General features: G+C 39.8%; 1 protein-coding gene, 2 non-coding genes and 2 pseudogenes across 5 annotated transcripts; 1 reads left to right on the forward strand and 4 right to left on the reverse strand.

Annotated features, from left to right (window-relative positions):
- Positions 1-212,213: 212,213 nt before the first annotated feature.
- Positions 212,214-485,720, reverse strand: COP1 (COP1 E3 ubiquitin ligase). Of its 3 annotated transcripts, none has more exons than XM_068541298.1 (20): positions 485,077-485,720; positions 455,906-455,965; positions 446,206-446,303; positions 439,945-440,009; positions 439,139-439,258; positions 421,158-421,226; positions 408,787-408,846; positions 407,995-408,071; positions 390,514-390,571; positions 365,265-365,379; positions 361,260-361,395; positions 335,462-335,605; positions 333,002-333,110; positions 332,535-332,616; positions 315,994-316,110; positions 287,326-287,443; positions 284,478-284,602; positions 283,261-283,421; positions 214,733-214,777; positions 212,214-212,557 (listed from the first exon to the last, which is right to left on the reverse strand). In XM_068541298.1, the coding sequence occupies exons 1-20, from the start codon at positions 485,493-485,495 to the stop codon at positions 212,540-212,542; spliced, it is 2,196 nt and encodes a 731-aa protein (XP_068397399.1). In that variant the 5' UTR covers positions 485,496-485,720; the 3' UTR covers positions 212,214-212,539. The 3 variants fall into 3 exon arrangements, with proteins under 3 accessions (XP_068397399.1, XP_068397398.1, XP_068397400.1); XM_068541297.1 differs by having other exon boundaries at positions 439,933-440,009; positions 485,077-485,719; XM_068541299.1 differs by lacking the exon at positions 421,158-421,226 and having other exon boundaries at positions 439,933-440,009.
- LOC137763218 (small Cajal body-specific RNA 3) lies at positions 251,798-251,938 on the reverse strand. The gene has a single exon (XR_011073773.1). It is a non-coding gene; the product is annotated as a small Cajal body-specific RNA 3 (non-coding RNA).
- LOC137763220 (small nucleolar SNORD12/SNORD106) lies at positions 321,153-321,235 on the reverse strand. The gene has a single exon (XR_011073774.1). It is a non-coding gene; the product is annotated as a small nucleolar SNORD12/SNORD106 (small nucleolar RNA).
- Positions 485,721-506,154: 20,434 nt separating the features above from the next.
- On the forward strand, positions 506,155-508,590 carry LOC137760712 (ferritin heavy chain pseudogene; annotated as a pseudogene).
- Positions 508,591-558,250: 49,660 nt separating this feature from the next.
- LOC137760713 (small ribosomal subunit protein eS4-like) lies at positions 558,251-559,035 on the reverse strand (annotated as a pseudogene).
- Between the last annotated feature and the right edge of the window lie 17,681 nt (positions 559,036-576,716).

Below are 576,716 nucleotides of genomic sequence, written 5' to 3' on the forward strand. Positions count from 1 at the left end.
CCTCCTATGAACCTCTTCTCCGCGCTGAGAGCTGAGGGTATACAGATGAATGAGTCATGCTTCCTGCCCCACAGGACCTCACGACTGAGTGAGTAAACACTTTCCCTTGGCCAGATAAATCCAGACAGTCTTCTTAGAAGGTTGAATTTTAAGATCTGCTGGTATGGGTGGGGGGGGGGTTGGAATTAGAAAGAATTGAGGGTGAAAAGACATTTTTGGCATGCCAATCATAATAAGAAGCACCAATTGTGTAGTTATCACTGGTTAACAGAGCTACAGAAGATGCACGCAAGGAACAAGAAACTCAGAAAATAGGTCAGGAGACTTGACGTGGCAAAGCACACAGAACGATTAAGGCTGGGAGGTGCTGGGGGTACCTCACCCCTTTCACTATCTCACCCTGGGGCCCAGCTCTGTGGATTAACAATGCTGTATGCCTCCTCTCTTCCCCATCGTGGCTCCAAGAGGAAGTGGGGGAGTTGGCGTGATGTGCAGGGAACTGGGGACACTAAAACTGGCCGTCGATTCAACTGTCAGGGAGCCGGGAGATCTGTGTGGGTCCAGTCTGGCCAGGGAGGAGCAGAGGGAGGGCTCCCACCTGGGAAAAGGTTTAAGGAAAAGGAGAAAGGGCCAAGGAAGCGCAGGAAGAAAGACTGGAGACCCAGGGATGAATGCTCATTTTCTTTTCTTTTTCCCACGACATAGCTCTCCTCCTGAGCAAGTCTCTTTAAAATGGAATAGATGCCACAGTTCTGAACGGCAGCTCTGGCCTAGAGCTGGACCCCTGGAAGCCACAGCCTAACTCCATCAAATTCCATTCTTTATGCTTGAGCCAAAAGCCCTCCCATCAGGCTTAAGCCATCAATCTTTCCCTTCTCCATCATAGCACACCCAACCCCCATACATGTGCCCATGCATGCAAACACACACACACACATACCACTGGCCTCACCCCATTGCCCTCTGGGGCTAGGGGAAGCTGTGATGCTGTAGGCTAGGTGACCAACCTCCCTCTTTGAGACGGTTCCGGGCAACCTGGGATGGCTGATCAACCTACGATCGTCTGAATACTCCACGCATTAGGGATGTTCGGACTGTCCTTGCTCCAGACCAGGCGGCATCCCTGAGCAGCCCCTCCCCCAGGCACCCCTGGCTTTTGAGGCCGCCTGCCCCTCTGGCCTTCTGGGTTCTGCTTCTCTTACCCATCCCCTAGCAGAGAGGAAAGCACCAGGACCCGCGGCATCAATCGGCTGGACCTCGGAGAACCTGTCCTACCATGATGGATTTTTTAATTGGATTGTGACAAACATTTAATACCTAATAGAGCTCTTACCAGCACAGTTAATTAAGAATGTGACTAATCTCATTCAGTGGGAGCTCCGAAAGAGAGAAAAGAAGGGAAAGGGAGAATGGGGAGAGGGATTTGGGGAGATGGGGGTGGGACATGACTACTGAGCCTGTGTTTTCTGTGGGGCAAGGGATTCCAGACACGCAGCGCAGGGAGACTGCATCAAGTTTACAGGGGAGAAGCAGAACATTGTCTGAGCATTCAGGGGACAAGGACCCTCTTCTCAGCCTCTCACTCTGTCCCATTATGCACGTCGGCTTGTCGCCTCCGGCTTGTTAACAATGCCTGAGCGAAAGGGGCTTTGTGGATGCCCTAAAGCTGTACGGGTAACTGCAGGGTGTTATAAGCCTTTTTACTGAAACTGCCTCACCGAGGGTGGCACGGCTTGGCACTGCCAACCCAGAGCCATGGGCCCTTCACCCTTCCTGAACCCCAGTGTCATGCAGATAGCAGTTGGAACACAAGTATTGTGTTCGTATCCCCTCTGAACTGCACAGGGACACTCACGAATGTGCAGCATATACACGCTCCCACGCACATGCTGTCTACACGGGCACTCAGGCGTCACTGTGGGTCTACACAGCAGAAATGCACACACACACACAAGACGCAGGTACAGATGAAATCTCTAGCACTGATGTGCAAACGCAGCACCTCCGCAAACACCCGGGGAGCTGGACTGGCACGTGGGCACCCTCCTGTCTAAATAGGGGCTTGTCTCCTGCAGGGCCTTCCTTGCTGCTATCTGAGCAGGGAAATCCCACCATCCTCCCGAGGTCCTGAGAGGAGCCGGCTGTAGCTGTTAGACAGCTGTCACTTCCATTCTGGCAGGTGGTCCCATGCACGGGAGTGTGCAGAGAGGCTGTGGGAGGACACTGGGCCAGGTTCCTGGGTTAAGTGGTGTCACTCTGGGGGATGACAGGTGTCCCGGAAACACTGGATGCCGTCGACATCGCACCCAATTGTGGGCGGATGCAAAAGGGAAGGCTCAGTGTCAGCGTTAATGCTCAGGGCGGTGGTGCGGAGGTATTAATCCCTATGTGCAGGGTGCCATAGTAACTGCTAGGAAGGAGAACTATTCTGAGTCTCTCTGCAGCAGCACAGTTGCAGGTACTGCGCTGAGCTTTACAAATGTGAGCCTTTCATATTCTGGTCTTTATTGGCAGGTGATAAGATTAGGGCAAGAAAGCTGTGATTTAGCAGTTCCGAGGCACTTGATATCTCACCGAGGGCTCAGCCATCGTTCGTCTGCATTAATCTCTGCAGGAAACCTGTGAGGCGGGTAGGCTAGGTTAAACTACCTTTTGTCTCCGGAGAGAGAAAGTCGGGCCTCTTGAAGCAGGACACGGACCTCACCCCTCCTCGCTGAGCTCCAGCCCACTCGAGGCCGTGTGGTGATGACCACTGATGGAGAAGCCCGGGCAGCTCCTAACTAACCCGGTGAGTGACAGGACCATGCACACCTGGCTGTGTGCAGAGGGTGGGACAGCTGGCAGGGCCACTCTCTTTGGGACTGAAACAATGATGGGTCCCCTGATTGGACTCGAAAGAGAGACTGACGATGAGAATCACAGCTGGAAAGGCCAGAGTACGCATCAGCCACAAACAAAAAAGCTGAGCAAGAGGAAAATCCACCAAGAAGTGAATGGAGGCTCTCTCTCCCTCTGCTTCACTTGTCTACTTCACTTGTCTATCATTAATTAATATATTAATGATATATTAATCATTCCTTACATTTGTACGACACTTTCCATTCTCAGGAACTCTCACGTATGTAGAATTGTTCAATACTCATGTCAGAAGGAACCTGGGACCTTCCTGCACAAGGAGTTATACAATAGTTAGAGATGGAGCCCCGAAGAGGACCCAGATCTCTTAGATCTTAAGCAAGCACGAGCTCCTCTGCACATGATCTCACACCCACCATGGCACTGGGAGGCAGCTACCACTGTCCCCATTTTACAGGTGAGGAGACTGAGGTTCTGTGGGTAAGTGTCCAGTTATGCCTAAGACCACTCAGGTAACAAGTAGCAGAGACAGGCCTTGGGGTCAAGCATGTGGATTCCCAATGGTGTGATTTCCCACTTCCCCACATTGTGCTTTTTCATTAAAAAGAGTGGTATGAGGGGAGACCCAGAAAGAAGAGTTGAAATGCAGGCAGGAATCTAATGGCACCAATTCCTCAACTGCCAGAGGGCATATGGAGCTGGAATGCAAAGTCAGGGGGACAGTGTCCAAAATGTGGCCAGAGGACATTCAGTGAGGCTTTCTCATGGGTATTTTCTACTCCCTCTTGGGTTTCTCGGAGCCCTTCTTCCTTGATTTCCCTCCATTGCCTCTTCACACTTCTGCCCTGGGCAACACTGTCCCTCTTTAGTTGGGCAGGTGAGTGGCCCTCTGCCATTGTGGTCTTACTTTCTTGCAGCAGCAACAGCAGGAGAAACATCCCCACGTCAGAGCACGTCACTCCTTCACTGCTCTGGGCCACACTGGGGTCAGGCCCTTCCACTGCATCACATGCAGGCCTTTCACTGCAGCAGAAAACCTCTGAACAATTGTTTGCCTGACAACTTTATCCTGGGAGGAAAAGCCAAGGCAGCAGGGAGGGGGAGGAGTTCCAGGAAAAGGCCTAAGAGAGGCAGAGCCCTGGCTGGCAGTGGGCAGAGCAGAGCCTCGGGTGAGGAGAACAGAGCCCATATTTACTACTTACTGCTAAAGTGACCTTACCAGAGTCATTGAATGTTTTTGAACTTCATCTATTAACTGGGAATTAAAAATCTCTGCACGCCTCACTGGATTGTTGTTGGGAAGAAATAATACATAGGAGAGAGGTTTGAAAGCTGTAAGGGGCTACAGAAATGAAAGGTAAATGAAAGGTATTTTTTATTAGGTAGAATAAGGAAGATCAAGAGTGACAAAGGAAGAGGAGGGAAGAAGCCAGAGGGCTAGGAGTAAATGCCAGTGGAAATGAATGCTTTCCCACAGAGAAATGCATTAGGCACCTTCAAATGTTCATTCTTTTCTAGAAGAACATAAAGAAAAAGCTATTCTTAATGGGCATCAATTATAAGACTTAAGAGGTAGCTCATGGTGCCTGTGATTGATTGGTGGCTATCATGGTGACTCTTTCAATTATTTCCCCAATCCAGTCTGATACACAAAATCTCTTCTTTCTTATCCTCAGCCATCCTAAAAAGGGCAGTACGAAGGATGGGTGAAGTATATAAATGAGGGAGGAACTAAATGATGCCCGTCTCCCGCCCCCCCACCCCTGCACCCCAGGGAGGTGAGCTGGGGGAGAAATGAGTAATTCCTGTGCCTCCCAGACACAGGTCAACCTGGATGTGGCGGGAGGTTAGTAGGGGGTTGGGTGCATTTTATTTTATTTTATTTTATTTTATTCCAGTTGAAATCTTTTTTTTTTTTTTTGCCTTTTGAAATTTCATTTTACTGAATCCATTTTACTTAATAGTTAGAACTATTTATGATATATCGTTGTCATCTTTTTTTTCACACACACACACACACACACACACACACACTGTATTTTATTTTTACAAGAGATAAATAAACTGACACCAAGCATTGTAAATGGATGACCACAACAAAAGCAACAATGATTGCAATTACCAAACACGCAACACACTCATACTATGTCATAATATTGATATTCAGTCCAGTAATCCTCCACTGTAACAGCTCCTTTACTTTGCAGTGAAAATTGATTTGTATATTTTTTGCCTCTGAGTCCTTGTGGGATTTTTTTTTATTATTATTCAAACAGAAAATCACAAAAATTATAATCATCCTCATCAGTTCACTCAGTCCCATGTAATTCATTTTTTTTTCCATCTTGATCTTTTGTTAACACTTTTATGAATTCATCAGTTTTCCATTAGAGTTCTGAAAATGCTTATTCATTCAGTTCAGCAGTATAGTCAGTTACCAGAAACCTGTACTTGTCAGAGTCTTTTCCATGAATTCCTTGAAGATTTTAAACATTAGATTCCCTTTCCTTACCTTGGATCTACTGAATTAAAATCCCCAAGGTGGGGCCCTGGCATCTGTATTTTTTTAAACATGCCCCAGGTCATTCTTATGCATGGCCAAAACCCCCTGCTCTATCTCCTGCCCTCCCAGCCATAGGGACCAGTCTGCAGGCTTGGCCACCTTCCTGCCCCTCCTCAGTTCACAGAGAGGGGTCCCTTCTGGAGGACATGGTGTTGGGATGATCTTGCATCCCTGCTTGCCTACCTCTCCTGTCTGATTTCTCATGCCCTCCGTTCCTCTCCCAACCCAGAGACAGTCCTGGGAGAAGAGCCTAGGAATGGGCTAGCTTGCAGCTGCAGGGCACTGGGCAAAGGGAGATCTCGAAGACAGCATCCAGGGGCAAAGATGGCACCGATGATTAAATAAACACAACAGGCCTACGACTGAGGGCTTGGCAGAGACAGGAAGACCATGTAGGAAACCACAGTGGTTTGGGTTGGAGAGCTAGAGAGAAAAGCCCTGTGGGGCCGTGGCCTTGAACTTCTGGGAAGGCAGGGAGACTAGGAAACACATTCAGGCAAGATCACCCACACCAACAGAGTACAGGTGGTCGGCTGGGGTGGCTGGCTGTGCTGCCCTCTCATTTCCAGAATGACTAGTTTCCTCCCTTCTCCCACGACTGTGTCTGTCCATATTCCCAGTGAATCTCCGAGTCAGGTGGGCCTGTTCTGGTGCTCAAGAAAAGAGAGCTCTTCCAGCTAATTCTGTATATTTTGCTATTGATAAATTTTGTTCTTAAGGGTCAGGGTAAAATAAGGGGGACCTTTTTGCAGTCTTGCTTAAACAGCCCCAGCCTACATTGCTGGTGCCTGGGAACAAAGCTGCAGCACTACGGAGGCTGGGCTGAAGCTTGCTAGACATCACGCATCCTCCCTGCTGTGGGACAGGACGCTGGACCAGACACCTAGGGCGCTGGTGAGAGGTCTCCAAGTTTCTGGCCAGGTGCAGGCCCTCTGGAGCATTTACTGAACACCTACTGTGTGCTGGATGCTAGACTAACTGTAAGAGAAGGGGGAGGGACGACATTAATAGAAAACGTGATGCCACCATCAAAATACCCAAGTTCAATTATGGTGGGCCATATGCCCGGTTACAGGTGCATTCTATCGTGAGGCACTATCCCCAGCCATGAAGACAATGTCACAGACCTTTATCAATAAGACACAGACTAAAAACAAAGGACTGCATGGGGGTGGGGGTGGGGGGTCAGTACTGAGGAAAGAAGGGATTGGAGTGAGGCTGGAAGATTCGAAGATTTTTTGGAAGAGGCCAGGGTCAAGCAAGTAAATGCGAGTGGGTCCCACTCAAGGCCACCCATGTGAGGACCAGGAGGCCACGTGGAGGAGCAGAGAATTCTCCAGAGGGAGGAGAAAGGCCTGGATTCTGCTTCCAACTCGAGTTGTTGTCTTGCTCTGGCTTCAGTGTTTTACCTGCACGGGTGATACGGATACGAGTCACTGCCCTCCATGAAATCGGTAGCTCCTCCATCATCCTGCCTCTGTCTGCCTGAGGGCACTGGGGGAAGACAGACCTACCCTGTGATGACTGTGTAGCCTCCGCCTAAACACAGCCTGGCCTTGGCTTTGAGAGGAGGTCCTGGCTGAGGACCACGTAGGCCCCCAGCTGAACCCATCACCAGCCAGCTGCTCCGTCTGTATGCGGGTCACTCCCCAGCCCCAGAGTTTATAAATAAACCAAGAGAAATCATTTTCTCCCAAGAGACCGGGATGTCTCTTGAAATACAGAGATGTTCTGTCTTGTGCCTCCATGGTTCTTGAGTTATTCTTTGGCGAGGAACAGGGCTTGGATTGAACCTGGTTCCCATCTACAGCTGAGAGTCTCAGCGGGGGGAGGAGGGGGTGGAGCGGGGTAGGCAGGGGCACAGACAGAGACGCTCTTGGTTGCATCCTGATATAATAAATGGGGCCATTAAATGAACAAGAGAGGGAGACAGAAGAGAAGTGTGGCAGAGAGGGAACGAGGAGAAGGCAGGAGGGTGTTGAGATGGGAAAGGGACAGTGAGAGAAAGAGATATTGACAGAGGCATAGAGGAGAAATGCTGGCAGACTAACAGCTGAAACATCCATGCCAAGGCAGGGGAGAGAGAGACAGGGAGACTAGGAGATTATACCAAGGCAGACAGCTTGCAGCAAAGCGCTGGGACTGTGAAAATGCAAGAGGGACAGAGGCAGAGCGCAGAGCGGCAAGGAGTGGGAGAGAGACACAGTGAAGGAGAGCGGAGGAGGGGGCAGGAATAGAGAGGACAGGCGGGGGCAGGAATAGAGAGGACAGGCGGGTATAAAGGGCACTGTGTGCACATGGGGTCTGAGGGTGAGGACTAAATGCCCATGTGTGTCTAAAAACAAAAGAGCAGCATTGTCTGTCTTGTATGCAACCTTGCATAAAGAAACGGATTCACGTGGACCCTGGGACAAGACCGTGTGGGTCTAAATCCTGGCGCTACCAATTGCTAGGGGTGCAGCTTTTGGCAAATTAGGGGACTGATCTGAACCTCGGTTTCCCTTCTGTGCAAATGGGGATAATGTTAGTACTCCCTCATGGGGCTGTCATGAAGACTGAAGTTTTATAGCTAATATGTAAACACTTAGTACAGTGCTCAGTACGTAGGAAGACCTTCAGGGGGCTACAGGTGCAGACAGGATGTAGGTGCACACAGACAAAGGGGAACAAGAAGGATGGGGGCAAGAAGAAGCAACGGCCAAGGGTGAGCCTCCCTTTTTATTTACAAATCTATTATTTGGAGTCAACACCATTTTGTTGTGAGCAATGGGGCTAAGGAGTGAAGAACGACTCCCTGCAATGGATCAGCCCAAAAGACAAGAGTCTAAGCCAATAAAGGAGAGGGGGCAGGAGACACAGGCCAGTGTCAAAATAGACTCTGAAGCTGCAAAGGGTGGTAGACTTGCTGGGGATGCCAGCAGGACCCAGAGGAGGCTGAAGCCAAAGACAGCCAAGGAAGAGCTGGCTCTCCTGGTGAGCTGTACCAGCACAGAGGGAGCAGGCGTGGGGAGGTGCGGAGGAAGGCAGCCAAAGCTCCAGCTGTGAGGGAAGTCTGCAGATCACGTTGTTGTTGATCTGCCATAAAGCCCAGGAAGGGGAGTTGAATTCAATGTGCCACCTCTCACACCGCATGCTCTTCTCTCCTGCCATCCAGAGGGTGGGCTTTTTTTATTCTTCCCAAAGTGATGTGAAACTTAAGAAATGACTTGCTCTGGAAAAGATGTCACACACCGCTAACTGGATACAGGAATGTCACTGGGGCAGAGTCACTGGCTACTACTTTTTCTGGGAGGAAAGGCAAGAATGTAAGGAGAAAGGTGGAAGGGACTGGAGATGTTCTGCTGCAGGGCCCTGCCCTCAACCTGAGGCTGGCTCACCTGAGCTCAGGGTGGGCCAAAGGTAGGGAGCCAAGGACGGACACCTCTCTCCATCCACCCTCGCCGACCAGAGCTACCGCTAACGCAAGGGTCCCCGCACACCTGAGCACTCTCCTGGCGCTCAGTAGGGGCTGCCCACTGAATGGCATTTTGTCGCCAGAGATAGTTCCTGAATCACATGAGACCCCCCCCCCCACCAAGGATGGTTTTAATCCTGAGGAAAAAAAAAAAAAATGTAGGACTGCAGGATCTTAAATCTCCAGTTTGCTAAATTAGGCTCTCGGTGCTGGAATTAAGCCTGGAGCAACAAACAGAAGAACACGTTGAAAGAGTTAAAACGTATTAATTACTGCCAATGCTCATTTGTGGTCATGAATATCATAATCATAGCTATCACTTACTGCGAGCCTCCCCAGGGCCCAAGTCCTTATACACATAAGCTCGTAAATCCTCTCAATGACCCTACGGAGCAGGGATTAGGATTCCGTGTTCTAGACCAAGGCGCAGGCTCGAAGAGGTGAGGAAAGCTTACACTCAGAGTGGCTCAGAGCCTCCCCTCTTCCCACATCTAAATCTACGTCGGGTTTCCTTAAGGAGCATGGATTTCCTTTAATTCCAGATTCTACTTTAAATGTACTTTCACTGGAAGGCAGTTCAGCCCTCCCCTGACTCCCTCCATCTTCTGAGTAGGATGGAGCGATGGGCTCATTTGAGACTGTCCTTGTGAATAAGACATGATCCCAGAACTCTGGCAGAGAGGATAACCCTCCTGAAAGGTGCTTGCCCAGAGATGGATGTCAGTCCTACTCCCGCACAGACTGCTGGGACTTCTGCAGGGCAGGGGTGGGCAGAAAAGTGGTGTACCAAGGAATCATCCTCTCAGACTCTTGCGGCAATAGGAGGGGTGCAGGAGCCTGCTGCCCTTTGCCTCTGGAGACCCACACACACTACATGAGGGTGATGCAATGATACGGATTCCCTCTTCTGATTGTCCAAAAGTTTAAAATTTACTGCTCCGAGAAGCATTCCATGTGTAGCTAGAGCTATAGTGAAAGCCCACAAAATAATAAGACCACCATTTCTCTGTTTGCAACAAGATTCAAACTGCTCCAAAGTACCGCTCCCAGAAACAAGGGATGAGTTTGGGGGCAAGGGGTTGGCACCAACAGGGCAGGGGTCTATGGGCCCAGGACAGCTGGTCCTGCTTCCCCCTTTCTCCATTTACTTGAGTGGCTTCATGTAGCCCTCACAGCATCCCAAAGAAGTTGTCTTAGTCTGTTCAGGCTGCTGTAACAGAATACCATAAATGAGGTGCCTTATAAACAGATTTATTTAACACAGTTCTGGAGGCTAAGAATTCCAAGATCAAGGTGCTGGCAGATTCAGTGTCTAGTGAGAGCTGGCTTCCTGTTACATAGATGGCCATCCTCTCACTGTGTCCTCACATGGTAGAAGAGGCGAGGGAGCTCTCTGTGGTCTCTTTCATAAGGGCACTAATCTCACTCATTAGAGTTCTGTCCTTATGACCTAATAACTTCCCTAAGGCCCCACCTCCTAATATAATCACCTTGGGAGGTAGGATTCAACATGAATTTTAGGAGGACATAAACATTCAGTCTGTAGATGGTCTGCTATAGAACAAGCTTCTGTGCTCTTCTCTCCTTACTAACCTCACACACGCACGAACACACACACACACACAGCTTATTCCCATAAGAGAGCAAGGAGCCCACAGAGGTCTAATAGAGAAAGATAATAAAGTCTTGTCCTAGAAAAATCAGGTTAACACTCAGCTCCTTACAGGCAGTAAGTGGCAATGTGTTACCAATACTGATCAAATTCAGTCTGGATGTGACCAACCCCACAGTCTCCAAGTCAGAGCTGCTTTTACTGGAACAATTTTCCTGAAGGAGTGATTCTACTGCCACCACTCTTCTCCAGAAAAGACCCTGAAAACACCTAAATTGGTCAAGGGTGAGCTGGCAGATGGAACTGAGCTGCCTCCTCTGTCCGACCCCGTCCAGCACGAGGCAGGCGGTCACGTCCCATCTTCTGGACATTCATAAAGAGACCTGTACAGGTGCCATTCCAGCACCCCTCTGGCTGTCTTGCCCCTCAGCCCAAATGCTTGCAGTGGGAGGGAAGATATGAGAGTCGGGAGGCAAAAAGGGAAGGGAGGATGGAAAGGACAGACTGAGGAAAGTGGCATGAGACTGTGTGTTGGTGTGGGTCTGGGGAAACCCCAGGAGATAGGCTTCCAACAGTGATTAATTTAGTGACAGAAAATAGATTCTCACTGCCAGCCACCAAGTCTGCAGAAGCTGACAATGAAGCAGTCAGCTCTGCGTCCAGGCAGCTCTGGTCTTGTGAGAAGGAAATTTGTGAGCTTCGTGCTCTTGCACAAACAGGAGAGTGACTGTGGGAGCCACAGTCCCAGGGTGGGGAAGGAGCCACCCTGCTCCTGAAAATGAAGATGTTAACTCTTTCTAGAGCCTGCCTCTGGCCTCTGGGAGACTCAGGAAGCTAGAGATGCAGGGGTCCCTATGCACACCGATGCCTGGCCAGCCCTGTCCGGGAGAGTGTCCATGTAGCACCTCTGTGCTGGACGTGTGTGTCAGCCTGACTCCACTGCTGGAGGAAGGCTGAAAGTCCATCTCCTTTTCTGGCAGGCATGACATGATGGCTTATGAAATATGAAGCCACTCATTCATTCATTCAACTTACTGTACCACACTTCTACTGTGTTTCCACCCTGTGTAAAGAGCTACGGTTCTGACAGCGCAGATAAAATAGAAGCAGACCCTGCCTTCCCAGAACTTACAGTTTAGTGAGGGAGACAGAAAATCAATTAAGTGATGAATGGATTTCACCTATCCATCCCATTATGTACACATGGTTCCAAATAATCAAAGGGAACTGATTAGAATGATAAAGCCTGAGATAAGAGTTCAATATCATCTAGCTCATCATAATTTGGCATGTGAGGGAATGGAAGCCCAGAGAGGTTGCATAATGTCCAAAATCACACAGGTAGCAGGTGGCAAGGGCAAGGACCAGAACTTTCATTCCCTCTTTAATGTTTTTCCTGTCACACCACACTGCCACAATCCAAAGAGACCCAACATGAATGAAGCATACGCAAAGTTTCCTGAAGTATTTCTTTGAATAACCACTCTGTCAAATGCTCCATGAAAAAGTGTTCTATCATCAACTAAGTTTGCGAAATGCCAGCACTATATCTTCCTTATGGAGGCTGACAGTGTACATGATTTTATTAAAGGCTCTGAGGTCTGTGGGAAACGACTCTGTTCATCATTGTCTAAACCAGCGTTTCACAGACTGCTTTGAACACGGAAGCCCTTTTATTCACGTGATGCATCTTAACACCTCACACTGGCATTCCTCAGGACTTTGGGAAATCCCAAATCAGTTAAAGTTCTGTGGATTTTAGACATGTGACCCTCCTTTGCTGGTTTTTTTCCTGTTTTCTTATTATGTCAAGCAGCCTTGGTTCTTCCCCTCTAAGTTACATTGCAGGGACTTCCCTGGTGGCACAGTAGTTAAGAATCTGCCTGCCAATGCAGGGGACACAGGTTCGATCCCTGGTCAGGGACGATCCCATATGCCACGGAGCAACTAAGCCCGTGTGCCACAACTACTGAGCCTGCGCTCTATAGCCTGTGAGCCACAACTACTGAGCCTGTGAACCACAAGTACTGAGCCCGTGTGCCTAGACCCCGTGCTCTGCAACAAGAGAAGCCACCACAATGAGAAGCCCGCACACCACAACGAAGAATAGCCCCCACTCACTGCAACTAGAGAAAGCCTGCGCACAGCAATGAAGACCCAACGCAGCCAAAAATAATAAATAAATAAATAAATTTATAAGTTACATTGCATCTGAGTCTTCATTCTCTTTCAGCTCTCTGAGACTCCACATTTCTGGGTATCCCTTTTCCCTGGAATTCTGGAGTTCCCTCTTCTCTTGAATTTCTTCATTTTGCTCTCTGAGAGCGTACTTCTTTCTGCCCCTCAGTAATTGATCTTCAATCTACTTCGAGCTTGCTTTTTCCTAGGTAGTCAAGGAAAGCACTTGAAACGTCACCAATCAACTTCTTACACACAATCCAATAACTGACCTATGACTTTTCTCCACCACGATTTGCTTCTTCACTTAACAGTTCATTCATCTGTTTGAACACTACTTATTGAATGCTGATGCACAGGTCACACTGAAGGCCACTTTCCCAGTAATCTCTGCCTGGTTAATTCCACTGGTTAGAGAACTGTGGGAATACGGTTAAGTTCATAAATTTGACAGCTTTGGAGCCCATGAGTTTTATTCTGCCCATGACCTTGAATCCTGGCCAATATTCTCTCAAGTGGGTGCCTTTGGGCATGAAGGGGACAGGAAAATAGAGTGTGGCTGGCTTGGTTCGATTTGTGACTTCTACTGGAAAAAACATTCAAAGTCCATGCCCCAGGACTGTAGGCATCATCACATTAAGTATGTCCAAGTGACGGCTGATTCCTCCCTAAATCAGCCATCCACCCAGTTCTCCCAGATTCCTAATCATCTCTGAAACCATCTCCCTCTGTTAAATGGTGTCATTAATTCATCAGGAAATAGCTAACACGTGTCTTTTATTCCTTTTTACTCAAACGAACCTAATGTTTGCTTCTATTGACTGACATTTCTTTATTCTCCCTGACACTGTGGTTCATGTGTGTTGCTCAGAGATTTCACTTGGACCTGAAGGAATGAGACAAGTGGCCTTGAAAAATACTCACTGTCTGGCAGGAGGATTATCAGCAATATGGTCCCTTTTGCAAGAAACTTGCTACCACCAGGGGTGCAGCTGGGTCTAAATTTTGACTGCGTATAGGCATGCACACACACCACACATACACATACACACAGAGTATTTTTCCATAAGAAGAAAAACTCAGAAGTTGATTTTTCTATGCATCTAAGTTTTGTGGAATCCTTTGAGGAATTATTTTCATGGAATACTGCTTATTACTCCTGCTTTCCCAACACTCAGGAATATTTAAAATATAAGACTAATAATACTCTTACCATAGAGTCATTAAAAAGTGTCATAGAAAACACTACCAACACTTATACCAATCATTAATTTAAAAGACCAAATACAGACACAGAGACTTCCTAACCAACCTTAGATTGCAAAGCTCACAGCCTTCGTCTACTATCAGGACTCTTGATTCTTTTCCCTGAGTGAGTAGGAGAGACCTCGTGGTGCTCGGCTCTGCCTGCCCCGGTCCCTCTCTCCTCTCCACTGCACCATTCTCCTGCCTCTGATGGCCCCACTCATACCCTGAGTCCTACAACAACCCCTCTGCCCACTCTGTCCTCCACCACTCTGCCTCTATCCCTGCATTACGGTCTTGTTACAAACACTTATTTTTCCAAAAGCTCGGTCTACGTTAGCCTTGTCAACTCCTTACACCCACAGAAAGGAAGCATGCTGTAACAGAAAGAACACAGCACTCAAAATAAACCAACATGTTATTTTCCTTACTTTCTTTTATTTTCCTTCTTTTCTCCCAGGCAACCTCCAGCTCGCCTCTTCCCCCATCTCTGAACCTTTCTCAACATAGGCAGGTGGTGGTTAAGCCCCACATGAACAAGACATGAGACGTGCCGAGATTCTTCCTTCCCAGACATATCTTTCATGCCCTTCCTTTCTTTCCTGGTCAAGTCCCTGCTCCCCGCACCAAGAAAACATGAGCCAAAGACAATGAGAGACAGATACCCCTGTTAGGATCCCATGCTTCAAGCGAGACACAGCCCAGATGGCTCAGGCTGAGGACTCCCTGGCCCTCCCCATCTTCTGCTGTCAGTCCCCCACACACACCCTCCCCTCCCCCAGAACACACAAACCTTCCAACAAGTTGGGCGTGAATACACCAGCCATCTCAAACACCCAGGGATTTGGGCAAAGTGTTAAGAAGGAATGTAAACAATCATACTATTTGCTGCTGTGACATAAATTATAAATTAAATTAGATGGGCCAGAGTGCTGAGCTCTCCTCCCCCAGCTTCCACCATGAGCACGACGGTAGAGCAGGTATCTCAGAGAGTGGAAGCTAATTTCTCATGAGCACCTTTCGATATTTCAGTAACTAGGCCCCTGGATGCTTTGTGCCAAGGTCTCCCCTAGCTCTGCTGTGTGCCGGGGTTCCAGGGCATCCTAGGTTGGTGCAGGGAGGAGCCCTCATGCAGAGATGGACTGCAGCAGACAAGCACCCCTGCAGCTCCCTGCTTTCCACTGGAGTTGCAGCCTCAGAGAGTGAGAACTTCAGAATCAGCCCTGCCTTGGAGAAGTGGCCTGGAGGAAAAGAGGTGGTGAGCTCTCTAAATAACTATGATGAAGCTTGCTGTTCCTTTTTGTGTGACTGCTTGGGAAATCTCTGGGCCTGGAGCAAGGCAGATGCTAAAGGAACATTAGTTGAGTAGATGAATGAATGAACGAATGAGTAAGAGAACGAGTGAGTCTGTTGTAGACCCCCAATGCCTTTACTTTTCGCAGACCCATGTTTTGTTCCATTTCGTTCACTGAGTAGAGGGAGGTGGGACCAGTCGGAGGGGGAGGAAATGGCAGCCCATTGGGTGGGCCTGGGAGGCCTTGCCTTTGCCACAGGCAATGCTTAAAGCTGGCTCAATTCAACGTGGTCCAGAGGCAGCGGTGAGGGTTTACTGTTCAGTTAAATCAGAATGGGGTGGGGACCAGGCCCTAGGTTCCTGTTAGTTTTTTTCAGTAACTCTCCACCCACGGGACAGTTCTCTCTGAGTCACTGGCATCCTCACCTTTCTGCCCCTCTCAGAGAGTTATTTCCATGCTACAAGGCCAAGGCTTATCTTCTGTATAGAAGCCAGAGAGGATGTTGTCAAAGTCTATGCATTTACCCAACAAACATCAACAAGTGACCTGTGGGTGCCTGACACGATGCTGGACTCTGGGGATCCAGAGATGAACTGAGTCAGAGTTGCTGACTTCAAGGGGCTCACAGTCTAGTAGGGACAAGGCAAGCAAACAGATAATGACAGTCCTGGGCTCCCTGTGGGCCTCACAGCCCAGGACATCTCCATGAAACGTCAGGGACCCTGTCACCAATGATGAGTATAAAGCCCAGAGAGGACCAGAGCTGGGTTCACAGCTCTTCTGGGACCCTCTCCTTGTTCCCACCTGGAGCTCTTTGCTCTCCACTAAACTGTGCAGCAGCTTGGCCACCCAGAGCTCCCTGAGGCGGCATTCCAGTGCCTCTCTGTTATGTCCCTTCTATTGAAAACATGCCACAAAGAGCACCCGTTTCCCCAGGGACACCAGGAGCATGGCCAAATACCTTTGCCTACCTTGGTCTTTCTTCCATTGTTTTCATCAATATAAATCCAAAGTGCCAACTACCTTTTAGATTGGAGGCCTGCAGGCTGCCACAAAAGGAGACCACAGTGGGAGAGGGCTATTTGTGTGCTTTCATTAAAGCAGGCAGTTGCTTGTCAGGCTGCCAGCACCCCTGAATGCATGTCTTCCTGGGGTGACAGAGAATCAATTGTCTTGATGCAACTTCTGGATCCTTGTTCCAGCCCTGGCTTGGGTCCCACGGAGGCCCTCAGACAGACATCAATAATCTTGTCTCTCATTGCCTTTATCAGCCTCCATCCAGTGCCATTAGAATGCGCCAATATTTATGTACATTTGAACGGCACTGCCAGCAGCAGCATTACAACAGGGTGTCCAGCCAGGGGGAGTAAAGGAAGGCTGCAGGCTGAGTTTTCTCTCCCTCACTCTGCTTTTGTTCGGTCTCAGGCCAGAGGGCTTCTCTATCCCCAGGTCCTTCTCTCCATCACCTGAGGTCGCAATTTTCATTGCCACTCAGAGGCTCAACATTAATAAAGATAGGTAATATTTTGGGAGGACCCATAATGGTCAGGATACGCTGTTTTACATGCCTTCATTATCTCATGTAATCATCTCAAAATTCAGCACGGTAAGTGGTATTGCTACGTAACAGATGAATGAATCAAGGCTCAGAATGGTTGAGGAAGCTCGAGGTCATACAGCTGTTATCAGGGTTACAGGCAGGGTAACAAGGTCACACAGAAAGAACCTGGTTTTAGCTTATATCTGGACCAAAACGCTATGTACTTTTACTCAATTATACTGCCTCGTGTTTTTTAAAATTCAATAAGTGTAAAATATAGTTATTGAGTACCTACTATGTGCCAGATACCGTGATAGGTGGAAGATATTCAAGTGACTAAGACAGATGAGGTCTCTGTTCTAGTGTGGGGACGTTGTAAGACAACAAACAAACACACCCACAAGAAAATATTACCTGGTGATAAGTGTGTGCAGAGAGTTAATACAGGTTGATGTGAAAGTGAATGATTGGGAGGCTACTTTTAGATGGAGTGACCAGAAGTCCTCTTGAGGAGGTGACATTCAGAATGAGTCATGACTGGCAAGGAGAAGCTGGCCACGTGACCCTCACTGGCACTTACTAGTAACCCTAGGGTGGGAATGAGCGGGGTGGGTTTGAGGAAAGGAAGGAAGACCAGTGTGGCTGAAACTTAGCAGCTGATGGGGTGAAATGTGGGAGATGAGGTGGGAGAGGTAGACAGAGCTGGGTCCCCCTGGCTTATATGCCAGAGGAAGCCATTTGTATGTAATTGTGATAAGAAGTCACCGGACTCCATCAGATACAATTGAAGTTCCCTCTGATTTTGTGTGGAGAAGGGTTGGAGTAGAACAAAGGGAGAAACAGGTGTTAGGAGACCGCTGTGACAGTAGCTTAGGGAGGGGTGGAGTCGCTGAGGGAATGACAGACATGAACACAGGCTTAGGAAGCAGGTAAATTGGACTGGCTGATGGATTGCATATGGGGTGTAAGGGAGAGAGAAGAATCAAGAAAGTCTCCCAGGTTTTGGAACTGAGCAACCTGGTGAATCACAGTGCCATTTATGAAAAGGGGGAGGGTTGAATGAGGAATTGATTGGAAGGCTTGGGGTAGAGAGTCAAGGGTTATGTTTGGGCCATTTAAAAGCTCTAGATGATAATTAAACCTCTATATAAATAATTGGATATCTTCTTGGAGAATGTACAGATGTAGATGAGAAGGAGGTCCAGGTCTATCCCTGCCACACCTTAACATTCAGAGATATAGCAGAGGAAGGGAAGCCTGAGAAAGAGAGGTCAGTAGGGCAAGAAGAAAACCTGGGGGTTGTGATGTCCAGGAAGCAGAGAGATGAAACGTTTTCAGAATAATCATGATGATGGTTGAAGAAGGAGGAATAGGAAAAGAAGGGGAAGAAGAAAAAGAAGAAGGAGAAGAGGGAGAAGGAGAAGGAGAGGGAGAGGAAAAGGAAGAAGTAGAAGAAGAAGAAGGAGAAGGGGAAGGAGAAGAAGAAAAAGAAAAGAGGGAGACACTGTTATTCTCCTTGCTTTATAGACGAGACAACCAAGGCACAGAGAAGCTACTTAAAAGTGAAATCAATGGTATTTCTTCCTCTGTGTTCATTGAATAAGCAATGCCCAGTTCCTTCTTTCTGTGCCCTACAAATCAGCTTCTGAGCCTCAAACAGGTCCTGACTGAGTTCTCCGGAGGTCCTGTCCTTTTTCAGCACAGAACTTGGTTTATTAATCTCTTTGTCAGTTTCAATGCACAGATCAGGGGAAAGCTGCTAGCTTAGCTGACAGACAAGCAGGTTACAGCTCTGGAGAGTAATCAGGTTTCCTATTTGGCTCTATTCTCCTATAGAAACGTTTTCTTCAGGCTCATCCCCTCCCCAGTTGCTAAACACATCACATGATACTTGGGCCATCCCTTGCCACCCAAAACTGCTCCAAATCCCTTCTCGAGACCTCATCCAACTCTTACCTCTTCTGAGGGGGCTTCCCTGAGACACCTACCCTATTCATCTCTGCAGTCCCTCAGAAATTATTTCATATATAATTAATTGTCATTCCTAATTAGGCTCAATTTTGCACTTTCTGTTGGCAAAGTATTTGGGTTCCCATGACATACTTCACAGTCAAAAACGTTATTACTGAGCAGAAACAAGAAGAACAACAATCCTGCAGCCTGTGGAAAAAAAACCCACATTCACAGAAACATAGACAAGATGAAAAGGCAGAAGGCTATGTACCAGATGAAGGCCAAAGATAAAACCCCACAAAAACAACTAACTGAAATGGAGATAGGCAATCTTCCAGAAAAAGAATTCAGAATAATGATAGTGAAGATGATCCAGGACCTCGGGAAAAGAATGGAGGCAAAGATCGAGAAGATGCAAGCAATGTTTAACAAAGATCTAGAAGAATTAAAGAACAAACAAACAGAGATGAACAATACAATAACTGAAATGAAAACTACACTAGAAGGAATCAATAGCAGAATAACTAAGGCAGAAGGACAGATAAGTGACTTGGAAGACAGAAAGGTAGAATTCACTGCTGCAGAACAGAATAAAGAAAAAAGAATGAAAAGAAATGAAGACAGCCTAAGAGACCTCTGAGACAACATTAAATGCAACAACATTCACATTATAGGGGTCCCAGAAGGAGAAGAGACAGAGAAAGGACCCGAGAAAATATTTGAAGAGATTAGAGTCGAAAACTTCCCTAACATGGGAAAGGAAACAGCCACCCAAGTCCAGGAAGCGCAGTGAGTGCCATACAGGATAAACCCAGGGAGAAACATGCCGAGACACATAGTAATTAAATTGGCAAAAATTAAAGACAAATTATTGAAAGCAACAAGGGAAACATGACAAATAATATACAAGGGACCTCCCATAAGGTTAAGAGCTGATTTCTCAGCAAAAACTCTACAAGCCAGAAGGGAGTGGCATGATATACTTAAAGTGATGAAAGGGAAGAACCTACAACCAAGATTACTCTACCCAGCAAGGATCTCATTCAGATTCGATGGAGAAATCAAGAGCTTTACAGACAAGGAAAAGCTAAGAGAATTCAGCACCACCAAACCAGCTCTACAACAAATGCTAAAGGAACTTCTCTAAGTGGGAAACACAAGAGAAGAAAAGGACCTACAAAAACAAACCCAAAACAATTAAGAAAATGGTCATAGGAACATACATATCGATAATTACCTTAAACGTGAATGGATTAAATGCTCCAACCAAAAGACACAGGCTTGCTGAATGGATACAAAAACAAGACCCATATATAAGCTGTCTACAAGAGACCCACTTCAGACCTAGGGACACATACAGACTGAAAGTGAGGGGATGGAAAAAGATATTCCATGCAAATGGAAATCAAAAGAAAGCTGGAGTAGCAATACTCATATCAGATAAAATAGACTTTAAAATAAACAATGTTACAAGAGACAAGGAAGGACACCACATAATGATCAAGGGATCAATCCAAGAAGAAGATATAACAATTATAAATATATATGCACCCAACATAGGAGCACCTCAATACATAAGGCAACTGCTAACAGCTATAAAAGAGGAAATCGACAGTAACACAGTAATAGTGGGGTACTTTAACACCTCACTTACACCAATGGACAGATCATCCAAAATGAAAATAAATAAGGAAACAGAAGCTTTAAATGACACAATAGACCAGATAGGTTTAATTGATATTTATAGGACATTCCATCCAAAAACAGCAGATCACACTTTCTTCTCAAGTGCTCACGGAACATTCTCCAGGATAGATCATATCTTGGGTCACAAATCAAGCCTGAGTAATTTTAAGAAAATTGAAATCATACCAAGCATCTTTTCTGACCACAACGCTATGAGATTAGAAATCAATTACAGGGAAAAAACCGTAAAAAACACAAACACATGGAGGCTAAACAATATGTTCCTAAATAACTAAGAGATCACTAAAGAAATCAAAGAGGAAATCAAAAACTACCTAGAGACAAATGACAATGAAAACACGACGATCCAAAACCTATGGGATGCAGCAAAAACAGTTCTAAGAGGTATACAAGTCTACCTCAAAAAACAAGAAAAATCTCAAATAAACAATGTAACCTTACACCTAAAGGAACTAGAGAAAGAAGAACAAACAGAACCCAAAGTTAGCAGAAGGAAAGAAATCATAAAGATCAGAGCAGAAATAAATGAAATAGAAACAAAGAAAACAATAGCAAAGATCAATAAAACTAAAAGCTGGTTCTTTGAGAAGATAAACAAAATTGATAAAGCATTAGCCAGACTCATCAAGAAAAAGAGGGAGAGGACTCAAATCAATAAAATTAGAAATGAAAAAGGAGAAGTTACAACAGACACCGCAGAAATACAAAGCATCCTAAGAGACTACTACAAGCAACTCTATGCCAATAAAGTGGACAACCTGGAAGAAATGGACAAATTCTTAGAAAGGTATAACCTTCCAAGACTGTACCAGGAAGAAATAGAAAATATGAACAGACCAAACACAAGTAATGAAATTGAAACTGTGATTAAAAATCTTCCAACAAACAAAAGTCCAGGACCAGATGGCTTCACAGGTGAATTCTATCAAACATTTAGAGAAGAGCTAACACCCATCCTTCTCAAACTCTTCCAAAAAATTGCAGAGGAAGGAACACTCCCAAACTCATTCTATGAGGCCACCATCACCCTGATACCAAAACCAGACAGAGATACTACAAAAAAAGAAAATTACAGACCAATATCACTGATGAATATAGATACAAAAATCCTCAACAAAATACTAGCAAACAGAATCCAACAGCACATTAAAAGGATCATACACCACGATCAAGTGGGATTTATCCCAGAGATGCAAGGATTCTTCAATATACACAAATCAATCAATGTGATACACCATATTAACAAACCGAAGAATAAAAACCATATGATCATCTCAATAGATGCAGAAAAAGCTTTTGACAAAATTCAACACCCACTTATGATAAAAACTCTCCAGAAAGTGGGCATAGAGGGAACCTACCTCAACATAATAAAGGCCATATACTACAAACCCACAGCAAACATCATTCTCATTGGTGAAAAACTGAAAGCATTTCCTCTAAGATCAGGAACAAGACAAGGATGTCCACTCTCACCACTATTATTCAACATAGTTTTGGAAGTCCTAGCCACACCAATCAGAGAAGAAAAAGAAATAAAATGAATACAAATTGGAAAAGAAGTAAAAGTGTCACTGTTTGCAGATGACATGATACTATACATAGGGAATCCTAAAGATGCCACCAGAAAACTACTAGAGCTAATCAATGAATTTGGTAAAGTTGCAGGATACAAAATTAATGCACAGAAATCTCTTGCATTCCTATACACTAATGATGAAAACTCTGAAAGAGAAATTAAGGAAACACTCCCATTTACCATTGCAACAAAAAGAATAAAATACCTAGGAATAAACCTACCTAGGGAAACAAAAGACCTGTATGCAGAAAACTATAAGACACTGGTGAAAGAAATTAAAGATGATATCAACAGATGGAGAGATATACCATGTTCTTGGATTGGAAGAATCAATATTGTGAAAATGACTATACTACCCAAAGCAATCTACAGATTCAATGCAATCCTTATCAAATTACCAATGGCATTTTTTACAGAACTAGAACAAAAAATCTTAAAATTTGTGTGGAGACACAAAAGACCCTGAATATCCAAAGCAGTCTTGAGGGAAAAAAAACAGAGCTGGAGGAATCAGACTCCCTGACTTCAGACTATACTACAAAGCTACAGTAATCAAGACAATATGGTACTGGCACAAAAATAGAAATATAGATCGATGGAACAGGATAGAAAGTCCAGAGATAAACCCACGCACGTATGGTCACCTTATTTTTGATAAAGGAGGCAAGAATATACAATGGAGAAAAGACAGACTCTTCAATAAGTGGTGCTGGGAAAACTGGACAGCTACATGTAAAAGAATGAAATTAGAACACTCCCTAACACCATACACAAAAATAAACTCAAAATGGATTTGAGACCTAAATGTAATACCGGGCACTAAAAAACTCTTAGAGGAAAACATAGGAAGAACACTCTTTGACATAAATCACAGCAAGATATTTTTTGATCCACCTCCTAGAGTAATGGAAATAAAAACAAAAATAAACAAAGGGGACCTAATGAAACTTCAAAGCTTTTGCACAGCAAAGGAAACCATAAACAAGATGAAAAGACAACCCTCAGAATGGGAGAAAATATTTACAAATGAATCTTCGGACAAAGGATTAATCTCCAAAATATATAAACAGCTCATGCAGCTCAATATTAAAAAAACAAACAACCCAATCCCAAAATGGGCAGGAGACCTAAATAGACATTTCTCCATAGAAGACATACAGATGGCCAGAAAGCACATGAAAAGCTGCTCAACATCACTAATTATTAGAGAAATGCAAATCAAAACTACAATGAGGTATCACCTCACAGTGGTTAGAATGGGCATCATCAGAAAATCTACAAACAACAAATGCTGGAGAGGGTGTGGAGAAAAGGGAACCCTCTTGCACTGTTGGTGGGAATGTAAATTGATACAGCCACTATGGAGAACAGTGTGGAGGTTCCTTAAAGAACTAAAAATAGAATTACCATATGACCCAGCAATCCCACTACTGGGCATATACCCTGAGAAAACCATAATTCAAAAAGACACGGCACCCCAGTGTTCATTGCAGCACTATTTACAATAGCCAGGTCATGGAAGCAACCTAAATGCCCATTGACAGATGAATGGATAAAGAAGAAGTGGTACATATATACAATGGAATATTACTCAGCCATAAAAAGGAACGAAATTGGGTCATTTGTAGAGACGTGGATGCATCTAGAGACTGTCATACAGAGCAAAGTAAGTCAGAAAGAGAAAAACAAATATCGTATATTAACACATATATGTGGAACCTAGAAAATGGTACAGATGACCCGGTTTGCAGAGCAGAAATTGAGATACAGATGTAGAGAACAAACATATGGACACCAAGGGGGGAAAGTGGCAGGTGGGGAGGGGTTGGTGGTGGGATGAATTGGGAGATTGGGATTGACATGTATACACTGATGTGCATAAAATGGATGACTACTAAGAAAATAAATAAATTTTAAAAAATAAGTTTTAAAAAAAAACGCGTTATTACCAGAGGTGAAAATAACAATGAAGGGGGGAAATGTAACCCTGGGTGTCTGAAAAGGGGCTAGGAGAGAAAAAAATAATCTGAGATGCCAATTAACCTTGGAGCAGAGGCATGCAAGAGCAGGGGACATCAAGGAGAGCCTGCAGGTAGGGGCGAGGGTGAATGTGGTCTGGGGCAGAACACTGCAGGTCCTAGAAAAGACCCAGGCTCTCTGCCACTGGATATGCTCAGAACATGATCTTGTGCAGCTAGACATGGCCCTGGCTGGTCCTCCAGGGAGCAGGCGCAGGAGCAGGGCCATGTGGGAAGTGAGCCTGGCTGCAGCATCCCTTCTATTCTGGCTCTTGTCACATCCATCTGAAATGGACCAAGTACGTCTGTCTGCACATGGAATGTGCCCTAGCAATAGTCAACATAATTGAAGAGTGCTCCAAGTTCCCTCTACCAATCTTCCCATCTGCTTAGAGTACAAAATTTGTATACCTGAAGAACAAAGCTTTTAATTTTGCAGCTATAAACAAGGGGGCTCATTTCCAAGAGCACACAAGGGGTAGGCAGGTGTGGAAGTAGCCAGATGAGATTCTGCCCTAAATGGGATCATCAGTGGGGGAGCAAAGAGGAAGGTCTCATAAAAAAGGCATGGGAGACATGGGAAGAAATGTCATGAATTTCACAAGCCCCTGGGATAGGCCCTATTTTCCTCCAATGTATGCAGACAAAGACAAATAGGGTAAAGAGAGACCCCTTATTATGCACCGGTGAGGCCCTGTAGAGCTGCCCCCACATATAGGGAGACCCACCTCCATCCTGCTTCATGGAAGTCTGAAGAATGTTCATTCAGTCATTCAGCAAATATTTATTGAACATCTATTATGTGCAGGCCCCATTCTAGGTGCTTGAACTACATCATTGAACAAAGACACAGACCCCTGCATTTGTGGAGCATATATTCAAAGTGATAGGACTCAGACACCAAACTACAACATGATAAATGGTAACATATATGGGATGTTAGAGGTAATTCAAGCCAAGTCTTTGAAAGAGCCCATCTTTCCCAAAGCGTGCACTCCCCTAAATTCTACATTCTCATGTACAGCCTAGGTATGTTCTCTGTTATCTCATCAGAGATCTCTGAAGCCAGAGTTGCCACAATTCCTACTTCTTTCTTATTCCATCAAGCGCCCTCCTCCACCCATGACATGTCCTACACACATATTGGACACAGGCAGGGTGCTCAACCCCACGTGTGACATTGAATCAGTCATCATTGTTTGGGAGCACAGATTCTGTCCCCTGACAGAAGTCCTCTTCTGAAATGATCTGTTCACCCTAGAGTCCCTTTTCCACAGATCCTTCCCTGTGGCACATTTGGCAAATGTGGTTATCCAAGGAGGGTTGGTCTAACTCGGGGAGAAAAGAGAAAAACCTCATTCCTATTATGATTGATTTCCCTTCCTGTCAGGCTTAGGTCTCCCAGGAGCCCCATCTCCACTCATCACCCACAAAGCTCCCTTTCCTGGATTACTCCTGACCCAGAAGAAGAGTTGGGGATAAGGCAAACGCTGTATCCTTACCTGTGTCCCACAGGTGACTGTTCTAAAATTTTCCAGATTGAACGTCTGAGAACACTTTGATTTCATCTCATTTTTAGCACATATGCATACATGCATGAAAGGGAGAAAACAGCATCCTTCCATGTGCCTAGCACTAGGGGAGATGGGCAGAAATACTCTTGGGTAGTAGATCATGGACCAAGCTGAAATACCTCTAGACTGCTCTCTTGCCCTTCACCTCTTCTCCTATGTATTGTATCAAGTTCCATAAAGACATAGCTAAGCTGTACTTTCAAATTCAGTGTATGTGAAAAATAGAAGGATAAGGCTTAAAAATCCAGTGCTCAGATACACCAGAGTTCTTTGAGGTCAGTCCTAGGCCCCTTTCTCTTCTCACTCATACATTAGTTCTGTCCAACCTCACCCATGTCCTCTCTTCAGATACTACCTCTCTGCCCATGACTCACAGGCTTCTCTTTGCAGTCAGATGTCTCTGAGTCTTAGAACTGAGCAGCCCACAACATCCCAAGGGATATTTCTCCTTGGTTCACTACCAGGTTCCTCAACACCACACAAAAATAACAAACTCATAATCCTCCTACCACCACCTCCAAGCCTGGACCTCTTCCATCATCTTTTATCTCAGCAATAGCTTCACCACCATCCAGGGGTACAAGCCAAAAATCCAAGCATCATTGTTGGCTCTCCCTTGCTCTCACACTCATAGTCAATCTAGCCACAGTCCTAACAATTTTGCCTCCCAAATTCTCTTGAATCTATCTACCTCCCTTCGTCTCTGTTGCCACCACCTTAATCCCCAAACTCATGCCCTCTCACTTGGACCACTTTAAGATTTCCAGGCAAACTTCACCTGGCTCCCTCTCTAATCAGATTCTCACATTGCAACCTGAGGAATTTCTAAATGTAAATCTGGGGGTGCCCCCACACCCTCACCACACCTACATTTACTTCAATAGTTTCCTATTGCTCCAAGAATAAATACCAAAATCCTTGTGTTGTGAGCTGAATGGTGTCCCTGCCAAAATTCGTATGTTGAAGTCACACCACACCCCATACCTCAGAATATGATTGTCTTTAGACATAGTGTCTTTAAAGAAGTAATTCAGTTAAAATGAGATCATTAGGGTAGTTCCCTTAGTCAATGTGACTGGTGTTCTCATAAAAAGAGGAAATTTGGACCCAGACAGGCAGAGGGCCGACCAGGGAGAAGACTCAGGGAGAAGAGGACCATTTACAAGCCAAGGAGAGGTCTCAGGAGATGTGAACCCTGCCGACACCTTGATCTCGGACTTCTAGCCTCTGAAATTGTGAGATAATAAATTTCTAATGTTTAAGCCATTGTGTCTGCGGTGCTTTTGTTATGGCAGCCCTAGTAAATGAATGCATCTTAATAGGGCTGCAAAGTCCTCCATGGCTTGTGGGTAATTTTAAAATATATCCACAGAATTTTTGATCCTCTCCCTTCAAAAGGCGGAGCCTAATTCTCCTCCCTTTGAGTGTGGACTATACTTAATGTGTCGCCTCTAACAAATAGAACTTAATGGAAGTGACAGTGAGTGACTTCCCAGATTAGGACTTAAAAGGCATTATGGCTTCCTTCTTCTCCTCTTGCTCTCGGATCACTGCTCTGTGGGAAACCAGCTGCCGTATCATGAGGACCCTCAAGGAGCCCTATGGAGAGGTCACATGGGGAGGTCTGAGGCCTCCTGCCAACAGCCACGTAAGCGAGTTATCTTGTAAGCAGATCCTGTAGTACCAAACAGACCTTCAGATGACTGCAGCCCTTGCCAAGGTCTTGACTGTGACTTTATGAGAGACCCTCAATCAGAACCACTCAGCTAAGCTGCTCCTGAATCCCTGACCCACCGAAACTGATGAAAATAAGGCCAAAGAGAAACACTGGTTATGAATTGGGTAATCTTTCCTTATATAGACAATAACATGGGTAGTTCAGTACCTGACAGATATAGTGACCCTAGAAGAGAAAGCCCCAAGCCATTTTTAAAAGTAAATATCGTAATTTTAAATAAAAATACATGCTTTTAAATCCAAGCATTTTGTTTAATCAGACTATTTAGCTGCACTCAGGCTGCTTTGCCCTAGTTCGAATCTGTGTTGTTTGTAAGTGTATTTTATGAATGACATTTCTTTAAAAGAAAAAAAAAACCCACCAGAAACATATTTATCTTAAGCCTCTTCATCTCAGGCTATTTTGCATGTATATGTATGTACATATATCTATATCTGTAATTTCTCCCTAGCACCAGGAAAGCCAGACTTGGGAAGAGCTTTTATTCATTATTTAATCAAGGAAAGAGCTTTAAGTCAAACAAGAGCAGGGAAGGGAAGGGTTGGGGCGGGGGGTGGAGGGGGGAGACGTCCAGGCAGGAGCAAAAGAGTCTGGGCAAGAGAGAACATTTTTATAAACAGACTCTCGAGATAAAAACCTGAACAAAGAGCAACAAACAGCTCCTTTCTACATCTTTTTTTCTTTCCTTTCTTGAAGCTCCTGACAGACTCAATTCCCTTCCTGCATAATCTCCTCTCACTTCTTTCTGGAGCAATGTCAGTGTTCTGAATACAGAAATACATCACTACTTGTTTCCCTTAAGGTGGATCCTTCCTCTGGCTACAAACAGAGGAGGGAAAAGCCCAGCCCAGCCACCAGTGGGCTGAGTGAGCCTGCCTCCTCATTCTCTGCTACAGGGATTTCAAATCTTGCAAACTTCTCCACCCTGGGGACTCTTTCCCTTACCTAGAGGGTTCTCCCTGGTTTCATTAATTTTGCAAGAAGCAGATGGTGGCTGATATTCAGCCTCAGTTCCACCTTGGGTAAATCAGAGGGACTCGGCCCACAGTAACCTGGAGAGGTAGGTTGCTCCCACCCACATTTTGCAGTTAAGGGGACTGAGGCTCTGAGAGACAGCTTCATGTTCGTAGAAGGAATCCTGACTTTGGGATCAGCTCTGCCTTTCCACCATGATGAACTCTGACTCTCTACCCCCATGTTTCTTGCCTTTCCCTATCAAAATATTTTCCTAGGAAATATTCCTTTGTGGTCTAAATCTTCCCCCTTTTGTATTTCTCCCATCAGCTCAATCCCATCACCTCTTTCAACTTTCTTTAATTCATTACTTCAACAACTATTTATGGAGCATGTCCTGTGTGAAGCAATGAAACTACTCTGGTGGAATTTACATTCTAGCTAAGGAAGATAGATAACAAACAAGCAAACGTGTCAGTGGTGATCACTGCTAAGTAAGGAGAAAAGACCAGGCAGGGCATAGAGAGTAGGGAATGCTCGTGTGGGAAGGAGGGCCTTGCCCTTCTATAATGGGTGGTCAGGGAGGTCTCATGGAAAGGTGACCCTTAAGAGCAGACATGAAGGAAGGGAGGAATTTGATTGGGGGGGGGGAGGTTTCTAGGAGGAGGGAACAGGAAGTGCAAAGATGCTGAAGTCTTTGGTGTGTTTGAGGAAGAGTGAGAAGGCCAGTGTGGCTGGAGTTAAGGGTCAAGGAGGCGTGGCAGGTGAGGCTAGAGAAGAAAGAACAAAGCGGGCCAGGAGCAAGAGATCAGATTAGCGCCGTGAGGAGGAGAGCATGAGGGCCTTCTGATGTAACAGCTTTGGTTTTTACTCTAAGTGAGCCAGAAAGCTATTGGAGGGTTATCAGCAGGAGATCGAACTTGATCACTCCAGTAGTGTGCTTAGAATAGACTGGGGGTAGGGAGGCAAGTTTGGAGGAAGGAAGACCCATTAGGAGGCACTGCAGGAAGCCAGGTGCAAGTTGATGGAGACAGACGAAGGGATGAGACTGGTTAGATTTTGGAGACATTTAGAGGGTGGAATCAATGGGGTTTGCTAACAGCTTGATGGAGGACATAAGACAAAGAGAAATCAAGGATGACTTCAAGGTTTGGCCGTAGTAACTGGAAGAATGGAGTTGCCAAAACTGAGAGGGAGCAGACTGTGAGAGAAGGAAAATCAGTGATAGCAAAGAGGGAGGGGGGAAATTTGCAAAGAGAGGAGGTGAGAGATTGTCATGTAGGAGAGAAGGAGAGTGAATGGACTAGGAAAATGCAGTAGTATTGCCCAGCAGAGCTAAGGGCTAACTTGTGGTCTGTGGCAATGAATGTAAAGTGACATCATTGCTGGGTTTGGGGGGGGGGGTGGTCTTTTGTCCAGCCATTTTAAGCTGCATTTATATAAGTGTGGAGTAGGCAGAGAGTTGGATTTAACCAAGGCTGGGGATTTGCTGGCCAGGACACTGGAAGACAAGATGTGGGAAGGAATTGAGTCTATGCATGGGAGGGATGGCAATGAAGATCAAGGCACCCAAGCAGGATAGGAGGGGAGCACGGCAGGAGGGGCGAGAAGAGTGCAAAGTTAGCGGGATCAATAGGTTGTACGTTTTGGAAAAGGTGGAAGAATTGTTAGGATGGGGAGGCAAAAGAGAGTGAGTTGGGAAGTCAGGGGGTGGTGGTCAGAGATGGAAAGGCTTAAAATGGAGATTATGGATGGGTGTAGAAATTGGAGGTTCAAGGGAATGAGAATGGGAGTGGGTGACTCCCAGAATCATCTTCCCTGACACCTCCTGTATCTGGGGGTCCCCTCCTTCTCTTGTACCCTTGTGCTTTTCCAAGAACACTTTCCCTTTCTGATATTTACAGCATTAACTGATACAAATCTGGCTCATTCCCTCTGCCCTTATTGGTCCCCTCTTGCATTCGTGTGGGTCCTTGGAGAAGCATAAGTCACAGGACTAAACACAGAAGAATTTCATTAAGGGAGATGTCTGAGAGAGGGAATGGGGAGGGAGCTGGGTAAGGCTGGGAGAATTGTCCGACCACCATGCTAGAGAGTAGGTTGAGTGGAAGCATTTAGATAGCTGGGCAATCTAACAAAGGTTTAAAGTTGGCAAGCCTGTCAGGGAGTCCTCTACCTGGAAGCATCTATCAGAGACCTGTAAGAAACAGGAACTGGTCTGCCTTGGCATCCCCAACACAGTCATTGGCTGGGAGCAGCCCGTGGGCAGCATGGGCTCCAGCTAATGTACCAATAGATTTCAAGGAGTGCATCATCTGGGGTCCTTGGTCAATTATGCTGTCCATAATTGGGATTCTATGAAGCCCATTTCCATAGATGCCACCGTAATCCAGCTACAGGACCAAGCTCAGGAGTGAAGTCACTGCTTTTTAGTTTACTATCCTGTAACTTTGAGCTCTTTGCTAAGATCTGGGTGCTGCTACCTTAGAGAGAAGTGTGTGGGCAAAGTGCAGCTGCCTGATTTCCTTCCACATGGACTGAACCCCAGAGAAGTTTCTGTGCTTTCAGGAAGCCTGCACCGTGCACGCTGCCTGTCCAGCGGCCACTGTTAACATGGGCACAGGCACGGGGTTTGCAAGAGCTGGGCTTGGAGAGCATTGGGGCGAGCAGACCACGGAGGGGGTACCGGGGCCTCCTTTGATCCCATTTATCGCACCTCTGTTGACACCAGGCAGGCTCCTCATCTCCCACTAAAGGGCTCTTTTCTTCTATCCATCTGGCATTCTTCACATACCACCTGATTCTCTCTGTCCCATGTTTCCCACTCATCGATACCTGAAAATTCAGCCGTCACAGAACGTCACCTCAAAGGTTTCGTTCTCCTCCCCCAGCCTGATTTCTCAGGCCTCCCAACCAAATAAACACCATTTCAGCCCCTGGCAGCTTGCGCCTTTGATTTCTCCTTCCCTCTGCAATTCCTTTCACCCCACGTCCCTCGATAAAACCTGACATGTCATCCGTGCACTATCTCTCCAGTCTATCCCTATACTTTTCTGCTTCTGCCAAACATTGGCTCATGCTCCAGTTATCGCCTTCTGCAACTAGCACCAGCTCCTACTGTCTGCTTTTGCAGTGCCCTTTTTCCATCTTTTTCCTCGTCCTTCCCTCTCACTGTGCTCTTGTCTCATCCCTTGTCTCACAGCTCCTCTTCCCACTCTCCTCTCTCCACCATCAAAAGGGACTTCACAGATCCACTCACCCCACCCACACGTCCTCTCACCCTGGTCTTGAATAAGGCCCCAGTGCATACTTCTCAAAACGGTTTCTCCTAAAACAGAAATCAAAAACAGAACCAAAAAAATATTCCTTCCAACAGTGGGGACCATTTAGAGCAAAGCCTTCCTTCAAGCAGTCCTGCATCCCCAGCCCCCAGCAGGCCTGCAGAGATCCCACTGGATGCACCCACAAGAGGTGGGGATTTTTGGGTTTTTTTTTGGCTCCATCGTGAGGCATGTTGTTCCCCAACCAGGGATCCAACCGGAGCCCCCTGCAGTGGAAGCGCAGAGTCTTAACCACTGGACCACTAAGGAAGTCCAGAGGTGGGGATTTTAGAGCTAAGGGCTAAGGCTGAAGTGGGAGTAATAATGAAGTTTGGAGCAGGGAGTCTACAGGTGGTTTCCTCAAGGTTACCCACTAGTGAGTGGCAAAGCTAGAACCCAGGTATAGTGACACTCAGTCCAATATTCTTTCAACTTTTTATTAACGGTGCTTCCAATTAAGAAGAAATTCCAACATTGGGCGAGAGCCTGGGCTCTGAACAGCCCTAGTGCGCTGGTAGGGGAGCAGCCTCGCGGAGCTCAGCAGGGAGCTTGTTGGAAATGCAGAATCTGGGCTCCACTCAGACCCACGGAGTCACCACCTGCACTTTCACAGGATCCCCAGGTGGCTCTGATACATATTAAAATATGAGAAGCACTGATCTAGAGACCCTCAGGCCTGCCTCCCAATTCCAAGACTGTGACTTCACTTGCCAGACTGGAGGCCCCAGAACACAGGTATTTGGCAGTCAGTTTATAGTGCAGTAGAGAGACCTCCCTGTAACACAAAATATGCTAAGTCAATTTTGTTTCCTGACAGACTGATCAAACAGTCCTATCCCTGAATTATTTTTGTCTTCTATAAATGGCAAGTCAAGCTACTCATTTTCCAGGGATATTTTCAAAGGAAGACACTCTAAGGGCGACTCCAAAGCACACTTTATGGCTATTACATCTTCCATGTACACTAAATGGCGCCACACTGCGACCCCACAGTGCAGGCCACGAGATGCACGTGGTGAGAAGAAGCAAGTAAATACAGGCGCGTCACAGACCCTGTTCTCAGCGCCACTCCACCCACTGAGATGCCCGCACAGTGCCTCAAGCTATACTTAGGCTGACGTGCCACCTCTGGGTTGTCACCCAGGCAGCTTTCTTTGTACTCTAAAGAAAGAGAGTCCCTGGAAACATTGATTTTGGGGATCCATGAGCACCGTCCTTCCTCCAGATCCACGGACCGGGAGAAAGGCAGCCTTGGCAAAAGACCAGGCAGCCTGGACTGAGCCTCTTGTCAGATGAGGGGCAGGGCAACTAAAATGGAGAATGGGGCAGTGTCGGTTATCTCCTGCTGAGACGAGGTAAAGGGTCAGAAATACACTCCCAATAACCCTACCTCTAGGCACAGCGGGTGCGTGTGCACGCAGAGTGGGTACTGAAAAAGAGCTTCCAGGAAAAAAAGACATTCCCATCTGAATGGCAGTGTCTGCACCGCAGTTCCGGGAGATTTCAGGTTTGATTTGGATGCACCTGCCCAATACACATAGATAAACATCTGGAGCCATTAAATGTTCTGCATTTCAGGGCTGTTCTGGATCCATACCAAATGAGGATGTAGCTTTCTTCTTTCTGCTTGGGATAAAAACGTGCTTGAAAGACATAGAATCCTTTGGATCTGCTCTCACTTAAAAAGCACAGTTATTCCTAAAGTTTTCAGTTTGCTACCACAGACAGTTTCCTGCTCAAATATAGTCATCCAAAATATACATCCATAATTCTTAGCATCTGCTCTGTACAGAGAAGCATATTTTGATATTCCAGGAAATTTTTTTAAATAAGGAAGGAAAGAAAAGAAAAAGGAAAAAGGAAGGAAAGAAGGGAGAGAGGATTAAAATAAATATTCTCTGAGAGTAATTTCCCCTCTGAAAGGCTAAAAATATATAAACTTTAATATTTACATTGACAGATTCTTATGTTAGTTGACAGTCTCCATATTTTTAGTAGAGGGCCATTGACAAAAGCAGGTGAAAACACTTAGTAATGCATTCATTATAGATCAATTTAGTAAAGGTTAATAGCTCTTTGTTTTGAATAAGATCTCTACTAACCCTTCTGTGATATGTGTTGTTCCTTTGTACAGCACAACTTGAAAAGTTATTCAATGAATGAATGAGTGAATGTTCATGTTTATATGAAAATGTCTTGAATGTCGGCAAGAATGTTTGAATTTCATTTATCCTGCCTTTCACTCAGGTAGAGTCTAGGCTCAGTTAATACTTGGCTTACTGATCATTTTAATTAAGTTACAAATAATGATCCTTCACCAAAGAAATCAGGCAGAGCCATTTCTTAAACTACAAATCAATAAACCATCCAATAGGAAAAGGAGCAACAGATAGGAACAGGCAATACACAAAAAGAGAAAATTCAGATGGCTAATAAACATATGAAAAGATGCTCCCTCTAAATGGCAATCAGGAAAATGCAAATACAAGCACCCAGGAGACACCATGTTTAACCCATTAGATGGGCAGCAATCAGATAAAATGACATTGTGGGTAAGGGCATGGGCTCAGAAGGCAGGCTATCAGGGCTTGCATCCCGACTCTACCGCTTGCCAATGTGTGCCCCAGGACAAGACTCTTAACTTCTTTGGGTCTATCTCTAGGTAGCTGTTAAAAATAATGAGGTAGATTTCTAGGTACTGACATGGAATGATCTTCAAGACATATGGCTGAGTGGAAATAGCAAGTATCAGAACAGTGACATGATATCATTGTGAATATCACTGATGATGTGATATTTGATATGATACATTTGTGTATGTATCATTTGTGTAAAAGCTACATACAAAACCTTATATTATATTTATGTATAGAGGTAAGTGCAGTCATTAACTCTAAGGGAGGTATTGGTGTTGGGTGTGATAGTCAAAAGCGGACTTTACCGTATTTGTACTATTTTTAATACAAACATTATTTAGTACAAACATTATTCATTTTTACAATGCATTCCTCTATTATTTGTATAATTAAAATTTAGGGAAGGGGAAATAGGGAGTTATTGTTTAATGGGTATAGGGTTTCAGTTTGGGATGATGAAAATGTTCTACAGGTGGATAGACGTGATGGTTGCACAACAATGTGAGTGTACTTAATGTCACAGAGCTGTATGTTAAAAATTGTTAAAAATAGTAAGTTGTGTGTTATGCCTATTTTACCACAATAACAATTTTAATTTCATTTAAAAATTCTTTATACCATAACATGACACAACGGGACTACTCAAGTCAAGGATTAGTGTGTGCTACAGTGCACAGAAGCTGAGCCTTTCAAGAACCCCGGAATTTGGGTGGGGGAGAGTTGGAGAGTGGCACAGAGGCTTGGAAAGGAGAGGCAATGGAATGGCCAGTCTTCCCAGAGAAGGAAAGTCTTGAAAAAAGATGAGAAACAAAATTAGACATTCAGTGGAAAGTCAAGCAGTGCCCAGTTGATGGAACTTGGCCTTGATCTGCTGGGAAGGAGAGAACAAATTCCCCTAACTCCCTGTTTCCCTGTCTCTCGCCAGTCAAAAGCCCTCCAGAGATAAATTCACAGATGGGGAGGGGCGGGGAAAGTGGCACAGAAGGAAGAAAAGGGTCATGAAAAGTAGAATCTCATAATGGCTTGTATTTTTGCTGCAACAGCTCTGCTTTCAAAGAGCTTCCACACACCTGGAGGGAACTTGATTTCCTTCTGAGAATATGCCTTTCAAGTAGATTAAAAACTATTTTCATGAGTTGTGGCTGTTTACATGCAAACCTGTCATTCAGATGATGTGTGCCTTGACAGACGCCCACGGAGGCTTATCAACAGCTCCCTTCTGTTTTGGGATAATTTCCTTTAGGTTCTTATGTAGTCTGTCTGGACAAAGGAGGAAGGTGAAGGAACCAGAGGGCATTTTATTTCATTTCATTTTATTTCAACAAGGTGAAAACAAAAATACCAAGAGCTTAATGGGGGTGGGGCTGGAGCAAGAGTCCAGAGGGCAGGACGGTCTCAGAAGCCGGTCATCCAGTGCTGAGCTCGTCCAGTGCTTAAGACGGACAAGGTCCACCCTAGTCTACAGATTTAGCAATTTCTCACCATCACTAACTCCCAAGTTTCTTGGTTTCTGCCACCCATTCCCCAGTCGAACCTAACACCAAAACCACACGCTAGGAGAGAGAAAGTCTATCTGGTGAAAAGCACACTGGCTTTGGGAAATTTGGGGAGGCACAGTATAGCCTTGAACTCAGCTATTGTAGATTCCCAAATTCTAGAACAAAGTTTAAAACATATTCTGAATTGAATTTATGTTTATTTGCCAAAATCTTTTTAAAAAGCAATTATTAAACAACTTTGTTGTAGCAGCTACATTGTTTTCTAGAATTCTTTACACTGAGGATTGATCTCAATTCTAGAAGGATAAAGAGATGGCTTGTGAGCCTTTGGAAATGAAAAGTTGATCCACTCAAGCCAATATAAGACAAAAATAGATAACAAACCAATGTGTGTGTGTGTGTATGTGTATGTGTTTGAAGGATTGGCAAGATTTTTAATAATGTTTCAAGGACAAAGTGGAAAAATGTGGTCAGGATATTAACATAGATAGGTTGGTTTGTAACTGGCCAAACAACATTGCCCCAAGATTATTCATTTAGTAAATATAGAAATTCTTTATCTGTAAAATTAAAAAGTTGAATTATACATCCACTAAGGTTTTCTCCACCTCTTCAACCTCTGATTGTTTTACCTGGAGGAAGGTCTCAAGATTTGTCAAATTCTGTCCTAACTTGGGGTGAAAATGTAGGCGCATGCCTACAAAACCAGAGAAGACACAAAGGGAGGAGCGCTTATTGCCTTAGAGGATAGAATCAGCATTTAAAATCACCCATTCCCTCTCCCAAGCCAATAACATCATAGTTTGAAGCTAATGAGATAAAATATAATCGTATAAAGTTCTGATTTTTAAAAATCCATTCTACAAGGTCAACATATTAGAGATCTATCTTGGTAGCAGTTCAGGTAAGGAAACCGCAGGGATCTGGTTGACTTTAAATTCAGTATCAAACATCAGAATGGCATATTTCAGGCCTGGGTGCAAAGAAGGACTTGGTATGGGCTAAGTTATACAGTAAGTCCCCTATATATGAACGAGTTCTGCATTCGTAAGTCCAATTTTGTTTGTAAGTCCAACAAAGTTAACATAGGTATCCAAATAACACAATTGGCTGTATAGTACTCTACTATAATAAGTTAAAAGTACTTTTCACACAAATAATACTAAAAAATAAACAAACAAACAAAAAAGAAAACATTTTTAATCTTACAGTATAGTACCTTGAAAAGTACAGTAGTACAGTACAACAGCTGGCATACAGGGGCTGGCATCCAGTGAACAGGCAAGAAGAGTTACTGACTGGAGGAGGGAGAGGAGGTGGGAGGTGGTAGAGCTGAAGGATTATCAGCAATAGGAGATGGAGGGCAAGCTGCAATTTCACTCACGCCTGACGTTGATGGAATGCACATTCGCATCTTTGAAAGTTCACAACTTGAAGGTTCATATGTAGGGGACTTACTGTATTTAAACTCTGGGGTCCAAATCAAAAGGCAGCATTGCCTACTCAATACTCTGCCCTGGATCTGGAGAACCATGTTCAGACATGTTAAAGGGTGTGGTAAGGACCAGAGGGCTCCTCTAGCTACCCCACCCCCGACCATCTTGCCATCATCCCACCTCTCCTGGCTTAGCTCTTTTAAGTCATCACTGCACTGTGGATGTCAGTCCTTGCTTGAACATGTTAGCATGAGAACGCTCCGTTTCCTGGTGTACTAAGAAATTTCATCCTTACCCTGAATGGAGATCTCATTATCTATGACTCTCCCACCCATTGTTCCCTGACACCCTGGGATCACACAGGTCAATTTTAATCCCTCTTCTACATACACAGCACTTCAAATGAGTCAAGAGGATGGCTGGTCACCTCCAAGAAACCTTTCCAAGTAAAACTGGGCTGTTTTTAAAGATTAATCCTCAAGGTCCTTTTCTTGGCTCTTTGCGCCTCAGGATTAGATGGCTGTCTCTTCCAGAGATGAAGGCTCTACTGCTATTCTTTCCTCCTTGCAGGGATCAGAAACAAACGCATGTAGTGAGGAGCTCCTGCTGGCTTGGCCTCACTACTATTGCCCCCAGCCTGTCATCTAAGACCTAGAGATGCTCAAGAATTGGAGCAATGATCCCTAATTGTGACTTTTCAATACTTCAGTGTATTTCCAATTTACACAAAATTCATAGAACACTCTTATAGCTCACATTAATTTTTAAAATAAACGGATGCCCTAGAGCATTGTAGGAACACTCAAAATTCCGGGTTGCGATTCCAGACAAGTTGAAAATCACTGGCTCATTTAGCCATTTTTCTTCTACTTCCCAAATACTTTAGTTCTCTTACCTTTAAAAAACAATCCTCTGAATGCTATTGATTCCTATTCTGTATTTGACAGACATGCATATTTTTTAAGTGCTGCTGCTGGTATTGCTATATATTTTCTTTTATCTGGTATTTACTTGAGTGCCTGCTATGTATGTGACACCTCGAAGTATATGGCAAACAAGAACCAAACCAAAAAACAGGGGATCAGCTTGTCCATACCACGGTATGGAACAAAATGCCTCATTTATGAAGAAACAATGATACAGGACAGTTTGCGTGACTTGCCTTCAGAGGGTGTCAGAATTAAAACCACTCCCCACAGGTTCACAGACCTGAAAAACACCACAAAGTCCTGCTGGGGTCTCTTCATTGATATTTTATGACCTCATTTTGAAACCCATTTTGTTCAAAGTAAATAAAATGTTGTTTGTGTAAGTAATTAATCAAGAACTACATGGAAGGTTTTTTAGGAAGCCAATAGCAAGCAGTCTCCTGAGGCACTCAGCAAACTCTCTCTTTCAGTAAATAATTACTTTAGTTAAAATTATTTACTAAATTAAGTCATTCCTTTTGTGATATCTCTAAGACTTCAAGTAATTGGTTGGGTTCACTTTAGTTTGGCGTTTTATAGAGGAGAAAAACACTGCTACATAATGAATTAACTGTGCGATTAACTATAAATTTAGCACTCCAGAAACACATTTTTAATGACTAAGAACAGGTACAAAGAGCCCTGAATCGTTTTTTGTTGACCTTTTTTTTTAACCTAGGTATAATTTTCCATCCTGTTTAATGCAGCAATGCTGGGAAAGTGTCAGCACAGCATAAGATTATTTTCCATTTACCAAGAGTCAGCAACATGGAAAACCCATTTCAAGCAGAGCTGTAGCCACAGGCCCCTGCCCTGGGCTCACAGTGGGAACTTGTTTGACCTCAAGGCAGGTCCACCTCCATCCTTTCGGCTCCCACCATAAGGACAGGGTCTTGTGACAGCAGCACTTTCCCTGTACCTTCCTGGGGTTAGGCAAGAAGAGTAATGATCTGCCGCCTAGGGCTTCCTCCCTCCAAATCACACTTCCCTGTTCTAATTATGAGGAGAGAAATAACCGAGAGTAAAACCTGGGCTAACTAACACATTTAATGAACTATTTCGTTGCGTCCTTAATTTTTAGGAATAAAATGCAAATCATTGGGTTTTAGGAGCAAGAAAGAAAACTGAATTCCCCTCGTTAAACATCAGTACCTTGCAAGGATAGCTGCTATCACGTTATGTTTTTGCCCACATTTCTGTGTTCCCAGCCTCAGAATAGGACTAGGAAGTGAGCATCGATCACGTGCCAGGCCCCATGCTGCAGGGTCTTTCAAGCATGTTATCTCACGCCGTCCTCACGACCACTCCATGATGTCTGTGTGGCAAGTGTCACCTCACCAATACTTTTCCAATACTATGTACCTTCTTTGTAACATGAGACCCCCTCCCTCACCTTCGCCCACACACATACTCTCTCCAAGGAGAAATCAAGAGTTTCTTTTGGGCTTCCCTGGTGGCGCAGTGGTTGAGAATCTGCCTGCCAACGCAGGGGACACGGGTTCAAGTCCTGGTTTGGGAAGATCCCACATGCTGCGGAGCAACTAGGCCCGTGAGCCACAACTACTGAGCCTGCGCGTCTGGAGACTGTGCTCCTCAACAAGAGAGGCCGCGACAGTGAGAGGCCCGCGCACCGCGATGAAGAGTGGCCCCCGCTCGCCGCAACTAGAGAAAGCCCTCGCACAGAAACGAAGACCCAACACAGCCAAAAATAAATAAACAGATAAATAAAAAATTAAAAACAAACAAACTAAAACTATTCCCTTTAAAAAAAAAAAAAATCCACCTTTGCTTCAAAGAGAATGACCAGAGTCCACATGACCCTAAAACTCCAGAAAAATCTATCATTTATTAACTAGTTGGATTTCTGTAGTTAGTACAGTTTCTAAAGGCAGGAAAGTAAACACATTTGTTGGAGAAAGAAATAATTTTACCAGTAAGCATTGACAAATAAATGTACTTGGAGCTTCACGCTAAGTAAACACGATACCTATCAATCTTTCTCCTATTGGTTCTGTTGCTCTGGAGAACAATGACTGATACACCCTCCCCTCTGCTGAAAGATGTGACCTCCACTTTCAGAGAGCTCAATAGTTATCAGGTGACAGCAACATCTCTGCAACTCACTCTAATGCAAAGTGAGGAAGAGGCAGAGGTGGGTTGAGATGCTTTGAAGCCATAGTAAGGATTTAGCAGATTATTCTAAGGACAATGGGAAGCTATTGGTGTGTTTTAGTAGGAAAAAGTGGTATGACTAGGTTTGCATGGCTCAGAGATCTCAGTCTATATTAAAAATAAATAAATAACACGTCACTAGAGTGAATGGATTGTAGGATGTCAAGAGAAGGAAGATCAGGTAGGAGGTTACTGCAGTTGTCTAGGGAAGAGAAAGTGGTTGCCAGGACTCCAGTAGTGGCAAGAGAGACAAAGTGGTGGGTAGATTTCATAGATGTATAAGGCATGATTGGCAGGACTTGGTGAGTGAATGGAGACGGGAAGGGAAGGACATAGGATGACTTCACAGTTCCTGGCTGGACAGCCTTCCTTGAGCCATGGGGGTAGAAGGGGTGGAGATAGTGAGTTCAGTCCCGTACCTGCTGAGCATGAGGTCCCTGTGGGGTCTCCCAGGGAGCTGCTTAGGAAATGTCCATGGGTGAGGGGCAGATCACAGCTAGAGTTACCTATGCGGGAGTTGTGGCAATATGGCTGACGGCTGAAGTCATGGGAATGGCTGAGATCCCACTGGGAGAGTGTGCAGGGTGACAAACGAAGAGGTCTTAGTGCAGAGCCCTCCAGACAGCCCTCCTGAGACCCACCAGTTACCCAGCCCTCTAAATGATCATTTAGCTATAGCAGATCCCTCACCCTGCCCTTATTTGCATTCCTCACTCCAAGTTCAGGCCCTAACCACTTCTTAGAGACCACGGCAATAGTCTGGTCTCAGACTCTCTCCCTTTTATTTACCTTTTTTTTTTTTTTTTTTGGCCAAGCCACAAGGCATGCGGGATCTTGATTTTCTGACCAGGTATCGAATCTGTGCCCCCTGCAGTGGAAGCACAGAGTCTTAACCGCTGGACTGCCAGGGAAGTCCCCAGTTTACCTTTCTTATCATTGCCAAACTAGTTTTCTTAAAGCTTTGACTTCTGTCATGTTACTTTTCTCCTCAAAAACTTCAATGCTTTCCCATTCCCTACCAAATAAGGTATAATCACTTCCTCCTGGGGCCCAGGCCTTCTGTAAGATGGCCTCAGACAACACAGACATAGCTTCACGGCTGTCCTTTATTTCTTCTGCTCTCCATCAAAGGTGATACACAGCATATGACCTTGCATAAGTCATTTAACCTTCTTCTCCTCCTCTTTTCCATCTCTTACTTCCTATGGGGGATGTCAAAGGGATTCACTGCCCTAAATAAAAGGACATGCCTCAGGGCTCAGAGACAGATGTCCACCTCTGACATTGGTATCCCCCATGCTTCAAGATCTGTTGCTGTGACATCAACAGACAAATGAACTGTGGACTTGGTGGGGAGGTAATGGGGGCATGCTTCGGCCCTTGAGAGGGAAGTGTTTCGGTGGCCAGCCAACCATTTCAGACAAATGGAGCCTTAGTCCATTTGGAAGGAACTTTAGGAAAGAAAATTCTATTTGCATCTTTAATTGTACAAGTTACTTACAACCAGTGTATCAATATATTTATCTATAGTACTGTGAGCCAGCCCTGGAGTAGAAATGGAACCTGCAGTCTTAGAGAAATAGATGTAAACAAAGGTCCCAATGTGCACGAAAGAGAGCTCCTTGGAATAGAATACTGGTGCTGGAGGGCAGTCTGAATGGCAAAAGACTCATTCAACAAGATCTGTTGAGCATCTACTATGTGCTAGACACTATTCTATACACTGAATAAAACAGTGAACAAATTAGACAAAAATCAGTGCTCTCATGGAACTTACACTCTACAGGGAGGAGATAGGTTTTTTAAAATAATAAATAAGTAGATTGTATACTATGTTAGAAGGTGTTAAGTGCTGTGTAGAAAAGAGAACCAAGTAAGGCAGATTGAGAGTGATGGAGTAGGGGTTGCTATTTTATATAAGCCCACCAGAACAGGTGTCATAGAGAAGGTGTCATTTGAACCAAGGTCTTGAAGGAGATGACAGTGAGGCATGTGGACATCTGGGGAAAGAGTGTTTCATGCAGAGGGAGGAATGACCAGTGAAAAGCCCTAGACAGGAGCTTGCCTAACACATCGGAGAAACAGGAAGGAGGCCAGTTTGGCTAGAACAGAGTGACCAGGGGCCAGGCAGTAAGAGATGAAGTTAGGGGTGAAGGGTCAGATTGAGAAGTGTCTTGGAATGGCCCCACTGGAAGGTTTGGGGGCAGAGGAGTGATTCCAATTCTGCTGTGAAAACAGCCCTATGGCTGCTGTGAAGAGAGTAAAGTATGAAGGGGTCGGGACTGGAGCGGGAGGGCTGGGGCGGAGGCCATTGCCTCAGTCCAGGCAGGAAGATGGTGGCTGAGACCAGAGTCTGAGCAGTAAAAGTGGTGAGAGGGGATGGATTCTGGATAGATTCTGAATGTACAGACAAGAGGATTTACAGATGGGTTGGATATGGAGGATGAAAGAGAGCCATCAAGGCTTTTGCTCTGAGCTACTGGCGGGAAAGAATTATTTTCTGAGTTGGGAAAAACTGAGGATAGAGCATGTATGGGGAGGTAGAGTATGAGGAGTTCAACTGTGAACTTAAATTTGTGATGTCCATTAGACACACACACACAAACACACACACACACACACACACACACACGTCTAAATCTGGAGTTTGGGGGAAAAGTCAAAGCTGGAAATATATATTTAGCTCCAGATCGTAAAGACTTTCCTCCACAATAATAACAATGAAATACAGCTCCTCCTCCTCTCTCCATCACCACCATCTACTCCTCCCTCTACTGGTAATTTCCACGTGCCCAGACATGTGCTCACATCACTCACATCATCTCATTTACTTCTCACAATGGCCCCAGGAGGCAACCATGACAATCCCCGTTTTGCAGATGTGGAATCTTGGGCTTAGCAAACTTGCATATCTTGCCCAAGCTCACACAGCTGGAAAGAATTTTACTCTGCAGGCAGTGAGGAGCCAATAAAAATTGAGAATAACATTGTAGGGTCCAAAAAAAGAGGTGATGTGGGAGTGAGGGTCTAAGAGTGACCAGGTAGCATAACAAGGCTGGGTAACCCATTGAATTGGGGTCATCAGGGAAAAATCTACGATGGCAGGGGGACTGGGGGAAGGGTGGTGCCACTTGCTTAGGTGGAGAACAAAGTGGGATGGTTGGGACCTGGCAGGCTGACGCAAAAGGAGCATATCAGGAAGCAAGTGGATGATGCTGGGACAGGCTGGGATCAACCAAGGAAGGTCTTTCTTGTGAGGCTTTGGAACTTAACTTTGCAGACTAGAGAGCCACTGAGATTTGAGTCAGATAACTATGGTCACACATAAGACGGAAGCCCTATAGTCCTCTGTGCTTTGTGAGGGCAGGACCAGGGCCTCTGTGTGTAGTACACTGTACGACCATCTGTACACAGCGGCTACTTAACACAAGACACCACCCCCTCAGCTCCACTCCCACCCCTGTTGGCCATTTATCGGGCACACTCGCAGAAGACTTTTTTCCAATGCAAGCACATTGTGCAATGAGGTTGAATACGCTGAATAAATCCAGTCAGTATTTCTATGGGATTTTTTTTTAAATCCAGCTTATAACAAGTAACAGCCCACTTACTTCTCCACAACTCATGACTCCCCACCACCCCATTGTCTGCCCTGACTGGGATAATGGGTGACTGTGTTCCAATACGCATGAGGCTAAAATGCTTCTCTTTGCCCAGCTTCAATCATTCTCAAAACCCAGATCCTAATCTCACTTCATTATCATTAAGCAGCCAAAGCAGCTACAGCAGTGAAGAGGGGGGAAAGGAACAGGCTGGGGAGAAGAGCAACATTTCTCCAAGAAACAAAAGAATCTCATCCCTGATCAAGTGACCCAGCATGACAGGAGGAAGAGAGAGCTCCCGGAGCTGACTAAAATAAAATTGCCAGTTAGGCTTTCTTCTCATTAGTTTCTCTTTCATACTTCACATTACCTCAGTGAAAGGAAGATGAATTAAGAGTTAAATGCCCCAAAATAACTTAAGCAATCTTTAAATAAGACTTAAATGTGCTTTACGTTTCCACCAAAAACCCTCTTCCTGTTTCATGTGCCTCTCTTTTTTTTTTTTTTAATTTTAATTTTTATTGGGGTATATGCTTTACAGTGTTGTATTAGTTTCTGCTGTACAGTGAAGTGAGTCAGCTATACGTATGCATATATCCCCTCTTTTTGGATTTCCTTCCCATTTAGGTCACCATGGAGCACTGAGTAGAATTCCCTGTGCTATACAGTAGGTTCTCATTAGGTACCTATTTTATACATAGTAGTGTGTGTATGTATATATATATATATATATATATATATATATATATATATATATATATATATATATATATATATATATATAAATTCCAATCTCCCAATCCATGCCACCCCCCTTTCCCCCATAACTTGGTGTTTGCTCTCTATGTCTGTGTCTCTATTTCTGCTTTGCAAATAAGTTCATCTTCCCACAGCACTATTTACAATAGCCAGGACATGGAAGCAATCTAAATGTCCATCAACAGAGGAATGGATAAAGAAGATGTGGAACATATATACAGTGGAATATTACTCATCCATAAAACGGAATGAAATCGTGCCATTTGCAGAGATGTGGATGGACCTAGAGACTGTCATACAGAGTGGGCCTCTCTTTCTCCCTCTCTCATGGCCCTTTTCTCCCATCTTCTCTCCAGGTTCTGCTGTGTCCTCTGCTTGTATAGTTTCTTTTCTCCAATGGTTGGCTTGGTTCTCTCCTTGAGACTCCTCCCACCCTCTGGCCCCGGTCAGCCTCCAGGACCCTCTTTGTATCCAGTCCCTTTCCAGCCCCCAGGACTTGCCCTCAGCCCTTCGTCTGTGACCTTCCCTTCCCCCGCCCCAGTCCCCCTCTCCCCAGACCATGCTCGCTGGTGTCTGGCCTCAGGTGCCACCAGAAGCCAAATTTCTAGTGATAGAAAGCCCATGTTTGCCCCATGGAGGCAAATGATATAAATGAGGCAATTGCTTCAATTCATAATTAAAATAAGCCAAATGAAGCAGCAAAACAAGACAGATTCATGGTTTGGAGAGCTAAAGATGAACTCTTTGCAGAAGACAGCCCTTCTTCCCCTATTCTGCTGGCACTACGCCCCAGAAGCATATTGACTGGCTGATCAATTCTCAAATTCTAGGTAGATGGGCCAATGATAAATGATTACCTCACAGCCCCTCCTCAGCGACTGCAGGCCCAGCTAAGGCACCCTGAACAATCCCCTGTTTTGAAATACCTTGCCTGGATTGTTTATCTCACTCCCCTCCCGACTTTTGTTTCCAGCTACAGGGAGCTCCTAAGTAGAAAATCAATAGGCACTTTAATTACTGGCCCCCAATTCATCAGGGCCTCAACTGTAATTACTCGGCCTGAGCCAGAAGCCTCAGCAGCCAATAAACTGAGACAGCCAAGCGCTGGGTAATGCGCACAATGATGAGAGGCTGGAGTGTGACTCAGCCTGGGTGGAGCCTTCTGAAATCACCTGCCCACATTCCTGCCACCTCCTTCCCAGGTCCCTTTCCTTGGTCGGCAATGGGGGGAGGCAGTCCCAAAAGGGCAGGTTGGGGGCAGAGCCAGTGGGGGGCATGGTTGGACACAACACCAACCGTTTTTCTCTCTCCCTGACTTTTATTCAGTCAACTGTCTCTAAGACCTTGGTACTCAAAGTGTAGTCTGTGGACCAGTGTCTTCAACATCCTCTGAGAAAATGTTAGTGGTGTAGATGCTCAAGCCCCAACCCAGAGGTACTGAATCGGATGCTGTGCTTAGCAAGATGCCCACATTAAAAGATGGGAAGTACTGCTTTAAAATCACACTGGTGTGTGTTTGCCTGGCTAGGCTGATGGAGAGGTGGGACAGTGTTCTTGGTACCCATTCCATGGCCCCTCAGGCTTCACGCTGCCCCCAAAGGCTTCCCCAAACTCTTTTTAGGTTATGAGGGGCCCATAGATGTTATAATGTTCTTTCTCCCTCCATGGCATATTCATTCTTTTCCTTCCACCTCCTCAGCTCTTTCCAAAGTCAGGTAATCTCAGGGTCTGGGAGTTGATGGTCCCTCTGTTGACCTCCAGATGAAGCCTGATAGGCCATCTGCCTAGACTTGGGGTCCTGTTCCCTGGCCCCAAGCCCCTTAAGGCTGGCAAGCTCCAGATTACTGCCCTTCTCATCTCTGTTGCCGGAGTTCATTCATCCTCAAAGGACGGATCTCAGGGAAATCCTCAGGGTTCCTTCCAGGGACTATGTAGGATGATGCTGGGATAAGAAATGCTCTCACGGGATCCCTTTCCAACAGCCAGGGCTGATGGAATTTTCTCCCTCAGGAAAACAGGAATTCATCCTTGGGATGTCTCAGAATAAAGGACTTCTTTGTGATGGGTGAATTCATAACCTGTGTGGGTCTGGAGTTGATTCCTCCTTCAAGCTACTGGGGTTTAGAGGCCAAGGATGATGGCAAAGTGAGCTCAGCTGCTGAGCACAGAGCTATTGACTCAGCTGATCAATTTTCGAGTCGCAGGCAGCCAGGCCTATGAAAAATGACTCTGTTGCCCATCACCCCACCCCACACACACATTGGCTAATGCAAATGGAACAGTTCTCTATTTAGGAATGGCTTCTAAGCTTCTCTCTGTCCTTCTGCCTCCGACACATAGGCATTCCCAGCTGATCTCTCTGCTCTTCTCTCTCTCTGTTTTCTCTCCAAGTTCGCTCACTCCTTCCATCTCAACCACCACTTCTACCGAGGAGAATTCTCAAGATTCCCCGTTTCCAGGTCTGGGCCCAAGCTTTACACTCACATGGCTCTAGCTGGGTGTTCCTGTCTGATAGCCCAGAATTATTACCCTTAAACTTGAGATATCTAAAAGTAAAACCATCCTCCTCGCACATTCTGCCCACCGCAACCTCATTGTTTTCCATCCTATAACTCTCATTCTTGCAAATGGCACCCAGGCTCCAACCTCAGTCATTCTGACTTATACAATCCCTCGGGCAATCAAGCCTAGAGGCACTGCCTTTCAAGGAACTCTCTCCCATCTCTCCCATTCTTTTCCCACTGTTACCACCTTTATTCAGAGCCTGTTTATATCGAACCTGGGTGCTTGTGATGGCCTCTATTTGGAACACCCCAGTCCTTCCTCAGTGCTCCTGGCTCTCAATCCAAACTGCACAATAGAATCACCCAGGGAGCTTTTAGAAAACAACAATGATGAGACCAAAGACTAAGACCGATTAAACCAGAATAGCTGGATGTGGGCCCCAGGAGCTCACCATTTGAGAGGCTACCATGGTGACTCTAATACAGAACGCTACCCCAGCCAACCTGGACTACTTGCTATGTGCAATCACCCTCTGTCCATTCTTTCCTCTGTAATTAAACCCCACCCTTCCTTCTACCTAAGGTGACTTCAACTTTTCCCTCCGAGGGTGGAAACACTCCCAATCCTTCCAGGCTCAGTCCAAATATCACATCATGGAACCTTTCCGGATCCCTCCCCAGAACTCCTACAGTATTTATTCACATACTACTCATGACATACGCCCTGGTCTTCCTTGGGCTGTGGTCTACAGTCTTATTATATCCCCTTTATCTACTTGTCATCTCCTAGAAAGACCAAAACCATTCCTTGGAGCATCTGACTTGGAGCCAGAAGAGCTAAGTTTGCATTCTGACACCTCAGGAAGAAAACTTTGGTTATGAAAGTCTGGATAGATTATTTAAAATCTCAGTTTCCTATTCTGCAGAATGGCAATCATGGTTCCTATCCATTTCATGGAAGTGCTAATAATTATTATTGTTAATTTAAAATAACAATTTTTGCCTTTTATGTTACTCATGTGGCTTGGAAAAATTAACTGCTTAGTAAGTGAATGTTGAATAAAGGAATGAATATATTTGGATTTTTATCATAGACTTTTTTTACTCCTCCTAAAAATAATACCAAATTAGAAAATCAATTCGCTAAGAAGTGTGGCACTTAGGGTAATGGGCCCAGCCCCTCCTACAGTGTAGTCAAACACAGAGACATCTGCTTTTCTAACTACCCTTGTCACAGGCCCTTGCTGTGACATTTAAACCATGTCATTTCATCAGGTGCCAAAGCCAAGAGCATGGATGTCACAGTTTCACTGTCTTCATGTGACTGGCCTTATGGGTGAATGCGAGTGAGTGCACACCACACATACACACACACACACACCTACACACACACAGCTAATGAAGTGTGCTGCCCTCTCATGGTTACCTGCATAATCAAGAAAGCCAGCTTCCCCAGCAGACATTCTCAGAGCCAGCACTCCAGGAACGACGCCTGGGCCTCGAGATCCTGTCTACACCTCTCTATAATGCATGGCAGAGGGTTCTGTATGGTAAGTACCAAAGGTGCCTATTGTCTGCGTGTAGCAGCTGGTCCCTTCTAGGACAGCCGCCTAATGAATTAACAAAATATATTTTTCAAGAGAGGAGCATGAGCCTGGGGAATTCTGGAGCAAAAAATTTGGAACTTCAAGGAGCCATTCATCCCCAACACAGTCTTTCTAATGAGGGATGCTGGGGTTTGGACATCTTTGCTGCAAGACTGTAGTCATTTCCAGAGCAGCCAGGGGCCAGGCAAGAAAAACAGCAAAATTAATGAACAGTTTTTCGAATACTTACTTTGTTGCAGGACTATTCTAAGTGCTTTCCGTGTATTAACTTCTTGCATCCTCATATCGGTTGCCTCATGTTGATGGGAAAACTAAGGGAGGTGAAGTAACCTACCTACATTCTCACAGCTGGTAATGACAGATGTGAACCTCAGATTTGAATTTTGCGGACAAGACCTTAACCACTGCGCCATGCTGCCTCAGCTTCATGGCATCTGCTGTTGAGCGCATCTTCCAATGGGAGTGTTGCGAAGGGCAGTTTGAGGACCTCTGCTAAGCAATAGTAGCCTGCTCTTCTTAGATCATGCCCTGGCTCCCCTGATATACCCCTGTCTGAAGCCCAACAGGTGGGTTGCAGCCTGGACGGAGCTGCCACCTCTTCTGATGCTTGGGGTTCTAGGCATGTGGGCTGGTCTCTGTCCCACATCCTCCCCTTTTGGGCTTTTCCTCACCCAGGCTTTTGTAGGGTGAGGGCCAGAGACAAGGAGGGATGTGGGACCAGAGGAGAATGGAGAGAGAGACACAAGGAAGAGAGAGGACAGGGAAATGAGACCACAGAAAGGCCTGGGTGGCCACAGCAACAAACAACTACAGACTCCCATGACCTCCTTATCTGCAACTGCGCAGGCTGCAGGCCTTGAGAGAAGGGGGCAAATACATGTCCCTGATAGTAAAATTCAGGGAAGCCCTTGGTCAGGAATATTCCTCTTGCCCAGTGTCCTGAGATGGTGATGGAAATGGAGACATGAACTCTGTTATAGGGGTGATGTTTGCATCCTGAAGATGCACTGGACAGACTCAGGGGGCCTGATTCTAGACCCACCTTGGCCTTTAACAATCCCCCCTGCCCCAGCCCCTCCCCAGTCACCCCTCTGCCACAGTCTTCAGTGGCCTGCATCCCCCAGCGTCCATGCTCATCTAAATGCTCATTTATGTTTCTGGATGAATAATCTCTGAAAGCAACTAGATTAGACAATTCCTTTATCCTGATTCACAGCACTTGCGTTCCAAGGAGCACTAGTAATTAAAAAACATTATCTTGTTCATCGAATAAAACCCAGGAGAGGAAGGCAGGTGGCAAGGACCACCTCTGCCCCTTTGAAGTGGAGGAACTAAAGGCCTGGGTGGGGAATGAGGCAGCCAATGTCACAGGCAAAAGCAAGGGGCAGAGCAGACAGAACCCACAGTGCTGGTCACTGGGGGCAGTTTTTCAAGGCTGGGCAGTTTACTAAGCTGAATTGGCCTGGGAGCTTGACAAAGTCATGGAGACTTTTCTTCTCTCCTTGTTGGGTGGATTAACACTCTTACCCCATCCTAAATAAGATGATAAACTGAGACTCCAGTACCACAGGGGTCAGACGAACCCAGAACCTTGTAAGAGTTAGAAGGGGCTTGGAAATCAGTCACATGGCTGCTTCATTTAAAATAAAGTCCAGGGAGATTATGATTTATCCAAGGTTACATGGGTTGTAGGATATAGACCAAATTTTCCTTCCTACTTCACTCTCCCAACACCCTCTCCATTATTAAAAGTAGTGCTCAGACAAGGATCTGATTCTCCTTATTTGCCCCATGGTGGACCCCAGTGCAGTCAAATGTGTTTTTCTCCTAAATCTTTTCATTTCTACAAGGTCATAGGGAAAAAAAAACAAAAACACTGCTGAAGATGTCCCAGCCTTAACAAAGGGGAATAGTTCATGGAGAGGCAGGGCCTGCACGGTGGGTGAGGTCCTTTCCAGGACTACCATGCCGAGTAACACATTTCTGCCCAAAAAGGTAGATTTGGGCTTTTTCTAGAGCTTTTATCACTCACATCCTCACCTACAATTTTGGACTAAATTGTATCACCTCCAAATTCATAGGTTGAAACCCCAGCCCCCAATGTGACTGTATTTGGAGACTGGACCTTTATGGAATTAATTAGGGTTAAGTGAAGTTATAAGGGTGGGGCCTGATCCACAAGATTAGTGTCCTTATAAGAGGAAGAGAGACCAGAGCTGTCTCTCTCTCCTCACCACGTGAGGACACAGCAAGAAGACAGCCATCAATAAACCAGGAAGAGTCTTTGCCAGGAATTGAATCAGCAGCGCCTTGATCTTGAACATCCAGCCTCCAAAACTGTGATGTAAATTCCTGTTGGTTAGGCCATCCAGCCTGTGGCATTTTGTTACTGCAGCCTGGGCAGACTAATCCACCTCCCATCCACAGGTCATTGTCTTTCAGCCTCCATGGGATACCTGCCCAAGCCAGACACTGTGCTCAGGCTCAGACGTTAACAAGGCATTTACAAACAAATAGAGGAAGTAGATGTATAAATAGACTGGTAGCTCTATTAACTATTTCAGAAAGCATAATGAGATAAATGGCCAAACAGAGGTATTTTGCAATGGAAGCAAGAAGTGGTCGATTTTAGTTTCAATAAAGCTTCCAGAGGCAGTGGACTTCGAGCTTGGCCTGGAGGAGGGAGGACCATGTGTCAATCAGAGAGAAAGCAGATATTCCTGTCTGCTCTCATTAGAGGTTTTAGAAAACTATAAACCTTTGGGACTGGTTTAAATGACCTCACTAGCACTTTGAGACTCTTCAAGATCCAGGTCAAGTTCCACCTTTCCGTAAAGACTTCCTGAGACCCTGTGCCACACTAGCAGTCAGACAGTCCAACCCTCTCATTTTACAGATTGAGGAAACTGAGGCTCGGGGAGGCACGTGAGCTGGATTTTGAGTTTTCTTCTTGGTTGCATGTGTCTTCCTTGCTTGGCTACCTTCGGAACTCCTTGCTTTATGCTCCTCACGGACATGCACACGCCTGACTCCTGCTCATCCTTCATGGCTCAACTCAAATGTCACCTTGTGGGGGCAGTCGCCCCCCTCTGCCTCCCCACATGCCCAGCTGTCTCTAACACACTACCTTATTTCACTGTTTTCAGAGATAGCACTTTTCAGTATCTAGAATAATCTTATTTGATTATTTGTTTACATGTTTATTATCTGTCTCCTTGAGTGAGAATGCTCTCCTTGAGAGCAGACCTATTTCCGTGCACTCAGCCTGACAAACAGTAAGCGCTCAATAAATACTTGAGACACACTGAGTTGTGCTTAGTGGACAACCAAGCGTGCACTGGCTGTGTTCGCCCCACCCAGGTCTTTAAACCAGATGGGTCTGCCCACACGCCACCTGGCTGCCTCCCGGTTGACTCTCCCTTGAAGCAACTTAGCTGTAGTCCTTATTCCTGAATGAAGATCACTTGGCTTCTTGTTCATTCCACTCCTGCATTTACTGGGCTCCAGACGCTCAGCTTTACCCTCCCCTCCAGGTCTCTTACTCACAGTGGACTCTGTCCCAATTCAGCACAGCCCTACATCTACCTTTATGTTGAGGAACAAGCCTCATCTTTTCTCCCCAGCTCTCTACCCTCCTCACACACAACTGAAGGGAAAAGCAGTGCTTCCCTGAGGTGACACCCCCCTCTCCCTCCCTTACCCCTCTCGACCCCCACTCTCACTCCCCTATCCCCCAACTCCCCCACTCTGCCTACCGGGTTTTCCCTTCCTTTGTAATCACAGGACAACAGTGGACCTGGCACCAGGATTTATTTTTCAACTCAATCATGAGTGCCAGGCTGCGGCTCCCTGGCTTTCGTAGATAGAGGACACGGCTTCAGTTCACCCACCCCAGGACTGTAAAGTCACCTTCACCCCCGCCCGGTGTTCTCAGCTCACCTGTCTGAGGGACAAGTTTATTTTCCTCCTTCTGTCACTCCTGGTTCAGCCCTCGTGTTAGGCTGCTCTCACTGCCGCCCTCCTGGCCTCTCCCTGGCCGTGGAGAGCTTCATTTTCTTGATGTGTGTTTCCTGGTCATTCCCTCCTCCTCTTTCCCCTTACCTGGTTTAAATTGTGAATAATTCATGTGTTTCCATGATCCTGCCATGGTTTTTCTCCCTCATGAATCAAATCCCTGAGACACAGTTTATTTTCTCACCATCTTCTGGTCTAAGTTGCTGACAGGGACAGGTTTATTCCTGTAGGTCATGAATGGAGGCTAATATTTATGCCTGCTTATGAGACAGTTATCATTTTTTCCCACCCTGTTCTTCTATGATGTCCTATATTTCTAGTATGTTTTAATGGGTGTGTATTTGTATAATAGTACATGCTGGGATAGATAGATTAATAAATAGATAGGTAAATAAACAGATGCACAAATAGACAAACTGACGTAATTCCCTCCCCAGATACCTTACTCAGTCACCTTTCTTATTTATTTAAAGCTTTGGTAGGAGAGTGGCGGTTGCTCTTGCACATGACCGTCATATGCAGTGGATCCCCTAACCCCCAGTTTGTAGCCCCCTTCTGAAAAGCAGTCCTCATCAGGACCCTCATAATAGCTCAGTCCTTATCCAGAGTTCACCTGGGGGTCATCTCCATTCACTCAGTCTCCAAGTGTCTATTGAGGACTTCCTGGACCTGGGCAAGACTCTGGGAATACAAAGTGAACAAAATAGACACTATCCCTGATCTTTTGGAGCCTACCAACTAGTGGGAAACTGGATATTAATTAAATAATCCTATGTATATGTTATCAGTATATACACATGTATATACTTCTAAACTGATAGATATGATGTGTTCATATGAAACTTGATATTTTTATTTTTAATATTTTGATCAAATTTGATAAAATTGATATATATATAAACTATAAAAAGATAGATTTCTAAGCTGATAAATTCTTTCTTTTAATTTTTTAAAAATTTTATTTGAGGGGTTTCCCTGGTGGCGCAGTGGTTGGGAGTCTGCCTGCTAATGCAGGGGACACGGGTTCGAGCCCTGGTCTGGGAGGATCCCACATGCCGCGGAGCGACTGGGCCCGTGAGCCACAGCTGCTGAGCCTGCGCGTCTGGAGCCTGTGCTCCGCAACAGGAGAGGCCACGATAGTGACAGGCCCCCGTACCGCGATGAAGAGTGGCCCCGCTTGCCGCAACTAGAGAAAGCCCTCGCACAGAAACGAAGACCCAACATAGCAATCAATCAACCAATCAATCAATTAATCAATAAAATAAATCTTTAAAAAAAAAATTTTTATTTGAGTATAGTTGATTTACAATGTTGTGTTAGTTTCAGGTGTACTAAGCTGATAAATTTTAAACCTGCTAAAAGTAAGTAAATTATGACCATGAAGTCAGGAAAACAGTGAAAGCAGTTATCTCTGGAGGAGGGAAGAGTTTGTGATCAGGAAGAGACATATAGGGGTGTCCCTGAAGTTCTAGGATAGTGATATTCTATTACTTGACCTGGAAGGTGATTACAGGAAAATTGAATAATTATTATTGATTAAATGTTATGTTTGGGTTTTATGTACACCTCTGTGTATATGTTACATTTTACAACTTAACAATTTTAAATGATAAAGACAAATGTACAGTTTTCCACTACAGCATGTAACAAGGGCATCTGGCCTGGTCTGGGGATCCAGGGATGGCCCCCTGAAGGAAGGGGCATCTGAGGTGAGACTTGCAGATGAAGATGAATTAGGCAGAGGAAGGAAAGTGTGGAGAGATAGGATGGAGGGAAAGGGAGAGAGGCAAAGAGGGAAGAGCATAGCACAGAACAAAGCCTAGGGAGCCTGGGGGACTCTGAAAGCAATCTAGTGTGGCTGGAGCCCAGAGAGGGAGGAGGAGCAAAGCTAGAGAGAGAGCCATGAAGGGGGACCATGCAGAGCCTTGCTAAGGATTTTTGTTTATGTCCTAAGATCACCAGAAAGTGCTTGAAGGTGTTAAGTGGGGGAGTGACATGATCAGATATACATATTGATGAGATGTCTAAAGTGTAGAGATTAGATTAGAAGAAGGCAAGAGAGGAGGAGGGAAGGATAGTGAGGGGCTTATTTTAACCATAGAAGAGAAAGATGATGTTAGTTTGGATAAAGTATTAACAGGTTAGAGATGGAGAGAAATGGACAGATGTAAGAGAGATTGAGGAAGTAAAGTCAACAGAACTTGACAATGGATTTGTTGCATGTCTCCCCTAGAATGCATGCTTCATGAGCTCAGAGGTCGCCATCACTGGTGGATGTTCAGAACCTAGGATAGTTCCTGGAACTGTTGGGGGTCTCCTACCTGAGGACTCTTCACTGTGTCTGTTTCTGTGTCCAGAATATGTCATAGAAATGGAACTGGAGTGATGGGAGAAAGCTTCTGAGGTGCCAAGTACATAAAAAATGCAATGAGGACCAACAGCATAGAGCATTTAGGAGCCATCCTGGGGATTCCAGCACTTCTTTCTCAGAATGGGCAAGTAAATGAAGCAGAAAATGCATTATTTCAATGATAGTAAATATGATGAAAGAAGAGCATATAAAGTTACCAGTGCTATTGGGTATGCTAAAACACCAATCTTCACAAACATCTCAAAGAATACCCAGATAAGGAATAAATGGCCAAACCAATGCCAGCCAAGTAATCTTCACTCAAGCAGATGACGTGGTCATCCACTCCATGTTATATCCTGCAGGACTGTAGAAGGCCAAGAAATAGAGAGTGGTAATATAACTGGTGGAATCTTTAGAGCTGTAGAATGAAGTTCAGGTTGTTGCTATTTAATATTTTTTAAGTTTAAAAATTTTAGTGGAGGGGTTCTCTGCAGTTTGGGCCTGAACCTCAATGTGAAAGTAAGATGACACCCAAGATACCCCACCTCCGCCCATCTCCTAAAGTACATGTAGTCAACAATGAGTTAGAGGGTGCTGTTCAGACAGTTTGCACAAGGAAGGACATTTCTCCTTGCTGTCTGTGGTCAGAGAAAGTACATATACAACACTGTTTATGTTCTGGGACTAAGCAAACACCCTTTCTGTTGATAGTAGGCCAGCAAACGCCTAAGCACGATCTGCATTAGAGGTGTAGACTTTAAAAGCCCAAAGTAAGGCCAATGACACAGAATATAAAAGAAAAAGAAGAAAAATATGATCACAAATTATAACAAAGCCTGGGTTTTTTTTTTAATTTATTTTTATTGGAGTATAGTTGCTTTACAATGTTGTGTTAGTTTCTACTGTACAGCAAAGTGAATCAGCTATACGTATACATATATCCCCTCTTTTTTTGGATTTCCTTCCCATTTAGGTCACCGCAGAGCACTGAGTAGAGTTCCCTGAGCTATACATAGGTCCTCATTAGTTATCTATTTTATACATAGTATCAATAATGTATATATGTCAATCCCAATATCCCAATTCATCCCACCCCTTCCCTCCTTGGTGTCCATACATTTGTTCTCTACCTCTGTGTCTCTATTTCTGCTTTTCAAATAAGATCAACTATACCATTTTCCTAGATTCCACATATATGCGTTAATATACGATATTTGTTTTTCTCTTTCTGACTTACTTCACTCTGTATGACAGTCTCTAGGTCCATCCATGTCTCAGTTTCATTCCTTTTTATGGCTGAGTAATATTCCATTGTATATATGTACCACATCTTCTTTATCCATTCCTCTGTTGATGGACATTTAGGTTGCTTCCATGTCCTGGCTATTGTAAATAGTGCTGCAAAGAACATTGGGGTGCATGTGTCTTTTTGAATTATGGTTTTCTCTGGGTATATGCTCAGTAGTGCAATTGCTGGGTCATATGGTAGTTGTATTTTTAGTTTTTTAAGGAACCTCCATACTTTTCTCCATAGTGGCCATATCAATTTACATTCCCACCAACAGTGCAAGAGGGTACCCTTTTGTCTACACCCTCTCCAACATTTATTGTTTGTAGATTTTTTAATCATGGCCATTCTGACTGGTGTGAGGTGATACCTCATTGTAATTTTGATTTGCATTTCTCTAATAATTAGTGATGTTGTATTTCTATTCACTATTCTCCCTATGAAAGGAGACAATAATAGTGATTTGCATTTCTCTAACAATTAGTGATGTTGTTTAACCTTTTCATGTGTTTGTTGGCCATCTGTATGTCTTCTTTGGAGAAAGGTCTATTTAGGTCTTCTGCCCATTTTTTGTGTGTGTGAGGTTTTCTTTTTAAACATCTTTATTGGAGTATAATTGCTTTACAATGGTGTGTTAATTTCTGCTTTATAACAAAGTGAATCAGCTATACATATACATATATCCCCATATCTCCTCCCTCTTTTGTCTCCCTCCCACCTTCCCTATCCCGCCCCTCTAGGTGGCCACAAAGCACCGAGCTGATCTCCCTGTGCTATGTGGCTGCTTCCCACTAGCTATCTATTTTACATTTGGTAGTATATATAAGTCCATGCCACTCTCTCACAAGCCTGGGTATTTTTAAAACATTCTTATTTTTTTCAAAATAATTTATATGATTACATGATATGAAATTCTTCAAAGCAATGGCTGTTTTTCAGTGAAGGAAATCTGATATACAAATAACCTTTGATTATAGACAAATCAACAGAGAGGTGGAAGAGGGCGGGACTGCGGAAATCAGCTTGAATGAGCCCCAATGTGGCATGTAAGGAGTGACAGCCAAGTGAAAACAAGAGCATGAAGAGGCCACAGATCTATGCTAGACTGAAATGAAAATCCTCTCTACCAAAGTACTTGTGGGGGGCTTCCCTGGTGGCGCAGTGGTTGAGAATCTGCCTGCCAATGCAGGGGACACGGGTTCGAGCCCTGGTCGGGGAAGATCCCACATGCCGCGGAGCAGCTGGGCCCGTGAGCCACAATTACTGAGCCTGCGCGTCTAGAGCCTGTGCTCCGCAACAAGAGAGGCCGCGATAGTGAGAGGCCTGCGCACCGCAATGAAGAGTGGCCCCCGCTTGCCACAACTAGAGAAAGCCCTCGCACAGAAACGAAGACCCAACACAGCCATAAATAAAGAAATAATATAACTAAAGCATGACACAAATTAAGCAATGTGAATACCATCAAGCTTTAAAAAAAAAAAAAATGAAATAACGAATTAAAAAAAAGCTTAAAAAAAAAAAAAAATTTGTGGATGACTGCAGAGAAAGGAACCAGGCTGTAAAAAGGGACCTTCTTAAGGAATGACAAGGGAATTCTAATGATAGCTTGACCTTGTTGTCTATTAAACAGTCCATGTGGGGTCAAAAAATGGTGACTCTTTTCCCAAGGAGTCATATATTGCCCAGGAATTTTGGATTTATGAGACCTTTGTTAAAAAATCCCAAATCTCTCCATAGTAACTTTCAAGGACTATAATTCCCACGATAGTGCTTAGGGTCAACCTGCTTAAAATCACAACCAAGACTGAACCAAATCCAAGACCCATGTTTCTACCACGGTGAAGGTTTCTGCAACTCACAAGATGAGACACTGATGAAGTATTCAGAGGGTAGTGATCACCCAGCATGCTCTAGTGGAAAGAGCATCATACTGGCTATCAAGACAACTGGTCCTGGTTTTACCACTGATTTTCTATGAGATTTCCTTTCTCTGTGTTTGGTCTCCTTGTCTATAAAATAGGAGCGGTGAATTAGATTCTTCCTAAGATTTCTCTAAATTCTAGGGAACAGGTATGGCAAAAGTCCTGAGGGGTTGAAGTTGACATTTTTGACAAACCAATAAGAGTGTAACGGAGTGAGTAGTAGAGAGAGCTATGAAATGGAGGTCAAAAATAGATGGAAGATTTTGTTGATCATGTAAGACATTTGAGTTTTATTTTAAGTGTAAGGAAAGTCATTGGAGAATTTTAAGAAAGGAAGGAATATTATTTTATTTAAATTTCCGATAGATCACTTTAGTGTTGGGTATAGATTGCCTCCAGGGGAAGAGTGGAATCAGAAATAATAGTTGGGGGCTTTTGCAGTGGTCCAAGGGAGAGCCACGGGCATTCATAGTAGAGGAAGGATTTGAAAAGTGCTTAGAGGTAGAGTCGACTGCTCTTGCTGATGGATTGATATGGAGTGGCGTGTGAGGAAAAAGAGGAAGTTAATGATGACTTCTAGGCTTTTTTACTTGAGCAACTAGGTAGATATAGCACCTTCTACCAAGAAGCGAAAGACTAAAAGAGGAACAAGTTTAGGACATCAATGAATCAAGAATTCTCTTCAGACACATTAAGTTGGAGGACTTTATTAAATATCAAAGTAGAGATACCAGGTAGACTGTTGGTTTCTCTAAGCTGGGTTCCAGAAAGACGTTAGAGCTAGAGGCATGGATTTGGTAGCCATTGGTGTACAAGTGGTATGTGGTCCCTAGGTGAAAGTTAGACTCTTCTCTAGGCTCATGACTGAATTCTAGAGTTTTCCAAATTTTAAAGGTTGAATGTAGAAAGAGAAACCAGCAAAGTAGTGGCCCCTGAGACAGAAGGAAAACCTAAGAAGTGCATGTCAACAAAGCCAAGGGAAGACAGTAGTTTAAGGAAAGAGATGACTGTCCAGTGATGCTGAGAGGTCAACTATGAAAGCAGCAAAGAAATGACCATGAGATCTGGCAACATGAGACCACTGGTGCCCTTGAGCGTTCTCTGTGGAGTGGTCAGGATAGAAGCCTGATTGGGTGAAGAGAGAATGGAAGTGAGAATCGATAACAGTGACACGTTCAGTGAGTTTTGCTATAGATGAGAGCTGAGAAATAGTGTGGAAACTGGAAGGAGAGTAGAATCAGGAGAGGCTTCCATGTATTTTAAGGTAGGGAATATCAGAGAACATTTATATACTTATAGGAAAATGAAATAGTGAGGGAGAGATTGAAGATTCAAGAGAGGAGGGGTGATAATTGCTGGAATGAAGTCCTTAGGAAGCGTGAGGGGCTGAGGTCACAACACAAGAGGGGGTTTGGCCTTTGCGAGGAGCAGGGGCCCGGCACCCATGAATAAGGAGGGAAGACAGAGAGGACAGACACTGTGACAGCGAGAGGTGTGGTGTCAGTGGCAGGAAGGTGAAGCAGCACCTGTCTGTAAAAATACCAAGTAAGGTCATCAACTGGAAGAAATTAAAAAGGGAGGGTAGGCAGTCTTTGGAGAAAGGAGATGTAAAATTGAGATTTTGGAGAGTGGAAAGTAAATGTGCTAAAGATGTGTTGTGGAATTGCCGGACTGTTTCCAGTATCCACTTGGGATTTATGGTCATAATTGTAAAGCAACAACAGTCCACACAGCTATCTATTTTTCTCTAGTAATGTGTACTTGTTCAGAGGTAAGCATGGCCTGGAGTTTAACGAGGTAGGGTTCTGCCAGGTGAGTACAGGACAAGAAGTCCACAGAGGCTTTGCAAGGGATTAATGCTAAAGATAGAGGCTAGAATCTCAGCCTGGTAAAGCCAAACAACGGATAATGAAAAAAGAGGCCAGGTAAGGGGCTTGGAGACATCAATGCAGTGGTGTAATTGGTGGAGTTGAAGCACGAGAGCAGAAGAAAAAGAAGAACAGCCAGACTTGGGAAGCTTGACATCAGGACTTTGAAGAAGGTGCGGTTAATGGCACTGTCGAGGGCAAGGATATGGTCCTGGGAGTAGGTGAGCCCTCTGGTGCTGTCATAAAAGTTTGAGAGACCCACTCCCTGCTTTCCTGGCCTATGTATCACCTGTCCTTACAGTTGACCAGAGAAGTGGTTTCCTAATAGGCATGATATAAGGGATGCTGCAGAAACCCTATCCCCAAAAATATCCCTACAGAAGTTTATAACCGCTTTCTGACATTCTGCCATTAAAGCTTCCTTCATTTCTTTCCTTCTGCTTTTCATTAGTACCACCGCCTAACCTATTAATTCATTATCAATCATTTATACACAGGTGTGATTTAGTGGCTCAGAGCCTTTCAAGTAAGACAGCAGTGGCTGCAGTCAGATTTTAATAGGCTATAGCACATGGCTTTTAAGGAAGAATCTGAATAGGGGATCTGCAAAGGGGAACGGGGGTTAAGATATAAACATTTTTTGAGCACCTACTATGTGCTAGTTTCTGCTCCAAGAGCTCCGCGTATGTGTTGTCATTTGAGACACCATTATTTCTTCCTATTTATGCAACAGGGGGGCTCAGAGAGAAACATCTGTCCTTTGCCCAAGCCCCACAACGAGTGAGTGATGAAGCCAGGGTCTGAAGTCAGAGCCACAGAGCCTAGGAAAGGTGTTCAGGTGGGAGGAACAGGCATTTAAAAGGAAAAATAAAACAGCCTGCGGCACCATCTTGGCAAACTTCACAATCTTAGTCTCCAGCTCCCTTCCTGAGGACCTCGGTTTGTGCGTGTGGCTATTTTTTTTACTTTTCTTATGAGGTTGTTCCTTGATGAGTTTTTTTCCTCCTTTCCGGTTTTTTTTTAAACGATAATTTAAATTTTTATTAGGTGCTCAGCCGCAGTATAAATACCCCCATTTGAATTGCTGACACACAAATCAATAGGAAAGCAGTTTCCTGGACCAGAGCCTTGGCATGGGAGCCTCCCAGCCGCATCCTCTTTCCAGAAGAGAAGGAGTTGAAGAAACAGAACAAGCCATTTTCTTAAACAAGCCACAGTTAAAGGAAACAGAATGAGCATTCAACGTTTCTGGTCTCAGGGCTTTTCTTTCTTTCGTTCTCTATCCCTCATTCTCACTAAACAGTCTCGCCTTTACCCTCTGTATCACCAATCAGAGTGGTGTCATTTTTACAGGAAGAAGTAGAGAAAGCAGCGCGGGTGCCTGAGAACTGGCCTTGTTTTTCAGATGAGAGCAGCACAGCGTCCCCCAGTGTTCTGTCAGAGATGAGAGATCTGGAGGTTCTGCAGGTCTTGCCCACCCACCTACAAGTCCCCGCCCTCACTCTCTGGCTTGGAGATCTTGCAGTAGAAGATACGGTTAATATAAAAGAATATCTCAATAGCAAAAAGAATTCAGTTAGGTTGTGCCTTTAATTCTCTGATGAAAAAGGCAACAAGCTTGCATCCTACAACATAGCTTAGGATTCCACACCTAAACCACCCAAGCAGTTGATAATTTTCCCCATGGGTATCCTGAGAGGAAGGCCCAAATTCTAATCTCCTTCTTTAGTATCATCTCCCACCATCCTTACCACCCCACCACCATGACTCAATGATTCTGTGTTCCAGCTACCTCACGTTTCTCAGCTACATTCTGACATGCCCTTTCTATGATTCTGAGCCTTTGCATATTCTGCTCCCTCTCTGATTAATGGGGCGAACAAGCATTGTAGGTCACCTCACCCCCTCCCACCACCTCCACACAGGTGGTTCCTAGACATTAACACTTCCTTTTGCTGTGAGATGGTTACCTACCTTTGAAGACACACAGATGGCCAACAGGTACATGAAAAGATGCTCACCATCGCTAATCATCAGGGAAAAGCTAATCATCAGGGAAAAGCAAATCAAAACCACAAGGAGATATCACCTCACACCTGTCAGAATGGCTATTATCAAAAAGACAAGATAACAAGTGTTAGAGAGGATGTGGAGGAAAGGGAAACCTTGTGCACTGTTGGTGGGAATGCAAAAACTGGTGCAGCCACTATGGTGGCTTTGTGTCTTCTCCTCTACCCCAACCAGATTGGGAGATCCTCAGAGACAGGGAGCCATGTCTCATTCAGTCCCATATCCAACCATTAACAGAAACTCTCAAAGTAGGTCTTTAGTAACAGCTTGTTGAAACAGAGGATACTGGATGAAGATCCACTCATTCATTCACTCAGCCAGTATTTACTAAACACACTGTGCCAGGTTAGGAATCCAACTATGAATAAGACAAAGTCCTTACTCTCAGAGAGTTTATGTTCTATTGGGAGAAGACAGACAATAAGGAAGAAATCAAATAAATATATATTATGTTGGCTGGTGATAAATGAGATAAATAAAAATAAAATAGGAGAGTGACAAGGAAAGCTATTTTATTTACTTTTTAACCTCTCTCTATTTCCCCTACCCCCAGCCCCTGACAACCACTCTCTACTCTGTTTCTATGAGTTCAACTTGATACTGTGCAGGCTTTATCTTTCTCTGTCTGGCTTATTTCACTTAGGATAATACCCTCCATGCTTCATGCTGTCACAAATGACAGGATTTCCTTTTATATAGCTGAATAATATTCCATTGTATATACATGAATGCCACATCCTTTTTATCCTTTCATCCACTGATGGACACTTAGGTTGTTTCCATACCTTGGTTATTGTGGATAATGCTGCTATGAACATGAGAATGCAGCTATCTCTTCGAGACAGTGCTTTCATTTCCTTTGGATATATACCCAGAAGTGGAATTGCTGGATCGTATGGTAGTTCTATTTTTAATTTTTGGAGGATCCACAGTGGCTGCACCAGTTTTTGCATTCCCACCAGCAGTGCACAGGGGGTCCCTTTTCTCCACATGCTCCCGAACACTTGTAGTCTTTTTGATAATAGCCATTCAGACAGGTGTGAGGTGGTATCTCCCTGTGGTTTGGATTTGCATTCCCTGATTACTGGTGATGTTGAACATCTTTTCATTTGCCTGTTGGCCATTTGTATGTCTTCTTTGGAAAAATGTCTATTCAGGTCCTTTGCCCATTTTTAATTGGATTATCTGGGTTGTGTTGGGTGTTTTTGTTTTGTTTTGTTGCTATTGAGTTGTATGAGTTCCTTGTATAGTTTGCATTTTAACCCCTTATCATATATGTGGTTTGCAGATATTTTCTCCCATTCCATAGGTTGCCTTTTCATTTTGCTGATGGTTTCCTTTTCTGTGCAAAAGCTTTTTAGTTGGTGTTAGTCCCACTTGTTTATTTTTGCTTTTGTTGCCTTTGCTTTTGATGTCAAGGAGAGCTATTTCAGATAAGATTAATAGGGTAAGCTTCTCTGTGGAGTCTACATTTGAGGCTACTGGCCTGCTGGACACAAGCTCTGTGTTCTTTTGCTTCTGGTGAGATGAGGTGGGAGCTGATCCCTGTGTAGTGGCTGTGATGAGTGACTCAGGTTCCCAAGACAGCTGGCTAGGGGGAGGTAGGAAAGCCAAGACTATCTGGCCATAGGAAACTTGGCTGCTGTAGCATTCAGCACAAATCTACTGAGGGAGCTATTTTGGAACACACTGTAGAAATGTAAGAGCTTGCGAGCCTTATGCCAAAGGCTCTAAAGGAAACCCTGAGCCCTGCCCAGCCCCCCAGATATGCTACAGAGGCCGCAGGAGCTGATTCTGTCTTCTGGGCATCTAGGCAGAGGGTATTCTTAACCTTTGTGATTTCAACTACCAGCCCAATCCCAGCGCAACAAAAATGGCTGTAAAATGATTAAGCCCCAAACTGCAAGAGTTGTGATCTCTGTTCTGTCACTTATTACCTGTGCTCTCTTGGACAAGCCACTGAAACTCTACAGTAATTCCACCATCTATAAAATGGGAGTAATTAATGAGTCATTTGCATACCTTCACACATAGTTTTGCAGATCAAATGTGATATATGTAATAGACTATGAACATTATGAAGCACAACAAAAATGCAAAAAATTATTATTGCTAATAATCAGGGAATCAACATTTATTGAATACCTGTTAAGTGCCAGAAGCCCCATAGACGTTACCTTATTCAATTTTCACAAAATTTTAAAGAGCTATCATCCTCTTCATCTTAGAGTTGAGGAAACAGGGGCTCAGAGAGGATAAGTGGGCTCATCAAGGGGGTAGAGCTAGGCAGAGCCAGGATCAAAGCTCAAGTCCACAGTCTTCAGAACTGATGCTATTTCTCCCTAACTCTGTGTCTTCCTGCCTGCGGGTGGTTGGCCCAAGCTTGGGATGGATTCTCAGCCCTGAATAACCTCACTCAGAGCTGGGATGTGCATTTTCCCCAAGTTGCCCCTCTCAGCCCCAATGCAAGAGCTAAACACTAGCCTCTAACCAAGCGTGCGTTGGGGTTCCCAGGCCTCCTGGTCTCCAGTACTTTTATTCTGGGATGAACCTGCCTTTTGGCTCGGTGAGTTGCTGCATCGGGAACATTGGGGGTCGGCTCTAAAGCACTGCACAGCCCCCCTGCTCCTTTGCCTGATATTCTGCCACCATCTCCATCTCTGGCCATACAGCAGGATAGGCATAGGCTACAGTGAGTTGCCCTTTGCTCCCTCCCAGCCAACACTACCTGCCTCCCCTGCAATCTTCTGGTGGTCCTGGCTGCCACTGATGTTCAATTTATGTCCTCACAGTTGAACAAGAAACCTCCACAGGAACAAATTGAGCTTTACTGCATCTTCCTGCCATACTCCTCCCAGCTGGACCGATCATTTGAGAATCCATTACAGGAATTTTATTTTGCACGGTGGCAGATCTGAGTTAAAAGAAGTAAGAGAGTGGCATGGACATATATACACTATCAAATGTAAAATAGATAGCTAGTGGGAAGCAGCCTCATAGCACAGGGAGATCAGCTCGGTGCTTTGTGTCCACCTAGAGGGGTGGGATAGGGTGGGTGGGAGGGAGACGCAAGAGGGAGGAGAAATGGGGATAAATGTATATGTATAGTGATTCACTTTGTTATACAGCAGAAACTAACACACCATTGTAAAGCAATTATACTCCAATAAGGATGTGAAAAAGAAAAAAAAAGAAAAGAAAAGAAAAAAAAGAAGTGGCCCACAGGGGAATGGGTAGTTACACCTGTGGCCCCGATAATCCCCAAAGTGGATAGACCACAAAGTGAATGAGGCTTTTGTGGGTAGATGAGAATTGACACCACTTTGTGAGATTGGATGAAGGAAAATCCATTTAAGAAAACTCACTTGCTTAGAGTTGGATTCTTTTCTCATCCTGAAAGTGTTAGATGAAGCTTTGCTGAGAAAACAGATGGACTCCCCAAAGGAGGGAGCGTGGAAGAAGGGACAGCACTGAGCCCCCGAGAGAAATAGTGACTGATCCGACCTTATTTTTAAACCAACCTTTGTGATTCAAACCAAGCTTGTGAGAACTACGATTCTCCAGGTTTTGTATCTCTCTCTGGCCAGTGGGAACCTAGGTAGTTTCTGAGTGATGATCAGGGCAACATGGTAATTAAGTACACAGAGCTCCTGGGTACAAATCCTGGCTCTGCCATTTATTATGTGTCTTCCAGCAAATTAAGCAATCTCTCTGTGCCTTGATTTTTCCATCTGTAAAATGGGGACAATAATAGAACCTCCCTCAAAAGGTGGTTGTATAGATTTAGTAAGTTTCTATGTGTACTTAGATCATTGCCTGGCAATCATGTTTATCATGTAGGTGTTAGTGATTATTATTGTACTAAAAATAGACACGGAGCTATTTTGGATCCAGTTGGCGACTTAAGAACCCAGCAGAGCCTAACGTCCTCGTAGACGATCTTGGGTAACCACTCCCCTCGGCTCCTACCTGGTCACTGGCAGGGTTTGGTCAGGCCAGTTACTGAGCCTAACTCCAGGGGGAGACACAAAACTTCAAAAATGAAAAAGCTGTTTTCCCTTTCTAGCAGCATTTTGCCATTGGCAAATAATCCCCTTAGCAACATTTGACCTTAAGAACTTAGAAGGAAAAGGGCAAAACATTTCAGGGAACAGGAGCTGGGTCTCCTCCCAGGTTTCACACCACAGCAGAGTAGGGGGATGTCAGGTAGGATCCCCTGGCCAGTCTGTCAAATGCGGTCGCCTGAGGCCCCCAGGACCCCGTCTGGAAAGCATGGAAGCAATGGAAAGCTGTGTGTGCAGAGAGCTCTGTACTGGTCCCTGTCTCTTCCACTCCGGCCAGAGAGAAGAGGTGCCGCAGGGGCTGGAAGGGGACCTCTGTGGGGTTGGAAGGAGGACACTGTCAGGGAAGCCACCAGTGGCCCTCTCTGGTGGTGTTGTTCCCTTTCCCTCCCCATCTCCAAGGATGGCTGCCTGAGCTTTCACTCTTACTAAATTAAGCTGATAAAATACAAATGAAAAAAGGGGCAGGGGTAGGGAGGAGGGTAAGGCACACTCTTCCTCTGCATTTTAATAACTCTTACGCTGTGCCTCAGACCATTTTTAATAAGAGATTGACAGATAGTGGTCGCCTCCCCACCCCCACCCGTTACATATCAGGATCCAGATCAACAGCACCCTTTCCTCTCCTCTGGAATATTCCACTTGCCCCCTCGTGGATGGAGGATGGACAGAGGATGCCACGCCCTTGACATGGTTTGTTGACCTCTTGAGTGTCAGGTCTGGAAGGGCATCCCTAGTTACCCGAAGACATATTCCCCAGGGACCTGTGCCCCAGGTGGGCAGCACTGAGCTCCTGGTCTTTCCAGGGAGCCAGTTATGGGGATACAAACAGGCCCACCACAAGGGCAATCCCAGGGGGATAAGGGCTATCAGTCAACCTTCCCCTGAGTAGCTGCCCCAGGTGCTCTAGCCCAGAGGTCTTTGCAGGACTGAGGAGAACTGGTGGCAAGATGAAAAGAAGGCAGGGTTCAAGTCCCCTGCCTGTCTCTGGACTGTACTTGCTCCTGCAGCCAATCTCAGGCCACATGAAGTCTCCCCCACCCCATGGGGGGAATATATGTCAAGGTATCCGTGTGACCTCTAACCTCCACCCTCTGAATGCACCCCTTCCACCATAAACACTTCCATCAAGAGAGAACTCCACTGATTGAAGATCCTCTATGTGCTACCGGCTGTTATGAGACTTCACACAGAAAATGACATCTCATTTAACCCGCCCAGCAATTCTGAGATGTAGGAACTATTTACCCCCTTTCATGGGTAAGGAAACTGAGGTTCAGAGAAGTCAAGTGACTTCCCCAAGGCCACACAGCCAGTAAGTGGCAGAGCCAGAATTCAAACCCTGGTTGGCCAAGGTTTCACCGGGCGTTTTTCTGCTGGCCCAGCAGGGACAGTAGGGGAGGCAAGGCAGGCAGGGGCTGGTCAGCACCGGCCCTGCAGTCTCATCTCTGTATCCCATCTGGAGCTATGAGACGCAGAAACCTGGCAGCTTCCGAGGCAGATGAAAAGCCAACCTTCCTCAAATTGTTTTATTTAAAGCCAGACTCCTGACTGTTTGAAGCCACTTGATTTTGGCAGTACTTGTTCCTCTTTCTTTTTCCTCTCTGCTTTTAAACAGCCCTCGGAGATAGGGGGAAAGCATCGTTGCCGGTGCCTCACTTGCAGATGTTCAGAAGACCTTCTTCCTCTCCACGCCCCCCCCCACCCCATCCCCCCGCCGCCGGCTGCTCTGGGCTGCAGCTGGGCCGCGCGTGTGAGCGTGTGAGCGCGTGGGCGCGTGGGCGCGTGCACACGGCTGGGCTGGAGAAAGGCAGGGAGCCCGGAACTGATCTGCACCCGAAGTATAGATACAGATGAAGTCTTTTGCTTTTATAGTGAGTCTCACCGGCGTTAAACTTCATTTATATCTCTATAAATGTATACGGCTTTGAACAGGAGGCTTTATGGCTGGGTTTATAAATTCCGTCTCCCTGCTGCGCAGCCTGGATCACAGGAGATGGCCCCTTTACCGACTGCGTGGCCTCTGCCCTTTGCGACACAACCACTTGCAGGGCTCTCATCTGGTCCTCAGGGCCTTGGCCCTTCTGCTGCCTGGGCTCTCTGGCCCTGGTGCTGCCCTCTCCCTGTCTGCACGCGCCCTCTCAGCCCTGGCTCGCAGCTGGCCGGGCTGTGGGGAGGAGGGGGAGGACACGCGGCTTGTCAGCTGACTTCCGCTCCACACCTGTCCCGGGGCCAGAGCCCCACTGCCGACCTCGGTATTGACAAGCTCAGGGGAGACTGCAGCACAGGCTGGCAAAACCTGGTTTATGAAGGTATCTGTTTTACAGAACCCGTTGAGATAAACAGAGCATCCACACAGATGCAGGTGCTCAGTGGCCACGGGGTTTACAATACTTCAGGAGGCAGGCAGCTGCTTCTCTCCTGATGGGCTTGCGGAGATAAATTCAAGGTAATCTACATAAACCCAAGCCTTTGAAATTGCACACCGTCAAAAAATTCCAACAATTACTCCAGCCAGGAGGTGGCTGTTAGATGTTCTTCTTATGAAAAGATAATTACAAAGGAAGAGAAAACATTTCATAAATAAAACCCAGAATGGCAGAATAATCTGGAGGGAGGGGAAAGCAAGAGAAAAGACACCCAAAGGTTCACAGTCTCCAGCTGAGTGTAGAGTGGGGTTCAAACACCCAGTGTCTCCTTAAGGTTCAAATTAATTTCAGTCTAGTACAATTTCCATGTAATTAATTGGCAAGAGGCATCTTTCAGATATTTTTAAATATCAGCCTGCCCGGCTCTTGGTGCTAAAGGAGAAGAAAAAATAGCCAACACATGCTCTTAAAATCAAAGTGATGTAAAACAAGGGCCTGCCCAGCCCATGAGCACTTGAGGAGAATATAAGATCCAGGTCAGCACAGATAATTGTCAGATTGTTACAATGCCAAGTACCCTAGGCTGCCCCCAGTCCCCAGGCCACAGGAAATAGCTAGTGGCACATTCGTTCATGCTCCACGCCAGGTGCTGTCCTAGGCACTGTGTACTTGTGCCCCACTTGATTCTCAAAAGAACCTTTTAAAGATGTGATGATCTTTATAGGCTTTTTGAGGTGGGGGGGGGGTCAGTGAAGAAGCCCTGATGAGGAACCTCAGATTCTCAGATTCTCAGGAGCAGGAATTTGAAGCCATGTTTCCTGGTAATAAAACCCCAGTTCTTGCTTCTTGTTTTAAGTGTGGCCCCAGGGTGGCAAAGGTATGGCTAAAACTAAGACGGGAGCAACAGAGAGGAGTGAAAGAGCTTGGGCTCTGTTTCAATCAGATAGAGATCAAAAACAGCCCCGCCACCTACTAGCTTTGCAGCCTCAGGCAAGTTATTTAGCCTCTCTGAATTCAGGAGCTTTGTTTTCTTCATCTATGTGTTCTGTCCGCTGTGGTCTTCATGGAGAAAAGCAACTGTTTTAACTCAAGTTGTGCCATGACCAGGGTTTTCCCTTATCATTCGGCTGGAGAAGGTTTTCCTTGCCAACCTTGCTCCTGGGTTGTCATGAGGATTAAACACCTAGCTCAGCCCCTTCCACATAGCAACCTCCAGTAAATGAGAGCTCTTTCTCCCATTATGGTGAGAATCAAGTGCAATACTCTATTGCCCAGCCTGGTATAGTGCCTGGCACATCATGAACACAGCAGACATAATATCCATCATCATCACCATCATCATCATCATCGTTATAACAAGGGAAACAAGTGTAGGAACTCCTGTACTTAGGTTGAGCAGAACCAACAGCAAAAGGAGAAAGTTTTTCTTGGGCCCTACTATGTGCCAGACCCTGTGCTGGGCTCTCCCAGCCTTCATAGCATTGGTTATCTCGGTGGAGAGGCACCTAGATTTTCACATATAAGATTAGCAATAATGCAAGATGTAAGATTCCTCTAAAGATACTTAAAAGGAATCACAATAGAGCCCTCGTTAACAGCCAAACGGGTGATAAAAGCAAGAAAAGAAAGAGGTAAAGGCACACGCTTCAAACCTGGGCTTGAGTTCCTGTTGTATCACTACTTAGCTGTAAAAAGTTGTACAAGTCACATAAATTATGATGCCTCTGTTTCCTCATCTGTAAAATGGGCATAATAGTATACGTCATATGTTTTAGTTACTAAATGACATAAAGTATATAAAGTGTTTATTAAAAGTAACAAGAGCAAACGTTTATTAAGGGCATTCTCTGTGCCATGCACTTGGCTAAAGCCCATAGCAAGGACTCAGTCAATGTTAGCTAGTATTATCATTAAACAGTAGAAAGATCCAAGCTACCAGGGTCCAGGAATGTGAATTCTTATGTGGACTCGGATGAAAAACTAGATTCCAGCCCACAGATGTTGCTAAGCTGTTGTCAAACATTAGCCATTCTGGGTTGATACTGTCCTGGGATCAATGTTCCAGGCTTTTTCCTCTTTATCTGCATACCATATAGTATGATGAGCACTCATCCAGATTAAATGAATTCCTCCTGGGTCCTGGTAATAACCTTTTATTGAATCATCTACAGCCAGAGGATAAGATGTTATTATGGGAGCCAAGTGGGGGTGAGCTTGGCAGTGCCTGTTCTAAGGACAGAGGTCCCAGGGTTGTAAAACTGTAATGAGTCTGTTGGCTTATTTGTCCCTGGCCCCAGAACTCCATCTCTCATTTTGGAATCTCACCGTGTAATGCGTAAGCCAGGAACGACCCAGAGACGTGCCCACCAAGGGTGAGGGCTGACCTCTCCCTGTCTCCTGGTACCTCTCTGGGCTAAGATTGGGGCACTTCAGTGGGGGAATAGAAGAGTTTAGAATCTCAGTTTACTTGAACTGTGTCTGTTTTACACTTACCAGCAAGGGTCAGAGTATAGGAACCAGACCTAGTTCATTGGGTTGGTGGGGAGTACATCACCCCCACTTCTTCTCCTTGATTTGACTCCAGAAAGCAACCTGCCTGGTCTTCCTTCATAGGGAAAGGGAAGAATTTCAACCCCACTGAGACCTATGACCAGAGAGTCTCCCTTTCCCACTTGGTTGCAGAGAAAAGTAGAGGTAACTGGCCAGAATTAAAGAAGCAGAGACAAAGCAACCCAAATCTCCATCAATGGATGAATAGATAAACAAAATGTGGTACATACATACAATGGAATATTATTCAGCCTTAAAAAGGAATGAAATCCTGACACATGCTGCAACATGGATGAACCTTAAAGACATTATGCTAAGTGAAATAAACCAGACACAAAAGGACAAATATGGTATGATTCCACTTATATGAGGTATAAGAGTAGTCAAATTCATGAAGATGGAAAGTAAAATGGTGGTTGCCAGGGGCTGGGGGGAGGGGGATGGAGAGTTATTGTTTAAAACTACAGAGATTCAGTTTGGGAAGATGAAAACATTCTGGACATGGATGGCGGTGATGGTTGCATAACCGTGTGAATGTACGTAGTGCCACTGAACTGTACACTTGAAAATGGTTAAACTGGTAAATTTTATGTTATGTGTACCTAATCACAAGAAAACAAAAGAGAAAGGAAAGAGGGCAAAACTGCTTAAATTCCCTTTTCCAACTGACATATTGATTACCTGCTATGTTCAAAATGTATCAATACTGTTCCAGTCCAAAATCATGTTCCAAGGTAAAGATGCAGTGAGTCTCATAAACAATTGGAAATAGCATTTAAACACCTCTATTCCAATTTCCCCCTCTCACTGGACTTGCTCTTAAGAAGATGAAACTCCAGTTAGGTGGAGAATCTCATCTGATCTTTATTAACGTAGCCTATAATTGAGATGAGACAAAGGTGTGTCTCTGCACTTTTCCCAAATCATCTACTAGAATTGGCTTTGTGGAGATCAAATTTTATGTTTCTGCACAAACCTAGACCTTAAGGAATCCTCACCATGACTTTTCTAACTTGCCATGTCCCAGTGGCTTAGCAACCTATGCTCCCCTCTGTGGGATCCCAGCTGAGAGAGCTGACTCAGGAAGGAGCCTTCCCATAAATGAGCTGGCTGGGTGCATTCTCTGAGACAGATGAACCCAGAAAGGGGCAGAGCCTGGGAAGGAGGTGCTTAGTAAAGTCTCTGAGTGGAAGGAGGCAGAGGACGTGCTTACCCACCAAGCATGTAAACAGCTCTATTATCTACTTGGACAAATTTTGAGGTCTACTAAAGACTCTAATTTATTGGTTGATCTTCCAGAAACTCTGATATTTTAGTTCAAGCTGTGCACAAAATGCCCTATGTCTATCCAAATTTCCCTGAACATAGAGCATCCACAGATATAGGGTGGGAGAGAACTGGACAGGCAAGGTATCAGGACTGGTTATGTACAGGTGTGTGTGTGTGTGTGTGTGTATTTTTTTTTTTTTTCACCAAAGTCATCAAAACCTTCTGATAATGCCGCTGCTTCTTCATGGTAAAATAGAATAGAGATTCCCTACTCTGTCCTACAACCAGGGAGGGGAGCAGGATGAATGGTGACATCTCTTGATGGAGCTATGATGATGTGATAGTATCAATACACGAGTCTCTGCAAGGTACGTTCTAAAGCCACTCTTAAATAAGGAGAAATAGCAACCTCCTAAGCCACAATCTTTGTGGATGGAGCTGAATTTCCTGGCATAAGCACTGTCACAGTGAACTCTACTCTCTCCTTCCCTAGTAAGTTCACACGGGTACTCTTACCTCACCTCACTCTCCTAGAACCCAGATGGAATGACTCATGCCCAACCACCTGAATGCTGAATTCCAAGTTTTTAATAGACATTTTCAACATCTTCTCCATGCACTGTACATCAAATAACTCAGGTCACCTCGGAGGCAGAGACCTACAGGGGCTTCCATGGTTCCTATTTGGGCTTGATTGTTGGCTTCTACACACACCACTCGAAATGACCACTTGACTTTCCAACACCATGATCATAAACTTGGCCAAGGAATAAACCCCTCCCCCACCTCTATGCTACTCACCCGGTAACAGTAGCATCAGACCTCTGAAATGTTCTCTGAGAAGTCTAGTGTCTACATGACACATTAAGCAATACATTTCCACTGCAAAATATAGCAGTTGAAGCTATGGTGATAGACGTCAGAAAGTGATGGGGTTGGAGGAGGGAAAGATTTATCAGAAAGAAGCATAAGGGAAGTTTTGTATATCTTGTTTGGGGGAGTGGTTAAATGGGTGTACACAGTTGTCAAGACTTACTAATCTTGACACTTAAGACCAGTATAATTTTATTATATGCAAATTATACCTAAAACATTTTTTAAAAAAGTAACAGTGGCCTTCTCCAGGTAAAAGATGGCAACCCATGGCTGTGGAAAATAGGGTGGGATGCCGACCTTTTCCTTCTCTCCACCTTTTCCCACATCTCTCGTCCCCCCAGATCTCAGAGACAGCCCAGCAGAGTCTCTCCTGCTCAGTGAAAGATGGCTGGATATGAAAATACACTGGCTTTCTTTCCAGAATGCTGGCCTGATGTGAGGGCTAGAGCTGCCAGGGGACTGGAGGTTTTATATGTAGGGTGGGTTTATGTCCAGTCCCCCACTCCTCTCCATGGGTTTCTGTAGGTGCTTAGAGCCCAGCCTTCTCCTGCTTCTTAGTCATCGTCACGCATTTTGAGCCACAAAGAACTCAATGGAGGTGTTCCCAGAGGAGGCTCATAGGAGAGAAAAGTCATCAAACACCTTAGTAATGTCATTACCAAGACACCCATGGTAATCCAAGGCATGGAAGGGTGCCTTCAGCTGGGATTTCTGGGGCAAAGTGAGTGTGGCAAGCAGGTGCGTGACATCATTTCAGCCTGGAGGCCACCAACCTGGGGTTCTCTCTTCACAGTAAGTCCAGAGAGTTCCTCACTTTTCTGGTCATGGCTCATGGCCATCTTCTTGGCTGAGAACTAAAGGCCAGCAACACCTTGAGACTCCTGGTCCATTCTCATTCTTCGCCAGGGAGGAGCCATTACTGCACACTGAATTCACTTTAAAAGGCTCTGGTTGCAAATCTGTCCGCTGGGGAGAAATTCATCCCTGCTCTCTCCTACGCATGAGCATTTCTGCATTTCACAGGTGATGAGATATTAGGGGACTAGAAGTTCTGTTTCCGCTTTTGCTACCCTCTGGCCTAGCACTTTAAACTCCTACGTCTCCCCATTTATTAAATGGGACCAGTAATGGCACTGAGCACTTCTTTAAGAGAGAATATAAGAGCATTAATAAAATAATGACCACTAAGTGTGGTGACTTCAGGAATAAATGGCGGCTTTGGATAGGGTCCACTGCAAGGGCATGGATTTTTTTAAACCTTCGGAGACAATTCATGCAGAAATCCATCTACTCTCTTGTGCAAGCTGGGAAATTTTGAGAAAGGAAGGGGTTGGGAGAGTTGAAACATGAATGAGTCAGTTCTGGTTTCTGATACTCTGCTTTGTCTATTTCAATCTTTTTCCCCTACCATTACAACCTCTGACTTCACTCTTTTCCTCACTGCATTATTCTATTTTCTGACATTCTAAGGAGATGCTGAGGTTTCTGGATCCAATGGTAAGCATAGTTTAAGAAAAAACAAACAAACAATGATGCCATGTCACTGAGGGCTATGTCTTTCACCGAGAAGCCTCCCCAGGAGGCAGAGAGTATTTTGTTCAGCTTGGAGGAGGGACCCAGGGTATTGAATTAGAAGCAAGACAGAGAGTCACCACCCTAGAGTTTATTGGCAGTTGGAAGGAGTGAAACCTCCCGCCTCTGCCTCTCTCCTGCCTCAACATGCTTGATGGAAATGAATGGAACCTTATACAGTTAAGGGCCAACTTGAGGCAAGCTTTGCTCTTACAAGAAACCACGTCTTTAAAAATCCCCCTTTGGGATGCTCTCCATGGAGATTCAGATGATTGAAGGAAATCCTCAAAACACTTGTTGAATGGCCCCACCCAAGCAGGTGTGGGCAGGACTGAAGGGCAGGGACAGGCAGATAGTGTCTCCAAGGCAAAACCAAGGCAGCTGCGGGGAATTAATTGAACATATTTCAGAGGGGCCAGAAGCAGAGGAGACAAAGCCGCACCTTGCAAAAAAGTCATAGCAATGAAGTCTAAAGTAATGACGAGCCCATTTGTGGAGCCTTTCAGTGTTGGAGGACATAACACTATTTCAAGCCTTCCTGAGTCAGGACCAGTCTAGATTCACTTCTGCTTCCCCAGACATGTAGGGACAAATCTTTCTCCTGGGCTATCTTTCACTGGCAGAAAACAAGGCAGAACAGACTTTGTCCTCTTTCCAACCACACATAGTCAAGTATGACAGAAAAGTGGAGGGCACTTCCTGCCTCCTTGCAAACGTAGTATAATCCTCACGGCCAACCTCTGCAAAGCTCAAGCTATTGACACTTTCCTATCACCATGAAGGCAGGGGGACCTCAGCCCCCAAACCACCCCAGCCTGATGCCTACCTGTTGCCCCTTCCCACTTGCCATGGTTTCACACCAGGAGAGAAAGTAAAAGGTCAGATTGGGCTCTCTTCACAGCAAGAACCCAGAGAATCCTGGGGAAACTGACATTTTAAAAACCACCTCCTTCAACCTCTCTCAGAGGAGCATAACTTTTAACTCTACCTCCGCTCTCAACCCCCTAGGCTTCCTTTGCAACACTTCCCCGCCATGGATGGCTTGTCGGGAAAGAGTTAAAGAAGGTGCACGACTAATTCCCCAAACCCTCCTTCTTATCTACATAGAAAAAGAAAAACAGCCCTACACAGAGACACGCAGAAACCCACTGGCGATTTAGCTCAGACCTCACCTGTCTTACGCAACAGCGTGCGCGTGCACACACACACACAGCCCTAAGGCCAGGGTCCACATCCCCCTTTAATTTGGTAGACATAGTTTGGCACCTTTCTTTTCCCTACGCAGAACCCGGCTCGACTGGCAGCAGAGAGATAGATGTAACCTTAGTGACAAACGCCTTGCAGGAACACAACAGACACACAGGAACCAAAATGCATCTCATAGCTCTCCGTGGTGCTGAAATCACACTAGCGAGGAAATCGAAGGAGCAAGTGCGCTGGACTTACCCGGGCTGGGGGTGGGTGGCACGGGAGCTAGAGGAGCTTCCTGTGTAGAGAATTCTTGTCTTTGCGGGCTGCAGCCAGCTGATGCGCTCACCTAGAGAGCCCACCTCTCTCTCTCTTCTCTTCCCTTCCTCCTTTCCTGGGAGGATGAGAGGAGGCTCCACGAAAGAAATGAAACCAGAGCTGGCAGGGCTGGAGTGGAAGGAGAAAGAGGAGGCAACCAAAATAAGCTCGGAAAGTCAGGTGGCTTTACTCCACTAGTGGTAATTCCTTGGGTCAGGGAGGACCCCTCTTCTCTCACTCTGTGTCTGCGCCTTTCTCCGTCCCTGCGTGCTGAGCCAACAGCCTTAGTACAGTCGGTTCCTGCCTCTGACGTGAAAGAGACGAGGAAGCCTGGGACGGCTTTGCTCTCTCTCTCTCTCTCTCTCTCTCACGCGCTCTCTCTTTTCCCCTCTTGCTGAAATTTCAGCAGCATGATATATTTTTTTAAGCCTCTGTTTTTTCCATCCCCCTACAAGCAGCCCCCTAGTGGACAGAAGAGGAAATCATCCTGAGTCCTCTTTCAGACACAGGAACAAGCTCCCTACCCACAAACTCTTAGGGGCTGCTTCCACACAGACAAGGTCCTGTAGAGCCAGGGTCCTCCCTCTAGCCAACCCAGATAGGAAGGGAGAGTGGGGTGGAGGAAGAGGGAGAGGACAGGAGCTTTTGAAAATCCTTTGCTCATGATTGCAGAAGTAAAAATGTGAAATCGGGTGGGGGTGAGTGGTTGGGGAATGATGTTTTGGAAGAAGATCAGTTGTAGGGTTCCCAAGTAGTTTAAGGTCCTGACTCAGCAAAAGACAGTCTCCAAAAAGTCAGGGTCTGCAGCCAGGTGAGCTATGTCTACACACAGGACAACCCAGGAATGGAGTGTTTAAAGAGTCAGGGAATGTAGGAAACCAAGGAGAGAGTATCTAGCCAGCACTTCATCTAATGCCCTAACATGACTTTTTTGAAAGCAGGTAAGAAAACCACCTGGGGAGACTTGGCCTGAGATCAACCCAGAGATGGAGAGAGAAGTGACCTTGTTGAGCATCCATGGAGAACCATAGCACAGAAGGGCCAATGAGGGGTCACTTCTCACAGGCTCCCAAGGGATGTCTTACACTCCTTTTTAAATGTACTGTCTCACAGTCTCCTGGAAAGAGTCCTAGTACTTACATCTACAAAGTTGAGTTCTAGTTTCAGACTGCCACTTGCTTCCTGGACATTTTGCTTCTTTATGGCTCAATTTCACTGTCTGTAAAATGTGGGTAATGCTGCCCCCTCCCTACTGAATAGGAATGCGGAGGGACTGGAATGATATAGAGATGTAGAACTTCAGCGTTGACAGGGAATTTAAAGGTATCCTAGCCAAACACTTTTCTTATGTTTGATTCACCCCTAGCAAATAATAATAGGTAGCATTTATAGAGTATTTAGCAGGTATCAGGCATTGTAATAAGACCTTACAGCTATTAGCTCATTCAATCCATACAATAACCCTATAATGCAGATGTTACTCTTGTTGCTTCATAGACCAGGAAACTGAGGTGCAGAGGGATGAAATGACTTTCCCAAGATCACACAGCTAGTGAATGGTGGTGTTGGAACGAAAGACATCTGACCCCAGAGCTTGTGTTATTAACCAATATATCAGTAAATATACACTTCAGAAGCAAATAAATAAATAAATCTGAAAATAAATAGCATCTGAAATAAATAGAAGATAGCACCATAGCTATCATTATTTTTGTTTATGATGAAGTGTCTAGATAGTTAAAATAATTTTATACGTGGCTTGAGTTTTTAAAATTATTTACAACTGTGGGTGCCAAACAAACTGTGGAAATTGCTATTAGTGATGAGAATCCTCTAAGAAAACTAATTTTCTTGGTGATGTGGCTAGTTTCACATATACAAAACTGAATGTAAATCTCATAAAGTTGGACACCATTGGGCTTTAACATCAGTTCAGAGGACATTTTATTTGATTTCTGTACCAAAAGCAGCCTATTGCCTAATGCTAACACGGTGCAAGGATGGAGCCAGCAATCTGATGACCTGATCTACAGCAATGTACTCAGGTAACAAACACTTAGTGAGCTGTTAACATTTTCTTCAGAATTTCAAAATTACGAATTCCTTACCTAATGTGGCTTACTTTTTCTGACTTTCTTTGGATCAAAAGTGAATGGAGCAGGACCAAGATGGGATGTGATGGTTAACAAAGCATGGTCCCTGTCCTAATGGAGTTTCTGGTTCCTCAAAGGGAGAGGGAGGGGTAGGAAAGACCATTCAGTTCCAGAGGGCAGGGGCTGAGACATAGGCAAATGCAGTGTAATAAATGAGCATGTAGAAAAGACAACCAATCTGATCTCTGAGGACTGGGGTGCTTCTTGAGGAGTGTGGCATCTAAGCTGAGGCCTGAAGAATGAGAAGTTATCTCAGCAAAGAGGAGGGGAGAGAGTTAAGAAGAAGGTACAGCATGTGCAAACCAGGAGGTGAGAGAGAGCACAGTGTGGAACTTTCAAGGTAAGCATTATCCTTCTACTTATAAATGGGGAAACTGAGGCTCAGAGAAGTTAAGTGGCTTGAGCAAGGTCACATATCTAGTACGTGTAGAACCCAAATGAATTGTGCATCTATGTGACTCTAAAGTCATCCTCTTTGGGAAGCTCCACGCTGTCTTCTCTCATCCCTGGGAAGTGCACACACGATTTCAATAAAATGCTTCCAGTAACTGAGTGCTCTGGTGGCATCTACAAGGAAGCTGGAAGTGTGATCCATTACTATTCAATGAGAAGGGCCCAAGAAGGCACTAGTCAGTACAAAAAAAGGAAAAATTCAGAACGACAGAACTGTTTCTGGTAGATGTGAGATTACTAAATGTACAGGGAAGTAGGAATATTTCAGAGATACAGAGATATTAGAGACTCGTATTTGAAAGGGAGAAGGAATGCAGCAAGGGCTAGAAAGGAAGTTTAGAATAAGTGCTATGGGAGCCCAGAGGAGGGAGAGGTCCTTCTGCCTGGCAGGGATTAGGGGAGACTTCACATGGGAAGTGGATTTTCATCAAGACCTTAAAGATTAGGGGTTCAGGAGACAGAGCCTAGCCAGACCAGGCTGTGCTCTATGGCACTCAGGCATCTCATACATAGAAAACAGAAGATCCGAGTTGTCTTGAAGAAGAGGGAGACATAGGGACGAGAGAGTAAAAGATCACTGTAGACAGAAGAATGTCAAACTTTGGGAAAGGGACAGGTTTGGGAGGGGTGGAGGAAAAGTGAGGTTCATGGATACATTTGGTTCTGGACATGTCAAGTTTGGGGAGGATGTTAGTATATATCATAATAGAGATGTTGATAGTGGTTGGAGTATGTCTCTGGAGCTCAGATTAGAGACCTGGGGTTGGTGATATAGATCTGGAGCCATTTGTGTGAACATGATAGTGGCTGGATGGAAACTATCAACAGGAGACAGAGGACAGAATCCCAACTCTATTTCCGTGGTCCCTGGATCAAGTTTTATAGTCAGTCCTTGTGGCTAAACTGCTTTGTATCCAGTAGATATACAAAACACTCAATAACTCATAACAACTCAAATCAGGTGTTAGTTGAAGCTGATGTGGGGGCTGAGATCAATTGTTGGTTCCTTGGCTTCTGATGCACTCTTAGAGACAAAGACACACCATCACAGTCTCCTCCTTGGAAGGCGGTAACCACTGGCCCCTGGTGTTTGTTTTCTACCCAAAACTCCAGCCCACAAGCCCTCCTTCACATTGGTGTTAGCTCTTCATCCATGCTGTTAGACCAAACTGAGTATCTCCTCAGGCACTCAGCTGTCCCCAGAGATCAGGAGCCACAGTGTGGTCCACCTCCATGATGTGATTTCCCAAGGAAAATCTATACCAAGGTCAGCATTCCAGAAGGCCTCCGGGATCCACCCTTCCAGAACTCGAGGTCTGGACCCAGGGACTCAGAAGGTACAGCTGTGGCTTTTCTACAGAAAAGGGAAGGGAACCTAGAATTCTGCTTTGGAATCTGGCAAGTCCAGAATAGACATGGGAAGCCCTCACTTCCCAGGCTGACCTAAACCAACATCGTACCCCACCTCAATGAGCATAAGAAGGAAGGAATTTTGATGTAAACACCGAATAATACGTGATGGCCTTGGGGCTCTGGCCATGGAGGAGAGAGGAAAGAGGAGCAGCGGGCAAAATCTAGATTATTAATCACCACCTCAAAGCCCATCTTATTCAGGGAACTGTTCCCGAGCAAGCTTTCCTATTTCCCAATCCATCCCTCCTACACAACTTCTGACCTTGCCTTCTCTCCTTTCCCAAAGTCTGTGTTTACCTGGTCACAGCTACATAGGATTATAAATTATTGCCCTTTCCTTCTATAAAGCAGTAAACTCCTTGAGGGCCAGGACACGATTCGCCTTCAAGAAGCATCTAGTGATACATTATAGAGTTCTGTCCACTTCCACGCCAGGACTGGGTCTAAGAGAAGGAGAAAGTCAGGAAGGGGAGTGAGAGAGGGGAGAGGAAGAGAGAGAGAGATACTGAGGACCCAAATAAGTCTGCTAGGTTGAGGGGGAGAGTATCACAGATAGAATAATATCTCTTCCAGGTTGGAGACACTGTTTTTCTCTTTTCTCTTTCTCACCCCAAATTTTTCCCCTTGGCAAAGGTGAAGACACTGGCCACCCCATGCAATCTTAACATGACTCTACCCTCCAGAAGAGCCCTGCTGTGAGCTATGCACCTTCACATCTAATTAAAACAGACCATTCACGGCCACATTCTGTAAATAGGGGGCCCAGGAGTGTTAGACACAGCAGCCCTGGAAATAACTGGCTCCCCTAAAGCGATGAAGCAGCTCAGCCTGGTCAGATTATCCCGGCACTGGAGGGAAGAGGACAAGAGTATTGGTTCAGGGTCCCACTGACTCCCATGGAGCCCTGTCCCACTCCTACACCACAGACTCTGATCATGTGTGGACTAGGGGGCACCCTGCCATGGCTGGGAGCTCACAAAATCTGGAATCAAATATTCAGACTATCATGAAAAAGCTGCCTTGGGGACCCCCAGGCCTCTAAAGTGAGGGTCTGCAGCTAGATGTTGCTCCGAGAGCCCATGGAGAAAAGGAAGAGAAGAGAGTAGAAGTTGCCAGCACTCAGAATTTCCTGATAACGGGGGCTTCCTAAGAGTGACCCAGCTCGGGAAGGACAGCTACTTCTTAGGACACTGTAGGGAGATTGAAGGATTAGCTGGGTGGTTGCAAGAAATGACTCGTCCATTCCCTTCCAACTGGATGATGCGGGATCGTATTGACCTAGTGGCTAAGGGATTTGCTGACAAAGGATTTGAGACTAGTAGAGGGAGGAATCTTAATGATGACCTTGAGGGTAATGCAGCTCAAAGCTGACCTTCACAAGGAGATAGAGAAGACCCTGTTCTCCTGAAGCCAGGGCAGGCTTGGGCTCAGTCCCAGCCTGACTCATCAGGTCTTGGTGACCTCATTGCACAATGGTGATGATGTCTGAGAAGGGTCTTGGAGAGCAAGCTGGCTGCCTCACAGACAGGAAGGCTGGAGTTCCAGGCAGACACTGGTTGGGAAGGGAGCAGGGGCAAGTGGCCCCAAGAAGTTTTTAGAGCACTGATGGGTACAAGGAGCCTAGAAGAAGAGCTTTTCCCTGCACATGGTGGCTTGTCTGAACTAGAGAAGAAAGCAGGCAGCTTGGATAATCCCAAGCTGTCAACCCACTGAAGAGTCAGGACCTGCCCAATGTGTTAGTGGAATGGGTGGGGAGGGACCCCTTCCCCAAATCTCTCTCCTACTGTGGTGCCACAGCAGATATCATTGTGGAGGACAGTGGTAGTTAATACTTTGCCTGCTGAATACCTCTCCCCCAACTATTCTTTTTTTTTCTAGAATGAGAACCTGCCCATCCCCAACCCCAGGCACTAACCTGGACACTTGACCTACTCTAGACACAGGGATGGATTCAGGGCTGGGCACATGTCCCAAGCAGGGCCAATCAGAATCTTTCTTAGAAATGGATTAAGAGCTCTCTTTCTAATGGGGTTGCCAAACAGGGAGTGTATAATTCTGGAGTTGGCTATAGCCCATCTTCCCTTGCCTTATGGAGGAATCCCATCCACACTTAAAGACAATGATCCCAATACCCAGCAGGAAACAGCCAAAGATGAGAAGAAAGGGGGCCAAGATAATGTTGTATGAGCCCCTAGATCCAGCCAGTCCTGAACCTTCCAATTAGATGAGCTGGTAAATTCTTCTTTTGCCTGAGCTAATTTGTGTTGAGTCTTTGTCAAGCTGGCTTAACATTTGAATCTTCTAAGGTTTCTGGGAAAATTCAAATTCCTCTTAGCAGTATGCTTTCTTCTGGGGTAAGGAGCACTTGACTGAAAACTAAGAACAGATAAGCGCTTGGAGCGTGGGAGCAGGAGCGGGAATGGGGGATGAGTGAAGATGCCTCTGGGGCATTGGGGCGGGAGGAGGATAAACACGTCTTTTGTCAATCTGCTAGGACAGGTATGAGGCCCGAGTTCTTTTCTTGGGGAGTGCGAAGAGAAATGATAAGGCAGCCATTGCTATGTCAGTGTAGAAGATGGTGGAACATGGGAGGCATGGGGTGGGCTTGTTGGTGTTCTAAGTACACGCTTATTCTGAAGCCCACGTGGTTACTTATGTTTTTCCGGGTGGAAAGATGCTGTGCCCAGCACCTCTGGCATCACAGGGCTCTGCTGCCCTGCTAGTGGAGTGCCTACCTGGGTAAGAATGGCAATCCCAGGGCCCATGTCCTTCCTTGACAAATCTGCTCTTCCCCTCCCCTCCCCCCGCGTCCCCACCAGCCTCCAGACCCCCAGCCTGGAACATTTCCTTCAAACACCTCCCTGTCCCTTGGCTCCTGTCTGGGCACAACTGGTTCAGAGGGCTCTGAGCAGAGTCCTGTGATTCTGGGAGGCTGCAGCCCTGAGCGTGTGTGATGCAGGAACCCTGCCCCTCCTCCTGCCCAATGCCTCGACTGTTGCGTCTAGGGTGCCTGGCCAGCTGCCACCTGCCTGGGGTGATGGGCCGCTGGGTGATGGAATGCCAGCCAAGGAGTGATGCGGCTAGGCCCCTGGCCCTGCAGCCTGCCTGCCAACCGGCGGGAATCGTTATCTACACCGAGAGCGAGCCAGGCTTCCACACTGAATTAGCAAGAGCAAAGCAGACATCTCCCTTCCATGCAGCAAAGGATTAGATGGGGTACAGCTGGCCTCTTTCCCTCCCTTATAGACAAGGGCAAGTTCAGGGACTCAGGGTAGGTGACTGTCCTGCTCCAGGACCGCACCACGTGGGGCAGCCTGGGGTCAAAACCACCTCCCACCCTCCAACCCCCTGCAACTCTTCCCCACCGCTGGCTGTCCCAGGTATGGATTTCCTTCCTCCCAAACTTCTTACTCTCATTTTGTTCTTGTAACCCTAAGAGTCATTTCCTTTGGTCTCCGAACAGGAAAATGAAGGCCTTATCTTAGGTTTCATCTTCCTTTGTGTTGGCAATATTAGACACTTCAAATACTTGTCCCCCATTTTCCCCCCCGGCCACCTTCCTCCCTGGGTCCTCTCCCCTGTGGGAAAGCTCTAGTCCAAAAGACTAGGCCTCCTCCCTTCTCCAACCACTGTCCCCCTGTTGCTTTGCACCCCAGGTTCCTCAGCAGCAGCATAAGGGGCTGGAGGGGCCAGGGGCCATTTTTGCTCATTGCCACTGTTCTGAGACCTTCCACCCTCCTCTGTTTCTCAGTCTGACGTTGTGGCAGCCAAAACTTTCCCACCTCTGATGGCCCAGCTCACACCTCCCTCTCTTCAGCCCTTACCTTCCCTGTGGGCCGTGGAGAGTAAGAGTGAAAGCTCGTTCCCGCCCTGGCCTGCCTGGACTTGAATCCTTGCTCTGGCCCTTGTGCTCTGTCAGATTGGAAAAGGTACCTTCCTCTTCGGCCTCCTCAAGTGTGAGTAGCGGATAATCATTGTACTTTCATCACAGGGTGGCTGTGCAGGGTGTGAGCTCATTCACGGAAAGCACTAGAACAGCACCTACTGTCCAGCGAGCGCTCCACCATGCTAGCTATTATTTAGCAAACATTTTTGAATACACACATTAAAAAAAATCCCCCTTGGGACTTCCCTGGTAGTGCAGTGGTTAAGAATCCGCCTGCCAATGCAGGCGACACAGGTTCGAGCCCTGGTCCAGGAAGATCCCGCATGCCACGGAGCAACTAAGCCTGTGTGCCACAACTACTGAGCCTGTACTCTAGAGCCCGCGAGCCACAGCTACTGAGCCCGCGTGCCACAACTACTGAAGCCCGTGCTCTACAACAAGAGAAGCCACCGCGATGAGAAGCCTGCGCACCGCAACGAAGAGTAGCCCCCGCTCGCCGCAACTAGAGAAAGCCCGCGCGCAGCGACAAAGACCCAACGCAGGCAAAAAAAAAAAAAAAAAAAAAAAAAAAAAAAATCCCCCTTGCTCTTTGCTTTGGTTGGTCCTGGCTTTATGAATAAATATGCTTTCCAGTTTTAGCACCTGCCCCTTGGCTCCTGCTTGGCTGAATGCTGATGAGACCCTATGGAGTTGGTTCTGGGGGTTTCATCAGGTTCTGCCCTGAGAGGGGCAGCCCTCTGTGGTCTGAAGAGGAGAGCCTGGACCTGGGGTCAGACAGACCTACTTCTGCTAAACTGCTTATAAGGTGTGTGGCCTCTGCTAGTCACTTAACTCTCCACATCTCGATTCCCTCATTTTAAAAAGAGGCGGACATAATGACAGCTGCCTCCCCATGGTACTGTACATATTGATCAAATGAAATAATGTATGAAAGTTTCAAGAGCAGTGTTGAAAACACTGGAGAAACTCAACAGCTGTTTGTTGAGCATCTGTCTCGTCTGCATAGCCTGGTCCTGCACGCCCCCTGCTCACAGGCCACCCCTCAGAGAGGCTTCCCAGAAGCCACCTCTCAAATGGCCAGCGGTATTGCCACCTTCCCTTGCCCCCTCCCAGCATTACTTTGCTTCATACCCCTTAACCCCAGCTGGCATTTTTTTTTTTTTTTAATTTTATGGCTGTGTTGGGTCTTCGTTTCTATGCAAGGGCTTTCTCTAGTTGCGGCAAGTGGGGGCCACTCTTCATCGCGGTGCGCTGGCCTCTCACTATCGCGGCCTCGCTTGTTGCGGAGCACAGGCTCCAGACGCGCAGGCTCAGTAATTGTGGCTCACGGACCTAGTTGCCCCGCGGCATGTGGGATCTTCCCAGACCAGGGCTCGAACCCGTGTCCCCTGCATTGGCAGGCAGACTCTCAACCACTGCACCACCAGGGAAGCCCCCAGCTGGCATTTTATAATCCATCTCTCTGTTTGCTTATTGTCCGATACCCCACTCTACCTGCTACTCTCCAGGAGGGCAGGGCCTCTGCCTGTGTTGTCCCCCCAAAGCCTGGAACAGTACCTGATTCTTGCAAATGTGTTCAATAAATATTGCTACTTCAGAGCATATTTTATATCCTAGTCATTTTAGCTCCCTCATAGCATGCTTTATTGTGAGCAATAAGGTTTTGAATCAGGCAGAACAGAATTTAAACCGTCCCTTTTCTGCCTTCAGAAATGTACACTGAGCTCCTGTTTTTTCATCTGTAAAACAGAGAAAATAATATTTATACTGTAGGGTTATAGTGAAGATGAAGCGAGATAATGGCACCAAGAACAGTGATTGACATACAGAGGAAGCTCATCAAATCCTTGGTGAAGGAGTAAATGAAGGAAGGAAGACTGCACGAACCCGGCCTTTTATCTGATCTCCCACCTTCCAACCCTTCTATCCCTCTTTGCTTCCTCCCCTCCTTCCCTTCCCCGAGGCTGGCACGCTGGGACCCCTGCTAATCCCTCAGCCACAGGGCCTCTGTCTCTGAGTCCCCTCTGGCAGGAGCAATCTGGATCAGCCTTAGAAGTTATTACCCTTTAAAGTAAGGGTCGGCCACTACTTTAGCTCGAGTGCCACAAATATGGAACAAATTTTGCTGGAGGCACCAGACTGGCCAAAAGAACATTTTTCCAATTTTCAGAAAGGCATCACCAGCACCCAATGGCACTTTGACTTCCTGTTTTGTTTTTCTGTAAGGCCTTTCATATTCACTGCCTGTATCTCTTTTCATCTTTCTTATCTATCAATCACTCTTAAGAGCCATCCTCTTCTCCGATGTTCTGTTTTTCCCTCTCCCTTTGGTGGCTTTTGTCCTCTTCTTCCTTCCTTAAGAAGCAAGCCCCTCTCGGGCTATTTCCAGTTCTGTTTCTTCAATCTTCTCCCACATTCTACCCCACCCTGCTGTCTTTGACTTCCTCTCTCTATATGGCCAGAGTGTGTTAAGATTCCAAGATTCAGTTGGGGAGGAGATAGAAGGTCCTTGTCATGGGAGACAGTGAACTCTATTACCCCCCATCCCTCCCTATTTCAGCTGTCAAGGTGTAAGCTCTGGGTCTGCCCTGCCATGACATTTTCTAGATGCTTCTGTTAATACGTAGAAAAGCTGGCACAGTGAGAAGAAATACAAAGGCAATGTGCTTTCTCTGTGGGGCTTCTAAAGAAGGGGATCAGGCTGGTTGTATCCAGGCTGGTTTATTTCTTAGTCTTCCTACCCCTTCCAGGAGTCAGTCCGTAAGGCCTTTGGAAGTCACACACAGGTGGCTCACAGGGCACGACTTCTAATCTCCGTCCACCCGGGCACCTGCCACTCTCCCCAAGGCCCGTCTCCTTTCCCTTCCTTCCCCTTCACCATCCACTTATAGCCTCTTGAGTCTACGTTTCCTCTCCTGAAAAATGAGAACAATAATCTTTCCTCTGAGCTCTGCACCGCTTAGAATGTGTTCTGAGGATTGGATGTGAGGCTGCGGGGGTGGGGGGGGGGGTCTAAGCATCTAGGGAGGAAAGGGCCTCAGAAATAGTCTATAAAGGTATCTTGCTTTCCTCACTGTTAACACCGGTGAACTGGAGCCCAGATCACTTTTTTGTGTGTGCAAATTTGAGGGTAGGCCAGATTCACAGAAGCAAGCTTAAGCCCCATCTGAGATGGAGTTGTATTTTCTCGCTTGGAATAACGCTGTTGGAAAGCGTTAACTCAACAGCTTAAAGTCAGATTTTGAGTTTCTTTGACCTCATAGGCAAGCCGTTCCTTCCTGTATCAACATCCCAACTTCACACATCGCACCTGAACTGAGCCAAGCCTGCGTCTCTAGAAAGCATGTGCTCCTGGAAACTTTGTCAAATCTGAAGACAGGGCCTTGCTTTTGTCAGAATCGGACACAGTACTGGGTACCCTGAAGTGACCGGGGCCCACCATGCTGGGAACGTAAATGTAGGAGCTGCTTTCAAAAGAGATCTTTTTATTGCAAAGAACAAGCTAAGTGGCTTGGGTTTTAAAAAATAAAAAGTATTTTAAATGACACAGCTATTTAGGTTAGAGGAAAAAGAGGAAGGTATACATATATTAGGAGAATATACACACACACACACACACACACACACACACACACACACACATGAATACATTATTATGAGCCAGGCATTGTGCTAAGCACTTTACATACTAGATTTCATTTATTTAAATGCTTAAGAAGAAAAATGGAGGAAAAGAGTTTTCTAAGTAGCTAAAAGTATACATTTATCCTGTACCAGAGAATAAAGATGAATGAAAAGACTGGGTAAGAAAGTAGGTAAAAAAGAAAAAAATCCTACGGAGAAACCAACTTTAGTCTGGGCTGCTAGCCAGAGGTATCTAGAAGAAAGGAGGTAATGAACTTGTAGAATGTCAGCGCTGGAAAGAGCCTCAGGATCTTTCCAACCACTGTTGGTTCCATTTTACAGATGAAGGTGCCGAGGTCCCAAGAAGGGAAGCAACACAGCCACCCTGGCACAACTGGTCATGTCATGTCCCCTCCTTGGCCAGGGATCTCTCAGGGAAATCTAACGGTGTATCCCTGTGCCCCCACTGGCCAGGTTAAGTCACCATGTTCCATGGACAGAAGGGTCATCGTTAACCCATGAATGGGTCATTACCCTTTATTGTCCTTGTGGCCCATTGCCTGGCAAGGGCTCTTGCTGACCACCAGGCTACCATCCAGCCCTTGAATGATGTGCTCCCCCCAGTTTGCATGTGCATCTGTTCGTGCAGCCAGGGGGCTTCGTCCAGGCTTAGGGCCTCAGTGTCATTACTGAGGACAAGTCCCCAAACTTGAGAAAGCTGGACTCAGCATCTGTCCTCTGAATCTGTCCTCAGATTCACAGAACATTCGAGCTGGCAGAGCCCACATGTCACCTGGCTCAACCCCACCAGCTAGAGAGCAGTGAGAAGAGTTACCCAAAGTGACACAACCAGCTGAAAACTAGTTGATGCTGGTGTCTATCCTCGCTTCCCATAGGAAAGCACTGGTGCTGACTGCAGTAGTTATGAGTTCTAGTAGGTTCCTGGCACTGATGGGTCTTGGGGGCGGGGGAGGGTTGCCACTGCCAGGATGACACACGAGGACAGAGGGGCGCGGGCTGGCGTGGGAAAGGGCTGCATCCACCCAGCCGATGTTTATCCACTGCACACCTGCCAGGAGCAGCGCTCCCTGCATCTGCCCAGACCCTCGCCTCACTGCACACGCATGGATATCTCACGTGACCCTGCGGAGGACGCGGGGCAGCCCTCTTTGACCCCACTTCCTGGGGAGAATGTGTGGGCTCGGAGATAACACTTCACTGATTATAAAGAATAATGTGTTAAAAATATAAGCTTAATATAAATAATAAATGATAGCAATATACTATTAAATAATGGGCTATATTCACACAGCAAGCAAGTTATGGAACCTGAGGGCCTATGTCTCTAGGGCTGTGTTTCCTATGCAATCATAGTCAGATGATAAATACATTTATTTAGCATTTACCAGATACTGTTGTTCATATATATATATAGAGAGAGAGAGAGAAAGTCCAAAGAAAGGATATATATACATATATATTCTCATTCTTTCTTCATAACAGGCCCATTAGGCACTATTATCCCCATTTCATAGATAAAAATACTGAGGGACGGAGAGGTTGAAACAAAGCTGAAAACAAAGCCGTATTCAGTTAGCAATGCTTTGTTCTGGGCTTTCCGTTCGTGGAGTTTGGCCCCAGCTCACTGCTTATCAGATGACTTCATCCAATGATAAGCAGAATTCTCCTTCCCTCAGCGCCTCCGCACCACCCACACACATACTTTCTTTACTCCAAAAGGGAGCTGGACCAAAGCCCAGAAGAGGTTCCATGCACCTCTTTTTTATTCTCCTGGGTCATCCAGAATCTCCCTTCTTAAGCTTAATAACAACAAGAGGAAAGAAAATTCCGCTTAAGAGAGGGGCAAACCCTCAGTGAGAGGCAGTGCTTGTTCCGGGTGCGCTGTAGGTGAGCACGCAGCAGCCTAGCGCTCTGGGTGAAATGTCCGGGGGTCTGGGGTGACGGGGCAGCCAGGCAGCGCCAAGGGCGCCCCCCAGAGGGCCAGCGGGGAAGTGTCAGAGCCCAAGGCTCCCATAGGCTGGGCAGAAAGGGGCAGTGCGCTTAAATAACAGTGATATTAAGAGGGTTTGACTGCAATCTAGAAAGCAGTAAACTGATATCTTTAAATCCATCTAATGCCCTACAATCAAAAACCAAAGTACCTGGTATCAAGAGCAACTAAGTAGATAGTAAGTACAAGCAAGAAAAGGGGTGGGGGGTAGAGTGAGAGATCCAGGGTGGGAAGGTTGCCAGTCAACAGGTAGGAGAGAGAGAAAGAGCAGGATAAACAGAGGATTTGCAAGAAAGTCCAGGAGAGAAAATGATGTATTTGAACAGAGCTTGGCTACGGGATGGGGGTGGGAATGGCATTGGCTTCCTTAGCCCAGCGTGGTTTGGGATGTCAGCTCTCCAGGCAGGCCAGAAGGTGGGGACCCGCCAGCCTTCAGGACAGTGGATGGTGGGCCCTATCCTCTGCTTCTCCAGCTCTGGGACTCTGTACTTTGGGGAAGGGCTGCCTCAGGGCCACAGTATCTTGTGATTGGTGACACGAGTGTGGCACTATCCCTGAGGAGGGGATGGAAATAGAAATGATGGATTAAGAAATGAAAAAAAAAATTCTTTTCATTTCTCTCCCATCCCAGATCACTATGTCCAATAATAATAGGATCACCCACTTCCCCATCATGGTGCACCCCTGGCATCTGCTCAGTTCTTAGGCTTGTAGAGTGGAAGAAATATGCACCCTGAATCTAGACTAAAACCCTGGCAGGTTTTTAAAATGTCACTAACTATTTTTTGTTTTATCAATTGCTCATGTGGTAAGAGGCTCAGGGCTCCAGACAAGTGAAGAGAGCACTGCATATGTAATTCAGTCAGAAGCCCAAGCCAAGAATTTGGCTCTGAGCATTACTGATTGCATGTGTGAGTGTGTGTGTGTGTGTGTGTGTGACCCATAGGCAACAGCAAATATGAAGTAGTCTGCAGTGGGCACTGGGGCGCCCAAAGGTGTCACACACAGGGGGTGTATGTCCATCCAAGCCACCATCCCTGCAGGGAGGCAGGTCTTGTGACTGTCTTGCTAAAGGCTCTCACCCAGGATGTCACTGAATGGTGAATAAAGCAAGTGTGAAGTAATGAAGCGCTGGGGGAGGTGACAAATCCTGGGGAAAGACTGGTCCTTGTGGGCCACATCTGGATGTGTGGAGAGTCACCAAAAGAATAATAACCAAGGTGGGACATTCACAAAGACACAGTCCTGTGTCTCACAAGGGAGTGAGAGTGGGGTTCAGGTGTGCCAACAACAGGATCCCGAGGAAGGATTACACTCCTTGAGTAATTTTCTTTCCTCAGCTAGCTGAAAAGTGGTACTTGGCTACAGCTTTAACTTTGCCCATGCTATGTGGTGATTCCACCAGTGTTGGTTTCCTAGGGCTGCTGTAACAAACCAGTTGGCTTAAAATGACAGAAATGTATTGTCTGTTGGTTCTGGAAGTGATAAACCCAACATCAAGTCATCAGAGGGCCGCGCTGAGGAGAACCAGCAACCCCCAGAAGCTCGGAAGAGGAGAGGAAGGATTCCCCCTGCAAGTGCCAGAGGGAATCCTTCCTCACCTCTTAGTGGGCTTGCAGCTGCAACCTTTCAACCCCTGCCTGTGTCATCACATGGCGTTCTTCCCTCCGTGTCTGTCTGTCAGGGTCCAAATTTCCCTCTTCTTATAAGGACATTAATTATTGGATTAGGGGCCACCACACCTTAACTTGATTCCTCGATTACATCTGGACCCTATTCCAAATAAGATCACACTCACAAGAAGCTGGGGTTAGATTTTGAACATATCTTTCTGGCTCAATTCACAACATCATCTGATTACCTTAGTCTTTTAGTAAACCTCACACAGACTTGAGCTATCCTGTGAGGAGAAAGGGACAGAACAAGCAGAGTGTTTCCCGCCTCCCATCCCTCCCTCTACAGTGGGGAGAGAAAGGTGTCCTATCTAAGCCTCCTTGAGGGATGCTGAGAAGAGCAGCAGCAATTTCCTCATTGACCCCTTCTCTTTCCCAATGTATTTTAGAGGGACATGACCCTTGAAAGGGGTGTGTGTGTGTGGTTGACATGTGTGCACTCATCTTATTCCACCTCCATCCCCACAGAAATTATAAACCTCTTGGGAGCAAAAATAGCGTCTGGCTCATATGTGTATTCTCTGCATCCCTGGCTCAGGACTGCCTCACTCAGTAAATATTTGTTGAATTGAACTGAATGGAATGAAATTGAGTTGTGGGGAAAAAAATCATGCCAATACTTTTTTGGCCTTGGAAAGTGAACAGAAAGGAATCTGTTAAAAGAAGAGCAAGGGCTTGGGATGAAGAGAAAACTATTCCCCCGCTTTCTGATGAGGCCACCAGGTGGGCATCAAGGGGACACGGCCAGCTCTTCTTCTAGAACGTTATTATCTTTGCAAGGGCCCCATGGCTCCTTGTCCTCTCAGTAAGGATGTACGTTCCACACCTCCTTTACATTTTCAGCAATGTCAACCTTTTTCAAAAAGGCATCTCCATTTGAGATCCCTGGCATCTGGTCTGATTGAAGCGTGTCTCTGTCCACTCAAGCTGAGTGCTGGAAGGCTCCAGCTTTTCAGTGTGACCCACCAGCCTCCACGGGTAGCACAGTGGCCACAGGCATAAAACAGGGCTCTCTTCACGCCACACCCTTGCATTCATGGGAATTCTGGTTCCTTCTACCCTCCATCCAGGCCTCGTCAGGTGGCATCTCACGGATTCCAAGAAAACATCTTAGCTGTAGGTACCTGTGCCATTTCCCTCAGCTTCACATTTCGTTCACTAGGGTGGTGTCTCTAGTCGCCCTCCAAGTGGCAGCAATGCCACTGATTCCCACTTCTGTCCCCATGGGATGGCTGGTGTCCCCCAGGTGATGCTTCTGTCAGTGTTGGTACCAGGAAGCTGAAGAGCGGCCTCTGACACTGGGCTCACGCCTCTCTGCACCACTCACCTCCACGGGCAGCGCTGCCCTGGCCAAGCCACAGCACCAAGGCCACCAGCACTGCGTCCTACAGGGCCAACACCATGGCCCAAACCTCCAACGCCGTCAGCAAAGCTTCTGCCAAAGCATCCGTCACCAGCCCCGAGACCATGGTCGGGCTGGGCTCTCCGTGCCTCTCGGAGGATCTAGAAATAACACTGGGTATTTACAATGCCTACTTGGCAGCCTCACCCCCCTGAGGTTCAGGTGTGAGACTCTGGGGGCCGAATGAGGTGATCTGAGTGGAGGACCTCGGCTGTCTTCCAAATGGCCCCTCCCTTCCGGGGATCGTCATCCTTGAACCTAGTGCAGGTGCTGCGTTCTCTCTCCGCTCAGAGTCAGTCCCCAGCCTTCCTACTGCAGGCCTTTCAGAGCTTTGCTTCAGTGGACATCCCAACAGGCCTGAGTGCTAGACCAAACTCAGGTAAAACCGAGGTTACAAATTCAAATAGGTCAATCAAAACTTAATTTTTGCCTCCCATGTATTTTTGCGGGTATGAAAGTAAAGCATAATGGCAGGGCCTAAAACAAAGAGGACAGAGTCACACAGCCGGTCTAACAAAGACTAAGCAGAGGGCAAAAACAGAAACCCTGTGGTTTCATTTTCTTCTCCCCACTCAGCTTTTCCAGGAGCTCTGAATGTGTTTACTATAGCCACAGTCCTTGCTTTGGGAGATTGGTTAAGAACAATAGCCTGGGGCTAGGGACAAACAGAAATGCCCCAAATGGTGTGGGATAAGATAAAGGTTATAATGCAGGTAGCCTGCTAGCTTTGTCAAAACCATTCCCAAGGCAGAACACAATTGGCTTTATCAAATTCTATCTATTTACTTTTTCTTGATGAGGAAGCACTAATGTCCTACAAGTCCCCACCTCACCTCCATTTATGATCTCAAGGCCACAGCAGGTCCTTGGATGAAATGCAGACATCTCCTGGGCTGTCCTTGCCTGGAACTCACTGAGGACTGGTGAGTCCTGATCTGAAAGACTAAGTGCTACGTGAATGAAGGGCTCTAAGCAGCTAGGAAGAGCTCTAGGAATGCAGCATCCTGTTAATAATGGGACCAAACTCAAACCATCCCCTCCCCCAACCTCACTTGCACAGGAAGCCCATGGGTCTGGCTTGAAGACTCCGAGACCCTCATCCTTCACTCAGAAGAGGCCCTCAAAGGGGAGAGAATGACTACATAGGCACAATGGGAACAGGAGTGGAAAGAATTCGTAATAAATCTATCCTTTCACAGGCATGGAGAATCCACCTTGTCCATCCAGCACTAGGTTATGTGCTTCAGAGATGCAGGAAATTTGAGACATGGCTCTTGTCTTCAAGGACAGGAATCTTCTTGAGCAAATTTAATGACCGACAGTAAGCCATGGAACACCAGAGAGAATGAATGAAAAATGGACACACGGAAGGGCCAGCCACTCACCTTTTGGTTTTTACTCATGAGAACTTGTTTCAGCAAACAACAACAACCACAACCAGAAAAGCAGCTTCCTCTCTCACTTTTCTAGTTCTTGATTCATTTTGAATGACTCCCTGAGGAATGAGATATGGAGAGTTGGCACCAGGAAATTGTTTGCTATTAATACCTATGCCGGACTTCCCTGATGGTCAGTGGTTAAGAATCTGCCTGCCAATGCAGGGGACACGGGTTCGAGCCCTGGTCCGGGAAGATCCCACATGCCGCGGAGCAACTAAGCCCGTGCGCCACAACTACTGAGCCTGCGTGCCGCAACTACTGGAGCCCACGTGCCTAGAGCCCATGCTCCGAAACAAGAGGAGCCACCGCAATGAGAATCCTGCGCTCTGCAACAAAGAGTAGCCCCCGCTCGCCACAACTAGAGAAAGCCCGCGTGCAGCAACAAAGACCCAACGCAGCCAAAAATACATAAATGAATAAATAAATTTATTTTAAAAAAATACCTATGCGAAATAAAAGATCAAAGAGTTTTCACCTCATTCAAAGGATTTAACTGGTGAGAACCCTACTTAAGTAGGTAACTTCCTGATGTGGATTGAATAGTATCCCCCTAAAAGATATGTTCAAATCCTAACCCTTGCTACCTGTGAATGTGACCTTATTTGGAAGTAGGGTTTTTGTAGATGCAATCAAGTTAAGACGGGGTCATATAGGATTAGTGTGGTCTCTAATCTGATGACTAGAGTCGTTATAAAAAGAAGGAAATTTGGACACAGAGACATCTGGGGAGAACACCCTGTGAAGGTGGAGGCAGAGGCTGGTGTGATATGTCTACAAGCCAAGGAACACCCAGGATTGCCAGCAACCACCATGGGGCTACAAGGATCCTCCCCTACAGACTTCAGAGAAAGCACGCCCTGCCGATCGCTTGACTTTGGGTGTCCAGCCTCCAGAACTGTGAGAGAATACATTTCTGTTGTTTTAAGCCACCCGGTTTGTGATACTTTGTCACGGCAGCCCTAGAGAAAGAATACGCTTCCTTGATCTCTACTTTTCCCCCATAGCCACTGCCCTTCTCACACCCCTGCCTTCCCAATACACACACACACACACACACACACACACACACACATACACACACACTTCTAAAAATAGGAAGTTATTTTAAAGCCTAGACTTGGATCTGCTTCCTGCCTGACCAAGATCCACACATTCCTAACACTGGACCTTTGATCCTGGAGCAAAGTCTCCTGTGGCAGAGTAACCCTAAGACTGACACAGAAGCTGGAAGAGACACCCCAAAAGTGCCTGTGGAGCAAACACACTAAGACAACGCTGAGCAGAGAAGCCCCCAGAGAACAAACTGCTACTGGCTTGAAAGGAAGACACAAAGGGCAAAGACTCTAGAGAGAACAGCACTTTCTTTGCTCCAGGCTGCCACAGCCCCAGGCTGGGCCTCCCAGGACCATTTCAGCCCCTTGTAAGCTGGGAGAGCCCACTGTTAGGGGTGGTACCACCCCACACCATAGCAAGCCAAACAACCTGGGAAGGAGGATGCCATTGAAGGGGGAGACATTCAGATTCCTTCTCAGCAGGAACTTGGCACCAGAGGCCTCTCAGCTCTCTCTTTCCAATCCATCCATGCCTTTTCATGAAAGCACAGGCTCAGTTGAAGTAAGGATGACTTAGAGCACAAAAAACTCAAGCAATCAAAACCCCAGCCGCCTGTACACTTGATTAGACCCAGAAGGTTTGGTTTTAGGGCCCTTGTGGAATTTATTTACATCACTATTCCCCTCCTCCCAAATTGGAAGTTCATAAATACCAACCCGTTTCCTAACCCATTAAAGCACTATTAGAAGTCAAGAGACTCACATTCAATTCAAGCTCTTCTAAGAAATAGTTGCCTTCCTCTTCTGTAATTCCTCACTGGTGCCATGCCTCGGGGGAAAGCTCAGTAATGCTGCCAAACGGACTTTGGGACCTGAGTTTTGGGGCAGCAAGGATCATTGCATCCAAGGAGGTATTGCACAGAGCCAGGTGCTTGTTTATTTACCTCCCTGGGACAAGAAACCTGCATCATGTTTAGAAATCCATCTTGGCAGAATGATAGAATGGGAAGAAAAAATCACTGAGCAACCAACTGGTCCAACACCTTCATTTTATAGCCCAGAGAAGTGAAAACACTTCCCAAGGCCATACAACCACTTGTGACAGAATAAGGACTTGTACCCAGTTTCCCTGACTCCCAGCCTTGTACTCTTTCTGGACCTGTAACCAGAGAAGGGAAAATAGTATGTATTATGGTAAAGCAAGGACAGGGGTATAGGGAACCCGAGGCCATTGAGGAACTGGCACATTCTAAAGCATCACTTTGCTGGCTCTGATCAGTAGCCCCTTTTCATCCTTGCTAGGTCATCCCCAAGTTGCCAAGCCAAATGGATGAATTGCTGATATTCTTGCTTGCCTAAGAAAAGCATCTCTTGGAGGGTTAATAAAGCTGTCTGAACCATCCTACAGGAGGCCACCTTACATTCAGAGAGCACTGCTGCTCTGCTGATTGGTGTTATGATGACCAATGAGGATCCAACTTCTTGTGCTTATTGTTGGATATCTAGGCCTTCAAGGCCCTCTACAGTCTGATTGATCCCAACTACCCTTATCGACCTTGCCTCGCTTCCAGGTGGAGATGTGTAAATTTTTTTTACTGTCTGGCTTCCATCCCGCTTCCTAATAGCACCCTATATTCATTTAAGGTAATGTTAGCTGTAACAGTGAAACCTCAAAACTTCAATGACTTAACATAATGTGTCTTTTCCACCTAACAGCTGAAACAGGCACCTCTCCTCCAGGAGGTAATTCAGAGACCTAAGCTCCTTTCATCTTATGGATCTGCTGTCTCTAACATATGGCTCTCAAGATCACACTGGGTGATCATGTCCACTGCAGCCGCCAGCCGGGAAAGGAACTTGGAAGAGCACGTGTGGGAGCCTGCCTGGAAGTGATGTGTGCAGAATGGCATCAATTCCCCTCATATTCATTGGTTACAACTCAGTCACGTGGCCACACCCTACTGCAAGGGAGGCTGGGAAACACAGTCCAACTCTGTGCCCAGGAATAAGAGGAAAGAACGTTGTAAGTTAGCTAGTAGTTTCTGCTGCACGTCCCAAATTCTTTAGGTGGACTTTCCTCTTCCTTATCTTGTGAAATCATGACAGAGGATAATGTTTGGTTCTCCTTTTCTTTGGCCACCTCCCACTAGGGAAGCCGAGGGGCCAAGAAACTTCTTCACTAATTGGATAGCCAGGGACCAAACATTCACTTATACTCAGCCGATCACATATTTTCCATCAGGACTTTGAGTCTTGAACAAGACACAAAAGTTGCCAGAAGAGATGGAGAGAGCACTTTGAGGTCATTTTTATTGTACTGTGGTGGGACTCGGTGGTGGTGATGGCCTCTGGGGGGCATTCACATGCCCAGTGTCATAAGCAGAGCCCAGGCTGATGTCTTCATTTCTGTCTGCCACACCCACTCCACTGATCCTTCTTTTCCCAGTGCCATAGTGTTACCCCCCACCTTACTCTAGAGTGGAAAGCAAGACTGAGAACAGCTGCACAGGAAGTAAAGAGAGTACCCTGAGAAGTCACCTAACTCTCTCACCACCTATTACCAATGACTGAAGAAATCCAGGAGATCTCACCTTTATCAAAACTCCCTTTCTTTTCTTTATTTTTTTTTAATTATTATTTATTTATTTATTTATTTATTTATTTATTTATTGGCTCTGTTGGGTCTTCGTTGCTGTACGAGGGCTTTCTCTAGTTGCGGCAAGCGGGGGCCACTCTTCATCGCGGTGCGCGGGCCTCTCACTATCGTGGTCTCTCTTGTTGCAGAGCACAGGCTCCAGACGCGCAGGCTCAGCAATTGTGGCTCACGGGCCTAGTTGCTCCGCGGCATGTGGGATCTTCCCAGACCAGGGCTCGAACCCGTATCCCCTGCATTGGCAGGCAGATTTTCAACCACTGCGCCGCCAGGGAAGCCCTAAAACTCCCTTTATTTTCGAACGAGAAGAAAGCAAGTGATGAAAGATGTAAAGACGGCAAAACCCAGGGAACCATGGGGCTAAACAGATATTTTGACCACCCACTACCTTATTTGTACCTCCCTTTACTAGCAGAAAACTTTCACAAATGGTACCTCCACTCACTGGCTACCAACTTAGTACCAATTTAGTCTTAACTTATTGGTCTTGGACCTTAAAGACAGCGCCCTAGTGGCTTTTCCCCTTCTCAGCCCCACAGACTGCTCTACTGCCTTCTCTGCTCCAGATCAGGGGTCAAATCAAGGGAATGTTTTGAAGAGCGGGTCCTTCTAAAAGCCTTTCCCCTTGGAGCAGAGCTGCCCACCCTCATAAGTGACCACCTGCAGTGTAATAGGCATGGGAGACATTGAGATGGAAAAATCAGTCCACACTCCATCTCCACAGGGAAGGTGCTTCTGAGCAAAGTGAAGGCGTCCAGTCCGAGGCAGACCTCCCACCCGGGGAGGAGATGCTGTCCTGCTTCTTGGTCACCCACCTGTCTGAGAGAAGGGATATAAAGGGCATTGGATCATGGCTGAGGACACCTGAGTCAAGAGAGTCACAGAATTAAAAGTAAAGGGACCGGGACTTCCCTAGCGGTCCAGTGGTTAAGACTCCTTTCTTCCATTGCAGGGGACATGGGTTTGATCCCTGGTCTGGGAACTAAGATCCCACAGGCCACACGGTGTGGCCAAAGATAAATAAATAAAAAACAAAAATAAAAAGTGAAGGGACTTTAGACACTGCTTAGTCCAGCAGTTTTCAAACTTTTAAAACTCAGAAACTCTGTCTTCAAATGGCATTCCATATGGAATCCTGACATATAACAGATAAAATTGGAATGTTCTGATTGAAGCGGGCATAGAAATTCTTAGTTCTGGCTTCCTGGCTCCCACTCCACCCCCTGAGTGAGCTCAGGGGCATTCATGGTTCCTGGAATTCCAGTCTGAAAGCTCCAGATCTCACCCAACTGGCTGTTCATTTCATAAATGAGGGTTCTGAGACTTGGCAAGTCTAGCCATGGCAAAGACTGGAACCCATGTCTCATTCCCTCTCCAATTCTCTTTCCACAACATTTGCCATTTTTCAACTCAGTTTCTTCATCTTTAAAATGGGGATAGAACCAAAATATCTGCCCCATCTACCAAGGGGCTCTCTCAGGATCAAATGCGTGTGAAAGCATACGGAAAATCCTAAAGCTCTTTTACTGCTTTTCTAGAGTAAGGAGATTGTATTCCCTGATGCTCCCTCAACATCCCTTGTTCTTGCTCAAAGACTCCTCTTTCACCTCCATGTGGGCAAAGGGAAACTGAGGATTTGGGCTTAAAGACCAATATGAGGCTCCCCATAAAGAGGGTCACCAACTCTAGGTGCAGAGGGCGGGTAGGTGCCTTGGAAGTGAGGCTCAATGCCCCTGAAGGAAACACAGCATCCGAGAAGTTTCCTGCCCGCTGTCAGAACGTCTCCTTGCTATTTAAAAAAGAGCTTTAGGTTTTTCAGGAAATTCTCAGAAGTCCCATTTCCTTACTGTTTTGCTGTGAGGAGCTGCATTAAGTACCTCAGGGCTGCCTACTTAGCTCTCAGCCCCCTCCATTAAGCATTACCTTTATATCTCACTCTTTGCCTCCCAGAAGATGAAGCGCTCCTTGCCCAGGGCTTCAATTAGCACATGATAGGACCAGCGCTATAAGCAAGCAGCCTTCCATCTCTTCCCGAGGGTAAGGTGGAAGTGAGCTTGGAATGCTGTGGTCTCATCCTCAGGGCTGGGGATGGGCAGAGAAGAAAAAGCCGATTCCTCCCCTTTCGTTTGTCTGGAGATGAGGGACATCTGGGAGGGTCCAGGTGCCTTACTTGGACACCCTCACGTTCAGCTCCAGAGCCCCCCAAGCGTGAGAGGGAGAGGGTGGGAGGTTTCAGAGGACAGAATTGAAAGCAGTCACATCATATCCATTGCCCCAGCAGCCCACGCCCCGTGAATCACCCTACCTGGGGACTAGCTTTCCCTAGGCACATTCTGCATCCACCAGATTCCAGTGAGAACCACACAGTGAGAGTATTGTTAGCTCCCCTGAGCAAAAGATGTCCACCAAGGGTAAGGATTTGACCTGCATCACGCGTGGGGATTTTGGCAGACGTGTGCTAACTGGGGCTTCGGCACACCAGTTTAGGCAGTTAATCTATCTGATGGAATACTGCTCCCTCCCGACTCTGAAAGGACCCTGCAGGCATGCTCATCTGACACTGCGAAGGGCTCCGCTGAGAAGCCAAGCGTGGGTTGAGAGGCCTGGGAGAAGAGTCAGGGACACTTACAGGCACTGAGCCAGGGTTTCCCACACCAGCTATACTTGGCACATTTTAGTGAATCGGAGACGAGCCTCAGCTCCAACAGAATGGAATGGAGGTTGCACTGAGGGCCTCAGCTCTCGGCTTCCCTGAAACTGTGAAGAGGTAGCACTCAGTGGGAAGACTAAAAGACTGTGCTAGGGAATCTGCTTACATCACATGGTTACATCATATGTAGGCTAGATAGAAGAAAGCATGTCACAATATCAGTTGTGCTGTTCCAAAATGTTTAAGGAAATGGTATCCAAATCCTCAAGGCCTGATAATTTCTCTCAAATATTTCTTTAATTGGCCCTCTCTTCTCTAAAGTTAAGGACACATCTACTTTCACCTACACAGCAGAGTTAGTCCTAAGTGCCTATGGTCTTGCTTTCTTCCAAACCAACCTCCACTCCTCCACACAGCAGACAGAAGTATCTGTAAAACCAAGTCTGACCATGCCACTCCCTTCCCCAGATAAAGGCCAGGACGCTGGCCATGTGGTCTCACACTTTGCCTTCCAGCCACACGGATCTAGTCTCGTTTTCTGCCCCATCCCATGCTGTTTTCAGCTCTGTGACTCTGCATATTCTAGTCCCTTTGCCTTGAATGCTCTTCTCTCCTCTACTTTAGTCCATCCTCTCGTAGCACCCCTGGCTCTCCCGTGCAGCCAGGGATTTTCCCATGGGGTTGTCCTGAGGCTCTGAGGTGGTGAAGGTTGTGTAGGGGCTTGGAGGTACAGCCATAAGTTAGCTATCTTATTCTTTGCTTTCTGCTCAAGATGTGAAGAGCCCTTGCTTCGTGTCTACTGTAGCGTGGCTGATTTCACCCGGAGAGGAGACTTGAGGGCGGGGACTCCAGTGGGGCCGGCATCTGCTCTCACTTCCTTTCTGCACGTGGGGCCTGCGTGCCCACGGGCTGCCTTATCCAAGTCACGATCCAGCCCTCAGTGGGAATGATCTAACTACCCACCCCCCCCTTCCCAGAGAAGTAGCCATGAGAAAGGAGCCGCCACGGTCACGTTTGAGAGGGAACCCTCTGCCTCAGTCACACGGGGGACTCACTCTCCTCAAAACCTCGGGCGTAATCGTAGGGTAAAATATCATGGTTTGGTTTTGCTTTTGGAAAAAGACAGAGGGCTAAATATAGCGGCCTGTCTGGAACACTTTCTCCAGGGAGTCTCTACGCTTTAGAAAGAACTGGAGAGAAATATCTCCCGAGCAGGAACAATACACCCATGAGGGATGCGGGCATCAGACTTCATGCCTCCCTTTCTTGGAGGGGAGCTCTCTGCTGGCACAGGGCTTCAACAGAGGAAGCAGCAGTGACATCCCTTCGACTCCTGCTCAAGGTCCTGCAATGGCTCCCCATTGCCTTTAGGATAAAACTCAACCTACTTTGAAGGACCCTCAGGGACTCTATAATATCACCTCCGCTGATACTTTCTTTGAACAAACAGTGACTGAGTGCCTGCCCGGTGGCAGCTTGACGCCAGGCCTGTGAATGCAGAAATGGAATCATGGCCCCTGCGCTGCAGGGGCTCGCAGCTTCGTGGGTACGACAGTTGGTTTTATGTGTCACACTTGGCTAGGCGACAATCTCCAGTTATTCACTCAAACGCTAGCCTGCACGTAGCTGCAAAGGTATTTTGTAAGTGAGATTGAAGTCCATAATCAGCTAACTTTAAGTAAGGGAGGTTATCCTCAGTGATCTGGTTGGGACGGATTCCATCGGTTGAAAGGCCTTAAGAGCAGAGCTGGGGCTTCCTGGGTGAAGAAATTCCATCTGTGGACAGAACTCCAACGATGCCAGAGAGTTCCAGTCTGCCCTCCCAGACAGCCTGCCCTTTCGATCTCACACTTGCACGGCTAGTCCCCACAATTGCATAAGCCAATTCCATGCAATGAATTGCTGATACAGTAGGGATGCCACAGTGAGGCGGTGCCCTGGCCATCAGGAAACATGGCCTGCACTACCAGTCTGTAACCCTGGGCCAAATACACCACAGACAGAGTACGTTTTCTATGCCAGGCATCGTACTAGATATTGTATTATCTTAGTTACTCTTCCCAATAAGAGGGCTAGGTAGGAGTTGCAGAGGAGGAAACTGAAGCTCATAAATATTAAGTAATTGACCCAAGATTATACAACTAGTAAGGTACAGAGTTGGGATTCAAACTAATTCTGCCTGGCCCCCAAACTTGTGATCCTTCCAATACCTGGTACATCCCTGTCACCTCTTATCTCACCAAACAATCTGAGTCTCAGTTTCCTCATTTCTGAAAAGAGGGTGATCCCCAAAGTCCATTCAACTAAAAGGTGGCAGAATGGAGGAATTTGTATTCCTGTAATAGCTGGTAGCTGAGTCTCGCTTCAGAAGAGAGCAGATTTTGTTGGGAATAGACTTAGGTAAGTGTTTCTGATAGGAAAAAGGTCCTTCTCCCCATGTCCTAGAAATCAAATGGCATCAGGCTCTGAGGAAGAAGAGGCTGCTCTGAGGATAGAAGTGGGGATAGGAGGCCTCAGAGACAGGGAGTGAGAAGGAGAGAGAGAAAGTGAAGGGAGAAAAAGGGAGCCCAGAGATGGCAGGTCCGTCTTGCCCGGTGGTGCTGTCCAAGGTCCGTAGTACAACCTACCAAAAGCACAGTAATTAGAGAGAGTGACTTTTTTTCGTTGGAGAGGAGGGACTTTAAAAAGATTCAAGTTTCACATTGGGATTAATGAAGAGTGATGGAGATGTCCTTCAAGAAAAATAGAATCCGAGAGGTAAAGGGAGTAAGGACAATACAAATTTCATTTTGCCAAAAGTCTACCCATCCACTGCTTCAGAGATTAGTCAAGATCTTGGAAAAGGCTTTCACTTTAATAATCCATGGAAATAGGAGACTATTCAAAGCAATTTCAACTACATTTCAAGGGGCTTGGAGGCCCTAAACCGTCAGCTGGTTGACACAACTGAAGTGCTATGACCCCAATGGTTGTCTACGTCCTTCATGCCAGAGCTGGCTCCAACCCAGTCACTCATGTTCTGATAACATCTCGCCCTCGTGTGGGGCTCATGGTCTTTGGCAGGTTGGATTTTGCCTATTAGTGAGCACGGTTGGTCTTATTAGGTAGACTGAATATTTCTGAGGTGCTCACATAAGAATGAGGTCTCTTGCTCCTCTGTGGGCCCCATAATTCCTAACTCAGAGTCTGGCACATGGGCAGAGGGAATCCTGCACCCGTAGATTGAGTGCTACCCTGGGGTCCTAAGAAGAAGGACAGGAGTCAATAGCAGGGACTAAAGAGGGTTGTCCTCAGTGGCTGTCTGGCTCCCGAACCCAGAAAGCCCACCCCTAGGACGGGGTGCCCCCCCTCAGCAGCTGGAGCAGAAAGTGTAGCAGGACTGTGCCCAGGACCAGGTGTCCTACCCCTGTGGCCCCTCCAGGGCATGCTTCCCTGCACCAAGGAGGACAAAGCCTGACAGGGGGGCAGGGACTCCAGGAGTCCTGCAGCTGGCGAAGGATCCCTGGCCATCTCCAAAGGATGCAGGTAGGAGAAACCCAGCATCAGAGGAGGAAGTAACCTCATGTGGTCTCTATGTGGGATCACACTCCCAGTATCCCCAAGAGAAATGAAAATCCCCCCTATCTTTCTAGATCCTAGAATGATCCTATGGTCTGCTACAGTCCCAACAGCTCGTGCCCTTGCAGAATCTCTCCCTCTCATCTTACCTGTCTCCATCATGCTCCAGCACTCTCCTCAAGGGAACAGAGGACAGCCGGCCCATCTGCATTCTACTTTAGGGGAGGCCTCTTTCAGGAACCACTGGAGTGGCTGTGTACCTCACTGCCAGTACAGTAAACCCTGGCCTTTTCCTTTCCTGCCTGCTGTTCTTTCTCTAGTGACAACTGTGTCATTTGCTGATGAGAGCAAGAGACCCAGAGAAAATCCACCTGGGAGGCAAGGGAGAGAAAGAGCAAAGAGCTCTAGGAAGATAGGACTGGTCAGGCACAGATGTAAACAGAGGCGATCTTTCCCTCCCCAAGTCAATGATGCGCTTTCTCAACGGCAATGAGCTCAGGTGACAGAGGCACTGATCTCACACTTGGCTGCATAGACTTTTCTGATTATTGAGAGCCAGACACAGGACCCCGAATCTCATCACTGTGTTATTGTTGCCAGATGGGCTCACTGGACACTGAGGCAGGAGAGAAGTGAGAAGGGGGAGGGAGAACTGCGGAGGGAAGATTCATATAGAACCATCTTTGGTCCACTTTCTGGAACTGCTATTGGCTCCACTACCCGCTCTGCCAGAGATGTAGTGATGGAGATGGAGCTGGGGAGACAAGAGAGCCTGATTCCTTCAGATGCCACTAATTCATGGTTTTAAACCACGGGAAGAATATTTCAATTGTGTCAGGAAGGGCTGTTTTCAGGTAGCCTTAGCCATCTTGAAAGGTCCACGGTACCTGTGTATTATCAGGCTGACTACAAACCATTTTCATCTCTTCATTTAAGGAGGTCCCTTAAGAACTAGTTAGACTTTGTTCACCGATGTTGAGTTACAGAGTTCTATACCCAGTCTCCCTGGCTATAGAAGGATGCATCGTTTCTCTCTGTAACTGGTGCTTCCCACTAATCCGTGCTGGCTCTCCCCTACCCTTGGCATACATTTGCAGGGTATTATTGACATGATCATCTTCTGTTTTTCCCTTTCTTCTTCCAACATGCCAGGCCGAAATTCAGAGGCCTTTCCATCCCTGACATCCTGGGTCATCTGACTTCAGCCGATGGCATTGTCAGTCCTGGCCCGGCTTTTATTATGAGCCTGTATCAGGAGGAAGAGCAGCATTAGGTCTTGAACCTTCATCTCCAGAATTCACACACTCCACCTCCCGGCCTGCTCCTACCACCACTCTCTTTCTCTGTTTTCCTTTCTGTATCAAGCTCTGTCTCCCTCCATGTCTACTTACTGCTTCCTTGATTCCTCAAATGCTTACCCTTCCTTTGGATCTAAACTGTTCTCCCGTCTAGTTTGGCTGCTGACTCGGTTTGGGCTTTCCCCCTCTCGCCAGGATTTTCAGCCCTTTTAAGACTCCCTTTCTCCTCTTGCTCCTTGGTATTCAACGTGTCGTCCGCAAACCAACTGCCTAGGCACCACCTCGAAGCTTGTTAGAGATACAGGGTCTCAGGCCCCACTCAGACCTACGGAGTCAGAATCCTGATGACAGCAGGATGCCCAGATTATCTGTGTGCACAGTAAAGATTGGGTGACTCCACTCTGAATTAGAAGATGCATTCCTGACAGCCTACACGGGGATCGTTTTTGCCCCATTGTATTCCCAGCACTGACCACTATGTCTGGCAAATAGTAGATCCTCGATAAATATTACTTGAATAGGTGGATCTCTGGGTTTTTCTCTCTGACCTCATGTACTATGTCCTCTTCTAAGAGGCCCTCTGACACATATGTACACCTTGCACACCCCTTCACCTTGTCCCTCCCACTCCCATTTTTTTCTCCTCCTCTGCCACTGGGGACAGGATCAGACTGGTGTGTAGGAGAGGAGCTTGCTGGAGGTGGCTCAAAGGCCCCAGCAGAAGATGGCATCGGGCTGTAGGCTTTGCTCGTGTGAGCCACAGAGAGGACCTTCACATGGAACAGGAAAGTTCTCACTCTCCCATCACTGTCTTCTCCACTCATCAACCAGCAAAACCTCAGATGTGATGAGGGCCCCAAGAATGACTTGGAGACAATCCATTTAGGGACAACAAATGCTGGTTCCAAGTGACACAGAACCTGAGCTCTGGTTTGCTTCTGCATTCACCCTTTTAATAAATGCACATGTTTGAAACACTAGTAACAGGGAAGGGGATGAAAAAGATATACAGAATACTAAGAAATAAAGTATGCCCTCTAGGAGCTTGCAGAAGCCCAGGAAATGTGTCCTAAAATACCTCAGTTGTTTCTGACGCTTTCCTTTTATCATAGCGCGCCCTCTCGTAGGAACGGCACGAAATCAAATTGAGCTCCTGGCCAGATTACACAAGGATCCAAGGACTGTCAAAGTATAATTCAAAGGTGGGGGAGGAAGGGAGAGAAAGCTCAGAGATGGAAACTGACTGCACTGGCAAAGAGGAAGATAAAATGTAGAGATAGGGGAGAGGAGAGAGAAGAAAGAGGACCAAGAAGAAAGAATGGCTTTTGCAGTCATTAAATGGTTACATTGTAAACCTTTAGTATGTATATTTTTAAAAAGCCCTCCACCTTGCAGTTACTTAGTAAGCAGGCGAGAAACGGCTGATAAGTCTATCCCCAGGGGCTCTCTTGGTGCCATATGTTCTCCAGTGCTCCGTCCTGAACAGAGCAAGTTCCGCAAGGACACGCCAGTGGGAGCCCTACCTGCCGAACTCCTCCTGAGTGAGAACAGGAGGCAGCCGTCCTGACCCCTATCCAGTGGGCACAAGCAGATCTCAACAAAATCTACAAAGCCTGGCGTCCCATGGAGAAACTTCAGGTGGCAGTCCCCCTGGCCGGGCCAGGCAGGGCAGCTGCACCTGAGGGCACGATGCTTGAGCTGGCTGCAAAGTGAGGGGTTTCTGGGCGATCAGCAGGTGCGCTGGGCGACATTCTGACTGGAAGGCATAGAGCCAAAGATCCAGTGACTTTCGCCAGCTGAGACCGTGAATAATCACTGGGAAAAGGCTGATTGCTAATTACGAGGTGGAATGTAAACACAGAGATGGAGAAGACAACAAACAGGGTTGCGAGGGCAGGGGAGGGCAGGAAGCTGAGGGTCACTGGATCCCCTCTCCATGGTCGCCTTGGCCACTGGCTTTCCAGCCCGTTGCTGCCACACACCAAGCCCTCCGCCATGTCTCCATCACACTGGCAACTGCTAGGCTAATTGACTCATCCTCCCAGGAGGCCTCGGGGCAGGAAAGGGATGTGGGTGGTTGACCTGGAGTTACACACAGAGACGAGGAGCTCCAGGAAGACAGGTAGGTGCCTTGGTTGGTATATTACAGAGGGGCTTGCGTCAGGGACATTTACCAGCATTTCCTTAACCTCATTAACCGTCATCTGTGAAGTGGGATAATGATGTAGATGTCACAAAATTGTTGGAACAATTAACTGGGATTAAAGTAAAGCATGTTGTCCAACGCCTGGAGCAGAGTAAACATTAAGAAATGACTAGCACTGTTTTTACATTTGGGGATTATTTTGGAACTTAAACATCCAGCATCTCAAATGAAGAACATATGTATAATTCTTACCTGAAAAGTAATTAGGAGTGAGTGACAATTCCTTCCTAGACATTTGAACAGTGGTTCTCAAACTTCAGTGAGCAGAAAAATCACCCGGTGTGCCTGGTAAAAATGCAGAGTCCACGACCACCTCCAAGACCCACCTCTACTCATGACCATCGGATTCAGTGTGTCTGAGAAGAGGCCTCCACCACATTTCATGGAAATGCTGTTTGTGGGTCTGTCTGTCAACTCACTGAGGGAAGCAAATATACCTTGCTCATCTCTGTATCCCAGACTCTTAGCCTAGCTCCTGGAACATGGGAGGCACTGAGGAATGTTGTTTGAACATTCAAAGTGCCCATTCGCCCTTGAGAATAGTATCTGGGGGAAGTGGAGGAATTCTTAATGCAGAACTACGGTTAGCACCTTTATTTTATAATATATCTTACCCAGAGGGTGGGTGCTGGGCCAGAGCACAGGAACATGACTAAGTCCACCAAAAGTATTTAGTGCCTTTGATGGCAGCGCCTAAGATGAGAAAGGAGAAAGGGCTGGTTTGTACATTGCTAAGAGCAGAGTTTATAGAGAAAAAGTAATAAGTCCTCAGAAGAGAATAAAAGGGTAATTTTTCTAAGCCAAGGAAGTCAAGTAAGGAGGGAAGAAAGGCCATCCTGAATAATATGGAAATGTAGAAGCAGTGAGAATTCCTTTTTCCTCCTACTTCTAGCTTCTGGTTTATGCTCAAGTTCCTGGGCCTCCATCCAGTTCTGCTACTACCTAACTTCGTGACCAGGGGTAACCTCTTCGTGGTCCCATCTGGAAATAAGAATGATGTCATCTCTACCATGAGCAACAAAAAGCCGATCTTGGCCATCTCTTGAGCCTCGTCTTCTGCAGCCATGTTAAACCTTTGTGCTTCCAAGCTTTTGTATTTGCAATGACTCCTGCCATTACTTCTTTCCTTGGTGATCAAACTACTCTCGTCCTTCAAAACTCAGCTCAAGCATCAGCTCTTCCAGGAAGCCTTCCTTGAATGCTTGGTTTCATTTGGTTGCTCCCTCCCCACACACGGTTTCCCACAACACTCATTATAGGACCTGTCATTCTCTTCTGCATCTGTTACCTTTTCTGTCTCCCCATGAGATTCTGAGTAAGGACTGCCTTGATTCACCTCTGTGTTCCCATATTTTAGCACAATGTCTAGCTCATTACAGATGCTCAACAAATACTCAAATAATTAGTTAATTAACTAGAAATAAAATGCATGGGGAATAAGCTTCCTGGGTGTGTAGGGGTGGTGGCTGGGTGGCAAAAGCCAAGGCATACAATTGCCCAGGGTTGTAATACACTTAACTCCCAGGAAAAAAGAAAGTGAAGTAAATGACCAGGTGCACTAGAAAGCATGCACAGACCTGCTCTGTGGCCCTAATAAGAAAGCAAGTTGGGCCATGAATAAATAAATAAATTAATTAAAAAAAAAAAAAAAGAAAGCAAGTTGGGAAAGATGTAAGGTATCTTCCCTGGAAAGATTTAGAATAGAAATGAAATATCTTTATGCAGCTACAGGCAAAAGTCAATAACAAAACCATAGGGGAGAAAGAGAAAATCTCCACTCAGAAAACTCCTTAAAGGGAGGATTTGGGTCATAAGATCCTGGTGGGGGGTTAAATCAAGATTTCTTCAACTGTAAGTGGGCCCTGTTGAACTTCCTTCCCAGCGAAATGTAAGCAGGACTGGCCTTGCAGAGTTAGAAAGCCCTTGGATATGACATCAGGGAAATTGCCACAGATGCTGAACAATATCCTTGTTCCTCTTTAATAGTTTCCTGGATACAAAGTGCCCAGAGAAAACATGGTCAATGTTCACTTGCAGGTTATTGAGGGAAGAGCCTGTGTCTTTAAACTGATCTATACCTCCCCCTCTTTACACACACACACACACACACACATACACACACACACACATACACACACACATATACACACACACACACACACATACACACACACACACACACACATACTCTGAAATAGGGCCAGGCAGCTACACGGGCTGGGAGAATACTCAGTCAAAACAGATTTGCGTGAATAACAACCCATTCCCTTGGGTTCAGGTTTGTTGACAAACATTCACAGAGTGCTCAATACTTGCCCAGCTCTGCACCAATAGCTTGAAATGCTTTATTTCATGCAATACACACAATTAGTTTATGAGGCTGGAATATCACTGTTCCCATTTCACTGATGAGGAAACTGAGGCACAAAGAGGTTAAGAAACGAGCCCATGTTTATGCAGAGAGTAAGTGGTAGAGCTGGGATAAAAACCCAGGCAGTCTGGCCTCAGACTTCCTGCTCTTAACCAGTACTTTCTACTGAAGAGGCAAAGCATGTGTAGATGCGGACTGCTGGTCTGTTCCTGGTACCACCAGGTATGATGGGCTGAATGTTTGTGTCCCCCTCCAAATGTGTATGCTGCAACCCTAATGCCCCATGTGACTGTATTTGGAGATAGGGCCTTTAAGGAGGTAATTAAGGTTAAAGGAGGGCATAGGAGTAGGACCCTAATCCAATAAGACTGGGATCCTTATAAGAAGAGATGCAGAGAGGAAAGGCTGTGTGAGGACACAGGGAGAAGACAACCCTCTGCAAGCCAGGAAGAGTGGTCCTACCAGAAACCAACACTGCCCTCGCCTTGATCTTGAACTTCTGGCCTCCAGACTGTGAAAAAAATAAATGTCTGTTGTTTAATCCACTCAGACATGGTATTTTGCTATGACAGCCTGAGTAGACTGATACACCAGGCCAGCATCCGGCAAGGCACAAAGATAGACAAACTTATGACGTGGGCAGAGGATGCCTTGAGTGCCTGCCCAGAGCCTGTTTTGACCACAGCCTTCTCCTCCAATTCCCACACTCATCCCCAGGGTCTCAGAGCTGACCCCAGCACGCCAGGCCCCAGTGGCAGCTTGTCCTGTGTACACCATCAGAGTTTACCTGTCCTATGTCCCACCCTACTGGTGCAAAGACTAGCTGTGTTTACCGTGGGTTTGCAGGCACTGTGTTGGTGCCCTCGGCATTGCCAACTTTAACCCGCATCACTGCCTAGTGAAGCCAGTGCTCTGGTATCTACCTGGTTGGTTGTTTTGTGGATGAAATGCGATGGTTTGTGTATAGGGCTTACAACAGCGGTCATCACCTGGTCAATGTTCGCTTGGCAAAATTATTAACTCTTCCCATGTCCCAGCTGGTAATAGGTAAAGCTGGAATTTGACACTTGATCTTCTTTCCTCCAAAGACCAAGATATCTGCTTTCCGAGGTGACAACCAGCTCATGTGATAAACCAATTTGACATCAGACCAGTGGTGATTCCCTCCATAATTCATTGAGCGATCAGATTTTCTTTCCAGTTCCAGTCACTTCGGTTGAGAAAAAAAGAACATAATATATAAATATGTGTGTTGTATGCATGTGTGTATGTGCATACACTTTTTTTCAGCTAAAGGTCATGTCCAGGCCCACAAAACCATACTCTTTGAGTGTTTCAGGCTGTGAAATGAAGGGCAGAGTCTGGTGGGCCTGACATTCAGTGCTTCTGACAGCTGTATTTCTCCATTCCCAGGCTTGACTCTAAATTCTTAAAACACAAAGAATAAGGTGCACATTTTTAGCGCCAGCCCACGACGCAGAGTGTGTCCTTAGTAAACATTCGTTCTTTATTGAATTCTATTGAATTGCTCTGCAGGTAAAGGAAGGCAGGCGCCAGGATGAGCTGGCATGGGGCACACAGAAGTTCACATCCAATGTAAAAAGCCAACAAGCAGGATTGCTCCTTTGCGCATGGCCTCTAGCCCACATCTTGGACCTACCGATTAAGCACTCAGCAGAAATAGCTGTGTAAGTGCTAGGATGGGACCAGAAATTTAAGAAGCCGTTAAAAACAAGCACAGCACATGACATCATTGTCTGTTGCCCAGTGAAGCTGTGGGAGCTGCAGTGGCCCTCTGGCCAACTGGGAGTCAGGTCACAAAGACAGCAGGAGCAAAATATGGATCCACATAGGAGGGACTGGGAGAAAAAGGGCCTCCATCCTGTTCCTAGTGTGGGGAGCATGGGAAGACAGCAGACTAGCTGTGTGCGTGACCTATTATTATCCATTAGACCTCCCCACCAGCGGTTGTGAGCCAAGGAAGAGGAAGGAGGGGCCCGGAGCCCCCATCACTGGCTCCCCGTTAAGTGTGGAGGCCGTGATCTCCTGGCACCTCATAGGCTAGACTTACAGCTCGTGCTCCACTGTGCAATTTGTGAGCCCCTACTTTGCAAAGCCAACACCAGTTTCTAAATTTAAGCAGCTAGAAATGTTCATTTTAAGGCCAAGGATCTGGAGTCCCTTTAAGCAGGGACAATACCACAGTCCCAACTGGCTCACACTCTGTCCCTGTTACAGTGTCCACGATGAATGGTAAAGCTGCAGCTTGCCTTCCAAAAGATGACAGCCATTTTTAAAATGAGCTCATCCAAGTAAATGGCTATTTTAAATCCAAGAAAAACACGTACATTTATGTCATAGGAACACTCTGAAAGAAGCCAGTCCGCTAATTTCCCAGACCCCCAAAGAGCCTAATTCACTGTGTCTTGCGGGAGACATCACTGTCTGGGACTCAGAGGTGAGAGCTCATGTTCTAAGCCCATTGCCAGGCATACAAGCATGTCAGGGGCCAGAGGCAGGGAGCCAAGTTGCTCTCAACCTGCAGTAAATTAATGTGGGTGAACTCTGTCTGCAGATGGGAAGGCATGTTTCTCCCTATGAGCAAGCTTGCCTCAGAAAGATGCAGGGCCCGAAAACAGGACCAGGTTCAGGAGGCCAAATTTCCAGGTCTACATAGAAGCTTTGAACTTGCAGATCATTCTCACAGTTGGTGGCAGCACATGATTTTCAGAGCTGTAGTGGCAGCCAGCCTGGAAGGATGAAGAATGGGATTATCAGGCAAGGGCTGGAAAGAGCAGGGTAAACCCCAGACCTGGGAAGGAACTGCTGCATGGTGGCAGGACAGAGGGGGGATTTAGACCACAGCAGCTTTCCAAGGCGGGTGTGTGTGGTTAAATGAAAGCTCTCAGTTTTGCTGAGCCTCTGATGGATATGGATAAAGCAAGGGTGAGCCTTGCTTCTCTAGCACCTTCGGTCAGGCTCTATATAAACAGAGCAAGAAGAGTTCAAGGTCCAGGGGCCCAGCCTGGAGTGAGGGGTGAAGATGGATGGGTGCTCTGGAGAGGCAAAGAAGCTTTCGAAAAAGCCTGAGGGGCAGATGGCCAACAAGCTTTTCAGAACAGGAAATATCTACTGTTTAATTTGAAGATGTGGATGCTGCAGTACAAATAAGCACCTTCCAAATTGGCATCGAAGTCTGCTTTACAGGCAAAGATCATGAATCAAAGAAAATAGATGCATTTCCCAGCGGGGTCAACGTGGGACAGAGAGAAGCAGCTGATGCCATGGACCGACGTGATGATCCTAAAATTAGCTCATTCCACAGAGGCGGGCACTCAGGGCGAGGCAGCAATGAAAATGTACACATCCTGGAAAGGAGGACCATCTTGATGCAGGCATTGCAATTCCACAGGGCCTGCAGCGGCGGCTGGAAGAAATAGGAGCTAAACCTTAAGGGCTGGGGAGATCCGCCTGTCGTCCAGGCAGATTATGGGGAAAGGGAGAAGTTAGACCAGAGTGCAGACAAAGTGGGACACATGGGGAGCCCTGGGTAAAGGAGCCTCATTATCAGAGAAGGACATCATGGAGGGCAGGGGTCTGTAGCTCAGAAGTCACCACTGAGAACTTCATTGTGGGATTCAGCTTCCAGGGCTTGTTTAACGGGATGAAAGCTTCAGAACCTGACCCTGTGTAAAGGAGGAGCTGGGGCAGCTTACATCTTCCTGCATCCCCCTCTCCCACGTGGGGGGCTCCCATAGCCTAGTTCTAAATAGCTCTCCAAGGAAGTGTACTGGGAAATCAGGTGGAGAAAGAAAAATAGGAGCCATGGAAGGTTTTGGAACAGAAGGATGACAAGATGAAACAGATGTTCTAGGAGGATGATCTGGCCGGAATGTCAGCGTGAGTTGCTGGTGAAGAGACTAGATGTAGGGAGAGGCATTGGATGACTTCTGTTGATAGTTGGACCAGAAATCATAACCGCCTGAATGAGAGAGGTGGCCGTGCTGATGGTGGAAAAGATAAAACTGGGTGTATCTCCACAAAGTCTCCACAGACTGCATGGGGCCTAGAGCAGGAGAGAAAGCAAAGATTTCAAGCTTGTCTGATAGGGAAAACGCTAGTGAAAGTGGTAGAAATAAAGAAGGGGGGGGGTGTAGTTTTAAAAGGATAAGGCAAGATCATCTCAGAAATGCTGAGTCTGAAGTGACAGCCGGACAGCCAAGTGAAAGTGTCTAATTAGACCTTTAACATTATAAGATGGAAATTAAGGCCAGGACTTGAGATTGAGTTTGTGAGTCATTTGCCTAAAGTAAATTAAACTGCAAGAGGGAAGCATGGGATAGAAAATTGGAAGTGTCTGCCGTTGCAGGAGGGGAAGGAACAGGGTGGTCAGAGAAGGCCCAGCTTGGGAAGAAGGAGGAGAGGAGAGGAGAGGGCTGTGCAGCGGAGGCCTTGGGAGTGTGGCAGTGGCCACAGAGAGACCTTCAAACCTTGACTCCAAAATGACCTTGATTGATGCTCTGGGAGAGAAAGTGGCCTGGTCAGTGGCCCTTGGGAAGGACACTGAGGATGGAGGCCACCCTGCTAGAGATCAGAGGTCATCAGATTCAGCAATAAGAAGGAGACACAAAGGAGTGCAGGAGTTATGAAGAGGTGGTGTGCTGTCCCCACACACCACCAGGTTGTGTGTCTGTCTTTGCATTCAGAGGCATGCAAAGAGGAGGCAGCCTTAGGGGAGAGGCTCTTAGAAAAAGGAGAAATGATAGAGCAAGCCAGGCTTCTCCGGAGATGAAAAAGGAGGTGTCTGGGAACAGATTAGGCCCAGAAAGGAAATTCTTCTCTGTACCAGTTAGCTATTGCTGCAAAACTCAGTCACTTAAAACATTCCATTCCATTTGTATCACCTGTCTACATGGAGGCTGGGGAGTTCTGTTTTCTGGACCAGGCCAGGCTGATATCAGTTAGGTTTGCTCAGACATCGGTGGTCGGCTGCTGAGTTGGCTAGGAGCTTGGCTGGTCTAAGATCACTCTGCTGGGACACCTTCACCCTCCCTCTTCCTCGTCCCCCATCTTCCAGCAGGCTCACCTGGGCTCACGGCAGTAGAGGGGTTCTGAGAGAGAGAGAGAGCAGAAGCCCATACAAGTTCTTAAGGCCTGTTCTCGAGCTAGCATGCCATCTAAGGAAGTCACAAAGCCATTCGCGATTCGAGGGGAGCAGGGTGGGTCCTCTTATGGAGGAAGCATGAGTGCACATTGCAAGGGGCACAGATATAGGAAAGAAAAGACTTGAGGGCATTTTTGCAATCAATATCCCAGGGTCTCCTCGCCTTCATCTCCTCTGAAACATGGAGATAAAATGCATCGGTAAGGAGACCAAAAGGTGAAAAAAGTCACAACAAGGTCTTTTTTTTTTTAACAAGGTCTTGATTTGCCCAAGTCCCCCAGAAATAGAATAGACCTGGAGGTTAAGAGGAATGAGAAAAATTTGAAAGAGCCACTGTAAGCCTTGTGGAGGGAGCCTACATGCAAAAGAGGAAGGGTTCCCCAGGAATACAGTGAGGACCAGGTGAGAGCAGGAAGCAGTGCCCCAGGGCCACCCAGGGCCACCCAGGGCCTGGGGAGGGGGGCAGAAACATGCTGGGCGGGGGCTGGGCGGGAGATAATGAGGTAAAGTGGCAGCAGCAGCAAAGTCAGGGCTGGTGCAGGAGCCAGTGGTCCCGCACGCATGCCTCCTTCCCCTCACAAATGCAGGGTGGCAAGCCTGTGGTCAACACACCCACGTGCCTGGTGAGCAGTTGGCGCCTTCTCTGGGGAGAAGTCCTGGCCCCACGTGTCTCCGAGGTGCCCTGGTGTTGACAGGACTCCCCACGAGGAGCCCACAAAAGGGTGAAAAGTAACTGAGTAAGTGGATGTGACTCTGAAGGGCAACAAAATCAATAAACGGAAAATAGTTCATTTCTGTCCCATTGATTTTCTTTTTCCTGCTCATTGAGGATGCGGCCACACATTGTCATTAAACTAACCACTTTTCAGTGAAATGCTTTAACTCTCTTTAAGACTGACTCTCGCATAACCAATTCCTAAAATAAATTATTTATAACGCATCTCATCCTCAAAAGAGTGAAGTTTTAGGTGGTTGCATAACCACAGTGGGGCAGTCAGTCCAAAGGTTTTTTTCCCATCCTGACATAGCCTCACTCCCCTCGTCCTCTCCAGGCATCAAGACTTTTAACCCCACCCTCCTGTATGAGACTCCCCCGCACTCTGCCTCCAGACCAGTCGGGCTTTCCCTCGGAATCCCTGAGCCTTTCTCCGATTCCTCCTGCTCTGAATCCTTTGACTGTCCTCATCTTGCCTCCCCACCACTCGTTGCTCAGCCTCCAGTTGCAATCTTGAACCCACCCAACACATCAGACAGACCCACCCTCTCAGTTCAGTGGCCCTAGCTTACCTTAAGAGTGGTCCTCACTAGAGGGAGGGGCGATTGAAACCTCGGGGGCATAAGCGTTTTTAAAAATTCCCCCACCACCGTGGATTGAGACAAGCTTCTCCCTCCCCTGAGCCCTTGTTAAGATTCTGGCTTCCCTCCCACCTCTCTGGTCTCTGGGAGGATGCTTGTTCACACAGAGCCTGTGGTGTGGAAGAAGACTCCTGTTTGCCCGGAAACCCGATCACCCTCCTGGCAGGCTGGCTTCTCTCGGCTGGACCCTGCAGAGAGGCACAGATCCCAGGCTAGAAGGCGTGGTGATGTGAGCGTAGTAATTTTCAAAAGGGCCTGGAGTTTTGTTTAGCCTTTATTTTGACCTTGTCTGGAAATTACCTGGTATACAAAATAACTTGTAAAACCTTCCCCTTGGAAACTTTTTTTTTAAGGTGGTGGCGGTTTTCAGGCTTTCACGGATGGAAAGCGTGTCTGTTCCTGTAAATCCATCGCCTTCCAGAAGGATCCTGCCCCACTCTCCACTTTCAGGGCTGATCTTTCTCCTGAGCATTTTACTCCCCACTGCCTATGAGATCCGCCCCCTTGGGTCCAATATTTAAATTAAAACTCAAAATGCCTCGTTTTGGATTTTATGACTTGCCCCCCAAAATCAGGACCACCTAGTGACTTCCTAATTTCTATTAATGAACCACTAGTAGAGGTTCAAAAAATATTTTGAATAAATAAAGAATGGACTGATGCTTTTCCCAGGCCCCTGGGTCCACCAGCATCTAAGGACTGGGTTGGGGAAGGAGCTGTGCACTGCTGGACCCCTCCACACTGCTGGGATCTTGACACAGAGTAGAAAAAACACTGGCTGGTGGGAGGTGAGGGTGCAATCTTGGTGCTGCTTTTTGTTAGTCCTATGGCTTGGTAAATTCTCTCAAATGGTTGGAAAGCTGCAGCTGAGATTTAAGGAGTAGACAATGAAAAAAAGATGTAGATTCACTAACACTAAAAAAAAAAAATTTTTTTTCAAATTTTTCAAATAAAGAAGCATAGATTATTATTACTATTAAATAATTAACCTGGTTTCACCTGCATAAACATATACAGAGTGTTGATGGGGTTCAGGACACACTATCCCCAAATATGGCACCTTGGCATATTAAATATCTTAAGCTGAAAAAGTTTGAGAAAGCAGCAGAATCAGGAAAGTCATTCTGACACCCCCTCAACCCTTTTTCGCTGAAACAGATCATTAAACTCCCATGTGAAAAGTACTTTCCCTGTACCAGGAGGAAGGGAGACATTCTTACCACCAGAAATGGGGAATTGGGGGCTGAGAAATCTGTACAAACAAAGCTTGTCAAACTAACCCTTGTCTTCGTGGTTACTTCTTCACCATTTACTACCCCTAGCACAAACCCCTCTGTCTTGTCAATACTTCACAAATTTATTGTTTCTTTGTCTGAAAGGTATAAAAGCGTCCTGCTCTGGTCACTTGTTCAGGTCTTCATTTTCTTGTGACAGCTCCCACATACCTGTAAACATTCATGAAAATTTGTATGCTTTTCTCCTGTTAATCCGTCTTCGTTTAACTTTCAGACCCAGCCAGGAACCCTACAAGAATTAAAGAAAGCTTTTTCCTCCCCTGCAGTGGAGTAGGGGGAAATGGAGTTCCACAGTGGAGTTTTTCAGGGATTCTGATTCCCTTAGATTACCTGTCTGTAAGGTTAGCTGAAATAATAACTTGAATAAATGTTCCAGTGTTGTTAGTTCATTCACTTAGGAAGCGTTTCTGACTACTATGTCCCAGGCATATCGTAGGGATAAAGCAGTAAATATAACAAAGATCCTGCCCTCATGGAACTTACTTTCCAGTGAGGGAACTACCGGATCCAGATCCCCCCCACAAAATTAACAACAACCAAAAAAACTTCCACACACATAAAATGTCAGGTGAATAAAGCCAGGTAAGGAGAAAAGGGAGTCCCTGGAAGTGGAGAGGAAATTGATCTTTTATACGCTACGGTCAGTGTGGGCTCAGAGAGGTGACACTGAGCAGAGACCCGGAAGAAGTTAAGATTGACTTCAGATGAACATTCTACAACTAGCCTGCCCTGGTTCGGGATGGTTCAGATTTGGCCACTGTGCCAGGGGAGGGGTTCTCAAAGGTGGTGTGGTTGGTCTCCACCAGAGTCAACTGAAGGACCCCTGGGCCCCCACTGACTATACCATCTTGTTTTCCTGCTCCCCTCTGGTGGGGAAGTAGCAAAGTGGGATCCTCATACCTGGGTAAGCCCAAATCCTCTCATCCCTTTCTGCACCCTCTTCAGATACACTAAGAGCACATCCGTGATGCAGGAAGGTGCCAGACAAAAAGTGGGGTCAGCAGTGGAGTATAGCACTGCTGTGATTAGCAGGATCATTTCTGTGGTTCTGGCCTGGCTTGATACCTCCAAACACTATTACCGACCAACACTGCTCCAACCAAGCTAGATAAGGGAAGAAAAACGCGGTCAACCACCTGAGGGGAATCCTATCAACAGTTCAGAGGCAAGAAATTTGGATCTGATGAGTTTAAGATTTCCTCCAGCAAAATGTTCTGTTAACACTTCGGAATTGTTACCCCTCAGCCTAAATATCCATTCTCCCTGATCCCATTCAACTTGCCAAGGCCCACAGTTACAGTCAAAAGGAAGTTTTATGTTATATTTTAACTTTAATTGTATGTGGTATTTAGCCTTTCCCTTTCTTCCTCTTATTGTTCATTTCTTACTTTTATCTTCTTTCTTTCCTTCTTTTTTTTTTTCTGACTCAGGGAGGGGATAGGGGGATATACGTATGCATATAGCTGATTCACTTGGTTATACAGCAGAAACTAACACAACATTTTAAAGCAATTATATTCCAATGAAGATGTTAAAAAAAAAAAAAAAAGAATAAATCAGGGACTTCCCTGGTAGTCCAGTGGTAAAGAATCCGCCTTACAATGCAGGGGACACAGGTTCGATCCCAAGTCATGAACTCAGATCCCAGATGCCGCAGGGCAACTAAGCCAGCATGCGCCACAACTACTGAGCTCGTATGCCTCAATGAGAGAGCCTGTGTGCCTCAAACTAGAGCCCATGCGCCCTGGAGCCCTCACACTACAACTAGAGAGAGAAAACCCATATGCCGCAACTAGAGAGAAGCCCGCACACTGCAACTAGAGAGAAGCCCACGCACCACAACAAATACCCAACACAACCAAAAAAAACCCAGAATAAATCAGTTCTCTGAATCTCTGAGTCAACACTTGTTGTATACTCCAATCTCAAAGTAGAAACATTGGTAATAAAAAGGAGAGGGTGACAAAAAAGAAATAGCAGGAGACAGGAAGGAAGAAAAGTCACAATAACAGAAGAAAAGGCTACAAATAGAGCCCTAATTGATAGTTTGATGATACCCCTCAGTTCTACCAACTCCTCCAGGTACCCACAGCCTCAAGCTCTTTTATTAGTGTGCTTGGGCTGCCGTAACAAGGACCACAGACTGGGTGGCTTAAACAACAGAAATTTATTGCCTCACAGTTCTAGAAGCTAAAAGTCTGAGATGAAGGTGTCAGCAGGGTTGATTTCTCTAAGAGCTTTCTCCTCAGCTGGTGGATGGCCATCTTCTCCATGAGTTTCCACGTGGTCTTCTCTGTGTATGTGCCTGCATCCAAATTCCCTCTCCTTATCAGTACACCAGTCACTGGATTAGGCCCCAATTTAACGACCTCATTTTACCTTAATTTCCTCCTTAAAGACCCAATCTCCAAACAGAGTCACATTCTGAGGTTCTGGATATTAGAACCTCAACTGATGAATTTTTGGAGGACACAGTTCAGCCTGTCTCAGCCCTGAAGCTTCAGGATCTCTGAACTTTTGTTTTCTTTGTCTTCTTCCTTCCTCCTTTCTGGGCTATTTATTCTGGAATGGAGGAATAAGGAAGAGGGCGTGCAGAGCCAATGGTGCCCAAGAGGCTGGCTCCATCACCACAGTGGTGTGGATGCCCTGTCTGCTCCTCCCGTTCAGAACAGGCCCCGCCGAGCAGGGACCACATGGCCTCACCTCAGGCCCAGCGAGCTGTGCAGCTGCCCGCAACTCCCAGAAACAATGGACCAGAATCTCGCTCTAACAACAGATGAGGGAGATGGGTTTCCTCAGTGATAGACCACTAGGGAAATGAATTTCCTCTTTTCTAGGGAGTAGTCAGGAGTCCATGAACAGAAGTCAAGCTTCTAACCATCCTTCTTCCCCTCACCAAGACACCCAACTTCCCCTGCCCCCAAGATCTGAACATTCTGAAAGGAACCTGCATCCCTGAGTCCTCAGAGGTGAAAACAAGTTCTAGTTCCATCAGCCATCACTATCCACGTCCTCCAGACTTCAAGGAAGTTCTCAGGCCTTGTCCTAAGACCCTCTGCCTCACTTCTTGAACTCTTGCCTGAGTCCCCCTTCAGGAGTGAAGTGGGGACACTAAGGATCTTTCAAGCTCATAGCCCATTGAACAACCCTCTCCCAGCCCCCCACAATTGGGTGTTGTCCCAAAGACAGGACTGTTTTCTCATTTTTCTCCCTCAGACTCACCCAGCTTTGGGGGGGAAGCCAGACTTGAGCAGCACTCCCACGCCCGGATGACACAGTTACGCAACGGCATTCTCCTCAGACAATGGAAGGCTCGCCCTAGGCTACAGTGCAATGGTGCTGTGCAGATAAGATGGGTTCTGAGAGTTTGCGCAGAGCTGTCAAAGCATGGCAGAGCTTTAATGATTATCCAGAAATGGCCCCTCAGGCTTTCCATCTTGCCAAGGACACAAGCTAAAGCTACGGATATTGGCTAGGCCTTGGATGGGTCTCTGCTGTATCCTCCTCCCAAGCCCACTCCTGCTTCTCAAGAATCAAGGAGAAATGGGCTGTTCACAGGAGTGTCAACTGCCCCTCAGGGCCCATCAGATAAAACTGTTGAACAAACAAACCAGAGTTTATTAAATTTACTGCAGAAAGAAGAGCACCATCTTGTCAGGGCCTTAGCAGTGTTCCAAAAGGGAGAAGTGAAGGAAGAGCATTTATAGCACTTTGGGGTCGGGGTTCAAAGAGTTTAAGGTGGGTCTTTTAAGGGAAGGACTTAGACAAAATTAGGCAAAGCTCCTGACATAATAGTTTAAGTTTAGTGCACACAGTAAAGAGAGGGCTTTGATGTGAATCTTGATAGGCACTCTCTTGTTTGATAAGTAAGTTGTTTATTTAGGTAAGCAAATTATTATTCTGGTAAGAGAGCTGTTTGTGCATGTAAGAAAACTGTTTGCCTGACTAAGTTGGTTTGTAGTGAGGCTGCACTCACAGGTGTCTCAATTCTTAGTCCCCGCTCGTGGCCATTCTCCAGCCTAAGCTGGAAAATAAACCATTACTTTCTAGGGTTGTGATCTACCCAGATCTGCCCTGCTGTTTGAGGTGTCATGATCATGTGTCAGATTCTGATTCTAGCTATTTCTACCTCTATAAACATCAGGTTTTCCTGTTTCTTGTAAGCAGAAAAATGGCCTTTCAAAGATGGCCATGCCTTAATTCCTGGAACCTGTGAGTAGGTTATATTCCATACATGTCAAGGGAAACTTTGCAAATGTAATTAAGGTTACTGACATTAAAATAGGAAGATTATTATGGATTATCAGATGGGCCCAGTCTAATCACAAGAGCCCCCCCCCAAAAAAACTCTCTCCATCTGGAAGCAGAAGAGATGCAGCTGCAGGGGAAGTAAGAAAGTTTACAAGTGTGAGAAGGATTTGACATGCCTTTGCTGGCTCTGAGATGTAGGGGTCCATGTGCAAGGACCAAAGAGAGGCCTATAGGAGCTAAGGGTAGTCTCCAGCTGACAGCCAGCAAGGAACAGGACCTTCTGGTTTATAGCTGTAAGGAATTAGATTTTGGCAACAACTTGAATGTTCTTGAAATCAAACTCTTCCCAAAGTCCCCCAATAAGAGCCCAGTCTGCCAGCACGTCGATTTCAGCCTTTTGAAAATTGAGCAGCTGAAACAATCAAAGCAGCCCAGACTTCTGACCTACACACCTGTGACATGATAAAGTTGTATTGTTTTGACCCACTGAATGAGTGGCGATTTGTTATGGCAGTGCTAGAAAACTGATACACTGCTTTTTGCTGGCTGATCATTTGTTGGGTCTTTTGATGGAACAGCAAGTGCACATCAGTATTTGAGCACTGCAGCATAACTAATGCAAAGAAAGGAATTATGATCAGTCCATTCCTAAGCGAGGAGCCAAGTATGTCCAAGAGAAAAGACCCATTACAGATGGAACAGCTTACAAAACCATATATGGAGTTATTAGTTACCTACTTTCCTATTTTTTATGCTAGTCTCCCAGATCTCTAGAAATTTAAATACAACATTCTCCCCCTGAGATAGCCCATGTTCCACCTTGAAAGGCCAATATTATATCTGGGGTTTCTCTGTTGCGAATCACCATCTGTCCAATCTTATAACCTTCTTGAGCCAGGACTTCTATGGCCTTCATAGCATTATCCAGCTCCCCGGTCAATGAATGGGCCATAGTATATAGAAATTTCCAGAATTTGAGGACCTTTATTTAAAACATGAAATAAAGAGGCTGGAAGAAAAACAAAATAGTTCAGAATTCTCCTTAATGACTAAAATTTGGGGTATCAAATCAAGGCTTAGTTTTTTGAGTTATCTAAAAATCTCTTCTTCCAAGAGGGAAAAATGGATGGGCCAAAACAAATTCTGGGTGATATCAGAGACTACTGGCAGGCAGGATAACAGAGACTATTGTTTTTCAGGATAACAAATCCCCATCTGGCTTGTGAGTTGTAGGCTTTTTGGCCACAAATTCAGTCCTAGCTATTGGGAGCCTCCCAATGATCAGTAATCAGCCAAAATATCCCTGTGAAGTTGTTGAATCTTGTTTTGGCAGTACTTGACGAGAGTGGTCTGGCATGAGCCAGTGCGATTTATAGAAAAGAGATCATTAGGTTGATCTGAAACAAAAGAGAAGGAAATTGGGCTTAAGTTGTGAGCCTTTCTGGAAGGGTCTGCAAAAGTAATGCAGCTCCCAAACGTTTATGGTACCCTGGCCCATATGTTTCATAATCCCTTTCCAAGGTCTGCTTCTGGGAGCATTCAGTTACATAGGCCAGTTCCCATAAAAGGTTCCCAGGTGTTGTTTCAGTAGAAATGGGAAATTTCCTTCCTAGGTGTGATGTGACAGCAAGTCCTAGATTTTTAGCTCTTTGGCTATCTTTGATGTTTGCCATCTAAAAAGTCACCAAATGGCTGAGGAAACCAAATGCCTCATTACAAAGGGCTGGTACTGAAAAAAGATGGATGGCAACTAAAGAAGAATGAGTATAAAGCCAGCAATTGGTTTTATTGTATATTTTAGCCAAATCCTAAGCAAATCATAGCCAGATATTAGACTCTAAAATGCAAAGAGCAGTATGAAGACAGGAGCCTATGGGCGTCACAGTTAAGGGTTAACAAGTAGCTGTGAGCAGGTTTTTTAAACTAGCTGAGAGGAAAGAATAACTAGCTAGGAGAACAAAGAACAAGAAATGCAAATTAAACCATGATCACCCATGGCTTAGGAAATCTGGATTTTGCTTTGTGGGTCTTGGGTGGAAATTTGCAGGAACAATTTACTCCATTGTCTGCTTGATCCAGGTATTGGGTATATGCTGTTTCCTCCTTTCTGAAGATGGTCAGAATCCTCAGCGTAAAGCCCCCGGATGGGGCAGTCTTCCAGGGATCTTTATTCTAGAGACATAAATCCAAGGGTCAACCCCTTGGAGTTTTACTGCTGTTCTAGTTACTTCTTGACAGTTTTTTTTTTTCCGCCAAAAACTGTTAGCATGATATATCTTTCTTCATCCATTTACTTTTAATCTATATGTGTCATTATATACAAAGTGGATTTCTTATTGACAGCATGCAGTGGGGTCTTGTTCTTTGATCCACTCTGGCAATTTCTGTCTTTTAATTGGTGCATTTAGACCAATGATGTTCAAAGTGATTAGTAATATAACTACCATATTTGTTACTGTTTTCCATTTGTTGCCCTTGCTGGATTTTTTTTCTTTCTATTTTTGTCTTCCACTTTTTATCTGCCTTTCATGGTTTTAATTGAGCATTTTATATAATTCTTTCTTAGCATATCTAGTAGAGAAATGACCTGGTTTTCTCAACAAATAAATGGCATTATAAAAAAACAAGTGGGAGAACTGTTACAAATTTACAGAGATATCAACCAAATGCAATGTATGAACCTTGATTGGATACTGAAACAAACAGAAAAGTAAATTTTTGAGGTAACTGGGGATATTTGAACACAGCCTGGGCACTAGATCATATTATGAGATTATCGTTAATTTCATTAGTTGGGATAATGGTTTTGGTGTTTAGTTATGCTAAAAAAGGACAGGAGGGCACGTAGATAGATGAAACCATCTTGGCAAATGTTAACATGTTGGGTAATGAGTACATAGGGATTCCTTATTTTTTCTCTCTGTTTTGTGCCATATTTTCCATTATAAAGATTTTTTTAGGCTGACAAAAGTGATCTTTATAAGATGTGGTACATACATACAGTGGAATATTACTCAGCCATTAAAAAGAATGAAATAATGCCATTTGCAGCAACATGGATGTACCTGGAGATTATTGTGCTAAGTCAGGTAAGTCAGACAGAGAAAGACAAATATCATATGATATCACTTATATGCAGAATCTAAAAAAATGGGACAAATGAACTTATTTACAAAACAGAAACAGACTCGCAGACTTAGAAAATGAACTTATGGTTCCTGGGGGGGATTGGGGCAAGGGATAGACTGGGAGTTTGGGATTGACATGTACACACTGCTATATTTAAAATAGGTAACCAACAAGGACCTACTTATAGCACAGGGAATGTTGCTCAATATTCTGTAATAACTTAAATGGGAAAAGAATTTGAAAAAGAATAGATACATGTATATATAATTTTTTTAAAGTGATCTTTATATTTGAAAAAGTTGGCAATAACTCTCATAGAAATGATCCAAAAAACTAATTCACATTAGGTGACAGAAAGCTAAAAACCTAAAATCACGTGTGGTGTGATTCCATTGAAATAAAACCAAAATAAGGAATCGTAAAACATGGTTTCCAGTATGAATTGGAACACTCACTTTAACCTCCCAGGACCTCGGATGATTCCTGCTCCACGAAGACAGAATAATAACCCCACTTATTTAAATTAAATAGGCATTTAAAAAGCCTATAACATTAAATAATTCACGTTAAACCTATCTAAAATATGTAATGCTACATAAATGGATGGGATTGTTATTGTAGTAGTTATTTTCATCAACATCACCATTATTCAAATGTATTTAGTTATAGGAGAGTGAAGGTGAATATCAGGATATTTCCTATGGAGGGTAAGCCTGTGTAATGGGCCTAGATGCTTGATAGAGAGAAGATGATGAAATAGACCAGAATAGGGTTGGATTCTCCTTGCCTGGTTTGAGAGACCTAGATATGGCCAGGAAGGCGGGGCCTTCTAGGCCAAGACAGCCTTTTATTAATTCATTCATTCGTTAATTTGCCCATCCAACAAACATATATTAGGTACTTGCTACTACATGCCAGGCGCTGTGCTGGATGCTGAGGAAGGAAAGGAGCTCAAAGTTGAGTGAGAGGGACAGACATCTAAAAAGATGATTATAACAGGATGTGGCATTATGGGAACGTGGAATAGAGACATCCAACTCAGCCTTGGAGTGTGAAGGAGAAATAGTAGGTAGGCTTCTTCAAGCCGCGTTGGTCAAATAGAAAGAGTGGGAAAGAATATTGCAGCAGAAGGATACCATTACCAAAGACATGGAAGACGTGCTTTAGGAAACCACAAAGTGGCAGCAGTGGCGTATTTTTTGCCAGAGGCAGGAAGATCTGAAGTTGAAGGCACCTGTCAGAGTTGAGACTGAACAAGATGACAGAGGCCAGAAGCTGGGCATGGGGAGTGCGATCCTGAAGCCAGGGGATCCGTGGACCTGGTGACCAGACCACAGTGGCAACTAAGAGTCTCCTGGGGATTAGAAGTGGTAAGGAGGGAGCTGCTGCGCTTTTCCCTGCTTTCTGGTTCAGTTCTGCTTAAAGGGCCTCCAGGATGGCACACCCGACTTTAGGCTGAGGAAGCTGAGGGCACTGCTCAGGTGTAAGCAAGCCACTGGGCTGAGGGCGGTATAAACAACAGCTAACTTTAATCAAGGATGCCACAGAGGCATGTGCGGTGCTGAGTGCACATTAATTAGGGCCTCCCAGGTGATAAAACAGAAGTACCACTTCCAGCTCAGTTAAGAAAAATGGTAATTAAAATAAATAAATAAATAAAATAAAGTTCAGATGCCTCTCTGCTGCCTTTTCAAGTCAAAACTCCATCTGTTCTTTGATTTGGGGCTGGTGAGTGAAGACTCCCCTCTCACCTATACAGCTGCAGAGCAAACAGCATCCTTTGACATTTGGGTCCGTCAGATGGGCCCAGGGAGGCACTGCCAGCCTTCATCTCCCAACTCCTGTCTGATTCACATATAACTCCTCCCTGCTTCCTTATCCAAGGGTGAACCTCAGTGTTGCTATTCTCCCACTAAAGGAGATGGTTGTGCGGTATGTAGATATAGAAGCTTTTTCTCATCTCTCTCCATGGAGCTGGGGTCAGTCCCTCATTTGGAGAACTGAAACTTAAGGAAACAGTACAAAGAGTATGCTTCTTAAACCAGAATCTTAGGATACCTAGATGTGGGGCTGTCCTGGATGTATTCCCAGTATCCCCCAAAATCTCTACATCATTTTTAAAAGTTTGTACTTTTGTGTTAATCATAACCTCAAAAATAACGAAATCACAATCTGGAATCATCTTACGAGTGGCATTATGGGATTCTGTGCTCAGGTTTGTGCCACCAGAAGGCCAAATTGCTTCAAGCCACGCTGTATGAACAAAGGTTTCCAAATAGTTTACATCAAAACAATCATGGTCTCCAATCCCTTAGCCTCAACTCCTCCCTAAGGGGTATACGTGTCAGGATTTGCAGCATTAACGATTGCAGGTATCTTGTACGTAAATGATATGAGGTAACTTAAATTTCAGTTCAGAAAGCAGGGAATACAATTGTCACGTTAGAGCTGCTATGCCACACTCACAGTATTTTGCTATCACTGGAACCCACTGATGTCAAAAGAATGGTTTTGTAATAAAAATTATAGATGTATCCTAAAAACAAGCAAAAACAAAAAGACAATTGTTGTTAAGAGCAGAGTTGTCACACCTACTCTCCCACAATAGTGCATTTAACTTGTATTTAATTTTCTGCATTAAATAAAATCTTTAATATGAAACTTTTCTTCAAGTAAATAGAATACCTTTAAAGAATTTTTAAATAACATCTCAGAACCGGTGTTTGAGATTGACCTGCTGGCCGTTTGATCAATTTGTAGATCCGATTGTCCTGAAAGAGCAAACACGGCCCTGAATGTACCCAATATGGTTTGGACCAATATATTTAAATGCATTCTTGTCATTATTATTACTGAAGTCAAAATAAAGAAATAATGTAGAAGTGAATGTGAGGCTGCAAATTTCTCCTCTTTAGCCCAACAAGTTGCTTTCAGGAAGCCCCATCATTTGTCAGTGTGAGGTCATGGTCCTGGGGACAGGCTTCGGAGGTAGTCCTCACAGGGCAAATCCCTGCTCTGCCAGTGGCCAGCTATATGTTTTCTCTACCTTTGCCCCTTCAACTATAAAGTGGGAATAATAATAATACCTGTTAAATAGGGTTATTTCAAAAACTAAATAAGTGAGTAAATAAATGTAAAGTTATTATAACAATGCCTGGCACATAGAGAGAGGTTTAAAAAAAAAAATCAGTCATGAAATGGTAATGGTTTTAGTAAGCTATGGGCAAGTTCTTCAATCCAAGGTGGGGACAATTGAATGGTTACTCTTTTCTACGCTTTGTGTGCCCTCGCTGGCTTCAGAGTTTCTCATGGTGGAGAGAGGGGCCTTCATGGGCAAAGTGGCCTACATACACCTCAGGAGTGGTTTCCAACTATGCTCCTTGGAACCCAAGGGCACCCTGAGTTCCATGACATGTTTTGGGTTCCACAAATGTTCTGACTCAAATTTATAACATGATTTTTTTTTAACTCTAATAAGACTCAACACAATCTCAAATGTGCTCTGTGCTAACTTTGATATTGAAGACAACCAACCAATGGGTTAACTCCATTCTGCCAAGTTAACTTGTTTTCATGCAGACCTTGGAGAAAAACTTGTACTGACAGATTGGGGGATATATTTGAAGGGCTTGTAAATGAGTCATTGATTATGATGTCTGTAGCTCTGCACTGATCTTTTTAAAATTCAAACATGCACAAATAAAAATCAAAAAGTAAAAATAAAAATGTATATATAATCCAATACTCCATGAGACAGCAGGCAAGTTTGGTTTGTTCATTCATTCATTCAACAAACATTGATTCAGTGTCTGGTAGATGGTTGGTTCTTCTCTGGGTACTTTTATATAGCTATGAACGAGGCTCAGGCACATTTATTCAGCCTGTACTGGGTCATAATTAATATGCAATAACAAAATCAGAACACTTTTCATTGTGTTACTATCATAAAATTGATAGGCTTAGTGTTTAGTGTAAGGATGGAGTGTTTATTGAATGACTTTTATATTTATGATAAGGAAGTGAGCTTGCTGTTGTTGGTGATTCAACTTTGAAACAAAAAAGCCCTACAAATCCTCTTTAATGCTGTGGATCAGTTTGATCGAAGAGAATCTTGAATTGCAAGGTAAGCTACTTGTCTGTTTGAATCAGGATTTTCTTGATATTGTATATCTAAAACAGATTACAGAAATAAATTGGATATTGAGACTTGTATAAGACTGCAAATGTCAGCCACTATCATGATTTCCAGTTTTTGTGTTCATCAAAATAGATTCAGTACTCTCTTTGATTGACTTTGTAATAATTAGGAAAAGGTGTAAGTATGAATTTATTAAATACGTTTATACTTATAAAATGGTACCTTTATGTGTTTTATATATTAGGATACTGAGTGAAATTTTGTCTAGGAAAAATCATGCTTCTGACATTTTTAAATTGCTGGTCTAAAGAATCCAGTGAACTGAAGGAGAGAGAAGGTCTGATGAGTTCCACCCTCATAAATTGAAAACGAGAGCAGGGAACTATCAGGCCTTCCAGTTACTAACATAGGAAAGGAGTCAGAAACAGGATAAGTTCCTATAAGAATGCTGTAAGGTTCCAGAACCTTTTTCTTTCCTACAGTTTTGTTTTAAAAAAAAAAAAATACCCCAAACCCCTTTATCCTTGCCCTTTCTTAAGTACTGGCAATAGAACCCTTAGAGCATAAAAGCTCTGTAGTTCTATTTTAAGGGACCACAAAGAAGAGAGAAGCTAGGGAGACTGGTCCCACCCCATTCTAGAAATATGGCCAGCCCTTAGAGCTCTGATTTGGAAAGCTACTTTGCGCTACTGACCCCAGCCCTCCAGCCTCGCCTGTGTTCTCAGTGTGGGTGGTAATATTTTCCTTTATCCCTAATGAACTTTCTCTTTCTCCTTACTTAGAGCAGTTATTCCAAGCATTCAACATGCTCCCAAGTTCCCTGCCCTACCCTGGCCTACCTCACAGTGCACATAAAACTAAGCATTATAGTTAGAGAGGTAATCTGTGTAGTGGTTTAGAACATGTACTGTTGAGCCAGACTAACTGGGTTTGAATCCCAGCTCCACCACTCAGTAGCTGCATGAGCTTGGGTTGAGTTAACTCCTCACAGGTCTTGGTTTCCTCATCTATAAAATAAGATAAAAATGTGACGATTAATTCTATGTGTCAACTTGGCAAGGTGCCTGGCTATTTGGTCAAATATTATTCTGGGTGCTTCTGTGAGTATATTTTTGGATGGAATTAACACTTCTGTTGGTAGACTGAGCAAAGCAGATTGCCCTCCTTAATGTGGGCAGTTCTCATGCAATCAGTTGAAGGCCTGAGTAGAGCAAAAGGGCTGACTGTCCCCTGAGTAAGAGAGAATGCCTCCTGTCTCACGACCTTTGAACAGGGACATTGCTTTTTCCTGCCTTAGGACTCAGACTGAAACAGTGGCTCTTCCTGTGTCTTGAGCCTGCTGGCTTTTGGACTGGAACTTACACTCTTGGCTTTCCTGGTTCTCGGGCCCTTGGACTTGAACTAGAACTACACCATCAGCTCTGCTGTTTTACTGCTGGGTCTCCAGCTCACCAACAGCACATCTTGGGACTTGTTGGCCTCCGTGATCATGTGAGCCGATGCTTTATAATAAATCTTTTCTCTATTTGTTCCGTTTCTCTGGAGAACCCTGAGAATACAAATAATGACACCTTCCTCACAAGTTAAGCTAATTAGCTGATAGATGTAGGGCTCTTAGAAAAGAAGATGGCACATAGTAAGTGCTCAGTAAGTATAACTGACTGAACATATACTATGGCCTCTCTTCTCTTCCAAAATCATGTAATGACAAAAGAAATATAAAAACAAATTCAAAGCAGCCCTGGAAAGTCAAGAAAGGCGCCAACTAGTAGCCCACACCAGAAGAATTTTCTGAAAAGTGAAAGGGAAAAGATTGACAACAAAGCCCACAAAACTAAAGACGTCACAAATCCAACAGATGAAAAAGGAAAGTTTCAAAAAAAGTGAATTTTCCATTAGTCCTCCAGAGAACCCTTAAAATCATAGGCACCAGAGGCTCACATAAGGGAAATTAATTTATCATTGAGTGATGGAACAGCTGCTCTAAGTTCTTACTTTTAGAACAATGTATTCCAGTGCTTACCTCAGTCAAATTTTAAATGCTGCTCTCTAAAATGGGAGTTCTAACCTTAAAGTTTTAACTTGCAAGTCCGTGTTAGGGCTGGAGAATCAGGGTACTGTCCCAAATAACTTAAGGCTACAGGAACATTTGGATAGTCTTCTCCCAGAAAATAAGCTACTTGCATACCCTAAATCCATGGTTCTCAAAGTTGGCTACATATTAGAATCATTGGTGGAGCTTTTGAAACCAATGAGGCCTGAGCTGAACCTGCAGAGGGTCTGATCTAATTGCTCTGAGGAGCAACCTGAGTGTCGTGATTCTTTAAATCTCCTCAAGGTGATTCCAGAGTGCAGGCAAGGTTGAGAACATGTTAAATAGAAACCAACTGTCAGTAACCCCTCCCACTTACAAAACTAACAGAAATGAGGTATCTACTAGGTCGAACTATATGAAATTTCCAATATTCAATCATTTTTTTAACCTATAAACAAGGCAATTTCACATAGTTCATTGAGCATTCGAAATTGGAGGAAAGGGGATCTTTGTTATGTAGTGTCAGAAAGTTTAGCAATACTGTCACTTGCAGTAATGTGGACAATAAAAAATATACCCAACGGATTGGGTGATCTAGCTGGAGATATTTACAGGCCAAGTGCCTATAGTATTGATAGGAAATGTAAAAAGTGAAGGATATATTTAAGAAAGGACTGTGAAACAAGAAGGAACTGGGAATTTATGGTTCCGAAAATTCTCAGCCTCTCTAAACAGCAAAGGATGCCAAAAGTAAGAAATGGCTCCTAAGATCAAGTCCAGGACACTGCCAGGAAAATATTGACTTACTAAGCACCTTTCTGAAGCACCTCCTCCTCTCCAACCCCACTACTATTGCAGTATTTCAAGCCTTCGCTGTCTCTCCTATGTTTTTATGACAGCATTTTGCCTGATCTCCCTGTATTTGGTCCAACATCATCAGTTTCCAGACAAAAATCTTTTAGCTGGTAATTAACATTTCCTTCTTCTTCCTACACACGTGTGATTGGTTCTCCCAAGGAAGTAACACCAGATCCACATTCAAAACAGCCACCTGACAACTATATACCCCAGACAGTGCAATGTAATGAGACTTTGGATACAGAAGCAACGGGGCTTGAAGCACCGCTGGATGCCAAAGAAGGTTGAAGCTTTACTACTAGAGCATAAGATATACTTGGGAAAATTCCCAGGACTGGTTATCTCTTTATTCTAGTTATCTTTTGCATTGACAAATAATAATAGCAGCCATTCCCAATTAAATCCTTATTTCCTGTTTACACTTTGTAGCCCAAAGACACTCTAATTCAGTAGACCCTTGGCATGCAAGAAGCTAACATTATCACCTACCATTTACCAGCAGCCCCAAAGATCTTTGACATGTGGAGATGTGTAATTTTGCAGAGACACAAATCTCATCCACATGTGCTACAAGGCTGCTGTTTGTGAGTGAATCATTTACCAGTGAGAGGGCCAAACATCCTGGAGTTTGCTGAGTCATACACTCAGGAATGGAAACTGAAGGCCAAAGCTCAGGATTTGTAGCAAATGGTTTAAGGCAAAGGGGGGCCCAGGTATTTGTCATTCTGGAGGTAAAAAGGAAGGAGAAAGCTGAGATGGTGGCACTGCCCTTCACAATGAACCTCAATGGGAGAAGAACCCCAGGGGAAGAGTGGCTAGTGGGCAGAGCCCACCTTGGGAAAACTGAGTTCTTGGGAACTTTGACAAAGAGAAGAGAGTAGGACAAGCTAGTCTGAGGCTGAGATGGAGACCCAGAGCAGCTTACAACAAGAACCAACCGAAAGAGAGAAGCTAACAGCCTTTCTTCCCCATCAGCATGAAGAATCATCACTTTTATTATCCTAAGTAGAAATGACTTAGAGCACAGCATGTTGACCAGGATGCGATAGCTGGAAGAGGCTGGTATGTATGCAAGAGACAAGCAGGAGTGACACAGAATCCTCAGGCTCCTTGCCCAGAAGGGCAATCCTTCAAAAAAATGAGTCTTATTTGGGCAAAGATATCAGACTCCTAGTACCCATTTATATGACTTGTTTCTGCTCCCTCTTGTACTCAGGGATGCCTGGATAACTCTATCCAGTGAATAATAAGCCCATCTTATTTCCTTAGGGGAATCTGCACCTTTGGGGGATACATTATCCTGGAAATCAAATTAAATGCCCTTTCGTATTGAGCTCATCTTGCTTGTCGCCGAGGGCTGGGTACAGCAGCCGAGGGAGACGACGTTGCCAGGGCTGGGCCTTGGAAGGAAATGGGTTTAAGCGTCTAGTTCAGTTTCAACACTTGGAAATCATCCATCTTGATGAAGAAAGGAAATCAGATGATCTTTTACTTTGCTCATTTGGAGGCAACGAGACATTTCTCTGCATCAGACAACAGGCCTGTGACCCCAAAGGACACTTGCTCTCTCCACTTCACCTTGGCAGCTGTAAGCTCTGAGCAGCAGACGTGAGCATGAAGGAAAAGGGGCTTCCTTAATGTGCACAGTCAAGGATGGATGGTCTGAGCCAACAGAGAGGTCAGGGATACAGGGAACCCCAAACGGCAGTTAATTTTAATTTTAATTTTAATTGGCCTTGGCATACCCTAGATGACTTCCTGCATAATAAATCCATCCTTCTGATTATTAGCTTAATTAACCTAATTATTGGTTGGGCTAATATTTAAGTTAGTAGGTATTCTCGAAGTCACTCACAGTGCACAAGGACCCATAACCATGCAGAAGCAGGAGGGCTGGGCTGAGATAACACTGTTGGGTAATTGGGAGTTGACAGGCACTCCCACTGGGGGCATCAGGCACACTGTTGACCAGTGTAAACTGGTTAAACAAGGTTCTGGGTCAGCCAGGCACCCCAAACTCTCCAGCCATCCTTCAGGGCTGGTTTCTCTTAATGGTGTTGACTTTACCCGGGGTGCTGAGATGGGAGAAGTGGCCCCAATTTACCATGCTGGTGCTCACCTCCATACCTTGATGCACCCCACTTGTATTACCCTACTCTTAAACTTCACTGGGCTCACTCCTCCTTAAACTTTATGATCGTGCTCAGTGATACCGCCTCCTGGCAGGCTTCTCAGTGGGCTTCCTAATCATTGTTCATGTATCAATAGCATCCAACACATTACCTTGTGGGGAAAGACACTCAATAAATGTTTGATGAAGAAAGGAATCAATTACCCTGTGCTTAGCACTTTTTACACTCTACAGTGATTGCCTGTTTTCTTATTTATAACTCCAAGTACTGTGAACCCCTTGAGGACAAGAAACTTATTTTTTTCATTTGTATGTCCCCACTCCTAATAATTCATGGCGCAGAAAAGGCACTTAACAAATGGGGGAAGAACCCATCTTGGGAAGCTGACTTTTCTGTTTAGAGATTATACTTAAATAAACTAACTTTTGTGTAAAGCTTTCTGACTTATAAAATGTTTTTGATGTCTTATTATTGCTTGTCCTTGTTGCGGGAAGAGTGAGGGCAAACTGTGAATTAGATACTTGTATCATTCCCATTGTACAGATGGGGAAACTAAGGCTCATGAGGTTACATGGCTTGCCTGTGACCACATAGCTTGTAGATGAAGCAAGAACTCAAGCTTGTTGTCTGACTTTGAGTCTATACTCAGTTATTTTCTAATCAACAGCAAAAGTTTGTTCCCATCTCTTACCCACAAGTCCCATCTCCCAGGAGCACTCTCCTCTCAGCTGGCTATGAACTAATGTTCATTCAGAGGTTAACTCATTGCAGTTTAAGGGTTAAGATAAAAGCATGTACAGAGGTCTTTGCCTTTTAAGATGACACTCCTGAAAATTGATGTCTAGAAGAGAATGACCTTCAAGTGCAAGAATTTTAGACACCAGGCCAGACAAGGAGAAGGTGGTTTATAACTATAGGCAGTAACTTAGGTGACCCAGGTTAGTCGCTTATGTATGGTATGTAAAATGACGATATTAGTCATTTATTGCTGCGTAATGGATTACTCCCAAATGTAGCAACTTACAACAACAGTAAACATTTATTTTCACACACAGTTTCTTAATGTCAGGAAACTGGGAGTTGCTTCAATGGGTGGTCTGGCTCAGGGTGTCCGGGGAGTTTGCAGTCAAGCTGTCCATTGGAGCTGCTGTCATCTGAAGGCTTGACTGGGGCTGGCTGGAGGATCCACTTCCAAGATGGTGCACTCACATGGTGCTAGTTGTTGGTAGGAGGCCTCAGTTCATCACCTTTTAAGCCTCCCTCTCCATGGGCTACTTGTGTGTCCTCAGGATACAGCAGCTGGCTTCACTCAGAGTGAGGGCTCCAAGAGCAAGCAAGGCAGAAGTCACAACGTCTTTGCCAATCCAGCCTTGGGACTCACACTTCCTCCCTTCCACAGTATCCTGTTGGTAACAAGGCCAGTCCTACACAATGCAGGAGGGTATATGGGAAGTTAGGATCATTGGGTACCATCTTGGAGGTGACTACCACAAACTGGTGGGATGCTATGACCAGGATCTTTCCTCTGCCCCAGGTTTGCTTCATTGATGACTCCAGCATGAAATAAAAGTTTTGATTTTTATGTGTTTTAAACAAGCAGACCTTTAGTAAGATATTAAATCAAAGAAAGCCAAAAACGCAAAGTTAGGTCCTCTACCCTGATGAAAATGAGGTGGTCAAGATCACACAGCTGGTTTCTGGAAGAACTCAGAGGAGACAAAAAGGGCAAGAGAGCTAGTTGGCCTCTACATTCACTATGCCCTAAAAGTAGACTTTTGACCTTCTCTTAAAAAAGTTATACACAGTCCTAAAGATACACTGATGGGACTGAAGGAAGAAGACGTTCATGGTTCAAACTTAGACTTGATTTTGTGACCATACAACACTGCCTGTAGTGCAGGATGACTGTGAATTAATATTTTTCTAGGTTTTGTGACTATTAAAATGTATTGCATTGTCTGTTTTCTGTAAAGAGCTCTAATGTATAAAATATAAACATTTGAGATATTGTACAATTTTTTTAAAATTTTTTTTTAATGCTATTCTTGTCTGCTTACATTCTTTTTATGTATGTATGTATGTATGTATGTATGTATGGCTGTGTTGGGTCTTCGTTTCTGTGCGAGGGCTTTCTCTAGTTGTGGCAAGCGGGGGCCACTCTTCATCGCGGTGCGCGGGCCTCTCACTATCGCGGCCTCCCGTTGCCGAGCACAGGCTCCAGACGCGCAGGCTCAGCAATTGTGGCTCACAGGCCGAGTTGCTCCGCGGCATGTGGGATCTTCCCAGACCAGGGCTCGAACCCGCGTTCCCTGCATTGACAGGCGGATTCTCAACCACTGCGCCACCAGAGAAGCCCTGTACAATTTTTATAACTCATTTTTAATTGTTTCTTTTATTTTAATATACAAGGAGCCTTGAAAAATTGAAGTACCCCAGGTCTCTCTTAACATCTGAGAGGCTTTGCTCTCAGCAGCCCCCCATCCTTGTTCCATTTGAAAAAACACAGGGGTTGAGTACATGACCACAAAGGTCTTTCCAGGTCTAGAAGTCCTTTCCAGATCTAGAGCCACAGTTGTCAAAGCATATCTGTCAGTGCTCTGTGTGCCCCTGGATGCTCATTTAGTAAAAAGGAGGAAACAGGAAAGGGAAGTGTAAAGGACAAATTCTGGCCATCACACTGGTACTCTCTTCATAAGACAGTGAGCAAGGTAGGACCACGAAGTAGGAGAAAAACACAGGGATCATTTTACAGGGTTTTTTCCCTGATTCATAAAGTCACATTGAGATTGGCTGTTGGTTTGAAATAAAATGGAGTCCAGAATATTCCACTGGGAGTTCACCTCTCCTCTGTGGTCTGGCTCGGCCTCCAGCTACCCCTGCAGCAAACCTACTCTGGAAGGGCTATATATAGATGTCCTGCCTTAGAAACTGGGCCACAGAAGGGCTGGCCATTTGTTTTTGTTTGCTTCTTGTCCCCCCTAGAATCTCTGCAAAGAATGATGATTGCAGCCGTGGGCCAAGGTACAGGGCTGGGACACCGGGGCGGAGGCAGGTAACACAGTAACGATTCCTGGTGCCCTGGGCAGTCAGGCTGCCATTGGTGCTGCTGGCGCTCTGCTAAAAAATACATTCTGGTTGTGTGGAACTGTTAAATAGACTTCCTTGGACTGGGGAGGGGGATGTGGCCGGGTGAATGAATGAGGGAGGAAAGCTCTGCTCACCACCCACTTCTGAGCTACCTCCTGGCTTTGGCAAAGGCTAAAAACCTTGACTTGGTTCGATTAGGACCTTCCCCCTCCTCATCCTTTCCAATGATCCCTCACTGATCAAATGTCCCTGTCCCATAGCAAGGACACTCGACTCCCCTTATCTCCTGGCATTCAGCAAAGTCCCCTGCCTGGGTATCTGATACCCAGGAGGATACGAGCATTTCCCCCAAACTTCCCATCATGCCTGACACCAGCTACAGCTATAGAGTCCAGCTCCCCCAAGAACTTGCCATATCTCCCAGTAAGGTGCAGAGTGTAAATTCAGCTCTTTATGAAATGCCATTGCAGCTGAAGTCTTTTGCCCTCGGGTGACTTGCCTCAAACCCTAGGATGATACAGGTCTAGCCGCTGCTTTTCCTTCAGTCTTTCCTTTTGGAGGAGCATCTGCTTAAGAAAAGAGAACCACCTGGCTTTCAGGGATGGAGATGTTCTCTTGTGGAACATCTACTGACATTGTGACGCCATCAGAAACATCTATTGACATTGTGACGCCATCAGAAAGCAGCTAGAGGGATGGGGCTCAGTGGAACTTTTTAATGTTACTGTATGATTGGGGAAAAAAAACCCAAAACAAAATAAAAATTAAAAAAAACTTTGCTATTGTAGGGCCCTACGAAGATAGACAACCATTGTCTACAACCATATGAAGAGCAGCCACAAAGAAGAAGTCATTCATTAATCCCAAAGGAAGGGCTAAAACCACTGGGGGAGGTTAGTGGGAGGCAGATTCCTGCCCAAAGTAACATTTCCTGCCGTAAGAGGTGGTGAGCTCCCTGCCACTGGGGGTGTTCAAGAAACAATCTATGCAAAATATCAGGCAAATTTCAAAAATGAAAAATAAATTTCAGGAGACTCCAAATCCAACTGAGATATTCTTTTTTAATGGAGTTGAAGGAACAGATGGATGAGTGTATAAATGGAGGAAGGCTTGAGCAAAGGGATTTCTTGTTATCTTTTCAGAGTTCCAAGTCTCTGTCCTCTGGTTCTTCCAAGACTTCAGGAAGCATGGGTTCCAGAAGGAATAAGACAGTGTGCCCATCCCAGGGCCCTCAAGGAAAATGAGCTGAGGGATGACTGGGACCTTTTCAACTCTAAGCATCTGTGATTCTGTCAAGAAAAAAAAAAAAAAAAAAAGACCCCCAGGAGATAAGGGAAATACTCCAAATCATTCCCAGACTGAATATTTAACAAAACTGGGTTTTGATTTTTTTCAATAAGACATCAGTGGCTCTTTAAGCAACAAAGAGACTATTTTATGCAAATTTCCCCTCAGGGCCTTCACGAAGATGTTAACATCTTTCTTGTCACAATATCTACCTTATTACAGTGAGTCATAGTGCTTCTCTATTCTCTTGCTGAGACATCTTTGTAAGATAAATTCTCTGGACTGAGAGCAGGGCCTCACTTTTTTTTTTTAATTAAAGTGAAAACCTCTTCTTGAGAGTTCCAAGGAAAGGGTTGGGAGACAGGAGTTTTTTTTTTAAAAAAAAAAAGACCTCTAGTGTGCTGAGACTGAAACCAAGGGAGGCCCTGTGGGACTCGTGGGCACGGAGGCCCTTTTGTTGCCCAGAGGTCTTCTTGTTGCCTGTTTCTGGTAGGCAAGACTCCAGCCTCCATGACCTTCCCTGAGTTACAAAGGGCAGCTTCGAACAGTTGCTAATCGAGGGAGAAGCAGCCAAGAAACCACCTGAGGCAAGATTAAAGGGACCAGAGAAGCTCATTAAGATTAGGAGACAACCACCTGAGAGGAGATGAAGGGAGTGGAGGCCCTGCACACACCCTAATCTTACCAGCCACCCCACCCTTGAACCACTGCTATAAAACCCCTCATCAAATCCTCCTGGGTGGGGACACACAGTTTTTGAGGGCAGGAGCCCACTGTGTCCCCTTTTGCCTGGCAAAGCAATAAAGCTATTCATTTCTACTTCACCCAAAACTCTGTCTCTGAGATTTGATTCTGCACCAGTGCACAGAGGCCAAGCTTTTGACATCAAGACCAGTGGGTGGACCTCGTCACATTCTTGATGAAGAAAGTGGGCTGGCTTGCTCTGATGGTTATGATTCAACTCCCACTGGACACCAAGCGCGTATCTCTTGGGCTGGGAACATTCGAATCATTCCACTTCTACCAACAAGGCAACATCTAAGCCCTTTAAGGCCAGCCTCTACCTCTCCATCCAGGTCCCTTCTCTGGGCCATGGGTAAATAAGTGGCTGTATGGTCACAAATACTATTCTTCCTCTGCAGGGACTCATTCCGTGGCCCTAGAATGAAAAAAACGAAGTCACAGGAAAATAAACACCATGTCTAGTAATATATATAACTCCATGGTTATGGGGATGGGAGGTTTTTGAATAGCAAGGTCCAAAAGAAAGAGAGCAGGAGTGCTTTCCACTGAGACCTAGACAGGAGAGCTGAGACCAGGGGCACAATGAATCCACAGCAGTCTCGGGTTCCCTCTGCCCTACAAAGGCGGCACTGAGCTGGCAGGTCAGGGCGCGGGGGCAGCCTTCAAGGAGAACAGACATTCCTTTAGACCAGGAGTCGGCAAAGATTCTGTGAATGGACAGGTAATAAACATTCTAGGCTTTGAGGGCCATATGGGCCAAATGGGCACAGAATGGGTGTGGCCGTGTACACAATTAAGCTTTATTTATGGATACTGAAATTTGAATTTCACATTAATTTCATGTCACACACACGAAATATTCTTTTTGCTTTTTTTTCCCAACCATTTAAAAATGTAAAAAGCATTCTTAGCTAGCAGATTGTATGAAAACAGGCAGACGGCCTTAGTTTCTCAACCCCTGATGGGGACTGAAGAGCTTTGTGATGGAGTCTTTCCCGCACTTGCGTGCGAGGCCCAGACACGCTTCACAGCAGAAAGGGAGCTCCCCAAACGCTGGGGGTGGCTGACTGACCCTGGGAGGGCTGCATCCCAGCTCACGCTTCTTTTGTCGCCTGACCTCAAATGCAATATTCTGCGAGGAAACCTTGTCTAAGTGTTCAAAAGTGCTTCTATTCTGCCTGTTGGAATGTGATGAAAGCGTGCAGGAGGCGAGTGGGGAGACCAAGGGCCTTCCAGGAGATGTTTGGCTCAGACAGAGAGCCTGATTATAAAGAATGCTTTTAGGATCATTTTAAAGAAGGTTGGTGTTAAATATTCATTGGGAAAGAGGAGGTTGCATGAAAGGGAAGTGAGTTAGAAGAGAATGCCATGGAGCCCAGTCTTCTGGAAATGGCTTCGCTGGAAAAGGGGGTCACAGGACAGTAAACACCACAGACAATTCCACGGTCCCGGGGCTGGGGGCTTGTATATATGAAAGGAGGGAGAAGGACAGGGCTGTTATTCCATGTGGCCTCGGCCACAGAGCTGAGGGGGAGTTAGGAAAGCGGGGTTCCCTCTGATGATGACTCTGCAGGCTTTTAGCTGAGACACACCCCAGCCCTTGGGCAAGTTACTTACCTTTGCATGTTTGCTCTGGAGAGCATGCCTACTGCGTATGAAGGACAGAGCATGGCAAAAATAAAGGGTCGGTGAACACTGGCTTTTATTATCATCCCAGCCATCACCACTTCTTAGAGTCTCTTTTATGGATTTCCATAAATACATAGAATTTCAAATTTGTTATGCTCAGTGGATCTTGCATTCTGTACTTTGCTCTTAAAATCGTTGTGTATACTTTTCCCAGGTATCTGAATAACTTTCAATTTGTGGCCAATGGTTTTATAATATTTCTTTGAATCGTTGAGGTTCCGGTTACTTAACCTCTCCTTGATTTGTGAGGATTTGGGTCTTCACTATTATAAGCAGTGTTCCCATACATAACAGACTCTCCCAGAAGGGGAACCACAAGCCTGAAGATGGCCTCATCTATGGGTTACTTATGGTCTGTCCTCCAGAATATTAACATTGACACTGGTGATAGAACTCCTGTCTGCAGAGAGCTGCACCAGCATTGGGTTTTATTATTTTAGCTTGTTTTTGCTGATAGATGTGAAGTGGGAGCTCACAGTTGCTTTATCTTTCTCTTTTAAAAATTAATTACAGGGACTTCCCTGGCAGTCCAGTGGTTAAAAGACTCTGTGCTTCCACTGCAGGGAGAGTGGGTTTGGTCCCTGGTCAGGGAACTAAGATCCCGCATGCCGTGTGGCATGGCCAAAAATTTTTTAAAAAGAAATAAACTACATATGACATGGGTCATTTCCTCACTGAGTTTACTATTGCATTTGATATTTGTTTACATTCTCCAGCTACAGGGTCAATAGACATGTGGTTTTATGCCTTGTAGATGTGTGTAGGCTCTCTGTTTATATTGAACATAGAACTTTTTCACAGGTTTTTCTCCATTGTTATCTGTGATACCCATTTCCCATTCATTTCCTTAATATCTGGGTTTTATTGTTTTTCATGCAGTTTTAACTCTATATGGATCTTAACCTGACATTTTTATTAATGAAAATGTTATGATTCAAGCAAGGAAGAAATCAGCTCCCCTCCACAGTTAGGAAGGATAAGATTCTATTTTATTCTTCTTTTTTTTCAATATTGTGCCTCTAGTCCACTCAGACATACAGTGCTATATGGTGTAAGTTATGGATCTGGATTTTTCTCCACGTTGCTTCTAGTGATCCCAACAAAATATACAATTATGTGTTTCCTGTGGTTCCTTATACTTCTCTTGTCACATATTTTTAAAATATTTCCTCTTTTGAGTCTATTTCTGGAATCTCTGTTATCGCCCAATGAAATGACCTGTATTCTGTTTTTAAGTCAGTACTATAGCATCTTCATAATTGTCACTGTGAAATAAAAAATACCTGTGAGTGCAAGTTTCTAGCAAGCAGCATGACACACAGTAGAAGCTCATTAAATGTTTATGGAAGAAATGAACAAAGCTTTCCAAATTATTTTTATTCTTAAGTATCATAATTTACAATAGTTTCCATATCTTCACTGTTTATTTAATAGGATCAAAACTGTAAGTTAACTTGGAGAATACTGTCATCTACTGTACTTGCCTTGTCATTCAAAAGTCCAGGAAGATCCCACATGCCGCGGAGCAACTAAGCCCGTGCACCACAACTACTGAGCCCGCGCACCTAGAGCCCATGCTCCACAAGAAAAAAAAAAATACCACAGCAATGAGAAGCTCACGCATCCCAACGAAGAGTAGCCCCAGCTCGCCACAACGAAAGAAATCCTGCACGGAGCAACAAAGACCCAACCCAGCCAAACATAAATAAATAAACTTATATATGTAAAAAAAAAAAACGAGCTTTCCTTCTTTCTGATTGGAGTGTAAGAGTGTAGCTACGTGACATTGTAATTAATAATCTTACATGCTTTCCTAATCCCCTTTGCTTCTGTCGTTTAGGTTGCAAGATCCCAGAGATTTTAAATTCTGTTTCTCTCCTTTTTATTTACTTGATATATACTTTCTTTGTCTTTAAAGCTTTACAATGATATTTTCTGATCATCTTTCTCTGGTAATTAATTCTAGAAGGGACTCTATACAGATTAAATTCTTTATTAAAAAACGCTGGGAAACTTTCTACCATTATATCTTTATTTACTATTTCCTTATTTGTTAAGCTTTCTTGATTCCTATTCTCTATAGAGTGAATTTTCCTGTACAGCTAGTCTATTATTTTTTCATGCATTATAATTATCTGTTTATTTAATCCTTCTATGTTTTTGTTTAATTTTCCAACTTATCCTACATCTCACACATTTGTCATCCAGAGTCGATTTTAGTATTTTTTTCATTTCTAAGAATATTCTATTTTTATGATATCTATTATGTAACTATAGTCTCCACCTATTTGTGTTTGTTATTATTATTATCATCAATAAGCTTTAAGTTTTCTTTTATTTTTTTCCAAGCATATTTTCTCTATTTCCTGAACCCTGGCTTGGGGATATGTGGGTTTCATTTCTGTCACTATTTATGTTTTTCCTGAGCTTTTAAAGCTTTATTTACTTTTTTTTTTCTGCTGCAAAACTTGTATTAATAAGTTTGGGTTACTTCAGCAGGGGGAGGGGCACAGGGTCCTTTGAACAAGGTTGAAATATATCACTGCCCGGCTGAGAAGAGGTCCAAGCAATGAAAGTCGTAAGTGACCCAAGGAGGAGAAGGGTTCATTGACCAAGAGATGCTTGAAGAAGAGGAAACCAGGGGATGGTTGCAGCAGTAAATTGATGGGGCAAAGGGCAGACCTGGAGCATCTCCAGTTTGGGCAGTAGGAAGAGGGAAGAGCTGATTCACATGCTCTGTGTCTATAGTTCAGGAAGTCAGGCTTCAAATAGACCTGCAAGGCAAACAGGGACATAATTGGCTCCACAGAAAGAGGCAGAAATTGGAGAAGTTTCCAGAAGACTGATGAGCTGAATTTATGGTGCTACGTAAACATGAAGGCTTAATGGGAAGAGTTTAGTAAGAGGTCATGATCGCACACTACCGTATAGCCAATTAAAAGTTAGAACTGGAGCCTAACTGTTGTTTGTATCTAAGCCGATGAATCAGATAATTAGATCGGTTGCAGAGTTTTAGTGAAGAGGCCAGAGTTGCAGCTCTCTGATTTCACACGGGCTCACTCCTCACCCTCAGGTAGGAGGGGATAGTTCACAGGAACAAACAAGGTCCTGGTGGATTGTTTTGTACATTGCAGAGAGCAGGAGGTGGGAGATAACTGGGTGTGAAATCAAGAAATCCAGGAGTTAGAGTGTGCAATGTTTTATCAAAGTGTTTCCTGCACTGCCCAGATGACAAGTGCCCTCACCCAGTGATAGGGGTGGCTCAGTCAAGTGACTGCTCTTAGAAGGTGATCTACCCACCCTCCCAATGCCTGATGTTTGATGCTTGACAAACGTTTGCAGTCATATCCTTCTCCAAAGTAGATTTGGTTCTGGGAGGAGAATTCACTAGTCATCAGGAGCTTTCCAATCTGCTGTGTGTTGTGTTTTATTTGGTTTTTGTGACCTCCCAAAGTGGAACTAACAATAATGGGCAGAATCTGTTGGAGACTGTCTTGGGTATAGTTTTGGAAGGAAGCTTTGCAAGGATAGAGTGCGCAGCCCAAGAAGTGGGAAGTGGGAAGACTGCAGACAGGGTTGGTGATTATATAAACTGTTGGATGAGACCACCTTTAAGAACATCTTCCAGTCCTGAGTTTCTGTGAGGTAAGGGAAGGGGAGGCAACTTCCGGGTCTTCGTCTGGGGGAGAGGCAGCCGCTTCTAAGTGGTGAAAAGAATCCTCAGGGGAAAGTCAGGGAGTTGAAGTCACATCTTGGTTCTGCCAACTCTTACAGGCTACAGGACCTGAAACAGATCCTTGAACTTTCTCTAAGCTGTAAGATAAGAGGCTTAAACCTATTTTAACCCCAACCTCTAAGTCCTACTGACTGCACCTCCAAAACGTCTTTTCCCTCTATACCTACTGCCTCAGCTTCTGCTGGACCTTAGTCCTTTCTCAGCCAGACTATTACAAGAGTTTTCTCACGAGGTTTCTGGTGTCCTTCAGTGTCCCACCCCCAATCCCTCCTCCACCTGGCCTCCAGAGTGATCTTTCTAAAATGCAAATTGGATCACATCATTCCCCTTCTCAAACTTGTTCAGAGGCTCTCCAGCGCCTTCATAATAAAGGTCGACTTCTTTAGTATGACCCCCCATACTCCCCAGCCGGCCAGCTGTAGGGACCATACGCAGCTAATTCCAGCATCCCCAGGACCTAGCTCCATGCCTGGCACATAAAAGAGCTCCACCAATATTAGCTGAGTGAATGAATAAACAAATTTCCTGCCAGCCCTGTTATTACTCACTTTGTCAGCCCCAACTGACATCTCTAAAGCACATGCCTAGCACATCTCTGTATTCTGAAGTGTTCTCGGCCACCTCCACAGCCCCAGTCATTCCTCTCCTTACCCCCCCAATACTCCACCCAGCCTTTTCTAGAGGTTTCGGAACACAGAACTTGTATACTGTTCAGAACAGAGCATGGCTTTCGAAAGTGTACCCTACTTTGATCACATCTGCAAAAAAGCCTCAGGATGCCCCCAGGGAGACAAACGTTACTGCCCCGATAGGAAGTAATTAACAGCCTACCGATTCCCGAGGTCTCCAAGAGAAACAGTGAGAGCCCAGCTTTTCTTAGTGGGGAGGAATCAGCGCTTACCCAAGCCGCACTCTCCCCTTCCCACGCCCATCAGAAAGGAATAAATAAGATGAAAAAGCTGAAAAGGGGAAAAGGGGGACACATTATAGATCAAGGTCAGGCCGAGGGGTTGGCTCTGCTCTTAATGAGCAAGAAAAGCCCTACCAGGTAGGCGGCGGGGAGAGGAAGGCAGCACGAGGCTGGTAATTTATCGGGAGGCAGGAAAACTGCTGAATTTGACTCTGGTGAAGGGAAGATGTCAGTTGGACATCTGTTCCCGACACCTCAGCAACTAATTATTTCTCTGTGCACTGTGGTCGGTGGGCTGGAGGAGCCCAGGGGCTGGCTGAGTCCTGTCAATCAACCTGAGTTTGGCAAAATAAATCAGTAAATACATAAACACGACCCGCAGCCACCGGAAACAATAACACCCAAGCGGCTCTCCTTACCCCATAAGATCAACTGATCTTCGTGCCTGGCAGGGCAGGGGAGGAGAGGCAGATGTGGGGAAGACTGAGGGTACCCCATCCCCATGCCTCCCATCATCTACTGTTCTCGGGGTCTCTCTCACCACATGGTCTCAAGGAGCACTAGCCCCCGTTTCTGGACCTCTTATTCCATAGCTGCTGAAAATTTCATCCTCTGTCAGCCCACATCTTCCTTGTTATCACAATCTGTGAGGAAAGGAAGGACCAAGAACATTCTTAAAGAGACTTTTCCTATACAGTGTCTCCTGTTGGATTAGATTGCAGCCAAGTTGCAAGTTTCTTTGGGAAGCTCTTTCTGCATCCTTTTCCCTCTTTTGACCCAGTCTTGCCTCTCTCCTCACCTCTTACCTTCCCTGGGTCTCCAGCAAGGGAAACATCTGGCCAACTTCTTCACACATCATTATCAATTTAATCTGTGACGGTTGGTTTTCATATCTTTTTCTCCAAACTGGACAAGAATAATTTATGTGAACCTGATGCCAGGTGCATAGATGGAGTCCAGAGAAAGTCTGAGGGAGAGAGGAAGGGAAGGTGAGAGGGGTGCTGTTTGTAGGAATGAATGAATGTTAGTAACAGTATGTTACTCCTCCTGGACTCCATAAAAAAATAATGCTTAATTCTAAAATGCAAATTGGGGTAGGAAAATGAAGACCACACCTGCAAGTTTGGAAATTTCCAACCTAGAGAAAGAAGTCAAAGCTCTGGAAATACGGAAAGGGGGACACAGTAATGCCCAGACTGAGAAGGAACAGGCAGAAATAACCATAATTGTATTGTCACTATCGAGTGCTCTGGCCACGGGTAAGGGTGTTGCTAGGGGTGGTGGGAAGGGGCAATAAAGGCAAACAGGTACAAAGGGCAATGGCTCTGGACCCCAGAGTCAGCCATTGCTGTGGGCCCTGCCGAGTGCCATCAACTCTCCGAGACTTGGTTTCCTTGTTTGTAAAATGGGTACAGGAGAGCCTCCCTCAGAGGGTGAATGTCAGTAAGAAAACGAAGCTTCTTCCCTCCTGCGTTCAGAAGGTTTTCCAAGACACACATCTGCTAGTTTTGTTCTGCTGAAAACCCTTCCATGACTCCCGACTACCCTTAGAAAAAAGCCCAAGGTCCTCCACAGGGCTCACACAGCCCCACGGGGTCTGTGCTGCCCTTCTTTCCAGCTTCCCCTCCCTGCTCATTTCTGCCTAGACACCCAGATCTTCTTTCAGTGCCTCAGCCTGGACTTGCTCCCTCACAGGGCCTGTGCCCGTCCTCACCTAGCTACTTCTACTCAGCCTTGGGATCTCAGTGCAAATGTTGCTTCTTCAGGAATGTCTGCCTTGACCTCCCTAACTGGGTGGAACCCTCTTATAATAGAAGAAATTCCAAAGCTCACACCATCTCACCTCCTCCACCACCATCATCCGGGCCCAAGCCCCCACCATCTCCCTTCTGGGCTCCTGCAACTGGCTCCTGCTGACCCGCTTCCCACCACTGTTGCCCACCTACAGTCTGTTTCCACATGCAGCCATTGTCCCTCCAGCCTGAGGACCTTTGCACGTGCTGTTCTCTCCACCTGGAATGGTCTTCCTCCAGATCTCTGTGGGATTCTCTCTCAGCTCTTCTGGTTCCCTGCTCAAGAGTCATCCTTTCAGAGGGGCCCTTCCATACCATCCTGCCTAGAGTCACACTCTAACCACTTACTCTGCTTTGTTTTTATCATGGCGCTTATATATCATAGCACTGAAATTACATTCTCTGTTTATTTTGAAATTTTATGTTCAGTTGTGTTTTGTCTCCTGTACTAGGACATAAAATTAATGAGGACAGGATTTTTCCCTGTTTACTGCTGTATTCTCAGCTCCTAGAACAGTTCCTGATACATAGAATAGAGCTTTAGAATACCATGAACTCTTATTGGTAGTAATCTCACAGTGGTTTTTGACTGCATAAATACCTGCCCCTTTCACTGAATTATAAGCTTCATCAGGGTGGGGACCATATCAGTGTTTCCTCATCATTGTCTCCAAGGCCTCACTAACCTGCCTGATACACAGTAGACACTCAATAAACACTTACTGAATAAATGCATGCATAAGAGAACGAGTGAATGGAAATGGAAAATTATAAGCACAAACATCAGGTCCTATTATGATTAGCTTCAGTCTTATCTCCTAATCATACTTGCTCACACTGAGAAGTAGTGGTGTGCAGAATTTAAGTCTGTACTGTCCTGGCTTAATTCCCTCTATTCTTTTTCTCAAGGCTGTTTGCGGGGAGGGGCAAGCTCATGGGAAAACGTTCTCTGCCTCTCCGATTTCTCCTATACTTGAAAAAAGTTCAGGCCCACAAACACAGTTGTAAGGTTTCCCAACTTGTTTCCAGCACAATTTACCACTTCCCCCAATTCAGTCCTCAGAATAACTTCACATAAATATTATCATTTTCTACATTGGCAGCACTTGTGAAATCTCCATCTAACTTGTGGGCAGGCTGCAAACTCAACTTGTAGCAAATATTGTCTCTGTCTTGTGCTCCCCATTCTTGGAAGAGGCTGAGAAGGCACCAGAAAAGAGCTGTGTTTGCATAAAGGTTGACGGTGTGTGATGCCGTAAACTTCATTGCCACACATTTGTGGAGACAGAAGTAAGCTGCTGGTATCCCTGCCACTCTGATGAAACATAGTCATTCCCAGCTCGGGAATATAAACGTTACAGCACCCAGCTCTCTCAGAACATGATAACTCAACTTTCCATGGGAATTCATCAAAATCCAGTTTATTTCATAACAGCATTTAGTGTGGTGATTCAAGTTACTATAAGCCCTGCAGAAATAATCTAGGGCTCAAAGAAGTCAGTGATAGACATCTAAACAGACTACCAAAAAAGTCAAGTCATAGTTCTGAACTCCATTCCTGTTCTACCAAGACCTTGGTGAATACTTTTTGATCCATCTAAGGTCTGTCTCTTGGAAAGCCCAGGAAAAAACTGATGGAAAACGTTGCAGGGTAGTCCTTTTAGAATAAGATTTGCTGTAATGTTTTTCTAACTTTGTATTTTAAGGTCTTAAAATGTGACCACTATTATTTGACCTCCCTTCCCAACATTTCCCAGCACTAACTAACCAGCACTGGTCCATGGCTTAGTGAAAGGCATGTGGCGTTAGAAGACCTACTGATTAATCCTGTGACATCGGGCAAGACATCTAATAATTCTGAGCCTCCATTTCCTCCTCTATCAAATCAGGATGATCAGTCCTGCCTCATAAAACTGTAATGAGAATTAAGTGAGATGATCAAGAGAGCTTATAATAGATGCTCAGTAAATATTGGTTTCTTTTTTGGAACACTGTCTCAATTCACTGCTTTCCTCAGTGTCAGACTCAGTCTAACTGGTCAACACTGACTCTTGCTTCCGCTTTGAAAATTTCCTCTCATCTTTTTTCTTGTGTTTGTTCGGACTTCAAACTAGATTATAAACTCTTTGGGGATAGGAACTGCCTCTTCTCTTTCTTTTGTAAATCACGATTTCACAACATCTAACTCTCTTGACCTGTGTACCAGACAATGCTCTATTGACTGGGTGGATTTACAACTGATGATCGTGGTGACATCAGAGAGAAGGCGCTGTTCTGAGGCTGCGGGGAGAGCTGAGGAAGGGCTGAGCCTCTAGCACCAGTCTTTTACAGGTTGTAAGCAGCAGAAAGGTCCTATCCCAGAAGAGCAAATTCTCATTTCTCAGGTAGCAAGAATTTTCTCTGTGACCCTAAAAAGGCAGCTTTTTTTGTTTTGTTTTACTTTATGTATGTATGTATTTATTTATTTGATGCCCTAAATATCATATGGAGCCCAAATCCCCATAAGAAAATCTGAGTGGCAGGGCAGGAATAAAGACGCAAATGTAGAGAACAGACTCGAGGGCGGGGGCGGGGGGGAAGGGTAAGCTGGGATGAAGTGAGAGAGTAACATTGACATATATACACTACCAAATGTAAAATAGATTGCTAGTGGGAAGCAGCTGCATCGCACAGGGAGATCACCTCGGTGCTTTGTGACCACCTAGACGGGTGGGATAGGGAGGGTGGGAGGGAGACGCAAGAGGGAGGGGATATGGGGATATATGTATATGTATAGCTGATTCACTTTGTTGTACAGCAGAAATTAACATAACATTGTAAAGCATTTATAGTCCAATAAAGATGTGAAAAATAAAATCTGGTTCTGGATAGGGGTATAGAAGGTCAGGTATAAGGTTGCCAGATTTAGCAAATAAACATGCAGCTTACCCATTTAGATTTGAATTTTAGCTAAACAACAAACACTTTTATAAGTACATCTGATTCAATATTCAAGACTTCCTTACACTAAAAAATTACTTGTTATTTAGCTGAAATTCAAATTTAACAGGGCATCCTGTATTTCATCTGGCAGCTCTAGTCAGGTAAGGGCAACCACAGAAAAGCTAGATAGAGAGGGGTAAGAATAAAAAAAGAGGGAGAGAGAAAAAAACACACAAAACAAAAAACAAAAAACTTCCTACTCAAAATGAGCCTTCAAACCAAAATCCTAATATACATAAAGAAATTAAAAGCTAATACGTGTACAGCAACTATACTTCAATTTAAAACAAAAAGAAAAAGCTAATACAGACAGCCAGCAAAGCATTTGCAACACAAATTCACTCTTGATGAAATTATTTTTTCGATAAATGGCATTAGGGAGAAATGTAATATCAATATTTTCTTTCTTGCCAAGCACATTTCGGGCATACTAAAGATTAAAATAACTTATTGTGCCTTTTTGCTGTTTAAAACATAATGTATATGGAGTAAAAAAAATTTAAATCCAAACCAAACAAAATAATAATAATAAAAAGAAAGAAATATAAATAAATTATATCAAATTCTACCATGTAGAGATAGATAATCGCTGCTCTCATTTTGATGCCTTTTTAGTTAAGACATGAAGGACAAAAAAAAGCCAGGCTTTTCAAGCACTGGGCAAAGAGCATTGCAGAAAGAGAGCAGTATGTGCAAAGACCTTTCCCCCTGAGGTGGGAAAGGTCTTGTGCTTAAGGAACTAAACATGGGTTGGTATGGCCAGAGTGAAGAGGGTATTGGTGAGATATGAGGTTGTATAGTAACCAGGGGTGAGTTCATGCAAACCTTGCTTAGGTTTATAATTTTACTCTATGTTCAGTAAAAAGCTATAAATAGTTCTAAGCAGAAGTAGAGTATGTATTTAGCAACTATCCTTCTATTTGTATTTTTCCAATAGTATTTTAATAACTAGCTATGGCTTTTCTATCCTTTTGGTACAACTTTTTTTAAATTGAGATTTAATTGACATACAGCATTATATTAGTTTCAAGTGTACAACATATTGATTTGATACATGTATATATTTTGAAGTGATTACTACAGTAAGTCTAGTTAACATCCATTATGACACATAGTTACAAATTTTCTTATTTGTGATAAGAATGTTTTAGATGAAACTAATTTTGTACAACAGTTGGACAAAGACTTTTTTTTTTTTTAAAGATAGAGTTATTTATTTATTTATTTATTTTTGGCTGTGTTGGGTCTTCGTTTCTGTGCGTGGGCTTTCTCGAGTTGCAGCGAGCGGGAGCCACTCTTCATCGCGGTGCGCGGACCTCTCACTGTCGCGGCCTCTCTTGTTGCGGAGCACAGGCTCCAGACGTGCAGGCTCAGTAGTTGTGGCTCATGGGCCTAGTTGCTCCACGACATGTGGGATCTTCCCAGACCAGGGCTCAAACCCATGTCCCCTGCATTGGCAGGCAGATTCTCAACCACTGCGCCACCAGGGAAGCCCTGGACAAAGACTTTTAATTATAGTATCTTTAGTATGTTCTTAGAGAAAAGGAAAGTTATAACTTCCATATTGTAAAGAATAAGATATCATTAAACAAAACTAGGCAGCAATAAAATAAGGATACTAAAATCCTAAAATTTAGTTCTAAGAGAGAACTCATTAGAAATCCTAGAAATTAAAGAAAAATGTCAGTAAATTTTACAAATTCAATAGTTGATTAAAACTCAGGACACTGTTAAAGAAATATTTCATAGTCTAGAAGAAGGAACTGAGGAATTCACCCAGAGTCACACACACACACACACACACACACACACTGTATGTAATGCAGTTAAGCGACAAGAAGGAACAATTGAGAGAGGGGTTTTAACGTTTATCTAATTCTAGAAAAAGAGCGAATGAAAGGAATGGCAGAGAATCAATATTTTAAGATATAATTATTGAAATATTTCCCAAATTGGATAAAACATGAGTCATTAAACAGAAAGCGCATTCTAAAAATCTAGTAAGATAAATACAGATAAATCCAGTCACAGATGCATTAAAAAACAATAACAAGGGTCACGGGGAAATCTTTAAAATGATCAGATAGGAAGATAGAACAATTAGACTAACAGTAGACCTCTCATCCATAATAACAGATGCTAAGAACAATAGAATATCAGCCTCAGAGGGTAAGAGGAAACCAAATATCAACCTAAAATTGAATTTTGCTGTTAGCGTCAGAGACCTAATAACAGGCTTAAACAAATCAAATAAAGGCTTCATTGTCTCACATCAAGGGGGCATGGAAGTGGCGGCCCAGGAGTGTGTGGGGCATCACAAAACCCAAGTCCATTCCCACGCTTCTGCTCTACTTTCCTTAGCTTGTGGCTTCTCTCTTCATTGTCCCACGAAGGCTCCTGTGTCCCACAAAAGAAGGACAAGGGTAAAAGTGTGCTCCTCGTAGCTAAGTCAGCTCCCTTTAGGAAGATCTCCCCCCTTGTTTTCTGCTTATATCTCATTAGCCACTCATGGCTGTGAGAGTCTAGAAAATATAGGCTTTCTGCTGAGCATACAGCTGCCCTAAATAAAATCAGTGTTCCAATTCCATTTCTAAGGAAGGAGAGAGACAAGATGTGGGCTGGGCAGCTAACAGTAACTGCCACAGCTACTATTTAAGAGTGCAAGCAAACTAAAGACACTTTTAGCCATTAAAAAATACTAAAAGAATTTAACATCCACAGCCTCTCACTGAAAGCACTATCAAGGATGTACTTCATTTAGAAATAGTCAACCCATAGGGAAGATCTGGACCCCAGAAAGCAATGGGGAGCAGAGAAATCTATAAAACATGTCAGTAAATGCAACTGCAATTTACTGAAAAAAATAAATATTATTTTTCATTTTTAAAAAGGGTAAAAGTAAACTGCAAATGAAAATTACAAGATGGTGGGGATATTTAAATGTAGCAAAATGTCAAGGTTTTACAAAGCTGGTGTTGAGTATACAGGTTGTAGATTATCTTTTATATTTGTCTATGAGCTTGGAACATCTCATAATTTGAAAAATTGAGAGGCAATACTCTCAATTTAAAGCAGCTTTACATCAAAAGACATCACAAAGTTAAGAGACAAGAGATAAATACCAGAGGGAAGATGCTTGTAATACACAACAACAACAAAAAATCAATGTCTAGAAGATAGAGCATTACTTTGCATCAATAGAGAAAAGTCAAAACCCAATGGAAGGAGAGGGAGAGGATACAAAGGAGATTTTGTAGAAGAAGAAATACAAATGGCTAATAAGCATATTAAAAGGATACTCAACCTCGTAATCAGGGAAATTCAATTTAAAACAATAGGGTGTGATTTTTCACCCGCTAGAGAAATCAAAACTTAGAAAATTGAAAATACTCAGCTTCGACAAAAGAATAGAGAATGGCTACTCTTAGACCCTGTGTGAATGTGCGTTTGGCAAAACTTGTTTGGATTAATAATTTGGTAGAACTTAACATTTTTAAATGTTCATACCGTTAGACCCAGAGTTACACTCCTAGAAATTCATTTTACAGAAACCACGTGAACACGTGCATTGAAATGTATGAGTAAGAGTAATCATTACAGCATTTACTATAATCATAAAAATTGGGACTAACCTAAATGACCAACAAGAGGAGAGGGGATAAATAAGTAATAATACACCTATGCCGTAGAATATCATGGAGTCATTAAAAAAAAAATGGAGCAGACCTCTAGTCAGTGACATATTGTGAAGTGCACAAGACAAGCAATGACTGCAGCACGATCACGTGTGTGCTCGTTAAAAATCATACATGAGCATGCTCTGTGCTTAGAAAAAAAGGCTGACATGATACTAAAATACTAATAACAATGAATTCCAAGGAAGGGTGTGGGAAAGCTGGTCTGCTTTCTTCTGTACTGTTCGAACCATTTAAAAGATTTGATATTTAAAAGGTAAGAAAGAGAGATAGTAGAATGTCCTGGAAGTAGTTCAGGAAATACGCTAGGCCTCATTTTTCTCATATATAAAGTGAGGATAATTGCATCTGACCTCGCTCTTTCACTGGAGGTTGTGAGGTTCAAATGAAGGGGCTATGAGCACCTGTTTGGAGAAAAACAAGATCATATTCAAAAGTAATGGATTATCACGGAATGAGTGGGTCCAGGCATTTCACATATGAAATAGATTTTAATATTTTAATTAAACCAGTCTAGTGAATGGCTGAGCTAGGGATTGAACCAAAGTTATTCTGCCTCCTTGCTTTCCCGGAACCCCAAAGTCCAGCATCGTTTGAGAAGCAGTTCCTGTAACGGCTAAGAACACAAACTGTCTCAGTTTGGGTCTCCTCCTCTGTGACCTCAGGCAAGTTACTAAACTTCTCTGTTTCTTACTGTTCTTTTTTTATAAAATGGGTATTATAATAATAGAACCTACTGCAGACAGTTATTGTAAAGATGAAATGAGTTAACACGTGTGAAACACACCAGCACCTGACACAGCAGATGGTCTGTGCTGGCTATTGCTACTCTTCGCTTCAATTGCCTGCTGGATCAGTAGGAGAGAGAACATTTTCCCCAGCTCCTCTGCTCCGGGGCTGAGTGAGGAGTGAAAAACTCAATATGGACCTCTTTTCTCCCTTCGGGATACTTTATATAGAAGTAAAAAATATCTTTATTACATTCCGAGTGCCCCGTTCTTGAGGACATCCCCACCTCTCCCTCCCCGCCACATGGCAATTCAAACACCAGCCAGGTCCGAGAATGGGACTTGCCCCTCACAGGTTGTACACTCCAACTCCACTCTTGGGGGCTCTCTTAGGTTGCCCCTGTCTGACTTAGCACTCTTGAATCCACTCTGCCAAACCGAAGACCAATATGCAGGGTTTTTTTAGCCCATGGATGATGGATCAGAGGATGGCAAAAGCCGCCTATCCATTTCAAAGCTTCATTTTGAGAGGCATTATGGAAACCTGGCATTTCCTTCTTAAATTGCACATCTTCCCAGGACAGGGAAAGTCTGCTACTCTCTCTGCCACAAAGGGCCAGGGGCCTGAGTGACCCCAGCTCATCCTCCTGTGCCAGGCCACCTGTCATCCCACTGCCAACCTCTCACGGACTTCCAAGAAGTTTCATGGACTTCCAAGAAGTTCCACGGACTTCCAAGAAGTTCATGCATATCTGTCCACTCCTTCTACATGCAAGTAGGTGGGAGGAGGTTGACTGAGGACAGGAAGACAAGTCCTCTACTGCCTGCAACGCTGGGGAGCGAGGGCTGTGAAACCCCAGAGGGAGCTCCAGGGAGGGGCTCGCTCTGTCTCGGTTCTTCCAGGGACAGGGGCTGAAGGCAGGGGCTGCCACTGTCCTTGACTTCACACACTTAGTCCAGGGCTCAGGGTTGCCAAACAGAATTCTCCTACTGGTAGGTAAAAGGCTTTGGGAAGCACTGAACGGCAGAAGGACCAAGGGCAAAGAGGAGGGAGAAGTAAAAAAGAAAGCCAAAGAGATAAAAAGAGCCCTCAGGAAACAGCAGCTCTGAAAAGCAGCAAGATGCTTCGATCTTCAGGCAAAAGAAGAATATCATCTGATACTTAAAATTTGTGGATCTTTGCCAACTGAAAAACATTTGGAAATGTTCTCTTTCAGGAAATGTGACTATGGCCCCTTCAACCAAAAAAGGTGGCTTTGAGCAAGTCTCTTAACTTTGCTTAGGAGCAATCTCCCACTTTGAAAGGCAGGATAATCACACCTACCAGTAGAAGATGGATTGCATTGGTTTAAGCAAGATAGAGGTTTATTCTCCTCTCATGTAACAAAAATCTAGAAGTAGGTCATTCTCGCTCCTATGGCAGTTTCATAGTCATTGGAGGCTCCAGGCTCTTGCTATCTTCCTATCTCACCATCCTTGGCCCATGGCTTCCAACTCCAAGTTCACTTCACAGTCCAAGAAGGCTGTCAGAGCACCGTACATCATGTCTGAATCCTAGGTAGAAATCAGAAGGAAGAAGGGATGGGCAAAGGGGCATACTCGCAGCTGAGTCAGCCTCCTAAAGAACTTTCCTGGGACCCCACCCCTCAACAACTTCTGCTTACATCGCATTGGCCATTCGTAGTTGTAAGGAAGGCTGGGAAATGTCTTTAGCTTTGCACATTGCCCCCGGGGGGTAAAAGGAGGAGACTCTTAGGAAGGAAGCAGATGAGCGTAGATACTGGGCAGGCAGTCTGCTGTAAAACCTCAGGGAGCTGTTAAAGAACTACAGGAAATAATGCCCGCGAATAAGCACTTGGTAAACTCAGAAGGGCTTTGCAGCCGTTCTCAATCACCTTCACAACAACACTGTAAAGTGGAAACTGAGGTGCAGAGAGATATCCAAGGTCAGTAGCCATTAAGCGATAGATCTGGGATTCCAACGGATACCTGGCTGTGGCTTTCCTGTACCTCCCCTTCCAATAGGAGAGGGTTCTTCTTAGGAGTCTCTTGTGAGTCTGCTGAGGGGGCTTGGCAGCCACGTGCATATGACTGACTTCCCACTCCGCTGAGCCTAGATATCGGGTGGAGGGTTCTCTTGCGAGCTGAGAGCCTGGGCTGCTGTCTACTGAGTGTGGAGCACCAGAGGCCCCCCGTTCTTTTCAGCCTCTGTGAGCTCTGGTCATGTTGTCCTCTTTGAGATTATGGATGCTTTTAATTTTGCCTTTTACCAAGGGCCTTGGGACCAGAGGCCTTCAGGCATGAGTGCCTATAAGTTGCATCTTATTACATTATTAATTACAGTGTTATCTGGAGTCAAATAACTGATTAATTCTTTGGCAAGCAATGAGTGCAGTGAAGTAGAAATCCTTCCTATTCCCTCTCTCCCTGCCCCTCCCCGGCTCACAAGGAGCAGGTAGGGGATCAGACGTCTACATGTGTTACGAACTCTTTGAAAGAACTGCCCTGTGACCGTGAGAGGCGGCTGTAGCGTGGGTGTGGGGAGCAGTGTGCATAACGAGGAAAAAGTTAACCCACTGAAAACAGAATGATACAAACAGACACCCTGGGATGCCTGAAATCCAAGATGAGGTGGCGGGGACCGAGAGGAGACGAACCAGCCCGGGGCTTGGATGCAGCTAACAGAGGAGATGGGAAGTAAGAAGAGGCGTGTTAGTTTGTGGGGACAGAGGGGCTAAAGAAGGGCGGCTGCTGGACTCAGAGTAGGCTGGGAGCCTCCAGCAAAGAGAAAGGGAGCGCTCTGAAATACAGGATTTGCCTGGAGTGTAGGCAGGAAGGCCCTTGGGTTCCTTGAGAACCCTGAGAGGGAGCCCTGCTGGTCCAGAGGATAAACCCTGGAGATCTACGGAGGGATGGCAGCTGGGCCAACCGGGAATCATCAGTGCTGTCTATCTGCCCTTTGCTCGGAGTCTGTGGTCTCTTCCCCAAGACTCCCCCAACCCCGTAATCATTCCTGCTTTCCAAATAGAGCCTCAGAGGACAGCAGCTGGGGTACCTTAATCCAGAAGAGGAGCATGAGAATAAGGTGGTAGCCCAGGGACCTGCTCTGCAGAAAGGGACCTGACTTTTCTTCTTGGTCCCCCAGTGCATGGAACCTCTAACTAGGGCTGGGGTCCTCTGATGTGAGGGCATCCTGGAAGGTTTCTCACAAGCTTTTCTGATATTCCAGGACGAGAAGGTAGGGCTGCTGGTGGGTGGTAGATTTTTAAGGAGCTGTGACCTTCTCGAGTTTCAGCTGACAGATGATAGAAGCACCCCATCCCCATCTCCCACCATCTTAAAAGTGGCCAGACGTGCCGTGTCGGCGAGAGTCTCGATGGGCTCTTCATGTGGGAAGTGAACACTTGGCATCTTCCTGCTGCATCTATACAGTGGGCAAAATCCCTGCCTGCAGAATTGCTCTGAGGGTTCAATCACATACCTCAAACCCTTCACACGGTGCCTGATGCAGAACAGCTGCTGAACAGATGTTAGCGACATGTCGCTGCACTGGGCCCCTCCCAAAGGTATTGTAAACGAGAGCACAGGTGGAGAGGACAGGTGGAGGCAAGTCAGGGCTCCAGGGACGAGGGGTTCTAATGTCCTAAGAGGGGGAGCAGTCCTGGGATGGGGGCGGTCATCACCCACAGTGAAGGTCTGCTCCTCTGTCTTTTCAGCTTGGGAATAGGAGCCACCTGCAGACTTTGAAGGGAGGCAACATGTCACACAGGGTTTAGCCTGAGTCAAACTCAGCTTTGGTTTGGATTCCGCTAGTACCTCACGTACTAGTTAGATATTCTAGGCCAAGCTGCTTAACCTCACCGAGCCTTAGTCACCTTACCTACGGAAAGAGGTTCATCATACTTCCCTTAGAAGACCCACGGTCTTTGAGGCAAACCCCTCCACCCGGACCTGAGGGTGCAGGCAGTTGGGAATGCTAAGCCATCATACAAGCTCCCGTGGTCCCCACAAGATAGCTCCCAGAGCCTCTGTCAGAGAAAGGCCAAAGCAGAGGCAGCTGGAAGCTTTCTCTTCCCTGGGTGTGGATGAGCACAGGGGCAAGCCAGCAGGATGATGTCACCACCTGTGGGCTTCCCGCCCTGATTCCGAGAAACACAGCTGCTGTCATTAGACATGACCCCACCCAGCTTCCCAGCCCTTTGGAGGCAGAGAAAGGGGGCAGGAAACTCAGGTAGAGAAAGATTGGCTTGAAGGGAATTGTAGGCCTAGGAAGAGTAAGGACTCAGGCTTCTCATAACCAACACTCAGGACGAATCCAGACTCAGCCTATGGCTTGTTCAACCTCTCTCTCCGGTACATGTGTGCTCATGGATACCTACAAAGACACACACTTTTAAAATTGGACACACACTTTTAATACTGTGCGAAACCTGTGCAGAAGTCAATGGAAAACAGAGCCGCTTTACGTGGGAATTGAACACTTGGCATCTTCCCTGCTGCATCTATAACAGTGGGCAAAATCTGTCCAATTGCTGTGAGGATCAAGTCACATACATAAAACCCCTCCCCAGGTGCCTGACAGAGGGTAGCTGCTTAACAGGTGTTAGCTTTACGTTACTGCATTTGGACCCCTCCCAGGTCCACTCACACGCCACCGCTCAGGTTGTGCGCTGCCCAACTCCAGGAGACACCGTTCCCGTACACTATGCTGTGCACGACCCTTCCTGGGTTTGGGCAGTGCACATCCCACACCACTGTACGTGGTAGGCCTGCTGAGGGCCTGCCCCTTACTCAGAACAGACACACATCACCCTAGAACATCCCTTCTGACTTTGACTCTCGGCTGGCCTTCCTATCCTTTCACTGCCTCTTTCCCCAGCTTTTAATCACCCCACTGATGGAAAACCAAAGTGGTGTAGCCACCTGGAAGGCAGTGTGGGCAAAACTGAAGGCAGTCTGAGTTTCTTTCCTTCTTCTCTCAAGGTTTACCTAAATCTTTTGTCTCTTATTTTTTAGGGCCAGTGGCTGATTTTTGAGACAAAGTGTGCTGCCTTCCTTGGCCCTAGGCCTGGGCTCTATCACCTGCATCCTTGGGGGCCTGATTGAGCTATAGCAGTCACCAGGTGGACAAAGGATGCTGGGGGATAATGAGGTATTTTACTCAAAGCCAAGTTGAATCAGGAAACCTTGGAGGCTGCCGCTGCTATTTCCATTTAAGTGTTGTTGAGTCTCAATCCCCAAGTCATTTATCCGGTGAGCCAGCCAGGCAAGGACAGAGCCTGGCTCTCAAGGCTGGCCCAGTTCCCAATGCACTAATGACACTTGACAGACACAAGATCCTAGCAATTTCCAAACAAAACCTTGAGGCTCCGATCCCAGGCCTCCCGGGAAACACTCCGTTGCTTCCCCAGGCTTTGCTCAGCTGGTCCTCACTGACTGCCAACAATCCCCAGCTGAGCAAGGTCCTCGCCCTCCAGCCCCTCCCTCCCATCCTACCCCTTCCCTGCCCGCCCTATTTCCCTGTCCCTGCTTCAGTCTGGGAGGCCAAGTTAAGCTCCAAGAGCCCTCTGAGAAGCTGGCAAGATGGTGCAGCAGGTCCTGATTTATGCTGCTTATAATAACATCACCTGTTTGTAAGAGTTTTATCAGGTTGCTGCAATAATGCCAGTGGTGGACCTGGCTGGGATGTGCAGATCCACCATTTCAATGTTGCAGAGCTCCAGGGCTACTTCAAGCATTGTCTGCCAAATAGCAGAAGATGGCAGCTTTTCAGTCAAAAAAGACTTTACACAAGAACAAGACGAGACAGACTCACAACCAGATTTGAATCCTTTTTACTCTGCTTCAGTTCTCGTTCTTAAAACACGGGGAATTTTTAAAATTGTATTATTATTTTAATGATGGAATAATTCACTTAAAGAAATATCATATATTGTAAGCAACCGTGTACACACCACCCCCCTTAAAGGAAATAACGAATGTGTTGAAAACTACCAGTGTAAGCCCATCCCATCCCCTTGCCTCCTGCCCAGGTGTTGCTACCATCCTAAATTAGGTTCTTACTATCCCCCTGTGTCTTTATATGCTACATTATTCTTTTAACTTTTTATCTCCAGATCCTTGCAGATTCACATGCAGTTATAAGAAATAACAGAGCGAGCCTGTATACTCTTCACCCAGTTTCCTTCAGTGGTCACACCCTGCAACATTTTAGCACAATATCACAACCAGATAATTGATGTTGGAACAACCCACTGACCTTATTCAGATTTCACCAGCGTGACGTGCCTTTGTGTGTGTGTGTGTGTGTGTGTGTGTGTGTGTAGGTGCATGTGTGCACATCTGTGTGCATTTAGTTCCATGCAAGTTTCCCTCCTGTGAAAATCTGTGTGACCACGACCGCGATCAGATACAGAACAGTTCTATCACAAGGATCCCTGTCACACTCACGGCCATCTTCTCTCTTCCCCTCCCTAGCTCCTGGCAACCGCTAATCTGTTCTCCACTTCTATTATTTTGCCATTTTAAGTCATATACATGGAATCATATAATAGGTAACCATATAAGATTGGCTTTTTTTCCCCCACTAAATAGAGTGCCCTTGAAATCCATCCAAGTTGTTACATCTATCACTAATCTGTTCCTTGTCATTACTGAGCACTGTTCCGGTGAATGGATGTACCATAGTGGGTTTAATCATTCACCCACTGAAGGATATTTGGATTGTTTCCAGTTTGGGGTTGTTACAAATAAAGATGCTATGAGCATTTGTGTAGAAGCTTTTGTGTGAACTTAAGTTTTTATTCTTCTGAGGCGAATGGCTAAGATTGCACTTGCTGAGTTGTAAGGTGAACACACAGTATTATGTGGTACTGATTCACTTCTTTTAAACATATATTGGTATCACACTGTGTGTTTATTCTTCTGCAACTGACTTCCCTCTCAGCATATGTTCCCTCAAGCTTATCCATGTTGATACATGTGGATAGCTTATTTATTTGCACCGATGTATAGTATTCCATAGTGTGAATATACTAAAATTTACTATCTATTCTAACTCCAGTTCTGGAAGGCATAAAATCGTTACAAGGGAATGGGTTTGGTAGGTATGGAGGTGATTTATCTTCCCAGTTTTAGAATGGGGTGATATGGAACAAGCCTTAACTAGCCAAGAAGACAAGGCTTGGTGATTTAGCCTTGGTTCTGTCCACTAGGTTACCTTGGTAATGTCACTTAACCTTTCCGAGCTCAGCTTTTTCATCCATAAAGTGAGAATCTCAATAATAACAATAATATTTGCCCTAATACTTGTGGGAGTTAAATAAAAATGTAGTATGTAAATTAAAATATACTAAACTAAAACATGCAGAATAAATAATTACATTTATTAGTTAATAACTGTAATTAAGTACCTATTCTCACCAATGCAAAGGACAACCAAACTATGCATTCTGGATTTTTCATGGAAAATCCAGTTTCAAATAATCTCCCCCATTGTTCTTCTAAGTTGCCTTGTCAAGCCTGTCCTGCTTTGGGTGTCAGAAGATGCCATCAGTAACAAGATCCAGGTGACCACGGAGGTCCTAGCCCTGATCTCCCTTTAAGGTGGCAATTGTTATCCCATTTTATAGATGAGGAAACTGAGGCTCAGATGTTGAGTAACTGGCCCAGGATCACACAAGAGCTGGACTCCACTGCCTCGTCTGGATTCAGAGGCCATACTCCAACTTCCTCACTGACGTGAAGGGTCTTTGGGAAACCCAGAGCTGCCCACACGGCTTCGGTCCTGCTCAGGGTGGTCAGAGGCTCTTCCCTGTTCCCAGCAACCCTGAGAACCACCCCCACCCCCACACACACACACATACACACATACACACACCACCAGAGGCCAGCCCATCCCCATCCCCTGGCTTCTGGAGCAAGAGGCCTGAGACCAGCTGGGCAACCACAGGATGGGAGGAAGGGAAAAGGGAAGCAGGGAAGCCTGCGTGAGACCAAAAACAAAGTCTTTAAATATGCGCTGCTGGACCGCTGGGCTAAGCAACAGCCAGAGTGACATGACAACACTCTCCAAATATTTAAAATGTGTGAGCCCTCAGGAAGGAGAATTTTTTTTTAGCCTGAAATGAGGAGGGGAGGCACTGGGGGAGGGGGCTGGTGGGGAGCAACCGTACAGGATTCAGGAGGAGAAGGAACTCGGATGTCGGGCCCAGAGCCCCTTCCGCTGGCTCTGCCTCAGTTTCTCCCCCTGTAAGTGGGCGGGGCGGGGGGTGGGTGGGTGTTGGCTGAATGTTCTCTGAGGCCAGCCCAAGTCTGGAGTGTTCTTTGGAAAAAACTTACAGCTTGTACATCTAATGTCAAGGTACTGCCTGTCCCTCATGGGAAGCAGAGAAAAGAATGGTCCCCTGAGGAATTCCTGCTGCCCAGAGGGTGCCAGGCATGGGGTATCACAACCACCGCATGATGCACTTCCTGCTTCTTCTGGCTCCCCTACCTCACAGTCTACTTGAGCTGGGATGTTTCCTGGGACTGCAAGGTGAGGAAACTCACCTAGAGAGGGAGAGGGTAGGATGGGGAGACAGAGGGGGACGCTCCGGGGAGGGACTTAGTCCTGGTTCTGGAAAGGGCATTCCCTGTAGCCCTGTTTTCCCAAGTGAGATCCACTGAGCCCCAAGCCCGAGGGCCCACCATCTGTGACTCCCTGAGCAAAGGGCCTGGGGGCGCATCTGTCCTGGGTACTGATGTGTTTTCCTTGCAGCCTCACACAGGGGGCACCCTCCTCACACCGGAGAGACCAAGAAGAGGCCTGCAGCCAGCAGGCACCCCAGACGCAAACCAGCCGCCCTGAGCCCTTTGTCATTCAGTGGTCAGGACACCTGCACCTCTTCCCAAGTCTCTTCTCCTACAATCTAAGCCTGCTCTCACAGGGGAGAGAGCCCACCCTGGCAGCCCCTTCTTCAGAGTTTCTGGTAGAGAAATATCTAACTTGAAACCCATCACCATTCCAGGAAAAAGAGAAAGGAGCTCCCGCCTCTGCCCTCCGGTTACTCACCGAGCTCTGCTCTCTACCCTTCTTGCTGCCACGTGGTCCACTCCATCCTCTCATTCCCTGACCCAATCAGGCCTCCTTCAAAGACGCTGCCCCACCTGGCCCTGCCCTTCTGTGCCCAACGCCACGCCCTCCTGCACGTAACGGGCTTTCACATACATCACAAGCCCACACCCCTCATCCCGAACACATGGGGCCTGATGTGCTTCAGAATTCAGGCTTCAGGTTTTAGGGAGGTGACATGCTGCTTATCCCCTCTGGTGTCTAACATCCCAGCAAGGTCGGGACCAACTCCCTGCAATCAGGCACATTAATACTTCTTCAGGGAGACCCATGAATATTCACGCCAAGCGGGGATAAATAAAAGACTATAAATAGCCTTATTCAGGGCAGGTTTTGCCTCCAAATGAGCTCCATAAAGACTCTGTTTTCTGGTTTCTGTAGATAAGAGAGTGAGGGCCTGACTCAGTCAGTCCTGGCCTCACCTTACACCTGGGCTGTTCCCCACTCACCTCCTGATCGTCACCTCCCTCCTTTGTCCGGAGTCCCTGCTACGCCCCGGTGGTCGCCGGCAGCCCCTGTGGCTCATGCCGCAGCTCGTCTGCTCGAGACCTTCCACGCTGCCCCTGAGAACGCAGGTCCCGTCCCTCCCCTCTCGGGGCCGCTCTTCCCCAGGCCAGCGCCAGGCCCACGGGCCTCCCAGCAGCAGCGCACAGCCTCTTATTTCACGGGCTCCTCGGAGGGTGAAGCTGGGCGATTCTTTGTCCCGTTGCGCGAGAGGTTTACACTGACAGTGCGGCGGGCGTAGACGGGGTGCTTGTTAAGACGGCGGAATCGCTAAAGGAGACAGAGGCAGACGTTGAGGCGGTGCTCGTCCCCGGCACTGCCTGCTGGGCGGACGAGGGTGTGCAGCCTCAGCCTGAGGCCTGAGGGCAGGTGCCAAAGCAGCAACTTGCCCATGGAGGGGTGTGGGCCCCGAGTCATGAGCACAGGCAAGGCCACTGTGGAGCCCAGGACACAGCGAGCAAACTAAAATGGGGCTGAGGGTAGGACCAAGCCTGCCCTTATGATGCCTTAGTGCAAATTATAAAAAGGCTCCCCCTCTAGGCAGGCACCTCCAGAACCATGGTGCAGCCCGTCCCTTGGCTCAGAACCCACCCGTGGGCAGGCCACCAGGTGCGTAATTGTACACGGTGGCCCCGAGGAGTGGCCTTCCTGACTTTCACGTAGAATACGGGGGCTTTGAGGGGAGCAGGCTGAGTGCACGGCCGGGGGTGGGTTTGCAGTTCCAGGGGTACCTCTCTCAGACTAGACAGTGGGAAGTCCTCCCTCAAATGGCCGTGATGGGCAGCCAACATGGGGGATCCCCAGCAAAGTGATGGTGAGCTTGCCAGACACTCCCCAGAAGGACTGACGGGTGTGTCTTGCAGGGAGTTGTCCTTGGACGTTATGCAGATGAGGGGCAACGCCCAGACCAGTGAACTTTTAAAGACCCCTTTGGCCCTTAGGTAGTCAAAGCCTAGTTTTCTAGAACTGGCTGGCCCCTGAGGAGTCAGAAATCTTCCTGCTGCTATTAACAGAGGGGGCCCTAGGCCACGACAGTGAGAGGCCCGCGCACCGCAATCAAGAGTGGCCCCCACCTGCCACAACTAGAGAAAGCCCTCGCACAGAAACGAAGACCCAACACAGCCATAAAATAAATTAAAAAAAAAAAAAGAGAGAGGGGGCCCTGAGGTCAGGAAGGAGAGAGAGACCCAGGGGGGCTGCCTTCTGCCCCCCGGCGTTCTGCAATGGCCCTTCTTGTGCCCTAGGTGGGACCCCAGACGCACTAAGGAAGTGCCGTGGTCAGAGAGCAGTAAGCAAAAAAAAAAAAAAGAATGACAAATAAAGACAAATGGAGAGGAGCAAACTATGCGAAGGACTCGCTTCAGCTCCCCTACCCCCTCCCCACTTTCCCTAGAAGATCAAATTATGACCTGAAATCACTGGATACATATTTTATTATGTGGATAATTTAAAAGATTAGAGTGAGACAAAGAATTCATAAGCTGTAGTCACATTAGAAGACAAATTGTCTCCATTAATCTCTGAAGAAGGGAGGGAAAGAGAGAAATGAGAACATGTACGTGAGCAGGAGAAAGGCAGGCGGAGAAAGCAGAGTTGGGGAGGTGGAGACAGTGAGGCTTCTTTTCTCCCAGTCCCTTGCAGCACCCACCACTCCCCAAAACAAGCTGAGGCTCTGCTCCAGAGAAGGCTGATTTGCATTGCAGATTTGTCTCAGCTGCTTTTTGCTTCTGTTGCCAACCAGAGATGGTTTAAATAACATGTATTGTTCTGCGTGATTCCTTATGCAAATGTTTCTGGCCTGTTTGTTATTCCTGAATAAATTCCAGCGCCTGCTATCAGGGCAGAAGAAGCAGCTCACTTTCCCAGCTGTGCTAGGAGTCACCTGCTGGCGGCAGGGTTTTAATGGTCCCAGCACCACTCCAGAAGGCCAGCAATGGTGTCCCAGAGAGCCAAGTAGGCAAGTCCCACCCCAAGGCTCGAAAATGTCACAGCTGGGAGAACTGCCAAGAATCTAGCCTAACTACAGGATTTTATGTAGAGGGAACCGAGGTCCAGAAGAGGGAAGTCCGCACCGTGACGGGGCTCACCAGGTTTCTCTCTGAGGAGGAGGCCTGGGGAGTGCTGGCAGCATGGAGCCCTCTGCAAACACAAGCTGTGAAGCCAAGGACCTGCCTACCGTGAACGAACTAGTGAATAAAATGAACGACCTCAGATTTAATGAATGAATTGTGTGGGCACCCACTTTTTTCCAGGAATGGGGTCTAGAAAATAAGAATGTTACCAAATCAAATCTGGGTCCGCTCACCCGATGTGCAGCAAAGCCAATCTACTGATACCGGTTGTAGTGAAGCAAAGTCCAGTGTTTACTGCAGGGCGCCAAGCAAGGAGAATGGGTTGCTCATCCTCAAAAGACCTGAACTCCTCTATGGCTTTTAGGGTTGGGTTTTAAAGACAGTGTGAGGGAGAGGGTCGTGGGGTGTGTGATCAGCTTGAGCTCAATTCTCTGACTGGTTGGTGGTAAGGTAACAGGGTGATGTTTCAGAAATCTCAATCGTCAACTTTTCCATTCCAACCAGCCTGGGGTCTACGTGCTGGTGGTTAGCATGCAGTCTACTTCTTCCACCTGGTGGCGGTTTTAGTATCTGTAAAACAACTCAAGGATATGGTCCAGGGTATTATCTAGAATGCTTGAGGAAGAACTAAAAGTCCATCACTTTGTTTTATGGCTAAACTATTATATTTTTTTGTCTTGCTTGACTGTTTTCCTTTGTTTCTTCATTTTCTCACTTCTCTGAATAAATTTTCTCTTTGGAACTTGGGGAAGGCCTAGGAGACTAAAGTTTTTCTACAGACAAGAGGCGGGGGATGCGGGGGCTATCCTCAGGAAGGCCCCATGGGGTCTTGCTCAGTTTCAGAAATACAAAACAGACCCTTCTGTCAAGAAGCTCACTCTCCAGAGCCCAGGCTAGAGTATGTACGTGAAGCAACACCACCTTCAAGGTTTACTTCCCTCTCACTTCTACTGGATCACACTTTTGTCAAGGTTGTCCTGGTCTTGTTTGTGAAAGAGAAGACCTGGAGGGGCTCTGAGAGCTCTCTTCAAAGACCTGGAGGCTGCCCAGGGACCAAGTCCAGAGGGCAGGTGTCAGTACAAGACACCAGAGGTGTATTTCTGCTCAAAGAGAGGAAGACTGTTGGAATGCTTAGTGCTATCTCATCAAGGAATGGGCTGCCTTGAGGGTTAAGGAGCCAAGCGGAGGATGGACACTGCAGGATGCTGGGGAAGGAATTCCAGAGTTGGCTGGGAGATTGGACTGTGCTTTGCAGAGTTCGTTGACGTTATAGTTCCAGAATGTGTAGAGCACACAACACATGATCTAATAGGGAGAGAAAGGGAGAAATGAGGAGACTTCCAGGAGGAGGGGGCCTCAGACAGGCCTTTAAAGATGAGTGGAGTTTGAGTCATCAGAAAGGACAGATTGGAACATTCTCAGCAGGGAAGCTGCAGGACCAGTTCCCTTTTACGTGGGTGGTCCTGCCACCCTGGCCTCCTGCTGCTGACTTCCCAGGAGAAGTGCCAAGACGGCACATGGAGGTCAGGCAGTCAAGGCCTCAAGAGGAGCTCCCCGGGCCTGGAGCGAGGCAGGCTTCCAACCACCCACTGCAGCAGCCCTGGCCACTCAGCTGCACGTTCAGACTCTGAAGAGTCTGATGTCTGCCCCCCACAAGCCTGAGTTGGAGGGCACCATGTGCTTGTGATGGGGACAAATGGACTGCAGCTTGGATCAGTGTGGGTCACCTTAACCATCAGATCCCATTACCCACTACAAAGGCGATGCTGTCAGACATGAACTGGTCGATTGAGAAGGGGTGAAAACAGGCAGTGCTGGATGTGATTGCCGCGCCCAGATGCTGCCAGAACCAGGAAATCAATGGGCCCTAACTGGGGCAGACGGTCCAGAGCTGGGCACCCCAGCTGTGCTTCTTAGATCTGTGGGGACACTGAGCAAGTGAGTTCACCTCTCCAAGCCCTAATTTCCTCACCTGCGAATGGGAGGGAAAACACTTACGTCCCAGGGTTGCCAGGAGGACAGGAGCAGATGGAGCCATATGTGTTCTCATGGGGCAAAGATGGTGTCCAGCACACAGTGGGTGCTCAGTAACCATCCATCCATTTGTTTTATATCCTCATGTTTTCAATGGTGATGGACAAGTAGTGGGATGGGGCATTTTATATGGTACATAAAAGGGTCTCCCATTCGGGGTAAGAGGAGGATCTGTCACCCCTAGGATCTGTGCTCCACCAAGCCTGGTTTGTTCTCATTTTAGTGCAAAAGATGAGAGAGAAGAGCAATCACCCAGCATGGCCTTAAAGCCCACTAGCTTTGGGCATAAGGATTCCAAATGCACATCTGAAATATGTAGACAAGTGATGCTATTCTCTTACCTTCCTCCCCAGGGTCCTAGGCTGAGTGGGGTGAGTAGCTTCTTAACTCCACCAGTTTAGAGCAGTTTTAAGCAAGTCCTTGAGCCTTAGTTTCTCCATCTGTAAAATGGGCATTAGAACACCTACTTCACAGAGATGGTGCAAGGATTAGATGTCATAGTGCACCCAACACAGTGCTCGCAAATGGCAAAAAAAAGGTGAGTTGCTCTCCCCTTTCCTCCCCAGCTGCTGATTCTAGCCCTGGGCTGGGGACCTTCATCCCAAGCGAGGTGCTCACCCCTTTGATCCCTCAGTCTCCCTGGCAGTGGACTGACTATCATCCACCAATGACTGAAACGAGCGGCAGGACAGAGCAGAGTAGCAAGGGGAGAAGGAAGAAGCAGCACCGGAAAAGTCGTCAGCATTTATTAGAAAATTCTTGGTGGATTTACAAGGAATTAGTGTACCTTGTCTCATACCAGATGCCACACTGCTCTATCTTTAGAAACCTTGAGATGAGGGAAGGTTCCAGGCGTGTGAGCATCCCAGCTCTGCAAGGTTGGCTTTATAAATACTCGCCTGGCCGGCCTCGGCAGCCCTGTCCTCTGATCCAGAAACAGCCCCTCGCAGCAGCCCTGGAAGTCCAGCAGCGCTGGACACTGAGCAGGGCCACCAGCTCCCCACCTCCTGCCGCATCCCCAAGGGCCACGCCACACCTCACGAGCTTGCTCTGGAGCCCCGGTGCCGGGGGCGGGGGGAGGGCGGGGGGCAGGGAGGAAGAAGGCAAAGACAGAAAATAAGACCACTTTCCCTGAGCTTGGGGGTGAGAAGGAGGGGGCACGAGCCAGAGGGAGGAGGATGCAGCGGGAGGGCTGATGTTCATTCCCCCTGAAGCGTGTTCTGAGCTTCTGCTCCGCCAGGCAGGGCGCCAGGCCTGGAGGAACAGGGTGAGGAGAGACTCAGGCCTGCCCGCGGGGAGCCCGGAGTCTGCTAAGCCCATAGAGCGGGAGGCAAGTAATCAGGCAGAACGCTCTCCTTCAGTGAGGAATAGAAACCGAATACCTGAATGGTTTGGGGAGATGGAGCCTAAAGAGAGAAGGGGGGAAATCCTCAGAAAAGCAAAGAAACTGATGTAGTTGCTCAGCTCTCTCCTCCATAGGCGCCTCTCCCAGTATCTCTGCACGTGGGTGTGTAGATGGAACATCCATCCACCATTTGCGTGAAGCGGGTTTTTAAAATATTTTTTATTGACATATAGTTGATTTACAATATTAATTTCAGGTGTACAGCATAGTGATTCAGTATTTTTGCAGATTCTCTTCCATTATAGGTTATTATAAGATATTGAATATAGTTTCCTGTGTTATACAGTGAATCCTTGTTGCTTATCTATTTTCTATATAGTAGTTTGTACCTGTTAATTCCATATTCCTAATTTATCTCTTCCCCCCTTCCCCTTTGGTAGCCATAAGTTTGTTTTCTAGGTCTGTGAGTCTGTTTCTGTTTTGCATATACATTCATTTGTATTATTTTTTAAATTCCACATATAAGTAATATCATACCATATTTGTTTTTCTCTGTTTGTCTTATTTCACTAAGCATAATATTCTCTAAGTCCATCCATGTTGCCGCAAACAGCAGAATTTCATTCTTTTTTATGACTAATATTCCATTGTGTATGTATATATCATATCTTCTTAATCCAATTGCTTGAGTCATGTTTTAAATGCACCAGGAGGGGGTCCATATTTAAGATGACCTACAACAGCTTGTCTGTGATGAAGCTAATTGTGCCCCCTGTACACACACACACAGAGGCACCACACTTTGCCTGCTTCATCAGCCTAAAAGATTCACTATGAGTTTCTAGAAGCTAGCCACCTCAGGCTTGGGCGTCTTTGAGGAAGGGAGCCCCAATTCTCAGTACATCCTGGGTGGCTTCCGACCCCTGTGCGCTGGCCACGGAGGTGTGTCTTTGTGCCATTCTAGCTGCTGTCAGGTAGGGCCTCCCCACTGCCTCTCCATCACCCTGGAGGTCACCCAAGGCAGAGACAACAGCTGAGAGATGGAGAGGAGGTGAGAGGGAAAGGAGAGAGGAGGGGAGAGGGAGGACTGAGACAAGGAGATGACGATTGGGACTCAAGGGAGAAAGAAGGGGAAGAAGGGGAGGTAAGTGGTCCTCACTTCTCTTCCTTTCCATCCGTTTCCTCAGTCCCCTCTCCTCTCTTCCTGCGCTTTACCCCAGAGACCCACCTCACACACACACACACACACACACACACACAACCCCCACACACACACCCCACACACACACAACACACACAACACACCCCACACACCACACACACACACACACACCACACACACACACACCTCACACACACACCACACACACAAACACACACGCACACACACACACACACACACACTACCCTCCACCCCATATCCTGGAGTCTGAGCTCCCCAACACAGATGTAAAAACCAGCACATGGGCCAGGCTCTCCAGTGGCCATGGGTGGGGTCTTGGTCTCCAGTGAAACTCCTAGGACTGTAGTCAGAGGTGGCCGTAGAGCTGTGTGGCCTCAGCAAGACCCTAAGCCTCCCTGTGCCTCGGCTTTTGCCTTGTTGATGGGGGCTCATGAGACAACCCCACACGGCTGTGAGCATTGGGATAATATTCTCATGGCCCAGGGCAGCTGTTCAATAAAGGGTGCAAAGCAGTTGCACAGAATGACCTTGGAGACATCATGGGTTTCATCTGTGCCTGGAAACTGGCACACGGACCCAGCTTCCATCACAGACTTTGTTCCCCGGGAAAGGCCTTCCTAGTGCCCAGCACCTGACTGACATGGGAGTTATGAACGCGATTCCTGTAGAGGCCGGGGCTGCCCCATGCGCCCATAGCTGGTGACCCTCCCTCGAGACCCATCCGCCCTCCCTCTGGTAACTGGGTTTATTTTGTGACTTGGCACCAGTGGGCCTGAGCCACTATTTGGAGAGGTGGATGGTTTGTTTTGAAACCCCTGTGTCACACTGAAGCAGTCACAGGCTTGCTCCTGAGCCACTGCGAGGAGAATTAAACAGTCAGCAAGACTGCAGGGTTAAAAGTCAGGAAAGCAATTTTTTAAAAAACTGACCTCAACTCATTCTGTAATATTTCCTATCTACATTGAAAAAAATGTCAATTCTTGGCTTTAGGTCTCACAAGAGACCAAGGATTTAAAGATACTTATGAGACAGATATAAATCTTTGATAAGACAATAACCACAGAGAGAGACATGCCTGGAAATGTTAAGTGGGTTGGATTTGGTCACAGCTCTTTCCAGTTTTCCTCGACTTGACTCACACACATCCGGGTGCTCTGCTTACTCCTGTTTCCTGCATCTAGTTCAAGGTGTGTGTGTGACTCGGGCACTTTGTGTCTGTGCCTGTTGTTCACAGGGGGAAAGAGCAATTAGAAATGTGCCGGGCTTCCCTGGTGGCGCAGTGGTTAAGAATCCGCCTGCCAGTGCAGGGGACACGGGTTCGAGCCCTGGTCCGGGAAGATCCCACATGCCGCGGAGCAACTTAGCCCGTGTGCCACAACTACTGAGCCTGCACTCTAGAGCCCGTGAGCCACAACTACTGAGCCTGCGTGACGCAACTACTGAAGCCCGCGTGCCTAGAGCCGGTGCTCCAAAACAAGAGAAGCCACCGCAATGAGAAGCCTGTGCACCACAACGAACAGCAGCCCCCGCTCGACGCAACTAGAGAAAGCCCGAGCGCAGCAATGAAGATCCAGTGCAGCTAAAAATAAAAATAAATAAATTTATTAAAAAAAAAAAAAGAAAAGAAACGTGTTAATTATCCTTTTATTTGTGCTTTGGTCCCCAAAGCCTAAATGTTCAGCTTGCATTTATCTTGCTGTCTGATGCTGCAGTGGTGGTTCCTGGGGGCCCCAGCGCCGTCTACAGCTTCCCTGCCAGGAAGGCCAGGTGCAACGCGGATCAGGCATCCAGGTGGAGTCTAAGAATCAGGGCAGGAGCCCGGGGCAGGAACTGGACGTCAGGAAGGACTCTAAAGCCTTGACCGGACTCTTTGTTTCTTGAATCACACACCAGATCTTGAGAATTAGTTTGCCCAACAACACAGAACCGTGATGGGCTGGGCGGGGGCTGGACCCCAGGCTGCCCTGCCCTCAAAGCTCATGCCACCACTTTATTTGGCTACCCGGAGGCTTTCCCCAAACTAGCCTCCTCCACCGCTGCCTCTAACCCTGTAACTTCCCGGCTCCCTGCCTGTCCCGGCAGCCTCTCCCAGACTCTCAGTTCAGCTGATGATCTTGTGCAGGTCGTGCCATTTCGAGCTCTGGTCTGATTCCCTGTTACTCTCCACCTGGAAGCAGCTGAGCGTGTCCCTCTGGCTCTCCCGGCTCCTGCAGCAGCCGCGTGCTCAGCCCCATAGTGTTTGGCAGCCCTGCTGTCTGTCACCAGGGGCCCCTCCCGCGGCTGCCCCGACCCCTCCGCCCAGAATCAGAAGTTGACAGAAGCCTGGGAGGTCATCCTGTCCAATCTCCCACCTGGACTGCACACACACTATTCTAGTCAATGGAGCTCTCACCTGTTAAAGTGACCCCGAAGGGAGATGGCAATTCCCCTCACTGATGCCACCTGCAAGGGCCTGTCTCCCCCAGGAAGCGGAGACTTCCCAACTCACTGCCCAACCCAAGGCTTTCCTGGCAAAGGAGGAAACTGGCCCGTGGCAGCCGTCCGACACACAAGAAACCCCTCACCCCTTCACCCCAGACCTGCCCCTCTTCGGGCTAATTCCAGCTCCTCCATCTCCCCCACCGGGACCATTTCCAGGGCCCTAATCATCCTGGAGACTCTTTCCTCAAGACTCCGAAGGCCATCATTAAACCCAGACTGTGAGTCCTTCCTTTAGGGTGACCTGAGTGGAGGTTCCTCAGTGACTTCAGAGCCACTGGGTGTTTCCTCACCCAGGAGCACTGCCCACAGGGCACACGGCCCACCCTGTGGGCATGCGGCCTGGGCCACTCCCCGTGGGAGCCTGGTGGGCTCTCAACAAGGGCAAGCAGGAGCCGCCCTAGCGGGGCCGATCATCCCTTCTGGTTCTCTGAAGATTAGGAAGGGGTGGGGCTGGGCTTTCCTCCCCAGGAGGGTCTGGAGGTCGTGGCCTGGTGGGCAGATGGGATGGGGCCTCAGGGGTTTCCCCGGCTCAGCACGAGGTGCCCCTGTGTTTGGGAAACAGGACACGGAGCTGTTCACTGGACACCAGAGGATGGGAGGGTGGGGCGAGGTGAAGCTTGGGCCTCTTCTCACAGCTGTGCAGTTAAGTACCATCAGGAGCTACCCCCGACATCAGTAACGCAGAGGGGGTGGCCCAGATCCCGGTGCTTAGCTTGCATTGACCCCTTTGAAAATCTCCTCAATGCTATGAACCATGCGTACAAAAGCTTGCCCACGATTTTAGGGATGTGGCTGAACTCCCGGGGCCCCATGGATCTAGATCTGCCCGGCTGGCCTCCCCCGTTCCCTCTTGCTTTGTCACTCTACTCTCTGGCCGCACAGTGTGGTCACACTGTGACTCCTGAGTGGGCAGGAGTCACCTCCCTCCTTCTGCCCCAGCTCCCGGGAACAAGACTTTCCAAGGACCCTGGGCTCAGCCAGACGAGAGGGAGTTTCCTTCAGTCTCTTTGACTCTGGCTACTAAGGGATAAGAATGGGTAGAGGGCACTCCTTCTGTGGTTGCTGTTTCCTATCCTGGTGAAAGGTCTGCTAGTTTGCGCTGCTGTAGAAGAAAAATAGAGCCGTGACTGGCATACCCGGGATTTGTGGCTGAAGTCGTGCACTTTGGATGGCCTGCCCTGTTTCTCACAGTTACACACACGTTCCTTCCCAGAGTGGCGTGGATGCAGGAGGCACAGTCCTCCCCACAATCCAGCTAATCTCTTGGGGAGCTCTTGGAGTCCAGCCCGGCAGAGAAAATACAGAACGGGGAGCCCCCCTGGGAAGGCTGGAGGGGCCCCGATAATCCATAGCACAGCCCTCATCCATCTTGGATCCTCATCGGTCTGTGGCCTATGAAGCGCTCCCTGCCTGTCGATAACCCAGTATTATGGCTCTCTTGCTGAGGGCGCTGAGGCCAGCTTCCATTAGGCCGGAGAAAAGTAATGATTGTTTGTTTATTAGTTGGGAGAAAATGTCCAGCCACAAACATGCCCTCAGGCCAAAGCCAAGCTCCATCAAGCCCTCCCTCGGCTGCCCTCTAGGTCTCCTGTACTGGTGGATGTATAGGCTGGGGTCTGTCACATGCAGGTGGCCTAGGGGCTGCAGGGGTCCGAATGGAAGTTTCCACACAGCCAAGAACAAACAGGCAACCTTGGCTCCTTCTCGGCTGCTGCGAGGGCGGCAGGGGCGCCACCAGGGAGACTCTGGCCACACCACACAAGCTAATGTGACTAAGGATCCCAGGCTGGTTTGGCCACGGGCTTGAGCCCTTCTGGGTGAGCTCCAGGGGGGCTTGGCTGGAAGCTGCTGACCGAAAGCTCTGACAACCTTTCCGAGTTGGGGCTACTGGGGCCTAGGGGGCCTGGGCGTGAGTAACCGTTTCCTCCTGCTCTGGGTCCGTTCCCACGCTCTCTCGACCACCTTCCCTCAGCAGGATCTTTGGATCATGCAAACCTGGCTTCAAACACCAGCTCTGCCACTTATAAACTCTGAGATCTTGGCGAGTTGTTTAACTTCCCTGAACCTCAAATGACTCCTGTAATTATTGGGAATCTTCTGATGGTGTGAGGTAAGATGCGGTAAGCAGGGGATCTGAAGCCTATGTGTTCCAGGCCCTCACCACCAGGTAGCTGAGTTGCTCCTTTCTCCTCCTGGGGAGCCCGCACCTTAGGTTCACTCGGTGGCCTGTCTCCCTAATCTCTCTCCCCGGAACATCACTTTCCCAGTGGGCTGGGGGAACCCAAACCCCAGCTCCCACCTTCCTTGCTATCCCTCAAGTCAAATAATTTGCCCTTTTCTTTGGAAAAGTCTCACTGTTAATCACTAAAGGGAAACAGAAAAGATACAACCAGAACTAGCATTGATCAGGCCCAGGCCCGAGTCCCAGCTCCAACAGAGACTCACAGTGTGACCTGGGACAAGCCATTCAGCACCCCCAGGTCCTCAATCTCCTCACCTGTCGAATAACAGAACAGTCCTAAACAAGCCTGGAGAGGCTCTCCTACCTCCAAAATACTGTTTCCTCTTAGAAACAAGAGAAATATCTTGCAGCATCCTCTAAGTGCCATCTCTCGTCTATTTCCTGTGTTTACTGACCTCACACCATGTAAGAACAATGTTGCCCCACTGTTCCTGGGATGCTGGCATCCCTCCCCACCCTCAGTGCTGTCTGTCTGTCCCACAGTCTTTGGACACCCTGTTCTGGAAGATCAATAGAGGTTCAGGTAACTCAGTGAGCCATTTACATCTCAGGGGAACTCCCAGGCACTGCCCTTCCCTCCAGGGCTCCCAGGTTTACTCAAGCAAGGTCAGAGTCAATCAGTCCCTAGGGCATTGTCCTCCCTTTCTCCTCCGCCTTTCCTCACGTAATCATTGTACCCATCAGTTTAAGCTAAGTCCAGCAGTGGTAACCAATGGCCCTAAATCTCAGTGGCTCAAGCAGCCGGGAGTTCTTTCTTGCTCACCCTCGTGTTCCTGGTGGGTCTGCAGAGCTCTGCTCCATGTCCTCTCCACTCCAGAACCAGGGCTGATGCAGAGCAGCCCTACCCGGCTGAGGAAGAAGCAATGATAGGGTTGTGCAATGGTTCTCCAGGCTTCCGCTTGGACCTAGTCCCCATAGCTTCCACTGACATTTCACTGGCTAAAGCAAGTCACATGGTCAAGCCTGCCACAGAGGGACAGGAGTCATAATGTTCCCACAGGGACAGACAGTGAGTATCCCGACCATAGCACAGTCCCCACAGTAAAGACTTACAGTGGTCCTCTAGCCTGCTCCTCTCATTTTACAGGTGTGGGGGAGAAAGCTCAGAGACAGGAGGCGATATACCTGAGGTCACACAGCAATCAGTGGATGAGGAGGGGCTAGAGTCCAAGTGTACTGATGACCTTCCAGTTTGGAGGTGGGATCGGGGCCAAGAAGAGACAGGTTTGAATTGAATCCCAGCTCTGTAATTCTGGACAAAGTATTTCAACTCTGAGCCTTGGCTTCCCTCTCTGGAATATGGGGTAAGGGTGTCAGTCTCCTGGCAGGGAGGTGGGGAGCTCGGGTGAGATTTAATAAAGTGTCACACTCAGTGTTTGACACAGAGAGATTTCTAAACACATGTTTGTTCTGGTCCCTTCCCTCCCTGTCAACAGCCCTAAACTCTTTCATCTCATCTCCCTCCACTCTTTTTCCTTACCTGCGTCCAAGCCCACCTCTTCTTTGTCAAGAAGAGGCCAGAGAAGTTCCTGGCTGCGAAGCCTCCTGGTGTTGCCTCCACGCTCAGGAAGCAAAGGGTCCTCACAGCAAAGTCTTTCTCAAGGACCTGACGACTCACCGTCCCTTTACATGCATTATCTCCTCAAAGCCTCACCTTAGCCCTGGGCATTATTCCCATTACACAGATGAGAAGACTGAGGCTCAAGGTGGTTAGGGGCCGAGCTCGCCTGCCCTGCAGGAACCAGAACTTCTGATCGCTGCTCTACACTCTCCCACTGCACCTGAGGTTGGGCCTGTCCCCACGATCACCTCCCCCTCCACATCCCCCTGACACCTTGTAATGAGAAAAATGCCTCTGAGCTTCCGGAAGAGCCATGGTGGCTTTGGGCATGAGAGAAATGCGACTGGTGTAAAAAAATAAGAAAGAGCCTTCAAGAACAATTGTCACCAGTTCTATTTGGCCTTGTCTTATAAAAATTCTGTTTTCAACAGTCATGAAATGAAGGTCCAGGAAAGTCTGTTCAAGCAGAGGCACTTCCTGAGAGATCTGACAGTTAACATTTCAGGGATGTGTGTGTGTGTATATATATATTTCAAACATCCCTCTCAAAGACAGCTCTGGAACCTGTTTGGAATATGTTTTTATGATTAGATGAGGGGTGCGTGTGTGTGTGTGTGTGTGTGTGTGTGTGTGTGTGTGTGTGTGTGTGCAGGTTGCTTGCTGCTGTTGTGTTCTCTCTCTCTCTCTCTCTCCTCTCTCTGAAGGGCTGTTTTCTTTGTTCTGGGAATCTGGCTCTACTTGGAAGGTCTAACAACAGCACAGATGGTCCCAATTTATTGTCACCTTACTTGTCTGGGGAAACATCTCCATGCCCCGTCCCACCTCCCCACACCTGTCTCCCTAAGAGTCCTGGGAGGCCCCTTCTGCAGCCGGCCTCTGCTTCCTTCCTGGGCCCCCCTCTCAAGAGCCCTCCCATTCAAACCTAGCAGCTCAGGCTGCCCCTGCCCTGGTGGGGCAGACGTCTCTGCTCTGTGCTCCAACTGAACCAGGAAAACTCCCCTGGCCTCCCACATATCCAGCCTCAACCAAGTGTGCAGACCTACCCAGCCTGGAGAGAGACCTGCCTTGCAGAGTTTACCCAAAGAATGGGGCTCCCACAGAGAGCAAGAGAGAGACTCCGTTTTACTGATTTTGAACTGATTGTGCCGGAAGGGGAGAAACGTGTCTTTATGGTGGAGGGTGAGATGGCAGGCTCGGTGTTTCTGTAGCAGCAGGCTGGACCTCCCTGGAGCCCGGGGCCCCCCTCCCAGTGCTGCAGGGCCTACACTTACCCCTCCTGCACAGCCCGGGTGGCGGCAGCTCAGCCGCTCATTCATCAAGCATTCTCTGAGAGCCTGCCACATGCCAGACACTATTCTAAAACTCAGGGACATGGCAGGGGAAAAAAAAGAAACGAAATTCTTAACCAACGTGCGGTGGAGGGGCAGTTAGATCAGAGAGAAAGAAAGAAGTTATAGAATGTATTGGAAGTGTTAAGCGTTCTGAGGAAAAATAAAGCATACGGAAAGGATAGAGTCCTAGGTGAGGGTTAGTGTGAAAGTTTAAGTATGACTTGAAGGAGGTGAAAACTCAAGTAGGGCAGGTGTCTGGGGACAGAGCAATCCAGGAGGAGTGACCGGCAAGTGTGAAGCCTGAAGTGGGGCGAACCTGCTGTATTTGAGGAGCAGCAGGGAGGTGAGGGTGTCTGAAGTGAGACAGTGCAAGGGACAGAGGGTGAGGCGGGGAGCTGACGGGAGATCAGACTGTAGCCGAGGGCTGCCCCAGTGCCTGGCCATTACTCTGAGGGCCACGGGACCATTCAAGGAAGTTCAGGATCTGATGTGTTTTAAACACACATCTGCTGCGTGGAGTATCGATGGCAAGGAGGCAAGGATGGGAGCCAGGAGACAAATTGGGAAACTTCGCCAGGATCCTGGGGAGGAGCCGCCCGCAGCTCAGGCCATGGTGACAGTGGTGGTTGATTCTGGGTGTTTCATTTGTTTGTTTGTTTTGGTCGCACTGCGCAGCATGCGGGATCTTAGTTCCCTGACCAGCGATGGAACCCGTGCCCTCAGCACTGGGAACACGGAGTCCCAGCCACTGGACTACCAGGGAAGTCCTGATTCTGGGGGTATTTTGAAGGTAGGAGCCAATAGGATTTGCTAGTGGCTCAGCAAGGGGCTGAGAAAAAAAACGGGTCAAAGATATTTCCACAGACTTGGCCTCAGCAACTAGAAGGTGGAGGAGGCTTGGAGGGGACTCTCGGGGGTGAATTTTGAGTACCTTATGTTAAGTTTAAGATGCCTGTTAGACATGGAGGCCAGGCAGACACATTTGGGAGTGGACATGCATGATGGGCGTGGAGCTGCACACGGAGGCCTTCCAGTCTCTATTCCCATTCACCGTGTCCTCTGGTCTTCACCACAACCTTTAGAGTTGGGTGGAGACAAGCTCAGTAAAGTCCAGCGAGTTTCCTGAGCTCACACAGCCAGTAAGAAGGACCTAGAGAAGAACTCATCTTCTGGGAGGTTGTGACTCTTGACCTTGGGCACGTTACTCCCCGAATCCTCTGTTCCTCATCTGTGATTGGATCAGACATCACACATCAAATAATAACATCAGACAAGATTTTCTTCTGAGGATCAAATGAGACAAGGGGCTCTGAACAGATGCTAGGCCCCTTCTCTTCTCTTCTGATGCCGCGTCCCGGCTTTCTCCAGCGCCTGCCTTCCAGTTAAGATGCTTCTGAATCATCCAGGGCCCCCAGGCTGTGTGTTTACTTTGATGACTTTCTTACAGAGGCTCATTTAAGATGCCTCAACGTCACCCACCCTCTACCTGACTGTAAGAAACAAGCGGCTGCATTTTCTCATCTCTTTAACCCCATAGCTTCTAGAACAGTGCTTTGCATTTTGTAGATGTCAATCAGACAGACTGGAGAACCAGCATTATTTTTCTTGGACCCATTTCCCTCGCGTCCTCCCACCCTCCCTCCCACTGTTCTCTCCCTGTAGGTCAAGGCCATGTTCCATGCAGTCCTTTAATTCCTGTGACCTTGCTCAGGAGGAAGGGGGGATAGGGTAAAGTCTATGACAGAGCACCTTCCCCTCAGCCAGTCAACCTCCTGGGGGCCACAGGGTCTGAGCAGCCCTGCCTGACAAAACTACGCTGTGAGCCACTTCTGCATTTTCTAGTAAAAAAGAAAAATAATGAAAAGAAACAAGTGCAAGTAATTTTAACTGTATATTTTACTTAGCTCAATATAGCCTAAATATCATGGCAACATATAATATAAAAATTAATAATGAGATGTACATTTTTCTTCATACCAAGTCTTTGAAATCTGGTATGTACTTTACACTTACAGCACATATCAATTTTCAAAAGCCACATTTTAAGAACTCAGTAGCCACATGTAGCTAGTGGCTGCTATACTGGATCCTGAAGGTGTTGGGGTCAGGTAGCTTTCCCAGTTTATCAGGTGTTCCCAGGTCCTGGTTGGTCTTGAATCCCTGGGCATCCCACTTGGCCATCCATCTCCTGGGTCAGGAGGAAGCCTCCCCCAGGGCCCCTCCCTCTCCCTTCCCGTCCTCTCCCTCTTTTTAACACCTTCTTTTCCTCTTCAGAATCCCATCTGCCTCTGTCCTGGCACATGGTCACAGTCCCTGTCTGATGGTCTGGTTAGGTGGCTGCATTTGGGGAAGGGGAAAACAGGGCACTTCCAATCCTGAGGGTGGGGCAGAGGGGGAAGTAGAGGGCATGCTGGTCTGGGTGTTGTGAGGGCATCTAAGAAAGCCAAAGGTGGGGTATCCCTGGTGGCGCAGTGGTTAAGAATCCACCTGCCAGTGCAGGGGACCGGGTTCGAGCCCTGGTCGGGGAAGATCCCACATGCCGCGGAGCAACTAAGCCCGTGCACCACAACTACTGAGGATGCACTCTAGACCCTGCGAGCCACAACTAATAAAGCCTGCGCGTGTAGGGCCCGTGCTCCGTAACAAGAGAAGCCACCGCGATGAGAAGCCCGCGCACCACAACAAGGAGTAGCCCCTGCTCGCTGCAACTAGAGAAAGCCCGCGCGCAGCAACGAAGACCCAACGCAGCCAAAAATAAATAAAAGAAAATAAATAAATTTATTAAAAAAAACAAAGAAAGCCAAAGGTGACCTTCATACTTGTGTAACCCCCGCACCTGATTAGGCTAAAAAGAGTGAGAGCTCCCTTCCCGCCTGGGATTCTATTACAATGGCCCCTTCCGGGCCTTGGCTTTAGGAGGATCTAGGGTTCAAAAGGGACGGGCATGGAGAAAACTCCCCCTGCCCCCCTTTCTTTCACTTCACTCTCCCCAGGATTTTGTGACCTCACTTCGGACTGCTCCTCTTGGCCCTGGTCAAGTTCATCCCAAGCACATTCATTGATCTTGGAGTTTGCTTAAGCCTGGGACAATCCCCACTGTCACCCTTTACTACCCCACACCAGATCTGAAGCCTGGAAACTTCTGTAGGACATTCAGACATCACCCCTCACCCAGTCCCTGCCCCCATCCACCACTCCTTCCGACCACGTCTCCCTCGCTTACACCCAGACACCCACAGGCATGGAAACTCATCCCGCACCGTTATTGCTGGTGGGCCTTCCCTGTGCTCCCCAGAGCACCCTCTCCATGCTCCTTCTGTCCCTCACCCATGAATCTCTTTGTGCGAACTGGAAATAACAGAATCTACTTCATAAGAGTTACTGTGAAGATGAAAGGAGTTGTGTTTGTAAGGCTCTTAGAATGCGCAGAGCGCTGATGAGTTTGTTTCAGGATTCCCATAACAAGTGCATAAGATAGGCATTTTAACCCCATCTTAGAGATGAGGAAACTGAGGCAGAGAGAAGTGAATGACTTCCCCAGTCTCCCAACTAGGAGGTGGCAGACGCCAGACTCCAGTCTGGGACTTGTCTCTCTCATTTCAGAGTTCGCCTCATCACGTTAAGCAGCTTCAGTGAAAAGAGAATGCATGGTCCCTGCCCACAGGAAATGTAATGCAGTCACGGAGACTATACATGCATGGAAAATTCCCGAGACTGTTATATAACTGGGGAATCCAGAGGGAAGGAGGCTGAGGGGTGGGATAAGCTGTCTAGCTCTCCCAGAAGCTGTTGTCAGAAGGGTTCCAACTCTCTGCCCCCATCGCCCCCTCAGTGAGGATCCCAGCTCACCCCCCTCACCACCCCCCCACCCCTCAGTGTGGGCCTCAAACTTCTCCTCCTGGTTTGATTGACTGCCGGAAAATAAACAACGAAAAGCCCGGCTAGATTAGCAAGGCAGCATATGCTGCTCATGGGAACTTAAACAATTGCGCTTCTAAATAACAGCTCAACATGGAATAGAAGAGATGTCACAAGGCAGGGTATGATTCATTGCTCAATGAAGTATTGACATTATAATTGCAGAGGAGTTCAGAGGAGCGTGTGATTGCTGTGAGCGGGCTCGGTCAGGAGAGGCCCGGGAGGAGGGCTGTGTGAGATGGGCCTGTGGTGAGGAAAGCGATGGGCAGGGCACAGCCGGGGCGAAGGGTGTTCCTGACAAGGGGCAGAGGTGGGAGGGTCTGGCTCTGACGCCTGGAGCTCCCAGGGGCTGAACTGCAGACGGGTCCGCCCACCATGGGCATCCTCTCGCCGACGACCCCACCCTCACCTTGACCTTCCACCTGCTCTCTGGGCCTGTGGGGTCTGAGTGCCAATCCTCCATCCTTCTCTGGTCTAGCTGCCTCCTGTGTCTGTGCCTCAAGGGCTCCATCTGCACAGTGGGTTGAGAGGCGTGTCTTTCACACATCATAAGAGAGAAAACGCGTGTCTCTCAGCCTGGAATGGAGAAGTACAAAATTGGCAAGGTTTGCTGCAGCTCCATTATACTGAAGTTCATTTTTACAAGGGCTCAAATACCCAGTGAGCCAGATCACGCTTCCTGGAATGTGCCCTGTAGAGCAGTGGCATAAGCATAGGCTGAGAGTTTATACAGACCTGCATCTCAAGCCCTGCTCTGTCTTGTGACGGCTGTGTGGTCTTGGATAACTTGCTGAACCTCTCTGAGCCCCACGTTTCTCATCTGTAATGAGGAGCTGTGTGTGGCTATCTCATGGTTGCCTGGAGTATTGCCTGCGATAAGGTAAACCAGGTGCCCAGCCCCTGGCTGGCCCGTGGTAGCCTAGCTTCATAAGCAATGGTGGTTATCGGCAGAGGGTATCCTAATAGGTAACATCTCAAATAGCTGTTCTTGGGGTCCCCAATGGACAATGGCATAAAGGGTGTGACATCCTATCGCTGTCCCAAGTGGCAGGAATGAATCATGGTTAAGAGCACAGGTGCCGGAGGACAGAACAATGGACCAGACATAAGGGTTGGGCACATGGAGATGTGATCAGGGAATGGAGAGGAGCTCTAGCCTGGACATCTGCAGCAGGCTGGTGGAAGACAGGGATCTGAACCCAGGCCGAAGGACGCTGTACTGTGTGGTCACCGTAATGATAATTAGGAAGAATTTGCAGAGATGTAAGAAAATGGTACTTTATGAAAATGGCAGAATTATAAAGCAGTACACACACTCTGGGTGCAACTAAATAAAAATGTTAAGGTAAGAAAAAGCAATTGTGGAACTAGGCGAGTGTGAGAGTGAGGCTAGGACTATTCTGAGTTGATACAGCAGGTGCTGTGTTTGCTTCCTGTAAGCCATTTTCCAACCTGTTTGTTTTTTTTAAAGCCTTCCCTGAGGGTTGCTAGTACTATTGTATGGGGCCATCTTAAAAGTCAGCATGATCGTTTCCCAGACTTCATGATGCTGTTGAGGTCCTAAGCAATTGATACAGCAGTTGTGATCAATAAAACATTTCACCTAAGAAAAGAAATGTCATTAGCTTCACGACATAAATGTGCCTCATCCGAAGGGTGGTGCCTGCACGGGGGTGGGATGGGGTCTCTGCCTCTTCTCCTGACCAGACCCTTTGGAGGGTGAGGCTCAGGTTTGGCGGCAGGTGTATTTTACGGGGATGGAGCCAAACGTGTCCAGTGAACAGGCCCCCAGGTGGCAGTCCAGGAGTGCTGTGTGGGAGGCCGCGACCCTCACTGGTCCTCCCAGGTGAAGGGTTGGCAGGTGAAAAGGTGCTGGAAGGCAGTGCAGCCTGGCCCCCAGGGAGGAGCGGGGTGGGGGGTGGTTGGGGCGGGGGGCGTCATGTGGAGCAGAGGGGGCGGAGCGAGGCCGACCTTTGGCTCACGTAAGAAAGAACTTTCCGACGTTCAGAACCTCCTGCGAAGCAATGGATGGATGACAGGCGGTCACGGGGCTGGGACGGGGGAGGGACCGGGAGGAGCCAGCAGGAGGTGGACCTGGATCCCTGGCTCATCAGAATCAGCTGGGGGGTGGGCTGGGGTAGGAAAACACAGGTTCCTGGAGCTCTGCCCCAGACCCACTGAATGAGAGTCTCCAGCCATGTATCAGAATCTGCGTGTTTGGAAAAGCTCTTCCGGGTTCTGAGGCAGGGAGCGAGGCCGGCCCTGGGAACCGCAGGCTGACGTTGCCCCTAGTGGCCTTGGAGACACGGTGCTCCGAGCCCTTCTGGGGAGACTCAGCTGTGGGCCCTGGGCTCTGCTTGGTGCTTGCATGTAACGCAGCTGCCACCCTCCTCCTACCCAGCAACCCCTGCACCCCGCCCAGGGATGCTCTGATGGGGAACCCCTCCCAGCCACTCCCTTGGGAGGGTGGAAGAATTCTCCCTCCTTGCACTTGCCAAGCCAGATCAAAAGGCAGACAAAGCGGAGTTGAAACCACATATTCCTAATGATTGTGTACGGAGAGTCTGAATTTCAGCTGACAAACAGAATATCACATTTTTTTTTCTTAGAGTGAAGTTCAAGTCTCCATGTCTTCCAACTTGAATAAATTTACCCTATCAGTATAAAAGCTGCTCATGTCACCCAGGATCTTACACAATCTGAGGCTTCAAGGAAGACCTTCTGGTGGTTCCTAAGTGGAACGGTCCACCCCTCAGCTTTCTCGTGGGAAACAGAAGAAGCTGCTGTGAGGAGGCAGTGAATTAACACCTGTAAGGTATGTAGACCAGGGCCAGGCACAGAGCACTCGATAACCGTTGTTATTGTTGTTGTTGATCTGCCTATACTGTTTACTACTGAGACACCCATTTTCCTGCCTTCATGATCCCTTCAGGCCCACATCACTCTTAAGGCCCAGGAACATTCAGGAAGAAGCCAGAAAGCTCCTCTAAGCTCTTGCTATCTTCCCAGTTTGCTTTCACCAAATAGTTCCCAGCTTCTCATTCTGCCCCAGGCTGTTCTAGGGGAGGCCCTGTCCTTCCCCTCTCCTGGTGCCCTCAATGGCATTTGGCACAAGTTCATGTTAAATCTTGCACCAAGGCGTGCAGCAACTTCTGAGGCTGCCAGGCTGAAATGGGAGATGGGGAAATAGAGGGAGAATAAACACATTTCAGTGAGTGGAGGTGGGATTTACATCCAGGTGCCTGGAGGGTCCAGATTCAAATCTCTGATGGAGCCCCGAGAGCCCCCCAGCTTAACTACACCCCAGGAGGCTCACAGAGACTGTCAACCTGGTGGCTGACGGTGGCTTGGTGTATATGTACAGGGCCACCCTCCAGGGCCACTCCACTTTGAAGGAGGCTCCTTGGGGACAGATAGCTCGGAGGACTGGTCCTCTGGTGATAAATTCTGCAGACCTCCAGGAAAACAAACATGAGCTAAAAATGTTGGGGCAAAATAGAGGCTTCCAAGTCCCCTCAAGTCACACCCACAAGCCTCAGGCCCACTCCATCATTCAGTCAGTCAGTCAATCCATCAGAGCACTGGGGGGACACAGTGAAGAGTGCTTAGAGACTCCGGGATGGGCCCTTAGGTTTTGTACCCTGGCTCCTGTCTCTTCGTCCACGTGCGCATCACTACAGGCCATCAGGTCAGAGGGCCATGCCCTGAAAAAACCCTGCTGGCAGTGATGGTAAAAATATATCTCACATATTGCATGGGACATATGTGTACTAAAAAATTAGTTTCCACTTATCTGAAATTAAAATTTAACTACTCACCCTGCATTTTTATTTGCTACATCTGGCAACCCTACTTCCCAGGGGCACCCATCTCTAATCCACGGCCCCCAGGAAACCACCAGCCTGCATTTTTCAAATCCTGTAAAGAGTGTTCACACATGTACAGAGAGGATCATAAATGGCCCAAATCACAGAGGTAGTGAAAGCACAGTCACAGCTAACACTTGGTGCTTTCTAGGTCTTTCTATGGGCCGGGCACTGTTGTAAGTGCAGACCCGTATTACGAGTATTAATTCATTTAATGCTCACAACAAGCCCATAAGGGAAATGCTATTACTATGCCCCTTCTACAGGTGAGGGACCTAAGGTCCAGAGAATTAAGATCACACAGCTAAAAAGGGCAAAACCAGGCAGATCTGGGGCATGAAAGCAACTCTCCAGCCTGTGACATGGACTTTAGTTTTGATAAAAACGGGTCCTGGACCTATACTGAGAAGAAGATAGCGCAAGTGCATTTGCTGGTGCTGGAGCTGCCAGATGGGCTGTGCCATCAGGCTGTTTCCCTCTCCAGTGTCATATAGAATTGTTGAATTGCATATTTATTATACAAACACAGCTCCATTTACATTCAGAATACTGACAGAGCATTAACCAGCTGCCGGTGCTGTCTGTCCTGGGCAACGATTGGTGCACTGCCACCAACAGGCAGCTTCACAGACACATGGGGACGTCACTGCCGGAGCAGGAACAGGCTGGGCTCCCGCACTGGGTCTGCTCCCCTGGCCTCCGCAGGCCTGTGTGAGATCTGCACCACTTCTGACACTTTACACTTGGTATTCCTAATGGTGTATGTACTGCCTGTCTCTTCCAATAAAAGTCGAACCCCTAGAGCAGAGAGCATGCCTTCCATTGATCCATTTACTAAATGTTTTTTGAGCACTTACTTTGTGCCAGGAGCAAGGCTAGGGACTAAGACACACTGTCCCTATCATGGAACCGACAGCCAGTGGTGGCAGGGCTGGGTGGCCGAGACAATGAAAGAAACTAGTATCATCGACTACAACGCATTCTAGGAGGGGAGCTGGATACAGAGAGGAGGCCGGCAGGGGCAGGCAGCTGAGCCATGGTCAGGAAGAGCTTTCCAGAAGGTCAGAGGCTGGGGAGGCGAGCCTGCTGGGGACCTGGTGGGTGTCAACACGCTGTGCGCTGTCCGTGCTACCCGTGGCCAGGCTCGTCGGGGGAGGGAGGAAGTGGAGACGCAGGGGGCAGGCAACATTTTCAATGTTCCCCCCCTTCTCCCGTGAGGGGAAGGGACATAGAGCATAGGCTAAAGTGGGGTGATTCGGTTGTTGCTTTGCTTTTCTGGGTGAGAGACATTTGAGGATAATTAAACACAGAGGGAAAGGATGCTGTGCAGAGGGAGAGGTGGAGGATGCAGGAGGGAGGAGGGAGGGGGATCAATAGCGCAGGGCAGGGCTGAGGGCTGAGGGCTGGGCTGGGGCTGCAGGCATGGGGGGAGGGCGAGGAGACAACTCCCGCTCACTACTCCAGCGGGAGGGACGGGAGGGACGGCAGCAGACGCAGCCAGGGAGTCTCAGCTACTACTTCTGTCTTCTCTGTGATGCAGACAGTAATCCCCCAATGGGTGGTGACTCAGGCAGAAGCTTGAGGGCAGAGGTGAGGGACTGAAACAGCCACTGTGCGGGACAGGAGAGAGCTGAAGAGGTTCCCGTCCCTGCTGCTAGCTCAGAGCACGGCCCACGGCGGGTGCCCCGGAATGTTTGCTGACCGTGACTGAACGAACTCCCTGCGCCCACCTGCGGGGGTCCCACCACCTTAGCCCAGGCCTTACTATGGTCTGCAAGGGCTCCTGAGACCTGAGCCTGCCCACGGCCCCTCATCTGCCGCGCTCCCCCTGCTCCCAGGCCCACCCTGGGCCCTCTTTCTGTCCCTCCTGCCCTGCCCCGCTAGGGGAGAGACATTCTCACCTGCCAGCGGGGGTCTGTGCAGCGGCCCCTGCAGTCCCGCTCCCGCCCCCGGGCCTTGGCACCTGCCCTTCCCTCTGCCTGGAAAGCTCTTCCCCCAAATCTCCCCAAGGCCGCTCTTCTTCTCTTTCAGCTCTGGTTCCTCCAGGCATCACCCTCAGAAAAGCCTCCCCCGCCTACCTTTAGTAGCTGGAGCTCCTGGCCCCTGTCTATCCCAGCAACACCCCCACGACTCCCCTGTCGCTTTTATTACTGAGGGTGTTGGCATCTGTCACTTATTTAGTGCTTCCTCTCGGGAGAATGTGACCTCTATGGGGGTCAGATCTAGTCTGTCTTGTCCCCTGTCTGGTACATAGGAAGCACCTAATGACTATGGAACGAACGAACGAATGAATGAATGAATGAACTAACAGACCCTGCCCCAGGCACTGCTGACCTCAGTTGTCACAGAGAGAGCAGCTGAGGCTTTCCGGGACCCCCTTGGTCCTCCTCTTCCTGTCTATTATTTTCCTCCTAAATTGTCTTCTGGGAATTTTAATGAGTTGGATTAGATAGCAAAATCAAGATGAACTGGTTGTTTAAATAATACCCTTGTAGACCACCCTAAGGCTTTTCTAAAAGGCATTTTCACCGGACATTTCCTCTTCTGGGGATTAGGGCTTGTGCAGTAGGCCTTTAAAATGTGGCTGTTTTGTTTTTTAAAAGTGATTTCCTACCTCTGGCCTGTCAGATGCCCACTTCATTCATACTGAATAGACCACTTCCCAACCCCGCGGTCCAGGCAGCCTGAGGAAAGCACAGCATCTTTCCTCCTCTCTAGAGAAGCTGCTGGGAACATGAGACCCAGACCTCAGGGGGAACGGGGGGAACGGGGAGAACGAAATCTGCTGATAATCCATCGACTTGTAGCTTTGCACCGAGAGAGGCTTACTGAGAGCCCGACACTGCTCTACAGGCTTTTCCGTGTCATGGTCCTCAAGAATGCCACCAGATACGCGTGTCCCCACTTTACAGATGATGGCCGAGGCACAGAGACATTTAGGAACTTGCCCTAAAGCGACACAGTAAGCCGAGGGGCCAGGACTCGGCTCCATGGAGTCCAACACCAAAGCCAGCACCGTACTGTCTATTTCACTTTTCTCAGCCTGTCCTGAGAGCTGCGGACTGGATGAACAAGTGACTGCAGGCGCTGCCCTCTCCATCCCTGCCTCCCTCACATGCCAGCAAACAGGCCAGTGCCCAGAAGCGGGCAGGAGAGGCCCTTGGGAACCAGGCACCCGGCAGGAGGCAGTGGAGCAGCCCAGCTATTGGCACCAGACAACCAGGGTCGGATCCCAGCTCTGCCTTCTTCTAAACACTCTCCGTTTCCGGGGGTAACACCCTGTGCTTCTCAAAGATACATTCCGTGTATGACTTTGGAATTCCTTGGAGGAGCTAAAAAGACAAAAGAGATCAAGTAGGCACACCCCCATGAGATAAATCCAGACGCCGAAAAGTGGGAAAGGGCCCTTAGCTACAAGTCAGACCAAAAGCCGGGTTTTAGGGATAAGGAGACGTGGCCCACAGTGGGGAGTGACCTGTCCAGGGCTCAGGATGTGTCAGTGGAAGAGCAGAGCCCACTCCTTCCTCCCCTTCTCTTCTCTCCACTCCCCTTCCTCGTACATCGCTAGGGGAGGCGTGCTCCATGCCACGTGGCGTATTCCTCTCCCTGCCCACAGAGAAGGGCCTGCCCTGCTTGGCAGCCGGGCCACAGAGAAGAGGGGCCTATTGGGACAGGGATGACAGCCACACTCAGGGGTCAATGTCGACTCTCCACTCACCATCCACCTGCCCCTAGAGAGATTTGGGCATGAGAAAATGAACCACAGTGCGTGAGGGAAGCAGTTATGAGAGGAAATGAAGGTTTTTAAGATTTTTGCTGTGGTCTACCTAACTCCCTTCAAGACAGTCAAGAAAAGTTTTAAGTGACACACTGGTTGTTAAATAGGGTGCTACTCAGAAACCAGACCATGAGGGTCCCAGCATCACTTCATAAGCAGTACGTTTTTGGGCACCAACTATGTTCCAGGCACTCAGGACACCAAGCTGTCCTGGAAATCATGTCTCAGAGTAGGGATCTGAGTCACTCAGGACCCTGTCCTTTATCCAGCAAGTCTGAACCTAGACACCACTCTGGGAATGACTATTTTCGGTCCCTGTAGGCAAGCATGGCTATGGCGGTGCTCCCCCTCCCACTTTCCAGGTGTCTATGTATATTCGTCAATAGAGCTTTGGCTGAAAATAAGAGAAAATGCCTGATAGAGGTTGAAATAAGGATTTATTCTTCTCACTTAACAAGAAGTCTGGAGGTGGATAATTGCTGTTGGTGCTAATTAGGTGGCTCCATTCATTCAGCGCTAATGTCTCTAAGGTTCTTCTGATCATTCCCTCATGATTGCAATATGGCTGCTGAAGCACCAGCCATCAAATTCTTATTCACAACAGGAAGAATGGAGAAAGGATCAGGAACCTCACAGTAGAGTTCCACCTTTGTCTTTTTTTATTTATTATTCTTTTTAAATTTATTTTATTTTTGGCTGTGTTGGGTCTTCATTGCTGCACACGGGCTTTCTCTAGTTGCGGTGAGCAGGGGCTACTCTTCATCGCAGTGCACAGGCTTCTCATTGCAGTGCACAGGCTTCTCATTGCGGTGGCTTCTCTTGTTGCGGAGCATGGGCTCTAGGCACCCGGACTTCAGTAGTTGTGGCACATGGGCTCAGTAGTTGTGGCTCATGGGCTCCAGAGCACAGGCTTAGTAGTTGTGGCATACGGGCTTAGTTGCTCCATGGCATGTGGGATCTTCCCAGACCAGGGCTCAAATCCATGTCCCCTGCATTGGCAGGCGGATTCTTAACCGCTGCACCACCAGGGAAGCCCCCATCTGTGTCTTATTAGCTAGAATTGTGTCTCCTGGCTACATCATGGGAAAGGGCACTGGTAGGAAATAGGTTAGGAATGGGGCTTGGGTCAGGCAACCCACGTTACCACACTCTCCTGGGCCTACTTTTATTTCTGCCAAACTCAGCTGAGGTTACTGTTACCTAAAGTGTAAGTTGACAAGAGTTTAAGGGGCTGCCCCTTAGGAGGAGACTTAGGTGGTCCAAAAGCCTTCAAGACACAAAGATATGAAGCTGCAAATAGTAGGAAAGCAGGTGGGTGGATAAAGATGTTGAATCCAGTCCTGCCTCAAACTGTGCTCAGTGGCGAGCCCAGCCACATCATCCCTTGATAAGGTGTCCAGCAAATGTGCCAATGAGCCGTGAGTTACAGATGGGAGCATGTCTGTAACTGCCCACTTTCTCAGGTCCCCTCAGTACTTCCAGAGATGAGAAAAAACTGACTTCTGATGGGAACAGTGTTTCTCAGACCATTTCCCCTCCAGCATCAATACAACCACCCAGGAACAATTAGTTCAACTCTATTCACAGAGATGTAGGAAGCACATGGTACATGCCAGGTCCTGGGTGAGATGAGCCGTAAGACACGTGGAACATTGTCACCCCCCACCCGCCCCCATCTTGCCCTCAGGGAACCCACAGTCTAGATCAGCACTGGATTACCCAACAAAAAGATAAGACAGGCATCTAGGAAAGCCAAAGCTCCAGTCCAAGAAGACATTTGCTTTTTAGCATAGAAGTGTGTTTTTGTCATTTGTTGTTTTATGGTGGCAGGTGGGAGACTCCTCCCTCTAAACATACCCTCAGTGCGGTGCTCCCCAAGGGCAGGCGCTGTATTCACTCTCTTTTTGTCGCCAGCACCTAGTGTGTGAGTGCCAGGGCTCAAACATCTTAATGCAGCCCTGCTACATCTTGTCTGTCCTCCCGGCACAGAAATCCTTTACGGCATCTTTCTCAACCAAGTTATAAGGTGTCAAGTTTGCCAGTTGTGTCACAAATAAGCAGCTACTAAACACAGTTTCAGAACCTAAGTTAGCAATGATGTTTTTAAAACTATGAAATATTTCAGACATACACATATTAGATGTCAGAGACCACTCAGGCTAGTCTGTATAATAAGGTCACTTCCACTGCTCTTGCTCTGATACGTTTTCTAGGCCCGAGAGAGGAACGCAGCCCCAGGGCATGTGTGGATGGGTTGTATGTCACTGGCTTTGTCCAGCGAGAAGTGCAAGTGCTCTTCAGTGTGAGGTCGTGGGCATATAGGGAGGGGGTGGGATCAAAAGCGTGGTGCTTAAAAGTGCTGGGATGACAAGCGAAGGGGCTCCAGGTGACCCCTCCGGAGCCTGCTCAGGCCTCTGGTGAAAGGGTTGGGAAGTGTGCAGCAGAGAGCCTCCTTAGGGGATGCAGAGAGGGGTAGGACTCTCCCAGGCCTGGCTTCTCTGCTCCTAACCAGAGTCAGAAACACTGATGGTTCTCCAAGGCGGCCATGCATTCCTGGATGTAATGGCCCTAATGATGGGTTTGAGTCCAATGCTTGTAAACTATGTTGCTCCCAGACACTCTGGGAGCTGCAAATTTAGCCAGACCTAAATGAATATTAATCATCGGAGCCAGGACTGCTTTGTGTTTTGTTTTGCTTTTAGATGCCTCTTTCTTTGCTTTTAAGTCCCACCCAGGGAGATCCTGGACAGTTGCTCAGAGCCCCTCTCCCTTATCTCTAGGGCAGGGAGTGGAGGAAGGAGGGTGGGAGTAGAGGTGGTAGCAAGTGAGTGGGTCTAGGATCCAGAAGGCAAGGGCAGATCTGAGCTGGAATCCATCTTCTGCCATTTCTGCAGGAAAAAGGAAAGCAAAGCAAACCAGTCCCTGTGGAATGGGCAGCTGGGCAGTCACGTGCCCCTGACTGTTCGTCTCCATCCTTACCCTCACCCCCAGCTACAGGTGACCGAACCAGGGGTGGGCAGTTGACTCAAGGGGAATCAAACCACAGTTTGGTTGGGGGCCTGAACATGGACAGAGAGGTTAGTTTTTCTTTGTTTTTTTAAAATTTTGGGGGGAGTATAGTTGATTTACAGTGTTGTGTTAGTTTCAGGTGTACAGCAAAGTGAATCAGTTGTACATATACATATATCCACTCTTTTTTTAGATTCTTTTCTCATATAGGCCATTACAGAGCATTGAGTAGAGTTCTCTGTGCTATACAGCAGGTTCTTATTAGTTATCTACTTTATATATAGTAGTGTGTATATGTCCATCCCAATCTCCCAGTTTATCCCTCTCCCCCCACCCCCTGCTAGCCATAAGAGAGGTTAGTTTTTAATCAGGTCAGTCAACTCTCCCACTTCAAACTCGAACTCAGAAATTCTCTCTCTATCCACTTAAAAAAAAAAAAAAGATAGTGAGCAGGGGAAGCTGCAGCTGAAGAACTGGCTGGCTGCATGAGAGAGCATGGCCACATGGGTCCTGAACATGCTACCCTGACTGAACTCCTTTATCACCACCATCACGGTAGTCCCGAGACCTCTAGGTAGATGGAGGGTCGAGGAGGGGAGGTGGGGGGAGGGTGTGTGCTTCTTACCTCACCCTGCTCGGCTCCACCAGGAACCGCCCTCGCCAGGTGTGAGCTACTTCATAGATCTCTTTCCAGGAAGCCGAGAGGGGCCGACGAGGTGGTCTCAAGGTGGGGAGGAAGGAGACCCTCCTGGCAGCCAGGTTTTCATCATCTTGTTCCTCCTCTGCCAGTAACCAGCCGTTATCTGGGGGCAAATGCACATTAACCTGCCTGGGTTTCATCTGTAAAATGGACTCGTTGATCTTGAAGATCGTATTTGGCCATCTCAGTTGGTGAACGGTGCTCTGAAAGAAATAACTGGGAAAACAGAGCGTGTGTGTGAGTGTGTGTGTGTGTGTGTGTGTGTGTGTGTGTGTGTTGGGGATAGCAGCTCCTTTGGTGGGCTGGCAAGGGGACCCTCCTGAGGATGCCACATCATGCCGCAGGAGGGGCGATGGAGGAGAGAGAGTGGCGAGGCCCTGGCGCTCCAGCAGTCTGGTGGGAACGTGCCTCTCAGGGTGTGGGACCTAGTTCTCAGTCACAAAGTTGTCTTGAGCGCCTGCTGTGTGCCAAGTACCACAGTAGGTGCTGGGGAAGAAAACAAAACAACACAAAAAACAAAATGAAAAATACAGTGGCTGCCCATAGGGAGCGCTCCACTGACAGCGTGTAGTTTAGTGGGAAATAAGGCAGGAGGGCTGGAGGCGTTATCAGTTCTGGTCCTCCTGGACTGTGGTGGAATCAGACACTGGCACCCTCCATCTTTTCCTTTATGGAAACCGGCAGCACCTCTGACTTCCCAAGGAGGACATGACATAAAGAGGATAACGCAGACAGACCAGGTGGGGACAGGTTAAAACTTAGTTGAAGCATGCAGGTACCTGTGAGAACAGGACACATGGAGTTCCCAATAGGAAAAAAACAAAACAAAACGAAACAAATCAACTGTCTTGGAAGCAACTATTTATTCAACACATTTTACGGAACACCTGCTATCAACTTGGTCCTGTTCTAGATACAGTAGGGCTGGGACTTGGTGACACGTACCCAGCTCCTCCCTCCAGGTGAACCTCAGGCTCTGCAGACACCCTGCGGCCTCGCAAGCATCTCAGGTGCCCAAGACTCAGGGCCCAGAATGGTCAGCACCACAGGTGGGGCTTGTACAGAGCCTCCCCTGGGTGCCTGGGGAGCTGGCAGGTGGGAGGGCTGCCTGGGTTCCTCTCCCCGCGTGGCTAAGGCGAGGGAAACTGAAGCAGAACCGTCAAGCTCTTCTGGTCTATAAATAAACCCAGCCTGTAAATATTGGGGTGGCCCAAAAAGTTCGTTCGGGTTTTTCCGGAACATCTTACGGAAAAACCCCAATGAACTTTTTGGGCCAACCCAATACGAACGTGCCTCGGCGCTGTGACGTGGTCATAATCTCTCATTTCGCTCCTCTGAAGGGCAGCTCCCGCACAGGCTGCTGCTGGGTCAGAGGAGAGAAGGCTGGGGACTCCGTGCGTTCCTCTCCCGCAGAAAGGGCAGAGACAGCGCTTCAGTTCTAACGTTCGCCTCTCGCCTGCTACACACAGGCATATGGCAATTCAACAGGGAACCGACGGCAGACGGAGCCCTTGTGATGCTCCCCGTGCGGTGGGGACACGTGCGCCGACGTAAATCACAGATCCACCCTTTTCACGGCACCCAACACAGAGTGCTGTGGATGTGCGCGGCAGAGGCTGATTTCCACGGTGGACGTAGTGCTGGTGGGGGAAAGGGGGCAGGGAGAGTGGGCTGTGAAATCACGGAAGGTTTCCACGGGGAAAGGGCTTTCCTGGCAGAGGGCTTAGCTTGTGAGCAGGCTGAGTAATGGGAGATTCAAGGATGTTCTAGGGTGGTAGGTACAGAGGCTAGAAACCGTTTATTTATTCAACAAATACCTGGGTGCCCATTATGTGTCACTGCTGGGTGTTAGAGGCTCAAATGTCAGGGCGAAGAGCAGAAGTGGAATGGGGAGAAAGGTAGGGCTTGCCCGTTCTATGAGGACTCTGAAAACCAAGTTGAGAAAGCAAATATCTTTGAACAAACTAGGAGGGATGGGGCAAAGATCACCAGCGAGGGGATGACTAAGGCCATGTCCCTTTCCTCCAAGGGTCCTTAGCCTGATCCTTTGACGAGAAGTCCCTAAATGAGGAGAGGAGGGGAACACACAGAGCTTCATTGCAGGAGGAGCCAATACAGTTCTGTGGAAACGCAACTTAGCAACAGACAAAGGAAACTGGGGTCACAGCAATGCTCAGAGGAGGAGGTGTAGGGAGACTGCCACCAATCAAGCCTTTGGACTCCAGGAGCTTTGGGGACCTAGTCCTGCCACAGGAAAGATGAATGCCTCACACCTGAGGTTGGCAGAAGGAGCGTTCTTCTGGAGAACGCTAACGGGATCTGAACATACAAGAAGAGAGATAAAGAAAGAAAACAACAGTGACGAGCCAGCACTCTTCTTGAAGCTGGGCGAGGCCTGTGCTTTAAAGTCATCTGCAGGCTGGGTGGTGGTGGAGTTGGTAGCTATTAAAGCTACACCACCATATGGCTGTTTGGAGTGGAATTCATACCTTTTCCACAAGAATCTGTAAGAACATAGTGATACCACAGGTAGCATATTTGCTGACGATTTTGGAGAGTGTTGGAGACATATGATTATAATATAATACAATATAATATAATTACAAACAAGGTCTCCTAACCCAGACATCCTCTCCACAAAGGTAGTAGAGAAAGAAACCCCTGCGATGGCTGAATAAGTGTGAAGCCACAATGTGATGTGCATCACAGGCAATCCACTAAGAGACTGCAAAGACAGAAAGGAATCTCCCCCTCAGCTAGCCAAGTGGACACGGCCCATTACATACATGTTCCCAAGGTGATCAATCACTAGTCTTCAAGTAAGAGGACTTGACAACATCTGTGTCGTGCATAGCTCGTCCTAACTTTATTTTGGTAACTGGGGAGACCACTTGTGTTGGCTTGATCTGGAGGAGAAACAAACTTCTCATATCTTTAGAACAAAAGGTAGTCTTGCAAATTGGAGCAAGGTGCCCACGGAAGTTAGGGTCTTACGGAGACAGGGGAGCTAGCTGCTTGGACGTTTGTGTTTCAAAAAATGTCTCCCAGGTCCAGGAGAAAACATTCCTGAACTGAGACACTGGCAAGAGGCTTACTTAGCCATTATAAATATTTATACACATATGAAAAGGACAGGGAAAGAAGTTCTGAAAGAAAAAAGCATGTGTCTTTTCCCTTCTTTTCTTTTTCTTTTTTTTTCCCCTTATTTTCAACGTGGAGATTTAAGCCTGCTTTCTTTCTTCCTTTCTTTATTTATGGCTGCCTTGGGTCTTCGTTGCTGCAAGCGGGCTTGCGGCGAGCGGGGGCTACTCTTCGTTGCGGTGCGCGGGCTTCTCACTGCGGTGGCTTCTCTTGTTGCGGAGCACAGGCTCTAGGTGCGCGGGCTTCAGTAGTTGTGGCATGCAGGCTCAGTTGTTCCGTGGCATGTGGTATCTTTCCGGAGCAGGGCTTGAACCCGTGTCCCCTGCCCTGGCAGGCGGATTCTTAACCACTGCGCCACCAGGGAAGTCCCAAGCCTCATTTATAATTTCTATTTGTCCTTACAATTTCCTCCCTGTGTTACTATAAAATAATAATGTTATAATCTTCTAATTATTTCCATTGTGGTGTCTACCTTTCTCTGGGCAACTTACAGTTGCCTAAATATCCAGTAAGTCCATAGTAAAATGCTAACAAAGCAATTACCAGAATTGCAATTTAATGTAAGGATGAATTTAAATATTCAGTATAGCATATACAGAATAACCCCACATTAGACTAGTGACGTTAGACCAGTCTTTTTCAGTCTTTCTGTTTGTTAATTAGATGTTCTTCTTTTCTACATCATCTTTCCAAACAAACCAGTTAACATTTTTGTGTGTGTGTCAAATTTAGAGCTTGAGTACCTGGGTGCATATTAATTAGTTTCTTTGTTATTGTCAAAAACCACTACTAAAGATGGTCCCACTTGGACTCTGCTAATAATCGGGCCACTGGACTTAAGTCCAGACCGTGTTCGTACTGAGAGTACAATTTAGAGCTGATGAGAAATATGTGGTGTGGGGACCGTTACTGGAAGCGCAGAGAGAAAGAGTAGGGTTTGTTTTCTTGTAAATGTGATTTTCAAAGTAAGTGGAATAATCGTGGCCGTGAGGAGGACAGCCAGGCAGCCTATGAGAAGAGTAATACATTTTCTAGAACATTTCTTTTCAGTTGAGGTCAATACCAACCGGTTCCTCTGGAAAAGTTAAGTGTTAGGGCCTTTGAGGGAACCACCGTTCAGTCCTCCTGTGGTGCTGGCTTCACATGGGAAGCATGAATCCAGCTGAGTTGTCCCTTCACTTCGGCAGCCTATGGGTGTGCAGCAGCAGATGGGGTCTCTTCCAACTCGGTGACAGCTGTCTTTCTTCTGGAACACCTTTATGTAGATGAAGTCTCCCAGTTGACAGGGGTGGCCGACTTCCTCTTGGCAGGTCCTTTCAGATCTTTGTGACTTTAAGTCTCAAGGCTTCTGGGAAAAGAGAAGTCTTGAACACAGTTTTAAGTATTGAACATAATTATGAGTGGATTCCATTAAACTGGACACAGAATATGGCCTCAGACCCAAATTCATAGGCCTGACAAACATAAGCTCAAAAGAAGACATTCCATGCCTGCTTGCAGGGGCCGTTCTAATTAATTTCTAACAAGACTAGTGATAAAGCTCTAGGCCAATGTTAACCTGCTAGATGCTGAATTTTATTCAAGGTGTTCTTGTTTTGTTTTAAAGTTTGATTCACTTGTTCTCCTTGTCTAGAGGACTGGGGCTTATAGGAATCTGCAAATGTCTGTATAATTCCTGGACAATGTAGAAATAAAGTGACTTCCGCTGATTCAGTATAGTAAGAGAGCCTCTGCCACTGCCTGGACACCGGCTTTTGAAGAGGAAAACACTTCAGACCACCCAAACACGGTACACACCATAAGTAGACACAGTCTCTTATCTTCCGCAGGCATTACTTCTATGAAATCCAACGGCCACCAGGTTCCTGTTAAAGCTGGTCAAGGAGAACTTTCTGTGCTTACTTTGGGAGTGGCCTGTAAAGAATTCTGTGGCCAAGTAACACATCTCCAAATAACACATCTTTTTTTAACATGTTTTGAATAATTTTACCTTTTTGGTAAGTGTGGTATGAGTTCAGTGCCTTTAAAATACCTCTTTTACTCAGGTGATTTTGTTGATGACACAACATCAACCAAGCCAAAGGGCACTAGTTTGTGTTAGGTAATTCCCCTAGTCCAGTCAAATTTCCTTTAGCCCCTCTTATATTCTTTTTGTCCATTTTCTTTTGCAAAGCATGGTTTTAAAAATGAACAAACATTTCTCGTTGTACTGAAAGTGGAGCTCTGCCATGTTTTAACAGCAGCTTTTGCAGCTGTCAGCAAATTGAACTACTGATATCTGAACAGGCAGTTGTAAAGCCCCTAACAAATCAGCTTTCGATTTGACATGAGATTTTTTTCATTCTCATTTAAGTCAAAAGTCCTCTATTTTAAAAGAATTTTGCATGACAGATACCAAACACATATTTACTACAAATATAAATTTTCATTTTAATGCCAGAATCAAAAATTGCAGCTCTAGTAACTATTAACTCAGCAGCTTGTGCCGATTTAATTCCAGACAGAACATAAGTCTCCAAGATTTCGTGAGACGTCACTACATAAGGAAGGCTTAAGTTGCCATTCTTATTCTGGGTACGTGACCCATCAGCAAACATGATCAAATCTGTATTTTGATCTGAGACATCTGATAAATCAGGTCGAGGCCTAGTGTCTTCTTCTATTACTAATGTACAATCATGATCATCTATTTGACAGGATCTTGAAAGAGGGTTTAGGAGACTGCACCTCCCAAGCACAATATTAGGACTGGATACCAATGTTCACTCGCAGTTAGCTTGACGGTGCACTGACAAATGCTGGGTTTATGCACTTGTAAGATCACTGTCACAGCAGATGGACATGCATATAAGTCAAATGACCCAAGGTGAGAGGTTGGGCCTTTTCACTAAGAATGGTGGTTCCTGCCACTGGCATGCTCAGAGGCATCTAGGCATTCCCAGTACTGCAGCATCTAGAAAATCTGAGAAATAAGCTATTTGTCTATGGCCTAGTCCCAATTTTTGAGTCAATACTCTACTAAGTAGTAGTGCATGTTCAAACAAGTGGAAAGGTTTTTTCAAGATCTGGAATCCCCAAAGCTGGGGGAAAGGCTATAGCCAATTTCAGTTGTTCAAAATCCTCTTCAGATTCTAAGGACCAGACCAGGGGTTCTGGAGAGTTATCATGGAATTGCTCTGCCAGAGGTTATGCATGCTTGGCAAAAGCTGGGATCCATTATCTATAACACCCAACTAGTCTCCAATATTGTCCAAGTTGTTTTCTTGTAGCTGGCTGTTTTATATGCAAATCTGGCTGACTCCCGGATTGTGATACTTTAAGGCCTTCAGCTGACAATAGATGCTCTAAATATTTACTTCGGCTTGGCAATACTGCAGTTTTGTCTAATGAGGCCTTATGATCCCACGAAGCAAGGAACTGCAATAAAGCCAAAGTAGCAGTTCTGCGTTGTTTTTTAGTTTCTGAGGCTACCAGCAAATCATCTATGCATTGTATGATCACGGATCCCTCTGGTGGGACAAATTGTTTCTCACTTTTCCTGTAAATGAAGAGAGAAAATAGGAGGGGAGTCTTGAAACCCTTAAGGCATTTTTTTCCCACAAATATCGGGTTCCTTCATAAGTAAAAGCAAACAAAAATTTAGCCTTGCCCACTAGAGGGACAGAAAAAGAAAAAGCAGAACACAGATTGATCAGAAAGAAATATACTTTGCAGACAATGGTACTGAAGTCAGAATAGTTGCAGGGTTAGAGACTACAGGGGTTAATGTGACAACAAATTTATTTCTCTAAGATCTTTTACAAATCTATATAGTGATCGAGTATTTTTATCACATTTACATTCCTTCTTTACTGGAAGTATCGGGAGTATTAAAGGGTGAATGTCCCTTTTTAATTATCCCTAATTTTCTAATTCTTTTATACTCAGCTTTATTCCTTCTAATTGAGCTCTTGACAAAGGATATTGTTTATACATGGCCATAGCTTATCTTTCCTGTAAGCTATTTTTATTGTTTCCAAATCTCGAGTTAAACCAATCCCATTAATCCCTAGGGCTCTGAGTGATGCCTCAATTTGTTTTGGGGTGCTTTTCCAGCATGGTGTGAAACTGCCACTCTTTGCCATCCCCCTTTTCTTCCAGAGGTTACATAGCAACCAATTCACCTGCGCCTCCCTTTTTTCAGGGAGCTCCACGAACACTCCATCCAGAGTACAGAATACAGTGGCCTTCAATTTGCACAGCAGGTCTCTCCCTAATAGGTTTACAGGAGAATCTGGAGAAAGTAAAGCACACATGCTCCTCAGTAAGGCACCTGTCTGTATGGGAATCACAGAGGAAAAGGAACAAGAGGGCTAACCCGAAACACCAACAGCTTGTACTATCTTTTGTCAGATGGAAAGTGAGAAATTTCTGAGGAAGTTGCAGAATAAGTAGCACCAGTATCTACCAGAAAAGGCAAGGATAACCCAAATAAAAGCTGTTGACATATTTGGTTCCTCACTTCCCACCTCTGAGATTCCCTCAATCTGTCCATTCTGAGCCATTTGCCAAGTATTTCCTAGCAAAGGGATCTGCCTGTCTCTGTAACCTCCACGTGCTCCCATTTCCCTCTATGGTCCTTCCAATACCCTGGCATTTTGCAAAGCAGTTTTCTCCTCTTCCTTTGCTGTCTTCATAGGTTGGCCAGAGTAGGGTTTATTCCCTTTAGTGAAGAGTTCTAACTAAGCAGCCAACACAGCAGTCTTTAATCTCTCCTTTTCTTCTTTGTCTTTCTCTGGATTATCCCCAAACTGAGTAGCAGCTGCTAAGATTTGAACACCAGTCTATGCTTGCCATCCTGCCACCTTTTCCTTAATTTGGGTTTGGAGACTTGGCAAGAGAGCCAAGAGAAAGGTTGTTAAGACTAGAGTCTGGATTTGATCTGCCCCTGGGTCCATGCCCACAAAATTAGAGAAAGCAACAAACTGAGGATGGAAATCAACAGAGGACTCACATCTTCTGCTTACACTGCCCACAACTTTTCCCAGCTCACCTTGATTGGAAAGGTGTCCAGTCCTGCCATCAGCAACCTCTCTCAACGGGTCTCTCATGCCATCAATTCTTCCGTGGTTGTAGGGAGTGGTGGAGAGTCGACTTCTCTCAGCACTATGCCCTCTTCTAGGTGGATCACTTTCCGGTCCACAAGGAGCTTGCTCCACCAAATACTCAAAATCTGCTGGTCCCAGAAGACCCCACAGTAGCTAGTGCACATCCCCACGCGGGGCTGTAAACTGAAAACACGCTGAGGAGCATTACTGCAAACTTTTGTGGATCTTCCTGGGGCGTGGGAGCGAAAAAAGCCTGTAGATGAATGACATCAGCAGGGGAGATGGGCACAGGAACTCAGCATTTCCTGTGTCCGAGGGGCTTGGGTAGCTTCTCAGCTCCGTCAGCTTTGCTAGAGATCCGAATAGAAGGGCTGGTTTTCTTCACATTGAGGTAGGAAAAAGGTAGGATTATATGGCACCTTGGTTTCTTTTCCCATATTTGTATTTATCAGCCTAGCTCCTTGCTCGTTTCTCTTTCTCCAAGTAACTAGTGTGACTACTCTCCATCCTGCTGCCTTCACAGGCTTGTTCATGGGGACACAATTCTCAATCATGAATTGTGTTCATGGGGACACAATTCTCAATCACCCCAGGATCTTGATCATTTCTCATTTCTGCCTTTCCAGCTACATGGTGTGTGTATGAAAAGGGACTCCTGGAGGTGGAGTCTGGTCTAGGACATGAAGTGGACTCAGGGCTAGGCCAGCAGGCACACGATTCTGCATCCTCAAGCAGGGCAGGTAACACATTATCAGTTTAGGAAAGTCGAATCTTTCTTAGGGAAACCCACTCACCAAGGGAACCACTGTCTAAAAGATCATCATCTACACATTCCCAGGAGTCAGTTTGAGGCAGGGAGGGTAAAGTGAGGCAGGAGGAGCAGAGGGGATGAGACAGCAGAGAAAGGTGGAGGTTTCTGTCAAAGAGAAAACACCTTTAATTCCCACATTCCTGAGTCGTGAGGCTGGCAAGAGGCTTATTTAGCCATTGTGAAGAGTTATACATATTTGAAAAGGACAGAGAAAGAAATTCTGAAAGAAAAGGGAGAGGAAGTCTTTCCCCTTATTTTCAACAGGAAGAATTAAGCCTCTTCTTTTTAATTTGTATTTGCCCTTGCAGTAGGCAGACAAGTATTCTGCCCGTTTTTCTCTCCCTCTGAATCAATGAATTAGGATCATATTTTCAGATCTGAAATAGATCTGAAGGAATGATTTCATCTAGGTCCCTGCCTTCTGGCAGCTGAGTGTCTAAATCATTTAGGACCAATAGCTGTCTGATCACCTCTGATGTTCTCTCAGGTGGAGATGTCACCCACCAATGTTGGTAGCGGCTTTCAGTGTTTTAGCAACTTGATAGGTTCAGAGTTTTATTTTGCCTATTTGAAGTCCTTTCTGCCATAAGTTATCAGATAAATAGGATTAGATAATTAATTTATCATCAAAACTAGAAGATTCCTCGCTGTTTTGACAGGGTCGAGATGTGTACCTGTTCTCGTCCTTGAAGATAACTCTCACCTGTGTCATTTAGCAGGTCAGTGGAAGTAATCTAGACATATGGTTCAGTATTTTTAGAGTGCCACTTAAATCCTACATCCTCTATACAACCCATTTAACACTCTAATCTGCCCTTTTAACAACCTTTTCACTATAATAATATATGCAGTAATTAATTTAACCTTTTTGAATCTGTTTTGTTTAAAAAAAATAATGCTTACTTCACAGGATTACTATGCTATATAAGAATTATTTTCACAGGTGTATATCTTATCTGCCTAAAGCTCCATGAAGGGATCATGTCCTGTACTATTTGATATCTTCCAGAACACCTAGCAGTAAGAACCAGGCCTAGTGGGGTGGGGAAGGGGTATTCCATTGAGATAGAATTCAGCTCAATCTAGGAAAAAAACTTCCTAACAATTAGAACCACCCAGGCAGGATGTTTCAGGAACCCGTGAGCTCTCTCAAATGCTAGAGGTACTTCAGTAGAGACTACAAGACTACCAATCATGGTGCCCTATGAGGAATTCCTACATTGAGTAGGGTGTTCAGTTCACTGGTTGCTTTGGAGAGAGGACTGGCTTTTCGACTCTGAGAGGAAAAAAGAAGGGATTACTTAATGAAATGTACTGCGACTGAGGTCATGAGGGCTGGATTTCTGCTCTAATGGCCTTACCTCTCCATCCCCCTCAGTCCAGAGAAAAGGTGAAACTAATGTCAAGGTCCTCTGGAGATTCTCAGATAATGGAGAAACAAGAATGCGGAGTTACATAAACACTTGGTGTCACTAGACTGCTTACCCTCATATACCAAGGAGAGGTGAGGAAAGGGAGAGACAAAGAGACATCCCTCTTCTGCCATAAAGATTTGTTATGACGCGATTAGACAACCAGAGTGTGGCTCGATGCTGGAAGGTAAGAACACTTCTTGGGGAATGAAACCTTGGGACAACATCTTTGGCCTCCACTTGTGGCTCTATGGATGTGACTGTTTGCCACGATAGCCAATCTCTTCTCTTGCCTTCAGTCACAATTCCCCCTTCCCTTCTCTACTCTTGTTGCCTGTGCAGAGAAATGAGACTGAAAAGACCCCAGTAAAGGTGATGCAGGTTTTTAGCCTGCAGTCACCTAAATCCTACTCTAAATCTTCTCTAGGGAGAGAATGCACTAAGCATGTGGTAGGAGAAGGGACATTTCAGAAATTTCACTGTGGGCATTTTCCTAACCTAACTTTTCATGGCAGCTATGATGGTGGCCTCTTGGCAGGTCAGCTCACAGGCAGAGGTCATGTTCAGACAGCACAGGAATAAAGCCATTCTACGGACACACTGAAATTTCCAGAACAGCTAATCTAACCTTTCAACCTTCCATCCTTTTGTTGTTGATTGCGATTTTTATAATTTATACTTCATTATTCTTCATAAGGGAAAGAAATTGAAGAGTGGTTATAATTTTAATATGCATATGCTAATACTACCCCTGTATTCAAGGAATGCTTTTTAACTTCCAAGAGTGCCAGAGGCCTTTCCAGAGAAGATATATTACTGAAACTGCAGAGCTTTGCAATTCAGTAACACAGGAACATCACACCCCAGTTCTAAGAATAGAAGGGTGCCTTTCCCAAGGGAACCATAGAGCTCATGAGAAGTCTCTCCTGGGACTGGCCAAACAGAATTTGAAAAGTGGAAATGAGGACTCTTTCTTATGGTATAACACTGACCAGAGTTTGGTCTTTAAACATGAAAAATATTGAAAAAATATAAAGTGCTTACTAACCGGGCTGGCATTTAACAGCGGTTAGCTAATTTGCTTAATTTAGGAAAAAAGTCATTTCGTTGCATCTTTCAAAATTTAACCCTCAAAACTTGCCATAAAATATGTATGAATACTTCTAAGAGACTCAGGCATTCCAAGGAAACATCAGTCAGGTTCCAAGTCTCCGTGAAAGTGCTATGAGCTTGAGAAGCTCCTTTTACATTCAGAAAAGAAATTTCAACAGCTGAGGATGAAAGAACCAGAAAGGAAAGGGCAGGGGGATTGGGGGGAGCCAGCTTTGCAAAGTATCCTCTGCTTTCCCACAGACAACAGGTTGCCTTAAGCATAAACCTTTCAGAGTATTCAGTGAACATAATCTCAACCCCAGACCTCTCAGGTCTCTCTGTTCAAGGAGTAAAGATCTTCATATTCCATTCAAACAGTAAAACGTCTAAAATGTCTTGCTGTTTCCTGAGCTTTAACAGAAAGAGTGCCCCCTGGTTCTGTGCAAATGCACGTACCAAGGTACGTCAACACTGCTTGTGCGCACTCCTGCGGAACTGCTATCAATCCAGCAACAAGAAAGCTTCAGTCACGTGCTGTGCCCTCCGGAATGGCCTTCCAGGTTCCTGTGGTAGAGACACACCATTACGGAAAGAGAGCCCCATTACTGCAGAAATACTTTTATTTACTAGAATGCAAGCTCAGGAGCAACTGGATTTTTCCTGGTTTTCTTTTTTCTTTTCCCCCGTCCCTGCTGTATGGTGAGCACTTTAGAATACAGGTCAGCAAACCTGGGCCTGCAGGCCAAATCCAGCTGGTGGATTTTTGTATGGCTCATGAGCAACAGATGGTTTTTACATTTCAAAATGCTTGGGAAATAATTTTTCAAAATATTGTGATACATGACAATTAACTGAAATTCAAATTTCAGTGTCCATTCATAAAGTTTCATTAGAACCCAGCCACACTCATTTGTTTACATTATGTCTAGGGCTGCTTTCACATGCTACAATGGCAGAGTGAAGTTGTCGTGACAAAGACCGTATGGCCCACAAAGCCTAAAATATTTACAATCTGGCTCTTTACAGAAAAAGTCTTAGCCTGGAAGAGACTACCTCATAATAGGCACTATTTGTTGAATGAATAGAGCCACCCTACGCGAATGGCTATCGGACCTCACTCATCTCTTTTGAGCAACAGCCCATATCCATTACAGACCACTAGCTGAGGGTACCAAACTGGGAGTGAACTGGATTATTATTAGGCTGCTATTCCACTGAAGCTCACTCACAAAAAAGTTTCTGGAATAAAACATTCTTTCATGTGTATAAAACTAAAGGTGAAGCTTTACATTTAGAATATACAATTACTTGTGTTTGCCTTGGTTCTCTCCCTTGAAAATCCTGAAGACTATTTTTTATGTGGTTCTTCCAAAAGGCTCCTAAACCTCTGGTCACAGATTAGTACTGACAGTAGGACGAAAGCAGGGCATATAGGAAAATCCATAAAATCATTTGCAGAGAGACTGCAAAATATATCACACAATAATTGATTAACCTAGACTGTTACCACCTTTGGGAAGTTTAACTTAGAATTCATGAGAATCCCTACCCAGTTCCAATGCAAGATCTCCTTCAGAACTTGGGCACTAGGGAGTTTGATTCGAAAACTGATCAAGGACAAATGACTCACAGAGAAAGGAGGGCAAATTAAAACCATAAACAAATGGGAAGATTTCTTAATTCTCATATTGAGGAGCTGTAATGATCTCAAGTGAAAAGAAATAAATAATTGTAGGCACTCAGATGTCTTAGTGACTAAATCATAAGAATGACAATGGGATTTGTATAGTATAATCTTATTTATTAACAGAGATTAGCATATCATTCTCAGTAAGTAGAATTTAGAGATAAATATGGAGTACAGAGGTTTACTTTTGCAAAACTATACAATTTCTTAAAGTTGAGACTGTAACTTAAAACTCCTCTAAACTCCATGTTTGCCTCCATTTTTGTTTGAAAGTGGTCACTGGAACAGATCACTGTGGTTTATTGTGTACTTCTCCAGCTTCAACTCACACTACTGTCTTGAACTTTGTTTTGTACATACTGAATCTATCCTCTTAACCTTTGTTTTTGATAAACTTACCTTAGAACAGCACTTTTAGATTTACAGAAAAATTGCAAAGAAAGAGTTCCCATATAGCCTACATTCAATTGCCCTATTATTAACATCTTACATTAGTATGGTACATTTGTTACAATTAATGAATCAATACTGATTGATTAATGAATCAATACTGATCAGTCAACTAAAGTCTATACTTTGTTTAAATTTCCTTAGCTTCCATGTAATGTCCTTTTCTGTTTCAGGATCCCATCCAGGATATCACATTACATTCAGTCATGTCTCCTTAGGCTGTGAGTTTCTCACTTTCCTTGTTTTGATGACCTTGACAGTTTTGAGGAATACTGGTCAGGTATTTAGTAGAATGTCCTTCACTAGGGATTTAGTTGATATCCTTCTCATTTAGACTGGATTTATGAATTTGGGGGAGGAAGATCACAGAGTTAAAGTGTCATTTTCATTGTATGATGTCCAGAGTACATAGTATCAACACAACATAACTTTTGATGTTGACCCGGATCACCCGGCTAAGGTAGTATTTGTCAGGTTTCTCCACTGTAAAGTTAATCTTTTTTTTTCTTCTCTCATTCCATACTGGACTCTTTGGAAGGAAGTCACTATGCACAGCCCGTCCTTAAGGAGTGGGGAATTATGTTCCATCTCCTTGAGGATGGAATAGCTACGTAATGTGGAATTCTGCATGGGAAACTTTTCATTTATTTATTCAATCATTTATTTATATAAGCATGGACTCATGGATATTTATATTTTGGGTTATAATCTATAAACCAACACTAGTTTATTTTTTGCTCAAATTGTTCCAACTTTGGCTACTAGAAGCTACTCGAGCCTTTTTCTTTGCTTCCCTTTGTCTTGAATGTTCCTTTACCTCTTTTCAGGATTCAGCTGAGATGAAAAATATTCCTAAATCCCCTATCCTGATCCTAATCTCCCACCACTCTAGATTATATATTTTTCCGGTACATCTAAAATTTATGTCTACTATGGTACTTACATATTTATACTTATCTGTCTCTCCCACTGGACAATAAACTTTTTGAGGGCAGTGATTACGTCTTATTTATTTCATACGCTTAGTATATATATATAGTACACAATGCCTCGCTTACACAAAGCAGGAGCTCAACAAATATTTCTAGAATGATCACTATGGTTTTCTCTTTAGTCCAAGAATCCAGGAGTGCCTAACATGTTAACCAGAAGCCACACAGGAGTTGGTTACTAACTGCTCTGGTAGGAATTACAAGGTGCCACTATTGTAAGTATTAATGTCAGTCATGAAACACATGTAATACAATAGGCTCAGGATCTAAGTTAACACTTCTGCACGTCTCATTTGTAAGTAAGCAGACTTTTCCTGACTATTAATCCCAGTTACGTGGGCATAATTACATTAAGGGCAATGACAAATTACCTTTATATTTAGAACCAAGGGTAGGCAGCTTCTAGTTTTGCTTAGCTTATAGAAGTGGTATCCTCAAAACAGCACACAGGGGATTTGGGTCATGAGGTTCCCAAGTGACTTGCTGCTGGTTGAGGACTGCATAACCACTGAAGAAATAAATCTGCTGAGTTGCATTCTTTGTTGTCAATACATATTATGAGAAAATGACTTTAAAAATTAATCAAGAATCTTCCAAGATTTGGGGGTTAAGACAAACTCTAATAAGCTGAAACAGGTTTTTAGGTTGGATCATGCTAGTCCAAGCCACCATTAACTCTTGACTGATCACCTTCCTAACTGCACTTTTGCCCCCATCTATCCATTTACCATAAATGAGATTGTGTCATTCCACTTAACACTTCCACTTAACTGCTTTTATAACAAAATTCAAATTTTCAAGCATGCCCTAGAAGTTCCCACATATCTTTTGGGCTCCTACACCTCTTCTAACTCATCCCACACTCATCTCTTCCTTGACTAGTAATGGTCCAGCCATGCTCATCTTTCTGAGGTCGTGGCACGGTCCCATAAAATTTTTGATGTCTAGTAGCTCAATCTTCTTACAAGAACTTTTCAAAGTTTTCCATCCTTAATGTTTCTTATGCATGAGTTGTGTACCTAAGAACAAAGGCAACTTTGTCTAAGAAACCCCTACAAATACACTGAAATAAAGATTAGATTAAAATATAAAAACCCATATTCTTCATGAGTTAGAAGCTTTTTTGGTGTTAAAACGTATATTATCTTTAAGCTTTAGTTAACTAATATGTTATTTTTCTAAGAAACAGTAATATTTGTTTGATTTTGACATCCTGCAAAGACTAACTCAAATTTTAAAATGGTTTTCTATTTACAAGAAAAAGAGTTAAACACAAATTTAAATAAAAGAACACTGCCTTCTTAAAATAATAAGTTATTAAAAAATTAAGTCCCTTTGATAACTAAAGGTACCTTATTCCAACCTTCCAAATGTATGGAAATTAACATAACCTTACAATGCTAACAACTTGAAATAAAACAAAAAGAGTCAGACCAAACAAAAACCATAATAATCTGCTTCTATTTAAACACATTCAAAGAGGCATTAAATCTCTGCTTCTATTTTGATGACTTTCTGGACATATCTGCCTAAGTAAAGTTCTTTAAGTGAAGAATCTACATGTGAATATTCTTTCTATATTTTTGCAAAAGGACATTCATTAATCTCAGAAAAAAGCCCAACTCACATTGTTCTGGTTGATGACAAGTGTAACTTTTGAATGATAGTGACTTTTTCTCTCAGAATTGAGTCCAAAAGTTATCAGGGTCTTATCTCCCAGAAGTTAGTTAAGATATAATTGTCTTGAAGCTCTAAAAACTGAAAAATTTCACTTAAGTTTGAGGCTGACTCATCTGGCAGTAAAAACTGACCTGAACTAATGCAAGACTATTTTTAGTCTTTATTCATCTCATATAATGTGAACATTCATACATTTTGCTGCAGAAATATTAATGTGTTTGAAAACAGTATTGCTCTAGACTCTGTTGGTGGGTGTTATATAATACATAGTATATGTACCCTATTACTTTCCTAAAAGTCAGAAAGTTCTAAATTCCAAAACGCATTTGGCCCAAGGGCTTCAGATAATGAAATGTGGACCTGCAGTAGGTTTCAATAATTTTAAATAGAGGGATACATGGGATATTCTGATCACCCTTATTATCCATATACTTATCACACCAAGCTTTTCCAAGTGCCTGTTTTTATAAAATACATGTGGCATATAATTCTGTTTATATCTTTTTCTAAAAAGTGTTCAGACTTAAAGTAGCTCAAACAGAAAGCTTCACATTACTTTTGCTTGACCTGCTACTCTTAAGTTCTTTCCTTTTACAAATTGAAAACAATGTGTGAAATCAACTAGACAGTCTAAGAGATTATATGGCTTGGAAATTTGGATAATAGGGCTTCAATTTCTTTTCCTCTAAGTGAGAGGCTGGCAAACCATGGTCTGTGGGCCTCCACCTATTTCATAAACAGCTTATGCCCATTTGTTTATATATGATCTGTCTGTGGCTGCTTTTCTGCCACAATGGCAGAGTTGTGTAGTTGTGGCAGAGACCATATGACCTGCAAAGCCTAAAATATTTACTATCTGGCCCTTTATGGAAAAAGTTTGCTGACCTTTGCTCAAAGTTGATCACCCCACGATGGTACTAATACCTATGACTATCTGATAGCCATGATTTTATAAAATAAGTTGGTTTGTCTACATTTAGGGCTTATTTAGGGCCTTATGGGTAACATTTCAAAGGAAAAGACAGAGATAGCTGTCACAGACTGATATTCCCTTTCTGTCTGAATGTGGTCTCAACAGGTCAAAATGTTAGACCCTTGGCCAGATCCAGAGGGACTGAGGAATCTGGTACTTGCTGATAATATAAATCTGGTCAGAGAATGAAGAGAGAACTTCATAAAGTAATTAATCTTTCTACCTACTGTAAACATTAAATTCACAGAAAAGAATCCATATACTTTATGTTGATATGCATAATTCCAAAGAGGTGGGGAAATATGGGCCTTAAAAATTATTCATCAGTACATTATACTATAGTTCATGTGTGCTACTTCTTGAAAAGATAAAATTATCTCTTGCCACATTGGACAAAAAGTTTCCCAGCTCAGCTGTGGCTCAATAAACTTTTATTATTTTTTGTTATTTATTTTTATTCAAAAGAATTTGTTTCCCTATCACAAAAATTAGATAACCATACCACCAACAGCAGCAAAGTCCGTAGAGTTACATGGATGGTGGAGAGTTCACTGGGTATTCCCAATGTCCCAAAGGTCATAAAGGAGGAAAAAAAAGGAAAAGAAAAAAATACTCAAAACAAATCCAAAACCCATGATGACTTTGGGGAGAGACATCACATGACAGTTTCTGTCTTCTCTTATTGTCAGCTGCAGATGTACTTCAGCCGGATCAAGTACAATTCAACTTGAGTAAACCCTTCATACCAACTCTAGCACCTAACAGGGAGAAAAAAGAATCAGTATAATAAAATAGTTTTAAAATATAGGAAGAGTTTAATCAGTCTTTATTATATTGTAAATGGAGAACCAAATCAAGTAGACTTTTCCCAACTGCTTTGGCTAAAATCAAAGAATTTGAAGGGATTAGACATTAATCCATTCTTACTTTCAATTCAATAGTCGCATGAATTCTTTCAGATTAGTTATCTCCACAGTCAACAAAAGAGCCTTCAAGATAAACTACATAAAACATATAGATAAATGCACTGACTGATGCATAGCATGAATATAACATTTTTGGAATTCTATGTTGGTATCTTTCCACATTCGTAAGAAAAAGTTTAAGTATTGCTGTTTAGAATTTTAATCCATTTACTTCTTGCACTGATAAACATTTTATAGTGATCAAGGTATACAGGACCTAAAATCTTGTCTTTTCCTATTGCTTCATTTATTTTCTAGTCAAGCATCTGGGTGTCGAGATATTTTGTTAGCTATTAGAGTTAAAGTAGTACCTTATCATATGAAAAAGTTGTGCTAAAACTAAAAATAAGAATTATACTTCAATAAAGATGTATAAAAAGTAAATTAAATAAAAATAAGAAGAAGCAATGATCAGTTATAAAAAGAGTAGAAGAAATGGCTGAGAAAGGACATCGAACATGCGGACAATTATGAGCACTGTCAAAAAGGATTACGTTAGATGGAGACTGTAATTCTAGATGGCAAAGAATTAAAGGAGCAACTTATCTTCTGCCGTGCTAAGGCTTGACTTATATCTGTGCTTTCATAATGCTTTTTGTCTTTACATTTGCCAAGCACGCTACTTTACGTAAGAGGTCAATGCTGTTGAACAAAAATCTTAGATTTGTCGCTGAGATCCTACAAGTATGTATGTAGCTTTGAGCTTTCTGTAGATACATTAGCAATCCCAATTGCCTCAAAGGCCAAACTTGTTGAAGAATACAGTACAGCTTTTTCAATACATGCCTTGCCATGAGAATAAAGTAAAGAAAAACTGAGAGACTGTAGAGAGCCACTTAAAACAGAGATTCCAAGATCTTCTACCATCTTGCTTGAGGTTTCCAGAACACAGCCCTGGCTCTCTAATGAAGCTTTCCAAATAGAGAAACTGGCTGCATAAAAAGAAGTATACCATGTAAATTAATTTGACCAGCTAACAGTGCAGTTCTGCTTTGAGTTTGCTCATTTCATCTCTGTAGGACAATGCGTGAGGCTTGGATTTGCTCTCTTGGTTGCTGGGTCATTCTCCACTCAGGATGAGTGGAAGGAAGCCATGGTAAAATTAATGCTAATTGGCAGGAAAATAGATACATATTATTTAAAAAATACATCCTAACACTTCTGTATCAGCAGAGAATATGTGGAAAGAACTGGTACCCACAGAATAAGTGCTAATCAAACCCATGTACTAAAAACCCCCTCCAAAATGGTGTTTTGTTTAAAAGCTCACTGCTTAGCTCAGGATTTATTTATCCAATGTATTGTGCCCAAGTGCTGAATATCCAATGGTATAACTAGATAAAATTTTTACTTCCTTGAACTCCTAACTACAAAGAAAAGTATGTGGAAAACTATACATGAATTTGGGAATGAGACTGTGAGCAAAGAGACATTAAAGTTTTCAGATTACGACAATGGCATAATCACATGATCTATCAATTTTCAACGGAACACTAGAATACCTTTTCTTCCCCTAGCAACTGAGGAAAAATCTCCTTGTCATGGACGAGAAGGAAGAGAAACACGAGGAAGAGAAGAGTAAAATTAGAGTAAGACATTTTAAAACCTGGTGAATGTCTAAGCATCTGCTGCTGTATCTTGGATCTTGTTCCCTGAACACCCTGTGGGGTAGCTGCACTGGCACGATAGAAGCTCAGCAGTGCTCGCCCCACCGTGAATGCTTAACAGTCTTCGTCTGTTTTTCATCCTGACCGCCTTTCAATCTCTTCAGCATTCGTATAGCCTCTAACAAGTACTATCATCTTCCCCATAGTTGCAAGCTACCTATTCTTTTCCCCTTCAATCAAAGCCATTTCCAAGTAGACAGAGACCCATGATTTGGCATGCTCTCTAAGGCTTAGTACAACTCTGCATTTCCATGTTATAGTCTGTTATAGCCTAAAAATGGAGATGTATAAAATAGCTTACCTTAATTGTACCCTGACTGTTAGCAGCAATCAGCACATTGGACTCCTAGAAAAGAACAAGAACTTTTAGAGTATAGAGAAGGATTTCCTGGAGGGCAGTCCAGGAGAATAATTTAATCTTCAGCCTTCTTTCTTCACTTCACCCTAAGACGCCAATACAATCTAAAGTGGAAAACCAACTTTAACACTTTTTTAACTACGAATTATAAATACAAAATCCAATATTTTGAAGATTAAGTTTTAATAAAAAAAATTAAGTCGGAAGCAGAGTAGGAAACTTTCAAATGTAAAGAAAAATAAAAGAGAAACAGATTGCCACTAGGAGGAAAGCCAAGAGAAACAAAGACTGAAATAAAAATAACTTGAGAAAAACAAAGTACACAATCCTTTCCACAGAAAACTCCCCCTTCATTCACTTTCTCCCATAAGACACCAGTAATTGGCATAAATCTCTATTGCTAGCTATTTGGTATTAGAAAAACAAAATAAAACAGAATGTGAATATTCATCTGGGAGAAAAAAGGCTATCTTTCTTTTTAATTATTCTACCACTCACTATATGCATTTTTAACAACCTTGGTGATTACTTGAAAGAGAATGCATGTGGTAACATATTTTTTAAAATATTCTAAGCCGTAAGAAAAAACTATCTCTGGAAGGTAGAAAGGGTGGAAAAAGAAATAGACAAGATTGAGTTTACCAGAGAGAATCTCATTGAGTAGGAAGAGCTAGGACATGCCTTCCACTGGAAACAGAGTCTAATAGGCTCTGAGCTTGGGAGTGTAGACAAGTCTTTTTGCTTTTAAGAGCAGGCGGCCAGAAGGAGGTAAACAGACTCAAAACTGCAATAGGGGCCATATGGCTGATGGGAAGACCAAGTCCAAATAATAGCTTTCAGAAACAGAGAAAGTGGTCAAACTTCACTGAAGGACAGGATCTGTCTGAATACCCTACAGGTTTCATCAGAAAGTGATGAAGAGAAGAAAGAAAACTCTTGATCTGTATTCTGGGAAAGTTATTTCAGCCAATTTGAGTTAAACCTTAGTTTCTTTGATACAAGGCATCTCTGCTCTACAAACTTCTACACTTCTATCTTTTAACTTTCTCTTTGATTCCTAGTAGAGTCACTTTTGAAAAATGCTCACCTTGTTGCTACTGGTGAAGAGGAAATAAATAATTTCTTCCACTAACCCCCAAATTTGGGGGATCAGAATATTCCTTGAATGCAGTCAGTGGTGATAGCATCAATGGTCAGTTGTATCAAGAAGGAATAAAGACATATGTTTCTTCTGGAGGTGGGCATGGGAATTGCTGATGATGGAGTTTGGAACACACAACCCCCAAATATGGCACTGTGGCATATTTAATACTTCAAGCCAAAGGAGTTTGAGAAAATGGCAGAAGCGGGAAGGTGACTCTGACCTCCCATATCCCTCACCCTTTTCCCCTAAAACAGGTCATAAAACCCTCATGTGGGAGGTGCCCTCCCTATAACCAGAGTAAAGGAGCATCCTTATCTCCAACGACAAAGGAATGCTAAGAAGAATCCAAATCAACAAGCCTTGCCAAGTTTCCCGCAGCTTACTACTCCTGAGTGCAATTACCTCACACCCCTGAACCTATCACATTGCTACATGACTACCCACTCTTCACAAACACAGCAGAAAATACACAGGTCTATATCCTTGGGTCTTCATTTCCTTATGAAGGCTCCCATGTCATGTAAAACATATTAAATAAACCTGTATGCTTTTCTCCTGTTAATTTGTCTCTGTCAGCATAATCTTCAGACCCAGCCAAGGACCCTAAGAGGGTTAGGGAATACCTTTCTCCCCTACACTGATATTTTCCTAGCTGAGCTTTTCCCTTAAATCAGCACATGTATTCTTGAAAATAGTAACACAGGTAATATAACATTCACTAGTAGAATTAGTTTTAATATCCACTTCAGGGAATTATGGGCTATTACTGGGGCTGAATGTGCATAGAATTAATACTTCCATATGGGGGGGGGGTGTGTGTGGTTGGAATAAGGGATATTCCCAAATGCCCCTTATTTAACAACTCTTTTAGTAAACTGAGTTCAGAAAGTGGTTGGAGTGAGTTTGAGGTACCCTTAGGGAATATAATAACTCACTCTGAGCTGCTCCAGAGGTGGAATTTCTATGTCTGCCTCAGAAAACAAAAAGAGGCACTGTGGTGTAATGTGGATTTCTTTCTAGCAAGAACTTTAAACAAGCTGTGTTACATCACAACTGCCACCAGAGAACCCAGAAATGATTCTTCTGTGAGCACCATCCAGAAATGAAGCTACAAACAGATCAATCTAGTTTCTGTTTGAAGAAAGACTCCTGTCTCCAAGAAAGCAACTACCATCATTAGATGCTGCAGTCACCAAGAATTGCTCCCTCTGCTATGGGAACACATAATGTCAGGATAATGAAAAATTTATAAGCCAAAGCTCTCTCTCTCTTTCTGCCATTTTGGTTCTATAGTCACCTTTTAATGCAGAAGAAGGTAGAAAAACCTGGTGGAGATGAAGATTCACCCTGAGGGTAAGGGGGAATCCACTTCTGCCAGTTATAGAGATTATGAATGACATAAATTTGTAATTCTTAGTGGAAGAATGTTTGAAAAATGTGATATATTATCATACAGTATGAAAGAGTATGCTCAATACATATTAGAAAAATCTAGTTAGATCACCACATAAGAGGGATTTGAAGTCTGTACAATTACTACACTAAACCCAAGAAGGAAGACATCTGATGACTACCCAACATAAATAAACGATGTCTTTTTATAACCTGAGGACTATTATGGCATTAAGAGGTGGCCATATTAGGTGCTACCAGAGTTAACTCTAAACACCTTTTCCTGTGGAGACAGATAAATATCTCATTTACAAATAAGCCAACGCAGAAAGTGATTGCTCAGTTGGAATCGTCTTTTAGGACTAACATATAAGTGACAGAGTGTCCAAGGAAATTTTAGAAACACTCAAAACTATTCAAATTAACAAACAATGAAAGAAAAACAATAGCTTCACTTCTCAGTATGCCCCTCCCTCCAAAGACCATGAACTTATTAAAAAGGGATTTAGGATTAAACTGTCTTTCAGATAGCTAGATATTAGCTTAAGATAAATGAATTTTTACATGCAACAGAAAAACAAAACCAGGTATTTTACTTTAGCATAGAGGTACAGAAGTGATATGTACAAGGTTATCACTGTAGGTTTTGAGTGATTCTTGTTTGCATTTTGAATGACTAGTAATTCTTAGCTGTAGCTGTACCCTGCCAGAGCCCTAATATAAGTTCTGGTTGAATGGGTTGTTTTTACTTGCTAAATAAAATTAAAATGCCAGCCAGTAATTCTCATTATTTTCTCCCTCTTTCTTGGAAACTGGCAGTTTTGCTGCAAAGCCCTCCTCAAGGTTAAGATAATAATGCAACTACTATTTTCGTCTTAAGATAAAGAAATTAAGAAAAGACAATAGAAAAATCAGCAGCAAGTTTTTTATAAAAGTAGAAGACACATACATAAACATATACCAACTTGCTTATAAAGCCAGAGATATATGTTAACTTATACTAAAACAAAACTAGCATCCACTGGAACAGTTTCCTCTTTGCCAGCTTGCCTATAAAAGTGTCATTGTAGCTACTACATTAAAATCCTGAGCAAGTTGAGAATTAACAATTATTCACTTAGTTTGCAACTGGAGGATTTATTCCTAGAGACAGATAATTGATTTTAAATGTGAAGCAATTTCACTAGATATATAAATATTTAATTTAAAAAGCTTCTATTTCTGGCTGTGATAGAATAAATGGAATGGATTTGCTCTCCTACTTTAAGCAACTAGAAAACTGAACAAAATACATGAGACAGCGCTGGACAACAGGCAGCACTGGACTGTGATCACTGCAAGAGGAGGAATAGAAAAGGTCAGTTCTCTCATCACCCTGGTTTTCTGCCTGGAGGCAACTTCTGGAACACACAGCAAGGGAGGGGGAATCCAAATAGAGCACAGAGGAATCTGAGCAGACCACAGCAGACTAAGTTGAGCAGACAGAGGTGTAAGCACAGAGTATCTGTAGGGCAGCTGGAATTTGTAGGGCAAAGTACCACAGAAGAGAAAGCTACTTAAAAGTAGAGTTCCAGGAATCTGTACTGGGGTCCCCTTGATTGTACATCAGAATAAACAACTGTGTGTTCATAGGGTGAAAACTACACAAAGCCAGGCAAATAACAATGAACAGGGAAAGTACAACTACTGAGAATCTACATTATCAAATGCCAGAGTTCACACAGGGTTAGGAGATGTTTGAGTTCTGACCAACCAGAGTGAAGAGAACATTCAGTGCCCTCAATGAACATTCAGGGCATTTAGCAGAGTCCGCAGAAGGGTCATGCCTTATCAGTAGGGCTAAACTAGCCTTAAGGCAAATGTTTCTCTAGACCAGGGATCAGCAAATTGATCCTGTGGACCAAATCCAGCCCACTGCCTGTATTTTGTATTTCAGTTTTAGTAGAACCCAGCCATGGTCATAAGTTTACAGTTGGCCCTCTGGTTCCACATCTGCAGATTTAGCCAACAGTGGATCAAAAATATTTGGAAAAAAAAAATCTAGACAGTTCCAAAATGCAAGACTTGAATTTGCTATTTCCTGGCAACTATTTACATTTCATTTACAACTATTTACATAGCATTTACATTGTATTAGGTATTATAAATAATTTAGAGATGACTTAAAGTATACAGGAGTATGTGCTAGATTATATGTAAATACTATGCCATTTTATATAAAAGACTTGAGCATCCACAGATTTTGGTATCTGTCAGGGGTCCTTAAACCAATTCCTGTGCATACCAAGGACTGAGGGTATATATTGTCTATAGCTGCTCTTGCACTACAGAAGCAGAACTGAGGAACTGCAACAAAGACCACATGGCCTGCAAAGTGTAAAATATTTGCAATATTTAATTGCAAGGACTAAAATATTAGTCCTTTAAGAAAAAGTTTTGCTAACTGCTACTTTAGAGTCATCCTAATAAAGTTTAAAAACAAGTGTCAAAAGAATCAAGTTTATCTCCAAAAACTTAACTTTCTGTCAAAACAAACTTCAATACTCTTAAAAAAATTCAACAAAATCTAGACATTCAACAATAAAGCATTCACAATGTGTAGCATTCAAGAGGCAACAAGCATGACCTATACTGAGGAAAAATTCAATGAATAGAAACAGATCTAGAAATGACAAAGACTATAAAAGTAGCAAATGAGGACTTTTAAAGCAAGTATAATTATATTCAAATATTTAAAAGGAAACAATGAACTTAATGAGAAGAGAAATGGAAGACAGAAGTATTTCAGGTGGAATTTCTCCACCTGAAAAGTACAGTATCTGAAATGAAAAATTAATTGGATGGGCATAACAATAGTTAAAACAGTGAAGAATAAAACACCAATAAATGTGACAACACAGAAAAAAAAAATCCCAACTGAAGCAGAGGGAGAAAAGGCTGGGAAGAAAGAAAGAAAAAAAAGATTAGTATTTGAGTGAACAGTAGGACAATATACAATCTAGTAAACGTGTAATTGGAATCCCAAACAAAGGAGAAGGGGCAGAAAAGGTATATGAAGAGATAAGACTAAAAATTTTCCAAATTTGAAAACTGTAAACCCACAATCTAAGAAGCTCAATATTCCAGTGGGAAAAAAGCACAGCACCACGTTAAGACATCACATCATAAACTACTACAAATGAGTGAAAAAGAGAAAATCTTGAAAACTGCCAGAGGAAAAAAGGACACATTATGTAGGGAGATCAGAAGGGGGAGCTCCCACATCCTACGATGATTATAGCAGAGCCCAGCAGGAAAAAGAAAGACTCCCTCTTCTTGCCTGGCAAGAGCTCAGCCAATGAGAGACCATCACAACTCAGCTAAGAAAAAGTCATGGACTCTTTGTTTACTATAGCTCCTCCAACTTCCTCTACCCTTCTATAAAAGAGTTCTCTTCTCCATTTTTGCTGGGAACTTGCATGTGCCTTGCCATGATTGTAGACCCTGAATTGCAATTCTGTGATCCTGTATAAACCCATTTTTGCTGGAGAAATAACTGACGGTCTATTTGTTTCAGGTCAACATTTCAGTGGCCCATATGGGGATCCAGACAAGACCCCCCCAACAACTCCAAGGCTGGTGAGCAAATAGGTGCAGTACCCACACTGAACCCATTGTCACTAACTGCCTTTCTTGCAGACCTTGGGGTTTGAGGGTAAGTCTTTCTCTTGGATTTGAGCTTGCACCCTCTTTGTGGTTTTGAAGCTCACAAGATTTTATTCAGGATATATTGTAAGGCTTTGTCCTTTCTGGTTAAGTCCCTGTTCTGTAGGTAAGTATTCATTTGGCCCTTTGGGCTGATTATTGAAATCATGCTGTCCTGACTGAAACTGCGAGCCTTCAGCCTGTTCCTTTTGGAACAGGGGTGTTTCACTGGAACTGTGCCAGTTAAGCCTTTGGCCTGACTCCTTCAGGACTGGGCTGCTCTAGTGGAACTGTGCTATTAAGCTTTCAGCCTGCCTCCTTCAGAATTAGGCTGTTTCATTAGAGCTGTGCAGTCTTCAGCGTGGCTCCTTCTGTACCAGACTGCTCCCTTAGGACTGGCTGATATTACGTCTGCAGGCTGTTTGGGCTATTTGAGCTGTTTAGGCTGTTTGAAAATTATTCTTTTATTCTAGAGAAAAACTTGGATCCCAGTTACCTAAATATTTTGAGGGTGTCCCCTGCCCTTAGGGGACTCTGGCCAATTTTATATTTAAAAACCAAGGTCCTTCTTCATTCACATTTCTAACTAAATGGACCAACCTAACCAAAGACAATTTAGAACATCAATGGCCATTATAGGGAACTTCTGAAATCCCTAAATTTACTTTTATAAAAACCAAATGAGGGACTTCCCTGGTGGCACAGTGGTTAAGAATCCACCTGCCAATGCAGGCGACACAGGTTTGAGCCCTGGTCCGGGAAGATCCCGCATGCTGCGGAGCAACTAAGCCCATGTGCCACAACTACTGAGTCTGTGCTCTAGAGCCTGCAAGCCACAACTACTGAGCCCGTGCTCTAGAGCCCGCGAGCCACAACTACTGAGCCCGTGTGCCACAACTACTAAGCCTGCGCTCTAGAGCCTGTGAGCCACAACTACTGAGCCCGCATGCCACAACTACTAAGCCTGAGCTCTAGAGCCTGTGAGCCACAATTACTGAAGCCCGTGCGCCTAAAGCCGGTGCTCCGCAACAAGAGAAGCCACTGCAATGAGAAGCCTGCGCACCACAACGAAGAGTAGCTCCTGCTTGCCGCAACTAGAGAAAGCCCGCACGCAGCAACAAAGACCCAAAACAGCCATAAATAAATAAATTTATTTATTTATTAAAAAAACCCCAAAAAACAAATGACTCTGACATCTTTTATTTGTTCCATTTCTGATGGTACTAGAGCTGACCCTGGAAACACTGATCATCTGTCACTACTGAATCAGCTACCACCCTCCTTACGGGCAAAATCTCTAACTAATATTGGCAAAATTCACAGCGCACCTCCCATCGAGGTTCAAACAGATTCCTCAAAACCTCTTCTCCAAATTAACCGATATCTTTTAAGTAATAAAGCAGCTCTTCAAGGCATAAAATCCCTGATAGATTACAAGGCTCAAGGTCTCATTATCCCTTGTACTAGTTTCTGTAATACTCCCATTTTACTGGTGAGAAAACCTAAGGGCAGAGGGTGGGGTTTTGTCTAGGACTTTTGAGTGATAAACAATGTTGTTATCCCTCCATGCTCTGTTGTTCCGAACTCTCATATGTTACTAACATCTATTCCCACTGGAAGCAAATTCTTTACTGTAACAGATTTATATAATGCATTCTTTAGTATTCCAGTTGAAGCTAGCTGATACCATTTTGCCTTTACTTGGGAAGAAAAGCAACTCACCTGGGCAGTAATGCTTGCTCAAGGTTTTACTGAATGTCCTTACTTCTCACAAATCCTGAAGGCTGATCTGCATGATATAAAGTTCCCTAGAGGTTCTACTTTGTTGCAATATATGGATGATTTGCTTCTTCACTCTCCTTCTCAAGCCTCCTCACAAGATAGCACCCACTTGCAAAAGCTTTTAGCATTAAAGGGACATAAGGCTGCCAAGGAAAAATTGCAGCTTGCCCAGATGATGACTCAATATTTAGGGTATCTAATATTAGAACAAGGGCTACACCTAGATCCAGAAGGTTTCATGGTGTCCTAAGTTTATCAAAACCCCAAACTCAGTCTAGTTGGTTACTGCCAAAGCTGGATTTCAAATTTCTCTCTTATGGCCAAACCTCTATATGTTTTACTTGACAACAGCAACAACCCTGAACCAATTTTATGGGAAAAACCGGATGACATAGCCTTTAAAGGCCTTAAAGGAGAGTTTGATGAACCTACCTACCCTTGGGCATCCCAATTACCAGATTCTCTTTTTCCTTTTTGTTTGTGAAAAGGAAGGAAATGGGGCTTCCCTGGTGGCACAGTGGTTAAGAATCCACCTGCCAATGCAGGGGACAGGCGTTCGAGCCCTGGTCCAGGAAGATTCCCATATGCCACGGAGCAACGAAGCCTGTGCGCCACAACTACTGAGCCTGCGCTCTAGAGCCTCCGAGCCACAACTACTGAGCCCGAGTGCCACAACTACTGAAGCCCGTGCACCTAGAGCCCGTGCTCCACAGCAAGAGAAGCCACCGCAATGAGAAGCTCATGCACTGCAACGAAGAGCAGCCCCCGCTCGCTGCAACTAGAGAAAGCCCGCGTGCAGCCATGAAGACCCAACGCAGCCAAAAATAAATAAATAAAATAATTAAAAAAAAAAAAAAAGGAAATGTCCCTGGGGTACTCACCCCATAACACAGGGACCACCATCAACCCAGAGGGTATTATAGGCAGTAACTGGACCCTGTGGCATGGGGATAACTTCTTTGCCTTATAGCCATTATGGCCACCCAAAAAATCATTGTGGGATCCCCTTTAATGAGGTATGCTGTCTTTAAAGGAACCAAGAGCAGTGAAACCCCTGTCATGGTCCAAAGGGACATTTCTCCAAATGATAACTTAGAAAAATTGGCTAGAGAAGTCCAACAATTGACCTCAGAAAAGGAAAAATAAGATTGGAAGTTAAACAGTTATTAGTTTAATAAAAAGAGAAACCTCTGGTTTGGACCAGGTAACAATCCAGTCCTATTGGAGACTCTAAAATTCCCACTCCAAACCACTGTACATGCATTAAACTATTGGTTTATTGATAAAATAATAGCATTCATGAATCAATATTGGTGGGGAAAACATTAAAAAGGCCTCAAAAAGTGCCTACTTCACTTGTCCCACTTGTCTAAAATACAACACAGGGTAGCCTGTTCATTCTGCTCCCACACATTCCAGACTACCTAATGGACCATTCAAGGTCTGGCAAGTGGATTTCATACAACTTTCTTTGTCTTGTGGAAATAAATATATTTTAGTCATGGTCTGTATGTTTTCACACTGGACTGAAGCCTTTTCTTACAGACAGGCTACTGCCTCTTTTGTGGCTAAAGTGCTCTTGGAAAAGATTATCCCTACCTGGGAACTCCTCTTGAACTTCATAATGATCAAGGAACCCATGACACTGGTTAGGTATTTCAACAAGTCTGCACTGTTTTGCTGGATTGACAACACTTTCACTACACTTACCACTGTTAATCCTCTGGTTTAGTCGAATGCACTAATGGCATTACTAAGACTAAACTGGAAAAATTCATAAAGGCCCTCCAAATTCCTTAGCCAAAAGCACTGCCATTGGTCTTCCTAAATCTTAGATCCACCCCCTTTTGGAACTCAAAAACTCTCACCCTTTGAGATAGTCATAGGATGCTCAATGCCCTTTATCAAAACTGATAAATGGAAAGATACTCAATTGTTTCTATTAAAAGTAACCATGTTTTAGTACAACAATCTTTTCACAATGTACTCCCAGAAGGTGAAGACCTTAAGCATTCACACTTTGCAACATAGAGATTTCATCTATTGGAAAAGATACCTCCCAGAAAGACTCTCTTCAACCTTGCTGGAAAGTCCCCTATCAGGTACTGCTAAACAACCCTTGTGCTTCCAAACTCCAGGGAATAGACTCTTGATTCACATGACACACCAAAAAAAAAAAAAGTACCAAACCCTAACTGGACCTGTATATCATCTGGTGACCTGAAAGTAAAGACTTCCCAGAACTGAAGCAGATGATATCTGATGAAACAGCTTTCCCAAGATATCTGGACCACGCCTATTGGAAATTTGTCTAAACAACCTTTGATGATGACATAACACTTCAGATGATCTCCAATGTCTATGATCTTGATAGCATATGGTCTTTTTTTTCCCATTAAATTATTATATAATTTAGAGAGTAAATATGGTCTATTTTTGCTTCTTTCCAATAGAATACATTTGATCACAATTTTTTTTTATACAGCAGGTTCTTATTAGTCATCAATTTTATACACATCAGTGTATACATGTCAATCCCAATCGTGCAATTCATCACACCACCACCCCCACCTCCCCACAGATTTCTCCCCTTGATGTCCATACGTTTGTTCTCTACATCTGTGTCTCAATTTCTGCCCTGAAAACCGGCTCATCTGTACCATTTTTCTAGGTTCCACATGCATGCGTTAATACAAGATATTTGTTTTTCTCTTTCTGACTTACTTCACTCTGTATGACAGTCTCTAGATCCATCCACGTCTCAAATGATGCAATTTCGTTCCTTTTTATGGCTGAGTAATATTCCATTGTATATATGTACCACATCTTCTTTATCCATTCATCTGTCGATGAACAGTTCGGTTGCTTCAATGACCTGCCTATTCTAAATAGTGTTGCAATGAACATTGGGGTGCATGTGTCTTTTTAAATTATGGTTTTCTCTGGGTATATGCCCAGTAGTGGGATTGCTGGGTCATATGGTAATTCTATTTTTAGTTCCTTAAGGAACCTCCATACAGTTCTCCATAGTGGCTGTATCAGTTTACATTCCCACCAACAGTGAAAGAGGGTTCCCTTTTCTCCACACCCTCTCCCGCACTTGTTGTTTGTAGATTTTCTTATGATGCCCATTCTAACTGGTGTGAGGTGATACCTCATTGTAGTTTTGATTTGCATTTCTCTAATAATTCGTGATGTTGAGCAGCTTTTTATATGCTTCTTGGCCATCTGTACGTCTTCTTTGGAGAAATGTCTATTTAGGTCTTCTGCCCATTTTTGGATTGGGTTGTTTGTTTTTTTAATATCAAGCTGCAGGGGCTGTTTATATATTTTGGAGATTAATCCTTTGTCCGTGGATTTGTTTGCAAATATTTTCTCCCATTCTGAGGGTTGTCTTTTCGTCTTGTTTATGGTTTCCTTTGCTGTGCAAAAGCTTTGAAGTTTCAGTAGGTCCCATTTGTTTATTTTTGGTTTTATTTCCATTACTCTAGGAGGTGGATCAAAAAAGATCTTGCTGTGATTTATGTCAAAGAGTGTTCTTCCTATGTTTTCCTCTAAGAGTTTTATAGCGTCCGGTCTTACATTTAGGTCTCGAATCCATTTTGAGTTTCTTTTTGTGTATGGTGTTAGGGAGTGTTCTAATTTCATTCTTTTTCATGTAGCTGTCCAGTTTTCCCAGCACCACTTATTGAAGAGGATGTCTTTTCTCCATTGTATAGCCTTGCCTCGTTTGTCATAGATTAGTTGACCATAGGTGCGTGGGTTTATCTCTGGGCTTTCTATCTTGTTCCATTGATCTATGTTTCTGTTTTTGTGCCAGTACCATATTGTCCTGATTACTGTAGCTTTGTAGTATAGTCTGAAGTCAGGGAGTCTGATTCCTCCAGCTCCGTTTTTTTCCCTCAAGACTGCTTTGGCTATTCGGGGTCTTTTGTGTCTCCATACAAATTTTAAGATGATTTGTTCTAGCTCCGTAAAAAATGCCATTGGTAATTTGATAGGGATTGCATTGAATCTGTAGATTGCTTTGGGTAGTATAGTCATTTTCACAATATTGATTCTTCAATCCAAGAGCATGGTATATCTCTCCATCTGTTGGTATCATCTTTAATTTCTTTCATCAGTGTCTTATAGTTTTCTGCATACAGGTCTTTTGTCTCCCTAGGTAGCTTTATTCCTAGGTATTTTATTCTTTTTGTTGCAATGGTAAATGGGAGTGTTTCCTTAATTTCTCTTTCAGATATTTCATCATTAGTATATAGGAGTGCAAGAGATTTCTGTGCATTAATTTTGTATCCTGCAACTTTACCAAATTCATTGATTAGCTCTACTAGCTTTCTGGTGGCATCTTTAGGATTCTCTATGTATAGTATCATGTGATCTGCAAACAGTGACAGTTTTACTTCTTCTTTTCCAATCTGTATTCTTTTTATTTCTTTTTCTTCTCTGATTGCCGTGGCTAGGACTTCCAAAACTATGTTGAATAATAGTGGTGAGAGTGGATATCCTTGTCTTGTTCCTGATCTTAGAGGAAATGCTTTCAGTTTTTCACCATTGAGAATGATGTTTGCTGTGGGTTTGTCGTATATGGCCTTTATTATGTTGAGGTAGGTTCCCTCTATGCCCACTTTCTGGAGAGTTTTTATCATAAATGGGTATTGAATTTTGTCAAAAGCTTTTTCTGCATCTATTGAGATGATCATATGGTTTTTATTCTTCAATTTGTTAACATGGTGTATCACATTGATTGATTTGCATATATTGAAGAATCCTTGCATCCCTGGGATAAATCCCACTTGATCATGGTGTATGATCCTTTTAATGTGTTGTTGGATTCTGTTTGTTAGTATTTTGTTGAGGAATTTTGCATCTATATTCATCAGTGATATTGGTCTGTAATTTTCTTTTTTTGTAGTATCTTTGTCTGGTTTTGGTATCAGGGTGATGGTGGCCTCATAGAATGAGTCTGGGAGTGTTCCTTCCTCTGCAATTTTTTGGAAGAGTTTGAGAAGGATGGTTTTAGCTCGTCTCTAAATGTTTGATAGAATTCACCTGTGAAGCCATCTGGTCCTGGGCTTTTGTTTGTTGGAAGGTTTTTAATCACAGTTTCAATTTCATTACTTGTGATTGGTCTGTTCATATTTTCTCTTTCTTCCTGGTACAGTCTTGGAAGGTTATACCTTTCTAAAAATTTGTCCATTTCTTCCAGGTTGTCCAGTTTATTGGCATAGAGTTGCCTGTAGTAGTCTCTTAGGATGCTTTGTATTTCTGCGGTGTCTGTTGTAACTTCTCCTTTTTCATTGCTAATTTATGGATTTGAGTCCTCTCCCTCTTTTTCTTGATGAGTCTGGCTAATGGTTTATCAATTTTGCTTATCTTCTCAAAGTACCAGCTTTTAGGGTTATTGATCTTTGCTATTGTTTTCTTTGTTTCTATTTCATTTATTTCTGCTCTGATCTTTATGATTTCCTTCCTTCTACTAACTTTGGGTTTTGTTTGTTCTTCTTTCTCTAGTTCCTTTAGGTGAAAGGTTATTTATTTGAGATTTTTCTTGTTTCTTGAGGTAGGCTTGTATAGCTATAAACTTCCATCTTAGAACTGCTTTTGCTGCATCCCATAGGTTTTGGATCATCGTGTTTTCACTGTCATCTGTCTCTAGGTATTTTTTGATTTCCTCTTTGATTTCTTCAGTGATCTCTTGGTATTTTAGTAACGTAGTGTTTAGCCTCCATGTGTTTGTGTTTTTTACGTTTTTTCCGTTGTAATTGATTTCTAATCTCATAGAGCTGTGGCCAGACAAGGTGGTTGACATGATTTCAATGTTCTTAAATTTACTGAGGCTTGATTTATGACCCAGGATGTGATCTATCCTGAAGAATGTTCCGTGCGCACTTGAGAAGAATGTGTAATCTGCTGCTTTTGGATGGAATGTCCTATAAAAATCAATTAAATCTAACTGGTCTATTGTGTCATTTAAACCTTCTGTTTCCTTATTTATTTTGATTTTGGATGATCTGTCCATTGGTGTTAGCGGGGTGTTAAAGTCCCCCACTATGATTGTGTTACTGTCGATTTCCTCTTTTACAGCTGTTAGCAGTTGCCTTATGTATTGTGGTGCTCCTATGTTGGGTGCATATATATTTATAATTGTTATATCTTTTTCTTGGATTGATCCCTTGATCATTATGTAGTGTCCTTCCTTGGGTCTTGTAACATTCTTTTTTTTAAAGTCTATTTTATGTGATATGAGTATTGCTACTCCACCTTTCTTTTGATTTCCATGTGCATGGAATATCTTTTTGCATCCCCTCACGTTCAGCCTGTATGTGTCCCTAGGTCTGAAGTGGGTCTCTTGTAGACAGCATATATATGGGTCTTGTTTTTGTATCCATTCAGCAAGCCTGTGTCTTTTCGTTGGAGCATTTAATCCATTCACGTTTAAGGTAATTATCGATATGTATGTTCCTATGACCATTTTCTTAATTGTTTTGGGTTTGTTTTTGTAGGTCCTTTTCTTCTCTTGTGTTTCCCACTTAAGAGAAGTTCCTTTAGCATTTGTTATAGAGCTGGTTTGGTGATGGTGAATTCTGTTAGCTTTTGCTTGTCTGTAAAGCTTTTGATTTGTCTATCGAATCTGAATGAGATCCTTGCCGGGTAGAGTAATCTTGGATGTAGGTTCTTCCCTTTCATCACTTTAAGTATATCATGCCACTCCTTTCTGGCTTGTAGAGTTTCTGCTGAGAAATCAGCTGTTAACCTTACGGGAGTTCCCTTGTATGTTATTTGTCGTTTTTCCCTTGCTGCTTTCAACAATTTTTCTTTGTCTTTAATTTTTGCCAATTTGATTACTATGTGTCTCGGCGTGTTTCTCCTTGGCTTTATCCTGTATGGCACTCACTGCACTTCCTGGACTTGGGTGGCTATTTCCTTTCCCATATTTGGGAAGTTTTCAACTATAATCTCTTCAAATATTTTCTCGGGTCCTTTCTCTCTCTCTTCTTCTTCTGGGACCCCTATAATTCAAATGTTGTTGCATTCAATGTTGTCCCAGAGGTCTCTTAGGCTGTCTTCATTTCTTTTCCTTCTTTTTTCTTTATTCTGTTCTGCAGCAGTGAATTCCACCATTCTGTCTTGTAGGTCACTTATCCGTTCTTCTGCCTCAGTTATTCTGCTATTGATTCCTTCTAGTGTAAGTTTTCATTTCAGTTATTGTATTGTTCATCTCTGTTTGTTCTTTAATTCTTCTAGGTCCGTGTTAAACATTGCTTGCATCTTCTCGATCTTTGCCTCCATTCTCTTTCCAAGGTCCTGGATCATCTTCACTATCATTATTCTGAATTCTTTTTCTGGAAGGTTGCCTATCTCCACTTCATTTAGTTGTTTCTCTGGGGTTTTATCTTGTTCCTTCATCTGGTACTAGCCCTCTGCCTTTTCATCTTGTCTATCTTTCTGTGAATGTGGTTTTTGTTCCACAGGCTGCAGGACTCTAGTTCTTCTTGCTTCTGCTGTCTGTCCTCTGGTGGATGAGGCTATCTAAGGGGCGTGTGCAGGTTTCCTGATGGGAGGGACTGGTCACCATATAGTCTTTACATAAAAAGTGCGTAAGAGGTCTCCCTCATATCTCTCCTTGTTACTCAAATGTGACCTCAATAGATTTCCAATCTCTGCACTTTCCCTCTGATGTGAGACACTACAACCAGGAAAAGTCTTTCCTGGCATCAAGGGGAAAAAAATTCTGAAACTGGAAAACCTGATTCATGTTCAGCAATGCTTTCACAGAAAGATCTTGATCAAAAGGGGGAAATGTAAAAGACTTAAATAGAAACCTCAATTAAAATAGAGTTGGAAGACCAGAAGGGGCAGCTCTCACACCCTATGACGAGAGCAGAGCCCAAGAGGAAGAAGAAAGACTCTTTCTTGTTGCCTGCCAACAGTTCAGCCAATGAGAGACAGTCACAACTCAGCCAATAAAAGGACAAGGACTCTTTGTTTACTATAGCCCTCACAACTTCCTTTTCCCCTCTATAAAGAGTTCTCCTCTCCATTTTGTTGGGGACTTGCACGTGACTCACCATAGTTGCAAACTCTGAATTGCAATTCTTTGATGATCCTGAATAAACCCATTTTTGCTACAGAAATAACTGGCAATCTGTTTTAGGTCAACAATTACATATAGAGGAACAAGATCACCAATTTGTCAGCAGAAGCAACGCAAGCCAATATAATATATCTTTTTAAGATGATGAAAGAAAAAACCTGTCAACCTAGAAATGTTATTTAAAAATAAAGATATTTTGAGACAAACTAAAGCTGAGATAGCAGCAGATATGCACTGTAAGAACTGTTAAAGGAAGTTCTTATAACACATGAAAACTCAGATTTCAACAAAATGATGAAGAGTGCTGGAAATGTTCAATATGTGGGTAAATATAAAAGATGTTTGCTTATTTGTCTTTTAATTTTCTTAACAGATAATTGCCTGTTTAAAGCATAAATAATAACAATGCATTATGTTATGTTATAATAAACAGAAGTAACATATAGGACAGCAAAAGTACACAGGATAGAAGGGGAAAATAGATGTATATTGGAAGGTTCTTCCGTAATATAAAGTGGTATAATCTGATGACAGACTGTGATAAGTTAAACATGAATATTATAAACCCTAGAGAAACCACTAGAAAAGTAAAAGAAACAGTATAGCTAATAAGCTATTAAAGGAGATAAAATGAATTATAAATACTCAATTAAAAAAAAGAAAATGAGGAATACGGGGACAAAGAACAGATAGGACAAATAGACAACAAGTAGCAAGATGGCAGACAAATACCCAACAAGTAAATGTAGATGGTCTAAATACTACAATTAAAAGGCAGAGATGATAAGACTTGATAAAAGAGCAAGAGCAACTCTACACTGTCTGTAAGAAACACACTTTAAATAAAAAAAAAAAAAGATTTTTAAAATGAGAAGAAGATACACCATGCAAACATTAATCATAAGAAAGCTGTGATGGCTCTATTAATATCTGAAAAAGTAGACTTCTGACCTAAATAGACATTTCTCCAAAGAAGATATACAGACTGCCAACAAACACATGAAAGGATGCTCAACATCACTAATCATTAGAGAAATGCAAATCAAAACTACAATGAGGTATCACCTCACACCAGTCATAAGGGCCATCATCAAAAAATCTACAAACGATAAATGCTGGAGAGGGTGTGGAGAAAAGGGAACCCTCTGGCACTGTTGGTGGGAATATAAATTGATACAGCCACTATGGACAACAGTATGGAGGTTCCTTAAAAAACTAAAAATAGAACTACCATACGACCCAGCAAACCCACTACTGGGCATATACCCTGAGAAAACCATAGTTCAAAAAGAGTCATGTACCACAATGTTCACTGAAGCTCTATTTACAATAGCCAGGACATGGAAGCAACCTAAGTGTCCATTGACAGATGAATGGATTAAGAAGATGTGGCACATATATACAATGGAATATTATTCAGCCATAAAAAGAAACAAAATTGAGTTATTTATAGTGAGGTGGATGGACCTAGAGTCTGTCATACAGAGTGAAGTAAGTCAGAAAGAGAAAAACAAATACCATATGCTAACACATATATATGGACTCTAAAAAAAGAAAAAAATGGTTCTAGAGAACCTAGGGGCAGGACAGGAATAAAGATGCAGATGTAGAGAATGGACTTGAGGACATGGGGAGGGGGAAGGGTAAGCTGGGACGAAGTGAGAGAGTGGCATGGACATATGTACACTACCAAATGTAAAGGTAGCTAGTGGGAAGTAGCTGCATAGCACAGGGAGATCAGCTCGGTGCTTTGTGACCACCTAGAAGGGTGGGATAGGGAGGATGGGAGGGAGATGCAAGAGGGGGGAGATATGGGGATATATGTATATGTATAGCTGATTCACTTTGTTATAAAGCAGAAACTAACACACCATTGTAAAGCAATTATACCCCAATAAAAATTTTAAAAAATAATAAATAAATGAACTAATACTTGATAAATAAAAAAAAAAAAAAAGAAAAAGAAAAAGAAAAAGTAGACTTCTGGGAATTCCCTGGGAGTCCAGTGGTTAGGACTTGGAGCTTTCACTGTTGTGGCCCAGCTTCAATCCCTGGTCGCGGAACTAAGATCCCACAAGCTGTGTGGTGCACCCAAAAAAAAAAAAAAAAAAGAAAAAAGAAAAAAGAAAAAGTAGACTTCAGGACAAGGAACATAACCAGGAATAAGAGTAATATTTTATAATTAAATAAGGGTCAATTTTTTAAAAAATCCTAAATGCGTATATATGTAAAACAGAGCTTCAAGATACACAAAGCAAAAAACTGACAGAACTGAATTAGAACAGATAACTCCACACTTGTGTTTGCAGATTTCAACACTCTTCTGTCAATAGTTCAAAGAATAAGTAGAGAGAAAGTCAAAAAAGATATAAAAGATGAAAAATAGTATCAGAAACAAATTGAACAAATTAATATTTACATAAAATCTTAAATGGCAAAAATATGCATTCTTTTCAAGTGCCTGTAAACTATTTACCAAGACAGACTATGTGCCAGACCATTAAACAAATCTCAGTACATTTAAAAGAATGAAACTATACAAGTGTGGTCTCTGACCAAACAGACCTAGAGTAGAAATCAATAACAAGAGACACCTGGCACAAATCTCCAAATACTTGGAGATTTAAAAACACATTCTTAAGTAACTCAGGGCTCAAAAAAGAAATCACAAGGAAATGAGAAACAGTATTGAACTAAAAGATATTGAAAACACAATATATTAAAACTTATGTAATACAGCTACAACAGCGCTTAGATAGAAAATTATATCTCTTAATGTCTATATTAGTAAAGCAGAAAGTTTAACATTAATAATGTAATAACTTGCAGCTTAACTTAAGAAGCTAGGGAAAAAGCAAATTACAGAAAACACAAGTATAAATATGGTAGTAATAAAAAGCAGAAACCAATAAAATAAAAAGACAAAAATAGGTAAAAATTATTAAAACCAAAAGCTAGTTCTTGAAATAAAGTTGATAAATCTCTACAAAAAGAGAGAGAAAATGTAAGGTAACAATATCAGGAATGAGGGTATATCACTAGACATCCTACAGATATTAAAAAAGATAGAGAATAAATAGAAACAACTTTATGCCAATAAAATTGACATACAGTGAAATAAATAAATCCTATGAAAGATGCAATTCCCCAAAATCAAAGAACAAATCAGAAAATAGAGGAGGAAGGAACACTTCCAAATTCAGTTTGTGAGTCAAAGCAAAAGACATTATTAAAAAATTACAGACCAGTTACCTTTATAAACAGCCGTGTAAACCTGTAACAAAATCTCAGTAAACATAATCAGCCATATATAAAAAGAATAATATATCATGCCCAAGTGGTTTCTATCCAGATATTCTAGTTGGTTTAACAATTTTTTTAGACAATGAATGTAATTAACGTTTTTAACAGAATAGAAGAGAAAAATCATGTAATTACAATTGACATGGAAAATGCATTTGACAGAATTCAACACATATTCATAATAAAAACTCTCAGGAAACTAAGAATAGAAAGGAATTTCCTCAAGGTGATAAGGAATACCTATGAACAACTTCCAGCTAACATTATACTTAATGGTGAAATGTTAAACTCTTTCTCTCTCAGACTGGGAGCAAGGGGAGGATGCGTGCATTCACCACTTCTATCTAACACTATATTAGAGGTCCTACCCAGTGCAATCGTCAAAGAATTGTCTTTATTTGTAAATGACATGGCTGCCTATGTAGAACATCTTTAAAAATCTTCAAAACAGCTGCCACAACTAATACACTGACCTAGTAGGGTTGTCAGATATAAGGTCATTATATGAAAATCAATTTATTTCTATAAACTAGCAGTGAATACTTAGCAAATGAAATTTTTTAAAAACACCACTTATAATAACATCAAAGTATAAACTGCTTAGAGACAAACCTAAAATATAAGTAAGACCTACGTGTTGACAATTATAAAACAACACTGAGAGATATTAAAGAATACCTAAATAAACTGACATATATACCATATTCATGGACCAGACACTCCCATAAAATAAGGATGGTTTTATGTATAAGCCTTGGTACTCATGATGATAAACAACTTTTTTTTAACCTGAAGAAATAGATACCTATTAAACAAAATCAGAATATACCCCTTTCCTTATTTAGTTTCTTTTTCCAAATGTTGATAAGCATTATGTTAAACTGACTTCTCCTCTCAGGATGAGAATAATAAATAATTCTGTAGAAAAAATGGAAATATTTTATATTAACAAATCAAATATTTAAACCAAGTGGAAAAATTTCTATAAAAAGTTGATCAAGAAGAAATAGAAAACATGAATCATCCTACAGGCATTAAAAAAAAAAAGAATCAACTGTCAAAAAATTTTTCCACCTCAGGCTTATATGATTTTACCTACAATTTCAATCAAATAGTCAAGAAAGGAGTAATTCCAATCGTACACAAATCTTCCACAGGAAAGAAAAGAAAGGAGCATTCCCTAACTTGTTTTATGAAGCTAATGTAACTATAAAATCAAAACTTGACAAGGACAATGCAATAAAGAAAAATTATAGGCCAATGTTATTCATGAAAATAGATGGAAAAATCCTAAACAAAATAGCAGGAAGTCAGTTTTAACAATGTGTAAGGATAATACATCTTAAACAAGTTGGGCTTATTCCAACAATGCAAGATTGGTTTAACATTAGAAAAAAAAATGTTACCTATTTTTACATCAATATTTCAACGAGAAATATATCATCTTCAATAGGTACAAAAGAAAGCAATAATATACTTCAGCATTCATATATGATAATAAATCTTAACAAGCTGACAACTGAAAAAGAAACTTCCTTCTAAGGGTATCTATAAAAATCCTAAAGCAGAAATCATACATAATCATGACATATTCAAAAGTTTTCCCTTTGGTGAGTAACAAGATAATGATGCCAGATATCAACATTTCTATTCAGTATTATACTAAAGCTACTGGCCATTGGAATAAATCAAAATGAATAAAATGTATCAAGGTACCAAAACTGGAAAGGTAGATTAAACTTTCATTACTTGTGGATCATATTATTGTGTACATAAAAAAAATACAAGAAAATGTAGAAATGAGTAATTAAAATTGATAAGAGTTTAGCAAGATTGCTGGATTTAAAAATGGGGACAATAATGCACCATTCTTCAGGGACTGTTATGATACCTTCTCTCTTAAAATAAAAAATTGGTTTACTTGAATAGACAGAATACATGTGTGGTAAAAATCCAAACAGTACAAAAGAATAGAGAAGTGAGCATCTCCCACCTCCCTGTTCTGAGTCCCTGAAGCAATTACTATGATTAGATATGAAATCTTTCCAGATAAATTAGCATCATTACTGTGAAGTTCAATTGTATGGTAATTATCTACTGATTCTTTCCTCTTCTTATCTTGTTTGAGTTTAGGGTATCAAACAACTCTACTTCCAATTTGGAATCTCATCCTTGTTAAAGTGACAAGCTATATTTTATATTCAATTCTAAGCCCCTTGATCACCTAAGAGAGGTATTTCGGCCTCTCTTACCAAAAAAAGCAGCTCCACAGAATTCACTTCTGTATTCTGGGACATATTAGTAATTGGCCATCAGAACGAAATGGGCCTAAATCTGTATCCCTAAAGTCAAATTAACAAAATATGCAGACAAACTATGCTATACAGACAGCTCAAGTGGCAGAGTGGAATAAACACAGTCACTGTAGTCAGATACACTTGAGTTCAAAGCTCTAACACTTCCAAACTATGTCATCTTGGACAAGTTACCAAACCTCTCTGAATCTCAGTCTCCTCAACTGTAAAATAAAACTGAGCTAATGAAAACTGAGCTAATAGAGCTAAGGGAAAGGAAAAGGGAAGAGGGAAGAGGGAAGGGAAGGGAGAAAAACTTGAGGGCTTCCCTGGTGGCGCAGTGGTTAAGAATCCACCTGCTAATGCAGGGGACACGGGTTCGAGCCCTGGTCCGGGAAGATCCCACGTGCCGCGGAGCAACTAAGCCCATGCGTCATAACTGCTGAGCCTGCGCTCTAGAGCCCGCGAGCCACAACTACTGAAGCCCGCGCGCCTAGAGCCCGTGCTCTGCAACAAGAGAGGCCACCCAATGAGAATCCCATGCACCGCAACGAAGAGTAGCCCCTGCTCGCCGCAACTAGAGAAAAGCCTGCACACAGCAACAAAGACCCAACACAGCCAAAGATAAAAATAAATAAATAAATTTACTTTAAAAAGAAAAAAGAAAAAAAGAAAAACTTGAGCTGAATTGTTATGATTAAATGAGACACATATGTATCTGGCATATAGAATGCATCTTATAAGTGATTGTTTTTAAGTGAGGGAAAGTTCTTTTTAAAAAAGAGAAGGTAGTCAAAACTGTCAAAAATCATGAGAAGATGAAAGATTGTTTAATAATAATAGGTTATTAGATTTGGGCATTAGATGATATTAGTGACCTCAGAGGCAACTCTACCTAATGGTCAAAACTGTAGGATAAAGGGTCTTTGCACAAGTCCCTGGAGCTAACTCAGCCTTTAGAACTTAGCTTTGACAGAAGCTTCTGGAAAAAGCTTTCCCTCATCTCCAAGGTGATATGGTAATTCACCAAATTGCTTCTACAGAGAGAATAAATGTCCATTATCCCAGCACTTTCAGGATATGATAGTGGCTTCACCATAAAGTTAATTAATTTCATGCCATTTAAACTCATCTATCATTATCCATCCATTTATCATCATTAGGGTAGATATTACATGCCAAGCATTGTGCTGGTTACTGGGGTTCTGAAGATAAATGAGATATGATGTCTGATCTTGAGATTATAAACTAGAAGGGGAAATGGACTTTTAAAAAGAAAACTACTACGTGTATTATTATAGTATAAGAAATACAGAGTTCAAAGGGTAACTGAGGAAGCAAGAAGGAAAGTGGGAGAGATGAGAGGTTTCACAGACAAGGCCACAAATGGAACAGAACATGGAAGAGTAATAGTTGAAATTTCTCAAGAGAATAGATGGAGGATATTTTAGGCAAAGGGACATGGTCATGGAAATGCCATGAGCTTGAAAGAAAATGGTGCTTTGGGGTGATGAGAAATTTTGAATCAGCCTGTGTATTAGTTGATGAGATAAGAACCATAGGTTGGGGTAAACATGCAAACTAACTCTCTTATACCAGAGTCAGGATTTTATTTATGGATAACAAGGAGTCAGTAGCAAGGAGAAGATAGGATTAGATTTACTCTTGGTGTTCTATTCCCTCAGTGATGTCTCAACCCCTGACCCCACGCCCCAGGCCCTAGGGTCATCCTTAATCCTATCCCTTAACAAAACTCTGCAATTCACATGTATTAAGTTCAGCAACTGAAATTCTTGGAAAAAGTAAAAAAATAAAAAATTTAAGTTGTGTGCCAGTAGGTGGGAGATAATAACTGTATCCTCAAAATAGTTCAAAAGATTTTTTTTGAAGTGAATATATTGAAATACCTTTAAATAAACATGTTTGTAATATGTGAGGTCAACTTTAACATTTTTAAAAGGAAACTGAATACAGAAAAAATACTGATTAAATCGTTTAATAACCTATCTAACTGAACTCTCTACTTCTAATCTCCTTTCATTACAATGCACTCTACATAACTGCTATGAAAATATTCTCATGTGATAATCTCATCTCCCTGTACAGTGGGCTTTAGCAGCTTACTACTCCCTATAGAAGATAGCCCAAACTTCTTTTTCTGTATGGCATTCCAGACTGTATACTCTGGTACCTCTCCAGCCTCATTCCCCAAGAGAGTTTCTATCGCAACTTCCTACGTGTACTATATTAAAAGTTTCCTACACATCTGCTACAGTTTCCCTTATCCACACCTTTGTTCCCACTTTTCTCCAACCTGAAGGCAGTGTAGCAGAAAGAGTATGCGTTTTGGAGTAAGGTAGACCTGGATTCAAATTTCAACTCTATTACTCTTTATTCAGTTGCGTTCTCTTGGGTAAATGAGTTAACCTCTCTGAACCTCAATTTCACTTGTAAACAGACATCAAAAGTATATAACTTAAAAGATTTATAGTGATGATTTTGAATTAAGATAACACTTATTATATACTGCCTGGTTGGTAGTAACCAGATGCTGGTTTATGGTCTTCTGTCCAGATATGTCCTTTCATTGTCTTAAGCCTTCTGAAACTCTTTTTGTATTTATGAAGACCAGCACAAAAGCCAGTATCTTCATAAAGCCTTTTATAATTCTCCCATTTGGAAGTAATCTCTCCCCTCTAGGACCAATATTTTCAGTGATAATTCTCTTGTAAGGATTTCTTTCATTCAGGCTTATACCACAGTTATTTGTTTAAAAATATTTGTGTTTCCTAGGTTGTAAACCATCTAAATGCAGACATTATATTTTTTACATTGCAAAATTAATATTTGATCAATTAACAAGTAGCTATCTAGCTATGTTGATTAATGTATAAAATATTGAAGATGACAGCAACATTTATTATTTATCAATAATCATTTACCTTGAGTTCCCCACCTATCTCAATACTTTCTATATATTTTCTAATTTTATTCCACAACATTATGTAGAAGATACCATTGTTCTGATTTCACAGAAGAGCAAACTGAGGCATGAAAAGGTTAGTAACTTTCCCAAAGGTTCAAAGCTAATATTTAGAGGAGAGAGGAAGGAAACCTGGCAACCTGACTCCAGTAATCTTAATCAGAACACCACCCTAAGACAGAACTTAGAAATGACACACGCCTCCACCCACCATTTAGATGTTTAAAGCATAACCTTGCTCAATAAGGATCTCAAAAATTTCAGAAACATTTTCTCCCCCAGAACAACTTTATGGTCTGTGTTATAAAACTAAGGAAGGAAAGTTCCTTGAAGCTCTTTTTTTGGGGGAAAAAAACACCTAGACATATAATCTTTAAAATTGAGTCTCTCTTTCAAGTGATAGAACACTATGAGTGACATGGCAAATGTGAAGTATACTGAAATACTATTCACATTTGTCCTCTAAAAGCAAGAGCTGCAGTTGAGATAGCTAGCAAAAACTAATGTAAGCGGTCTGTCTTCAAGTTTGTCCTACAGGCACTGAACTTTCTTCTTAAAGTGTTCACGAAGTTAAAACTGTACATGCGTTTAAGCCCTTTAGACTAGCACCTGACATGATGAAAAAGATAAATCACTATGTACGACATACAGTACCTGCAGTACCTGTGTCCCTAGGGACACCTGTGTCCCTACACAGAGAAGTGTAGAAGATGGCTGAATTTAATATTCTTCCTTAAAGATTATATACATATATCTTTAAGGAGGAATATTAAAAATATATGAAGAAAGAAGTATATAAAAATTTGAGATAACTAGCCTTCAAACAATAACAACCACATTATATCTGTTATATCACAATCTACCTTATATGTTAATTCCTTAATATTCTCTCTATAGAGGCTCATTCTCTTTTTTATGAACACAGGTATCTTGTTTGCTCATTGCCAATAAAGAGTGTTAATTTGGAGTACGACTGCAGTGTTACTACAAATAAAAGACCACACATACTTCAGGTTCTTTTCATACCAAGGTTATAAACACAAAAATAGAAGTAGGGCCTTTTGCCTCACTTTTTTCTTTCTTTGAGGTGGGGTGAGAGGGTGGTAACATTTGTATTCAAAATGCATCTTGAAAATTAAAATGGCTTTTCTCCTCATGTAGGAGTTCATGGATTCTGTGTACAGCTGAATCTGATTTTCATTCAGGAACCTATAGCCACAGAACACTTTCAAATGAATTTGCCCTTTAAGCTTTTCTGTTTATTTATGACCTACAGTTACCTTATGAGCATCCTCTTCCTCTCCTGTGAGATGAAATGCAAATATAATATGCAGAGATTCTTAGAAGGTTTTCTTCCATCAATGTTCTGTTAAGTGATACTATTCAATTGTCCAATTTTTCCACTCCTTTGTATTTCCTTCAAACCATCCCAAAGCCTTTATATACTTCCCTATGGTACCCTCTGATTTAAATACAAAGAAAGAAAATACTCCAAGTGCTAACATTTTGTTGGTTCACCTTATGGAGCTGTAGTGGATTTCCTGACAGGCAGAATCATTCTTCTATTAAAACCACTTATAGAGGTTCTCTTTTATCAAGTTTCTCTTGTTCTTTTTTTTTTTTTTTTTTTTAACCCAGGCTTTCTGTCTTCAGGGACGCCAGGACCCAGGGTCAGGCTTTGCACAGCTGTTTCACTTGTTCCACAAATAGTTACTGAGCTCAGTGTCAGGCTCTAGCTTCAGTGCTGGGGATGCAGCCATGAGCAAGGCAGATGGGGCCTGCCCTCAAGGTCTTTTTTTTTTTAATTTATTTTTTTATACAGCAGGTTCTTATCAGTCATCCATTTTATACACATCAGTGTATACATGTCAATCCCAATCGCCCAGTTCATCCCACCACCACCCCCACCCCCTGCCGCTTTCCCCCTCTTGGTGTCCATATGTTTGTTCTCTACATCTGTGTCTCTATTTCTGCCCTGCAAACCGGTTCATCTGTACCATTTTCTAGGTTCCACATATATGCATTAATATATGATACTTGTTTTTCTCTTTCTGACTTACTTCACTCTGTATGACAGTCTCTAGATCCATCCACGTCTCAACAAATGACTCAATTTCGTTCCTTTTTATGGCTGAGTAATATTCCATTGTATATATGTACCACAACTTCTTTATCCATTCATCTGTTGATGGGCATTTAGGTTGCTTCCATGACCTGGCTATTGTAAATAGTGCTGCAAAGAACATTGAGGTGCATGTGTCTTTTTGAATTACGGTTTTCTCTGGGTATATGCCCAGTAGTGGGATTGCTGGGTCATATGGTACTTCTATTTTTAGTTTTTTAAGGAACCTCCATACTGTTCTCCAGAGTGGTTGTATCAATTTACATTCCCACCAACAGTGCAGTCCCTTTTCTCCACACCCTCTCCAGCATTTGTTGTTTGCAGATTTTCTGATGATGCCCGTTCTAACTGGTGTGAGGTGATACCTCATTGTAGTTTTGATTTGCATTTCTCTAATAGTTAGTGATGTTGAGCAGCTTTTCATGTGCTTCTTGGCCATCTGTATGTCTTCTTTGGAGAAATGTCTATTTAGGTCTTCTGCCCATTTTTGGATTGGGTTGTTTGTTTTTTTAATATTGAGCTGCATGAGCTGTTTATATATTTTGGAGATTACTCCTTTGTCCGTTGATTCGTTTGCAAATATTTCCTCCCATTCTGAGGGTTGTCTTTTCGTCTTGTTTATGGTTTCCTTTGCTGTGCAAAAGCTCTGAAGTTTCATTAGGTCCCATTTGTTTATTTTTGTTTTAATTCCATTACTCTAGGAGGTGGATCAAAAAAGATCTTGCTGTGAATTATGTCAAAGAGTGTTCTTCCTATGTTTTCCTCTAGGAGTTTGATAGTGCCCGGTGTTACATTTAGGTCTCGAATCCATTTTGAGTTTATTTTTGTTATGGTGTTAGGGAGTGTTCTAATTTCATTCTTTTACACGTAGCTGTCCAGTTTTCCCAGCACCACTTACTGAAGAGACTGTCTTTTCTCCATTGTATATCCTTGCCTCGTTTGTCATAGATTAGTTGACCATAGGTGCGTGGGTTTATCTCTGGGCTTTCTATCTTGTTCCATTGATCTATGTTTCTGTTTTTGTGCCAGAGTTTCTCTTGTTTTTGGATCTCGGAGTTACACGCATTTCACTTTTGTCTGGATCTGATTTATCAGGAGAGTCCCCCAATTTACCCAGAGTGGTTATTTACCTTAATACAGACATAGATCTATGCTGCACATGGGGAGAGCCCACAGAAAGATATTCAAACACTGGTTCCAAGATGATCTCCAATGGTTTTTAAATAAATGCCACTGGTAAGACAAACAGTTTTTTTTTTGTCCCTGACCTTTCTTTCAGCATGTGGTTTTTCAGAAATGACTTAGTAAAAATATATGTAAACATGTCTAAGAGAGAATGAATATAAAACCACAATCTATCAATAAGAGGTCCTGCTCTTTAAAAAATGTTACAGTCAGCCTTCCTGCATTCTATAAAGGATGCAAAACTGAGTGAATTAGTTGTTTGAACTGTATTTTCAAGACAGACAATAAATAAAATTTGTGATCCTAGAATCTAAGGTTCTCATTTTACTTATCTCATTGTCTCATTTTACTACCTTACAGAGATAGTTAAAAAACAAAACCAAAACAAAAAAACCAAAACAAAAAAACAAAAACAAAAAAAACCACCCCAAAACAAAAAACAAACTTCTATCATCATCACATAACTATTTGTTGAGAACTATAGGCCAGTTACTTTGTTAAGGACTATATAAATTATTTCACTTAATCCACCTACCAATCTGTTGTATCTATTACAGATATTAATCTATTTTTATCTTCAATTAACAAAGGAAAAACATGGTCTTAAAGGGACTTAATAACTTGTCCAAAACCATACACACAACTATAGCATAGCAAAGCCATGATCAACATATGGAGACTGATAAAATACACCAATTGATGGTTTTTAGCATATTGATTTGGTAAGTTTATCACATGACTGGCCCTGACCTGAATTTATAAACTCAGAAGGGAAGGAGAAAAGAGTCTTAGGTGAGCATTTGATATGTATGGGAGAACCTCATCTCTCAGACATTATATATGGATATTACATCTCAAGTCTCATATACCTAGATTCCTAAAAGGCTTATTATACGAAGAATTTGGTCTTTTATTTATCTCCCCACAAGTATGATTTCAAGTAATATCATTAGAGAAAAGGACTTGGCCACAGAAATAAGGTGGAAGGGAGTATACTATGTAGTCAGTACAGACGGTGGCGGTGCCAGGCTAATACCCACCCCTCCAACCCAATTTAAGATCTTGGAGACTGGAGTTTCTTTGTCACAAGGGAACACTTTCAAGACTACCCAGTTAAACACAAATGCTCTCTTTCCTCCCCACTGGTATCCTTTCTTAGGATGATACTGGGTCCCTTTCTAATCCCAAACTATAAAGACTATTATGAATAGAAACATACAGTCATAATCTATGATTAACAGAATAATGGGTCATTATTTTAGTAAAATATATTACCTTCATCACACTTCAACTCTTTTTGATTCATTTAAACAAATACCTACTCTTATAACTAACTTACCTAATAGGAGGAAATGAATTATACTGCTAATCGAAAGAACTTCTAGATTTGCTGGCTGGCTTATTATATTTTCAATTCTAAAATTCTTAAGCTTTATAAATAAGAGTTTTCTATAAATAATGAAAGTATTCCATGTTGAAAATTTTTTATAATCATTCTAAGACAAGGTGGACCACATATTTTTATGGCAAACAGATGGTGTTCTAGGTGCTGGATATCTCTTACATTGCATGACTAGATTTAAGAAACAGTAGCATTAATCAGCCAGAAGACATAAGTACATATGAAATTCAAATTTTATCTAAAGGTAAAAGAGCCGAAGGTGATCATGAATATAAACACAAAATGACAGCCCATTAAATTTTACCACTGGAATCTGTCTCTACCAAATAAGTATGAAAATCAGCATTCATTAAACATAATTTGGTAAAACGTGCTTCTCTCTCTGGGAATACAGCCATATACACATATACAGATTAGTCTAGTGAGTATAATTTCTTTGTAGGGCTTCCTCTAAGATGTTTGGCTATTTTGAAAGTCTAACTTAATACAGCAAGAACTTACTCAAACTTCAAAGTAGTAAAAAATCATGTCTAAGTCTCCATTTGGAAAGATATGTATGTATAGACAGAAACACACAGCACACAGAGACACACAGACACACACACACACACACACACACAGAGGACCTACCTACACCAGAATCACCAGATTACCATATTTCCTCTCTGCCCCCAACTTACTTGTTTTCTGATAAGACGTAATCGTTTTATTTGGTATCCGAAGGAACTTGCATTCACAATTAGAACATACCTAACATGTACTGTTATCAGGGGTGGTTATCAAAAATATTTTAAAAACTTTAGCCAGACTCATCAAGTAAAAAAGAAAAAGGGCCCAAATAAATAAAATCAGAAATGAAAGAGAAGTTAGTTACAACCAACACTAAAGAAATAACAAAGGATCATAAGAAATTACTATGAACAATTCTACACTAATAAAATGGACAACACAGAAGAAATGGATAAATTCCTAGAAATGTACAATCTCCCAAGACTGAATCAGAAAGAAATACAGAACATGAACAGACCAATTACCAGTAATGAAATTGAATCAGTAATAAAGAAAATTCCCAACAAACAAAAGTCCAGGATCAGATGGATTCACATGTGAATTCCACCAAACATTTAAAGAAGAATCAATGCCTATACTTCTCAAACTATTCTAAAAAACTGAAGAGGAAGGAATGCTTCTGAAAGCATTCTACAAGGCCAGCATCACCCCGAAACCAAACCCAGACAAAGGTATCACGAGAAAAAGAAAATTACAGGCCAGTATCACTGATGAACACAGCTGCAAAAATCCTTGACAATATATTAACAAACTGAATTCAACAATACATTAAAATGATCATATAGCATGAACAAGTGGGATTTATCCCAGGGACACAAGGATGGCTCAATATCTGCAAATCAATGTGCACAACACATGAACAAACTGAAGAAGAAAAATCATAAGATCATCTCCATAGATGCAGAGAAAGCTTTTGATGAAATTCAACATACATTTACCATAAAAACTCTCAACAAAGTGGGTACAGAGGGAACATATCTCAACATAATAAAGGCCATATAAGACAAACCTACAGCCAACATCTTACTCAACGGTGAAAAACTGAACGCATTTCCTCTAAGATAAGGAACAAGACAAGGATGCGCACTTTTGCCACTTTAATCCAACATAGTATTGGAAGTCCTAGCCATGGCAATCAGAGAAGAAAAGGAAATAAGGAATTCAAATTGGAAAGAAGAAGTAAAACTGTCACTGTCTGCAGACGACATGATACTATACACAGAAAATCCTAAAGATGTTACCAGAAAACTACTAGAGCTAATCAATGAATTTGGTAAAGTTGCAGGATACAAAATTAATATAGAGACGTCTGTCGTGTTTCTACCTATAAATAATAAACTATCACGAGACTGAACCAGGAAGAAATAGAAAATATAAACAGACCAATCACAAGCACTGAAATTGAGACTGTGATTAAAAATCTTCCAACAAACAAAAGCCCAGTGCAAGATGGCTTCACAGGCGAATTCTATCAAACATTTAGAGAAGAGCTAACACCTATCCTTCTCAAACTCTTCCAAAATATAGCAGAGGGAGGAACACTTCCAAACTCATTCTACGAGGCCACCATCACCCTGAAACCAAAATCAGACAAAGATGTCATAAAGAAAGAAAACTAAGGTCAATATCACTGATGAACATAGATGTAAAAATCCTCAACAAAATACTAGCAAACAGAATCTAACAGCACATTAAAAGGATCATACACCATGATCAAGTGGGGTTTATCCCAGGAATGCAAGGATTCTTCAATATATGCAAATCAATCAATGTGATAAATCATATAAACAAATTGAAGGAGAAAAACGATATGATCATCTCAATAGATGCAGAATAAGCTTTCGACAAAATTCAACACCCATTTATGATAAAAACCCTCCACAGAGTAGGCATAGAGGGAACTTACCTCAACATAATAAAGGCCACATATGACAAACCCACAGCCAACATCGTTCTCAATGGTGAAAAAGTGAAACCACTTCCACTAAGATAAGGAAGAAGACAAGGTTGTCCACTCTCACCACTATTATTCAACATAGTTTTGGAAGTTTTAGCCACAGCAATCAGAGAAGAAAAAGAAATAAAAGGAATCCAAATCGGAAAAGAAGAAGTAAAACTGTCACTGTTTGCAGATCACATGATACTATACATAGAGAATACTAAAGAGGCTACCAGAAAGCTAGTAGAGCTGATCAATGAATTTGGTAAAGTAGCAGGATACAAAATTAATGCACAGAAATCTCTTGCATTCCTATACACTAATGATGAAAAATCTGAAAGAGAAATTAAGAAAACACTCCCACTTACCGCTGCAACAAAAAGAATAAAATACCTAGGAATAAACCTACCTAAGGAGCAAAAGACCTGTATGCAGAAAACTATAAGACACTGATGAAAGAAATTAAAGATGATACAAACAGATGGAGAGATATACCATGTTCTTGGATTGGAAGGATCAATATTGTGAAGATGACTATACTACTTAAAGCAATCTACAGATTCAATGCAATCCCTAACAAACTACCAATGGCATTTTTCACAGAACTAGAACAAAAAATTTCACAATTTGTATGGAAACACAAAAGACCCCGAATAGCCAAAGCGGTCTTGAGAAAGAAAAATGGAACTGGAGGAATCAGGCTCCCTGGCTTCAGACTATACTACAAAACAACAGTAATCAAGACAGTATGGTACTGGCACAAAAACAGAAATATAGATTAATGGATTAGGATAGAAAGCCCAGAGATAAACCCACGTACATATGGTCACCTAATTTGTGACAAAGGAGGCAAGGATATACAATGGAGAAAAAACAGCCTCTTCAATAAGTGGTGCTGGGAAAACTGGACAGCTACACGTAAAAGAATGAAATTAGAACACTCTCTAACACCATACACAAAAATAAACTCAAAATGGATTAAAGAGCTAAAGGTAAGGCCAGACACTATAAAACTCTTAGACGAAAGCATAGGCAGAACACTCTATGACATAAATCACAGCAAGATCATTTTTGATGCACCTCCTAGAGAAATGGAAATAAAAACAAAAATAAACAAATGGGACCTAATGAAACTTAAAGGCTTTTGCACAGCAAAGGAAACCATAAACAAGATGAAAAGACAACCCTCAGAATGGGAGAAAATATTTGCAAATGAAGCAACTGACAGAGCATTAATTTCCAAAATTTACAAGCAGCTCCTGCAGCTCAATATCAAAAAAACAAACAACCCAATCCAAAAATGGGCAGAAGATCTAAATAGACATTTCTCCAAAGAAGATATACAGATTGCCAACAAACAAATGAAAGAATGCTCAACATCACTAATCATTAGAGAAATGCAAATCAAAACTACAATGAAGTATCACCTCACACCAGTCAGAATGGCCATCAACAAGAAATCTACAAACAATAAATGCTGGAGAGGGTGTGGAGCAAAGGGAACCCTCTTGCACTGTTGGTGGGAATGTAAATTGATACAGCCACTATGGAGAACAGTATGGAGGTCCCTTAAAAAACTAAAAACTAAAAATAGAACTACCATACAACCCAGCAACCCCACTACTGGGCATATACCTTGAGAAAACCATAATTCAGAAAGAGTCATGTACCACAATGTTCACTGCAGCACTATTTACAATAGCCAGAACATGGAACAACCTAAGTGTCCATCGACAGATGAATGGATAAGCAAGATGTGGCACATATATACAATGGAATATTACTCAGCCATAAAAAGAAACAAAATTGAGTTATATGTAGGGAGGTGGATGGACCTAGAGTGTGTCATAGAGAGTGAAGTAAGTCAGAAAGAGAAAAACAAATACCGTATGCTAACACATATATATGGAAACTAAAAAAAAAAAAAAAAAGGTTCTGAAGAACCTAGGGGCAGGACAGGAATAAAGATGCAGACGTAGAGAATGGACTTGAGGACACAGGGAGTGGGAAGGGTAAGCTGGGACAAAGTGAGAGAGTGGCATGGACTTATATATACTACCAAATGTAAAATAGATAGCTAGTTGAAGTAGCCGCATAGCACAGGGAGATCAGCTCAGTGCTTTGTGACCACCTAGAGAGGTGAGATAGGGAGGGTGGGAGGGAGACGCAAGAGGGAGGAGATATGGTGATGTATGTATATGTATAGCTGATTCACTTTGTTATAAAGCAGAAACTAACACGCTATTGTAAAGCTATTATACTCCAATAAAGATGTTAAAAAAAAAAACTATCAGAACGAGAAATTAAGAAAACAATTCCATTTACAATTGCATCAAAAAGAATAAAATACTTGGGAATAAATCTAACTAAGGAGGTTTAAAAAAAACAAACAAACCTGTATTTGGAAAACTATAAGACACTGATAAAAGAAACTGAAGATGATACAAACAAATGGAAAAATATACCATGCTCATGGATTAGAGGAATATTGTTAAAATGGCCATACTAACCCAAGGCAATCTACAGATTCAATGCAATTCCTATCAAAATAGCAATGGCATTTTTCACAGAACTAAAACAAAAACTTCTAAAATTTGTATGGAAACACAAAAAACTCCAAAGCAATCTTGAGAAAGAAGAACAAAAGCTAGAGGTATCATGCTCCCTGATTTCAAAGTATGCTAGAAATTTACAGTATGGTCCTGGCATAAAAACAGATACAGATCAGTGGAACAGAATAGCGAGCCCAGAAATAAACCCACACTTATATGGTCAATTATTCTATGACAAAGGAGGGAAGAATATACAATGGGGAAAAGAAAGCCTCTTCAGTAAACAGTGTTGAAAACACTGGACAACTAAATGCAAAAAAATCAAACTGGACAACTTTCTCACACCATACACTCAAAATGGATACAGACTTAAATGTAAGAGCTAAAACCATAAAACTTGTGGAAGAAAACATAGGCAGTATGCTCTTTGACTTCAGTCTTCGCAATATTTTTTTGGATGTGTCTCCTCAGATGAGGGAAAGAAAAGCAAAAGTAAACAAATGGAACTATATCAAACTAAAAAGCTTTTGCATAGTGAAGGAAACTAGCAACAAAACAAAGTGACAGCCTACTGAATGGGAGAAGATGTTTGCAAATTATATATCTGATATGGGTTAATATCCAAAATATACAAAGAACTAACACAACTCAACATTGAAAAATAACAATCTGGTTAAAAAATGAGCAGTACACCCGAACTTACATTTTTCCAAAGACGACATAAAAATGGCAAACAGACACATAAAAAGATATAATCACTAGTCATCAGGAAAATGCAAATAAAAGCCACAGTGACATATCACTTCACACCTGTCAGAACACCTATTATTAAAAAGAGAACAAATAATTGTCGGCAAGGATGTGGAGAAAAGGGAACCTTCCTGCGTCATTGATGGGAATGTAAACTGGTCTAGCCACTATGGAAAACAGTACGGAAAACAGTTCCTCAAAAATATTAACAACTTAACTACCATACGATCCAGCAATTCCACTTCGAAGTATTTTCCTACAGGACACAAAAACATTAATTTGAAAAGATATATGCACCCCCATGTTCACTGCAGCATTATTTACAATAGCAAAGACATGGAAGCAACCTAAGTGCCCATCAATAGATGAATGGATAAAGATGTGGCATGCACACACACACACACACACACACACACAATGGGATATTACTCAGCCATAAAAAAGAATGAAATCTTGCCATTTGCGACAACATGGATAGATCTAGAGGGTAGTATGCTAAATAAAATAAGTCAGATAGAGAAAGACAAATACTGTATGATTTCCCTCATATGTGAAAGGTAAAAAACAAAACAAAGGAACAAACATAACAAAACAGAAACAGATTAGCAGGTACAGAGAACAAACTTGTGGTTGCCAGAGTGGAGGGGGGTTGGAGGATGAGTGAAACAGGTAAGGGAGATTAAGAGGTACAAACTTCCAGTTATAAAATAAATGAGTCATGGGATTGTAATATTCAGCACAGGAATATAATCAATAATATAATAACTTTGTATGTGACAGATGTTAACTAGACTTATCATGGTGATCATTTTGTAATGTATGAAAATATCAAATCACTATGTTGAACACCTGAAACCAATGTAATATTGTAAGTCAATTATACTTCAATAAAAAAAAAATTTAACAACAGGCATAGGCACCAACCTATCATAAAAAATCGTACAGCTATACCATTACATATCTGATTGTCCCTGTTTTTAGTATATCCTTGGCCATAAAAGTGCAGAGCAAAAATAACATAAGTGAGTAAAAAATCATGAAATGGTTTATTAAAATTAAGATCAGAGTAGACTAAGGACTTCTAAAGAGCCTAGAAAAATAAGACTACTTATTCAACAATGGTCTAATGCAATAAACGGTCAGAATCAGAAATTTGGGATTTCAGAACCACCACCAAGGATTCTCACACAATTAGTTATAAATAAACCCAGCAATGGCTTACATACCCTGGTGCTGTATATCACACCTCAGTGCATTAGAAATGCCACGGCAGCTGCTCCCCCTGTTCCCGTACCCCTCCCCACAACTTACTGCAGAACACACACGATGAAAAACTAAGATTTCAAATTTAGTACTACGTTAATACTTGGTAGCAAGCTTTTTCCCGGAAACAGTCATTCCCTTTAATTTGGTTATAGACTTATAAGATTACATAAACTGTATTTTGGAAAAATCACTTTCTTAAAGACAAATCAAGTCTTAGTGATTCATGGAAGCTAACTCTAAATAGCTTCATATCTAAAATATTGACTGACCTTTACTGATAACCCTGGATTAGTTAAGCCAATGTGGTCCCTCAGAAAAATAATATTTCTGTGTTCACTCTACTTCCTGGTTATAGTTTCCTTAATCAAACAAAAAAATAATAATATCTATTTTGTAGAAACGATAATATACCTCAAAAACTAGTTAAGATGGATGCAGAAGTAACCGCACCTGGTAGTCTGTTAATAATGTAGTACACTTAATCAGTAGAGATAGTAAACAAAATGGCAAGGAAAGCAGTACTTGGAGTGCTGGTTTTAAAGGCTGTATGGAGGGGAACGATCAGACTTAGCCAGCTGTCCTAAGCCAGACAGAGACCTCCATGTTAATGTAGGATCACTGCAATTTGTAGACAAAAGGCATTTTTTCATTTGTCCACATGGTTGGTTCCTGCAGGTTCCATTTTTGCTGTGCTTCATTATTAAGAAGCCTTTTGTTATCCAGTCTTTTCTATACCAACCTCCTGTCTGCATCAAATCCTCATTTTAAATACACTTTAATGCATTCAAATAAGCTACAGGAAAAACAAAAACAAAAACCCCCAAAAAACACCATGATTCAGAGAATAGAAAGACTGAAAAGGTACACTTAGCATACAAACTCAAAATGATCCTTATTCAGGAAGAAAAGGTTGTAAAAACCATGTACAAGAGAAAGAAGATTGAGATACACAAGAATATCACATCATTTTCACGACCCTTCCTTCGTTCCAAATCTTTCCTAAGTCTTCTCCCTTCTCACCAAGCAGCCTAATCAACTTAATTTTCCTTGCAATGCCAGACAACTTCCCTCATGTATCAATACCTCTTGACCTCGGAAGCACTCCTGAATAAAGCTTGAGAACAATGTGCTTGCAATGGCATATCTGACAGGGAAAAATGACCCTTTATTGCTGATTAATATAAAGGAGGGTCTCCGAGCATGGAACTATGCATTTCTAAGGGCGCTATTTGCAAAATTCCTCTAGAGTACTCTGGCAAAGCTGTTCCAAGAATTCTGTACTATTTTAGGAATACCATGTAACACAGTAGAAACACCAATTAATTTAAGACAAGGAGAACTGGACCTGCATTTTGGTTCTGCCATAGTACTGTCCAACCCTCTTAGAAACTCAATTTCTTCAACTATAAAACAGATAATCTTAAGTACTTCACAGAATTTTTATGAAGACTCAAAGAAAACACAGTAACTTACCTAACCAAAAAAGATTTGGCATATTTTAGGCACCAAACAAATAAGTGGCAGTTTTTCTTATTAAGACGTTGTAACCTAAATTTCTTTACAATTAAAGGGCAGTTTTCTCAAGTATGACTGTACTACTGTATTATTTTCATCACCAGATTTATGAGCTTATAAAATTGATTAAAAACATAATGTATGCTCTCCAGATTAAGACTTAAATTTTATCTTAACTGTAACTCTTTCCTAGAAAACGAAGTAGCTTTTCTTATAGCAGTTGCTAGTGTTGACATTTTTTGCTCTCAAAGTAGAAGCAAGAAATATAACTAAGGCAACACTAATGAAGTACAACCTTAGAGAAAAATATACTTGAATGACAGCTGGTACAGTACATTCTACAAGTGCATGAGTACCTGTGAGAAACCAGAAACCAAGGAAATGAAATGGTTAAGAGAGGGATAGAAAAGTAGGGGCTGTGTTGGGACAGGATGAGAGGATTTAGATAAATGGGAGAGAGAGGACAAGGCAGTATAGTTATATAAGGAACAATGATGAGCACAGGTTCAGAGGTAAAAATAGGAATAGGATGGGACAGTGAAGAAAATTTTCTAATAGATGTTTTGTGCTTAAAAAAAAAAAAACAGAAATAAGGTTGGACAAGTAGCATTATTCTAGATTCTTGAAAATCTTGAACACAGGCAACAGTTTAGATATGATGCCTAAGATCAAATACACAAGGAAAGAGGAATCATTAAAGAAGCAGAGAGAGGGGCTTCCCTGGTGGCGCAGGGGTTGAGAATCTGCCTGCCAATGCAGGGGACATGGGTTCAAGCCCTGGTCTGGGAAGATTCCACATGCCGCGGAGCAACTAGGCCCGTGAGCCACAATTGCTGAGCCTGTGCGTCTGGAGCCTGTGCTCCGCAACAAGAGAGGCTGCGATAGTGAGAGGCCCGCACACCACGATGAAGAGTGGCCCCCACTTGCTGCAACTAGAGAATGCCCTCGCACAGAAACGAAGACCCAACATAGCCATAAATAAATACATAAAATTTAAAGGAATGATGAGTAATTTAAAAAAAAAAAAAAAAAAAGCAGAGAGAGGAGTAACAATTAAAAATCACGTCTATGATTATACTTATTTTAAAGGCTGACCTCTTAATTCATTACTACTAAATTTAATTCTGAGCTAACCTTTGAATCAGTTCTTCTATCATATTTTTTTCCATAATTGGAATTGGATTTTTTAAAGGCTCATATTTAATAATGAGGGCAAAATATAATTTTTTTTACTAGATAAAGGTATCTGAAGTGAAAAAGATAAAATAATTGACAAGTTCAGGTAATATATTTATCAAATTTTCCCCTAATTTTTAATGAGGGCCAAATATACAAGTTGGAGTTACATGCAAATACTGAATTTGAAAGAAACTTTTCTGGATCAATCAAAGGCAATAGTAATAAGCAATGTTTAACTCTTATCTGAATTCCTCTGTAAAATGATTAAGGACATAAAGGGATTAGAAGTAATCTATGGGAGTGGGGGTAAAAGAAGAAACAGGAATGAGGAGACGAAATGCAAAAATGAATGAAAAGAGACAAATATAGGAGATATTTGAAAAACAGTATTGTTGTTTGATGAATAATTAGAAGAAAAGATAGGTTGATAAAATCTAATTTGTTAAATTCAATAAATATTTACAAAGCAAATATAAAAAGGGGGAAAAAACTCAAAAACTGATATCTTACAGCACTTTACTACATATGAATTCCATGAGTAGTGTGTTAAAAATGGAGGTTCTGGAGCTTCTGGCTTGGTGATACATGGAAGTGATGAGAAGATGGCTTGCACAGAGAGGGCACGGAAGCCCCATGCCTTACACGCCCACCAATACCTTTCCCTATGCATCTTTTCCACTTGGCTGTTCCTGAGTTGTATCCTTTATCATAAATTGATAAACATTTGGTCAAATTAGGCTGATTAAACGTAAGGATGTGCAGCCTTTTGGGAGATAGATCTTTGCCTTTTGGGAGATAAATCTTTGACTTAAAGCTTTGATCAGCTTTAAGATCCTGATTTTCCACAAGCACCAGAAGAATGTTCTAGCCTTTATTTCCGCCACTGAGGAGATCAACAAGAACCCCAGCCTACTACCCAATGCTTCCCTTACGGTTGGTCTTTAGAGCTTCCAAAGTGACCAACTTCCACAGGAACCTTGGAAAGCCTCCTATGTGGCTCTTGGAAGGGTTTGAGATAGTACCTAATTACTTCTGTGAAATGAAGAACAGGTCTGTGGTGGTCACTGTTAGAAACACTTTAAAAACACTTTTCTTCCCCCTTCCCAGATGAAAACACTATTGGATCTCTATAAATTTCCACAAGGCTGATTATGTAGGGAATGAAAATCTGCTTCTTTCATGTAATTCTAGGCTTTTTAATAAAATGAAAGAGAATTATGCATCCCATAAAAAAAACAACAACAAAAAATGGAGCTTCCTGGGTCTCTCCCTCAAACTCTGGCTTAGTAAGTCTGGGGTTTAGAAATTTGCATTTTTAATACATAACCCAGGTAATTAGTAATTCTGAAGTAGATGATCAGTAGACCATACTTTGAAAAACACTGGTATAGATACTGGAAACTGTCTATAAATGTTGAAGTCAAAGAAAGGAGAAATCTGCATCTTTCTACTGTTGGTCAGGGGGCTGGTGAGAGGGAAGTAGAGAGAAAAGATTTACTTGTTTGTCTGTTTGTTTGTTTTAATTTACTGAGTGCCTATTTACCAGATCCCATGCAAGGCCAACATAATACCAAGATAAACAGGACAAGATTTCTTAACCTATGAAAGCTTTTGAGTTCAATGAGAATGATTATACATGTAAAGGTTATTCGTAATACTTTTACAAACCTATATAAATTTATTTGGTTAAAAGATATTATATTCAGTACTGGTATTTGAATTACACAAGTGACTCACAGAAATTTAGAAGCAAAGTTAACTTCCCAAATGGAAATCTATGAGAATTTAAAAGAAATAAAATGGAATGGGAAACAATATTGGGTTGTTACCTATACTAGTGTAGTTTACATACACTAGTAATTGTCTTATTCTTCTCTTTTCTTTCAGTCTCCTATTCCCATATTTTAAACTAGTCCATGAAAGCGTAAAGTACATGAAATCAGCACAACTTCACAGAACACAGTTTTGAACTCTTTGCCTACTTTTTCAAGTGACATTATACCCCCAAAGGGTTCACGTAAATCTGAGGTAAATAGTTTTTTGAATAATGAACATTATTCAAAAAATGTTGACCTTTACTGTATGCAGAGCCACAAGTTCTTGAACATTACACCTTTAAAGATATTTACTGTTCATGAAGTGATGGGTAAAAAAAAGATAAGAGCTGTTCTTATAGGGTAACTCTGTAAGATTTAGAGATAAGGAAAAATACAATGGACTTCTTTATGAATCAGGAGCTCCCTGTCACCAAAAGTGTTCAAAAAGTTTGAAGGATACTCCATTAGAAATACGATATAAATCATTTCAACGATGGGCAAAAGGTACGGCTAGATCAATCAAGTGGCAGCCATCCACTCAAAGAACGCGCCACTACTTCTGTGGCTACAAAACCCAGCACTGTACTTAAAGGGCTTCCAGTCTAATGACATTACAATATGTAACAAAGAGAGGTGCAGGAAAGGGTAACTAGGCACAGTGAGCAGCACAGTCAAAGGCACAAAGGTTAAAAATCCAAAAAAACAAACTAAAAGCTCCATCAGGGGTGTTTGAGGACCTATAAGCAGTTCAGTGTTGCTGAGGTATAAAATAATGTCTATACACGTGGTAGGTGACCATACTGGAGAGGTAGGTGGGGGGCCTGATGAAGGAGGGTGTTGTTAGATGTCACATCAAGAAGCTTAGATTTTATTCTGTAAGCATTGGGACTCCACTGAAGGAGTTTAAGCAGCGCAGGGTAAATGAGCCTGGGACTACTGAGAAGTAACTGCAGGGAATGATGAAAGCCTGAATTAGTGGTGTCAGAGTAGCAGGGGTAGAAATGGATGATAGATTCAAGATATGTTAAAAAGAAAATGAGATCGCATTTGTGCTTAGATCACATACCAAAACTTAAGACTCCAGTTTTTAATGGTTAAAACTTTGTACTTGAATAAATTTGATTTTGAATTTATAAAATGCCAAAGAATAGGACTGTGCTTAATAAAATTAAAAAAAAAATCAATCCAACATTTCCTGTGATAGTAAATCATAGCAATACCCTATATTATTGGAATTTCTACAGCAATTCATAAGTAGAATGCCAAATTGGCATGAATGTGTGTCTTCACAACTGTCAGCTGCATAAAATAAATCTAGCAAATTTTTATAGAAACACCCAATATTTGAGATTAAATAATTAAAAAGTTCCTGCAGAGCCTCCCATCAAGCCTCTTAGACAGCCTCAACCACCAGAGGGCAGACAGCAGAAGCAAGAAAAACTACAATCCTGCAGCCTGTGGACCAAAAACCACAGTTACAGAAAGATAGACAAGATGAAAAGGCAGAGGGCTATGTACCAGATGAAGGAACAAGAAAAAACCCCAGAAAAACAACTAAATGAAGTGGAGATAGGCAACCTTCCAGAAAAAGAATTCAGAATAATGATAGTGAAGATGATCCAGGACCTCGGGATAAGAATGGAGGCAAAGATTGAGAAGATGCAAGAAATGATTAACAAAGACCTAGAAGAATTAAAGAACAAACAAACAGAGATGACCAATACAATAACTGAAATGAAAACTACACTAGAAGGAATCAATAGCAGAATAACTGACGCAGAAGAATGGATAAGTGACCTGGAAGACAGAATGGTGGAATTCACTGCTGCGGAACAGACTAAAGAAAAAAGAATGAAAAGAAATGAAGACAGCCTAAGAGACCTCTGGGACAACACTAAACGCAACAACATTCGCATTATAGGGGTCCCAGAAGGTGAAGAGAGAGAGAAAGGACCAGAGAAAATATCTGAAGAGATTATAGTCGAATTATAGTCGAAAACTTCCCTAACATGGGAGAGGAAATACCCACCCAAGTCCAGGAAGTGCAGAGAGTCCCATACAGGATAAACCCAAGGAGAAACACGCCGAGACACATAGTAATCAAAGTGGCAAAAATTAAAGACAAAGAAAAATTATTGAAAGCAGCAAGGGAAAAACGACAAATAACATACAAGGGAACTCCCATAAGGTTAACAGCTGATTTCTCAGCAGAAACTCTACAAGCCAGAAGGGAGTGGCATGATATACTTAAAGTGATGAAAGGGAAGAACCTACAACCAAGATTACTCTACCCGGCAAGGATCTCATTTAGATTTGATGGAGAAATCAAAAGCTTTAGAGACAAGCAAAAGCTAAGAGAATTCAGCACCACCAAACCAGCTCTACAACAAATGCTAAAGGAACTTCTCTAAGTGGGAAACACAAGAGAAGAAAAGGACCTACAAAAACAAACCCAAAACAATTAAGAAAATGGTCATAGGAACACACATATCGATAATTACCTTAAACGTGAATGGATTAAATGCCCCAACCAAAAGACATAGACTGGCTGAATGGATACAAAAACAAGACCCATATATATGCTGTCTACAAGAGACCCACTTTAGACCTAGGGACACATACAGACTGAAAGTGAGGGGATGGAAAAAGATATTCCATGCAAATGGAAATCAAAAGAAAGGTGGAGTAGCTATACTCATATCAGATAAAATAGACTTTAAAATAAAGAATGTTACAAGAGACAAGGAAGGACACTACATAATGATCAAGGGATCAATCCAAGAAGAAGATATAACAATTATAAATATATATGCACCCAACATAGGAGCACCTCAATACATAAGGCAACTGCTAACAGCTATAAAAGAGGAAATAGACAGTAACACAATCATAGTGGGGGACTTTAACACCTCACTTACACCAATGGACAGATCATCCAAAATGAAAATAAATAAGGAAACAGAAGCTTTAAATGACACAATAGACCAGATAGACTTAATTGATATATATAGGACATTCCATCCAAAAACAGCAGATTACACATTCTTCTCAAGTGCGCACGGAACATTCTCCAGGATAGATCACATCTTGGGTCACAAATCAAGCCTCAGTAAATTTAAGAAAATTGAAATCATATCAAGCATCTTTTCTGACCACAACGCTATGAGATTAGAAATGAATTACAGGGGAAAAAACGTAAAAAAGACAAACACATGGAGGCTAAACAATATGTTACTAAATAACCAAGAGATCACTGAAGAAATCAAAGAGGAAATAAAAAAATACCTAGAGAAAAATGACAATGAAAACACGACGACCCAAAACCTATGGGATGCAGCGAAAGCAGTTCTAAGAGGGAAGTTTATAGCTATACAAGCCTACCTAAAGAAACAAGAAAAATCTCAAGTAAACAATCTAACCTTACACCTAAAGAAACTAGAGAAAGAAGAACAAACAAAACCCAAAGTTAGCAGAAGGAAAGAAATCATAAAGATCGGAGCAGAAATAAATGAAATAGAAACAAAGAAAACAATAGCAAAGATCAATAAAACTAAAAGTTGGTTCTTTGAGAAGATAAACAAAATTGATAAGCCATTAGCCAGACTCATCAAGAAAAAGAGGGAGAGGACTCAAATCAATAAAATCAGAATGAAAAAGGAGAAGTTACAACAGACACTGCAGAAATACAAAGCATCCTAAGAGACTACTACAAGCAACTTTATGCCAATAAAATGGACAACCTGGAAGAAATGGACAAATTTTTAGAAAGGTGTAACCTTCCAAGACTGAACCAGGAAGAAACAGAAAATATGAACAGACCAATCACAAGTAATGAAATTGAAACTGTGATTAAAAATCTTCCAACAAACAAAAGTCCAGGACCAGATGGCTTCACAGGTGAATTCTATCAAACATTTAGAGAAGAGCTAACACCTATCCTTCTCAAACTCTTCCAAAAAACTGCAGAGGAAGGAACACTCCCAAACTCATTCTATGAGGCCACCATCACCCTGATACCAAAACCAGACAAAGACACTACAAAAAAAAAGAAAATTACAGACCAATATCACTGATGAATATAGATGCAAAAATCCTCAACAAAATACTAGCAAACAGAATCCAACAACACATTAAAAGGATCATACACCACGATCAAGTGGGATTTATCCCAGGGATGCAAGGATTCTTCAATATACGCAAATCAATCAATGTGATACACCATATTAACAAATTGAAGAATAAAAACCATATGATCATCTCAATAGATGCAGAAAAAGCTTTCGACAAAATTCAACACCCATTTATGATAAAAACTCTCCAGAAAGTGGGCATAGAGGGAACCTACCTCAACATAATAAAGGCCATATATGACAAACCCACAGCCAACATCATTCTCAATGGTGAAAAACTGAAAGCATTTCCTCTAAGATCAGGAACTGAGACAAGGATGTCCACTCTCACCACTATTATTCAACATAGTTCTGGAAGTCCTAGCCACGGCAATCAGAGAAGAAAAAGAAATAAAAGGAATACAAATTGGAAAAGAAGAAGTAAAACTGTCACTCTTTGCGGATGACATGATACTATACATAGAGAATCCTAAAACTGCCACCAGAAAACTGCTAGAGCTAATTAATGAATATGGTAAAGTTGCAGGATACAAAATTAATGCACAGAAATCTCTTGCATTCCTATACACTAATGATGAAAAATCTGAAAGAGAAATTATGGAAACACTCCCATTTACCATTGCAACAAAAAGAATAAAATACCTAGGAATAAACCTACCTAGGGAGACAAAAGACCTGTATGCAGAAAACTATAAGACACTGATGAAAGAAATTAAAGATGATACCAACAGATGGAGAGATCTACCATGTTCTTGGATTGGAAGAATCAACATTGTGAAAATGACTATACTACCCAAAGCAATCTACAGATTCAACGCAATCCCTATCAAATTACCAATGGCATTTTTTACGGAGCTAGAACAAATCATCTTAAAATTTGTATGGAGACACAAAAGACCCCGAATAGCCAAAGCAGTCTTGAGGGGAAAAAACGGAGCTGGAGGAATCAGACTCCCTGACTTCAGACTATACTACAAAGCTACAGTAATCAAGACAATATGGTACTGGCACAAAAACAGAAACATAGATCAATGGAACAAGATAGAAAGCCCAGAGATAACCCCACGCACCTATGGTCAACTAATCTATGACAAAGGAGGCAAAGATATACAATGGAGAAAAGACAGTCTCCTCAATAAGTGGTGCTGGGAAAACTGGACAGCTACATGTAAAAGAATGAAATTAGAATACTCCCTAACACCATACACAAAAATAAACTCAAAATGGATTCGAGACCTAAATGTAAGACTGGACACTATAAAACTCTTAGAGGAAAACATAGGAAGAACACTCTTTGACATAAATCACAGCAAGATCTTTTTTGATCCACCTCCTAGAGTAATGGAAATAAAAACAAAAATAAACAAATGGGACCTAATGAAACTTCAAAGCTTTTGCACAGCAAAGGAAACCATAAACAAGACGAAAAGACAACCCTCAGAATGGGAGAAAATATTTGCAAACGAATCAACGGACAAAGGATTAATCTCCAAAATATATAAACAGCTCATTCAGCTCAATATTAAAGAAACAAACACCCCAGTCCAAAAATGGGCAGAAGACCTAAATAGACATTTCTCCAAAGAAGACATACAGATGGCCACGAAGCACATGAAAGGATGCTCAACATCACGAATTATTAGAGAAATGCAAATCAAAACTACAATGAGGTATCACCTCACACCAGTTAGAACGGGCATCATCAGAAAATCTACAAACAACACATGCTGGAGAGGGTGTGGAGAAAAGGGAACCCTCTTGCACTGTTGGTGGGAATGTAAATTGATACAGCCACTATGGAGAACAATATGGAGGTTCCTTAAAAAACTAAAAATAGAATTACCACATGACCCAGCAATCCCACTACTGGGCATATACCCAGAGAAAACCGTAATTCAAAAAGACACATGCACCCGAATGTTCATTGCAGCACTATTTACAATAGCCAGGTCATGGAAGCAACCTAAATGCCCATCAACAGACGATTGGATAAAGAAGATGTGGTACATATATACAATGGAATATTACTCAGCCATAAAAAGGAACGAAACTGAGTCATTTGTTGAGAAGTGGATGGATCTAGAGACTGTCAAACAGAGTGAAGTAAGTCAGAAAAAGAAAAACAAATATCGTATATTAATGCATGTATGTGGAACCTAGAAAAATGGTACAGATGAGCTGGTTTGCAGGGCAGAAGTTGAGACACAGATGTAGAGAATGGACATATGGACACCAAGGGGGGAAAACTGCGGTGGGGTGGGGATGGTGGTGTGCTGAATTGGGCGATTGGGATTGACATGTATACACTGATGTGTATAAAATTGATGCCTAATAAGAACCTGCAGTATAAAACAACAAACAAACAAAACAACTAATACTAAACTTTCATTGGGTTATTTGTATGGAAATATGTTAATATAAATGTTTCAGACATTACATGAAATTTCTAAAAATCTTATATTTGTATTTGTATGGAAATATGTATGGAAATATGTTAATATAAATGTTTCAGACATTAAAAAAATAAAAATAAAAATAAAAAAGTTCCTAATGGTTAAGATCAGGTCACATCACAATTTCTGGATAGCCTAAATATTTTCCTCACACTTTTAAAATTCTTGCCTCTGGCTAAATTTATATTGAGACTTTCATTAGAAAACTAATTTTAAATAGATGATTCCATTGCCACTACCAATTCAGATACTGGATTGCCTTTTGTAATTGAGATTACTTTTGTCACTAGACTGAATGATTACATGTGATATGGGGGGTGGTGGTGGTTACGGATGGATATATACTATAAATCATATTTTGAAAAAGTAATCATTTCTAAAATGTTACAAGAAATAAAACATCTATTTACTCTTAACATAGTTCTGAAAAATGCTGACAATACACAAGTTTAAAGAGCAAGAACAGCAGTCTATGATAACTGATTATTAAAAACCCCTTGTATTTATTTATATCTGTAGACGTCATACGAGTCTTAAAAACTAGAAAGCTGAGCTTAGAGATGGAGAAACCTGGAAAGAGTACTGCTCCTGTGCTTACGACAAGAGCTAGACAACCTCAAATTAATGACATTTCTTGAAACTACTAGAGAACTGAGTCACAGGCACAATAAGCTAAAATGAGAAGAAACTGGCAGCTGCGGGGAGAGACAATACCAGAGTATTTGCTTACCTGGCACAGAAATAGTTGGATAAGCCGGTAGGGAGATTAATGTTTAAGAAAATGCTACAGGGTAGCTAGCATGAGCACGTGAGGCCCCTGCTGCTGTAAACAGTGTGTGTATGGGGCGGGGGGGGGGGGGAGGGGGGCGGGCGGTACAATCCTCTTCAAACTTTTCCTCCATGAACCCCACCAGGGAAGACTGGAGAGAATCCTGAGAAACCTCATGTGGTGTTGGCTGGAGGAAGGGACTGGCGACCCTCTCCTAAAACCACCCTGGTGCGCATCTACTATGTCTCTACCATGTCCTACTTGTTTTGAGAGGAATGAAAATGGAACTTTATGTACTTAAACAGAAAAAAGAATCTTACTGAAAAATATGTGTGTAACTGGTCACGCAAAATGTATAGTTACTGTATTTTCTTAACCACTGACCTACTAAGTTTTCCAAGGAAGGATCTTTTGTTTCAAGATTATTACATCAAAAAACTCATGATAATGCAAAGCAGTTAGTAAGGCAATTATGCACACAACAATAAATGATTTTCCATTTACAAAAACAGCAAGTATATAAAAAAGCCAATATACATAAATAGCTCAATATCCTTTTTTGTTACTTTTTACCTATATAACACAAACATTTCATTTCACATTCTTTTTTTTATATTCCCTATAAATACTTGCAGAATCTATCACCAGGCATACTGAATCAACAGACTGTAAGACAGGACACAATTATAGATACAGTCCTTTTATTTCAAATTCAGATATTTCACTATAAACGATTCTTCCTACAAAGCTCCTGTTAAAAGTTAAAACATGCTTTATATTTATTCAAAGTTATATTAATAACTCTTGGCATAACCCTATAAAATATACCTTTAAAGATAGCTAATTGAGGTTGAAACTTATTTTCACAAACACATTTAATATCTTAGATGGGAAAAAAAGGTATTTTGAATCTAAAAAAATGATACTGAGATAGGAGGTAGATGGGGCCCTGCGCTGGACAGCTGGAGTTTGTTGAGCGGAGTAAATTGGAGCTTTGTTTTCCCTGACACTCCAAAGACAAAGTTAGGGCCAGAGCTGAGCTCTGCTAGAGTAAAGAGATAATAAGACGACCACATCTATTACCTCCCCAACTGCACATGTGCAGAAAAGCTCCTCAGGGGTCAAAAAGGGAGGGGAACGACCCCATAATAAATGTTGTCAAATCTCCCACAGGCCTCTGCACTGAAATCCATCTTGGCAAAAAGATGTGCATGCATGTTGGAGAGATTTCTAGGGCAGGTCAGGTGTGAAAAAAGAAACAAGATTAACTGGCCAAAGGTAAACAAAGACCTGGAAGAACTGCCCTATATAAATGAGTTAACCCCTTCTTTACTGTGCTCCTCATTAGGGAGGACACCCACACCCTTTCTCTCTGGGTGTGTATTTCTGCCTTGCTTCTATCTTAAATAAATAAACTGTTTCTCTGTGTGCTCTCCCGCATGTTATGCTCTTGTCTCTAATAATAAACTTTGTGCCTGTTTTTGCCTCTTTGAGAAATTCAGTTTTCAAATGGGCAAGAGCCGGGGGAACTTTGCTTCCAGCCTCTAGCCCCTGGTGGTCTAGTGGCTAGGATTCCTGGTTTTTTCAGCCAGGCCACCCAGGTTCAATTTCTGGGCAGGGAACTAAGACCCTGCTTCAAGACCACTTGCTGCTGTCTCTTCGAGATCAGTACAAATCAACTTATTCACAAAACATAAACAGACTCACAGATATAGAGAACAAATCTGTGGTTACCAAAGGGGAAGGGAGGGGAGGGTAAATTGGGTATCTGGGTTTAACAGATACACACTACAAACTAGTATATATAAAATAGATAAAGAACAAGAACCTACTGCATAGTACAGGGAACTATAGTCAATATCTTGTAATAATCTATAATGGAAAAGAAGCTGAAAAGGAATACATATATATGTATACACACACACACAAACACACACACACACATATACATGTATATGTGTAACAATCACTTTGCTATACACCTGAAACACTGTAAATCAACTATATTTCAATTCAACTTTTTAAAAAAATAATGTAAACTTCAAAGTGAGGGCAGAAAAAATATTTATAATTTTTAATAATTGGTATTGCTAGTACAATTTAATTCACAGCCCTATCAAGACAACTTGCCAGACTACATTTTTTCAGCACTGATTTTTAATTACTAATGTTTTGATCCCTTTTTGGAACCCAATAAAAGCAATAAACTCTCTTTCTAGAAAAATAATTACATGGACGTGACAAACTTTTTCATACGCTTTTAGTGGGACCTGAAGATCCTTGTGGGGTGGGTTCCATGAATCCAAAGTGAGTTTTTCATATTCTTTTAGTTTCTCACATGCTTTTACTGGGCCCTGAAGATCCTTGTGGGGTGGGTTCCATGAATCCAAAGTTAAGAGTCTTGTACTAGAGGAACCGAAAAGCCCCAAAGGACCATAAAGAGTAATCAAATGTGGTAACTGCTAACCTGATATACACATTTGATTTAATAAGGAGCTTTAAGAAAAAAGCTCAGTCCTGGAAAACTAGTCAATTGTATGAACTAACTCAGCACTATTATGAAGTGTCAGAATTACCACTCATTCTATCCCTTTTAGTATTTCAATATTCACAGAGCAGTGAGAAGGGTGCTAACTCATGACAATATTTAAAGACTATTAGTTATATGTGCAAAATGTGAACACTTCTGCATCAGTGCTTTCATTTTACACATAGGTTAAGTCGTACAATCAAAACTTCAGAGCAACGTTAGAAAGGAAAACAGCATCAGTCTATGATTTTTCCATTTCATAATAATCCTTTAAGATACTAAGTGATTAGAACAGAAACTCTTCATTAGAGGAACATGACAGAAGCAGATGTTATTAAGGTGCAATATAAACGAAAATACAACACTTTCTATTAATCTGTGGCAGTAAGAGTCTATCAGAACATTCACTGATGGTGTGAAGTTGCCAGTTAATGCAAAAAATAATGCAGTAACTACAGTAACAGAAATATCACATTAAGAGTTAATTAGTAAAGAACATGGGAACAAAGGACGTTCAAAACATTTGAGAGTTTTTTTTTAATGACTTATATTTATTTTTCTTACCACTGTTATTTGTAAAATATTCATGTGTAAGAGCTATAGTCCTTGGAAGGTGTTGCAATTCATTCAATAAGAATTTCTAAAAATAGTCAAAATTCATTTTTTCTTTGAAAATTGCCTATAGTAAACTTTTTGCCCCATCTTCTCAACATCAAGAAAGTTTCTATTCTGAGGTGAGTTATGTCCAACTGGCAGAGGATTTCTTTCCTTGGGGTTAAAGGACACCCTGGAATTGGAAGCAGTTATTTCATTTGTGAGTGAGTTTAAGAGCTGAATCAAGAGAGAAATAATGCAAACCAAAGAGTTTCTCAGACAGTTTGCTACACGTGACGTAAAACAAAGTTTGATTTGTTAGTTGACTTACATATAAACAATATGGTCTTACGATAAGCATATCTGGTCTTACAAATGGCCACTGGGAAACAGAAATCTAGTATACAACTCCTTCAAATGAAACAGGGAAATGAAATTCAAACATGTTAAGTGACTTACCTAAAATGAAAAAAGCTAATTAATTGCTATAAACCTAGAGGCATCATCCCTTTAATGAAACAGCAGATCTTGCCCATTTAACCTCAAACGTATCTTCCAAATTCTTGAACCAAAAGGAAAACCCTGTCAGCAGTGCCTTCCTATTCTAGCCTACGGTTTGCACTTCTGCTAGCACTACCTTTGTGGGTTTTTTTTTTTAACTCAACTAAAACTACAAATACAAAATTGAAGTCAGTCACTCTTCTACAGTCCTTTACAGTTGCACAGATAAGATTCAAGGTTCTTAACAGAGTCTAGAATGACCCTTAAAAATCACTCCTCCTAACCTACCATTTCTCACTTCATTCCACTTATGCCGTTAAGTACTAGCAGTCTCCAAACACACTGCACTCTTTCATGTTCTCAAGCTTTTGCACATGCTGTTCCCTCTGTCTAGAAATACCTGGAATAGATTTGGATAACTTATGCAAAATAGTAAGCAAGATACTGAAACAGGATACCCAAATGTTAATTTTCCAATTTTTACACATTAATTTATTACTCGTAGTAGCTACCATTTATTTATTTACTATGTGCAAATGTTCCATGTGCATGATCTCATTTGTTTCCTAACAACACTTTAGATACTGTATTTAAATATTCGTATTAACCCACTGCAAAAATGAAGAGGTAGACTCAGAGACGATAAGGAATTTTCCTAAGGTATCATAACTAGTGACAAAACCAAGGTTTGTACCTAGAGATCAGATCTCAAAGACTGAGCTACATGAAAATATAAACATATACACATGAATCATCTCTCTTTATCCTACCATCATCTCCCCTCCCCAAAAACCAGTGTTAGCACAGTTAAAGGAAATTGAAGTTTAAAAATTGGTCTTTTTTGGAAATCAAAATAATAATAGATATTGAAAGCTAAAAAAATATCTGAACACTTTGTTCCAGTTTTTTCCCTCCACTTATGGGATTTTATATTACAAATATAGTATTACAAGATAAAAGGGGAAAAACAGTATGTCTGAAAACAACACAAACTTAGAATTGAGAAAAAATCAGAGGTAGCCTAAGTGTTTAATAATAAGACAAATAGTAATTGATAGTATATATAAATGCTTTCTATTAATATTATGATGCAAGGTGAGAAAATGCTTAGATGTAGTTAGATGTAAAAAGCTACATACAAAATATACCTGTACATACTGTAAAACTAAAACTGTAGGCTGAAAACTGAAAGGACAACATCAAAACGTTAACTGCAGTTCTGTTCAGGTGGTAGAATTACAGGTCAAGTTTCCCTATTCTCTATTTTGTAAAAGTTTTGATTAGTGGAGAAATACATAACACTGTGAAGCAAAGATGTTAAGGGCTAAGAAAGGTCATTATGTTTCTTGAATAAGATATAACTGGATTTGGAGGGTCCAAGTGCTGAAAATAAGTTTCTGCTTGGTCAGACATTACTTTATACATTACAACAGGCTGAGAAGGAAGCTTGTAGTTTTTTTGACTCTACTTGTATATTTTAACAAGAATAATAAAAGAACACTGCACAATAATTCAAACGCAAATTGTTCATGCAAAGAACCAAAAAAACCTCATGCTTATTTTAAAAAGTAATTGCCACTTATCAATTAGAAAGAAACATGGCACCTAAACTGTATGAGAGAATCTCTTCCTAAAGGTTTGTTCGCATCTATTCCGAGCCAATAGTTTCACTCTTAACTTAGGTTGATGAAAACCCTTACATCTAAAAAACAGGACGTAAAAAGCTTAAAAGTAACTTATGTTTTTGATAAACCTCATCCAATAGAAAAAATACACCTTCCAACAATTTACTAATATTATCAACAAAACAAAATCTTTCCCCCACATTTGTTGTATTAAATGAGTACGTTTAAAGTTAATGACATTTACACAAAGACTAACAAGAAACCAAAACCCCCAAACCTCCAAGTTATTAACCTTGAACAGTGATCTTTTTCTCCATATCCCTAAAATAATGATTTGGAAAGGATAGAGTGAAAAGGAAAAAGAGAAATAAGTAAAAGCATGCACTAAATATATAGAACAACACACACTGGTCAAAATGAAGTGGTTTTCTTCACTCTACTTCATTAGAGAATGACTGAAAACTGGTTTTTAAAAATGATGAGTACTCTTATGGAGAATGTAAAATCTACAGGGTAACCAGGCTTTTCCCTACCAATAAGACCAGTGAAATCCCCAAAAGGAACCTGTCAATAATTTATCCTTTCCATTACTGAAGGGAAACGGAAACACAGTTGTCAGATCTTTAAAATCCCACAAAATGTAAAAGGCATAGAATTAAAAGGTCTTAACCCTTTACAAAATAGAAACTTTGGGGAAATGAAAATATTCCTTACAAACAGAGATTCCTTATTGAACTTTGAAGTTCCAAGGCTAACTTATTAACTGGAAGAGGCATAAACCCTCTTATAATTTATTCTTTTCAAAATATAAGATAAAAATGTTTTCAAATGTAAATACCCACATAAATCTCTAGATCAATTATCCATTCTTATTAGTTGACATTTTGGATTAATCTGAACCACTACAGTCTTCCGTTAGTACAAACATCAAGGATTATCATATGAACTACAAATTTGGTCAGTAAAAAATTATAAGGGCTCATGAGTATGATTTGTGAAACTTAAATGACTCTTGGCTGCTAAAAATAGGGATTATATATATTCAGTTACATATTTCAAACTAGACAAAGATATTTAGGTACTCTGGCACGAAAAAAAGTATTTTAATTCTTATTTACCAGGTGATACTACTACCATACAATCCATAAGGACTTTTTTTGAGAGATAAAATAATTCTTATCAATTTTTTTTAAAAGATAAACTCTTGGGTCTCCTAAAATAAACCAATGTTTGGAATGTTGTGAGAAATAAAAATACACTAAAAGAAAAGACAACTACTACTATTTTTCTCTCCCAATCTCTGGAAAGCAACTCACAAAGATATGTGTGGTGAATCACAAAGCCATAGCTCTAGATACTTAGGATTTAAAACAGCAAATTAACAAAATGGAACTGAATCTTGAAGTCAGATTGATGTTTTATACAATCTATCCCTAAAGCTTCCTACTTTCATCAGAGAGTCAAAGATCTTGAAGGCAAATACAAGCATAACTAACTACCTATTTAATTCTCAACAATGTGTAAATACTTTGTCATTAAAACCAAATGATTTAGATTTATCTTCTACCTCATCTTCATTTTTTGGTTGGCTATCACAGTTCAAATAAAGAATCTATATTTTCATCGAAGTTGATCTTTTTATCTACAGAGAAAAAAAGGCCTAAACAGGCACAAAATTAAATGGCTTCTTTACAGCAATTATAATAGACTGACTTTTCTACGTAATCAAATTATTCCTGTGTTCAGTAGTAATAACTTTTCTACCATTCTGGGAATAGCCAATGCCAAATTCTGATAGCTTTATGTGGAAAAATGCTGCATAAAATGGGATTTAAGATACAATGGAGTAATAAGAGATATGAAAGGCACAAACCCCTGTAGGGATCATATAAATATAGGAGACTGTCATAAGAACAACAGAGATCAATGTGAGACTGTGGAGGTAAAATACAAAAATATATTTCTTTTCCCCAGATAAGATGCAAGTTTGAATTAGCAGGAAACACTTTTCTCTTAAACAGTTGCTGCCCTTGATTAATTCTGCTTTAAGTAATTGTTAAATGTATTTTTATTCAATTAGAAAAGAATAATCACATTTTTTCATATATACACTTCAGCACATGAAACCAATTCAAGTAGCATTTGTTAAAAACGTTTTAAGTCCAGGAAATGATACCCAATATTCATTCTCTTTCCTTTCACTACTGCTACGGAAATTTGTAGGAATTATCAAAAGATAAACATTTAGAAACCAAAGTTAAATTCCTTCCCATCTCAAAATATTTTGGACACGCTTAAGCATGGTGGGATAATAATGAAAATTATTTATAGGTTAATGGCATAATTCAGAATGCACTCTCAAATTAGTATATTTCTTTTTTCCCTTAAAAACGGTAAAACAAAACCCAAAACCAAGTAGCTTAAAGATCTGTGTCGATTCTATTCTTCAAAATTGGCATACTTCAGGACAAACACTATTTTTAAAGAAGTATTTAACGAGAAAAAAAGTTTTAAGAACCATTCTAATATAAGTCAAATTCCATTACAGTACATATAAAAATGAAAACAATGAAATACTTAAAATGTCGACCTATAGACCCACTAAATTATTTTGTTGATTTCATTACATTTTCACCATAAAATATTTAATGCAAGAAATGTTTTCACAGGAACTGTCAATACAGTAGTGCACCTTAAGGTTAAGGAACTTAATGAAATTTAGACAAGAGATAAATTACAGGTTTGCTTCAGTTTTCCACAACCTTCTTGTCTCCTCTATTTTCTACTCCCCCACCCCACTCTAGTCTGGACACTAAGGGATGAGTGGGGCACTCAGGAGAAGATGGGAGCCACAGTCTTCCTGGAAGTCAGGGTCCATGCTCAGAATCTTCTTTCCTTCCACGCCCAAGACAGACAAGAGTTCATTCAGATTGGCCCTCTTCCAGTCAGGAAAATTTTCTAAAGTGTTATAAACCATCCGGCTAGAGGGAAGAAGAAAGGAAAGGAAAGATAAAAGAAAAGGAAAGAAACAGAAATGAAGAAAGGAGAGAAGAAAGAAAAAGAAGTTCCTATGTTGTCATCTCAGTGTTCACTGAAGAATTTAGGATAAGAAATAGTTTATAAATGTGGGATATCAATATATATTAAAGGTAGCTTTTTTTAATTAAAGAAAAGAAAAAAGACCGCATCTTATTCTTTTGTGTGTTTCTTCCTGAAAAGGGTAAGGGAGTAGCAAAATCTAACAGACAGTAGGTATTCGTAAGTATAATTATCCCCCCTTTAACAGATGCTTGAGAACCATTAATGCCTCTTGGTTATCATGTGTACAAATCTCCAGTGGTAACATTAAGTCATCTGTTTCCAAACTTGACTGTTCACATAATTTTCTATGGAGACCTGGGGAACTTTTCAAAATACAAATCTCTTCTCTCTTCCCCTCCTCCCCCAGAGTATGGACTCAGGGGTCTAAGAAAAGAACTGTTTTGTTATGTATATTTTTTGAAAGATCCCAAGGTGATTCTGATGATCAGCTGGTTTGAGAATCACTGTGATAAATAAATTTTATCATAGATGCCTTCTGCATTTTAATGGATGAAGACTGGCTTTTCACATATATTTTAGCTTCCTTAGTTTAGTGCAATTTGATGCTTTATACACAGTGCTTAGTAAGTCAGAGAGGGACGCCTATCTCTTGGATAACAGCATATATAAATTGGAAAACAGATATGTAAGTCTTTTTGAGGGAAGACTGAACTGTGAAATAGCACAAATGCAATGGAGAAAGGGAAGGACCGGTAATAAATACCAATTCCTCCATAGGTGCAGGCACTTCCACGTTTTTGTTGCTTTTGAAAATATGCAAAAGCCTGGGGGTTATATCCCAAGGACAAAATGGTAATTATGAAATAATTATATAGGTACCCATGAATGTTCATGTCAGGAAAACTACTTTTCTTAAATTTATGTAGTCTTGATATTACCATTGAGTTTTAAGTATTAGAAGTATCTATCACCTCTACTCCAGCATTTCCTTGGTTTCAAAAACCAGTATCTAATTAATCATGCAACAAACAAGATAAAGGACAAGTCTGAAGGATTGTATCATTCATTACAAAAATTATATATTAATGATACATTATGTGCAAACCATCTGCTTAGTGGTAATTTAAAAATGAATGTTACTAATAGCAAACACTTTAACTTTCGCTATAGGTCAAAAACTATTCTAAACCCTTCATGTACATTAACTTATTTTAACATTATAATAACCCTAAAGGGAGGTTATTACTATCATTAGCACTTTATAGATGAAGAAACTGAAGCACAGTGTAGTTAAGGAACCTGAGCAAGGTCACAGAGCTAGTAAGTGGAAAATCTGATTTGAACCTCAGTGGTCTGGCTCCGTAGTCTTTGCTCTTACTCTATACACTATGATGCCTTTTTTCAAGTAGTTTGCAAGCCAGCAGAGGATAGGAGACATGGACACAAATAACAGTACAAGGCAGTGTATTAATTCATTCAGGAAATATTTTTAATGGATAGGAATCATGAGAGATTTAGGTGAAGAAAAGATCTCCATGAGAACACAAAGTTTTAGTTAAAAACACTTTAACAATAAATGTTTCATTATATAAAGTTTTATTTGTTAGAAATAAGGACAGAAAGAATATATTTCACTATATGACTAAAAAAGATGCCCTTGCCTAATATAATTATAACTTTGTACAGTACGGGTGATAACATTGTTAACAAATTCCCAGGCTAAGTTTTGCTGGATTTGGTTTCAAAGGAGGGAAATTAGGGAAATCATTATCCTGACATCCTTCACTACTGAGTTAGAGAAACTTTCAATATGACTTCTGCTGTTTCAATCCACAAGAGAAAAAAACCCCACCCTTAATAACCAAAGTTTTTTCTGAGGATACAATGTGTGTATACACACACACACACACACACACACACACACACACACACACGTCACTCTTGAAGAGCTATGAGAGTCCTAAGTGTCCTTTACAAGCATTGCCTTTTACCATTAGATATCTATTTAGAATTGGTGACCAAAGGCTAGATAATCTTGTACGATGTTAACAGCCTCAGCGGGAGTCACCATGGACTCAAGGTCTGCCTCCAACAAAAATATGGTGTCCCTTTACACAGACATGATCACTTTACAGAAAGTAACTTGCATTCTTGAATTAATTTATATTTCGTTACAATAGTTTCAGATAAGAATTATGCCACAGAATTGTTCCACAGACACAGAACATATATAATCTCCTTTACCTAACTTCCAATCTCTGAATAAAGCAGTGATGATAAAAAAAGATATGACAGAAATAAAGAATAAGAATATCGTCCAAATTTACCTTTGCTTTGTAGCATTACTTTCAAGGTGGATGTGGGGTGTAGGAGATAATGGAATAGATATAAATGACTAATACCAAATTGCCAAAGGACTATAATTATAAAACAATATCTCAGTTGCATAGTATTTCCTTTTCAAGCAAGAATTTCTTAAGAAACAAACAAACAAACAAAAAAACCAGTTCTCAGTATGTGAGCACACAATTTGTAAAAAATCAAAAGTTAATGTTTTAGAAAATTGTTTATGGAAACAAATGATTAAAAAAGATTATTTTACTAACAAGATATTTTCAAACTGGCAAAGATACTGGCATTATATTCCATGTTCTATGGGCATGGTCAAACTGAAACCCCTGGACTTTCTCAATGCAAGACCAAATGGAAATAGATTGTTCTAGAAGGCAATCTATCAGTTTTTATCAGAAGCTATATGAATAAGGCTATTCATTTAATAAATCTCAAGTTCTCTTCTAAAGAATTAATTAGAAATTTAAAGATTTATTGCAAAAATATTCAAGAAGTAGTAAAAGTAAACATGAGTATCTTCAACAAAACAACAGTATACCAGTTATGGTAAATCCTTAGGCTAGAATAATATGGAACCATTGAAAACACTCTTTACAAAATATATTCAGACCTGCGAAATGTTCATGACAAAGGCAAAAGGTAAAGAATACATGATAATATATAAAATGTTCACTGTTATTGGGAAAGAAGTTCCTTTGAATGGAAAAATTACATGGTTAATTACATTAAAATGTTCATATTACTTATTTATGGGAAAAGTGTCATCTGATATTTTCTTGTTTTTTGTTTTTCTAAATTCTCTAAAACATACCTGTATGCACTTCTAATTGTTTCTTTCAGTAATAAGCTACTATAATCATTAAAAACAAAACAAAACAAAACCTAAGAGATAATGCTCCAAGATGATCGCAATATTCTCCACCAATGCACTTGCCAGGTAGATCCATTCTGACTCCATACTCTCCTAATATAAAGCTGCAAAAACCTTGTTTTGAATCGACTCTAAATTAGTTTTAAGGATAATTACTTGATGAAGTATCCAAATCATATCACTACTGCCTTTCAGGAGGAAGGGAGGGAGGGAAGGAAGAAATAAATCTTTTCTTAGTCTACATTAATACCTGCGAGAAATTGTGAGTAAATAGAATACTTTAGAAAGAAAGATTGAAACTAGAACAAACATGAACTGTTGATTACAGACTTTAATGATCCAGATAATGGCTGTGTCCAGTAAGTATCAGAGAGCAAACGTTACTACATCTGGACACAAGAGGTTAAAATAAATTATGAGGTACTTTTCAAGGAAGTGAAGTCACAAAATGAATTGAAACTGTAGTCTAATAGCCCACCATTCTCTATATTCAAAAGTATAATTGACTGCTGTATATGGAAATAAAGCAAACTACACTTATTTCAAAGATAGTGTAATTATTCAAATGGAATGTATTTGGATGTTCAATCATATATGGATATAATACACTCAAGTACACAGTTTTAGAATTTACAATTGTTTCTTCAAATAAATGGATAGTAAATTTCTCTTATTACATCAAGTTAAACAAGCTCATTTCAGCTATATTTAAAAAATAAGCAGTGGGGAAATTAAATGCCAAAGCCCAAATAAAAATAGAGTGATATGTGGTATTCCAAGTAGTTATTTCTCATAAATTCCTCTTTTTTTCTTTTTAAACATCTTTATTGAAGTATAATTGCCTTACAATGGTGTGTTAGCTTCTGCTTTATAACAAAGTGAATCAGTTATACATATACAATATGTTCCCATTTCTCTTCCCTCTTGCATCTCCCTCCCTCCCTCCCTCCCACCCTCCCCATCCCACCCCTCTAGGTGGTCACAAAGCACCGAGCTGATCTCCCTGTGCTATGCGGCTGCTTCCCACTGGTTATCTATTTTACATTTGGTAGTGTATATATGGCCATGACACTCTCTTACCCTGTCACATCTCACCCCACCCCCTCCCCATATCCTCAAGTCCATTCTCTAGTAGGTCTGTGTCTTTATTCCCGTCTTGCCACTAGGTTCTTCATGGCCTTTTTTTTTTTTTTTCCTTAGATTCCGTATATATGTGTTAGCATACTGTATTTGTTTTTCTCTTTGTGACTTACTTCACTCTGTACGACAGACTCTAGGTCCATCCACCTCACTACAAATAACTCAATTTCGTTCCTTTTTATGGCTGAGTAATATTCCATTGTATATATGTGCCACATCTTCTTTATCCATTCATCCGATGATGGACACTTAGGTTGCTTCCATGTCCTGGCTACTGTAAATAGAGCTGCAATGAACATTTTGGTACATGACTCTTTTTGACCTATGGTTTTCTCCGGGTATATGCCCAGTAGTGGGATTGCTGGGTCGTATGGTAGTTCTATTTGTAGTTTTTTAAGGAACCTCCATACTGTTCTCCATAGTGGCTGTATCAATTTACATTCCCACCAACAGTGCAAGAGTGTTCCCTTTCCTCCACACCCTCTCCAGCATTTATTCCTCCTTTTTTTAAAAAAAAAATCATGAAGTTAGAACTGAAATAGGCAATGCAAATAAGATTTACTCTTGGGGGTTAAAATCCTAAGAATTTGGCAATAACAGAATAGCCATATGTCAATAATTCTGAATTACTAAAGTTTAATTAAAATATCTTCAAATTAATTAAAATAATAAAGTAAAAACAAAATATAAAATGAAGAATTCTGCATTCTTCATTAGTATAGAGTAACTATTACCATCTCTAAGTATTCTAGGGAGGACCTAAGTTGTAAAATAAAAAAAATTCTAAAAAGAAGCATTTTCAATACAGTTCAAACAAAACTTATCCTAAAACTCCTTTGAAAAGTAAATGTGGTACAAGAGGTTGTGGCACTTTAATGGTAGAAATGCTGGAGCCACTACCTTCGCAAGCAAAGCTAAAGAACAAAGGACAGAAGACGGTCAGCAAACCCTAAAGTGACTGAATAAAAGTGCTTTTAGACACAGGGAAAGTATTAGGAAGAAAAAGAGAAAGGACAAAGTACTGTCCCTCAGATTAAAAGAAACAACTTTAGACATATTCTCTGTCTTTAAACAGAAGTAATTAAAAGCAAATATTGTAAGCCTAGAAGAAAAAGTAGACTACATGGCAAAGATGAAGGTGGGAGAGAAGCATCCTGCTAACTTTCACAGCACTGTGAAATAAAAGGAGAAACGCAATACAATGAACTTGACCAGCATCTTAAAAAAGGGCAGTGTATAGCGTTCTTTCCATTTTATATGCAGAATGGTAGAAATAAAAAGAGTAGAAATTATATATAATCTTGGCTGATTACTCAAAACAGGACTTGAGATTACTGGTTCATTTTCAGCCAGAAGTAGCCAAAAAGAAAAATAAATGTATCTAGATTATAGGAAAAAACAAGGCTAGACAAAAATTTAATCTACAGGAAAATACTAAATTTTTATAAAACCAAGATACTGTCTTAAGAGAATATATCTATTTGTATTTGTGCCTCTTCCTCTACCACTCATTCTTAATTTCTCATTCCCTCTCTATGACTAAATCACTACCATAAATGGTAACATAAAGATATATGTAATTTTTATACCATCATTAACTGAATAGTTTTATGCTTTCTATTCATTCATACAGTAGATTTGATATACCACTAATATATGTCCAAACACTAAAAAAACTTTCAAAGTTAACCTATTTCATAAGTGCTCTTAAACTGATCTCTTTCTTGTGATCAAAATTAGGTAGGATAGAAATAAAGTATAGAAAGACAATGAAATGTTTGGCTACTGATTTCATGTCTTAAAAAAGTAATCTGGACTTGACGATATGGGGAGGGGGAGGGGTAAGATGTGACAGGGTGAGAGAGTGGCATGGACATATGTACACTACCAAATGTAAAATAGCTAGCTAGTGGGAAGCAGCTGCATAGCACAGGGAGATCAGCTCGGTGCTCTGTGACCACCTAGAGGGGTGGGATAGGGAGGGTGGGAGGGAGGGAGATGCAAGAAGGAAGAGATATGGGAACATATGTATATGCATAACTGATTCACTTTGTTATAAAGCAGAAACTAACACACCACTGTAAAGTAATTATACTCCAATAAAGATGTTTAAAAAAAAAAAAAGTAATCTAAGTGAGATTAAACATTGTATTATTTTCTTATTCCCCAAAACAATTCTCTGCACTTCACCATCTCCAGCTGTCTCCCTTTCCTCTCTTTCTTAAAACCATTCCAGTCAAACTTTTGTCTTACCACTCCTGTCATTTTTTTGCTCATCTTACTTGTATTAGTAGCATCTGACAAAGCTTAACCAATTCCTCCTTTTTTTTTTTTTTTAGTTGTCATGTCTTATAAATCTTTTTTTATTTATAGGTTTCCTTTCATCTCTTTTTCTCCCTTGCAATTTATGTGTTGAAGAAACTTGACTGCTTAACAGTTTCTGATAGTCTTGGGGATTTTTCTGCTTCATTACCATGGTTCTTTACCATATTCCTTTTTCCTCTGTATTTCCTGTAAGTGGTTAAGTTTAGAGGCTTAATCAAACATGGGTTTAGTTGACTTCATAGGGTCTCTTCCGTCAGGAGGCCCAATGTATGGCATCTCTCTCTCTGTGATGCTGTAGCTGGATGCTCAGATCCATTGGTTAGGTTGCAAAATGAGATATTCAAATTTTATCATTACTGCTTTCTTTTATTTTTATTGTTTTAAAACAGCTTTATTGAGATATAATTCACATACTATACAATTCATCCATTTTAAGGGTACAATTCAATGGTTTTTTGTATATTCATAGATATGTGCAACTATCACCACACTCAATTTGAGAATATTTCGTCATGTCAGAAAGCAACCCTGTACCCTTTAGCTATCATCTCCCTATCTCTCGCCCGCCTCAGCCCTAAGTAACCACTAATGTACTTTTAGTCTCCATAGATTTCCATCTTCTAGACTTTCATATCAATGGCCAATTCCTCCTCCTTGAAAAACCTTCTTCACTTGGCTTCCCAGGCACCAGTTTTCCTATTGATAACCACTCCTCACTCTTTTTGTTGATTCTTCCTCATTGCCTAAATCACTGAACATTGAAGTACCCTCAAGTAAGGTACTCATACTACTTCTAATCTCTGATTACACTCCCTTGGAGAGATCTTATCCCATTTCTTGCTTAAATATCATATGTTGACAGCTACCAAATTTATATGCCTAGCCCCACAATCTGCTGTGAACTCCAACTTGGCAGGTCCACTTACACGGCAAGTAATACCTCAAACTTAACCAGTTCACAACTTTCCTGTGAATCCAAAATTGACATCTCCACTTAGTATTTTTAGTAACTCTCAAATCAGGCCGGTCTAGAGGTCAAATCCTGGTCTTCTCCCCCGATCTTCTCCCATAAGACAGTTCCTCTGGTAGTCTTCTCCATCTTAAGGAACGGCAATTCCACTCTTAAAGATGCTTGGGGAAAAAACCTCAGTGTCATCCTAGACTTTTCTCTATCGTTCTCCACATGTAATCTATTGGCAATTCTATTTATTCCAGTTTCAAAATATGAACAAGATCTGACTACTTCTCACTGGCTTACCACTATTTAATCTTACCTGGATTATTACAACAGCCTTCCTGATCCCTTATGTCTGTTCTCTACAAAACAGCCAAACTGATTTTTAAAAAATTTAAGTCATATTGTATCACTACTTTGCTCAAAATCTTACAACGGCTCCCAACTCCCAGGAGAAACAGAAGTCCTTACAACGGTAAACATGCTCTACTGAAACAGCTCTTCTTCACTGCTCTGAAATTATCTACTACTCCCCACCTAGATCACTGTAGTACAGCAACACTGGCCTTCTTTCTGTTCCTGGAACACTAATCGCATTCTTACTTCAAGACCTTTGAACTGTTTACTACACCTGGAATACTCTTCTCCTACATTTAAACATGGATTACATCTTCATCTCCTTCTAGTCTTTGCTCTAATTCACCTACTCAGTAAGGAATTCTGTCACCACCAATTGAAAATTACAACTCACTACTCTAGCACCCCCATCCCACTTTCCTGCTTAGTTTTTCCCCAAAGCACTTGTCACCTTCATATATATGTATTTTTTTTGGTCTGCTCCAGCACATAAGATTCTAAGTCTCCTAAGAGGGCCAGAACTTCTTCTTACAGTTTTGTTCAGAGTTTATCTCCAGTATCTAAAACTATGACTGCACATACTAAGTATCTGCTGAATAAATGAACAAAGGAGTGTCTCACTCCTTCTGCCTCACCTAAAATAAGGAAATGAAGTTATTTTTTGTAGCTAATCAAAGTGACAGTTATATAAAAGTCAGATTTAAATTAAATCTGGAATGGTACTGAAGTGAGTTACAGAACTTTTAATCTTCTTATTGTGAAATAAACAAGCTCCTGGTGATGCTGCTGTTTTGGTCTAGGTAGCATACTTTAAGAACTTACTTTGGGGGTTATCCTATGAACTACAATATGCATCTTTTCAGTCTAACATTAATTAGTTCTTTTGCCACCTTCCTTGACAAAACAAGGACTTGAGAACATTTTAATTACGTTTATTCTTCTGACTTATGTTATTATTGTCAAGTACTTAATTCTATGTGTGTATTAAGTCCAACAAGACATCATTGCTTTATACAGTCAACATGCATTTAGATTTACTGCATATTTATCATTTCTATTGCTTTCCATTCCTTTCTGCATGTCTTACCTTTGTCTTCATTTTCTGCATTTTTTCCTTCTGCCTTAAGAATTACCTTTGAAATTTTCTTTAGTGTAAGTCTGCTGGTGGCAAAATCTTCATTTTCATTCATCTAAAAATGTCTTTATTTTACCTTTGTCTTGAGAAATTTTCATTGGATATGGAATTTTAGATTGGCAGGTATTTTCCTTCACACACTGAAGATCTGGCTCCACTATCTTTTGATTTCTGCTGCTTCATTGAGAAGTTGGCTGTCAGTCTAATTACTCATCCTTTGAAGACAGTTTTTCTCTGCCTTCCTTTAAGAATCCCCCTTTGTATTTTATTTTCAGCAGTTTCGCTATGATGTGTCCCACCACCAGCAGGGGTCGCAGGATCAGGCGCAGTTAGTTTTAATCTAGCACTTAGTTAGCTTTATAGAAGGATATAAGATAGGATATGTAGCATGCACAGCATCTTCACACTCATCAGGAGGCCAAGCAACTATTCGCATGCATAGCTTCTTAGGTCAAACCACACAGAGTGAGCACAGCTGCCAAGGACAGCTGAAGTGCAGGTGGTTCACCTCAATACAGAGATGTGCCTTGGTTTCCTGCCAGTCTTGTATTGTTCACATTGCATAGATGTAAGGCCAACATGTCAACTCACAATTCTCTCAGTCCAGAGGCAATACAGATGAGGGTTCATAATAAATTTAAGAGATAACTAGTTCTTAGCACATAACATTCCTTATTTGTCTTAATTTATTTCCACAGAAGAGTGCTATGAGAAGGCAGACCCAAGGTCAGATTTTCAGCAGGCCTAGGTCTGTTCAGGGTCCAGATCTGATATTAAATCTGTACTCACAATGTAAGTTTCAAGTCATTTATTCTCTGGGGTATGAAGGCTTATTGAATCTCTGCCTTACTGTCTTTCAGCAATTTTGTAAAGCTTTCAACAATAATGATTTCTAATATCTGCTTTGGCTGCATTATTTCTCTCCCCTCCTTTTAGGTCTCCTATTGAATATGTTCAACTTTCTTACTTCAACCTCTATCTCTGTTCTCTTTTTTTTTCATCATTTTTTGTCTCTCATGCTTCCTTCTATATATTTTCTTCTAACTTTCCTAAAAGTTCATTAATTCTCTTTTCAACTGTGTCTTATCTTCCACTCAACCCATCCACTAAGTTCTTAATTTTGGTAATTATATTTTTTTAGTTCTAGAATTTTCATTTTAAAAATACTTTTAATTTCCCAATTGAAATTTTCAACCTTGTCTTTCATCTTGTCAGCATGGTTATTTTCAGGCTATGTCTGATAACATCCAGAGCTGCTGTGATTTTGTTTCTATTGTTCAATGCTTATACTAAATTTATTCATGTCGTCTTGCCTTTTCCTATGTCTGTTTATTTTTTGTTGTGTCCTAGTTATATTTGCAATTTTGAAAAAAATAAAATTCTGAGATGATCTTCTTTAGAAGGTTTTCTTGCAGAGAGGATTTAATTTTGCATTTGCTGACACTAGCAATCTAAGATCACCTCAATTTACTCAGGATTGATATGATCTGAAGTTGAGTTGCAAAATCACTGGGGGCTTATCTTCTACTGCTTTACCCTAGACTAGAGCCCTTTGGGGACCTAAACCAAGGTGAGTTCACCCATATGGTGGTGAGCACTAGACTCCATTCCCTGTGCCCCAGTGAAGCTACCATAAGTGCTCTCAGCCATTCTACCAAAATTGGCAAATGCTCCCAGGGGAAAAGAATACTCAAAAGCCAGGCTCACATTCCTAGACTGGTAATTCTTTCCTATCTTGTTTACTTTCCAATGACTTAAAACAGGTTTTGGTTTTTAAAATATATATATTGAATACTTGGTCTAACTTTTCCACTTCTACTTAGAGGGAGAGTTGGTCCAAATCACCTAGTCTGCCATTGCCAAAACTGAAGTTGAGTAACAGAACTGTAAACAAGATAGCTTGAATATACCTAATTAAACTGTACCTGGAACTCAGATGTCTTAAAGTAACCATCAAGTAGAATTTTTTGGTGTCAAAACTAAAACCAAGTCAGCACCTAAAAAGCTATTTTTTTAAAAAGATGACATTAATGCATGACTAATGTTTACAAAAATCAAGACAATAAAAACGATTATTTCTTCATATAACTTATGAGAAAGCTTGTACTTTAAAATGTATGAATAAATGAAAAGTTTGAGGAAACTTTTTTTGGGGGCAACTTAGAAGTGCAACTTGCTTGTTAACTGAATGTGTTTAAATATTCTTGTATAAACGTATTTTGTAGAGAGCAATTCTATCCTGAAATAGTATTTAATTAGGTATACATACAGGCCACTCTCTCCTTTACCTACATCAATTTTTTTCCTTCTAATACAATACCAGGTTCAGCTGAATGTTTACTGAGCCTATATTGCATGTGACTAACAAGGAAAATGAGACACAGTGTGTTTTCTGGAGAAATTTCCAGTCCTATAGGAGAAGAGATAGAGATAATGTGATAATGTTGTAACAGAGGTATGTACATGATGCTATGGGCACACAGGAAAGACATCATGTCAGCATGAAGTGACATTCCAATTACTGTTCCATTAGTGACATTTCAATTACTACTTTCTAAAATGCCTGTTTCCTTTGGTGATGCAATACTAAGCAAAAAAGAAAATGTATATAACATATCAATTTATATTTTAAACTTAAAAAAACTTACCTGTGTATATGTAAATACAATGCATTATATGAGACACCAAGGTGAAAAAACTGATATAAAAACTCACCCCATCTGGCAGTGCCCTCCAGCACACAGCGCTAACGAACTCATTTGTATCATCTTCTTTTCGGTCTTTGTCCAGAACACTTTTGACCGTATCAAACTTAAAAGTTAGCAAAGTCTTAGAAAGTCCTTTATAGTACAGGTAAAGAGAGTTGTTCTCGCTTCCTGAAAAAAATTTAAAAATAATTTTTTTAGAGTGGGAGAACTTAGAATTAGGATATCACATTCATAAGGTAACTATCAATCAATGTTTAAGGTCAAAGACTAATAATCTTTTAGGTAAATATGAAAGACCAGAGCACAGGATTTCTTGGGAATCATATGAGAAAAGGATTCACAGAAAAAAACTTATACTTTCCAAATCTAAAGAAATAACCCACTGTCAAATGGTATAACAATACTGATACAAAAATCATTTTAGCAGAGGTCTAGAGAAGAACCAGAAGTGTATTATTATAGCATGACCTTGAATTACATTTATAAAGATTTTTATCTAGAGGGGAATAAGAAAGTTATAGCACTTAAAAAGGCAGATTTTAATAATCTACAAAACTTATTTCCCATTCCCCAATAAAAGATGAGTAGTCTAGAAACCTATATTTTTGAGCAGTCTATTAAAAGTAAGAGATTTGCTTTGACAGGGTTTAGGTTCATATATATGTAGAGATAGTCAACTTTACTGAATAAAAGGCCAAGTCACTTGAAAGTACTGACGAACGTTCATATATTCAGGCATCAGATGTATTAAAGCATTTGAACAGTACCAAATTTGATTTTTCTACTTCTAATTTAAATTTGTATACATTATCAACAATGAAAGTCCTAGAATAACAGATCAAGACTACCCAAACAGACTATTTATTGAAGGGAACATTATATAGGGAAAAATGAACATCAAGCTTTAGAAGACAAATGTCTTCAAAATTAAGATATCAGCAGCAACTAATATTTTGTCTTCTACATAACATCTATAGAAATTATATTTTACCGGAGAACAACTACAAAACGTATTTAACAATCTTATGCTATTTCATGTGGTCAGGGCTTGTGCTCAGTGAAGGAGAGAAGGACTAATGCTTTTTCTAATCCGAGGAAAATTCAACATGCTACCTTCTGAATGTATAGATCATTTCCTGAATTGGTATGTAGTCTTTTCCATTGAATGCAATTTCAGTGACAGATATCTATTTAAAAGTTCCAGGAAACGACAGTTTCACTTACCACAAGCTATATAATCTCCATTGGAAGCGAGGCCTACAAAGTTTTTTTCATTGATATGACCCTTGAAGGAACGTAGACAGTATGGCTTCCCTACATTCCACAGCTTTAGCTGGCTGTCTGTTGAACTGAGATAAACACAAAAAGTTAGAACAACTTTAAGATCTCATTACATGAAACCCATCACTACTAATTAGAGGCAACCCAGTTTGGTGGTTGAGAATGCAGACTCTGGAGCTAGAGTGTCTTGAGTCAGAATGGTCAATATGCCATTAGTTTGCTTTTGACCTTAGGAAAGTTATACAACCTCTATGGCCTCAATTTTTTCATCAGTTAAATGTGAAATATAATGATTCCTATCTTACAGAATTAGATGAATTCTATAAGATACTGCAAAAATTAAATTAATTCATTTTAAATGCTTTCAATAGTACCTGGGCATGTAGGAAGTAACAAACATTAGCCATCATACCATCACCATCAAACAACAAGAGAGCTCTATTGGCAGTTGTGCTTAATTTCAGTTGTTCCAGTTGATTTGATTTACTTTTCAACTGTTGAATTATATTAGTATACTGAATATAAACTATTGATATTTTCACAGCTTAGTTGTACCTACAGGGGTGGAATACTATGAATGGTTGAATGGTCTATATAGTTTATCTTAATAAAATAATACGCAAATGCAGCTATTAATCAAAAAATAACTGAATATAAAAATCACTGCTAATCCTATCACACAGTCTTAGGATTTGAATAAAATACCCTGTTTTTGTTTTCTTCTGACTTTTTGTTACAAAAATTGGATCATACAACATATATCATTTTGTAAGGTGCTTCTTCCTCGTTCAACAATTTGTTTTACATTGTTTATGTAAAATAAATATGTTTCTATACCTTTATTAATGACTATACAATAAATTATCTTTTCTCTTGCTCTAACATTCACAGCATAGGGCACCACGCTAAATGTTTTACATAGATAATTGTATTCAGAGATTCACAACATAAGTAGGATTATTAGCTCCATTTCAGAGGTGAGGAAACAGATTTAGACGGTTAAGGATATTTTCAAGGTACCACAGCTAGTAAATAGTAGAGCCAAGATTGAAACTGTCTTATTTCAGAGGCCAAACTCCAAACACCTCTCTATTGCTTCTCATCATTTTTCAACATAGCATCTATTCTTAGACATTTATGTTGTTTTTTGGTTTTTTTTGGCCATGCCACGTGGCTTGCGGGATCTTAGTTCCCCGACCTGGGATCGAACACAGGCCCCAGCAGTAGAAGCGCAGAGTGCTAACCACTGGACTGCCAGGGAATTTCTGACATTTATGTTGTTTTAAATTTGTTTTTTGCTCAACAATATTGTATTGAAAATCCCTCTATATGTGTGTGTGTGTGTGTGTGTGTGTGTGTGTGTGTGTGCATAGTCCAAGAATTCAGAGGCTGCAGCAATATGTATATAGTTTAATATTACTTTTTAATATTTCCAAACATACTTGTGGGTAAATGTCTTACATACTTCTAACACAAATATGTCCAAGAGGAAAATCATCATGATTTATAAAAACTAAGAAGGAAAAAAGACTGGTGAATATACAAACCACAAATCTGCATTAAAAAGGTCAACTAAAATTTCCAATTTATACAATTAAGTATACATATACTTCAACTAGTTGAAATCAAACTAATTGATTCAACACTTCTAAGTCTGTAATTTAAGAAAAATACTTTTAACATATAATCTATCATTCATATTTGAATCTGAATAAAATTTTAATTATTTACTGCCCATTATTACTCCTAAAGAATACTTTTTGACTGGTTACCACTTAATTTAGATTTGTGAACTAATTTCCTCTATTAACTCCTCTTAGAAAGCTCAGCTCTCACTTTCTTTTTTTCCCTTTTTGTAACTCAATTCAAATTACCTTGTTAAATCAACTCAAATTACCAAGTTCTTATCTAGAGCAACCAGTATGGAGGCAGATGTGGTGGGAGATCCCAAGTATAAGGCACTGGCATTAATAATCTCCTAAGAGATATTAGAAACTATGTGAAAGAAAGAAAACAATGTACAATTAGGCTTGAGAAGAAATAATATGTATGAAAAAAAGGAGACTGAGAATGGGTATTTACTAGAATAATACAAAATAAAGAGAACAATGATATGGATAACAGAAAGAAGGGACTGTCTCTTAGTAGAAAAGCTTACTCAACAGTATTTTAGCAATTGAGATTTACCTCGTTGACACCTTGTTTCCTTCAACAAAATAAAAGACAACTAAAAGCTTATTTTATGATTCTTTAGTTCAGAAGGTTTCTCAAAGGATATTTGTCAGGTGTAAGCAGTCATATTTAGAAAGTTCTCTTCAAAACATATTTAAAACTGACCACGAAATCATAGGGAGATCAAATAACATGGAATCATGAAAGTCAACCAAATATTGTTTAAAACCAAAAATGATACTACTATACTGCAATATAGATAAATATATAATAACATATTAGTGGTCTTAAATAAATAAAACACTTCTCATTCTACTGCATCGACTATATTGTTTCTCTCTTTTTAAGGAGCAGGGGCTGAAATCCAATCTGAAGTTCAAATGTTTAAGGGGGCAACATTAAAAAATAGTATCATCTGGATTTTATTCACAAATAACATATAAAAGTGAGCAATACAGACTAGAATATACATGTATTTTAATTAGACAAGTTATAAAAATCTACTATTTAAGAAAAAGTGCATATACCACAGTGTTATTCTTCACAAAACCCACGGCGACATTACAAACTGGTAAATGATGGCATGTTAAGCTCAACTTCTGAAAAGGGTAATACTCACGCAGAGACAATTTCCTCACCACTCACAAACTTTGCATAAGAGACTGCTTTTCGGTGTCCTTTGAATACCATGATTGGCTGTTTAGTGTTACGAAGATCATAGTAGTGAACACAGTGATCTAAAATAAAACAAAACAAACAAAAAGAGAAAAATGTAGTAAATGAAGAAATGGAAGGCAAAGCTTATTTTAACTGGTTTGGGTGTTTTTCATCAAATGTTTAAGAAACAACATCCCACCTATAACAGTCAGAAAACTAAGGGCAATGACTCCTTTCCAAACATAAGAAGACACAGCAGGTTTTCTGTTTTGAATCTAGGAGACTACGGTTGTGTAAAAAAGTGTATATACATATGCCAATGTCAGTCTGAAAGGGAGTTCCACTGATATTTCTTGAGATCCTGGCTCTAGAAACAGTATTAAGGATTCAAAATAACTGGAAAAATTTTAACGTATCCTTACATTTTGATGGCTTTATAAAAGTAATGTAAACATTTTGGGTTTCTGGTTAAACAAAATGCAATATAATTTTATTCTCCACATTTGCTTTTTAAAATACACTTTCTTGAGACTCATTTTACATATAATAAAAATCTACTCACTGTAAGTACATAATTCAATGATTTTTAGTAACATTACCCAGTGGTGCAACCAACACTATAAATCAGTTTTAGAACATTTTCTTCAGCCCAGTAAGATCTCTCATGCACATTTACCACCCACCACCCTAGGCAGCCACTATATTTTACCTCTATAAGTTTGCCTTTTCTGAACACTTTATATAAATGAAATCATACAATATGTGACTTTTATGTATGCATGGCTTCTTACACTTTACATGATGTTTTTGCAGCCCATCCATGTTTTAACACGTGTCAGCAGTTTATTATTTTCTATTGCTGAACAGTATCCATTGCATGGATATACCACATCTTGTCTGTCCACTCACCAGTTTATGGATATTTGTTTCCATTTTTTGGTTATTGTGAATAATGCTGCTATAAACAATTGCATTCAAATCTTTGTGTGGACATTTATTTAGGTCTCAGGTAGATATCTGAAAAGTGTAATTACTGTGTCACGTGATAATTCTGTGTTTAACTTTTTAAGAAACTGACAAACTGGTCACTGTACCATTTCACATTCCCACCAGCAATACATGATGGTTCCAATTCCTTTATTTGAGTTCTTTGAAAATTTTGGATACACATCCGAAATGTGCTTTGCAAATATTTTCAACCTTTCTGTTGCTTATCTTTTTAGATAAGTACAGAAGTTTTGAACTTTGATAAGGTCCAATTTATCTTTTTTTCTTTCATAGAACACACTCTTGGTGTTGCAAATACGAAAACTGACTAATCCAAGGTCTTAAAGATTTTTCTATTTTTTTTCTAACAGCTTTATTGTTTTGGTTCTTATGTTTAAGTCTGTGATCAATTTTAAGTTAATTTCTGTGTGTATGGTGTGAAGTAAAGGTCTTAGGTCATCTTTTTGCACGTGGATGGATATGAATCCAGTTGTCCCAGTATCATTTGAGAACAGACTTTTTCCCCAATGAACCGCTTTGGCACCTCTGTTGAAAATGAATGGACTATAAATAAGGATTTTCTTCTGGATTCTTAATTCTAATCAACTGATCCACAGATGTCTACTCTTCTGCCAGTACAACAATGCCTTAATAACTACAGCTTTGTAATTTTGAAATTGGGAAGAAAAAGTCCTCAAATTTTTCTTTTTCCTCAAAATTGTTTTGCTCTTGTTTGCCCCAACTGGTATCACAGCCTTTGATAGTTGTGATACTACATTTGATTGTTTTCAACAATACCCTGGGTACAGGTCTTTTCCCATGGAGACTCTGAATCAGGTCAAACAGAAACAACATCTTGCAAATGGAGCTTTTTCTTTTCTCGTGAGTTGTAAGTCAGGTCAAATAGTGAAAGTGATCTGGAAATGGGGATTTTTGAGAAGCTCCCAAACCAGTTTTTACCCCAGTGGTGACAACAAGGCTGCTGGTTTTCAAAGCTTCCATAACTATAATGTTAGTTCATTTTTATAAATTTGCCAGTATTTTTGTTGCTTATATGGAAAAGTATTCCCACATTGCAGTTTATGTTTATTATTGTAATTGCATTAAGTGATCACCTCAAATGACAGCATTCAGCTTATCCTGTGGAAGTACAAATGTATATAGCTGTAATCTGTTCGGCATGTGTTAGAGTAAAAATGGAAGGAAAAAATCCTCCTTCATCCGCTGTGCTCATGTTAAATTTATCAGTAAAAGACAGTAAACTTCTCTCTTGCAGTAAATAATTCAAAATTGAAAAACATTTTAGTAAAATAAGTCTTTAATTTCTCAAGTTATTTTATAAGCTGAAAATAATGATACTATAAAATAGCATACTACAGTATAATGATATACTAGCTCATTCTCAGGCTAATAAAAAAACAAAAGGGGATGTAATATGTAAAAGATATAGGGGTATAAGTAAAGGTTAAATTATGTTACTGTGTATTGCAAAAAGATTTTTCAGTAGCTGGAATGAGAAAAGTAGTGTGGAGATTGAGTAAGAAATGCAGGTGTTTCTGTAGACATGGCAGCCTCAAAAGAAATTGTACTGCAGTACTCAGAACCAGCTTACCAAGTGTGATTTATTTTCAGCAAAATATATACTAGCTATCACGTTACTGTTATTATGTTATCATGTTGGGTTTCTTTTCTTTTTTTGGTTTTATATTTTCACTGTATTCAGTTAGAATTTGACTTGACTTTATAGTTGCTTTAAGAGCTAGGAACACACAAAGGTGATCTTCAGTTGTACATTTGTGCATATACTTTAGCAATATTATGATATAAATAATTTAGGTAAGTAGGTGAAGTCCTCAATAATTTTCTTTCCTTTATAAAAGGGAAGTCTTTCTGAAGTGTCACTATAATTCTAATAGTCTTAATAATTTGAAGATTTAGTATATGATCTCATCTCTATTTTTCTTTTCCCCCTTTTTTACTTTGAAAAATTTCAAATTTGCAGAAAAGTAGAAAGAATAATACAATTAATACCTTTGTACCTTTCAATCTAGACTCACCAACTGTAAGCGTTTTACAAAATTTGCTTTATTCTCCCTTCTAAAAACAAACAAGCACACGTACTTTTTTTTCCCCTTGAACCATCTGAAAGTAAGTTTTAAATATCAGGATACTTTACCCATAAAAATGTCAGCACCCACCTTCTAAAAAGAAGAAAACTCTTCAATAATATCATGTCATATTCAAGAAATTAATATTGACATGAGAATAGAATTTAATATGTATTCTGTATTCAGATATCCCAACTGTTTAAAAAATATCCTGAAAACTATTTTTTTAATTTTGCTAAAGGGTCACACACTATATTTAGTTTCTATGACTGTCATTTTATATATAACATTTTCATAATACTATTATTTTTGAAGCATCTAGGCTAGTTGTTTTGCAAAGTGTTCCACAAGTCTAAATTTGTCTGAATGTTTTCTCATTATTATGCTCTTATTACATAGTTTTGACAAGATTACTATAAAACTGATGGTCCTTCCTACTGCATCACATCAGGAGGCATATAATGTGTGTTCCATTGGTGGCCCTAAATTTGATTGCTTAGTTAAATGCCCCCATGGCCTTGTCAATGTAAACAGAATCTTTTTATTTTTCTTCAATTTTTTAATCAAACTATGCTACTTGTAAAACCATGAAGAGGAATACCAACAAAGAACAATTTCCAGTACAATGAATAATTTTCCTATAGGGATACTAAAAAAAATAAACCAAACCAAACCAAGACAAAGCAAAATACCCAAACAAACACAGTTTCACCATTAATAAGGTAATCATTGCTGATATGCTAAAATAATAGGGTGGAAATAATTTGTCTGGAATAGATGTAGAAATATCTTATTGAACTTAATGTTTAATGAACAGGTTGAACAGGTTTAGTAGAAGGTTCATTACCTTCTACTAAAGTAAGAATAAACCAACTATAACTGATAAGTCAAAGTTTTTAAATACAGTTTATGACACAGCCACTCTAAACTGCGTTCCAAAAAGCAAGAAGACAATATGGCCAATCAGAGATCAAACTGAATTTTTAAAATCCTCGATTCTATTTTCAGGTTTCCCAGATGCTTGAGAATTTATAAAAATTCTCAATGTTCCAGCTTTTGGATATCACCAAGATAGGGTTGGGATGAGAAAGCAAGTTGGAGAAATCCTTAGAAAGCTTTCCTTAGGCAGGGCAAATAACTTTAGTATTTAAAAACACACAGGTCCACTGGTTACTGATATTTATCTCATATAGCTATCATTACTGTTCTTAAAAACAATAATTAAATCATTTTTACCTCCTTTAAGCCTTTGATGATATCCTAACATACCACCTCAGAGATCTGAAAGAAAGCTAATCTTTGGAAACAGAAAGATCAAGCAAGTATAAGTTAAATGATACAAATGCACATGGAATACTTTGGGAGCATTTGCTTTTAATACCAGCTCTGAATCTGGTTGTTAGATCTTTGTTCATCATTTGAGAAAGAATCAGAAATTGTCATTGCTTATTTTTTTACCGTATATAAAACCCTAGAAAGACATATTAACTTTAGCCCACTATTATGTACGCTTCACTTTATGAGTCACCCCTCCTTACCAGTCTGCAAAAGATGCACAAGCAACTGTGATATTCCCCTAGTGTCACAGAAGTAGCAACTATCTATCTGTACATTAGAGATTAAGCCACAATCATCAAATCAGCAGCAGTTAAAAACAAACGAATAAGTTTTCCAGTTCTACACATAAGGTGCTTAGAAGTTAACACTCCATCCGAACAACAACTAAAAGGTGAACAGACTAAAAAATCAACAACTATCCTAGGATCCATAAGAGAGGTGAGGGCCAAGGTCAACCGCTGACACAAAGATTGGAAAGCCTAAAGCAAATACAGGGAGTCATAGCTTATCAGAGCAGAGACTCACAAGGAGAAACTGCCATGGGGAACCAGAATCTGGGTATAAAAATTTGAACTGTAACAGGTGAATTGCTGAAGGCTCAGTGTGGACAAGTCTGAGAGTTAAAAATTCCAGAAGGATCCAGTCATAGGAGTCCTCCATAATTTTGTCAGATTTATTTCTAGAAGCTTGATCAGGTTCTTAAAGGTAGAACACAGAGGATTTTTAGAGCAGTGAAAATACTCTGTATGATACTATGATGATGAATACATTTGTCCAAATCCATAGAACGTACAATACCACAAGTGAACTGGTGATTATGATGTGTCAATGTATATTCATCAATTGTAACAAATGTACCACTCTGGAGGGAGATATTGATAATGGGGGGTTATGCATGGGTAGGGCAGGAGGCATAGGGGAACTCTCTGTTATCTCCCTCTCAATTTTGCTGTGAACCTAAAACTGTACTAAAAAAAAAAAAGTCTTTAAAAAGAAGTCTCAGTTATGTATCAACATATTTTCCCAAAATTAAAAACAAAAACAAAATCTCAGTTAAGAAAAAGTAGCAGAAACATTTAAAACAATATCCTCCCTGGCTTAACTTACTTAGAACCTCAGGATATAAAACCGATTAAAGTAAGAGCTGCTCTGGTTAGAGCCCAGGGAGGAACAGGAGCCCTTTTCTAAGCCTCTTCTCTCCCTACATTTGGCTTTCCTTCCCACCTGCCAACTCTTGAGAAATCTGATGAGACAGAATTTGAAAATTAATAATTTTATTATTGATCACTATGAAAAAATGACTTCATTTATTTTTTCCCAAATTTATCTCTTTTTATGGTAGGGAGAGACTATATTAATGAATTTTTAATGCTTAATTCCAAAGTTCATGGGCAAATAAAAACTTTTACAAATCGCTACTATGACCACCCCCAAATCCAGTTCAAAATATCAATAACACCTATTTTTTCCAATAATATCTATTTGTGTATGTTCATGATTTGTTGGTTTTAATTATCTTTGATGGAAGAAAATGTGTTTCCTCTAAAAGAGTTTCTCTTGTGCTGTTTCTAAAACTAGACTGGCAACAGGGAAAATATTGTGTACATCTTCATACTCACTAATACGACCCAGTACAATGTTCTATACATAGACATTAGTGGCTAAACAATGATATCATTATAAGCTTTATCACTTGGAAACGCAGAAAAATATGTATCATGTATAGAAAAGTTTTAATGTTTGTGTTTGTTAGTTGAATTCATCTGGAAGTATACACAATGAGTTACTTGTGGAATATACAGTTTTATTACTATACTACTGTAGTAGGTTACAGATAAACATACACCACACAATCTAAAATATTCACAGTGGCTTATAAAACATTAAATAAGCACAAAATGTGGGCAAAATTTCCTGGTTTCGCGGTTTGCCTTCTTTAGAATCAGTTTCTACATAATAAAATGTGTGCTAATTACCAGGGAAATTTAAGGATCTGTTTTCCTCTTCTGTTTAGTAGGTGATATTTTTTTAAAAATTAGATTTTTATAAAATTATTCAAACATCATAAATCTAAATTCAGAGGCAATGTCTTGCAAATCTAAATGGCTTTAGAAATATAAAATGGGCATGCCCACACTAGAAATAAAAGACTGAAATACATACTCAAAACGCAGTAGAAAATTATTGCCTCAACGTAGTAGAAAATTATTTCCTAGTTTTCTAAGTTTACGTATAGCCAAACTAAGCACCTGTAAAAATATGTGAATATTTATTTTGTGAGAATTAATTTGCTTCAGTCTTTACTGATCTGCTTTACTTCAATCTCTTTTCACAAAATGGTTGTCTAAATTAATGGTAGTAGGAAAGAACCAAAAGAAAGAAAAAAAAAAAACTAAATAGTTTTTATACAGCATTTAGCTGAAAACTTTTAGTCAGATGTTTGGATTAACTCTCATCACCTTAAGTTTTTACTTTTAATCCTGGGTTTTTCTATGGTTCTTCATTTCCTCGTTTCCTGCCTGCTACAGATTGAGTTCTTTTTAATACAGATTGAGTTTTCTCTCCTACTGTAGGTGTGGAAGTAGAGATTCTATTTCTATTCTTTAATGATTATGCTTAAAATTGTAGAATGAACGTATGACTTGAAGGACAAAGTTAATTAATATTGTTACACAGATTATACAAAAACCTTAGATTGTTTTCCATTTCATCAATACTCCTCCAAAACCTGGGTTACATTTTGATTGTCCAAATTTTTACTTCCATCTTTTTAAAACATCCAAATTAGTCTTATTTTTCTATTATTGTTGTTGTTGTTTTATACAGTCAATGCTAAGATTTACCCACATTTATGAATTTCTTTGCTCACAAGATTTCACTCCTTGTATTTTATTCAATTCTTGATTTAATTCTCTTCTTTTGTCTGTTTCTCTGTGGTGGGGGCAGGAAGAAGCAGCATCCTATGCCATGAAGTCAGTGGTTAGAATTCTCGGGGATCCAGCTCCTCTCCACCACTCAGAGCCCAGGCTAAGACAAAGTTTCTGGAGATTTCCCCACGTAGATACGCAGATAGGCAATTACAACACCCTAGGTACACACTTCCCAGGTCCACACCACCTGTTCCCTCCCCAATAACTCTTCAATATCCAGGTCTCTGGATTACTGAGGCCAGCAACTTTCCATCACCACCAGGCAACATAACTTCAGCTCACATGTTTACTTCTCTGGTTTTTATATTCTGCTTTGTTTGTGACCCTTTGTGATTTCAATACTTTATAAGCTATGCATCTAAAATAATATTTTATATATTTTACCTAAAATAATGTTTATGTAAAATAAATAAAATATTTATTGACAGAGGATTTTCAGTTTATCTAGTCTATCACACTGTTAGAACCAGAACTCCCTTTTGAGAATCTTATTACTTCAATTGGTATAACCATTTGAAGCAAGTTTCAAAATAAAAGACTGATTAACCCTTCACTACGTCAAGTAACTACTTTTCTGGTGTATTTCACAGCTGTCCCTCCATTTCCAGAGGTACTTTCATCCAACCCAGGGTATTTTTATTAATATAAAGTATATTTCTGTATTAAGTGTCTTTCTATAGCAAGTGTCTTTCTATAGCAGTAATATAATAGGTAGGCTCCATGCAAGTAAATGATTGAAAACTCATCTAAAATGGAGAATTTAAGTGCAAGAGATAATGTAGATTTGGGGTTCAGTCTATTTAATGACCTCCTTTATGCTTTTTTTAAAGTCATAATGATCCTATTATCTCAATAATAATAGTTCATAAGAAAAAAAATTTGGTTTTTCTCTTTTACTAGACAGATTTGGTCCTTATGTTTTGCTAAATGCTATTAAAACAGAGACTTAGCATTTTAATTCAATTGTGTTCATCAGACAAAAACAGCTTTCTTACTATGACATATAAAGGGTCTTCATTATTTAGCCTATATCTACATTTCCAAATTCTTGTTCCACCAATTCAGGAACCTGTAAATATTTTTAGCATAGTTATTCTTGTCCCAGGAGAAGACAGAGGGGTACACATGAAAATGATATAAGGAGCAATTTCAAAATACAAATGCTTGGCCTCCTCTCTGAAGATTCTAATTCAGTAGGTCTATGATAGGGCCCCCAGACATGAATAATGTTTCAGCTTTTCAAAAAAGACTGATAGGTCTCAGAATGTAAAAACACTATTCTAATGCTATTTTTTACAACATACTAAAACTTATTTGCTTGTCTGCCTTATCTAACTGTGACATCTTGAGGGGTAAGATTATTTTTTATTTTTATATACATAGTAACAAATACAAAGTTATTTTAAAAATACGTGTTTGTGAAGTTAATAAATCAATGATATAATTCTGATGAAAATAATTCCAGGTATCCTGATTAATGTGATAGAGGGGGGAATTTTTTTTTTTTTTTTAATGGCACATGGTCTAGTTCCTCTAATCACTATTTACTTTCCTTTTAGGGACTGTAAGAAATCTTTAGATATATGTTACACATTGGATAAGCAGATCTGTAATTAAAGTGGAGACTACAAAGTTCATTGTGCTTAGGCTGATCAGTATCATAACATTCTATTTGTGGATCCAGAGTGCAGCTAAGTATCACTTACCTGGTGGTCTCACAGATGTTTCAACCCAGAATGACCACAGCTTCCTAATACTAACACACCCCTACTATGTGTCTTCTAATATACTTTTATTCAGAATTCAGTATTCTAGAGTTATACAAAATCAAGTGGCTGCTTTTGTTTCTATTTTCTGCAATTTATATCTGGAATAGAACCATCTTTTTGTATCCATGCATCCATCCTCCACCTAACCATCTGTCCATCCATCCATGCAAGTAGGGTTATTAACATCTTAAACTTATTACAGTTCTGGAGTTAATTAAACCACAGTTTTTGGTTGTTTGAAAAATCTTTGTTTTTATTTGTAAAAAAAGATTTTTTGGCTGGATATAGAATTAGGGGTTAAAAAAACTTTTTAGCACTTTAGATGTGTGGTGGTTCCATTGGTTTTTGGTCTGTATAGTTTATAATGAGAGGGTTGCTATAATTTTTATCTTTCACAGTATATAATATTTCTCAGTCTTCAAGATTTCTCTTTGTTTTGGACATTTTGACTATGATATACCTAGGTATTTTTGGTCTGTTTTTGTTTTTATCGTGTTTGAGGTTCTGTGAACTTCTGGTACCTAAGGTTGGTTATCTTTCACCCATCTTGAAAAATTCTTGGTCTTTATCTCTTCAAATATTTCTTCTTTCCTTTTCTTTCCTTCTGCTTTTACAACTCCAATTACAAGTGTGTTTGACTGTTTGACATTGTCCAGCAACTCTTCGCTACTGTGTTCTGTCTTTCCCTCCCACTCTTTTCTTTGTGTTTCACTCTGGATAATTTCTATTGACCTATCTTCAAGTTCATCTAGTTTTTTCTTAGTTTGTATCCAACCTGCTGATATGCACATCAAAGAAGTCTTTGTTTCTAACATTAAGATTTGTACTTCGACTATTTCCATTTCACTTTTAAAAAATACTTCGCATTTCTCAGGTGAAATTCTTCATCTTTTCAAGCACATTGTTTATCTTTCCCACTAGATCCTTTAACATGCAATCATTTATTTTAAAATTTCTGTCTCATACCCCAACATCTGGGTTATCTATAAGACGAATGAGTCCTTTGAGTCTTGACAACAGGATGCTTATTCTTACTTATTTGTATACCACATACTTTTAAATTAAAGGTAAGAGATCATACATAGAACAGTAGACTCTGAGGTAAACAGTATTTCTGCCTGGAAATGAGTACCTCTTTTTCCGTCAGGCCATTAGTGTGATGGAATCAACTAACCTAGTCAGTGGTTGAGCTGAGTTTTGGTTTTGGCTGTTAAGCTCACTGTTGTTAAGTGCATCACAGGCTTCAGATTTTTCCAGCAATGAGCTGTCATCACTTTGTGCTTAGTGTGGTCCTGGGGCAAGAGAAACTCTTCTCAGTATTTCTGCTCTACTGTTACTTTTCAACAATTCCTGCATGTCTGAGCCTAGGAGAGGGTCTTTCTCCATGCTACTGTCCCTCCCCCAGTGGTACAGGACTCTTTCTTGTTTTTCTGGTGGTAGGATTCTGTTTGGAGAAGGGTTCTCAGTTCTTCTGTTCCATCATGAGTCCTAGGAAGGGTGCACATGCCTGAGTTTCTGGTATGGGGCTTCTTAAGCATTCCAACCCCTCACCATCATGGCAGGCAAATTCTACATAGCATCTGAGGCAGGTCTTAGACAAGAGAGAGTTTTCATGCCACTCAATCAGTGGTAGTAGATCTCTGCTTTGTATGATGCAGGATCCTAAGCCCAAGAAGTTTTCCTGCTTCTCTCCTAAGAGCTTAAAGCTTCTGCTCGATATGAGAAGAGGGTCTGGAGAAAAAGGTGATTATTTTGTGCTGGTCTTTCATCAGGAACTCATCACTTCATGAACTTCTGACTGCCACTGATGCAGGTTACTGTCTTGCCTCATTCATTTTGTGAGCAGCCAGTGGAGGGCCATGGAGAAAAGCTTATAAGTAAGTGTGCATTCCTCTTTTGTTCTGGACTTCTAATTATTCTACACTGCTATGCCAGCCCACACTTGGCCTTTAAGAATGCGTTAACAATTTAGCTCATTTCTTCTTACCAGCTTCTATGGTGGCTACTTCTTCCTCTTGTAGTCTGCAAATGGTGAAATTGTTCATATGTCCTATCTTTCCTTGGAGGGGCTTGGCATTCCTTGGAATTCAGTTACCCTGCCTTGTGACCTCAGCTCTCTGACAGGCAGGGGTCAAGAAAAGTTACAATTTTGTAGCTCATATAGTGTTTTCTGTTTTTAAGATGAGGGTAACATTTCTCATCTTAAAGTGAATCTAGGAGAAAGAGCGGGAGTGATAGAAGAAGGGAAGTAGGGTGGTAAGGAAGGAGGGAGGAGAGGAGAAATATAAGAATGAGAAAGATAAGGGAGAAAAAGGGTAGAAGTGAAAAGGAAAAGATGGAGAGGAAGAAGAAAGAGGAAGAAGAGAAGGAAATAAAAGGGAGGAAGAGAAGAAGAAGGAAAAGAAGTAAGGGGAGTTGAGAGAGAGCACTAGAGAACATGAGCAAGCAAGAGTCAGCATATGTACAGGCAAGGAAAAAAGTTTCTGAGATTCTGAACTTCTTTCTACAACCACAGATGGTTCTACAATAGTTGAGAGAGTTCAGGTTTTCAGATTCATGCATGAATTTATGAAAAAATCCACATCTTACTAAAACTCCTTGATTTATATCATAAAAATACATATTTCTTTACAATTAAAAATATTTATTTTATGTTGTGCAATAACTCATTTAAAGACTAATCTAACAATTAAAGCATTTAGCACCTAATTTTTGACTAGGAATAGCCACTCATTGATTCTCTGCCACCTACAATGATCTATCTATATCTGTCCCGAAATAACTAACCAAGTAGACTTCTAATTTTTTTTCTAAAAGAATACTAAAAAACTATAACCTCATACATTTGTAAATCAATGTCTAAAATTTTTCATCATTTGCCATTTATAATATATTTAAATGACATTTTAAAATATGAATTAAGTATATCTAATGAAATCTAAACACCACAGTAATTTGATTGTCAAACATCATCCACTAAAAAATATACATAAACAAGATATTCTTTAAGAGTGGAAAACTTCACATAATCTTTTCCTTGAATTTGTATTTTCGTTCCCCTTGCAAAATAAAATGTATTCCATTGATTTTATACTGTCTTTTTAGACTAAGTCTTATTTAGCATTCTCTCTTCTTTGAAAAATGGATGTATATAATACAAACATTAATTTAATTTTCTGTGACCAAAATGCTCTAATTGTAAGATATTTTCTCCACTTGAGTTACTATTAAAATTATCAGTATACAATTGATAAAAAACAACAAATTTTGATAATTATTAAACAGAAGTAATATTTTATTAGAAATACAGGTTGTGGCACACCATCTCCTGCTGCCTTTTGTACTGACTGTGTTCTGGTAACTACAAAATGAATATTACCTACTCTTAGAATTCCATTCTTATTGTTCAGCATTAATTCTATTCCTATAGTTCATTTATATATTTATACAGATATAGTCATAGAAATGTAAAATTTCCTCACAGTAATGTCATTCAATTTTTTAAATCCCAAGTTTGTGCCAAAAATCACACAGCCATTTATTATCAAAAATATTTTTAATGATCTGACATCTTTACTGGACCACTCTTTAATTTTTTTATTGAATACAAAGAACTAGAACCATCTACCTTGCTACCTAGTAATGAAGAGTATTTTAAAATCAGAATTTTTGCAAAGTACTAAAACGGGTTTACCAGCATCAAATCAAATGTGCAGAAACACAATCCCTTATCCCAAGCACTTGGGGCAGATACGTTTCACAATTCTGAATTTTTCAGATTTTGAAAGGAAATATGCTTCATATTATGCAACACTCCAAGTAAGGTCTGTGTCCACACTGTGTAATCAAATACATTAATATTTCTACTGGAAAACTTATGAACAATTACATGAAGTAGGATATATAAAGATAAGTAGCTCTGCTCTATATCTAATCACGCCATCAAATGAAAATGAGTTTTTGGTATTCAGAGCTTTCTAGATTTTCAAATCGCAGATAATGGACTATGGACCAGTATTAATTATACCTGTTTATTTGTCCAACTGAAGTAAGAAGATCTACATTCAATATTTGGTGCTAATGGCTTCTTTACTTTGCTCCCATGGAGCTTGAGAATGAGGAACAATGCATACGTTTTTTGACAATACTCAGAAGAAGTCCTTTAAAGAAAAAAAAACTTCACCCACTTTCACTCTCTTACTCAACAAATACCTAAAGTAAAAGAACTCAAAGTACAAAATATACTTTTTCTAATGCCATGTTTCACTCTTAATAGAAATACCTGTAAGACAAAGAATGACAGCAAGTTACTCTAGTAACAACATTTAGAAGAAACATCCCTTTGTCAGATAATCCTGAGGTTTTTACAACCTGGTAAAATGTACCATGTTAAGCTTCATGATAATGAGAAATATGTTTTTCTCTTGTAAAACAGAAAAAAGCTATTTTAAAAGTTGAAGTATGGGGACTTCCCTGGCGGTCCAGTGGTTAAGACTTCGCCTTCTGGGGACTTCCCTGGTGGCACAGTGGTTAAGAATCCGCCTGCCAATGTAGGGGACACGGGTTCGAACCCTGGTCCAGGAAGATCCCACATGCCGCGGAGCAACTAAGCCCGTACGCCACAACTACTGAAGCTTGCACTCCAGAGCCTGCGTGCCACAAATACTGAGCCCGAGTGCCACAACTACTGAAGCCCACGCGCCTAGAGCCTGTGCTCCACAACAAGAGAAGCCACCACAATGAGAAGCCTGTACACTGAAACGAAGAGTAGGCCCCGCTCCCCACAGCTAGAGAAAGCCCGTGCACAGCAACGAAGACTCAATGCAGCCAAATAAATAAATAAATAAATAAATTAATTAATTAATTAAAAAAAAATAAAAGACTTCACCTTCCAATGCAGGCGGTGTGGAGGACTTTAAAAATGGTTCACATCAAAAAAAAAAATCTTTAATAAAAAAGTTGAAGTGGAAAAGGAGAACTGGCATGATACCTCAGGCTTCACTGTCAGGCATATCAACTTACATATGAAATTTGAGGACCTAAAAGTTGATTTTCTTAAATCTGTAAGTTTCTACACAAACCCTAAATGGTTTTAGTGCTCCATCAGGGTTTTCTTACTCCAGTTTGGAGACCTTTGCTTCAGATTACATGTCAAGTATTTAAGCATGTACTTCTATATGTGAAGATTTTGTAAAGCATGTGCCTAAAGGTAGCAGAGTATTTTTATGTAGATTTTTTTTCCTGTGCTTTCAGACAAGTGGAATCCAGTGAAGGTGATATAGTTGGCTAAAGTACACTGATACTCTATAAGTGATGATTTTTTATAAACAGAAGATGATTAGAGAGCCTTGATAATTATGTAGAGAAATAGCCTTTATTCATTCAATATCATAAAATTTCCCAGAACATTGTACTAATTAGCCATTGCCACAAAATTGCTGTGTAACAAACTATTCTAAATTTTAGTAGCTTAGAACCGTCATTTATTTTCACAGATCTGAGGGACAGCTTAGGGTTGGCTGATTTCAGTAGAGCTTATTTATTTGTCTGGAGGTTGGATGATTTGGCTGGGGCAAGTCAGTGACACTCCAAGTGGCTTTCTTCCTCCCCCTGGGACCAGTAGCTAGCTTGAGCATGTTCTCTTCATGGTGATGGCAGAGGGGTAAGAGTAAGCAAGCCCAACTGTGAAAGCATATTTCAAACTTCTGGTCAATTTCACACTTAACCATCACTTGGGCCAAAGCAAGTCACATGGCCAAGTCCAGAGTCAGGGTGGAGTTGTTTCCCACAGTGGGAAAGCACTGTTTAGTGTCCAAGTACATAAATACAGGGAAGGATAAAGAACTGAAACCAAAAATGCAATTTAATATAAATATTAAAATCTGAAACAAATCTTTCAGCATATTTTTCATTTTTTTTTTTGTTTTGTTTTTAATGCTATTCTTCTCTGCTTACATTCTCTTTTTATGTATGTATGTATGTATGTATGGCTTTTGTTGGGTCTTCGTTTCTGTGCGAGGGCTTTCTCTAGTTGTGGCAAGCGGGGGCCACTCTTCATCGCGGTGCGGGGGCCACTCTTCATCGCGGTGCACGGGCCTCTCACTATCGCGGCCTCTCGTTGCCGAGCGCAGGCTCCAGACGCGCAGGCTCAGTAACTGTGGCTCACGGGCCGAGTTGCTCCGCGGCATGTGGGATCTTCCCAGACCAGGGCTCGAGCCCGTGTCCCCTGCATTGGCAGGCAGATTCTCAACCACTGCGCCACCAGGGAAGCCCCAGCATCTTATAATAGCTTAATATTGATTAATAGAGACCAATTAAATTGGTTCTGTTGTTAAAGTAAAATTTGTAGAGTCTAAAACAGTTTATATAGCTTAAGATGAATTCAGAAACACTAGAGGAAGAAGTAACTCTTAAAATACTAAGAGGTGCAAGCACTGAATTTACACCTTAGACGGTCACAGAAAGATGAAATAATTATCACTAAACGGAAACAAAGCTAGCTTAGATAGGCTTTCGAGCTTTTGGTTTGTAATACTGACATGGCAATCTATATGTTCTATTTTAAACTAAGATCTCTAGGGGGAAAAAGAAAAGTCACATTTTATTTAATTCAATTAAGCCCTTTAAGATAATATTTTAACCATGGTCTCCGTCTAATGATATCCAACTCAGACACTAGTACCCAAATTTTATATTTTCTGGAGCAGCCCTTTATTATATAGCCTCTTCTCCAATCCTCATTCTAATTCTCCCACTAAAGAAATAATCTATAAATTACATGATTCATCACTCTACTACTGTGTTTAGTATCAATATATTAAAAAAAAAAACTAACCTTGCAAACAAAATGTGAAAACACCAAATAAATATTTAAATTCAGAAAAAATGATTTCAATTTTTTAACATAGGTTTTCAAAAATATTTAAAGTATTTCATATGACAGATTTACAAAAATCTACAACAGTAAGCCACATTTAGAAGTCAATTTTTTAAAACCTCAATGAGGAAAAACACATTTTCTGGAACTCTTTAAGTAAATCACATATATCAGGATGTAAAAACCTTCTCTTATTGAGTGAATATCTGAATAAACAATGACAATCTTATTTATTCTGGCATTAAGCTTATTCTAAAAATTCCCTTAAACATAACCCATCCTAGCTGTCTGTAGGTGCTTGCAGAAAGGAACATAAATGATGTAGCTGAAACTGGAGTGTCAGTGGCTTACTGGGAAGAGAAACGGCAAAAATTGATGAAGTCTCAATCTTTTATTAAAAAAAAAAACAAACAACTTAAGAGAGACTACCATGTATGTTTATTCACTTAAACCATTTTCACTTATAACTGCCAAAAACTCAATTATAAGAAGTTTCTATTGTAATATCTTAAAAGTATTTAATGATATATTTTATGAATTTTCTATATGCTAATTTTTAGCATTTGTTTAAATTAGTCTACATCTTTTCCATCTTTTTAAAAAAATTTCTTTCTGATTTGGAAAGTAGCCTGCATATAGACAGTTTATAAAACATGTGAAAAGTTTCAACATCTTTGTAACTACTACAGTGGTTACAACTACAATATTAAAGTCTCCTGTGCATCACATTTTTTTTTCCTCCTTCTGAGAGGTAACTGCTATATTTGAAGTTAGAACAATTATTTCTTTTTTTTTTTTAAATGGTTTGACCACATATTCCTATGGTCAATGTACATATTCCTAAACAGTGTAGTTTGTTTTGCATGCTCATGAATAGAATTGTAATGTGTGTTTTTCTGTGACTTTCATTCAACATTTATGCTTGTTACTCATCCACATCAGTTCATGGAGCTGCAGTTCATTCATTTTCACTGTTAAATATGTTCTACAGTGTGAATATGCAAATAATGCAACTACATACATTATTTAAATACATGTTTCTCTAGGGCAAGGTTTCTCAAACTTTAGAGTGCATAAGAATTACCTGGGGAGCCTGTTAAAAAACAGGTTCCTGGGGTACACCTTCAGAAATTCTGATTCAGTAGGTCTTGGTCAGGGTGTTAGAATTTGCATTTCTTACAGGCTCCTAGGTGATGCTGATGCTGATGCTGTGCAGAATACGCTTTGAAGAGCAAAGCTGTAGGATGTATTTATCATTTCCTTATTTATTTGAAAGAGTTCTTCATGTAATATAAAGATTTCTGTCATTTATATGTGTTCTACATATTTTCTCCCAATTAATGACTTTTTAAGAAATTATTTTCCAGGTATTTTTTGGTAAACAGAAGTTTTTAATTTTACTGTAGCCAAATTTATCTACCTTTCATTTATGGCTTATACTTTTTGTATCTTAAAGCCTTCCCTATTATAAGATCATGAAGATATTCTCTCTTAACTCATTTTCTAAATACTTTACAGTTTTGCTATTCACATCTAGGTTGTTTGGTCACCTGGAATCGATTGTGTACTGTATGGCGTATGAATTACGACATCATTTTCCCACACCAATTGTCCAACTATGAAAATTCCATATTTTCCAAACTCCTATGCAATACGATCTTTGCCAGGTATCAAATATCCATGCATTTGTAAGTCTATTTTTGGTTCTGTTCCACTAGTCTATCTATTCCTGTGCAAAAATAAAACTGTTTTCATTTACCTTTCCTTATCCTTGTTTTAAATGTGTCTCTTGTAAAGAGTATATTATTGCATTTTGAACATTTTAACTAGTCTGTTAATCTGCACCTTTAACTTGCAGCTGTTAAGTCGTTTCCATTTATAATAATTGGATACATCTGAATTTCTATCAGCTTATTTTCTGTTTTTTAACTATCCCAAATTTTCTATGCGTCCCCCCTTTCCATTCTCATTTTCTTTTTGATTAGCCAAATATTCTACTCCTCCCCCCTGACCCCAATAATAATTTGAATTTTGTGCTTTGCTTCTATTATTTTAATGATCTTTCTAGAAAGCGTATCATGTATTTCGTACTTCCCCGTGTTTGTAGTGACTGCTCAATATTAGTTTCAAAAAATGAATGATCATGTCTATCATATTAGTAACAACTGAATAATAAGTGCCTGACTTTAAAATATCTCTGCATTTAATATGAATATAAAATTTCCTGTGAAGCTCATTTTTTAAAAAGATCTAGCTAAACGACACTTACAGCCTGGAAGGCAAGACAGACATAAACAGGTGAAAGATTTACTAGGCGCCTCAAAGTTGTTCTTAAATTCTAGACTATCAAAAGTAGATTTTACAACAAAATAATAGAATAGTTTGTTTCTTGAATATTGGCATTATGCACGCCACTTCCATTTGCATTCACACAGATTACTTAGAAACTTGAAAACAAAATGTCCTTGATGTAGTATAGATAACTGAAACACATGTTCATGAATGCTGTGATGCTAATTAAGATTTATTAAATAAATGTTCAGACATTTATTTAAATGTGAAGGAAAAGACATCCCCACTGACAACTACTATATAAAATAAAAAACAAGGCAGATTTATGAACCTAACAAACCTAAAATATTTCCCATTAAATAAATAAGATAGAAAAAATGTAATAAAAGATAACCCGAGCAGTTACATATCTATCAAGTTTCTCCATGTTAGCTCTATAAAATGAAACTAAACTAAACACCAGGTTCTTAAGTTGAAAGGGATGAATTATATTTTGGGGACATATATAGGAGGAGGGCATGGAAGAGCAGAAGGTAGTCCAAAAATTCAAGTCAGAGATCTAAAGATAACCTAAAACTATGTATATTTTACATAATGTGCATGTTCATCTTTTAGAATCCATCTTGATTTTTAAAACCAAAAAAAATTCTAAAAAAGAAAAATACTTATTGGGCATCTCCAATAAGTATTGGGCTCCCTATCTATGGAAAGACACTTGTAAAAGTATTTTAAGAAGTACCTCTGAAGAGACAGTTTAATAATGTGTGATCAAGGGGAACTTAAGCTTTATCTGTAACATATGAAAGTTGAGAGTGAGGATTTAACCTTGTACTATTTGTATAATTAAATATAAACAATTTTTAAATGATTACATACATTTTAAAAAGTGGAAGATACATATGTAAGATACATAGTCTCAACTTTACTGAGAATCAAGAAATCTTTACGAAAGATGAAGCTTTATAAAAATTCTTCTGAGTGAAAATTTTCAAAGAATAAACAACATAAGTCAAGTATAAGGAATGCTGAAGGCAATCATGGAGCGCCTAGAACAGAAAGCAGAGGACTCTGTGTTTATTCTTTAAACAATAAGAAACCACTGCAAGTTTGAGAGTCAGGAAAGTAATATCAGTACTTAAAAATTAATTAATCAACAAAACCAAACCAAACAAAAAGGTTATTTTTTCCTTTGGAAGACTAAGAGTTATCACATATCAAATCACAAAAACTAGAAAGTATTGAAAATGGGAAAACAAATGGTATATGTTTATGTGTATGAACTGTTTAGTTTGCTGAGAGTAACAAAGAGTTTACAGCAACCAAAACTGAAAATGTTTGTTGAGAACCCAGTTTAAATAGAATATTTCAGAATTCCTGTTTGTTTGTTATAGAAACATTATTCCTTCCCAGTGAATATCTTATTAGTATAAATATCAATCTTGAATCAGAATAATACGAATCTTACCTTTGATATATATCACTAATTTCTGGGGGGAGAAACAAAACTATTATTACATAAAAGAGTATAACTTAGGAGTACCCCCATTTCCTACCTGTTACACTAATTCCAGTTTTAAAACTTGCAAAATGCTTCAAGTAAGTAAGCAAGCAACTCTACCATTCTATTAAAACCACAGATTGTTAGTAGTTCTATTTACTTTAGTCTTACAATGTTCTCTCAAACTGGCTTTAGAGAAGATGAATTGGAAAAAAATGGTTTTTCTACCTGTTTTTACTCAATAAAAAAACATCATGTAGTAATCAACTAACAAGACAATTAATAAACACCGTTACCCTTATGTCAAAAATCTTGTTCTGCTGAATGGATACAAAAACAGAACCGTATATATGTTGTCTACAAGAAACCCACTTCAGACCTAGGGACACATACAGACTGAAAGTGAGGGGATGGAAAAAGATATTCCATGCAAATGGAAGTCAAAAGAAAGCTGGAGTAGCAATTCTCATATCAGACAAAATAGATTTTAAAATAAAGACTATTACAAGAGTCAAGGAAGGACACTACATAATGATCAAGGGATCAATCCAAGAAGAAGATATAACAAATATAGATATATATGCACCCAACATAGGAGCACCTCAATACATAAGGCAACTGCTCACAGCTATAAAAGAGGAAATCAAGTGACACAATAGTAGTGGGGGACTTTAACACCTCACTTACAACAAATCACAGATCATCCAAACAGATAATTAATAAGGAAACACAAGCTTTAAATGACACAATAGACCTGATAGATTTAGTTGATATTTATAGGACATTCCATCCAAAAACAGCAGATAACACTTTCTTCTCAAGTGCGCACGGAACATTCTCCAGGATAGATCACATCTTGGGTCACAATTCAAGCCTCAGTAAATCTGAGAAAACTGAAATCATATCAAGCATCTTTTCTGACCACAACGCTATGAAATTAGAAATCAATTACAGGGAGAAAAACGTAAAAAACACAAACACATGGAGGCTAAAAAATACGTTACTAAATAACCAAGAGATCACTGAAGAAAACAAAGAGGAAATCAAAAAATACCTAGAGACAAATGAAAATGAAAACACGACAATCCAAAACCTATGGGATGCAGCAAAAGCAGTTCTAAGAGGGAAGTTTATAGCTATACAATCCTACCTCAAGAAACAAGAAAAATCTCAAATAAACAACCTAACCTTACACCTAAAGGAACTAAAGAAAGAACAAACAAAACCCAAAGTTAGCAGAAATCATAAAAATCAGAACAAATATAAATGAAATAGAAACAAAGAATACAATAGCAAACATCAATAAAACTAAAAGCTGGTTCTTTGAGAAGATTAACAAAATTGATAAACCATTAGCCAGACTCATCAAGAAAAAGAGGGAGAGGACTCAAATCAATAAAATTAGAAATGAAAGAGGAGAAGTTACAACCGACACCACAGAAATACAAAGCATCCTAAGAGACTACTACAAGCAACTCTGCCAATAAAATGGACAACCTGGAAGAAATGGACAAATTCTTAGAAAGGTATAGCCTTCCAAGACTGAACCTGGAAATAATAGAAAATATGAACACACCAATCACAAGTAATGAAATTGAAACTGTGATTAAAAACCTTCCACAAACAAAAGTCCAGGACCACATGGTTTCACAGGGGAATTCTATCAAACATTTAGAGAAGAGCTAACACCCATCCTTCTCAAACTCTTCCAAAAAAAGGAAGAGGAAGGAACACTCCCAAACTCACTATACGAGGCCACCATCACCCTGATACCAAAACCAGACAAAGATACTACCAAAAAAGAAATTTACAGAAAAATATCAATCATGATTATACATGAAAAAATCCTCAACAAAATACTAGTTAACAGAATCCAACAACTCAATAAAAGGATCATACACCATGATCAAGTGGGATTTATCCCAGGGATGCAAGGATTCTTCAATATACACAAATCAATCAATGTGATACACCATATTAACAAATTGAAGAACAAAAACCAAATGATCACCACAATAGATGCAGAAAAAGCTTGTGACAAAATTCAACACCCATTTATGATAAAAACTCTCCAGAAAGTGGGCATAGACGGAACCTACCTCAACATAATAAAGGCCATATATGACAAACCCACAGCAAACATCATTCTCAATGGTGAAAAACTGAAAGCATTTCCTCTAAGATCAGGAACGAGACAAGGATGTCCACTCTCACCACTATTATTCAACATAGTTTTGGAAGCCCTAGCCATGGCAATCAGAGAAGAAAAAGAAATAAAAGGAATACAAATTGGAACAGAAGAAGTAAAAGTGTCACTGTTTGCAGATGACATGATACTATACAAAGAGAATCCTAAAGATGCCACCAGAAAACTACTAGAGTTAATCAATGAATTTGGTTAAGTAGCAGGATACAAAATTAATGCACAGAAATCTCTTGCATTCCTATACACTAATGACGAAAAATCTGAAAGAGAAATTAAGGAAACACTCCTATTTACCACTGCAACAAAAAAAAAATAAAATACCTAGGAATAAACCTAGGTAGGGAGACAAAACACCTGTATGCAGAAAACTATAAGACACTGATGAAATAAATTAAAGACAACACAAAAAGATGGAGAGATATACCTTGTTCTTGGATTGGGAGAATCAATATTGTGAAAACGACTATACTACCCAAAGCAATCTACAGATTCAGTGCAATCCCTGTCAAATTACCAAAGGCATTTTTTACAGAACTAGAACAAAAAATCTTAAAATTTGTATGGAGACACAAAAGACCCCGAATAGCCAAAGCAGTCTTGTGGGAAAAAAACAGAGCTGGAGGAATCAGACTCCCTGACTTCTGACTATACTACAATGCTACAGTAACCAAGACAATATGGTTCTGGCACAAAAACAGAAATAGAGATCAATGGAACAGGATAGAAAGCCTCGAAATAAATCCACAAACCTACGGTCAACTACTCTATGACAAACGAGGCAAGGATATATAATGGTGAAAAAAGTCTCTTCAGTAAATGGTGCTTGGAAAACTGGACAGTTACAGGTAAAAGAATGAAATTAGAACACTCCCTAACACCATACACAGAAATAAACTCAAACTGGATAAGAGACCTAAATGTAAGACCAGACACGATAAAACTCTTAGAGGAAAACATAGGAAGAACACTCTTTGACATAAATCACAGCAAGATCTTTTGTGATCCACTTCCTAGAGTAATGGAAATAAAAAGAAAAAAAAAACAAATAGGACCTAATGAAACTTAAAAGCATTTGCACAGCAAAGGAAACTAAAGACAAGATGAAAAGAGAACCCTCAGAATGGGAGAAAATGTTTGCAAATGAAACAACGGACAAAAGATTAATCCCCAAAATATATAAACAGCTCATGCAGCTCAGTATTAAAAAAACAAACAACCCAATCCAAAAATGGGCTGAAGACCTAAATAGACACTTCTCCAAAGAAGACATGCAGATGGCCAAGAAGCACATGAAAAGCTGCTCAACATCACTAATTATTAGAGAAATGCAAATCAAAACTACAATGAGATATCACCTCATACCAGTTAGAATGGGCATCATAAGAAAATCTACAAACAACAAATACTGGAGATGGTGTGGAGAAAAGGGAAACCTCTTGCACTGTTGGTGGGAATGTAAATTGATATACCCGCTATGGAGAACAGTATGGAGGTTCCTTAAAAAACTAAAAATAGAACTACCATATGACACAGCAATCCCACTACTGGGCATATACCCTGAGAAAACCATAATTCAAAAAGACACATGCACCCCATGTTCATTGCAGCACTATTTACAATAGGCAGGTCATGGAGGCAACCTAAATGCCCATTGACAGATGAATGGATAAAGAAGATGTGGTACGTATATACAATGGAATATTACTCAGCCATAAAAAGGAACGAAATTGGGTCATTTGTAGAGACGTGGATGGTTCTAGAGACTGTCATACAGAGTGAAGTAAGTCAGAAAGAGAAAAACAAATATCGTATATTAACGCATATATGTGGAACCTAGAAAAATGGTACAGATGAACTGGTTTTCAGGGCAGAAATTGAGACACAGATGTAGAGAACAAACATGTGGACACACCAACGGGGGGAAAGTGGCGGTGGTCGGGGTGGTGGTGGAATAAATTGGGAGACTGGTTTGACATATATATACTGATATGTATAAAATGGATAACTAATAAGAACCTGCTGTATAAAAAAATAAATAAAATTAAATTAGATTAAAAAAAAGAAATAAGACCTTCCTCATGACATGACTATAAGAAAAAAAGAAAAGAAAAAAAGAAATGAAGGAACAATAGCAAAGATCAATAACCCTAAAAGTTGGTTCTTTGAGAAGATAAACAAAATTGATAAACCATTAGCCAGACTCATCAAGAAAAAAAGGGAGAAGACTCAAATCAACATAATTAGAAATGAAAAAGGAGAAGTAACAAATGACACTGCAGAAATACACAGGATCATGAGAGATTACTACAAGCAACTATATGCCAATAAAATGGACAACCTGGAAGAGATGGACAAATTCTTAGAAAAGCACAACTGTCCAAGACTAAACCAGGAAGAAAAAGAAAATATAAACAGACCAATCACAAGCACTGAAATTGAGACTGTGATTAAAACTCTTCCAAGAAAAAAAAGCCGAGGACCAGATGGCTTCACAGGCGAATTCTATCAAACATTTAGAGAAGACCTAACACCTATCCTTCTCAAACTCTTTCAAAAGATATCAGAGGGAGGAACACTCTCAAACTCATTCTATGAGGCCACCATCACTGTGATACCAAAACCAGACAAAGATGTCACAAAGAAAGAAAACTACAGGCCAATATCGCTGATGAACATAGACGCAAAAATCCTCAACAAAATACTAGCAAACAGAATCCAACAGTACATTAAAAGGATCACACACCACGATCAAGTGGGATTTACCCCAGGAATGCAAGGATTTTTCAGTATATGCAAATCAATCAATGTGATAAACCATATTAACAGGTTGAAGGAGAAAAACCATATGATCATCTCAATAGATGTAGAAAAAGCTTTCGACAAATTTCAACACCCATTTATGATAAAAACCCTCCAAAAAGTAGGCATAGAGGGAGCTTACCTCAACATAATAAAGGCCATATATGACAAACCCACAGCCAACATCGTCCTCAATGGTGAAAAACTGAAAGCATTTCCTCTAAGATCAAGAACAAGACAAGGTTGTCCACTCTCACCACTATTATTCAACATAGTTTTGGAGGTTTAAGCCAAAGCAATGAGAGAAGAAAAAGAAATAAAAGGAATACAAATCAGAAAAGGAGATGTAAAGCTGTCACTGTTTGCAGATGACATGATACTATACATAGAGAATCCTAAAGATGCCACCAGAAAACTACCAGAGCTAATCAATGAATTTGGTAAAGTTGCAGGATACAAAATGAATGCACAGAAATCTCTTGCATTCCTATACACTCATGATGAAATCAGAAAGAGAAATTAAGGAAACACTCCCATTTACCATTGCAACAAAAAGAATAAAATACCTAGGAATAAACCTACCTAAGGAGACAAATGACCTGTAAGCAGAAAACGATAAGACACTGATGAAAGAAATTAAAGATGATACAAACAGATGGAGAGATATACCATGTTCTTTGATTGGAAGAATCAACATTGTGAAAAGGACTATACTACCCAAAGCAATCTACAGATTCAGTGCAATCCCTATCAAACTACCACTGGCATTTTTCACAGAACTAGAACAAAAAATTTCACAATTTGTATGGAAACAGAAAAGACCCCGAATAGCCAAAGCAATCTTGAGAAAGAAAAACGGTCTGGAGGAATCAGGCTCCCGGACCTCAGACTATACTACAAAGCTACAGTAATCAAGAGAGTATGGTACTGGCACAAAAACAGAAATATAGATCAACAGAATAGGATAGAAAGCCCAGAGATAAACCCACACACATATGGTCACCATATCTTTGATAAAGGATGGAAGAATATACAATGGAGAAGAGACAGCCTCTTCAGTAACTGGTGCTGGGAAAACTGGACAGTTACATGTAAAAGAATAAAATTAGAACACTCTCTAACACCATACACAAAAATAAACTCAAAATGGATTAAAGACCTAAATGTAAGGCCAGACACTATCAAACTCTTAGAGGAAAACATAGGCAGAACACTCCATGACATAAATCACAGCAAGATCCTTTTTGACACACCTCCTAGAGAAATGGAAATAAAAACAAAAATAAACAAATGGGACCTAATGAAACTTAAAAGCTTTTGCACAGCAAAGGAAACCATAAACAAGACGAAAAGACAACCCTCAGAATGGGAGAAAATATTTGCAAATGAAGCAACTGACAAAGGATTAATCTCAAAACTCACAAGCAGCTCATGCAGCTCAATATCAAAAAAAACAAAAACCCAATCCAAAAATGGGCAGAAGACCTAAATAGACATTTCTCCAAAGAAGATATACAGATTGCCAACAAACATATGTTAGGATGCTCAACATCACTAATCATTAGAGAAATGCAAATCAAAACTACAATGAGGTATCACCTCACACCAGTCAGTATGGCCATCATCAAAAAATCTACAAACAATAAAGGCTGGAAAGCGTGTGGAGAAAAGGGAACCCTTTTGCACTGTTGGTGGGAATGTAAATTGATACAGCCACTATGGAGAACAGTATGGAGGTTCCTTAAAAAACTAAAAATAGAACTACCATACAACCCAGCAATCCCACTACTGGGCATATACCTGGAGAAAACCATAATTCCAAAAGAGTCATGTACCACAATGTTCATTGCAGCTCTATTTACAGTAGCCAGGACATGGAAGCAACTTAAGTGTCCATCAACAGATGAATGGATAAAGATGTGGCACATATATACAATGGAATATTACTCAGCCATAAAAAGAAACGAAACAGTTATTTGTCGTGAGGTGGATGGACCTAGTGTGTGTCCTACAGAGTGAAGTAAGTCAGAAAGAGAAAAACAGTACCATATGCTAACACATATATATGGAATCTTAAAAAAAAAAAAAGGTTATGAAGAACCTAGGGGCAGGACAGGAATAAAGATGCAGACATAGAGAATGGACTTGAGGACATGGGGAGGGGGAAGGGTAAGCTGGGACGAAGTGAGAGAGTGGCATGGACCTATATATACTACCAAATGTAAAATCGATAGCTAGTGGGAAGCAGCAGCATAGCACAGGGAGATCAGTTCAGTGCTCTGTGACCACCTAGGGGGTGGGATAGGGCGGGTGGGAGGGAGATGCAAGACGGAGGGGATATGGGGATATATGTATAGCTGATTCACTCTGTTATAAAGCAGAAACTAACACACCATTGTAAAGCAATTATACTCCAAAAAAGATATTAAAAAAGAAATAAAAACTGAGCACCAAAAAAAAAAAAATGATGGCCATTGGTGAGTATGTTTGTAATATTAAAAACTAAAAAAGCTACTCTAATTAAATGACTGATAAAATATGAATTAATAATAATAACTAAGTAATTATTGAGCATCATGTTCGAAGAGCTTTACAGACAGCATCTTCCTTTCATAATCCTCGCAAGAGACCCAAAAGGCTATCTCTATTTTAAGGATAAGGAACTTGGGGAGAGAACTTAATCAATTTGCCCAAAGTAACATTTCTAGTCAGAGACAAAAATCCCTAGTCAGGGATTTAAATAAGGGAATAGTAGGTCCCAATGGAAAAGAGCAGCATGTGGGGAAAAAAAAAAAAATCTATCTGCTAATGAAAAGAGAATTCTACCCACATATACATGTTCATCCATACCCTCCCTCCTGGAATTTAATTATGGAATTATGTCAGTATGCAAGTGAAATAAATAGTAAGTTGGAATAAGGAAAAGATGTTATGATACATTAAGATTTAAATTTACCTTTTTAAAAGGTAATATTGTGTTCATGATATGGTGCTAGATTATCTTTTTTTTTTTTTTTACTCGAGATTATCAATAAAAAAAGGAATCAAGAATCAAGGAGATTCAACAATGCTAAAGTTAAATTACAGGTGTTTACTGCTTTAGCAAACATTCAAGGTAGGAAATCAGATATAGAAGACAAAGGAATTATGAGTAAAAGTGATCATATAATTTATCTTCCAACCCATAACACTTTTGAGAATGAAAGAAATCCCTATCAGTAATTATGATGGTAAGACAAATATAATATAAACTAGGACTGCTCCAGGCAAATCCAGACATTTGGTCACCCTAGTTAAGAAAAATACTTTAACAAAAAATTCTTTGGTATGATTTTTTTTTTGAGTACTTACTATGTTAGCATGTACTCACAATACAAGACTTTATCTGTCTTATTCACTGCCCCTAGATGGGTGCTTTATGCACAGTAGGCACTCAATAAATAATTGTTGAAGGAATTATTAGGTTTCCTTTAATTAAAAAAAAAAAAAGGTTTCCTGTGTCTAAACAATACAGCTTCATTGTTTAAACATCATTATGACCTAAGTTTATAAACAAATAAGCGTTATTCATGCATGCAAAGACTCAGAGGAACAACAACAAAAATAATCAACAAACCCATCTCTATGTATTAGACATGGGAGACAGAACACTGAAATTAAGGCACAGCAATTAATGAGTAAAAATGGCACACTACATAGTTCTAATTTAGAGTATAATAATGAAAATAAAGTTCAAACCTACAAAGAAAGTTATTCATTTTAAAACGTTCTTTTATCTTAGTCATGAAAACCAACGAGAAAAGAAGACAAATCTTTCATTTCTTACCTGCACAGCCGAAAGCCAGATGGTATCTAGAAGAGGGGCTGAATTTAACACAGCACACGTTAGCCTTCGCCTCAATGCTTGCCACCGAGTTGTCTAGGTTGGTAGACCATAGCTTCACTAAGAGTAAGGAACAATAAAAATGAAAATAAACAATACATAGGCCAATGCTTCTGTAACTGAGAAAGTCTGCTTATTGCCACAGCTGTCTTTTCATACTAATCTAAGCATTTTGGTTTACTAGGATCAAAAATGTTTAAACTGAATGAATGAATAATAGAACAGTATATTTAAACCAACAGAGCTTAGTTTCAAAGTCAGAAAACATTATATAATCAATACATCTCATACCTAAGGCATAAAAGACAGGTTAAAAAAAAGCAATCTGAAATACATGTGTATTTGCCTTAGTATTCTTTAAATTGTGTGTGTGTGCGTGTATGAGTAGGGCAACTACATGGTTTATCGTCCAACCTATTACACTCTTGAGAACCTCACATACACACGTACACACACATTTTCACATGTACGATATATATCAGATTGTATATATGATATATACACAAATATCTTTTAAAGTACGTGGGATCAGTTCTTATTTCATCTTTCAATTAAGAATTCCATGATTTTAAAATTTTACATGGGAACTTAGTTGTATGATTTAGTACGTCTAAAGTAACAGGTGACAGAATTGCTTAGCTGAACTTCAAAATTTTGCTTTAATATTTGATATTTAGTCCATTCCAATGGTATATACTGAGATTTGTAAGGATTAGGGAGTGAAAAGCTGACTGATCAGAGCAGGTCAGATCTGAAAACAGAAGTATAAAAGTGAGATGTTATCTTGTGAGTTACCAGAGCAAGCATATCATTTTTAAACAAAAATGTCTTAGTAGACACTAGAATACAAACAGACTTTCACGATATAGGTTACGATCCTGGTTGCACATTAGGATTAATAACAAACATTAACAATAACAACAACAAAAGCCTTCCTAACCCATCGTTCTATGGGTCCCAATGTCTCGTCAGGACAGTGCCCAGATGGGGTCCAGGTATTGGTGGTTTTTTAAAAAGCTCTCTGGGGGCTTCCCTTGTAGCGCAGTGGTTAAGAATCCACCTGCCAGTGCAGGGGACACGGGTTCAAGCCCTGGTCCAGGAAGATCCCACATGCCACAGAGCAACTAAGCCTGTGCACCACAACTACTGAGCCTGAGCTCTAGAGCCTGCGAGCCACAACTACTGAGCCCACGTGCCACAACTACTGAAGCCCACGCACCTAGAGCCCATGCTCCACAACAAGAGAAGCCACCGCAATGAGAAGCCCGCATACCGCAATGAAGACCCAACACAGCCAAAAATAAATAAATTAATTAAAAAAAAAAAAGCTTTCTGAGTGATTCTAATGTGTAAAGCAGAATTGAAAACCAAAATATAGAGCTGGAGGCATAATAAAATTTTAGAATCTTTTTAGGATTATTAATACAGTGATCTTTAAATAGGAGTGAAAAACATAAAAATGGTTCCAACAACTACCACTTCTATGAATGTTATTTCATAAGAATAGAGACCTCCTCTGTGTGAACAGGATCATTTATCTCCTATGAATAGAATTTCACAAGAACAGAAAATTTCTTTAAATATATGAAACCTCTGAATAAAAATTAATCATTAAAAAAAGTTGTTTAAAACCTGATGAATCTATTAGCCTTCCCAGAGAAACAGAAGAGACTCATTACTAAAACAAAAAAATAACAGTTTTAAATAGAAATATTTGATTTGTTTCACGTTATTTTCCAACAGGAATCATGTGCTATTTCAGTCCACATACCATTGTTCAGGCAATTAAGATACACAATTCTGAGATGAGATGGCTAGCTGTAATTAGAAGTCTGCATGTCAAATAGTACTTATAGATTAGAATATCAAGTGGTAGAACTGTACTCTAACAGCGTGGCAAAGCCAAAGTTAATCCACAACAAATATTTATGGAGCATCTACTAATCCCATAACCTCACAACCAATCACTGAGAACCTTTACAAACAAGGGTTATATATCAGTGTTTTATGACTATTAAGTATGAGTAGTCACAAAGATGAACCAGAGCTAACAGAACAACAGCTACCTTAGAAGCGAGGTCTTCTTCTTTATTTCAAAGTAATTTTCTCAATGGAGTAACCATTTACATTTTAAAAATAAGACGTAACGGTAACCACCATGGTTATAATTTTCAACACGTAAGATATCAGAATCTAATATAACTGTCTGAATTGTAAGGATACCTAAGGTTTAAAATACTATAAAGATACACTGAATATATAAAGCATAGAAAAGAAAAATGCACAAGGAATATAATGCTGTTCTTAAGTTATTAGTTATTAAATAGAACAGGTATTGTGGGTTAAATTGTTTTCCCCAAAAAGATATGTTGAAGTCCTAACACTAGGTACCTATGAGTGTCAACTTATTTTGAAATAGGGTCTTTACAGATGTAATCAAGTTAAGATGAGGTCATACTGGAATAGGATGGGCCCCAAATCCAATGACTTATATCTTTATAAGGAGAGGGAGACTTGGCTACAGATGCAAAGAGTGAAGAAGGCGATGTGTAGAGAGAGGCAGAAATTGGATGCAGCTACAAGTAAAAGAATGCCAAGGACTGCTACGTAACCACCAGAAGCTAGGAAGGCAGCAAGGATGGAGTCTTCCCTAGAGTCTTCAGAGGGAGAATGGCCCTGCCAATACCTTACTCCGGGCTTCTAAGCCTGAAGTACTGTGAGAGAATAAATTTCTATTGTAGGAGCCAGGCAGGTAGTGGTACGCTGCTATGGCAGTCCTAGGGAAGTAATACAACAGATATGATGAAATAACATTAAAATCAACTTAATATCCTAAGATAGGATAGGTCATAGGTCAAAAGGTAAAATAGTATAATCTTTCGGAGAAAGAAATCAATAAAAGTACCGGAAGAAAATGTGTAAGATGGAATTCCCTGGCGGCCCAGTGGTTAGGACTTGGTGCTCTCACTGCCAGGGGCCTGGGTTTGATCCCTGTTAAGAGGAACTAAGATCCACAAGCTGCGTGGTGTGGCCAAAAAAAAAAAAAAAAGAAAATGTCTAAGACAAATATAAATGAGATGTTCTTCACAATAAGGAACTATGGTTCCTTTCTCCTTAAAAGTCTGATAGTAAGAATTTCTTCTAACTACAAAATTATAGTCTCAACATTTATTGTGAAAATTCCTTTTGGCAAGAAAAAACAAAAGCGAATTTAAAAGAAAATATCCTCAAGATGAAGAGCTAAGGCAATTAAACCAAACAAAACACATTGCCCTTATTTATATAGTCTCCTGTGACACTCAGCAAAAAATCAAAATAGTGACCCTTAGGAAAATCATGTCAAAATGTAGGAGACTAAAAAAAAAAAAAAAAACTTGTTCTGAATACTATCTAGCTGCCTTTAGGAAATGAATTTTTTACTTATAACTAAGTGTTTTATTACAAGTTTCATTAATGTTAATAGGTAAAGAAAAGGTTTTTGTTTTTTTGTTTTTCTGGTTTTTTTGAGTATCACCTGAATCTTAAGTCCCATTAAAAAGTCCTGAATCTTAAAAAATCCAACTACCCTAGAGGATTGGTGAGGTTTATCATCTACAAATCTTTAAAGTCTGGGTTAAACACTCCGTAAGTTCTTTTGTTCAAAATTATTTTTTCCAAAAACAGAACACATTACATATCTATAATAATGTCAGTACCAATTTCAAAGTGCAGGATTTATGTTTCTGAGCTTTTCAGACTGGGTCCACTGTATACCTATTTGCACAAAGCTTCCTAAGAAAGAATTCATTGTAAAAGATAAAGGAAACAGGCCCAGGAGTTTGACACAGTAAGAAAGCCTGTCTTTAGTGAGAATGTGCAAGTATGAGTATGATTCATACCTGGTACTCCTGAAGGCACTTCTGAACTACTGTCTAGATCCTACAGAAAACAGAATGAATTAAAAGGGAGAATGCTGCTTCACCCAAAACTATCATAAACATCTATACTATTTGATAAGTCTAAAAAAGGGTAAAAGATTAAACACAAAGATGTGTACTTTGACAATGCTAATTATCAAACATAAGTTTTTCTTTTAAACTTCATCAAAGAGAAAACAGGCCTTGTCACAGTAGTTAGCTATTGTTGCACAGCAAATTGCCCCAAAACTTAGCAACTTAAAACAACAAAATTTACTATGTCACATAGTTTCTGAGAATCAGGAATCTCCAAGCAGCTTGGCTGGGTGCTTTTGGCTCACCGTCTCAAGGTTCAGAGGTCACAGTAAAGCTGAGCTGAAGGATTCGTTTCAAAGCTCACTCAACACAGCTCTTGGCGTGAGGATTCGGTTCCCCACCATTTGGGCTTATGACACAGCTAGCTTCTCCCAAACCAAGTGAATGGAAAGAGAATGATGAAGACAGATAAACTAATTTCAGAAGGGACATACCTTCACTTCTACAGTATTCTGGTATCATGCAGACTGGAGCAATGGGGAAGCAGGGGAACTAAACAAGTGTGGGAATAATAGAAGCCAAAGATCACTGGGGTCCATCTGGGATGCTGGCCAACACAAGCCTTTTAATTTCATTTGGATCCAGGAGATATTATACTTAGTAGAGTTATAACTTATGGGAATGATAACTGTTATCATAATGCTGTTTATTTATTATGTTGCAGTTCAATTTTTAGTCCTCTGATGATAAGAAGTGGAAGCATTTCATTCAGTATGAGTTAAGTAAAATTAATTTTTAAAATTTACCAAGATTTCAAATTCAGCACTTTTATATTACATTTACATTAAATATACAACTATGAAAATTTGGAATAAATCAGGCTAAATTTAGGGTGTCCTAAAGCCTAAATTCTTCAAACTCATATATGGAGGGGATAAAACCTTTAAAGAATGTGCTTATTATTCTATTTCAAAAGCAAGATTATTTATTGGAAATGACTCTTAGGTTATGTATTTTAAAAGGAAAATACATTTTCCCAAAAGAACTTATAAAATGGCTCATGAAACTCTTTTCTGATTACCTTGCTAGGTATTGACAGTTCTTTAACATGCAAATATGTGCACATATAATTGGAGGTAAACTGTTTTTATTTATCTATTTTTTAAACTTTTTATCTTATAACTGGCTTAGAGAAGTTAGATCAACATGGTTGATCTGTCGGGGAAAAAACTTCAGTCATCATTTATGAGGAATTAAACTATTTTTAAATTATACAAATCAGAAAAATATTATTTGTAAGGACTGAGTAATTATGCAATGAAAAAATAACTTCCATTGTTAATAATGGTTAAAAATTGATTAAACAACAAATATAAAAAATGTTAAATATTTTTGTGTAAAATACATTAAAAGTAATTTAAAATATTCTTACTATAAAATTATTATAAAGGCTATATTTTATAAGTAAAATCACCAAACAGTCAAGGAGTGATAAATATATTTAAGAAACAGTAAATACAGGCATTCCTGTATTGAGGGTTTTGTTCCAGGCCACCACAATAAAGCAAGTACCGTAATAAAGGGAGTCACAAAATTTCTGTTTTCCCAATACATGTAAAATCCATGTTTACATTATACTGCAGTCTATTAAACGGGCAGTAGCGTTATATCCAAAAAAAAAAATTTTACACACCTTAATTAAAAAATATTTTATTGCTAAAAAATGGCAACCATCATCTGAGTCTTTTTACTGGTAGACTGTTTTGCCTCTAAGTTGATGGCTGCTGACTGATCAGAATGGTGGTTGCTGAAGGCTTGGGGTGGCTGCAGCAACTTCTTAAAGTAAGACAGCAGTGAAGTCTGCCCCATCTATTAACTCTTCCTTTCATGAACAATTTCTCTGTTTTCAATTGACTTTGCCCAGATTCATCAGAGGAATCGCACTATCTATGGCAGACATAGCCTTACAAAATGTATTTCTTAAATAATAAGATTTGAAAGTTGAAATTACTCCCTGATCTATAGGCTGTAGAATGGATGTTGTATTAGCAGGCATGAAAAAAACATTAATCTCATCGTCTCTCTCCATCAGAGGTCTTGGATGACCAGGAGCATTGTCAATGAGCAGTACTATTTTGAAAGGAATCTTTTTTTCTGAGCAGGAGGTCTCAACAGTGGGCTTAAAATATTCAGCAAACCATGTTGTAATCAGATGTGCAGTCATGCAGGCTTTGTTGTTCCATTTAAGGAGCACAGGCAGAGTGGATTTAGCATAATTCTTAAGGGCCCTACAATTTTCAAAATGGCAAATGAGCACTGGCTTCAATTTCAAGTTACCAGCTGCTTTAGCCCCAACAAGAGTCGGCCTGTCCTTTAAAACTTTGAAACCAGGCACTGACTTCTCTTCTCTAGTTATGGAAATCCTAGATGGCATAATACTGTTTCATCTACATTGAAAATATGTTGTTTAGTGGAGCCACCTTCATTATCTTAGCTAGATCTTCTGGATAATTTGCAACAGCTTCTAATCAGCACTTGCAGCTTCACTGTGCACTTTTATGTTGTAAAGACAGTTTCTTTTCTTAAACTACGTGAGTCAACCTCTGCTAGCTTCAAACTTTTCTTCTGCAACTTCCTCACCTCTCTCAGCTTTCACAGAATTGAAGAGAGGTAGGGTCTTGCTTTGGATTAGGCTTTGGCTTAAGGGAATATTTGATCTTCTATCCAGACCACTAAAACTTTCTTCATATCAGCAATAAGGCTATTCCACTTTCTTATCATCCATGTGTTCACTGGAATAACACTTTTAATTTCCTTCAAGAACTTTTCCTTAGCATTCACAACTTGGCTAAGTGTTTGGTGCAAGAGGCCTAGCTTTCAGCCTATCTTGACTCTCAACATGCCTTCTTCACTAACTATAATCATTTCTAGCTTTTGATTTAAAGTTAGATGTGCCACATGAAAAGATGCTCAACATCATAACTAATTATTAGAGAAATGCAAATCAAAACAACAATGAGGTACCACCTCACAGTGCTCAGAATGGCCATCATCAAAAAGTCTACAAATAACAAATGCTGGAGAGGGTGTGGAGAAAAGGGAACCCTCCTACACTGTTGGTGGAAATGTAAGTTGGTGTAGACACTATGGAAAACAGTATGGAGGTTCCTCAAAAAACTGAAAATAGAGTTGCCATATGATCCAGCAATCCCACTCCTGGGCATATATCTGGACGAAACTATAATTCAAAAAGATACATACACCCCTATGTTCAAAGCAGCAGTATTCACAATAGTCAAGACATGGATAAAATCTAAATGTCCATCAACAGAGGAATGGATAAAGAAAATGTGGTACATATATATACAATGGAATACTACTCAGCCATAAAAAAGAATGAAATAATGCCATTTGCAGCAACATGGATGGACCCAGAGATCATCATACTAAGCGAAGTGAGAAAGAGAAAGACAAATACCATATGACATCACTTATATGTGGAATCTAAAGTATGACACAAATGAATTTACCTACGAAACAGAAACAGACTCATAGACTTAGAGAACAGATTGGTGGTTGCCAAGGGGGAGGGGAATGGGAGAGGGATGGAGTTGGAGGTTGGGGTTAGCATATGTAAGCTATTATATATAGGATGGATAAACCACAAGGTCCTACTGTATAGCACAGAGAACTATATTCAGTATAGTTAAACCATAATGGAAAAGAATATGAAAAAAATGTATATATATGTATAACTGAATCACTTTGCTGCACAGCAGAAATTAACACAAACATTGTAGATCAACTATACTTTGATTTATAAAAAATAAATAAATAATAAAGTGAGATGTGCAACTCTTCTGTTCAATTGAACAATTAGAGGCCAACGGAGGGTCATTAACTGGCCTAATTTCAACATTGTTATGTCTCAGGGAATAGGGAGGCCTGAAGAGAAGGAGAGAGACAGAGGAACGGACAGGGGGTGGAGCAATCAGAACACACACTACGTTTATCGATTAAGTTTGCCATCTTATATAAGTGCAGTGTGTGGCACTCCAAAACAATTACAATAGAAACACCAAAGATCACTGATAACAGATCACCATAACACATATAAAAATATTTAAAAAGTTTGAAATTTTGCGAGAATTACCAAAATGTGACAGAGAGACATGAAATGAGCAAAAGCTGTTGGAAAACTGGCGCCAATAGACTTGCTCTATACAGGGTTACCAAAAGCCCTCAATTTGTAAAAAACATAGTATTAGCAAGGTGCAATAAAATGAGGTATGCCTGTAACACTTTTGAGAGAGGCTTAAATGCATTTGGGAATTTTAGTACCAACCAAGACAGAGTAATCTGTCAGTCTCTCTCACTGTGAGTTTACTCTGGACAATTATCAAGAAAACAGAAAGTGACTCTCTGAGGAATGTGAATAATAAGGAAAACCAGTCATTTGGGGGAGGAAATTCAAGACTTAAGAAGTGACCAACGTGGAGGTGAGAACACCGTTTTGTTCCTCCCTCCATTCTCCCATAGAGAGGCAAAGTCAGTACCTCAATCAGCAAAAACTAAGGAAAATCCCTGTGTATCTGGCCATAAGACTAATAAAAGGGGTTCTTGCAAGCCAGAGGTTTGGGAGTAATTTTCATTGTTTTTCTTTTGTTTCATCCTTTTACTCTTTCAACTTTTCCCCAAGGGAGGGCTTTAGTCACAGAGCTGCATCAGTATGGGAAGCTAATGCACCAAGAGAAACTCCATCTCCATGGCCATACAAAGGAGTAACTCATCTGTACAGAAAACCCTACTTTCTTGAGAAACCCTCAGTAAAAAAGACTCTGGGGGATGAAGAGTGTGCAGGAGACACTTCAAAAAGAAAGCACTGGAAAAGGAGATCCCATACTTCTGTGTATGAACAGCATAAGTCTTGTAGTTACTTCTGAGTTCTATGTGCAAGATGGACACAAAGTAGAATGGCAAAGGTTATGAGCATTCAAAAGACCTACTAATTTCCAGATTAACCTCTGACTGGCATATGCATCAGGCAAACCAATGGAGCACAGCAAAGGCTTTGAAAACTGACCTGACAGTAAAACAACCACTCACATAGGCAAGATAGAACTTACAGTCAAAATCTAAACCAACTGGTTGCCCGATTTAAAAAAACAAAACAAAGCACTCTCCAGAAAATCTGAACAGTTCCCAGAGTTGTACAAAATAATATTCAAAATGCTTAACATATAACCTCAAAATAACTCAACATACAAAAATCCAGGAAAATGTGAAGAATTTTCAAAGGAAGATGCAATCAACAGAGCAATGCTATAAAACAGATTTTAAAGCAACTACTGTAACTATGTTCCATGGGGTAAAAGTAATAAACACATTTAAAATTAATGGAAAGATAGACGTACTCAGAAGAGATATAGAAACTGTGAAAAAGAACAAAATAGAAAATTTTAAAACAATTACTGTAATTTACATAAAAGATTCACTGAGGTAAATTCATAGCAAAAGGGAGATGGACACATAAAAGTTACTGAATGAGAAGACAGAAGAGAAATTACTCAATCTGAAGAAAGGAAAAAATATTGACAAGAAAAGGACAGAGTCTCAGGGACCTATAAGACAAAATAAAAAGGTTTAACATTCATGCAGTTGGAATCCCAAAGGAAAAAAGAATGAAATTACTGGTTTGATGAATATCTAACAAAGCAGTTTCAGAAGAAAGAATATCAATAGGGATGAAGAGTGACATTAAATACTGATAAAAGGGTCAGTTCACCAAGAAAATATAACATGTCGAAATGCTCCTGACCCTAACAATACAGCTTCCCCCCAAAATGAGGCAAAACACCCTCTTCCCCAAGATAACTGAAAGGAGAAATAAAACTAGATTTCAACACTCCTGTTTCATAATTAATAAAACAAGGAGACCAAAAAAGGGGGGATATAGAAAACCAAAAAAATATTATCAACAAGATTGATCTGACGCTTATAGAACACTCCATCAAACAGCAGAGTATAGATTTTTTCAATGCACTTGGAATATGTACCAAGGTAGACTGTATTCTGGACCACAAAACAAATCATAACAAATTTAAAAGGATTAAAATTATATAAAAATACGTTCTCTAATTATAAAAGAATTAAGCTATAAATCGGTAACAGTAAGAGCTCTGACATTTTTTTAAAAAGATGGAAAATGTTAAAATATTTTAAAATAATTCTTAGCCAAGCAAGACAATCACAAGAGATATTAGATGTAATTTTATTTATTTTTATATTTTTATTTATTTATTTTTTGGCTGTGCCGTGCAGCATGTGGTTCTCTGACCAAGGATCAAACCTGTGCCCCCTGCAGTGGAAGCACGGAGTCTTAACCACTGGACCACTGGGGAAGTCACAGATGTAATCTTAAATTGAATGAAAAACATATTATATGAAAATCTGTGGGATCAGTTAAAGTAGTGCTTAAAGGGAAATGTATAACAAAACATATTTATATTAGAAAAGATAAATGCTCAAATCAATGACATAAACTTCAACTGTAACAACCTAGAAAAAGAAGAAATTAAACCCAAAGCAAGAAGAAAAAATTAATGGACAAACATCCATGAAACTGAAAACAGAAAAACAGAAAAACCAATAAAATCAGTTAGATATTTGAAAAGATCAATAAGATTGATAAACCTAACATCACACTGATCTAAGTACATAAATAATAAAAAAAGAAAGGACACAAAATACCAATTCCTGAAAGATACAAACTACCAAAGCTCACTCAAAAAGAAATAGATTAATTGAACAGTCCTAAATCTACTAAAGAAATTAAGTTCGTAGTTAAAACCTTCAAACAAAGAAAACTCCAGGACAGAAAGCTTTAATGACAAATTCTACCAAACATTTAAGAATTAAACAGTAACAATTCTAAATAATCACTTCCCTCCACCCACCCCACCCAGGGGTACACACACAGAAAAGGAAAATCATTTTAGGAGGCCAGCATTATCCTGATACAAAAAGACATTACAAGAATAGAAAAATAACCCTCATAAACATAGATGTAAAAATCCCCCCCAAAAAATTAGCAAATCAAATCTAACAATACAGAAAAGACAGATAATACATCATGACCAAGATGAGGTTTTTCCTGGAAATGTAAGGCTACCTCAAGATTTGAAAACAGATCATTACAGGGCTTCTCTGGTGGCGCAGTGGTTAAGAATCTGCCTGCCAACACAGGGGACACAGATTTGAGCTCTGGTCCGGGAAGATCCCACATGCAGCGGAGTAACTAAGCCCGTGAGCCACAACTACTGAGCCTGCGCTCTAGAGCCTGCGAGCCATAACTACTGAGCCCACAAGCCACAGCTACTGAAGCCCGCGTGCCTAGAGCCCATGCTCCGCAACAAGAGAAGCCACTGCAATGAAAAGCCTGCGCACCGCAACGAAGAGTAGCCCTCCCTTGCCGCAACTAGAGAAAGCCTGCGCACAGCAACAAAGACACAACACGGCCAAAATAAATAAAATAAAATAAATTAATTAAAAATAAAACAGATCATTATAGTTCATGATATTGAAAAACAATAGAATCATCTCAATAGATACAGAAAAAGTATGACAAAATTCAACATCCATTCATGATAAAAAATTCTCAGCAAACTAGAATAGAACCTCCTTAACTTGACAAAAAAAAAATGCCTAATGCAAAACCTAAATCTAACATCATATTAATGATGAAAGACTATAAGCTTTCCCCATAAGATCAGGAACAAGGCAAGGATATTTGCTGTCACCACTCTTGTTCTGGAAGTTCCTGCAAGTACAATAAAGCAAGAAAAAAAAAATGAAAGGCACACATGTTGAAAATGAAAAGGTATTAATGTCTCTGTTTGCCAACATGATTGGCCCAAGGAATCTCCACACATAATCTCTTAAAAGTAAAGAGTGCTTTAGCAAGGTTGTTGAAATGTAATTTATATTTAAAAAATCAATTGTTTTTCTATAAACCAGTAAAAAATGAATGGACATTAATATTTTAAAAACCATTTTCAATAGCACCAAATATTAAACTATTTAGTTGTAATAATGTGCAAGATCTGCATTCAAAAACTATAAAACAGGGCTTCCCTGGTGGTGCAGTGGTTGGGGGCCTGCCTGCCAATGCAGGGGACACAGGCTCCAGCCCTGGTCCGGGAGGATCCCACGTGCCACGGAGCAACTAGGCCCGTGAGCCACAACTACTGAGCCTGCGCGCCTGGAGCCTTTGCTCCGCAACAAGAGAGGCCACGATAGTGAGAGGCCCGCGCACCGCGATGAAGAGTGGCTCCCACTTGCCACAACTAGGGAAAGCCCTTGCACAGAAACGAAGCCCCAACACAGCCAAAAATAAGTAAATAAATAAATAAATAATTTTTAAAAACCTATAAAACAATAAAACTATGATAAGAGAAATCCAGAAAGGACTAAATATGAAGAGATAAACATGTTCATGGAATGGAAGTCTCAATACATTAAGATAACAACTCATCCCATATTAATCTATAGATTCAATACTATCTCAATCAAAATCCCAGCAGGATTTTCTGTAGGTACTGGCAACTTGATTCTAAACTGTTTATGGGAAAGCAGAGAAAGTAAAGAGCTAAAATCGTTTTCAAGAACAAAGATGAAGGATTCACACTAAATGATTTCAAGACTTAAGCTACAAATCAAGACAATGTGGTATAGTAAAAGAAGAAACACATAGATCCATGTAGAATCTAAAAAATGTCACACCCTTCTATCAGAAATGGACAGATTCAGCAAGCAGAAAATCAGTAAGGACACAGTTGAACTCAACAACACCATAAATCAACTGAATATAATTGATATCTACATACTACTTTATCCAACAACAGTAGGAGACACATTCTTCTCAAAGTCACATGCAACATTCATCCATTCTGGGCCATAAAACACACCTTAAGAAATTTAAAAGAATGGAAATCATACAATGTATTTCTTAGACCACAATGGAATTATACTTGGAGATCAAACAAAATGCTTCTAAGTAATACATAAGTCAAATAAAAAACCTCAAGTGAAATTTAAGAATATTTTGAACTAAATGAGAATGAAGATATAACTTATCAAAATCTGTGGGATGCAGCACTCAGAGGAAAATTTATAGCACTGAATGCAAATATCAGGCAAAGAAAAAAGATGCAAAATCAATAATCCGAGCTTCCAATTTAGGAAACTAGAAATAGAAGAGCAAATTAAATCTAAAGTAAGCAGAAGGGAAGTAATAAAAATTAGAGCAAAAGTCAATAAATTAAAATCAGGAAGTCAATAGAGAAAACCAATGAAACCAAAAGCTGGTTTGAAAAGATCAATTAAATCCATAAGCCTCAATGCAATCTGTAACAAAATCTCAATGAAGTTTTTTTGCAGAAATAGAATGAAATCCATCCTAAAATTTAAGTGGAATCTTAATAGACCTAAAATAGCCAAAACAATCTTGAAAAAGAAGAAAAAATAATGGAAGACTCACTTCCTGATTTCAAAACAAAGCTACAGTAATCAAAACAGTATGGTAGTGGCATAATGACAAATATATAGACCAATGGAAAAGAATAGAGTCCAAAAATAAGCCCTCACAGATATGATAAAATGACTTTTAACTAGGGTGCTAAGACCTTTCAATGGAGAAAGGACAATCTTTTCAACAAGTGGTTCTGGGAAAACTGGATATTCACATGTAAAAAATGAAGTCAGACCCTTACTTTACACCATATACAAAAGTGAACTCAAAATGGATCAAAGACACAAATGTAAGAGCTAAAACTGTAAAACTGTTAGATGGAAACATAGGCCAAAAACTTTATTACACTGGATTTGGCAATGACTTCTTGAATATGACACGAAAGGCACAGGCAACAAACGAAAAAAATAGGCAATTTGGAATTCATCAATATGAAAAAATTGTGTGCATCAAAGCACACTATCAATAAATCATATATAATGGATATTTGATAATCATGATAAGGGATTAATATTCAGAATACATAGAGAACTCTTAAAACTCAATAACAACAACAAAACCCAATTAAAAAATTGGCATAGGACTTGAATAAACCTTTCTCCTCAGAAGATATACAAATGGCTAATAAGCACATGAAAAAATGTTCAACATCACTATCACTGGGGAAATGCAAGCAAAGCAAAACCATAGTAAGATACCACTTCATACCCATTAAAATCATTATTTAAAACAAAAGGAAAAATAAAAGAACAGGTATTGGCAAGGATGTGGAGAAATGGAAATAGTTGGGTACTATTGGTGGGAATATAAAATGGTGCAGCCATTGTGGAAAACAGAATGGCAGTTCCTAAAAAAATTAAGTATGTATCATATGATCCAGCAATTCCATTTCTGAGTATATACCCAGAAGAACTTAAAGCAGGGATATGAAGAGATATTTTGCCATTCATGTTCATAGCAGCATTATTCACAATAGCCAAAAAGGGGAAGCAACCGAGTGTCTGTCCATCAACGAATGAAACAAAATGTGGTATATTCATAAAATAGATTATTTTTCGGTCTTATGAAAGAACAAAATTCTAACACATGCTACAACATGGATGAACCTAGAAGACATTATGCTAAGTGAAATAAACCAGTCACAAGAAACAGAAATTAGAAAGGTGATTGCCAGGGGCTGGTGAAGGGGGAATGGGGAGTTACTGTTTCAGTAAAACAGAAACAGTTTCTGAAACAGAGTTTCAGGTTTGCAATATGAAAAAAGTTCTATGGATTGACAGTGGTGAAGGATGCAAAACAATGTGAAGGTACTTAATGCCACTGTGCAGTGTACTTTAAAATGGTTTATTTTACGTGTATCTTAATACAATTTAAAATCAAGGGACTTCGCTGGTGGCGCAGTGGTTAAGAATCTGCCTGCCAATGCAGGGGACACGGGTTCAATCCCTGCTCTGGGAAGATCCCACATGCCACAGAGCAACTAAGCCCGTGTGCCGCAACTACTGAGACCACGTGCCACAACTACTGAAGCCCATGAACCTAGAGCCCGTGCTCCGCAACAAGAGAAGCCACTGCAATGAGAAGCACATGCACCGCAATGAAGAGTAGCTCCCGCTCGCCACAACGAAGACCCAACGCAGCCAAAAATAAATAAATTAAAAAAAATAAAATCAGTAAGTAATTAAAAAAAAATCTCTTCCTACTTAAATTGCTCTTCTTACTTAAATTACTTCTATTTTCCTGAGGAAGTACACAAGTATTCTCAATAAAGGCTACCCCACTCCAATATTTAAAAAAAAAAAAAAAGTTTAATTAATGAAACTTTGTATTCCAACATAAAAATGTCAATTGTAGCACAATGCTCTAAATAATTCAGAAATTTGAAGATAATTTCTTAAAGCAATTGCGAAGCAAAGTATTACAATCTATATATACTGTGGGTAAACAACTTGCTACTTTTTGATCTAAAACTTTTTGGGGGTCAAGCCAGTCATGTCATTTCCCTTTTACAGAATATGACAGCTCTATCATTGTGAAATAAAGTTTTCAATGGTAGAGCCACCCTTGCCTATCTATCCACTAGTCTGCAAGTTACATGTTGAAAAGAAGGAAAGGGCAAAGAAATTAAGGCTACTAACTCTAAGATAAAAGAAACTTGTTAACAGGGCTTTATAAATCTAATGATGAGAAGAACCAGGCCAAAACAAGACAGTGAGGTTAACAGAAAAGAATGAATAGTAAAGATGGATATACCAAAAAAAAATAGAAGAGAGAGGTCAATTAAATTGGCAGAAAGAGGGCTTCCCTGGTGGAGCGGTGGTTAAGAATCCGCCTGTCAATGCAGGGGACACAGGTTCGAGCCCTGGTCCAGGAAGATCCCACATGCCGTGGAGCAACTAAGCCCATGCGCTACAACTACTGAGCCTGCGCTCTAGAGCCCGCAAGCCACAACTACTGAGCCCACGTGCCACAACTACTGAAGCCTGCGTGCCTAGAGCCCGTGCTCCGCAACAAGAGAAGCCATGACAATGAGAAGCCCGTGCACCGCGACGATGAGTAGGCCCCGCTCACCACAACTAGAGAAAGCCCGCACACAGCAATGAAGACCCAACACAGCCAGAAATAAAAAATAAATAAATAAATAAATTTATTTAAAAAAAAAATTGGCAGAAAGAGATGTAGAATTTTTGCCTTGAAACATGATAAACTTCATTAAAAGATTTTGGTATGCACTCAGAATTTAATATAATTCAAAATACAGAGATGTCTAAAGTTCATTTCATGGTATATATAAAGGAGATGGTTATAAAAATGTCACAGTGTGGCATGAACCCAGAAAACATTATCATAATGAAGATGCAGCATATTCATTTTTCTTTCACTCCAAGAAATATAGATTTTTGTGCTTAGTAGATTATTTTTAGAATAATCAGTCATCACAAAGGATTGTTATGAGTTTCAATAAATATCTGCATCTCTGTCAGTAAAAGGAATTAAGTTGGGGGAGGGGACTGAAATAGTACCTTTTGCATCATCAGAACCCGAAGCCAAGAGTTTAGGATCCATCAAATTAAAGTCAACACTCCAACACCTCTTCTCATGCTCCTGGATGGAGAAGGAAGACAAAGTAGTCTCAAACAGAATATAGATCTTAAAATAAATAAAGCAAAACAAACAAACTTGATACCAATTTGTCACTATGGTGGGAGGGAAAAGAACTGGCTATGAAAACAAATGAGATGCAAAGTAGCTCCTAAACTTTTTATATACACATTTACAAAATTACTGCTTTTGGAAATTCATTTGATACATTCTACAAATGCAAAAAGTCTGAAGAGATGCTTCAGCGAAGCATCTCTTTGGAATTACGTAGGTATAGAAAATGCTAAATAATGACTTTAAATTTGTAACTATAAAACACATGAAGCTCTACAATTATTAAAAACTGAAAATGTGATTCTTAAACCAAGTAACTAGTATCCTTATTTACCTGATAGACCTTCGACCTCTGTCCTGTGAATCCATCCCATAGGATGACGGTGCCTTCATAATCACTGCTGGCTAACAGGTTCTTATGGTAACTACTCCAACTGATACAGCTGAAAGAAAGGAATACAGTTAAGCCTCATTTTACATAAAAATAAATAACAATGGGTACAAAGAATTTTGATGTGTTCAGAAAGATTAGAACCCTTTCAAAATGGTTTACATGAGTTCACAATCATTATTCTGCCCACAATACATCTGGGAAGAAAGGTATCAAATAATTCCCAGATTTTTCCATTGAAACTACCAAGTTATGACCTGTAACCACTTTTCACGCTCATCACGAGCTGGAAGATGGATATGATGAGCCTAAAGTTGCTACTGGCCATCCTTGATACGTGAGAAAAGCATGTCCGTAAGTGAAGATAATAGAGGCCAAGGGGGCACGAACATGCCATGGCAGAATGACAGAGATCTAATCAGACTGTTTAGGCCCCTGGATCCAGTTGTGCCCAATCATATAAACCAATAAACTGGTTTGAATTGGATTTCTGTATTTACACCCAAATCTTAACTAATATAAGTGTATGACTGAAATTTCAATTAAATGCATTTAACAGTTAGAATTAAACTTTTAACATTTATGGTTTCAGCTATTCTCAAATGTTTCAGAACTGAGAATGTGACATCTAAAAATACACTCTTTTGGTTAGACACATATGCACATCATGCATACAGTAAAGCTAATGTATATTAAAGAAAAAAGTCACCTAGAAAGCAAAGCAATTAACCTAGGTGATTTCCAAGCATTTGAACACAACGCTTTTTTGCTCTCTACTAGTTGCATTCATGCTAAATTTTAGGGGTTGGAAGAGTTCATTTGCAACTTTAAATACACTTATTAGAATTTCTGGGAGAAATTATATGGAACAGTTAAGAGCCTTGGATTTAGATAGACCTGAGCTTAAATTCCAGATCTGCAACTTACTAGCTGCGGCTTTGGGTAATTTAGTTCACTTTCACAATTGGTGTGCTCCAAATTGGTTTTAGGCAAGCTTACATATTGATCCTTTCAGCCCCAAGCCCATAGTTTCCAGCCTTGAACTGTTTCCTTCTCTTTATTCCAAGGTGCATACAGTACTGCCATAATTTTTACATATGTCAAGACAGAAAAGGTAAACCCTCTAATCCATATTTTCATTATAGTAACATTTACTTGATATGGGCCAAGTATTGTGCTGAGTGCATTATGTGGATTTACTTAAAGTACAATCCTATGAAATAGGTATTACTATTAGAGCCTCTATTTTATAAATGAGTAGCATGAAATGGTTAGGAGCACAGATTCTGGAACCAAACGACTTCTGTTTGAATCCTGGCTCCTCCAGAGAATAGCTGTGCAATCTTAAGCAAGTTAATGAACCTTTTTGTGCTTCAGCTTCCTTGTGTATAAAATGGGGCAACAACGGTCAGCTTAAGACAAAGCACTTAGGACAATACCTGCCACATAGGAATTCAATAAAGTTATGTCTTACGTTGTATTCTTTTCACTTAGGAATAAAGTATATAAACTAATAACTATAACAGATTCTCAATGATGAGCACCACTGATGAATGAGCACTACCAGCCTACCATTTTTATGAATTAGAAAACAAAAAAGAAAGCTATAACAAATAAAGACTACAACACTTCCTATATTATTAACATTATTAAAAGGAGCACATATACACACAGACTATATGTGTCATTCATCCAGATAAAAAAGGTACAAGGATGACTGGAAAATGTTCTAAGTTCTAAATAAATTTATTATCAAGTGATTTCCTTACATCACTCTCTTTTAAGCCAATGCCTATGAAAACAGGGAAGCTTGTTTTAAAAATACAGATTCTAGGATTCCTCCAAGATTTGGGGGTGGGGCGTGGGGCGGGGGTGGAGATCAGAAGCAGGGTCCAGTTTCTGCAGCCTTAACGGTACTCAAGATTTAAAAAGCACTCATTATGAACTCTAATCCCTAATACATGAAACTTAAATACTATGCCCTCATGAAAAGAAGCAAAATGTTCTTCTGAAGAGAATTCTTAAAACTGTAAACAATTATAATGTTTAGATATATGCATGCTAGAGGAAAAATTCTTGACTCTGAGACACTATTCATTGGGCTACAGTAATCCTTCATTCAATACCCCATGAAAGGCCATCTACAATAAAGACCTTTATTTGATTAAGTGAAAGAAAGAGGATTTTCATTTGGCAAAGAGAAAAACACTAACTACTAACCCCCACAGGGAAAAAGCAACCCACGTCTATAAAAAAGATATTCTGACGTATCCTCTGTACACAATTAAAGTGTTCACCATGAATGAGTAAGGAGTCTCACGAAAAAGTACCATAACAAACTCATACTAATTATAGATACTGTTATATACACACTGCATTATGCCAAGGAAATAATGTAAATACCTGATTTTGGAATTGCAGGTCATTTCATTTTCAGGGTAATGAATATCCACCGCATCCTGAATGACTGTGCCATATTCATAGACTTTAATCTTCTTTGTAACCCCAGCAATTGCAAAGTAGTCACAATCCCGGTCAAATTCAATACTAAGGGAAAAAGTACATATGTGGATCAGTAGGACTATCTACCTACCCTTGTGATGTTTACAGTGACAACATTTCAGAATTTGTTTTTTTCTATTTCTAAAGTGATTCTGTCTACAAGGATAATAGATCTACTTGAAATGACCTCAAATTGTACTAGGCCTTTTGTCCAGATTAAGTCATTATCAAGGCATATAAAATTACAAGTGGTGGAGAACTGTGCACAGCTACACAATTCTGAACCATAGATGGTTCTTGTGTTCCTAGTAACTTGACATGTTTTCAACTTGGCTTTAGTAACCATATTACAACATACCCAACTGTCAAGGCTAACAAGTTATACTGTAAAAGTAGTGAGGGAAGATTCAATAGTTTGGTATATTAAAAACACGTCAAAAGAGAATTGCCAATAAATCTTTTCATAAATTCTAGCTATTTCCCTTCCTACCATACAATGGGGATGATAGGATTTCACAATTTTTAAAGTTATTTTAATAAATAAATGAGTACACAAGCTGAATTACTGAAGCAATTAAGGAAGAGGTGATGACAAAAGGATAAAATACACATAAGAATGGAATCTTTGAATAATCATTGTTTCCCCCAATCCATTTCTAATCTCCCAATCAAATATGATCTCTCTGATTTATGAACCACAAACAAACAAGGGGAAAACTAAAAATCTCTCCAATTCAAGTTACTTAGGAAATTCACCCCTCTCTGACTTTTTAATACAAGTTTCAAAATAAGCTACTTCAAAGCAGAGCACAAGGACTTGGAGTCCTAAAAAAGTTGTTACATAATCAGCAAGAATACTAAGTGACCTAATGGAATTAAGAGTAAAATGAATCATCACATACATTATTTCTCAATGAGTTAACTATCTTTCTAGAAGCTTATTCATAAAATTAGAGAATACATAAGAATTCTTATTGATCTTCAACTAATTATATAATAATAATAAACATTCATTGACCACTCACTAACTATAACCACTGCACATATTAACTCATTTAATTCTCATCATAACTCTATGAGATAGGTATTAATTTATCCACATTTTACATATGAGAAAACTGAGGACTAGAGTTGAGGTAACTTGGCCAAAGCATCTTGTAAGTGGCTAAAATGATATGCTAGTACTCTGCATATTTCAAGCATTTACTAAATGCATATAAATACCTACATGACATACTTTTCTGCATAGATTAACTGTGATATCCTTTTACCAAAAAATATATAGTTAGTTAATAATATAGTAAGAATCTTTGCTAAGCTGATAATGAATAAGGAAAATAAGGACACGTTAAGAATACTTCCCATAAAAATACACTTTTAAATGCTCAGTTTTCATTATAGCTTTAAATCCTTCCTTAATTTTATAAATTTTTTAAAGGAATTTGATTAAATGTCATTGACTATTGCACAATTCAGCAAATGCTCCCTCCAATACAGTATGACTATGTAGCAATGCAATAGATTTATCTGTACAACAATTTCAGCTGAACTGCTGTCTCAGCTAATGTCATCTGCCCTGCGGACTCTAATCCAACATAACTGTATTGATGGCAACTATTCATCTATCCCAACTCAATTTATACTCACAGCCTCACGCCACAGAAGGAGAAATATTACTGTGTCTGTCAAAGGACAGAGTTATCAGAACTGAAATCCTATCCTTAACTTAGGAAATTTTGTTATGGCTGAGACTTCAAGGGAATACCAGTTATGTTATCTCTAAATACTTTTCCTCCTCCTACAAACATGCATGGCTAATAAGTCAAAAACATTCCAAATGTTGTACCAGTAAAAGTCAACATGCCACTTCCAAATTATTTGTTTTTAATACAAAAAAAGTTTAAACACTAACTTATTAAAATAAAAGTCAAAAGATACTGCAGGAAGAAAACTGGCATATAAATTAAAATGCTGTCAAAGGAATGGATTTGATGATATTAAATAAGTAATTGAGTCTATTATTTCTTCCTTTGCTACCCCGTTATTCAACACAGCTCTCTTTTTTCAACAAAGGTTACTTTTTAGCTATATCAGATAATTATTAACTCTCATACTAAAAAATTAACTTTTTGTTTTGACTTTACTGCTATTGTTTTCTTACATTCTGGTTATGTTTTCTTCTTAATATGTTAGTATTACAAGGACCTAGATAGTATCCTTTTTTAATATTCTACGATATTGAGGTTCTCTGTAGTTTAAAAACAAGATTTTAATAGAAATACTGATCAAAAAGTATAAAGAATAGTATTATTTCTAGTAAATTCTGGTTAAAAGGAAAAAGAAGACAAACAGCTTCCTTTAAAAAAAAAAATGCAAGTACTTCCACGTAATTAAGACTCAGAATTTAAGTACTTCCAAACATGAATCATTTGTTCCCAACCTCACACAGATTTAATCATATTTGTTCCCAAAGAAAACAAAGTTAGACTCTAGAAACAGATCATGGAATAACTCAAAAGAATAATGTAGTTTTCAGGTGCAGAGAGCTAATCCAAAATAGATGGGTTTTTATTTCACAATACAGTATTTCAACTGTTTTAATTTATGAAATCTGATAAAACAAACAAAAATAATAAACAATGATTAGTTAGGCTGAAATAAAAATGAAATAAAAGGTAAACAAATTAAAACATACTTGCTTGTGCAATGAAATTCAAAAAAGAACTGTAAGAAGTCTTGTTATACAAAATTCATTTCTGCTATCCACTATCACCAGTAATAAAACAAGTGGTTTATGAAAGTTAATTGTAATAATAAATTCAGTTTCATAGAACTTTTTAAATTTAAAAAATAAACATTTTGAAAAATTATATGAATGGGGACTTAATTAAACATGAAAATAAACTGCATTTGTCTTTCACACTTGGATTGTTTCAACTGTTTTTAAAAAGTGATTTATTTAAGCAGCTGTAAAATGTAATTCAGCTGTGGGAAACTGGCTGTATTCTTTGTCAAAAGGGCCATCAGTCACGTGATTAAGCATCAAGGCAACAGGCCACACAGGACACCTGATTAATGCATACATCTAGTACAGTGTAGCATAAAGCAATGTAAAGACGTCAATACCTCAAGAAGGGAATTTTGTCAGTATTCTCACTGTCATATTTTTTTGTAATTATAAAACATGTATTAGTGAACAAGGTGAATTAATATCCCTGAACACTAGAATCCAATTTATCAAAAGAAAATGTAAAGTGAGGACTTCCCTAGCGGTCCAGTGATTAAGAAGCCGCCTTCCAATACAGGGGACACAGGTTCGATCCCTGGTCAGGTAACTAAGTTCCCACATGCCGCGGGGCAACTAAGCCTGTGTGCCACAACTACAGAGCCCATGTGCACTGGAGCCCGCACGCTGCAACTACTGAGTCTGCACACTCTGGAGCCTGCGTGCCACAACTAGAAAGAAGCCCACATGCCACAACTAGAGGGAAGCCGAGCGCCGCAAGGAAGAGCCCACGTGCCGCAACTAAGACCCGATGCAGCCAAAAATAAATGTAAAAAATAGAATGAAATAAAAAATAAATAAAAAAAAAAGAAAATGTAAAGTGAACAAAGTTGTTAAAGGTCCAATTAATTACCATGTTAGTGTGCCCCAAGAGACAGGGGCTGCTATAATTTCAAGGAAACAAAGAAAGGTTCAGAAATGGCCTTTTTAATGAAAAGAGCAGAACTTTAAGGAACACAAACACAGGTAAAGTACATAAGAACTGAGGTTATTCAACTGACTTTCTTCCAAATCAATAGTAACTGTGAAAACTCCCATAACATAATTAACACTATGTGTCAAGCATTGTTTTAAGCACTTTACATAAAATATATTTAATCTTCAAATCTCTACTGTATAGATAAGGAAACTGAGGTATACTAACGTTAAGTAATTCGCTCAAAGTTCACTGGATAATTCTAAGTCAAGTCATCTAGTTTCAGAGTCTATGCTCTCAATCACTATGCAAAACTCCCAAACAAAAGGGCTAGTCTTCAAGGAACACACACAAAGGCAAGATAAACAGTAATAATAACATAAAATAATGGTACCTACTACATTTTATATATGATAGTAATGACATATCATAATTCATCCTGTGCAACAATTTAAATGGAGGGAGAAAAAAGAGCAAAGTAATGACATATCATAATTCATCCTGTGCAACAATTTAAATGGAGGGAGAAAAAAGAGCAAAGTAGCCTCACAGGGTTTATAATTAGTGGGAAAAATTTATTATTATTATTATTAAAATAAGCAAATGCCAAATGATAAGAACAAAACATGCCACAGGAATTCAAGGGTCAATGATTACGAAGGCCCACTGGAAGAAAATGGATGATGCTTGAATATTCTCATCCATCAAATAACCAGCGTGCCTGCTATGTGCCAAACACTGACCTAGCTGATGGAAAACCAGGACGTTAAACCAAAACACATTTGAGAAATTTGCAGAAAGATGCATTAACACAAACCTGGACTATTGCAATAGCCTCCTTACAAGTCTGCCAGTCCTGACTTTTACCTTTTCTAATCCATTTGAAGGACTGATAGTAGGTAACATTTCCTAAAACACAGCTCTATTCACATAATTATCTTCATTTACTACCATGAAAAATCCAAACTCCATTACCGAAGATCCTTCACAACCTGGCTTGAATCTTTTCTTAAAACTTATTTTATTTTTAAAAATACATATATGTATAGGCAATGGTTCAAAAAGCATACAGAGAAAAGCAAGTCTCCCTCCCAATCTTGCCAAATAAGCACCCGACTGGCCTCCCTAGAGACAATTAATAGTTACAGTTTGTGTATCCTGCTAGAGTTACCCTATGCATGAATAAGCATATGTGTATTCATATTCTTTTTTTTTAATTAAACACATTGGATGATATTTTACATACTGATTTGCACATCACCCTCTTCCCCCCACCCCTAATAGTATCTTGACAATCATGTCACATCAGTACATATTAGGGCTACCTCATTTTTCCCCCAGTGGTTGTACAGAATTCCAACATATGGGTATATCATAAATTATTTAACCAGTCTAGCAAGGAACATTTACTATCTAGTCTTTCACTGTTAAACAATGCTGCAATAAAATAAATACCCTTCTATGTGTGTCATTTTTCACATATGCAAGAATATCCTTAAATATACCTGGATTATGAAGCGCTAGGTCAAAAATCACATGCTTTTTAATATAGTTAAATAAAGCTAAACCTGTCTCCATCCAGATTAACACCACTAATAATTGCAATTTCGTCTCTGAATGTTCCATTTATTTTCTAAATCTAACTGAAACCCAGCTCCTCCCTGAAAATGCCGATTCCCCTAAAGCCCTCTCACGTTCCATGTCCAAATAGACTTGGAGATAAAGTCAGTGTCCTCCTTGCTATGCACAGCTTCTTCCAGCCATTCTCCCTCCTCCCTAAAACCTCCCAGGCTCAAAATCTCCTGTAACTTATATCATGCAATTTAATCCTTGTTACTCCTTCTACCAATCCATGAGTTCTTGGAAATTTTAACTTTCGGCTCAATATCACTCTCTCCAAATCTACCCTTGTCATAATTCTTAATCATTTCAATAATCACATAGATGATTATTCTAATACTCTAGTCTATCAGTTTCTTGACTTTCCCTTCTCCAAAGATCTTTTATTTGGTTCACTTCCATCTCACACAACCATGATCATACCCTAGACTTTTTGATTACCAATAACTTCATTCCCTCCATAATTTCAATTTATGACACATGGCTTTCTGACAACCACTTCCATTTGTTCCAGCTAACTCGCTGGCTCCAACAATCCTTCAGGCCTTTAAGCCCATGGGGACCTAAAAATTCACTGATTTTATCACCACTGTCCCTCCATGCCTTCCATATTCACTTTTTCTTTACCCACCACAAGTTATGTAGCCAATAATTAGGACTCCCTCATATATAACTCTGTACTCCTTTACCATTTTTAATTCTCTTATTTCTCATACCTAACTTCTTTGGCAAAACTCTAACCCTAGTTAAATCTAGCTCTCTACTCACTCTACGCTTGAATTGGCACAGTTGAACATGGCTAGAGAAAAAACATGTTCTCCCATCACATTTTAAATGCATGATCACCATCCTCAGGTGGAGCCCTAACACTGCCTAGGTTTATGGTAAATTTCCCTTGTCCCATATACTTTCCCATTTGCTTAAAAGAAAGATACATACTTTCTTCATTCTTCTCAAATTTCCCATATCTCTTTCCTCTTAATCACTCTCAACAGATTATTTCGCTCTCTAGTTTATCAAAAACAAACAAAAAAAAAGAATGAGAAGGTAATTTCCAAAGGCTACCACCATCACATCCTCTGGTCGTTGAGTGAAGGATCCACGCTCCTAGATCTGACCAACACGTCTACTTGTACACTAGATCCCAGCTTTGCTTGCCTACTCTAGGACTGCTTCCTCAATTCTCCACCTCTCTCCTGTATCATTCATTTCTTCCATTCTCTTGGATCTTTCCCATAAGCCTTTCAATATGTTTTCTTCCTTTAAGTGAAACACAAACAAAACATCTCTTCCAACCCTAATTCTGTTTAGCTACCATCCTATTCCTTTCCTTTCTGATTGCAGAAATTTACCAAAAGAGTTGTCCATACTCACTGATTCCAATTCCTCTCCTCCCTTTCCCTTTAACCCACTGGAATGAAGTTTTCACCTCCACCACTGAAAATGCTGTATCAAGGTCAACAGTGACCTTCAGTTTGCTAAATCTAATAGTCAAGTCTGAGTTCTTATCTTACTTGAATATCAGCAACCCCTGACTTAGATGATCACTCCATACTCCTCAACAGAGTTGACTTTTCTCCCACCTCACTGGCAGCTCCATCACAGTATGCATTGTTCATTCCTCCTCCTGTCTCCACTTTCACACTCACGTATCCCAGAGCTCAGTCCTTGTCCCTCACCTCCTTTTAATCTCCATGGACTTCTTTGGGGAATCGCATCTAATCTTGAGGCTTTAAATATATACACTAATGACTATCAAATGTTTATCTCACATACAAGACCTCTCTCTGCACTAGTGGTTCATGCCTACTTGACAGCTCCAATTTTAATGTAACAGGTGTCTTAATCTGTGCTAAAATGAGTTTTTGAATTCCCCATCAAAATCTTCTTCATCTTATTAACTAATCCCATCCCTCTTTTAATTAACTTTAACATCAAATCTTTCAGCCCAACCTTCAAAATACATACAGAATCTAACCACTTCTCGCTGCCACCACTCTCATCCAAGCTGCTATTATCCCATGTCTGTACTTTTATTAACTGTTTTCTTCAGAATTTTCCCAAGCATCTTGTAACTATATTTTTAACACCAACTTATTTCCAAAAAACAAAACAAATATATCCTATATGATATTTTCATGGCAATCATGTTAAGTTCATACACTAATTAAGGAAAACAGTATTTTTGTGATGCTTAGCCTTTCCATTTAGGCATATCCTCTATCTTTCCTTTGTTCAAATTTTGCTTCCTCAGCAGTATTTTAAAATTTTTCTTCTTTTAGATCTCCTACATTGCCAGTTAGGTTTATTATTTTCTATTTGACAACTTTCCCTAATTTTCCCATTGTAATTAGCCTGTGTGGAGTTTTGTCCCTTCTACAGCCAGTTCAGGTTATCTACATTGCCTACAAAATAATCTCTGTCATTTAAGAACCCAAGATTATTTGCAAAAGATTTCAGCAAAGTAGTTCCTTATGACTTTTTCTTTCAGTGTACCTGTAGTTATTTCCTTAGTTTCAATTCTTATTTCATGTACTTGAAGTTTCTCCTAGTTTTTACTTGGTTAGGCTAACATGCATCTTTTATTTCTTTTAAAAAGTTTGTTGATTGAAAATCTTTTTTTTTTAATAATTCATTCATTTTTTTCACATTTACCTTATTAGTTTCCTTCTAGTTTACTTAGGTTTATTTTGTTCTTTCTCTAACATCTTCAGTTAAATGTTTAATTTATTTTCATACTTTCTTCTTCATTAGTTAAGAACGTAAAACAAGAAATTTTATTCTGAGCACTTTTAGCTGCATCCCATAGGTTCAAATATATAAAAGCTTCACCAAAGTGGCTTCATTTCCACTTTGACTCTAGAGTTGCCAAAATAGCTTTTAAACTTCTATGTGGTGGGTTTTTTTCTGTTTTCTTATTGAGTTATAAATGTCTCATCTTACTGTATTGTGATCAGAGAATGCTGTCTCTGCTATTTTTATTTTCTGTAATTTGACATTTGATATATCACTCTGTACATTTTTTAATGTCCCATGGACATTTTAAAAGAAGTCATATTCTTTATACATGTTTGTATATGTCTTCTAACTTGTTATGTTATTTAGGGCTTCTATAGCTTTATTTTTAGTCCACTCAATGTCTGGCCTGTCATGAACTAAGATCTGATCTGATTTAAAGTCTCATACAACTAGTGTTTCTATTTTGTCTTACAGTTAACAAAGAAATTTTCCAATGCATAATGATATTTACAACTACTTAAACTTCATCATGGACTGAATCTTGATCATTATGAAGTGCTGGGGCGGGCGGGGGGTATGGGGAGCTGTGGCGAGAAAATGAGATTTAATGATTTCTAGCCTGAATTAAACCTTACTTTTCAACATTCACAGCTCCAAGTTTTAGGAACTCTTATATATAGTACAGATTTATGCTTCATATTATGATCTAATGTGAAAGTATTTCCCTTTTGATGGGAGGTTTAGCCTATTTACATTTATTTATCAAGGACATGTTTGCTTTTATTTCTCTTTTGTGATTATTTATTTATTTATTTATGCATGCTGCGTTGGGTCTTAGTTGCTGCATGCAGGATCTTTGTTGCAGCATGAGGACTTCTTAGTTGCAGGATGCGAACTCTTAGTTGCAGCATGCATGCGGAATCTAGTTCCCTGACCAGGGATTGAACCCAGGCTCCTCGCACTGGGAGCGTGCAGTCTTACCCACTGGACCACCAGGGAAGTCCCCAACTGCATTTTTAATTAAAAAATATCTTTGACCATTTGATTTCTTTCTGCTTTCTGTGTGCTATTCTCATAAATGGGAATTGTAGTATTTCTGTCTAGTGGCTATTTTTATGACTTTATGAATTACTATGGAAAGAAATAAAGGATTCAATGTATCTATTAAGTCTCTAATCTGAACAGAGGACAAAATTATTTTTGCCTTCCCTCTTCCCGTCCTATTGATTACATTGATTATCTTAGAATATATACATTCAAAGATATTTTTACCACTCATTCTTCTGTAAGTGAAAAACCTATAAATAATTATCTGAGCATAGAAATGAATCCCATTATACATATAAAGACAAACTAGCCATGCATTTCTAATATTCACTGACTGTTCCAAACTTATTTATTATAAGTAGGTTCAAGTATCTGATGACTCCATTATACTGTCTAATGCAGTCATATCAAGAAATTTATGTATTAAAATATACATTAGATTTTAAATTATTTTCCTCTTATTTCTCCCTTATATTACAGTTAGGACACTATAATTTTCTTAATGTATGTATAGGTTGCAATATCTGTTAATTTTATTTCAGAAGAGCGTCAATGCTCAAATAAAACTTTATTCATGGATGTTGAAACTTGAATTTCATATAATTTTTACGTCACAAAAAATTATTCTTTATATTTTCTCAACATGTTAAAAATATATAAACTATTCTTAGCTTGTTGCTGTACAAAATTAGACAGTGAGTCAGAATTGGCTTGCAGGTCTTAATTTATTGACCCCTGTCTTGAATGAATGGATACACTTGAATTTATTCTGTAGGCACTAAAGTGAAGCCACATTTAAAGTCTACGTATATATTTGTATGATTATTTTCATTAGCTACTGGTTTTAGTTTTAATCCCATATAAAGCCACAAGATCTTGCTTTAAAGCAACTATTTTAAAATTTTTAATTTTTCTGTTCCCTCTGGCTATCACTGAATAGCTAAAACAAATATGTACACTATCTGACATATATTCTGGAACACTTTTGTGAATGCCAAGTGTTTACACTGTGATAAAATGTCTTTCTACTAAAGCATTTAAAATTAAAGATGCAACTTGAGGCACTTTAAGATCAATATACTGATTATCAAATTTTTCTCATCTAAGTCTACAGCAAGTTATAATTTATACTCACTTAAATTAACTTAGTTGTAGACTCTTCATCTGTCCTAAAACACCTTTCTGTGCACAGTATAACAATATCCTATGATAGATGGTGTTTATTAGAGAACTTTGGAAAACTGAAAATAACTTATGAAGCAACGATTAACAGAAAGATTTTATAAAAACATCTACTAGAGAAAAAAACAATAGTTAAAAAACCAAATATCTTTTGTCCCCAAAGCTACTATGACATTTTGTCCTTTTTGGAATGTGTCTATACTTAGTAAAGTGGAGGGAACGATATGCAAGTAAAAGTTCCAATTCTTTACTTTTGACATTGAAGTAGAAGATACATCTAACTTTTCAGTTCTGTATCCTTGGGTAGCATTTACAAGCAACCAATGAGGTTACAATATTAAATCATTAATGTCACTGCTGTGATGCTTCATCACAAAACAATATAACTATGATAAAAAGAAACTATTTAATGCTACAGAGAGCTAATCTGAAGTGAAAATGTACAATGTAGAAAAAATTTCATAATGAATATATAAAAGTGTGTCCCCAAAATATCAGTTAGCCAGACAGACTTTAATAAAATCAGAAACTCATCTCATATTTCTTATAGAAACAAGTAGACAAAACCACTGAAGAAAAATGTAATAGAGAAAATTTGACTCTTAGTAGATTAATCCTTTCAAACCATCACAGCAGAAAAAAAGAGAGAGAGAGAGAGAGAGAGCGGGGGGGAGAGCTCTTGTTCTAAAATATTTACAGAAATGCAAAGAATTTAGAATAGCAAACACAACTATGAAAAACAGTATCAAAGTTGTAGGATTTGCATTACCTGATTTAAAGCCTTATTATAAAACTACAATAATCAACAGAGCGTGGTACCAGTCTAAGAGCAGACATATAGGTCAATACAATAGAACAGAGAGTCAAGAAGTACATTCATACATATCTGGCTTAATTGAATTTAAACATAGAAGCCAATGGGAAATTCATCTTTTAAACAAATAATGCTTGGAACAAGTGGATATCCATATTGGGGGTAAAACTGAACTCCAACCCTTACTTCACAATCTAATAAAAATTAACTTGGGGACTTCCTTGGTGGTGCAGTGGTTAAGAATCTGCCTGCCAATGCAGGGAACATGGGTTCAAGCCCTGATCCAGGAAGATCCCACATGCTGTGGAGCAACTAAGCCCGTGCACCACAACTACTGAGCCTGCGCTCTAGAGCCCGCGAGCCACAACTACTGATCCTGCATGCCACAACTATTGAAGACCATGCGCCTAGAGCCCGTGCTCCGCAACAAGAGAAGCCCACGCACCGCAACGAAGAGTAGCCCCCGCTGCTGCAAGTAGAGAAAGCCCGTGCAGGGCAACAAAGACCCAACAAGCCAAAAATAAATAAATAGATTAATTAATTAAAAAAAAATTAACTTGAAATGGATTATGGACTTAAATGTGAAAGCTAAAACTATTAAAATTATAGAAGAAAAAAAGGAGAAAAATCTTCACAATTTGGGACAGGTGAACAATTCTGAAGGAAAGAGCTTAAATCATTTTAAAAAACTGATGACCTGGAATTCATAAAAATTAAATATTATGTTATTTGAAAGACACCATTAATAAAAAGGCAAGCGACAGACTCAGAGCAAACACTATCAATACATATTTCTGATATCTAGAATACATAAAAAATTCTCACTATTCAATGATATTAAGGGCCTGATTTTTAAATAATGGGCAAAAGATTTGAATAGATGTTTCATAAAAGATATACAAATGGCCAACATGCAAATTAAAAAGCATTAGTCGTATGGGAAACATATAGTAAAATAACAAGGAAATATCACTATATACACACAAATAAAAAGACTGACAATGCCAGGAGTTACTGAGGATTTGGGACAAATGGAACTCTCTTACATTGCTGACTGGAATGTTAAAATAACTCAATCACGTTGGAAAACAGTTTGGCAGTTTCTTAAAATGTTAAGCACAAACTAATCATACAAGCCAGCAATTTCAATCCCAAGAGAAATAAATATGAATGTGAATATCCAAATGACTTGTATGTGAATATTCATAGCAGCTTTATTCATAATAGTCAAAAATTAGAAATAACTCAAATGTCCATCAACACATGAAGGATAAACAAATTGTGGAATATTCATTAAATGGAATATTGCTAAATAATTAACTAACTAACTACTGCAGAAAACATGGATGAATCTCAAAACACGCTGAGCTAAAAAAGCTAGACACACAAGAGTACATTCTGTATGGTTCCATTTATAAGAAACTCCAGAATGACTAAACTACTCTATGATGACAGAAAGCAGATAACCAGTGGCCTGGGACAGGAGTCTGGAGAATTAAAGGCAAAGTGGCAGGAAATAAAATTTTTGGAAATGTTCTGTATTTTGATTGTGGTTTATACAATTGCCAAAATTAAAACTTAACACTTTATTGTATGTAAATTGTACCTCAACAAGGGTGATTTTTAAAACTACCCAATTTGTGATTCTACATTTATTAAACTTAAGTTATGTAAATAATAGAACAACAAATTAAGCCCTCTCAAGGATGGATCAAAGAACAGTGTTTTATAGTTTTAGATGCTCTCAACAAAAATTACCTATTAATGTGGGAGAGGAAAAGGTAAGAGAAAGAATGTAAACACAAAAACCATTAGTGGTAGAAAAGCATCCGTCTTTCAAGATTAGTATGATATAGCTAATCATAGCGCAAGCTTTTGTCTTATTTCAAGGCATTTTTCAGCTCCACGTGATAAATAATTTTTAAAAGACACATAGGAAACTTTCCGCTGAACACACCAGGATTTGTAATTAAAAGAGTACTAAAAATCTGTAGTTATCACTCAACCAATGATGGAGTGCTTACCGTACGACAGGCTGAGTGGTAGGTCATTTGTGTTAAGTAATGATGAAGCATATAAAATAGTCAGCCAGTCATCACTAAGAGATCAGAAAATCCGATACAAACCCTTTTTTTTCATAGACACACTAAGGCCCCCCAAGTATGACAGAACTTTAATCAAATGTAGTAGTATGTCCTTAGAGCCTCAGCAAATCTACGAGGTCAGGAGTCAGCAAACCTGTTCTGTAAAAGGGTCAGAGAAGCTGTGCAGGTCTCTACTGAAATGACTCAACTCTGCTGTTGCAGTTCAAAATCGGCCATAGGCAATATGTAAAGGAATGAGCATGACTGTGTTCCAACAAAACTTTACTTATGGACGCTGAAACTTAAATTTCATGTCATTATTATAAATCATGTTACTGTACATCATTATGTTATTATTTTTCTTTTGATTTTTTCAACCAATTAAAAATATAAAAACCATGCTTAGTTCATGGGCCATTCAAAAATAGGTGATGGACCAAATTCGAGTCCCATGGGCCATAGTTTGCTGATTCCTGTACTAGGTATAAAAGTCAGTATTTTTCTTATTCATAATGTCTTCTTTTATATAAATAAAACCAGTGCAAAGCTTGAAACTTACAAATACCAAAAATTTTAAAGTAATTACAAAGAAATATGAATTTTTTCATAATACATTTATACCAATGGCAGTATTTACATTTAAAATTATTTTTAAAGGATAATAGAATAGTATTTTCTGGACATTGTCTATAGACATATGTGTCTATTGCTCTAAGACAAGAGTATGTGCCCAGTAAATATTAGTTAAATACATTTCAGAACCAACTTTTGATTCCCTATGAGTGTAATCTGTCAAATGTAATATATTCCTTACTATCTTTATATGAACACACTGAGCATAGTAAGGTGAACAGCCCTACTGACATTAGTCACCACACTCACTCTATTACATCTCAGTGATCTCAGAGTCTATTAAGATACGGCAAACCACTTGACCTCATATTAAATGGAAACAAACTACTTTATTTTTTAGCTCCTATTTGCAGTTTCATCGTTTCTTCCCTTTGTCAAGCTAGTAGCTATCACTTCTTGCTGCTGTCATTGGACCTATCTATTGAAATTTCCCTTCCCTTTATAATTTGAAGAGACACAAACCAGACAACTAAGATTACAGGGGTTGTATATAAAAAAGTCAATAGACATGAAGTAACCCAAGAAGCTGGCCATTTGTGAATGTATGAGCTTTAGTCATTAATTTAATAGCATTTATTTTGTTCTAAAGCCTTTTTATTTTTCATTTCAGCCTTGGTTACTGACTACGTTTCAGCCATATGAGACTGCCAGAGGTTAAATTCTGTATAGGTGAAGTGTGAGCATAATATGAAACTATTACGAACAGTAGATTTAACTCAGATAAAGGGGAAAAAAATCAAAATGGTACATGTGTACAACTGCTCTTAGAGTAACAGCCATTCTTACCTAAGTTTTAAATGTCTGATGTTAGCAATATATAGGCAAATTACCACATCTAAGGCAAATAATGGTACACTGAAGTTGCCTTTGTCAAATATTTATATTATAAAACACTTCACCAGAATGTTTTCTGTATACTGATATCACAGTTATTTCTAAGTTGCAGTTAACTGCAGTCCTACTAAATTCACACTAGTGACAAGATGGACAGAGACTTTGATTTTATCTGAAGGAAACCAGAATATGTCACCCCCAAATATGCCTCTTTGACATAAAAATCATTTTGAGCTGAAGGCAACCAAAAAGCAGCAAATGAAGAAAAAGCTCTCTCCATCCTTCCCCTCTTTCTGCCTAAAAGCAGGGTATAAATGCTCTTTACTGGACACTCTAGACTCTTACCAGCCCACAGATGGCACTAGAGGAATCTGCAAACAAACTAGTTCCCTCTGTACATATACCTTCCCACAGCTCGCTGTCCTTGGAAGCCTAAAACTGCTTTTCTCTGTCCTGTCTTTATTCTACAGATTATTGTTGTTTGTTAAAGATGCAATATAAGCCAGAGTTCTAGGCCACCTCTCTGAGTTACTCATTTCCCTGCGTTTCTCTCACATATATATGAAATATATATATTAATAAACTTCTGTTTTTCTTTTGTTAATCTGTCTTTTGTTATAGGGATCCCAGCCAAAACCTCAGAAAGGTAGATGGAAAAGGACTTTTCCTCCCCTACATAACCTCCTGATTAAGTCAAAAGTGTAAGAAAGAGTGAATAAAAAGATTACATTTAAGAACATATTTTTTTCAAATTTTAAAAGGTTCAAAACTTCCCTCTCAACCCCCCAAAATGTGTACCCTACTTACTGGCAGCCCAGTGACTCACTTCTATATCAAAGTGAGATGGTCCTCCAGCAAGAGTAAAAGTAGGCTTCCTTTTAAGAACTCAGCTTTGCAGGTTAATTATTAACATGAAATATCAATATTTTATATGTTAAAGACCTCAACCCCAATTTTCACTATAAACTTCCTTCACCAAAAATTACTACAACAACTTGGAGAGAAAATAAGATACTTTATTTGTTCTTGGTTCTCTAAGCTAGAGTTTCCCTATCACTGTGCAGCAGGCAAAACAAATTAAGTTAAACATGTGATTAATCCCCTCTGTCCTTAGGACAGTTGATTATAAGCTGGTTCTCCAACCCAGCCCTCACTCAACTGTTCTAAGAAGAGAAGGAATAAATGTCTTGGTACAAATGCAACCCATTCACAGCACACTATGACAACTTATTGGTTAGGAAACTATAAACTAAATGGGGTTTTTTTTTAACCTTATTTTCTTTGATTCATAAACTATAAAAAATAAATAATGATGGTCTTCTCCTAAAGAATTAAAATGATAAATATTTCCTATTAGAAGTAAACTTCTTCTACTGGAAGTAAATATCTTCTTTGTAAAGCTCTTAACCTAAGACAGTGTCCCCAAAGTGCCATCTCAGACCAGCAGCATCAGTATCTCCTGAGAATGTTAGAAATTCTTGGCCCCAGCACAGACTACTGAATCAGAAACTCTGGGAGTGGGCCCAGCAACCTGTGTTTTAACAAGCCCTCCAGCTATATCTGAGGCCTACCAAAGTTTGAGAACCATTGTCCTTAGGCATGTTAGTAAATCTGAAACAGTAAGAATATTGCCTAACATTTACTTAGTAGTTACAGTGTGCCACACAAAATGCTAAAAAATTTCAAATAAGTTCTCATTACATCTCATTTTAAAAGGATGAATTGAAACTACTGCTAATTAGGCTAGATAGCTGAAATAAATAAAATTATTTTTTTAAACTACATGAGACTTCACTCATTCAAATTGGTCTTCTTTGTCCCCATTCCAAATTAGTAGTTTTACTATAAAGATTTACAAAGGCCTTCCCCTATAGAGGTAGTCTATATCATTCAACACGTGTGAATAATTATATTCCCTTATTTCTCCTCCACATATTTTATCCAGAGAAGTTGCAAACCAAGCTTTATCTTCCCCCTAAACTTAAGCAAGTACAATGATAGCCAGCCTTTAACAACAATTACTACTTCTACCACAAACTGTAACAAGACATTACAAAGACAGGATTTTGAACACAATGAAGTAATAGCAGAAAGTATAGTAATGGCACTTCCTATCTTAAAAATCAAGCAGAGAAATAATAATCTATAGAAATTCAGAAGAAAAAACTTAAAAGAACCACTTCAAATACCTCCAGGAACCTGAAAGTCATAGCCTAAACTGAACTCCCTCTTTAGTCAACTCCCTCAGCATTTTATCAGATCCCCACAAGCATTTATTATTTATTTTTTACCTTGCATTTTAGTTTATTCTACAACTGAGTCAACAAACAGGAGAGCCCATTAGATATCAGGTAAACTACCCAGTGTTACAAGTACAAAGATGAAAAAGAATTCCCTGCCAAATATGCAAATACCTCTCTGACCACAGTCTCCATAGCACCCCCGCCCCCCCCCCACTTACTCTCTATTCTCAAAACCCTTCATTCTTGTCCTCTACAAAGCTGATTCCACCACTTTTGCCTCTTTCTCAGACCTCTCCTATCTTTATTTCCTTCAGTCTGCAGTTTAAATTCCACGGTCCATAAGTTTAATCATTTTCGTCATCTAATATCTTTTTCTTTCACAGTCAAACATGAACGCTAACCACCCTTTCTACCTGTCACTCTGAGATGACATATGGAAAGAGCATAAACTCTTAAGAGAAGAACTCCTTTATCTCCTTGTCACTAAATATACAAACATGCCTGCCTTTGAACCCATTCTCTTCTCCTTCCCTCCTATTATGGAGGAGGAAGTGTCCTCCCTTTTAATGAAAGCAAAAAGTCTTACTTTGCTTTGGATTCAATCCTGCACATGATCTAATTCTACAAATTATCTCATGTTTCCTCATTGGTTTTCATGGCAATAAACTCTCTTAGTTTTCATTTTCACCTGAGAACCTTCTTGATCTGCTTTACGGGTTCCTCCTCGTCTACCTGATCTTTAAATGTTGGAGCTCTATGAGTCTACAACCATGGTGTCAATTACCAACTGTACAAATTCCCATATTCATAGACCTCTTCTCTGTACAACCAAAGAGCCTATGCATAATCTCCCATGTGCCTCCTTACCTTTAAACCTACTCTTCTTCCAGTATCCCTATCTCTGTAAATGACACCAATATTTTTCAGCCGAGCTCCTCAAGCCTAAAGCCTGGAAGCTATATTCCACTCCTCCAAGGACAACACCCATCAATCATCAAGTTTTGTCTACCTTAGTCCCCAAATATTTTTTAAAATATTTATTTATTTATTTATGGCTGCATCAGGTCTTAGCTGCAGCACGTGGGATCTTTCATTGCAGTGCGCAGGCTCTTTGCTGCGGCGCATGGGCTTCTCTCTAGTTGTGGCATATGGGCTCAGTAGTTGTGGTGCGTGGGCTCTCTAATTGTGGCATGTGGGCTCTCTAGTTGTGGTATGTGGGCTCAGTAGTTGTTGTGCATGGGCTTAGTTGTCCCGGGGCATGTGCGATCTTAGCTCCCTGATCAGGGATGAACCCGCATCCCCTGCATTGGAAGGAAGGATTCTTAACCACTGGACCACCAGGGAAGTCCCCAGTCCCCAAATATTTTTAAAATACTTCTTCACCTAAGCCTCACTGACCTTACCCTAGTACAGGTCACACGCCATCATCATGTATTGATGCTATGCCTGGCCAGTTTCAACAACCACCTATATATTGGATCTCCCTACTTCCTACTCTTGCTTCTTTCAAATCCATTCTCCATGTTGTACCCAGTAGATGCTTTCATAGCACTTACAACACTTTATTCTATATATTGGCTTATAGGTTTGTCTCTCCACTATTCTGTGTATCACTCTTATTTGTACTCTCAGCACTTAAAGTATTTGTTATGAATAGGTACAATTTTGAAAAGTTAAAACAAAAACAATATCCTAGAAAAATACAGGTGAACATATACATATAACTGATCTCAGGATTGCAGAAAATTTTTCTCGATTAAAAAAGAAAGAAAAGAAAAACTAGAGCTTAGTTTTAAAAACTAAGAAGAGCATACGGCAACTACCTCCCAATGAAGCCTATTCCACTTCTACACACTGCTGACTACAAAGATCTTCCTTATATTAACCTTAAAATGTGGCTTCCAGCCGTTAGTCCTACTTTTATCTCTTGGTACCAAACAGAACCACTCTAATTCCTCTTTTACTTTGATTATTTGAAGAGAGTCATTAGGTTAACAAGCTCTACTCTTCTCCAGGTAAATAATTTTATCATGAATAAAAGGCAGCATTCTAATTCTAAGCCTTTGTTGTAGGCATCTATTTTATGTTCTGATTAGTGACAAACTTACTAGTCTACTAAAATCTCAAATGCTAGCCTAACTAACACTTTCTTTGTGGTAATAAGCATAAAATGATCTGAGTTTATGGTTTCACTATGTGCTACTGACAAGCCTCAGCGTAAGCAAGGGCAAAGGAAAATAAACAGGAAAAATAAGAGGAATTGAGATGAGAAGAGGAAAAATAGGAAAGAGGCTATGGGGAAGAGAGAGGATGTAGCAATTTCTAACGCTTAAACTTAGACTGTGTGTATTTCGTCTTTAGCCTGTATCTTGAATTGTCACAGAAGTAGGAAACTCATTAACACATGCTGACAATCTTGGACGCTTCTATTTTAAGTTGTTAACATTAACTTATTTTTCTGTCATGTGTCATTGGTGATTTACAGACTTCTTTTTTAGCCTAGGGATACTTTCTTCAAAGGAATACTTATCAGAAAGCAAATATGTAAAAGCAGGTTAAGGTAGACAACTGCTAGAGCCCTGCCTGCTCTGGGTCCTCCCAGAGTATGCAGAAAGTTTTCCATTCATTCATGCATTCATTCAACAACTATTTACTAATGGGCACCTACCATGTGCCAGGCATGGAGATGCAGCGGGAAATAAGGCAGATAAGACTCCCTCCCTGATGAAGCTTCAAGCCTAGAACACAATTTTTTAAATTACTGCTTTAAAAAACTGGTCCTGGGCCAAATTCTGAAAAAAAAAAAAAAAAAAAAATCCTTTCCTCTGCACTCCCACTCCTCCCATTTCTCATCAACCCCAGATGGCCCGATAACTCTTTAGACAATAACAGAAATATCTTTTGACAAAAAGAGAAGTGCATAAGTCGTCCTAAAAATCATACTTCTTCCTTACCAAGTAATTAATTACCTGGAGACAACCTATTTTTAAGTACAAATTTAAAACTCATGGCATTCTACAATAAAGAATACATTAAAAGGTACCCTAAACCTGGATCAGCACTGATTGTCATTATAAACTGAAGTTTAGTAAAAAACAATCCTTATAACTGGCTACTACAAAAAAATAAATATTTAATTTGAATACTTTCAAACTATGGCAAAAGTGACACTGGAACGTCATATCTACATTAAATTGAAAATAAAAAATTTTCATTATCAAGGCCAAGTTAGACAAGACAGTAATAGGGATACAAAGTATCAGAAACTCAAAAGAATTACTTCTTTTGTTTGTCTCAAAAGTAAAGTGCTTTCAGAAACTTTTCCCAAGGTTTCAACAGATCCTGAAGGGACAACAGAACAGCAGAACACAGGGCCCAGAATGTCTTAGTTCAAATCTTAGTTCTGTCATTTAGTAGCACTGTGTTGATCTTGGACAAGTTAGAAAATTTCTCTCTACCTCAATTCCTCACCTGTAGAATGAGATTAATAGCAATGCCTTACTCCACAGTAAAGATTAAATGAGTTAGTGAAATACTTACAAGGTCATGTAAAATACTTACAATGGTGTCTGAAGAAAAGTAATCAAACACTACATTACCAGCAGCAAAAAAATGCCACAATATATAATCATTTTCTTCTTATGAATTTACTAATGCCTGATGTAAGTCTAATTCAAGAGTTTGAGAAAATATAAGCAAAAATGTTAACATAATCTGTAAACTACAGAGGGAGTGTATAACAATTTTAACCAAAACAATCTAGGTATGCAATGTTCAAACCAAGAATTCAACAGCCATTGCTACTAAGTATTCAGTAAGTTTAAACAATGCAGTTTCATTCCTCTCTGGTGGTCATGAATACCTAATTCAAGAAAAAATGCAAAATGTTCCATTATTGCTATGTGTAAGAAAAGTTCTCTATCCTTTCTCTTACTTGGTGACGTTAACCTAGGACCATCTAGTATTTATGAGAATGAACTTCACTATAATCCTCTGATTTCATACCTTTTCTATTGTCTATTAGTTGAGACAGTGTCAAAGTAAACAAATGCTGCCACCTTGTGGACTCACGAGTATGGTGTTAAATAACCCAAAGTGATCCATAAGCAAAGGAAGACATATTTTAAAAGTGAAAGTTTCCGGTTCAGCTTTTTCTCTCAGTGAGATTCTCACTGCAATAAATGACCAACACTAAATACATGTCATGCAATTTTACAGGAAGAATACTTTTTTTTACAATGTAATAAAATAATGCACCAAATTCAACATTGTCATCTCTAACACGTCTTCACCCCTCTTCCCAAAAGAAATTCTTCATTAAATGTCCTAATTTGCAAGGAATTAAAAGCCTTTAAAATGAATTTATTATCAATGATGTGTCTGAATGTGAGAAACTAGAAAAAGCAAAAAATCACCAGGATTGTGAAAGTTTCAAAGTCCCTTCAATACTATGGATACTATGTTCCTTTGCTGCTGCCTATTACAGTCCTTCAAGCGTTCTGCCTGATAAACTTCTTAAACTGGAAATTTTTCCTTCAGAAATGTTAATTCAATGTAAATAAGAGAAAAGAATGGATGTCAACATGAAGATGAAACAACTAAAGGTACCTTTAAATTTTTTATTTTGCTTGAAATATTTTGATATAACTAATCTCACTTTCAGTAAGTTATATTTCTAAACTGAAATCTTAAGTCTTCCTATAACAGTAAATGTCTGCCTCAGAAAACACAGCACTCTGATATAAATGTCTTTATGTGATCAAGGTTTACTTATTTTTTAAAAAATAGAATTACATTATATCAAGCTAAAATGGCTTTCAGGAATGAAGAATAGTTCTTACACTTTTTTGAATACCTAGAGATGTATAACCAATCCTACATTTTCTAACTAGAAATGCTGCTTTTGTAATATGAAGTTAAGAAGGAAATTTTTATTTTGTTTTTGGTTTTTTGTTCATTTTTAAATGGAGAAGAAAATACAATATAGGATGAATTCACAATGGTCAGGGACATTAATCGTTATTACAACAGAGTTCTAATCTGTATTACATTTCAGTTGGGTAGAGCCATATAATTATAAGTAAATGTGTACATACCAGATCAGTATTATTTCTTCTATAAAGGCACTGAAATAAAATTGAGAGCTCTCCTGAATCCAAGCATCAAAGCTGGCCTGTTCATGATTACACTCCTAGCCTCTCCCACACTAGGTAGTCAATGAATTTTTGTTAAATAGGTTAATTACTAATTTAATTAATTAGTTAAACAAAACCCACAATCTACTGCATTTTAAAACTTTAATCACTCCAGTGCCTGATTCGGAAAACTTACACTGCCAACATATAGAAAAATAAATAAATGTATGATTTTTGTCTTGTTACCAAGTTAAACAACAAGCTTGAATACAATAAAAGATTTAATGCAATAGTCTCTTTAGCTAATGGCCTGAATTTCAAGATCAATATTCATATACATAAATGAAAATCTCAGGCATGAAAATGGAAAAGCACATGTAGTTTCAGTAATTTTTAAAAAGGTAAAAATTGTCAAATTCCTGATCCACATCAAAAACATCTTTTTAAAGGCTTCTTCATTCTCTCTATAAAATTTGAACATAGACTAGCAATTTGATGATTCCAAGGGACTACTGCTAATTGTGTTAGAGGTGATAAAGCCCCGTGGTTATACAATATCCATATTTTAAGACATAGAGATTCTTAAGAATCTACGGTTGAAATGACATAATACCTGGGATTTGCTTCAAAATACTTAAGCAAAGAAAGTAAGAATGAAGAGTATAAACAAAGCAAGTACAGCAAAATTTGGATCACTGATGAGTCTGGGAGATGATTATATAAAGGATTCTATTCTTTCCATCTTTATGTATATTAGAAAATTTATTAAAAATTTTTAAAGAATGGTCAAGATGATGAAGATAAAAATAATATAAATTAATAACAAAAAGATAACTAGAAAACCCTAATATTTGAAAACTACTGTCTCAGTAGTCCATGAGTCTAAATATAATCAAATTTGAAATTTAAAAGATTTTGAAATGAGTGAAAATGAAAAATATCATATCTTTGATATAATAACAATGAACAATCTAAAAAGAAAATTACAGAAACAATTTCATTTACACGAGCATCAAAAAAATATTTAGGAATTAACAAAGGAGGTGACTTGTACAATGAGAAGTACTAAACATTGCTGAAAGAAACTAAGACATAAATGAAAACATACCCCATGTTCATGGACTGGAAGGCTGAATATTGTTAAGATGTCAGATACCACCCAAAGTGATCTACAGATTTAATGCAATTCCTATCAAAATCCCAATGACTTTTTTTTCAGAAATAGAAAAACCCATCCTAAGATTCACACAGATTTCCAAAGGACCTGAAGTAGCTAGAGGACTCATACTTCTTGATTTCAAAACTTACTACAAAGCTACAGTAATCAAAAAACATAGATAAAAACAGACATATACACCAATGGAATAGAAGAGAGAACACAGAAATAAACCCTTGCATATATGGTCAAAGGATTTTTGACGAGAGTGCCAAGACCATTCACTGGAGAAAGGACAGTTTTTTCAAAAATGATTCTGAGAAAACTAGATATTCACATGCAAAAGAATGAAGTTAGATCCTTACCTAAAACTATATACAAAAATTAATTCAAAATGGATCAAAAACCTAAATCTAAAACCATAAAATTCTTTTCACAACTTGGGATTTGGCAATGATTTCTTGGATATGACACCACAGGCACAAGCAACAAAAGAAAAAATAGACAAATAAGGCTTCATAAAAATTTTTAAACTGTGTGCATTGACAACAGACAATAATATCAACAGAGTAAAAAGGCAACCCACAGAATGAGAGAAAATATTTATAAATCTGATAAAGGATTAATATTCAGAATATATAGAAAGCTCCTGAAACCAACAATCAAAAACAAACTCGATTCAAAAATGGACAAAGGACTTGAAAAGACATTTTCCCGAAGAAGATATACAAATGACCAAGAAGCACATGAAAAGACATTTAACATCACTAATCATTAGGGAAATTCAAATCAAATCTAAGCAATCAAACCTAACCTCATACCCAGCAGAATGGCTACTATCAAAAAAATAGAAAATAAATACTGGCAAAGATGTGGAGAAATTGGAACCCTTAGGCTCTGCTGGTAGAAATGCAAAATGGTATAGCCCTGGTGGAAAATAGTATGGCAGTTCCTCAAAAAATTAAAAATAGAATTACCATTTGATCCGGCAATTCCATTTCTGGGTATATACCCAAAAGAATCGCAAGCAAGGTCTCAAAGAGATAGTTTTACACCCATGTTCATAGTAGCATTATTCACAGTAGCTAAAACATGGAAGCAACACAAGTGTCCTTTGACAGACAGACGGATGACCAAAATGTGTTATATACATGCAATGGAATGTTATTCAGCTTTAAAAAGGAAGGAAATCCTGACATATGCTATAGCATGGATGTACACTGATGATACCACACTAAGTGAAATAAGCCAGTCACAAAAAGACAAATATTGCACCATTCCACTTATATGAGATACTTGCAATAGTCAGAATCATAGACAAAGAAAGTAGAATGGTGGTTGCCAGGACTGGGGGCAAGAGGAAACAAGGAGTTATTGTTTAATGGGTACTGAGTTTCAGTTTTACAAGATGTCAAGTATTAAAGAGATGGATGGTGATGACAGTTGCACAGTATTATGAATGCATTCAATAACACTGAACAGTACACTTATTAAGATGGTAAATTTTATGTCATGTGTATTTTACCAGAATAAAAAAATTTTTGGAAAAAAGAAAAGATATCAATCACATCAAAATTTGTGAGATGCAGTTAATGCAACACTTGGAGGGAAATTTATAACACAAATTATCTATATTAGAAAAGAAGAAAGGTTTCAACTCAATCATTTCAGTTTCTACCTTAAGAAACTAGCAAGATAAGAGCAAATTACTCCTAAAGAAAGCAGAAAATGTGAAATAATAAAGTTAAGAGTAGAAATCAATGAAACAGAGAACAGAAAAATAGACAGTATCAATAAACCAGGAGCTGGTTCTTTGAGAAGATAAATAAAATAGAAAACTTCTAAGCCAGACTATTAAGTATAAAAAAAAAAAAAAAAGGAAACAAATTTCTGAAATCAAGGATGAGAAAGGAAAAATCATTACAGAATCTAAAGACATCAAAAGGATAATAAAGGAATACTATAAACACTTGTATGCCAATAAATTCAACAACCTAGATGAAATGGACAAATTCCTTGAAAGGCACAAACTAAAAATAATGCTCAATCAAGAAGAAATGGATAACCTGATTAGCCTTATATCTCTTCTAAAAATTGGATTTGTATTTAAAAATCTTCCCTCAAAGAAAACTCAAGACCAAGATGGCTTCACTGGGGAATTGTACAAAATATGTAAGGAAGAAATAACACCATTCTTTACAAACTCTTCTAAAAAACTGAAGAGGAGAGAGCATTTATTAGGAGCACACCTTGTCATTAAAACCACACAAAAGAATTACAAGAAAACAAACTGCAGCCCTATGAGGTGGATACTAACAATCATTACATTTTAGAGATAAATTGAGGACTAAAGAGATTCAGAAACTTGCCTAAGACCGCAGAGCTAAAAATTGGCAGGCAACCTGGATTTCAGAACAGAGGCTCTTAACCATAACACTATAACTGCTTCTCAAATTCAATTAAATTCTAGACACTCCTGCAAAAGAAAATAGTATGCTGCCCCATACTTACCTAGAAACTATGCTGGAACCATTATAGAGATCACTAGCATATGATAATGTAGCCAAAGGTCGTACTGAATTATATCGAGTAAACTTGGACAAGCATTCCTGAAATTCATCCAACTGGCTCGCAGTTCGACTGTCATCTATATGAAGAAAACAAAACAAAATAAATGAATTGAACTGCAACATAAGTCAAAGAGCAATATCCACAGACTAAAAACTATATTCTAAACACAAACAACAACTCTTCAAGAGTACTTAGAGAGGACTAACATATACAAATTAATGAGCTGATCTTTCAACTTTTAAGAAAACTTTCTCAGTGGTTCTTGAAAGACACTGTCTCTTTCAACACCAGTAAGAACATACTGTGAATTCGTTTTCTTTTTTAAGCAATAATTTCTTGCAAAAACAAAAAAAAGTACCTCTGATCAAGAGAAGTTAAATCATTTATTAAAACAAAATCCCTTATCAGTGAAGACGGTGAGGGTGGAGAGACAAGTATATATACTGGACAGAGTATTTGTTAAAGGAACATGTTTACAGGGATACATCTTCATGTTCATGTTTACTTATAGTCAAAACAATTAATAATAACATAATTTAGATTAAAAATTGATTTTTAAGTAAAAAAGTGAAATATTTGTTCACATAATACTTTGAAGTGTTTTAAATCCTATTATGGGATGAGAGTAAAAAACTGCAGTGTATGAATTATTAATTTTCAAAATCAAACTTAAAATAGGTTCACTCAAATGTCTTGGTGGAATATGGAAAACAATAATTCCATCCAATAGAACTCTTTACAAATACTTTGAGTAAAGTCTATTTCAGTAAACTATTCATAACTAAATGATGTAGAATTTAAATCACAAAATCAGGTTATAAAGGACCTGAGAAGACAGCTAATTTACTCTCCAATGTAGAAACAGGCCTACAGTGGAATCATGAATAAAAACACTGTTTTTCAAAACTGCTTAAAGTTTGGACTTGTGTTTTCCCTTCCAAAGAAAGAAAAGAACACAATTACTTTAGTTAGCTTTCTATATTGAAACTTGAAATAAGCCTGTTACAACACTGTGTTTTCATACCTTCTTCCTTATTCTTAGCTCATATACATACAAACACACACAGAATTTTTAAGGTAAACTTTTGTGATTTCCCTTCTTAAATGTCCTCTGAAAATACTAGTAAGCAAAAAGAAATTAAGCTGTAAGAATCATTAAGTCAAAAGAGTTACTATTACTCTACTATATGATATATAATAAAGAATTTATTTATTTTATCTGGAGATTTCCAGTTATCTTGAATTGCTGACACGAAGAACTTTATCTAACAATTATTATAAAGAAAAACAAACAATTATTTGAGGAAACTAAGTAAGCTTCTGTCCCTAATATTTTACATTTTAAAGATTTAAACACTAACTTAACATAGTCATCTAACGACCCACATTAAAAGGGCTCAATTTGGTAGTGTTTCCATTCAAGAAAACGCAAAAGGAACAAACCCAATTAGCATGAAATAGCAAAATGTTATTGAGCTAAAGTACTTGGTCCACAAAAATTATTCTCAGGAAATTCAACAAATTATAAATAAAATATAGGTTATTGCAAAAGGGAGGGACGGTATCAACTGTACAGCAAAGTGGTTTGGATACAACATGCATCCAACCATGTAACTGGTTCTTTTTATATATAACCCTATTACTGTGAGCTACTTAATGTAGTAAATACTGAAAAGACAGTGACTTTAGCTAGCCATTTAAAAATTGTTTTACTATTAATATATTCTTTCAACATTTTGACATCAATCCCTAAGTACATAAAATTCACAAGCATTCAAGAATGTCTATTCTGTAGAAGATCACAATCCTTTTCTAGGGTAGTTGAACTTCTGGCCATCATACCCACTCATTTAACACCTACTTTCAACAGAAGTTATAAAAATAACACTAAAAGCAGTTATTTCAGTATCTGAAAGCATAGGGATTAGATTTCACTTATCTGGTTGTAAAAAGGTAGGATTTTGTTTGCTTGGTTGGTTTATGATCAATACCCATACATATCATGGCGTATCACCTCTCCTAATTACAGATTAGTTTGCAAAAGTGTGTTCAGTCTCTCTTCTCTCTTCTAATGCTTTATAATTGAGCTTCTCTTCCAATTACAATTAAGAGTTCAAAGCATTTATTTCTTAGTCTTCATGTCTCATTTTCATAGATGAAAATAAAAGTTGGGGATGGGGAGTGGATTCTCATTTGAAAATATACAAAAGGACAATCAAACTCTTAGGTACCCCATTACAAAGAAGTTTAAATTTCCTCTTTACAGACAAGGACACTAGGAGGGACTCCATATTCAGCAATATGATTAGTGTAGACACTGTGCAAATTTGTTAAGTTAAATTTGAGATTCCTAAAAACTAAAGACAACATGTGTTAAGTACAATACAGCCATGTCTACAAAAATAAAAATCTAATCTTCCTCCTGGTTTTAACTTACTAGTCTACCTCCCTATAAAGCTATATCTCCAAAATAAATTAAATTGGTTTGTGATTACCTTTACTATCCCACAGCATGCCTATACTATAGTTATTTACAAATTATTAATCAATAGCCTACTCCAATCTCTCTTTCCCATCTTGCTCTCTTTTTTTAATGTCTGCCATTTGCCTGTGGTTGTATTTCAACATCATACCAACAAATAACATCTGAAAGGGTTAACATGAACCCTCTGCCAGTCAGTAGAATGTAGGTCTCAGACCACTTTCAATGTTACAGCTTCCTACTATAGTTTATAGACTATTACAGAAGTTTAATAAGGGGCTCAATTCTCAAGACAATACAATGAGAGCTTTCCATCTGTATGAAAACTGTTGACTATTAATTTCAAACACACTTATAAACAAAGTTTGGCTTTCTTCTAGTCTTCAGAGGAAAAATGCTATGTGAATCTATATACATTTTTCTGCCACCTCCAGTCCTGAGGCAAATTTCTCCAAAGATTCTCTCTCTATAATGTGTGGATTATAATACAAACATGCCTATTCAAGAGAAAACCAAGGCAAAATTTTTAACAATTAATAAAATATCAGACATTTTCTTCCTTGGCGGTCCTCATTTTGAGCAGGTGTATTACAAATGACATCAATTAATTGAGAATCTAACTTATACCAAGCATTGTATTTTACATGCATCATCTATAAACCTTAAAAAAAAAAAACCCTGCTGGGTCGGTATAAATGTCCCTACTGCACTAGTGAGCAAAGACACCAAGAAAGGCTAAAGATCAGAGAACTAACAAAAAGGGCACAGAACTACATTACTTCTCTATAGCAATAAAAATATTCTATGCTATTGTGTACAAATCTTTGCATAAGTTATTTCCTCTACTTTGAATATGTTCCCAATTACCTTTTTTAGTTAATTAATACTAGCCTTGACTAAATACAACATCTCTGAAATCCCTACAGGAATCATTCTCTTACATTTCTCCATTTTCAACGTGGCATGGCTTTTTCACTCCGTTATATTAGTGGATATTTTTCTCTATTCCCTTAATACCCTTTGCATATGTATATAACATAAAATATCACATAGAATTATTCACCTGTTGCTTTCCCCCACTAAATTCATAATACTCCTTGACGACAGGTACAAGTACTTTCATCTTTTTATTCTTAGCACAGAGGATAGTGCTTAGAACTTAATAAATGTTGAAGAATAGAAGGCAACTGAATGGAAATTATTTTTGCTAGCTACATATTCATGGCTGATTTGTTTTTAACTTTATACAGCTCACTATATACAGATTAAAAACTCCCAAATAAAGAAAGAGAACAAAAATAGATATGGAAAAGCAATGTTCTCCAAGATGTCTAAGAACCTCCACAATGCTGTGCTAGACTATGTTGAAAATAGACACTTTTGCTTTCCATAAATCCAGCATAAGAAGCTAGATATGGATATGAAATATGAACCTGAGATATTTTAAGAAGTCCTGAATGTACCTGAGATACGAGACATCCTTGTAGAAAAGTAACATTGCTCTAAGTCTTCAAAATGAGCAGTGAGTCGTTTTCGTCTTGATGCTAATGTGCTGTTATACCAGGGCTGTTTCTTTGTCTAAGGTGATAACAAGAAAAGACACTTGTAACTCAGAACAAATCATACTATTTTTCTACACAGAATATCCAAATGCTTGAATATTTCACTTAAAAAGTTCACATTAAAATAATTACAAATAGCAAAATCCCGCAGTTCTTAGACCACATTTCGAATTCTTAATTTAAAGGGAAAATAGGTCAATTTTATGAGAATAAAATGAGAAGCTTCTTTCAACTCTCCAAATTAAATGGAGATAGAATCCATTATAAGGGCTATTCTGAAATTTAGAATTTTGAGAATTTTACTTTAATATGCATCAATTGTTAGAAAACAATTACCAAAAGAAAACTAATTACTGCTTCATCATCCCTATATTGCACCCTATACCTTGTGAATAATAGGAACACTGCTTGGCTGTACAAAATAGGTATTTAACACTGATTATTAGGTTAAGGGGTAGTTAATATGTATGTACTAAATAGTTTGACATATACATTAGAAGACCCAAAAAACTAAATCACATATATACATATTTAGAGAACAACAACAAATCTGAAATACACTGGCATATAAACCTTATTAAAAAAGTCTATAATCCTAAACATATAATATTACCAACACCATGTTAATTGAAAGGGTATGAAAACTCTTCCACAAATGGTTACTAACTACTATGCTTGTGGCACATTAACAGATAAAGAGATAAGACACATAATGAGATCCTGAGATGACATAAGTTCACCAATAAGAATACCAGAACTAAAAAAAAAAAAATACCAGAACTGCAAATGTATTAACTAAGAAATATTAAGTTACTACAATGAACAAAAAACACTTATCTAAAGTGAACTCCTGTTAAAAGTAGATGGTAAGTAAGAATTATTTTAAAGCTGTGCTTGGATCAGAAGAAAAAAAGACTATTTTCCAAAAGATAAACAACAAAACAGGAAGCTGAACTCAGGTAATGGCAAACAAAATATAAGATGTAGAAAAAGGGAAAGAAGAGGACAATCGGATTTGAGGACAAATACCTACAAAAGAACAAGTATTAGATTTGGAGAGTAAAAAGAGAATTTGCAAAGTGGAAGATAAACCTGAAAGAACTACTCAAAATGAAGGAATGAAGTCAAGAAGACAGAAAAATTTGTAAGAGAAGAAAAGAGACATAGAAGACAGAATACTAAGGTTTATTCCAGAAAAAGAATTCATTATTCTGAATTCCAGTACCTTGGAAAAAGAATGGAGGCAAAGATCGAGAAGATGCAAGAAATGTTTAACAAAACCCTAAAAGAATTAAAGAACAAACAAACAGAGATGAACAATACAATAACTGAAATGAAAAATACACTAGAAGGAATCAATAGCACAATAACTGAGGCAGAAGAACGGATAAGTGGACTGGAAGACAGAATGGTGGAATTCACTGATGCGGAACAGAATTTTAAAAAATGAATGAAAAGAAATGAGGACAACCTAAGACACCTCTGGGACAACATTAAACGCAACAACATTCGCATTATACGGGTCCCAGAAGGAGAAGAGAGAGAGAAAGGACCCAAGAAAATGTTTGAACAGATTAGAGTCAAAAACTTCCCTAACATGGGAAAGGAAATAAACACCCAAGTCCAGGAAGCACAGAGAGACCCAGGCAGGATAAACAAAAGGAGAAACATGCCAAGACACATAGAAATCAAACTGGAACAAATTAAAGACAAAGAAAAATTATTGAAAGCAGCAGAGAAAAACAACAAATAACATACAAGGGAACTCCCATAAGGTTAACAGCTGATTTCTCAGCAGAAACTCTACAAGCCAGAAGGGAGTGGCATGACATATTTAAAGTGATGAAAGGGAAGAACCTACAACCAAAACTACTCTACCCGGCAAGGATCTCATTCAGATTCGATGGAGAGATCAAAAGCTTTACAGATAAGCAAAAGCTAAGAGAATTCAGCACCACCAAACCAGCTCTACTACAAATGCTAAAGGAACTTCTCTAAGTGGGAAACACAAGAGACGAAAAGGACCTACAAAAACAAACCCAAAACAATTAAGAAAATGGTAACAGAAACATACATATCCATAATTACCTTAAACATAAATGTATTAAATGCTACAACCAAAAGACACAGGCTTGCTGAATGGATACAGAAACAAGACCCATATATATGCAGTCTACAAGAGACCCACTTCAGACCTAGGGACACATACAGGCTGAACGTGAGCAGATGGAAAAAGATATTCCATGCAAATGGAAATCAAAAGAAGGCTGGAGTAGCAATACTCATATCAGATAAAATAGACTTTAAAATAAAGAATGTTGCAAGAGACAAGGAAGGACACTACATAATGATCAAGGGATCAATCCAAGAAGAAGATATAACAATTATAAATATATATGCACCCAACATAGGAGCACCTCAATACATAAGGCAACTGCTAACAGCTATAAAAGAGGAAATCGACGATAACACAATAATAGTGGGGGACTTTAACCCCTCACGTACACCAAAAGACAGATCATCCAAACAGAAAATTAATAAGGAAACACAAGCTGTAAATGACACAACAGACCAAACAGATTTAACTGATATGTATAGGACTTTCCATCCAAAAACAGCAGATTACACTCTCTTCTCAAGTGTGCAAAGAACATTCCCCAGTACAGATCACATCTTGGTCACAAATCAAGCTTCAGTAAATTTGAGAAAACTGAAATCGTATCAAGCATCTTTTCTGACCACAATGCTATGAGATTAGAAATCAATTACAGGGAAAAAAACATAACAAAACACAAACACATGGAGGCTCAACAATATGTTACTAAATAACCAAGAGATCACTGAAGAAAACAAAGAGGAAATCAAAAAATACCTAGAGACAAATGACAATGAAAACACGACAATCCAAAACCTATGGGGTGCGGCAAAAGCAGTTCTAAGAGGGAAGTTTACAGCAATACAAGCCTACCTCAAGAAACAAGACAAATCTCAAATAAAAAATCTAACCTTACACCTAAAGGAACTACAGAAAGAAGAACAAAAAAAACCCAAGGTTGGCAGAAGGAAAGAAATAATGAAGATCACAGCAGAAATAAAAGAAATAGAAACAAGGAAAACAATAGCAAAGATCAATAAAACTAAAAGCTGGTTCTTTGAGAAGATAAACAAAATTGATAAACCATTAGCCAGACTCATTAAGAAAAAGAGGGAGAGACTCAAATCAATAAAATTAGAAATGAAAAAAGGAGAAGTTAAAACAGACACCGCAGAAATGCAAAGCATCCTAAGAGACTACTACAAGAAACTCTATGCCAATAAAATGGACAACCTGGAAGAAATGGAGAAATTCTTAGAAAGGTATAACCTTCTAAGACTGAACCAGGAAAAAATACAAAATATGAACAGACCAATCACAAGTAATGAAATTGAAACTGTGACTAAAAATCTTCCAAAAAACAAAAGTCCAGGACCAGATGGCTTCACAGGGGAATTCTATCAAACATTTAGAGAAGAGCTTACACCCATCCTTCTCAAACTCTTCCAAAAAATTGCAGAGGAAGGAACACTCCCAAACTCATTCTATGAGGTCACCATCACCCTGAAACCAAAACCAGACAAATATACTACAAAAAAAGAAAATTACAGACCAATATCACTGATGAATATAGATGCAAAAATCCTCAGCAAAATACTAGCAAAGAGATTCCAACAACACATTAAAAGGATCATACACCATGATCAAGTGGGATTTATCCCAGGGATGCAAGGATTCTTCAATATACACAAATCAATCAATGTGATACACCACATTAACAAATTAAGGAATAAAAACCATATGATCATCTCAATAGATGCAGAAAAAGCTTTTGACAAAATTCAACACCAATTTATGATAAAAGCTCTCCAGACAGTGGGCATAGAGGGAACCTACCTGAACATAATAAAGGCCATATACAACAAACCCACAGCAAACATCGTTCTCAATGGTGAATAACTGAAAGCATTTCCTCTAAGATCAGGAATGAGACAAGGATGTCCACTCTCACCACTATTATTCAACATAGTTTTGGAAGTCCTAGCCATGGCAATGAGAGAAGAAAAAGAAATAAAAGGAATACAAATTGGAAAAGCAAAGGTAAAACTGTCACTGTTTGCAGATAACATGATACTATACATAGAGAATCCTAAAGATGCCACCAGAAAACTACTAGAGCTAATCAATGAATTTGGTAAAGTTGCAGGATACAAAATTAAGGCACAGAAATCTCTTTCATTCCTATACACTAATGATGAAAAATGTGAAAGAGAAATTAAGGAAACACTTCCATTTACCATTGCAACAAAATGAATAAAATACCTAGGGATAAACCTACCTAGGGAGACAAAATATCTGTATGCAGAAAACTATAAGACACTGATGAAAGAAATTAAATATGACACAAACACGTGGAGAGATATACCATGTTCTTGGATTGGAAGAATCAATATTGTGAAAATGACTATACTACCTAAAGCAATCTACAGATTCAATGCAATCCCTATCAAATTACCAATGGCATTTTTTACAGAACTAGAACAAAAAATGTTAAAGTTTGTATGAAGACACAAAAGACCCCAAATAGCCAAAGCAGTCTTGAGGGAAAAAAACGGAGCTGGAGGAATCAGACTCCCCGACTTCAGACTATACTACAAAGCTACAGTAATCAAGACAATATGGTACTGGCACAAACACAGGAATACAGATCAATGGAACAGGATAGAAAGCCCAGAGATAAACCCACGCACCTATGGTCAACTAGTCTATGACAAACGAAGCAAGGATATACAATGGAGAAAAGACAGTCTCTTCCATAAGTGGTGCTGGGAAAACTGGACAGCTACATGGAATAGAATGAAATTAGAACACTGCCTAACACCATACACAAAAATAAACTCAAAATGTATTAGAGACCTAAATGTAAGACCAGACACTATAAAACTCTTCGAGGAAAACATAGGAAGAACACTCTTTGTCATAAATCACAGCACGATCTTTTTTGATCCACCTCCTAGAGTAATGGAAATAAAAACTAATTAAACAAATGGGACCTAATGAAACTTAAAAGCTTTTGCAAAGGAAAGGAAACTATAAACAAGATGAGAAGACAACCCTCAGAATGGGAGAAAATATTTGCAAACGAATCAACGGGCAAAGGATTAATCTCCAAAATATATAAACAGCTCATGCAGCTCGATATTAAAAACACAAACAAGCCAATCCAAAAATGGGCAGAAGACCTAAATAGACATTTCTCCAAAGAAGATATACAGATGGCCAAGAAGCATATGAAAAGCTGCTCAACATCACTAATCATTAGAGAAATGCAAATCAAAACTACAATGAGGTATCACCTCACACCAGTCAGAATGGGCATCATCAGAAAATCTACAAACAACAAATGCTGGAGAGGGTGTGGAGAAAAGGGAACCCTCTTGCACTGTTGCAAGGTGGGAATGTAAACTGATACAGCCACTATGGAGAACAGTATGGAGGTTCCTTAAAAAACTAAAAATAGAATTACCATAGGACCCAGCAATCTCACTACTGGGCATATACCCAAAGAAAACCATAATTCAAAAAGACACAAGCACCCGAATGTTCATTGCAGCACTATTTACAATAGCCAGGTCGTGGAAGCAACCTAAATGCCCATCGACAGACGAATGGATAAAGAAGACGTGGTACATATATACAATGGGATATTACTCAGCCATAAAAAGGAACGAAATTGGGTCATTTATAGAGACATGGATGGATTTACAGACTGTCATACGGAGTGAAGTAAGTCAGAAAGAGAAAAACAAATATCGTATATTAACGCATATATGTGGAACCTAGAAAAGTGGTACAGATGAACCAGTTTGCAAGGCAGAAATTGAGACACAGATAAGGAGAACAAACGTATGGACACCAAGTGGGAAAGTGGCGGGGGGGGGGGGGGTCGGGGGTTGATGAATTGGGGGATTGGAATTGACATATGTACACTAATATGTATAAAATGCATAACTAATGAGAACCTGCTCTATAAATAATAAATTAAATAAAATTCAAAAAAAAAAAAGAAAGAAATGTAAAAAGAAAAGAATAATAAGGTTTAAAATATGGGCCCCCAGAGACCCAGAAAAGAGTAACAGACTGAAGAAGACATATCTGAAGAGTTGGTGCTGACAATTTTCCAGAACAGAAAACATACATGAATACAGACATAGAAATTATTCCTATCAAGAAGGATAATTAAAAAGAAATCCACGGGGCTTTCCTGGTGGTGCAGTGGTGAAGAATCTGTCTGCCAATGCAGAGGACACGGGTTCGAGCTGTGGTCCAGGAAGATCCCACATGCCGCAGAGGAACTAAGCCCGTGTGCCGCAACTACTGAGCCTGCGCTCTAGAGCCCACAAGCCACAACTACTGAGCCCACATGCCACGTCTACTGAAGCTCGCACGCCTAGAGCCCGTGCTCCACAACGAGAAGCCACCACAATGAGAAGTCCCCGCACTGCAACAAAGAGTAGCCCCCGCTCGCCGCCAACTAGAGAAAGCCTGCGTTCAGCAACAAAGATCCAACACAGCCAAAAATAAATAAAAATAAAAATAAGTTAATTTAAAAAAAAATCTGCAATTAGACATACTAAAGCAAAACTATGTTTTTGTACAAAACAGAAAGATTTTAAAATCAGACAAAGAGAAAAGTTAATTCACCTAACAGGAACAATTAAACAAGCAAAATACTTCTCAAAAGGAATAAGAGAAGTTAGAACAAAGTAAACTTTGGTTATCCTTAAAAAGTTGAAAGAAAAGAACCCCAACCTAAAATTCAGATTCCAACAAAACTGTCCTGCAACAACATGAGCAAAATATTTTTTCATGTAAATGAAAAGAAGGCTTATCACCAATAAGCTACCTCTTAAAAAATTTCTGAAACCATGTAATTGAAAAGTTCAACAACACAAACCAGAAGGTCTGAGACACAAAATGAAAGCGAAGCAAGGAAACTAGTAACCAAGTAAGTGATTTTAAATATTGTTTACATACATTAATTATAATATCTAATTTATGGGGTTCAAGAATAAGACAGAATAAATACACCGAAAACCAGCATATACGTCAGAAGAGAGGGCCCAGATACTTTTACATGAAAATTCTACCAAATATTCAAGGAAGATATAACATTAATTGTACACAGACTCTTTCAGAAAACACTTCCCAATTTGTCTTCTGAGACCAGCATAGCTGTAATACCCAAACCCAGTGAGGACACTGGAGAGGGAAGGAAAGAAGAAGGGGAATAAGGGCCTTCATGAAAACAAGCACCCACAACAAAATAACAGCAAATCAATTTCAACAACATGTAAAAAGAATAACTCATCGTGACTAAATGGAGTTCAGTCCAAGAATGCAGGGCTGTTTCCGTATTAGAAAATCAATGAACGCAATTCATCAAGTGGGCAGAATAAAGGAGATATCCATATAAAAATTTCTGCCTGGTTTGCAGGGCAGAAATTGAGATACAGATGTAGAGAAAAAAAGTATGGACACCAAGGGGGGAATGCGGCGGGGGTGTGTGTGTGATGAATTGGGAGATTGGGATTGACATGTATACACTGATGTGTATAAAATGGATGACTAATAAGAACCTGCTGTATAAAAAAATAAATAAAATTAAATTAAAAAAAAATTTCAAGAGATGCATAAAAAGCATCTGACAAAATTCAACACCTATACATGTTCAAATTTCTCAACAAATTAGGAACAGAAGGAAACTTCCTCAACTCGATAAAGGGCATCTACCAAAATGTAGAGCTAACATATAAGTTCAAGTATAAGGGGGAAAGGGGAGGGAAAAAGAGGAAAAAGAAGAGAAGGGAGATGTGGCGAGAGGAGAGGAGGGGAGGGAAGAAGGAGAGGAGAAAGGGGGGAAGAGGAGAGGGGAAACAGAAGAGAACACACAAAGAGTAGAAAAGGTAAAAATATCTTTTTGCTGATCATATGATATTACATAGAAATTCCTGAGAATCTACAAAACTACTAGAATTAATAAATTTAGAAAGAAAATTAATAAATTTAGCAAGCTAATAAGAAACAAGGCTAACGCACAAAAATCAATTGTACGTTTATGTATTCACAACAAATTAGAAAATAAAAATTGTAAAATAATTGTATCAATAATAGCATCAAAAAGAATTAGAAATTAATTTAATGAAAGCATGGAAGACCTCTATATTACAAACACAAACACTGCCAGGAGGAATTTTTAAAAGACCAAAATACATGGAAAGATATACCATATTCATGGACTGGAAAGCTCAATATTGTTCGTGTGTTACCATTATGGTAACTGGGTAAATGGTACATGGGCTCTCTCTGTTTGTTTTTTTTAATGCTTTTTGTTTTGTTTTGGCTGCACCACGCAGTTTGTGCAATCTTAGTTCCCCAACCAGGGATGGATCGAACCCAGGCTGCCAGTAGTGGAAGCATGGAGTCCTAACCACTGGACCACCAGGGAATTTTCATGGGCTCTCTCTGTATTAATTTTTACAACTGCATGTGAATCTACAATTATCTCAAAATTTAAAAATTTATTTTTACAACTCTAAAGAAACTTAGGAATAAACTTATGAAGAAATAAATAAAACCTAGACTCAACTTAATATCAAAAACATATCAATTCCCCCTAAGGTAATTTATAAGTTAAAGGCAGTTCTAATAAAGATACCAAGAAGCTTTTTTATGCAGCTAGAGAAACTGATACTAAAGTTGATGTGAGGGCTTCTCTGGTGGCGCAGTGGTTAAGAATCCGCCTGCCAATGAAGGGGACATGGGTGTGAGCCCTGGCCCGGGAAGATCTCACATGCTGCGGAGCAACTAAGCCCGTGGGCCACAACTACTGAGCCTGCACTCTAGAGCCCGCAAGCCACAACTACTGAAGCCCGAGTGCCTAGAGCACGTGCTCTGCAACAAGAGAAGCCACCGTGATGAGAAGCCCACGCACCACAATGAAGAGTAGCCCCCACTCGCTGCAACTGGAGAAAGCCTGCGTGCAACAACGAAGACCCAACACAGCCAAAAATAAAATAAATTAAATAAAATTAAAAAAATAATAAAGTTCATGTGAAAAAACCAACAGGAAAGAATATTCTGTAAAACACTGAAAAAGAAGTGCTGGGGGGTTGGAGGAATTAGTTCTATCAGACATTAAAACATACCATAAAGAGGTGACAGTGAAAAGAGAAACACATCAGCAGATAGAAGAGAAAGACCAGAAATAAATCCATTTTACACACCGAACTTTTGATATGAGAAAGGTTGCATATCACAACACTCGATCAAAGATAGATTTTTAAAAAGTGGGCTGGGACAACTGACTAGACATTTGGATAAAGATAAAATTAGATCCACACCTCAAAATATACACAACAATAAACTCCAAACAGAACAGGAATCTAAATGTAAAAAATGAAACGAGACAAGTATTTTAAGAAAACATGGGTAAATTTCTCTATGTCCTAGTTACAGGTAGACATTTTGAACTATGACTCAAAACCCAGAGGTAACAAAAGATTGGTAACTTTAAATAATAATTTAAAAATTTTGAACAGTTTCAAAAAAAAAACAGAAGAAAATATAGGGAACATTTATCACAGATAAAGGGCTAATAGTTTTAATATACCGCCAAATCTTAAAAATTGAACAAAACAGATAAAAAACTTTATAGAAAAAATAGGCCAGAAATATGAATACATAATCCACTAGTAAGTATATTAATATACCAGTAATCACATGATAAGATGTCTGTTCAACTTCATTCATAATTACAGAAACATAAAACTATCCTGAGATGTATTTCTCACTTGACAGATTGGCAAAAACTTTAAAGTAAAACTCATTCTTTTAGAGAGGCTCTAAGAAAGACTCTAGGAAAACAGGCACGTTCATATATTGCTGGGGAAAATGAAAATTAGTACAATTATTTGGGGGAAGAAGATGATTTGGCAATATCAATCTCTGTCTGTCTCTCCATCCGTCCGTCCATCCATCCATCCATCCATTCATCCATCTACATCTTTGACCCAGAAACCGCACGTCTAGGAATTTACACTGAAGATACACTGTCCAACAATATGAAAATACATATGCACAAGTTAATCACTGCAGCACTACTTGTAATTACAAGATAATGTAAACTACATGTTTTTATGTAACAAATTGATTAAATAATCCTATGCAGCTATAAAAACAATGAGGAAGAGTTCTATGAACTTCTGTGGATTTGTTTTCATGATAAATTGTTAAAATAAAAAAGCAAAGTGCAGCAGAGAATCACTAGGTAAGCTACCCTTTGTGTAAGAAAAAAGAAATAAGAGAATATGCGTATGTATCATGAAAACCTGACTAATAAAACTGGTTACCAACAGGGGTTAAGAAACAATGTAGTGGGAAAAGATAAAGGATATGGGAATTGGTAGAAGGGCTGGAGGGGTGGTATTTATTGAGTATGACTTTTTGCATAGCTCTGACTTTTAGAATTAGGTTAATATTTCACATATTCAAAAAAGTCTGTATGTCATAAAAATGGGGTGGGGTGGAACACAAACAGAAGCAAATGAACTTAACTGTATTTCAAAGAAATATCACAGTTTATACTGATGAAAATTAACAATCAAAACCAAGTAAACTATGAACACACTATATTTTCACACTATATTCTCTCAGACTAAAGACAAAAAGAAATTTAAATAAATATTTATCACTAGTTAGTAGATTTGTTTTCTTAGTAATTTCCATACTAGTTTATATATATATATATATATATATAGTAAGACTATAACAATAAGTAAAATGTATTTTGATAATGAGAGCTAAGTTTCTGTCAGAAAAGAGAATTAGAGATATAGAAAGGGTACAATGTAAAGCTACAACGAACCCTGTGATAGTGAACTGCAATGAGAGCTCATCAGTATGAACTCATAGCTTTTATGACAGATACAGAAACACAGACATGTTATTTACATATATGATTACATAAATATTATGTTCATAAACTGAATAGCATAGACGAATCTCAGCTAGTCTGTATTGCCCACATGGTTATCTCCAGAACAGCTGATTCTTACCTACATTACAAAATGTTGTGTTATTTTTTAACAATTCTTTTTTTTTTTTTAATTTATTTATTTTTGGCTGCATTGGGTCTTTCGTTGCTACACGCGGGCTTTCTCTAGTTGCGGCGAGTGGGGGCTACTCTTCGTTGTGGTGCACAGACTTCTCATTGCGGTGGCTTCTCTTGTTGCGGAGCACGGGCCCTAGGAGCCTGGGCTTCAGTAGTTGCAGCACGCAGGCTCAGTATTTGTGGCTCATGGGCTCTGGAGCACAGGCTCAGTAGTTGTGGCGCACAGGCTTAGTTGCTCTGCGGCACGTGGGATCTTCCCAGACCAGGGCTCGAACCCATGTCCCCTGCATTGGCAGGTGGATTCTTAACCACTGCACCACCAGGGAAGCCCACAAAATGTACTAAATAAAGATAAATGATATTCCATAACCATGGGCCTGTGAGTTGTTTGGGAGCAGACTGTATCAGTCTGTCAGCATTGTTTAGTAATAGTAAGTGAATTTATGATTCACCTGATTTCAGTGGAGCCTGTAACTTAATGGCTGGTCACATAACTAGAATGCACTGCCCATGTGACTAGCTTAAAATAAGAGATCTGACCTCAACCCAAATTTGAATTTCCCATTACTAAGGTGCTTGAGATGCAAGCTAGTAGTGGTTCTGAACCTGGAGACAAAGCAATTCCTCTGTGACTCGGTGGTAGAAGGACAAAGAAGACTGTGCCTAAAGTCTTCATATCCCTTTCAATGAGTACTCTTCTTCCGCTTGGCTGTACTATATCCTTTGCCTATAATGAAGTTCCAGAAGTATAAACTGCTTGATTCCTGTGAGTCCTTTCATCAAACACTTAAGGTGATTAATATATAATTAATGGACACATATTATAATATGTTATATATACAGATATACATATTTCCTAGCTCTGTCCACTGAGAAGGCCTACAAGCAATGACGCTCTAAGTGCAATGAGCACACTTAAAACCCAGATATTTGTTTTGAAATACCATTCTCCATTAAAAGAAAACAGGGCTTCTTGGATACATGGCTGATTCCAGGACTGGGGCAAGGTAAGTACAAAATGATGCTGGTATATCTTGTCGTCTAAGAATGTAAGAAGTTACTTAAAGAATGATAAGAACATGAAAATCAGCTTGAAGGAGTTCCAACTAGACAAACAGGGAACAATCTGAGTTCAAAATGATTAACAGAAAAAATTAAAACTCCATGATTCCATAACCATATAAACAAACAAAGAGGGAGGGAGGGAAAGATCCTTTCAGTAGAAATGCTAACGAATAAATGTGGAAGTATTACTCAGCTATTAAAAAAAAATGAAATAATGCCATTTGCAGCAACATGGATGGACTTAGAGATTATCACATTAAATGAAGTTAGACAGAGAAAGATGCTACTGTATGATATCACTTAAATGTGGAATCTAAAAAAATGATTCAAATGAACTTATTTACAAAACAGAAATAGACTCACAGACATAGAAAGCAAACTTACGGTTACCAAAGGGGATAGCACGAGAGTGGGGGTGGATAAATTAGGAGTTTGGGATTAACATATACAAACTACTCTATATAAAATAGGTAAATGACAAGGATCTACTGTATAGCACAGGGAACTATACTCAATATCTCATAATAACCTATAATGGAAAAGAATCTGAAAAAGTGCACATATATATATGTGAATCACTTTGCTGTATACTTGAAACTAACACAACACTGTAAATTAACTATACTTCAATAAAAAAGTTAAAAAAATAAATGTGGAAGAAAAAATGAATTAAAAGTTATCATTTGGGCAAAACACATTAATAATTATTTCAAGTAAGATTTATTAATAGATGCTCAAATGGGAGAAAATGGTAAATTTACAGTGGACAAATCTGGCAGGCACCACCTTAATCAAGTGATCAGAGTTAACATCACCAGTACTGAGCAAACTCATATATCATATGGGTCCAGATACGACAAACTAACAAAGGATACCACATCGATTCTGTAGTATTCCTGATAAAAATGGATAATCTGAATCTAGTTATAAGGAAATATCACACAAACTCATATTAAGGAAAGTTCTACAAAATTAATAACTTATACTATTCAAAAACGTCAACATCATGCACAACTAAAGAACTATAACAATTTAGAGGAGATTGAAGAAACATGACAACTAAATGTAACCAGTGATTCTGGATTCATACTGGAGAAGGAAAATTTTTTTTCTTTTGCTATAAAAGAATATTAGTGGAAAAACTGTTGAAATTTAACTACATTATCTCAGATAATAATATTGCATTAACATTAAATTTCCTGATTTTACTAATTGTACTAAGCTTATATAAAAATTCTAAAGCAAGATGAACAGGCAATTATAAAACTTCAGTGGTATAAAAAAATTGTTTCTGGCTTCACCTACATTATATTGTTAACATTTTTTTCAATTCAATTTCAACTATAAACAGTATTTTTAAGAGTAGTAAAATAATATACCCGATAGCTGTACCATAGTTTCCATAGCTATTCTACTATGACTGGGGATATTTATTTTTCTAGAATTTTTGCTTTTATAAATAATACTGGTATATAATCTTTACATAGTACTTTGAATCATTTCTTATAAGAAATTCCTACGTTTATCACCAAATCACACATTTTTAGCATTTCTCATATGTATATATCGCCAAATAGTCTTCCTGGAAGACAACCAACTCTCTCCCCCCTCCCCTTTTCCCCCTCTCTCAGTCCCCCATCCCACCCTCAACACTACATGTACATGCACACAGCAAGTAAGAAGAGCTCCCATTTTGAAACATCCTTAGCCATACCTATTAGGTGACTTCTTTGGTACCTTATACTACTTCATATTGTGCTTTTATTATTTAGGAAGTTGAGTATTATTTCATATGTGAGCTGACCATCTGAATTTGCCTTTTTCCCCCATGTTCTTCATCTTTTTTAAAAAATTTTTTTTGGAGCTTTCATCAAAAGAATGAAATTGGTTTAAGAAACTTTTTTCATTTTGAAGCAATGTGAAGCAACTGACAAAACCTTTCCCAGTTTGGGTTTAAAAGCTTCTTTATGGTGCTTTCTTATATACAGCCTGCTTTTTTTCTATAGTTCTATTATTATTTAAATCATTATTTAGCTGACCTGGACTCTTACAGTAACAGATAAATCAGAAAGCTAAATTTCCTGCAAATGGTATCCTGGCTAACACTTCATAATTTACTTAATCTTCCCTTTTGACTCCCTCTTGCGAGAGCACTGGAATCACAACTAACTGCTCAACAATCATCGACAAGAAGACACTGGAACTCACCAAAACAGATACCCCACATCCAAAGACAAAGGAGAAGCCACAGTGAGACGGTAGGAGGGGTGCAATCACAATAAAATCAAAACCCCATAACTGCTGTGTGGGTGACTCACAAACTGGAGGACACTTATACCACAGAGGTCCACCCACTGGAGTGAAGGTTCTGAGCCCCACGTCAGGCTTCCCAACCTGGGGGCCCGGCAACGGGAGGAGGAATTCCTAGAGAATCAGACTTTGAAGGCTAGTGGGATTTGATTGCAGGACTTCGATAAGACTGGGGGAAACAGAGACTCCACTCATGCAGGGCAAGCACAAAGTAGTGTGCAAACTGGGACCCAGGGGAAGGAGCAATGACCCCATACGAGACTAAACAGACCTACCTGCTGGTCTTGGAGGGTCTCCTGCAGAGGCAGGGGGTGGATGTGTCTCACCGTGAGGACAAGGACACTGGCAGCAGAAGTGCTGGGAAGTACTCCTTGGCGTGACCCCTCCCAGAGTAGCCATTAGCCCCACTAAAGAGCATGGGTAGGCTCCAGTGTTGGGTCGCCTCAGGCCAAACAACCAACAGGGAGGGAACCCAGCCACACTCATCAGCAGACAAGCGGATTAAAGATTCACTGAGCTCTGCCCACCAGAGCAACAGCCAGCTCTACCCACCACCAGTCCCTCGCATCACGAAACTCGCTCAAGCATCTAGATAGCTTCATCCACGAAAGGGCAGACAGCAGAAGCAAGAAGAACTACAATCCTGCAGCCTGTGGAACTAAAACCACATTCAGAGAAAGATAGATGAGACGAAAAGGCAGAGGGCTATGTACCAGATGAAGGAACAAGATAAAACCCCAGAAAAACAACTAAATTAAGTGGAGATAGGCAACCTTCCAGAAAAAGAATTCAGAATAATGATAGTGAAGATGACCCGGGACCTCGGAAAAAAAATGAAGGCAAAGATTGAGAAGATGAAAGAAATGTTTAATAAAGACCTAGAAGAATTAAAGAACAGACAAACACATGAACAATACAATAACTAAAATGAAAAATACACTAGAGGAATCAATAGCAAAATAACTGAGGCAGAAAGACGGATAAGTGACCACCTGGAAGACAGAATGGTGGAATTCACTGATGCGGAACAGAATAAAGAAAAAAGGATGAAAGGAAATGAAGATAGCCTAAGAGACCTCTGGGATAATATTAAACACAACAACATTCACATTATAGGGGTCCCAGAAGAAGAAGAGAGAGAAAGGACCTGAGAAAATATTTGAAGAGATTATACTCAAAAACTTCCCTAACATGGGAAAGAAAATAGCCACCCAAGTCCACAAAGTGCAGAGAGTCCCATACAGGATAAACCCACAGAGAAACACGCCGAGACACATAGTAATCAAAATGACAAAAATTAAAGACAAAGAAAAATTACTGAAAGCAGCAAGGGAGAAACGACAAATACATATAAGGGAACTCCCATAAGGTTAACAGCTGATTTCTCAGCAGAAACTGTATAAGCCAGAAGGGAGTGGCATGACATATTTAAAGAGATGAAAGGGAAGGACCTACAACCAAGATTACTCTACCCAGCAAGGATCTCATTCAGATTCGATAGACAAATCAAAAGCTTTACATATGAGCAAAAGCTAAGAGAATTCACCACCACCAAATCAGCTCTACAACAAATGCTAAAGGAACTTCTCTAAGTGGGAAACACAAGAGAAGAAAAGGACCTACAAAAACAAAACACAAAACAATTAAGAAAATGGTAATAGGAACATACATATCAATAGTTACCTTAAATGTGAATGGATTAAATGCTACAACCAGAAGACACAGGCTTGCTGAATGGACACAAAAACAAGACCCATATATATGCTGTCTACAAGAGACCCACTTCAGACCTAGGGACACATACAGGATGAAAGTGAGGGGATGGAAAAAGATATTCCATGCAAATGGAAATCAAAAGAAAGCTGGAGTTACAATACTGATATCAGATAAAATAGACTTTAAAATAAAAAACGTTACAAGAGACAAGGAAGGACACTACATAATGATCAAGGGATCAATCCAAGAAGAAGATATAACAATTATAATTATATAAGCACCCAACATAGGAGCACCTCAATACATAAGGCAACTGCTAACAGCTCCAAAAGAGGAAATCGATAGTAACACAATAATAGTGGGGGACTTTAACCCTTCATGTACACCAAAAGACAGATCATCCAAACAGAAAATTAATAAGGAAACACAAGCTTTAAAAGACACAACAGACCAAATAGAGTTAACTGATATGTATAGGACATTCCATCCAAAAACATCAGATTACACTTTCTTCTCAAGTGCGCATGGAACATTCTCCAGGATAGATCACATCAAATCAAGCCTCAGTAAATGTAAGAAAACTGAAATAATACGAAGCATCTTTCCTGACCACAACACTGTGAGATTAGAAATCAATTACAGGGAGAAAAATGTAAAAAACACAAACACATGGAGGCTAAACAATAATTCACTAATAACCAAGACATCACTGAAGAAATCAAAGAGGAAATCAAAAAATACCTAGAGACAAATGACAATGAAACACGACAATCCAAAACCTATGGGATGCAGCAAAAGCAGTTCTAAGAGGGAAATTTATAGCAATACAAGCCTACCTCAAGAAACAAGAAGTCTCAAATAAACAATCTACCCTTACACCTAAAGGAATTAGAGAAAGAACAAACAAAACATAATGTTAGTAGAAGGAAAGAAATCATAAAGATCAGAGCAGAAATAAATGAAATAGAAACAAAGAAAATAGCAAACATCAATAGAAGTAAAAGCTGGTTCTTTGAGAAGATAAACAAATTGATATACCATTAGCCAGACTCATCAAGAAAAAGAGGGAGAGGACTCAAATCAATAAAATTAGAAATGAAAAAGGAGACGTTACAACAGACACGACAGAAATACAAAGCATCCTAAGACACTACTACAAGCAACTCTGCCAATAAAATGGACAACCTGGAAGAAATGGACAAATTCTTAGAAAGGTATAGCCTTCCAAGACTGAACCTGGAAATAATAGAAAATATGAACACACCAATCACAAGGAATGAAACTGAAACTGTGATTAAAAACCTTCCACAAACAAAAGTCCAGGACCACATGGTTTCACAGGGGAATTCTATCAAACATTTAAAGAGCTAACACCCATCCTTCTCAAACTCTTCCAGAAAATTGCAGAGGAACACTCCCAAACTCATTCTATGAGGTCACCATCACCCTGAAACCAAAACCAGTCAAATATACTACAAAAAAAGAAAATTACAGACCAATATCACTGATGAATATAGATGCAAAAATCCTCAACAAAATACTAACAAACAGAATCCAACAACACATTAAAAGGATCATACACCACGATCAAGTGGGATTTCTCCCAGGGATGCAAGGATTCTTCAAAATATGCAAATCAATCACTGGGATACACCATATTAACAAACTGAAGAAGAAAAACCATATGATCATCTCAATAGATGCAGAAAAAGCTTTTGACAAAATTCAACACCCACTTATGAAAAAAACTCTCCAGAAAGTGGGCATCGAGGGAACCTACCTCAACAAAATAAAGGCCATATATGACAAACCCACAGCAAACATCATTCTCAATGGTGAAAAACTGAAAGCGTTTCCTCTAAGATCAGGAATGAGACAAGGATGTCCACTCTCACCATTATTCAACATAGTTTTGGAAGTCCTAGCCACAGCAATTAGAGAAGAAAAAGAAATAAAAGGAATACAAATTGGAAAAGAAAAAGTAAAACTGTCACTGTTTGCAGATGACATGACACTATACATAGAGAATCCTAAAGATGCCAGCAGAAAACTACTAGAGCTAATCAATGAATTTGGTAAAATTGCAGGATACAAAATTAATGCACAGAAATCTCTTGCATTCCTATACACTAATGATGAAAAATCTGAAAGAGAAATTAAGGAAATACTCCCATTTGCCAATGCAACAAAAAGAATAAAATACCTAGGAATAAATCTACCTAGGGAGACAAAAGACCTACATGCAGAAAATTAGAAGACAGTGATGAAAGGAATTAAAGATGATACAAACAGATGGAGAGATATACCATGTTCTTGGATTGGAAGAATCAATATTGTGAAAATGACTATACTACCTAAAGCAATCTACAGATTCAATGCAATCCCTATCAAATTACCAATGGCATTTTTTACAGAACTAGAACAAAAAATCTTAAAATTTGTATGAAGACACAAAAGACCCCAAATAGCCAAAGCAGTCTTGAGGGAAAAATACGGAGCTAGAGGAATCAGACTCCCTGTCTTCAGACTATACTACAAAGCTACAGTAATCAAGAAAATATGGTACTGGCACAAACACAGAAATACAGATCAATGGAACAGGATAGAAAGCCCAGAGATAAACCCACGCACCTATGGTCAACTAATCTATGACAAACGAGTCAAGGATATACAATGGAGAAAAGACAGTCTCTTCAAAAAGTGGTGCTGGGAAATCTGGACAGCTACATGGAATAGAATGAAATTAGAACACTCCCTAACACCATACACAAAAAGAAACTCAAAATGTATTAGAGACCTAAATGTAAGACCGGACACTATAAAACTCTTAGAGGAAAACATAGGAAGAAAACACTTTGTCATAAATCACAGCACGATCTTTTTTGATCCACCTCCTAGAGTATTGGAAATAAAAACAAAATTAAACAAATGGGACCTAATGAAACTTAAAAGCTTTTGCAAAGCAAAGGAAACTATAAACAAGATGAGAAGACAACCCTCAGAATGGGAGAAAATATTTGCAAACGAATCAATGGACAAAGGATTAATCTCCAAAATATATAAACAGCTCATGCAGCTCAATATTAAAAAAACAAACAACCCAATCCAAAAATGAGCAGAAGACCTAAATAGACATTTCTCCAAAGAAGACATACAGATGTCCAAGAAGTGCATGAGAAGCTGCTCAACATCACTAATTATTAGAGAAATGCAAATCAAAACTACAATGAGGTATCACCTCACACCAGTTAGAATGGGCATCATCAGAAAATCTACAAACAACAAATGCTGGAGAGGGTGTGGAGAAAAGGGAACCCTCTTGCATTGTTGCAATTTAGGAATGTAAACTGATACAGCCACTATGGAGAACAGTATGGAGGTTCCTTAAAAAACTAAAAATAGAATTACCATAGGACCCAGCAATCTCACTACTGGGCATATACCCAGAGAAAACCATAATTCAAAAAGACACATGCACCCCAAGGTTCACTGCAGCACTGTTTACAATAGCCAGGTCGTGGAAGCAACCTAAATGCCCATCGACAGACAAATGGATAAAGAAGATGTAGTACATATATACAACGGAATATTACTCAGCCATAAAAAGGAACGAAATTGGGTCATTTTTAGAGACATGGATGGATCTAGAGACCGTCATACAAAGTAAGTCAGAAGGATAAAAGCAAACATCGTATATTAATGCATATATGTGGAACCTAGAAAAATGGTACAGATGAACTGGTTTGCAGGGCAGAAATAGAGACACAGATGAGGAGAACAAATGTATGGACACCAAGGGAGGAAAGTGGCGGGGTGGGGGGGTGGGATGAATTGGGAGATTGCGATTGACATATATACACTAACATGTATAAAATGGATAACTAATGAGAACCTGCTCTATAAAAAAATAAATAAACTAAAATTCAAAAAAAAACCTTCCCTTTCACCACTGATCTGTATATCCACCTTCACCACAGGGTAAACTCTTAATTACCTTTCAGTTAGATTTTACATTTTTTATTGTGCCCCTTTTGTTACAGCAGTCTTAGAATACATTATAATAACTTAATGGGTAAATGCCCTTGTAATTATTATACCTCTGAAGCATTCATTCTATAAATAACCATTAAAGTCAATTGGGCACACTCTCTACCGACCTTTAAAAAATATTCTTGAGGATTTTTAATTGGAATCACATTAAGTTATGGTTATTGGTCTATTCAAAATGTTCAACAATTGCTTTAACCTATTTTAATATTTTTTATTTTCCTTGAAAATTATACATTTTATTAAGACTGCTATTTTTATTAATATGCATCAGCACTAAGTTATTTTAGTCTACTCAATATTATAATAGCCAATTTCAATTATATATTGTAACATACAGTATCTTTTTTACTTCTCTCTACATTTGCCATCTTAAGTTTTTCCCAGTTTCTTGAGTTCAATGCCTAGTTCATTTATTTTTATTTGCATCTAAAAATGAATTCATTTAATGATACAATTTTTTAGGAAAATTCTGACCAAAATTTCATAAATATTGATATATAATATTTTCACTAGCATTATTTTCTGAATTGTTTTTAGCAATGTCTATATACTCTTTAACACAAAGGTATTAAGAGAAATCTTTAGTTTACTCTCTTCCAGATTGTCTCAGTAGTTATCTATTTGAGGTTCTGATTCAGAGAATGTAAATGGTACAATTCTGTTTTAGAATCAATCCAGTTTTCTAAATGCTCTAAGATTACTATAAATAATGTATATCCCTTGATGCAAAGTATAAAGTGAGACAAGTACCTATTAAACCAAGTTTGACTCATCTCAAACAAAGAAAAAATCCAATGTCTTTATAATGACCTAAGAAAATCATGCACCAAAGTGGCCTCTGTCATGTTTCTTACCTCAGTTCTATTTTTCTCCTCCTTCCTCATTCCTCTCCAGCCATACTGGACTTCTGGACTGTGTCTGGCATTCTTGTACCTTAAGGCTTATGTACTTATTTTCACTCAGCCTAGATCTTCCTGGAGATATTCACATAGCTTGCTCCCTCACCTCCTCTTTGTTCAAAGGTAATCTATTCTTATTACTATTAGTATCTCTCCAACTAGAATGAAAGTTTGGCTACAGCATGAATTTTTTTTTTTAATTTATTTTATTTATTTTTGGCTGTGTTGGGTCTTCGTTTCTGTGCGAGGGCTTTCTCCAGTTGCGGCGAGTGGGGGCCACTCTTCACCGCGGTGCACGGGCCTCTCACTGTTGTGGCCTCTCCCGTTGTGGAGCACAGGCTCCAGACGCGCAGGCTCAGTAGTTGTGGCTCACGGGCTTAGCTGCTCCGCGGCATGTGGGATCTTCCCAGACCAGGGCTCGAACCCGTGTCCCCTGCATTGGCAGGCAGATTCTCAACCACTGCGCCACCAGGGAAGCCCCTACAGCACGAATTTTTGTCTGTTTTGTTTTTGTTCAATAACCAGAGCCTGTAATAGTGTCTGGTAAATAGGATGTACTCAAAAAAAACTTTTGGTTGAATAAATTAATATTTAAAAGCACCTGCCCTGAAGCCATAATGCCTGAGTTAAAATCTCTGCTATATTACCTTGGGCAACCTCCTTAACTTCTCTTTGCCCTAGTTTCCTCCTCAATAAAATAGAAAATAATAGTAATAGTACTTATCTCATAAGGAAGTTCTAAGAATTAAAGTAGTTAATATATGTAAAGTTCATTGAGCAATGTCCATGAATAGTAAATGCAAAATAAATGTTACCTAAATACTTTTATTTCTACTTTAATTACTTCTTGAATTATACAGTAGCCCCTCCATATCCACAGGTTCTGCATCTAACAATTCAATCAAACGCAGACAAAAAAAATCCACATACACACAGCCCCCCCCCAAAAAAGAAGAAGAAATTCCAGAAAGTTCCAAAAAGCAAAACGAATTTGCAGCTGCACTGGCAACTATTTTCACAGTATTCACATTATATTTAAAACTTTTTACATAGCATTTACATTATATTAGTTATTACAAGTAATCCAGAGGTGAGAAAGTATATAGGAGGATGTGCTACCCAGGTTATATGCAAATATACACCAATTTATCCAAGGACTTGAGCAACCTTGGATTTTGGTACCTGCAGGGGTTCCTGGAACCAATCCCCCATGGATACTGAAGGATGACTATACCTTAAAATCTCTTACCATGTTTAACTTTTAATCAATTTTTGAAAATTTCTAATAGGTTTTGCTTTATATAAATACCAATGCTTTATATTATGTCACACAAATTACTACTACTTTGTGGGATTATACCTTTCATTATGTGAAAACCTGTATCTATCTTCTATGATTTTTTCCTTGAGTTCTACTTTGGTCTGTACTTTTCTTTCCTTTTTTGTTGTTTGTTTTTGTTGTATTCCTTACCATTCTTATATTTGCCAGGTTTATCCTCAACTACTCCTTTGTTTTAAAGTCTTTCTGTGTCAATCTGTTTTAAGTCTGTCTCTTCTAAAGAGTATACCTAGAAATGAAGCCTAAGGACTTCGGCACAATATGTTATATTAGTTCTATCCCATAAGCACTAGTAGGTTTTCCTCCTCAGCAACTTCCCTGTCCTCCAGCAGATACTAAGGTTGGAGTCTCCTGAGAGTCCCAGACTACTTCACCCAAAAGCACGCTTTTACTCTGCATACAGTGACTCACATGTTAGGTAGACTTCCTAAGTATTCTTTTTATCTTTATAAATTCTTTTTAAGTTTTCAGTGTGAGGATAGCAATATGTCAATGGGATTTCTAGTGGGTGGAGGTTGGAGGGATTACATTGGCTTAGTGTACAATCTCAAACCAGAAGTCTCCTTTATTATATGCAAACAGTAAAAATTAAAAAAAAAAACCCACTATTCTGATTGCTTTTTTTTTTCTATTCAATTTCTATTGTTTCTAGCTTATGGAATTTGCTAGAAATTCCATATTAATGCTCTATAAATGGCAATAGTAGAAAATCTTCTCTGTTCCTCTATGTAGACTTTGTCAAAGCCCTGCAGCCAAAGAGCAATAGGAACACACCTGTAGTTGAACAAATTTTATTATTGCTCATTGCAGCGAAGAATACAGCACACTACAGGTTAAGGTAAGAGGATGTTACAAACTACTTATAGGATATAGGCCCACGTTAAGTGATTTGGGGGAGGGTTCAAGGAAGTAAGGCTTTGCTCTGGATTGGATACTGTCAAGAAGTGGGGATAATTCTGTGATTGAGTACCTTAATAAATCTTACCTAGACGAACAGAAAACTACAGTGAGACTAAAGTTGTAATTAGTAAAGAAACAGCAACTGCTCATATTAGCCATGATAGAGGTGTGTTTGGTATTTTATATGGCTTGCACAGTGACTTCTTTTTGTATGTGCTTAATAAGTTTATGAAGTGATCTTGGTTTTTGTTTCATTTCATCACCGTCCCAGAGTGACTATGTCTGATGTTGATGTTCTGTGAGATTATGTTTAAAAGGAGAACATCAAGGCCCAGCTGTGAATGCCAAGCCTGTTTCCAGGTTCAGAGACTGCTTTTCCTGTTCAAGTTCTTAAGGATGTTTCAATTTAATTCTTAAAAATTTCTCCTGATATATCCCATTGTCTTATTAAAAAAACACCTAGATCTGGTGCTTTCATGGCTGTTCAGAAACAGATACAAACCAATCTATAAACTTACTATAAAAAAACAATAGGCCAAATCCAAGCATGCAGTTGAAGATAACACAGGATATACAGAGTAGTTACACAAACTAACCATAAAAGTAATAGAGGCAGTTATTTAAGTAGTGGGGAAAGAAAAACACAAATAAAAGCTGTATGATCCGAAAGAATTTTCTTTCCACTTTGATAAAAATAACTGCACTATCACATAAAATGAATATACAAATGAACATGCCTTATTTGAATGCCTTATTTTTTTTCCTTTTAAGGAAAAAAGGATATTATAAAGGATACTGTAAGGACAATTTGTAAAATCTACTGAGTAAGATATAGGGATTAGATAATAGCACCATATCAACATTAATTTCTTGAATTTTAAAGTTATATTGTGATTACATAGGACAATATCCTTGTTTTTAAGGAAATATACACTGGGGTATTTAGAGATAAAGGAACATTATGTCTGTACCCTGCTCAAACATCCAAAGAAAAAATTTTATGTGTGTATATGTAAAAGAGAGAGAATGAGAATGATAAAGCAAATGTGATCAAATGTTAATATCTGGATAATCTGCATACAGTATATAAAGGAATTATTTTTTACCATTCTTGTAACTTCTAAGTCTGAAGTTATTTCAATGTGAAAAGTTAAAAAAAAAAAAAAAAAAAAAAAAGTCTGGCCTAAAAATTATATTTGACAAATATCAGCATCCCCAAGTCAGAGATGAAGACAGTAAGAATCAAAATAATCATACAATTAATTAAAGAAAAGGAGAAGCCAGAGTCTATTTTACTCAAGCCTGTAGTTTACTTTCCACAGAAAAGCTACATGTTTCAACATAATAATGGGTAATCATCAATAAATTACAACTTTCCTATCTCTGAGAGAAGCAATGCCCTGATTACTCATAATTTCCTCTTATGGTATTTCCTTCCTCTCAAGGTCTGATGTTACCAGTATATTAAAAAATTTTTTTAACTCAGTGATGAGCAAATATATATTTGATTATGTATCAGAGCTATTCAAGTCCTAATCAATGCCACAGCATTCAAAACAGCTGTCTTTATGACAGGACATTCCAGTAAACTCATCTGTGATTTTACAACTCAGGTGATTATATTTATGGTACCACTAGAACATACTGTTAGATGTATCATTTACCTGAGAACTGCCACTGAAACCTGGAGGTTGGCTGTATTCTGTGGAATCAATAATACTACTGCAAAATGAAGAAAGAAAAATGTGATTTCAGTTTTTACATTCTCTTAGCAACAAAAAAAGTAAATCTAAAATATATCATATATAAATTCAATATTTCTAATTTCTATGCAAAGAAAATATTTATTACCAATAATTTAATTAGACATCAAATAAATACATATCCCATAAACAAAAAATTAGTAAATATTTAAACAATTTACCCCTTCATCCCACCACCTTAAATATACCCACCTTGAAAGAATGTCAGTAGGGAATAATCATAAGATAGGTGTATATATAGAAGTATTTCCTACAATTTCATTTTCAGATAGGTTAATAAGCTGTTTGAACTCTAAGGAAAAGAGGACTTAGAATATTGGGAAAAGAGCACAAGCATGAAATCAAAAGCTATGGTTAACAGATCCTGTTATGACACTAGAGCTACTGCCCTTGGACAAATACCTTATAATAACTGTTTCCGTATCTGCAAAGTGAGATGAGTGGAGACTAGCTATCTCTAGCTATATCTAGAGTCCCTTCAAGCTCCAAAATGTTATGATAATCACCTCACGTGAAAGAAAACTATCAAAGGAATGGAAGAAATGGTAAAATACCAATAATCTTTCTTTCATAACCCAAAATCTATATTCTAATTACCTCTGCCCTAGTGGAACATAATCTACTTTCTCTATTGGTTCTTTCTATTTGATTATATTCTCTGTGCATTTTCCTACCTAACCCTAGAAAAACCTCTAGAAGTCCCGACTAGCTTTTCTTCCTAAGAGTGCTATCTTACCATATCTATCTTATCACTTCACTCTTATCTCCTACCCTTCTTTAAATAAATTAGCCTACGAGGACTATTAACACCTGAAAATGATATAATTTATACATCAACCATGACAGATCAACAGTTTTTTACATTTTTAAAAATTCTTCCCTATTTCTACTATAGAAATGTTTATATTTTTGTCTACCCTAATGAAATTAAGGAATTAAGTATACTAATTTCAGTGCGTCTCTTTACATAAATATACAAAATCATTATTCACTTCAGTACTCAAATAATCACAAAGGTTATAATATGAGAGGCACTCTTAAGAGTACAGAGTGGGTTTGAATTTCACCTGTTAGCAGCTAAATGACTCTGGGCAAGTTATTGATCTTATTTGGCCTCTAGCTTCTCCATCTGCTAAATGAGTAAGATACTTCAGAGAGGTATAAGATTTAATTAAGTGGGTTAATTTCTCAGTACAATGCCAAAAAACGGTAGATGTTCAATAAATTTTACCCTTTATTAATAAAATTCGTCAATAACATACAACCTTACGCTTTCAAAAATATAATAAATGAGATGCAACTGTCTTCACAGTAGTCTTTTTTTATAAAGCAATACATAATAATAGATATTCACTGTGTTCTTAACCATTCCTATAGTAAGACTTATGTAAGAAAGACCCTTCAAAGCACTTATACTACAAATTAAAGAATTAACACAATCTTGTAATGAATTTCTTTTGATGAAATATAACCAATGCTCACTTTCCTTACACAGAGTCATGAACTGATATGACAGGATCACATGCTATTTTCAGTATACTCTAACCAGGGACTAACAGGGCTAAAAATGAGGAAATGCCATGCATTCAAAAATCTGTGTTCCTTGGTCAGAATGGCCATCATCAAAAAATCTACAAACAATAAAGGCTGGAGAGGATGTGGAGAAAAGGGAACCCTCTTGCACTGTTGGTGGAAATGTAAATTGATACAGTCACTATGGAGAACAGTATGGAGGTTTCTTAAAAAACTAAAAATAGAATTACCATATGACCCAGCAATCCCACTACTGGGCATATACCCTGAGAAAACCATAATTCAAAAAGAGACGTGTACCACAATGTTCATGCAGCACTATTTACAATAGCCAGGACATGGAAGCAACCTAAGTGTCCATCGACAGATGAATGGATAAAGAAGATGTGGCACATATATACAATGGAATATTACTCAACCATAAAAAGAAATGAAATTGAGTTATTTGCAGTTAGGTGGATGGACCTAGAGACTGTCATACAGAATGAAGTAGGTCAGAAAGAGAAAAATAAATACCATATGCTAACACATATATATGGAATCTAAAAAAAAAAAAAAATGGTTCTAATGAACCTAGGGGCAGGACAGGAGTAAAGATGCAAATGTAGAGAATGGACTTGAGGACATGGGGAGGGGGAAGGGTAAGCTGGGACGAAGTGAGAGAGTAGCATTGACATATATACACTACCAAATGTAAAATAGATAGCCAGTGGGAAGCAGCTGCATAGCACAGGGAGATCAGCTCGGTGCTTTGTGACCACCTAGAGGGGTGGGATAGGGCGGGTGGGAGGGAGACGCAAGAGGGAGGGGATATGGGGATATATGTATGCATGTGGCTGATTCACTTTGTTATACAGCAGAAACTAACAACAACATTGTAAAGCAATTATACTCCAATAAAGATGTTAAAAAAAAAAAATCTGTGTTCCTTCCACTAATGAAACCCAATTCCCTATTATCTGTATAAACATTAATAAAATTATTAAGCTGCACATTTAGAGGTTGACAGAACAGAACTATTTCTAGATATAATTATTTTATGGTGTTGTAATTCAGACTTCTTTGACTGCAGGCTGGAACAATGATATTGATATATCAGTGTATATAGTGAGATAACACTACATTTCAAATACATGTTTAAAAATAGTACTCATCAGATTGTTGAAGGTATTGAAATTACAGGTATTAAATGGTATTTTATTAATAATAACTGCAGAGTTTGAAATTTATTTTATTTCAGATCTTAATCTTATTCACTAAGAAAATTTATTAATGCATACACAACTGCAACAGAAGCAATCTGAGAAAATAAATCCCTTTAATTCTGCTTTTTAAAATGTGTGTGTGTGTGTGCGCGTGTGTGTGTGTGTGTGTTTCTATGTGTGTATAAAGTAACATGATTAGAAGAGAATATTAGAAAGCACTGCCTGGGCTGGGTTCTCTTGATTCTGGTGCTATTCTACTTCTTATCTCTGAGTTAGCGACAATCCACAGATGGTAATGACAACAGCAATATTAATAGCTATCATTTATTGAGCATTTACCATGCTCTAGGCACTGACCTGAGTAATTTAAACTTCATAACTCAGGTAGACACTATTATTATTCCTATTTCTCAAGTGAGGAAACTCAGCCACTGACAGATTATACGTTTGGCCCAAGTTAACAAAGTTAGCCAATAGCAGAGTTAGGATTCAAAGCCACGCAGTCAGGTTCTAGAGTCTACACTGAGCCACCATGCTATGCTCCCTAGGCACATCATATTCTACAACTGAAGAGTGAGGAAATCCTGGATTAGCCCAACCCACTTCATAGACATAATTTAAGGAGAAAAGTGAAAAAAACGGCAACCTGTAAATATGAGAGTCATCAATTATTTCAAATACATGTCAAATAAATAACTTGAAATTATTTCAAATAAATTATAAAAATAAAGCCACCAAAAATGGCAAGGGCAAGAAGAAAATTTCAAGATAGTAACTAAAACTGAGTTAGGAATAATACACTTTATTCATGATGGGGAAAATAAGATGATAAAAAAATTCTTAATGTTCTTGCTAGTGACAACGAGGAGCTCAGCTAAAAACATATGAAAACTATACAGCTGTTAATCCAAGTTACAAGGGAAATTCACAGTTATGCAAGTAGATGTCACAAAACTACTTACTGTCACTTAAATTATTTGCTTCCAAAGGCAAAGATATACTTTGTAATTAAAAGATAGACTTTTACAAATGAACTTATATACAAAACAGAAACAGATTCAAAGGCATAGAAAACAAATTTATGGTACCAAAGGGGAAATGGGGGGGAGGGATAAATTAGGAGTTTGGGATTAACAGATACACACCACTATATATAAAATAGATAATCAACAAGGACCTACTGTACAGCACAGGGACCTATACAATTTTGTAATGACCTATAAGGGAAAAAAAATCTGAAAAAGAATATATATATATATATATATATGTATATGTATTTATGTGTGTATATATATGTATTTATGTGTGTATTTGTGTATATATGTGTGCATGTGTGTGTGTGTGTGTATATATATATATATATATATATATATAACTGAATCACATTGCAGTACACCTGAAACTAACACAACATTGCAAATCAACTGTCCTTCAATTTAAAAAAAAGAAATAAAAAATATGTTTAAATAAATAATAAAAAAAAGACTGTTAAGTCAATTTCACATATAAGCTATATCTATAATGAATAGGAAGCTAAGAGAAAACAGTGTTTTACTCTTGGTAAAAATAGTGGGTAACTAGTTTTAGACTGGGCTTTTACTTGAAAAAGGATAATTCACATTCAAATACCAATAGGCACAAAATTAATTAAATGATAGAGGATTTTAATATGTGAGCAAAATAAAATGTATTGAGATAATTTAAGGCTGAACATAAAGAAAATAACATTATGAGGTTTTTAAATAAATAATGGAATTGAATGAACCAAACAAAAAAAAATCTGTGTACACACATGAAATCAGACTAATTTCTGTCACTGATTTGTTTTTCCATTACTATAAACTTAAGACAGAATAAACTCTACATTCAATAAACAATATGGGGCTACTGCCAAACCCCCTTCCTTTCCAGTATTCTACATAAAATTACTGAACCAGTTTCCCAAAACTGAGCAACGTGAGAAACGTGTAACATGAAAATAATCTGACTTATAAATTTTAATAATGACTAATTAAAACCAAATATGACTTTAATTTTTTTTAAATAGTAAAGTTTGTGACTATTTTATTGCCTTTCTACCAAGGCAGTAATCCCCAGTATTATAAACAGATGAAAGCTAAAGCACTTGCTCTCCTCAAAATAATGCTTTTCTGTCACTTACTTAACATAGAAGCATTGAATTTCAAATTAATGGTAAACGCCACTTACTAAAAAACCAAAATTTTCGTGGCCCCAGTTTTGCAGACACCTCAGGAGATACTAGAAATCACTCTTCAGTTTTGATTTTTCCTTTCTAATTCCACATACCCTTTAACATTTGACAAAGCTATTCAAACAAATCATACAAAATCAACATGACTCATCTATTGAGTGCTACCATCTACTGAGTGCTTATTATGTGTCAGGTATTATTCTCTCATTTCCTTACATGTATGACCACATTTTATCAGTCAAGACTGGTCTTATTATCCTCATTTTAATAATGAGAAAACTGAGGTGTACAGAAGTTAATAATAAACTTGCCTAAGTTCAAACTGCTAATAAGGTGTGGAATTGAAATTTGAACCCAGGCAGTATAATTCCAGAATCCTTATGTAAGACTGCCGAAGTGACATATGTTTTCTCTTCTTGAAGAATCACTGCCCTGCCATTTTTGAACGATAAGTTTCTATTGATCTTCTTTTTGATGTTTTATTATTAACTCGATGATCTCCAAAACCGTTTTACCTCCCAAGGTTTTACAGGCTCCAGAGTAAGGATGTCTGCTTTAGAATACTGATTATGCTATTAAATATGTGAGGCTGGGCAAATTGCTTCATCTCTATGACTCAATTTACTTCATTTGTAAAATGAAAAGGACACACGGCATTTATTCTGAGGGCTATATGAGATTAACACATGTAAATTACAAAACAGTACCTAATACACATATGTATGTTACTCTGACAGTTACAACTTTTGCAAATGCAATTCTCTAGGACAGTAATAATTTCCTGATTTTGATGCAAAATTCAATTGAAATTAACATGAAATCTTTTCTCCTACAGTGTCTCGGACTCATTAGAATAGACAGTACTACTACTCATCTTGTGGTATTTGTAAGAATTTCAACAAGATATTACAACAAATTTTATACAACAGATTTTACACAAATAAACATCGGTGATTTCAATGGCCTTTTCAGCAATATACAGTTTGGCTTTTAAAAATATTGGGCTTGGGACCTCCCTGGTGGTCCAGTGCTTAAGACTTCACGCTCCCAATGGAGATGACCTGGGTTCGATCCCTGGTCAGGGAACTAGATCCCGAATGCCGCAACTAAGAGCCTGCATGTCACAACTTAAAATCCCACATGCCCCAACGAAGATCCTGCAACTGAGATCCGAAGCAGACAAATAAATAAATAAATAAATATTTTTAAAAATAATACTAAATAAATAATAAAATTAAAATTAAAAAATTAAAATATTGGGCTCAAAAAAATTACACAAAACCATATGATCATCTCAATAGATGCAGAGAAAGCTTTCGACAAAATTCAACACCCATTTATGACAAAAACCCTCCAGAAAGTAGGCATAGAGGGAACTTACCTCAACATAATAAAGGCCATATATGACAAACCCACAGCCAACATCGTCCTCAATGGTGAAAAACTGTAACCATTTCCACTAAGACCAGAAACAAGACAAGGCTGCCTACTCTCACCACTATTATTCAACATAGTTTTGGAAGTCCTAGCCATGGCAATCAGAGAGGAAAAAGAAATAAAAGGAATCCAAATTGGAAAAGAAGAATTAAAGCTGTCACTGTTTGCAGATGACATGACACTATACATAGAGAATCCTAAAGATGCTACTAGAAAACTACTAGAGCTAATCAATGAATCTGGTAAAGTAGCAGGATACAAAATTAATGCACAGAAATCTCTTAGGTTTCTATACACTAATGATGAAAAATCTGAAAGTGAAATCAAGAAAACACTCCCATTTACCACTGCAACAAAAAGAATAAAATACCTAGGAATAAACCTACCTAAGGAGACAAAAGACCTGCATGCAGAAAATTATAAGACACTGATGAAAGAAATTAAAGATGATACAAACAGATGGAGAGATCACCATATTCTTGGATTGGAAGAATCAACATTGTGAAAATGACTCTACTACACAAAGCAATCTACAGATTCAATGCAATCCCTATCAAACTACCACTGGCATTTTTCACAGAACTAGAACAAAAAAATTCACAATTTGTATGGAAACACAAAAGACCCCGAATAGCCAAAGCAATCTTGAGAACGAAAAACGGAGCTGGAGGAATCAGGATCCATGACTTCATACAATACTTACAAAGCTACAGTAATCAAGACAGTATGCTACAGGCATAAAAACAGAAATATAGATCAATGGAACAGGATAGAAAGCCCAGAGATAAACCCACGCACATATGGTCACCTTATCTTTGATAAAGGAGGCAAGAATATACAATGGAGAAAAGACAGCCTCTTCAATAAGTGGTGCTGGGAAAACTGGACAGTTACATGTAAAAGGATGAAATTAGAACACTCCCTAACACCATACACAAAAATAAACTCAAAATGGATTAAGACCTAAATGTAAGGCCAGACACTATCAAACTCTCAGAGGAAAACATAGGCAGAACACTCTATGACATAAATCACAGCAAGATCCTCTTTGACCCACCTCCTAGAGAAATGGAAATAAAAACAAAAATAAACAAATGGGACCTAATGAAACTTAAAAGCTTTTGCACAGCAAAGGAAACCATAAACAAGACAAAAAGACAACCCTCAGAATGGGAGAAAGTATTTGCAAATGAAGCAACTGACAAAGGCTTAATCTCCAAAATTTACAAGCAGCTCATGCAGCTCAATATCAAAAAAACAAACAACCCAATCCAAAAATGGGCAGAAGATGTAAACAGACGTTTCTCCAAAGAAGATATACAGATTGCCAACAAACACATGAAAGAATGCTCAACATCATTAATCATTAGAGAAATGCAAATCAAAACTACAATGAGATATCATCTCACACTGGTCAGAATGGCCATCATCAAAAAAATCTACAAACAATAAATGCTGGAGAGGGTGTGGAGCAAAGGGAACCCTCTTGCACTATTGGTGGGAATGTAAATTGATACAGCCACTATAGAGAACAGTATGGAGGGTCCTTAAAAAACTAAAAATAGAACTACCATACGACCCAGCAATCCCACTACTGGGCATATACCCAGAGAAAACCATAACTCAAAAAGAATCATATACCACAATGTTCATTGCAGCTCTATTTACAATAGCCAGGACATGGAAGCAACCTAAGTGTCCACTGACAGATGAATGGATAAAGAAGATGTGGCACATATATACAATGGAATATTACTCCGCCATAAAAAGAAACGAAATTGAGTTATTTGTAGTGAGGTGGATGGACCTAGAGTCTGTCGTACAGAGTGAAGTAAGTCACAAAGAGAAAAACAAATACTGTATGCTAACACATATATATGGAATCTAGAAAAAAAAAAATGGTCATGAAGAACCTAGGGGCAAGACGGAAATAAAGACACAGACCTACTAGAGAATGGACTTGAGGACATGGGGAGGAGGAAGGGTAAGCTGGGTCAAAGTGAGAGAGTGGCATGGACACATATACACTACCAAATGTAAAATCGATAGCTAGTGGGAAGCAGCCACATAGCACAGGGAGATCAGCTCGGTGCTTTGTGACCACCTGGAGGGGTGGCATAGGGAGGGTGGAGGGAGGGAGACGCAAGAGGGAAGAGATATGGGGACATATGTATATGTATAACTGATTCACTTTGTTATAAAGCAGAAACTAACACACCATTTTAAAGCAATTATACTCCAATAAAGATGTTAAACAAACAAAAAAAAAGATTACCTAAAACTTCAGTTCCTAAAACCCAAAACTATGAAAATCAAACACTTTTTGTAACTTTTTGAAGTGAAAACCTGACCTGAACAGATTCGATACTGTTTATCTCACTGACTGCTAACATGCATGCTTCAATGCTGAAATATTAATGTGCTTGATTATATGGAACCGCGTTTTACTCCTCCTCCAGTATATGTAATATATGGCATATGTACTGTGTTACCTTTCTAAATTGGGGAGGGAAGGGTATGGGGGCACAGACATAACACTACATAATGAAACACATCTGACTCCAAAGGTTTCCCAAAAAGGTTATGAAAACCTATATATCATACAAGCTTTGGATTTACTTCAGGAACGTAAGGGTAGTTCAATAATAAAATTATTGGGCTCCAAAGTACATATCTATGATCTTTAGGAAAAAGAGATTCAATTTATTCTTCAAAGAATAGAAGTTATCAGAGTATTTCAAATATCCAGGAAAAACTTCCCCCAACACCCTTTGTCCCCTTTTAATGGTAGATGGTTAGAAACGGTTGTAGATATACAGTACATAGGAGGACTGTACGAACCTAATATTACGCTGCCTTTTAAAAGGTCTGTAATTCCATAATATTACTAAAGTTTAAAAAGAAAAGCAAAAGGGCAATTCATTTTAAAGTTTTCATTATAAGAGCTTCCTCAGGGAGAAACTTACTGCTGGCAGATGTGAAAAGCAAATGTAATGGAAAATTTCTGAAAGATGGAACAGGTCTGAATCTACTGCTTTACTGCCTTTGGAAGTAAATAATTTGCTTGGTAGAATTTCAAAAACAGAATAATAAGCTCAAAAGAAGACTGACAAAACTCATTTGTCTCCAACAAAGCTAATAAAAGTCCCAGTTTGTTAGGCTAAGTGTTGCATTTGACTCCGTTATATTCTAACCACTTATCAATGAGTGGGAATAGTTATAATAGTTACAATTTAGTTATAATTCGCAGAGGAGAAATTTTTAATTATCAGATGATGTAATTGCCACAAATCTTAGTGTTACAAAAACCCAGGTCTCTGAAATCATCTCAGAAAAAGGTTTTAAAAACAAAGAAAGCAGAGGAAGCATTCCAAAAATAGCAACAAAAGATTCAAAGGTAGAGGATCTGAATGGGAAAAATATACTGGAACTTGGGTAGGGGAGAGACAGTAAACAGCAGAAATAGAAAATGGTGACAGCACATGAAATTTTATGCTTGCATTCAATTATCCTTATATCTAAGCTAGGGTTACAATGTATAGCTTTGGTTTTCCCAGCCTCTCCCATCCCTGACCTCCCAGAATCAAGGTACACCTATAATAAGCAAAGGGGTGAAAAGTTTCCTACATGACTCTAACCTGAAAGCGCAAAAGGCCATAAGCAAGAGGGTCTAATCACAGTAATACGATTGGAATCAACAGGGAATGGTTGTTAAATACCAATAATTTGCTTCCTTCCAAGAAACGTAATTTTAACTGCTTTGGCTCTCTCAAGCCCAGGAACATAACTCGAGGCATTTTTAAGACATTACAGAAGGATATGTAACTTTACAAAGTACAGAGTAAAATAAATAGAAAATTTTACCCTATCTTCCCCAAAGATGAAATAAACTTAAGATAGTTATAAAACTTTAGTGTTGAATGTCAGAGCTTTCTTTTATGAAAAGGAAAATAAGTATATCTTACTTAGAGATTTTTAAAACATGTCAGTAATACAGACGTATTCACTGCCCACTAAACCAGTATTTACGTATTTTTAAAGTATGATCCTCCAGGCCTACATGTGAATCTCAGGAACTCACCTCAGACCTAATGATCAGATTTTGGGGGTGGGGTTCAAAAATCTGCATGTCAAACAAGAGGTTTGGTTGACACTCATGCACATCGAAATCTGTCCTATTCACACCTCAGATTTCAGAATTAGAAAGGACTGGTAGTATCTTTACCAAGCAGTGACAATTACAGTTTATAACAAGAACCCAAAGATGTTTTTCAAAAATCCTAAAATACCTACTCATCAAACATAATTACTAAAGTTTTAAAGTTAAATGCATTTTGATTATTTTAATTACTGGAATCAAAAAGTCTATTTACACCACATTTTAAGCAGAATAATTAATTTGACAGCATAGCTTATTTTCCATCCTTTATATAACCATGTGAGCAGAGTTCTAGGGTCTGTCATATTCACAGCTGTATCTCCAGTGCCTAAAACTGTGTTTTATACATGCCTGATACACCTCCAAAAACTGGCTGAGTGACTGAAGGATTCTTCAAATATTCTAAATAAAGGAAATTGAACTATTTCAAAAAAATTTTTCATTACTTGCTGCAATTCTATTACCTATCAAATTAATGAGAAACTACAGATGTATGAAGAGTACCCTTTACATTATTGCCAAGGAAATTTGTTTTCTGTGTTTGTGTTTCTTTGTGTTTGTTCAAGTTGAAAATTCCATAAGATTCTTCAGTATCCTCCATCGCCTATGGCATCCTCTGCATGGTATAGGGTCAGAGTTAAGGCAAGTAATCCTCAGTACTCGCCACAATAAATGCAAGTGTAGCAGAGATTTCTTAAGGTCTGTTCATAATCATCTAACCTTGGAAATACAAGTCCCCTATATACGAACCTTCAAGTTGCGAACTTTCAAAGATGCAAACATGTGTTCGCATGTCCAATCACATAAGTTAGTTCACGTGTCTGGTGTACATTGTCACACGCATGCCTCCTCTATAAGTGGTTGTGCTTTTGTGTACTTTACTGTACAGTACTATATAGAGTACAGTAGTACAGTATCTTTATTTCAAGCCCAGGATGTCCAGAAGCAATGGTAAAAGCAGTGGTGATGTAGCTGGTACTGCTAAGAATCACCAAGAGAGACAAGAGGAAGAAGAAGTAACTGAAGAACCGAAGAGATTCACGATACAGGAAATGGCAAGGGGATTTTCTTTGAGGAGGCACTGTTAGTTTTTGAGGCATAGGACCTGAATGTAGAACGGTACATGAAGGTTGCAGCTACCGTTCAGAATGCAATCCAGTGCTACCGTGTCATCTATGACGAGAAAAAAAGAGCTACTACCCAGACATCACTGGATTGTTTTTTCAAGAGAGTAGAGAGAATTGAATCCAGCAAGGAACCAGAACCTGTGCCATCAAACTCAGGAGTGAGCAGCTTGCCCTCCGACTCCTATTACTGATGATCCTTCAGCTCTACCATCTCCCACCTCTTCTCCCTCCTCCAGTCGGTAACTCTTCTTGCCTGTTCCCTTGATGCCAGCCCTTGTATGCCAGGTGTTGTACTGTACTACTGTACTTTTCAAGGTACTGTACTATAAGATGAAAAATGTTTTCTTTATTTTTTGTGTTTGTTTTTTATGTATTATTTGTGTGAAAAGTATTATAAACCTATTACAGTACAGTACTATATAGCCGATTGTGTTAGTTGGGTACCTAGGCTAACTTTGTTGGACTTAACGAACAAATTGGACTTACGAATGCTCTCTAGGAACGAAACTCATTCGTATGTAGGAGACTTACTGTACGGAAAATAGTGTCAGGCTGTGTATGGAGAATTTCCTATATTGTATAATTCCCCTCCTGGATAAAGGGAAATAAATGTTATATTAAAAACTCTTTAGGTTTATGTAGAAGATTTGTTTAAAATATATAATAAATTAGGGACAAATCTGTAAGGATTAGAGTTAGACTTGACCGTAAGAACATTTCAATTCCTACGTTTTAAAAACAGTTATCTTAGGAAATTCCCCGGCAGTCCAGTGGTTAGGACTCCGCGCTTTCACTGCCAAGGGCCAGGGTTCGGTCCCTGGTTGGGAAACTAAGATCCCACAAGCCACGCAATGTGGCCAAAAAATAAATAAATAAAAGACAATGAAATAAATAAATAAATAGATAGATAAATAAATAAAAATTAAAATAAAATTTAAGAAGTTATCTTCCCAAGTAAAACAAAGCAGTTAAACCAATAATAATTGCCAAAAAGTACCAAAAACTTAAGCATTAATATGTGAAGAAGAAGCCATTAACACTGCTCTGGTCAGTGGTCATAATCCAGCCAAAGACCCAATATGCAATAACAGAGAAGATGGGTCCATTTTCATCCACTATACCAAAGAGCCATCCCTAACCACCAACCACCCTCTCCCCATCACACATTTTTTTTTTTAATGACTTGGGGGAGGGGGCATGTCACGGGGTTAAGTATAACTGCATAGAGCTGTGTGGGTGAGTTAAAGAGGAATTTCTTAACCTAGTCCAGGAGCCATTACACAATATCAAATTCCTTGAATTTTACTAGTTTATTCACTCAAATGATAAAATATACAAATTCACAAGGTACTAACTCACCGTTATATATATATATATATATATATATTCTTTATAATAGTTAAATACTTCTAACATCCATAAAGTGACCCCTTGCTTTTTCCTTCATTTTGATTCATCTGGACCTTTGGCAAAAATGACAGACACACAGGGACTTCCCTGGTGGCGCAGTGGTTAAGAATCCGCCTGCCAGTGCAGGGGACATGGTTTTGAGCCCTGGTCTGGGAAGATCCCACATGCCGCAGAGCAACTAAGCTGTGTGCCACAACTACTGAGCCTGCACTCTAGAGCCCGCGAGCCACACCTACTGAGCCCACGTGCCACAACTACTGAAGCCTGCACACCTAAGAGCCCTTGCTCCGTAACAAGGGAAGCCACCACAATGAGAAGCCCGCGCAGCACAACGAAGAGTAGCCCCCACTCACCGCAACTAGAGAAAGCCTGCACACAGCAACAAAGACCCAACGCAGCCAAAAATTAAAATTAGAATTAAAAAATTAAAAAATTAAAAAAAAAAATAGAGAAAAGCTCACCCTTGGCTGGATTCTTGGGAGCAGCTGGGGTGGGGTGGGGTGGGATAGCTACTTAAGAGAGAAATCCAGGGGAATTCCCTGGTGGTACAGTGGTTAAAGAGTCCACCTGCCAATGCAGGGGACATGGGTTCGAGCCCTGCTCCAGGAGGATCCTACATGTCGCAGAGCAACTAGGCCCGTGCGCCACAACTGCTGAGCCTGTGCTCTAGAGCCCGCGAGCCACAACTACTGAGCCCACGTGCCACAACTACTGAAGCCCGCGTGCTCAGAGCCCGTGCTCCAAAACAGGAGGGGCCACCGCAGTGAGAGGTCCGTGCACTGCAACTAAGAGTGGTCCCAGCTCGCCACGACTGGAGAGAGCCCACGCACAGCAACGAAGACCCAATGCAGCCAAAAATAAATAAATTTATTAAAAAAAAAAAAAAAAAAGAGAGGAATCCAGGAGGAGTTTCTAGGCAAAACACAATATAAGCAAAGGTACCCTAACATCCTGCTTGGGGAGTTAAATTCAATTCTGAAGCACAAAAATAGTAGGCAGGGTACACGGGATTATGGAAGGCCATGCAAAAGAGTTAGATCTAAACCAATTTACATGCAATGGAAAGTAACTGAACGATTTTAAGCAGGAAAGTAACATCAGATTTCTCACAATACACTGTAGAAGTATAATTAAAAGACCACTGCTCGACACCATGAGATACTTGGGGTCTAAACAAGGCAGCAGGAAGAGAACTGACAGGATATGACAATTACAGCTAATCATGGTATACAGAAAACAAACTGACGGGCCATGGAAGCAACTTAAGTGTCCACTGACAGATGAATGGATAAAGAAGATGTGGCACATATATACAATGGAATATTACTCAGCCATAAAACGAAACGAAGTTGAGTTATTTGCAGTGAGGGTGGATGGACCTAGAGTCTGTCATACAGAGTGAAGTAAGTCAGAAAGAGAAAAACAAATACCGTATGCTAACACATATATATGGAATCTAAAAAAATAAAGAAAATGGTTCTGATGAACCTAAGGGCAGGACAGGAATAAAGATGCAGAGGTAGAGAATGGACTTGAGGATACGGGGAGGGGGAAGGGTAAGCTGGAACGAAGTGAAAGAGTAGCACTGACATATATACACTACCAAATGTAAAACAGGTAGCTAGTGGGAAGCAGCCACATAGCACAGGGAGATCAGCTCAGTGCTTTGTGACCACCTAGAGGGGTGGGATAGGCAGTGTGGGAGGGAGACGCAAGAGGGAGGGGATATGGGGATATATGTATGCATATGGCTGATTCACTTTGTTATACAGCAGAAACTAATACAACATTGTAAAGCAATCATACTCCAATAAAGATGTTAAAAAAAAAAAAGAAAACAAACTGATCGGGGGTGGTAAGAGTTATATGTCTTTTCTTTTTATTTTCATTAAATACATAAACCTGACCATAAACCCAAAATCTATCTAAGGGATTTAACGATCTTATTAAAAAGGTCCTCATTATAGAAAGAAAAAAAAAAAAAAGAATCCACAAAAAGTCTTTTTTTTAAGTAAACCAATTAAAAGAGAGACCAAAACATTACAGTGAGAAATAAAAAAAAAAATCTGGCATTTAAATAATGAAGCTAATAATTATGAGGGAAAAATTATAATTCAACTACATGCTATTTCTTAAAAATAAAAAAAAACTTAAATATTGATAGTATAACGTAACATTCTTCCCATGTTTAATTTCACATCCAAATCTTAAGGGTCATTTCCCAAGAATATTTAAAGCCACATCATTTTCCCAAGTGTCTCTCTCAAACCTTGAGTGATAATCAAATTACTTGTTTCAAGAAAATATCAAAACACTCTTTTGAAGAAAATATCATGTTTGTCTATTTTCCCATCTTCAACTGTTAACCAGTCTCACCTCTGCCCAAATCTCATTTGACAATAGTGTTCCATACGATTTTAGCGATTCAGCAAAGTTTTCATAGACATCATGAAATCCTCTATCTTTTATGAGATCAGCTATTTTACTTTACAATACAACCACTTTCCTTCTCTTCCACCAATAAAATCCTATAAAATCCAATAAAATTCCACCATTTCCTCTCTCCTGGACCCTTGCAATGTTCCTAATGTTCCTCCTAGCTTCCAATGGCAGGGGGTTGAGAGGGACACAGAATCTCTATCCTCTACATGGGAACCCCAGTAAATATTTTAAAATCTAAAACAGATCCTACTCAAAACTCCCCCATGACTTTTTATTATCTCTTCACTTCATTCATGTGTCAGCTCTCTAATACATCTAATTTCCTTCCTAGGGTACTACCTACATGTTACGTACTACTACTATATTATATTTTTGCTTATTTAGCATCTGCCCCAACCTCCACACACACACCCCCCAAAAGGTAAGCTCCATAAAGGCAGGAAATTTGCCAGCTAGATTCAACACTTCAAACAGTGCCCAGTGCATCAGAGGCATTAAATAAACAGAGCCAGTTAAATGAATATAATACTATATTGTCAACAAGTTATTATAAGTCATCAATAAGATTAACAAAGACCTGGACACACAGACAGAAAGAAACACTACTGTTAAAGGCTGTGACAGAGTCATAGGACGATGAGAACCATCAGTTTATTAGAGAAGATTTTGTGGTATGACAACTTTTACTTGCCTGCATGCACTCACATAATAAATATTCCCCTGGCAAAGATTCCATGTATATCAGGAAGTGAATGTTAAGCTTAAAGATAATATCCCACAGCTGAGTCATTCCCAAGTGTTTCAAATAAAATAAAATATGGACAAAAACTAGCTGAATTACACTGGTAAAGTGACCCCAGAATCACCTAGTACTCACGAGGATTCTCCATAAAATGGTTAATGAAAAATATCAAACATCCCAGAAATGTTAACTGAATATCCCTTGTGCCCCTTCCCCACATATTGCCCCAAACTAGATCTAAAATAGCTTTCCTGAACTGACACTGGCTCTGAAGGTGAGTGTAATTTCTAGTACTGTCATTGGACTGCCTGATAATCCATGTGTTATCCTAAAACTATCTATCTGAAGAGCTTACATTAGACCACTATCCTAAATGGATTAGCAAGTTAAAAACATGTAAAATTGCTCTTGCTTTGAACACAACAAAAAAGTTCAAATTCAAATTTTAGGTAGTAGATATTTCAAACAGAACTTCAGAGCTATGTAGGGACCACAGACATTCACTATATTTCACAAAAACTTACTGAAGGAGGCCAGTCACTACTGCTACTCTAAAACCTAGGGGAACAGTCACGAGCAAGACAAATGTAATTCCTGCTCTAATAGAGGGTACAGAAGGGAAGACAAATTAATAATGGGGAGTTATAAAGAAAATACCAGGGATATCTAAACTAACAGATCTATCTAATGGCCTCATTTTAAATCTGGGGAACGAGATCTGCAAGAAAATTCAACCGGTTAGTGGAAAAGTTAAAGGTATTAGTTTATCTAATTCTTCCCTAATATTACCATTTCATGTTCTCCAATTATAGATTTTTAATGTCATCTGATTTTAATTCAAAAAGTATTTAAAGCTGCCATTATTTTAAGAAATCCACCAAACTTTTAATCCAAAAGTGAATTCACAGTATTATAATATTCTACTCACTAACTGTCCCTGGCATGAAAATTCAAAGCATTAAGGAAACAGGCTATCTCAATCTCATTTCTAGATCATGACCAAAGTAATTTCTCAGGGGTTTTGTACATTACATGGAAAAGGCTCCCAAGGACTAATACCATATGTGCACTCTGCAACATAAATCCTAAGCAATTACAAGTTTCAAGCTTTGTACCTGTGTGATGGAGAAGGAGCTTCAAATTGAGGCACTGTGCTATCCTCACTGACAGGAGAGTATAAGCCGCTCATTTCCTGGAAGCACAATTATTAGAGTTATAGACACTCCAAAGAGAAGATGTATAAATCAAAAGGAGTTATGATATTATATTCCTTTCCAATCCCAGGTTTTATCAGTCCCTTTTTGTCTCAACACCCAAATTTCTCAAGGCTTCCTTTCCACAGAGTACAAAAGCAAGGATATCTGAAAGTTAAGAGACAAGCTTTTTCTATGATACACATTCTTAAAGAACCAGAAACACTTTAATAAATATTCATCACTAATGAAGCTACCGAATGCAGAAAAAGACAAATGTAAATAATTTGAATGAGTTGTACAGTACACTATGTGAACAGTGAACTAGCTAATCATTAATCCAGGTGAGACCCTATTGATAAATATTAAGATAAATATGACAGTATGGCAACTGGATCATTAGGTTCAACTCTCCAAAGTACAGAAAAACAGGATATGTCAGTCTCTACTTTAAAAATATTCTCTGCAAACATTAAGTAGCATTCCTCTTGATTCAAATATTAGCTTTCTAGTAAACAATGGATTAAACTCTAACTTTGATCATTAACTAGAGGAAAAGGCCTCCTAATAAACTATTACTGCATAAATTATGACTGTGACTTTCTATACAATGGAGACCAATCCCATAAATTTAATGCAGCAATTTAAAGGAAAAGCAAAAATGTCATGAAATTGAAAAATTACTAGAGACGTGAGAAATTCTTGATATCTTACTTCCACTCTTTTGATATCCTCTTCCAAAACACTTAACTCCTTCTGAATCTGCTCCAGTTGCTGTAGGTTAGAGAGGAGGAAATAAAAAGCCTAAACCAAACCACAAAAGCATCACCACAATCATAAAATAACTTAACGTTTACAAAATGATTTCTAGGAAAATGTGCACTAATGGTTGTCAGGGTGAAAAACTGCAGACAAAAAAGTGCTGTAAGTTCCTATGTTAAAAAGTAAATGTAAAGACTTAATATTTAAGAAAACAGTATTTTCTTTAATACAAGGACTGGCTTTATAATAAAAATATTAAAGATGAACAACAATGACAATATGACTTAATAAAAACAGAAGACATCCGAAGAATTTTCAAATTACCTCATTTAATTGTCAGCAATTAATGTCAGCATGTCAGTTAACCCCATTTTAAAAATAAAAATAAGTCTCAGAGGTTAAATTCTACCACCCCAAAGCAATCACAAGTTAGCCTCTTAAGCACTTTTTAAAACATATTTAAGATAATGTTTTATCTTTGATATCTTACCTACTGCACCATAACCTTTCTCCACGGCATTAAAATACAAACATTTTAATTGTTGCATCCCATTCAACAATATATTTAACCATCAGAGATTTAAGTTGTCTGCAAACTATCATAAGTAATTCTGGAACATATGAGTCTGCATTTCAAATTTCACTGATTATTAAAAATGAAATTATTCAATCAAAAGAAATAGTCAGCAAATCTTCACTGCATAAAACAAAACTGCTTTTCAGAAACACTATCAAATTTAAATTTCTATCACTATTACGTATAAGTGGCTGTCGTAATCTAACCCAAATATATTGAGCCAATTTTTAAAATGTAAAATAACAATAATGAATACTTATGTAATATTTATTGCCAGGCGTGAAATAGGAACTACTACACAGGAAAATGAAGCACAGAAAGGTTAAGTGACTTGTCCAAGATTATTCAGCAAATACATGGCAGACAAACAGATTTTTAAGCGCCTTTTCTTCTGTGGCAATACATACATAGTTGGTAACATATTAATTCAAATATTTGCCAATCCTAAGCATTTTGCTAAGCACTGTGAAGAACAGGATTTAGAAAACTCTAGCCCTTGCCCTCATGGAACTCAGTCTAGGGAAGATGGCAAAAAGTAAACCAATAGTTGAAATATCATAGAAAACATTATGATGATATTATGTACAAAGAATTAAAGGTACACAGACTGCCCCTAACCTACATGGAAAACTTGGGGAGAGGGAAAAGGCAACTGGATAACTGAAATAGGATCTGAAATTAAATGAAATGCTGAGCCTTGAAGGACTAACAGTAATTTGCCAGGTGGAAAAAAAGTGGGAAAAGACAGAATAAACAGAGTAAATAATAATATACACAAAGACCTAAAAGCTATGAGAAAGAGAAATAATAAATCTGAATTTATGACAATGAATGAAATCACCCAATGTCAATCAGTATAGTCAGAAGAGATGAGAACAAAAACTGGGTGTAGGGAACACCAACGGTTAAGAGATAGGCAAAGGAAGAAGGAGCAGCTCTATGTCAACCATCAATAAGGGCAAGGGCAAAAGCCAGGAGAAAAGACAGCACAGTATCACAGAAACCATTGTGGGGACAGGGGGAGGGGGTTAAAAAAAAAAGTGATTAGCATTGTCAAATTCTTTCAATTCTTCCATCTACTTTAATAAACTTTACTCCACCCTAAAATTTTTCACACCATACTCCTACCTTAACTGAAACCTTGCTCTCCCTCAAGGACACAGTCTGCTTTGGAACTCTTTCAAATAAAAGTTGGTCAAGTGATAAATTCTCTCATGCCCCAGACTAGATGGGGACTTCCACTTCTACTGCATTCATTGGCCATTCCCAATAATTAGTCTTCCACTCTAACATAAAAAAACACTCTGGTCTGGCTCAGTCCAAGCAGCCAAATCACTGTCAACAGATCTAAGACATCTACAAATATCCCAGTTATTTCCTATCATCACTAAATCCTTTTGCCTTTTGGTCCATAGCCATTTTCGACTCCACTGATCCTAACCTCTAATTCACCCATGGTCACCCTTTAACTTTTTTCATTTAATTAGCTTGAAATGCTCCACTGCTGAAATCCTTATTTAAACAAATGCTGACGGGGTCTTTAGTATGATTGTTTTCAAAACACATTTAAAGAGAAGGATGAAAGTAAACATCTAAAATATCAACATCCAGAGACAGCCAATATCACTTATATGATACATAATACATATTTAAGATCAAATTAACTTTTCACTCCACTTCTGCAATTGAAGTACCAAGAAAAAAAATCCAGTATCACCTGAAGTCTCAAAATACTAAATGCTAATGCCCAACCCTCTGAAGATAATGTCCCATCCTTCCAGTGCCCCAAAGCTTTGCTGGATAATACATCCATTACTATATATGAAGGCCATATATTAGATGAACTACATAAAACTACCAATGTTCAAACAATTTTTACTTCCAAAAGCAGCAATTTCATATGGTTCAATTTAAAATAAAACAACCAAGGTACAAGGGCTGCCCTAATAAATACATAGGTATAGTGTATCGATAAAATGATGTAACCTACTTACACGAAAAAGTCTGAAAAGGTGTCAAGACAAGACATTTTTTCTTAAATTTCAGAGAATGGAAACTATTTAGAGAGCACATGTTAAATGAGGTGTTTACATTTCAAGACGAAATTCTGAAAAAGTTTAAAGCTCTAAATTATTAAGACATTGTGTTATTCTGATTTATAATAAGAAATACAGCCTCCTGTAGGGCCTCCAGATGGGGATTGGTTGTTAGGGGAACCAGCCATGTGATTAGAGGGTTGGAACTTTCAGCCCCACCTTCTAACATCCAGAGAAGAGAGAGGGGCTGGAGACTGAGTTGAATCAACAATGGCCGATCAATCATGTCCATGTAATGAAGCGTCCATAAAAAACACTAACTTAAGGGGTTCAAAGGGCTTCTGGGTTGGTGAACATGTAGGTTGGTGAGCACATGGAGATGCTTGGAGAATGGCACACCTGGAGAGGGTATGGAAGCTCCATGCCCCTTGAGTTGTATCCTTTCACCATAAACTGGTACTCTAGTAAGTAAACTATTCTCCTAAGTTATGTGACCCATTCTAGCAAATTATCAAACCCAAGGAGGCAGACATGGGAACTACCAATTTAGAGCCAGTAGGCCAGATGCACATGTGACTTTCTGGACTTGCAATTGTCATCTGAAGGGGCAGCTCAGTCTTGTGGGACTGAGTCCTTAACCAGTGGAATCTGGGGCTAACTCCAGGTAGACAGTGTTAGATAGAACTGAACTGAACTGAATTGAACTGTAGGACACTCAGTTGGTGTCCAAAGAGAACTGGAAAATTGGTGTGGGAAATGACCTACACATTTGGTGGCCAGAAATATGGAGAGTGGTGATGAATAATGAAAACAAGTGTTCTCCTTTCAGGCATCAATATAAGACATTATAGTACAAGGAAATAGAAGAAAGACAAAGGATAACCATTTTAAAAAGCAGTAAGAAAATTGGGCTAACTTCACTCTGCAAATATGTTTCATAAGCCAGAGAGGCAGAATCTAGAATAAAAGCATGAATCAGAGTCCAAGAATGTTTTGGAGATATATGAAGGAAGTCCATAAAGCTGAACTGTCATTATCTAAATGAAAACTGATCACAAATTGGGAATGATAATAGACAAACCTCTGGATCAAATCTGCCTTAACACTATTATGAGTTTGGGGGCTACTAAAAATAATAATAATAAATACATAAGATGGAGAAATGCTACTTGAGAGCACAGTCTTAAGCCATCAAGCACTCTCTTAACACAGCATACTGTACCAAAACCCAAAGAAAATTTTTAAAAAATTTAAATTTAAAAAGTGAAGAAAGAAAGTCTCAGAATTCCTTAAGACTAAAACATAAAAGAATTCAAAAATAGAGCCCCCTTTTATTGACATTAGCTTTGGTGCAGGTAGGTATCATTGGCACTCATTTATTTGACCATCACTATGATTTGATAAAAATATGTTTAAGTATTAAATTCAGTATTTTGTTTTTTAGAGCTAATATAATTAGAATACATTATAGCTGCCAAGACTTCTTCAATTATCTGACATATTCAAAACTGAACAAAAGAATACTGATATACTTTCAGAAAAAAAGTTGGTTAAAAAAAGAGTAGCAAAATTAATATATGGATATAAAAACAAGAAAGCACTAAAAAAAAATTTTAAAAAAAGAAAGCACTGTACACTGATTAGATCATCCAACACCCAAAACACTGACAACACCAAAAGCTGATGAACATGTGTGGCAACAAGAACTCTCATTTATTCTTGGTAGGAATGAAAAATTGTACAGCCACTCTGGAAGACAGTTTGGCAGTTTCTTAAAAAATTAAACATACTCTTATCATATGATCCAATATTACACTCCTTGGTATTTACCCAAAGGAGTTGAAAACTTAAGATTCCCAAAAAAAACATTGATAGCAGCTATATTCATAATACCAACACTTGAAACAACCAAGATGTCCTTCAGAAAATGAATGGATAAATAGTGGTACATCCAGACAATGGAATAATATTCAGTGCTAAGAAGAAATGAGCTTTCAATCCATGAAAAGACATGGAGGAAACTTAAATGTATATTACTACAGTGTGTATGGGAAATCTCTGTAGCTTCCTTTCAATTCTGTGGACTTAAAACTGCTCTAAAAAACAAAGTCTTTAAAAATACATAAATATAGTCAAGTAACCCTTAAAGAAAAAACATAAGAACAAAAAAAGAGAAAAGAAACATAAAACAAATAATAAAATGGCAGGCTTAAACTCTAAATTTACATTAAATGTAAATGGTCTAAATACAAAATTCTAAGACTGCTGAGTCAGGTGAAGTGAATGAAAAACCTCTGCTGTCTATAAGAAAATCACCTCAAATAAGTTAAGTGATATAACAAGGAACCAAAGATTCAGTAAGGATGCAAAAAATTCTCACCATACGTTTAACAAACTTTACACCACACCATGCAACTGCAGGAAACACATTCTTTTCAAGCACAAATATTTCAAAATTTAATGAACTAACGGGTGATAATGCAAATATCATATTAAGAAAAACACTAATTATTTTCTGATAACAATGCAATTATAACAGAAATCCATAATTAAGAAAAAAAAGAAAATCCCCACATCCAAGTAATGAGTTTATCTCTAAATAACCCACATGCCTAAGAAAAACTATAATGAAAATTAGAAACCATTTTGAACTAAGGAATAACAAACAAAATGCCATATCATAATTATTAGATGCAACTAAAAGAAAAATTGTGGCCTCAAATGCCTATATTAGAAAAAAGTCTGCCTACTAATATGTATATCCAAATTAACAAATTAGAAAAGAAACAACAAAATAAAACCAAAGAAAGTAGAAGGATGGAAACTGTAATATAAAGAGGGTATTAATAAAATGGAAAACAAAATAGAGAATATAAAACTGAAAGTTGGTTCCCAGATAAAACTCAAAATTGTTACATCTCTGGCAAGAACTGATCAAGAAAAAAGAGAGAAATGCACAGCACCAATAAGCAGAGTCAGGAATGAAAGACATCACTAAAAACTCTGGGGACATTAAAAACTTAGTATTAAGACCAAGCTAATACCAATAAATTTGAAAATTTAGATGAAACAGACAACACTTAGAAAAAGTATAACATGTCAAAAATGGTATGTAAAACAAAAATATGAATAAGCAGTAACTGAATCAATACTTAAAAAGCTTCTGCAAACAACAGGTCCAGATAGCTTCTCCAGCAAAATCCTTAAACATTCAGCAAAGACATCCATCCTAGATTATACAAATTCTTCCAGAAAATAGAAGAAGAGGGTACATTCCTCAACTCATTTGATAAAACTATCTTTATAACAAAATTGGACAAGATCAGTGTAAAAAAAAAAATTAAAGAACAACCTCATTAATGAATACAGATGCAATAAGGAAGGCAAGTAGGGCAAACAACTGTCCTGGTGGGGTTTCTAGAATGCAGAACATTCAGTGATAAAACTAGAATACTCTTGGGAAAATCAGGACAGTTGGTCACCCTAGGTGCAAAGTTGATTGATTTTTAATGTTAAACCAATGTAATTATCCAGTTTAACATAATGAAAAAAAAATATCATCTCAACTGCACAAAAATTTTGGAGAATACTCAACCCCCACTTATAATTTAGAAAAAAAAATCCTCTTAGGAAACTGGGAATAGAAACTTAGCTCCTTGAATGATAAAAAAAATACCTACCAAAAACCTACAGAAAACATCATACCTAATGGTGACACGTCGAAAGCTTTCACTTTGAGATCAGCACCAAGACTAGGATGCCCCGCTATCACCACTTCTATTCATCATTGTACCGGATGTCCTAGCCAGCAGAGTAAGACAAGAAAAATAAATAAAGGATATAAGGATCATAAAGAAAGAAACTAAACTGTTATTATTTGCAGATGATGATGTGTACACAGAAAACATAAAATAATCTACAAATAAATTATTAGAATTAATGATTTTAACAAGGTTGCTGGATACCAAAAAAAGTGTCAAAATCAACTGCATTTCTATATACCAGCAATGAATAATAAGAAACTGAAATTAAAGACACAGGCATCACTTACAATAGCATAAAAATGATTGAAGACCTAAGAACAACTCTAAAATAAAGATGTGTAAGAATAATACCCTGAAAAACATCAAAATTTTGAAGGACATTCTTAAGGACCTAGATATACAGAGAGAAATACCATGTTCAAAGGCTAGAGGACTCAATATTGTAAAGATACTCTACCAAATTCATCTATGGAATCAAAGTAATCCCAATAAAAATCACAGCAGGTGTACCATGGAAATGTATCAGCTGGTTCTAATATTTATAGAGAAATACAAAGAGCCATGAATAGCTGAGACTTTCCTAAAAAAGAATAGTAACTTACTTTAAAGTTCTAGTATTTAATACAATGCGGTATTGCCAGAAAGATAGACAAACAGACCAGTGGAGCAGAAGAGAGCCTAGAAACAGACCCACACATGTATGGACACATGATGTATGACAGATGTGGTATTTCAAAGCAATGGGAAAAGGATGGACTTTTTAATTAAGGATGCTTGGACATCTGGACACCCATATGAAAAATTCCCAAGTAGATTACAGATGTGAGTATGAAAAATAAAAGGTAAAGATTCAAGTAGGTAATACAGCAAAATGTCTTCATGCCCTCAGGTGGAGAAGAATTCTTTACCTAACATAAAAGGTACTAATTATAACAGGAAAGACTAATAAATTTGACTCTATTATAGACAGAAACTTCTGCTCATCAAATGACATCATTAAGACAATGGAAAAAGCAGCCCAATTAGAGGGGGAAAAGATCTGCTATAGATAAGTAGATAGAGAGATAGATAGATAGATAGATAGAACAAAGAACTTTTATCTAGAATATATAGACAATAAACCAATAAGAAAATCAACTAAATAGAAAAGATGCACAAAGCTTTAAACAAGTACTTCACACATACACAAAAATCCCAATGGCCAATTCATAGTACTGTGTACTCAACCTCACTGGTCTCAGGGAAATGCAACTTAAAACCACAAAGAGATAGCAATACATATCCTAAGATTTGCTAAACTGAAAAAAGTCTATTGACACCAAGTACTGGCAAGAATATAGTGCAATAGGAACATTCCTACAATGCCTGTAGGAAGAGTAACCAATACAACTGCTCAGGCATTGTTTGGCATTATCTATTAAATTAGAAGATGTACATATCCTATGACTCATTAATTCCACTTCTACATATGTAGCATAGAGAGATATATGCCAATATATACCTGGATAAATATATAAGATAGTAAATAACATTGTTTGTAAACAGCTCAAAACCAAAAACAACTCACAAGTCCATCAACAACAAAAATGGGGTGTATTCATTTAATAGAATACTATACAACAACAAAAATGAATCAATTATAGCCATATACAACAATAGGGATGAATCTTAACACTGGGCCAAAGACAAGAACAAAACATTATATAATGCAGAAGTGCATTTATATTAGTTCAAAAGAAGAGACTTATAAATACTTAGGCATCAAAACAATAAAGAAAAACAGAGAGGTGATTACCATAAATATCAGAATATTGACTACCTAATGGGCAAGGGAGAAGGCTATAATCTGGAAAGGGTAGGGAGGGAGCTTCAGGAGGCCTAGCAAAAACCTATTGTTTAATCAGGATGATGGTTACATGGATGATCACTCTACTATGAATCTCTAAACTGTAAATTCGTTTTACGAAGTTTTCTGTGCTTTATTTCATATAAAAACATTGTAAAATGCAATTCTTTCAAATATTCAAAATAAAATTCCAAACAAAACCAAAAGGAAACCAAGAGTCATCAAAACTGTCCTATTACAATGAATTAAACAGGTACCACAAATGTCCAAAAGTATATTTTAAAATTAAATCGTATGAAATATAAGACAATTGTTCAAATGCTGGTACAAATTTGCACAGAGGAGACTGGCTTTTACATGGAACCCAAAGCCCTTTTGTTCAATCTGACCATGAAGAAAGAATAACATGTTCATTTAAAAACATATATTTATTAAGTGCTGTGGTAGGCTGGCTCTAAGAAAGCCTCCAAAGATTCCCACCTCAGAATTCACACCCTTGTGTAATTCCCTCTCTTTGTGTAGGCTGGACCCAAAGATTTGCTTCTAATGGAAAAAACAGAACACTTGTTGAGATGTAACTTTCAAGATTAATCTACAAAAAGCATGTGACTGCTGTCTTCAAAACCCTCTCTTGCTCCCTCTGAGGGAAGTCAGCTGCCACACAGTAAGTTATCCTATGGAGAAGCACATGTGGTAAGAATATGGTATCTCTTTCCAACAGCCAACAAGTGAACTTGGAAGCATTCCTATCCCAGTCGAACCTTAAGATAACTGCTGCCCTGGCCAACATGTGGAGCGTAGCTTGGTGAGAAACCCTGAGCAAAGGCACTCAGTTACTCTGCACCAAGATTCCTGACACAATATATTAAATGATGTTTGTAAGCCATTAAATTTGAGGGTAACTTGTTACACAGCAATAGATAACTAATGAAAATGCCTACTATGTGCCTTGCACATTCCTTTCTCTTAATATTCAAAGGAGATTCAAGGAAAAAAATAAATCACAAATAAAAATTAAATGTAGGATTCTAACAGCAAGATGTGACATTGGAACAAATAAGTATGTTAAATCTGAAAAGCAGATTCTTAGTCTTGGTTTAGACTCATCATAACCGCAATTAAAAGTCAAGCATAAAATCACAAAGTTAATTTTCAAAGTCTGAATGTTAATCTTAGGAAAAAAAAATCAGAAGCAGTAGTTTGTCTCCTGGTCAGTCTGTATTTTGCTTGAATAAGTTCAAGTATAAGTTATACTACAGGAAATAAGACCTTTAACAACCATATTCACTTTGAGGATTAAACACACAAATATATACTTCATAATATATGCAAAAAAAAATAACCACTCACTTCATTCTGTCTGTACTAAATCATGAGGTATTAGTCAACTACATTTTCTAGACTGAAGTTTACTATTTCCAAATCTCTAGTGTACCTGACTCCAATCACGGAAAAATTTATGTAATTTAATCAAAGTAACTGGTAAGTTTTTAAGTCTGTTAACCTAGCTCCAAATTTTCGAAGTTTTAAAACTTTGTTAACCTAGCTCCTCAGAGTCCCTTGTGTAGTTAAACCTGAAATACTCAGAATCACTCAATTATGGATACATTAAAAACAAGAAAACCAAAATGTATTAATATCAGTATAATCATTGCATATTAAGAGGCACCAATATCCAGAAGTACTTGGAACCAGTATGTTTCTTGGTTAAATTGCCTACCATAAGAAAATATGATCCAAGAGAGAAAAGAAATCCATCATTCACAAGGATCTTATGAGATTCAAACTAAACTCAAGCTAAAAAATTCTAAAGCACAATTAACCCAGACATAATAACAAAAATATAGGAACACTGATACTAAGGGCTATATGACCAAAGGCAATATCATAGAAGGAGTTATTGGAGGCCACCGGCCACCACATCAGAGAGAGGACAAATTAATATAACAAGGAAGAGCTATCGTTGGGAAACATTCTCCATTGATCTCTCCCATTTCTGCACATCTTTTGATAACTTTTGTTCCAAATTATCTTTTCAAGGATGTTTGTTTAGTGAACACCCTGGCAAGACAGAAATAGTGACTTTCTCCAGGAGAGAGGGCAGATTTGTTTTCTGATCAATAAAATAAAAATAGTGTCTCCCTGCAGGGCAAAGACTGAACAGATTTGCTAGCAGACCCCTTTAAAAGACGGGGGTATCCTAAGTTCAAGGTTCTTTGGTTGTAATATATATCCATTTTATATGCAGAATCTACCAAGGCCCATCTCTAAACCGCCCCTGAGGGACTTGCAGGTCATGAAGCTGATGCTGCCAGATATGCCATGAGTAATCAAGGCTTTATTTCCAACCCAGAAGTCTCATGTCTTCTGCCAGCATCTACGAAACTGTGGCGGGCTAACTTGTCAGCTTGCTAGTGAAAGTCCCAGAACGTTCATAGTTGTTTATTTTATAGTTATATGCTGCATCCTTCTTACCTGAGACAATTTCAAATCTAAATATGTTGCAAGCATTAACAGACACTAGAGAAGTGTGAAAAACCTCAGAGGCTAATGAAAACCTTAAATAATTCAGATCATACATAGTGATCAGCCATTTCATTTAACCCCCCAGATATCCGTATGTTTGGACTGTTCACTTAACTGATTCATTATCAGATAATTTCCTATGTACCAAATCTCACTCGATGAGTTCAAAGTCTAAGGTAAAAAGAACCACATAAAACTAATGCAAAACAATTTCACATTCTGTTTTGAAAGGAGAGAAGGTATGTACGGAATATAAAAAATTATCACTTTTCCAAAGAATTTGCTATAGCAAAGATGGTTGAGTGTACATACTGAATTAATAATTTTGTTTCCGTATGCTATAAAATGTTCAGCTTTGTTACTCAAAGTGTGGTCCACGGACCAATAGCATCATCACCTGGAGCTTGCTAGAAATGCAGATTATCAGGCTCAAACACACACCCTCTTAATCAGAACTTGGATTCTAAGAAGATCCTCAGGTGATTCTTATGCAAATTGAAGTTAAAGTACCCACCAAAAAAATAAAATTAAAAATCAAGAAGAATATATAAAACTCAAATTCATACAGAAGATAATTTTTAATAGACACTAAAACATTAAAATCACAACTGCTACCTCAGCAAAAGTTAAAGAAAAATACAATCATAAACCAGGTAAAGAACATTTAGCTATCAACACTAGCATAACACAGAAAAATCCAATCTGAACAAAGAAAAAGTTAAAAACAGACATCATGAATAGTCCAAAAAAAGGAGAAGTATCAAACTAAGATAATGTAAAGTTCTGGCAATGCACACTTAAAGTACTTCATCAAAATAAGTTCTCATCTTTTTATTTTCAAAAATAATAAAGATGGCCTGGAACCTAACAAATATGGTTATATTTTTTTGAGTAAAAAATGTCCTAATTAGACAACTGAAAGTAAAAATATAACAGTTGGGAATTTAAATATAAAACAGTTTTCAAAGTTATTTTAGCATGCTACCAAGAACACAGGATTTTGCCTTTCATTTTCCCGTATTTTATACTATTGTGAAATGACTGAGGAATCTTAAATGTTAAATTAGGACATTCTGTTATAAAATTATTAATAAAAAGTAATCTTTTAGTTATCCTGCATGACTTACACTTTCCAAGTTCTAAATAGGTAGCTATATTTTTACTTGTTTCCCCCCACCAAGATGTATTTTAATCATAGGAAAATTGTAACCCTCTCTACTTAAGACTTCATTATCTAAATTTTCCTACGTTTTCTTTTCAGGGTGAAAGTTAGACTGCCATTTGATAATTCCACTATCTATTCTTTATAGCTTTGAGGTAACATCATTATATTCACTCCTACAGAAAACTTTTTAGCACACCTCCAAAAAGGGATTTTTAAAATATCAAGTTGTAAACGTAAAAGAAGTTAAAATAACAAAGCTTAAAAAAAAATAAAACTCCTGAAAACTCAAATGCTTGTAAATGTTTAAATAAAATTTTTAACCTGAAATGCCTTCACAAAAATGGGGAAAAAATGGGAAGAGTCAACAATAGTAAATGACACATTACGTAAAATACACAAAATAATATACCTCTCTCTTATTTCTTCTTGCAACCTTGAGGAATTCCATAAGGATCTGTAGTTGGGCTGCATGTGATTCCTATAATAGAAAATTATAATTGTTCTTTTAAAAATATAACTTTGAGTTCAAAGTTTTCTTTAACACCACAGTATAATCAGTATGAAGCAACTTAATTCATCCATTTAAGTTAGTCTCATTTCTATTTAGTCAGTTTTCCACTTGCTAATTGGCATTTTTAAAAGCAAGCCATTTCCCCTAAAACTAACTTGAAAACAACAGGCGTTTTCAACTACATTTCTCATCGACCACGCAGAAAAAACTATTTATGGGAAATGGCAATTCTGTTATCTGTCCTGGCTTTCTCTTCCCCAACCAAACTAATAAAACATCAAGACAAAAACTGTAGTGGAGGGACTTCCCTGGGGGTACAGTGGTTAAGACTCTGTGCTTCCAATGCAGGGGGTGGGGGTTCAATTCCTGGTTGGGGCGCTAAGATCCCACATGTTGTGTGGTATGGCCAAAAAAATTTTTTTTAATTTAAAAAACAAAAACACAGTGGAGCCAATGTAGTTTCTAGACACTGAAATCACTTTCCCCATAAGAATTTAACTTGCAGGGGAGTAAGAAGCATAATAAATAGGAAGAAATTCATGCTGTTCAGAAATCTAATTTACTATTTCTGGTCATTACTTACACAGATGTGAGAATTAATATATTTCTATGAAAGATTTCAGTCAAACTCAAACATTTAAAAACAAAATTTTAATATTATCAAGTGGAGGGAGGGTAAATAAACACACATTGGTAACTGAAACAAAGATGTAACAGATAAATAGTAATTATAAGTTTAACATTTTTTGTTATCAAAAAAATAAAATTACAGGGGAACTCCCTAGTGGTCCAATGGTTAGGACTCTGCCCTTTCAATGCTGAGGGAGTGGGTTCAATCCCTGTTAGGGGAACTAAGATCGTGCAAGAACAGCCAAAATAAATAAATAAAATAAAATAAAATTACAAAAAGATACCTTTTAGTATTAAAATTTACACAATGAACCAATGAATTTCAGCTACATCTGATAAATATACATAAAAAGAATATCAAAAGCTAAAAGTGGAATAACAATAAGACATGGTTTATGAACAACTACAATTCCAACTTTCCTATACATATTTTAAAAGAATAAAAAAGTCCAGTGGAGCATTTCTAAAACAAACAAAAATAAGAAAGATTAATAAAACTTTCATTTACCTGGCTGTGCAACAGAATTATTTGAGGCATTTCTTAAAATAGACACTGGGATGGATTTTATATGATTCTGTTACTCTAGAAAAGATTCCAGGAATTTGTATGTTTATAGATTGATAAGAATAAGCCAGTCAGAATTTGAAGACTCACTGAGATATTGCACATACTATAAAAAAGCACGGCCACTTTGGCTTGCAGGATCTTAGTTCCCTGACCAGGGAATGAACCCAGGCCCTCAGCAGTGAAAGCACAGAATCCTAACCACTGGACTGCCATAGAATTCCCCACTTCACTTTCAATGAACTGAAACTAGCTCAAGCAACAACTGAGCACCAACTCAGCTAAATTACTGATTAGACCAAAGAGGTCAGTCTCTTATCCTTGCTCCCTGACAAAGGAAAAGGCAAGACCATTCAGGAAGAAAGTATTAACTACTTTAGTCTCTGTACTGCTCTTGAATACAACTTTAAAATTACGAGACAGGGAAAGAAGTAGGAAAAGTCAAGAGAAAAAAACAGTCAAAATGGGACTCCCCTGGTGGCCCAGGGGTTGGGAATCTGCCTGCCAATGCAGGGGACACGGGTTCGAGCCCTAGTCCGGGAAGCTCTCACATGCCGCGGAGCAGCTGGGCCCGTGTGCCACAACTGCTGAGCCTGTGCTCTGAAGCCCACGAGACACAACTACTGAGCCTGCGTGCCACAACTACTGAAGCCCATGCGCCTAGAGGCTGTGCTCCGCAACAAGAGAAGCCACTGCAATGAGAAGCCCGTGCACAACGAAGACCCAACACAGCCAAAAATAAAAAAAACCGAACAAACAAAAAAACAAACAGGCCAAAGAATGAAGTTCACAGATGACACACTTGCTGGAATGAGCAAAAAAGACTTTAAAATATGTCTCTATATTATTAAAGAATTAATGGGGGGGTGGTGGTGGGATGAACTGGCAGATTGGGATTGACATATATACACTAATATGTATAAAATAGATAACTAATAAGAACCTGCTGTATAAAAAAATGAAATAAAAAAAGAATTGAGAAAATGGACAAAATGAGCAAAAAATATGGAGAATCAGAAAAGAATTGAAAGAACAAAGTATAACCTAGAAATGAAGAATAAAAAGTCTGAAATAAAAAAATAAAAATAAAAAAACTATGAATGAAGTTAGGAACAGATGGACAGAACAGAGGAAAGGAATAACGAACTCAAAGACAATTCAATATAAATTACTTAACCCAATTCAGAGAGAGAAAAAATAAAAACAGAGCATCAGAAATATGTGGGATAATATGAAACAATAAAACACATGACTGGAATCCTAAGGAAAAGGAGAGAGAGCACAGGGCTGAATAAATAATGGTTCACATGTTCAACACACAGATCCTCCTGTTCTGTGAAACACAAGCAGGATAAATATTTTTTAAATGAAAGCTAGGAATTTCACAGTCAAACTGAAAACTAATGTCAAAAAGAACATCTTAAAAGCAGCTAAAAAGGATACACTAGGGGAAGAACATTAAGAATGACTGAAAATTTCATCAGAAACAAAGGAGCAAATAGAAAATGAAAATACATCTTTGAAGCGTTAAAAGAAAACAAAAAGGGCTTCCCTGGTGGCGCAGTGGTTGAGAATCTGCCTGCCAATGCAGGGGACACGGGTTCGAGCCCTGGTCTGGGAAGATCCCACATGCTGCGGAGCAACTAGGCCCGTGAGCCACAACTACTGAGCCTGCGTGTCTGGAGCCTGTGCTCCGCAACAAGAGAGGCCGCGAAGGTGAGAGGCCCGCGCACCGCGATGAAGAGTGGCCCCCGCTCGCCGCAACTGGAGAAAGCCCTCGCACAGAAACGAAGACCCAACAGAGCCATAAATAAATAATAAATAAATAAATAAATAAATAAATAAAAGAAATGTCCATTTCAATCCAAAAAAAAAAAAAGAAAACAAAAAAACCAGACTTCTATGCAGAACAAAACTATCAGCTATACAAGAAATAGTAAGGAAAATTACACAGACAAAAGGGAAATGACTCAGATGGAACCTCAGATCTACAAGAGAAAATGGAGACAACTCAAAGGTAAATATTTTGATTTAAAAGGGTCTTTTTTTTTCTTTTTTTGCATCATTTCTTCAAGAGACTATTAACTGTTAAAAGCAAAAATAACTGGTGGGGTTTATAATATAATTTGAATCACGAAAGGCAGGAGCTTGGTAAATTGAAATACTATACGGTCTTGTACTTTCCATAAAATGGTATATAGTTGACCCTTGAACAACACAGGTTTGAACTGCATGGGTCCACTTATACATGGATTTTTTTCGATAAATACTAACTGCAGTACTACACGATCCATAGCTGGTTGAACCCATGGATACTGAACCGTGGATATGGAGGGCTGATTATAAAGTTAGATGCGGATTTACAACTTTGCAGGGGTCAGCACGCTTAATAGCTGCATTGTTTAAGGGTCAACTGTATATTCAATGTCGACTGTGAATACAATGTCCTTGAAGTGGCATACTATAAACTCAAGGTTGACTGTGAAAAGTAAAAAAGGCATTTTGTAATCTTTAGAGAAACCACTAGAAATGCAATAATAAGCAATATGCGAAAAATAGAGAAGATGGTATACTAAAATGAAACCCTGGAAACTCAATGATCTCTAAAGAAAGCAAGAAAGGAGAAAGGGGAAATAAGGAATATATGGAAAAACAGAAAACAAATACCAACACGGTAGACCTCAAACCTGACCACATTGATAATTATTATATATTACATTTAAATGAACTTAAGCATTTGAATTAATGAGCTTATTAGATTGCATTAAAAACTCAACTACATGCAGTTAAGAGACACATTTTTAAAATATAAAAGCAACAGAATGAAAGTAAAAGGGTACAGAAGAATATACCATAGAAACTCTAGTCATAACTAAGCTACTGAGGCTATATTAACATCAGAAAATATAAAAGCAGACTCCAGAACAAGGTATATTTCCAGCAATAAACATATACAATTCATAGTGACAAAGGGGATGATTCATCCAGAAGACATAACAATCCTAAACATGTAGGCACCTAATAACGGGCTTCAAAATACATGAAGTAAAAATCATAGAAATCCATGGAAAATAAACAATCAAAAATTGTATTTTTAACATACCCCAATCAATAATTGATGGAGCAAGGAGAAAATAAATTTTTAAATAATATTAACAAACTCTACATTTATAAAGCACAGCAAATAACACATTGCTTTTAAATGAAGGTGAACATTTAACAAAACAGACCATATAGTGAGCCATAAAAAAAAAAAAATCACAATAAATTTCAATGGACCAAAAGCAAACAAATTGAAGTTACTGGCTAAAATGCAATGAGAAAGATAGAATTCCTACTTTAAACAACAAAACAGAAGGCTAGTTATATGAATGGATGAATTTCAGACAAAGGACCAGAAATAATACATTATCCCAGGAGCTAGGTGGAAAAACTTCGAAATACACAGGCATCAGGTAGAACACTCAACGAGACTGCCAAAAATCGATTCTAGTTCTACCTAACAAAGCTTAAAAAACAAGCTTCAAGAGAATCAAACTATTTCAAAAATACTTAACTACATGCCAGAACAAAGTTTAGAAATGTGTAAAGGAATACAAAAATAACAACACTAAACAAGGTAAAATGTACAATTTCTGGCATCCAATCAAAAGATTAATAAGTATGCAAATAAGGAAAATACGGCCCAAAATAAGGCGAAAAAAATCCATCAATAAAAACAGATGCAGCAATCACACAAATAATAAAATAAGCAAATACAGCCATAAAAAAGTTACTATAACTACCTATATGTGTTCTCCAAGTTAAGGAGAGACAAAAGATTATAGAAAAAAGTAGTGAACTTGACAACAGAAATAGAAACTATCCGAAATGAACTAGACAGGGGAAAAAGACAAAACATAAATAAGAACAGCTGTTTATGCATGAGCTGTGGTATAACTTCAACCAACCGAACAGATGTGTAATTGGAGTTCCCAAAGTGGAAAAGGTGACAGAAAAATATTTGAAGAAATAATGACCAAAAATTTTCCAAATCTTATGGAAACTATAATCCCACCAATCCAAGAATCTCAAAGAACCCCACGAACAAGAAACATGGCGGGGGTGGGGGGGAATCTATACCAAGGTATATCAAAGTCAAAATACTTAAAACCACAAAAAGAACATTTTAAACTGAGAGAAATACATTTCATTCTGAGGATGAAGACTTCTCATCTGAAACAATGCAAGACAATGGACAATGGAGCAACATCTTTAAAATACTGAAAGAGAAAAAGTAAATCTAGAATTCTATACTCACTTGCAACTGCCTTTCAGGCATAAAGGGTAAATAAAGACTCTGTCAGATATAGAAGGTGAAAGATTCATCACCAGCAGATCTACACTAAAGAAATGATAAAAGCTGTCCTTCAGGCGGAAGGAAAAATACAGATGGAATTCAAAAGAATGAATGGGGACTTCCCCGGTGGCAGAGTGGTTGAGAATCCGCCTGCCAATGCAGGGGACACGGGTTCGAGCCCTGGTCCGGGAAGATCCCACATGCCGCAGAGCAACTAAGCCTGTGTGCCACAACTACTGAAGCCTGCATGCCTCGAGCCCATACTTGACAACAAGAGAAGCCACTGCAACGAGGAGCCCACGCACCACAAAGAGGAGCCCACGTTCGTCTCAACTAGAGAAAGCCCGCGCACAACAACGAAGACCCAACGCAGCCCAAAATAAATAAATAGTAGATAAGTAAATAAATAAATAAACTTATTTATTTATTTACTTTTAAAAAACACACACATGAAAGAATGAACGAAAGAGTGACCGGAAAACAAGACAATGAAGTACACCAGAAATGATAAATATATGTATATATAGAACTTTTAAAAAATCTCCATAAAACATAATTTATTGTTTAAACCAAAATTAATAATGATTTATGTGGGGGGGGTTATAACATATAAAGAAGTAAAACATTTGACAAAAAATAGTACAAAGGCTGAGAGAGAAGAAATGGAAGTATATTGTTGTAAGGTTCTTATAATACTGATGAAGTAAGATAATATTACTCAAAAGTACAATGTAATAGCAATTATACTAAAATCCCAAAAGCAACCACTAAGAAACCGAACAAAATGTTCTATCTGACAAGCCAATGAGACAAATAAAATGAAATCATGAAAAATACTCAATCTAAAATCATATAAATCAGTCTGACCACAATACAATTCAACTAGAATTCAATTACCAAAATAGCATTTGGCAAAGTAGCAATATCCAAAATACACACACACACACACACACACACACACACACAAACACACTTCTAACAAATCAATAAGAAAAAAGAAACAATCTATTAGGAAAATGGGTATAGGCTATGAATAGGCAATTCATCAAATAAGAAACCAAGATAGACAAACAAATGAAGAAATTCTCTTTGCTAGTAATCACAGAAATACAAAAAATACAAAATGACAAAACAAAACACACACATACACACACACAAACACAAGCATCTGACAACTATCAGACTGGCAGAAACTAAAAAAAAATACCAAGGGTTGATATGGTACAAACCCACAGAAGAGCAATATGGCAATATTTAATATGGTTAACATGGGCATTCAAACCCTATGAAAAGCAATTCCACTCCTTAAATCACTAAGTATATATATATGAGCACAAGGAGACATGAATAACGATACTAAATGCAGTACTGACACTCATAATTATGAATTCAGAACAACTTAAATGCCCATCAACAGGGGAATAGAAATGTTCATGCAATGGATTACTATAGAGAAGTGAAAATAATTAAACTAGATCTATATTTATCAGCAGGAACCTCAAAAAGTAAACAAAAACGCACAGGTCAAAAAGATGACTACAGTTTGAAACTCTTTATATAAACTTTTAAATCATACAAACAATACTTTATGTACGGTTGTAGATACAAGTATATGTTTAATAAGAGCTTATACACGCTTGAGAAGGATCCTTGCCAACTTCATATGGTGGTTACTCTGGGAGAATGGAATGAGATGAGAGGGTTTTAAGAATAAAAAAGTATTTAATTCTCAAAAGGCAGACCTAAGACAAATATGGTAAACTGTTACTATTTATTAAAATTGAAAGAAGGTAAGTCAACAGTCTCATTATTTTCTGTACTTTTCTGTATGTTAGAAATATTCATCAAGTTAAATAATAATGCAAAGTAAAACAGGAAAACAATAATGAAAAATGTTATAATACCTATGACAGGAAGTTTGCTTCTGAACTGGCTCCCTCGTCAAAAAATAACAGAAAAGACCTGAGTTCTAAAACTAAGATACCTGTACTTCTTCAATTCTAAGACAGAGACAAAAAGCATGCAAAGATTAATGTTGACACGTCAAAGGGGGAATAAGGTTAACAGCTCTCATATTCAGTATGTAAACTTATCTATCTTCAGTAAATAGCCCATACACACCCTTAAGTGAGCCTGTGGTGCAATAGTCCAGAAAGTCTCTCTTTTACCACCACCACGGAAAAAAAACTCTAGTGTTCTCTTAAGGTGCCAAAGGGAGAATCATTTGCTATGAGTTGTACAGGAAGGGATCAGAGAATCCAACTGCTTCTTAATCAGATTCTCAACAAATCATCCTGTTTTCAGCCTTTACTGTGTGAGCTATCTCATGCTCCCAATTCCAAGGCCTTTGTTCCACAATATAAATAGGGTTCGTTCCTAGCTCTTCCCCACTGCTGGCTCAGCTTTCTCAGATCTCCTAATCTATTACTTTTCATCCACTGCTGCCATTGTCTCTTCTCCCATTCTTTTGCCTTTTAAAAGTCCCTTTACTGTCATTTTATTTTATTTTTAACTTCTTTATTGGAGTATAACTGCTTTACAATGGTGTGTTACTTTCTGCTTTATAACAAAGTGAATCAGTTATACATATACATATATCATGATATCTCTTCCCTCTTGCATCTCCCTCCCTCCCAGCTTCCCTATCCCACCCCTCTAGATGGTCACAAGTCACCGAGCTGATCTCCCTGTGCTATGCTGCTATTTCCGACTAGCTACCGGTTTTACATTTGGTAGTGTATATATGTCCATGCCACTCTCTCACTTTGTCCAAGCTTACCCTTCCCCCTCCCCGTGTCCTCAAGTCCATTCTCTAGTAGGTCTGCATCTTTATTCCCATCTTGCCCCTAGGTTCTTCATGAGCATTTTTTTTTTTTGATTCCATATATATTTGTTTGCATACGGTATTAGAATTTCTCTTTCTGACTTACTTCACTCTGTATGACAGACTCCAGGTCCATCCACCTCACTACAAACAACTCAGTTTCGTTTCTTTTCATGGCTGAGTAATATTCCATTGTATATATGTGCCACATCTTCTTCATCCATTCATCTGTCGATGGACACTTAGGTTGCTTCCATATCCTGGCTATTGTAAATAGAGCTGCAATGAACATTGTGGTACATGACTCTTTTTTGAATTATGGTTTTCTCAGGGTATATGCCCAGAAGTGGGACTGCTGGGTCGTACGGTAGTTCTATTTTTAGTTTTTTAAGGAACCTCCATACTGTTCCCCATACTGGCTGCATCAATTTACATTCCCACGAACAGTGCAAAAGGGTTCCCTTTTCTCCACACCCTCTCCAGCATTTGTTGTTTCTACATTTTTTTGATGATGGCCATTCTGACCAGTGTGAGATGATATCTCATTGTAGTTTTGATTTGCATTTCTCTAATGATTAATGATGTTGACCATTCTTTCATGTGTTTGTTGGCAATCTGTATATCTTCTTTGGAGAAATGTCTATTTACATCTTCTGCCCATTTTTGGATTGGGTGGTTTTTTTGATATTGAGCTGCATAAGCTGCTTGTAAATTTTGGAGATTAATCCTTTGTCAGCTGCTTCATTTACAAATATATTCTCCAATTCTGAAGGTTGTCTTTTCATCTTGTTTATGGTTTCCTTTGCTGTGCAAAAGCTTTTACGTTTCATTAGATCCCGTTTATTTTTGTTTTCATTTTCATTTCTGTAGGAGGTGGGTCAAAAAGGATCTTGCTGTGATTTATGTCATAGAGTGTTCTGCTTATGTTTTCCTCTGAGAGTTTCATAGTGTCTCTCTGGCCTTACATTTAGGTCTTTAATCCATTTTGAGTTTATTTTTGTGTACAGTGTTAGGCAGTGTTCTAATTTCATTCTTTTACATATAGCTGTCCAGTTTTCCCAGCACCACTTATTGAAGAGGCTGTCTTTTATCCATTGTATATTCGTGCCTCCTTTATCAAAGATAAGGTGACCATATGTGCATGGGTATATCTCTGGGCTCTTTATCCTATTCCATTGATCTATATTTCTGTTACTCTGCCAGTACCATACTGTCTTGATTACTGTAGCTTTGTAGTATAGTCTGAAGTCTGGGAGCCTGATTCCTCCAACTCCGTTTTTCTTTCTCAAGATTGCTTTGGCTATTCGGGGTCTTTTGTGTTTCCATACAAATTGTGAAATTTTTTGTTCTAGTTCTGTGAAAAATGCCAGTGGTAATTTGATAGGGATTGCACTGAACCTGTAGATTGTTTTAGGTAGTATAGTCATTCTCACAATGTTGATTCTTCCAATCCAAGAACACAGTATACCTCTCCACCTATTTGTATCATCTTTAATTTCTTTCATCAGTGCCTTATAATTTTCTGCATACAGGTCTTTTGTCTCCTTAGGTAGGTTTATTCCCAGGTATTTTACTCTTTTTGTTGCAATGGTAAATGGGAGTGTTTTCTTAATTTCACTTTCAGATTTTTCATCATTAGTGTATAGGAATGCAAGAGATTTCTGTGCATTAATTTTGTATCCTGTTACTTTACCAAATTCATTCACTAGCTCCAGTAGTTTTCTGGTAGCATCTTTAGGATTCTCTATGTATAGTGTCATGTCATCTGCAAACAGTGACAGCTTTACTTCTTCTTTTCTGATTTGGATTCCTTTTCTTTCTTTTTCTTCCCTGATTGCTGTGGCTAAGACTTCCAAAACTATGTTAAATAATAGTGCTGAGAGTGGGCAACCTTGTCTTGTTCCTGATCTTAGTGGAAATGGTTTCAGTTTTTCACCATTGAGGACGATGTTGGCTGTGGGAGTGTCATATATGGCCTTCATTATGTTGAGGTAAGTCCCCTCTATGCCCACTTTCCAGAGGGTTTTTGTCATAAATGGGTGTTGAATTTTGTCAAAACCTTTCTCTGCATCTATTGAGATGATCATATATTTTTTCTCCTTCAATTTGTTAATATGGTGTATCACATTGATTTGTGTATACTGAAGAATCCTTGCATTCCTGGGATAAACCCCACTTGATCATGATGTATGATCCTTTTAATGTGCTGTTGGATTCTGTTTGCTAGTATTTTGTTGAGGATTTCTGCATCTATTTTCAACAGTGATATTGGCCTGTAGTTTTCTTTCTTTGTGACATCTTTGTCTGGTTTTGGTATCAGGGCGATGGTGGCCTCGTAGAATGAGTTTGAGAGTGTTTCTCCCTCTGCTATATTTTGGAAGAATTTGAGAAGGATAGGTGTTAGCTCTTCTCTAAATGTTTGATAGAATTCACCTGTGAAGCCATCTGGTCCTGGGCTTTTGTTTGTAGGAAGATTTTTAATCACAGTTTCAATTTCAGTGCTTATGATTGGTTTGTTCATATTTTCTATTTCTTCCTGGTTCAGTCTCGGAAGGTTGTGCATTTCTAAGAATTTGTACATTTCGTCCAGGATGTCCATTTTATTGGCATATAGTTGCTTGTAGTAATCTCTCATGATCCTTTGTATTTCTGCAGTGTCAGTTGTTACTTCCTCATTTTCATTTCTAATTCTACTGATGTGAGTCTTCTCCCTTTTTTTCTTGATGAGTTTGGCTAATGGTTTATCAATTTTGTTTATATTCTCAAAGAACCAGCTTTTAGTTTTATTGATCTTTGCTATCGTTTTTTTCATTTCTTTTTCATTTTTTTCTGATCTGATCTTTATGATTTTGTCTTCTGCTAACTTTGGGGCTTTTTTGTTCTTTCTCTAATTTCTTTAGCTATAAGGTTAGGTTGTTTATTTGAGATGTTTCTTTTTTCTTAAGGTAGGATTGTATTGCTATAAACTTCCCTCTTAGAACTGCTTTTGCTGCCTCCCGTAGGTTTTGGGTCGTCGTGGTTTCATTGTCATTTGTTTCTAGGTATTTTTTGATTTCCTCTTTGATTTATTCAGTGATCTCTTGGTTATTAAGTAGTGGATTGTTTAGCCTCCATGTGTTTTCACTTTTTACAGATTTTTTCCTGTAATTGATATCTAGTCTCATAGCGTTGTGGTCAGAAAAGATACTGGATACGACTTCAATTTTCTTACATTTACCAAGGCTTGATTTGTGACCAAAGATATGATCTATCCTGGAGAACGTTCCATGAGCACTTGAGAAGAAAGTGTATTCTGTTGTTTTTGGATGGAATGTCCTATAAATTTCAATTAAGTCCATCCTGTTTAATGTATCCTTTAAAGCTTGTGTTTCCTTGTTTACTTTCATTTTGGATCATCTGTCCATTGGTGAAAGTGGGGTGTTAAAGTCCCCTACTATGATTGTGTTACTGTTGATTTCCCCTTTTATGGCTGTTAGCATTTGCCTTATGTATTGAGGTGTTCCTATGTTGGGTGCATAAATATTTACAGTTGTTCTATCTTCTTCTTCGATTGATCCCTTGATCATTATGTAGTGTCCTTCTTTATCTGTTGGAATACTCTTTGTTTTAAAGTCTGTTTTGTATGATATGAGATTTGCTACTCCAGCTTTCTTTTGATTTGCGTTTACATGGAATATCTTTATCCATCCCCTCACTTTCAGTCTGTATGTGTCCCTAGGTCTGAAGTTGGTCTCTTGTAGACAGCATATATACAGGTTTTGTTTTTGTATCCATTCAGCCAGTCTATGTCTTTTGGTTAGAGCATTTAATCCATTTACATTTAAGGTAATTATTAATATGTATGCTCCTATTACCATTTTCTTAAATGTTTTGGGTTTGTTATTGTAGGTCTTTTCCTTCCCTTGTGTTTCCTGCCTAGAGAAGTTCCTTTAGCATTTGTTGTAAAGCTGGTTTTGTGGTACTGAAGTTTCTTAGCTTTTCCTTGTCTGTAAAGGTTTTAATTTCTCCGTCCAATGAATGAGATCCTTGCTGGGTAGAGTAATCTTGGTTGTAGGTTTTTCCATTTCATCACTTTAGATATGTCCTGCCACTCCCTTCTGGCTTGCAGAGTGTCTGCTGAAACATCAGCTGTTAACCTTATGAGGATTCCCTTGTATATTATTTGTTGTTTTTCCCTTGCTGCTTTTAATATTTTTTCTTTGTATTTAATTTTTGATAGTTTGATTAATATGTGCCTTGGCATGTTTCTCCTTGGATTTATCCTGTATGGGACTCTCTGTGCTTCCTCGACTTGATTAACTATTTCCTTTCCCATATTAGGGAAGTTTTCAACTCTAATCTCTTCAAATATTTTCTCAGTCCCTTTCTTTTTCTCTTCTTCTTCTGGGACCCCTATAATTCAATTGTTGGTGCATTTAATGTTATCCCAGAGGTCTCTGAGACTGTCCTCAATTCTTTTCATTCTTTTTTCTTTATTCTGCTCAGCAGTAGTTACTTCCACTGTTTTACCTTCAAGGTCACTTATCCATTCTTCTTCCTCAGTTATTCTGCTATTGATTCCTTCTAGAGAATTTTTAATTTCATTCATTGTGTTGTTCATCATTGTTTGTTTGCTCTTTAGTTCTTCTAGGTCCTTGTTAAACGTTTCTTGTATTTCCTCCATTCTATTTCCAAGATTTTGGATCATCTTTACTACCATTATTCTGAATTATCTTTCAGGTAGACTGCTTATTTCCTCTTCATTTGTTAGGTCTCGTGGGTTTTTACCTTGCTCCTTCATCTGCTGTGTATTTCTCTGTCTTCTCATTTTGCTTAACTTACTGTGTTTGTGGTCTCCTTTTCACAGGCTGCAGGTTCATAGTTCCCATTGTTTTTGGTGTCTGCCGCCAGTGGCTAAGGTTGGTTCAGTGGGTTGTGTAGGCTTCCTGGCGGAGGGGACTAGTGCCTGTGTTCTGGAGGATGAGGCTGGATCTTGTCTTTCTGGTGGGCAGGTCCACGTCCGGTGGTGTGTTTTGGGGTGTCTGTGACCTTACTATGATTTTAAGAAGCCTCTCTGCTAATTGGTGTGGCTGTGTTCCTGTCTTGCTAGTTGTTTGGCATAGGGTGTTGCAGCACTGTATCTTGCTGGTTGTTGAGTGGAGCTGGGTCTTGACGTTGAGATTGAGATCTCTGGGAGATTTTTGCTGTTTGATATTACATGGAGCTGGGAGGTCTCTGGTGGACCAATGTCTTAAACTTGGCTCTCCCACCTCAGAGGCACAGCCCTGACGCCTGGCTGGAGCACCAAGATCCTGTCATCCACAGGGCTCAGATTAAAAGGGAGAAAAAAAAGAAAGAAAGACGATGAAATGAAATGAAATAAAATAAAATGAAATAAAATAAGATAAAATAGTTCTTAAAATAAAAAATAATTATCAAAAGAAATTTAACAAGTAATAAAAAAAAGAGAAAGAAAGAAGGAAGAGAGCAACCAAACCAAAAAACAAATCCACCAGTGATAACAAGCGCTAAAAACTATACTTAAAAAAAAAAACAAAAACGGACAGACAGAACCTTAGGACAAATGGTAAAAGCAAAGCTATACAGACAAAATCACACACAGAAGCATACACATACACACTCACAACAAAATATATATATATATAGTTGCTCCCAAAGTCCACCTCCTCAGTTTGGGATGATTCATTGTCTATTCAGGTATTCCACAAATGCAGGGTACATCAAGTTGATTGTGGAGATTTAATCCGCTGCTCCTGAGGCTGCTGGGAGAAATTTCCCTTTCTCTTCTTTGTTTGCACAGCACCTGGGGTTCAGCTTTGGATTTGGCCCTGCCTCTGCGTGTAGGTCACCTGAGAGTGTCTGTTCCCCGCTCAGACAGGACAGGGTTAAAGGAGCAGCTGATTCAGGGGCTCTGGCTCACTCAGGCCGGTGGGAGGGAGGGGTATGGAATGTGGGGCGAGCCTGCGGCGGCAGAGGCCAGCATGATGTTGCACCAGCATGAGGCGCGCCGTGTGTTCTCCCAGGGAAGCTGTCCCTTGATCACAGGACCCTGGCAGTGGCAGGCTGCACAGGCCCCCACGAGGGGAGGTGTGGATAGTGACCTGTGCTTGCACACAGGCTTCTTGGGGGCTGCATCAGCAGCCTTAGCATCTCATGCCCGTCTCTGGTGTCCGCACTGATAGCCGCAGCTCGCACATGTCTCTGGAGCTCGTTTAAGTGGCGCTCTTAATCCCCTCTCCTCGCGTACCAGGAAACCAAAAGGCAAGAAAAAGTCTCTTGCCTCTTAGGCAGTTCCAGACCTTTTCCCGGACTCCCTCCCGGCTAGCTGTGGCACACTAGCCCCCTTCAGGCTGTGTTCACGCAGCCAACACCAGTCCTCTCCCTTGGATCCGACTGAAGCTGGAGCCTCAGCTCCCAACTCCCACCCGTCCTGGCGGGTGAGCAGACAAGCCTCTCGGGCTGGTGAGTGCTGGTTGGCACCGATCCTCTGTGCAGGAATCTGATTTGCCCTCCGCACCCCTGTTGCTGTGCTCTCCTCCGTGGCTCCGAAGCTTCCCTCCTCTACCACCCGCAGTCTCCGCCCACAAAGGGGCTTCCTAGTATGTGGAAACCTTTCCTCCTTCACAGCTCCCTCCCACTGCTGCAGGTCCCGTCCCTATTCTTTTGTCTCTGTCTCTTCTTTTTTCTTTTGCCCTACCCAGGTACGTGGGGAGTTTTTTGCCTTTTGGGAGGTCTGAGGTATTCTGCCAGCGTTCAGTAGGTGTTCTGTAGGAGTTGTTCCACATGTAGATGTATTTCTGATGTATTTGTGGGGAGGAAGGTGATCTCCACATCTTACTCTTCTACCATCTTGAAGCTCCTCTCTACTGTCATTTTAATAGCATTAAGGGAGTAAGATAACTACATATGTTTGTTCAGTCTATCATAGAGAAGTATTTTTATATCACTTATCACTATGTGAAAATATTTACTTTAGTTTATCTCCTCAGCTACTCCACCCTATCCCCCCCAACACACACACACACATAGCAGAATCCCGTCTTTTCCACTACCCTAAACACAACATCTTGCACACAGTAGATGCTAATAGAAAACTATGTTTAAATCATAGGAGAGTCTTGGCAACAATTTTTGGGATATGACACCTAAAGCAAAAGCAAAAAAATCAAAAATAAACAAGTATGACTATATCAAACTTACAAGCTTCTGCACAACCAAAGAAATGATCAACAAAATGAAAATGCGACCAACGGAATGGGAGAAAATATTTGCAGATCATATATCTGATAAGAGGTTAATATCCAAAATACTGTATATATAGAATTCATATAATTCAATAGCAAAAAAAACCCCAAATAATCCAATTTAAAAATGGGCAAAGGATTTTCCAAATAAGATATTCAAATTATCAACAGGTACATGAAAAGGTGTTCAACCTCACAAATCATTAGGGAAATACAAATCGAAACCACAAGGAGACATCACCTCACACAGGTCACAATGGCCACCATAAAAAGACAAGAAAGAACAAATGCTGGTGAGGATGTGGAGAAAAGGAAACCCTTGTGCACTGCTGGTGGGAATGTAAGTTGGTATAGCCACTATGGAAAATAGTATGGAGGTTCCTAAAAAAAATAAAAATAAAACTACCATATGATCCAACAATCCCATTTCTGGGTATATATCCAAAGGAAATTAAATTGCTATGTCATAGAAATATCTGCACCTTCATGTTCATGCAGCATTATTTACAATTGCCAAGATATGCTAATAAACTAAGTGTCCATCAATGCATGATTGGATAAAGATGTGGTATATATACAATGGAATACTATACAGCCATAAAAAAGAAGGAAATCCTGCCACTTGCGACAACATGGATGGACTTTATGAGCAGTATAAATGAAATAAGTCAGAAAGAGAGACAAGCACTGTATGATCTCACTTACATGTGGAATCTTAAAAGAAGAAAACAAAAAAACTAAAAACACCAAGCTCACAGAAAAAGATCAGATTTGTGGTTACTAGGAGCAGGTGATGGGGGAATTGAATGAAGGTTAAAAAGCACAAACTTCCAGTTTTAAGATAAATAAGTACTGAGGATATGACATACAACATGATGACTATAGTTAACACTACTGGAAGGTATATTTGAAAGTTGCTAAGAGAGTAAATCCTAAAAGTTCTCATCACAAGGAAAAAAACTTTTTCTTCCTCTTTTTTCTTGTATCTATATGAGATGATATATGTTAACTAAATTTACTGTGGTAATCTTTTACAATATATGCATCAAGTCATTATGCTGTATACCTTAAACTTACACAGTGCTATACATCAATTACATCTCAACAAAACTGAAAGAAAAAAATAAATGAAAGATAAAGTACCCCCCACGCCCCCCTCCAAAAACACAGGAGAAATTCCCACCACAAAAAAGACACAGCATGGGAGACTCATTTTGGTCAGCTCAGCCTCACCTACTCCTTTCTCCTACTAAGAGATTCCCATTCTATTAAGTGGTATCCAGATCCAAGCTATGTTAATCAGAATCTATCCACAGAATTTTTAAAAATCAAGCTACAAAGTTCTTTTTCTTCTTTGATCAAAAAATATAAATATAAATGAGGAAGTACAGGTGACCACATTATCCACCATGTAATAAAAATCTGAGAAAAGAAAATCAGACCTGTCCTAAAGAAACAGTCATGAAAAGTAAAAAAGAAAAACTCCCAACAACATTCAAGTGTCTGATTTCATTTCCATATAGTCTCCAGAGAAGTGATGGTTCCAATCTTCCCGACATTTGGTTGTTAAGCTCTTCCTTTTTATGTGTGTGCGCTACTCAGTCCCTTATTCTGTCAATTTCTATCCCCTTTTTGTTTAAGCTAGGTCAGGGTGGGTATTTGCTTGTGCTAAGGTATATATTCTTTATAATGAAGCATACTCAATTCCTAACGAACACATGCAAATTCCCATTTTATATTGTTTACATTTATTTACCAGAAATAAATGCAATTTTTCATTTATTTAGATTCCATTACATGAAACAGGATATAATTTCGTTCCAGTTCCCATCTTTCTAAATGCCCTTAGTTAAGCCACAGACTGCTGCTACTGCCAATCGACACCTGCTGGAAGGATTTTATGTAGATAGAAATAATCACTGTTTTCTCCTCCAAATCCCATATGTGAAGAGGGGAAGATTCACTAGAAGAAAAAATAACCAATATAATTGTTCCCTATTAAAATGAAACTGTACTTTCTCATGATCTTAACATTCAGCTTTTGTTAATATAAACTGGCCATTGCAAGTAAATTGTATTATAAGGAATTTGTTCTTTCTTTGAATTGAAAAAGGGGAACCTGTTAGAAGTAGTAGCTTTCAGATGTTTCTTGTTGAATAAAACTGGATGGACTGAGTAACACTACCCTATTATTTTTAAACATTTCTAGATCTTTTTCAATGCAACTGAAAGAGCACCATTTAAAACAAAATTTTTTAAAGTTCAGGGGCCACTTACTGCTTCCAGTTGTTTCTTCTTCTGCACTAGTAACTCCAACATGAGGTTGACATTGGCCAAATCAAGATTATCTTGGTCAGTTCCCAACAAATCCTGAAATATTTGCCACCTGTGGCCATTCTAAAAACAAAGAAAAGAAGAAACACGACTTCCTAAGACAATTGTTTCAGAGAGTCAAAAATAAATGTTTGCTACTTCCTAATATGTTTATTAGATAACATATCAAAAATAAACTATAACATTCCAACCTATTCCTTCCCAGCTAGTGTGTCCCCAATGCCTTCTAATTATAATTTAATCACTATTTCTCCCTTAAATAAATTTAAACAATGGATACGAAAGGCATATTTAAGACATGTTAAGTCAGCATCTCTAGAGGTATAATTCTCTTCAGAATAAGTGCCTGGATTTTAATTACTTGTCTAACCATATTTTCAACTTTGTATTTGGTAAGGTATTAATTTAAGCTCATTTGCTTCAATAATTTGGGCTAATCCTCTTAAACTGAGAGTCTCTTTTTTCAAATTACCACCCATAGTTTAACCCTGCCATATAATTCTTCAAATGTCATGTATTACAAGCAAACTCTGATTCAATGTAATCCCACCAGACCTTTCAAAAGATAAGAGTAAATTTTAGACAATGCAAGTAAGGAAGTTCTTTATTGAATAGAATCTTAAATCTCCTTTAAGAAAAATCAATAATACCTAATTAATATTAAACCATAAAAACAGCAAATTGAGATTTATTAAAAATAGTAATAATTAAAAATAGTAATAAGAGTTGAAACATACGGTGCTACTCACTGAGTGGTCCAATTTGAACCTCTTTTCCTCAAATCTTTGCTTCTGTTTGAGAATGAGCTCATTCACTGAAAACAGAAACAAAACAAAAAGCACACATAATCTATATTTTTATTAAATGTATCGTCCAATTGTTCTATTTAGATGGATTCTATTTAACTTTAAAAAGTCCCAAACCTTAAATAATGCTAAACAGAAAATGCTAAGTTTTTATTTTATTTCAAATTAGAAACAGCTTTGCCGCAGCTACTACTATTACAACTACTACTATTATTACCACTACCATTACTACAAGAGGAGAATTCTTCAGAATATGTACTTTCTCTTACGTGTCTCAATGATGACACTATCAGCACTTGGAGAAAGACAAGTCTTCACCGTATGAGACTCCCATGCTCTACAGGGTAACTGGCTAATTCTATGAGGTAGGCACTAAAGATTTTTATTTGTTGTTCTTTTTGTTTATGACTTTTCTATAAATATGGCAAACACTGTCAGTTACCTATCCATAAACCATTCTAACCTTTTTTAAAAATAAGAATATGATTTTTTTCCAAATGTCAGAATGCCAACTGTCACATACTTTCAGAGAGGCTAGATCCCTCACTGGCCCCATGGTATGAATCTTGACTAACCTAAGCCAATCTAGTCATATACTCTTGCCAGCAATTGATGGAGGGTAAACTATGTGACCTAGTTTTGACCAACGAAAGGTATGCTGTCTTTCAGAAGAGAAGGATAGAAGAAAAACAAGTTATTTTTCTCCCTTCATTAAGGGATGATATCTGGAACTGCTTAAAGCCATCTTGCAATCTTGAGGGGAGCTAGCCAAAGGACCGACACATCTGCTGGAGACGGAAGGTCAGAAAGATGGAAAGAACTTGATAATATCACTAAGATACCAACTTAACTAATTCTAAAAATTCTTTCTGTATAAATCAATACATTTTCCTTAATGTTCAAGCCACTTTTAATTGGATTCTTTTGTTTTTAACACCCAACTGATAAAAAAAAAAAAACTGATAAAGAAAAGGACAACTAGCACTAAGCTTGTCACCTTATTAGCCTTTAATTTATAGACATTATCCTGTGGGTTATTCTTCACATTTTAGAGATGAGGAAATATTAGAAAGAGCATAAGGAAGTTACTCATGGTGACATACAATACAAGACAGAGCTGGGAAACAAACCCAACTATCTAATACTTCCCACTATACCACAATCTACTACAAATATTTTCGAACAAATCAGAGAGGTTCCAGGGCCACACTAGGAGCCAAGCTTTAAAGATAAGTAAGACTCAACCTAACTAAGACTTAATCCAAGACTCAAGCAACTCAGAGTAGGAAGACAAATATATGTGATGCAGCAGTTATAATATGATAATCAGTACTATCATTGAAATAGATTTAAAAAGAACAAAGGACAAGGATCAATTAAAATATTAACAAGCAGGCTTCACACAGAAGGTGACATTAGAACTGGGCCATAACAGGCACACAGGGACTTACTAAACAGGAAGAGAAGTGGAAAAGAACTCACATTAAGGGTGTGTAGGGGGAATTCCCTGGCGGACCAATGGTTAAGACTCAGCGCTTTCACTGCCATGGGCCTGGGTTCAATCCCTGGTCGGGGAACTAAGATTCCGCCGCCAAAAAAAGGGTGTGTGTGTGGAGGGGGTAAAGTCATAAAACAGCAGGAGATAAGATGATTTAAAATCAATATAGCTGAAACACAGGGTCAGAGTGATTTTGTCAACGATTAACAGGGGCTAAGAACTAAGGCTGGAACTGTAGACAGATCAGAGCCTGATTCTGAAGAGCCTGTTATCTCACAAGCAGTTACTATTATAATCCACGGAAGATAAAGGAGAGAACTTGAAATAACGTAGTGGGAATAAAGAGGAGTATGTGAATAAGAATTTAATGTTTCAGTTATAGAATTAGCTTTTTAAATAAAAATTGTAACTTAAATAATTGTAATACTTAAATATGTGCACCACATTCGATTTTACCAAGAAATCTCATATACCACTGAATGTGAATATTCTATATCCATAATTATAATTCTCTGGATCCTTATAATAGCCATAGTACTAAGAACAAATAATGCCTTTCTACTGCTAAAGCTTTCATTCTAGCAATTGTCTTTTCAGAGGCAGGATAGTATAGTAAAAGCACATACTCAAGCCAGACTGCTTAGGACCAAATCCCAATTCCGCCACTTACTGGCTGTATAACTTTACACAAGTTACTTGACTTCTCTGTGCTTTAGTTTCCTCGCTGGAGGAATGAGGATGACAACAATTACCTATGTCGTAGGACTGAGAATTCAATGAGTTAACATACATAAAGCACCTGGGAAAGCACTTGGCAGTAGTAAAGACGTTATGTGAGCTGCCTACATTTTTTTAAACAAGGATTTTAAATTTTGCATGTATGTTGCCTTTTACATTAAAGAATAAGAGGGTCATTCGTTAGAGAGATAAAACTATTCAATTTACAAATTTTATACAGAGAGAACGTTAGAAAAGAGATTGCTGGGGGGTGGGGGGCAGGGGTTGGTAGCTGGAGAGATCATGCATCACTGAGGGACTGGGAGAGCTAAGCCTTGGCAGGAGTGTAGGACAGCAACTGCAGAGTTGGGAGGAGAGACACCCCCTCACCCCACATGAGCCTTCCAGGATCAGGAGAGAAAGAGAGTTCTCAAGACCAAGGGGATAGAAAGGTGAAGAGTGAGAGTGTGCCTTCTTTTTTTTTTTGGAGCGGGGGTAGGTAGAGGAAGACGAAAAACGAGGGACTGTACTGTAGTGCTTAGGGTATGAAAGGAAAAATCAAAATATCTGTCTTGACAAAAAAGCGCATGACTCTAATGACCAGAAAACCTAATCCTACTTGAGTGTTTGGCTTCCAATTCTTTGCTTTCATTAAAATTGAAGAAAGGAGTGGACTTGTTAATAGGGTATTAAAAAATTTTTTTTGACTAACTAAGTGCTTTTATTGAAGCACATAATTCAGGAGGAGATCAAAGAACTAAGTGACGTAGCAGGAACAAAGTTCCTTCAATCCCCATCAAATTATTTACGTAAGCAAAGTTTCTCATGACTTACCCTTTCAAAAATAAAAAGGAAAAATCTTAAACTTACACAATATTATATGTCAGTTATATCTCAATTTTTTAAAAAGCTGCGATGATCCTAAATAAATAAATAAAAAGAATACAAATGAAACTGAATCCTTGTTCTAGTAATAACCATAAATGGCAATGGAACTAATTGAGAAGGACACCATCACACATTAAGCAGCCGATTTTCAATAAATTTTTATGTCTAATACTTTATAAAATTTGTAAATATTTATTTGATCAATTGCATGTCTAATAAATACAATAACAACTCAGATGAAACATTTAAGATTTTTAAAATACTTAATAGAAAATTATGTTCAGAAGAAACTTCAAGGCCTATAAGTTCTATTTTCTGTTACAGAAAAGTATGACAGATAAAGCAATAAGAATTTCAAGCATGAAAATATATTATATAAGGATAAAATTATGTGAGCAATATGCAATTTAAGTATAAGTTCAAACAGACAAAGAATGAAATTTCCCATTGTTAAAGAAAAGCATTTATTTTTGAATCAATGATAAGTATCAAATCACTATACTATTCAGATTCTACTGGATACATTTTAAAAAGAGATAAAAGCTTATTTTTAAATAACCATATTTACAACACTCCTAAAATTATATCCTTTACAAACACTTAAACTTATAAAGAAAAAATGTGGATGCTCATTTAAAATGTGGCATCAATTTGGGAAGAAGTACATCATTTTTCAGAATTTTTATATGGGTCACCCAAGCAAAAAGGTTTGAAGACCACTGCTACAGAAAATGGGTAGCCCAGCCCTCTATCCATGACTAAGGTAAACGTAAAGCATTAAAAGTGAAGGGTCCTAACCTAGCAATAAAAAAGGTGCAAGTCTACCAAGAACACTTCAGAATCATAGAACTTATACTTATTTTACCATGCTCAAGAGGAAATCTGAAATTACTTTTAAAAGGCTCAAGGTCTTTTTAATCCAACCAAGAACTACAGGCACTATACAAATCATGTAATCTCAGACTAAAGCAATGGGAATAGTTTTTTCAGTACAGAAAAAACAAATGATGTTCCACTTTCAGAAACAGATCTCAGTAGCATCCTGAGTGCACGGGAACCGAAGAATTAGACCATCTTGACCATCTGTACAAAGGTAAAGACTGGAAAGGGTGATGGGCAGTAAAACAGAAATAGATATATCAGGATGAAATGTTATTTCTATGGCTGACATAAATAATCACACTGGAAGCTGCACTATAATTAAAAGACTTCAAATACGGGCATAAAACACACTCCAATTACCCAAAACCAAAAATTTTTATCCATATAAAGAGAAGGTTAAAAACACTTCTCTGGTGGTCCAGCAGTTAAGACTCTGCGCTCCCAATGCAGGGGGCCCGGGTTCAATCCCTGGTCAGGGAACTAGATACCGCATGCCGCAACTAAGAGGCCACATGTCGCAACAAAGGTCCCGTGTGCGGCAGTGAGGATCCCTCGTGCCACAGCTAAGATCCAGCGCAGCCAAATAAATAAATAAATAAATACTTTTTTAAAAAAAGAAAAAAAACTGTATCATTGCCAAGATAATTTCTAGCTTAGGAAATCAGTAATTATGACTTCACTATTCACTGAATATATACATTTGAGAATATATAAAGTATGAAATTACTTTACATCTTAGTGCTGCATTTTCATATTCCTTCCATATCAGTATAATGGTGTTTTCTCTCTCTCTCTCTCTCTCACTATTTAGAAATTCACATAACAGAATTTGGACTCATTAAATTTGGTAAATATCAATACCAAAATCTTCAGACCATTGGATTCCTTTCCGTATTTAACCATTCCAAAAGAAGAAGTAATTTTCGAAAGTTATGACAACTCATAGAAAAGTGATTCTAGTTGCACAAAGCAGCATCAATCCATGTTTGTGAGTTCATGGACAAAGGGTTCTGCTTTGTGGGACTTCAGTTTCCATTTCACCTAACTTAGCTCATGAAGTCCAGTCCCACAGAGTATCATACCACTCAGTGTTTCTTCTTTTCCTAAGTTCATTCTCCTAGTTTGCCACAAGACTTTATCTACCTAGAAGAACTTGGTATTCCAACAGAAAATCTTCAAAATATTTCCTTCAGGGTTCCTTTCTGCTATGCAATCATCCGATGATTTTCCTTTATGAAAAGATATTGGATTGTACTGAAGAGTGAAAGAGACAAAAGGATTGAAGCCAATGTAATTTTAGAGCAGAGATAAAAAAAAGGAAAGCCACGACTGAAAAGGTTCCAATTCATGATGTATTATAAACCACCAAACAAATCAAACTGCAACCAAAGCACTGGCAAGTCAGAATCTAATACACAAGTAGACATCACATCCTTAACTCTGAGTGTGTTACTCTTTAGAACGAAGAATTATCCTTTCTGATATACATACCCAATAGTGCCCTACTTCATGCCTACCCATACCTGAAAATTAATCTTTGGAAAATTAATCTTCATTCCCAAAAACTCAAACTAAAGATTTTCCACAATACCTTAGGCTTTTCAACATGTAGAATTTTTAGATTTTTCATAATTGGTCTCTGACTAGATACTATTCCCAATCACTTACCATTTACCTTAAGGGTTCCCTATTCGTGTCTCTCCTCTCCAGTCACCACTCCTCCCTCAAAAGTTCCATATCCATGTCTTTCTTTCCCCAGTTTTACTTTTCAATTGCCTCCCCAGGTCACAGACTCTCTTCCCCCATCCAGGAGTCCTCATATACAAGTTTTATCTCCCTTCCGCCTCTTCATTAACCTTTTCCTCCATTGCTTCTCACTTCTGCCCCAGAAGTAGAAACAACAGGAACACACAACATGATATAGAGACAGGTATCTGGAACTCTGGCATTCTCCTTTAGCCTCACATTCTGTCCAGCCATCAGTGTAAGAATCTAAGAGTTGTACCAATTTTTTTTTAATGAAACTTAAATATAATATGATATGGTACATATGGTATAGAATCAATGTCACAACCCGGGGAAGATTGGGAAAAGCACCCTGGTGAGTAGGAGAGAGAGATTGCTTACCTCTAAGCTACGTTCTCTAAATAAATTAGTGCTAACACACCATTTTGGGAACTAAGTATTTTTAAAAATTAAAAATCATTCCAAAGACTCACCCAAGAAATTAGGATACAGATGGTCAATATTATCCACAACATAGTTACACTTGGGACATCTATTATTGTCCTCCAAACTCTGATGAATACACTTGTAGCTATTAACAAGAGAAAAAATAAAATAGCTTGATTAAATCAGTGATAAATTAATAAACTAGTCACAAAATAATGCCTATTAGTTTTCTATTCCTCATTTTCGACATAAGTTATCTAGCAGTTATCAAATTTATTTCAGCTTATACTTTTATATTATAAAGAAGATACATAGGGCATTTATTAGATAATAGTATACAAAAGTTATTTTAAAATATTATTTAAAAATAAACTCAAATAACAAGCCTACTCGATATAAAATTTTAAAAGATATACTTTTAAGTTTATTCAATTTAAACAGTATATAAAAACACCAAGAAAAACAAACGCTTGTAATTTAGTTAAGCAAACAGACTATCTGTATTCTTAGAGTGCTGATATCCTCAATACAAAAACAGCTCGTTCAAATGAAAAGAAAATAAGAACAGAAAAATCAGCAAGACAAAAATTAGTCAATAAGCATGGGAAATCATCACTTTCATTAGGATGAAAAATTGATTTAAAATTATATATTAGTTTTTATCAATCAGAATAGAAAAATAAAGAAAAAACTGTCAGAGTTAAGGAGTACATATAGATATGAATAATTTCATGTACTGCTGCAGGAACTGCCACTTTCTAGAAGGCAAGTTGTATGGAAAACCTTAAGGCTGTGTATCCTCTTTGACGTAGTGATTTTACTTCTAGGAATTTATCCTATGGAAATAAGCAGATATATATATGTAGAAAGATGTTCAATTCAAAGTTATCTGTAAATAGCAAAATAAATTAGAAGCAACCAAAACACTAGGAAATTGACTACATAAATTTGTAAACATCAATCCAATGCAATGTATACAGCCAATAAAAATCACACTGTAATATGTAACTATATGCCATGAAAAATAATCTAATAACTATTAATAGGTACAGCTGGACAAATATGATTATGAGAAATTTTTGCCTTCTTAGATTATATATTTCTGTAATGTTTGGTTTTTTACAATTGTGTATTGTCTTATAACAAAAAACTTTGAAAATGTCATTCAACTAAACCCCAAAGAAATATCAAATCGACATTAGGAAAAATGTCACTATATAATTATGTTACTAAATAAAAATAACCTCTTACACAGTGGATACAATTCCATTTGTTTTAAAAAATTATGTATGTGTACATTTTTTAAAACTTTTAAATTTTATTTATTAAACTATAGTTGATTTACAATATTGTGTTAGTATCAGATGAACAGCTTCAGATTCTTTTCCGTTATAGGTTATTACAAGGGATTGAATATAGTTCCATGTGCTATATGGCAAATCCTTGCTGTTTATATATTTTATATATAGTAATGTATATCTATTAATCCCATAGTCCTAATTTATCACTCCCCTCTGGTAATAAGTTTGTTTTCTAGGTCTGTCAGTCTGTTTTTGGTTTGTAAGTTAGTTGATTTGTATTATTTTTTAGATTCCACAAATAAGTGATATAATACTTGTCTTTCTCTGCCTGACTTACTTCCTTTGTATGATAATCCCTAGGTCCATCCATGTTGCTGCAAATGGCAATATTTCACTCTTTTTAATGGCTAATATTCCACTGTATATATACCACATCTTCTTTATCCATCCATCTGTTGATGGACATTTAGGGTGCTTCCATGCCTTGGCTATCGTAAATAGTGCTGCTATGAACATTGGGGTGTATGAACCTTTTTGAATTAACAGTTTTCTCCAGATATATGCCCAGGAGTGGGATTGCAGGGTCATATGGTAACTCTATTTTTAGTTTTTTAAGGAACCTCCAAACTGTTTTCCACAGTGACTGCACCAATTTACATTGCCACCAACAGTGTAGGAGGGTTCCTTTTTCTTCACACCCTCTCCAGCACTTATTTATTTGTAGACTTTTTGATGATGGCCATTCTGACCAGTGTGAGGTGATACCTTACTGTAGTTCTGATTTGCATTTCTCTAATAATTAGCGATGTGGAGCATCTTTTCAGGAGACCTGTTGGCCATCTGTATGTCTTCTTTGGAGAAATGTCTATTTAGGTTTTCTGCTCATTTTTTGAATGGTTGTTTGTTTTTTTTGATATTGAGTTGCAAGAGCTCTCTGTATATTTAAGAAATTAAGCCCTTGTTAGCTGCATCACTTGCAAACATTTTCTCCCAGTCTGTAGGTTGTCTTTTGTTTTGTTTACGGTTTCCTTTGCTGTGCAAAGGCATATAAGTTTGATTAGGTCCCATTTGTTTATTTTTGCTTTTATTTCTTTTGCCTTGGGAGACTGAACTAAGAAAATATTACTGCAACTTATGTCACAGGATGTTTTGCCTATGTTCTCCTCTAGGATTTTTATGTTGTCATGTCTTATATTTAAGTCTTTAAGCCATTTTGAGTTTATTTTTGTGTATGCTGTAAGGGAGTGTTCTAACTTCACAGATTTACATGCAGCTGTCCAGCTTTCCCAACACCACCTGCTAAAGAGACTGTCTTTTCTCCATTGTATATTCTTGCCTCCTTTGTCGAAGAGTAACTGACCATCGTTGTGTGGGTTTATTTCTGGGCTCTCTATTCTGTTCCATTGATCCATATGTCTGTTTTTGTGTCAATACCACAATGTTTTGATTCCTGTAGCTTTGTAGTATTGTCTAAAGTCTGGGAGGGTTATGCTTCCAGCTTTGCTGTTTTTCCTCAGAATTGCTTTGGCAAGTCTAGGTCTTCTGTGGTTCCATAAAAATTTTATGATTATTTGTTCAACCTCTGTGAAAAATATCATGGGTAATTTGATAGGGATTGCATTAAATCTGTAGATTGCTTTGGGGAGTATTGCTATTTTAACAATATTAATTCTTCCAACCCAACAGCAGAGGATATCTTTCCATTTCTTTATATCATCTTCAATTTCCTTTATCAATGTTTTATCATTTTTAGCATATAGGTCTTTCATATCCTTGGTTAGGTTTATTCCTAGGTATTTTAGTTTTTTGATGTGATTTTAAATGGGATTTTTTTTTCACTTTCTCTTATATTTCATTGTTAGTGTAAAGAAATGGAACAGATTTCTGTATATTGATCTTGTATCCTGAACCTTGCTCAATTCATTTATTAGTTCTAATCGTTTCAGCCACAGCAACCAGACAAGAAAAAGAAATAAAAGGTATCCAGATTGGAAAGGAAGTGGTAAAACTGTCATTGTATGCAGATGACATGATACTCTATATAGAAAATCCTAAAGATTCCACACAAAAACTGAAAGCATTTAAATGTGAACATTTAAAATAAACCGAAAAAGACATTCACCATAATGTTAACAGTATGTGCCACTGGGTAATATAATTATGGGAAACTTTTTCTTTGTAGGTGTCTACAAGTTTCTATAGTAAACAGGTACTGCTCCTAACAATCAGGAAAAAAAAATTACTTCTAAGAAATTAAAAGGGTGATTTACATATAAGATGATCCCTAAAAAGATAGTACCTCTTTTATCCTGTGTCCAAATTACCATAAATTTGCTTCAGCTTCATAAACTGAAGCAGATTTTTATATCTACCTACTTCCCTCCACCTTATCAAAACAAAACGCTACATCCATCAGGTTGCTCTGTTCTAGTTATCATCTACTTTCTCATCTCACATTTGTTACTTGCAAGACAAGCAAAAAGAAGGACATTATAGGGAATCAATGTAGCAGTGGTCTTTGGCACAGTACAGGGGCCCAAAGATTAAACACCTGGCATATAACAGGTACTCAAATATTACATACAGAACAAATGACTTGCACAGTGTTCCAGAAACAATATCTTCAGCTCCTGCAACTATGACAAGGCTAGGAATACCATATTACCAAAAGATAGGCTCCATATCTGAGAGGAAACTTCCTACATGGAAATTTCAATGAAAGAAATAACATACTAATTTTTTTTCATTTTATTGCAAGGGAAAAGCATAAGGAAGATATGCAAATACAATAGATTAAGAGCTCCAACATGGGAACATTTATAGGCTGCTTAGGGGAAAAAGAAATGAGTTAATATTACCAGAATACATGCCAACATGACAAGATTTAATCCTTTAAAAAAACCTGCAGGGAATTCCCTGGTAGTCCAGTGGTTAGGACTCAGTGCTTTCACTGCCGTGGCCCAGGTTCAATCCCTAGTTGGGGAACTAATATCCCACAAGCTGTGCTGTGCAGCCAAAAAAAAACACCCTGCAAGTTCAAATAAAGCAAGTCATGAAGGAGAGGATATGAGAAAGTTATTAAAGACAAGAGACAGGGATTGACAGATAAGCAGAAGAAAGACATTTGGGGTTTTAGCAAATGGCTTTTGAAAAGAAATGGTAGTCAGAAAATGAGCAAATAAAATGACAAGGAAAACAAGCTAAATTGTTAAGCCAGAGAAAGAGTTTGTCAATATACAAGAAGTTATTCCTGAATCCAACAGAACATTCTCCTCTCCCTTCTTCAGCATCCTAATCATATCCCTTGTCAGCACCATACCATCCTCTCCTAGAAGAAAAAAATAGTCTAGGACACAACCAGAAGGAACTGTCCTCAGAAACAGAAGCTCAAATGACTTTTCTGCATTGTACTTGATAATATCCATCTATACTATAAAATTTAAATGAATCAAATTACACGCCACTGTATAAAACTGCAGTGATAACAAGATGTATCAAGTTTATTTTACAACATCTATTGCCTCACTACCACCTTGGGTAGACCCTCCCTAGTCTGAGAAATAGTAACTGTCTTATTCTGTACTTAATCTGTGTATGTGTTTGTCAGCCCCTCTTCTATTTGCTCATTAAAAGCAGAGATTTGTTTTACTCACCTCTGTACCCTCAATATCTAGCACAATATCCTGTTAAAGAGTTGGAACTCAATAAATTCTGAATCCATGAGAAAATAGATATAACCAAAAAAGAAACATACTTCTGCTGCCTTCTGGGTCATATAAAACACTGCGAGAAAGTCTCAATACAGTAACTCTAATTCATTCTCACTCATCTATCTCCTTGACCATCACCAGCCCAAATGCAATGTTTTGGATTCCAAAAGAAGAGTATATGCTTAAACTAGTGATCGAAATAGGTGGGCAAAAAGAGATAAGAAGGATATATATTTTGGGTCTACCTGAGAAATTTTCAATAGCTACTCACACTGCAACTCTTAAAAAAATTTATTCAGTACCACAGTGTGCTAATGGTACCTATGTCCCCTGATAAGTGTAGATCTGACCACAAAGAATGAATATTCCTCCACAGATGTATACAGTTGCTCTGTTTCTTCTATTAAGTATATACCTACCTACAAAATATAATTGATTTTTCTGTCTGTGTCAACAGGGATGAGTAGATACAGAAAACTGAATAATTAGAAAATTCTCAAAAAAGAAGGAACTATAAAAAGAACAGAAAAAAAAAAATCAGTACCAGTGGTTGTATATAAGAACCAGGTACAGAAAAAGACTAATAATAAGGTACGAGATGACGGATTAGTCAAAAGTCCCAAAAGGCAAACTGACACCCAGGCTTGATCACAGGTATGCTGCAAGATGACAACACTGAGGGACCCTGTTAATTATAACTAATTTGTATTGAAGCAAACAGTAAATCAGGAGCTAACATACATGAGGTCTGAGAAGCAGAGGGCGGGGGACAAGCTGGAGGCAGTAAAGGGGAAAGAGAAAGAGCAAACCTTATCTCTATGTCATACAGAAGCCAGATTTTTAAAATTACATCATTGAGTTTCAGTTAGATTATAGCTAATAGCAGGTTCACTGTGAAGTGGGAATGATTTAAAGTGAAAGAACTTCCCGCTATAATGTCTCCAACCTGTTACTAGGAAAGACTTATCATTTTTAAGTGGGACAAGGAATAAACAGTTGATGTGGCCCAATTTGATTTAGTGTTAATAATCTGGATGGAGCCTTGAAGTGGTATACTGCTTGGCTCCAGGTAACCAGCCAGGGTTCAAGTTAGCAAACAGTTGATACAACAGGCTACTGTTAATGACTGAAGTTCCACAGGCCTCTCATGTCTCATGGTAAATAATTAAAAGCTTTTGCTTTCAACAAAAGAACAAAATGTCTCACAGTTTATCAAGCCTGGCAATGGGACTGTCAGCTTCCAGGTTTATTGGCTCCTATGAACGTTATCATCCCTATCCTACCAACACCTGCTTTCTGGTAGGTATTTTAAAACACAATCACAGGGACTTCCCTGGTGGCACAGTGGTTAAGAATCCACCTGCCAATGCAGGGGACACGGGTTCGATCCCTGGTCCGGGAAGATCCCACATGCCACGGAGCAACTAAGCCTATGTGCCACAACTACTGAGCGTGCGCTCTAGAGCCCGCGAGCCACAACTATTGAAGCCCACACCCTAGAGCCTGTGCTCCACAACAAGAGAAGCCACCACAAGTGAGAAGCCCGTGCACCACAATAAAGAGTAGCCCCCACTCGCCACAACTAGAGAAAGCCTGCACACAGCAACAAAGACCCAACGCAGCTAAAAATAAATAAATAAAAATAAATAAATAAATATTTTTTTAAAAAAACACAATCACATCAGAGTATAACAAAGTAACTTGAATTGTAACAAAGATCTAAACTTTATTTTTATTTGAAGGTAAAAAGAAGGTATTTAAGAAACCAAAGAACTAAACTCACACCATGAGGATTACAGGACTCACTGAAAAGGCCAGGCCTGTCTAGTTATAAAGTCAATCAGTAATTTATTGTACTTCACAACACAGTGAAGCAAGATCACTGAACTGATTCAGCAGACTCTTAAACTTTTTTAAATGCCACAGTGAATATGTTAGAGAAGGGCAGTTAGGAAAAATGGAAACCTCACTTTACAATCTGTTTCACACTTCAACACCTTCAAATCTGTGAAAGAAGAGAGGTGAAAGGGTAGGAAGACAATGGGGGTTGGGGGCCAGAGAGCAGCAGCAGATGATATGTTGACTGACTTGACAAAAGTAAGTTTTAGACCCAGACCTAGATTCCTGGTCCACCAACTTCAAGAACTTGCTCTTTTAGCTTTATATCAGTAGTTCTCAACTAAGGGCAACTTTGTCCTCTAAGGGATATCTGGCAATGGTTGGAGACATTTTTGGTTGTCACAACTGGGAGTAGAAGGGTTGTTACTGGGTTACTACAGAAGCCAGGGATACTGCTAAACAATCTAAAATACCAAGGACAGTTACCCACAACAAAGAATTATCTGGTCTAATATGTCAATACTACCAAGGTTGAGAAAGCCTACCATAAATGACCCAATTTTCCAGAATAATCAAAATCCAAAGTCTCTAAGAGAAGTATATGATTTCCTATGGAATGCTAAGGTGCTGGATCAATTAATGGACCAAAGAGAACACTACTGCTAAACAATCACCCTGAAAAGACCAAAACCATACATGTGTCAAGATCCACATGACCAGAATTTCAGTAGCAATATATAGAAGAAAGTGATTCACAAATGATAATAATGTCAATGCAATATACACCAGGAAATAAAAATCATTTAAGAAGGCAAGATGCCCTTTTTTTAAAAACCAACAAAAAGATTCTGAAAGAATACACAATCACTTCTTACCAGAGATAATCTTTGAGGAAGTAGAAAAGAAAGGCTAGGGGAAGGGAAACATTTACATTTCATATTATACCTTTCTGTACAATGAAAGTTTTTATAGCCAACAGTATACATTGTTCTTATCACTTTAACAACTTTTATTTTAATAAAGGACATAGATAATGCAAGCTAAGAAAGCTATTTTTATTCTAAAATTTATTTTTAAATGACTGGCAGATTGGATATACCTATCAACAAAGCACTGCACTCCAGATCAAACTAAAGGACTTACAAACTGGTAACAATACTCGTCTTCACTAATGCATATCAACCTACCAAATATCATATTCAACCTCAGTATAAAATTGTGGGTCTAACTTCAACATGAATTAGAATAATAAGGTATATTAGAACACAACAGAAATACTAAACAAAGAGCGTAAATAATTTAGGGAGATGACTGATTGCAAGTAGAATATACCACCCCCAATCAAATAAATAGGTAAATAAACTACAGGAATTAAACATACACAAATTACATGCCCATTAGGATGACCACTATTAAAAAAAAAAACAGAAAATAACAAGTGTTGGAAAGGATGTGGAAAAACTGGAACCCTTGTGCACTGTTGGTGGGAATGTAAAATGGTACTGCAGGTATGAAAAAGAGTATGGAGGTTCTGCAGAAGATTAAATACAGATGTACCACATGATCCAGCAATTCTGCTTCCAGGTATATACCTGAAAGAACTGAAAGCAGGATTTCAAGAAGCTATTTATACACCAATGTTCAAAGAAACATTATTTACAATAGTTAACAGCTGAAAGCAACCCAAGTGTCCACAGAGAGAAGAATGCACAAACAAAGTATGATATATATGGTCATCCCTCAGTATCCACAGCGAATTGCTGTCAGGACTCCCGTAGATACCAAAATCCAAGGATGCTCAAGTCCCTTATATAAAATGGTGTAGTATTAGCATATAACCTACTGTACATCCTACTGTATACTTTAAATCATTTCTGGATTACTTATAATAACTAATACAATGCAAATGCTATGTAAATAGTTGCCGGTGAGCTGCAAATTCAAGTTGTGCTTTTTGGAATTTTCTGGAATTTTTTTTTCAAATACTTTGGAATCGTGGTTGGTTGAACCCATAGATGCTGAACCCGCAGATACAGAGGGCAAACTGTATATGCAATGGAATGTTATTCAGCCTCAAAAAGGAAGGAAATTTTGACACATGCTACAACATGGATAAAACTTGAGCACGCTCTGCTAAGTGAAATAAGCTAGTCACAAAAGACAGATACTGTTTGATTCCATTTATATGAGGTATCCAGAGTAGTCACATTCACAAAAAGTAGAATGGTGATTGACAGAGGTTGGGATAAGAGGGAAATGGCACTTGTTGTTTAATGGGTATAGTTTCAGTTTTGCAAGATAAAAATGTTCTGGAGACTGATTTGCACAACAATGTTACAATACTCAATATTACTCCACTTAAAAATGGTTAAGATGGTAAATGTTAAGATAAGTATATTTTATCACAACTGAAAACCTTTTAAAATATACAGATTAGCATGACATATAACCTAAAGACAGCACTGAGCAAAGTGTTAAAGAACACAGAACTTTTTAATCCTCTAATATCCTTTTCCAATGACCTTCCAGCCTGCTTTAATGGCCCTCGCATCTATCCCCCACAAGTGAGTTAAAGGTGCTTCATGCTTCATCCTAATTACCCAGCACCCCCCAATTTCCTAAAACAGCAGTCAAAGCTCTTTAAACAATTAAGAAACCCAAAAGTTTGCTATTATAGTTTCATCTATAAGGCTGATATAAATCTAAGTATTTCACAGAAATTATACCACCAACCACATGTTTGCTTTGAGCTGTCAAACCTGTAAAGGTATATCGGTCAAGGAAATATGATTCAAAATAAGCAACAGTAGCTTTAAAAACATAACTTCTCACTGGCTACATTTACACACAAGTTAAAAATTGTCAAAAGACAATTTCACTAAATAAAATCATCTTACCAAAAGCTGTGGCCACACTTCGTCATGTATGCTTCCTCAATCATATCAAAGCAGATAGGGCTAAAAACAAAATAGAAAAATAATTAATACATTTTTTAAGTAGAGTGATTAAAAATTGGAAAAAGTCAGTAACAATACCAACAAAATCATATTTCAATACATAGCTAACTCTTCAAACTTTCTATTGATGAGATGAAATTTCTATTGAGCTGAATGAATTTTAGGGGACTGCTGGTAAAATGACAATTTGTTCAAGATGGCCTTAAGCATCATCAAGTTCTAAGATGAATTAAATGAATAATTTAACTGACTCCAATACTTTAACTTGACCATAAATTTTGATAGTATAATGCAATCACGAGTGCTTAAGTTCTACCATCTTTTTCAATCATCCCTGGTACAAAACCATCTAAATGCTCTATTTCCTATCTCAAAGAAAACGAATTTCCTGAGTGATAAATTTACAGTTCCAATTTCAATAACTTTTCTAGGTAGTGACGATGCTAATGATAACTAATACTTAACACAAACTATGCATGTCCATTAAAACAATGACATATATTAACTCACTTAATCCTTTCAACAGCATAGGTACCTATTACTAGACCCACTTTATAGATAAGGAAATTGAGACACAGAACGTTAAAAGTCACACAGCTAGGATGTAACACAGCCAATTTTCAAACTCAGATCCATGTTCTCAACCACTATTCTATACTACTTCCAGATACCATGAGTTAAATATCAAGTCATACTAACTATGCCACATGTTCTGGCCAAGGAAAGGGGGTTATCAATCTCTGAGAGGGTACGGGCTATCAGAAAAATGCAAAGCCTTGTAAGAAGCAACTTCCCTTTATCCTTCCCCCTTCCTCCCTCCAAAAACTCTGATGAAGTCTCCAGAGATACAACCATCTTGCGATCATGAAGACAACAACCATAAGCTAAGAAGACAGGATATGGGTTCCTTGATAACATCCTTCAGCAGCTGCATCATCCATGGATTGTCAATCTCTGGACTACACATTACATGAGAAAAGTAAATCCTAACTTGCTTAGGCCAGTAATTACCAAGTTTCCTGTTACTGGTATACAAATCCAATGCTTATTGATGTCAAGTGACAATTAAACTGTAAATGAAAATTTACCCATTCCCTTCAAGAAAAGTTTCCTGGGCATAAATACTATCTTAGAATGTGAGGTTATAAATAAGTTATAAAATCTCAATGTTTCACAAGCTCAGAGTTTCATCATATATAGTGTGCTGTCTTAGACTGCACTGATTTTGTCAGTCTTTACTCTCCCAGACTCAGAATAAAGGGAAATCTCCTGAATGTGGGGATTTGGTAATTTTTCTTTTGGAACAAAGTCCATCTGGCTCCTGCCTGATGAAGTTAAGGAAGCAGGGCTGGGGCTCCCTCCTGAGGACATGTGGATGAGCTGTGGAGGCTGCTCTGTGATCTCAGTTTGCAACTAAACGATGCTGAAGAACAGATCTGAGAAAGACAAATTTCATTTCACACTGGTACAGTGGGTGCTCAAGCAGGTATCTTAAGGCCCAAAACCCAGAGTAGAGGCAATATTTATCTCCCCCCCCTTTAAAGACTTTATTTTTTTAGAGGAGTTTTACATTTGCAACAAAACTGAAAGGATGGTATAGAGATCTCCCCTGCCCCTACATGTGCACAGCCTCCCCTATTATCATCACTCACCAGAACAGGGCATTTTTTTTAACCAAGCATGAACCTACATTGACACATCATAATCACCCAAAGTCCAAAGTCCAAAGTTTACCTTAGAGTTCATTCTTCATGTTGTACATTCTATGGGTTTAGGCAAAAGTATAATGACATATACCCACCGTTATAACATCATACATATTATTTACACTGCCCTAAAAATCCTCTATGCTTTGCCTATTCGTTTCTCTCCCCTTACCCACATCCACTGATTTTTTTATTGTCTCCATAGTTTTGTTTTTTCCAGAAAGTCATACAGTTGGGACTATATAGTATGTAGCCTTTTCAGATTGGATTCTTCCACTTAGTAATATGCATTTAAGGTTCTTCCATATCTTTCCATGGCTTGATAGCTAATTTCTTTTCAGTGCTGAATAATATTCCAGTGACTGGGTATACTGTGGTTTATTTATCCATTCACCTACTGAAGGACATCTTGGTTGCTTCCAAGATCTGGCAATTATGAATAAAGCTGCTACAAGCATCTTTGTGCAGGGTTGTTTGTGGTCCTAAGTTTTCAACTCCTTTGGGTAAATACCAAGGAGTATAATTGTTGAATCATATGCTAAGAGTAGATTAGTTTTGTAAGAAATCAACCAAACTGTCTTCTGAAGTGCCTGTACCATTTTTATCCCCACTAACAAAAAATGAGAGTTCTGTTGCTCCACATCCTCCTCAGTATTTGGTGGTGTCAGTGCTCAAGATTTAGCCATTCTGATAGGTGTTTTAGTGATGTCTCGTTGTTATTTTCATTTGCATTTCCCTGATGGCTATGATGATATGGAGCATCTCTTCACATGCTTATTTACCATGTGTATATCTCTGAGGTGACAGTCAAGGTCTTTGGTCCATTTTTAAATCAGGTTGCTAGCAGACACAAAAAGAACTACAATCCTGCAGCCTGTGGAACAAAAACCACATTCACAGAAAGACAGACAAGATGAAAAGGCAGAGAGCTATGTACCAGATGAAGGAACAAGATAAAACCCCAGGAAAACACCTAAATGAAATGGAGATAGGCAATCTTCCAGAAAAAGAATTCATAATAATGGTAGTGAAGATGATCCAGGACCTTGGAAAAAGAATGGAGGCAAAGATCGAGAAGATGCAAGAAACGTTTAACAAACATCTAGAAAAATTAAAGAACAAACAGAGATGAACAATACAATAACTGAAATGAAAAATACACTAAAAGGAATCAATAGCAGAATAACTCAGGCAGGAGAACGGATAAGTGACCTGGAAGACAGAATGGTGGAATTCACTGCTGTGGAACAGACTAAAGAAAAAAGAATGAAAAGAAATGAAGACAGCCTAAGAGACCTCTGGGACAACAATAAACGCAACAACATTCGCATTATAGGGGTCCCAGAAGGAAAAGAGAGGAAGGACCCGAGAAAATATTTGAAGAGATTATAGTCGAAAACTTCCCTAACATGGGAAAGGAAATAGCCACCCAAGTCCAGGAAGCGCAGAGAGTACCATACAGGAGAAACCCAAGGAGAAACACACCGAGACACATAGTAATCAAATTGACAAAAATTAAAGACAAAGAAAACTTACTGAAAATAGCAAGGGAAAAATGACAAATAACATACAAGGGAACTCCCATAAGGTTAACAGCTGATTTCTCAGCAGAAACTCTACAAGCCAGAAGGGAGTGGCATGATATACTTAAAGTGATGAAAGGGAAGAACCTACAACCAAGATTACCCTACCCAGCAAGGTTCTCATTCAGATTACATGGAGAAATCAAAAGCTTTACAGACAAGCAAAGGCTAAGAGAATTCAGCACCACCAAACCAGCTCTACAACAAATGTTAACGGAATTTCTCTAAGTGGGAAACACAAGAGAAGAAAACAACCTACAAAAACAAAGCCCCCAAAATTAAGAAAATGGTAATCGGAACATACATATCGATAATGACCTTAAATGTGAACGGATTAAATGCTCCAACCAAAAGACAAAGGCTTGCTGAATGGATACAAAAACAAGACCCATATATATGCTGTCTACAAGAGACCCACTTCAGACCTAGGGACACATACAGACTGAAAGTGAGGGGACGGAAAAAGATGTTCCATGCAAACGGAAATCAAAAGAAAGCTAGAGTAGCAATACTCATATCAGATAAAATAGACTTTAAAATAAAGAATGTTACAAGAGACAAGGAAGGAAACTACATAACGATCAAGGGATCAATCCAAGAACAAGATGTAACAATTATAAATATATATGCACCCAACATAGGAGGTACCTCAATACATAAGGCAACTGCTACCAGTTCTAAAAGAGGAAATCGACAGTAACAATAATAGTGGGGGACTTTAACACCTCACTTACACCAATGGACAGATCATCTAAACAGAAAATTAATAAGAAAACACAAGCTTTAAATGACACAACAGACCTTATAGATTTAATTGGTATTTATAGGACATTCCATCCAAAAACAGCAGATTACACTCTCTTCTCAAGTGCGCATAAAACATTCTCCAGGATAGATCACATCTTGGGTCACAAATCAAGCCTCAGTAAATTTAAGAAAACTGAAATCATATCAAGCATCTTTTCTGACAACAACTCTATGAGATTAGACATGAATTACAAGAAAAAAACCATAAAAAACAAAAACACATGGAGGCTAAACAATATGTTACTAAATAACCAAGAGATTGGGCTTCCCTGGTGGCTCAGTCGTTGAGAATCTGCCTGCTAATGCAGGGGACACGAGTTCGAGCCCTGGTCTGGGAAGATCCCACATGCCACGGAGCAACTAAGCCCATGAGCCACAACTACTGAGCCTGCGCGTCTGGAGCCTCTGCTGCACAACAAGAGAGGCCACGAAAGTGAGAGGCCTGCGCACCGTGATGAAAAGTGGCCCCCGCTTGCCGCAACTAGAGAAAGCCCTCGCACAGAAACGAAGACCCAACACAGCCAAAAATAAATAAATTAATTAATTTTTTAAAAAAAACCAAGAGATCACTAAAGAAATCAAAGAGGAAATCAAAAAATACCTAGAGACAAATGACAATGAAAACAGGATGATCCAAAACCTATGGGATGCAGCAAAAGCAGTTCTAAGAGGGAAGTTTATACCTATACAAACCTATCTCAAGAAACAAGAAAAACCCCAAATAAACATAACGTTACACCTAAAGGAGCTAGACAAAGAAGAACAAACAAAACCCAAAGTTAGCAGAAGGAAAGAAATCATAAAGATCAGAGCAGAAATAAAGGAAAGAGAAAAAAAGAAAACAATAGCAAACATCAATAAAACTAAAAGCTGGTTCTTTGAGGAGATTAACAAAACTGATAAACCATTAGCCAGACTCATCAAGAAAAAGAGGGAGAAGACTCAAATCAATAAAGTTAGAAATGAAAAAGGAGAAGTTACAACAGACACCACAGAAATACAAAGCATCCTAAGAGACTACTACAAGCAACTCTATGCCAATAAAATGGACAACCTGGATGAAATGGACAAATTCTTAGAATGGTATAACCTTCCAAGACTGAACCAGGAAGAAAGAGAAAATATGAACAGACCAATCACAAGTAATGAAATTGAAACTGTGATTAAAAATCTTCCAACAAACAAAACTCCAGGACCAGATGGCTTCACAGGGGAATTCTATCAAACATTTAGAGAAGAGCTAACACCCATCCTTCTCAAACTCTTCCAAAAAATTGCAGAGGAAGGAACACTCCCAAACTCATTCTATGAGGCCACTTTCACCCTGATACCAAAATCAGACAAAGGTACTATAAAAAAAGAAAATTACAGACCAATATCACTGATGAATAGATGCAAAAGTCCTCAACAAAATACTAGCAAAGAGAATCCAAGAACACATTAAAAGGATCATACACCATGATCAAGTGGGATTTATCCCAGGGATGCAAGGATTTTTCAATATACACCAATCAATTAATGTGATATACCATATTAACAAATTGAAGAATAAAAACCATATGATCATCTCAGTAGATGCAGAAAAAGCTTTCAACAAAATTCAACAACCATTTATGATAAAAACTCTCCAGAAAGTGGGCACAGAGGGAACCTACTTCAACATAATAAAGGCAATATACGACAAACCCACAGCAAACATCATTCTCAATGGTGAAAAACTGAAAGTATTTCGTCTAAGATCAGGAACAAGACAAGGATGTCCCATCTCACTACTATTATTCAACATAGTCTTGGAAGTCCTAGCCATGGCACTCAGAGAAGAAAAAGAAATAAAAGGAATACACATTGGAAAAGAAGAAGTAAAACTGTCACTGTTTGCACATGACATGATACTATACATAGAGAATCCTGAAGATGCCAGCAGAAAACTACTAGAGCTAATCAATGAATTTGGTAAAGTTGCAGGATACAAAATTAATGCACAGAAATCTCTTGCATTCCTATACACTAATGATGAAATATATGAATGAGAAATTAAGGAAACACTTCCATTTACCACTGCAACAAAAAGAATAAAATACCTAGGAATACACCTACCTAAGGAGACAAAAGACCTGGATGCAGAAAACTATAAGACACTGATGAAAGAAATTAAAGATGACACCAACAGATAGAGAGACATACCATGTTCTTGGATTGGAAGAATCAATATTGTGAAAGTGACTATACTACCCAAAGCAATCTACAGATTCAATGCAATCCCTATCAAATTACCAATAGCATTTTTTACAGAACTAGAACAAAAAAATCTTAAAATTTGTATGGAGATACAAAAGACCCCGAATAGCCAGTGTAGTCTTGAGGGGAAAAAACGGAGCTGGAGGAATCAGACTCCCTGACTTCAGACTATACTACAAAGCTACAGTAATCAAGACAATATGGTACTGGCAGAAACACAGAAATACAGATCAATGGAACAGGATAGAAAGACGAGATATAAACCCACGCACCTATGGTCAACTAATCTATGACAAACGAGGCAAGGATATATACAATGGAGAAAAGACAGCCTCTTCAATAAGTGTTGCTGGGAAAACTGGACAGCTACATGGAAAAGAATGAAATTAGAACACTCCCTAACACCACACACAAAACTAAACTCAAAATGGATTAGAGAGCTAAATGTAACACCGGGCACTATCAAACTCTTAGAGGAAAACATAGGAAGAACACTCTTTGACATAAATCACAGCAGGATATTTTTTGATCCACCTCCTAGAGTAATGGAAATAAAAACAAAAATAAACAAATGGGACCTAATGAAACTTCAAAGCTTTTGCACAGCAAAGGAAATCATAAACAAGACGAAAAGACAACTCTCAGAATGGGAGAAAATATTTGCAAATGAATCATAGGACAAAGGATTAATCTCCAAAATATATAAATAGCTCATGCAGCTCAATATTAAAAAAACAAACAACCCAATCCAAAAATGGGCCGAAGACCTAAATAGACATTTCTCCAAAGAAGACATACAAATGGCCAAGAAGCACATGAAAAGCTGCTCAACATCACTAATTATTAGAGAAATGCAAATCAAAACTACAATGAGGTATCACCTCACACCGGTTAGAACGGGCATCATCAGAAAATCTACAAACAACAAATGCTGGAGAGGGTGTGGAGAAAAGGGAACCCTCTTGCACTGTTGGTGGGAATGTAAATTGATACAGCCACCATGGAGAACAGTATGGAGGTTCCTTAAAAAACTAAAAAAATTACCATATGACCCAGCAATCCCACTACTGGGCATATACCCAGAGAAAACCGTAATTCAAAAAGACACATGCACCCCAATGTTTACTGCAGCACTATTTACAATAGCCAGGTCATGGAAGCAACCTAAATGCTCATCAACAGACGAATGGATAAAGAAGTTGTAGTACATATATACAATGGAATATTACTCAGCCATAAAAAGGAACGAAATTGAGTCATTTGTTGAGACGTGGATGGATCTAGAGACTGTCATACAGAGTGAAGTAAGTCAGAAAGAAAAAAACAGATATCGTATATTAACGCATGTATGTGGAACCTAGAAAAATGGTACAGATGAGCCGGTTTGCAAGGCAGAAGTTGAGACACAGATGTAGAGAACAGACATATGGACACCAAGGGGGGAAAACTGTGGTGGGGTGGGGATGGTGGTGTGCTGAATTGGGCGATTGGGATTGACATGTATACACTGATGTGTATAAAATTGATGACTAATAAGAACCTGCAGTATAAACAAACAAACAAAACAACTAAAAAAAAAAAAAAAAAAAGACACATGCACCCCAATGTTCATTGCAGCACTATTTACAATAGCCAGGTAACGGAAGCAACCTAAATGCCCATCGACAGACTAATGGATAAAGAAGTGGATAAAGAAGATATGGTACATATATACAATGGAATATTACTAAGCCATAAAAAGGAACAAAATTGGGTCATTTGTAGAGACGTGGATGGATCTAGAGACTGTCATACAGAGTGAAGTAAGTCAGAAAAAGAAAAACAAATATCGTATATTAACACATATATGTGGAACCTAGAAAATGGTACAGACGAACCGGTTTGCAGAGCAGAAATTGAAACACGGAAGTAGAGAACAAACGTTTGGACACCAAGGGGGGTAAAGTGGCAGGGGGTGTGGGTGGTGGTGTGATGAACTGGGAGATTGGGATTGACACGTATACACTGATGTGTATAAAATAGGTGACTAATAAGAAAATAAATAAACATTAAAACAATTTTTTAAATAAATAAATCAGGTTGCTTTCTTACTGTTGAGTTTTAAGAATTCTTTGTATATTTTAGATAAAAATCCTATACGAGATATGTCTTCTAGAAATATTTTCTCCAGATCTGTGGCTTATCTTTTCATTCTCTTGACAGTGTCTCTCACCTTGAGGAGAAATTTTTAGTTTTAAAGAAGTTCTGTTTTTTGATCCTTTCTTTCATAGATCATGCCTTTGGTGTTGTGTCTAAAAAGTCATCACCAAACTCAAGGTTATCTAGATTTCCCTTGTTATCGTCTAGGAATTTAATGGTTTTGCATTTTACATTTAGGTCTGTGATACACCTTGAGGTAATCTGGTGAATAGCGATAAGGTCTGTTTTTAGATTTTTTTTTGCATGTGGATGAACAGTTGTTCCAGCACCATCTGCTAGAAAGACTATCTTTTCTACACTGTTTTGCCTCTGTTTTTGTCAAAGATCAGTTGACTACATTTACGTGGGTCTATTTCTGGGCTCTCTGTTCGTTCATATTGAACTGTCTACTCTTTTGCCAACACCACATTGTCTTAGTAACTCCATATATTATTTTGATTTTAAAAAACTGTTCCTTTGGATGAAACTCTGTTGTCCCAATAATGGTTAATTTCTAAAACTCAACTGTTAAGTAAACAAGAGTAAACATTCCAATTCTTCTATGACAGAAGGTCTAGATATTAAAACACCAACCTTTTAAACCGCTAATAAAGTATTTTTAAGATTTGGGGGAAGAGATCTTTCTGTTCCCAAAGTAAGTATGTTTGCAAGTCTGAGTAACAATACCATCACATCTGTTTTATACTGCACTAAATGAAGCTTAGAAGCAAGATGCAAAATATCTTAACAGACTGATCTCTCAGTCTAGACTTCCAACAGTGCCAACAATAAATATTTTAGGACTGGCCTTAGCAACCAGAATGAATCAACTGTGAATACTTATCAATACTCGCTCAGAAAATTCCAAAAATCTTAAAACAGTCATATATTTAACAAATTATATATTAGGTACTGACTATATACCAGACACTGTTCTAGATACCAAGGACAGAGAGGTGAATAAAACAAACAAAAATCCAACATGGTTCTACAATCTAGTGGAAAAGACAGATAATAAATGAGATAAATAAGAGAGAACTTATTCAGTAAGGCTAGATAGTGATAAATGATAAGGAAAAAATTAAGTAGGGAAGGGGGATAGGAAGTGTTGGGTTGGGTTACATAGAGTAGTCAGAGAAGCTTCAATGAGAAGTTGACATTTGAGTAACTATTTCTAGATAGCAGGAAAATGATCCACACAAAAATCTGGGGCAACCACAACCTAGCAGTAAGAGTAAGTGCAAATGTCCTGAGGTGCCATGTTCAAAGACTAGCAAGATGGTCAGTTTAGAGTAGACTAAGCACGTGGGAAAATAGTAGAATATGAAGCCAGGGAGGTAACAAGGGGTCATATCAAAGAACTTCCTTAAATCAAGTTAAGGACTTTGGCTTTTACAGTGAATAAAACAGGAATTCACTGAAGGATTTGGAACAGAGGAGTGATATGATTTGACACTGTGATGAACCATATCACTCTACCCTATATGTTGAAAGAAGACTTAAGGAAAGCAATTGTAGAAACAGAAGCTATTATAATAATTTGGGTGCTGGATTAAACTAAGTGGGTAGCATAGCAATAGGGTTAGTCAGAATCTAAATACAGTTTGAAGGTAGAGCTTTGGTTTCCTATGGATTAGATGTTGGGTATGAGGGAAAAATGAATCAAAAAATTTGGCCTGAAAACAAAAAGAATTGACAATAGGTTTATTTCACATAGAGCTCTATCACCCATTAGTTTATTAAAAAAAAAAAAAAGAGCAGGACATGATATAACGTGTCATATAATATGTTCCACTGATAGTAAAAATTGCATGCAGTACCTAAAAATTACTATCAGATCAGTTTCAACAAGCAGTTTTTAAGGAATGGCTTCTGAATACCATGTGAATTAAAGAGAAGAAAGTCTCCATTCTTTTCACCAAAAGCTAGCTTTTTAACCACATTAAAGGTCAAGACTGCCAATAAAAATGGAATTCAACTGAAAGTAATCCTAGCTATGCTATCTAGACCTTTCTGACTTTGGACAAGTAGTTTAATCTCGCTAACCCTGTTTCCTCATTGGTATAACTGGGATGATATTTACATCATAGAATCACTGTACTGATTAACAAAATATCTATTAAGTACTTAGTACAATTCCTGGTATACAACATTAAATAAATGGCAGAATACACAAAAAGAAAAAAAATGGAAAAATCTGTATCAATGATACAAATGTGGGAAGAGTAGAATCCACCCAAGCTAAAAACCTGAAGGAATTCCTATTAGAAAAAGGCACAATAAATCTTCATGACGTTGGGCTTGGCAATGGTTTCTTAGATATGACCCCAAAAGCATGAGCAACAGAAGAAAAAATAGATAAATTGGACTTATTCAAAATTTAAAACTTTTTGTGCATCAAAGGACGTTGTGAAAAAACTCAAAAGACAACCCACATAACTGGAGAGAAAATTTGCAAATCACATATCCAAGAGGAGACTTATACCCAGTATATATGAAGAACTCTTACAACTCAACAACAGAAAAATAAACAACCCAATTTAAAAACTGGGCAAAAAGCTTGTACAGATGGTCTCTGACTTACAGTGATTTGAGTTACAATATTTTGACTTTATGATACACATTCAATAGACACTGTACTTCAAAAAGAAAAAATTTTTTTGAAGAAATACCTACAATAGAATAAAGGAAGAAAAGGACTAACTGATCACTCCCCTTCCCAAGAAAGGGTTGAAATATGCAGGAAATATAGAAATACAGAGGAGATCCTAACAAAACACAACTAACTCTTCCCAATTTTGTTTTTTGTTTTTGTTCTTTTTCTTGGCCATGATGTGCGGCAGGCGGGATCTTAGTTCCCCAACCACGGACTGAACCCGTGACCCCTGCAGTTGGAAGCGTGAGTCCTAACCACTGGACTGCCAGGGAATTCCAAACTCCCAGCTCGTCCCAATTTTGAATAGCAAGAACATACCCAGAGTAGGTTCTGGGAAAAACTGTAAACAAACAATTTAGAACCCCTTCTACTCTGCCTATCAATAGCATTGAAAGACGATGAGCTAGAAGACCTAAGCATAAGTACAAGCATAGCAAGTATATGAATTGGCAGCCAGGCTAAACATTATACAGACACCTGAAATTTTATACAACCCCCAAAACTTTATACAGACCCCCAAAAATGTTTATGGACGTCCCTCAAAACTTTTTATGGACATCTGACAAAGTGGCAGCATCAAAAAGGGGGAAGAAATCACAAATGGATTAAAGCCCCTGCTGTGACCATTCATGTCTCTTGTAGCACCATAACACAAGCAATTCTTTTTTTATTTTATTTATTTATTTATTTTTTTTCACAAGCAATTCTTGTAAATCAACATATAAGACAGAAAATCCAATAGAAGAAAATGGGAAAGAATGTCAATTCCTAATTCACAGCAGGGGAAAACACACTGCCTTTCAAGTACGTGGAAAGATGTTCCAACTCACTAGTAATCAAAAAATGCGAATTAAAATAATAAAATAACACTTTACCCCCATTAAGTTATTAGAAAATTAGAATACCAAGTATGTTAGGGAGGATATGGAGAAACAAGAATCTTCATGAAGAGTTACTCTAACCAGCAACCTACATTGCATATTCATATACTTATGACCCAGTAATCCCACTCTTGAGATTATTTGTAAGTAGTTACAGATATAAACACATACACATCCTGGAGTATATGTGTAGCATGTGTGTACATATATGTAAATATATACGTATAGCTGTGTTTCCATTTATGTATATATATGTGGCTCTGTGTGTGTCTGTGTACGTATGTGTACAGCTAAGAGAGAAACATCCACATCTGTCAATAGGGAATACCTATGAGGATACTTGCAACAAACTGGATACTTCTTGTTACAGCAGGGAATTAGAGGCAGCCTTAATGCTCAAAATTACTAGAATGGAGAAATAAAATGTACCTAGATATATACTACAAAACTTCATGCAACAGTCAAAAGGAATGAACCAAAGGTACATGGAGCACCATTGCTGGATATTTTGTCAAGTGAAAATAGAAATTAAAATAAGATCTGTGACACAGTACAATTTACATAAAATTAAAATACAAAAAAATCTATTTCACAGGTATACATACATTACATTCAAAAACATATATAAATCACAGTAGAATAGAAAACCAAGAGAATAGGTCAGGAGAATAAGAAATGAAGTAAGGGGGGCTTCCCTGGTGGCGCAGTGTTTGAGAATCTGCCTGCCGATGCAGGGGACACGGGTTCGAGCCCTGGTCTGGGAGGATCCCACGTGCCACGGAGCAGCTGGGCCCGTGGGCCACAACTGCTGAGCCTGCACGTCTGGAGACTGTGCTCCGCAACGGGAGAGGCCGCGATGGTGAGAGGCCAGCGCACCGCGATGAAGAGTGGCCCCCGCTTGCCGCAACGAGAGAAAGCCCTCGCACAGAAACGAAGACCCAACACAGCCAAAAAAAAGAAATATATATTAAAAAAAAAAAAAAAAGAAATGAAGTAAGGGGAGGAATACAATACCTTATTCAACAGAATCTAAAAATGACATCAATAATAAGATGTACCATCATATGCAATTAAAAAAGAAACAACTCTGCTAATTAAACTATGATAATACTTTATCAGTTAGGAATTTTACTCTTTTCTAAAAAGTTCTTTTAGACTTAAACAAGTTTTATCATACACCACTCTTGTGGAAAAAACACACATATACTTATATATAATTAGGTTTTCTGGGACTTCCCTGGTGGCGCAGTGGTTAAGAACCTGTCTGCCAATGCAGGGGACACGGGTTCAATCCCTTGTCCAGGAAGATCCCACATGCTGCAGAGCAACTAAGCCCGTAGGCCACAACTACTGAAGCCCGCGCACCTAGAGCCCATGCTCTGCAACAAGAGAAGCCACCGCAATGAGAAGCCTGCGCCCCACAACGAAGAGTAGCCCCCACTCGATGCAACCAGAGAAAGCCCACGCACAGCAATGAAGACCCAACGCAACCAACCAAATAAATAAATAAATAAATAAATAAATAAATAAAAATAAAATTTTAAAAATAATAATAATAATTAGGTTTTCCAACAAATTCTCATTCTTCGGGGTCTAACTTTTCTGAATCACTTTTTGACTAAGTCACTGATATACAGATTTTTCCACATAATATTGCCTATTACTTTGGTAAAGTATCCTTTACTGAGAGAATCCATAATAGAACTAACTAAAAGCCACTGTTCTTGGGATTGTAAGCCAAGTTTACGTTCAGTCAGCTCACCTACATTTGACTCCAGCTTTAGGAATGTTGCTAAACACTTCTAATTCACCAAATTCCAAAATCTCCTCCACCTCTCTCTCCCACATTCAAACATTTAGTTCACAGGGAATAAAACAGTAATTCACAATTGTCTGAGAGACTTTCTTCCAATCTGCTGAAATATATATTCATATTTTCAGGCAGGCATTTTCTCTGCTGACACATCTGTATGAAATGACAGCTACCTCCAACTGTCACCTAGCCAAGAAGAATTTTCCTTAATTCCATCATCTGTAACATATAACCCAATTTTCAAATATGTCAAAGTGTAAATGAAGCAAAAATTAGAATCAAAGAAATATGACAAAGTAAAACAAAGCAAAAGAGGAGCCTTGGGTGGTGAATGAACAATGTGAACATGATTAGCTCATGATTAGCACTTGAGGTCAAAATTTAACTGACGCAAACTTACTGTCTTACTATACACACTTAGAAAATGGGGGAGGGGGATAAGATAAATGAAGCAACTGCTTTTAGACACTGGACACTAAGCAACACAGTACTGAGATCTCTGAGGGAAGGGGAACAAATGAAGTGAACACTATCATAGATTCAGCTTTCTGCCTTCACAGAAAGTTGCACAGGCCCAAGGAGGGAGCACACAAGCAGAGCACCACAATCTTACTGAGTTCAGGAAGGATAAAGGGGAAAGAATTTACAGGGCAGAACACCAGAGACGGAGGAGCTACAAGAAGAAACTCCTAAAAAATCTACATAGTGTTCACATCAAGTTCATTGTTGAATACTAGTCACACATGCCCAAGGTAAAACTCCACAAGATCACATCATCAGAGACAAAGGATCATTTCCATGGGTTCATTAATACATGAAATACAAGTTAAGAAAAGAAGCAGTGAATCAGAAGATGTCAACAGACAGTATCCAAATTAAAACACAAAGGGAAAAAAAGAAAACAGAGCATCTATGGGCTGTAGGTCAATATCAAATGAATCAAAAGAAATACATGAAGAGACAGTGGCTGAAATTTTTTTAAGTAACAACAACAAAAAAAGACATTTTACCACATATCCAAGAAGTTCAGAAAACCCCAACCAGAATTTTAAAAAACAAAAAAAACACCCTGACACATACAATGCATTTAAACTGATAAAAACAAAAATGAAGAGAAAATCTTGAAGGCAGTCATAGAAAAAAGACACATCACATATAGAGGAACAAAGATAAGAATACAGCAGACCTCTCATCAGAAACTATGCTAGCCAAGAGAGTTCGGAGAGCTTCCAGATTGGTTAACACTTGGAGATTTGGGGAGAGTGGCACACTTGGAGATGGCGTGGATGCTCTGCACCCTTTCCCAATACCTTGTCCTATGCCTCTCTTCCATGTGGCTGTTCCTGAGTTATATCCTTTCATAGTAAACCAGTAATAGTCATTATCCAACTTTTAGAGGTGATGGATCATCTGCAAGAGGGGAACTGGTTGCTGCAATACTCCATAAAGGAAGTACCTATTTCAACTCTTTTGCCCATTTAAGAAAACTGGGGTGGGGAGAGTGGCCAAGATGGTGGAATAGAAAGACCTTGAGCTCACCTCCTCTCATAAGCACGCCAAAATCACAATATGCAGAACAACCATCTTTGAAAAAGACTGAAACATACCAGAAAAAATTTCTACAATTAAAGACATAAAGAAGGAACCCCAAGAAGACCAGTAGGAGAGGCAGATTCGTGATATAATCAAATCCCATACCTCCTGGGTGGGTGACCCACAAACTGGAGAATAATTGTATTACAGAGGTTTTCCCACAGGAGGGAAAGTTCTGAGCCCCAAGTCGGGTCCCGCAGCTCAGGGGTCCAGCACCAGGAAGAAGAGCCCCCAGAGCATTTGGCTTTGAAGGCCAGTGAGGCTTGATTACAGGAGCTCCACAGGATTGGGGGAAATAGAGACTTCACTCTTAAAGGGCACACACAAAATCTCACACCCACCGGGACCAAGGGCAAGGGAGCTCTCTCCTGGAGGCTGACATTTTGGCACCAAGACCTGGTCCCACCTAACATCTATAGGCTCCAAGGCTGGGATGCCTCAGGCCAAACAACAAACTGGGCGGGCACACAGCCCCACCCATCAGCAGACAAGCTACCTAAAGATTTCCTAAGCACACAACTGCCTCTAGACATGCCCCTAGGCACAGCCTTGCCTACCAGAGGCCCCCCCACCCCCCACTCCGTTCTACCCACCAGGGGGCAGGCATCGGCCCCTCCCACCAGCAAGTGTCACAAGCCTCTAGACCAGCCTCACCCACCAGAAGGCAGACACCAGAAGCAAGAAAATGACAGTCCCACAGCCTGCAGACCAAGTCTACAAAGGCAGGCCAGATTCTACCCTGGGACCGTCTAGCACCTGGCCCTTGGGTGATGAGAGGGGAGTGCACTGCTGGGATGAGTAAGATGTCTCCTACACAGGGTCACTTCTCCAAGGTTGAGATTATTGTTAAAATGAGCACACTACTCAAGGCAATCTACAGATTCAATGCAACCCCTATCAAATTACCAATGGCATTTTTCACAAAAAAATTTTAAATTTGTATGGAAACACAAAAGACCCCAAATAGCCAAAACAATCTTGAGAAAGAAGAACAGAGCTGGAGGAATCATGCTCCCTGGCTTCAGACTATGCTACAAAGCTACTGTAATCAAAACAGTATGGTACTGGCACTAAAACAGACATATAGATCAATGGAATAGGATAGAAAGCCCAGAAGTCAACCCATGCACTTATGATCATTTAATCCACAACAAAGGAGGCAAGAGTATACAATGGAGAAAAGACAGTCTCTTCAATAACTGGTGCTGGGAAACCTGTACAAGTGAAAGAATGAAATTAGAACATTCTCTAACACCATACACAAAAATAAACTCAAAATGGATTAAAGACCTAAATATAAGACCAAATACTACAAAATTCTTAAGAGGAAAACACAGGCAGAACACTCTTTGACATAAATCGTAGCAATATTTTTTTGGATTCCTCTATGAGAGAAATGGAAATAAAAACAAAAACAAACAAATGGGACCTAGTCAAACTTATATGCTTTCGCACAGCAAAGAAAACCATAAACAAAACAAAAAGACAACCTACAGACTGGGAGAAAATATTTGCAAACGATGCTACCAATAAGGGATTAATTTCCAAAATATACAGACAGCTCACGCAACTCAATATCAAAAACAAACAAACAAACAAACAAACGACCCAATCAAAAAATGGGCAGAAGTCCTAAACAGACATTTCTCCAAAGAAGACATACAGATGGCCAACAGGCACATGTAAAGATGCTCAATATCACTAATTACTAGAAATGCAAATCACAACTACAATAAGGTATCACACCAGTCAGAACAGCCATCATTAAACAGTCTACAAATAATAAATGCTGGAGAGGGTGTGGAGAAAAAGGAACCCTCCTACACTGTTGGGAATGTAAATTGGTGCATCCACTATGGTAAACAGTCTGGAAATTCCTTAAAAACTAAAAATAGAGTTACCACATGATCTTGCAATTCCACTCGTGGGCATATATCCAGAGAAAACTCTAATTTGAAAAGAAACATGCGCCCCAATGTTCATAGCAGCACTATTTACAATAGCCAAGACATGGAAACAACCCAAACGTCCATCAACAGATGAATGGATTAAGAAGATGTGGTATATATACACAATGGAATATTACTCAGCCATAAAAAATGAAATAATGCCATTTGCAGCAACATGGATGGACCCAGAGATTATCATATTAAGTGAAGTCAGACAAAGACAAATATTATATGATATCACTTACACATGGAATCTAAAAAAATGATACAAATAAACTTATTTACAAAGCAGAAACAGACTCACAGACATAGAAAACAAACTTATGATTACCAAAGGGGATAGTGGGGCAGGGAGGGGGCAGGATAAATTAGGAGTTTGAAACTAGCAGGTACAAACTACTATACATAAAATAGGTAAACAACAAGGACCTACTGTATAGCACAGGGAACTGTATTCCATATCTTGTAATAACCTATAATGAAAAAGAATCTGAAAGAGGATATATATATATATGTACAACTGAATCACTTTGTTATATACCTGATACTAAAAAACACTGTATATATATCGCCAAAGACAATGGAGTGACATCTTCAAAATACTGCATGAAAAAAACTTTAAACTTGGAATTTTATACCCAGCAAAAAAAAGTTCGAATATGAAGACAAAACAAGTAATTTTCAAATATAAATAACTTAAAGAATTCATCGTACACAGACCTTCACTGCATGACATATTGATGTAAGTTCTAAGGGAAGAAGGAATACAAAGTGGGACAGCAAATATACACAAGGAAATAAGGAGCTCTAAAAATGGTAACAATGAATATAAACATGAAACATATTTTATGTTTAATCACTCTAAAACATAAGCAGCACAAAGAGTTCACAGTTGAATATGGAGCATAATACCATCCCTAGAAACAATGAAAGCACAACAGGAAAACAAGATAAATGGAAATTAAAATCTAATATTTTAAGATGTACTAAAAAAAATAAAGAAAATGACAAAAGCATTGAAAGATAAAATTCTCAATTAGATAACCTCAGAAACCAAGTATTAGGAAGAAAAACTTACTTGAAAAGAGGTGAAAGAACTCAGAAAAACTTAAAAATAAAGAAAAAGAAAGACATAAGAGCAAATAAGCATAATGGATACTGATTTAAGAGAAAATTAGATGGTCATTTTAGGCATCTGATTTTGCAACCTTACCACAGAACTTTAGATAGACCACAAAGTGAACCTAGTACTATTCAAACCATTATTAGTAGTGATTATTTGAACTTTTCATCTTGTCACTGTTTTATTAAAATAATGATCTTCAGTTCAATCTTGTGAAGAAGACATTTTCATACCAACTGCCAAAACTAAAGGTAGATATTATACTGCACAACCTTAAGCTTGTCAAAAGGTTATGTGTGTCATCTAACTGCATTTAAAAACCAACAACGCAGAACAGATACAGATACAGAAAATTATTTAATTCTACTATTTTCTATTTATAAGGCACATCATCTCAGTTAAGCAAGGGTCTTATGGCAATCAGTTTGACTCTCAAGTTAAACTTTTAATCAGTGCCTTGTTTATACTCTGCCTAACTTTTTAATGTATTACCTGCTTCAAAAGCAGCGTCCAAACTTATCAAATGGTATAGTAATAATAAATGGTACAATAATAAGGACATTGCTCAATCCATATATATTTTGGTACTGACACTAACTCCATTACAGTTCCACAAAATGTGTCAACTGTCTCATGGTAGTACTGGTTCTAAGTAACCAAGCATTCAATCTTTCAAAGGTTAAGTACTAAAAAACATAACATCATCAAGATAATCAAAGCCAGGTACAATTTAGAGTTATTTAGGAAAATAGGGAGTGGTTACATCTTACCTAACAGGACCAAAGAACCACTTTCATATTTTGGTACCAAATGTGAAATCCTGGCAAACACCACCTGATTCCTTTCCGTGATTTTATAATTTACAATGTCTTTATACGTGTATTATATAATCTAAACCTCACAATCCTATAATGGAATACCATTACATCTCAATTTATAAATGAAAAAACATTCAAAGTCAAACATATATTTGCCAGAAGTTGAATCTCAGGGCTTTTAATGCCAAGTCCAATGCCCTTTGCCTCATGCTATGATCTCAGAAGACAAAGGAAACAAATACTTACATGCATCACTGTGACCATGAAATTTCAAATCACTATCAACATATAGAAAACCTTGAAAAAAACTACTTTGAATATGCTGAAATTTATATACATCCTTTCAAGAGTGAAAGACACCCAGCAAAAGTCAGTAGCCACAGAAATGTTTCTTCTTTCCTCTCAAAATGTACAAAATTTGACATTTCTCTAGCTGCCTCCTTCCCCTTAAACCAGCTGCTTTGTGACCATCCCCAAGCCATCCTCCATTCTCAACTGGCCCCAGGTGGATTCAGGACTGAAAGACAAGGAAATAAATGAAAAGGAAAATAATAAACCTCAAATCATTTTTTAACACCTACACTGGTAACACTAGATCCCCAGCACCAATCTTTATAGGCAGCAGTTAAGTTCCAGCCTCTGTCCATTCATCTCACTCCTTCCTAGTTTCATTTGATATGATAAAAAGCCCTAAAAATCTTAAAAGTCTCTTTTAATAAAAATTAAATTTATTTGGTATTTTGCAATGAGATTTTTTTCCTATCTCCACTTAAGACCTGTATTTAACTTTGGCTTATGTCACAGGATTCTATGAATAAGGATAGGAAAGGTAAGGAAGAAAAGGAATAGAAGGCAAACTTCTTAGACTCTAATTTAACAATGAAATCTTTAAAAAAAAAAAAAAGAGGGGGGAGGGTATTCAAAATAGCTGTGTGCTAGCTTCAGGGGCAGAGTTTTCTTCAAAAAATAAAAAAAAAACGAGACCACATAGTCTAGGAAAAAAAGGACACCGTGATTAATACAAGTGATAGGCATGAAAAGATAAACAGGGGAACCAACCTCTGGAGTTCCGTCCCCCCAACCCCCCCCCCAAAAAGTAGGCTGGATCAGGAAACCAAATATGGCCAAAGAGTGTCACTACTGAAACCCTAGAGCAAACACTCCCCCCCAAAACACACACACATCCCACACAACTATCACTAATAAGCCAACTGTAGAAACAAAACAGAAATCTTAAAAACACCCAATTAATCCAAAAGAAGGCAGGAAAAGAAGGAAAAAAGACAAAAAAGGAACAGAAGAAGAGAGGGGACAAACAGAAAACAAAGAGCAAGCAAGACATACACATAAAACCAAGCACATCGTAATTATGTTAAAATGCAGAAAGTCTGACCAAGCCACTTAAAAGGCAAATTGTCATAATAAATAAAAAAGAAAGACTCAAACATATGCTATCTACAAGAAACCTACTTTAAAAATTAAAACAGATATAGAAGTAGTAAAGGACAAAAAAACATGCCACGTAAACACTTAAAGAAAGCTGGAGAGGTTATGCTAACAGACTAAATAGATTTCAGAACAACAAATATTACCAGGAATAAGCAAGGACATTTCAAAATAATAAAGGGATCAATCCACCAACTCTAAATGCATGTGCCCTACTAATAAAGTTTCAAAATACGTGAAACAAAATTGACAGAATTGCAAGGAAACATAGCAAAACCCACAATTACACTTGGAATGGTTAAAGATTTTAACACACCTTTCAGTAACTGACAGAACAAGTATATAGAAAATCAGTAGGAGTATACAGAGTTTAAGACATCAACAAACTTGACATTTATAGAATATACCAGTCTACACACTGCAGAAAACTCATTTTTTTTCAAATACATATGGAACATTAACCAAGATAAAGCTTATCATGAACCATGAAACAAGTCTAAATAAATTTAAAAGGACTGAATTCACATAATTCATATTCTCTGAATGAAACTGAATTATATTAGAACTCAATAACAGAATGATATCCAGAAAATTCTCATTTAGAAATTAGAACATTTCTAAATAATCCATTCTTCAAATAAGAAATCACAATGGGGACTTCTCTGGTGGCACAGTGGTTAAGAATCCACCTGCCAATGCAGGGGACACAGGTTAGAACCCTGGTCCGGGAAGCCTCCACATGCCACGGGGCAACTAAGCCCGTGTGCCACAACTACTGAGCCTGCTCTCTAGAGCCACGAGCCACAACTACTGAGCTCACATGCCACAACTACTGAAGTCCGTGCACCACAACAAGAGAAGCCACTGCAATGAGAAGCCCACGCACCGCAACGAAGAATAGCCCCCCTTTGCCACAACAAGAGAAAGCCTGCACGCAGCAGCGAAGACCCAACGCAGCCATAAATAAATAAATAACCAAAAAAAAGTTTAAAAAAATATCAGTGGAAATGACAAAAGGTATATTAAACTGAATGAAAATTAATGCAGGGATTAGAAAGGGAAACTAATAGAATTAAATGTTTTTCTTAGAAAAGAACGCCAAAATAATCTAAGATTCTGTAGTCAGAAGCCAGAAAATGATGAAACTCAAAGTAGAATAATAAAAATAAAGCCAAATATCAGTGAAATGGAAAATGGACAAACATTTAGAAAATCAATAATACCAAAACCAGTTATTTGACAAGATTAATAAAACTGACAATCCTCTGGCTAAACTGTTCAAGGAAAAAAAAAGAGAAAACACAAATTACCAGTATTAGGAATGAAAGAAGGGACATCCCTCAAAATCCTACAAACATTTAAAACATAAAGAAGTATTAAAGCCTAAGTCAGAAAGAGAAAATCAAATATTGTATATTAACGCATATATGTGGAATCTAGAAAAATGGTACAGATGAACCAGTTTGCAAGGCAGAAGCACAGACACAGGTGTAGAGAACAAATGTATGGACACCAAGGGGAGAAAGCGGGGGGGGGGGGGGGGGGTTGGTGGTGGTGGTGGGATGAATTGTGAGATTGGGATTGACATATATACACTAATATGTATAAACTAGATAACTAATAAGAACCTGCTGTATAAAATAAATAAATAAAATTCGAAAAAACAAAAAAAGTATTATGAACTTAGGCCAACAAATTCAATAGCTTGGGTGAAATGGAGAAATCCCTTAGCAGACAAATTACCAAAGCTCACTTAAGAAATAAAGAACCTGAATAGCCCTTTATCAATTAAAGAAACTGAAATAGTAAATAAAAACCTTGCCACAAAAACTATGGCTTCACTGATGAATTCTACCAGACACTTAAGAATGAAACATACCAATTCCACAAACTCCCTCAGAAGACAGAGATGAGCTGAACTGTATCCTCTCCCAAATCCATACATTGAAATCCTAGCCCTCAGTACCTCAGAAGACTGTATTTGGAGACTGGGCTTTAAAGAGCTAATTACAGTAAAATGAGGTCATATACGTGGGACCTAATCCCAATATGACTGGTGTCCTTATAAGAGATTAGGATACAGACAACACACAGACCCAGGGACAACCATGTGAAGACACAACAAGAGGTGGCCATCAGCAAGTCAAGGAGAGAAGCCTCAGAAGAACCCAAACCTGACAACACCTTGATCTTGGACATCTAGCCTCTAAAACTGTTGAGAAAATAACTTTCTATTTTTTAAGCTATCCAGTCTGTAATTATGTTATAGCAGCCCTAGCAAACTAATACACCCTGATATCAAAACCAAAATATATAAAGTATAAGAAAACCATAGACCAATATCACTCTTAAATAAAAATACAAAATATCTCTTTTAAAAAATCAGTAAATAGGGCATAAAATTGGAAAAGAAAGAAGTAAAACTATATTGATTTTTCAGATGACATGATTGTCTTCTCAGAAAATCACATCGGTTCTACCAAAAAACTATTAGAAGTAATAAGTTAACTTAACAATTCACAGGACACAAGGTCAATACACAAAAATAAATTTTATTTTTATATTAGCAACAATTAGAAATTGAATAGCAAATTAGCAATTTTTAATTAGAAATTAAAATAACACAACAGCATCAAAAACATGAACTACTTAGGAGTAAGTTTAACAAAACATGTGCAAGATCCAAAAACTGATTAACTATAAAACTCTGCTAAGAGAAATTAAAGACCTAAATAACTGGAGAAACATACTATGTTTATGGCTCAAAGATTCAATATTGTTAAGATGTCAAATCTTCCCAAATTGAGTCATAGATTGAAAGTAACTCAAATTAAAATCCTAGCATGCTTTTTTTAAAGAAATTGGTAAGCTAAAATCTATGTGTAAATGCAAACACCCTAAATAACTAAATCAACTTTGAAATAGAGGAACAAAACTACACTATCTGATTTCAAGATTTACGACAATGATACAGAAATCCAGACAGTGTGGTACTGGCATAAGGATAAACACATAGATCAATGGAACAGAATAAAGACTAGAAATAAATAAACTATAATAACTAGAAATAATAAACCAGAAATAAACTTATACAAATTAATTAATTTTTGAGAAAGGTTCCAAGAAAATTCAATGAACAAAGATGGTCTTTTCAACAAATGGGTGCTACAATAACTGGACATCTACAGTGGAGGGAAAAAATCTTCAACCCTTACCACACACAGTATATAAAAATTAACATGAAATTATTATACACCTAACCACAAAAAAGCTATAAAGCTTCTAGAATATACAAGAAGACTTAGATAACAATTTCTTCGATAGAACACGAAAGTCATAGACTGTAAAAGAAAAAAATCCATAAATTGGACTTAAAATTTTAAACTTTTGCACTTCAGAAGACTGCTCAGAAAACTAAAAAGAAAACAACAGACTGGGAGAAAACATCACAATATTTAGGACTTACATGCAAATTATGACAATAAGATACTACTACACACGCCTACTAGAATGACTGAAATTTGAAAGACTGAAAACAGCCTAGTGTTTGCAAGAATGTGGAACTGAAACTCATACATTGCTGGTAGAAGTGCAAAATGATAGTCACTTTAGAAAACAGTTTTGCAGTTTCTTATAATGCTAAACATACACTTGGCAATACAACCCAGCAATACACTCCTATGTATTTACCCAAGAGATGTGAAGACAGGTCGACATAGAAACCTGAATGTAAATGTTTACAACAGCTTTCTTTACAATCACCGAAAACTTTAGAAACAAAGAAACTCAAATATCTTTTAACTGATGAGTATATAAAGAAATCACGTTATATCCATGTAATGGAATACTACTCAGCAATTAGAAAATTAGTGAGACATTCAACATTATTGAATCTCAAAAACATTACTCCAACTAAAAGAAGTCAGGCACAAAAGTCTACATACTGAATGACTCCATTAATATAAAATCTTAGAAAAGGCAAAACTATATTGATAGAAAACAGATGACCAGTTGCCAGGTGTCAGAGATGAGGTTCGAAGACAGAGTGCAAAGGTGTAGCACACTAAACTTTCTAGTGTGATGGAAATGTTCTGTATCTTGATTAGGGTGGTAAAACAGATGTATTCATTTGTCAAATTCATTGAACTATACACTTAAAACTGGTGACTGCTATGGTATGCAAATTATATCTTAATAAAGCTGATTTTAAACAAAATCTCCAGCCTCTGAAAGGCAAAGGAATATAGTGGTTAAGAACTTGAGCTCTGAGCCAAAACGTCTTGATGTAAATACTGATACCACCATTATTAACTATACGAACTGAGCTTTGAGCCAAAAGCCCATCCTTAAACTAAACTGAAGCTTCATACCCAGTCAGTACTTATACATTGTACATAAATATGTAACCAAAAGTTTCATCAAACTATCTTTATAATGACAGGTTCTATGATATCTGCTATTTTATTTCACTTTTTAATAGTTTGGAAAACAGTTATAGTAGCAAGAATGGTCAACAGATTTCATCTTTAGGGCTAAATGTAATTAATAGGTAGTGGCTGCCTGCAGTGCTATGTTGAGGACCGTGAAACAACATCTGAATTCAGAAGAGTATTTAACATCTGCCATGGTACTAAGAGAAGCAATAATGCCAGGATGTGATACTATAATTATGTGATTAAAAGTCTTTCTTGGGCTTCCTTGGTGGCGCAGTGGTTGAGAGTCTGCCTGCCAATGCAGGGGACACGGGTTCGAGCCCTGGTCTGGGAAGATCCCACATGCCGTGGAGCAACTAGGCCCGTGAGCCACAATTACTGAGCCTGCGCGTCTGGAGCCTGTGCTCCGCAACAAGAGAGGCCGCGATAGTGAGAGGCCCGCGCACTGCGATGAAGAGTGGTCCCCGCTTGCCACAACTAGAGAAGGCCCTCGCACAGAAACGAAGACCCAACACAGCCATAAATAAATAAATAAAAATTAAAAAAAAAAAAAAAAAAAAAAAAAAAAGGACTGGCGAACTTATAAGAAGAGGAGTCTCTGTCCTCTGTCTCCCTCCTTCTCCCTCTCCCTCTCTCTCATTCTAAAAAAAAAAAAAAAAAAAAAAAAAGTCTTTCTTCACGTTAAATCGTGAGCTCCTTCAGGATAGTCCATTTTTAATAGTTTGACATGAGAATTTATTAAATGGTAGATGGACTTCATGTAGATTCTACCTACGTTTTATCAGGCAGAGGTAACCTTCCCACAAGGGGCTTACGATCTACCTAAAAATACTTATTTCTGCTACAACTCAAGAGAGTATCTGGGACTTGAAGAGGTAGAAAAGGTTATTTCAGGGGGTTGGAAAAGCTAATGCAGAGGCAGTAGTAATGTGATAACATAAAAGAAAGAAGTTGTCTTCCAAACACAGGCTATACTCATAATTTAAACGAATCATGTAAGAAAAATTTGAAAAATCAAAGTAACAAAGACTTCCTTTGAATGTCAGAGATTTATCCAACTTCAAGCTATATACTACTCTCTACTGTTCTACAGATTCTCCATCTATAAAACACTGTTAGAATTATCTGCAACTTGATGATACTTTCAATCCTTTGTTTGAAAGAAATATTAAAGTAAAAACTATAAATCTCTAAAATGTTCATCAATTCTGCAATTAAATATAAACTTACTTTCAAATATGAGTCAGGAGAGGCCAATATGTATTACTGATAATTAGGCATTTGACCTTAAATCAACCATTCTCAAGGAGGGGAAGAGGACATGTCATTATTACCAAGGGAGCTTCTGCAAACTACACTGCCCACTCCAGCCTCCAATTCAGTTTTGTCCTGTTGGGATATGGGCAGGCAGACAGACAAGGTGAGGGAGTAGTTAAGGATAAAAACATATATCTCCTGTGATTACAAAACAGCTGTTTCCCTTCAGTCTACCACATTTAAGAACCACGAGGCTAAATACATGTACTTCAACTTATAGATATGAAATTTTTTAATTCCATACAAAGAAAGCACTAAATTGAGAATTGGGAGATATGAGTTTTAATTTTGTCCTTGAGCTGTCCAATCTGAAACCAAGTTACTTAACTTCTCTGTACCTCAATGAGAATACAATTATATTAGTAGTATATTAAAGTTGGAAGTTCTATATAACTTCACAGAATTGCTCTAGGATAAAATGAAACATAAAGTATAAACATATCTTTAAAATGTGACGAATAAGGAATTGTTATCATTATTCAAACTTAAGCCTCATTTAGATGTAAAAGCTTAGAATAATCTGGACTGGTTCACAGTTTGACCTTGAAGCAGACAAGACCAACCACCCAGAGCCAATTAGAAATGAAAAGGATTCCTTGGGCCTTGCCTAATCCTCACCTTCCTACCCCAAATGCTTGGCCAAATCAAATCTAGCTTGAGAATCAGGAAAACTGATTTCCATTAATGAATTCTTCTGAATATTTAACCTCACCAGAAAAAGAAACAGAGGACTATGAGATTCTTAGAAGGTGAAATATTCAGAATTTTTAACTCATGACTCTCACTGGACACTTCCACTTGGAATATAAAAGAAAGCAGAAAAATCTAAACAACATGGTTAAGACTCAAGAGACTGGATTTTAATTTTTAAAAATTAGTTGACAGACTAAGAAAAATTTTAATAATCTTACCCCTAAAAAATAAAAATTAGTGCCAGCTGCTTATACTCTCCCATCCCTCTCCAATTTCCTATAAAATGGCTTATAGTCCGTATAATGAAGTGCAAACAGTGCCCGGCAGACAGTGAGTGCCAAAGAAATATCTGTTGAATGAATGATTAATTTCCTTCTTTCTCACACCTTTTACACTATCTTAGTGTACCTATATGGATGCTGGCGTGTTTGTTTTCTTTTAACCTACTAAAAAGTGAAATGCAAATGGTGGCTAAAAAAGACAAACTGTGCAAACCCTCACTTTGTTTCATTAGCTTCTACTTTATCTTATGGGATTCTCTACTGGCTATGAACACAAACACATCTTATACCCAACGATAAGCTGCTCAAGTTATTTATAAATAACAATTACAATTATAGCCCAGTTTCAGTGAAAAATGAATCAATTCTGAATCCAGAATAATTTATGACAAAAGCAAAAGTATGAATAAAGATATTTTTACTGCAAGAACTAGAAACTATAAGTCTAATCAATAACTTTCCTACAGTCCCAACTTCTAGTCTTATCATATTTAATGACAACAACTCGGACCATCTTCAACCCTGAAGTGAATCAACTTCCCCTATAGTGATAGTGCAAGCGAACTTCCTACATCACTAGTATTCTAGTCTATCAACAATTTCCTCCAGAGGAAAAGCACAAAATCCTATCAGTTCTCACTCAGCTAAAAGCAAATCCTTTCTTGCAATCTTAGCATTTGAATTGGATTTTGAACACAAAACCCAGCGAAAATCGAAACACTCTCAAGCAAGACAATCAACTCCATCTTTCACTTAATATGTATAATCCCTCTATGCCAAATGTCATAACTGAGGACTACTGCGTAGCATTCAAGATGCTAACTACGATGACAACACGTCTAATTCCTAGCTTTTCTCAAATCCGAAGTTCCAGTATACGCTGATGTGTTAATACAAGTGTAGTGCAGTCACATCTGACACATGGATGATACTTAAACGTGGCCCCCTCTTTCAAGACATTCAGCTGAGAGGTGGAAGTTTTTGTCAACAGACTTTCTTGACTACAGGAGCCTCAACAGATTTAAAAGTGACCCAGCCTTTGAAGCGGGAGGAGATAATTTACACGTACCCACGATGGACATTTACATCAAATACCACTTCTTAAAACAGCCATACCCATGTTTAGAGCATCATCTACCATGCTTCAATAAGCAAATTCTGACCCACAACTCCCTCCCTCAGCATCCCGGGAAGCTTAATCCTCTCCCTTTACAAGTTTAATTAACCTCAACGAGCAATCCGGACTGACAGGGTACCTAATTCACCAGCGAGGCAGAAAATTCAAGGCCCAACCTCCGTGGCCAACTTTCCCTTTTCATGCACAGCCATTTATTTGGCCTTTCATCTCTCCCCTTCTTTATTATTCCCTAACCTCCCTTCACTTCTCCCCACCGCCACTGACCTCTTTAGTACTCCCACCCTGCCTCAGGACTCCAACATTCCCCCACCTCAGCCCACCAACCGCTGCAAACGCTCGAATGCCTCTGCAGACACCGCCACAGCGCCCAACAGACCGCCCTCACCCCGGACCCCAGCAGCCCCAAGAGCAGAAACTCCTAACGCAGAGAGGGCTAGGAGGCTGTTCGTCCAACCCACCAGACGAAGTCGTTGCTTTTGTCCTCGTAGGAGTTGATGAGCCCGTTGCACAGGGGGGCAAGCAGAGGTCGCTTCCTGCTGCCGCTCCCTAGGCTGGAGCTGCTCCCTCCTACGCCGGCGCTGGGCCTGGCTGCGCAGCTGAGCCGGGACAGGCCCGCGGACACCGCCCCGCCGCCGCTCCCGCCGCCGCTGCCGGACACTGCGGCCGCCACCAGCACAGGCCGCACCGGGCCCCCGAGGCCGCCCGAGCCCGCGGCCTGGGCCGCCCCGCCGGACCCCAGTGCCGCGGCCGAAGCCGCTACGGAAGGGGGCGACGGGGAAGAGGATAAGGACGAGGAGGCGGAAGTCACCGAGGAGGCCGCAGAGGAGCCAGGGCTGGTCCCGGCTGAGCCCGACCCGGCCTGGCGGCTCCCAGACATCGTGACTCCCTCCCCTCCGGCCGGGCGCTCGGAGGAGAGGGACCGCGACTGCGACCCGCCGCCGCCTCCCTCCCCTCTGCCTCAGTACATCCTGAGTAGGCGCGCCGCGCCGGGAGGTGGGGCTGAGGAACAATAAAGTTGATTTTTGTACGGCAACCACACTACAGCGTCCGACGGGAGGGGGCGGAGGGAACTATTAAAACAAGAGCAGGAACCACTACCGCTCTCTAGGCCGCCGCCGCCGCGATCGCCGCCGCAGCCAACCCGGGCGCTCCGTGGGCCGGCCGTGCGCGCACGCGAGCGGCGGAAGGGGCGGGAGCGGCGGGGGATACAACTTTAGACACGGCCCGGGCGGCGCTCAGACAAGCACAACGTGCCCTGGGCGGCGGCGGCCTAGTAGCGACCGCCGCCCTCGTCGAGAGCTGGTTTCCTTCGTGACGTGCCCGAGGGTAGGGCCGTCTCAGTGGGTGAAAGGGCTGCGGAGAGAGGAACGGATGGTAGGGGTGGCGAAAGGGGTTGGGGAAAGGGGAGGGGGGAAAGCGCTCCAAAAGCGACTGCGCACGCGCGCCCTGGGCGCCGACCCTTACGGGTTACCCAAGGTCCCCGCTGCAGGCCAAGAGCGGCGCCGGCGCGGGGCAGTTGCACCACGCATGCGTGAGGGTGAGCCGCATTCCTGAATGTTAACCGGGAGCGGTAGCTGTCGCTTGGGAGGCAGGCAGTATGACCCAGTGGCGAGGGCACGACAGGTACTTCCGAATCGGGGATTGAAGGCCCTGAAGACTGGGGCACGCGGAAAGAATCTAGAAGCTCTGAGCCGTTGAAAAAAGCACTGGACTGAGAGTCAAGGACTCTGGGCTTTGCTGGTAGCCGTTCCACAGTATTGAAGTCAGTGAATAGTGCTTTATAAATTGCAAACATTGTAGCAAGTGTCACCAATTGTATGCGTTCGACCATGATCTCTTGTTTTGAAAAGTTATTTACCAAATTAAGCATAATAATAATGGGAAAACAAATCATGCTTAATCGGACCACAGCTCAGTTAAAACCTCCGTCTAACGTGAGTCTGATATGATTTTCAGCACAAAACAAGGAAACCTGGCAGTTAATACCACCAGAAGATGGAATTTATGGTAGGCTTTTTGAAATATTGAAAGTTGATTACAGATTTTCATTTGCCATTTTGAGACTCCTTAATATTCTGGGGGATGTAAATTAGAAACAACTAAACTGTGATTTTCAGTATCCTTTACAATGCTATCATTCTATGATTCTCAGAGGGAAAGATCTCAGAGTTAATTCTGTTCTGGGTATTGAAGACTATCGGGGCAACTAGACGGCCTTTCCCTAGGAACAGCTGTCCATGCTGAGGGGACAGGGCCAGGGAAGGGCCTAGATGAAGGCCCAGCAACAATAGCTAGCCATTCACCTGGCAGTGAACCATCGTAAGGCTCAGGTATGCCTTAGCTGCTCACCTTCATGTTCCCAGCTCAGGTTTCTGCTCAGAATAATGATATAAGAATGGGCATGTCAGATTTCCAAGAGCCACCTTCCTTTTATGAATATTGTGTTATACAACCCTTTGTTTAAATTCACTTTCAAGACCCATCTAAAATGTGAAGCCTTACTGACTCCTCGGCAGAAAGAGTTGCCCCCATTTGTGCCCCTAGGATATTTTGTTTGCACTTATAACATTGTATTTTAGTAGCTTATATGTATAATTCTCCTCTACTAGCCTATCAAGTTCAGCTTTGTATTCCCAGCGAATTCAGCACGTAACACAATTCCTGGCCTATGGTAAGTGCTTGTTAAGTTTTTCTTGGCAAACAAATAAAGCAATTGATCTCATTTTTATCTTAATGATTTGCTTAAACTCTGTCTTTCCAACTAAAATTTAAGCTCTATGCAAAAGAGGACAGTATTCTCAGTGAGCATTCCATAATTTTTTTATGAAAGAATGGATGAATAAATGAATGTCAAGAATTTGATGAATATTTATTGAACATTTATTACATATAGGCCTGGACTAGGCAAGGAAGAGATAAAGAAGTATATAAAACATTGCTTCTACTTTCAGAAAGTTTATGGAATAATTGAAGAATTAGAAAAATACATAGAAAGATGAGTAATATTACCAAGGTGCACGTGCTTAATGAGTAAAGCAGAGAATCAACATAGGAACTGAAGCAAGAGCAAGTGCTTAGGGCCAGCCATGCTGAGGGAGGGAAAGTTAGGCCTGAAGAGAAAAGTATGGCTTGGTCAGTCAAAGTGTAATTAAAGTCATGAGCCCAGAAAATAAATAAGTAAAAAATGCTTATATCAAGTTCAGATGTCTATTTGATAGTGGTAAAAGAGTTCATTCAGTAAAAATTGATTTGGGGGCCATGTTGTAAAGAGCCTTGACTCTACTTTGAAAAATAGCCTACAAGCAATTGGAAATAATGAAGCCATTAAGTGCGGATAAATATATTGAAAGTGATATTTTGAAGATTATGTTTTCAGCAGATTAATCTTTGAGAAGAGCTGGGAGATTAGGAGCAAAGAGACTAATTAGGAAAAGATTATAGCAGTCCAAGAATAAGTGATGAGATTCTAGATTAGGGTGCAGACAAGGAAAGTAAAGGAGTATCTGAAAAACAAAACAAACAAACACAAAAGGATCTACAGGATTAAGTTACTCTCTGTAAAAGAATCTTCATGATCCTTGAGGGCATGACCCATGTCTGTCTTGTTCATCACTGTCTTTCCCAGTGCTTGGCACAAAGGCCAATAAGTTGATTAAGTAAAAATAAGGGAACACGAGGATGAATGACTCCAATGATGGCTTCAGGTATACCAGCATGACAGAATTAGAGATGGACAGTGGATGGTTTAATTTTGGATGTGTTAAGTGAGCGTGGGATGAAAATACATTCAAGTAAGCATATCTAGCCAGTGACTGAAAATTTAGGCTAAGGCACAGGAGAAAATTCAGCACATAACAGAAATAAAACTTCAGGTTCTTGAGCTCTGTCTCCAGAGATATTGAATCTATGGTTCTGGGTTAGGACCTATGAATATGCATTCTTATCATCACCCAGGTGAACCTGATGCAGGTTACCTTTTGAGAAATACTGTGATTTAGTATTGTAGGGAGTATAGGAGAAATAGGTAAAATAGCCTCTTCCTTCCAGTTATCTTATTCAGGGGACAGAAAGTGATATGACCCCAGCTGAGAAGGCTCCTAGGAAAAAATTATCAATGCTTATTTGTATCTCTTTGGAACCTATCTTCAGTAAAATCTGAATTCACAAAAGGAAGCTGAGGGAATGTGATGCAATAGAATTTCCCTTTTATATCAGATAAATGTATAAAGACTATTCTGAAAGTACACAGTTCTTTCTAGTTTCTAATGGCAAGATCTTCTGGGAAAGCAGAAGAGAAAAGAGGAAGAATGGCAAAACACACACACACCCACACACACACCCACATACACACACACAGGAAGTCAGCCAATTCAGGAGAAGTAGCTAACAGGAGAAGAGAAGAGAACATTAATGAAAAATAAAAGTAAAAGTGAAATAAAAACTAAGCCCTAATAATTCCAGTCTTCTACAAAAAGACTTCTCTTGAAGTAAAGTCTCATGTAGTTAAGATGGAATGGAATTACCAAGAGGAATGAACTTCCCAGACCTATTTCTAAGGTGTCTTATCTAAATACAATATTTTAGGGAAATATGGCCAGTGGTTTCCATCTTCAACTAACCCTGCCCTTTGGTAACCAATCTCCCAAAAAGATCCTCCCTAAAAAAGCTTTATCTGCCTGACTCACCTGAAGGGTTTGCTTCCTGTTAGCCCTGTATGCTGTCTAACCAAATCTGTGAATGAATGACAGCTTTATATTAAGTTTTTTTTTTTTAATTTAATGTGGTTGCCCTGTTACAAGAACATAAGGGATGTGAAATAAACATGCTATTGAACAACTAAATTGAGAAGAAAAAGGAGAAAAATATTTTCTGTCCATGTGAATGGAAGGAAAGAAATAGAAAAGTTTATGAAACGCAATAACATAGTAATGCATCTAGCAGAAAATAATCTATAATCCACTGGTAAAATTAAAAGCTCCAATTTATACATTAAAACCAGAGGTAGATAGTTACCTGTGGAGAACTAATTTCTTATAATTTGAGGACAACTCTTTTCTGAAAATGTCTACCACGCTGTTTTCAATGCTGGAATTGCATCATTAGCTTTTATGCCCTTCTAGTCTTTCTGTATAAAATTACAAGCACTTTTTAGAGAAGGTAAGCTAACAGCATTAATACCTTAGTCAGTCATCCTATTAAAAGAAGTTAATTTCCTTTTGCAACCCACTGCTAGCAATTTTAGTCAAAGTACTTGTAAAATACGGCCTAAGCCAATCAGAAGTATTGTAACAATAAAGAATTATAGGCAGAGCTGTATGAATGTGAATGCAAGTTACTGAATAGGATTAGTCAGCTGAAAAAAAAAAAAACAAAAAACAAGATTGGGAAAAGCCAACATTGACTAGAAAAACATAAACTTGTTTTTATGTTTAGATAAGTTTATGTTTAGGTAAGTTTAGATCCACTTAAAGATCGTAAACCAAAATGATGTCTAATGCATTCTGCAAAAACAGAACAATTGATGTCATCATGAGGTGGAGACCAGGTAATAGTAAAGAGCCAAAGAAAAAACACCTCACACTGAAACTGAAGCATATAACATTGCAAGTCATTTGCCCCTGGGATTTGACCATCCATGCATGTAGTGTCACATACCTAAGAGATCTGGGAACGTATGTATAGCTAGAATCAAGAAAGGTTTAAAATAGTACCTTATCCACTGTAATTTGCATCAAGTCTCTTCCTAGATCATGAGTGATATTTTTTTCTGCCTAGTACCCTGAGTATACTAGGATGTACTTGCTGGCAAATCATACTATGATATCTCCTCCAATACCCACTCCTATCACCCATTGAATTCTGTAAGAAACTGGGAATGCTAAAGTAGCACTGAATTATGAATTTGTGTAAACAACCTAGAATGAAGGATGAAGAGTATTTGGATATAATGATTATAATTAGATTTATATCAGGTTGGAAGAGAAGTTAGTTTGGGAGTCTATTCTTAACCTTTGAAGGTGATGTCAAGTAAAACAAAATATTCCATCTGCCAATATGTTTCCTCTTTTTCCTGAGTTCCTATGGTAATTCTTATATTCTAAATGTGACTACTCAGATATAGCAGGTATTTCTTTTCTCAACCCTCATTGAGTCCTCCCACACAGAGCCCTAGGCATCTTCCATTAAACCAGTTCATCAACTGCATTTGCACTTATCAATTTATTGTGAAATAGTAGAAACTGGTATTATCTCATCTTCAGTTTAGAAAAATTAGGTCAAAGCAGTAAAGCTGCTGGCCAAAATCCCAGCACTCCACCCTATGTTCCACAGCTGAGGTTTGCTAAATCTGGGTGATCTCTGATGATAGTTGAACTGATACAAGAGCATGTAATGGTTTTGAGTCAGTTAAACCCAAATCATAAATTAAAATTGAGTATCATATACCATTCTTCATTCTTCCTTTGCTGTGTAATACTACATAACTCTCAAACGCTTGGTTGGTACCAAGATGTAACCAATGTTGATAATACCTCTGAAGAAATTACAAGCTGAATTCCATGCTGAAAATCTAATTGAGTACTGGTATCCACTGCAGGACCAATAGCAGTGTATGATTTTTCTGTTGCTGCCAAAACAAATTACCACAAATTTAGGAGTTTATAGTAACAGAATTTAGGCTCATTGGTTTCCCTGCCTGCATCTCAGAAGACTGAAATCAAGGTGTGAGCAGGCCTACTTTACTTCCTGGAGACTCTAGGGAATATTCTGCCGCCAGGCTCATTCAGGTTGTTGGCAGAATTGAATTCTGTGTGATTATAGGACTGATGTTGGTTTTTCTTTACTAAGAAAAGTCTCAGCTTCTAGAGGTCACCTGCATTCCTTCGCTCACAGCCCCCTTCCTCCATCACCAGCCCCAGCAGGTGGGTCAAGACCTTCTTACACCGTATCTCTCTGACTGAATCTTCTGCCTTCTTCCTCTACTTTTTAAGGGGCTATGTGATCACATTGAACCAACCTAAATTAACCTTCCTATCTTTTTTTTTGGGGGGGGGGGGTGGGGCATGCTGGGAGGCTTGTGGGATCTCAGCTCCCCAACCAGATATCAAACTGGGGCCCTTGGCAGTGAAAGCATGGAGTCCTAACCACTGGACCACCAGGGAATTCCCAACCTCCCTATCTTAAAGTCAACAAATTCCAGTTGCAAAATCTCTTTTACCTTGTACCATTAACAATTGACAGGTTCCAGGGATTAGGACGGGGACATCTTTCCTGGGGCTTTAATCTGCCTACCACATAATCCATAATCTACTGATAAAATTAAAAGCGCACATTAATGTAGTACATTAATAGTAGGGGAAACTGTTGGCAGGGAGGAGAGATATGGAAGCTGTATGTACTCTGCTGAATATGTCTGTAAACCTAAAACTGCTCTAAATAATGAAGTCTAATAATTTTTAAAAACACATGGAAATAAAAATAAATAAATTTCCAGAGGTTTGAGTATTAGATACAGGATAATTGAAGGGCAAAAATAGACAAAGAAATGTTAGAAGAAAACTTCCCAGACCAGAATAAAAACTTTACAGTAAGATCAAATGACCCAACAAATGCCAAGCAAAAATATGAAAAAAATGTTTTTGCCAATGAGATTTCAGATCATCAGAGATAAAAAGGAAATACTAAATTATTTTCAATATAGAGGAAGTTAACTATTACTTAAGAGTAATGAGAATCAGGGACTTCCCTGGAGGTCCAGTAGTTAAGACTCCACACTTCCATTGCAGGGGCACAGGTTCACTCCCTGGCCAGGGCACAGGTTCACTCCCAGGCAAGGTCCCACATACCACACGATGTGGCCAAAAATTTAAAAATACAGAATAAAAAAAAAGAATAGTGAGAATCAGATTGACACTGCATGTTGTTATGGTCTGAATGCCTGTGTCCCCACCCACAAATTCATATGTTGAAATCCTAACCTCCAGTGTGATGGTATTAAGAGGTGGGGCCTTTGGGAAATGATCATGAGATCATGAGGTCATGAGGGTGGAGCCTGCATGAAGAGGTTAGTGCTAGGGGCTAATTAGATTACAGATAGAGGCTTCCCTGGTGGCTCAGTGGTTAAGAACCCTCCTGCCAATGCAGGGGACATGGGTTCGAGCCCTGGTCCAGGAAGATCCCACACGCCGCAGAGCAACTAAGCCTGGGCACCACAACTACTCAGCCTGCACTCTAGAGCCCGCGAGCCACAACTACTGAGCCCACATGCCACAACTACTGAAGCCTGCACGCCTAGAGCCCGTGCGCCGCAACAAGAGAAGCCACCACGAGAAGCCCGTGCACCGCAACGAAGAGTAGCCCCCGCTCGCTGCAACTAGAGAAAGCCCGTGCACAGCAACGAAGACCCAACACAGCCAAAAATAAAAACAAATAAATAAATTAAAAACAAAAAAAAAGAAGAGATAGAGGAGCTTGCTGCCTTCTCTCTCCCTGCTCTCTGCCATGTGAGAATACAAGGAGAAGACAACCATCTACAAACCAGGAACTGGGCTCTTATCAAACACCAAATCTGCCAGCTCCTTGATCTTGGATTCCCAGTCTGCAGAAATGTGAAAAATAAATGTTTGTTGTTTAAACCATCCACTCAATGGAAATTTGTTATGGCAGCCCAAGCTAAGACAGATGTCTTGTAAGCTACATGCTAATAGAAAACTATGCCTTCAAAGTTCTGAAAGAAATCTATGTTGAGCCTAAAGTTTTTAAACCAGTTAAATTATCAGTCAAGTGTGAGGGCAAAATAAAAATATTTTCATACATCAAAGTACATGAAATGCTTACCACCTATTGTAGATACTGATGGTGCCCAACCCAGGTTCTGTTTACCTGGCACCCAGCTGCTGAGTGTTGGCTGCTAATGGCTGACAGCTGCTTTCTTCTCTGGAGGATTGCCATTGTGTATACTGGAGCTGGGAGCAAGGGGCTCTGGAAAATTGTTCTTCTGTGTATTGGAATGTTAACCTTACTAACCTGCTCCTATCCCTCTACCACCCCTCCCACCCCGGCAGCCAATGGCCAATGATTGACACGAGGGTAAATGAAAATCCATCCTCCTTGGGACCAACTTTGCAGTGTAGTTGGTGCTCCCGGGCTCCCTGGAGGACTAGACTGAAAGTAGTCTCCAGTTGAGACCTCAATCTTGCCTAGTTTTCTTCCCCTACCCTATCCTGTTTCCTTCACTCCTGTTCTTCTGAGAGCAAACCCTCATTAAATCACTTTCATAAGAATTCCCATCTCAGGCTCTGCTTCTAGGGAACACAATCTCATGCTCTACACAGTCTGAAAAAAAAAAGAAAAAAAAAAAAGATTGCTTAAGAATGAACTCCAATTTACACACCCAAGGAACTTCTTCTGAACAATATGGAGTAACGTGGACCAAATTTGTCCTTCCACATGAAACAACTAAAAAGGGTACGCTAAATGAAACAATGCTTTTAGATATTAGATATCAGGTAGTACAGAACAGTGATCCCTGAGAAAGGGGAAAAAAGTGAGGTGAGCCCTACAACTGCCCCAGCTTACTGCCTGAAGAACAGCTCCAGGCCACACTACAGGGAGGGGGACCCAGGTCTCAGATAAGGAAAGAGAAGCGGGAGTCTGAGAAGTGGCTGAGAATCCAGTGGCTAGCGTTTTCAGGGCAGAGTTGCAGAGAGGAAAGGGCTATGCAAAGAGAGAGCTCCAACAATCTGAAGAGTTTCTTCCTCAAGTCTTCAGCTCACTACTGATTAGGGCAAGCATGTGAGGAAACTGCCTGAGGATAGTTAGGGAAAGAACCACCCAAAGTAGCAGGGGAACCACTCCCAAAGCTCACACAGAATGAGGAAGAGTCATTGAAATGTGAAAGTATATTGCAGCAACTAGTGCAAAATACCCTAGCTAATAATTCACAAAAATTTCAATATGCTTTTCAAATTCTTAGCAAGCACTGAAAAAAAAAGTAAGATACATAAATATTAGAGACAGTGCTAATATTATTCAGTAAATCATGCTGGGGAAATTGTCTGTTTAGAAGGATTATAAATGAAGTCCTTCACACCATGCAAAAAATATATATATATATATATTCAACATAAATTGAAGATTAAATATAAAATAATTATCAAATAATAGCTAATATTTTTGATATATCATTACTGAGCCTAATATAACCTTTTTCATAACCTTGTGATATCAGTGTACTGTGACATTTAGGTCATAGTGAATGGGGTTCAGGCTTTAGAGTAAGACTGCCTGTATTTGCATCATTCCCCACCTTCATCTCTCACCCTCTTAATATTTAAACCTGAGATCACATCCTTTTTCCTTTTTCTTTTTTTTACAGTGTAATTTCTTTTCAACATCTTTATTAGGGTATAATTGCTTTACAATGGTATGTTAGTTTCTGTTTTATAACAAAGTGAATCAGCTATACATATACATATATCCCCATATCTCCTCCCTGTTGCATCTCCTTCCCACCCTCCCTATCCCACCCCTCTAGGTGGCCACAAAGCACCAAGTTGATCTCCCTGTGCTATGTGGCTGCTTCCCAATAGGTATCTATTTTACATTTGGTAGTGTATATATGTCCATGCCACTCTCTCACTTTGTGTCAGCCTACCCTTCCCCCTCCCTGTGTCCTCAAGTCCATTCTCTACGTCTGCATCTTTATTCCTGTCCTGCCCCTAGGTTCTTCATAACCATTTTTTTTTCTTTAGATGCCATATACATGTGTTAGCATACAGTATTTGTTTTTCTCTTTCTGACTTACTTCACTCTGTATGACAGACTCTAGGTCCACCCACCTCACTACAAATAACTCAATTTCATTTCTTTTTATGGCTGAGTAATATTCCATTGTATATATGTGCCACATCTTCTTTATCCATTCATCTGTCGATGGACACTTAGGTTGCTTCCATGTCCTGCTATTGTAAATAAAGCTGCAATGAACATTGTGGTACATAACTCTTTTTGAATTACGGTTTTCTCAGGGTATATGCCCAGTAATGGGATTGCTGGGTCGTATGGTAGTTCTACTTTTAGTTTTTTAAGGAACCTCCATACTGTTCTCCATAGTGGCTGTATCAATTTACATTCCCACCAACAGTGCAGGAGGGTTCCCTTTTCTCCACACCCTCTCCAGCATTTATTGTTTGTAGATTTTTTGATGATGGACATTCTGACCAGTGTGAGATGATATCTCATTGTAATTTTGATTTGCCTTTCTCTAATGATTAATGATGTTGAGCATTCTTTCATGTGTTTGTTGGCAATCTGTATATCTTCTTTGGCGAAACGTCTATTTAGGTCTTCTGCCCATTTTTGGATTGGGTTGTTTGTTTTTTTGATATTGAGCTGCATGAGCTGCTTGTAAATTTTGGCGATTCATCCTTTGTCAGTTGCTTCATTTGCAAATATTTTCTCCCATTCTGAGGGTTGTCTTTTCGTCTTGTTTATGGTTTCCTATGCTGTGCAAAAGCTTTTAAGTTTCATTAGGTCCCATTTGTTTATTTTTATTTTTATTTCCATTTGCCTAGGAGGTGGGTCTAAAAGGATCTTGATGTAATGTATATCATACAGTGTTCTGCCTACGTTTTCCTCTGAGAGTTTTATAGTGTCTGGCCTTACATTTAGGTCTTTAATCCATTTAGAGTTTATTTTTGTGTATGGTGTTAAGGAGTGTTCTAATTTCATTCTTTTACATGTAGCTGTCCAGTTTTCCCAGCACCACTTATTGAAGAGGCTGTCTTTTCTCCATTGTATATTCTTGCCTCCTTTGTCGTAAATTAGGTGACCATATGTGTGTGGGTTTATCTCTGGGCTTTCTATCCTGTTCCATTGATCTATATTTCTGTTTTTGTGCCAGTACCATACTGTCTTGATTACTGTAGCTTTGTGGTCTAGTTTAAAGTCATGGAGCCTGATTCCTCCAATTCCATTTTTCTTTCTCAAGATTGCTTTGGCTATTCGGGGTCTTTTGTCTTTCCATACGAATTGTAAAATTTTTTGTTCTAATTCTGTGAAGAATGCCATTGGAAGTTTGATAGGGATTGCATTGAATCTGTAGATTGCTTTGGGTAGTATAGTCATTTTCACCATGTTGATTCTTCCAATCCAAGGACGTGGTATATTTCTCCATCTGTTATATCATCTTTGATTTCTTTCATGAGTGTTTTATAGTTTTCTGAGTACAAGTCTTTTAACTCCTTAGGTAGGTTTATTCCTAGGTATTTTGTTCTTTTTGTTGTAATGGTGAATGGTATTGTTTCCTTAATTTCTCTCTCTGATCTTTTGTTGTTGGTGTATAGGAATGCCAGAGATTTCTGTGCATAAATTTTGTATCCTGCTACTTTACCAAATTCATTTATTAGCTCAAGTAGTTTTCTGGTAGCGTGTTTAGGATTCTCTATGTATAGTATCATGTCATGTGCAAACAGTGACAGTTTTACTTTTCTAATTTGGATTCCTTTTATTTCTTTTTCTTCTGTGATTGCTGTGGCTAAAATTTCCAAAACTATGTTGAATAATAGTGGTGAGAGTGGGCAACCATGTCTTTTACCTGATCTTAGTGGAAATGGTTTCAGTTTTTCACCACTGAGAACGATGTTGGTTGTGGGTTTGTTATATATGGCCTTTATTATGTTGAGATAAGTTCCCTCTATGCCTACTTTCTGGAGGGTTTTTATCATAAATGGGTGTTGAATTTTGTCGAAAACTTTTCCTGCATCTATTGAGATGATCATATGGTTTTTATCCTTCAGTTTGTTAACATACATCCTTTTTTCTTATGTCTTTCATTTACCAATCTATGTACCTTTTCAATCTGAGTTATTTTATTTTTCCTTAATTCTGGAAAATTGATCATTGCATATTTCATCACATACATCCTCCTTTTTCTTTCCTTCTAAGATTTCGATTAATTGAAATTTCAGTTAAGTACTTTTATTTCTAGCCTCTCTACCTCTTACATATATATATGTATATAATTTTATACTTATATTCTCTTTGTTTATTTTTTACCTTCTAGTAGAGTTTCTCTATCTTACCTCACTAATGTGTTTTATGGCTGCATCCATCTGCTATTATCCTATCAATTATTATACTTTTCCTACCAAATATTTTCACTTGGTTCTTTTTTTATAACTTTTGGTTCCTGAGACAGATATGGTTAGTAGATAACATCCAATCATAAATTAATTACTCATTTGTAGGAGGTTCAGTGGGTCAGTCTTTCTCTATTCTTCAGTAATTATATACATTCATTCAACAAGCATTTGTCGGACACTTACCATGTGTCAACCACTGTACTGAGTTCTGGAGATAGAGTACTTACACAAGGTTTCTTCCTCATGTATTTTATGTGTTAGTAAAAAAATAAGTTAACATTTAAGTCAGTAGCTAAGTTCTGTGAAACAAAGTTGACTGATGGAAATGCTATTTTGATTAAGTTGGTCAAAACCATCTCTGAGACTAATGTTTGAGCAGAGATCTGAAATAAAAGAGGAAGTGGGCCAAGGGAACAGCAGGGGAGGATCATTCTAGGCAGGGATTATCAGAGCATGTGTAAAGACCCTGAGCAGGGGAAATGCTTAGTATTTGAAGCTCAAAAGCCAGTATGCTGGAGCAGCATGTTAGGGGGAGAGAGAAAGAGAGAGAAAGAGAGAGAAGAAATGAGGTCAGAAAGGTAATATTAGAGGCTAAATTATATTCCTCCCCGCTCCAATTTGTATGTTGAAGCCCTAATCCCTCATCCCTCAAAATATGACATTTGGAGATAGGGTCTTTAAAGAGGTGATTAAGTTAAAATGAGGCCATTAGGGTGGGCCCTAATCCAATAAGACTGGTGTCCTTATAAGAAGAAAAAATTCGGACACACAGAGATACCAGGGGCGTGTATACTGGAAAGACCACGTGAGGACACAACAAGAAGGCAGCCATCTACAAGCCAAAGAGGGAAGCCTCAAGAGAAACCAACCCTGCTGATGCCTTGATCACAGGCTTCTAGCCTCCAGAACTGTGAGACAATAAATGTCTGTCTTTTAAGCCACCCAGTCTGTGGTATTTTGTTATAGCAGCCCTAGTGAACTAATAGGTGGCCAGGAGACATTTTTAATAGTAAACTGTTACAATTTGAATAGAGATTTTATTCATAGAAACTGTGCAAAATTATATGTTCCATTTGTTTTAATGGTGTACTTGGTGGGACTTTCCAGAGAATGATGTTGTATTAAGACTCACAGTTTATTTCCATTTTTTTCCCATGAGAAAAGAATGCATAATCAATGATATGGTGGGAATTCCCTGGTGGTCCAGTGCTTAGGACTCCACGTTTTCACTGTCGAGGGCATGGGTTCAGTCCCTGGCCAGGGAACTAAGATCCCGCAAGCTGGTGACATGTGGGGATCTGTGCCCTTTATCCTTTTCAGTCCATGAGACTGAGTCCATGGGAGAGAGAGCCAAAACTCAAAATTCCAGCAAATTTAACATATAATCCAGACTAAAATCAGTGAATCACATTCTTAGTGCCTCCCCCACCCTTCCCAGCAGAGTTATTGGTTCAGGAATGGACGAATTACTCAAGAAAGAGGAGCTTTTCCTGGGAGGTCTAGGAAGGAGCTTGTTCCTTTCTCTTTGGATCTGAAGCCAAAGAAGTCATAGCTGTTGCCACCATGTTGGTACCATCTTGCTACCATGTGGAACCCAAGAATGAGATCAACATAGACGAAAGCAAAATTAATAAACGGAGAGAAATGAAATTCTAACCAATCGTTTCAGCCCTGAATCGTGCCATACCTGATATCAGCACTAACCCAAAGTATTTAGTTACACAGGCAATAAATTTCTTACTGCTCTCATTGCACTTAACATTGTAATCGTCAGTACCTTTCAACTAGACTGTCAGATTCTTTTTTTTTTTTTTAATTTCTGCATCTCTTTTGTTTCCTGAAAGCACATTCCCAGAAAGTATAAATGAATATAAATGTATTTACATCTTTATTATATTTTGCCAAGTTACCACTTTTTAATACTGTATTCTGAAGGGGAGAAGTCACCATAAAGTAGGCAACCTTAGACAATCAGAGAAAACATGATATAAAAGAGAGAACACTTCTCATGACAAGAGAGAACAACTGGATCCCCTCCTCAGTTCTACTACCCACTAGCTGTTTGAACATGGGAAGGCCATTTAAATTTTCTGGTTCTCTATTGATTCATATGTAAAATTATAGGAACTCTCTGTCTACAAAACTCCAGAAAAATATTTATAATTTATGACATAAAAATATCAGTTTTAGTTTGACCTATCATCCATTCTGATTGCTTAGAGTGATGAAGAAACAAAAATTTTTAAAAATCAATTTGTCATCAATGGTTTTGGCAATGTGGTATCATAATTAGTGACTTCGGTAAATTAAGTATACTAACAATGGTCATAGCATATTACAACTCAGAGAGTAAATTTGAAATAAAACACTGAGTGGAATAAATAATGCTTGGACTTCCCTGGTTGTGCAGTGGTTAAGAATCCGCCTGCCAATGTAGGGGACACCGGATCGATCCCTGGTCCCGGAAGATCCCACATGCTGCGGAGCAGCTAAGCCCGTGTGCCGCAACTAATGAAGCTCGTGTGCCACACCTGCTGAAGCTCACGTGCCTAGAGTCCGTGCTCTGCAACAAGAGAAGCCACCACAATGAGAAGCCTGCGCATCACAATGAAGAGTAGCCCCTGATTGCCACAGCTAGAGAAAGCCCGCACACAGCAATGAAGACCCAATGCAGCCAAAAAATAAATTAATTAATTAAAAAAAAAAATGCTTGGGACAGCATTGGCTTTAATGAGACAAAAGCCCATGATCTTCCCCATTTCTATCTCTCTCCAGATCCATGAAAAGTTTGAATTACTCTGACTCAGATGTTTATGATAGAGATCAGAATTTATAAACTTTCCTACACAAAATAAGTGATAATTTAAAACTTGGATCTCTTGGACATAGGATAAAATTTTGTATACATTATGTATTTAAAATTTAGAGTGTCAGATTCTTGATTGCAATGACTATGTCTTTTCTGGTCTATTCCCAGCATCTGGTAAAGTGTGTGGTATATAGAGGACAAGGTTCATATATTTTTTACTAAATAGATATTGAATTAAGATGCTCCCATATTTTAAAGATACCTTAAAGACTTATCCAACTTCCTTTGTAATTTTGAGTTTTTACAATATCATGAAGATATTTTCTAGTCTAGCGTGAATGTATGACTCAGAGAACTCACTAATATCCTCTTAGTATCGTGACTCCATATTTTTGGTGGGTGATATAGTTGATACACTTCCAAACACCCCCATAGCAACTGAAGTTTCAAAAATACACTCAGAAGTCATATTTTCATCCTTGTCAGTTTATATACTATATATCATCTCAGATCAGAAGCCCCAGTTGCAATCTGTTTTGGAAGTCCTTGTTTGCCTTCCTCCTACTTGAGAAGGAATACAGTCTCCAGACTGATGTTATTCATTTGTTCATTCTTTCATTCATGTGTTCAGTCAATGTATCATCAATCTACTGCTGCATAACAAATACCCACAAACTTAGACGCTTAAAACAATACCACTAACAGTCACTTGAGTCCATGGCTTTACAAGCTGACAATTTCTACTGAGCTCCACTGGGAAGTTCTTCAGGTCTCACTTGGACTCTCTCCTGTGTCTGCTGGATTGGCTGGAGGCTAGATGGAATATGATGACCTCAGCTGGGACAGCAGCAATCTGCTCTACTCTATGTGGTGTCTCTATTTTATCCTGAGTATTAACTCAAGGTTAGCCATAAAACATAAAACCCTATGTTTGGGATGTCACAGAGTAGGCAATACCAAGAGAAATCATTGATGAGACTGGAATAAAAATCAAATCTGGATTTAGTGAAGTTGAGACTGTATTCGAAAGGATTATTGCAAGAGAGGGAAATGAACTATTGCAAATTGAGGAGGGAGGTTACTGTCTGTAAGCAACTCCAGAGTTAGGCAAAAAGAGAAGAGTAAACAAAGCTAGAAAGAGCTAGGTGTGGGGAACAGGATGTGTGTGAATGCATGGCACATTCAGGTAGTAGACCAGAGAATATTTTATTTTACCTGAGGCCAGTTTATTCTCAGGAGGGGATGTATACTGGCTTAGGTTGAGGGTGAGCCAAAGTGTAGGGGCCTGGAGTAAGGAGACAGATTAACAGGAGGAAAAATAATGATTTTAATTATATACTTATGGGGCTTCAAAGAGGAAAAGTCAATTCTTGGTTAGTTGAGAAGAGAAAGTGTTTGGTAAATAAAGGTTGCCCTGCTGTGCTGATAAGTCTCTCAAATGAAAAAATTATCTCTAGAAATAGCTCTCTTCCTGGTGTAGGCTCCATTTCTAATGTAGATTTCCTTTATAAATGTAGATTTCTCGTACAAAAGGGTATTTCTACTCTGCTTTCAGAGCTTCTCCTATATCTACAGTTTCTTAAAAATAATCAGTTCAAATTAATCCTTATGCCAAAGAGGCATATTTTGGGATGACATATTCTGCTACCCTTCAAAATGTTACCTTGTTTTTATTATAATAAACCTCAGCAAGTCCTATTGTTGTCGAACACAAGTTCAGGAGTCCAACACACAGTAAGGCCAAACAAACCAAAATGTCAGAGTTTGGAGCAGAGAATGGTTTATTGTAAAGGCCAAGCAAAGAGAGCAGGTGGCTTATGCTCAAAAGACTTGAACTCCCCAATGGATCTCAGAGAAGAGTTTTTTTTTTTATTATAAATTTCTTTATTTTTTATTCTACTTTTTAAATTTTTGGCTGCAGTGGGTCTTCATTGCTGCACACGGGCTTTCTCTAGTTGTGGCGAGCAGGGGCTACTCTTCGTTGTGGTGTGCAGGCTTCTCATTGCAGTGGCTTCTCTTGTTGTGGAGGATGGGCTCTAGGTGCGTGGGCTTCAGTAGTTGTGGCATGTGGGCTCAGTAGTTGTGGCTCACAGGCTTATTTGCTCCGCAGCATGTGGGATCTTCCCGGACCAGGGCTAGAACCCATGTCCCCTGCATTGGCAGGTGGATTCTTAACCACTGCACCACCAGGGAAGTCCCCAGAGAAGAGTTTTTAAAGGCAAAATTTGGGGTGAGGGCTACAGGGTGTCTGACTTTCTACTGATTGGTTGGTGGCGAAGTAACAGGGTGGTGTTCCAGAAATCTTGTGCTCAACCTGCAGTTACCAACCTTCACCTGGGTGGAGGGCTTAGTTCCTATAGAAGAACTCAAAGATCTATTGTTATGTATATCCCTTGAGGAGGAACCAGGACTCTGCTTTATTTCTCCATTATTGTTTCTTGACTGCTTTTCCTTTGTTTCTGCCTTCCCTCCATAATTAGTAATTGTTTGAATCTGACCTTTGGAACTCAGGGAAGCTCTAGGAGGCTGAAGCCTTTTTCCTATAAGCAAGAAAACAGGGGACTTGGAAAGGCTTTTTTGCCCAGGAGGGTCCCACAGGGGCCTGCTCAGTTTCACTATCTTTTAGGAATGGATAAGTATAATAGAGCCTGGGGAGAAAGTGATCCCTCATTCTGGTAAGAGAAAGCCTTGCATGTCAGTGAAGACATGATTTTTTCGTACTTTCCAATGGAAACAGGCAGGAAAGCCAACTTTCCACAACTTACACTGAGTTAACTGGAGAATTTTTGGTTGTTAGGAGGGAATAATTTATAAATGTGGACATCCTGATGGCAGTAGGCAGAAAGAGAGTGAACTGAGACATTCTATTAATATCAAAGGAATCTGTGTAGGTGTCTATGGTACTGCTGTGCCAATGACGTATTAAAGACTTAAAGGACTGCCAACTTAGGAAGCAGGGGCTATTGTGTGAGTTAAGAGAAATCCAGGGCCTTTGTCACAGCATGCTGAGAAGACTGGGGCCCAATTGTCTTTGCCCCAGCTTAGGAGCAATTGTTCCATGCCAAGAGAGGCAAGCTGAGAGGGTCTCAGGCTGCTGCTTCCCCCCCACTTCACTGAGCACTCAGTTTTTACAGCAGGGGTGTCGCTCAGAGAGAAACTTGCCATTGTTCCCAACCCTAGCTTCAGAGCTTGGGCTCAGAAATTTTTCTTGGGGAGAGAAGTGGGCCATAAAACAGATAGCTCCTGATCTTTTCCCAAAGGAAATGACTTCATTTGTAGCAGAGTTTGGAGGAGTTCAAGTCTACGGGCCTGAACAGTAGAGGCTGTGATGAGAGGAAGTTGGATAGAGACCCGTGCATTTAATAAGGATACAGATCAGACTGTAGGCTGGCTGGTTTACGAGAGAGGACTGAGGAACAGGACAGCTGGGAGGACTCCTTTTGGAGTCACAAAAAAATATAGAACACTACCTTCAGAAACTATTTCTTTAAAGGAGTTACAGTTTGATGGGATTAGTTTATAGAGCAATTTATGCCCCAGGAGTTTGATACAAATAAATAAATAAATAAAGCAACTAACGAGCAATTAGTGGAGTTGAACCTCTGGGTGTGGTCAGGGAAAGAGAGGAAGAGAACAAGTTCATCCCAGAGTGACTGTGGGCATATCCAAAACTGTCACGCCTTAAGGAGCAATATGAGAAGTTTAACACTGTGTATATGTGTGTTTATGTGTGTGTGTATGCACATGAGTTGGCAGGGAGACTAGACTTCACTAAAATAATCCAGCCAATCACGTAACAAATTGAGTGGGGAGGCACTTGCTAGACTAGTGTTGCTGCTAGCAATCTGGGCCAGCACAGTGGCTGAACTTAATGTCCCTTCCAAATGTGGAAAAGTTTGGATGAAAATAAATGACAAATGAGAGAAGGAGAAATAATAGCTGAGAGTAAAGGAGTGTATAAGTGGGTTATGCAATGAGAGAAATCCGACCTCAACAGAGGCTCAGAGAAAGAGAATAATATTATTTCTTAGCATAATTATACCAGATGCCCAGACGGGCAAAGCTATGTTTGCCAAGACCACCCCTGCTTTTGATACCTGACAAAGTCAGATGGCAGCCTGCAAACCTGAGTCTGGGAGACGTTCTGGTCATAGGATATGTTTGATGAGCAGGATCAATGTTACTGACTAAATCAAGCCCTAATAATGTTCCAGTATCTTTGACTATTTTTCAGGCTCCATCTATCAATACTATAAAAGATATCATTTGGGAAGGGATTTCTGGGAACTGCTTCCTACTGGAATTTCAGACCCTGTGGTGGATGGCTCCCAGCAGACTGATTACCGTGTGGCTATAAACCTTGATGAGCAAATGCTTAGAAAGGTCCCTGGTTATAATAGACAGGATACAACGGCAGCCTGCCCAACATGCCACAGTGTGGTGTGCTATGCACAAACACAATCGTCCTGGTTTTTGTGGATGGAAAGCTATAAGCAGAATGGGGAAAAACAATGGGTTCCTACTGGAATTAAAGCAGTGGGCATCATGTGGTGGATCTGGGTCCCCTGGGGAACAGTCCCACCCAGACAGGAAGGCTGTGGGAGGACCTATGACATACTCAAACTAAATTACAGCTGGCTTTGACCAACCAACCCTATTATGGGGTGCCCAATATTTTTGGGTACAAAATATGTATCCTAACTGCACCCAGGCTGTTAATAGGCAGTAGCAACAACGTGCATGGTGGATTAAACAACAATGGCCCACAAGTCAGAAAAGGGGAGATAGATGCCAGTCTAGGTATTCTGGGACAAGCAGAGTTTGCTTTTAATGAGGAGCAGCATTCAGAGAAAGAAGATTTATTCACTAGAATAGGCATATTAGAGGGAGTTCTCTTCCAGGCAGAAGGTAAAGGATAAGAGGCAGCTTGGAGAGATAAAGAAGCACCAGCAAACTGCATCAGGCCAACTCCACAAGTAATGCTTGGTAATGCTAGAACCCAGGGTTGGGAAAGGGCCTGCACCCTGACCTGACAGGTCCTCCTGACTATTTTAATATGGATAGAGGCTGAAGTGGCCAGGAAGCAATGGTCCTCTATCCTAGTCCCTGAGCCTCAAGGGGGCACACCTGTGGGAATCTTAAGGCCTGCGAGCTTATGGAAGTTCTCTGTGGGCACTTGTAACTTACCACCAATGTATAGTGACTGCGCTTGCCCCCAGAATAAGTTGAAATAAAACATATCCTGCAGTATAGTTAGCAGGGATAGGAACTCATGTCCTCCCCTTTGGAGGAAGATGGGCTCTGCTATATTTATACACAATGAAAACCAGTCTCAGTACGAGACTACTGCCTACGAGATGGGAAGGGTGATTGATTTTTCCCTCCAATTAACTTGACTTAACCCAGATAAAACTAAGCCATGGCCAGCTGTAATGATACCTGTCTTTTTATAATAATTTCTGGTATGTGGGCAAGGGTAGATCTTGTTGGGAACACAAAGCATACACCTCTGTAATCCTTACCGATTTGTTCTGTAAGGAAGCTGAATTGCACTGACTATATGGCAGTGTGGTATTGTTGGAAAGATGCAACTGCCTCATGTCAATGTGTCTTATAATACTGATATTGATGATCAAATGTATTGCGAGATTAAGTTAAAGCCTCCTCGGGATGTAATACCTAAGGAGGAACTAGATCTAGCTAACCATAAGCTGATTTCTGTGCTAAATAGTTCTGCACAAGTTTATCATAAGGTATAAATAGCAATAGATCAAGGGAAAAAGAAATCAAACTAGTGCAAAAATATGAAATATGAAGATGTTTATAATGGCTTTATAGGATGAATTAGTTGAATTAGTTGTTTCTTTAAATTAGTTGAATTAGTTGTTTCTTTAAATCTGTCCCTACCCCACACTGGCTTCTTCAAATGTTAGGCATATTTGTATTGGTTCTGTTAAAAATAAACAACAGGTCTGAAATGGAGTCACTTGTGTTAAGGCCCCACATCAGCAAACCAAGACTTAATACCTAACCTAATTGCAGTTACAACCTCCCGCAGAAGTGTAACCTTTAATGAGTCAACCTGGAATTACCTGGTTAGCACTGAGGTATTTGGCCAACAGTCTCTTCCGTTCCCATTAAGAGAGTGGCCTTACCTAAACCAATGCATTCTTTGCTAATAATTTCCTTTTTCCTGCTCCCTCTCTGCCTTAAAAAAACTGAAAACCTTTCTTTTTCTGCAGCTAGATGAAGCTCCTTCTGTTTGCTAGGTTGGATGGTGCCCATTTCATGAGTCATTTAATGAAGCCAACTGGATCTTCAAATTTCCTCACTTGAATTTTTGTTATTTAACAGTAAGTACTATTGCTAGAACTGTTCTATAGTATAAATGTTACACCAAATGTAAGTGCTTTGATAGGTATGATCATTTTGCTGTAAGGGATCTGTGTTCAAAAACTAGGGGGTGACCCGTGATACTGAGATATAATAAGAAATATATATTTTGGTGCTTGTCTGTGATTCCTGCCTCTCAGCTCTCAAAACTTGTATTTTCCGAAGTGCTTAGAGCAGTAGGGGCATCTTTTGTTTTATTTGGTTTTTGTCTTTGATTCCTGCAATAGTTTTAGAGTGATAAAGGTAAACTGGGTGCATTTTGTTATTCATAACAAACTGATTCAAACACACCTGAGTTTATGTGAGTGAGGAAATTTTTGGAAAGCCTCTGGATAACCTAAGGGTGGGGGCGGGTTGCCAGGGGAACCAACCAGGGTAATTAGAGGGTTGAAAAGCAGGTTGGTGAACAAGAACGCATCCATGTGTCAGGAGGGTGGCATACCACAAACTCCATGGGGACAGCAGCTCCTGAACTTGGAACCCTTTGGGACCTTTCCCTACCTGTTTCTCCATCTGGCTGTTCATTTGTATCCTTTAATATCCTTTGTAATAAATTGGTAATCTAGTAAGTAAACTGATTTCCTGAGTTCATGAGGTGCTCTAGCAAATTAATCAAACCTGAGGAGGTTGTGGAACCCTCTGGTTTATAGCCAGTCAGTCCTTCAGAAGTACAGGTAATACGCTGAACTTGGTAAGTAGTATCTAAAGTGAGGTGGGGAAGGAGGGGGGCAGTCTTGTGAGACTGTGTCCTTAACCTGTGGGATCTGATGTTGACTCCAGGTAGATACAAAACTGAATTAAATTGTAGGACACCCAGCTGGCGTTGCACAATTGCTTGCTGTGGGGAAAACTCCCAAATATGGTGACTAAAAGTGAAATAGTACTGAAAGTACACAAGTATTCAGTGAGTAGTGAGTAAAGAAGACTTTTATATACATAAATAAAAAACAATTCACGGCCTTCGCTGGAGAGTCGCCTCAATTTCCTGCTTCAATAGTTCTTGGAGGGAGCCCGCCTCCTCACCGCCTCAAGGGCCTTCACGTCCGCCCCAGCACCCGAGCCTCTTCTCCTCAGCTGCCTGCAGTGAGGACCGCGGCCCCCTCGCAGGTGCGCCAGAGCTGCCATGTGGACTCGGAGGCCACCATCAACCGCCAGCTCAACCTGGAGATCTACGCTACCTCTACATGTCCGACTACTTTGACAGCGATGACGTCGCTTTGAAGAACTTTGCCAAATACTTTCTTCACCAATCTCCTGAGGAGAGGGAACATGCTGAGACACTGATGAAGCTGCAGAACCAGAGAGGTGGCGGAATCTTCCTTCAGGATATCAAGAAACCAGACTGTGAAGACTGGGAGAATGGGCTGAATGCAATGGAATGTGCGCTACACTTGGAAAAAAATGTAAATCAGTCACTACTGGAACTGCACAAAATGGCCACTGACAAAAATGACCCCCATTTGTGTGACTTTATTGAGACCCATTACCTGAGTGAGTAGGTGAAATCCATTAAAGAAATGAGTAACCATGTAACCAACTTGCGAAAGATGGGGGCCCTCCCGAATCTGGCATGGCAGAGTTATCTCTTTGACAAGCACGCCCTGGGAAACAGTGACAACGAGAGCTAAGCTTTAGGCTGGCTTCCTGTAGCCATGGGTGACTTCCCTGGTCACCAAGGCAGTGCATGCATGTTTGAGTTTCCTTTACCTTTTCTATAAGTTGTACCAAAACATCTACCTAAGTTTTTTCGTTAGTACCATTCCTTCAGATAGAGTAATTTGGTACCCACCCCCCTCTTAAAAAACAAAGAAAAGAAGAAAAAAAAAGCAAATAACAAAAATAGCCCTGGAAAGGGGCTGGGAGGACCAGTATTGCAGTATTGCAGTTGCTGCAATATATTATGAAAAATGTCTATTTTTCAACAAAAAAGTTTGTGGCATGCAAAAAAACAGGAAATTGTGACCTATACATACAACTGAAACTGTCTGTGAGAGTAAGTAGATGAGAGATTTAAGACAAAAAGACTTCAAAGTAGCCATTATAAATATGCTCATGGAACTAAACGAAAGCATGATTAAAGATGTAAGGAAGATATGATGACAGTGTGGCATCAAATAGAATATCAATAATGAGATAGAAATTATAAAGAAAAGCCAAATGCAAATTCCTTTGAATTTGAAGTTGAAAGTGTTGATGGAAAAAAAAATGCACAACCTAAAAGTTGAGGATTATGTTTTATTCGGCAGACTTGCTGAAGACTCAGCTACAGGAGGCAAACTCTCAGATAGCTCTGGGGACTACGCTTAAGAGGTAAGGGAGGAGCCAGGATATATAGGAGTTCAAACAAACAAACAAACCTGGTAGTCAAACATCAAAAGATCACTGCTAATTAAAGAAAACCAGACATCTCAAGTGAATGAATTTTGTGCTTTTCTGTGTATGGGAAGGTGCAAAAGTCTGGGTTCATTGAAATCATTCCTTTGATATGTACCTTAACTATCTAGGGCCAGTATCCTGTTTTTCTCCATCCTCAATCCCCTCAGCATGCACAGCAGGGGGGGGGCGGGGGGGGGCAGCTGCAGTGTCTGATGGCCGCAACATCCTTTGTTTACTGATATGGCAGGCCACGTCCACTAAAAGTACAGTAACTAAAATTTAAAACTTCGCTAGAGGGATTCAACAGTAGATTTGAATGGCAGAATATAAAGAATTAGCAAACTTGAAGACAGATTGTTAACCTTCCTATAAGTACACTTTAGCTCCGTCCAAAATATTTTGATGTATTTTTATTTTTATTTAGTTTCAAATATTTATTAATTTCTTCTGATTTCTTTGGTTATTTGGAAGCTTGTTGTTTAGTTTTTTGAGGCTTTTCTAAATATCTAATTATTATTGATTTCTGATTTAATTTCATTGTGCTTAGAGAAAATATTCTGTAAAATTTAAGATTTTAAATATTGAGACTTGTTTTATGTCCCAGCATAAGATCTGTCTTGGTTAATGCTCTATGTGCATGTGGAAAGAATGTGACTTCTGCAGTTTATTGGATATACTGTTCTGTAAAGGTCAGTTAGGTTAAAGTGGTTAATATTTTTAGATCTTCCACATTCTTCTAGATTTTTATCTAGTTATTAAAGAGGAAATTGATATTTCTACTTTGTAAATTTGTCTTTTGGTCTCTTTAGTTCAGTCAGCTTTTGCTTCATCTATTTTTAAGCTCGGTTATTAGCCACCTACATTTTAGGTTTGCTATGTCTTCTTCATGGATTGACTATTTATCATTATAAATGTCTCTATCTATGATAATTCTTCTTGTCTTGAGGTCCATTAAGTCTAATATTAATAAAACTCAGCTTTCTTTTGCATATCATTTACATAGTGTATCATTTTCATTCTTTTCTTTTTAACCTATTTTTTCTAACATTTAAAGATATTATTGATATGGTTGGATTTAGTTCTGTCTTGTTTGTTACTTGCTTTTTTTTTTTAATTGAAGTATAGTAGAAGCATAGTGTCGTGCTAGTTTTGGTGTACAGCAAAGTGATTCAGATATATGTATATACCTGTATATATGTATATATATATTCTTTTTGTTTTCTATGCCTGTCAGTGTGTTTCTGTTTTGTAAATAAGTTCATTTGTATCATAGTTTAGATTCCACATATAAGCGATATCATATGATATTTATTTTTCTCTGATTTGGTTCACTTGGTATGATAATCTCTAGGTCCATCCATGTTGCTGCAAATGGCATTACTCATTCTTTTTTTATGGCTGAGTAGTATTCCATTGTGTGTGAGTGTGTGTGTGTATATATATATTATGTATACATCACATCTTCTTTATCCATTCATCTGTAGATGGACATTTATGTTGCTTTCATATCTGGGCTATTGTAAATATGCTGCTATGAACATTGGGGTGCATGTATCTTTTCAAACTAGAGTTTTCTCCAGATATATGGCCAGGAGTGGGATTGCTGGATCATATGGTAACTCTATTTTTAGTTTTTTAAGGAACCTCCATACTGTTTTCCATAGTGGCTATACCAATTTACATTCCTACCAGCAGTGTAGGAGGGAGGGTTTCCTTTTCTCCACACCCTCTTCAGCATTATTGCTTGTAGATTTTTTAATGATGGCCATTCTGACTGGTGTGAGATAGTACCTCACTGTAGTTTTGATTTGCATTTCTCTGATAATTCGTGATGTTGAGCATCTTTTCATGTGCCTATTGGCCATCTGTATGTCTTCTTTGGTTCTGCCCATTTTGGTTCGGTTGTTTGCCCATTTTTTGGTTCGGTTGTTTGATTTTTTTGTTATAGAGTTGTATGAGCTGTTTGTATACTTTGGAAATTAAGCCCTTGTCAGTTGCACCATTTGCAAATATTTTATCCCAGTGTGTAGGTTGTCTTTGCATTTTGTTTATGGTTTCCTTTGCTATGGAAAAGCTTGTAAGTTTGATTAGGTCTCATTTGTTTATTTTTGCTTTTATTTCTTTTGCCTTGGGAGACTGATCTAAGAAAATATTGCTACGATTTATATCAGAGAATGTTTTGCCTATGATCTCTTCTGGGGGTTTTATGATGTCATGTCTTATATTAGGTCTTTAAACCATTTTGAGTTTATTTTTGTATATGGTGTGAGGGAGTGTTCTAATTCATTGATTTATATGTAGCTGTCTAGCTTTCCCAAAACCACTTGCTGAAGAGATAACATACTCTCTTGACCATTGTAGCTGTATACTAAGTTTTGAAACCAGGTAATGTGAGCCCTCCAACTTTGTTCCTCAGTATTATGTTGGCTATTCTAGGTATTTTGTCTTTCTTTATATATTTTAGAATCATTTTGTCAGTAGCTACAAAATAGCTTACAGGGATTTTGATTGGGATTGCATTGAATCTATAGATCATGTTGGGGAGAACTGACATCTTAACAATATTGAGCCTTGTAATATATAAACATGGAATATCTCTCTGTTTATTTAGAGCCTCTGATTTTTTCATCAGAATTTTGCTGTTTCTACGTATAGATTTTGAACATATTTTGTTAGATGTATAGCCAAGGATTTTATTTTGGGGTGGCTGTTATATGTGGTTTAAAACATTTTTTAAACTCCAATTGTTCATTGCTGGTGTATAAGAAAGCGATTGACTTTTACATATTAACCTGTATCGCGCAAGCTTGCTATGATTTCTTCTTAATTCCAGAAATTTTTTTGTCAGTTTTTTTGGATTTTCTACGTAGGCAATCATGTCATTTGCAAACAAAAACCATTTTATTTCTTCCTTTCCAATTTATGCCTTTTGTTCCTTTTCTGGTCTTATTACAGTAGCTAGAACCTCCAACATAATATTGCTATGGACTGAATATTTGTACTTCTCCCACATTTATATATTGAGACCGTAATCCTCAATGTGATGGTATTTGGAGGTAAGGGCTTTGGGAAGTAATAAGGGTTATATTAGGTTATGAGGGTGGGACCCTCCTGATAGGATTAATGCTCTTTTTTTTTTTTTTTAGATTTTTTTATTTATTGATTGATTGATTGCTATGTTGGGTCTTCGTTTCTGCGCGAGGGCTTTCTCTAGTTGCAGCAAGTGGGGACCACTCTTCATTGTGGTGCGCGGGCCTCTCACTGTCGTGGCCTCTCTTGTTGCGGAGCACAGGCTCCAGACGCGCAGGCTCAGTAGTTGTGGCACACGGGCCCAGTTGCTCCGCGGCATGTGGGATCTTCCCAGACCAGGGCTCGAACCTGTGTCCCCTGCATTAGCAGGCAGATTCTCAACCACTGCACCACCAGGGAAGCCCCGGATTAATGCTCTTATACAGAGGAAAAGACACAAGATCTGTCTTTCTGCCTGCATGCACCAAGGAAATTAAAATAAATCAAATTAATATTGAACTCAGATGTTGGGAAAATAATTAACTAAACCTAACAAAAACAGAAAGAACAAATAAGAATAAAAGTACTAATTAATGAATTAGAAACAAAAGAATAAATATATAATCTAAGAGCTATTTTCTTGAAAACAAACTTTATTAAATAGAAAACTCACTGGGCTAGAGAAAGCCCTCGCACAGAAATGAAGACCCAACACAGCCAAAAATAAATAAATAAATAAATAAAGCCAGAAAACATCTTTAAAAAAAAAAAGAAAACTCACTAGTTTAACCTATCAAGATATGAGGGTGAAAATGCAAACACATAAAACTCAGGATGAAGATGGAGAAATGATAGTTATGGAAAAAAAAGAAATTATAGGCAAATTTTTTATAACTCAATAAATTTGAAAAATGTGGAATGATATTGAAATTTATATACTGTGCTTCAAGTTTTATGAACCTTGAAAACTATAGTTTCTTTATTTTCTACAAGTGATCTGAGTATTCTCATAAATTCATATACCAGTGAATGATGGAAAAGTAAATGTATATTTGTATTTAGAAATATCTTATTATCTTCAAGATAAGAGTCTCTTTTCTTTAAAACTGACCCTTTTGGATAAATGCTCAGTCTTTCTGAGTTTATTACCTCTCTTCTTCCCAAAGGTAGCGTCTGCATATAGTTGACTGGAAAACTGTGCCTTTTGGTGATGGGGAAGGGAAAGGCTTTGTCCTGGCTCTTCAGGGGACTCTGCTGTTGAGCTCTGCTGGTGAAACTCCTGGTCTCCTCTCTCAGTGTGGGGATTATCTGTGGGGAGTTTGGCCAACTTCCACGTGAGTAGGCCTTTCTTCAGCCTTTACTGGTGCCTCTGGCCCTCTGAGATCTGGCTAAGACTTTCATGTGATTCCTCTTGGAACTTGCCCGCAGGTTCTCAACCACATTTCTTGCTTGTCCCTTCTGTAGCAATCCCTTGGCAACTTCACTATCATCTACATTTTACAGCTTTCCACAGGGCACATAGGAATCTCTGGATTCTTTAGGATATTAGCACTATCTCTGGCTTTCTATCCATTTGGCGAATTCATTCTGCAGATTTCACTCCGAAGTGGCTGTCCCATTTTGATGTGGAAACATCTGGAACCATTCCCTATTCCCTACTTCACTGCTTGAGGACATTTAAGCTTTCCACTAAATCCAGAGCTTATGTTTTGGGAGGAGGAGCAGGAAAAGGTAAATGAGGTGTTTAAGCTGAAAGAAAAAATTTTAAGGGAGTTCCCTGGTGGCCTAGTGGTTAGGACTCCGGGCTTTCACTGTCATGGCCCGAATTCAATCCCTGTTCAGGGAGCTGAGATCCCACAAGCTGCGCCACGCAGCCAAAAAAAAAAAAAAAAAAAGATTAAAAGAGAATGAGCTACTTTAAACTGGCTAGTTTATCTTCTCTCTGCCTTCCTGCACCACTCACCAGGATGGGCACATGAGAGTAACACCGGATTAGTTATTGAAAATAAAAGAAACCTGCATGTTTTGCACATCTCAGTGCTATTTATTCCATTTTTGAGCTTACTACATTTGAGGTATTTTTAGGTATAATCTCATTGATTGTAAACCTTGCTGCCCAGAAACTGTTCCTATTCAGAAACAGGGCGGATTCCATCTAAAACAGAGTCAATCAGCTTGAAGGTTCATAGTTGATTTTTTTGGAGTCTCTGGCAAAACACTAATCTGACAGCAAGAGTTAAGTGTCTAAAGAGATTTCTAAACAAACAAGCAAACACTTCTCTTTATCAAAAGCAAGACTTGGAGCACTGGATAGGAAGTCTATCATAAGTGTAAGATGGAAAAAAACAGGATTAAGGCTAGAAACATCCAATAGTCAGGAAAAGGAGGAACGTTTCCATCTAAGAGATCTGGAGAGAAAAAAAGGCTAAGTGAAGTCAGAAGTTAGCATCATCATATACCCTTTCAGGTCAAATCTTGGGAATCGGAAGACATGGCAATACATCTAGATGGGCATAGGGAAATCAGAAGACATCAGAGCTAGTGACTAGCTTTTCTGGGCATACGCAGTAGATGAGGGAAAACTCTCCAATTTGACCCACATTCAGACAGGGCCACACCTAAAACAATTCAGGAGCAAGAGAGCAGCATTGGAAAAGATAGGGGCTTCATGACTTGTGTGTGGTACAGATTTAGAGATCCCAGTGTACTTCATGTAGAAAACATAGAAGATAGACAAGTAGAGAACAGGTGGCCTTGCAATGGGGCCACCTTGGCAAGGAACAGGGTGATTCTACAGTGGACACTCCTGGTTTCATGGTCTTATCTGAGGGCAAGATGGAGGATGTGGCTGAGACTCAGAGGATCTGCAGCCCCAGAAAGAGCTAAGGTGGGACCATCAGACCCTGATTGTGTCTAGAAAACACACCAACTGATTCATTACCCAGGGACTTCAGTAAGTTTCAGAGTCTAACCTAAAGTCATACATGTGGACTCAAGGCACCTCCCTCATTTCTTTAAGGATTTATAATCTTCCAAATACACCTGATTACATCTTGGGTAGAGGAGGTGAGGAGAAATCCTAAAGCACTCAATATTTACCCCCAAAGACAAATTTTTCTAAAAGAGACTGAATTTACTGTTTTAAAGCCAAAGAGACTAAGATGCCTTTAGCTGGAAAGTTTAAATTACTTCCCCTCCCTACCTAGAGGATGGAGGCTCAAAATCAAGATGAGTTTAATTACAGACAAGAAAGGCCTGTAATACCAGACTAGAGAATTTGGACAAACCCTCCCACTGAAGACAACTAAAAATAAATAGAATATACACATAAATAAATAACAGCATCACCTAAAAATATATAACTAACAACTATGAAGAGTGACATTTTGCAACTTCTTCATGAAATATCTAGTTGTGTATTTCTTTATTATCTAGCATGGGATTCATTGAACTTCTGTATATTGTTGTATTTCATAAGTTCTAGAAGATCTCAGCCATTATCTTTTCAAATATTTGCATCAAACAAATCAAATAGAAAATCTTTTAAGGCAGCTAGAGAAAAGAAACATTACGTAAAGGCATAACAGAGTTATAGCTAACATCTCAAAAGCAAAAATAGATACCAGAAAACAATGCAATGATACCTTCAAGGTGATGAAAAATATGGCACCCAACCTAGAAGACTCTACAGAGTGAAAGAATCCTTTGGATATGAGGAAAAAACATAGAACATTTTGAATAAACAGAAACTGAGTTAATCATACAAAAAGGAAAGTCTAATGGGTGTTCTTCAGATTTAAGGAAAATAACCGTGGACGGAAGGTCAGAGGTTTAGAAAGAAATGAAGAGCAATAAAATGTTCATTAAATGAACATTGCATAAAATAATAATAAAACTGTCTTGTGTTTAGGATTTAGCTAGCTAGCTAGAGAAATAAAATACGTGCAGAAATAAACTTATAAATTGGAATGAAGATAAATGTAGTTAAAGTGTTTTCAGGCCTTTGCTTTGTCCTGGAAGAGGTTAAAATGATCGACTATAGTGAATTAAGGAGGGATGTGGTAATCTCTAGCGTAACTATTAAATATTAAAAAGTACAAAAGCAATGTATAATTTCCAAACTAAATGGGAGTATGAAATGATAAAAAATAGTGAATACATTGAAAAGAAGGCTACACCCTTCTGAAGTTTGCATTATCCTTATATACTACCTTTTATCATTAACACATACCAACACATACCAACATTCCTTGATTACACCAAGAGAAAGGAAAAGGTCTTCAAATGACATTGAGGAGTAAGGAGAACACAAATTCTACACATGATTTAGGGGTTAGTGGGGTATAAGAAGCACCCATTTAAGAAGGATTCAAGAGAAGAAATGTCCATGAGGAACATTCACTGTTGATAATGTAAAAAAGATTGTCTTCCATGATCTGGAGATTTCAGAGGGCACCGTCGAAAGGTTTGGGAGAAAGGGTAGCAATAGGCATTGGATCAGTGGGGAGGAGGGTAAGAGCAGTGTAGTAGGAAGGCATAGATGACCAGAGCAGCTTCATGACAGAACAACCATAACGGTAGAAGGCACGCTGAATTTAGCTGACTGAAAGATTTTCTAGTTAACTAGTCTCATGAATCCCCTGGCAAGTCTATGGCCTAGTGAGGTGGATGGACCTAGAGTCTGTCATACAGAGTGAATTAAGTCAGAAAGAGAAAAACAAATGCCGTATGCTAACACATACATACGGAATCTAAAAAACAAAACCAAACAATGGTTCTGATGAACCTAGGGGCAGGGCAGGAATAAAGACACAGACGTAAAGAATGGACTTGAGGACACAGGGAGGGGGAAGGGTAAACTGGGACGAAGTGAGAGAGTAGCATTTACATATATACACTAACAAATGTAAAATAGATAGCTAGTGGGAAGCAGCTGCATCGCACGGGAAGATCAGCTCAGTGCTTTGTGACCACCTAGAGGGGTGGGATAGGGAGGGTGGGGGGGAGATGCAAGAGGGAGGGGATATGGGGATATATGTATACGTATAGCTGATTCACTTTGTTATACAGCAGAAACTAACACACCATTGTAAAGCAATTATACTCCAATAAAGAAGTTAAAAAAAAAAAACTACGGCCTGTCAGAAGCATCAGCCAAGGGTAGGGTGATTGGGTTTCTGAAAGATCCCTGGTCTTGAAGAAATGACCTTCAAACAGTCTAGTTGGATCCCATGACTCATGCTGAGGAAATGACAGCAACTGTTTGACTTTCAGGTGACTTTGATAATATCTGCCTTGAAAGTTTGCAAAATTGTAATTATTTTCTAAAAATATGTCTGTTAACAAATTGAATATACCCTTCCTCAAAAGCTAGGTATTTTTTGGCCATGTAAATTCAAGAACTCGAGGTCATCTTTTCAAAAAGAACAGAAGAGTTCAATAAACAACCATCTGAATTTTGTGGCTCTGGACATCTATATAAATCAATAAATCTTGTGTCTTCTAGGTATGCATAGTAGTAAGTATCTTATCATCTCTTCCTTCCTCTTTAAATTCTGGTTTGTGCTCTGTGTTCAGTAATGCTGGACTTACCCTGATTTCCCACAAGTCATCTAATAACTCAGTGTTTTAATAAATTCATCAATAAGGCTCATTTTAGAACTTACATATTCAGTTCAATATATATTCTATATTCTACCAATGGCAAAAAGTAGACCATGAACTTCATTCCTTTTAAGTTCAACTCTCTATTGGAATAAATGGTAAGACTCTTAGGTAGTAAGGGAAACAAAATCTTACTCCTGTGGTCATTGAATGAACTGAATATGGCGGGAGTGTTGCCTTGGGAGGAGTGGCTCTTACTGCAATGATCAGTCATTATCACCAGCTCTGCAGTGGAAACTCCTGAAGAATTTTAATGGTTTTAAATCCTTATTCTATAATAAAAAATCAATTTGAATTCTAGAATCATAAACTGCTTGAGAAATACATGATAAAATATTAAGGGTCTGGTTTATCCTTCCATATTACATCTTCTAAGTGGAACTGGAGCCAAGAGGTGGTGCATGGAAAGATCATTGATCACACCACTCCTTGAAGAGCTCTTTTTTTTTCCCAATGCATTTTTTATTTTCTACCTTTTGTGAATCTTAAAATAGGGGCTTCCTAAAGGCAAAAACATGGGTTAGTGAAAGGATTTATCTCAAATTAGGGAAAAAGTTATGCATGCATAAAAGAAACATTCTGTGTGTGTGTATCTATATATCTATATCCATGTTATCTATCTATATGAATCTGTAATTTTTGGAATGGCTCGGTAAATTAATTCAATTCCATTGTCTGAACCAATGGAAGAGCAAGTAAACAGGCAGGCAGCTGTCAATCCGTAAACTGGAGCCTGGTGAGGAGATGCTACCATTTGAAGGCAGGTATTTAATACCTCTCAGGTAAATTGTTTCACTCTTTGAGCTGCTTCTATGGCTCTGTTGGTCTAACTTGAGCTTGAATTATTTTCTCTTCCCCTTTTAATATTAAAAAATTATTTTGGGGGTATTAAAAATAATGATACTTATGGAGTAGAAAATTATAAAAGTACACAGAAATATAAAATACATTGGAATGGGGAAATTATACCCAGTTATCGCTTTCTTAACATTTTAGTGTTCTTACATGTTAAAAAAAAAACAACACACACACACACACATCCCTACACAGAGTATACTGATAATTCTCAATCCTGGATGCACATTAAAAATCATTATTAATATCACTATATATGTAACAATAATGAAAGTTAAAAAAAATCATTGTCAGTTTGCTCTATGTAAGAAAGAAGAATTGAAACTGCAGTCATTTGACCAATGCTTAAAGAATGATCCTCACTCCTACCTCAAAAGATTGATTAATAATATACATTTATTTTTAAGTTTTAAAGGTTATATATATGTGAATATATGTGTATAAAATTGTTTATCAAATATGTATATAGTTTCTAATTTTGATTTTTTCACCTAATATTTTAAGCATTTCCATGTCATCAAACTTCTTAGTAGTCATCATCCTTAATGGCCACAAAAATTCCATCTTGAGAAAACACCAGAAATTATTAAATATTTTTTATTTATTCCCCAATAATTAAACATCAAGGTTATTTCTCAAAAATACACAATGATGAACAACATGAACTAAATCTTTATATACGTATCTGATTATTTCCTTAGGATAGACCCCCCTACATGTGGATTCACTAGATTGAAAAAAGGAAAGTGGCAACATTTGGATTAAGAAAACAAGCTTTCCCAGGAATCCCACAACAGGTTTCCTCTTACATCTCATTGGCTAGAATAGTGTCAAGTGGCCACTCCCAACTAGAAGGTAGGAAGGGAGAAAAAGTTGTCTAAGCCAACAAATGGAGTCCATCCTTACGGCTATACAATTTTTCAACACATGTTTTATCCTTTTTCATGGAACATAGTTATCTCTTCTCCAAGTTCAACAACCCCAAAGTCTCATGCAATTACTGCTTCCAGCCTGAAAACCTTAATCTCCAGGTGATAAACAATTCTTTCTATCTGGGATATAGTTTCCAGGGATTCAGCAATTTATAAACTAAAGGAATGATTATTAATCTTTCACATTCATCTGAATCAGCTAAGAGCTTGTTAAAACAGATTACTGGGCTCCACCCCAGTGTTTTTGATTCAGTAGCTCTAGAGTTGAGACCAAAAGTTTGTGTTTCTAACAAGTCCCTGGTAATGCTGCTATTCCAGGGGTCACATGTATTACGTATGTATTACACAGATACAGTATGATATCACAATCAGGAAACTGACATTAATATAATCTATTGATCATATTTATTTATTTATTTTTTAAATAAATTTATTTATTTGTTTTTATTTTTGGCTGTGTTGGGTCGTCGTTGCTGGGCGCGGGCTTTCTCTAGTTGCGGTGAGCGGGGGCTACTCTTTGTTGTGGTGTGCGGGCTTCTCATTGCGGTGGCTTCTCTTGTTGCAGAGCATGGGCTCTAGGCGCGCGGGCTTCAGTAGTTGTGGTGCGCGGGCTTCAGTAGTTGTGGTGCACGGGCTCAGTAGTTGTGGCTTGCGGACTCTAGAGTGCAGGCTCAGTAGTTGTGGCACACGGGCTTAGCTGCTCCATGGCATGTGGGATCTTCCCAGACCAGGGCTCGAACCCGTGTCCCTTGCATTGGCAGGCAGATTCTTAACTACTGCGCCACCAGGGAAGCCCAATCATATTTAGTTTTCACCAATTCAGCATGCACTCATTTGTGTGTGTGTGTGTGTGTAATTAGTTACGCAGTTTTATTACGTGTAGATTTGTGTGATTACTACCTGTAGTCAGGATACAAAATAGTTCCATCCGTGAATCCCTTGTGTTATCCTTTTATAGTCACCAACACCTCTCTCCTTCACTTGATCATTCAAAATCTGCCAACTGCTACTCTGTTCTCCATCTCTATAATTTTATCATTTCAAAATGCTTTGTAAATGGAATCATAACCTTTTGAGATTGGCTTCTTTCACTCAGCAAAATTCCCTTGAGATCTATCCAAATCATTGTGTATATATCAGTAGTTTGTTCCTGTTTATTACTCAGTAATATTCCTTGGTATAGATGTACCACAATTTGTCTAAAAATTTAGCTGTTGTAGAACATTTGCATTTTTTCCAGCTTTGGGCTATTACACATAAAAGTGTTATAAACATCCATGTACACTTTGTGCGTGTGTGTGTGTGTGTGTGTGTGTGTGAATATAATTTTACATTTCCTTAGGATACATGCCTAAGAGTGAAATTGCTGGGTTGTATGATAGTCACATATTTAGTTTTATAAGAAATTGACAAACTTTTCCAGAGTGGCTTTACCATTTTACAGTCTCACCAGCAATGTATGAGTGACCCAGGTTTTTCATATCCTTACCATCATTTGGTGTTGTCACTCTTTAATATTTTAATTTTTTTGTTAGACAATGTAGGATATCTTATTCTGCCTTTAATTTTCATTTCCTTAATGGCTAAGGTCTTTGAACATCTTTTCATGTGAACATCTTTTCATCTTTTATTTGACATTTATACATCTTCATTGGAGAAATATCTGTTCAAGTCCTTTGCCATTTTAAAAATTGAATTGTTTGTCTTTTTGTTGATGAGTTGTAAGAGTTCTTTACATATTCTGAATACTAGACCTTTATCAGATATACGATTTACAAATATTTTCTCCCATTCCATGGATTGTCTTTTCACTCTCTTGATAGTGTCCTTTAATGCACATATGTTTTAAATTCTGACAAAGTTCATTTATCTATTTTTTCTTTTGTTGCTTATACTTCTTATGTCATATCTAAGAAGCCATTGTCCATTGCCCATTGCAAGGTCATGAAGATTTATCCCCATGGTTTCTTCTAAGAGTTTTATAGTTTTAGCTTTTATGTCTAAGCTTTTAATCTATCATTTGGTATCTTTGCTATGTTGAACCATGTGTTTGTATGTTTTAAAATTTTTTCATTGTTGTAAAATACAGATAACATAAAATTTCCCATCTTAATCTTTTTAAAGTGTACAGTTCAATAATGTTAAGTATATTTGCATTGTTGTGAAACCAATTCCTGGAATTCTTTTCATCTTGTAAAACCAACATTTATATGCTTATTAAACAACTCTCCATCTCCCCTTTCTCCCAGCCCCTGGCAACTACCATTCTAATTCCTGTTTCTATGAATTCACCTACTCTAGATACTTCATATAAATGGCATCATATAGTATTTGCCTTTTTGTGACTGGTTTAGTTCTCTTAGCATAATGTCCTCCAGGTTCATCCACATTATAGTATATGTCAGAATTTCTTTCTTTTTTAAAGTGGAATAATATTCCATTGTATTATATACCACATTTTATTTGTCCATCCATATGTCAATGGACAGTTAGGTTGCTTCCACCTCTTGGCTATTGTGAATAATGCTGCTGTGAACATAGGTGTACACATATCTCTTTGACACCCTGTTTTCAATGCTTTTGGGCATATATGCAGAAGTGGAATTGCTGGATCATATGGTAATTCTCCTTTTAATTTTTTGAGGAAACATAATAGTGGCTATACCATTACATTCCCACTAACTGTGAACAGGGTTCTAGTTTCTCCACATCCTCACTAACACTTGATAGTTTCTGTTTTTTGTTGTTGCTGTTTTTTGTTTTTTTGATAGTAGCCATCCTAGTGGGTGTGAGGTGGCATCTCACTATAGTTTTGATTTGCATTTTCCTAATGATTAGTGATGTTGAACATACTTGTTGTTCATACACTTGTTAGCTATTTGTATATCTTCTTTGGAAAAATGTTTATTCAAGTCCTTTGGCAATTTTAAAATCAGATTGTTCGGGGTTTTTTTGTTGTTGTTGAGTTGTAAGAGTTCTTTATATATTCTGGATCTGAATCCTTTATTAGATATATGATTTGCAAATATTTTCCCCATTTTATAGGTTGCCTTTTTACTCTGTTGATTGTATCTTTTGCTGCACAGAAATTTTTAATTTTGATGTGGTCCAATTTATTTTCATTTTTGTTGCCTGTGTTTTTGGTATCCTATCCAAGAAATCATTGCCAAATTCAATGTCATGAAGCTTTTTCCCCTATGATTTATTCTAGGAGTTTTATTGTTTTTGCTCTTGTGTTTAGGTTCTTTGATCCATCATATGGTATCTTTGATATGTTGAACCCTGTGAATGTATCACCTCTAAAAAATTCAAACAAGAAAACTAATAAACAACATTGAGGCTTTTATTGGGTTGTAATTAAACTCATACAGTTATTTGGGAAGAATTGACAACTTTGTAATATTCAAACTTCACATATAGGAAATTATGTAAAGTCATTTATTTGAAGGATTTTTAATGTCTGACTTAATATTTGAAATTTTCCTTAATAGGCTTTGTGTATTTCATGTATTATTCCTCGGTACATTATATTTTAATGCTACTCTAAATACCATATGTTCCTATTATATTTTTTCACTGTTTACTACTGCCTTTGAAGAAAACTAGTTTAAAAAATAATTGTATTGTGTATTTCACTTTTTTTTTTTAATGGCATGTGGCCTTTCAGTAAGAAAGGGGGAAAATAAGAATACATATTTTTATTTGCTTAAGAAAACAATGGAAGATATGTGTATTTCACTTTAATAAATTCTCTTTTAGTTATAATAGTTCTAACACATTTTCCAGTTGTTTCTCTAGAATTGTCTGTGTGGGAGAAAATGCGTGCACTCATCTCTATTTCTAGATGATATGTTTGTCTACCAGTATAATCCTAGAACATGAGCTTAGTTTATTTTTTTAATTTTTTAAATTTTTTGGCTGTGTTGGGTCTTCACTGCTGCGCACGGGCTTTCTCTAGTTGCGGCAAGCGGGGGTTGCTCTTCGTTACGGTGCATGGGCTTCTCATTGCGGTGGCTTCTCTTGTTGTGGAGCATGGGCTCTAGGCACACGGGCTTCAGTAGTTGCAGCACGTGGGCTCAGCAGTTGTGGCTCGTGGGCTCTAGAGCTCAGGCTCTGTAGTTGTGGCGCATGGGCTTAGTTGCTCTGAAGCATGTGGGAATCTTCCCGGGCCAGGGATCAAACCCATGTACCCTGCATTAGCAGGTGGATTCTAAACCACTACGCCACCAGGGAAGTCCCAGAACATCAGCTTAAAATTATTGGAGAGACCAGTAAAGTGGTTATCTCTAAAATAAATTTAATATACATAGTTTTCCTTTATATCTAGAAAATGTATTAGAAAAATCCCCTTCAAGTTACAGAAAAAGTGTGTAATAACCAAAAATAAAATATTCTCCTTTTAATGGAGGAATATAATGCAGGAAAGATTAATGATTTTATATCACTTATCTTACCTGCATTACAAAGTATAGTTATTAAGAACACGGATTTTAACACAGACCTTACATTTACTAACTATGCAACTTTGGGTAATTAACAACCACTGTAAGCTTCAGTTTCTATATCTGAAGAGTGTTATTAAAGTCCCTACTGCATGAGCTTGTTGTAATAATAATCCAGGTGAAATGCTTGAAACAACTCAGGTGAAATGCTTAGTGTAGTACCTGATACATAATAAGTGTTAAATATACTGTCATTATTGTTACTTTATGGGCAAGACATCTAGAACAAAGTTATATAGTAAGGTTATAGCAGGCATTCATTTATTCTCTATGGCACTAAAGAGGATGTTATTAGTGCTTCAAAATTAAACATGATGCTTACCAGAGGTACATTTACCTTGAATGAAGCCTCAGATTCAGAGATTCCCACTTACACATGTCCCTTTCAGGACCCTGGACAGTGTGTTCACATGATCACATATTTTTGTAAAATTTGCAAAAGTAAGATATTTAAACACAGTTTGCTAAGATCACCACAATTTCTTTCCAGGCTGGCTTCCCCTTCATCATAGTTCTATTACTGTCAGTTGGCCTTGGAGTTACTGTGGTATATCAGTTATTTATTGCTATGTAAAAAAAAAAAACAAAAAAACAAACCTCCTCCCAAATTAAAAAAAAAATCGTTTATTAGTTTAAAATTCTTTGGGTGAGTAATTTTGGCTGGGTTCTGCTGGTCTTTCCTGGGCTCACTCATGTGACTGCAGTCAGATGGTGGGATCGCTGGGGTGTATAAAGAGTTTCGGATCATTTCTCTCATATGTCTGGGATGGTGATAGAACTGAACTTCATGTCTCTAGCATCTCTTGGGTTATCATGGCAACTATATTCTTTTTGTCAATTCCACACTGTCATGATTTGCTATAACTTTGAGTACTCCAAATTTGCTCTTCTTTTCAGAATTGTCTTGGAAATTCTAGTTGTTTTGCTTTTCTACATAAATTTTAGAATAAGCTGGTTAATATCTCCAAAAAAAGAACCTTGCTGGGATATCTGCTAGGATTGCATTGTACCTATAGATCAAATTGGGGAGAATTAATATCTTAATAATATTGAGTCTTCCAGTTCATCAGTGTGATACCTCTCTCCATTGATTTAAATCTTCTTTTATTGATGATTTGTAGTTTTAAACATACAGAAACTATTCATATTTTGTTAGATTTATTCCTAAGTATTTAATTTTTTTGTGATATGGTCATTAGTATTTTTATTAATTTGAAATTCCAACTGTTCATTGCTGATATATAGAAATATGATTGACTTTTGTATATTCACTTTGAACTCTACAACCTTGCTAAATTTACTTTTTAGTTCTAAGAGATATTTTGTAGATTCTTTGGCATTTTTACATAATCTTGTCATGTGCGAATAGAGAAAGTTTTATTTCTTTTTTTCTTTCTGTATTATTTTTCTTGTCTTGTTGCACTGGCCAGGATTTCCAGTATGATGTTATATAGGAATGGTGAGAGAACATATCTTACCTTTTGCCTGACCTTCAGAGAAAACATTCGGTCTTTAACCATTCACATGTTGTTGAATAGGAGTGGTGACAGAGTGGTAGGTGTTTTGGTAGATGCCTTTATTAAGTTAAGGAGGTTTTCCTATATTCTTAATTTGCCAAGAGTCTGTATCATGAATGGATATTGAGTTTTGTTCAGTGCTTTTTCTATATCTAATGAGATAATCATATGATTTTTCTTATTTAGTCTGTTAATATAATTACATTGATTGTTATTTGAATATTGGAATATCCTTGGATTCCTAGTATGAACCCCAGTTGGTTGGGAAGTGTTATCCTTTTTATTATTGATGGATTAAATTTGCTGATTCAAGTTCCTGTAATACTTATTCTTTTCTTTGCCATCTTAGATGTGGATCTTAATTTGGCATTGTATTTCACATTTCCTTGTGTCATTCTTATTTCAGCTATCTTCTTTTTACCTCCTCTTTTATTTCAATTTATTTTCCCTTTCTGGCTTCATCTGCTGTTTTATCAAGATTTGGTGCTTTTTCAAAAATAAACTCAAAATGGATTAAAGACCTAAATGTAAGGCCAGACACTATAAAACTCTTAGAGGAAAACATAGGCAGAACACTCAGTGACATAAATCACAGCAAGATCCTTTTTGATCCACCTCCTAGAGAAATGGAAATAAAAACAAAAATAAACAAATGGGACCTAATGAAACTTAAAAGCTTTTGCACAGCAAAGGAAACCATAAACAAGACAAAAAGACAACCCTCAGAATGGGAGAAAATATTAGCAAATGAAGCAACTGGCAAAGGATTAATCTCAAAATTCACAAGCAGCTCATGCAGCTCAATATCAAAAAAAAACAAAAACCCAATCCAAAAATGGGCAGAAGACCTAAACAGACATTTCTCCAAAGAAGATATACAGATTGCCAACAAACACATGAAAGGATGTTCAGCATCACTAATCATTAGAGAAACGCAAATCAAAACTACAATGAGATAACATCTCACACGAGTCAGAATGGCCATCATCAAAAAATCTACAAACATTAAATGCTGGAGAGGGTGTGGAGAAAAGGCAACCCTCCTGCACTGTTGGTGGGAATGTAAATTGATACAGCTACTATGGAGAACAGTATGGAGGTACCTTAAAAAACTAAAAATAGAGCTACCATACGACCCAGCAATCCCACTACTGGGCATATACCCTGAGAAACCCATAATTCCAAAAGGGTCATGTACCCCAATGTTCATTGCAGCTCTATTTACAATAGGCAGGACATGGACGCAACCTAAGTGTCCATCGACAGATGAATGGATAAAGAAGATGTGACACATATATACAATGGAATATTACTCAGCCATAAAAAGAAACAAAATTGAGTTATTTGTAGTGAGGTGGATGGACCTAGAGTCTGTCATACAGAGTGAAGTAAGTCAGAAAGAAAAACAAATACCGTATGCTAACACATATATATGGAATCAAAACAAAAATATGGTCATGAAGAACCTAGAGGCAGGATGGGAATAAAGACTCAGACCTACTAGAGAATGGACTTGAGGACCCGGGGAGGGGGAAGGGTAAGCTGGGACAAAGTGAGAGAGTGGCATGGACGTATACACACCACCAAATGTAAAACCGATAGCTAGTGGGAAGCAGCAGTGTAGCACAGGCAGATCAGCTCGGTGCTTTGTGACCACCTAGAGGAGTGGGATAGGGAGGGAGACACAAGAGGGAAGAGATATGGGGATATATGTATATGTATAGCTGATTCACTTTGTTATAAAGCAGAAACTAACACACCACTGTAAAGCAATTATACTCCAATAAGATGTTAAAAAAAAAATTTTGGTGCTTTTTAAACATTAAATAGGTTGGTGTGTACAATGACTAGCAGACATTTGTCTTATGTGGGCCTGCTGAAGTGTCATTAGATCTTTGCTTGGTTTAACAATTGGGTTCTCTGATTTACTAAAGCATAAGATACATTTTTTTTCTCTGGAATAGTGTGATATGAAAAGTTATGTTATCAATAATGTTTTCACCTAAATATACTTAGACAACTAAGAATGATTAGATGACTGTATCTCCAAATATCCTGTCTGCTTTTACCTAATTGAGCACTAAAGATTGTAGTTTTTGAATAGATATACAAAGAGAGGATATAATAAAGTAGAAAAATCAAAGAACATGGCTATTTGTGATTCTGGCTTTGGCTGATATCATTGATGGACAGTCATTTGTTTTGCTGCTTATTATATTCACTGTGTCTTAGAGTTGGAGACACAGAGTGAGGGAGAGGTGAAGACCTTTCCTCTCTTTTTGGGGGGCATTTTCTATGGTATTTATTTTGGTTATAGAAATGTGATTTATAGTCCAAAAATGTTTCTTAATCCATTTTGATTGACAATGCAGGTAATGGAAATTCCCCTTGGACTTGTCCTTTGGCCTTCTCATATGACAAAGTTGTAGCTAGTTTTTATCATTTTGTGTATTGTTGTAGATTTATTTTAAAGGTGATTGGCGGGACTTCCCTGGTGGCACAGTGGTTAAGACTCCGAGCTCCCAATGCAGGGGGCCCGGGTTTGACCCCTGATCAGGGAACTAGATCCCACATGCATGCCACAAATAAGAGTTCTCATGCCACAACTAAGAAGTCCCATGCCGCAACTAAGGAGCCTGCGAGATGCAACTAAAGGAGCCCACCTGCTGCAACTAAGACCCGGTGCAACCAAACAAATAAAAATTAAAAAAAAAAAAAGATGATTGGCTCTTTTTTAAAAAATCTATTTTTATTTATTTTTGGCTGTGTTGGGTCTTCATTGCTGTGTGTGGGCTTTCTCTAGTTGCGGCGAGCGGGGGCTACTCTTCGTTGCAGTTTGTGGGCTTCTCATTGCGGTGTCTTCTCTTGTTGTGGAGCACGGGCTCTAGGCTCGTAGGCTTCAGTAGTTGTGGCACGCGGACTCAATAGCTGTGGCACATGGGCTTAGTTGTTCCGTGGCATATGGGGTCTTCCTGGACCAGGGATCAAACCTGTGTTCCTGTGAATCAGCAGGTGGATTCTTAACCATTGCACCACGAGGGAAGTCCCTGTCATAGATTTTTAATGGTCAGCTGGGTGTGAGTTGAATTGTATCAGGCAATGCTGTTACATTGCTATACAGCAAAGCATACTGAGATTTGTGGAGTAACTCATATAAAGTCATAGGACCTGTAAATGTGAACATCTGTATTTATTTATTTTATTTATTTTATTTTATTTTTTTTTGTATTTTCTTATGAGGCAGCTACAGACCCAGCAAAAAAAAAAAAAAAAAAAATGAAGGTTGTAATTCAGATAAAGCAGGTATTGGGGTAGAAAACTAGCAGCCTCATCCAAACCGGGCAACGACAAGATCATCTTTTTTTTTTTTTTTTTTTTAAGCAGTCATCAATTTTATACACATCAGTATATACATGTCAATCCCAATCGCCCAATTCAGCACACCACCATCCCCACCCCACCGTGGTTTTCCCCCCTTGGTGTCCATACGTTTGTTCTCTACATCTGTGAACATCTGTATTTAAATTTAGTTTTGTTTACTTTAATGTCCAAGGTTCAAGAGTCATAATGAAGTTTAAGAAAGGGTTCAATACAAGTGAGGGAATGAAAGTCATATAGAGGAAACCAGGTTTTATGATTTGGAGGTGGAGCAACATTGTATAATAAAATCCAAAGTGTGCCTGTGTCACCTTGTAACTGAAGTGAAGTGTTAGTTAATGTCATTGGAACTGAGGAATTCTGTGGCCAGCGCAGTAGGTGTTAAGTCAATAAGAATGGGAATGGGATTGGGTAGGGAATCAGATGAATAGAAAGATTAGCTCATTGATCAAAGTCATCAGGAATGGGGGTATGACCTGTAAGTGATGGTAATAAGAGTGGTGAAAAGCTGTCATGAGTTGATAGAGTGGGTTGGAGCAAGAAACATTCAGAACTGAATCTCCTCTCGCGCAGTTACGGAGAGGGACTTCCATTGGTCAAAAGAATTCATGAGGTAGTTGTATTATCACAGCAAAGCCATGTTTCAGTTGATGCAACAGCTGTGGAAAATTCTGAGACTATATAAACTAGTCTTTCTCACAATTTGAGTAATTCCCTTGAGGTGTCTTGGATCCATGTAGGAATGTACCCCTTTGGCTTTAGATTAAAACTGTCTCAGAGTCAATGGAATCTAGCACTCATTTCCTGTTCTCACATGGTTCTATCAACACAGATTAAATTTCTTTCCATTTCCTTGATATGAAAAAACTTACTCAGATCCCAAGAATTCCTCTATTTTTGTTCAGTCTGTTTTGGTTTTCCCCAGTTAGCTTTCTCTTTCTGAATTACCTTGACACACTCTCATTTTCTCTTGGGAGCAACAGTCCCTAGCCTTTGATTCTTTTTAGATTAATGTTTCATAAAATAAATACATCTGCAAAGCCATTTACAGATGGATATTACAGACTTTGAATACTGTGAATTTACATTATTCATTCTGCAAGGGGAGGAAAATACATTTTTCTCCCCTTGCAGAATGACTGACACCCTCCCAATTTACAAAAATTTGGTGGAGGTTTTTTTTTTTTTTTTTTATTCTTGTATATTTAATTAAGACTTAACCATACCTCTTGTTGTCCTCTCTCCAGGAAAGAAAAGGGAAGAGTAAAACTCCATCTGTTCTGGATAAATTGAGAATTCATATAGTGATATACTTTGAAAATATTTTCCCAGCTTTATTTATGAGTATGTCCTTTAACAAGAGGATTAAAGACTTTTTTCTCCGCTTTCTATCAGTAATGACTGGCAGTCTGTCATGGAATGATATTACATAGGTCTGACTGATTTATCCTTCCCAAAGTCCTGCTTATTCTTCACTGGCATCTTGTGATCTTTTAGTATTTTATAAATGAAATGATTGATGAGTATGGTCTATTCAGGTGTCAAAGTTAAGGTGACCAGGCTATAATTTTTAGGGTTATTACTTTATTTTCTTCTTTAGAAGTAGGCCCTACCCATGTTCTTTATCTGTTTTTAGGCATCATAGCTGTCTACCATGTGTTCAGAAAGGTTGTTTCTATGATAAATTCAGGACATGTCTTAAATATTCCTGGATCTACCTACCAGGGCATGCTGATCTGAAAACATACTCTGTATTTAATCTCTGACTCATTTATCTCCTATTATGGATGAACTTTGTATCCTATTGCAAGTGTGGTAGAAACTTTGTTTATTTGACCACAGTTGAACCTTTTTACAGGCTTCCTACTCAAATTCAGCTTTAGAAAAAAAGAAAAACAGTTACCCACACAGGAGTTCTGTAGTTCAGAGGTCACAATCTCCCTATCCTGAGATTAGATGATAGAAAAAATTAGTGGTATTTGGAAAAACTCAGGAAGATGCCCAACAGTGGAGTACATGTTATTATTTGTCTATGAATCTCTAATCTTCTATTGCCGTAGGGTATTTGGAAATTGGTCAAGGAGGCTTTGTTTAGCTTCACTTTTCATATCAAAAGAGTTCACAGTTATTGCACCCTGTTCTCCCAGTAAGTCTAACTCAGAAATTTTCCTAACTGGGATTTCTTCCTACTATGACAAGCTAAACTTATTTAATTGGTTTATTAAACGAGCTGCATTCAGTAGAATGAAGCAGAAAGCACCATTATTTTTTTCCCTTGTTCTTTGGATTAGTTACATATTTCCAGCCCCTGGAATAAAATCTCAGCCAGGTCCCCAGTTTCTTCTGTCTCACTAAATAATTAACAGCACCTATAGTCAAATATCAGAAGTCCAAAATCTCATTCAGTTTAAGATCTCTTCTTTGCCAGTTTAGGTGTACCTCAGCCTTAGAGGATTGAAGGGTTTGGAAAGGGAGGGGCTTTGATCTTTTTCCTTTTCTTGCTTCACTGCATTCTACACTTCATAGTTGCTGTTTTGGGGCCTTTTAATATTAGAATAGGGGAAAGAGTAGTAAGGGGCAGAAAAGTCCTTCTGGACTGGTAAAGTTATAATGTGATGATGCCATGTGAGCATGATGGAATCCAAGGCTTACCTTTTTTTTTTTTTTTCCTGAGGTGCTTCTTTTAGTTTAGCAATGCTCTCCTTGGAGACCTTCATCTGCAGTTCCTGGCAGGAGTGATGCTGCTTCCTTGTGGCCAGTTTCATCCCTCCACTCCACTTCGGCATCCATGGGCCATCTTTATCCTCTCATTGTTGTGGCTGCCTCACTCTTGGCAGGAGATTTTGGTGGGATTCCTGGCCAGCTAATCAACTTGACTGTCAGTCACTCAACTCTGCAGGGTTTGTATCTGATCCGGGGAAGACAGACCCCCTGCCCTGCTGTCAGTAGATGTATAGCTTAATACTGATACTAACTTTTTCTTCTTTAGGCAGCTCTAGCTATACTTACCTTTGCTTTTTTGGTCAGTCATGGATCAGGTAATTTGTTCCTATGTCCCTTTAAGTTCCAGAGAATGCATATTAGCTTTTCAAATGGTTCTTTTGAGATTTCAATGGGCTTAAAGTGAGGAGGGAGCATTCCTTTGTGAAGAGGGAGGAAACTTAACAACACTCTTCATCTGTGTTGTAACATCTAACAACAGTCTTCCAAAAAGAAAAAAAACAAAACAAAACAACTCCTCGTTAGCAGCCTCTTCACCCTCCCAATGGATTCTTAGTTATCTCTCAATCAAGAGGTGAGTGACTGAAGAGCTAGTTTCACAGTGTCTTTGATGTCCACTGGAATCTAAGCAGTAATAAAGCAGGCTATTTTGTCTGTTCTGTTTATTGCAGTATCATTGGGTTTTAGAAGAATACCTGATAGATAGTAGGCACTCCATAGATGTATGCTGAACACATGAGTGAGTGAAGAAACAGTCAAGCACCTTGTTTGTGCAATATATATATATATATATGGCATCTGTTATATTCTCAACCTTTGGAACTTCTGTTGAAGCAAGATAGAGAGAGAGAGAGAGAGAGAGAGAATGAATTTAAAAATTATCTTTGCAAATAGAATAAATACAAAGTTTGTGGATCATCTTTCAATGGTGATGTTAAAAAATACATGTATTTTTCAGGGACCAAAGGCTATAAATCCAAAACTAGAAGTTTGCTAATCTTAGGCATTCCAGAACAAATAGGAAATTTGGTTGATTTTAGTAATTTGTCCCATCCATTTGCAGATCATACATTCCAGATAAAACTTTTTGAGTCTGTGAAGACTTTGCAAAAGTAGAACTTACTAGACTCTGACTCACAGAGGAAGATACTTCAGGGTCACATCTGGGAATGCTCCTCTCTCAAATTTCTCTGATATGTGTCTGTGCCATTAAGTCAGAAGTTTTAAAACTTGTTCTGACTGTGGGTCATGTTGGCAGTCAAAACTATGAATCAAGAGGGACTTTTGTGAGTCCAAACATCAGCAAAGATGATCCACCAGTAACGTCACTGGAAAAATCTCCCTATGGTTAACTGGACAAACGGCGCTGTTTGAAGTTAAAAAGGAGGAATTTCACAATTAAATGTTTTATTTATGCAAGTATCACAAATATAGACGCAGAATGGCAAATTATTTTCTTGTCATGTGCCAACTTTGATCAATTGGTAGTGGTGCTTGGAAAGCTAGGCTGAGAAAGGTTTTAAGACTAAATCCAATCCCAGTGCTATATGACTGATCAGAGGGAACACACTGCATCAGGGAGATAGCATGCTTGCATTTCTATTGTGCTTAAATATGGTTTGAATGTCTGAAGTGTCAGTTATGGTTCAAATTGCTAATCATGCAAGAATTGTGGTTAAAAGATGGCAAAGGTAATTCCATCCCATTTTCATCTCTGAAATAATTAAAAGCAACACAAAGGTTAAAGAGTAGAAAACATCTTCACTGATGGAAATAACAATCGCTCGACACTAACGATAAAGGATAACTGACAAATTAGTAAAATCAGATGAAAGGAAAAATGTGAAAGAGATACTTTAGCTCGGTATTTTTGAACAGTGTTCAGGATTCCCCAAAATAGATGGCTCAGACTTGAAGAGGGCAAACAACAATCTTTCAATTGGTATAAAAATCATCTTATTTATGTGGCCCAAGGCACAGTGAGAGCACAGAGGTGTACTGTGGAGCACCCAGCGTGGTGGGAAGATATCTGAGCAAAACATGTCGTTATTGAACGTGCCTGTTGTGCCAACTCAACACAACTCCCTGGCTTTTTCTTCTGCAAATAACAGGCCTGGGGAGAATGCATTAGAAAGCACAGGGCTTAAACCGAAGCACAATGAGTGTAATGGAGGACAAGAACCAAATGCACAGAAGGTAGCAGATGAATGCGTAGCAGAAGAATATGTGTTAAGCGGTAGTCGAACATTTCAAATAAACACTTTTCAGTGATATCAAAGAAATTTTTTAAATGATGTTTTTGAAACAAGAACATAGGAAGAATTACCAGCCTTAAAGAAATAATTCCTAAGACAACATAAAGAGACGAAACGTGATCTGAAAGCATGCAGGAAAGAAATGGAAGGGTGAAAAAAAACATATTCCAGGAATAAAAGTAGTTTTAAAAACAAATAAACAATTTGTAGGGAAATCAGATCTGAGAAATCTGTATGGAAGACAGATTCAAGAAAATTTTGCAAAAAACATATACAAAAAGTTATTAAAAGAATAAAGAGTTAAAAATGTTCAAGAGGGACTTCCCTGGTGGTGCAGTGGTTGAGAATCCATGTGCCAGTGCAGGGGACACGGGTGTGAGCCCTGCTCTGGGAAGATCCCACATGCCGCAGAGCAACTAAGCCCGTTCGCCACAACTACTGAGCCTGCGCTCTAGAGCCCGTGTGCCACAACTACTGAGCCTGTGCTCTAGAGCCCGCGAGCCACAACTACTGAGCCTGCATGCCACAACTACTGAGCCCGCGTGCTGCAACTACTGAAGCCCACGCGCCTAGAGCTGGTGCTCCACGACAAGAGAAGCCACTGCAATGAGAAGCCCGCGCACCACAATGAAGAGTAGCCCCCGCTCGCCGCAACTAGAGAAAGCCTGCGTGCAGCAACGAAGACCCAACACAGCCCAAAATAAATAAGTAAATTTATTTAAAAAAAAAATGTTCAAGAAAACAATATGTATGGGAGCCGGTGTCCAATCATGCAGCAGAAACTAGGCAGTAATTGGAGCTAGGAGAGCATAATATAACGAATCATTAACTATGACAAGAGGTTGGAGTAATGGGGGATTGGCTAGTGTATTCATTCACTAGGGCTGCCACATAACAAATACTGTAGACTGGTTGGCTTACACACAGAAATTAATTTTCTTACAATTCTGGAGGCTAGAAGTCAGAGATCAATGTGTCACCAGGGTTTATTTTTTTCAGAGACTGTTCGCCTTGGCTTATAGATGGCTATCTTCTCCCTTTGTCTTTTGTGTCTGTGTCCACATTTCCTCTTATTACAAGGATACTGATCATATTTTATTTGGGCCCACCCTAATGACCTGATTTTAACTTAATTACCTTTCTAAGGATCCTGTCTTCAAATATAGTCACAATCTGAGGTACTGGGAGTTAAAGACTTCAAAGTATGAATTTTGTGAGAACACAATTCAGCCCATAATAGCTAATAAGGAGTAAAAAGAACTCTAAATACATAAATAGAAGATATAGGTGGCAGTTACTACCCTTTGGAATGAGGTAAATTAGTGGAGGAAGATAGGTTACCCAAGCTCTAGAAGACCTATTTTCCCTCCCTCCAGGTCTGAGATCCAGATCTTGTGGAGAGCATGTGCTGTGCCTCACTGCAAAGCAAATTCACTGAGGCTGTGAAGTTGTCCACCACGAGGTGCTGGGCAGGCAGAGCATTCTAGGGGAAGTTTCCCTTGGGGAGGTGCCGTGTGCTTCTTGTTGCTGAAAGCTGTTGGAACCTGCTGCTGGAGGAACCATGTGTGCTGCTGGATCAGGGCACTGCAGAAGCTGCATGTGCTGCAGGGGCCTGCCTGGAAAAGCACAGTGGAACCAGGAAGAGAAACCTCTTTCTCCTCTAGTGTCCCGCCAGTGCCCTCTGCTAACATTGTGCCCACTGACAAAGGAGAAATATTTATAGGTCCATCTTAATTATCATAGAACAGGCAGTGAAGGAGAGGAAAGGCAATGAATTAATAACTGCCACGACAGGCAAAGGAGTTTCAATGTCTTTACCATTGGTGTCACTGAAGAAGAAATGGGACAGAAAATATAGTAAGAGGGGATGTCCAGACCGTGAACCCTACAAGGACAGGCACTCAAGGTCATCAACAGGTTGTATGAGTATAATATTTATATAAGTATTCTGTTGAGTTGAATTTTTCATGTAAAGAAGAATTCTATGAAATTGAACATGGTATTTAAGAAAAGTGCTAGTTAGGGACTTCCCTGGCAGTCCAGTGGTTGGGGCATTGCGCTTCCACTGCGGGGGCATTGATTCCATCTCTGGTTGGGGAGCTAGAATCCTGCATGCCATGAGGTACAGCAAAAAAAAAAAAAAAAAAAAAGAAAGAAAGAAAGAAGAAAGAAAAATGCTATTTATACTTTACATGCCAGGAAGGTATTTGAGGAAGTCAGTAGGTAGATCCTTAGATTTTACAAGTCTTGTCTTGGGCAAGTTGTTGACATTGGGGACCGCCAGATAGTGTGTCTTTGTGGTATGAAGGGACATGAGGGTGTTAGCACCAAACTAAATCCAGTCAGCAGACATCTTTTTTTTGCCCTATTTTAAAATGGTTTGAATTTGAATATCTCTCAGTAAACTGTTATATATGAATCTGATTATTGGAATGCTATGGGCTAAGTTCCCATTACATTTGGATATTTAAACCGTATTCTCCACTTTATTGCTATTGCCTACAACAGCATTGGGCAGATACTCATTAAAAATTTTGTTGACTAAGATAATTATTAAATCCTGAAAGATAAAAGGAAAATGCTAGAGTTTTGCTAGGTTTACTCCATTCAGTTATAATGTTAAGGTTTGTAACCTCAATAGATTTGTTGGAGGGGTTAGATTCTAAAGTTAGCTTATAAATTATATGAATGGGTGTGCAACTTCACTGTATACCAGGATGAAAAATATCACCGTGGACACAGAGGAAATTAAAAGAACTATCATAGATTTCTTTGATCAACTATTTGAAAAGCTGGTCAAAATAGATGGCTTTCTAGGAAAATTTAAATCACCAGAATTGATGAGAGAGAAGATACAAAATGTAAACAGAGTGATTTTCTTAGAAGAAATAGAGGAAGTTGTCAGAGTTACCTACTAAGAAATACTAAGCACAGAGTTCTTCACAGATGGTATGTCTCAAACCTCCAAAGAATAAATAATCTTAATGCTATTTTAACTGTTCCAATGCATAGAGACAGCTTTCAAATATTCTCTATGGTGCCAGAAAGCAATTATTCCAAAAATTGATAAAGGTGGTACAGTAGAAAAAGAAAATCATTGACAAATGTAACTTCTGAATATCAAAACTCTAAAAAAAATTAGCTAATAGCATCTATTAGTAATTTAAAAGAATAATACATACTAAGCAAAGTTCCTGCCAGGAATGACCATTTGGTTCAATGTTAAGAAACCGGTTGATTTAATTCATATGTTAATAGGTTAAAGGGTTAAAAACACATAGGCCTATCTTCATGGATGCTGAATCGGCATTTGATAAAATTTAACATCCATTCCTAAGAAAATGAAAACAAATAAGCAATAATAATAGCAAACTGCTGTAATTACCTTTCAAACAAGGTAAATTAATTCATCCCCTAAGGTCACACAACCAGTAAGGATGGAGCCTGGATTTGAACCTAGATAGCCTGGATTTGAACCTAGGAGAGCCTTTAAATATGTTTTAATATATAATATATATTATTATAAATAATAAAAATAAATTATTTATTAACTTGGTACTGAAACAACTGACTTTCCATTTGGGGAAAAATACAGCTGAATCTCTATCAACTCCTAAGTTGTCAGAAATAAGTAAAACAAACAAAGTACTTAAGAAAAATATGTACATTTAAAAAATTAATAATTTTGGGTAAGGAAGAATTTTCTAATGAAGATACAAAAACAAAGAAAGAAAAATACTGATAAATGCCTATATATCAAAGAAAAAGAAGCTTTCTGTATAGCAACAAATATTCTAAACAAATTCAAAAGACAATTGGAAAATTGCAAATTTCCAATATATCTAACATTTCAGGCAAAATACTAATTTTCTTAGTACGCAAGTACTCTTTTTTTTATGTTATTGAAATATGTTCTGTTTTAATTTTATTTATTTATTTATTTATTTATTTTTTGGCTGCATTGGGTCTTTGTTGCTATGCGCAGGCTTTCTCTAGTTGCGGCGAGCGGGAGCTACTCTTTTTGTGGTGCATGGGCTTCTCATTGCGGTGGCTTCTCTTGTTGCAGAGCTCGGGCCCTAGAGCACGTGGGCTTCAGTAGTTGCAGCACGTGGGCTCGGTAGTTGTGGCTCGAGGGCTCTAGAGCACAGGCTTAGTAGTTGTGGCGCACGGGCTTAGTTGCTCCGTGGCGTGTGGGATCTTCCCAGGCCAGGGCTCGAACCCGTGTCCCCTGCATTGGCAAGCAGATTCTTAACCACTACACCACCAGGGAAGTCCCCACAAGTATTCTTATAACAAGAATTAAGAAAAATACAAGCTTATAAAAAAGAAAAAATACTTATCAAATAATATAGGTATTTTACAGAAAAATAAATGCAGGTAGATTATAAACACATCAAAAAAGGTCCACCTCGTTCATAAATGAAAAAATGCATTTTGAGGGAATTCCCTGGCAGTCCAGTGGTTAGGACTCAGTGCTTTCGCTGCCGTGGCCTGGGTTCAATCCCTAGTCAGGGAACTAAGATCCTGCAAGCCATGCGGAGCAGCCAAAAAAAAAACAAAGCATGTTGGAACAAACAAAGAAAAGAACACAAAGGAGATGTCATTTTCTACCTATCAGATTATTGAAAAGGATTTAAATTGGATAATATGATACATACAAATTGGTACAAATTACTCTGTGGAGGACAATTTAGCAATATCCATTAAAATTCAATATACACAAAGCTTCTCATCCAGGTATTCCACTTAGGAATTTATCCAGTTTCATACAGGTCTGAAAAGATGCATACGCAAGTTGTTGCAGCATAACTGGTAATGAGAAAAAAATTGGGGGACAACCTAAATATACAGCAATAGGGAAATATTACACAGTTCTTAAAAAGGGATAGCTGTATTGTTAAAAAATACAGAATAAATCATATTCCTCTATTTGTATAAAACAATAAAATTAGATAGATTGCTATTAAAGCACATATACATATATATGCATGGAAACTCTGGAAAGATAAGAAACTTCAGTTAGAGGGAATTTTGAGATGCAGAACTGGCCAAGGGCCTGGAGAAGGAAGGAACTCCCTAAGTTATTTCCCCTGCATGTGTGCTATTTTATTTAAAAAAAAAAAAAAAAAGGAATAAACAAATTACTCTTAACAGTACTGATCGTCTTGGGAAATCTGGTGTCCTGTGGAGAAAAGCCATCTCGCTGAGATTTTCCAGAATGGCCACTCTCCAAATAAAGCATATCATAAAATATCTCAGTGACTCACTTGCACCTTTGTAGTTGTAACCAAGTTTTTATGATTCACATTCTACTTGACCTAAGATGCATTTGTGATGGCCAGAAATCAACTTCGGAGTGTAAGATCAGACTTTTCACTCCAATCCTATTTCCCCTTAGACTTGTAGAATAAGCCACTTTTGGTGTGGCTCTTCAGAGGAGAAAATTCTCCAGATAAGATGATTGGAAAGTGGGGTGAGAGTGGTAGTAAGGACAGAAGGAAAGAGGTAAAGAAAGTCTACATTTTCAGTGTCTTTATCTGATCCTTTGCTCTCAGCCTATTGGAGGTCATTTCCAGGACTGAAACAGGGATTAGCCATTGGACTGCGAACATTGGTCCATTGTTAGAAAGACTTGAAATTAAATTTGAAATAGTGATGATGGAGGGGAGAAATGTTTATACTTTTAAGGGCATGTGTAGTACATGGCGACATAGCCATCTATTTCAGTGTGAGAAATATGGACTCAGAAGGGAGGGGAAAAATTGGCATTTGACTGAATTCAGTTTCTAAAAAATGGAATATATTTTATGCCAGTTTTTTGTAGGTAAGTCCTTTTGCCATTGATGCCTATTTTACGTAGGTATGTGAAACAAAGAGCCAGTCATTCAGTCAGAATAGTTAGGTATTTAGATAATGTCTTCTTGCTGTTTTCTGCTCCTTCATCTCCCTCAAAGTGCAAGCAGTGCAGGTATACCCTAATGAACGTCTTTCTGGTTAAATTTTCTTCTGGTAGAACTCTTTCTTTTTTATAGCAAAGGATTAGTTTATTCATTATCCCGTTTCCTAAGCAGAGCCATCTGTTTATTGTTTATTTATCCTTCTCTAGAACCACTTACACAGAGGAGGTTATTTGAAGTGGGGTTATAGCCTAGAATTTGGAGTCGAAAATCCGAGGCACCCTCTTCATTCTTTTTGTGGGTTAGGTGGGGCAGGAACCAGCTAGAACTGGTATCTCCTTGAGGCCTAAAGGTGGCCAGGGTATGGTTGATCCACAAATGGGAAGCCAAATTATCTCTATCAAGGCACTTTTATCTCAGTAGGGGGCTGGAAGTGGGCAGGGAGCGTTGCTGGAGCTGGGCAGAGTTTACTTATTTATTTATTTTTTAACTTTTTATTTTATATTGGAGTACAGTTGATTAACAATGTTGTGTTAGTTTCAGGTGTACAACAAGGTGATTAAGTTATACGTATACATGTATCTGTTCTTTTTCAAATTCTCTGGGCGGAGTTATTGCCAACGGAGGAGTTATTTGCAGGTTTCAGAGAAATGAGGGGCATTAGCCTACCCACCACCTGCGGAGGCAGTAGAGACTACTGTATGTCTTTGCTGTCCCAAAGGAAAGATGGAGTAGCCATTCACAGCCAAAGAGGCTGTGGTGATTAGGCATCCAGGTGATGATTTTGGACAGGTTTCCTTTTTTAACCAGGACAACAATGGAAATGATCAGGTAGAGGTTCATGGCTATGGGGATTCAGAAGGCGGCACTCCAGGGCTGGTTGATGAGCTGCATCTTAGAAAGCAGCAAGAAACTCCTCAACCACGGGCAGGGAGAGGTACCCTGGGTACTGTGCAAGGCACTGAAGCAGATGGGACAGGTGCAATATAATCTCAGCAAAGTGGAGAGTTCCTTTTCAGGTGTGCAAGACTTTGGTGCAGAGAGGCTCTCTGAATTCACCTTAGCGCTGGGAGTGCTGGGCATCTGCTGGCTTGCTCAAGGTTCAAAGACTTGCCAGTCCAGCAGCATTGCCCACCATCTGGCCAGGATGTCTCCGTCTCTGTGTCTATCTCTATCTGTCTCTGTCTGTGTCTCTCTGTCTCTCATGATCTATCTATCTATCTATCCATCTATCTATCCATCCTTCTATCTATCTATCTATCTATCTATCTATCTATCTATCTACGTATCATAATTTGGGCCATTGTTCATGCACACATAACAAACTATCATATTAGGATGTAAAATGCTGAAAACATCTTCCCAATTACCAAATAACTAATGTTGTTGTTAAAAAACAATTGCTTTGAATGCAGTAACATTTAAAGTTTACATGCTGTACCATAAACTTTACAGTCACAACAAACACCACACAACAATAAATTGGTTATAAAAAGTAGACATAGTAAAAATAAAAAACAAGGCAGTTTTTGATAATGAACTGTTACTTTTCAAGTAGATATTTGAAGCTTGTAAAAAGTGAGAAGGTGAAATGGAAGAAGAGTTGAAATATTCATTATTTGTCCCTGGTCACAGAAGGTGATGACGTGAATGTGCTTGATGACAAAGGGGCAATTGTAGGCAAATTACACTGATGCAGTAAAGTCAGTCTATTCTTGGAGGAGTTATTTTTATTTCCTCCTGCTAGATAAACATAAAGGATCATATGTGCTTCCAAAATGATCCAATCCCATCTCACCTCACTGAAAATTGTTTTAGTGGAATAGCTTCCTTAATCCGTAATTTTGTGGATAAGATGGATGAGTTGACAGATTCAAGACTGTATAACATTAAAATAACAGGGGAAACAGCACATTAATGCAAAACCCACAACTCCTTTTTAAAAATGTAACGAAGACATTTCATTGCACTTTCTAAGACTTCTAATACAGTGTTGAATAGAAGTGATGAGAGCAGATGTCTTTGCCTTATTCCTGATCTTATGAGGAAAGCATTTAATATACCCCTATTGGATTTTAGCTAGTGTCCTTTTTCAGACTGAGACAATTATTTTTGATTCCTAGTTTCTGTGATTTTTATCAGAAATGAGTACTGAATTTTGTCAAATGCTTTTCTGCTTTTTATTGAGATGATTATGCTTTTTTCCTTTCTTATTCTGTAAATGTGGTAAATTACATTGATTGATTTTCTCATGTTGACCCAACTTTGCATTCCTAAGACAAAACCCCACTTGGTCATGGTTATATTATCCTTGTTCTATGCTGTTGTATTCCACTGGCCAATACTTTGTGAGGATTTTTGAATCTGTATTCATGAAAAATATTGGCCTGTAATTTTCTTTTTTTTTTAAGTGTGCTTTCAGGTTTTGGTATCAGAGTTATGCTGGCTTCATAAAAAAAACTGGTAAGTTTTTCTTCCTCCCATAAAGAGTTTATGTAAGATTGTTATTCCTTCCTCCTTGAATATTTGGTAGAATTCAGGACGGTAAAGCCATCTGAATCTGGAGGGTTTTTTGTTTTTTGTTTTTTGTTTGTGGGACAGTTTTAAATTACATATTTAATTTCTTTAAGAGAGTTCTGCCTCCACTTCTTACTCTCTGTTCTACATGCATCTTATTTGTTTATCCAGCATTTATCTTTTTTGGGGGAAACATCCTTTCTTATTCTATGGGATCATATAAGAACCGTCAATCAGTGTATTTTATACCCCAGCTTCCTTGGAGGGTGTCAGTATGTTAGTCAAACTGACATAGCAAATTGGGACTTTTCTGCTAGAAAAAGTGGGAGAAGACTGTCTCTTTCCAGGGACTTCCCTGGTGGTCCAGTGGGTAAGAATCCACACTCCCAATGCAGGGGGCCCGGGTTTGATCCCTAGTTGGGGAACTAGCACGCATGCCACAACTAAGAGTCTGGATGCCGCAACTAAGAAGACTGTATGCTGCAACGAAGACCCAGAGCAGCCTAAATAAATAAATAAATATTAAAAAAAAAAAAGATACAAGAAGTGAGCTGGAAAGTTAGGTTATTAAAAAAAAAAAAAGACTGTCTCTTTCCTTTATTGTAATGGTGCTAGGATACTGTGAGTTTAGGGTTGCCAGTGGCCATTTTCTCCAGTCACAGGGAGGAAGACTGTCTGTGGTTAAAAGAGAAGACCAATTCATGGAAGGAAGCAGAGTAAAAGATGGAAAGGAAAGAAGCCCGATTACATCATGCAGATCCCTAGGTCAAATCACGCCTAAATCTCATTCTATTTTTGGACTTTTCAGATACATATGCCAATAGATTCTTAAAAATTTTTATTGAAATGTAAGTTATTTTGAGTTGGGTGTCTGACATTTGTAATGAAAAGAAACTTGACTAGTACAGTCTCAAGAATCAGCACCCTTGGGCCTTCAACCTTAACCTGTGGTTTGGTGTTGAGGGACTTCTTTCTCTCTTTGCTCATTTGGTAGGAGGTGAAGAAAGGAGGGGTAGGTGTACAGATGATTGAGAAATATTCCTTAAAATGAAATGCATTGAAAGTGTGACTCTGATCTTATATTGGAGGTACAGTGGGGAAACATGTGACCTCAAAAGACTAAATGATCACTAAGAATGTATTTTACCTTTAAAACATTATAGTATAGCAAATAGATTTGCTAGAAGCATTTGGTCTTGGCTTCAGGAATGTTATATATTTCCCAGATAGCATTTGTGGGCTGACCTGGCTTGTCCTAATGTGGATCACATTCTCATGTAAAAGAGCATCTCAAATTCTAAAATACTGACCTAGCTGTGCCTTTTTTTAAAAAGGCTACTGGAACGTTTGGCGATTTGTTTTACTTTTCTATCTTAGAGATTGTTTCCTACAATATAATGAAATGTGACATAATACAAGATGTCAAAGGTAGGCTTTGTTCTAAGAATAAATGAGCTGTACACTTGTCTATCTTGGTAAATAAAGAAGTCAATAGCATCATACTTTATGAGTTTATGGAATATATTTCATACCTAAATCTCTAGCCATTGAATAATTGAAAAAAATCTACCAAAGCATTCTATTTAATTAACTTTCAAAAACTTCTGCTTGAAATCCCTTTATAACTTAAAGGTTATGGAAATAACCTTTAATACACATTCAGTGAACTTACGTTTTGAAATAGAGTAGGTTTTAAAAAAATTAATCAGGGAAACTGTTATACAGTTATTCTGAGTGGATAATTTTTATTTTACATTATGTTGTAAATACATTTGGTATTTCATTTTTAGGGAAGAAGATTTTATGTGAATCTGCTTTGGACCTTTGTGTCTGAAGTAACAAACAGAAATTCATATGTAATAGACTCAGCATTAAGATGGCTCCATGACATGGATCCTGAAACAAATTGTAGCATTACTCATCCTTTTACATCAATAAAGATTCTGTTTTCAGACATAATGACATTTACTGGTTTGGAAGCTTTTTTCACCTTAATATTAAAGAATACTACTTTTATTAAAAATCTCTTGGAGATCCGATGACATTTGCTGATTGAATTTGAAAGTTAAGTACAATGAGATGTTCCCTTTCAGGCACTATAATATGGATTTTAAAGTTTGACAGACCTGGCTTCAAATCTCAGCTCTGCAACTAGCTAGTTGTTTGAGTTTGGGAAAGTTACTCAACTACTTAGGGTCTAGCACACTAATCTTAAAGGGTAATGTGAGCAATAGTGATAATGTATCCTAAGCATTTATCATAGTGTCTGGCACATGGTATTTCCTCATTAAAAGGTAAACTTCCAAATATGATGGTGGAAACTGTCAGGTCCACACGAACATCTGAAATAGAATGGTTTCTGAGAGAAAACTGTGTAACTGATAATAGCCCATAATCCCACCACATTTTGCTTTTTCTATAAGGTTAGAACTATGTTAACATGGCTAAAATATAGGAATGTACCTGTGAGAAAACCACCGTATAAGTAGGTGAGGAGAGCAGCCCTAAAAGAGACTGAAGGTGACTCTCTGAAGAGAAAAGTAAAAGGATTTTTTTGTGGGTCTGTATGTGTGGGAGGGAGAGGCTGGAGGTTATGAAGCAAACAGATTATGGGAAAAGAAATCAAGTTTTCTTCCTCTTTAGAAAATCAGAGCATTTCGTATTTGGTCAGGATATTTGTTTTGTTTTATTTTGTTTTTTTCTTCTTTAGTCGACACACACTCAAACTGGGGATTTCCCAAGACTAGAAAGTAAAGCATCTAGAAGGCAGTCTCAGTGGCAAGAAAGCCATCCCAGTGGTCAGGAGAGGGATGAGGAAAGGTGAAACGAGGGGAGATTTGCTTACGTTCTGTACCAACCAGGGCATTAATGTAAGTTTTGCGTTTTTTAAAAATTAAGATTGTTAATGTAATTCTGTATTAGTAGGGTTTTCAGGGTATATGCCTGGAGAGAGATGTTGCGGCAGACACTGTTATTTCTCTGCCCAATATCCCTTCTTTCCTTCTTCATTGCCTACAGAACTCTTAACTTGAGTGGAGCTGTTCTGTGAAAATCACGTACTTTTAAGCCTCCTGTGAAGCTAGGGGTGGCCATGTGACATAGTTCTGACCAATGAGATATAAGTGGGAGTCAGCCAGTGTGTCTTTGAAAGCTTTGCTTTCTTGGTAACAGAGGACAGAAGTGACTGTTACTGCCCTTTTGCTGTTGTTCTTGCTTTGATTGGATGGTTATTGCCCTTTTGCTGTTGTTTCTGCTTTGATTGGATGTTTGGAGCTGCAACATTCATCTTGTAATTATCAGGTGTCAAACGGCAGGATCCATGGATCCAAGAGCCGGATCCATGAAGGTGTTATAGAGCCAAGAGTCATTACATACTTTTGGACTTCTTGCTCTGTGAGAAAAGTCAAAAGCCTTTTGGCTTCATTTGCTATCAGTTGAATGTTGACACTTGTAGTTTTTTTTTTTTTTTTTTTTTTTTATTTATTTATGGCTGAGTCGGGTCTTCGTTTCTGTGCGAGGGCTTTCTCTAGTTGTAGCAAGCAGGGGCCACTCTTCATCGCGGTGCGCGGGCCTCTCACTATCGCGGCCTCTCTTGTTGCGGAGCACAGGCTCCAGACGCGCAGGCTCAGTAGTTGTGGCTCACGAGCCTAGTTGCTCCGCGGCATGTGGGATCTTCCCAGACCAGGGCTCGAACCCGTGTCCCCTGCATTGGCAGGCAGATTCTCAACCACTGCGCCATCAGGGAAGCCCCGACACTTGTAGTTGAACGCATTTCTAACCAACACTATTGAGAAACAGGTTTTGTGTACTGATTCTCTCTTTCTTTTTTTTTTTTTTTTTAAGAAATTGAGATTTAGTGAGATATGATTAACATACTATACAATTCATCCATTTAGAGGGTACAGTTCAGTGTGTTTTAAAATGTATTCACAGGGCTGTGCAATCATCACCACAATCTAATTTTAGATCCTTTTTGTTTCCTCCCCACTAAACCCCTTATCCATCCACAGTCATTCCCTATCTCCTCCCTCACGCAATCACTCCCGTGCCCTAGGCAACCACTAATCTACCTGCTATTTCTATATATTTGCATATTCTGTATATTTCACATGAATGGAATCATATAATATGTGGCCTTTTGTGTCTGACTTCTTTTACTTAGCAAAGAAAAGTAATTAGAAATGAAAAAAATTTTTCATGTTTTCAAGGTTCATATGTGTTGTAGCATATAAACCATTCTGTTTTCTGCCTGAATAATATTCTGCTACATGGATTTACCACATTTTATTTCCCTGTTTATCAGTTGATAGACATTTGGGTTGTTTCCACTTTTTGACTATTATGAATAATGCTGCTGTGAACATTTGTGTACAAGTTTTTTGTGTAGACGTGTTTTCATCTCTCTTGTGTATATACCTAGAAGTGAAGTTGCTGGGTCATATGATGATATTTTGAGGAACTTCCAAACTGTTTTCCAAAGAAGTTGCACTATTTAACATGTCCACCAGCAATATATGAGGGTTCCAATTTCTCCATATCCTCACCAACACTTGTTAGTGTTCTTTTTTTTTTGATGATAGCCACCTTAATGGGTATGAAGTAGGTATCTCTTTGTGGTTTTGATTTGCATTTCTCTAATAATTAATGATGTTGAACATATTTTCATGGACTTTTTGGCTATTTGTATATCTTCTTTGGGGAAATGTCTATTCAGATCTTATGCCTATTTTTTAAAAATGTACATTGTCATTTATTTATTTATTTTTAAATATTTATTTATTTATTTGGCTGCATTGGGTCTTAGTTGCGGTATGCGGGATCTTCATTGTAACATGCAGAATCTTCATTGCAGTGCGTGGGCTCTTCGTTGCAGCACACGGGCTTCTCTCTAGCTGTGTCGCTCAGGCTCTAGACCATATGGGCTCAGTAGTTGTGGCACACAGGCTCAGTAGTTGTGGTGTGCAGGCTTAGTTGCCCTGCAGCATGTGGGATCTTAGTTCCCCAACCAGGGATCGAACCCTCATCCCCTGCATTGGAAGGCAGATTCTTAACCACTGGACCACCAGGAAAGTCCCTTATGCCTATTTTTTAATTGGGTTGTCTTTTTATTATTAAGTTGTAAGAGTGGTAACTATTTAAGTAGTTACTTAAATAGCAACTATTTCTAAAACATAATATACTTTAAACAAAGTAGGATATTTATACAATTGTCATTTTGATGCTTTCGAGTCAGTCACAAGAGGCATAGACATTGCATTTTAATTAATATGAAGGCACAATCATTAATGGTATTAGCATGTTATTATAAATATGTTTAGCCCTAAATCTCTTACTAAATCTTAACTGCTAATATACTCAGTTTAACCAAATGGACCTAGTAGAGTCAGGTTGGTTAGGTTTTTTCTGGACTTGCATAGTGTCATTTGGCTATCAAGTCAGTGTCCCTGAATGGTAAATGCTTTTATTTTCTGCTTTAGCATTAATTGATAAAGCAATCTTGTCAAGGCTCCTGGTCTCTGACTCCCAGGAAAGGCCTTTTGGGTTACCTTCACCCTCCCTGAGAGTCAGAAACCACTAGAGTAAAACATTAATTTACTCCAAATGCCTGAAGTTTCTCATTAACTATTTCTCATAGCAGTGCTACAGGTTTAAGCGTCTGTTCTCTAGAGGTGATCCAGGACAGAGATGATTATTTTCCCCTGAACAAGGGCAATGACAGTGGGGGTGAAGGGACATGGACAGATTTGAGAGACACATAAGAGGTAGCTGTGACAAGATTTGGTGACTGATCAGAGAACAGAAGGGTGAAGATGAGAGTGGAATAGAGGATGATCCAGGTTTATGAAGTGGGTGACAGAATGAGAACAAGAGAATATCACAGGGAACAAGAGAATATCAGGTCGGTGTGAAGGAAGTGCCAAGTTCCGGTTTGAACACAATCCATTTGAAGTATCTCTGGGAAATTTACAAGATAGTATTGAGTAGATAACTGTATACCTGGATCTGGCCCTTAAGAGAGAGCTATAAGGTAAGGTGATGCGTTGGAAGTCTGAGCATGAGAGAGGCTGATAGCACTGAGAAAGAATGGAGAGTGAGGCGAAAAGAGGGCCTTATTCAGATCAGTGAGAAACATCAATGTTTGAAAGACAAAGAAAGGAGGAGTCTGCAAAGGTGACTGATAAGGAGTAGCTAAAAATGTATACAGAAAACAAAATTTCTGGAAAAAAAGAGTTGTCATCTTTATCAGATGAGTCACTGGTCCAATAACATAAGAATTGGAATGTGTCTATTAGATTAAATCAAAAAAAGGTTTTTGGTGCTTTTAATGAGAGTAGTTTAAGGGTATGCTCACATAGCTAGTTTGCTGCAGACTTGAGACTTGAAGCCAAGTCTGTCTAACTTTAAAACTGACATTCATAGTGCCTGAGAGGGAACATCTTGTTGTACTTGACTTTCTTTTTTTTTTTTTTTTTTTTAATTTTTTAATTTAATTTAATTTATTTATTATACAGCAGGTTCTTATTAATTATCTATTTTATACATATTAGTGTATATATGCAATCCCAATCTCCCAATTTGTACTTGACTTTCAAATTCAATCAGCAGATGTCATTGGACCTCCAAGAGATTTTTAATAAAGTAATATTCTTTATTATTTTATTTTTATTTTTATTTTTAAAGAGAACTAGGTGTCTAGTCATTTGGTTGTGCCAGGTCTCTTAGTTGCAGCAGGCAGTCTCCTTAGTTGTGGCTCGCTGGCTGCTTAGTTGTGGTACGTGGGCTCCTTAGTTGTGGCATGTGAACTCTTAGTTACAGCATGCATGTGGGATCTAGTTCCCTGAGCAGGGATCGAACCTGGGGCCCCCTGCATTGGGAGCATGGAGCCTTAACCACTGTGCCACCAGGGAAGTCCCAATAAAAGTAATATTCTTTAACATTCAGGTGAAAATAATTTTCAAAACAATAAATGTCATTGTCTGGAAATAGAATCTTTATTGATGTATAAGGATGAGTAATGCTACAATTTGTTTCAGGATCCATGTGATGGAGCCATCTTAATGCTGAATCTATCACAGATGAATTTCTTTTTGTTATTTCAAGCACACTGGTCCAAGGCAATCTATTGCAGCAGGGAAAAGGATGGAGGGTGATGGAGGAGGGTACTGCCAGAGGAGATGATATTTGAGCAAGGAACTGAGTGCAGTGAGTAACAAAGCCATGGATATAATCAGGGGAAGGAATATCGGCAGAGGGAATGCAAGTGCAAAGGTCCCAAAGTGGAAAAGGATTTATCAAGTGGAAGGCAGAGCAAGAAGGCTTAGAGCCTCAAGGCTTAATTCTACAGTGGAACTACTCAAAAGTCTCAAAGGATGCAATGTCTAGCCTGTCTTTTTATCCTTTTTCAATATGTAAAAAATCTATTTTGAAAAAGAAATCTCACAGAGCAAATGTTCAAGTATAGCACGGTAATGTTTTTCTTTGAAATATTTGGGAGTAAGGAAGTTGTTGATGTGGCCCATTGCCCCAAATCTTTTACTGTGTGTTTTTTACAGAAAAAAAATTGGTCCCAGAGACAACATTTTTGGAAGAACTATATGGAATTTTTTCAAGAGTTTCATCATTGAATTTATTAAATATATCTAAGAAGAACAATGTTTATCATACTTAGACTATGTGCATAAAAAATATAATAAATTAATATATTAATATTCGTCAAAAGTTGGTAGTACAGCATATGTTTTACTGTTTTATAGGTACTCAATAAATATTTGTTGAATGAATGAATGAATGAAATACATTTATTTCCTCAGAAAGATTTTATAACATAACATTTTTAGTTCAGGCAACTTAATCTGGCTGCACTGTCCCACCTGTCCTAGCTGTAATATCATATAATTCAGCATTATTATTACTTTTAAATTATTTTTATAAAGAAATATATGTCAGAATAATGGTGTATTATCTTTTTTTTTTTTTTAAGGTGTAGGCTTATTTATTTATTTATTTTTGGTTGTGTTGGGTCTTCGTTTCTGTGTGAAGGCTTTCTCTAGTTGAGGCAAGTGGGGGCCACTCTTCATCGCGGTGCGCGGGCCTCTCACTATCACGGCCTCTCCCGTTGCGGAGCACAGGCTCCAGACGCGCAGGCTCAGTAATTGTGGCTCATGGGCCTAGTTGCTCCGCGGCATGTGGGATCTTCCCAAACCAGGGCTCGAACCCGTGTCCGCTGCATTGGCAGGCAGATTCTCAACCACTGCGCCACCAGGGAAGCCCCATGGTGTATTATCTTAATGGATTTTAATACTAATAAAATATTTGTTGTTTTTATAATTTTATTAGTTTACATAATCACTGGCATGAGCAAGTTAGTAAATGCTAAAACATTATGTTGCTGAACTTTTAAGTCTATGAATTTATTAAAAATAAGACATGTAATTAAAAGAATTTATTGAGGTATAGTTGATTTACAATGTGTTAATTTCTGCTATGTAGCAAAGTGACTTAGTTATACATATATATATATATATATATATTCTTTTTCATATTCTTTTCCATTATAGTTTATCACAGGCTATTGAATATAGTTCCCTGTGCTATACAGTAGGACATGTTGCTTATCCATTATATATATAATAGTTTGCATCTGCTAATCCCAAACTCCCAATCTTTCCCTCCCCCATCTCTCCTCCCCCTTGGCAACCACAAATCTGTTCTCTGTATCTGTGAGTCCGTTTCTGTTTTGTAGATATGTTCATTTGTGTTGTATTTTAGATTCCACATATAAATGATATTATACGGTATTTGTTTTTCTCTTTCTGACTTACTTTGCTTAGTATGATAATCTCTAGGTCCACCCATGCTGCTGCAAATGGTATTATTTCATTCTTTTTTATGGCTGGGTAATATTCCATTGTATATATATACCACATCTTCTTTATCCATTCATCTGTCGATGGGCATTAAATGTAATATTTATTAGCAACTAATGGGCCATGGACAAAGGAGTTATTTGAAATTATGGTTAAATGTTCTGCATATCTCCAAGTGTCTTAATATTGCTTCTAGATGATTAAATATGTTTATATCATTTATTTTTTCATTTGCAGGTTTACTTCAATTTTTACTTTTGTATTTTTCTTTTAAAATATTAATCAATATTAATGATATATTTGTAGTTCTTATGTGCCAAACAGGACTTTTAGTTAAGGCTATATACGTGTCCAAGTGATCTGCTAAGAAATTGAATAGATTAGAAATGGTGCCTTTCCTGTGATCATTTCACTGAGCATAACATCAAACCTGTATCTCATAAGGCAAGTGTTTCCTTTCATTCATTTTACTTGATGCGTGTACAAAAACGAAGAAAGCAATTAACCAGTAACAGAACTCTGACCTACATTATAGCTAAGTAGCTGATATAGCTATAGCTATGTAGCTATAGCCATTACAGCTAAGTAGCTGATATAGCTATTGCTATGTAGCTATAGCCTCTCACATTTTCTGAAGGAGGTTTTGCACTGGGCTTGGAGGTAGTCCATGATTCTTAAGAGATGAATGACTTGAAGGAGTAATGAAGATTCTTCAAAACACCTCTAGTACCTTCATGATCATTGTGACATTTGTTCAATGATGCCTGATGGCGTTACTTGATATTTGTTCATTTTCTTTCTTGCATACCTGTTTGCAGCTGACATGCTAAGAAGGGTATATCTAACTCCCCCTTAAATATAACTGAGGAAAATCCGTCATTATAGTATTTACCAAGTTTCTTAGTAATTTGATTTGTCCATAACAAATGCATGATATTTTTCTGCATGGTTTTACATGGCTTCTTATTTTGGTAACTGTGGAATGTCTTCCTCTAGTGATGATGAAGGTATTGTACCCTTTTTGGTAACATTAGTCTGTACTGATCTAGATTAGTCTGCTGCCTCTTTGAGGTTGTCTGCAGCAATGCAACCCCTGTGCATTGGGGCAAGTTGCTTATTCCCTTTGTGTCTGTTTCTTCATTTGAAAAATGTTGAAAACAATAAAAGTAGCTACCTTCTACTGTCTCCTGGGAGGTTTAAAGGATTAATATGTTAAATGACTTTGAACAATTCCTGGCACATACTAAGTACTAGATAAATACTACGTAATAAGTTCTAAATATCATTAATAAGTACTAAATGTTATTTGTGTTGAGTGCACTGGTACTAAGCAAAATACTTTCCAGCTCTGTGTACGTGCAGTTGCGCCTGAAGCTGTGCAAATAACATTTTCCTATCTCTTCTTGCTTCTAATTCATGTTCCAATTTGTATATGATGTTTTAAACCAGTGGTCCCCAACGTTTTTGGCACCAGGGCCAGTTTCGGGGAAGACAATTTTTCCACAAACGGCGGGGTGTGAGGGGTAATGCGAGCAATGGGGAGCGATGAGGAGCCACAGATGAAACTTGTCGGCCGCTCGCCTCCTGCTGTGCGCCCGGTTCCTAACAGGCCGCGGAACCCCTGTTTTAAACCATTTTTAAAGGCAGTCTTGTGAGTAGGCCATAGTCATGTCTCACTCTTAATCATCATTAGTAGAATGGTTTAGTGTCACCGGATATGGATCTCTCTTCCTTGACTATGAGGTAACTCTTGTACTGTTTAATGTTTGCAAGCCAGCCTGAAGCCTGGAGGTAACTTGACGCAGCTCCTAATAGTTGCCTCTGTAACCTTTCCACACATCAGCTTTCTAATTCCAAGGGCTTAAAGAGGAGTGAATATTTTAAAATACAACGACTTTGAATGCAGCAAACACGAATTCATTTATTATCATCAGAAAACATCTAAACTTGGTGCTAAGTAACCAAACAATATTCATGAAATGGACTGAGTCTGTCTCTGGGAACAATAAACAGTTCCAAATCTGTTGGAAGATACAACAACTTTTGTTATGTTTTGTGTCAAGGAATGCTATTGTTCCATATTTATTTCAGAAATTTAAAGGTAAATCCAAATTAATTTAGTTTTAAGAATTTTATGATACCTTTTGGGGTATTACAACATAGGTATCACAGAATGAACCTTGGGAATCATCGGCCAGTTTGTAACTCACCATTCACACTTGTCAAAAAAACAAAATAAATGCACCAACCATGCTATCATCTGCAGATTACATTCACGTCTAGACCCAGACGCAGATCTTACATAGCAACTTGAAATAAAAAGGACATGCTTTTGTGTTATAAGGCAAAGAATGAGCATAGAAGTAACACAGAGAAAAAGACGAGATTAAACATTGACCTTTTTATAGTCAGAGGACTCGCTATCATTACAAGTCATGAGAATTCTTAGAGTGTAGTTGAAAGAACTTATTACTCCATAGGCTGTTAGACACTGAGTGCGTGGAGGGAGAGGGATGAGTAAAGAGAATTTGGTGGTTGGAAAAATAAGTGGGAGTAGAATGACTGACCTGGTACTAAGATCCTTCAGTCCAAGTGATGAACAAATGCATTTCTCTTTCTACCTTCATAAACCACGACTGACCCGTTCAAGGTGGATTCTCCAAGCAGGGCAAAACAGAGGTCACCCTGACATAAACCCATGGACAGGAGGCCCCTGAAGATTTATGCAGATTTGGGAAGATTCTGTTTTTTTCTTCTTTCCTTCTCTTTTTCCAAACACCCATGGAGTGCCATAGGGAGTCCTGGATATGTCCCAGGAACCTGGCAGGGGACAACTGAGCAAAAGTTTATTAACTAATGATCTGAATTTACATCAGAATTTTGCCACCCTTGCTGTTTCTGTGTGAACTGAACACATGTAATTGATATATTTCTCCTGCCATGCCACAGCACTAACCAAATGATGGGTCCACTTTTCTTGTTATATTTCTAGCTAAGATGAAATCACATTTAGAACTTGAATGGTACACTAGTCTCATTAATTAATCTAATAAATGCTTACTGAGTGATACTGTGCTAGTTTGTGTATATGTATGTGTGTGCATGTGCACTTGTGTGTCTGTGTGTGTGAAAGAAAACATCACAGGCTGATCCCTTAAATATCCTCCACTCTTTGAAGGGAGCTGAAGCTTGCACGTTGTTAATTCCCACACAGGCCTAGATGCTATAAAATTTTAATTGGACCGTGAAGATGTAGAGCGGAAGGAGAGTACAGGCATTCTAGATGGAGGCAAATTTATATGCCAAGACACAGAGATAGTGCAGTTCAGATGTTTATAGGAAATAAAAATTTCATCCATTCATTCATTCATTCCATAAATATTTATAGAGTACCTACTATGTGACAAACACTGTCCTAGACCCTGGATATTCAGCACTAAACAAGGAAAAATCTTTGTTCTCATGAGACTTTCATTCTGAGAGACAAGGGACAGATGGTAAACAAAAAATTAGATACCTTCAGACAGTGATAAGTATTATGAAGAAAAGAGCAAGGTAATATAGGGCATAAGTTGGGTAGAAGACATTAGATAGTGCTGTCAAGGAGGGGTTCAGTTTCTCTGGAGACAGGTTCTGTGATAGGACTGTCAGGTAGAAAACTAAAAAGATCTGTATGGGAGAGTCGATGGAACACTGAATGTCAGGCCTGGTAAGCTCTTTTGGGACATTTCTAGAAAACACTAAGTACTTTAATTCTTAAAGAAGTGCTATCCGGTGCTCACTTTCCTGACCAATGGTCTTTTCTAGTACCCTGTATAGAGGAACACTTGTATCCATGCTTGACAGCTAAGTGGAAATAATCATTCTCTATTTGGGCACTATTACATCTTGAGTCATTTAACTTTATTCAATTTCTAAATGCCAAGAGGCTAATCTTGACAAGCTTATCCAAGAGAGCTTTAAGAATTTTTTTTTAGTTGCTCATAAAGTATTTTCAAATCACATTCAACTTCAGTTTATTACTTTTCCTGTGTTTCACGAAAATTACCTCACACTGAAGTCTATCCACACGGGAATCAACGAAGTTCAACCACTTTTCAGTTGTTTTTGTAAAAATAACTGAATTTTGAAAAAAGTAATATTATTTCTTTACTTCCACACCTAAGGAAAAAAATGTCTCAATGGATTTTTCTCAAATATTCCAGTAATACAATTTTTTCATTCAATGCAAATACAGAACGTTTTAACTTACAAGGAGAATTTTTTTTTTTAAATAAATAATGCTAAATTGTTCTCAAGAAATGCTATGCTGTGAGTGGTGTAAGAGAGTGGCCATTTTTTCTTTTTTTTTTTTAAAGGGAACTTTATTTTTATTTATTTATTTTTGGCGGCATTGGGTCTTCATTGCTGCGCGGGCTTTTCTCTGGTTGTGGCGAGCAGGGGCTACTCTTCATTGCGGTGTGTGGGCTTCTCATTGCAGTGGCTTCTCTTGTTGTGGAGGATGGGCTCTAGGTGCGTGGGCTTCAGTAGTTGTGGCACACGGGCTCAGTAGTTGTGGCTCGTGGGCTCTAGAGCTCAGGCTCAGTAGTTGTGGCGCACGGGCTTAGTTGCTCCGCAGCATGTGGGATCTTCCCGGACCAGGGCTTGAACCTGTGTCCTCTGCATTGTTAGGTGGATTCTTAACTACTGCACCACCAGGGAAGCCCCTACAAGGAGAATTTTTAAAGAACGTTTTAAGCATGTGAGCTACAGTGGAAACTTATTATCTTAATGGTTTTTGTTTTTCTTGACACAAAAACTATTAATCGAACACTACTAGCTTTATTGTAGCTCTAAACCTCTGTACTTCCTTTAGAAGAGCTTGTAGTTTATAATGCTTACAGTCTGGCTATCTGGAGTACGTCTTATGAGAAGAAAACAGTTTCCACAAGTTAAGCTGAATGATATCAAAGAAATAGGCAATACTGAGATCATTTGCTGACAGTGTGTTAGGAGGGAAAGGCCTGAGAATGGAGGGATGGGGCTGGGTTGTGGATCACATTAAACATTAGAAAAAATGGAAAAACATGACAAGAAAATGGGGTAGGAGTAAGGTGGTTTCTGTGTTCAATAAGGACACACCATCCCATGAAATTAAGCAACAGTATCATGCTTGTTAATGTTGCCAGTTTTACAGAAACATCACTTATAAAACTGGACACTAAAGTATAATAAGAAAAAAGTCATCATTGCTTTTTATAAAATTATAGAGGTCACTCTTAGGAAAGCAATAGACCAGGTTAATTTTAAGGTTGCAAGTATAGTTTGAGGGTAGACTCCAAATTATTGTGCTGAGTTACTATCTTTCTTAATTTCATTCAGTTTATGAAATATTTTTTCAAAGTTTTCATAACTGGTAGGTGGGTGACAGGAGATGCAGCACAGCAGAGTTTATGGTGACCAGGGATGAGAGACTGGGTGCCAGGTAAGCAATAAAGAGTCGGATAAAAAGAGAAGACATGTATTGTATATGTAATAGTCAGCTTTGGCATACTGTAGACTGAGTGGCTTAACCAACAGAAGTTTTCTCTTAGTTCTGGAGGCTAGAAGTCCAAGATCAAGGTCCTGGCTCACTTGGTTTCTGGTGAGAGCTCTCTTCCTGGCTGCCTTCTTGCAGTGTCCTCACATGTCCTTGGTGTGTATGTAGGGAGGGAGAGAGGAAAGGAGGGAGAGAGAAGGAGAGTAGCCAGCTCTCTAGTGTCTCTTCTTGTAAGGATACTAATCCTGTGGGATCAGGGCCCCACCCTTATGATCTCATTTAACCTTAATTACTTCCTTAGAAGCCCTTATTTCCAAATTTAGCCACACTGGGGGATTAGGGCTTCAAAATATGATTTTTTTGAGGGTACATTAATCCATAAAATATAGAAAAGGGGATGGGGCTTCTAACAGAAGCAGGAAGTAGAAAAGTTTTACTACAACTGAATAATAAATTTGGCTCTGAGCCTCCTGGCAAATAAGGCAAAAAGGGAAACATAATAGGCAGTGTGAATTTAAATCAGTGAATAATCTCTTTGACATCTTAAGACTATTCCCTCATACCATGTGTTTCTGTTTGTTAAAGTAGTTTCAGATATTGACTGGTAAGGGCAGGAGGTGGGGAGGGATGTATTTTGGGGACTAGAAATTCTGTTGCATTTCATACCACACCATAGATTTTTTTTTTTTTGTACATAGAAGGCTGATTTCAAACACTGCTTTTATCCCTTGGAGACTGGGTGGAAGATGTCAGGTAGTACAAGTTCTGGACTGGAGTTGACCTTATTGCCACGAGAATTAAAGACTGGGCTTTTGAACTGTCAATGCATATGCAGGAATGAAACAAAACAAGTGGAAAAGTCACAAATCCTGCAAGCAGATTTTTTCAAATCTGAGGGGGATTTGTAAACCCTATTGCTGGTTCAAGTTAATAAAATACTTTTTACCAAAAATGCTAAAGAAGATCACTTATGTTAATTGTTTTATATTCAAGTGAATTTAAAATGATTTTTCCTGATAGTTGCCACTATCTATGGAATAACTGAAGGCAATTTATTCATCACAAACTAAAGTTGACATTTTTATTTTAGATGCTCAGGGTTGGTCAATATAATGTACACAGTGCAAAGGGTCACAAAATCATTTGAATGATGATTGTATTAATAATTAATATTAAGTTCTTAAATGGTTTGTGCCATTCTTATTTTTGTTTTTTAATCATGCCATATAATCTTCAGTTAAGTACAAAGACCTTTTCAATCACATAACCTAGAGATGATTTCACCCTATTTGGCTGCCAGTCTCTTTATTTCTCTCTTCAGCAATGGTGAGGTGGATCCCTTTTCCTTGGGGAAGAGATAATCTGTGGTTTGTTGCCTTTACCAATAACAAAAATGTTGGCGAGCCAGGAGGCAAAGCTGTTGCCTTTGGCATCTTTCACATGAACCATATCAAAAGAACCAGGAGGTCTCTTTCTGTTGGTGATCACACCAATTCTTCCCAGGTTAGCACCTCTGGTCACCACATACAGGTTACCAGTGTTAAACTTGATGAAATGGGTAATCTTGTTAGTCTCCAAATCAATCTGAATGGTGTCATTCACCTTGATGAGGGGATCAGGGTAGCAGGTGGTATGATCATCATGAGTTACCAGATGAGGAATTCCTTTTGTGCCCACAAAGATCTTTCTCACTTTGTACGACTTGTACTTAGCTTCCTTAGGTGTACTACAACGAACAGCAAAGTGACCCTTGGTGTCATAGAGAGATGGAAATTCTCTCTGGTCTTGTTAAGGCTGATGAAATCTATTAAACCAGCAGGGTAGGTTATATCAGCTTGGACCTTGCCATCAGTCTTAATGAACTGTTGCATGCAGATCTTCTTTGCTTCATTTCCTGTCAGAGCATACTTAGGTCTGTTCCTTAGAAAACGATGAGGGGGAGACATTCTCTCAGGCTTGTGGGGACTGGTAGATGGACGAGGAACGGACACATTGGTCAGTTTATCAGCATCCAATGCTTTGGAGTTGTTACATGCTTCAGATGTTTCTTGGGATCATGAGTCATGGCTGTGCTAGCCATGAAAAGAGCATTCTTCAATCCTTTTTAGCTTGCCTAAACTTTCTTTGAAGTCAACTTGGTTCTTAAATTTACATTGTTTTCTCAAAGTGGTAAAAAGAGAAAAAATAATTTCTGATCATTGAGATCCTTTCAAAATGGCAAATTCAAGACTATCAGTGTGTCAAAGTAGAACCAGAAAAACAAGTATAATGTAAACCTCAACATTTTTTTCCTTCATTCATCCTTTTGTTCATTCACAATTTGATCAGTTTATATTGAGTACCATCTACATGCCAGGATATTTGTTGGGCTCTGGATAAAATGTGGTCTCTTGGAATTTCCATGCTATTAAAATGCAATGTGGTGTGATAGCTGCCATTCTGGAGATAAGCACAAATGTTACTGGAACACTCGTGGGCGTCACCCTGGCTAGATGAGAAAATTTGGGTTGGTTTCTGGAGGAAGTAGCATGTGGGCTGTAAGATGAATAAGAGCAAGCCATGGATAGAGCAGGGAGTTCCAGAGGTGACATTATATGCTTGGGAGCAGCTGGTTCAAAGGCAGAGAGGCACAACTGAGTGAAAACTTAGAGTGACATGTGTACAGTGGACTATCGAGTGAGAGTAGTGTGAGGCAAGGGGGAAGGCTAGGATAGAGCTTTGCATGCCATGCAAATTTGGCACCTTCTCCTAAAAGCACTCCTAAAACCTTTGAAGGGTTTTAACCATTGGATTGGGGGTGATCAGATCTGATTTTTGAATGACAGTGCCAATAGGAGTGTGGCAAATAGATTGAGGGTGGGGTGCGAGAACCGTGGTCTAGGATCAAGTTAGAAACTATTGCAGTAATCCTGGCAAGAAGTGACGAGGTCCTGAGTGAGACTGTTAACTATTTCCCAAAGACATAAAAACAAATTTCTTACACAATTCTGGGCCAGATGCTTTAAACAGTTATTTAAAGGAAAGCAGATAATTTCTGTTTACAGGCAAGGCTAGTTTATTTTTTTCTTTCTCCTTAAAAACAATAACCCATCAATGCAAATTTGAAGCCATATGATATTTTAGAACTTCCTAAGAAAAAAACAATAGATAAGCCAATATTAAATCATCCATGCTTACAAATAGTCTACTCCCTTTTCAGGCAACCCTCTGCAGATTAATTAGAACCATTCCCATAAATTTTAATAGTAACATATGTTCTGTCATCTGCCAATCTATTCTCAAGTCTATACAGTATGACTGTATGTCACGGTGAACGAATGAACTGGAAAGATCAAAGTTATTTGATCTGATTCTATGACTTATAATTTTCAAATCAATATGAAGAGAAAATAGCAGGCATCAGACATCCATCTATGCTTGTACCAGGTCATACACTGTAATTCTATCCAAGTACAAATTTCCATGGTAAACAGGGCAAGACTTGGCCAACATTTCACAGGTTTCCAAAAAGAAGCTATGTCCCTCTTGGGAGAACTTCGTAACTGGGAAAGAAAATCCTCACAGATGAAATCTCCAGCAAAATAAAGTCACAGACTGTATTTCTGCAGCAGGCCTTTTGCCAAATGTCTCATCAACAAGTATGGTGCTGGCAGTGACCCGTCTATGGTAGATGGGTAAAATGCTACCACCAAACCTTGTTTTTATTTGCTCACAGCTTCCTAGAAAAAAAAAAAAAAAATCTGACTTTGAGTTGAAATTTTCCACGTTTCATCCCAGTCCAAAGGTGACTTAAAAAAAAATTTTTTTTTTTTTGGAAAGTTGAATTAAAGTCAAGTGAAATTTGTAAAGTTTAGTCATTTGGGGAGGTATGTGTACACAAAGATCTCAGTGGGTAACACAAAAAAATTATATTTTCCTTTTCCTTGTGACTTTTGAGAGACTAAATCCTTTTGGCTCTTTCTTTTAAAAGGATTTAACCCTGTCTCAGTTACAGGGGCAGGAAACCAACCATTTTTTTCAAGTTATTCAAACAGTTTTTTGCCTAGGAAGTACTAATAAAATAAGACTTTACATATTAAATCCACTAGTAGTTTAAAAAATTTAGAATGTCCTCACATACATTTGACAGAAAAAAATATTCACAAATAATGAGTGTAATTCAATTAAATTCAATAAATCTACTAAATACCAGGCACTAAGTCAGTGTTTAGTGTTCAAGGTATATAAAGCTGAATAAGGCAGGTCCTGTCCTCCAGAAATGTATTATTTGGTAGTGGAGATAAGAGTAATAAAAATGGCAATAATATAAGGCAGAATACAATAAGTATAGAGGTATAAGCAAAGTGATGTGGGACCACAGAAATGGAGAAATTAATGTTGATTGTAGGATGGGAATAGTTTATCCTGGGTTTTGAAAGATTGAGAATGGCAAAGATCATTGAGTTGGGAAGGACATTTCAGACTAGAGACCACTGTGAGTACACCAATTGAGGTTAGAGATGGGACTAGTCAAGGTGGCTGCAGAGTTGGATATGACAAAGGAAGGAGTAGAAAATAAAGTTGGGAAATTTGAAAAGTTAGTCTCAGAGTTTCTCAATCGGTATGCTACTGGTTTTTTGGGGTGGATGGGTCTTTGTCATCTTAGGGAGTGTGCATCTCTGGTCCCAGCCTTCTAAAAGCCATCAGTGCTGCATGCCATTTTGACCACTGAAAAGAATCCCCAAAGATTTTCAAACACATCCTGGGGCAGGCAGTATCACCTCTGAAGAAAATGACTGAAGGTGGCTTGAATTCCAAATTTGGGAGCAGTCCTTAGTTCTGTAGGTGGTGAGCATCTACAAAAATGATTCTGACTAGAGCAAGGGCACGAGCAGACTTGGGATTCAGGACAATGATTTCTGGAGATGGAATCAGAGGAGGGAAAGAATGGGATAATCAATTCAGTCTATTGCAATAGTCTGGAGAAGAGTCAATGTGGACTTAAACTAAATTTCATCACTTTCATGCCTAAAAACATTAATAGACATTATTATTATTATTATTTTAGCTATTCCTTTTACCTCTGATACTCCATAGCACTGCACTGTGGACCTCTTTGTGCTGTAGCTGCTTTCCTGTTTTTTTTCTTTCCCCAAATTAATGTCATACGGTAAAGTCAGTATTACAAAACAAGATTTTTAGAGGGTGATCATAACACCCTTTCTACAACACACTTTCTAATTATAGCATATACACGTGGGGCGTGGAAAGCTCTATTTAAAAACAGGACAGAAAGAATGCTGTTTCTCTGTTTCATTTTAGATAGTGTTTGGATTCTTTCACTTCTTGAGTGGTTGTTTTTCTTTTTCTTTCTCTCTCTCTCTCTCTTTTTAAAGAAAGACTCTGTTGACAGTAGATTGAATAGTTTTGAATCCCAGATGCCAGTGCAGTGGAAACTCAAAGTGGATAGGCAGATGGAGTCTTTCAGAAGCACCACTAGTTTCCAAAACAGAAGACGGTGCCCAAGGAAGTAGGTAGTGTCACTACTTGGATGTGTGCAGGAAATCCTCCAGACTAGTGGTGAGGGGTGCAGAGCACGGCTGCCCTCACAGAAGCACCAGTCTGCACATCTCAAAAGGGCGTCCTGACTTAACACAGCAGCTGTGATCGCATCTCGTAATGTGTCCTTCTCTCCCAGCTGCTGAAGTATTGCTGCCTTCTGCTTTCCCCAGGGAACTTTGGAAGGGACTATACTGACAGAAGATCAACCACAGATATGTTATGCTTAAGTTTTTTTTTTTTTTTCTCTAAAAAACCCTCTTCAGGAAACATTCAGGTGGTTTTCCATTTGAAACAAAATGGGATTTCAAGCTCATTAAGCAACTGAAAACTCGTACCACATCTATGCAGAAGCTCAAGGACTTGAGATCACAAATTTGAATCTGATCCTAGTCATTAGTGAGGCTCTCATTCTCCAAACCTCACCTGAACTTTCAGCTAGGCTCCTGCTAAGGGTCTCTAAAACTGGCTTGGGACCCCACGCAGTTTTTCTAGGGCTCTATTCCCTTCAGTTTCTCTTGTGAAAAATTGTTAATTTTGCTCTTCATTTAAGAACATACTGAAAAAATAATGATTACAATGTTTTTAATTTTCTTGGTACTTTATATGTTATAAAGCATTTTCATATATATATTAATCTATTAAATACTCTGAAGCACAGAGGATTGAGGGACTTAAGCAAGGTCACAGAATGAAAAATCCAGAACTCAGGTCCAGGTCTTTTGACTCCGAGCCCATGCTGTTCCCTCTACAGTTTGCTATTTAATTACCAGCACTTCGATCCCCTGAACTGATGGTGAGGAGGGCAAGAATTTCTGAGCGATAAGATCTCCAGTTCCGACCTAGGGTCTGCTGCTTTGAATAATAAGAATCAGTTCCATTGGGAGTTTCCAGAACTGTCTTTTAGAAGTTTGTGGTTTATGGCCCTCAGTGATAGGAGAGGCCAGTAACCCCAACTCCTGGTGACCATTCCTCCCTATATTGTTGCACGCAGTAACTCCGGGCAGCATTCTCTGCTGGCTGTGGTAACTCCCAGTTGTTCCTGTCAACAGCTTTTGAAAGGTCCTCTGGGCCATTCCAGAATTTCTTGCTTCCTGGAATAGCTCCTTGGCCAGTAGACAGCACAGCGTCACTACCTCAGCACCACCGCTAAGGGCAGAACACGCTCTAGTGCACCACAGCTCTTCGTGGAACTTCTTCAAATAAGCCCCCAAAGTGACTCAGGGGAAGCAAGACTCTGTAAGGGCCTGTAATTTCACACTGGGTTTTGCTGGACTCTAAGAAGACAAATTTGGGTCTCCTGAGTTTCCGCTGATTCAGAGTGAGTGCCTTGATATTCTTCTTTCAGAAGTCACACGTTTGCCCATAAAATTTCTCTCTGCGTGCTCAGTCCTTCCTTATTGTGTGTTTATGTGAAACGAGCCCCAGAAACTGCCCTACGTATCTCCAAACTCTCAGGCCCTCAGGATTTTCTAACACTGACCCTGGGTTATATAGAAACTCACAGTTAGTCTCAATAACCACTTAGCAATAACAGTAAGGTGAGGTTTATTTAGAGCTTGCCACATGCCAAGACCTTTTCTAAGTGCTTTCTATTAACTTTTAAAATCCTCATAACACATCCCTGAGGAAAGTCCTGTTATAAGCCCCTTTTAAAAACAAGGAAAAGGAGACTTATGAAGTTAAAAAAAAATCTGCTCAGGAGGTAATGGATGGGAGATCTGCCTTCTGGTTGTTTCTGAATTCCAGAAGTTTCTAGTGGATAAGAAGGTATATCATGTTAAAAAATTTGAGCACCTACTTTATCCTTGCAGAATGCCACGTTTTCCCTGAGGGCAGACTTCCTTAAGCCGCCTGTGGTCTGGACAGAGCTAAGATTTCTGGGGCAGACACTTCTTTTCTCACCTAGCAGCTATTCCTGTTTCTTCCTTGCCAAAGTCCCTGGCTTTGTTCATATGGCAATGTGCTGTGGAGCCTCAAGGGACTGGATCCTTGTTGGCCTCATTCAACCACAGAGATCCCATTCTTCTTTGCATGTTGGGTATAGGAGCAGTTCTGGATGAGTTGGGGGATCTTTGGGGTGCTTCTAGACCTTCTAGACAAGATATTCCTCTTTGAGTGAATACAGAACCACATGAGGTGAAAGCCCCTTTGCTCTCATTCTTCCCTTCCTGCTTTGGATGATGTTCAGTGAGGAGGTGCTATCGGGGCCTCAGAGAGCTTTTGGCCATTAGATTACAAGCCTGAGGATAGAAACCAATATCCTGTGGCTGGCAAAGTGGGATAATAAAAAAAAAGCCTGGGTCTTTTTTAATGACATGGAGCCTCCAAATTAACCCTGGGATCACTTCTGAATTTCTCATGAACTTGATAATAACTGCCCTTTTATTTATGCCAGTGGTTATCAAAATGTTAGAAGTATGTGTCAGTACACAAACTGTTTCTTACTGCTCTGTAAAGAGATAAGAACAGAAATTGAGAATAAGGGTTTAGATACTTCCATAGTACGTTGTTTGACATTGTTGTTAAACCAGCAACGGTAGACTTGTTGAATAAAATATTGACCAGTCCAAGATGGATTGGAAATTAAAAGGACAACAACAATGCCATAGGTAATTTAGTTGATAATTCAATGGACTTTTTTCTTACTGTCAGCTAAGAGTATTCCTAACCCTTAAGAAAAGAAGTTTGTGCCCACATGACTGGTATGCTCTCAAATTTAAACAGATTTATGTCACACGGTAGAGGCTTAGACACAACTGGCCTTTCGCCTAGAGGCTATCTTAATAAACGTGTCATTCTGTTTGATCTCATTCCTCTGTGGTTGTCGTGCTTTGAGGGAAAACCAAGCCACTTCAGGTAAAGCAGGGCGGCACAGACTGGTCACTTAGTAAAGAGAGCAAAAGTATGAAGTTGGCAACATTCAGCTGAGGGCTCTGTCATGTGGTCGTTCAGGGGTCCCTGCCACCCAGCCAGTCTGCCATTCCTCTTCTTCTCTCCGCCATTCTTGTTTTTGCTCTCAGCCTGAGGTGAATTCATCTCTAATAAGTTTCTTTTAATTTTTATTTTTTATTGAAGTATAGTTGATTTACAATATTAGGTTCAGGTAATCACTACAGCATAGTGATTCAGTATTTTTACAGATTATACTCCATTAAAAGTTATTACAAGGTAATGGCTATAAGTCCCTGTGCTGTACAATATATCCTTATTGCTTATGTATTTTATACATAATAGTGTGTGTCTCTTAATCCCATACCCCTAATTTGCTCCTCCCCCATCCTTCTCACCTTTGGTAACCACTAGTTTGTTTTCTTTGGGTGTGAGTCTGTTCGGCATATGTGTTCATTTGTATTATTTTTATTTTTTAATTCTTATTTAAAATTTTTTATTTGTATAATTTAAACAAATTTTTATACAATTTTTAAAGGTTACTTTCCATTTAGTTGTTACAAAATATTGACCATATTCCCCGCATCGTACTATACATCCTTGAATCTATCTTACACCCAATAGCTTATACCTCCCACTCCCTCACCCCGAGATTGCCCCTCCCGCCCACAGCTGGTAACTACTCGTTCGTTCTCTGTATCTGTGAGTCTGCTTCTTTTTTGTTTTATTCACTAGTTTGTTGTATTTTTTAGATTCCACATATGTGATATCATCCAGTATTTGTCTTTCTCTGTCTGACTTATTTCACTAAGCATGATATTTTCTAGGTCCATCCATGTAGCTAATAATGGCAGAATTTCATTTTTTTATGGCTCAGTTATATTCCACTGTACATATATATCACATTCTTAATCCATTTGTCTGTTGACGGGCACTTCCATATCTTGGCTACTGTAAATAGTTCTGCTATGAACATTGGGGTGCATGTATCTTTTCGAATTAGAGTTTAATAAGTCTTTAGCAAATAAATTCCCATAAAGCCACTTAAAACTTTGTGACTTTAGGAAAATCACTAACCTCTCTGAATCTCTGTTTGTAAAATGAGAATAATATGACACCCTGCTATATAAATAATAATAATAATACCTAGCATTTATTGTGTGCTTGGTACAATGTTAAGCCCTTTATAGGTATTACAACATTTAATTGTCTTAATGACTTTATGATATATGTGCTACAATTTTATCTCCATTATATGAACAAAAACTGTGACGAGGTTACAGAGCCATGGTTTGAACCCTGATGTGACCACTAGAGCTCTCCTGCTTAACCACTATGCTGTAGCTCCTTATTGTAAATGTAAGGAATTGTTAATATTATCTGATGAAAAAATCTGGATCAAAAATAGCTTATCTAGTGATTTTGCCTGTGTGAACCACCCATTCATGTAATTGCATATTAATATGACTAGATGTTTAGAAACGAGCCATTTCAGAGAATCAAAAAAGGAAAAAAAAAAAAGAAAAGAAAAGAATCAGCTGGAATATCTGGCTTCTGATTGGTTTCCTGTTCAGAAGTTTCCCAAAAGTAAACTTAATTATAGTGTTGATCTTGGTAGATTAGAACATGTGAATAGCTTGGAGTATTTTGCCAACTGGACCAACCCTTTTCAGGTTGATCCCTCAGCAGCCAGAGGCAGTGGAAAGATCTACTTCATTCCTTGGTAATCAGCCTGTTTGATGGAAGGCAGGGCTAAGTCCAGGAAACATACAAGACCAGGATCAGAGGAGTTGGCCTCTAAGCCTGGCTCTTTTACCACCTGGCTAAGTGACATTGGACAAGTTACTTAACCCTTTCAAGTGTCAGCTTTCTGCAATTTGCAGTGAGGCTCAATTGAAATAATAGAGGTGTAAGTTGCTTGTCCACCTGTAAAGGCTTGTGAACGTATTTTTATATTTTCTAGTTATATCAGTGCCTAATCCCTGATATTGACACTGTGGTACATTTGGAAGCAGTAGCATGCTTCAGTGAAAATTCCACTCTCTCCAAGACAAGTGATTTGGATTCCAGTCTTACTCCATATCTAACCTGCTGCAGCAATGTTTTCTTACATGAAAAATGAGGGATGTTTATGGAGGGAGGGTTTCTAAATGATCTCTGGGACCCTGCGCCATTTCATCATCAAAATTGCTGAGATACTTTCTTTAGGTATTTATTAACAGAGGTTGCTACTGTTGCATTTCCATGTAGCTGAAGCACATCTACAAAAGACACCAGAAACTACTCTTTTGACTCATAAAAGCAGACAGCACAGCTATGGATCAAAAGGGTATCACACAGACACAGCTCAGATGCAGTCTGCCAAGGGAAGGAGCTTGCATGCGTGCTTGGAGAGCACCCCAAGTACCTCACTGGAGCGGACACTGCATGAGCACAGGGCTGTGAAGAGATTTTTAAATCCCAGGATGCAACTAAGTTTGGCCAAATCAGCCCTGCTTAGAACATCAGAGCTACAAAGTTCAGTATGGACCAGGAGGAAACTGAGGTTCAAAAGGAACACATCAATTGCCTGAGGCTGCACAGAAGATCAGCAGTTAGCAGGCTGGAATCCATCTCACCTAATTCCCAGGCCAGGGATCTTTCTATTGTCCCATGCAGCCTTATTTACAAAGATGACGTTATTAAAATTATCTGAGGAATTGCTCAAAGAAATCATCGCAAAACACCTAAAGAACACAAAACTTTTGAAACACTAGGATGATTTATATATTTTTCACTCATCTAAGATGTGGATATTTTAGCAATATCTTTTTTTAATCAACATATAATATGCATACATAATTCAGTAACATTCCCTGTATCATTGCTGAGAGTTATATATAATTGCAAAGAAAATATTGTGATATCAAGCTGATGAAACTTTATATTTGAAAGATTTCTTTTTTTTATTAATTATCATTGGAGTATAGTTGCTTTACAATGTTGTGTTAGTTTCTGCTGTACAGCAAGATTTCTCTTTTTGATGTTCTGATTCATAGGCATCTGAAGCAGTTCTCTGAAAGAAGTATTTTATTTTTTGTGGAACATAATGTAAACACTTACCCCAGATCAACCAGAAGGAACTACATAGTGGTGAAAAAACGATTGAAGGGGAATGGCATGTTTAGACCCAGTAAGACCTGAGGGTCATGGTGGACTATTAGCCAAATACGAGTCGACAATAGTTTATTATAAAAGCAAGTATTATACTTGGACATTTCAAATGGAGTAAGCTGTGATATATCAAGAATTATAGTAATTTTCCTATTATACTCAGTGTTTGTCAGTCCTTTAGCATTGAGTCTATTTTTGTACTTCAAGTAAATTCAATAAATGGCAAAGGAACAGAAGAGAAGAAGCTCAGTGATTAAAGCATAAAGAATAAAACCTTTCAATCATGCGATAGATTACTATAGAAGATGTTATTATCTGCTAGAAGAGGAGGGACAGTCAGATGAGGTATCAGAAGGAATACCTAATTACAAGATTCGTTGAGAATTAGATGGTAAATTAATAGCTAACATTTATTGGGTACTTATTATGTGTCAGGTACTGTGGTAAGTACTGTTCATGGACAATCCCATTTAATCTTCATAAAAACTTAGATGGTAGTATTGCCCAGAGGTACGATGGATTTAAATTATATAACTTATCTTTATCACCAGTCATAGAGGTAGGAGGATTAGAAACTTCAGGCCCTAATTTTGGCTATTTGAATAAAGTAAAAATCTGGTTTTATTTCAATTTACTAGAAGCTTGCCAATGACATTGTATGCTTTAGGTATAATTTCTTTCTATACCAAGTGGCCAAACTGGGCTTCTTTACAGAGAACCTTTCAGCTGAAGGACTTTTATTCTTTATTGAAATGTTTTCAAAGCAAGGATAGCCACTCCTTACTTTTGAACACTGGGCACACAAAAACCTTATGAAAATGAATGGTTGGCTAGGAACTCCTAAACTGAGAGAAGAGTATATAAGTGATTTAGGGCCTCACATCTGGCAGAAGAAAATGCAAAACCTCTCTGGAGGAACACTTCTTCAACCTAGGGTACGCAAGATTTCCATAGATAAAGCCACAATGAAGATAAGCTCACACTCCAAAATTATCAAATACTAGAGAAACAATTCCTTATGAATGACAGTGCATCAATTAATAGAACTATCAGGTGGAGACTATCAAATATGTATGCTTAAAGTGACATAAAAGAAGGAATAATACCATAAAGCATAAGATTCTGAAAAAGAATAGGCATATTTAAAAATAAATAAAACTCTTAGAAGGTTTCCCTGGTGGCACAGTGGTTAAGAATCTGCCTGCCAATGCAGAGGACACAGGTTCAAGCCCTGTGCCACATGCCACGGAGCAACTAAGCCTGTGCGCCACAACTACTGAGCCTGTGCTCTAGAGCCTGCGAGCCACAGCTACTGAGCCCACGTGCCTAGAGCCCATGCTCTACAACAAGAGAAGCCACTGCAATGAGAAGCCCGTGCACTGCAAAGAAGAGTAGCCCCTGCTCACTGCAACTAGCGAAAGCCCGCATGCAGCAACGAAGACCCAATGCAGCCAAAAATAAAATAAATTAATTTAAAAAAAAAACCTCTTAGAGATGAAAACGTGTAGACACTGAAATTAGTAGACAGGTTAAAAATGCTGGCTAAAAAGAGAATTAGTATACCAGAAGATAAATCTGAGGAAATTATCAGGAAAGCACTGAAAAAAAAAGAAAGTGTTGGAAAAATGAGACATCAAGAGACCTTGAAGATATAAGAAGATGAAACATGTATCTACTAGGGGTTTCAATGAGAAAGAATAAAGAGAACGGTGGAGAGGTAATATTCAAAGATAGAGAAACTAAGAACTTTTTCATTGATTTTTCGTTGATTAAAAACATTAGTCCTAAGCCTCAAGAAGCACAACAAGTTTCTTGGCAAAATAAGTAAAACAAATACACATCTAGATCCATCTTAATGAAACTACAGAATATCAAAGACAAGAAATATATAATAAAGGCAACTTTAGAAAAAAAACAAGTTAACAAAGGAATGATAGTTCAACTAGCTGGAGATTTTTCAACAGACAATGATGGAGTCAAAGGACAGTGGAAAAATATCCTCAAATTGTTAAGAGAAAATAAATATTAACCTAAATTCTATAGCAAATTAAACTTTAAGAATAAAATCTCCTCTCCCTCCAAAACAACATTTTCAGACAAAATAAAACTGAAAGAATTTAGCATAAAAGAACCTTTCTGAAGGAACTGTTGAAAGATGTAATTCAGGAGAAAGAAAATTGAACTAAGAAGAAAAGTGTAAGAAGTGGTGAGCAAATGAGTCTGTGTTTCCTCTTACTGCTGCTGGATGTCCAGTGCCTTGCATAGGGTTAAGGGCAGGGCCTGAGTGTGGAGATAAGGTAAGGAGACAGGTTGCTATTGCTGCATGTTTATTTTTGTGTATGTGTAACACATTTTCCCATAGGTGCAGTACTGCAAATAATGGTGAGGTTCCCATGCTGGCCCTTCAAAGCCTACTGAACTCAAGTGCTACTAACACATAAAACTATCTGATGAAAGAAATACTTGAGTCCATAAAGAATTAAGCAAAGAGATCAAGATTCCTAAATTACCAAGCCTAAAGTCCTAGAGTGGTGGCAGTGTCAGTCATGGGGATAGGGGCAGTGAGTACATGAACATCAGGTTCCTAAAGGAAATTCTAGATTCTTCCTCTGAAGAAACATGCATTCTTCCCCTGGACTCTAATTAGACCTTGTTTTTCTTTAGTGGTTACTGACAATAAAAATGGAAGAACAAGAACTTTGGGGAAAAATATTACCAAAGGGGATATGATTGCCAGCAAGCCTTTGGATTTCATATAAAGGGTCCTTTTAGGCAAATACTTCTTTAGCCTAAAGGCCTAGCTGAGTTGCCTGAAACACACTTTAGTGCCCAATCATTTTTCTGGAAATAAACTCACCAGCAGACTGATGATTAGATGATTATGCAGATATGCAAACCTCAGAAACCTGGATGGAAGGAATGCCTGAGCCCAGCAGAGGATGGGCACTGAAGGTCTGGAGAAGGGCAAGGAAACAACAGGTGTTCTTGGTTGGCTCCAAGGGTCTGCTGCAGACAGTCTCATAAAACATTCACAAGGTTGGCCAGTGCTGGGGTAGAGCCCAGAGTCAGCGCAGGTGCAATGTAAAGGGAAATCCCAGAGCAGCTGAAAATAGATTCTAGGAAACAGCCAAGTAGGGAAAAATTAAAGTTATCCTGCACCCTCCTCCACACCCAGATAGAGATGAAACACGTGGGCTCAGGTTTCTACAGGGTAAAATGGAAGTTTGAGAGCAAGTTGTTTTGTGTGAAAAAAACAGAAATTACCGAAAGGAACACAGAACCAAGAGCTATTATGTTAGTGTAGTTCTAACAGAAGCTTTTAACTGAAGGGCAGTTACCTGACTGCAGAAAAATTAAACTTGATCAGATTAAAGCTATTGTTTAACATGGTGTCATCGAATGGAATGAGAGATCAAGAAGTCATTAGAATATGCTTTTCCATAAAGGATTCTGATTTAATAACGTCAAGATTTCTAAAGAATAAAATAGTTAATATTCTAAAAAGGTGTTGACAAGCTTAATGAGCCTTTAATTGGGGAATAAGGATATTGTAATTAAGGAACCTGGCAGAATGAAAGCTGAAACGCTGGCTTGAAGGGTTATGTTAACTTGAAAAGTAATGTATGCCACATGATAATTTTACCTACTGAGTTCCTTATTTTTTTGTTTCTTTTTGACTGAGAAAATATGGACAATGGACTACTTTCCCCTTTCTTTTTTCCTCCTTCCTATCATTATCGCCACTACGACACGAAGATAGTTTTACTGTTTTCCCCCTCTGAACCCTTCATTCCAGCATGAGTGTTTGCATGAAAATCCAGGGAGCTACATCAATTCAGTTTAACAAATATTTATTGAATGCCTGCTATGTCAGGTGAGGTACCAGGGAATGCAGCTATAAAGATGGGATGATATAAAGGTGAGTGAGGGAGACAGGCAGGTAAAGCCTCAGGTCATTCTTACGAGCTGGATGATAAAGGTGGCTGAAGGGAGTACTGTGTGTATTCTGGGATTTATTATTAACAGGAGCCTAGAGCTTAGGACAGAGGTTTTCAATACTGGCTGCTTTCTCATATTTCTAATGTTAGAACCACCTGAGGAGATTAAAAAAATGTTCTTACCACCCAGTTCTTACCACCTAGATTCTGGGTTAATTATCTGGGTGAGGCTCAGGCCCAGTCCTTTTCAAAGGTTTCTGAGCTTACCAGCCATTGGTTTAACAATGGGCAGTCTTATTCCCAAAGCCTGGTTTCAAACTCAACCAGCCAAGGCCTCAATTTTCTCATTGCCAAATAGGGATAATGTTGGTATTTACCTGTAGTGGACATTTGCCAGGCAGCTTGCTTTCCACTAGGAACGGCTCTCCCTGACTCACATGGTGCCAGGGGTCTGTCAATCCCATTACCTGCCGATCTCTGGTGGAAAGGGCTAGCCACAGGACTCAAGGCCCTTGGAGCCTTTGGTCTGAGTGTTGTGCACATGACTCAGCAGGGCCATCCAAAGCCTTCCATGATGGAGAGAAGGAGAGGGAGAGGGCAGGAAGAGCAAGAGGGAGGGAGTGAACAAGAGAGGAAGGTCTGCTTCTTTCGACCTCTAAGAATAAGCATGGAGGCAGTCAGTCTCCCCAGGTATACCAAGAGTGACTAGCTGCAAATGAAGCCACAGTCAGAGTAAAATAGATCTGAGAAACGAAAACGGTGACAGAATCCTGATCACATTATCTGGTCCCCTGGATTCAGCTATTTCTGAAGCCAAGAATATCTACCCCTGGGCTTTCCAGGTATGCCAGACAATTAATCCCCTTTAATGCTAAGCTATTTTGAGTCAGTTTTACATTACTTGTTACCAAAAAAAGTCCTGAAGCTTCTGTGAGGATAAAGTGAAATAATGTAGGGAAAACACAAATCCTGAGATATTATAAACACTCAGTAAATTCTAAGTGTCACCATCATCATAATCATCATCCTCACCCTCATCACCATCACAACATTGTCCTTGTTGCTACCACCACCCATTTTTCTTCTTAAGTGGACTGTAGAATGGGATGCAGTTACAGTATTTTCTCCCTTCTGTATGGTTTATTAGAAAGAACTCAGGAATTATTGGCATGCTGTATAGCTTGTTTGTTGTTTATATTGTCCCAGCCATTGCTCACAGTTCCATGAAGGAATGAGGATGCTTCAGGCTTTGGGGACTTTGAATACACCCAGCCTTCAGAGTTTCACGCTGTAGCTGGTAGAGGAATAGGAACTACTTAGAAGACATCTGTTCTTTATATTTTCACCATTAGTTGAAAAATAAGCCTCAGTGTCCACTCCATGGTTTACTTAATGCTCCCCACGTGCCCACTGCATGTTCCACCTCTGCACATTTGCTCCGATTTGATTCAAAGTCCTTCCTCGCTTTTGTTTGTCCATCTCAGTCCAGATGCCCTGCAAGACCCAGATCAAGTCCCTTGGAGCTTTTCTGAACATTCTCTCTGAATTCACTCCCCTTTCCTTAAACTTTTTTTTTTTTTCCTTAAACTTTTAATGTCGTATTTTGTTTAGTTTTATTTAATTTATTTATTTATTTTTATTTTTATTTTTTTTGGCTGTGTTTGGGTCTTCGTTTCTGTGCGAGGGCTTTCTCCAGTTGAGGTGAGCGGGGGCCACTCTTCATCGCGGTGCGCGGGCCTCTCACTGTCGCGGCCTCTGGAGCACAGGCTCCAGACGTGCAGGCTCAGTAGTTGTGGCTCACGGGCCCAGTTGCTCCGCGGCATGTGAGATCCTCCCAGACCAGGGCTCGAACCCATGTCCCCTGCATTGGCAGGCAGACTCTCAACCACTGCGCCACCAGGGAAGCCCTTTTGTTTAGTTTTAAATATGTGATTGCTTTGTCTCCTCAACAAGATGGTATTTTCATTGAAGGCAAGGGAAATCTCTGTATTTTGCTGAATCCCCCTGCACATACTAGATTCCCTATGACTGCTGGTTCAAAGAGTATCGTTCAAATTAGGCAGTTCTCTCAGGGGCAGATAAGGAATTGCATTGGTTGGTTGTAATGCTGCATAGTAGACCTAGCTCCAAAAAAAATCACAGCAGTCTTTATAAGCCATAGCTCCAACTGCAGGGAATTCTAGGTACCAGCTCTTAACTGCCTTTACAGTTTGAGGTCAAGTCACAGAATTTTTTTTTTCTATTGTCTTATCTTCTACTTCGGCCACAACTTTGCCCTTGGAGGTTGCATGGAAATTTAAGCTCCATTGAGTTAAACATGAAACCTCATTATTTATATCATAATCTGGTCATATTCTAGGAGTCTGTGTCAATTTCCAAAAATCGTTTTCTCCTGGCCTTTTTCTTTGTTGTTATGCGGATCAACTACATGCACTATCCAGTGAGGTCACCCTTCTTATGTGCAATGAGATGACGATTCCTGCTGCTTTAGACTAATTTAGATGATGATTATTTAATAAATAAATGAACATATTTGGCTGCTCTCCCCATATATAATTGTACCTGCTTTGTTAAAGCCAAGGTTGAAATGAATAACCTGTTTCATTCTTTCTTTCAATTTTGAATTCTTAGTATTTGTTTTTGTGTTCTTTTGGCAGCTTTTCTGCTAACATGCTGGAACATGCAAGAAAAGGATGTTGCACCTTAGATTCAAGATTATACATTGGTAAGGGTCCACCAGAAGACGCCATGCATTTAAAAGCCCTTTGAAAACTGTAAAACCCTGTAAAAGTGAGGGCTAATGTTATAATTAGAAGGTTCACGATTCTGGTAGCTGCAGAAGAGGTGTGTTTTACTTTAGTTCATAGGCTTAGCTTCTTCAGGAATTTAGTAACAACATCCCAGCATGCCAACATGAAAATGGTTTACCGCACATTCATATCTGGCTTCTTTACTGATTACATAAAAAAGCAAGAGAAAACCCAACACAAGCACACACACACACACACACACACACCCCTATGTGTACAATTCAAGGAAAATACTGAATATATGAAGAAAAATTGCTAAAAAGTAACTTTACCAGGAAACTACATATTACCACATTACAGCAAAAACCACTAAATAAGCCATTATTATTCAATAATCTTAGTAAACTTCATGACTTACAAAGGAAGGGCTATTTACTTAAAGACCATTAAAATGAGCACAAATGGATATGTTTTTAGTTATATACATTGAATCAAACTTTGGGCACTAGGGATCAGAGTACTTGGTCATGTAGCATTAACATATTATAAAATACGTGGTATATGAGGAATGGACCCACCAGCCTTTCAAGAACAGCTTTGTCAACTAGACAGTAAAGCCCACTCTGTCCATCATTTCACACGTGGGTAGCAATTATGAAATCAGAAAAGGAGCTGTATCTTGTAAATTTTCTATTTAAAAACAAAGAGAAAGCCAACTTAAACATCACTCCTGTTATACACTAATAATTTTGAAGTACACCATTTGTACCAAAGGATCAAGAACAAAAATATGTTTCTACACAATAGTAGGCTGGTGGCGAATGGAGTTGGCTTGTACCTGCTCCAGAGAGCCCACTCCTCCTTCAGGGAAATTTATCATGGTGGGAGTATTTATGCCTTGGAAATTGGCAAATGCTACAAATCAACACCCGCCCCCCCCCCCCGCAAAAGAGCAGGTTGTTAAACATTTTCCTGCATACCACTGAGATCCAAACATAAATGAGTGTCGACAGATCACAACTTTCCGATGATGCCTCATAATTGCTGGCACTATTCAGAGTTGTAAAAATCTCTGCCAGGTATTTGAAAATTGTGCAGATAGTTTAATATTAAATTAAAGCTCCTCTCATCCAGAGATTACATCCAGAGAGACACAGGCCAATGTTGCTTGGATGCACACAAATAATCTCAGTAGATGTGGTGTTCCATAAACCTAGACCATATCAGGATAATCTGCAAGGATTCCAGAATACTGTGGTCTCAAAGTTGTAGAGTGCTGAGTGTCCAATATTATACTGCATATGCATTTATGTATGTCATAATTTCATTAACATAATTTCATAATTTCATTAATGAAATTAACATTAATGTCTATATTTCCTTGAGAGTTCTGATAATCTGTATAATCCTCAAGATGATTCCACATTCCTTCTGGTAAAGTGAGGAAAGCAGCTTTGTCTGGTAACCAAGTTACC

This window comes from Eschrichtius robustus, chromosome 3 (genome assembly GCF_028021215.1).
Source record: "Eschrichtius robustus isolate mEscRob2 chromosome 3, mEscRob2.pri, whole genome shotgun sequence".
In the NCBI taxonomy this organism is placed as follows: Eukaryota; Metazoa; Chordata; class Mammalia; order Artiodactyla; family Eschrichtiidae; genus Eschrichtius; species Eschrichtius robustus.

What these genes read in the sequence shown, in the direction of transcription:
- COP1 (XM_068541297.1), bottom strand. Translation starts at nt 485,495, where the DNA reads ATGTCTGGGAGCCGCCAGGCCGGGTCGGGCTCAGCCGGGACCAGCCCT. An exon ending in CAAGAAGAAATAAGAGAGAG is followed by an intron (nt 408,847 to 421,157) that starts GTATATTATTTT and finishes TCTAACCTACAG; the next exon opens with CAACTGGAGCAGATTCAGAA. An exon ending in GCTCCTTCTCCATCACACAG is followed by an intron (nt 390,572 to 407,994) that starts GTACAAAGCTTG and finishes TTCATTTTGCAG; the next exon opens with TAGTATTATTGATTCCACAG.